The sequence below is a fragment of the Rhyacophila brunnea genome, unplaced genomic scaffold, assembly GCF_057557595.1.
Source record: "Rhyacophila brunnea isolate RB1 unplaced genomic scaffold, BYU_Rbru_1.0 scaffold_11, whole genome shotgun sequence".
Taxonomy (NCBI): domain Eukaryota; kingdom Metazoa; phylum Arthropoda; class Insecta; order Trichoptera; family Rhyacophilidae; genus Rhyacophila; species Rhyacophila brunnea.
Genome location: NW_028232763.1, coordinates 6,263,354 through 6,840,069, shown reverse-complemented (window position 1 = coordinate 6,840,069; position 576,716 = coordinate 6,263,354). Strand labels below are relative to the sequence as shown.

At 33.8% G+C, this 576,716-nt stretch overlaps 15 protein-coding genes and 1 non-coding gene across 45 annotated transcripts; 8 read left to right on the top strand and 8 right to left on the bottom strand.

The window, feature by feature from the left end:
- Window positions 1-31,921: 31,921 nt before the first annotated feature.
- Window positions 31,922-31,993, bottom strand: TRNAG-UCC (transfer RNA glycine (anticodon UCC)). Its single transcript has one exon. It is a non-coding gene; the product is annotated as a tRNA-Gly (tRNA).
- A 62,295-nt stretch (window positions 31,994-94,288) lies between these two features.
- LOC147078325 (odorant receptor 13a-like) lies at window positions 94,289-104,422 on the bottom strand. Its single transcript, XM_085960530.1, has 6 exons — window positions 104,066-104,422; window positions 102,392-102,903; window positions 100,349-100,451; window positions 97,560-97,655; window positions 95,997-96,152; window positions 94,289-94,342 (listed from the first exon to the last, which is right to left on the bottom strand). Exons 1-6 carry the CDS (start codon window positions 104,420-104,422, stop codon window positions 94,289-94,291), a joined length of 1,278 nt encoding a protein of 425 aa, XP_085816656.1.
- An 8,332-nt stretch (window positions 104,423-112,754) lies between these two features.
- Window positions 112,755-123,887, bottom strand: LOC147078324 (26S proteasome non-ATPase regulatory subunit 8-like). Its single transcript, XM_085960529.1, has 5 exons — window positions 123,751-123,887; window positions 120,946-121,121; window positions 115,789-115,996; window positions 115,304-115,474; window positions 112,755-113,010 (listed from the first exon to the last, which is right to left on the bottom strand). The coding sequence occupies exons 1-5, from the start codon at window positions 123,856-123,858 to the stop codon at window positions 112,876-112,878; spliced, it is 798 nt and encodes a 265-aa protein (XP_085816655.1). The 5' UTR covers window positions 123,859-123,887; the 3' UTR covers window positions 112,755-112,875.
- Window positions 123,888-126,933: 3,046 nt separating this feature from the next.
- Window positions 126,934-129,568, top strand: LOC147078323 (uncharacterized). The gene is made up of 3 exons (XM_085958680.1): window positions 126,934-127,511; window positions 128,207-128,301; window positions 129,186-129,568. Exons 1-3 carry the CDS (start codon window positions 127,025-127,027, stop codon window positions 129,531-129,533), a joined length of 930 nt encoding a protein of 309 aa, XP_085814806.1. The 5' UTR covers window positions 126,934-127,024; the 3' UTR covers window positions 129,534-129,568.
- A 1,243-nt stretch (window positions 129,569-130,811) lies between these two features.
- mRpL46 (mitochondrial ribosomal protein L46) lies at window positions 130,812-137,285 on the top strand. The gene is made up of 6 exons (XM_085958687.1): window positions 130,812-130,954; window positions 131,154-131,328; window positions 132,197-132,330; window positions 132,557-132,699; window positions 134,867-134,995; window positions 136,391-137,285. The coding sequence occupies exons 1-6, from the start codon at window positions 130,894-130,896 to the stop codon at window positions 136,535-136,537; spliced, it is 789 nt and encodes a 262-aa protein (XP_085814813.1). The 5' UTR covers window positions 130,812-130,893; the 3' UTR covers window positions 136,538-137,285.
- Window positions 137,286-137,608: 323 nt separating this feature from the next.
- On the bottom strand, window positions 137,609-356,653 carry dlg1 (MAGUK family member discs large 1). Of its 21 annotated transcripts, none has more exons than XM_085958518.1 (21): window positions 356,328-356,638; window positions 334,444-334,575; window positions 190,888-191,012; window positions 189,188-189,232; window positions 184,772-184,864; window positions 182,885-182,962; window positions 173,023-173,055; window positions 161,452-161,763; window positions 157,103-157,372; window positions 156,033-156,165; window positions 155,495-155,772; window positions 153,526-153,659; window positions 152,313-152,432; window positions 151,041-151,164; window positions 150,432-150,540; window positions 148,771-148,812; window positions 144,860-145,009; window positions 142,837-143,009; window positions 141,748-141,857; window positions 141,564-141,655; window positions 137,609-141,054 (listed from the first exon to the last, which is right to left on the bottom strand). In XM_085958518.1, exons 1-21 carry the CDS (start codon window positions 356,344-356,346, stop codon window positions 140,948-140,950), a joined length of 2,679 nt encoding a protein of 892 aa, XP_085814644.1. In that variant the 5' UTR covers window positions 356,347-356,638; the 3' UTR covers window positions 137,609-140,947. The 21 variants fall into 21 exon arrangements, with proteins under 21 accessions (XP_085814644.1, XP_085814652.1, XP_085814660.1 ...); XM_085958526.1 differs by having other exon boundaries at window positions 161,452-161,760; XM_085958534.1 differs by lacking the exon at window positions 189,188-189,232.
- On the top strand, window positions 177,635-284,273 carry LOC147078321 (4-vinylanisole receptor-like). Its single transcript, XM_085960436.1, has 9 exons — window positions 177,635-178,188; window positions 232,789-232,918; window positions 234,951-235,158; window positions 252,968-253,137; window positions 254,015-254,150; window positions 258,061-258,160; window positions 270,093-270,194; window positions 278,360-278,582; window positions 284,209-284,273. The coding sequence occupies exons 3-9, from the start codon at window positions 235,061-235,063 to the stop codon at window positions 284,271-284,273; spliced, it is 894 nt and encodes a 297-aa protein (XP_085816562.1). The 5' UTR covers window positions 177,635-178,188; window positions 232,789-232,918; window positions 234,951-235,060.
- Window positions 356,654-357,996: 1,343 nt separating the features above from the next.
- rad50 (DNA repair protein rad50) lies at window positions 357,997-377,255 on the top strand. The gene is made up of 22 exons (XM_085958506.1): window positions 357,997-358,393; window positions 359,343-359,535; window positions 361,196-361,381; window positions 361,827-362,040; window positions 362,679-362,770; window positions 363,641-363,850; window positions 364,712-364,881; window positions 365,001-365,149; window positions 365,280-365,394; window positions 366,912-367,151; window positions 367,225-367,383; window positions 367,753-367,869; window positions 367,949-368,146; window positions 369,992-370,138; window positions 370,886-371,101; window positions 371,384-371,544; window positions 372,504-372,738; window positions 373,526-373,735; window positions 375,184-375,380; window positions 375,550-375,660; window positions 376,417-376,533; window positions 376,615-377,255. The coding sequence occupies exons 1-22, from the start codon at window positions 358,136-358,138 to the stop codon at window positions 376,859-376,861; spliced, it is 3,942 nt and encodes a 1,313-aa protein (XP_085814632.1). The 5' UTR covers window positions 357,997-358,135; the 3' UTR covers window positions 376,862-377,255.
- Window positions 377,228-386,917, bottom strand: Cog8 (conserved oligomeric Golgi complex subunit 8). Its single transcript, XM_085958671.1, has 7 exons — window positions 386,766-386,917; window positions 386,338-386,641; window positions 383,228-383,393; window positions 380,645-380,740; window positions 379,651-379,843; window positions 378,573-378,733; window positions 377,228-377,995 (listed from the first exon to the last, which is right to left on the bottom strand). The coding sequence occupies exons 1-7, from the start codon at window positions 386,818-386,820 to the stop codon at window positions 377,300-377,302; spliced, it is 1,671 nt and encodes a 556-aa protein (XP_085814797.1). The 5' UTR covers window positions 386,821-386,917; the 3' UTR covers window positions 377,228-377,299.
- Window positions 386,918-388,851: 1,934 nt separating this feature from the next.
- Window positions 388,852-396,767, top strand: LOC147078317 (transmembrane protein 126). 2 transcript variants are annotated; one of them, XM_085958498.1, is made up of 5 exons: window positions 388,852-388,964; window positions 389,325-389,451; window positions 392,791-392,962; window positions 393,569-393,697; window positions 395,151-396,767. In XM_085958498.1, the coding sequence occupies exons 2-5, from the start codon at window positions 389,345-389,347 to the stop codon at window positions 395,391-395,393; spliced, it is 651 nt and encodes a 216-aa protein (XP_085814624.1). In that variant the 5' UTR covers window positions 388,852-388,964; window positions 389,325-389,344; the 3' UTR covers window positions 395,394-396,767. The 2 variants fall into 2 exon arrangements, with proteins under 2 accessions (XP_085814624.1, XP_085814622.1); XM_085958496.1 differs by lacking the exon at window positions 388,852-388,964 and adding an exon at window positions 389,088-389,165.
- Window positions 396,768-405,027: 8,260 nt separating this feature from the next.
- Window positions 405,028-414,117, bottom strand: LOC147078316 (uncharacterized protein CG5902). Its single transcript, XM_085958706.1, has 4 exons — window positions 413,883-414,117; window positions 411,240-411,325; window positions 407,378-407,608; window positions 405,028-406,781 (listed from the first exon to the last, which is right to left on the bottom strand). Exons 1-4 carry the CDS (start codon window positions 414,005-414,007, stop codon window positions 406,627-406,629), a joined length of 597 nt encoding a protein of 198 aa, XP_085814832.1. The 5' UTR covers window positions 414,008-414,117; the 3' UTR covers window positions 405,028-406,626.
- A 1,275-nt stretch (window positions 414,118-415,392) lies between these two features.
- On the top strand, window positions 415,393-417,839 carry LOC147078315 (uncharacterized). The gene is made up of 3 exons (XM_085958696.1): window positions 415,393-415,782; window positions 416,478-416,572; window positions 417,457-417,839. The coding sequence occupies exons 1-3, from the start codon at window positions 415,446-415,448 to the stop codon at window positions 417,802-417,804; spliced, it is 780 nt and encodes a 259-aa protein (XP_085814822.1). The 5' UTR covers window positions 415,393-415,445; the 3' UTR covers window positions 417,805-417,839.
- Window positions 417,840-422,559: 4,720 nt separating this feature from the next.
- LOC147078314 (uncharacterized) lies at window positions 422,560-423,315 on the top strand. The gene has a single exon (XM_085960454.1). It carries the CDS (start codon window positions 422,560-422,562, stop codon window positions 423,313-423,315), a length of 756 nt encoding a protein of 251 aa, XP_085816580.1.
- A 7,364-nt stretch (window positions 423,316-430,679) lies between these two features.
- Window positions 430,680-466,595, bottom strand: LOC147078313 (uncharacterized). Of its 7 annotated transcripts, none has more exons than XM_085958473.1 (28): window positions 466,247-466,595; window positions 465,875-466,062; window positions 464,670-464,866; window positions 463,935-464,097; window positions 458,310-462,412; window positions 456,146-456,219; window positions 455,152-455,241; window positions 454,404-454,594; window positions 452,216-452,429; window positions 451,604-451,729; window positions 451,285-451,451; window positions 450,986-451,136; window positions 450,752-450,891; window positions 450,358-450,480; window positions 449,416-449,588; window positions 448,674-448,786; window positions 441,708-441,822; window positions 440,658-440,781; window positions 439,813-439,929; window positions 438,238-438,550; window positions 437,789-437,903; window positions 436,281-436,471; window positions 435,210-435,286; window positions 434,903-434,986; window positions 434,529-434,724; window positions 433,402-434,334; window positions 432,140-432,239; window positions 430,680-431,919 (listed from the first exon to the last, which is right to left on the bottom strand). In XM_085958473.1, the coding sequence occupies exons 1-28, from the start codon at window positions 466,389-466,391 to the stop codon at window positions 430,824-430,826; spliced, it is 9,819 nt and encodes a 3,272-aa protein (XP_085814599.1). In that variant the 5' UTR covers window positions 466,392-466,595; the 3' UTR covers window positions 430,680-430,823. The 7 variants fall into 7 exon arrangements, with proteins under 7 accessions (XP_085814599.1, XP_085814609.1, XP_085814608.1 ...); XM_085958483.1 differs by having other exon boundaries at window positions 448,674-448,771; XM_085958482.1 differs by having other exon boundaries at window positions 451,285-451,448.
- A 703-nt stretch (window positions 466,596-467,298) lies between these two features.
- On the top strand, window positions 467,299-489,223 carry LOC147078312 (non-lysosomal glucosylceramidase). Of its 2 annotated transcripts, XM_085960527.1 has the most exons (14): window positions 467,299-467,726; window positions 469,442-469,530; window positions 474,890-475,070; window positions 476,597-476,759; window positions 478,108-478,234; window positions 480,973-481,209; window positions 481,353-481,476; window positions 482,582-482,707; window positions 482,883-482,993; window positions 483,511-483,625; window positions 485,188-485,317; window positions 487,062-487,206; window positions 487,309-487,737; window positions 488,175-489,223. In XM_085960527.1, exons 1-14 carry the CDS (start codon window positions 467,584-467,586, stop codon window positions 488,815-488,817), a joined length of 2,763 nt encoding a protein of 920 aa, XP_085816653.1. In that variant the 5' UTR covers window positions 467,299-467,583; the 3' UTR covers window positions 488,818-489,223. The 2 variants fall into 2 exon arrangements, with proteins under 2 accessions (XP_085816653.1, XP_085816652.1); XM_085960526.1 differs by having other exon boundaries at window positions 487,062-487,737.
- Window positions 489,224-519,999: 30,776 nt separating this feature from the next.
- On the bottom strand, window positions 520,000-575,805 carry stumps (DBB domain-containing protein stumps). Of its 2 annotated transcripts, XM_085958450.1 has the most exons (13): window positions 575,491-575,805; window positions 573,942-574,793; window positions 536,879-536,996; window positions 534,893-535,125; window positions 533,251-533,411; window positions 531,918-532,062; window positions 529,784-529,935; window positions 527,980-528,112; window positions 526,281-526,471; window positions 524,542-525,454; window positions 523,763-523,840; window positions 523,390-523,472; window positions 520,000-520,884 (listed from the first exon to the last, which is right to left on the bottom strand). In XM_085958450.1, the coding sequence occupies exons 1-13, from the start codon at window positions 575,588-575,590 to the stop codon at window positions 520,504-520,506; spliced, it is 3,540 nt and encodes a 1,179-aa protein (XP_085814576.1). In that variant the 5' UTR covers window positions 575,591-575,805; the 3' UTR covers window positions 520,000-520,503. The 2 variants fall into 2 exon arrangements, with proteins under 2 accessions (XP_085814576.1, XP_085814587.1); XM_085958461.1 differs by lacking the exons at window positions 573,942-574,793; window positions 575,491-575,805 and adding an exon at window positions 560,000-560,198.
- Window positions 575,806-576,716: the final 911 nt, after the last annotated feature.

Here is a 576,716-nt window from a genome sequence, read left to right as displayed (position 1 = left end):
AATGAAAACAAATACGTTTGGCTGACATAGTTTAGTGAGCACTATTTATCTTGGATCAAAATAGTCTACCCCCACCCTTCGCCACTGGCCTCTGGACCACCATTCTTAAAAGTAGGTAAGATAATATATAATTTTATGCATTCAACGTGAACGAATTAAAACAAACCACTACTCATGTATTTATACAAGACACGTAAGAAATATTATAACAAATCTTATTCTGTCTATATCAAAAACAATTCATTCAATTTACGATAAACTATCAATGATCGTACTATTCATATTCTATGGCATGAATCACAAAATTTTGTCGTGTTTGATATATTTAAACTCATCGATAATTCTTCATTATGTTTAATTTTCTTAAACTCTCTCTCTCTCGCACTCTATTGTGGCAATTCCAACAAGGATCGCTAGATATATTAAACTATTGTGTACCATTAGACTTATCTTAGATTACTTCCAATAAAATTATTATATTGTAGGGAACAGTGTATAGATCATGTACGTATGTTCAAATATTATATTTAAAACAGTACATTATTATGTTATTTAAAAATTAAAATTTGTACACGTCATGTCAGTAACAGTGGCGTACTGTCCATAGATGCTGCGGTTGCAGAGCATGCCCATAAATACTCTTTAATATAGTATGTCATAATATAATTACTGCGTAATCAATTGCTATATTTGTGTACTATATTTCTCTAATGGTATTCTATACCTAGTATTATAATTCTGAGTGTGTACGTTATATTGCATTGTGTGATAAACGCTCTATTTGATTTTCTGACTGTCAAATTATGTGACTAAATACAATGTTTAACAAATATGACCTCTAAAGCCGTATTTAGACTAAGCGAGCGAATGTTTGTTCTTTCCCCACTCCAGCGAAATTCTTATGCTCGCTCAACAAAAGTCAAGAGAATTTCGCTGGAGTGAGGGAAGAAGAAACATTCGCTCACTTGGTCTAAATGCAGCTTAAAGTGTTGACAATATGTAGAAAATAAAGGGATATAAATTACTCTTATTGCATGCTACTGGTTAGAAATCTGTTGCATTTTAGAATAGTCAAAGTGTAAATAAGAAGCTAAATTTTAATTTCATTTGTGGAAAAATGAAAAAAAATGTCTGTCGTATGAGAAACCCAACATAATCTAAACCGTCAAAATTTCTCGATTAAATGGGCTCAACAAATGTGCGAGGCTGGAAAGTGTTTATGCAAAGCCATATTATATCTATGCGTAGGAGTGTTGAGAGACTCAAATTTTGGTAATTCATGACATGCCCTAGAATGCACAAATAATTGGAAGATTGCGAAGGATAAAGCAGACTGGGGAAGATGACTTGAAGAAACCAGAGCCTATCCGACAAATTGCACCACGAATGATAATAATGTAATATCATATTATATATTATTAATTTTAAAAAAAAATCACTATCTAATATTAGAAACCGTTGTTTTCGCAAACATAAAAATTCACAATAATGCCACAGATATTCACAAAGTGTGCTAGTTATCTAGTTTGTAACCAGTGACGTCCGGTGGGGGTAGGCAGATTGAGCGTCGCTTGGGGGCGGCAGTTACTCGAAGTGCAGCAAATCGAGGAAAATCATAAGGTATATCTAGAAATAGATACCTAAACTTAGTAATAACGGAAATATCTTTTCATTTTAAAAAAAGCCAGCTCGCTGCTTGGAAACAAAATGTAGATATTAATTAACATACAAAGTTTAACAGGACTGTATTTTTGTCGGGTTCGCGATGTCTAGTTTACTTCTGTTGTCCTTGGATGTTCATTGTTCATCATGATGGTCATTAATGACCAGAAGGTACATACTTATCTAATGCAAAATTCATCTAATATTTTTGCCAGTCACTCGCGAGTTTTGGAAGTTGTCAGGTGTATTTTTAAATGTATATGAAACCGTGGACTCGTAATATTGTCTATTGAAGCAGAGATGGCATTTAAATTAGATTTAGTGGTAAGTACCTATATATTTTGTTAGTACGTAATGTATCTATACAACACATATCTTAGATATTTTAGTCATGAAAGGATGATAAAAAATATTGTACTTATATAAATGGGACAACATTTTGGCGCTTTCTAGGGGCGGCATTCTGTCACTATTTGTAACTCTTTACAGAATGACAATGCTTGCTTCTCCAGAAAGGCGAGTAGTATCTATCTAGTGTTACGAACATTATGCTACAATCGGTACAGTTCTACCTACTCATATTTTTTACAAAGTACTATTTAATGACTTTAGCTTGTACATATAAACTCATACCTATATTAAATGACACTTATAAAATAACAGAATGGCGATATTACGGGCGCCTGGCGTAGTGCAAGTTCATTCAGTGAAATACGTAATACGAACAACCACAGTATGCAAATCACATTGCATACTGTGGTTGTTCCGGTTGTTCCACGGTTTTGTTTAAGAAGAAGAGCTTCGTAAATCTGCCAATCTTCGATCTGATCTTTGCAGAGGAAAAAATATCCTGCATTTTGATAATTTTGCAGCGTTGTCATAACAACAGATACTTTGGACTAAAATAACAATATAAATCTTTTTTTTTTCCTTTATTTTGTTAACTGTCAATTCATGGTGGAACTGCATTGTATTATTGTTTTTATTTAATAAAACGCAATTTTTTATAGTACTTATTCCACTTTAATTAATATATTAGGACCGGTTTTGTCCGCCTCAGTGGGACATTTTCAACTGAATGAACTGCAACTGAAAATGTCCCACTGAGGCGGACGAAACCGGTCCTAATATATTAATTAAAGTGGAATAAGTACTATAAAATAAAATAAAAAAAATGCGTTTTATTAATTAAAAACTATAATATAAATCATATTTTCAAACTGTATTTCGATACATTTAATAATGATGATATCAATATAAGAGCTTCTCTAAAAAAAAAGCTGTCAAGAAACCTCTTTGAAATGATTTGAAATGAAAACCCAATATGATTTTAGAGCCATTTCATGTATCGAATACTACCAGTTGTAAACAGCTAGTTTCAATACATACTATGTTTTCAATATATATGTTACTAGATCGGAGTCGTATCTAAGCACTCTAAAATTACGTACACTCTATTACAATTACAAATAACTGACAATTGCTTTTATTAAGTTGTCCCCAAAATAACATTATATATTTAGTGAGTAAATATTTATATATTACTATCATGGTAATATCGAATTGTCCTAAGTTTTAATAACTAAAACTGAGGTTGGCCATATGTACATAATAAATACGCAAATATGTTTCATTTAAAAGGGACTTACATAATAGTCATTCCGTTTCTATCTTTCAGGGGGAATAATGAATGTTGTCAATCTTCATCAGTTATATACCACAAAGTATGTATATAGTTTTCGTCACTGTTCAGTAAGCATTGATAGATTAAGTCTTTGCCAGTCGGAATTCGACATTCCTGTATAATACCATTTTGGCAGATGACACAATTCAAGTATAATTTATCTCGTGCTTTCACTTCCGGAATACATTTCTATATATTTCGGTATCCTTCCAAAAAAGTATTTACTAAAACTATTAATTATTATTCAATTTTGAACGCACGTAAGATTTAAAAATATAGATTATTAATAAACCATATCTTATATTCAACGAATAATTCACAAGCATTGAGAATGTAACATTCCATATATTGAACATGCATAACTTGAAAACACCTCAGATATATTATTATACCCACTAGAAAAAACCACATTTTAAAAAGCATAATTAAATATTTGGCGAGAGCCGGACGTCGGTTAATAATTAAAGTAATTAATATTCCTTTATTTAAAACACAAAAACCGATAGTCAATAATAATGTAATTTGATAAGCATTTTATGTAGAACCTACTAGTTTCAATTATCGCAATTAGGTGTGAGACTAGTAGCTTAATTGGTTATAAAGCATATTGACGCGATACCAGTGGACATACAGGTTCAAATCCCGTCGAGCATCGTATTTTTTGTAAATGTGATTTTTTCTAGTGCGTATATATCTGAGGTATTTTCAAATTATATAAATGTTCAATATAGATTATTATTATTGAAATTATTACTATTTTCGATAATATGAATGTAAGTATTAAGCATATTGTATATTTAATTCAGTAGAGATTTAATAAAAAAATAATTATAAGTGTTGTTTATGTATAATATAGTATGTGGTAGGTATATTCAATCTGCCCTTCATATTTACAACTATATACTTTGTTTTGGTACATGCACTATTTGTAAAAAAAATGTAAACTTGTATTTTATTATTCATAATATACATAGAGAATTATATAGAGAAACAAATATAAACTGAAAACCTTATTTCTCATGATAAAATATAATTAAATCAAAACCATTTCCTTCCAATCTTACTGAGAAATAAGAATGATCATGCCTAGAGTAGAAATAACTATCCATTATAACTTCAAAGCCACACAATTAATAAATAATTGCTTCCCTTAACTTGATATCTCTTACATAAGTTCTCTTATTTATAAATAAAAAGGCGAATAAATATTTTACAGAAACAACCTGAATAATATGGCCAATATAAAAATTATCCTTCCAGACAGGACAAATTTGAATATCGCCGTTTTCAATCAGTTTTTAATATAAAGCAAACACTCGAGTTTGTATAGAAAACGTCCCCACGTATTGAAAGGAAATCATTTCTATGATTTTATTATCCTGAGTGATCTTTAGTTAAAGTTTTCCTCGACGAAATTAGATTTCTGTTCTCAATTTATTCACCTATTGACTAAAAGATTGGTTTTTTCAACTTTATTAATAGTGTCACTAAGTAGCTTTTAATACAGTGGTTCTTAACCTGGGTTCGGTGAGTCAGTCTCAGGGGTTCGGCGGAGGTCAAGACACACACCCGACTGATATGAACAGAGAACTTCGCAAACTTTCCCCTGCAAGACGACTGTGTAAGTAAGATCGAAGATAATTTCTCGTTTATCGGTCTTTTGTCTATTGCACTCGGTGTACCTATACCATGGTCCCTACATCTTGATACGGGCCCTCAGGCTAGGATATTTGGCGGCCCCCCTACCTACCGCTAAGATTAAATGCAGTGTGAAACACTACATTAACGTTTTTCAAATTGTATTTTAGTTCAAATTAAGGGTACTTATACAGTGAATTATTGGCGAATTTTAATACATCTACTTTAATAATGGAGCTGTCGAGTATCGACACATAATAATCAAAAAATATATTGCACAATTATATAAGTAACTGAAAATGTTCATGGTCATGAAGTGTAATAGCACCGCAGGCGACTTTTTTACTATTAAAGCTAATTTATGATGTGTGTTTATCTCACTTATCTGGTCAACCCGACACGCCGGGCCCCCCACAGCCCGGGCCCCCAGGCTAGAGCCCTGTCAGCCCTCTCCAGCCATGACCTACACCACTCCGGAATTCGGGTGGACACCGAGAATTTTTTGACAGTTCCCTTAGGTATAGGGTTTCTAAAAAACCTGACATTATTGTTTCGAAATTTTTGTGTTAGAAATTAAAATCTAAGAAATTTTTCTAAAAAGGGTGCTGGAGAATTATTACAAATCATTTTTTGCCGTGTTTTTATTTGTCTAATCTATTGGTTTTCAATTTCAATGTTTTTGGGGGGGGCTAAGACCCCTTGCCTCCCCCCCCCCCCCCCCTGGGTGCGCCACTGGGGGAGACAGCCGTTCACGTTTAGTGTTGAGACAACAGATGTCAATGATGAATACCTCGATGAATTCCTTGAAATTCAGCAGAGCCAGGTTTAACAGCAACTCTTCAGAACAACAACGCTCTCAACGTTTTGGTGTCAAATGGTAACGTACCCTGTTATTGCTAAGAAAGCTCTGGACATTTTCATACCGTTTGTTACAACATATCTTTGCGAGCAATCCTTTTTGAGGATGCTGGACATAAAAACGAAGAAAAGGAACAGACTTTGTTGCGAAAATGACATGAGAGTGGCACTTGCCAAGGTGAAGCCGCGCATTTCTGAATTGGTCTCTGAATGGTTCATTTTGTGCTCCAGTAAAATATATACCTATGTTTGGAATTTGAAAAAAATCATATTTTATGTTTCCAATTAAGAAGGGTTCGGTGAATGCGCATATGAAACTGGTGAGGGTCAGTACCTCCAACAAGGTTAAGAACCACTGTGTTAATATAATCGAAAAGAAAATTACATTATAAATACAACTATGCAAAAAGCAATTCTTAATAAATGTATAAAACATAAAGGTCTCAAAGATAAAAATTTTATTAAACTGCTTAACTGACCCAAAAGAGATCCTCATCAATGATATTATGAAAATCGTGCGGGTCAACAACTAGGTCTTTCAGACAACCACGAGATTTTTTTTAACGCAATGACGTAATCAATTCATCAAAGTATTTGAAATAGATCAAACTACTTATCAAATTAATAAAATCTTCCTCAATTCTTAAGTTGATTTTTAGGATGGTTTTAATTTATTTATAACATGGAAACACTTTGGACCCACGTTGGTCGCCAGTTATAGTATGTTATAGTTATTTATAAAATAGAAAAACTTCCGGTTTAGTATTTATTCAGAGTTCACAGAGATTTAATCAACAATAGTAGAGAATAATACAAACGGTACACGAAAAAAGATTAACAAGATAAGATGACTAGCTCGACCAAATAACCAGATAAATTTGCCAAAGGATTAGTTCAGTTCAGGTAGGTATCACATTTGACAACAAGATACTACACTTATCACTAAAAGTAAATCTCGATAGTGTAAGGTCTTAGTCGCAAATAGAAGACCTGTATGATCAAAAGGATCAGAGCTAATCAAAATAAACTGACTGGTTGTGAGAGATATTAATTACGGGGTCAACATAGAGTTAAATCCTAATACGTATACATAGTGCTTGAGGCGTCCAGTCAATGGGCAGCGCCATCTATGGGTTTCTTTTCGAAGTCACGCCACTATAGATTCGTAATTCTCGTAAAATATAATATATAAAATATTACTTAAAACACAACAAAGGAACCTATAACACAACCACTCAAGATGCGTCAAGAACTCAACAGATGCGTCCTTATACACATAAAAATAAACCACTAATATTATTACGTGCTATCATTGTCATTGTCATTTTCAATAAGAATTTTTTTTAGTTACACGGTGTATTCTATGAATAAGATACATTGATAGTTGAAGTTTATGGTTTTTATTTTTATTTTTTTTCATCGTGTGGTGCCTCAAAGTCAATCAGTCCCTGAGACCTCCGTATCCCTAAACTTAGCATTGCAGACAACTAACAGTAATGTACATTACAAGAACAAAATTATGTGCAGATATATTATAATGCATGTAAGAGAAATGCAATAACTATAAGTAGCACAACGTGGTAAGGATGGGTGTATGCTGGGCATAAAACGGAAAAATCACAAAATAAACTACTCGATACAGAGGCAGACGAGAATAAGTGATATTATGATAGTTGTTACAAAGTTAACGAAATACCAAAGGATTAGACATGGCGATCGGCAAGTGGACAAATGCTGGAGTCATATAGTGATATAGCTTGTAACTTCGCAACTTTTTTCGATTCAAGAATTCTCGAATCCAAAAAAAAATCCAAGAGTATTTTAGATTGGTTTATTGATTTTTTGAGATTTCTAGAATTCTCTAGATTCTTTATATAAGGAATTAAGTAGGTACGCAATCAAAATTTTGAAGTTTCTTAAAAAATCCATTTTCGAATAATTTAACAAATTCTGTGCAGAATCAAAATAAACCACTTTTTATATTTTTAATCTTCCGGCGAAAGTTTTCACCGGAAAATTACTTGGGCCACTCCCAAATGCCTATATTAATTATATTTCTGGTAAAAAAATCTTAATTTTTCGAGATCCTCATTGATAATTATTTCTCGAGATACTATTTTTTCAAATTTCTAAACAAAACATTTTGAGATAGAAATACACATTTCTGGAGAATTCTCAAGACGAGATAATATCTGGTACACTAGATGACCGCAGAACCGCCCACCCGCTAGCGGCTAGATCGATGACTTTGCAAAGTTCAATTATTGATCTACGTAACAACTAAGAATTGGAATTACATGTATATGGAAAAGGCGCAGTTAATATAAATGTCAATCACTAGAAGACTGTCAAGTATACATTTTTTGTTATTCATCCTTTTCCTCTTTCTTTCCAACAAGCACCCATGATGTGTAAAGCATCAATTACATTGAGCTTCTTTACGAGCTGTTTGTTGGCGAATTTAAAAGCGGGCGATTCAGCTACTGCAATTTGATGATTACACACAAAACTTTCCATTCGCTGAGAAGCCACAAGCCAGCGACTATTTTGACAGAACGTAGTTCGTTTTTTTACCGGGAGGTTGGTACTGCGCTCTACTGTGCAGACGCAGTAGGCCCACACGCCGGCGTGTAGCGTGTAAAGTTGACCGGCTTTCAACTTTGCTCGGTAGAGTGTTTACAACCTGCTTATTAGCTTGTTCGATGATTACACTGGGCGACTTTACAGGCAGATTGTAAATTCGCCAATAAACAGCTCGTAAAGAAGCTCAATGTAATTGACGCTTAACACATGTATGCTATTTAAAACACCCAAAACTCATGGAGCAAGTATTTCGTTGTATAAAACAGATATTAATTAATAAATATAATTCATAATTAGGTATAATTTCATATAACTAATATTTAATAATTTATTAATTTTATTTTTCATCAATATATTATTTTGACACGTCTGTTAATTAACATTTTAGACTAAGATAAGTATTACTAAGGATCTGTTTCTTTATTTACCGACTTAATAATTATCCAAAAAGACAGACTTTACAATATGAAAAGCCTTTATAATGCAACTAATTTAATAATTTTAATATTTATCTTCCAATTTCATTAATATATTTTAGCAATATTATGAGGGCTTATAATATTCTATTTTTATGAAGATATTATTTTCGTCTTGAATCTCTCTTTGATCAGATACAACTCGTTCCAAGTATTTGAATTATAAATGAAATTACTACTTCAATAACCATAAAAGCTTTATGCTTATTACAAGAAACCTTTTCTCGTAAAATCAGCACGAAGCGTTTTTCAGTTATCAAAACAGGCGCGTATATTAATTTAGTCATAATGGAAAGTGCGATTCCAAAGACGATTCAAATTCTCTACCACAATATAGGATGCATAAAAAGTAAATATATCATAAATTAACATTTTTTATCATAAAATAATTATGTGGGTATTACAATAATAATATAATAACAAAATTTTTAAGAGGAGTGGATAATGATTATATTATAATAAGATATTCCATTGCATCTAGAGCATTGGTTGACATGCGCGGCCACCAGAGGATTTACAGAATAATATCTCAAAACTTTATTTATAAAATTTTGAAATTGGTTGAGTAGACATGACTTGTCTTAAATTTCTTTCCACGCTCAAATGATAACTTTGTCTTTTCAGAAGATGACAAATGAAAATTTCATAGGACTACAAACGAGATTAACATAATTTTCAGTATTTAATTTAATTAACTGGACTAATGTTAAATATGCGTTATTGGAAATGAGTCATGACCAAGTCCTTAAAACCCATTTTAATTATACCACGGTTGAAAAATTTTGGTCAAAGTTATACGTTGACCAAGAATCAAGTCAATTCAAAGAATTGGCAACGATAGCTTTATTAATATTGTCGATTTTTTCTACTACGGTATACTGTGAAATAAGGAGTATTGAGGAATTTCCATTTGCATTAGTTTTAAATAAATAGATATTATGTGTAAAATGTTCAAATGTCTTTTATGAAATGGACTCAATAAAATGGGATAAATAAATTGATTCAATCAAAATAAAAAGTGAAATTTGGTACGGCCACCAGACGTTTTCATAGAACTGTCAATGTCAATTGTGCGGCCACAGTTAAATTTCACGTGAAAACCACTGGTCTAGATCGTTTGTAATATCTCGACTTTCGAGTATTATAAAAGAATATTTGATTCTCAAAATTTTGATTTACTTATTAATTTTGCGAGATCCTCGTGAATTCTCGAGAAATATATAATCTTACGGGTGGAAAACATTTTTATTTTCCCCCATCTGAAAGATTTTCTATATAAGGACAAATATTTTACGACACATTTTTCCCCGGAAAAGTTTTTTTTACTGCCACTTTCATTTTTCTTTCCGGAAATCTAATGAATCAATTTTTTTCTAAATGAATAATACTCGATTTATCGAGAATATCTTCAACAATTTATCATAAATTCTTAGAAAATAATTTCTTAATTATTTTTTAAGATTTATCGATCACAACCTCTAATTGCGTCATTGCTCTTGATCAAACATATAATAGTGATCAATAACCTTATACCTAGTCAGCACGAATTTTGACAACGTAAAACCAACAAGTCATTTATCTATCAATTGATCCATCTAGCATCAGCGTTTTTATTACAGGCAATGACATAGCAATCGGTTATTTCATGCTTGCTCATCAAAACACCTCGCAGTTGTTAGACATTGCGGTCAGCTGGTTTCTCAATATTAACGTAGATAAACGGTGGCTCATGTAAATTATTGATTGCTTTTATATAAATACCGAAGGACGATTGATAATAACCACTCAACTCGAGTCCGTCCCTCGACACACTCAACTCTCACTTCTCACTCGACACTCGTTATTTAATATTCGTCTCTCGAGCTCGTTCCGATCATCATCATTACTGGATCGCGGCTCGGTCTGAGCACCTAGCTCACCGCTATACTCTGTACTCTGCATCAAGACAATAAACATCTACATCCATTTACACTACCATTGTCTTTATCACGTCATCGCCTCTCCCATCCTGATCCCAAAGAAAAACACATATCTCTTTCGATGCGTAATTCAATCCTGCATATGCAGCTTTAGATATAGGCTCTTTTTCTCCATTCTATGATGAAAACACAAAATGGAACAAAATGTATTGCATTATTATAGTACACCTATTTTTTTTTATTAGCGTTAGCAATTATCAAACCTATATCCATTTTTGACATCAAGGGCGTTGGTACCAACCCCTACATTCTTTATCCACAATGTTCGTTTTCTATCTGGACCTATTTCATCTGTTTCATGGACACCTTCATAATACTCCAGTATTCTACATTTACATAGCTAATACAATATGTATTTGTATTACTATGTATTGTACATAATATATTATATCCGTGCACCAAAAAATATTTTTTTATTAACAATTAATATGCGTGATGTGACATCTGTCAAGATATCCTCAAACAATTAACTATAACATACGTCACTGATATTTTCTATTCGATAAGAAAATTCACAACCCCCTGCCATCATATTATATCCTCCTCGTCGCGGTGAGGGCTAACCGCTTGTGTATTCCAGTGACTCCACGACTATGTTGGCTGCAGTCTAACTACCAGATCTAGATAATGAGCCGGACGGGTGGAGGTAAATTATTGACAGACCCAAACTTCAACAGACTACGTATCAATACAGTCACGAGAAAGTTCTTGAAGACGCCTAGAACTCGCCCTGGATTTTAAGCCACTGGTGATGATAATAAAATAACTTAAATGTGCTTTGTGCATTCTTTTTTTAGATACGTCTTATTAGATTAAAAAAAACAGACGTGCTCGTGAATAAATTGCTTGGTTCTACTTTATCCAAGGCCTGAACAAAAACGATGCAGAAGTGCGAGTGAGAAAGTATTCGGCACCCTTATAATCTCTGCGACACGCGCTAGAGTAAGATAAAAGGTTTACAGATGTGTGAGATGATTTGCTGTGGTGTCGCCGCCAAATCTTAGTTTGTTGCATAGCTAAGCGTCGATAACCTGCGAGCGCGTGTTGCTAAAATTGATATTTTTTGTGTTAAACATAAAGTCATGGTACATATTTTTAGTTGATTAAGTAGAAAAAAATGGTTCTGTGTGTTGTATTAAAATGTGGTAACCGTACTGATAAGCAAAAAGATGGTATTACGTTTCATATGTAAGTTGATACATATTCGTGATAATTTATTTGTATATTATTATATATTTTAATATCAGTGACCTATCGTTTCTTTAAAATATCTTAAATTATGGATATCTTTACCTAATGGTTGCATTTTGACCGCTTAAAAATACTATATAACGTAAGAAAAATATATTTTAATTATGAGCATCTAGTGCGAGCGCTTTGGGCGAGCACTAGCGAAATGGTCTATGGTCTCAAACATTTGTGTACGAATGCGTTCGCTCGCCCACAACCCAAACGCACGGCACGCAGCTTCATTTAGCAATGCAATGGGTGGCGTCTAGATGTATCTATAGTCTATGACTTTATCCTAACTTACGAAATTTTAATATTGTAATCACATTTTTTTCTATTGGACAAGTACACCGACTGTTGTTATAGAACGGCGGAATCATCTTTATATAAACACTTATTTATATTTTAACTGGGTTTATTAAAATTTAATATATGATAACTTAGTAATAATACATGTGTCAGATAATCACTTGGTAAGGTCTAATTGAATACATTGATTGAATGCAGTCGATGCTTCCTTCTTAAGGGCAGAGTTGACACTGACTTGAAAAACTACTAAGATTATAATATATAAATCAAACCTTATCAATATCTAGCGTAGCATACTCAGACGTTTAGGTTGATAAGAAAAGTAGATATAAAACATATTATAAAAAAGAAGACGTGAAACAATGGGACGATAAAGCAAACTTTATCAAATGCATTTCAGATGTTCATTATGCTGCTTACTAATACTTGGTATTGATAATAATTAATAGTGTAGAGATTAATACAAGGACAGAGGCTCAAAACTATGGGCCTATAACACTGTGAACAAAATTATGGATTGAACATACATAATTTGAAAACACCTCAGATATATACCCACTAGAAAAAACCATATTTGAAAAGCAATTTTGAGCCAGGCGTCGGTTAGTAATTAAAGTAATTAATATTCCTTGATTTAATACACATAACCCGATATTCAATATAACGCAATTTGATAAGCATTTCATGTATGACCTACTAGTTTAAATTGTCGCCATTAAATAGGAGGCTCGTAGCATAATTGGTTAATGCACGGATTGGCGCGACACCAATGGTTATACGGGTTCAAATCCGGTCAAGTTTGGTATTTTTTCGAATATGATTTTTTATAGTGGATATATAGGTATTATATCTGAGGTGTTTTTAAGTTATGTTCAATATATATGGAATGTTACATTCTCAAAATCTTGTGAATAATTCATTGAATATAAGAAAAATGGTTTATTAAAAATTATGGGTGACTTAATACCATAGTTATATACTTATAACCTCCCCTCAACTGAATATAGATATCTCTTTTCCCTTCTCCCATTTTTATAATATTTCCAGTTCTTTTCTATTGATAATAAAATGTATATTTATAAAAATATCGATTAATTATAGCTAGTAATTAATGCTAAATAACTAATAATGTCTTATTAATAACTCTCTGGAATTAATAACTCTATAATAATTAAGTTAGATATTGGTGCATACAAGGTTGATATGGTCGACAGTTTCATATACCTTGGTTCTCTTGTAACTCGGCATAATGATATTACAGAAGAAATCAACAAGAGAATCATGTCTGCGAATAAATGCTACTTTGTCCTGTTAAGACATTTTAAGTCCCGCATACTATCTCGCCGAACTAAAAGCATTCTTTACAAGACACTTGTAAAGCCAGTGCTCACCCACGCATCGGAAACCTGGACATTAACTCTGCGAAATGAACGATCCCTGAACATTTTTGAAAGAAAAATTCTCCGCCGTATATATGGACCGATCAGAGACGACACCAATTGGAGGAGAAGATATAATGCTGAGCTTTACGGGCTGTACGAAGATTGCAGCGCAGTTCAATCAATTAAGATTGGGATACTACAATGGCTAGGTCATGTGCACCGTATGAATGACAATGAACCGGTAAAGAGAGTGATGTCCAGCAATCCAATAGGGCGTGGAAGAAGAGGCAGGCCAAAGATTCGAAGGTTGGATGGAGCTGCCAGTGATTGCCGTATTCTGGGGGTACCGAATTGGAAAGCGGCCACACGGATAGGGACAGGTGGAGGGAGGTGTTGGAGGAGGCCAAGACCCACACCGGGTTGTCGCGCCCCTGATGATGGTGATGAGTAATTAATGCCGTTTCAGTAGAAGATTCTTCTAATTTCTGGTCACCCAGTTAAACATTTACGTGCCTTAAACAAAACGTACAAACGCTTGACTCTATCCTAACATAATAGAGGATTTCAAAGGAGGGTTGCAAAATTGTTATTAAACTGCAAATAAGAGAAGAAGAAGACGCCCAATACTAAGGGTCGGAAGGCGGGAAGGGACAAAACTCCGCTAAGAGATAAGAAAAAGGAGATGGGTAGATGATAATGCTATTGTGTTTTACTAATGATGTTTGCTTAGATAAGGCGGCGCAAAGCCAAAAGTAAACCGGCCGGGTGGCTCAATTAAATAAAGACATCTCTCGCTCGTCGGCTTTTATATTCTTTATTAGCTTTCAGTCATCAAGTAAGCCATTGTCGCTCAAGCTGGCATACTTCTTATTCTTCAATTTATTCCTGCGACAATCTTTTATCTCGGTCAGTGCTTCTATACTTTTTCACGGTGGACCTGGATCCACAATAATTATTTGAACCCTAAGTATCCATCTAATTGTCATCTCTTAAGGTATTTAATTGTATATTAGGGACTTTTGATGATGAAATTACAAGACATTATATTATTAATTATTTTAGACAATTTTAATTGAAATCGTTGTAGAATGTAGGATTTATGTTAATTATACAACTATAGCATTAATTCTTAGGAATTTTGATTTCATTAAATTATTAGCAAGTCCTAAAAACTAAATAATGGAATGATCCGTGACGTCGGTTAGTAATTAAGGGATCAATTGATACACATTTCCATTCTCATTTAAGAACTACTAGTTAAAATTATCGTCATTAAGTAGGATGCCCATAGCTTAATTAGAAAAGCACGCTGGCGCGAATCCAGCGGTTACTGGTTCAAGTAGTGTCGTATTTTTTTCTAACATGGATTTTTTGATGCATGAGATGTTTTCAAATTATGTATGTTAAATTTCGATTTTAATAAAAATATATTTATATGATTAAAACAATCATTTAAAATGGACTGTCCGAATGGGAATGGCTGGAGTAACATTCGACTCGATGTGGAGTGTCTGGGACTAGTACTTGGTTAAAACCAAATGCCACCTATTCGACGTTTATATTCTGACGGTGCTGCTTCATGACACATTACAAAAGCTCAGAGCAACCGTACGCTTAGTTTCTAGAACACATTATTATATTTGCGTCGGTATAAATAAAAAGGATTTCAAGTTATACACATTTATATTTTTTATAAAAATCGATGTTTTTTAAAATAGATACAAAAAATATTAAAACTATGAATTAGTCAAAAATCTAAACGGCAAAAAATTGAAAACTTAATAAACTAAATTTTAATAACAAATATGACCATAATATAAAATGTAATAATAAGATATGACCCTGCAACGAATTCACATTTTTTTACAATTGTAAGTTTATCTTTGAATTAAATAAAATCATCTTTTTAATGTTTTCAGATACATACCTATTTATTAATTAATACAGTTGAAATTGTAAATTATCAAAAAAAAACTCAAATTACAAGCTTCGTATTTTTCCGCTAGGTTCTCTGCTGGCATGCCTCTCCCCCTTAACAGATTTTGTTCTTACAAGAAATGGATTTTAGCCACTTGCTCAACTCATTAGGTCCATACCCTGACTCAAACACCAATTGAAAAACAATCAAATGATAAAGTACTACATATTTTAACCATACTATTTTAAATCTAAATAATATAAATAATGTATTAGTGTCATTGACTAGCGACAGCAGGTCTCAAAGTTTCTGACTATATGAAAGTTTTGATAACCGTCATATATAATATATTATTATGACATTGAATAATAAAGCAAATAAATTTTCTTCAAAATGTGCACTTAAGGTGAATTCTTTATAGGTATTTATGAAGAAATCTGACTTGTACTACTATCTATTTATATTTAAGCTATCTGTCATAGATACCCAAATTTTTGTTACCAAAAACTTAGGTCAATTTCGACCAGGTGACAGTAAAAATATAAACAAAATGATTCATTTTACCCCATAGCGTTAGCTGATAGATTATAATCATAGAAAATAATTCAATCAAATTTCAATGATTATAGTCTACTAATAAAATGGGCAAATAAGTAATCAAGATGTCAAAAAATCAACATTTAAATTTGAACCATTGATTTTGTGGAAAGGTGATAGAACAACATGAACATGTTTAGAAATAAAATTTTGCAATGATTATTTGACAGAACGATACAATACTTAGGAAAATATGGAGTTTTATAGAAATGTCGATTTTTAATCATTGAATATCTATGAATTTTTTTATAGAAATACATGACAATCAATATAACTTTAGAATATGAATAAATACAAATGAAAGTATCAAATTATCAACAAAAATGTTGTTTTTACTTATGAAATTCGAAATTTTTAAGGGCCCACATGCCCAGCGTTTATGGTATTTTCACAGCATAACCCTGGACATTCCTTAAACGTTGTAGATAATCTATTTATATAATTTTAAGCCTTATTATCCTTTATATTTATTTTAAACATTTGATGACAGCATAAAGTATTTTTATTACATAAAATCAATGACATTAATATGGACGAATCATCTGGAAAAGAAAATGACACTCACTTTATTGTCGGGTCTGCCGAATGGCATAATCTGTTCTAACGCCATTACAATAAAGGTGATATTGCTATAAATTCCTAATGCTTTTTGTTGGGTCTGCCGAATGGTTCGGTTCGAACGGGTTCGCTCAAATGAATATTGACATTAGAAACACTGCTCTAACGCCATTACAATAAAGGTCATATTGCTATAAATTCCCGATGCGTGATATCGCATAATGGAATTGCATGACGTCTACCTATACATGCGAATGCGCGAATTTACTTGCTAGCTACTGTATTGAGTGAATCGTCCATTAATAATGTCATTGCATAAAATAGTATTCTTTTAAACCTATCGCTCTTATGTTTAAGAATATAGTCATACTTCAATACATCCATGTGCAGTGGTTGTAAGATTTTTTAGATTTATTGATTTTTAAATGCATTTACAAAACCATTATTAAAATTAATGTTAACATTATATAGTGACATACTTTCGATAAAAAATTATATTTTATAATCTTTGTGATCCCAAATTTGACAAGAATTAGGTATTTTATTATTCAAAAAATGGGCACGATTAACACACTTGAAGATAATTCTAAAGATATTGATTATAGGTATAAGCTATGTTTTTGACCATTCAAATGTGATAAACATCCTACGAATAATGATTGCTTTATAATAATTATTGACCTAAGAATAATGTAGTAGGTATTTTTTTGAAATACGCCATTTCTATTGGCATTTCCCAGTGGTTAAGCTACAACATACGGCCGTAGCCATAAATTTACAAACGATACATGAAGTAGGGAGTAAGATCATGGTAACGCGCGTGTTTGAACATGTATAGTTTTTTAAAAAGTATTTTTTTTCGGTTAGGTATATGTTCCGCCATCGATCCCCGCCACCTCCTCACCCCCCACCACCCCATCAATCCTCCACGATCGAAGCCAATTGTACCTAGTTCAATCTGGAAAGTATTTCAGAGAGTATTAAGAGCCATTAGTTAAAATATGTCGCAATTAAGTATGGCACCTTTAGCATAGTGGTATATGTGCAATGTGCATGGGCGCGAAACCCGAGAGATGCAGGTTCGATTCTTGCGGGGTGTCTTACTTTTTTCAAAAGATTTTTTCTATTGGTTATAATATATTTTATCAGAAGTGTTTTCAAAATTATGTATGCTCAATTAATTTCCGAACGTTTACTTTTCTCAATACAAGTACATAATACTTCTTATTTTGTTATCCATGGAAACCGGTTTGTGCTTCCCTGGTTTAAGTGGTGCGTAGACGGCGGCGCTATTTTCACCCTGTGATTTGCTTAAACAGGTGGCGCAGGGTGTTGAGTTGGGCAGGTTCTGCGCTGAAGAATACAGGAGACGGTTATCTTTTAACTTTATTTTCAAGCTTTGCGTTAAAAAATATTTAAAAGAAACTTTACAAAGGGAGTTAATCAAGTAATGGTTAACGTGGGAGGGAACAGATTAATCTTCTTTTATGGGGTATCATTATTGTATGTATATAAAAAGATTGCAAAGTATAGAAAACCATATTTCGTATTTTTAAATAAAATCTGTTCCACACGTTCCCAACCTTTTTCGAGTAGTGACTTTATTTTATAATTGCTAACCAACATGCGAGACCCTTACTGACATAAAAAAATATTTTAATTGAGGAAAAAAACATATTAAACATATCAGAATGTACGTATAGAATTATTATCATTTTGGCAATGTTTGTATACGAAATTGCAATCATCACATTTATTATTTTTCTACTGTTGTCCGTTTTTATATATAGTGACATACCCAGTTATAGGGGATGTCAAAAACGCATTTAAGTAGGTGTACTTTTCTAAGTAAGTATACAAATAATTTTGCATTTTTTTTTTTAGAAATAAATCTTTGATACCAGCGCATCTATTATATACACAATGCTACTATCGGCGGCTATCGGTGTTATAACCGCACAGCTTTGAGCCTATATTTGTATTCATATCAAGTATTAATAAGCATGCATAATGAATGGCTGAGAATGCATTTGATAAAGATTTTCTTTATTGCACCATTGGTCTCATCAATCTAATCGACTGGAATAAAATTCATCTTTATCGCTCATTGTTTTAAACTTCTTTCTAATGGATATTGTTTTATCGTTATCCAATTTTCTTATCAATCTAAATGTCTAAGAATGCCATGCCATGAATGCAGAGAATTTCCACGAAAACTACTCTCAAATAGCGGTGGCTTTAGGTATGTGGAGATCTGTACTGACAAGTATGGAGCCCCCTTGTGATGTTTTAAAATATTTAAATTCTTAAACATTAAAATATTTTGTTCAGTACTTTCTAACGAAGCGACCCCATTGTCTACTTCATGAAATACCACCACTGCTTCCAAAATATGTAATGATCGTATCCGTTCCTTTATTTGCCGCCTCTAGCAACGCATGATTTATCTACCCTACGGGACATCACTACTTCCATGTTACGTCACGCTATATACCTACAATAGACATAGCGATATGTAGGTATAATATGATTTAATATTTCACTTTTATATAATCCACTCCGTAGAATTTTATATACTTACTCTACTTAGGAGCAAACATAGTAATTAACGTATTGTGTTATTATGACCAACGTGGATATATTAGCATCGATATATGGCACAAAACAAACATATTTCAAGAATAACACTTAAATCGGTATATTACCTCTTGATAGCGTTGGCTTACTCTTTTCTAAAAAATAAATGATTTATTATAAAAAGTCGATTCAGAGTGATTTATTAAATATAATTGAATAATTACAAGATAAAAAGAACTTTTTATATACAACGCTTTTAAATTTTCTGTTGAATCATATAAACTTGACTTGACTAGCTTAAACGATCAAAAAAAATTGTACTCGATAGAAATAATACTGAAATGTCATTTTGACATGTCATATTGATTTCCATAGTAATGTACGTATATATTAATAATTTAGTTGCTAGGACCACCCACTTAGCAACCGATAATAGTGGATTGGATTACGGATTTCTTCCGAAATAACTTTTCATACAAAACAGAATTAACTGAAAATGATTTCAATTCTACTTAAAGATGGCTAAAAGTACGAGTATTAAAATAATGCATTGGCATCGTGTTCTGATATATTCTAAAAGTTTCAAATGTCTAGCTAGTAGGGAAGTTAGTTAAAAATCGATTGCAAGATTTGTACCGGACAAAGAACCACCGGACAAATAAGAATACGAGCTAAGAAAAATGTTGTAAAAATTAAATTCTACTTCGTATGTAAATGCTACCCTATCTGTTAAGATAAGTGTATTTATAATTAATAATGTGTTATTTGAAAATCAGTTCAATAATAGGAATTTAATAATCTTAAGTATACAATACGTTACCTACACAATTTTATAGAATATTTTTATCTCTAGCCCAGTGTATTTGACCACGTCTACTTCCGTTCCAATCCGATAACCTTTCCAATGAAAAAAGCGGTGAGACGTCAGTTGCTAAACACAGTCAGGAACTTACTGTAAGGTTGCTGAGGTCAAAAGCTCCAAGCCAACTTTGTTAAGAAGAGATAGCGTCAAAGCCTGACCATAGCCTGATCAAGCTGATAGCGCAGCGACCACTGAAATCCGAAAAAGCTTTGCGAAATGAACTGGAAATACTTTACTTGTGGCTTTCCTTACTGTATGTTTTGCCTACCTGAGATCAAAATAACCACGAACCACTGGTTTGACTGTTCACTGTTTATTTTATTTATAATATAGAAAAGGCTGTAATGTGAATTTATTATCTTTGACGAAATTATACAAATTTTTTTATTTCGTGACAGGTATGTATACCATTTAACAAATTTGTATAAGTAGTTATCTATATAGATAACCTAAGTTATTTAAATAATAATTTAGTAAGTATTTGATTTGTATACTTTACCACTTCAATTTTCTTTCTTGATTTATATAGAGAAATTAACGATCCAAAATCTTATAAGGAAATATATCAGTATTTCTCTTTTCTTATATTCTTTGTATCATATATAATTTTTTGTGTCATAAACTAAAAAAAGACAGAAATGTAACACTCAATTGATTAATTACATGCTAATAATGATAACTGTTAATTCTTGGCGGGAAACCATTTCAAAGTTATGTATGTTCAATAAAAATAATGTTACATTCTTAAATCTGGTGAATTATTCGTTGAATAAAAAAAATAGTTAATAAAATTATTATGTAAGTTGCAACAAAAAATCTAGGAGTGTTCCATGACATCGGTTAGTAATTTAAGTAATAATTAATACCTACTTTGATGTAAAATACAAAAACCGATTGCCAATAGTAACTCAATTTGGAAAGCGCTTCAGAAAGTATTTAAGAGCCATTAGTTAAAGTTTGACGCAATTATATAGGATAACTATAGCATTGTAGTCCATGTGCGTGGGCGCAAATCCCGGGAGACGCAGGCTCGATTCCTGCTGGGTGTCGTATTTTTTTCAAAAAAGATTTTTTTATATTGGTTATATATTATTATTTTCTCAGAAGTTTTCAAAATTATATATGTTCGATAAAAATAATATTGCTACTGTTCGGTTATCAGGAATACAGCGGGAATATATCAGGAATATTTTGAAAATACCCGATATACTGGATTATTTGTTAGTTTGGGTTAGTCTAGGTTAGGTTAGGTTGGGTTAGGTTAGGTTAGGTTTGGTTAGACTAACCTAGCAAATAATTCAGTTTATCGGCTATTTTCAAAATGTGTTTTCCGCTGTATTCCTGATAACCGAACAGTACCAGAATATTGTATGATCTATGTTCAATGAATAGAATATAAGCTTTTAACACTTTTAACAATACGTTTAATTATTTATAAATTATCCATTATAGATAAACAGATTTTATACTATTAAAGGTTATTTTCAATACATATAATAATAATTGACAATCTGTAATAGATATTACTCATAAATTCTAACTGATAGAATTTAATAAATTATATTAATAATACATAATATACTAACATCCATGTTCAGAAATAATTAGTATCAGACATCAAATTTCATTTATAATTTAGAATTTCATGTACTTATAATAATTATCATCTGGCGTCGATATTATATTACTGGATGAAAGCTTTCTCGATAATCTCTTATATGTATTCGCCGTCTCGTATTTCCAATGAACTTAATCGATTCGTAGACCCAGTAATTTTTATTAGTTTTAGAGCATCATTGTAGCCGTTTGTTTATTGCTTCTTGGATACGAGAAGGATAAAAATTACAAAACGAGTTGACACGTGTTCGATAAAGGACATCATATGATCAAACTAAGAGTGATAGAAATATATTCAATAAAAAATACTAAAAACGAAAATACCATCGCATTATCTGTATTTAAACCATTTTTGTAATGCATGCATACTATAGTGCCTGCTCTTCTTCATATGACTTAGTATTTTTCTGGAGTAGTGCAAGTACGTAAAGGTTGGCTATCACTGTATTAATCTACATCTTATTCATCGTTTACTGTGGTGTTTAAAGTAGTTAGAGAAGCAAGCTTTTTTGTCTTAATTTAGAAATCAAAATTGTTTATAAAGTAATTTTAAAAAAACATAATATATCTATGTACCTTATATCACTTTTATGAAAAATAAATAGCATTATGATCATCATAATTATTGAAAGATGGATTACAAAAACTTTTTTTTTTTTTTTAAATATTATCTATGAGCTCTCATTTACTGTTCTTTCAAAAACAGCACACTACACGAGTTAAAAGGCATTAAAGTTTTTTTAATCCAGAAAAAAACATTTGATAAAAGAGTTTCTACAAATATATCATAATAAGTAAGTCAAATCAATGACATCTGTCTATTACTTACATGTTTTTCTGATAAGTACCTACTTAAAAAGTTGAAAGTCATTGAAAAATAAGCACTATTGTGTAGTGTCACATGAAAACAAAAAAAAATCATAATTCACAAGTGAGAGGTTATATGAGGCGTCTAATTACAAAAAACGACAAGTCCACAATTCAATATTTTTGGGAAACAACGTTTTTATGTTTCAAGCTTCAACTATTTGTTTTAAGGTGAGATTATTTTTTCCGCTGTCCTATGTATTAGAACCAAATGGCAATTTGTTTCAGCCGATAAACTCTTAAATGTAATAAATATAGGCAAAATAAAATTGGACGTAGCGCTACTTGCACCTCACTTTTAATTTATTCCGCATGAGGCATATATTTCCGTGGCACTGTCATGAGTTTACCAGATGCTACAGCATGGGAGACTCCCTTTTCAATATTGAACGTCCCCTTATTGGTTAACTTAAACACGCGCGAAATCAACCAAGCTTTAAATAATATGAAACACGGACTTTGAGCGCTTTTTGTAATAAATCGAGACTTAAAATATTTTTTTTCGTATGGTTATGTCGCGTTTTGGAATTTATAGATCAATACATATTGTGTAAAATTATACAAAGAATACGTGCGTATTTTTTTCTCGATTTTTACCAAATGTGGACTTATCGCTTTTTGGAATTAGACGCCTCATATTACGTTTTTTTGATCTCCTGTAAAAATGTTCAGTTCTGACATATTATTATGTTGTTTTTGTAATCAACCCTTCAATTATTCAAATGATATTTTCCATATATTGTTGTATTTTTTTGTGATCATTAATTTAATAACTAATAACTTTCCTTGTCATAATTACATTAACACATTACGTGCTTTACATTAGTAATACCAAAATTTCCATACGAATTTAATTCACAAAATCGTTTAATTTAGAAATGTTAAAACTAATCCCTAAATTCATAGATTGTAACATTTTAAATCTGAATTTTTCATTGTAAACATCAATGAAATATTAAAAATTATATTTTTAACCTAACAATTTTTTTAATACGATGGCAATGTGTTTATAAAATCTTAACTATTTCAAAATTATTTATTATTTTATTTCAATTACTATTCTCGCGTAACTTTACCCTAAAATGTATTATTAAATAATGATAATTATAATATATTCCCATCAATGTGACAACAGTATCAAATTGATAAGAGGAAACTTGACGAGGGACAAAGGTTCGGGCGTTATTAACTGAAGCATAGTTTGCAGCAGTTAGCAATATCTGATAATGTTCTCGTTCTATTGTGAACACAATTCATCGCGTTTGAAAATGAATTTCATTTACCCAATAGCATAAACATAATCGACGATTAAAATCTTTCCACACAAATAAACACTTTGGCTTGGGGACTTGGGGACTTGTAAATATTTACTATTGCCATATTGTATTACCAATTCGTTGTGCCTCTGACGAAAGCTACTCATTCTATCGATGCTTTCAACGATTGACTCGTATATTATAATCAAAAATAGAACTCTTCCATTATTAAATTAAAGCTTTTCACGAAATAAGCTTTTGTTTGTTTTTCATTATAAATTAATTTTAAGATATATTTTCTACATTTCTGAAATTAACCTTCTAAAGGTCGAGAACTTTAAGTGAAAATAGGAGTTTAATACATTTCTTTGATAACTTCCATTTTATATAATCAATACTGAATAGCAGACATTAAAAAAAAAAAATTGCTGTGGGATATTTTATCACACTACCACATTATAGCTAAGATATATAAAAAAAAATAATGTTTATTAAATTTATCAAATAATACAATAAAAGTATGAATTATAAAAAAATCCTCTTACGGTATTTGAGAGAACTTATAAATCAAAATTAACCATATATTGATAAATTAAAATAATAAGATGAAATCATTCAACAAACTCGCTGATAAACGCAAATAATGGTTTTTGTACTGTGCAATTCGTAAAATAAAGCACAATGTATACAATCATATTTTGAAAATTAATATATGTACGACATTGAGCTTTATGTCATCAATAAATTATATGATTATGGCTTTATCGAAACCGGGGTTAACTCTAAGCACGCATTTTTACAGTTATGCCCCATATTACCTATGATTTACATTACTTATTACTTTTTTAAACAATGTTTTTTGTACACTCTACACAATGATATCTGTGTTGAAATGTGTTTCTTAGTTGATATATAACTTATAATTTTTTTTTTAATACAAAAATCTATTCGTGTCCGGAAACTTGTACGTATACAGTTCACCGTGAAATATTGTATCGGAAAAATATGGCCGTACATTAAAGACCGTTCAACCTCTTTGGGTCGTATGGTACTGACACAAAAGGCATATCAAATACACGGTTCTTGACTCTTTACAGGAAGCTAGCAGCAAAAAAATGAAAATTGCCGATATACTGGATTATTTGTTAGATTAGGTTGGGTTTTCATTCTTTAATTCATGAATTTTGCCGAAATCAGCTATGAATATTAAATTAATGTTCATATTGAATCTAATAAATTGTAGACCATATACTAGTAATATACGGTCATCTCTTTCGGATAAGAAAGCTCACGGCGAACAATGCTATGGTGAAATATTTTACGTACAATTTACACGTAACCTTATCGAAGCTGGATCGAGTCCACAATAGATTTCTTAGATTTCTCTACTTAAGAACATACGGGTTCTTTCCTTATGATAATGACAATAAAATGAATTTCCCGACTCGTTTTCTTCTGGGTATGCTATCAATGCAATCCCTGTCTACCCGAAGAGTGATTGTTCTTTTAAAGCATTTCTTTTTACTTCTTCGTGGGTTCATTTACAATCCGCATATACTGGCAAATATTAATTTTCATGTTCCCACCAATATCACTCGCAGCTCCACGGTCTTCAAGATACCTCGTCGCAGGACAGATGTTATGTTTCATGATGCTGTGTATCGTGCAATTAGCTTATTTGATGGCACCATAAAGGTTGATTTGTTTTTTATTAATTATATAATGTTTGTAGACGTTTTAAATAGGATAAATTTATAATTGTATATATTATCATATTTCTTTAATATTTACACATGCTGTCTTTTCCACTTTCTTGTCATATTAGTTGTTATTTGTAATTAAGATATTTTTATATATTTGCATGTATTATGTATTATGGCGCATTGGCCAAAAGCTGTAATGCCGTAATACTCTTTTTTATAAATAAATAAATAAATAAATTACAGTAAATTAAACAAAAAAACTCTAGCCAAAAAAAGCTTTAGATGGGTGGGTTGTTTTAAAAAAAGATAAAGATAGCGGCGTGATTATTTTATATTTGACTCGGGATACTTAATTACATACCATTATTTTCCATCTAATTAATAATGGTGCATTATAAAAATCATGATTTTTTGCTTGTAACACAGCAAAGCTTTTTGTGTCTGCTCTATGCACAGCTTTGGTAACTTAATTATTACAAAACTGTTTTATCTGCTTTTTGTTTATACTTCATAATTCACAAAAATTTTCTGGCCGCCATTATAAATTATATAATTCAACAGAATTAGTATAATGAGGATATTCTTTGAATCAGCAACCACACACTTTTTAAATACTCTCTCTCTCTCTTTACCACCCTTATCCGTCCATTAACGTAGGACTTTACAAAAACCGTTGAAAGTTGAGCTTCATAATGCCATCCTTCTATATTAAAGCACATTGCCAGGCTTTTAAAAGGATTGAGGATTTACTTTAGACTCTAGAGTAAAATAATTAAAAGAAATGACAAGTTTTCTATAAGAGCTTTTTAAAATTTCGTCCAAAATTAATTTAAATAATGTGACAACCCACGATTGACGTATACTTACATGCATTATTGTAAATGACTTTACTCTTCTGAATATATACTATTAGGTGTAGGTTACATTTGGTTTTTAATATTTAACTAAAATGCCTACATAATTTATTAAGACTGCTTTAAATTTAAATGGTAGGTACAATTATATTTTCTAACAACATAATATTAATAAATAATATGAAAAACCGCGCTCGCAAAGATCAAGTAGTGGTGACGTGTCCGTTTGTGAAGTCATGGGTTTCGGATTGAAATCCCAGGTTTGGCAAATTGATGTGTTAATTTACGGGTAGGTAAAATGGTCATATATCACCGATGGAGTGGTAAGATGTGGGCGCCTAAATGCAACCAGTGTCTGTCTCGACGATTATTTTTATTTCGCTCTGGTATGTAATTGTAAATATTCACCAACAGTTCAAATATTCAGGGAATGCCAAAACGTGATGTCCGTAAATCTGGGTCTGACAAAATTCACACTTTTTCAATACATGTTTGGACGCAGAGCATGGATCAAATAGATGAAGCAAGTGGCTAATAACCATTTCTCGTAAAAAATATTGCTTTTTTTTAATTCAAATTCAAATTTATTTATTTTTACATGTACCTAGTGAACTTTGAAAATTATAAATTTAAGACATTTACAATACGAAATTTAAAAAGAAATAGTGTGTATTAAAGTATAATGATAAAGTACACCGAATGGGCTAAGTAGTAAGTACCCTATTTTAAGAATTTATAAAACAACGCCAACTTAATACTCATCCTCACATAGGTGGAATATATCAGCATCCGAAGCGATTTGGTTGAACAGAGTTATTGTTCTCCCAATTGACATCACCAATTCCAGGTTAGTTCTGCACCTTGGGATGACAAATAAATCGATTGCTCCCGATTTCTAAGATAGTTATCAGAGACACACAGGTAAATTCTACAAAGAATGTCAGAGTTCTCATTTATACCGCGTATACATCGGAAAAAATACGTGGCCAAATATAGACATCTTTTATGTATTGTTTAAAACACAGTATTTAAACATACCTAAGAGAAAGCCAGATGGATAAAGTCACGGATAGTATCCATATAACTTCAAGTAAAGGAGTTTCAGACTCAGTTAAAGCCTCGATGACATTGAGCTACTTTACAAGCTGCTTGTTGGCGAATTTATAATCTGCTTGTAAACTCGCCCTGTGTTATCATCGAACTAGCTTAGCTAACAAGCAGATAGTATATCTGCGCAGTAGATCGATAGTAGCGACCTCCCGGTAAAAAAATGAACTACTCAATACGTCCTGTCAAAATGTACCAAAAATGACGGTTTCAACTCGCTAGCTTGTTGGCTTCTGAGCGAGTGGAAAGTTTTGTGTCATCATCACAATCGGACTAGCTTACTCGTCCGCTATTAAATTCGCCAATAAGCAGCTTGTAAAGTAGCTCAATGTCATTGAGGCTTTTGAAGCATTTTCAAGCAGAAAATCAAGTTATCTTGCGTACATAACAAATCTAAATTCAATACGTACACAACATGAGACTTACACTATAACAAATATTACCCTCACGAGAGAGAAGAAAAGACAATATAAAATAATATTAAAAATAAAAACATACTTAAGTACAATTTTATACAGAAAAATTAAATTTCGAATACAAAATACATAGCACGTCACCAAAAATATCTGTCTTTGAAAAAATTACGAAATCGTCTACGAAAATATTGGATAATGACTTTAGTAAAATTGGGGGGGGGTTATGACTTTAAAAAAACCAGCAATTTTATTAGTAAGACACCACTGATAACTACGTGATTACATTTATTTCTAGAACTTTTTTTACAGTAGCAAAAAATCTACCCGTTCACCGAGGTTAAAAATACCTACAAATTTGTACGAAACCTGTTTCGAATTTTAAACTTTTCCCGCACTAACCACTTTTCGGCGTTGATTTGTGCCAGAATCACTCACACGAAAATTGCGGCTGAAGCTATTCACAAAACAACGGCCGTAACCCACTCGGTAGGTACCTAATAATAATTGTAACAAGCCTCCAGCCCATTCTGTTGCATAAAAGCAGGCGTCAATTTATTATTTATCATTTATGCTGGGGAGTGCGAATTTCACAGAAAACTCACCTGGCTGGCAATACATTATAGAGTATGACTGAAGCCTGAAATATGTATGTAATTTACGTAGCGAGTCATTTCAACGAAGCTTTCCGTGTTAGTGATGTGGAACTGGTTATGAGAAATTCATGAAATGCAACGTTTCAATTTAATATAATAATATTACTATTAATTAAATTCAGGGTTGTTGGTATATGGATTCAGTAGTTAAGGGCAGGGCTTTGTTGTCATGTAACGCGGTGGAACAGCGTGCCGGCACCCTTTTTCACGGTATTTTTAATGTTTCAAAATCAATTAGACGAAATTAGACTTACATAGTACAAGTTAATTTTCCCGAATCATCTCATATAAAAAGACATATCCGGAAAAACAATCGCGTTTGATATATACTATTTCTTCAAGTGAATGTGAACGCGAATTTTCGCAAATGAATCTAATTATTACCCCAATAAGAGCTTCGTTGAAGACCAAAAGAGTTTCGGCACCTTTGTTCATCAAACTCGTCGGACCATCTTTGACACTTTTCGATCCTTCAAAATACGTTGATCGGTGGTTACTCAATGGAAGACATTCGGCCATAGACTCTAACACTAAGAAAAGGAATCGAAGCGATTTGCCAGATGAGAATTGGACTGAACTTTGGAAATCACCATGGTCCCCACAAAGGAGGGGGGCTGACAGGGCTCTAGCCTGGGGATCGACCAGAAAAGTGCGATAAACGCACATGACAAATTTGCCTAATCGTTAAAAAAATCGCCTGCGGTGCTAATTTCCTTCAGGCGTTTTAAATATGTGGTTATGTAATTGCATTTTTTGGTTAACGTTTGTTGATACAGTGAATACCCTTAATTTTACCTCGAACACCATTTGGAAAACGCTACTATAGAACGCCAAACTCCCTTTAACTTAAGTGATAGGTAGGGCGCCCGTTTCAGGATGTAGGAGCCATGAAAAGCACTATATTATACATTTATTCAAATATAATGATGTTTTTACTATTTTATTTTTTACAACTTAAGTCGTTTATTTGTATTTGTTTATTTTTTATGCGCTTCGTGGCATAGGAAAAGTTGCTTTAAATAATATTTGAACATAATTTTCTTTAGTAGGTAAGAAGTTCGGCAAGAAGTGAGTTCTGGCGCCTCTGTTTTTAAAAAAAAAAGCTCCGGTTAAGGGTATTAGGCGGTGGCGAAGATTCTATACTAGGCGATTATTTAATTGCCTAATATCGTATTTATAATAACACCATTATTTTATATTCTACCAAAAATATAATTTTCCAATGACAGCTGTTTGTAGGTACGAGGGTTGTCCAAGAATTTAAGACCTTTATTCATTTTTGACGACGCGGATGTTATTTCTCAAAAGATAGCCAGGCAGTAGGTACTGGCGTGTAGTGTAGACTTCCCTCTCTAGAACGAGTGCTGAGCCGGCTCAGCTGCTTCAGTATGACCTTTGCGTCCGTTTGAGATGGACGCTCCGCTGTCGAATCCCGCCGCCTGCAAGGTGGATTCGATCATTTGGTCCACCCTGTTGAAATCCATCGTCGTCCCACATCAAATTATAGTAATGCGATGAACCAGCGGAATGTCAGGAAGTGGTGTACTAATTTTTTGAGCGGTAGAACGATTGTTAATGATGAGGAGGGGAGAGGAAGGAGGTCCTCAATTGGTGACGTTTTGTTGAATAAAATCAATGATAAAGTTCATGAAGATCGCAGTCTGACAGTCCGTCAGCTCGTTATTTTGATCTCAGACGTCAGTAAGTCTACCATACAAACGATTTTGAAGGGAAACTTGGGTTATGCGAGGGTGTGCTAGTTGGGTGCCCAAAATGGGATGTCCACACACCATTATTAAATATATTTATTTCTTTGCAGGTAACTGACTTTGTAACTAGTACTCTCAACCATGGTCCCCACATCCTGAAGCGAGCCCTCGTATCTATCGCAAAGGTTAAAGCCAGTGTGACGCTCTACAATAGCGTTTTCCAAATGGTGTTCGAGGTAAGGGTTAGGTTAAGGGTAGGCATTCAGTGTATTTTTTGTATTTTTGAATACTTACACTTGCTTGAATTATGGAGTTGTCTAATGTGGACATATTCAAAAATTGCATCGCACAACCACATTTGTTTAAAATATTAATATTTTTTAGTAAAATAGCGCCGCAGGTGACTTTTTTTAAATATTAGAGCAAATGTGAGATTATATGGTCAATCCCCCCCCCCCCCGCCCCACAATTTAAATTTAGAACACCAGTGGCCGAGTATTGGCACAACGTCAAATTTTTGCATCTGAATAATTCACATGTTATTTTTTCAACGTATGTTTAGAAACAATGCATACTATTTAGTGAGTTAGGCGAATTGCTTGCAATCATTTCCAGTAAAAAAACATTAAGTACTAAAAATCAAAATAATACTGTAAACCTGTTTAAACCTGCCTTATCCGATATATGCTTTTTTATTGAATTATTGCATTAAAAGATTTTTCAGCACTGCAATATATACAATTCCCTTTTTAGTACACACTGCAGTTGAAGTGAAACATATATTACGTGTTCATTTTTTATTGTTTTCACAATATATCGTGACTATTTTCAGAGTTTAATGTATATTACAGAATTACAAATATTTATAGGACGTTTGCTATTAGTAACCGCAGTATGAAGCATTGTCCAGACCAAGAATATCTGTATAATAGTTCAATCTTTCGCATTGGGGTTGGCAAAAAAAAATCCAAGATGATTTGTATCAGAAGATATTATTAAATTTTCCTAAATATACGCTAATATTCGGAAACAATTTTGTATACAGTTTGTATACAATTTTCAATCGGTTCACCGAATATAATATGTATCTACCTGCTTACCTGTGGATACCTGTTTTAAGGTTCTTCCAATTTTCCGTCCCAAGTGTAAAAATATCGATATTGATACAAAAATTAATGATACCTACCGGTACTATATCGATACAAAGTACATAATATTATCAATATATTTTTGACCATAATAATAGTGTAATATAATAATTAGTATGAATATTCTATAATACGTATTTCTAAATCATAATATAAATTTTTGATAATATAATTATGTATGTTGATTATCAATTCTACTTACTTATATTTATTTAATCTAATATTATTCTTTTTTAATTTTCAACCGGTTTTGCAAAAAAAAAAAAATTAAAAAAGTGTGCGACGGCCGGGAATCGAACCCGGATCAACTGCTTGGAAGGCAACTATGCTGACCATTACACCACCATCGCCGATGAGTAATGCGGCAATAATATCCAACAAGATTATACTACTCTCATACCACTAATACGTGAACATTATCAAATAGTTACCGTATTTTAGCAAGATATCATTTTTGTTATATCGTATTTCAGAAGAAACATATTTTATAAATAAATTCGGTCATTCATTACCTATTGAAAAAACACAAACTATCTTTGGATACTTACTACTTATGTATAAAATATTCTGTACAATCATTTTTAATATTCGGTACAATATGGTAATGAACTTGTATACCATAATTATAATGGTTTAGAACTTGTCTGACATGATTAGTTTCATTTGTCCAGAAAAAATACATATTTTCGTAAAGTTTTTCTGATATACAATCTTCAGACATATTTGCGAGTAAGCAGTGATGTCTCTGGGAAAATTGCCGCCTAATTTCGCCCCTTTTCATTTTTAGTTTCAAATTTTCTTCAAATTCGTCTTGTACCTACCTACTTACCTATTTTATTATTTATTTTTGACTGCTTTTATATAATTTTAAAGATTTTTTAATTTTTTTAATAAAGATTTAATTTAAATCATTTTCACAGTTTTCAAACAGTGGTCGTTTTAGGTAAGTACGCGGAGGCCTCTGGCGCTGGCAGGTTTGGAGGCACACCTGTAAAAAATATCTGTGCGTTACACCACTACTACAATATAATATATTAGAATGGCTATTACACACAATAACAGCTATGTTGCCAAGATTATTTCATGCTTCGATTATCATTTAAATTTTAAACCGAGATGTTATACGGGTTTTTACAATAAATAGCATTGTTTGCTTTATTGAAAACCGCCATTGCTCTCAAAAGTTATATTATTTGCATTCATTCCTGCCGCCTCTATGCAACGCATGACCTACCTACCACCACGAAAAGTCACTGCGTGAAAGTAGTTTGCAACAATTGAAGCAGTCAGTTTCAAATTCGTTAACCTCTATTTTGAGTTAATCATAAAAATTGTATACCTACCCATGAGCGTTCAATAATTTTACGAAAATATTATCATAGGGTTATCTACTTAATTATAAATGTATATTTTGTAAAAAATAAGTGTATGTACTAGTTTTTTTTATTATATGGTATATCCAGCTCAGCAGGCCTATGTTATAACTGGTGATATGAAGTCACCCGGCGACATGACGTAATTGTGACGTAAGGCAATACACGCTCGAGGCAAGCCGCCCAACGCACACTGCTCACCATAGATATTATTATGCTGAAACACCTATTTGTGTATGGGGACAATGGATAACGCCAGTATTTTAGTAGCGTTAATTACTCGAATGCTATTATCATTCCGGTAGTACGTCACAATGATGTCATATGACGTCATGTCGACCGGGCGACTTCAACTCGTAAGTTCTAACATAAGGCCCCTGACGCTCAAATGCATATTTCCACGAGACGGAGCGATAATTTTGAGGATTGTATGAACCGGAACGGCGCTCCGGTCCATTTCGAGCCCGGGATATTAGGTATACAAGATAATTATTTATTTTTTTATATTTATTTAACCGCATAACTTTCATTAAAATGAATGCAGATTTGTTTTACTCATATTTAAAATGAAAAATCAAACTATATTAAGTATATTTTACTTTATTTGCTGTAGATATTTCAGATGGGTTGATAACAAACACATTTTAATATTTTTAATTTCCGTACTTTGTTTTCACAATATTTCTGAATATATTGAGTGCGATCGCGGTTAATAAAATGGTGAAAATATTCTATTTTTGTGTGATTTTTAGATATAATGAAATTCAATAATTTTAAAATCTAATAAAAAATTATATTTAATAGCTAAATATAGATGTAATATTTCGACAAATCAGAAGTATGCAAATTTTGTAATTGCACAGACAATTTTATTTACGATCGGTAAATATGTAAACAGTTGCCAATGTTTCATTTTAATATTTAAGAAAAGAGATTTTTTTAATTATACAGCTCGACAACATAAACATAAACAATGACTGAAAGAGTCGATCATTTGAATAACCCCATCTCCACCCGCCATGTATATGCAGCCTAGTTTTTGTGCTGCCACACTTCCTTGTCCTGAAACGAAGTTGCACGGGACTTGAGTTGCTCTGTCGTCATTTATATTTAGTGACGTCATGAAGTTTCCTTTGAGTACCCTTGTACTGAAACCATAATATTTAAAACGTATTCCGTCCTCCATAAGTTGCAGCAAACTTTTCAAATACCTCATAATTGGCCTTGGTCGATATCAAGTAGGCCAATTGGATTCGTGTGTGAACGGACCCTGGCAAACAGCTCCGCTCGATCGGATCCCATTAGCGGACAGTCCCATATGACGTGTTCAATGTCTTGATGATCGTGCTAGCATGATCATTCCGGCACATATTCTGTCAAACGCAGCGCTCGAAATGGACAGGAACGCACCGGAGCGCCGTTGTGGTTCGTGGAATTCCAAAATATACCGTTCCGGCTCGTGGATTCATTTAAAATTGCGTTGCGGTTCGTTAGATTGAGATATTTATGTGTGAATGTATCTTTTAAAGTTTTCTCAAAATTAAAAATTAACGAAGTTATGTCATGCCGGGCGTGCAAGGGTTAAAAATAAAATTTATGACATCCCTAAATTTCTTTCAATTTTCTTTTTTGTGTCGATACATCCGTGTCTAAATGCATTGTCTAAACACTCCAAATAATAATTGCATACTTACATAAAAAAAGTAACTGCAGCTGCAAGCTACAAAAGAATTGTGCCTTTGCTGACATTGTTTGAAAACCTTTTGTACTTAAATAACTTAAATTCAATAAAAAATAAAGTTGGCACCTACATATTTGTATAATAATTTCTAAAGTATGAAACATCTCAGTACAGTCTCGCTTTTACCTGTGACTGGTATGCATTGCGAATTTACTTACCTACTAATTTATTACTTATATTTTATTGTGAGTGATAAAACTTATTTATTTTCATCGCCATCTAATCGCCGTGTTAATTTTATAACCACGTCTATTTTTGCGGGCAAAATTTTCGGTGGTAAAATTAATATGATAAAGTTTGGTAATTTAAATCGTACAATTCCGCTAAAATATACTTATTAGTGATAATCGCTTGTTTTTTAAAACATTTTGTATTATTTAAATTTGTTCTCTTAAAATTTGGTTAAACATCTCAGCAGGCGATACCTTTCTATATATTACATATAAGTATATTTTTTGTCGTTGGTATCCAAACTGATTTAATAACATATAATGCTGTTGACCAGTGGCCACAAGCAGAATTTTTTCGTTTTGAAAATGATAAATATGAGTGGATGTTTATAAATTTTATGAAGGTTTAATTAAGTAGTAGGTACTTCGTGTAAATCTGCTAAAACATTAAGAATTCACTCCGATAAGCATTTAAGATCGACAATACAGTTTAAACAGGGTTTTATGATTCAATGTCATTTCAACAATTGACTCGACGTGTTAAAAAATATTTATGACGTGTCGTAAACCCTTATTTTTACAATGAATAATGAATGAATGCACCATTATGCCATTTTCCTACAAAAATGTTTTTGGTATGAAACTATTGAATAGCCTACCGTAATTAGTTTATTTTTAAGGGACGTTAATTAAATTACATCTCCATAATTCGTATGGATGTTTTAAAATATACAATAAAACACTAAATATACAGATTATTGTTACCCCGTACATACTGCCTTTATTCTTAGCAATAAGAAGGGGGCCCCACCAAAGATTCTAGCCTGGGGGCCTGCTTCACGATGTGGGGCCCATGGTATAGGTATATATATACACTACAATATTAGTTCTTATAATGTTGAATATAGGTAGGTACCTACTGATTAATGACAATTTTATATTATTCTATAGGAATCGTGTTTAGCAACTCGAGTTGCACCTTCCGTCATGTTTTATCTTATATAATTAATGATACTTCTTCTTCTTCTTCCACCCTGTCACGTCCCAATATTGGGGCATAGGGCAAGCATTGGCGCCACTTCCCTCGGTCCATCGCCATGCGCCTCCCGCCATGTCAGACCTGCAGCAAATAGGTCGCTTTTGTAGCACCGCTGCAGGGTGAGGGAGGGGCGGCCACGGCGATGGAACCCTTGAGGCTGTGCCACAAGGGTACGAAGTACCGCACTCTTTGGCGGCATCCGGAATACATGTCCCAGCCACGTAAATCGTCTCTTCGTGATAACTTCAATCATCGAAGGCTGTTGTGTCTGCTCACGAACTCGGGTATTTGTAACGCGGTCGTACCAATGTACTCCTAAGATTCGGCGGAGACATCGATTCTCAAAGCTCAAAAGCCGATAATTAATGATACACCATTGGTAATTTAAAATGCTATAATTATGTAGTTTGGTGATGATGGCTTGAAGCTTTTCTTAGAAGTAGGTATGGCCTAATGGCCCTTATGGTGGAGAAGGTTCAAAAGAAATCTTTGAGGATCCTTTGTTTGAAGCTGTGTGGATGCCATCCATGGCTTTATCCGATTGATTTATCTTAAGAACGCTTACATACTGTGTTCAACCAAATCGCTTCGGATATTGGTATATTCCTCCTGCGTGAGAACGAGTTTATGTGAACTATTTATAAATTCTTTGTTTTATAACTTCTTAAATAATTAAATGGCGTAGTTAGCTCTATCGGTGTACAGATATGTACTGTATAAATTTTGTATTTACTCGTCTTAGGTACTTACTATTTTTTCTAATAGTTGCTACATCTATTTCTTTATTTTTTAAACACTATTTTAATACTATTTCTTTGTTTTTTTTTTAAATATTCTGTGCTCGTCTTGAATCTATAATCTGTAAAATTTGCTATATGTAAATTATTTTTTAATTTGAATTTTTATGGTATGTATGTGGATATGTTGTTTTTTAAGTTTAATTAATTAACAAACTGAACTATCCCAAATGAGACAGTAATATAAGTTATAAGCAGTGACGAGTGATGGTAGAAGTAACATGCCTGCTGATTATGGGTGGCCGCGCGGCATAAGCGTTGGACTATAAAGCCGTGGGTCCCAAGTTCGAATCCTGGGTCTGGCAAGTACACATATTGTTTTTCAATTTGTGTGTGTCAGGGTATGGACCTAAGTGGCTGACATCCATTTCTCGTAAAAAAAACAAAATCTTTCAATGCAAAACCTCCACTTTGTGGAGGCCCATATATGATCCTATCAGGATCGGACATGGTCGAAGAAAAAAAAAAAAAAAAAAAAAAAAAAAAGAATAATACAATTCTTGACGGTATACTTTGTTGAGACGAGGTTCTTTCGCCTGCGGCGCTCACAATCCTTGCCCACTTGCTCAATATACATCCACGTAAGAAGTTTAAAGTTTATTGTTGCATTTATACATCCAACGTACGTACGTATGTTACGAAAAAAATTAAGCATACCTTTTTTTCGGAAAATTATAGAGCGTTCCTGTTCGTGAAATTTTCCATTTCGAGCACTGGTCAAACGAAATTCGTGAAGCTTGGCTACAAAATCACCATGGCAACTGGCGTATTTAGTATGTCGGGTTTAATTGTCTCATCTGAAGTCTGCAGGACACATCTAGAAACATCAGATACGTTGGTCGACCTTCGGTCGATGCAGACCACCTCAACTGGCATGTATCAAACACAAACACGCCCTCGGACGGCTCGATGGGCTCAACAGCTGGTTGGACCGACTCGAGTTTAGAGCCGAGCCACACCGGGCGACTCTGGTCTCGAGACCAGCGGCCCTATGTTAGAACTTGCGAGTGCAAGCTTCCCGGTCGACATGACGTCATATGACATCATTGTGACGTACTACCGGAGTGATAATAGCATTCGAGAAAATAACGCTGGTCAGACAGCGGCGTTATTCATTGTCACCAAACACATATAGGTGTTTCATCATAATAATATCTACGGTGAGCACTGTGCGCTGGGCGGCATGCCTCGAGCGTATATTGGCTGACCTCACAATTACGTCATGTCGTCTGGTGACACACGAGTCGATAGTTAGGAAATCGCGGTGCAGTCGCGCGACTGGTCTCCTCGGGCGATTTACTCGGGCGACTTGCCGGCGACCAAAGAGGCAGCCAATAATAAAAATAGTAATGAATGTACACGCAAGTATGCAAAAAATACGTTCTGCCGGCGAGAGGCAGTCAATGATAATAATAATGAATGTACGTACCTACGCAAGTATGCAAAAAATACGTTCCCTCCGCGGCGTGGTTCTCGCGACTGATCGCCTAGTAAGTGTAGCAGCACTCAATACATAACTATATGTTTTCATACATCGCTACCGGTCGCCCGACCAGAGAGACCGAGAGACCAGACCGAGCGCAAGAACGAGATTTTACTGATCGCCCGACTTTATTGCTTGCGCGACTACTAGGCGAGCAGGTGTGGCATGGTCCATATAACTGCATGCATCGGTCTGGTCTCGAGACCAGAGTCGCCCGGTGTGGCTCGGCTCTTCTCTTTCCTCTCGGACCAATGTGTCAATAATCAATTAACAGGCCATCGTCTTTCAATGTAGGTACCAACGTACAACATATTAACTTTTCTACGCTACAAATTCACAATTGGAGAATTGCCAAATGCTTAATAATTACTTCTCGTTGTATCGTATTATTTAAATGTTTTTCTTATTATTTTATCGATACATAATAATATTTTGTTCTAACGATAAAAAATAATAAACTCAATATATTGTAAAAATTCTTATAATTTTATTTTTTTATCTTTTTGGTCACATTGTCAATTGTTTATAATATGTTTATTTCTAAAGTAAAGTGAATTAGGGCCTCTATCGTCAATAGATATTATGTTTCTCTACGTCTTCTCAGTATTTCAACATGAAGAATTATTAATATTTTCAAAAGTATTCGAAATTCAAAATATTATCAAAGCTGAATAATAATACACAAGAATAAATAATTTATGGAAGATTTCCTCAATTTTATTCTGAAAATGATAAATAACTCAATTTCCAAGTAAGTCTCAGATTTTCCTCTTTGAGCGGTATTAATTAGCAGTAAAAATTATTATTCCAGCAAGGCACGTAGGTATTGTAGCACCCAATTAACAGAATTCCCCGTAAAATCAAAACACACCTAAAACAAGAAAATTGCAAACCTGAAAATGTAACATTTAAACTGTAATCATTAAACCATGTTGAACTGTATTCAGTAGGTACGCCCGTATTGTTTTGCGTAACTCCATTACCTACCTAAAATAGCGGTCGTTAGTCATTGGTTTACGCTGCAAATTTGTTTTAAATTAATGTTATTTGAAATTCGCAAACAAAGAAAACAATAAGAAAATAAATTCCATTGACTTTTTACAAATGACCATTACAAATTTATGACGCGGTTCTAAGTAAATTAAAATGAAATCAGTAAATTCAATGCTGACAAGAATAATTCAAGGGTTGAAAGTCTATAGGGTCTAAGTGCCAAAAAATTCTATAACAAGTTTTTTACTTCAATACAATCTATATGCCAATCTTAATGATATTCTGAAGGGTCTATGTTCCATTTTGTCACACAAATACCTACATTGAAATATTATGTCTATGTGCTCCTACATACCCCTCTACATAGAACGTTTCAATACTGTCCATGTTTAAATATTTTATTCTTCCTTTATATATCTTATCTTTAGAATTATGAAAACTTATCATTTATATTATATTGATGTTATTCTGTAAATTTGTAAAAATAAAAATGTAAGTTTTATATAAGTCGCGAGTGGAGAACTACAAGGTTCTAAGTGTTTGTCCTTGGAGAAACAAAAGTAACAATGAGGTAGCTTAGAATACTACTTCTTTGTTGGGTTTGTTTTTTCAAGGACGAACACTTAGGACCTTGTAGTATTAGGCTCACGAAGTATGTATGGTTTTAATCTTTTTTTTGTTATAAGTATTTCAGTTTCACATTTTTGGCACTTAGACCATATAGACTTTCAACCCTTCAATTACTTTCATGGCGATAGTTTTTGGTGTTTTTGTAAATATAAGTTTTAGTGATTTAAAAACACATAAAATGGCATTGGTGACTAAACATTTGAATGCGATATTCAAAAATTAGTTATAATTTTTTTATGCAGAATATTATGCTAGTCAAATTCTTTTAATTTATAAAATATGTTTGTTCACTTGACGCTAACTATATTATATGACTTTTTGGTATGAGGAGGTAGGAAAGTGAGTTGATTGAGGCAGCAGCGGTATAGATGGGTGTAGATGTTTATTGGATGTTTATTGTCTTGATGCAGAGCATAGAGCAGGGGTGGGCAAACTTTTTGGGTGGAGGGCCAAATTCAAGAATTCAAAATGAGCGGCGGGCCGCAAGTAAAATACCATTTTTAGATATACACTATTTATTATCACGATAAATAAATATTACAAAAAAATTAACGAGAAGAATGAAACTTTTGTACATTTTTTAACTTTTTTTTTAATTCAGGTGTTAATTTTGTAGTTGATATTCTCAAAACTGCTTTTAAATGGGCATCAGAGATATTTGATCGTAAAGAATTTTTATTGAAGTTCATGATCGAAAATGTTTGTTCACATATATAGGTTGATCCAAAAATAACGAACATTTCTCTTGCATAATCTTTACGTTGGTCGAATTTGTCTGAATTAAGGGCATTGTAAAATTTGGAGATTTCTTCACGACGATGCAATTCTCTTAAATCAGTGTTACACTGCAGATCAATAATCTCAAGTTGTAGCTCTGTCGGAACACTATCAATATCTATTGAAAATGGATCGCGTACTATTGCTAAACAAATTTTAATCTATTGTCTATATTTTTTTTTAAAATATATAAAAAGATATTCGTTATCAGAAGTACAATTAATGATATCGGGCCGCAAAAAAATACCCGGCGGGCCACATGCGGCCCGCGGGCCGCAGTTTGCCCCCCCCTGGCATAGAGAGTTACAATGGTCGGAGTAAGATAACGGTACGGAGTATCATGGTGAGCTAGGTGCTCAGACCGAGTCGCGATCCGGTTGTGATGATAATCGGGATGAGCTCGAGAGACGAATGTCGAATCTCGAGTGTCGAGTATCAAGTGTCTGTGTCGAGTGACTGACTCGACACACTCGACTGTATGGATCGTCCTCGCTATTTATGCAAATGAAATCAATACATTACATTGTCATTGTCACAATTAAATAAATTATAATAAATACTGTTGATCTGGGTTATGATTAATAAAACTGCTGACAATCACCACTCCATTTTTTATGGAAACAAAACATGAATATTTTTTTTTTATTTATTTATTTGAAAAAGACACGTTGAGTACATAACAAATTATTAATTCAGAACGTTCACAACATGACATTTAGAATAAAAATTACAAGTAATCAGTTAGAGAAAAAACAAGGTGGAGAAAAAAAAAGAAAGCAAAAATAGTTTTATACAAAAGAAATAAAATAAAAAAAAACAGCAATAATTCAAAAAATACAAATTAAACATTAAAATAGAATTTAAAAAACAGAATATATAATGGATCGCCAAAAATATCTACATCTCTAGGGAGTGCATTTACCAGCCGCATAGTCCTCGCTATTGGTGCCTGGTGAGCCTGACATGAGGAAACAGCTTTCACCCAAATTAAAGTGTGGCACAGTTGTAATGCTGAGTAGGGTGATTACAACATGACCATTCTTTTACGATAGCCATCTCGTTTACATGGTCTTAATATTGACAAGAATAATTATTACATTTCATAAACTCCAAAGTAAATTTCGGTACTTACTACTTTCGGTAAAGCTTGCTATGTCAGCAAAACACGTGTCGTAAAAGATTTTATATAAAATATCATGAATTACCACCAAAAAAAATCTAAATCTCTGAAAAAATACAATTCTTCATTTCAAAATATTAATCATTTACTTGGTGGTATTACAATTTATAAAATGGATATGAGCTTTTTAAAATACAGGCCAAACAATTTATAGTGAGCTTATGTAAGGTTTCAATAAATTATTGTTAATAATGTTTTTTTAACTTATTAAGTAATTAAACCTTTTTTGTCATACCTACTGGCCATTTTATTAATTTAGCAATAAAAATCAAATTTTTCCTAATAAATAAAACCCTGTAAAAATTTTAACGTATCCATCAGTGGCCAAGGGTGGAGGTAGGCTATTAGGATTCGACATAAATAGTACACACTAAACTTCGTCATTCATACTTATTTGTTTTCATTGAACTAAGAATACAGTTTCTAGATGGGCCTGGTTAGTTTTTAAAATTAAATATTAAAAAAATACAAATTAAATTTAACCATAATAGTTTGGGCAATCTGACAAAAATAGTGCACACTTTTTCAGTCATACTTATTTTTTGAATTAATAACGCAAGTATTACAGGTGGTGTTGGTTAGGTTAGGTAAGGTTTAATTTAATTTTAAAAACTAACTAACACTATTTATAGATCGTCGTCTTCGTTCAATGAAAAAAAATACGTAAGTCTGACAAAGTTTAGTGTGCACTATTTATGTAGGATATTAACAGCTTACTTACACCCTTCGCCACTGGATAGTCCATACATAAAAAAGCTCACCGTGTGAGCAAAATACATGTCGTAGAAACAATATCTATATGTGGTGAATACAAAGAGATTGGGTGACTACCAAGTGATACTTTAATCCATTTTATAAATTAAAAAAAAAACATTTCTTACCATCGTATCTTAGTTATTATTATTTATTAAATCTTGAAATTATACTACATATCTATTTTGTTTAAAACACTTCACCATATCAAAGTGATAGTAATTCTAACCCTCAGTGGATTTTCTTTGGGTTTTGGATGTGCTTTATATCAAAGTTTCTCAACACCTGTCACAAGGCAAGCCGGCATTATGAATTCTCAAAATAAACGTCGGAGCAAAATAATTGTAGCAGGATTGTTTATCCAAGCCTTGCCGGTCTTAATTATCTATTAGGGTCCTAAGGCTTTCATTTCGTCCTGCGCCTAAGAATATTATTATCAGTCTCATAAAAGGCTAACATCGTATCGTGGGTTGTACCGGGTAGCACCATAGTCCCGCGGCATTATACCCTTATCTTACTTTGTTAGGAGGGCTAGCGGGACTCGACTAGTGTGGGGATGATATCGGGTGACCACTTTGAATAATGCCGCGCTTGAAAACCACTGATTTGAATAATCTCTAACCCTAGGCGAGGAAATGGACCCTGCATAATAACAATACATTCCTCAAAATTGTATATTAAATTTTATAAAAATGATATTTGCTGTCAATACCATAGACCACTATAATATTATAACACAGGAGAAATAAAGAAAATGCTATCAATATAAAATATACTCTATATTCCTGTGGTAAACACTGCCTTTTTAGCGAAGATAAACAGTAATAACAATAACATAACAAAAACCGATAAGTCACTCATGTGGTCAAAACTAGGGATGGCAATACCGAATGAAAATGTCAATACCGGTTTTTCGGTATTTCTTATTGAATATCGGTATTAATACCGGTATTTCTTAAAAATTTTAAAACAGAAGTAGGTGCTTATCAATAGCTATTGAAATATTTTTTAAATATTATTATATAGCAAAACCTACATACCTACATTTATTATGTTGACATTTAAAAATATGTACCTATTGATCATAATTGTATATAATATGAATGAACATAGTAGAACTAGTGATTTTTTACAAATAATTTGATATTGATAATTTTAACTAAAGCCTCAAAAGTTCATCATGGGCAAATAAGTCCGGCTTCATGAAAAGCTTCTTAAATTCAACGCTTGTACAGTCACAGGCATCAATAATTATAGAATAATTGAACATTTTTGTCACGGATGTTTTCTATTTCGAAATAATATTATGATAATTCATCGTGACAGTTACTTGTATAAATATATTTGATGAAATTTGTTTTATTATTTTTTCACCTCTGTTGGATTCACTCAATATATTTGCATTTGAGCAGCACATAACTTATAATGCATTTTCAAAACCGTAAACGAGTGTGCTTTCTTTATACCGAAAATTCCGGTATTTTGGATTTTAAAAACCGGTATTTCGGTATTGATAAATATTGGTATACCCGTTTTGAAAAATCGGTATTGCAATCCCTAGTCAAAACTATAAATCTAACAAAAAATATAATATAGGTACTCGTACTTACAATATAATATTATATAATAAATATACAATTCACACAATATAATATTATAATGATCTATAAACTTCTTCTAAAACATTGATTGACAGAAAACAATTATTTAAAGTGATTTTAATAAATTTTCATAATATATCCAATTTTATTTTTCACATATTTATTATATTCGCTTGTGCCTTGAAACTTGTGCGTATGCAGTTCGCCGTATCACACTTCACGGTGAAATGTTGTATCGAAAATATATGGTAGAATTAATAATAAAACACGGTTCTTCTCGGTTTACACTTTACAGGAAGCCAGGAGCAAACAAATTTGGAAAATAGCCGATACTCAACTGGATTATTTGTTAGGTTAGGTTAGGTTTTCATTCTTGAATTCATAATTTTTTCCAAAATCAGCTATGAAAATTGAATTAATATTCATATTGAATCTAATAAAATTGGAGACCGTATAGTATACGGTTTTCTCTTTCCGATAAGAAAGCTCACAGCGAACTGTGCCACGGCGGAATTAATATTTTACATACAATTTACATGTAATCTATTACTTATTATATTAAATTTATTAAAAATAATTACAAGATAAGAATTTTTTATATACCACGTTTTTAAATTTTCTGTTAAATCATATAAACTTGACAATTATATTTATTAATAATTTAAGACAAATAAGGCAATTGTCAACAAATCATTTTTTTGCTATTTTGCAACAAACAAACAAATATAGAATACTGAAATGTCATTTTGATTTCCATAGTAACGCACGTATATATTAATAATTTAGTTACTAGGACGATCCCCTTAGCAACCAATAATAGTGGATTGGATAACGGATTTCTTCCGAAATAACTTTTCATACAAAACAGAATTAACTGAAAATGAATTCAATTCTACTTAAAGATGGCTAAAAGTATTAAAATAATACATTGGCATCGTGTTCTGATATATTCTAAAATTTCAAATGTCTAACTAACCGGGAAGTTAGTTAAAAATCGATTGCAAGATTTGTACTGGATAAACAACCACCGGACAAACAAGAACACGAGCTAAGAAAAACGTGGTAATAAATAACGATAACATACAAACCAGTTAGGCTTGCCGTTCAAAAATGTAATTTACCACTAATATTGACTAATTGTGGGCTAACACTGAAATATGTACTTAGAAAGTGACAAAATGTTTTATAGTATACCTACCTGTAATGTTATTGACGTATTAAAGTGATTCAATATAAATAATAAAGATTTCAAGGTAAATAATACACATTTTTAGTTTTTATAAAAAAAATATGTTTTTAAAAAAAATATATAAACTATGAATTAGTTAAAAAATATTTTAAATACAAACATGATCATACAATAATATAATATATATATACTTAATTATAAAATGGGATCCTTTAACGAATTCAAATTTTTTATCATAAAAATGTCTCAAATTGCAAGCTTCGTATTTTTCCGCTAGGTGCCCCTGTAACTCTACTACTCTACTAGTGGCATCTAGGAGTCAACTACAAAATTTATGCAAGTTAATAGTTTTTATTGATAATTTCCACGTACCTGATATTGTACTGGAGAGACTAGTGGTTTCGGGTAGCCTCCAAGTCAGGCAAAACAGAGGAAAAGCGTCGGCGCGCTGGAGCGACCAGGTGAATGAGATTACTGGGGTAACCTTCAGTAGTCTTCCGTGAGAGAAGCAGAGGACGACCAGCGACGGAGAGTCTTGGTTGGTCTTGGTCGCACGAAAGATGGACGAACGGGAAAATTGATTGATAATTTATATTTTAGTCTTCTGAATAATCAATACGTAACTTTTAAATAAATATTATAGGAAAATTTTAATTCAAAGATAAACAAATAATTAAAACATGAAATGTGGTCATTGAATAAACAAATTATAGTATTGTATAACAAAGTTGGATTCTTCACCTTAATATACTACAACTAGATAACTCTGACTTGGTAATTGTTGAAAAAATAAAATTTTAACTTTACTTGATTAACATAAATCTAAGCTATAATAATTATTATTTAAAATAAAGCTAGAAAATTATGCTTGTCTAATTGGGAACAATTAAGTCATGTTCATCTGTATGAAAAAAAATTGTAGATATATTATTCTATTTATTTAATGCATTAATGGTTTTAATATTTTCAAACACAAAATGAATACAGTTCCCATTAACTTCTGACTTACCTGGTTTTTTTCATTTTGTATAGAAGGAAACGTAGAATCGTATTATTCAATAGCTAACTCAAAAACAGTGAAAATCTAGTTATCTAGTTGTAGTATTGAGGTGACGATATAAATAAAGAGAAGTCATATTAATCCCTTTATTATTTTATATATTAATATACAAGTAACTGAGTATCAAAGTGAGACATAAGCCATTTACAAAATTATTTTACAGGAGACTCTTTGATACTGTTGGTGGATTTTTTGAAAAGAGCATCACTTGCACTACCATAATCAATTAAAACATGAATTTAGTGGGAGGTGGCGTTTGTCCCACTTTGATACCAAGGTACTCATTTACGACATGTGTTATTATAAAAATACATAAGTCACACTATCTACAACCTTACATCCCATTCGTCAGTGTAGTCATACATGGTGGACTCAAAAAACAGACAATAAAGTGAAAATCACCTTGATAGTGGCCGATGGCGTATGGCACAAGAATCATAAGTTCTAATAGCAATAAAATTGAATTTATAATATTCATTTTGATTAGAATAGTTTGCATGATAGAGACGAAACCAAATAACTTCCACTTAACCAAATAATTCGAATTCAATATTTTGTAGTTTCGAATTTCCTTGACAGTTTTCTTCGGCAAGTTGGCCACCTGATTTAGCACAAACGTAACGCGAATTTCGCAGTTATTAGTTAGCGAAGCATAACTCGCCATCCGTAAGCCTCGCAGGCTAAAGGTTTCCAAAAGGTACCCGACATTGCTCGAAAAGGTGCCGCCGTTGCTACAAAAGGTACTCGCTATTGCCCATTGTTTCAACTGGAGAAACTCTCCCGAACGAGATGGCTTTTTGCTCACACATCCTGCCTAAGCCTGCCGCCCACGTAAATAAATATTAATGTAACGCTTACTTACATTATATTCTTGATAATTTAATCTTTGCGTGAAATAGTAATGCATGGTGTTTAAATGTTGGGTTAAATTACTTAGTATCTTGAATTTGCTGAGACCAAAGTAAATGTGTATTTTACGTTATAATATTAGTATACAAAGTACCTTGCAGCATTTCCTAGCTTTAGCATTAGAATTATGAGAATATAACATAGGTGATTTTTGGGAATATTAAGTTTGAGATATCAATTCAATTCAATTTGTTTTTTAACATATTGTGGACATTACAATTTATAAGTTAAAGACGTTCACAACATGATGTGAAACATTATTATAAAGAAGAAAAAAAAGTAATAAAATCGATAAAAATAAAATTATAAATATATAAAGAGAACATAACATAAACATACAAAAGCAGTGAAAATACAATAATTATACATTTACAAAAGTTCAAAGAACTACACCGAGTTTTCTACGAAGCCCTATTTTAAGAATTTATAAAATAGCGTCCACCTAAACTCACCCTCACGCAAGTGGAATAGATACATCAACACCCGAAGCAATTTGGTTGTACATAGTTATCGCCCTCCCAATTGAACCTCCCTCCCAAGAGAACATAATGCATAAGCAGTGAAATTACAGTAAGTTACACATATATATATATATATATAAATTCAAAGAAGTACACCTAGTTTGTTAAGGAGACCCTATTTTAAGTATTTATAAAATAGCGCCCTCCTAAACTCACCCTCACGCAAGTGGAATATATCAACACCTGAAGCAATTTGGTTCAACATAGTTATCGCCCTCCCAATTGTCATTACCAGTGGTAGGTTGGTTTTTCACCTTTGGATAATAAACAACTGATGCTCTCTATTTTATAGTTATCAGGGAGACACAGGTCAACACTGCCCAGAATGGCAGAGTTTTCATTTATATTAGAATAATGAAATGTTAAAAATCAATTATAACGTCATTAAATAAATGTTAGTTTTTTTGAGGAAGGTTATTATTATAACGACATGTTTCGTGTACTATTATAAGAAGACTACTTTCAGGTATTCTTGTAAAAATATCAATAATGTAGTTTATAAGCTGTGCCAGTTTCATCAATGTTGATCTAGTAGTTTTTTTAGCTATAATCGAATAAACGGAAACGGACATACAAACACTCCGATGTTATTAATAGTGAAAACTGATTTAAGTTTTGTAATATTTAATTTATTTGATTTAATCATTCCTCACAATTATGATATTTCTCGCAATCAATACAGGCTGTTACTTAGTACTCATTGCGTTATTTTTTATATTACGAAGTCTCAATACTACTACTACGTAACCACAAAAAGCAATTACATAAAGCCAGAAACAATTTATTATTTTGTATATATCTCCAGCATATACGATGCATTTAAGTAATAATGTAGATATTAATGTAATTTTTGTGTAACGGCCCACGTCCGCCACATAGGTCAAAATGGATATTTCATGGTATTTTCAGAGCATAAGCCTGGACATTCCTTAAACGTTGTAGATAATCTATTTATATAATTTTGAACCCTTATTATCCTTTATACTTATTTTATGTATTTTTATTACATAAAATAGTATTCTTTTAAAACTCTCTATCTAATGTTGAATATAGTCATTTTTCAGTACATCCATGCGCAGTGGTGTTAAGATTTTTTAGATTTATTAATTTTTAAACGCGTTTATAACACCATTAGTAAAATTGTTGTTAACATTATATAGTGAAATATTTACGATAAAATATTATATTTATAATCGCTGTCATCCCAAAATTTACAAGAATTAGGCATTTTATTATTCAAAAATTGGGCACGATTTGATGATAATTCTAAAGATACTGATTATAAGCTATGTCTTTGACCATTCAAAAGTGATAAAACACCTTACGAATAATGATTGTTTTATAATAATTATTGACCTAAGAATAAGGTAGTATTTTTTTAAAATACGCCATTTCTTTTGCTGGAATGAAATGCATTGGCATTTACACATAATATGTCTTACATCCGATATGTTATATCCTTATATTATATCCGACATTACGATACTTATCCTTACACTGTAAACGAGTAAATATTTACGCATGCTTTATACTAAAAGATTAATTAAAGTTAACTGTGGATTCGTGGAATGTATTAATTATGAGTAGTGTCACAAATTAAACATAATATTATTTTAATTAGTCATAATGAAGTTTATAATGACAAGTCATTTTTATGTAATTATTTAACTGTAATCCTCATTTTCAAAATGTATAAAAAATAAAATTATAACTACAATTCTTTAGCGCATTGCTGACAGTTAAAATATCTTACATGTTCTATCCGAGAGAATTCAAATAAAGAGAGCGTCAATTAATTAGCATCGTGATCAAGTCACTGACGACTTCTTTTCTGGTTAATATATTGGGTTGGGTCTAGGATGATTTGGCGCCCGGACAACTGGACGCCACGCAATTCGAAAATAGATAGACGTTAGGTACTTATACGTACTTTAAAAAAATATATTTAATATTATTATTTATATTTAAATTATTATATTATCATTTAATAGTTCGTGAAAATGTAAATATGCACACGTAAATAATGATTTAATCGTGCATATGTTTAAGTTCCAACGAAAAAAGAGTTTTTATTTTTATATAAAACTTAAGACATGGTTATTCTCAATCCGCAATAAAAAAACATTATGTTAAGAGTAAAATGAATTAAAACTACGAAGTAGTAGATGGAAACTGATTAAAATTCATCTTCTAAGTTCTGTTTACGTATCTACGATAGTGTGGCGTCCAGTTGTCCCATTCCATATATATTTACATATGATGAAACTGCACTCTTGCCAAATCACGGAGATTCAGTAGATACCAGTAAGAGGGCTCGCACATCAGAACTTGCCGCATGCGTCTTACGACGAATTCGTCGATGTGACGTCATCGTAAACCAAGAAACAAACATTATCAAAAATGGAGCTTCGCAGATTGGCCGATGCAACTGCGACGCTGCGACGCTGCCACATGCATCGAGTTGCGTTGGCCAGAGCCTGCATGTCGACATCGGCCAATATCAACTCCGCGCATGCTCACAGCCGCACAATCGGCCATTTCTCTTCAGACTGTCGCCGCGTTCGGCGCAGCCGCGATGCGGCGAATGTTGATTTCGATAGGCAGATGTGCGAGGTTGTATCATGGAACACCGGCTGCCTGTTCTCGGAAGTTTTAATTTATGGCGGTCAGGCACACGAGGCGAGTTGTGATGTGCGAGCCGGCTTAGTTATAAAGTCAATTATTTCTTCGCTTTATTTGAATGTAATAATTATTTTTCTTCTTCGTCAAGATCTTGATATAGCAGATTGTGGTCAGCATAAAGTTTGTTCACCTTGCTTTTTTCCAGCTCTCCTTAGAAACTTCTGTTAATTGGGACACTTTGGTATTTTACAGCAACGTATATTTAGATGTATACCAGGATCATCACGGTGGCCAAAACGAGACTGGGGAGAGACACTATAGAAGAATAATTAATTAGGCGGAAATTCTACTAAAGCATCTGTAAAAATCTAAATTATTAGGAGTTTTATGCAGGCATTTAGGTATAACTTAGGGACGTGTCTCATATAAACTAACAGAATAATGAGAAGAAGCAAAATATTTTTTTCCATAATTATTAATATCCCATTGTCTTCTAAAACTTGCCAATATTATACTATACAAAAAATAGCGTATTATTATAAGGACTAACCACAACAATAAATAAGATTTATTTATAATTTAATTAATCTTGACGCCCATAATGGCCGAGCGGCTTATGCATCGGCTTATCTTGGGTCCCAGGTTCAAATCTCAAGTCTGGCAAATACGTATATTGTTTTTTAATGTGTGTTTGGAGTCAGAGTATGGACCTAATAGGTTGAGCAAGTGGTAACATTCATTTCTCGTAAAAACACAAAAAAAAATTGTTACTTAAAAACATCTACTCTGTGGAGGTATATGAGAATCAGACATGATAAAGAGAAAAAAGAAGAAGAATTAAATAATTAACTATTTTTCTATGAGGAATAGGAATGAAAGCATTGCTATTATGATTTATTTTGTTCTTCTGTCATCATTCTGTCATATTATTTTTTTATCAGTTATAGTCAATTATTTTTATAGTCATACTTCACATTTACTGTTTTTGATCACGAAACATTTCCCTTTCACCAACAACCAGCCTTCACCACTGGTATTCCATATCAATATTTACGCCTACAAATCATCTAAGACCATAAATGTCCGATCCACATGTCGACACGGACCGGACAATAGCGAGAGGCATAATGCAATCAGGATATTGTACCGCCGTGCATAATCACAGACGTCATCATCTCGTACCCACTTATCAATGAGAAACTCAATTTCCTTCACCCATTCATTAGGCGCCGGGCTTTAGGATACCCAGTAAGCAATTTACAGACTATCGAAGACAACTTGACCTGTGGGATGTTAGAACGGACCGTAAGGCTTTCTGTTTGAATACTTTTCGTTGACCTTCAAATTATATAGGTACATCATTCCAAAAATCTTATATAGGTCTATTATATACACAAGGCGACTATCGGCGACTGTCGTCGGTATTTTATCATTTATGTATGTATTGAGGCGGTTAATTGTTACAATAAGTTAACCGCATAACTAAACTGTCAAATAGTTATATGTATTAATATCCCCTTTTAGAGCGAGATAGACAGTTTTGACAGTTTTGACAGTTTAGACGGCTAACTTACTGTAACAATTATAATAATTCAATACATAAATATGATAAACTAGCGTAGATAGCCGCCTTTTATAAAGAATAGGCCCAATGATACATATTATTATATAACCACTAGAAAAAACTAAGAAGTAACGAAATTTAGCAAGCACTTCAGTTATGTTAAATTCGTCGCAATTAGTTAGTATACGTATAGATTAGTAATCAGAGCTCATGCCGCGAATCCTAGGGGGCGCAGGTTCAAATCCTGATGGGGTTTAAGTGCTTATATATTTCTCAGAAGTGTTTCCATATTATGTACGTTCAATAAAAGAATGTTACATTCTTAAATCTTGTGAATTATTTGTTGAATAAATAAAATCGTTTATTCAAATTATATAGTTATTTAATTTTCTCGTGAGAGTCGGTGTTTACTTGGTAATCCATGAATATAAAAAGGGATTTGGTCTCTTAGTATCAGGGAACTCAGAAATATTGTTCTATGCTTAGTATTTATCACATTATTAAATTAATTAAAATACATTAACAACCTAAATTACAATCCGCGTTTTGCTCACATGGTGAGCTTTATCAATATGAACACCTAAATTTACATATTTTTAATTTATTCAATATTATAATTGCAGCCAATACCGATATTCTTTCTTTTTCTTTCGACCATGTCCGATCCTAATAGGATCATATGGGCCCCCACAGAGTGGAGGTTTGTATTACCAAATTTTATTTTTACGAGAAATATATGTCAGCCACTTGCTCAACCTATTAGGTCCATACTCTTGCCTCATACACAAATCAAAAAACAATATGTGTACTTGCCAGAACCCGGATTCACTTGCCAGACCCATATACCGATATAGTGGAGATAAAAAGAGAACTATGAAAAATGTGGTAAGGAAGTTCCTAATAAAGTTCTAGCATTATGACAGTTTATTAGAAGGGGTAGAAACAATATGGAGTAATATTGGAGTTAAATGTTGTTAATTAATATGTTATCACTGGTAATATACCTACTATTTTTAAATAAATTCAATGCAATAATCTGACAAAAACACTTTATAAATTAAATTATTTGGACATTAACAATTTTATTGTAAATAAACTTAAATGTTTTGGTTCACACTGCTTTTAAAATTGGAATGAAATTTTAAAATCTGAAAATTCGTATACCAGCAATATGTCATACTTACACCTTCCTTTACAAATATTGTGCCGATATGAGAATTGAGCTGAATAAAAAAATTCAAAAAGCACAAATAAGAGTTGGGGCTGATATAGAGTTCCGCAATTCCTTTTCCGAAATTATCAAGAAAGCACATAAGAGCTTTGACAAGGAAGAAAGCTCATTACTAAATCTGATGCATAAACTAATGAAAATAAACAAAATATGACTCCACAGTTTTAAAAGCATCGCCGCTAACGATAAGGTTGCTATTATATTATTATCTTTTCTTTTTAAATACAATTTCAAATCAAATCAAATTTATTTATTTTACATATATAATGAACATAACAAATTACAAATTCAAAGCGTTCATGACATGTCGACATAAAATAAGTGTTAACAATTTTTAAAATAAAAAAACAGAGAAATGTGACTTAATAATACGATAAGTAATAAAATATGAAACAAAATAAGAAAAGAAATAAAATAAAATAAACCAACAAAAATAAAAATAAATGGAAGCACACAGAGTGAACTATCGATAGACCCTATCTTAAAAACTTATAAAACAACGTCCACCTAAATTCACCTTACGTAAGTGGAATATATCAATATACGAAGCGATTTCATTAAACATGGTTATTGCCCTCCCAATTGGCATCACTGATGGCAGGTTAGTTCTGCACCTTGGGAGAACAAACAACGGATGCCCTCGATTCCTAAGGTAATTATCAGAGACACACAAGCCAACGCCACCAAGAATTTGCGCCGCGTATAAGTCGGAAAAAAATATGTAGCTAAATATAGATCCCTTCTAAATTTTGTCTGTTAATACTTCAGGGTACCGCATATCTGGGAGCAAAGGATAATATTTAATTATGATTGGCTTAAAATAATCTTAATATACTTAATTTAATATTTCCCTAATGTTGTAAAAGCTCTACACAATTTATATATCCTGGATATCCATGTAGGTATATTTTACGCGAGTTTCGTAGATGCGTTTTGTGGAATATCCGCGTAAATCAAAGGATGTGTATAATTAGTATATATTTTCAATGTCATTAGAAAGACAAATCCTTTGATATATTTAACGTGTAGACAATTTTAAAAATAGAATCCTTATCATTATCACGTAGCTAGGTAGATTATTATTTTGTATTGTGTCTAGGATGATATTGATCAGATAACTGTAAGGTATTTTCTTAGAATACTGTATGCAATTAAAATTGATTACTAAAGTTCCAATGGTTACCTTGTCCATAAGGTATTATTGGAAGATGTTATTGTTGTTTATCTATGTAGATAAATTAATACTGTATACATATACCAATGGCGCACGGTCTATAGATGCTGTGAGTGCGGAGCATGCTCAAAAATAGTCGATAAAATAATTGTATGCCAGGTTCCTAAGAATCCAATAAATCTTTACTCAATGTACGGCATTTAGTATCTTCTCTGCTACTGCAAACGTCAAACTACACCAGTGGTCGGCAAACTAATTAATTAGTCAACAGAGCCAAATATCAATAGTACAACGATTGAGATTTCTTTTGAGAGCCAAATTTTTTATACTTAAATTATATATGTAGGTACACTGTTTATTAACTTTATAAACTTTAGTTAAAGTTTTAAGTCTTAATTAGACTATATTATGTAGGTACACTGAATAAAGCTTGATAGCATGCGTAATAATGATCTTATGTATTGATAAAAATTAAATTGTACGTAGGTACATAAGGTATCCATAAAATTAAATCATGACAATGACTGACAAACACTCAATGTGAATAATGTCTTGCATCTCCTTGGAAAGTTTGGGTAAGTCAGGTTTGTAAGTTGTTGTTTTTAATTTTAAGCACCATTCCAAGTTCTCATCAATAAGACGACTTTTCAATTTACTCTTGGCTTCCTCTCTAAAAATCTGAAATGAAATCTCTAGATGACTCTTCTAGAGTTCCTCGACTGCTTTCTTCCTTGCATCACCGGCAGGATATTTAGTGCGAAATGACGCGTGTTTAGTTGTAAAGTGTCTGTCTAAATTTGAATGCGCCAATTTTTCCCGACAAATAATACAGGTCGGTGGGCCATTTAAGTTTTGAATAAATGTGAAAGTCTCCGTTCGTTCAACTTTAAATTCACGGTTTTCGTCTTCCGTTTTTCTTTGCTTCTTCTTTGTAGCCATGTCAAATAGGGCAGAGGGCATTTGTGGCAGAGCCGCACTCAAGGGACCAAAGAGCCGCATGTAGCTCGCGAACCACGGTTTGCCGACCAATGCACTACACAATATATAATTAGGCTCTGACATTTTTTATAAAAATATATAAACCTTACTCATTGCATTTGACGCTAAACCAGGAGATATCACAGAGAGTTGAAGCTTTGAAGATGTGGTTATATACACGCATCTTCAAAATTTATTGGACAGACCGGCTGACAAAATATGTTGACGTTCTCAACTGAATAATAGAGAACCGAGATGGTCCGCGAAGTATAATAATTAGAAAATTACAGTACGTCGGCCACATCATCTGTGGAAATATCAATGGTATAGGTAGCAGAGGATGACGTCACATTTCGTGGCTTAATAACGTCCGTGATTGATACGAGTCCAGCTCTACCGAACTTTTCCAGATAGCTGAGGATAAATCAAAGATCACCCCAATGGTGACCGATCTCTGTTAAGGGATGCATGAATTGAATAACGTCAACGTACCTATTTTGTCTCCCGGTAAATCCAAGGATTTTTGAGGATCCGTCTATAGAGCCACACTATCTTAATAGCCTCAATTATTGTGAGAACATAACAACGAACGAAAAATATAAACAATAATATTTCTCAACAACTACCACCCGAAAGCAAAAAAATACTACATACCTTTTTTTTAAAGAAAATGGGTACAGTTCGGTTATGAGGAATCCAGCGGCACACACATTTTGAAAATAGGCGATATACTGGATTATTTGTTAGTTTAACCCAGGGATTGGCAAACCGCGGCTCGCGAGCCACATGCGGCTCTTTGGGTATTGGCTTGCGGCTCTTTGCCAAATTCCCAATTCACATTTTTTTTTACAAAAAAGGTATGATTTTGTTTGTTTTAAATCCGCCCATTGCAAAAGTCGACAAATTAAATTTTTCTCCATTTCATATTGACACGAGTACTTTGAAATAGATTTTTAGAGAGAAAAATGCAATTTAATTTCACAACTCAGCGGAGCGCTCTAAAAGAATACATAATAAGGTAGATACTACGATTTTTAATACATGGTATAGCTTTTAGAACTTATATTCGAGTCTACATAATGTGTATGTGAACAATTATTTTCAAACATGAATAATATAAATAACATTTAGATAAGCCAAATAACCGATGGGAATTTGGAGTCGCGCCTAAATTTGAAAACTACAAGTTACATGGATGTAACTCATTTTCTGTAAAAAATATATTTATAATTTCAACAATAAAAAAACTTATATTTGCGTTAGTTTTATTCGCAAAATCTTCTTCATTTGATAAATAAACAATAACATTCAATGAAATAAATCATATTTATAAAAATATATGTATGGCTCTCGAAATTTTTTTTAACCGTTGTGATACTCATATTTGGCTCTTTTGGTCCAAGAGTTTGCCGACCCCTGGTTTAACCTAACCAAACCTTACCTAACCTAACCTAACCTAACCCAACCTAACCTAACCTAAACTAACCCAAACTAACAAATAATCCAGTGTATCGGGTATTTTCAAAATGTGTTTTCCGCTGTATTCCTCATAACCGAACTGTACCAGAAAATGCAATGAAAAATATATATTTTGACAATTAATGTCAGTGGGAATTTTTAAGTTACTTGTGAACAATACATTATAACCAAAAGTTTTCAGAGGGAACTAATGTATTTTCCAAGTAAGTAGGATTCTTGAATAATAACTGGAAAAGAGAGAGAGAACACCTGTAAAATTACATATAATTTATATTATCATTAAATTTGTTTAGCAATTATTTCATCAAAACATGATTACATATTTTTTAATAATTACCTATGTACCTGTTTCGTTAAATTTAATATTGTTTTAAATTATATTAATTAATCTTCATTAATACCGAGTTATTTTAAAAAAAAAATGATTTTCTTACTGACATTAATTGTCAAAATATATACTTTTCATTTCAATTTGCTTTTTAAAAAAGTAGTATTTTTTTACTTTAGGTTAGGTATTTGTTGAAAATTATTATTATTGTTTATATTTTTTTTTATTTTTCGGGATTCCGGCCATTCGGGATTTTGACCTTCGGGATTTCGTCCGGCACCACAGTCTCAGAACTAGTTTAAGGTCTCGATTGCTTAGGAGGCGTCTCATTTTAAGAAAGATACTCCTTGCGATCTCAATTATCGTTTTTAGTAATAAAATAATTTGTAAAAATATATTTAGATGTATGCATTTATTTACGTTTTTTACCTACCAGACTTTGTTTAATGAAAATTAGTCATATACTAACCTAACCGAACCGAAATGAATATTTTTTAAAAACGGTAATGTTCAAACACGCACGTTAACATGATCTTACTCCCTACTCCATTATTTATCGTTTGTCAATTTATGGCTACGGCCGTATGTTGTAGCTTAACCACTGGGAAATGCCAATAGAAATGGCTTATTTCAAAAAAAATATTACCTTATTCTTAGTTCAATAATTATTATAAAGCAATCATTATTCGTAGGATGTTTATTACATTTGAATGGTCAAAGACATAGCTTATAATCAGTATCTTTTGAATTATCTTCAAATATGTTAATCGTGCCCATTTTTTGAATGATAAAATTCTTAATTCTTGTCAAATTTGGGATCACAAAAATTATAAAATATATTTTTTTATCGTAAATATGTTACTATATAATGTTAACATTAATTTTACTAATGGTTTTGTAAATTCGTTTAAAAATGAATAAATATAAAAAATCTTAACACCACTGCACATGGATGTACTAACATATGACTATATTCTAAAACATTAGAGCGAGAGGTTTAAAAGAATACTATTTTATGTAATAAAAATACTTTATGCAGTCATCAAATGTTTAAAATAAATATAAAGGATAATAAGGCTTAAAAATTATGTAAATAGATTATCTACAATGTTTAAGGAATGTCTAGGGTTATGCTGTGAAAATACCATAAAAGCTCCATTTTGACCTACGCCGAGCATGTGGGCCCTTAATCTATTACTTACATGCATTTTTTTATTAAAATGTATTTAATAATATAGCCGGTGAGTGAGCGATGCACCGTATCAAAATATATTATGAATTACGTGCAACCAAAATGTGATAGGTATATCTCTTTTATTAGTTCGAAGAGTCGCTCACGTCGTTGGCTGAATATTCATGAACTGACTCGTTCACTGTGTCTAGCCGTAGCCCACTCAGTTTTGTTTACAAAAGGCAATTAAAACGTGAATACTAATCAGTAATCAAATCACAATAAAAAAGCTATAGGTTTAAATGTTCATATTTTCTCATCAAGCGACGCCGTCGGTTTATATTTAGAGTGTAAGGCCCGTTTCAGACGGTACACCGGTGTCGCGCCCGTATATACTAAGGAGGCCTTTGTATTCGAATAAAGGGACGTTTGTATTATGTTTATGAACGCCCCAGAGCTAATGAGTCAACGCGTGTCCGGTACACTTTTCCGTCGGTCGCTACATTCTCAAGCCGCCGATACACTTGTATTTACTACGCAGCCAGTTTTATCGTCTAATTTATAACGCGAAATTATCCGTAAACTCATTAGCTTTGGGGCGTTCATAAACATAATACAATGGCCCCTTTATTCGAATACAACGGCCTCCTATATTATATCGAACGCGACACCGGTGTCCCGTCTGAAACGGGCCTAAATAGTTTGGAAAATTAATTGCAAAATTAATAACGCGGACAATTCTCTGAACGAAACATGTAAACGACTAATTGATATAACTATAAAAAACCTTGACATCGAATTCAAAGATTCATCGTTCTAATGTCAATACCGTGTATCTGATCTATATGACGAAAATGACTTTTTGATGTACTAAAAACAACAAAAATACTGCCCAGCCACTGCGAAATTCCTATATATTATGTAGTATATTATGTAGTATTAACAAAAATGATACAGCCATTTTAGTAATGTCCCGTATCTGAACATTGCAGAAATCTGTAATAGCCCGTATCTTGCCTCTAAGCGTCAAGCGTGTTGCATGACGTGTATTGAATTTAGCTTCAAAATGTCACTTTCGAATTATTTAAAAGGTAAAACAGTAAGTAATAGAACAAATTTGGATGTTTATCTTTATTTATAATATTATTATATCACATTTTATTGGATGATATCATTATATTAGGCGTTATGTGCTTTGCTTTGCTTTTCTTTGATATAAAAGATGTACCTAGTTCTTTTGAAGATCACATAAAGATTTTGTAATAATTCTTATATCTAATTTTAATAACATCAATTTTGTAAAAAAAAAAAAAAAGTTAGATCCTTTTTAATATATCGAATGGATACTCGATATTTTAGCCATACTTTGGCTAGATTCACAGCATAAATTACAATTTCGATATTTATAATTAAAAATGCCGAGGAAACCTTTGATAGTTCAAACTTCATGTTTGCAATATGAATTGGTAAATTACCAATATTATTTGGCTATAATTTCAGTGCACTCACGGTAGACGAGAGCATTATGTAGGCTTTTGATTTGAGCTTGTGCTTAATATTTTTTTATAAAATTACAGCTTTTTAAAAGCTAATTTAATTTAGTTATATACGTAGGTACTTGCTATTAATATAAATTTATATTCTTTTGAATACAATATGTGCCTATCACAAAATGAAAAGATTTAAATCCCTATAAACTCACGTCATATTTACAATACCTTTCATGCCGTATTATTGTATAACGCTAAGTGAATTTCCCTTGATACGCATATGAAATGTGCCCAATTTTTTCAAAGTAAACACAGCTTTTCATCAAGCCGGAATAAAAAATCTCAGTATAACAAGACTTTATTTAAAATTTAAAACTTTTCCACGACGAGAGAGAAAAAAGCTCCCTATACCTAAGCACACAACAAGGGGCAAGTGCGTATAAATATTGCAGTCGATTCGAATTTGAATTTTGTATGGGGCGCTTTTTGGTGACGTAAGCTCGGGGCTTTGGCGCCGACTGAACCTTCGCGGAGTAAGCTTTTGGAGTGAACCGAATCATGAAGGCTTGAGGGACCTACCCTTTGATATACGCTTTTCAACATTGTGCCCTAATATTAACTCCAGAACTATACAATACTATACTCATATGGCGACAGATTTTCAACGACACAAAAAAGAGAAACACTATGGCACAAGAAGTCACACTTATTAAATTACACTTTGTGTCACTGTTTATACTGCCGAAACATAATAATCTTCGGTCTCATTAGCGCAATTTATGATCAGTTAACTGAATAACCAACTTGGTTGCCACTATCAAATCCATAATTTATATACCTACTCGCTGTATTTGAATTGATATTTTTCCAAATACGTTCAGTTGTAAATAACTTATCTCTTTAAAACAGCCAGCACATTCTCGCTCGCCTTCGTTACTCTACAGTACCCTAAATGGTGTGAAATAACTATCCTGATGAATGTCTTATCGTTCAGTTCAGTTCATGTAGACACAATATGAGTAACCTAAGTTCTCGAAGAATACCCAGGCATAAACAGCATGTCACATTCCGTTACCTATTGCACCTTGTGTAACGGGTTGAATGATGTATTTTGGACAGTTCGCAATATTTTTACTATTTTTAAACATAAATAAAATAAATTTCCCTATCGAAGAACATCTATAGGATAGCACAGGCATAGAAAGATTCTCTTGCCTATGGAATTTTCGTGAGTAGCTCAATGTACAAGACGTTATTGATCCGTGATAACTAGGGATTGCAATACCGGTATTCCAGTATTTATCAATACCGAAATACCGGTTTTAAAAATCCAAAATATCGGAATTTTCGATATTAAGAAAGTACACTCGTTTACGTTTTTGAAAATGAATTATAAGCTATGTGCTGCTAAAATGCAAATATGTTGAGTGAATCCAACAGAGGTGAAAAATAATAAAACAAATTTCATCAAATATACTTATATAAGTAATTGTCGCGATGAATTATCTTAATATTATTTTGAAATAGAAAACATCCATGACAAAAATATTCAATTATTCTATAATTATTGATGACTGTAAAAGCGTTGAATTTAAGAAGCTTTTCCTTCAGCCGTACTTATTTGCACTAGATGAACTTTTGAGGGCGTTTGTTAAAATTATCAATATATTCAAATTATTTGTAAAAAATCACTAGTTCTACAAGTATGATCAATATATATATTTAAATGTCAACGTAATAAATGTAGGTATGTAGGTTTTGCTATAAAATAATGTTTTTTAAATAGTTTAATAGCTATATTTCTATTGATAAGCACTTACTTCTGTGTTTTTAATTTTTAAGTAATACCGGTTTTAATACCGGTATTCAATGAGAAATACCGAAAAACCGGTATTGACATTTTCATTCGGTATTGCAATCCCTAGTTATAACTGGCCCATGATACTACAATTTTGTCACATATCTACAGAGGAAAGGAAAAAGAGTTATCTTCAAAACAATAATATGGTTTTAAGGGATGAAGGCAGAATGCTAGAAGAGCAAGATTGTCCTTAGTTTGAAGTGATAGGTGTTGTAATTAAATAAAAACAATGATTGTAGATTCTTCAAATAATTTGAGGTCCGGAATTTAGTTAAGTAGAAATAATATTATATAATTTGAAGAAAATAATTCAAGATAATGTGTTTATAGTTCGAATTGCGACGAGACAATAAATTCTCAATATGGCATCCCTGCAGTCTCGAAGCGTTTGTAGTCTCTACACATATCTAGCCTGTTGCCTGCGGGTGCCGGACGAAATCCCGAAGGCCGAAATCTCGAATGCTGAAATCCCGAATGGCCGAAATCCCAAAAGCCTAAATCCCGAAAGCCGAAATCCCGAAGGCCGAAATCCCGAATGCCAAAATCTTGAATGCTGAAATCCCGAATGACCGGAATCCCGAAAAATAAAAAAATCGTAATCTTGAATTGCGCAATTTTTATAAGAGAGACAAAAACCATTTTTGTAGAACAAATAAGTTTTTGTCTCCTAAAAAAATTGCGCAATCTTAACGCTTATCTTGAATTTCGCAAATTCTACTTCTCTCTCTTGTAAAAATTGCGCAATTCACGATTGCGTAATTATTGATGATTGGATAGGATTTAGGCTTTCGGGATTTCGGCCATTCGGGATTTCAGCCATTCGGGATTTCAGTATTCGGGATTTCGGCCTTCGGGATTCCGGCCTTCGGGATTTCGACCCAAACCCGTTGCCTGCATTCTTTACTAGAAGTAATGTCCAAGTTCATCAGTCCCTATATGGCAATGCATGCAGTCTGATTGGCGTTTTCTGATAATACTTTTGATTGTGTGTGGGTTTGCTTACTCCCACTTGTTTTATTGTAATTAATTTTTAAAAAATACATTAAAACTATGAATTCTTATTCAAAAACCATTATGCATGTAAGAGAATATGTTAACTAGTTACATTGAGATGAATACTATCGGGGGGGTGATCGTTGTGTTATTCTCACCCCCGATGTTATGTTTAATCGACCAAGGTTGCTTGATGTGTGTGTGACATGGTATGTTCGGGTAGTGATGAATAATTTACGGAGTTGGCATTTTCTTGGTTTTATATTGTAGTAATAAAGTTTGGATAAACATGGGACAAAGAAATGACTGTTACATTGCTGTTAGTTTGAGTTGAAAGGTTTACATTAATTTGGAATTTAGATACGGTGCGAGACACAAAACAATGGGACGTGTCTACTACATTGTAGGAAGGCCGAAAGACGACTTTACTGTTGCATTTCCATTTTTGTTATTGTCTATGGTCTATCAATGACTATAGACAACAATATGATAGTTGTAGAGTTACATACAAAACCTCTACAATACCTCCAAAGAACGCATATTTCATACTAAAAAAAATGTAAGTTTATCTTAGTATTTTTTTAAATATTTATTTTTCATTTTTATACATTAATGTGTAAACACTATATCCACATGTAAATTATCAGTAAATTTCATTTTTATACTCTGTCACTAGATGTCGCTAGACAGTCAATCCTATTTCCGTACGCTGCTCTACGCATAAACTTTGAGAGTCTTTGATCCGTATGACTTCCATTATTGCCCATATTATCGCGAGATTAAAGGCGGTTTCTTTGGATTCTGCTTGAGCGGCTTTTTAAATATTTATACTCGGGCTTCTTTGCAGCTATGCTGCAATATAGCAACACCGGGTTTAAGCAGGAAACCGATATAAACTCCTTTCAGTTATTAGCGACATGACGTTAACCGTTGAACTTTTGTTTAACCTCGTTTCAAGACTTAACTTTGAGGGCAAGATATTTTTGTAGCAGCTACATTCAAGAAATGGAATATATTGATTTACTGCATCTGGTAAAATAATAGAATAGCAAATGTGGTATTTTATTACGAAAGAACAAATGTTAGGGAACAGCTTCATCGGGAACCCTATGGTCCAGCATTGCTACGTTGAGCATGCTAATTACCAAGGCAACAAAATAAACGCTTAACTACCAGTTTACACTGTCATTAATTATTACTTACGGTTATTTCAATATCTACATTACATTTAGTATAAATATACGGTCTCTTTTCGATCATCATAGGGCAGAGGTCGGCAAACTGCGGCTCGCGAGCCACATGCGGCTCTTTGGGTATTGGCGTACGGCTCTTTTCCAAATTCCCAATTCACAATTTTTACAAAAACTTTTTCAAAATTCACAATTTTTATTTTTGGCATTGATTTGTACACTTATTATAAAATTATATAATGACATTATCGCGAGCCTATTTTTCCCTCCGTGATGGTTGATGCAAAAAGGTATGACTGTTGTTGTTTTAAATCCGTCCATTGCAAAAGTCGATAAATAAAATTTTTCTCCATTTTGATATTGGCACGAGCACTTTTGAAATACAATTTTATTGGTGGATTTAACAAGCAAAGAGTAATGGAGCTCCAAATTTGTAGGTCTTACTACCAAAATTGAGGATTAATGGAGAGAGAAAAATGCAATCGAATTTCACAGCACATGTTAGTGGAGCTCTCTAAAAGGCCTATATAAGGTATATACTACGATTTTAATACACGGAATAACTTTCCGTACTCATATTCGAGTCTATATAATATGTATGTGAACAATCATGTTCAAACATAAACAATATAAATAACATTTAGAGAAGCCAAATAACCGATGAGAATTTGGAGTCGCGCCTGAAATTAAAAACTTCAAGTTACATACCAAACATACAGAAACTCTCCAAAGAAATGCAAGGAAGGTCATTCATTGGTCACATTAGTTTTAAGGAATGCGTTAAAATTGCAATCCATATTCTGTAAAAATTATATTTATAATTTCAACAATAAAAACATATATTTACGTTAGATTTATTCTGGAAATCTTCTTCTCTTAATAAATAAATAGTTATAAAATGTAATTAATACATTTAAACAAATCATATTGTTAAAAGAATTTAATCTAGGTCATATACAACCTACGATCCATTAACGCTGTTATCCAAACCTATGTGGATAACAGGCACAGCTAGCTCAGGGTATTGGGTTTTCGCACTATCTCTCTGGTAAATTCCAATCCTTTACGGAAAGGACCGTCGGAGCCATATGATATCCGACGGACATGTTTGTCATACCGTTACAGCGGTTAATTGCGAGTATTGAAAAACTAAACTCGAACTGGACGCTAACGGCTTTTCTCTGAAAGAAAAAGAACGTAAAAGAACATAATGTAGGGTACAATTAAATTAAATGAAACACCGTGATAATTTAACCTCACTGCATTTAATATAAATTATAATTAAAAGTCAATGGTACTATATCGTAATAACAAATAATTATGAAAGTACATAATGGCGATGCAACGCCGAAGGGAATTTATCACCGTTCATACACGATGGTATTATAATACATATAAACGAATAATTACGTTAGACAAATGACGCGCTACCGTCTGCAATCTATAATATTTATACAATAAATCCTCAGCAATTTAACCCTAATTTAAACAAAATATCCACATGTGAGTGAGGCTATAATTAAAACAAACAACTTAAACTAATTAATAATAAAAATTAAACGTATTTACAAGCCGCATGGCAGTTGCCACGCGGAGTCGCTGATCCCACAACCTCTCGTGTCAAAGTTCAACCAGAAAGAAGGAAAAATTAGAGCGGATATCGATCAGAACACAATCGATCCCCCCACGACTTATCAAACCCAAACACTTTCTCAAAGTACCAACCGAAGCATCTTAGTGTTGCTAGCGAGAGAAAAACCTCTGCTCTAATTATAATTACTAATTAGGCCGTTGGTGACGTCTGCAACGTCACAATATTTATAAATAATAACAAGATAAAAAGAACTTTTTATATACCACGTTTTTAAATTTTCTGTTGAATCATATAAACTTGACAATTCTATATATTAATAAATATAGAATACTGAAATGTCACTTTGACATTTAATATTGATTTCCATAGTAACGCACGTATAATATATTAATAATTTAGTTGCTAGGACATCCTTAGCAACCAATAATAGTGAGTAGTAAATATTACTTTTAACGATTTTTTTCCGAAACATACAAAACAGAATTAACTGAAAATGAATTCAATTCTGCTTAAAGATGGCCAAAAGTATTAAAAAAATGCATTCCCGTCGCGTTCTGATATATTCTAAAAGTTTCAAATGTCTAGCTAGTCGGAAAATTAGTTAAAACATCTTGGACAAACAAGAAAATATTTGTACTAGACAAACAAGAATACGAGCTAATAAAAACATACTTAAGTACAATTTTATACAGAAAAATAAAATTTCGAATAGAAAATACATAGCACGTCACCAAAAATATCTAGGTACGTCTTTGAAAAAATTACGAAATCGTCTACGAAAATATTGGATAATTACTTTTTAAAATTGGAGGGGTTATGACTTTTAAAAAAAGCAGCAATTTTATTAGTACGACATTACTGATAACTACGTGATTACATTTTATTTCTAGAACTTTTTCTTTCTAGAACTAGAACTTTCTAGACCCTCTACCACGATCGCCCCCGATCACTATTGATATTCAAGTTACGAAGAGTTATACAATAATTTATTTATTTATTTTTATTTTATTTATTTAGAAAAAGAGTATTACGGCATTACAGCGATTCGCCAATGCGCCATAATAAATACAAAATTATAAAAATGTCTTAATTACAAATAACAACTAATATAACAAGAAAGTAGAAAAGACAGCATGTGTTTATGTAAATATTAAAGAAACATGATATATACAATTATAAATGTAACCTATTTAACATGCCCACAAACATTATATAGTTACATTTACATTACATAAACATCAAATAAGTTAATTGCACGATACACAGCATCATGAAACATAACATATGTCCTGCGATGAGGTATCTTGAAGACCGTAGAGTTACGAGTGATATTGGTGGGAACATGAAAATTAATATTTGCCAGTAGGTATATACGGATTGTAAATGAACCCACGAAGAAGTAAAAAGAAATGTTTTAAAAAAACAATCACTCTTCGGGTGGACAGGGATTGCATTGAAAGCATACCCAGAAGAAAACGAGTCGGGAAATTCATTTTATTATCATTATCATAAGGAAAGAACCCGTATGTTCTTAAGTAGAGAAATCTAAGAAATCTATTGTGGACTCGATCCAACTTAATTGTGTAGACCTATTAGGACTCCAAATAATGCTGGCATATTCAAGAATACTTAATACTATAATATCAACAATAATGATAATTGTATTTTATAACACGGCTGTTACTGTGGACTATAGTGAATTAGGGTGTAATTGCGACCACAGTGATGGGGTGCGGATAGTCTGAAGTAAAAGATAGACGATAAGGATGCACTGATCTTGACCATTTAATGGTGGCTCCTGTAGACGGCGATCGTAGACCCAAGGTATGGAATAAACCGTTAATGGAAAAATCGTATGTGTAACATACATACAGATGCGTACAGATAGCCAAACATATTATGATGACATGTCTTAACGGCCCACATGCTCAGCGTACGTCAAAATAGAGCGTTTATGCTATTTTCAAAGCATGATACTGGACATTCCTTAAACGTTGTAGATAATCTATTTACATAATTTACCTAACCGATTTTTTTAAAACGCTACATGTTAAAACACGCGTGTTACCATGATCTTACTCCCTATTTCATTTATCGTTTGTCAATTTATGGCTACGGCCGTATGTTGTAGCTTAGCCACTGGGGAATGCCAATAGAAATGGCGTATTTCAAAAAAATACTACCCTATTCTTATGTCAATAATTATTGAAGAATGTAGAATGTTTATTACATTTGAATGATCAAAGACATAGATTATAATCAGTATCTTTAAAAGTATTTTTAAATGTGTAAATCTTGCCCATTTTTTGAATAATAAAATGCCTAATTCTTGTCAAATTTGGGATCACAGAGAATATCAATATATTTTTTTATTGTAAATATTTCACTATAATAATGTCGACATAAATTTTACTAATGGTTTTGTAAATGCTTTTAAAAATTAATAAATATAAAAAAATCTTAACACCACTTCACATGGACGTACTGAAATATGACTATATTCTAAAACATTAGAGCGAGAGGTTTAAAAGAATACTATTTTATGTAATAATAATACTTTATGCAGTTATCAAATGTTTAAAATAAATATAAAGGATAATAAGGCTTCAAAATTATGTAAATAGATTATCTACAACATTTAAGGAATGTCCAGGATCATGCTTTGAAAATAGCATAAAAGCTCCATTTTGACGTACGCTGAGCATGTCTCCCTTAATTACTACGAAAATAATGATATTAATGTTCTACATATTGCTCTACGGTGTTGAGTCGTGGACTTTAAAAGCAAGAAAACGCAATGCGATCATTGCCGACTCAAGTAGAAAGCCGATACATTCACAACGACTGGTCCTACTTTTTCCGCCCATCCCGTTGTTGTCTATGGATGACCTGTCATTGTTCTATAATCTATAGAGTCCTCATACTGACACATCTGTTGTGTTCACATAGGGAATGGTTTGATTTGGATAGACGAGTTACATGATAAATAATACAAGCATTAACACACCTTCTACAATTATTAATGTAATGCATAGATCAATGCTACATATTTCTTGGAAATCGATATTACCACCTGTTTTTGTGTGAAGGACTAGTCTGACTTTGACAGCTGATGAATAACAGGAATGTATATTATTTATAAATAACACTGCTAGTTAATATATTTGATTTGAGATTTTTTTTATAGTTCAATTTGAAACGAGAAAGGGCGAATCAATATGTCAAGCAATATGGGATCTGATTTTGACAGCTGAAAAGTGGACCACTCGTTGCTTGTGCAAAAAGTTGTGCTCAGGCTTTATTAATCTTAAGATGGCGGAGGATTGATAAATTTCAAATAATGTGGTATCAGCAATGTATTTCTCAGACACAGTGCGAAATGAATAAAGTAATCGTTCAGGGGCTTGAAAAAGTGCACAGTTGTCAACAATATGCCAATGATGATTTAATTTTTTTCGGATCTACCGCTTCTAATGTTTCGTGGAGGCAGGCATGTCATACATTTCCTAAGGATGACACATTCTAAAAGACGGTAAATGAAGATATAAATAAGAATATTACAACTTTCGGAAAGTAGAAGTCGCGATTTTCCATGAATTATTTATTACTTTGTTAGAAAGTATCAACATCAGATTTTGAACAATATCCGATCTTAGATCATAATAATGGAGTTTCACAAAATGGAAATTGTAATAACTGATTTTTTACGAGAAATGGATGTTAGCTACTTGCTACTACACATTGGAAAACCATGTGTGATTTTTTCAATAATAAATCATATTTGGCTGTGTTAAATAGTACGAATAAATCAAAAATTACATTACAACACTCTAAAAATCACTAAATATACTAAAAATAATTACAAGATAAAAAGAACTTTTTATATACAACTTTTTTAAATTATCTGTTGAATCATATAAACTTTACTTGACTTACTTAAACGATCAAAAAAAAAATTGTACTTGATAGAAATAATACTGAAATGTCATTTTGACATTTCATATTGATTTCCATAGTAACGCACGCATATATTAATAATTTAGTTGCTAGGACCCCAGACACCTAGCAACCAATAATGGTGTCGAAATAACTTTTCATACAAAACATAATTAACTGAAAATGAATTCAATTCTACTTAAAGATGGCTAAAGGTATTAAAAGAATGCATTGGCATCGTGTTTTGATATATTCTAAAAGTTTCAAATGTCTAGCTAGTCGGGAAGTTTATTAGTTTATTAGTGGATAAACAACCACCGGACAAATAAGAATACGACCTAATAAAAACGTTGTAATAAATATAAAATAGGTACGTATTTAATATTACCAATATTATATATAAATAAATTTATATAATCGTCAATATATTTATTTTAATAAAATCAGCTCGGAAGCCATTTTGCTATAGTGTGTCATTAATTAATTTAATTCGCGAATCGTTTGAAACGAACGGTTAATTTGAAAAGCTCTCAAAAAAGCATTAATACGCCCATAAGCGTTCTTTCTTGCAAAATAAATCCTCCTTAATTACGGAGGCCCATTACGTACTCACCTGATTAAAAAGGAAACCTTTCGGTAAGGGAAAAAAAAAGAAATAAAGGGAAAAAGAAATTTTCGGGGGGAAGAAATCGGCGGGCTAAAATATCACAGGGGCAATGAAGGATACTTTAGCTTGCAAAGAAATTGCAAAGGATAATAATGTTCAAGAGGCAAATTTAAGTATAGGTATTGGACCTTTTGATTTAGCCTGGGCTTAAAGATGTGATGGCAAATAAATCAGTGAGTAGTTATCGATACTGGTTACTAGGCACGGACGCCTAGTAACTAACCTAACCTAACCTTATAGATATAAACCTACAAAACCATAGAAATATTCAAAATAAAACAAACCACATACTTACAAGACATTTAACTACAGACTGAACATGCGAAAACAAAATATGTACACTAAACTCAACTTACTTTCACATTAAACTACAAAATATGTACACTAAACTCAACTTACTTTCACACTAAACTCATTTCACTTTCCTGATACCATGTATCTATAAAACATAAAGCACATTGAAACAGTTGAACAAGGCCATTGCCCACTGAAGAAGGAAGCCGATACATTACACGACTGGTCCTACATTTCGCCCCTGCCGTTGTCTATGGATAACCTGTCATTGCCTGTCATTGTCTATAGAGTGCTCATACTGACGCGTCTGTCGTGTTCACTTGTCGGAGTATTCTTAGTTTCAGATTTCTTTCAGATTATTTTAACGTATCTTGGAGACCTTGGAGTTCATCTAATTTAGTGATTATGTGTTACAGTGTTATTAATAATTGGAAGTGACGATGAAAATAAGTAAACTTCTTCTGTGTATAATAATATCATAATACACTAAGACGTTTGTCAATGTGATAGTCGAGTCTAAACGACAATAACTAATAACTTATTATTATACTCTTCAGTCATTATAGAATACCAAACTCTGCTTGCAAGTACGTTATCAATAAATAGTATGACAGTGGACCACTCGTTGCTTGTGCAAAAAGTTATGCTCAGGCTATATTAATCTAAATATGGCGGTGACAAGGCTCATTCAGACGAGTCACTGCGGATGATCATCCGCAGGGAATTGCATTCAGGCATTCACTTTTTGTTTAAAGGTGTCACCGAAAGTGAAATACTCAATTCATTCCAAAATGGCGTCAAGTGAAATAGCGGTGCAGGCTGGAATTCAAATCGACAGTTTGTTTATTAGAATCACTACGTATTATCAAATATTATGTGGACTGCAGGAACATCTATTTAACCGGTCTGTTTACAATAATTATTCAAAATGACAGTTTACGTACCTATGTAAATATGATGACAATAGACAAAAAATAGTCGAAGTATCAAATTTAAAAATATAATTATATTTACGACATAGATTTTATTATCGTATACATATACATATGTATAATTAAAAATATTACACATAATAATAATAAAATAGAACAGTAGGTGTTTATTATAAAAAACTGAAAGATATTTAATACATTTTCGTTGAAAATGCTCATATAGCGAAACCAATTCTGATTATTTACAAATAGGTTACATAATTTTAAAATTTGAAATGTTATAATAGCTTCACCAAGAATTAACAGGGTAAAATATTATTGTTTTAGCTCGACACAGTGAGCATTAACAAACAGTTGATGAAATTTAATATACCTAACATGTTTATTTTCGTATTATTACAAATTTAAATAACAATCAGCAAAAATAAAATGTGGATACAAATATAGAATAAGATATAAAAGAAAATATAATAATTAATTAATACGCAAAAAACATTAAATCTCTAGTAACGCTTTGGGTCTTCCTATGCGACATCGGCACGCTCACCATCGACAAACCACTTTATCGTTTTGATTTTACTGTACATATTATTTTTATTTTTATAAAATCAATTCTTTATTAAAACTTATACCTAACACATTTTGTTGTATATCCATACCATACATATTTTATACAATTCAAATCAAGGCGATTAATATCATTCATCATTCAGTATTTAATTACCCTTTACGGTGTTCTTCTCCGCCCAGCATGTTTACATACCGGACGGAGGCCTTTACCTATAAAATACGACATTGAGCAGCTGCTCAAGGAATTTTAATTAGGTGTTTTTATTAAGCCGTATTTAGAGATCAGGATTACATTACGTTGATTATTTAACGTGGGAGAAGTCCACCAACAACAGAGGTGTAATACCCACCCGTACAAAATCTTAATTCTATGATATTTTGACAGTATTGAGTACAAGAACTCGTTACTTTTGGAGCGAGTACTAACATAATGCACGTCCCTTACGCGGGCCACCGTTGGGGTAATTTTCATAATATTATCTCGTGGTAAAATTTTTGACGGGAAAATCTTTGGACGTCGCACCAGACAGCGAGATTATTGCCCATGTCAAGTCGTCCGAGGGTCTTATTAGGTCTTATGTTTTTGTAAAATGCGGTAGGCGTAGGGCTTAATTTTCAGACCGTTTATAATGACTGAGTAAAGTCTTCAAAAAATATTTTCATATCGATGAATTTTGTTTCATGATTTATTTACCTCTGCGACTTTTCCGCGTTCCTGGTTTTCGGTTTCACTCCCAAAGCTTATTTTGTTCCTGGAAAATGATCTTTTGTTTTCAATTGCGTAATAAAAATATTATTTTTAGAAATCTATAAAATTATCGCTCCGTCTCGTGAAAAAAATAATTTGATCGTCTGAGCTAGATAATATGCCATGTAACAAAAAATCTAACACTTATTTTTATAATATACACATAAAATTTGATAACTATGTTAATATCCTCAGAAAATTGTTGAGCGCTCCGATTCGTAAACTTTTCCATTTTGAACGCTGATCTACGTCTAAACTATCGATCTACTTATGACTTGTGCATTTAATCTAAGCCATGTCGCACATCTAAATGTCGATTGTGATTTTGTTGGTTTTCACAAAACACATGTAACTTAATGTAACTCTGCAAACAGATTGAAAAATATAACTGGTGTCGCAAGTAATAAATTTCACTCGACATGGTGAACAGGTATAATACCAAAATGTCAGATCGACACGTGTGCAGAAGCTGTTGTTTTGTGCGTTTCGGCTATCCGCGTCACTGTCCCGGCATGTCTTTGCTTATGTTTATGGAAGATAGTTGCAAAATTGCGCTCGACGATTATTTATGACCATATCCCAGTCGAGACGATTTTCAGTGTGCGATCTGGCTAACATTTACAGGCTCGGAGGTATTTTAAACTTTGCCAAGGTGAAATGGCTGACCTTGTAATTAAATTCAGCCAATTATATTACTAAATATTGATTTACTATCCCGGAGTGACTATTGGCCGCCTCAAATATTCCTCCACTAAGAACAATTATTCGCTATCCGTCTTAAATCGATCACTCCTAGCGCTTGCTAGTAACATAGGGATTTTGACGATTGTTGGTCTTACGCCCAACCCCGTTTTCAAAGATCCATTTCTCCCTTATTTATTAGCCCTGACAGCATTGTCCACCGGTTAATCGATCTTAAATATGGTAGCTCAACTTAGTTGCCACCGGCGGCCACCATATAGGAACGAAGAAATTGCATAGGATACGCTTTGCTAAGCCAATCTAAAGCTGCAATCGTGGCGCGCATGGAATAAATACCGCATTTAGACCCTTTATTTGGAGACTTCTGATAATTCAGATGACAAATCTTAGATGGACCTCGGTAACTCTTATGACATTCAGCGGTATTAGCGGGTCTCTGTTCTCTGTGGGTAATGGTTCTTTTGACGGATGTCTAGGACGATCTATCTACGTTGAAGTTCACTGTATGATTTGAATTTCAAAGCAACCATCTACATGAGCGCCATAACATTTTCGTATGTATAAAAACTCATTATTGCACAATCAATTTAATAGTTAATATGCATTGGCTACAGTGAGGCATTTCTATATATGAGTATACAACTGTCTATTCACTTTCGTATTTTCTATTATATTTTAATTAAATTAATTAAATTCTAGATACGATAACCATTCATAATTTTTCGAAACTTGAATTGAAAATCACTCAAACGCATTTCTTATTATTATTATAGATAAAACAGATATAATATTTTTCCGATTATTAAATTTAATATTATAATAATTACAAGATAAAAAGAACTTTTTATATACAACGTTTTTAAATTTTCTGTTAAATCATATAAACTTGACTTGACTAGCTTAAACGATCAAAAAAAATTGTACTTGATAGAAATAGTACTGAAATGTCATTTTGACATGTCATATTGATTTCCACAGTAATGCACGTATATATTAATAATTTAGTTCCTAGGACCCCAGACCCCCTAGCAACCAATAATGTTGTCGAAATAACTTTTCATACAAAACAGAATTAACTGGAAATGAATTCAATTCTACTTAAAGATGGCTAAAAGTATTTTCTTAAAAAATGCATTGGCATCATATTCTGATATATTCTAAAAGTTTCAAATGTCTAGCTAGTCGGGAAGTTAGTTAAAAATCGATTGCAAGTTTTGTACCGGACAAAGAACCACCGGACAAATAAGAATACGATCTAAGAAAAACGTTATAAAATATGCATCCCTTGCGTCAAAAAGCACGTTCGGAGATTTGAAAACTTTTAACAGTTTGCGTTTTATTTTGATTAGACAGTGATTATTTAAATACTCAATGTACGTCTTTGTAAAATATTTGTAGAAAGATTTAATAATAATATGTAATTTTATTTACATAAAATAAAACTATGAAACTGGAGAACACTAATGTTTTCACAAGCATTATTTTCATGGTAATTGAAATTCCTTGATCCCTCCATTTAGTGGTAAAAAGTGACTAAGCTCAGTTTTCGCAATATACCTATGTGCGCATTCTTATTTCTGCTTCCGATCCGTCTGGTTCAAAATCTTTGGAAGTCGAATACTACAATAATAGTATGTCCTAGACAGAGCACAAAATGAACTTGTCAATTATCTAGAGACTTTAGATATAGGAACAGGTGTAGTTTTTGTTCATAATGTTCGGCGTGGATCAAATAATCCAGAGAGACCAGTGGTTTTGGTTTACCTCTGGAGAGTTCAAAACAGAGGCGGCAAGAGCGTCGCTACACTGGAACGACCGAATGAAAGAGCGTACTGGGCGCAGCCTATAAGTGGGCTATGATAGGTGGAGGGTGCTGGTCGCTCAGAAGTTGACTGCATTTTAAGATGGTCATGATACTCAGCCATGAGAGAACAGCTGAGCACATAGAATACTATATGCAAGGTTTTTTTTAACTCATTGTAACCTTATAAATACATTTCAGAGCAGAGATATAGAATTACAAATTAAATATCTATTTTTCGTAGTGTCAAATTATAGCAAACTTGGTAAGGAGCTGACCTCAATTACAATTTCTGCATATCCGTTTTTCACTTAGTCAGTCATCCGTTGACGCAAACGCCAGATAACAGCTTACTCGATTATTTCAATATAAAGAATATTATTTTGATTGTATAAATAGCGAATAATAATTCATTGGAAATGTCACTCGAATCTAAGTATCTGGCCCGTTACTACCTCAGTATATGTTCTGTCAGTTTATTTATATTATTGTACCGATTGTACCCTTGTACTTATGTAACCATAAATCGAGTGCTTAAAGTCAGACAACGTTATCTACAAAAAAGTGTTTTTTTTTTTTTTTTGAAATAACGTTATTTTACATTTACGGCTACATGATGGTCAAACAACGTTGTCAATTTTTCTAATTTCTTATTAAATCGTCAGTAAAGTTTAACGCTAACTACATAAGTTACCCTTGTTTTCATATTTTTTTTAAACTATCCCTATAAATTTTAACATCATCATAAGCAAGATAAATGTACAATACACAATAAATTATAAAATATTAACATTAGGTTTTAAATAAACATTTCCCTTGTTAAGTTACAAGAATCTAAAATAACGATTTTTGGCTCTCCTGTAAAGTTGCACTTTTGTAGATAGTGTTGTTTGACACTAAGCTTTCGAAATAAACTCTAACTTCTCCATCATCACGAATAACCACGATCGTCTTTCATCTACAACACCATCGTCCCTCACTTCGACCACAGTTAGTAAACGAGTTTTCAATTCTAAATATCATTTTCCTTAGTAATCTTTTTTCAACTGCACTTTCACATATGGATATAGATTTCGTCTCTATGGAGCAATATTTTATTTAACGTTGTAGTATTTTAAAGTATATTACGTGAAACTTTTCCATTTTGAAAGATCTCTAGTTCTTCTCTGATTATTTTCCAAATCACCCAATGTTTACATAAATTATCTGCATTGCGCGAGATTTCCATTTCATCTTCAAACGCGAAAGATCATGGCGGATCAATGGAAGGAATCATGCTGCCGTTTATTTTTAGGGATGTATAAATCGCGGCTTACCCCGCAAGGCGCTTCCATCTCGCGGGGATCCTAAACCAATCTGTGCGGCGGGGAGGGGCTCCGACGTCGGCGCCGCCGACGTCGAACTGCGAAGCGTCGCCAGCCATAGTGGAAAGATCAAGAAAAAATCCTCTTTAAATTGAATTCAGAGCGACAAAGTTTTCTTCGCAAGCGATGTGACTTTGCGAAGGGGCATTCGGCTTTGACGGTCATTTTATATGTTATAATGTCAGTTATTCTGCTAGTGAAATATGGATGACCACTTTAAACTCTCTCAGTCATATTTCAAATAGCTTAATAATTTAGTTAGTATATTAATAAAATAACAATTTCCCCGAAACAGGTCCTTAAGGCCAAAGCAAGGCCCTATATAGACAGGCCGCTCTATGAAACTGTGAATATCAATAATTGTAGTGCTAATTATTGCATGTACTTGAATGCAATATGGTAGAAAAATAAATAATGATTGTTCAATCTTGAAAAGAATAAACCATGCTCCATCCTAAGAAGATCATAATATTATGTAACTCCACAGAGAGGAGGTTATCTTTGTTTTTAAATTTCATGGATTTTTAGACATTTGTTTAGCATTAAGGTCCCATACTCTGGGTCCAAAAACTCATTTAAAAACAGCATTTGAATTTTTGCAGACCTGGGATTCGAAACCGGAACTCACGACATTACAATCCGACATGGTACCCACTCGGCCATTTGGGGGAGGGTTAATTAATATGAATGAAATATTAAATCGAAAATCTTTATTAACTGTCTCGAAAAGATTACCACATTGCATTTGAAGTTATGTTATATACACAATGTCTTGTACTTCCATCGGGACCTTGGAGCCAAAGCCTTCTCAAAAAAAATATTGTGTGGTGGTCTATTGAATTGAATATTACATAAACCTGGAATATTATTAATTAAGTATCATATATCGCTAGTAATATATATGTATTGTTTACTCAACACACAAGCGATACCAGTAAATGCCAAATTCATTTGTTTCGAAAATCTTCTGTCGTCGAGTATGTAGTGGAAATAACACCAAACACCACGCCTAGCACCTTCTTACTTACCAGTATGCTTCACTTGATTTCCGTTGCCTTCCTTTAATTTCTACCTGCCACCCTCATTTTTGGAAATCGCTGATATATATATATTTATGAATAACCTATAATACCATTTAATTTCCAACTCCAAACTCATTCAGATAAATACGTCGTGACTGCTTGCTATCTATGAAAACATTTACTGAAGTGTTAATACTATCAGGCACCATTAGCGAAGGGTGCAAGATTAGTAAATGCGCTCCCTAAAGACATAGACACTTTCAGTGATGTTGTTTAAACTTTATTTTACAACGTTTTTATTAGCTCGTATTCTTGTTTTTCCGGTGGTTGTTTGTCGAGTACAAATCTTGCAATCGATTTTTAACTAACTTCCCGACTAGCTAGACATTTGAAACTTTTAGAATATATCAGAACACGATGCCAATGCATTCTTTTAATACTTTTAGCCGTCTTTAAGCAGACTTGAATTCCTTTTCAGTTAATTCTCTTTTGTATGGAAAGTTATTTCAGAAAAATCCGTAAAAAAGTAAAAGACTACTATTGGTTGCTAAGGGGGTGGTCCCAGCAACTAAATTGTTAATATATACGTGCGTTACTATGGAAATCAAAATGACATTTCAATATTCTATATTTGTTTGTTTTTTATTTACTTCATATCAAGTACAAATTTGAGCATATTGAGCATAATAATTCAACAGAAAATTTAAAAACGTTTTATATAAAAATGTATTTTTATCTTGTAATTATTTCTGTATAAAATTTTATGTTTTTTTGTTTTCAAAATTTTATTTTTCTGTACTTGGATTTTATTTTATTCTTTTGTATTATTATTATTACTATCTATATTCTCTTCTACTCTCTTGTTTGTATTTGTTATAATGTAAATCTATGTTGTGTACGTCTTGAATTTAGATTTGTTATGTTCACAACGTTTTGTTTTCTTAAATTAATAAATACATAAAAAGGAAATGATCTAAAAAAACATGGTGGTAATTATTTTTTCAAATTCCCTGGGTGTCGATAACGCCCGTGTAAGGCTTTATTAATCTAGTATAAATTATGAGTTTTGGTTAATTAATAAACATATGGCAATTTCTAAAAGTATAGAGAATGAGTTCATCTAACAGTTTGATCAGAAGGAAACAAAACTGTAGCATATTTGGTACACGATATTGTAAATTGTCCACTTATGAAACTTGAAAAAAATTAAATTCGCAACAAACAAAGAATATTTTAGTCTATTGTATATTATGTACAAATGATTTATTCCGTAAATGCATTTGTTATCAACGAGCAAGCTTATAAAGACCGATTACAAATTCATGTTAATCTGAACATCCTCGGTTCACCCCCATTTTCGTTTTTACTCCCAAGGGTGTATCGGTGGGGGGTGGAGGTTGCGTTTATCCACGTATTCATTGTGAAATTACCGCCCGCCCGTACAAAGTTGTATTGCGCGTCGAAGAAATAAATGAAAGAAAGAAAATGTTATTTCTATCCAGAAATAATACATTCCCCCCGTAGCTGCGCTGCGAGTGCGTGTCCCATCGGACCTCTGTTTCCCCGGTAACAGCCTTAATAGATTTGAGTGTTTTGTACCCTTAGGGGGACAAAAGGGTCATATAAGACGAAACTATACTATAATGCTTAAAGGGGAATGGCTTGTTGCTAAATATTTTCTCGGAACAGTCATACGAATCGTTCATTTTTTTGTACCGCAGATTAGAGATTGAAAATAAAATATCAGTAAGCATTTAAAAATATACTACATCAGTAACGTAACTCGACATTTTAAAAAAAGTGAAAATATGATAATATATAGGTGCCGAAGATATTGAAAATGTATGGTCCCTTTTCGACAACATTTTCATACGTTAGCCAGTTCTCACATCAAAACTCGTCTCGCCTACAACGTGTCGAATACGTCAATGTGACGTCATCTTTATTCACAAAACACACGTTGGCAAATGCAGCCCCGCATTATGGTCGAATGCAACTGTTTAGTTTGAAAAAAACATCTGCTGTTGCAGTCAACAAGTTGCATACTTCTCGAGCTCCGAGTCGGTGATGCCAGGTTGCATTGGTTGCACCTACGAATTGGTCATTCCTATACCGGCTCGCCGATTGCCTTCTATAGGTTTCGGAGGCTACGTTACGAAAAGCTATGAAGGAATAAAGATTAAGGAATTCATGTATATTAAAAACTGTTATAATATTATTGTTTACTAACCCTACTGGCAGTAACATACCGTATCGGTAGGCAGGTCGTGTGTTGCTTAGGGTAAGATTTTTAAGAGAGTGGTAGATTAAGGAAGGAATACGGAAAATACAACTTTTAATGACAGATTACGTGAATATTACAACACTTTTGGCTACGGCACGAATTTCCTGTTAATTGGTTGTATAGCTGGTGTAAATCATTATTTAAAGCATTTTATTCATATATTTGTTTAAGATAAAACAATACAATAATTACAGTAGGCAATTAATTTAGATAATATTTCAGACTGAAATAGTAAGGAGCGGTATTTTGAGTTTTGTTATAGTCGACTCATTGCTTAGGTATTATTGTGACCAGCGCTCGAAATAGAAAAGTTTATTAACCGGCGCGCTCAATAATTTTCCGAACATATTAAAGTGTGTGAGTTTTTTTGTTATATACCTACCTATCTACTATAGATAGACAACAGACAATTAATGCAATAAAAGTCTTTAGACATCTTTTACAGAGTACTACAAAATATTTTTACAAGATATTCGGTCAAAAATGGTATTATTTTTTTTCCTTTGCCTTGCCTCATATAATCAATGCATGGTTTGCCAACTCCCGTGGGACGTCACTGATTTGTACTTATAAATAATAATAATGTATTTTTTACTATATTTTAATTAGTACATTGAATATATTGGTAAGCAAATCCTGGAATACTAAACCTTAATCCTATGGAATGGTACAAAACTCTCATTAATCATAATTTATGTTATACTAGCTGACCCGGCAAACGTTGTTCTGCCATATAAATTATTTCTAGTGAATATTTTGGTTGTTAAATAAAAAATAACGAATGTATCGTAAGTGTGTGGGAATGGGATCTATGACAGAAAGAGGAATAGAGCGCTGTAGACGATGACCGCCGATAAAAACAAAAAAACATCAACCATTCATTTTCTCAATTCAAAATGAGTAATGATGTTCATAATGAATGAATTACCTGTGACAGGATCTCGTTTTTTACTGTTTATGCAATATCCGTCTTGTCCCTTCCAGAAAATTAGCGGATATTGGAGAGCGTCGTATGAACGGTGTGTGTCAGCGATGAACTCCAGATTATTGTTTCTTCTTCGAATCACGATTTCTTGCTTCGATGTGCGGTCGCCAACCATGATTCCAGCAATGTCGTCAACAACAGTCGCATTGAATCGACGTACGTGCTCTCCAGCTGGTGTTTTATCAGGATTGATGACAATAGCGTGATTGTCACTTTGCAATTCGTGCATGTGTGCTTTGAAGAATTTCAATAATTCATTGTGCTCATTCAACAGGGCGTCCAGTTCGCCGACGATGCGCCTGGCATTAGGCGAATTGAGGCTATTGTAGCCGCAACGTGCATCCACATGATTGATGTCCTCACCGCCGCGCCCATGAAGTAGATTTGTAAAAATGTATGTGGTTCGTTTGGCATTGGCAGCAATTAGCCTTCTTTGTGGTATACTTGGCCTTTGATTTTGAACGTAGAATGGAATTGTTGACCATTTGCCGCAGTATTGTGAACTATTTCTGTTGCTCCGGACGAAGTCATTTGGAAGCATGAATTGAATGTGCGAATGGACTTCAGGAACAGGTTTGAATCTGGAACCGTGCCGATGAGCAAGCCGTTCAATGGTTCAGGTGGTATCTCAATTTCTGGTAGTTGCACTTTTCCTGATGCGCAACAAATCCCGGCTGACTCATGTTTGAATTTGAGCGCATGATAATGGGGACATTCTTTGTCCATACAATCAGCACTTTCGGATGAGCGGAATATTCAATATCTGGCTCGTACTCGAATGCGAGACGAAGGAACGAAGCGGATGTAAATGTTCGATGTACTTGTTGGCGTTGACGGTCATTTGCTCTGCGTGTGTTAACTACGAACCGGCGCGCTTGGCTCTGTTCCAATTGTCGTTGTTGATTTCGTTCAGCTCGTGCCTCTTGTGATTGAGATGCACGCAACTGCGACATGCTTACACGCACGTTTTTGTTATCTTGTTGGATTTGTTCGTCTGTTCTTTCTGCTCTACTATTTCGCATGTTTGTTGCTTTATTCGTTCGACGGCCCAAATGGCCCCCCTTGCGTCTTACTGGCATAGTGCACTGTAGTACACGCACATAAAAATAGATAAATTAAAATAAATCGTACAAAATTTTGCACGCACTGCGTTGTGATATGCCGAATGAAATGTCAAAATGACGCGACGTAGCGCCATCTGTCATTCAACAACATAAATAATTTCGTTATGTTTGAAATACGAACGACGGTTAAATTTGTTCATACAAAAATAATAAAATCGCGATTAAAAAATGGGAGGGGGGGGTAGGAGAATGAAAATTTGGGGTTATAAGTATTTTTTTATGCCAAATAATAAAAAAAATGCAAAAAAAAAAAATTGTCAAAAAAATAAAAGAAAATTTTTCTGGATAGAGATACCCTAATCACCTAGCGGTATGAAATATACTTGTTGACCTATTCTCATACCTAAAAAATATAAGTACATAAAAAAATCATAAAAATCGGTCGAGCCATTTCGGAGGAGTTCGACCACAAACATCGTGACACGAGATTTTTATATATATAGAGATTAAAATCACCTAAAAAAATTGTAACAAAACAACACAAAATCTTGTAGAAATAAGTGTGTATGACATGTCAAGTTTCTTATTACTCTGGACCTTAATGTGTGTCAGCCAAGCAGGTATTCTACGAGATTTAAAAAAATATTGGAAGGGTTTTGCCAAACAAAAAAGTAGGGGATCACTGCGGAAATGCTCTATATCTATCTAATAAATAGGGTTGCATTGAGGTAAAAAAAGCTTGTCACTAATAATTATTTATTATCGTACGCCTTTTCTAATACGATGGACATTATTGTCATGCACAATTACGTACCTAATTTAACTAAAGGAAGGACAATAACTTACACTAAGTTGAAATTTTTATTTTTCAGAAATTATTATTTAGGAATATTGGGAGTATTATGTGTTGCCACCGATAATACGGATAATTTTAACATTCTATAGATAAAAATACTCTTAATACTCACGCCATCTATAAATTGAGTTAATAATGGCACTTCCTTTATTTAAATTACAAATAGGCTAGCCACTTGAGGGATTTCAAGCACCCCAATAAGTTAATGGGAATAATTATTAATATTAAAAACAATTGGATCGATAGGTTAATTAGTTGACAGTACTCACTCTGAAAGTGAAATATTTTTATTAGATTCATAGTTCAAGATTTTCGTTTGGATTTTTTTTTCTTATTTGTATGTTTTTATGGCTTTAAAAATTATTTACCTATTTACAGTTTTTATTTATTATTGCTACAAAATCGATTTTTTTTCTCATTTTATCTCACTGTTGCTGATATATGGTTCAAAACCCACTATAGTCAGACCGTGATATAAAACTGTAAATTTCAATCATATTCATTGCTATCATCGATTGCTATTACATATGAAGCGCTTACTTTCAAAAGCGGCTAAAACGGTTTAATGCAATTTTGAGATAAATTGAAATAACTTAATATGTTATTTCAATTATTAATCTATCTTTTACTACCGTTTTAGCCGATTTTGAAATTAAGGTAGATTTTTAATAATGAATATCGACGTGTTTAGCTTATTTTTTAAATTAAAACTCAGACCATACTTTGGTAGACAAATATATTTATCAAAATATATATCCAACTCAAAATACTCGAAAAATCGTTTTAGCTGCTTTTGAAAGTAAGCGCTTCATATGGTAAATTGTTTGTAGAAAGTGATGATTGGTTAATATTGAAATACGTGGTAATACGTTAATTTATTAATTTGAATGATATACAATCTAAAATCTTCAATTACTGCGAAAAAGTTAACTCATTGCATTTGAAATTGATCCATAACTAATCAGCATTGTAACTCGCAATTCAGTACCCTGGCCTGCCTACAGTCGGCCTTACAGATGGTTGTATATTTGATGAAATTATAAAATTGTTCACACAATAAATCTAGACTGGAGTATTTTTGACCGCCTGATTTTTTTCACGTTATAAAATATCATTTAATCACCAAATACACCCCATGCATCTTGTCATACACACAATAGACATTTGTTATCCAAAATGAATGTAGTTGTTGGCTCACTTGATTCGAACGCCATTGACGAGGATCGCTGTTGGGTATGCAAAAGCAGTTTGTCATTACGTTGTCTTCAAGTCGATCAACAAGTTGACAACCGCTGGAAAAATACAATCATACAGTATTATCTAAAGGTCACTATTATAACTCGTCAAGGTCAACAGATGTCTATGGCAATGAGAATAGTAAAAGAGCTAGGAGAGACCTTAATTAAGCAGTGAATTGGTCCTGGTCGATGATGACGTTGATGATCTGAAATGTTATGGAAAATACCAGCGAATATAAACATTTTATTTAAAAATATATATTATCCGTGGGTGGTTTCTATAAATTACATAAAACGGCATCACTTTCGCGCGTATTCTGCGTAAAACAATATAACGAATTCTTTTTTTTGAAAACATTTTTAAATGCGCATTTTTAAAAAGAATAGTAAATTGCTTTCTAATATTCCCGAAATTGTATTTTTTCATGGTCGTAAAAAAATAATTGGCTTTTGCATTTTCCGAGTAAAAAGACTGAGTAAGTGTGTTTCGTTTTTTTTTCAGTTTAATATTTCATTATTTTCCTACCCTCGTCAGAATACTTAATTATTGAGATTTTTTTTTTGTCGCAAGTTATTCTGGAAAATCTAAGCTATTTGCATAAAAAAGAAACAATAATAATAGAAAGAATAATACTAAATGGTCACAGCAGGGTTACCACCATTTCCCCTGGACAAATTCATAAGTATTGATACCTACCCCACACGAACCTCGTACACTGCTGTATAATAATATATTATGTAAGGCTATATCGGCATACTAACTTAAAATTGAAAGTAAAATTCGAACGTAAGCAGAGCATAATATGGGCGTCCACAGAGTGGAGGTTATAGGGACAAGGGGTGTGTGAAGGTCGAAAATTAATATTTTGGGATTTCTTTGCGAACTTTGCCAAAATTATCTGTAGACTTTCTAAGAAAGACGTATAAGTCATTGGTTGCGATTTAAACAGGATGCCAGGCACTGCCAGGCGGGAATGGGATGACTGGACTCCGGACAATTGGACGCCGCACTGTCGTAGACACGTATACAGAACATAGACGAGGTATTTTAACCAGTTTCTATCTACTATTTTGTAGTTTTAATTCATTTTACTCTTAACATAATGTATTCTTTATTGCGGATTGAGAATTACCATGCCTAAGGAATAGATGTTCTAATTTACTGAGCTCGTACAGAGACTCGAATTGAGTTCTTGCTTAAACGACGGCTGCACTGTAGCAAGTCGACTCTCTCGTTGTCTACTAATAACTGACTGTCATTAAATCACGGTCTACTTATGATCCGTGATTTTTAAGTGCCTGGATGACAATAATAATAAGAATGGTAGGTGTGATATATTTTTGCGGGTTCATGGATGGGATTGGGATCATAATCGGCCTAACCAGTTATTATGATATCGTATCTTTTCTGAAATACCATGAAAGATAATTATTGTAACGTCGTGAACAATACGACAAATGACGCTGGATGCGGCGTCGAAGACCTGGCAGAGAAAGTGGTATATATTTACCAAGTGCAAGCACACAGGTTATTCTTTCGCGACTGAAGATTACCGGTTTGACTCCTAACGACTATGTCAGTCAATTTTTGACTGGCCGCGGTGGATTCGTTGCCAAGCTCTTTGATCTTAGATTTGTCACCCGACCAACATGTCCATGTGGCGGGGAACTACAGGATGCAAACTACATCGTCTGGGAATGTCAGAGAATGTAGGTACTCCGAAAGGGAAGAGATGGTCAAGTCGGTCGAACCCATAGCCCCCACAAGGGAGGGGCTGACAGGGCTCTAGCCTGGGGGCCCGGGCTTAAAGGGGGCCTGGCCTGGTGGATCGACCAGCCAAGTGGGATAAACACACATCACAAAATTACACTAACAGTAAAAAATTTCGTCTGCGGCGCTATTTTACTTAAATCATAATAAAGATTAAAATTATTTGGTTGTGCGATGAAATTTTTGATTATTGTTTGTCAATATCCGATAACTCCATAATTCAATTGGGTGTATTAAAAAATACGAAAAATCGATAAAAAGTACCTACCCTAAATTTTACCTCTAACACTGTTTGGAATACACCACTGTAGATCGTCACACTGCCTTTAATTTTAGCGATAGGTAGGGGGCCCGCCAACGGTTTTAGCCTGGGGGCCCGCTTCAGAATGTGGGGGCCATGGTCCAACCAGCTATTGGGCCCATCAGGCCGTCCGACCACAAAGGCCAATTTTGTTACATTCACAGCGTTAAAATTTGAGTCGTCTTATTGCGGAAATGAAGATCTTTTCACATAGTTTTTGTATGTCCGTATTGTTTTAGCTTTGTTTCTTTTTTGTACGATATATTTATTAATTAGAATCTTTTATTTTTGTTAGCACACCGTGCTTCTCTCTCCTATACGCACTTTTCGTAATAAAGTATATGTAAACTCAGTCATACCACACTTGAGTATGTGGTGACCTCAGTCTTGGGTATCTTCTCCTGAGACATTCCTAGACATAAAAAAACTACCGATGCTTCACATCCATATCGGCTTCATATGAGCTTCATATCGAAGTTCACATCGTCATATAAAAATTAAGAATAAAGCCATATTTTTTACATTAGATTGATGTACTATAATATTATAGTTTTAGTGAATCAAATTATATGTTTGTAGGTATTTGTATGTTTTAATGTCACGCTATTAGCGTATAATTTGTAATGTAAATAATTATTATATTTTAAATTATTTCAGAGATATTAATAATTAAATCTGAAAAGTTTGCCGGCGGAATAATTTAATAAATTTTATTTATTTTCGATTGGCTAAGTGTATTCCTAGCATTAGGAAAAGCATAATGTACGAATTAGATTTTCACACAGGTATACATATAAATCTTTTTTTGGGACTTATTTCAGAAAGTAACTGGGATAAATTAATAATGTAGCCATCTTCCACGGGCTATGTGGAATAAGGGGAATGAAAAAGAAAACAGCGCAGAAAAAACATATCCACTATAATTCCGAGTTTGTTTCCAAGAAAGCGTGTGATCAGGGTACAAACGCGAAATGTACGTGGTCTCTATATAAACCACTATGCCGACATTATACAAGACAGAGCTTTCGAAGATATACCATTAATAATTTAAGATGCTACTTGTAATACAGGTAACACCTAATTGTCCTGTTTGTGTATTAGTTAATAAATTTATTCTGTATAATTTCAATCATGTGATCAATCATAGCCAGTTAAGAGCGTACTTAAGTGAAACGGCAAATAATTTTCAACAGTAGGTGCGACGAAATTTGGCACTCGTCGCCAATCGGAGACCGACAGTCGAGGTGTGTGCACGTCAATTTGTTTTGTCATGGCGTCGGATGAATATATTCTTAAATCGTGTAAAGATGACTTAAAAACTTTACGGATGTACTTGAAAAAGAAAACATGTCAATGAATATACTATTATTATAAGTAATATAATAATAAACATAACACTAAATGGACTCATATTGAATATTTATGACAAATTATATTTCGTTCGGCACGCGTCATTTGCATAATCCGCGCATCGCCTAGCCACGAGAGTTTTTTGACCATGCGTCAACTGAAGTATAGCCTTAAAAAATTAATAAAATAAAAATGTCTCCATAAAACGCAAGAAATACAAAGCCCGCCTGAATATTCTCAAATATCCTATATTATCGTCATAGATTTTGGGGCCTCCATCGGGTGTTTTTCCTACTTTTTTCATCTCAATTGAGACCACGATATTTCGGTCAAAATAAAAAATATTTTTACAATTATTGGTAAACGAGGTTATCGAAATCCATATATAAATAAACCCTGACAATAATAATATTCACGATGGGCTACGGTTAAAAACATCATGGCTTCCGGCATATTCGGCAAAATCCAATATTCGATCTGTAAATTTGGTAGTCATAACTGACACAGAACACTATTACACTATTTTACTCTGAGCAACGTTTGATCTAATCTAAACGAATCCCATATTGACACACTTAGAGTGGCGTTCACATTTTCACACCTTATAATAAGTACACTTCATTTAGCTCAGAACTCAGTGATTGGAAAATTTTTCATAGAATTTCATTCCATTTTCCTTATAAATAATATAAATATGAATGATTGTCTTCAAAAAATATATCACCACATTCAGAATATTATTATTTAATAATTTAAGGACAGCATTAATTTAATTAATAGGTACCTAACGCCATCTGTAATCATGTTAGTAATATAATTATTTTGATCAATTGCATAAACTGATTGCCCTTCAATAGAAGGGCAATTAGTTCAATTAGAACTTCAATAGAATAACTGCGTTAATAGTGGATTTAAAAATTGGCTAATAAGCCAAATTTTAAATCCATTATTAACGCAGTTGTGAGGATTAATTCGTATGCTTTATAGACAACTCGCTCTGTCAATCGCTCCAACTTTATTCACATATTTTTTTTACTACGTTTTTATTAGCTCGTATTCTTGTTTGTCCAGTACATTTTTTTTCTTGTTTGTCCAAGAATTGTATTGGACGATTGAAGATTTTTAACTAACTTCCCGACTAACTAGACATTTGAAACTTTTAGAATACATCAGAACACTACGACAACGCATTCTTTTAATACTTTTAGCCATCTTTAAGCTGAATCGAATTCATTTTCAGTTAATTCTGTTTTGTATGTTTCGGAAAAAAATAGTTTTTTACTACTCACTATTATTGGTTGCTAAGTGGGTCCTAGCAACTAAATTATTAATATATACGTGCGTTACTATGGAAATCAATATGAAATGTCGAAACGACATTTCTGTATTCTATAATATTTATTCAGTATTTCTATCAAGTACAATAAAAAGTTTTTATTAATACAAAGAATTGTAAAGTTTATATGATTCAACAGAAAATTTAAAAACGTGGTATATAAAAAGTTCTTTTTATCTTGTATTTTTTTATATATTTCAAAATGATATACATACTAATGACGAGGAGTAGAGGTAGGCTCGACGAAAATATTGCATTCTTTATCTGTCATATTATTTGTTTTATTCGAATTAAGAATGGTGTTCAAAATTAAATTAAACACTGCAGTTACAACACCATCTGTAATGTATATATTTAGTTCAATAAAAACAAAGTTTAGTGTGCACTATTTATGTCGGATCTGCACAGCCTACATCCACCCTTTACCACTAATACCTACCTATTAGTATAGTATAGATATAATTTTTGACACCATAGTGCATTGTTTACAGTATAAACTTTACGTAGTACGGAGTGTCAACATGTACATATACTGGAGTAAGTAATTCTAAGAGGAAAGAATAAAAATAGTTGTATAGTTTGAGATATCGACAAGTAGTAAATTTTCAAATTGATGGTTGACTTAGGGGTTAGAAACATTGTATTACCCTCTTACCTTTTATGTTTAATTAACGAATAATAAGATATAGTCAAATAATTTGAGTTTTGAAATAAAATTCCTGTGAATTTAAACCCATTCATGGAATACTGCAACGTTACATATTATATTTATAATCCACACCATTCTCAAATGTTTCCAGTAAACTCACAATTAATTCGAAAGCGTTTATATCATATTATATAATATTTTCATCATATTTTAAAGTAAGTACTGAGCAGGTTTTATTTTTCTAATAGTTGAAAAGCTCTGACGATACAAAGGATTTACAGAGCCAACAATTGAAAGAAATATTATCCAGGATTAGTTCTCCGTAAGCTTTCTACCAAAAGTTGTAATCCAACATTCCAACTGCGTATATATGTCTGTTTTCAATTAGATCACTTTGTTCCGTGATAAGCTTTTCATAAGTTGTTTTTCTATTAATCTAGAGATTCTAGGGTTATCGTATATCTTTCACATACATACAATCAAATAAAATAATTAACCATGATTTCAGTTTCTAAAATTGTAATCATTAGTTTTCGCTTCTCTCATACTATATCGGTTTACGAAAGGAAAAGGGATATATATACGTTTTAAAAATTACAGAACTAGTTACTCAATACACCATAATACATTCGATTATATACTAACATATTATTATATGAGGAAAAGAACGAGTATGAACTAATATATTTCATACAGAAACTTAATTGTTCACATACAAAGGGATCCAAAATTCAAACGGCATTAATACCCCGTTTACACGTGCATGGATTTACTGTTGACAGTAAGAGGGCTCGCACAACAGAACTCGCCGCATGCGTCTTACGACGAATTCGTCGATGTGACGTCATCGTAAACCAAGAAACAAACGTTATCAAATGGAGCTTCGCAGATTGGCCGATGCAACTGCTACTCTGCGACCCTGCGACATTCGTCTAGTTGCATTGGTCAAAGCCTGCATGTCGATCTCGAAAATTGTCGGCTCCGCGCAAGCGCATAGCCTGCGGCCATCGGTCATTTCTGTCTCTGTCTCTGTCTACACTGTCATTGCTCGCTCATTGCTGGTCACCGCGTTTGACGTTTGTTCATACAATCAACACAATAAAAATGGCAGACGAGAGACTTCTCCTTTTTCGCGTTTGACGTTTGCCGCTAGGCAGATGTGCGAGGTTGTAGCATGCAACATTCGCCGGCATTCTCAGAAATTTTGATTTATGGCCGTCAGGCACACAAGGCGAGTTGTGATGTGCGAGCCGGTTTAGTATTATCGCGGCCATTACAAGAAAAATTATGGGTAAACATGTATTATCCTGCAGTTGCAAGCTTGCGTGCATGAATCAAAAAAGTTTGGAACACAAAACAGATAATAAATAGAATACCGATAGGCTATATTCAATACGCCGCATGGTGAAGCAGGCTTTTGAATGTGTGAGTGAGCTACGAAAATGAAGCACGCATCATGCACGTGCAATAGTGTGTGTAATACACCAACATTAAATGAGCGTAAATGCATAAACCGAGAGCAGTGTTCAGTATTCGACGTAAAACGTATTCTAGGCACGTGTGTAAGTTTAACCCGGATTCTTCCTTACTCGAGTCGGTTACCTGCTATCACCTTACCCGTTGTGTATTTCAGTTCCCATTATCTCTGAGTTCCCTGGTTTGGAAGCTTTTGAATTTTCATACGACAGTAGGGATTTTTTTCGATCTGCGCTTGCACAGTAGAACGATAGTGGCGAGCATGCCGGCAAAAAAACGAACTATATTCATTTTGAGGTTAACCGATTTTCACTACCTGTCAAATAGTACCATAAAATGACAATATCGCGTCTCACTTACTCTTGAAGAATGCGATTGGAGAGACAGTCAGCACTTTTATGTGTAAACAGTTATTGTCACGATAGCTTAAAATACATTACGCACTATTGCTGTTAGTAAATCCATGCACGTGTACAGGCGCTATTAGTAATTCTAAAAAGTAGTGATTCCTAGATTTATCTCCCTTTTCTTTGCGCATACATATATATAATATAACAATAGTGCCACATAAAATTTAATCTACATATTATTATTATCATGTGACCGCTGAACGGCAAAGCAAAGACTATCTGTTTGAAAAAGTAAACAACTTACAGTACTCCTTGATATGCTCAGTGATATGAATCTCACCACACTAGCAAAATAATTAATCTTTTAAGTCCTATGTATGCAAAATATAAGCACATCTTGAATTCTTATTATACGTTATATTAATATTGAAGCATAAAGCTATCAAGCTCGTCCAGTAGATTCGCAATTATTAGGAAGGAGTTACTTATAGGCCTACAAACTTATCTGAAGAATTGATGGAGGAGCCACAATCGAAAACTACCCAATCAAGACTTGCAACTGGACTGAATCTGACATTCGAATGACGTTTTCAAAATGGCGTCCATATGGTAATTAGTAGTTCAATTTTTTACCGTTCTTCAGATAAGTTTGTAGGACTGTCGCACGCTACCCCATGCTTTCTACTCCTTGCCAGTCATATCGCCAGAGATATTTTTCACACATACATCAGTGGCGAGGGGTGGAGGTAGGCTGTTAAGATTCGACATAATAGTGCATGTTAAACTTTGTCAGTCATGCTCATTTGTTTTCAAAGAACTAAGAATACAATTTGCAGATGGTGGTAGTTAGTTTTTAAAATTCAATTACACCCTGCCTCAACCAATCCATAATAGTTTAGTTATGTTATGGTGATCCGAAAAAAATACTGCACAATTTTTCAGTAATACTTACTTATATGTTTTTATTGAATTAAGAATACATTATATTATTACAACAGAGATGGTGTTGGTTGGTTTTCAAAATTCATTTAAGAATAACCAAACCATAATCGATAAAAACAGTCTTCTATCTATAAAATATCTAGAATTATGTATGATTTAATGGCATAATTTTATATATTTTATAGACAAACGGGTATTTTTTTACTATTATCTACTATGGCTTAGATTAGGCAGTGTTTAATTGAATTTTCAAAATTAACAATCAGTATCTATACATTGTAGTCTCAGTTCAATGAAAACAAATATGTTTGAGTAACAGAGTTTATAAAAGTTATTAATGTGAGGGATAGATAGAATGTGAATAAAAGAGATTAGAGAAGTTGAAAGTTAAGAGTAGAGCATGATTAAGAAGTAAAAAGTAAAGAATAAAATGTGATGATTAAGTAGTTCAGGACATGGGATTGCGCTTACAATTAGATGTGACTATCAGTGAACTTGTATCTATAGAATATAATAAAAAAAGGAATTTAAGTAGTAAGTAAAAGACGTTAATAAGCAAGACTTGAGAGTGTATGATAAAATTGATTAATGGGGCGCCAAGTGCTTCCTAGATGTGTACATGATGGTATATTGAAGAAAACACTGTAATTTAGAGGTAATAATTGTTTATTATAAGCTAGAAAACATTGAATTTATTTAAACAAGTAAGAAGATAGAGACAAGAAATTCAAGAGACTCGCGATCTTTGCTATGCGAACATATTTATAGTTTTACAAGAACATTTTAATACAAAAAATAGGGGTACTCATCTGCTGGTTCATTTGAAGACACTGATTTTACTAATGGTAATGAAAGTTCAAATGAAGCGAAAGCAATACTGAGAATTAATGTGACCGGCGTCCATACCAGCCGTCAACAAAAGTAAGTTAAGTGCAGAGCTCCTTCAAGATCAAACGCCAGGGTAAAAGTGAAAGAAATAGAGGTCCATCCCCCATTGCCGCCACAGTAAAATAGTGGAGTCTCGTCCTGCCGCAGGGTGGGGGTTGGTGTGAAAGACACAACCAATCTTGCATCTTCTTCTCTTGGTTAGCATTTACCTACTTTGAATTTAGGTATAGGTATCCACAACGTGACAAGTTTAGTGTACGCTATTTATGTCGGATCGTAACAGCCTACCTCCACCCTTCGCCATTGATACATAATATACCTACGTAATATTTTCCCACTCTCAGTCTAAAGCAGCTTCTCACCAGGAATCTAAAAAGATACTTCCCTGGCGGTTAATCGCGTCCATACCTATCACACATTTGTGGATGTTAATTTAGTGAAGTTGTTGGGATTAGGTATGAAAGATAGGTTAAAATAAAAAAAAAATTAAAAATGTATCATATTTCAATATAGTTTATTTACTTCTTGATTGTTAGTAGAAGCTGTGTATCTAAAAACAGTTTTATCTATTGAATTCAATATTACTAATTGTTGATCATAACAGGCTCTATTTGATCAATAGCTTCTTGTCTGTTCAATAGATGTCTAATTTCAATAAAAACTCTAATTGTTATTTGTAATTAATATTATTAATAATTAAGAGAAAGCGAAATAACCATTACCAATAATGTGAAACAATAATATTATTCATTATAAATTTAAACTGTAACAGTATGTTTTCTTAAAATATACTTTATTTGTAAATATTTACTTATATGTAGTAGAATTACCGTTTTATCCAAATCACCATATTTATCATTACACAATTGATCTATTGTAGAATTTAATACAGACTATAAAAATGAATGGTCAGTGGGCAATATACAAAAAAGGTTCTTTATCTACCAACATAATTATCATCAAACAATTTAATTCGAAGTAATCATATTATATTCTCTAATTGAATCTAAGAGGTGCACCATTCAATTGGTTTTCTTATAAATGTCGTAATATCTCAAATTAATAATAATCTTTCTTTTTTCGCATAAGCTACCGTTTCGGGGAAATGCTAACGGCGAAAATTATTTCCAGCCATTTGTGAATCGACCTGATAGTTACAGCCAATATTCTTTAGTGAAAATTACCGGACACGCAGTATGTAGTCCTTATGTAATAATAATATGTAGATTTATTCATCAAAACTACGGAGAATCGTAAAGTAGGAAAACGATGACTTCAAAATCTGAAAAAGTACAAATAATAAAACAATTAAATAATTAAGTAAAATCTATCATACCTATTATCACTTCCCTCCATTTTGCAATGAGAATTTCTCAACTGTCACTTTATTTTTAGTATCTGGTTATTTTCGTCTGGATTCGGGATGGAAGGTGGATAATTAAGTCACCGGAATTATGATGGAAGACGACGAGTTTATTTACGTTAATATTATACTATATGGTTACATTTTGAATAATTTATTTTATCCGTACGAAATCGGCGTGCTCGCGATTTTTCTATTTGTCGCGATCTGCCCGCCATCTTGTGATTTTTTTCAACGAGAGCCGTTGGCGAAAGAAGGCGACGTTGCAACATCTCCAACTGTCAACAAAATTTACGGCATTGCCGGCTGGGCTCTTATTATTATTTATTTTCGTAATCAGCGCTTTATTATTTGTTGGCTTCGATACCGATTCGGGCCTCTCAAGATACACAAAGACATCCCCAAATGGGGACCATACGGGGTTGTCACACTATATAATATCGCTATTTTATTGATTTGGTGATATTATAATATTTCCATTATTTAAACTATATTTTAAACTAATTCTGAACAAAAATATATCTACGACTATGGGTCAATTACATCATTTCAAAACAATAACGACACTATTAATTCATCTCACGTGCATTAACATCGGTATTAACACTGGTATTCAATAGGAAATACCGAAATATTTAATAATAAAAAATAGCATTCAGTTTTCTATCAGTGACGATTCAGATTATATACCGTTGCTACTGCATAATTTGTTCACATATCGAACACAGATTTTTATCATATTCAATGACAAATTTGGTGATGAAGTACTTACTTGTTATTTTGGGCCAATAACGCAATAAATACCATGTCGGGCCGCGTTTGTGCACCACTGGTCTAACTTATGTTATTTATTCACTTTTTAAATCTAAATTTAATTTTGTATGTTTTAGTGATATGTATTTTTCACATTTCTTAGGTATTGTGGTAATGAAAGAATGATAAAAAATACTGAATAAATAAATGGGGGAGCATTTTGTCTAGGGATGGCACTGCTCATTTCAGATAGTCGTAGAGACCATTCTTACGTTTCATTATAACGTGCCCATGTTTAATTATACAAAATTAAAAGAATCATTAAACTAAACATAACCAACTACATCTTAAAATAATTAGAAGATAAAAAGAACTTTTTATATACAACGTTTTTAAATTTTCTGTTGAATTATTATGCTCAATATGCTCAAACTTGTACTTGATATGTAGTAAATAAAAAACAAACAAATAGAGAATACTGAAATGTCATTTTGACATTTCATTTTGATTTCCATAGTTACGCACGTATATATTAATAATTAAGTTGCTATGACCCACTTAGCAAACAATAATAGTCTTTTACTTTTTACGGATTTTTCTTAAATAACTTTCCATACAAAACAGAATTAACTGAAAATAAATTCAATTCTGCTTAAAGATGGCTAAAAGTATTAAAAGTGTTCTGATATATTCTAAAAGTTTCAAATGTTTAGCTAGTCGGGAAGTTAGTTAAAAATCGATTGCACGATTTTTACTGGATAAACAACCACCGGACAATCAAGAATACGAGCCAAGAAAAACGTGGTAAAATAAACCTTACCATAGCCATAGTTTCTACGGTCACGCTGACAAATCCCAATGCCGAGAACTGAAGAGGAATTTGAGTCCTCATCAGGAAGAAGTAGAGCGACCTTTTGCATCGGGCTGATAGGCTGGTCCAATTAGAACCATATACCGCTTCACACAGCTTGGTACTCTTCAAATCAATGACATATTAATCTTATGTGATTCTAAAATATGTCTTCAAAACAAGTTAAAAACACACTTTCTTCTATAAATAAATATTGACAATAATTAATTACATACTTATTGTTATGAAAGTAAAGTTTAAAAGAAACTATATCGTCCATTACTTCTCGCCAGGGAGAATTTATGTTCATTCATAAATAGACTCTATATTTTATTTCGTAAAACAAGTTACGTGGTATAAATAGAACCGAAGACCCATAATATGCCTAATTATGTATTATTGTATCAAAAAATTGTGTACGCCGGTACAAAGTATGACTATAATGGGGTACACGCAAAAGGGGTCTCTCGTGGTGGGCTGCCTCTCCATCCGGGAGCTCTGGGTTCGATCCGGTGAGAACACAATATATTTATGTGATTTTCTCAAAATTCAAGATTCAGGATAACCCGTTAAACCTTTTCACTGCCAGCCAATTTTTACTAGGTGGACACTTGTAGGCCAGCTATTTTTGGAATAAAATAAATCCCTTAAAGATATGAAATAGGAACAGAATGATAAATATTTACAAAAACTTACCAAATCCACATGTTTCTCGAGTTTATCGTGAATATTTTAACACTCAAATGATAATTAATAGTGTTTAGAAAATATACACAGTTTATTCAGAAGTTATGACCATTGCAAGAACGCGCGAGTTAACTCGTCCATGGCCTGATGCGACATACACATACACAAGCACGATGCTTTGACGAGTTGACTCGGCTCTGGCAGCTTCTGCAAAAGTCACTGTTTCATCTTCGAAAATGATGAAAGAGCAACCGTTATAGTCAATGGAGTCCGCTATAGGCAAAAGTGATAACTGAATTTTTGTGGCTGGAATTGGAAAATTTCGATTTGGAAAACATGTGGTTCCAACCGTATCCGGAAATTTGTACGTAAACAGTTCACCGCAGGAAACTTATTCGTGCGCCGCAGTACGTGAAACATGAGTTCGTGTGACATTTAATCAAATGACGAGTTCTTCCTAAAACATTTCACCGTGGAATACATTTGTACGTATGCTACAACATGTGGAGATGTCTTTACTAGGTTAGGTTAGGTTTGTTTAGGGTTAATCTAATTGAACAGTACTATTTGCAAACTATCGCCATATTTTGTAAGATACGTACAAATGTATTCCACGGTGAAATGTTCAACGAAGAGCTCGTCATTTGATAAAATGTTATACGAACTCATGTTTCACGTACTGCGGCGCACGAATAAGTGTCCCACGATGAACTGCATACGTACAACTTACATGTAATCGGTTCCAACAGGATGGCGCCACATACCATAATATTATTAAATTTGTGAAATACTGGCTTTATTGTGTGCAAATAACAAATTCGTACCAAAACTACTTGATCAACTTACTGCTTCGGCCAACCTGTCGCAATAGTAACAAACCGTCACTAAGCGGGCAACTGATCCGAGGAAAAACAATGTGAAACGAATCACTGTGTAGATATGCTGAAATTAGAGCAAAACTACAGTAGCTAATTAAAGCGGTACAAATATAAAAACAATAATCATTATAAGGCAAAGTGTAGTGTCACTGGGAACATCTAGTTATCTAGTACCTAGTGTCTTAATAACGAAACATGCAAATGAATTCAATTTACCAAAAAAAAATGTTAGTCAATACGTAATACCAACTTATCCAGAAATATTTTATATAATTTATATTTTATATTATTTTAGAGCGGCATGCAGAATCCAATATTTCGATCTTAAGGATAAGTTGCCGAAAAGCATGACTTAACTATAGACTATACCGAGTATAGTAGTAGAGTAGTAATATTAATCATACACTACTTTTGTTATGAATACGCTCCCGTCTGTATTACCATCTATCACTGACAGCTGCTGTCAAAATAAATTCGCGTGTCTATAAAACAGTCCATACACTCATATTCATTTAACAATTTATCTCAATGTGGATATTGATAATGTTAATTCGTTTAGCATGTACATAGAGAATATGCATACACAGTTTGCAGTTATTGCGAACAATGTGCGCATGGTAGAATTCGCGCAAAATGCGCAGCTAACTACTAACTAAATCAAAGTTTCTTAAAAGTATAATGTAGGTATTCAAAAATTCTCCTACAACGACGAGACATTTAAATAGGTAATCATAAAAAAATATGTGATATTAACTGATACCGTTGAAAGGACGGTCAAAATGTAATGTGTCAATCTTGAATTTTAGATGTACATTATCATACTTAATTAAAATAAAACTTTATTGATAGTCACCGTCTAAACTCTGATGGGATGAAACCGTCCCTGATAATTATAAAATTATCTGGATTAAACACTTTACATAATATAGCTATATATCAGTGGCGAGGGGTGGAGGTAGGCTGTTAATATTCGACATAAATAGTGCACACTAAGCTTTGTCAGTCATACTTATTTGTTTTCATTGAATTATGCAGATGGTGCTGGTTGGTTTTTCAACTTCAATTAAACCCTGCCTATACAAAATCATAATAGTTTAATAGTATGCTATGGGTGATCCGATAAAATAGTGCAGACTTTTTCTGTCATACTTATTTGTTTTCATCGAATTAAGAATTAATTATATATGTTACGCCGAATGTGCGAAATTGACTATTACATGAAATGGGCAAAATTTTGGCTAATTCGTGTAATATTCAAGCCTGTTGCCTTATTCATGAATTGGGTAAATTTTCTGCCGAGTACATGAATTCGCCAGGGTATGGAATTCTTAAACTGTCAACATGACAGTAGAAAAAGTAAATACGGATGGTTTTATTAGTTATAATTGGACATAATATAATATTATTATTATTAGGTTAGGTTAGGTTTTGTAATTCTGAATTAAATTTTTCAACTGAATGTCCATTTTGAGGTTAGCTATCAAGTGTCAACAAACTATCACAAACATTCAATCGACCATTGCACGATTGATACCCAAGCACGAATCAAATCGCGAAAATACTTTTCAATAAAATTCTTCCATTATCATATTATAGTTCTAAATTTTTTTTTGCGCATAGTAAATGGATATGAACGTCATTGTAGTTATTGATTGGTATATTTTTATATTATAATTAATGACATTTGACACATTTGTTTAGTTTGATTAGTTGCAAAAAATACCACCAGAGCGCGACATCTATTTTGACTATAGATAATATATGTACATTTTGACCAATGCATGAGCATTTGATACATTTAGTTTGGTTGCAAAAAATACCACCGTAGCGTTACTATCTAATTTGTCCAATACATGAACTAGGCAGAAAAATTACTGCCGAATTCACGCACTCTCCAGATATTTTGTCTAATTCATGAATAAGGCAACGGGCTTGCATTTTTCATGATTTAGACAAAATTTTGCCCATTTCATGTAATATTCAATTTCGCACATTCGGCGTAACATATATATAACCTACGCAACTGGATGAATACCTCTCCAAGCTGGTTACATTAATCACGACCACGTGCGTTGGGATTCCACGTACTTACGCAGAACTCAACTTTATCGTCGATTCAGCATGTCTGTTTTTCAAAGTTTTCCACCACTTATAATAATAGCGACTGTCTCTTCTTTGTGCTATGTGTTCTGCAGGTTTCTATTTACTATATATTTTAAACATATTCAAATACAACCTCTTCATTATCAGATTGGGCTGAAACCCCGTGATTTAAAAGATTGTTATTAAATTTATATAAGTAATGATCACAATAATATTATGTAAGCTATTTATAAGCTTAGCCTTTAAAGACAGTTTTGAAATAAATAAATTATAGTGTATAAAATCCTCGCATAAAAATAGCAAGGTTCCTACTAAAGAGCCGAAAACCTTTAATAATGAAAACAAACTGAACGACCTTTTGCAGTCCTCGGGGAAAATATAAAAAGGTATATTTTTAGAAACCATATTACAAATTTTGTCTTTAGAGATGGCATTTTTATGTGGGATTAATTTATGTCGACTACATTTTTCTTTGACTGAAAAAAGTAGTTTTGTGTGCTATCTACATAAGATTAAATTTAGAATATACGGAAGATGTAGAAAAATATTCGATACGTACTATTTTATTTTGTGGCCATTGTGGCTTTGTGTATAAATTGGTGTTGTCATTATTATTTTTACCATTAAACTATCAGGTATTATAAATATTATTACCGATGACGTCATCTGAAGTCCTAGAAGACAGATGCATGACACGTCATACAAGAAACTGTTGAAAAATACAACACCAAAAACGTCTTGCATGTCGTTGAAAAATCTGAAAAATAAAAATAACTTTTAATCAAAGTAACTTTTAATTAAAACGATAATTACACTAATACGGGTTTGTTTACACGAGCTTAGTAGCATTCATTAGTACCTGCTCCATGGCCCCCACATCCTGAAGCGGGCCCCTAGGCTATGATGTTTGGCGGGCCCCCCTACCTATTGCTAAGGATAAGGGACGCGCCGCAGTTTCGTTTTCCAAATGGTGTACGCGGTAAAATTAATGTGTATTTGTAGCTTTTTTGTATTTTTAATATGTAGGTACATCCAGTTGAATTACCTATGGAGTTGTCGAGTATCGGCACACAGTTAAAAATGGTATCGTGCCTAGAACTAAATATTTTTAATTACTAATATTATTGAAATAAAATAGCGCCATTTTTTTACCATTTGAGCAAATTTGTGATCTGTGCCGCCTGCCGAGAAGTGCCGCACCAGGTATATTTGCATAAAATGCAATATATACGTGTGCACACAATTTTGCTTTGAGCTGTATCACACAGTATAGGATGCAGCTCAAAGCAATTTTAAAGTACATATTTAGGGTTTTATTTCATAATTTTAACTAATTTTAAGTGTAAATATATTTAATTATCCTATTTATAAGGTTTTTGTATTATTTTTATTGTGTAATGTTCTATTAAAATTGACCACTCCTATGAACAAGTTGTTTTCTTTACCTTCCCTAAGTTTATAGAGTAGGTAATATTCATCTGCAGTGTGACCTGGTATGTGCATATAGTATATTTTACTTTATAAAATAAAAATAAAAAATTTGTCAATAGACTAATACTTCTCTTCCATATTTTCATTCCTTTGGCCCTATATTGGCCTTTTGTATTCTAAATTTCTATTCAAAATGAAAAAAAGAAGTTGGCAAGTATAAATTGATTTAAAACTTTTCTTTTAAATCATAAAAATGTCAATACGATATAATAAAATATTGTACTTATTTAAAAAAAAATATAATTATTTGAATAGGTATATATATATAATAATATTATAGTTGAATATATTATTATATTCTTATAATATGTAAATGAATTTTTGTCTAGCGATTTTTTTCATACTTGCAACATATTATGGTAACTTACTGCCATCTGGTTAGAATTGACCAAAGTTTTTAGTAACAGATTTTTAGAAATTCATGGTAGATGCCTTTAAATATAAAAAGATGGCGTAAAAGTCACATTATATGTGTTATTTAGGCCAAAGACATCGCCTTAACTGGTCGACTCACCACACCGGGCCCTTCCTGAGCCCGGGCCCCATGCTAGAACCCTGTCAGCCCCCACTTATGGGGGCCATGACCTGCTATAATACCGACACGTGGTAACAAGTCGAATAGTATAATGCTTATTATCTTTACACGTGGCGGTGTTAGTGCGAGCACTATTGATTTGATTACTAATGATTAGCACTTTGCCCGTGTAATCAAGCCTCAATGCAGTATAATGCTCATTACTACTCATTAGCAAAGAACATAATATTTATAAATAGAATTCAGATAGGCTATACGATACACTACATGTTGTCACAAGGTGAATGTGTGAGTGTCCGACGAAAATTAAACAAACATTATAGACGTGCAATAGCGTGTGTTGCAACCTTCATATACACCAATATTGAATGAGCGTCAGTGCATAAGCCGAGAGCAGTTGTCAGAACAAATGGAAAGTTTAGAATGGCGTATTCTTGACATGTTTAAGTTTATCACATATTCTTCCACACTCGAGATCGGTTGCCTGTTACTCCACACCCGTTAGGTATTTCAGTTCCAACTAATTCTTTGTTCCCTGCTCATTAGTATTCGGCCTGTTTACGTGTGTCGGTTTTAGTGCAAGTAGCGAGTACTTATGATTAGTACTGAGCCCGTATAAACAAGTCTTAATGCCATCCTTAGAAGGGGCTTTATAATTTAAAATCATTCACCTCAGAATCAATGCATGGTGACGAAGGCAATCTTTCAACTTGTCAAAAATGAATTTTTCATCTTCCTCACTGTAATCAGTCCATGAATTTTCAACATCTTTAAAATTCGTTATCTGTTCTATTTCAATATGCTCCTCATCGTGGTTTTCCAACGAATTCGAAATGATATGTAATTGCTTAAGTTTGATTATCATTATTTCCAAATGCCCCATAATGTGCAGTATAAAATAACATTTCATGATATCTTGACAGAGTACAGAGCCCAGGCAAATGTACCCAAACATACACTCAACGACGAAAGTTATACTCCAGTTTAATTTATTGTATTGATTATCGTATGGTAGAGCCAGTGTGAATGGAGGAAGCATTGGAACATCACTTCCGTCTTCGAAAGAACCACTGATGAAGTTCATGCAGACTGTTATAAGGAAGAATAGAATATAGCCCAATAAGAAGATGATTGTGAATAAAATGGTCAAGTATTTAGCTTCCTTCTCCTGTCTGTTTGCAATCTATAAGAAAAAATAATACTTTATTGTAATCAAATATACATAATTTGGAACACCTCACAAAATATACCTACTCAAAGAAAATTATTTATAGGTTGAAAAATATCTTTACTAGGCGATACTCGAACCCATCGGATTTCGGACAATGTGCTGTGGACCCACTATTTAGAGTACAGGTGGCGGGTTACTTGTAAAATGTACGTAAAACAATTCACCGTGGCACAATTCGCCGTAAGCTATCTATCGGAAAGAGATGACCGTATATTATGCGGTCTCCAATTTTATTATATTCAATATCAATTTTCATTGATGATTTTGAAAAAATTCATGAATGAAAACCTAACCTAACCTAACCTAACAAAAATTATCCAGTATATCGGCTATTTTCAAAAAAAAATTGCTGCTGGCTTCCTGTAAAGTGTAAACTGACAAGAACCGAGTTTTATTTAGACATGAATTTTATGTCATTACTTACAACCCAAAGAGGTTGGACGGTCTTAAATATAATATATATTGTGACTGGTCATGGTGGACTCGCTGGCAAGCCGTCCGACATGTCAATGCGGTGGGGAAATACAGGATGCCAACCACATCCTATGGGAGTGTCTGAGTATGTGCTCTGAACGGGAGGAAATGCTCAGGTCGGTCCAACCAGCTGTTGGACCCATCGGCCGTCCGACCTGGTTGCTACTAAGGCCAATTATCTTGCTTTCAAAAAATTTGCGGCGTCTTACTACGGGCGTGAAGATCTCTTCACATAAATTTTGCTGCCTGTATGATTAGCTTCGTTCTTTGATTTAATAAACAAGCAGCTTCATTTTCTTTTTAGTAATTTCCATGTGCTTTTTCTCTCCATGGCACTTTGCATTAGAGTAAACTCAGTAAACTCAGTCAGAGCTCACTTTGAGCGTAGCAACCCAAGTCTTGGGCATCTTCTCCCAGGACACTGCCAGGCCAATTCTTAGATGCTTCACATCACCAATTGACGGGTCCCGTGATACTCTCGATTAAGACCGAGGGTGGTACGGGGCGGGTTTAGTGGAGGGAATTTAACTTCAAGGTCAATATACGCCCATATAATTCAATACCTACGATTTACATTTTGTAACCGTGAATAATAACCACTCTCCAGTGGTAACAACTTTATTTAAAACTCAATATTCACCTTCAATGTTTTGTCCGACGGATCCCAATATGTCGACAAACTTATTTCATCCCTGAAGAAAACCACCAGCTTCTCATAATCTGCAGCGCGATAAAAGATATTCATGATTCTCACTTGAAACAAAACTCCAGTGAAAAAAATTATAAACATTTCGCCTAAAACGAAAACGTCTCCAGTATGCCCACAGATATAAGTAAACTCGAGAATTATTTTAATTGTATATGAAATTAATATGAACCAGGAGTAAACGCTGTAAATTTTATTTTTCAATGCACTGCCTTTATCAACTGGCCAGCAGCCCACACTAATGTGCTGCATCCTGTATATTTTCATAAGCTTGCTAAAATCTGCTGTCATATTATTTATCAGGTAGGTATCTATTTGTTCCTTGAATTAAATCCGGAAATATTACAATAGGTAGCTGCTTACTACTGTATGACATCGAGGTATCGAGATAATAAACATATCTGTCCAAGTATTTTTCTATTAAGGACATTCCTATGTTTCTCGGTAGGTATAATATTATGGTTAAGCTATATCAGAGTATTCTCAAACTGTGAGATGCCTTCCATAATGGAATTTGGTGAATGCCAAATCGTATCTGTCAGTGGCGAAGACTCCATACTAGGTGATTATTTTAAGCCTACCTCCTTAAGTATAATATTTAAGTAAATATTTTTTAATTGCATATTGACTTATTTATATAATCACTTAATTATATATTCTATAAAATAATTTATTATGCCAACGAGAGATGTCGTATGTGTAGGAATGTATTACACAGATACTGCAAAGGTTTTAAAAAATATACCACAGCGCGCCATCTGTCTTGACGTCAATAAAGGTCGGATTATGTTTCAAATAATTCTCAATTTTCTTCATATGGACTTTACCAGTCTATCGAATTGTATGAACTAATGTAAGCTCCGATCGCAGAGCCTAAAACCATCGGTGAGTTTCTGAAGTTTCATAAAATTAGTGTGTCGTTGTCATTAATGTGTACCTATTCATTAGTAGTAATATCGTATTATCTTCTTATTTCTCGTAAGTATACCGGACAAGTGTGTTCTTTTTATCAGATCTCCATGGCTTACCTCTTTCCAAAAGTCACCCTTCGCCACTTCTATCTGTGTATCTACGTCTTCTTCTTATTGTGCCATCCCCTAGCGGAGGTCGGCCACCATCAAGGCGATCTTATATTTTTTTGTCATCTGCTACCCGGAACAGTTCAGTGGAGCTGCACTCGTATCAATCACGGATGTTCTTAAACCACGAAATGCGGCGCCGTCCTCTGCTACGCTTACCATTCGTATCTGTTCTGGCAGAACACACTAACTGGAGAATACTAGTTTTGAGTAATTTGACATTGAAGTTGTTAAAATGTTTAAAATAATGGTCTATCGTGTGAGTTTATTAAGTAATCGTAAAAAGGATGACTTTAAAATAAAGACTGTTTATTTATTAAGAAGGTTTCCAGATGGTAAAGTTTGAAATAAGGAACATTTTGGTACTAACTCAATATGTCATTTTTTCGAATTAGTGTCTTCTGCCAGAACAGTGACGCATTGATCTTTCCTTGAATGACAAGTTGGGGAATGCTGTAATTTTGTCCTCTCATAATATGGCCGAGGTACTGTAGTTTCTTGGTTTTGATACTACGCATAACTTCTCGGTCCTTCCCCATTCGATTGAGAACTTCAACATTTGTCACCCGATCAGTCCAAGGATTTTTGAGGATGCGTCTATACAGACACATCTCGAAAGCTTCAAGTCTCCGTGACATCTCTTGGTTTAGCGTCCATACTTCCATAGCATAGAAAAGAATTGAGAGAACATAACAACGTACCATACGCAGTCTCAGACCTAGGTTAAGGTCTCGATTGCTAAGGAGGCGTCTCATTATACGCTGTAAAAAAATATAACACCTATTATGTATAATTGTCATTCACATGATTTTTTTCGTTTGTATATAGGTACGTAGGAATTATGTTTTCAATTGTATTTCATTTGATCGTTGTGGATAGTATTTTTGAAAAATTGAATGTAGATTTTTAACATATAAATATTATCATGATATAATATTTTATTAACAATTTAATGTAGATTTTTAACAAATTAATATTATTATCATGATAAAATATTTTATAAACAATTTATATCTGGGTCATCCCATCTTTATTAAACAAACCCGTGTACCTGATGCCTTTGTTTTTTTTTATTCTTATTTTAATTATTAACAAAAACATGTTAGGTTAGACTGCTTATGAAAGATAGACACCTAAACACTATGATCAGGTTACAGCTCCAAAACATGTTCAAATTTAACACAATGTGCATTACATCCATGTTATGTGCAAATTACATTAGTATACGTGTGATTTAAAAATTATTCGACATTCAAATTTTTTGTTACATAATTTGGTCAAATTGTATGTGCACGTAATGCCAACCAGTGCTCAGAATAAAAAATCTCACGAAGAGAAACGTTCGATAATTTTTCTAAAAATATTTAAGTGTGTTCGATTTTTTTTCAATATATATAATATACATATTGGATGGACAACTGCAATAACGGTCTTTAAATTTCTGACATACGTCATTGTCAAAAATCTTTGTAGCAAAATAACATAAAACCTCATTATCGATTGTGCAAAATAAAGGTTTACGAGACATCATAAATTTTATATGTTTACCATGCGTCTGACAAGTTTCGTTTTAAACTTTAACAAAACATATCATAATAATATGTAATGTAAATGATTTTCATGATTTTCTTGATAATTCACGAACTAGAACACAAAATCCGCGAAACGGGGCGATAGTTTTGAAGATTTAACGAACTCGAGCTGCAGTTCGAGCCCTGAATTGCTAACTATTCAAAAATGAGGTGTCGAGTGTTTGAGAGCCTCTGCTCTATATCGTTATATGTATTTCATTATTATGATGATGGGGTTACATAATCGTATACCTATAGCTTAATATTGCACAAATATAAAGAACCGTTTTATGCTCGTAAATATATAAATGCATTAGAAAGGGGTGACCAATAAAAATATATTCAAAAAGTAAATTAAATTTTAATATTAAAACGGTCTCTTCGACTTTCGTACATGCTTGCTATTTTATACATACTTATTTCAAAAGTTAGATTTTTATCGAATGCGTGAAATAGATAATAATATTATACAAAATGAAATAATACACTGATTCCATTAATTGATTTTTTCTAGGCACGCGCCTCTCATAGGCACGCCATCGCATCGCGGCTGCTCCGAACGCGGCGACAGTCTGGAGAGAAATGGTCGATTGTGCGGCTGTGCGCATGCGCGAAGTCGATATTGGCCGATGTCGACATGCAGGCTCTGACCAATGCAACTCGATGCATGCGGCATCGCAGTTGCATCGGCCAATCTGCGAAGCTCCATTTGATAACGTTTGTTTCTTGGTTTACGATGACATCACATCGACGAATTCGTCGTAAGACGCATGCGGCGAGTTCTGATGTGCGTGTCCTCTTACACTCCCTCCACCTTCGCTCTCTGGCCACTTTACCTACTCGTGATAAATTGTTTCAAGTTCGTTATTCGACAATAGTTGGATGTAGGTACGCATTTCCTCTCACCACTTTACCTAGTACGTAATTTTCGAGAATTTTACCTTGTAACTTCAGAACTTTTGAGATACCTACCGAAATGTGTGCTGTGAAAGTTTAATCGATTTTGGTCCAATAGTTTTTGAGTTATATAATATTATAGATCAAACAGACAGACAAATGGACAAAACTAAAAGGCTTTATTTTCTGGTTACGTAGGTGTCATGAAAATAGTAAAAACACTGATCAAATGGCAAATATTTCGAAATTAGAGACAGACACTCCAACCTTTCTTCTTCTGTCTCGTTTTTCAGTCACGATGTCCTGACGAAGAAGAAGAATTAGTAATATTTCATTCACCTAAATAATTCGTTGTTCTTCTTTCCTATGGGGGAGTCCGGACCCGAACCTCCCTTGTATGCGCGCCAGCATCAATGTTATCAAAAGCAGTCACGCTGCAATAACCATCACATATAGAAGCATTCATTGGTGTTGGTAGTTATGGACATGGTGAAAAATCAAAAGCGTTAGGATTAATTTGGTTAAAATGTCAATTTGGTTACACGACAGGTAAATTTCCAAATTGCGTCGCCCTTTGGAAATAAAACCGTATCAAACGCCGGCGCCGCGATTGTCAAACGTAATTGACAAAATTTGAAAATGGCACCCGCCTTTGCGAAAGGCTCTACTGATTACTCATTCATTAGCCTTTTTCACATTCGGTTTAAAAGAATCTACTATTACGCTCAACTTTGCTCGTTACCAAATTGGCAATAATAATAGATGGCTACGAGACATCAAACGCAGCAAAATAATTAATGGCCGCTACATTCTGCGAACAGACAATTTTTAGAATCTCCCACCTTTTTCAGCCTGTCATCCGGAAACATTTTTGTATTTCCTTTTAGAGGCCGAATTCTCTAGCAATTCGTATATAATTGAATTAATTAAATTTAATAGTTGCACTATACCTCAGACTACAACTGTCAGTGGGAGGAATATAAACGCAACTTCCAAAAATAATTTATTAAAAACATGACTACTTTATAGCGCCTGTAGGTTTACTGGCGGCAATAGTGCTTATAAGTACCCCATTTACACGTGCATGGATTTTCTTACTGTCAACAGTAAATCCATGCACGTGTAAACGGGGTATTATATTCGATAATGGCAGCAAAACGCAAATATAGACCAGGGCGATTTTCTTTGACGCGAATGTTGCAACCGATTCGTTAGAAAATTTTAAAGAGAGCCTCCAAACAGTTAAAATCAGTCATATTATTAAATTATACCAAAATCTATAAAAATATGCGCATGTGTAACAAATTTATGATTGTATCATTTAATAATATCGATTTAGATTTCACAGAACAAACTATCTATCTAAACTATCTAACAGATCATGCATTGCTAAGAGACAGCAAATTAAGGATGAATTTGCAAATATTATATATCTACAACTTTTATTGTAAAATTGTTATTTTATTAAACATAAAGAGCCCCAAAATCACTTGGTGCGTCGGGCCTCTACGTCACCAAACGGGCCACTGGTAATAGATGATGGTTAAAAATCGTGTCCCAGAATTATTAGCCACAAACAGGGTCGTTTACATTTGAAGGGGATCTGGACTAAAACGTATTGGGGGATCAAAAAAGGGAACTGATCAAAACGTAATTTTTTTAAATGGTGCTCAAGGTTTTTTTACGGATTTTTTTCATTTAGAATTTGAGGACCTTGGTTATGAATTCCAGTACCCTTATGATAAATTCACAAACTTAGCTTACCTATCTCATTAGATAGCTACCTGTAATAGTTACTATAACTGTATTGCCAGAATTACGAAACAAGCCTACTTTACTATTTTACTGAAAAACTACTTTTAACCCAACAAGCAGGGCTCGAAATGGACCGGAGCGCCGTTCCGGTTCGTGACATCGGTAAAATTATCGCTCCGTCTCGTGGAAAAAAATATTTTGACCGTCTGAGCTAGATAGGCCATATTATAATATAAAATCTAACACATTTATTTTTATAAAATACACATAAAATGTGATAACGATGTAAATATCTTCAGAATACTGTCGGGCGCTCCGGTTTGTAAACTTTTCCATTTCAACCGCTGCCAACAAGGGATAGATCTACCCAAGTAGAGCTCGGCACCAATACATAAATTGGGGTCCTCAGAAAAACAAGTTATTAAAACAGCAGAAAATGGTAATTATTTTTAATAGTCTATTACTTTTTGCTGTCTATTACAATATATCTTTCAATCACAAATCTTTAGGCTGGTGTGTGCAAAATTGACAGATTTGACATATCTTAATATTTGAATGCTACGGTGGTTCTGACATACAAATTATTGGTGCACAATAAACATTTTTTCTGATGGCATATTTTTTTTAAATAAATTTTAATGAAAGTAGCTATCCGCTTTTTTGTCGAGCTTTTGGATCCTGCAAATTCATTTTCACATGAGCAGCTGCTGCTTACAGCAAGATTGTAGACACCCCTACCAATTAGAATTATTCTGGTGCCATTATGCTATAGCCCATGTTATGGTAAACTTGGAAATACAAATTATTTAAAAAAAAAAAATTATTTTTTAATTAGTATCGACTGAAGGTATTAGGACGGAATAATTCCGATCCCTCCTTAGATTCATCACTTTCAACTTCAACTCCTGACTTCTCTGTTTCGGCAGAGTATGGGCAGAGTTTCAGTACACGGGTAATACAGAGGACACTTCATGTCATTAAAAATAAATGACGGCAGAGCAAGTCAAGATTCTTTTTATTTTTGTCAGTCCCGCGCAGCATCGCTTCGAGACAAGGAAGTGCGGCACTAAAATCTTTTCATTCTGACACATTTATAGCGTCATGGAAGGCGGCCGTGCACAAACCACGGCTAGATGGTGGGTGGAAATGGGGTAACTCAAATCATTGAGGGAATTAATATGAATGAATTTTAATGTAAATTTTAAATTGATACTTATAAGTTTTGTACTATTGAATACAATAAACCCATTTTATGGTATTAATGTTTTATATCAGGGATGGCGAACCTATGGCACGCGAGATGATTTTGCATGGCACGCGAATGTTTGTGTTGAAGAGGGAAAAAAATAAGTATATAATTTAAAAGATATTTTTTTTACAAAAAGTTTTACAAATACCTAAATACAGTGACGTCCCTAGACAAAATGCCGCCCATAGGCAGCGCCAAAATACCACTCCATTTTTTTTAATACAGTATGTTTTATCATCCTTACATGACTCCAATATCTAAGAAATGTGTTGTATGGATACATTACTAAAGAGTATATACAACCAAAACTAATTGAAATGCCATCTCCACTTCAATACACAGTATTGCGAGTCCACGGTTTCAGATACATTTAAAAATACACCTGACAACTTTCAAAACTCGCGAGTGACCGGCAAAAATATCTGGATTAACTACCTATAATTCAAATATAATACGCAAATCTGCACGTGTCATTGCTGGTCATCAAGGACGTGACGTCCAAGGGCAACGGAAGTAAACTAGACATCGCAAACCCGACAAAAAAATTACAGTCCTGTTAAACCTTATATGTTAATTAACATATTTTGTTTCCAAGCAGTGAGCTGATTTTTTTAATGGAAAGATTTTCCGTTATTACTAAGTTTGGGTACCTATTTCTATATACCTATACCTAATGATACTCCTCGATTTGCCGCCCTTCGAGTAACTGCCGCCACTAAGCGATGCTCAATTTGCCTACCTCACAGGACGTCACTGCCTAAATATGTATTATATAATATTAAAAATGCCTTTTTTCTTCGGTTTTTAATAATATTTTTACCAATACTATTTATCAATCGATGGGCAAACGGAAACGTTAATTAACGAAATTCATGCATAAATGACAGATCGCATTGCATAAAAAATAACAGGCAGTTGATACTCTTGAAGAATAAGCATTATAATTAATTAAAATTGCATAGATCATTTTTCAATGATTGAGACAACTGGAGCGAGAGGATGCCTCATCTGATAGGAGAAATTTTGGTGTCAATTTGTGCGTAAAGAACCAAACTAAGTAGGTACTCGTATTATAGTAATAATACTCAAGAACTCAATTGTTTATAATTTTTGAACTTTTTTAATAGAATTCTTATAACAGTTTTTTCATTTTTTTCCTGTTCGAACTACTCCAAAAACTGGTCGGCACGTCAGACAGTCAAAAAATTACATTTGGGAAATTTCGGCACGTGTACGTAAAAAAGTTCACCATCCCTGTTTTATATAATAAATAGGACATAATAATGACAAAAACGAGATTGTTCAGGTAAGTACATAAATTCTTAATTATCGACCTTTACACAGAACGTGGGCTCTTAAGGTGAATCAGAATCAGGTCTATCAGAAGCACCAAACAGAAAATTATGAATCTTGCAAATTTAGACAATTTATTGTTAATTTACACTTTAAAGTTTTAATTAATCAATAAAAGTAGTCTAGGATAAACTTAGTTTCAAAAAACCTGTTAAAAAACGTGCGCTCGTCGCAAATTAGCTGACTGTTAGTAGGTACCTATATTGTATATCGTCACTGTTCTGGCAGAAGATACTAATTCGAAAAAATTACATATTGAGTTAGTACCAAAATGTTCCTTATTTCAAACTTTACCGCCTGGAAACCTTCTTAATAAATGAACAGTCTTTATTTTAAAGTCATCCTTTTTACGATTACTTAATAAACTCACATGATAGACCATTATTTCAAACTCTTTAACAACTTCAAAGTCAAACTACTCTAGTATTCTCCAGTTAGTGTGTTCTGCCAGAACAGAGATGATATTATGATTATTTTTATCATTAAAATGTAGTACCTACCCGCAATAAGTGTTTTCGAATATCATGAAGATTTAAATAAGAGCTTCGTTTGATGTTCAACATTTATGCCATCAGTATGACAAAAAATATCGCAACCTGCCAGATACCAGCATAGACAGGCCTAACAATACTTACAATATTATGATTTTCATTTAGAAATGGTTCCACTCTGTATAAGAGATAAAATTGTGGGAGACAGAAAATAAATAAACCCATAAATAATGTTAAATTATATTTTTTTTATTGCAGCATTATATTTATTAGTGTTTGTGTTATAGAATTAAAAGCAAATAAAAATTACTGATAGAAAATAAATTGTGTGTGGTGGAAAAGGGAAAATCTATACAATCATTTCGAGTTCACTGGCATATGAGATTGTTTGTTCGGCTAACTCCAATGCAGGGAACGGTGTCTTGACTTCTTCCTTTTCTGAGTCAAAGTGGTAGTAGCTGTCATTGTTGAGAGTCCAGTTTTTCTGTAAAATTAAAATAATTATTGCTTTTATCTGTTTTTAATTGAATTGGAATCACACAATTTTTTTCACAGTGCTCATGAAGATGCCCTAACGCACACTTAAACGTCATTGGCGACAAATAGAGTTTGTGATCGATAAATCTTGAGAAATGAACAGAAAAGGCGAATCTTGAATCTCAAGAAATAAAGTTTTGAAAATTGTGAGAATTCTAATTTCATCTAAGAAATCATCAATGAGATTTTCGAGAATTCGAGAAATTGTTACTAGGAAATGGAAAAAGAAAGCTGCCAACCTTGATCTGAAATGGAAACACTCATTGTGTGAAAAAAATTTTGGCACAAGGAAACCAAAAAAGAGGGATACATTCCAGAGACTATGGAACTAGACTAGCGCATAAAAAAAATACAGTTGACAAACAAAAATGTAAAATTCACAAACTCAATAATAAATCGTATTTATTTTTTACCACGTTTTCTTAGCTCGTATTCTTGTTAGTCCGGTGGTTGTTTATCCGGTACAAATCTTGCAATCGATTTTTAACTAACTTCCCGACTAGCTAGACATTTGAAACTTTTAGAATATATCAGAACATGATGCCAATGCATTCTTTTAATACTTTTAGCCATCTTTAAGTAGAATTGAATTCATTTTCAGTTAATTTTGTTTTGTATGAAAAGTTATTTCGGAAGAAATCCGTAATCCAATCCACTATTATTGGTTGCTAAGGGGGTGGTCCTAGCAACTAAATTATTAATATATACATGCGTTACTATGGAAATCAAAATAACATTTCAGTATTCTATGTGTATTTGTTTGTTGCAAAATAGCAAAAAAATGATTTGTTGACAATTGCCTTATTTGTCCTAAATTATTAATACATAGAATTGTCAAGTTTATATGATTCAACAGAAAATTTTAAAACGTGGTATATAAAAAGTTCTTTTCATCTTGTAATTATTATTTATTACATAAAATAGTTTCATACATTAAATACAAAGTAAATATGTAATAAATTTACATAATTTAATAATGTTCGATTTAAATTAAACTTAATATAAAAAATATTTTCATTTAGTGTGTGGCTGTTTGACAATAAACGCACCCGTATACGTAGGAATGGTCAAAAATCACCCTCATCGCTATTATTTCTATTCTTTTCTATTATTTCAAAATCGTGCAAAAAGAGAATCAGGTGAATTTCAAATTCGCAGGTGAAAAATTTAAGCCAGATGAGTTAAAAAAAAAAACATATTATCTCTAATCTAATCTAATCTAAATCTAAATCTAATCATTACTTATACATTAGTTACAAGGGTTTTTGACACATATTATTCTCCAATTATGTAAGATTTATGCTTCGATTTAAGCATGAATGTATCTGTTCTATGTATTTTCTTATGCAGTTTTCATTTATGTGGTGTTTTTCATAGAAAGTATATCGACTGCTTAATCTACAAACTAGCCAACTGCACTTTTGACCAAAAATGACATTTTGTTATAAAGCATGTTTTCTATGCTCACACAAAATTTCAAACTCTTAAAACAGGATGGCTGCCAATGACGTCTTAAGACGCGAACTTTTCCGTGAACGGAACGCCGCTCATACAAAAATGACATCTTTGGACGTCCCGCTTTAAACGGGATTTTAGGATTTTACTGACGTAAATCAATTATTTTAAACATACAAATATGTTGAACACACAATGACATATATTGGGAACATCGTCACATACTCAGAATTGAAACAGAATTCGTTTTTACCACTTGAAACATAAATTGATTTTAATTTTTTATTTCTGTAATAAAATTCGCAGCGTGCAAGGTACCGCCATACTGGCAGTAAAAAGGTTAAACCTATAAATAAATGCGTTATCGTTCTTAACACAAAACACCCAACTGCAGGTGCCAAATTTCAATATCGTAAATTGAACAACTCCGCTCTTTATATAAATTTTCTTTATATATAAAAGGGAAGCTAAAATAGTGTATTAATTAAAAGTGCAGCTTATTTGTAAAAAAAAAAATTCCAAGTGAATTTTTGGAATTGTTAAATTCCGCTAGATAGTTAAATTATTCTTACCTGAACAATTTGCCCAAATGGAGTTAGCCAGTTTGCATATTAAGTAGTCGATATTCCAATATGTTTCACAAAAAATTCTGATCATTGTAGAGACTACTGCGTTTTTCTCAATTATAAAATCTCATCCCCGAAACATTGTTATTACAATGATACGCTAATAAAAATCAACAGTTTTAATCTTTCTGTAATTGATTATAAATTATATTTGCATACCTTGTCACAATAAGATGTCAACGATTGTTGTGAATTAATGTTTAGCCTTCTGGCAGCTTGTACAGTTGACATTTTGTTGTATGCTTTCTCCAAACATGCTCCGATCTCATCTCTTACGGTATTTAGAAGAATATCCATGAAGAAATTGTAGCATTCTGCCGGTACATTGCCCTATTAAGAAAAGAAAAAATTGTAGTGTGGCGATAAATTTGAATATCACATCTTGCAAAATTCATATGTTACTTTTTACAATGTCTGTTTAATCCAGTGCAAGGGTCCAAGTAGTAAAGCGTGAGGCTAAGTTGCACCCAATCAGTTCAATTGCCCTAAGATCAGGCATGTATAGTTCATTCTAACTGTAGGTACATAAATTAAGACAGATACTGTATGTGTACTGAATTTTTGATAATTCACCAAATCGTTGATTAATTGGTACTAAACAATGAGAACTGTGATTAAGTGAATAAGAAATCACTTGAGCTTACTTTGGCAATAAATATTTTATTGTAACTGCCTTCCATGAGGTATTGCTCCAAAGCCAAAGGGTGGCGGATGTACGGGTCGGACTGAATGCATTCGGGTGGCAACAGTTCAAGTTCTGTGTGAAACTCAGCGACACGGTTTTGAGACAACAGGAATAATAAATTGAGACCCAGCAACTGGAATGTGTAAGATGACTCAGGTATCTGGTTCCTGAAAAGAAACCAAATGTAATATTAATGACACTTTCTACAAATTCTTTCACACCTCATAAGATCACTTGTAAAGTTGTTTTAAGTACTCAAAAAATATTTTAAATGTGTAGGAATAAATTATGCGACTAGCCTGAATCATTAATAAATGCTGATAGTTATTATATTTCACTTTTGTTCTATTTTCACAACTTAATATACTCCAAGATCAGTTTCGTCCTTAAGCCAGGTCGCACATACTTGTCTTGACTGCAAAATGTGAAATTTCTCGATGCGATTTTATTGGCATTCACAAACACATATTATAACCAGTGGCGGCTCGTGGATAAGATATTTGGGGGTGCTGCGGTTGATTAAAAATAAAAATAAATGTTTATTTGAATTATATTTTACTATTAACATCATAATTAAATATAAATAATTAATTATAATCTCCTATATATTATTATCCTAAGAGATTTTGGAAAACGCACCATATTTTTTATTTAAATACCATTTTGTTGATTATTAAAGGAATTCACTTCAATTTTTGGAGTCCCGAATCTACTTCAATTTGAATCCGGCACAATCTGATAAAACTCGACACAATCACAGATAATATCATTTTTAAATCGCGTTTTATATCCGTCACCATACATTTTCGCATCTTGCCTTTCGTCTACCGCATGTCTACCGCAAATCGATTATAATGTCACTTAATTCTTTCTATATAATCGAAATTTCACAAATCTAAATTAATATTCCACAAAATTATTCAAATCTGTAAGCGGGACATTGGCGTGCTACCAGTTTTGACAAGAAATAAATGAATATTTCCTCACTAATTAATACGAAAATATAATCTAAAACCATGTCACTGCTATTTATCTGTCAAACTAATAGACTAATGATTGTCTTTTGTTTTCTTTCGCGAGCCACCTAAAACAAGTTCATTTGACGTGTCAGAATTCAAATTTAGAATTTGCAGCAAATAATCGAAAAATGTGACATTTCTATTAGCACCCATAAATAATCAATTTCAATCAAGAAATTTATTGTAAGATGAACATAATTTTAATACTTTTATCAATAAATTGAATAATTTCAGACTTAATAAATAAGAAACTACATTATATAGGAACATATTACGCTCTTCTCAATATTATAGTAAGTCGACGGTGATCTGACAATAGTATCTGTCTGCAGTTTTGGTGAATTCTAGGTTATTGGTGTATTTTGAACAAAATGGTGACGGATCGAATGGAAATATTATTGTTCTACGAAAAAATCCTAAAATGCTCAAATTTGACGTGGAAAATGGTGTCTATCTGCATCGAAGTGTCTAGAAACTAAAAAGAAATATTATCTATCTGCTAGATTTATTTTATTATGACATTGCAATGTCCATACATCTTTAAACGACTGTTTTAGTACTAATATTAAATCATTTCACTTGAAAAATAAAAATAACACTGATACCGACAAAAACAGTTTTTTGAACCCCCTGAAAAATTGGCTATAAATGTCTGATAGATACTATTGTCAGATCAACGTCGAAGTATCACATACTTCCATATATAATAGATAGGTAGTTATCGTGATTCAGTAATAATTGTATTATTTTTACATTTAGGTAGGTAAATGAAATTGATATGATGTTTAATACATGTAGGTAATTAAAAATTAATGATGTTTATATATTTTATGATAATAATTATTGTATATAAAATTACAGTAACCTTTCTTCTTCTTTTATATCATTGGTAACTATTAATACCTACTCAATAAAAATAAAATTCCAATAATGTTTCTTATTATGCATGTTCTTTGCTATTTTATCATTCATCACTTATAAGTGAAATATAATATACGTATAGTGAAATATAGTCAATTATGACATTTTTATTACACAATTAGGTACAATATGTAAGTAGATACCTGCTACTTTTTCCACTTTTTTACATGATAAAAATAATATTTTTTTTATTTCCCCACCCAGATAATTTGTTAAATAATAAACTTAGCATGTTGGAATTTATTCATTAGTATATTAAGTACTTTAAAGAATTTAAAAATAAAATACCATTTTTGTTCCGAAGCAAAGCATATGGACACACCGCTTCAGGGTGGTAATTACGAGTATCTTAAAAGACATTATGAGAAATAATTATTACATTTTTTCAATCTAATGGGATCTTCCCCCATTGAATAAATAAAACGTATTATAACGCAATAATCTAAATGTATGACAAATTAGACTATCCTGTGGTGGCGATGGGTGGAGGTAGGGTGGATCCACCATAGATAGCACAGACTAAACTTTGTCAGTTATACGTATTTGTTTACATTGAACTAACACTACAATTTACAGATGGTGTTGGTTAGTTTTTAAAATTCAATTAAACCCTGGGAAAACCAAGCCATAATACGCATCTGTCTATTAAATATTTAAAATTATGCCATTAAATCATACATCATTTTGGATATTTAATGGATAAAATATTATTTTTAACTACTATTGTTTGGTTCAGGCAGGGTTTAATGAATTATAAAAAACTAACCAACAACGTGTGTAATATTTTTTTCTTGGTTCAACGAAAACAAATAAGTATGAATGAGAAAGTGCAATATATAAACATATTAGATAATGTCAGTGGTAGCAATCGGCGATTGCCAGCTGTTCTGCTAGGCTTATCACTCTGAAGTGGTGTCAGACGATATTGTGAAGGCCAGACTCCAGAATAGACTACGCATACGACCCCAAATTTATATTGGCAGTGACGACTTGCAAATCGTAAAACTGACAAATCAGCGAAATGTCAAACTGTCTGAGGTGAATGAAAATCCATCCCGAAGGGAAAACTATGGCGCCGTCTATGCATACTTCACAATTATATTTATATCCAACACCGCCAAGCCGTCTGCAAGACCTAGCGAGACAGACTGGCGAGAGCCAGCTGGCTCAGCTAGTATTAATAATTATAATAAAGAACTTTACATAAATTGCTTGCAGAAATAATAACAATGTTAATAAATCATTATAGCTATATTTCTTTCCTCGCTGTGGTGCGCCTGCTCACGCGCGACGCAGAAACTGAGAAACACTGAAATCGGACTGTCTGACTCGCAGTGCCGATTAGGCTTCCAGTTGCGAGCACTGCTGCCCGCGCCCTTCCTTCGGCCACTCGAGAATATTCTATTGAAATCGCTACTGCGCAAAATCAAGTACCTACAGCGATGTATGATAATATTATTGGACATTGAATGTATCGATGCGCGGGCGAGCTGATTACACACTTAATAATATTGATATTTTCATATAATATACATAAATTTATGGATATTATAATATTACATTTGTCTCAATTTGCTTGGGGGTGCTGCAGCACCGTAGTGCATATGGTCGAGCCCCCACTGCATATAACTCAATAATATCATCACCAGAGACATCCCGTGGGGGTAAGCAGATTGAGCGTTACTTGGGGGTGCCAGTTACTCGAAGGGCGGCAAATCGAGGAGTATCATTTGGTATATTTACAAAACTTAACTTAACTTAAACTTAGAAATAACGAAAATATCTTTCCATTAAAAAAATCACCTCACTGGTTAAAAAAAATGTATTAACGGCCCACATGCTCGTCGTAGGTCAAAATTGAGTTTTTATTGTATTTTCAAACCATGATCCTGGACAGTCCTTAAACGTTGTAGATAATCTATTTATATAATTTTGAAGCCTTATTATCCTTCATATTTATTTTAAACATTTGATGACTGCATAAAGTATTTTTGTTACATAAAATAGTATTCTTTTAAACCTCTCGCTCTAATGTTTTAGAATATAGTCATATTTCGGTACATGAATGTGCAGTGGTGTTAAGATTTTTTACATTTATTAATTTTTAATCGCATTTATAAAACCATTAGTACAATTTACGATGAGATAATTTTAGTAAAATATTTACGATAAAAAATTATATTGATAATCTCTGTGATCCCAAATTTGACAAGAAATAGGCATTTTATTATTCAAAAAATCGGCAAGATTAACACATTTGAAGATGATTCTAAAGATACTTATTATAAGCTATGTCTTTGACCATTCAAGTGTGATAAACATCTTATGAATAATGATTGCTTTATAATAATTATTGACCTAAGAATAAGGTAGTGTTTTTTTGAAATACGCCATTTCTTTTGTCATTCCCCAGTGGTTAAGCTACAACATACGGCCGTAGCCATAAATTGACAAACTATAATTGAAGTAGGGAGTAAAATGATATTGACGCGCGTGTTTGAACTTGTACCATTTAAAAAAAAATAAAAAAAATTTCGGTTAGGTAAATAAATTTAATTTTGTATGTTTTAGTGGTATATATTTGGTTTTTTTTTTTTTTTTTTAGAATTATTAATAACCATGTCCTTGCTTTTTCGTACAAGGTGGTTGTTAGTAATTTTGAACAATCACAAACACCCAGGCTTTGAGAAAAACACATAAATGTTTTTGTCATGACCGGGAATCGAACCCAGGAACTCTCGGGTGGAAGGCGAGCGCCTTACCCACTGCACCACGAGAGCCGCCAAAAGCATATATTTGGTTAGTAATGTATCCATACAACACATTTCTTAGATATTATGAAGAAAGCATGATAAAAAATACTGTGTAACAAAATGGGGCAGCATTTTGATTGACCACCACACACAGTGTGAATGCAACATTTTTGGTTAAAAAAAACATCTGATGTTACATACAATAAATTTCAATCGACATGGGCCGCATCTTGGCCATTCGTTTTGGCTCAAGATATATCGACATACCATGGTTTTAGCTATGAGCGTGATGTCACTGTCACAGTTGAGTGCGCAGAAGAGAGTTGCAACACTGCTGGCAGTTTTGATTTATGACCATGCTGCAATCAAGACAAATTTAAATGTGCCCAGTTATTCAAATTAGTACTAAAAATAAAATGTTACTTGTAATCGTAGTAATAGCACTTCAATTGGGCCATATATCTTTCATAGACACCAATGTCTTTGACGGCCACCGCCCATAGGGTGCCAATCTCCAGTACATCTCTCGCTATTAATAACTCCTGCGGGGAAGCGTCGCTGCTACTCATCGGCAGGAAGGATATTTCGATCATAGCCAACTAAAAACATAACAAAAAATTATATTCAATATAGATACTGACTTATAATATCACTCAATGTTTCCTATAATTTTTTGTTACACTAGTAATACACGGCGACTTAGTCCGCATGAAATATGGAAATAAAAAGTACACAGAATGAAGAAGATAAAAGACTAAATTTTTATAAATCAACACGATTGGCAATGGTTGCCGTTTTATTTCTATAAATATCCAGGTCATTATCACAATCGACTGAGAGCTCGAGTTGAATGTAGTCGCACCTCACCTTACCGCTCCACCACTGCTATTTGACCTCTTTACTCACTGTTGAATGCAAGTGAGATATTTTCGAGAAATTTTATCTTGTTACATTGGAACCTTTTGAGATTCCGAGATGAAACTCTACTAAATTTGTTATCGACAATCCAGTCTATAAGTCATGCAAGTATTGTCAATATTGGTCCTGTAGTTTTTGAGTTTTAACCATTGATATACTACTAGATGAGGAGTTCCCATACAAGTGTCATTTTAAAAATGTACCACAAAAGATATTACGAATATCGTCTTATAATATATCCTTGTATGTATAATGCGTTAAGACCGTTAACATGGATTCCCGAATTTCACCCGTATTGCCCTGGCTGTAAAACTAAATTTGCGTTCTAGGAATAGTGACCCTAAGGGTTTCTGCAACCCAAAGCATGCAAGCTACCAAAAAGTCATGTCTGAGCGGACAGAGCAAGTCGTCATGCGCTGACTATTAGTTAGAGTAAGATGCAAGCTAGATCGGGCTTACTCATAATTATTGCCAGGTCGTTTTCGAAACAAATATTAAGTGAGCTTATATCGAGTTAAGTCCGCTGATATTAAAACAGTAAGTTTTAACACTGGCCGAGTCGCTGAAAATCGGGCGTCATTTTAAGAAGCATATGATTCATCCAGTAGTATATCAATGGTTTTAACAAAATAGACAAACCTAAAAACCTATATTACCTAAAAGGCAAATATTTCGAGATCACAGGCAAACGATGCGGAATTAGAGACAAACATAAACATGTTAATTTATTTTTCACTTCACAAATTTTATTTAGGTTCTTAGCTTGATTGAGCTATGTGGAGCAATTAATTTCTCATTTGCACTACTTATCTTACAAGCTGAGATGAAACAGTGATATTATTACCGCTCTGTGATTATCATTAGGATTAAAACTATCAGTTTAAAATAGTAAATATGTGTCGCTAGATTTCAAAATCAGCCAAGTCCACCTATAGGTATTTTTGACTTTTTTGTGAATTGCTGAAGAACTACTACTTTCTAACATTTCTGCATTTACGGAATGTGGAACTTAATAATTTTATTATTATATAATTTAGAAAAACACTTACTGAGAGAGTATATCACAACCAATAGAAAAAACTTTTTTGAAAAAAGTAAGCCAACCGGTCGGGAATCGAACCCGGCATCTCCAACGGGTAAACGCCCCAAACTCGTCGCATTCAGCCATTATGCTACGGTAGACATACTAATAGCGACAAATATTTTAGCTATTGGTTATTAAATACCTACCACTCAGCGTTCTTCGAAATCATGCTACTTTCCATTGGAGATGCTGGGTTCGATTCCCGACCGGTTGGCTTACTTTTTTCAAAAAAGTTTTTTCTATTGGTTGTGATATACTCTCTCAGTTAGTATTTTTCTAAATTATATAATGTTCAATAATCAGAATGATATATTCTTAAATCTTGTGAATTATTCGTTTGAATAAAAGAAATAGTTAATTAATAATTTTAAATATTCTGTACTCGAAATAATATAAACTCTCACCCTTGTGACTGTGTACTTGAGAAAACAAAAAGCTGTTTTTCTCCTATTCATCTATTATGGACTTGGCTGATTTTGAAATATAGCGACACATATATCTATATCTTGTGTCATCTATGTGAAAGAAGAAGAATAATCGGTACAAGTCGGTTATGGGGAAGCCAGCGGAAAACATATTTTGAAAATAGCCGATATACTGGATTATTTGTTAGGTTGGGTTAGTTTAGGTTAGGTTAAGTTAAGTAAGGTTAGGTGAGGTTTTCATTATTGAATTCGTGAATTTTGTCAAAATCGGCTGCCAATTAGCGTGGTTCCCGCCTGGCTTTCCCATAACCGACTTGTACCGAATAATCTTCCAATTCTGCAAAATATATTGTTACAACACAAGCAAACGTAGCATAATCTTTATAACATTCTCTATGTATCACCCATCAAAACCCTGATACACTGTATTTAGTGATAAGTGTATGTGATCCTAACCGTTGAACATTAAAAATACTTGCATTTCGTCTAAGAAAGAATTATAAATAGGTAGGTACTGTACCTTTACGTACCTATATTATAATACATTACTGTACCTTTGTTAAGCCTAAGCAACGTCTACATACAGAATGATACCAAAATTAAATATTTCACGGAAATAAAATACAATAAAAAATACTAATTAACAGTGTCATAATTTATTTGTATAATAGATATTTTGTTATTATGAAAATAACACAAAATTATAATATTCAATTGTCACTGTCAGAATGAGTGTGCATTATGAAAGTGTTCAATGAAAAGTAAATAATACCATGTTAAATTATAGACAATAAAATGTACCTCCAATTTTTGAAGAATCTCCCCGCATTTATCCAGCTTAATATTACGCTTGTCCCACTCATTTTTCAATGATTTGTAAAGTGTAACAATTTTATCTAACGCCGCCATAGTTAGCTTCGATTGTTTCAATTTGAAATGAATTTGACAGTCATTGCAAAGATTGCCACACTCACACAAAAATAAACCTCACACACTCACATAATATTATTATTTTAATTCAAAAAGAATAAAACAAATTTTATGAAAAAAGTAATCACAGGAGTAATGTTTTTTTAAAGGATTTTGTGGTTCTTCGCATTTCTGGTATATCCATTTTATCATTATATATTTTTTTTTTAAATCTGGCAGTTCCAAAATTACGTCAACTTCAGCCCAGTGCTACCATTCGTACTATAATTATTATAGTATCTGTACTAAAATGTTGGTCCGCATACTATGTACGATATAAAACAGGACTGGTATTATAGAACGCCCAAAATACTTTCATTTTGAATATCGGAAAAAAATACGTAAAAAGTACTATAATTTCGCAATATAAGAAGATTTGGAGAGCTTGGAAAAAAATTGCTTGAAAAACGTAAAAAAATCCTTCACTTTGGTTCAAAATGAAATTTCTTGAATTCTGAGGATTTTTGGTCCGAATAAGTACCTTGATAAAAAGGGGTCTCGGAGTTTCTCAAATTCTTCGTTATTTTTTTTTCTTAAAAACAAAAAAACCTTATACATTTTCAACAGATGACAACGGGTACTATATTTTTTCCCCAAATACTATAATTTTGGAGGCTCTGTACTATAATTCTACTTTGAAAAGATGGCAACACTGCTTCAGCCAGTGTTGCCAACCGTACTATAATTTTGGTCTGCGTACTATTTACGATATAAAACAGGTATACCCAAAATACTATAATTTTAAATATCGGAAAAAATATGTAAAAAGTACTAAAAATTCGATATTTACGTACGATAAATTGGTGCAAAGTACTACAATTTTGCAATATAAGCAGATTTGCAGGACTTGGGAAAAAATTGCTCGAAAAACGAAGAAAAAATTAAATTTCTTGAATTTTTTGGTGAGTATTTTTGGTCGGTCTTATCCTCTTGAGACCCGAGATAGAACCAGTCACGAGAAAAAATATTTGTGCATTTTTCTGTTCAATAAATATTATTAAGATCACAAAAAAAAATTAAAAATATTTTTTTTACTATATATTAACTAAAATCCACTACGTGCACGTGAGTGCATCTCAGGTCACAACAGAGTACAATATTGGATACAGTACAAACAATGAAATGAAAGAAAAACAATGTGATATCCATATAATGATACAATTTTATTAGAAAAATAATACAATAATCATAATAATATAATGGTGATTGGATAATTATATTTATTTAGATTAAAAATATAGTACAATAACGGTCAAAACCCTAAAACCCACATTAATTAGGGCACTTCAGGGAATAGGTTTAGGGACAACCATTCTTTGCTTTAGAAGTAGATCTGTGTTTACTCGGTGTGTTATGGAAGCTAATGGTGAAGAGTTTCTTGGATGACCTTGTATCGATGATGATAATGATGGCTAAATGACTTTCATACCAAATCGTAGGGTTTGCAAGTCTGATTTTCCATGACTATGAAGTATTCCAATCACAGTGAATATTTTCTTGTCTATAAGTTTGCATGTACAATGAGCAAACAATTTCATGTCCATGTCCAACAAGTCCATGTCCACAGTGGTCAAAGATCCTCACAGTTTACATGCTTGATGTCCTGTGAAAGCAAACACACCACTGTGAAGATTAATGCGGCTTATCGACTTGTAATCAGTATTTTACAACAGCTGACTGAGTGATGCATATCGTTCTTCGTCTTCTTTGAATCATAACACGTATTGGCCTGAAATAACGAATCGGTGAGGTTGAAGCTGGTAAAAAAGTCATATGTGTAGACGTACAAGGGCAGTTGTTAGGAAGCCAAAGTAACATCACAGCGCTAGCATTGAGATTGTATCGTATCTTCATCAGATAGGTAGGATTCACTTTCCCACAAGGAGAATAATTTATAGAGCAATTGGAGTCCAGCACCCAATAAACCATATATGGCCATGAACTGAACTCTTCAGCTCAGCATCATTCGTCTGATTAGGCTCAGCGTACTGAAACAATAGAAAATACAATACTATGAATTAATCGATACATTTATTCCTATTTATTAAGTACTCAACACCAGGAACATAAATACTAATGGCCAATAGTATTAATCACTAGGCATATTAAGTATATTAATTATTCTGTCCATGGAATCCTCAATATGGAGATCACAAAGCCCTTTCAAACTGTATCAATTTAATTGGTACCTACTTAATTGATTTTTGGCAGTGCATGCACTTGCCTAATAAAATGATAAGTTTGATATTTGTGACTAAATGATAAATTAATATAATATGAGCATTGATACCTTATGGTTTCATAAGCCAGGATAGGATCCTGGATTGTGATTTTAGAGGATGTATCTCAGCCTCTAGCAGTGGGTCAAGTTCACTGCTTCTCCAGGATAAAGTCATCATCTGGCCCCAGGACATGAATGTGAACATCATTACTATCGTCAGGGTTATATCCTCCACCAACTTCGACATCATTATCATTCAAAATATCACCAATATGCTGGCTATTCAAGGATTCGTCTAAATGTAAACAAAAAACATAACCTCAATAAATCAGATATACTAATGTCAAAATATATCACTCTAGACCTGGGTTACACATGTGTGTACCGAATTTTGAAACTATGATTATAATATTTTACTAAAGTGTAAAAATAATTTAAAGTATACGGAATATTACTATGATTCATTGTGAAAGTAAATACATCATTGGTTTTTAATAGAAATAAATATTAATATTTAATTAAAAGCACTTACTTGTCAGAGTTGACTTTTTAGCCGCCATTTTTGTCTTGTGCAAATATCCATAACTTCAAAGTCAAAATAACAATTTATTTTAAAACTACATAGGCTAGTGTTTTGCTCTAGTGGTAGAAAAATATACTATCTATACCACTGTAGTCAAATGCGGTTCAAGTATCCATTCAAATCATTGCTAAAAATATTTAAATAACGTCCACATATGTGTACCTCAGGACGCAAGAGGTTATGCCGGCGCTCCATTGGCACGCAAGTCAGACGATTTAGAGTCTTCGGACTTTTTTTTCGCGTGGAGCACCCCAGGTCTGCGGACTTTTTAATCCGCAGACCAGGCTCGTTGGATTTCAAACATGTTTGATATTTTACTCGCCGAGCCGCTGAAATTCGTACGTTCACCACGCTTTACCGTCACATTATTTATATCTATGCCGACGGACGACAGCGCCATCATTATTTTACTGTCATTCAAAGTGTTCGGACATCTCACATCGATAACAACAATGGTAGATCTACGAGTGCATTCGAAAAGTTTCTTGGAAGATTTTATTAGTTGTTTTAAAGACAACCCATCGTTGTGGAAGACGACCAGCCCACTATACAAGAATCGTGATGCCAAGTCCTTGGCGTATGCGGAACTTTTGGAGATTTTAATCAAGGTGGAGCCGCAGGCAAGGGTCGACGATGTTAAAAAGAAAATACAGACATTGAGGTCGGGTTACAGAAAGGAGAGAAATAAAGTAAGGACATCATATCGAAGCGGAGCCGGCACAGACGCAGTTTATCTACCCAAACTGTGGTACTATAAAAATTTGGAGTTCTTGAACGACCAAATGGAAGGTACGTAGGAATGCTTTAAAGCTATTTATTATACACGTGCAGATTATGAAATTGTCGTACCTAGCTCTGAAAGTGACATCGCATTAGATTAGCTACTATTAAGCAATTAAAACATACAGCTATGAATCATTTCTAGTCACAATAAAATTATTTATTCTTTGCTGAGGTAGGTAAGAAATAATAATATATAGGTACGATCATGGCGGTGGAAGCGCGGCTTATTGAGTCGTGGTCGGGTCCCAGGTTCAAATCCTGGGTCTGACAAGTACACATTGAATTTCAATTTGTGTATGAGTCAGAGTATGGACCTAATATGTTGAGCAAGTGGCTGACATCCATTTCTCGTAAAAACAAAATCTGTCAATACAAACCTCCACTCCGTGGAGGTCCATATTATGATCGGACATGGTCGAAAGAAGAAGAAAAGAAATGATCATAAAATCAAAAATCGCTCGAGTTAGGTTCCTTCAGAGACAATCAATAAATCGTCAATCATCAATCAAAATTAATGGTACAGTTTGGTTATGAGGAATACAGCGGAAAACACATTTTGAAAATACCCGATATACTGGATTACACCAATTATACCAATATCAATATTAACCGTATGAAGGAATGGGTACTTAGGGGAGAGATAATAAAAAACAAGTTTGAGTATTATGTTGTATTTTAACAATTTACATTTTGTTTTACAGAATCGAGCTCAATATCCAGCATGGTGGACGATTTGGAAAACATGTCTCCTGATGAGAGTTACTCCAACTCGTTAAACAACGAAGATTGTATTGAGGTAAAACATTTTAACTAAATTGTTACATTGGTTTAATTTATCTATTGCTTATCATACTTTCTTGCCATGTGACAGCCCCGGTAGTATTAAAATATTTTTCGAAATCTCCTCGCGCTTTCTTAGCATTGGCAGTCGAGTTCCGATTAGTCGTTGCTTCCAAAGGCGCTAAGGTGTCCTGTGACCTCAGTCCGAGCTCTATTAAACCTGTCCCAGGATTTTCCCTATCAAGGTCATGAGAAGGAGTATAAGTATGTGTTGATTTGCGACGAAGAAAGTTGTGCAGCACACAGCAAGTTAATACAACTGTATTGATATTTTCAATTTTCATGTTTATTGGAGCTTGAAAAATGCGGAATCTAGCAGCTAAAATGCCAAAAACATTTTCTATAATTCGCCTGGCTCTGCATGTCCGATAATTATATATTCTTTTACTGTGATTCAATTGCCTTTGTGAATACGGCTTTATGAAATCGTTACGTAATGCAAAGGCTTCATCGCCAATATAAACAAATGGCAGTGTATCAGAATTAGCAGTAGGTTTTTTTGGTGCAGGTATTTTTAATCTGCCTTCGTCTAAACGTATGAAAAAATCAGATTTTCTCAGTACGCCTCCATCAGAAATACGTCCATTTGTTCCAACATCAACATAAATAAATTCATAATTAGCATTTGCAATCGCCATCAAAACAATGCTGTGGAAATGTTTGTAATTATAAAAGTGGGAGCCGGCGCCTGCAGGTGGCACGATTGCAATGTGTTTCCCATCAACTGCGCCCAGGCAATTTGGAAATTGCCATTTACTATTAAATTCTTCTGCAATCGTCTCCATTTCTTCGTGCGTATCAGGGAACTGCAACAAAAAATAATCAACATTTTATTTACAGATAGAATATTCGCCTTCAACATCCACGTTGTCGACTACTCCAAGGTCGAATCTCAATAGAGCACCAGAACCCCCATCGTTCAAACGAAAAAAATCGAATGATAGCGCCAACAAAGTGTTAGAATTAATCACCGACAAACTAAGCAAGACTGAAGATGAATTTGATGTTTTTGGCAAAATGATGGCCATGAAACTACGATCGATGTCACAGGGACAAAGATTGCTGGCCGAGAAGCTGATGCATGAAGTTGCCTTTATGGGACAAAGTGACAAAATAATGCCAGCAACTACTGTTCATACTCAACCAGTTTATCGTATATTAAGCAAAAATGTACAAAAGCCGGTATAATAAATTAATGTTTTTTGTATGAATAAATATCTTGTAAAAATATTTGTTTTTTTGTTTGTTTTTATGCCTATAAACCTTAGCTTAAGCGATACAACAAATGGTAAGTATTTGAGCTATGTTAGCAAACCTATATTATTATGTGGCCTCATTTAGAAATCAAATTCCATGCTTGCTTTTCGAAGAATATGACTAGTATTACAATACATTCAACAGGAATAATTAAGCAGCTTGCTTACAGCCTATATGGAGAGTCCTGGCTAGGTACAGCATTCTAATGGTCTATTGAATATTTAGCATGTCAACGATGGCCTTATTTGTGACTATATATATACCTATCTCAAATGCATCTTGTCTGCCATTCTTATGATGTTGCCGTCTATGATTTATATAGGTAAAACAATCCACTAAACGTTCACTTTATAAGACCAACCAATGTCTACTTGTTAATGATATATTTGTAAATTTGCCCAACTTTATTAGATGACGTATAATATAATACACACCTTGAAATATTCTCCTTTCAAAACGTCAATGATGACTTGGCAAGTTTCGGGAATTATCTTGCCCAGAGTTTGTCTTCCAATCGCAGTTCTATAATGCAAGTCAGTGAATGTTCCGCCGGCAGCCAAAAATCGCAGGGTTGCACATAATCTATCATGAGGAGAAATAGCTTCCCTCATCATAGTATTTTTTTTTTTAATAAATGGGGAGACCAAATTATACAGTTCTGTGTATACATCCTCCGACATTCGCAAATAATTGCGGAAATCGCTCGGTTGCAAACGCAATTCTCGTATTAAATTTGTGTGGGATAATGTCGTTCGTTTCCTTATCCAATGTTTCACCCAGTATTTGTGTACCCTTTGCTTCGTTATTACATTATCTGCCACCCAATAACCCAAAAAACATAAAACGTCGGTATCATTTAACGCCATCACGATTTAACTGTCAGATATACGTATATTATCTATGCTGTCAAAGTCGACTGTTTTACTCGTCAAATTAATTATATACTCGTTTCGTTGAACGTCTGTTGGCCAGTAGCAGAACGTAGAAAAATCTGAAGACTTATTGTCGTCGGACTTTTGGCTCGCCAATGGAGCGCTGGCATTATAGTTTTTCAAATTCTCTGTTATTTTTTTTCTGAGAAACAAAAAACCTATACATTTTCACCAGATGACAACGCGTACTTTATGTTTTCCCCAAATACTATAATTTTGGAGGATCTGTACTATAATTCCACTTTGAAAAGATGGCAACACTGGCTTCAGCCATAGACTAATATACTTTCTTCGGCGATCAGCTGTCATTCATTGAAAAAGATTTTTTTTTAATAATTGTTATATTTATAATTGACAATATGCTGCCTCGAATTTGTTTAACATCTTTAAATCATATTAAATCTTACATAAGTTTTAGAGGTTAGTTGAGTTTTTAATTGAAGCCTCTCGATTTAAAAATAACACTTAACCTAAAAATACGTACTTCTACGGTCATTTTCCATTGTTACTGGATTTAAACAAATGAATATAGTATAGATTGTATTTCGATGATACTTTACATTTAGTATTTAACTCCTTGAAATATACTATTAATTTTCATTTTTGTTTTTAATTGCAGGATTATCTTCTCAAGCAACAAAATGGGATATTGTAGCTGCGGTTTGTTTAGAAAGACTTCCTTTGGTAACACCAAAGCTAACACCTATCCAAGAAAAATACATGAATCATTTATTAAAGCTAGAAGTTGAAAACAGCATGAAATCGGACCACGAAATCAGACATGAAAACGACTTGTAAGTGTGAAATTCTATTTAACAATGTCATATTATTCAATTTTCATGGTTCATTTCAGACCCATTTTTTGGTCTCAAAAGACCCCAATCACTAAAGTTATATGGAGTACTATAAAATTACCTAAAAATGTTATCTGAATTATTGGGAAATCTGTAATTTTTATCTCTGAGCATATGTATTTTAAGATATTTACTTCCATTTTTTTTAATTGCCATGATTCTAGTGATATCTATTCGCCAAGTAACAAAATTTGTTATAATTTAATTATACGCCGTGTCATCTTCTATGTAAAGTTGTATTTATTATAATCAATATAGTGACTCTAGAAGGGTGTTACTGTATGATTTCGTAAGAAAATATATTTTTCATTCAGATAAAACTCAACAAGTACTTTATAACTTACACCACCCAAGAATATTTTGTTCTTAAATCAGTAACTATTTTAAATTAATACAAATTCTTAGTTTTTCGAACAGACTTATTGTTTGTTTATTAATAAATAAAATTACCAACTTTTGGCAGCAACCACACGATATGTAGGTATATAGGATATAATTTGCAGATACACAACTAGCCAAACTCATGCTGATAATGACATGTGAATTCTGTTTTTTTCCACAATGTCATTTAGTGAGTTTTAACTTCTTCACCGCGAAGCATTTAATTACCACATTTAAATAACATGCTAATTATATCTAATGGCCACTTAACACAACAGGCGTGCCGTCCGAGTTCAAAGGATTAACAACGATTTTTTAATATAAACACGATATTTTGATCGTAAATGAATACTTTGTTTATGCCCATGATAATATCCTTAATATATAAATTTAATTGAAAAATAAAGACGGTGAAATATTTGTTCAGACTGGCCATGCAATTGTTGAAAGAAGACTCGAAAGATGTGGACTTGGACGCAATCAGTAAGATTACAGCCCAGGACTTTGAGGATGCTAGTTCTGAAGAGATCGCAAATTTCAAGCCGGCATCTGTAGAGACAGGTATATACATGTTTTGTTGTTGTCGGTCTCGGGTTTGATTCAGCGCCAAAACCCAGTGGGTTGGGTGAATGGCTAACAACCGTTCCTTGAATAAACTCTGTTAATGTGCTTTGCTCAGGAGCGAACTTGCTAATTTACTATTTACTTTTTTATACATATTTGATTTAAAGGTAGGTATATTCTACAATATTTGCATGATAACCTATAAGTTTTAATATTCTTTTAGAAGCCGATAAAAAGAATGATCAAAAATCGTTAGAAAGAAACCTGCAATCCCATCTGGTTTTATTGACAGAAAACCAAATTGGAGCTGACAAAAAATATTCACTGCCCCAAGGAAAGCACAACGATGGTGAAACTCTTCGCCAGGTAAATAGTTTATTCAATTTAACAATGAATTCCATCTTCAATTATAATAACACCAGTATTGAAAGTCAGCTAATTTTTGTCCATTGTCTTTACAATAAAAAAAACAAGCATGATAATATTCAGTATTTACCAGTGGTGGCTCGTGGATATTATATCTGGGGGTGCTGCGGTTGATTAAAAATAAATGTTTATTCGGATTATATTTTACTATTAACATCAAAATTATTAAAATTAAACATTAAAAAATACTGTCAGAGTGGCAGTACCAGACTAGCTCCTAGCTGCGAGCCCCGCTCCTCGCGCCCCTCCTTTCGCCCATTGAGCATATTCCATCGAAAATGGTACTGCATACGTGATGTGTCACTTTTCTGATATTAGTATCGCGGTGTATGATAATTATTGGATGTATCGGTGCACGGGCGAGCTTAACACCCTTAAATAATATTGATATTTTCATATAATATCTATATTATAATATTACATTTTTCTCAATTTGCTTGGAAGTGCTGCAGTTACGCAGTGCATATGGACGAGCCGCCACTGGTATTTACCCAGTCACGATGGCCGTGCGGCTTAAGGGGGGATATGCTCAGCGTACGTCAAAATGGAGTTTTTATGCTATTTTCAAAGCATGATCCTGTACATTCCTTAAACGTAGTAGATAATCTATTTACATAATTTTGAAACCTTATTCTTTATATTTATTTTAAACATTTGATGACTGCATACATGTACCGTTTAAAAAAAAAAAAAAAAAAAAACGGTTAGGTTAATGTTCAAACACCTGCGTTAACATGATCTTACTCCCTACTTCATTTATCGTTTGTCAATTTATGGCTACGGCCGTATGTTGCAGCTTAGCTACTGGGAAATGCCAATAGAAATGGCGTATTTCAAAAAAATACTACCTTATTCTTAGGTCAATAATTATTATAAAGCAAACATTATTCGTAGAATGTTTATCACATTTGAATGGTCAAAGACATAGCTTATAATCAGTATCTTTAAATGTGTAAATCTTGCCCATTTTTTGAAAAATAAAATGCCTAATTCTTGTCAAATTTGGGATCACAGAGATTATCAATATAATTTTTTATTGTAAATATTTCACTATTTTATGTAATAAAAATACTTTATGCAGTCATCAAATGTTTAAAATAAATATAAAGGATAATAAGGCATCAAAATTATATAAATAGATTATCTACAACGTTTAAGGAATGTCCAGGATCATGCTTTAAAAATAGCATAAAAGCTTCATTTTTACGCACGCTGAGCATGTGGGCCGTTAAGCGTTGTGGGTCCCAAGTTCTGGCAAGTACACATATTATTTTTCAATTTGTGTATGAGTCAGAGTATGGACCTAATAGGTTGATCAAGTGGTTGACATCCATTTCTCGTAAAAACAAAATTTGTTAATACAAACCTCTACCGGGGGCCCATATGATCTTATTAGGATCGGACATGGTCGATTAATAATAATAATAATTTAAGTCTAACTATATCGTATACATTTTAACAATACATTCTCACTATTTGTATGTAGTTTCTGCAGTCCCGTTTCATTTCAGTACAATTTATGTTTTTATTTCTCGCAATCTACATCTGAAATATTCAAAATTTAATTAAAATTAGGTACATATTAAAATAAAAATTCAATTCATTTGAACACATTTATTTCAATGCATGACATGATGGAAATGAATTCCAGATGCATGTGTGCGTTCGATTTACAGATGTCATGACTGCAGTGGCTAAGACCGTGGTTGCAGAACAATAGCAAATGCCACATTATTTTGTTTTAAAAATCTTCAATCAACCATAATAAATTATAATGGAGATCTTATATATCTTATATCTTATAGACGCCCACGGTGGCCGCGCGGCATAAGCATTGGACTATAAAGCCGTGGGTCCCAGGTTCGAATCCTGGGTCTGGCAAGTACACATATTGTTTTTCAATTTGTGTGTGTCAGAGTATGGACCTAATAGGTTGAGCAAGTGGCTGACATCCATTTCTCATAAAAAAAAAAAAAAACAAAATCTGTCAATACAAACTTCCACTCTGTGGAGGCCCATATGATCCTATCAGGATCGGACATGGTCGGAAAAAAAAAAAATATATATATATATTTGACTATAAATTTTTTCGATTTTCCGTTTTCAGACAGCAGAGAGGGTTCTTAAAGAAAGCTGTGGTGATGATATTGTTGCACAATTTTATGGAAACGCCCCTTGCGGATTTTATAAACACAAATACCCAGACACCAATAAATCAGGGTCAACAGGAGCCAAGGTAAAATATTCTCAAATGAAATGAAGTTAATTCGGTGCACACCATTGTCAAGACTGCTATTAGTTATGAAAATTAATAAACCTATGTCCGTATCTGCAAAATGGTACTTTTCAGTGGAACGATTTTAATAAAATTTTAATGACACCACGTTAATTTTTAATAATGCTGGAATCATAATTTTTAGTTGATTTGATATAATATTGATGGAATTTTTGTTTTTTTCGATTATTATTGTTGTATTATCTTTAAAATTATTTAATAAAGGGCAATTAAGTCAAAATATCCAAAAACGCAGTTACAGGCTTATATGTAGGTATCGATATAGTCATTTCATACCGCTGAATTGCTAGCTAGGCTTGGCCTAAATACGAGTGCTTGCATTGGTGGCAATATACAGGGGTGTTTGCGGAAGAAATATATAGTATTACATAATCTAAGAGCATGTTTCACATCCTGCTAGATACCATTTATCGGCCTTCCAGGATGACGGAATCCAGTTGGCTTGAAGAACATGCAAGTCAGGTTGAAATTCGTCTTCTGGCGTCCACAGCACGTGGCCGAGCCAGGTCTAACGTCGCCTCTTAACTCTTAGCGTGATGAGAGGCTGCTTGGTTTGCTCTCCTACCTTGTTACTCCTAAAGTCATTCTAGTATCCGTCGCAAACATCTTTTCTCGAAGCTAGATATATGGTTGCTCTGAGCCATTCATAATAATAAGGTACCAGCACCGTCAGAATGCAACTGTTGAATAGGCGGCATTTGGTTTTAAGCGAATACAGTGCCGGACACTGCATCGTGCTCGAGCCACTCCCATTCGGATAGCGAGCTACCTTTACAAAATCCCATCACCTGTGATATGAACCCCCAAGTATTTGAAGTTGTCGATGGTCTCGATGTCTTGCCCGTCGCTAATCAGGGGGAAATCTGAATCAGGACAGGTATAAACCAAGTATTTATGATAAATATTATGTAACTTCATAAGAGGGCATCCGTAGACTGAAACCGTATGCGGTTTAAAACCGTGTGCCATACTAAACTTATGATTTCTGTTCATGGAAATATTTTCACAAAGTGTATTTAAGCATCTGATCGTATCAGTTTACAACATACACTAACACTTACAAACTTAGTGAAAATATATTTTCATGACTAGAAATCTAAGATTCCCATATATACCAAGTATTTTTTTTTCTATATTTTTACAGTCTTACCCTGTCATGCTCCAGTGTTAGGGCATGGAAATAAAAAATGACGGAATTGAGATACATAAATGTGACGTATAGAATCCAAACCAGACAGTTTAGTATGCTAAACCGCAGTACGGTTTCAGTGTATAGATGACCTCATAATAGGGCAAAGCATACGTTTTAAATATATGTATGTCTTTCTGTTTCAGATTTTCTTTTACTATGCAAGACACCTGTCGGGACAAGTGAAGAACGAGGCTCAGTACAAATGGTTGAACAGAAAAGAATTGACGACGACATTACCTGGACCATACCATTCGTCAGTTAAAGATTTTCTTATTGAAGAGACTTCGTAATATCTATAGAAAAATATAAATATTTTCATCAATGTTGAGGAAGAAATAATGTATACCGTTAAGTTTTAGCATGCACAGAAGGGTTTACAGAAAACTGACTGCACGTAATACATTACAATGCTAAGATATTTTTTAATCATTTTTATTGTTTACTTTATGGCAGTGGCGAAGGATGGAGGTAGGCTTTATTTGTTTTTATTGAACTAAGAATACAAATTGCAGATGTTATTGGTTAGTTTTTAAAATTCAATGAAACCCTGCCTACCCAAACCATAATAGATAAAATATATTCTTCTATTTATAAAATATCTAAAATTATGTATCATTTAATGCCATTATATTAAATATATTGTAGGGATTATTATGTTTTGGTTAGACAGGGTTAAATGGAATTTTGAAAAACTAACCAACAAGATCATCAATTCAGTGTGTACTATTTATGTAAACCTGCCTCCACCCTTCGCCACTACTATATCGCGAGCCTAATATTACAAGTTTCTAAACTAAGTCCAACAATGAAGTAGTATTATAAAGCTGCTTCATTGTTACTTTTGTTTCGCCAAAAACAAACACTTAGAACCTTGTAGTTCTCCATTTGCGATATGGTACCTGCATTATTCAGGAATGAATAAGAAAAATCCACTGGTGTAACTAGAATAATTATTCAAAATTATAAAGGAAACACTCCGTATTATTAATGTTATTTGAGGGTGAAACTAAATGTTTAATGAACATTATATTATTTAGAAGAACACTAACTGAGAGAGTATATCACAACCAATAGAAAAAACTTTTTTGAAAAAAGTAAGCCAACCGGTCGGGAATCGAACCCGGCATCTCCAACGGGTAAACGCCCCAAACTAGTCGCGCAGAGCGCTCTTTCGAAGAGCGCTGAGTGGTAGGTATTTAATAGCCAATAGCTTAAATATTTGTCGTCATTAGTATGTCTTCCGTAGCATAATGGCTGAATGCGACTAGTTTGGGGCGTTTACCCGTTGGAGATGCCGGGTTCGATTCCCGACCGGTTGGCTTACTTTTTTCAAAAAAGTTTTTTCTATTGGTTGTGATATACTCTCTCAGTTAGTGTTCTTCTAAATAATATAATGTTCAATAATCAGAATGATATATTCTTAAATCTTGTGAATTATTCGTTTGAATAAAAGAAATAGTTAATTAAATGTTTAATGTTTTGTAATGTCACGTGATAACTTGCAAATTTCACTACATGACTAATTGTCTGGATACAGAGATATGTAAACATTATATTTCATTTTGAATTCTAAGGGCCACAACCCACTGACGCGACACGCCGCATTTCGTGCGCGATTTTCTAAGCCCGATTCAATGCCCATCAGTGAATTGTGCACCATTTAAATACACACAAATTCTAACGGCGGGAGACATAACACGACATGACGCACGTGCCATGTCGCATCAGTGGGTTAAGGCCCTAAACTTTCTGTGGAGGGGATAATTCATAAAAATGTAAATAGAATAGGTTGTTGTTGTTATTGTTACAATAAAAATCAGTTATATTGGCTTTCATAGCATTTTTATTTGCTTTTTCCTTAACAGTTTTATAAATATGAGAGTTGACAACACAACAGTGTTTTAATTAAATTAATTGTCAAAACATTTAGCATTCTCAGTTATCATTATATTTTATTGCAATTAAAACAGCACGATGACAATGGGAAGGCATTTTCTCATAATATGTTAATATATATAATTTCATATATATATATGTAAACGGAACTAATATAGAATAAATTGTCAGAATGCTTCCTAAAATATGTTAAAAGTTAAAACATTTTTAAAATTTCATAGATTCGACGACACGATTCATCGATAAGAGGCTGAGCCACAAGACGTCTCCGTTTGTAACTGGCAACACAAAGATAAAAGTATGTAATATTGAGTAGCCGTATGCGTATGCATCTCTGTCGAGACGAAAACTAGTGCGACGTTTTGTGTGGCAAAGCCCTAACCTTCGTCATAAAGCTAAAAGGGCGAGAGGGTTGTGTCTAAAAATGACAATAATGAATATTCTCAATTGATAATATAATATAAACACATTTACTCGCATATAAGTTTCAGGCAAAATTGAACACCTCTACCTTCCAAGGAATACAAAAATAAAATGCCTGAAATCGAGCGGTGTTTCTAAATTATTTTAAGTATTATTCACAACTGTGATTAATATATTTTTGAAAGTGCATTATTTTATTCATTATTTAACTATTAACACTTAAATAATAAATTGTTTTAATATATTACACTATCGGATATGCCAAAATAAATATAACTCAAATAAAATGATGGCATCTAATCATTAATATTACAAAATATATATTTGGGGCCTTAGAAAAAAAAATCTAATAAACTGTACTATCAAGCGTTGTCCCCATCCAGGGTCATCAAATTATACATTTATTGTTTTTATATAACCTGTCAAAATCCACTGTTAAAATCTATCGAACTATCTTTTAATTTGAGAGTAAAAATTCAGGAAATTATATAATATTGTTGACCCCGTTTGGGAACTGTCATTTACTGAAAAAAGCCTTACCTCATTTATATGAATGAATTAATATCAGTATTTTTAAATTCTACAAAATTCACGTGTTCTTACACTCAAAAAAGTTGAGAGATTATTAATTAATATCTTAAACATTCTAAAGGATTTCAACGCCTACTGCTACTGAGAATTTTTTTAATAGTGTTCACTTCTCCGTTTAAGAGTTCATAGGAAAAATTATTTAAGTACAAAGTTTACCAAAATGCCATATTAAGAGTATGTAAGAGATATGTGTGGTTAAATTATTATTTTATAAATATTACATACAATTTGATAATATCATTATCAATTTTATACAATAAATACAAACCTACATCGTAATAATTTCAAACAAAAAATACTCACTCCACATCCAATAATTTTAACTAAACGCTATTTCAGCGAGATAATGCGGTGGTCATTATTACAAGTATCGAATTACATATTGAAACGCCTCGCTTACTAAAAAAATAAATAACATATCACTAAAAAAAAAAACATAAGATTGCTTCTTCATTATACAAAATAAAAAAGAAAATTAAAAAATATATGATATATATATTTTCTGTACAACATGACGTACTGAAAATCACAAAATAATAAAACTGTCCAATTAAGTTTGAAGCCTTCATAGTCTAGTAGTATAAATATTATAAAGTATATGAGCACAGTCAGTCTGTTACCGATTGAAAAACGTTATATGCGAGTAAATATGGGTAAGAATTTGCTTAAGATTATAATTTCTAAAGACTCAATGCATTAACAATGTGTCGGTACAATATTTACAATCAAAACGGGTGACCTGTCGCGCAAACAAGCCAAAGGTAAGTTGACCAAAGGAGAGGGCAGGAGTGTGCCGAGTACACTACAATCGGTTAAGCTCGAAATGCAATTGGCAACACGGCCAATCGGATTGTCATCGATATAACAAACGCAAGTCACTCGACCGCTAAGTTATCAACAAATATTCTAAAGAACCGTTCGCAGTATTGACACCAATCCAATACACACTTAAAATGGCATCGTATAATATAACTTCCACAATATTTAACAGTTACGATATTTCTTAACGTCCATAGTTAATAAATATCAATGTTCTCACTCTAAACTAGTGGATTATCTTATTCCGATAATAATTTAATACAGTCATCAAACTAAACTAAATGTTTCTATTATTCCAAGTGTTATTATAAAAAAATATGTATGTTAAACGGTGCTGTAACACAACGCACTATATAATATTCCAATAGCTCTCTATAAAATAGAATTGATTCCATAACTCTATAAAGATTCTAGCTACCTTTATAATATTATTATAAATAGACAACGTATTATATTATGCCAAGATATTTCCTCTTAAATTGAGGATTTTCATTGAAAACATTCAAATGGATGTATATTCAATTTAGTGACTCGGTCGAAAGGTCTAGGTATATTTTGCGGTCCTCGTTACGGACTACAAGACCCAAGAGTATAATATTTATCATCAATTATATACAGAGCAGTACAGCAACACCAGATATTATCTTCCGTGAAATCATTACGGCGGCATTGAACAAGCAGCCAACTTAAAATATTAACACAATACAATGAGTTTCCAACAGATGTCTCTCGGATAATATTGAAATTTCAACAATATTGCAAATTGCCATCATTAACGTGCGCGATGTTGCCAGGTGCAGTTGGCGCTTAGACCGGCACACGGGTTCCCGGGACGGGGGAAGGGGGCAGTGAACGGTAGAGGGCGGGGGTGCGGGTGAGATTCAATGATGTGGATGGTGTTTGAAGAGTGTGGTGGGGTGTCGGGGTGGACCGAGGTGTGATGGGATGGGCAGGGTCCACGAGGGGCGGGGTCACAGCGGTTCGCGCTGCGGCACCCAGATGCTGGGACCGCTCTCTGACGAGATCACTTCTTTCACTTTGCCGTAGATGTCCTCAGGAGTGTCGCCCGTTACCACCGCTGAAAATTCAATAATACGTCAGTTATAATAAATTGAAAATGCATCTCAAAACCTATTTCTCTAATATGAAGACGATACACCAAATTTATTATTGTATATCAGTGATCCTGTGTTCACCCAGATAATACATATTTTTAAAAAATTTGAATATACACATCTCTTGAGAATGGCCTCTGCAACGAGTTCAAAACTTCAAGGTAAAAATGAGGAAGAACACGCAGTGATAACCTAACAATCTATTACAATAACAACCGTGAAATCGCATATGAATAGAAATCAAAAAATCAATAAACATAAAAAAAATCAGGCCTATAATGTTGTGGGTTCCGGGTTCAAATCATGGGTCTGGCAAATTCAGACGTTTTTCAATGTGTGTTTGGAACAGAGTATGGATCTAATAGGTAGACCAAGTGGTCAACATCCATTTCCCGTTCTCCCTGTGTAGCCGCCCCATATGGTTTTAAAAAAAGTCATCCAATTAAAATAATGAACCAATCAACATATTTACCAGTGAAATATTCTGCAAATTCTTGCTCCATCTTTATAGCGCGTTCATAAGTCTTGCGAGCTTGCTCTTCCGTCATTCGTTTATTCATTTCCCTGTCAATTTAAAACATTATATCAAGTAAAAGGAAAGGATCCAATGTGATAAATAATTAATTAAAATTTTACCAGATTAACAGTATACGTACATGACAGACTCCACACTCTTTGGTTTAAGGAATATAGCGATCGGATAGAGCTGAGCAACTTGAAGCCTTTTGATGGCGTTGCCGCTAACATCCAGAATGCAATGTTTACCCTGCAATATAAATATAAAATATAAGTCAAATGAATCAATACTAAAACTAAAGAGTGCCTATATACGAGGGTTGTCCAAGAATTGAAGACCTTTATTATTTTAAAAATCTGGAAAGTTTAATTTTTACAAAAAAAGCAAATGACATTTTATGTACATATCCCCACTATTTTTCGACATAGTCGCCATTACGATCGATGCACTTGGTGAGCCGTGGCACTAGGTTCTTTATTCCTTTGTAGAACTCCGGCGCCGCCGTCCTCAAAAATGTTCTCATCGTTTCGTCCACGCCCGTCGGTAGTTTTTCAGCCAAATGTTGTTTCAGGTGAAGAAAAAGAAGGAAATAACTCGGGGCGCTATGAGCAGGATATCCCATTGGAATGAGAAAAAAATTGACAAAAATAATGCCCTTTTAAGATCCCAAAACACGGTTGCCATGATTTTCCGGTTTGAGATTGTCTGACCCCCTTCCTCTCCCCTCCTTCTCATGAACACTCGTTCTATCACTCGAAAACTCAGCACACCACCTCCTAACATTCCTCTGGTTCATCACATTACCATAATTGGATGTGAGACGACACTCGTTCTGGAGAGGGAAGTCTACGCTACATGCCAGTGCTACCATCTTTTGAGAAAGAACATCCGCGTCGCCAAAAATGAATAAAGGTCTTTAATTCTTGGTATGTAAGTAGGTAATAAATTCACATAGATTTTAGATAAACTTAATTAAGGGGAGCATTTTCCCTAGATATGTCACCGTTTCACATGTTGCTTTTGTAAATTGTCCCTCTGGACCTTTTCAATACATCTCACGATGGTTAAGGATTCCCTGAGACTTTATATAATGCTTCAAGCATTCCACTAAACAGTGATTTTGAGTCACACTGAATCCTTTTAATAGTATTTTTCTGAGATTTTTCAAAATGGTGCAATCCATAATAATAAATTTAATGTGTTTGTATAAAAACATCACTTTGCTTACCTTTTCTGCAACTTGTTTGACAGAGGCAACAGACGTGCCGTATAGATTCTCGTTATACTGTCCGGCCTCAATGAACAAATGATTCTGTATATCCCGTTCCATCTGTTCTCTGCTACTGACAAAATGATAATCTCTACCGTCTACTTCATACTCTCGTTTCGGCCTCGTCGTGTCTACAAAACAAAAATAATTTCATTATATATGTCTTTCCCATGGCCCCACATCCTAAAGGGGGCCCCCAGGCCACGATAAGCATCCCAATCTATCGTTAAGGGCAGTGTAATGTTCTGCAGCAGTGTTCCCCAAATGGTATTCTACAGAACTCTAGGGTTCTGTGTAAAATAAAGGGTACTCCATAAATGTTTAGTGTTTTTTAGTAATTTTAAATAAATCCATTTGAATAATTGTCGGCACTCGGCATCATATGTACTGATCGTGACCCCTTTTGTGATAGCCAAGTAACGTGTGACCCTTCACCATATTGGGTATGTATGTTTATCAAATTTAACTGGTCGACCTGCCACGCTGGGCCCCCGGGCTAGAGCCCTTGTGTGGGCCGTGGTCTTTCCATTTATTTTCTAAATATATCAATGACTCCTACAAGTAACCCGCTGACAATTTTAGGTAGGTATTCTTAGAGTCCGATGCATAGTCATTTGGACTTGCATAAATGCGTGGGCTTATATTATGCTCAATGTATTACATGGAAAGGGAAATACATACTATGGAATGTTACTTAGATGCGTTACCATTCCATGTAACACACGTATGCATAGTGATATTATAACTATGCATATGGCCCTTACTCTTTTTCATAAATATGATATAAATCCTACTTATAGGGTACGATAATGAATAAATGTTATTGGATATTTAAAGGCATTAAAACAGTGTACGGACATATCAACCACAGTACATAGCTATATTAATTTAATAATGCTCTCCTATAAAATCAAATTTTTGTAGATGCAGTAATTTATGTTGAGGCCATTAAAATATCCACAAGCACATATAATTGAGAACCTGTATAGAAGGGTGTAATAAATAAATAATAATTTTCGAATAAAGTGGATTAAAACGTTTTGCCTGTAAATCGTTGAATTGAAATAATTTTTGGAGATTCGGTAAAGACATCAAGAATTTTAAAAATATTGTGACAGCCAAATGTCTCAATTTTACCTAGGTCCCTTTTCCAACCAGCATCTCAATTTCACCCTTTACAAACAAGCAATAGGACATATTGTATCTACATATATGTATACCTACACCTAAATATGTCTCTTTCCAAAACAATCACTTCGTATTAATTCATCACATATAAAAATTATTTAATACATAAAAGTGTTTCGCACGCATTGTCGCTCGCATTATCAAGAAAATTCACTATTTTTTTTAAATTCATATAAACGGACACAATGGACAAATGGTAACGTGTCCGCATAAGGTCGTGGGTCTCGAGTTCTAATCCCGGGTCTGACAAATTTTAATGTGTGTTATCTCATTATAAAAATCTGTTAGGAAACCTCTTTGTGAGGGGGCCAAAATCCGCAACGGATTATAGAATCAATGGTGATTTTTCATAAGTGACAGACAGACAAATTTTATAAAAATATCATCAATTACTACCCGAGTAAACGCTAAATATCTTTAAAAGATTAATATAATAGAATTAAAAAAACATATGTGTATGTAGAAATGAACACAAAGAAAAGGTATAGAATATAAAAGCAATTTACATATTTTTCCATATTACATACAAAAAAGGATGATAAGAAAATTCATTGACATTTTCATAATGACTCATCGGTTATCTATTATTATGTTGTAACTGATACTAATAATTGTAATGATAGTCAAGTTTTTTTTTTTAATAATAGAATATGATGAGTGATTACACTGATGACTAATCAGAATAAAATATTATACCAGATTAAAAAATGATTGTTTTCTCTAATTTTTTTAATCAAGAAACAATAGAATACCTAATTTTAAATATTAATTAAAATCAACAAGATGTACTTACGTGGTACGCAGCTTCCAAATTTGTCGGGGAATTCGGATATTAAGTCATCATTTACTCTATCTTTCAAAGGTCCAAGTATAATAACGGGTCGTGTATAACTAATTGTTAATTGCTGAACAGATTCGTATGACAACACAGCTTCTTCTTGGCCTGGAAAGATTATTCAAATGGCATTCACGAGTTATAAAAAAATGGATGAAAATTATCAGGATAAGAAGTAAATTTTTACAATATCTAATAATTATCTAAACTTACAAGTGGTTTTAAATAATCACCTATGGTGTCCGAAATTGTGACATAAAGGATAATGTGTATATTTATACTTTAATATGTGTATTTAATAATATATTAAGATACGATATTATAATAATCATTAATTTCTTTATATATTCTAATCATAGTTTTTATAAAACTTTATTTCGAATTCAAGTTCTTATTAACATATAATTGTGTTGTAATTCATAATATTATTAACTATGCTAAATTTTGACATCATGGGCGCGTGTTGTTTCAAGCGTTGAAATTACTACAGATATTCAAACGGGGTTACGGTTTGTTATGAAATTGATTTTGTTAAATCATCAACCCGCATTTGTCAGCAGTTAATATTTAACAACAAAAAATAATCCGGTGTTAATTAATTTCAAAACTTGCACCCACCTGATGGCGCAGTAAAACCGGTCAGTTCTACTGCGGCACCGCGGTGCATCAGATATTTGAATCGTGATTATTAAACTTTTGACAGAAAAAATGGAAGAAAATTGTAGGTGTCAAAATCATTATTAGTTGATGATGTTTTGATGTGAGATTAAATGTTTTGAATATTTTTGGGTAAAATATACATATTTTTCCTTTTCATCTAAACTTATTACATAAAGACACTTAAAGCTGAGAACTACAAAAAAAGCCTCCTGATGATTATAACTTCTACATTGTATGAATCTGATTGGACTGATATAAAAACTGAATGGATCAAAGATGAGAAAAACGTGAATGATGTCCGACAAGTAACAAGTAACAACATAACTTTACTGTCTTTGAGAGCATGCATCAAAGTCGATGACAAAAATATAGATCGAAAAAAAGTAACTAGCCGCTAAGACTACGGAAAAATTTGCTTTCCGGATGCCGGATGAGTAGAGGTAGAGTAAAGAGATTGTATCAAAGCGGTTGCGGTTGCAAAATAATCATTGAAGGTCGAACTCGTTTGAAAATTCTAGTGCTCTTTCGTCCAGCGTGCTGTGCTATTTTGACGCATGCACATCTGACATGCAAAATGAATGATTCATCAAAAATAAATCACAAAAGTCACGATGGCAAGTATGAAAACTAAAAAGAAATAATAAAGTCGTCTTACAGTGCTTCCAGTGGCCCTCGGTACATTCGTATATGTTAAAATTATTGCGAGACAGTGACAGGAATCTTCATTAGAGTTTGATATTAGGTTATGAGAGAATTATGAATAAATCAGTAACATGTTGATAACAAAAATCACATCAATTTTGCAAAAGGTTATGTGAAGAGAGCATAAAAAGTTGTTATTGAGAGTATGCATGTATAAGAGACTCGGAGTCGCGAGCCGACCGTTGAGCGAAGAGAGGGGAGCCAACAGTCTGCGACAAACAGCCGGGAGACGACTGAGTGAGAGCGAGTTCACTCGGCTCGGAAAGGTGAAAGGACAACAGCGGTCAGATTTCCGACGGCCTTTTGGCAGCCTCGGATGGACGGCGGGAGGCGCGCCCCGCCCCCCCGGGACAATCGATCGTTCGTCTCTCCGACTGTTATTCGATGAGCATCTACTTTATCTAATAATAATGACGGGACATGATAACAATGCGGGAGTCCAAGGTGATTCTACGGCACGCGCAAACTACGCCTTACTCCCTTGCGGACTCTCGACGCTCGGCACTTACTGTCGTCTTCTAGATATATGAGCGTTATCTCCTCCATCAACGGAAGTTCCACTCGATACAAGATTTCCCCTACGTACAAACAACACAGTTCACTTAAAAAACTTGCAACACTCCGTCCGAGAGACAAGAGACGACAGACAGAGACAACTACAGGCAACTAGAAGCACTGGACCGTACGGCACACTACAACACAGTACGACACTGCAACATTGCGACTCCCCTTCGCCACAATTGCCAATTGCCACCACTGCCACCATTGCCATTCCTTCGCTCTGCATTATTTGCTCAACGGAAGCTACATTGCAACATTGTTTGACAACTCTCACTTGTGCGTCATTCGTAAATCTCGTATTATGTGTACAACATTTTTCAATATTTATATATCTCAATTGACTATAGTATTATTTCTATTCAGTAAAACGGCCTCAGATTTCTGAAATGCCGTTGATTGCTGTTAATTATCAAACGTCTCCTTATTTTATATAACCGATATATAGATATTTACTGTATTTCAAAACCGGATTCAATAATTTTTTTTTCATTCAATGTCATCATGGAATGCAAAACAAAAATGATCGTTAAAAATTTGCAAATCCTTAAACGACAGAACTCGTTTGCCAAAATGATAAAAAGCGAAAAGCCTGCAACAAATTCATAAATAAGCTGATATGAGGTGTTTAATGACAACCAGTATATGAATCAATCAACGGAAAGATGATTCTAATTATTGTCTATAGATAAAACAATGCCGAGAGACAAGATTACATCTGTCGGAGAGATAAGGTCGAGTTTACAGCAATGCAGAGACAATCAACATCTAAATGCTGATAGGTATTTCGTCAGTTGCATTCAACAACATAATAATAATAATAATATAATATATTGAACATCAATGTATTAGTGTCACTAAAAATCACATATTTCCAATAGCTTACTGATATAATCTAATAACTCCTAAACAGGAGTTATTTCAGAAGAATCTATGAATAGTTAATAGTTCTAAAAAGGTCTACCTGCTAGTTCAAATGTTAAAAACATTTAATATTATCTAATACATGTTTTTTAAATGAATTCAATTATACGGAAATACTTTATATAACAATAATCATCATAATTATAAGATACAGATACGAGACATACATAGATACTTTAATAATGTGGAAGTGTGCGTGTGTGTGTTAGTGGTTATATCCATACAATCTCAATTATTTCTTTTCATAGTGCATATTTATATTATTAATTTAACCATACCATCATATACTTCTACCGATACACGGAGTTATGAAATTATCTAAGACAGAAGTAAAATAATAATATTAATAGTCAATTACTATTGTGTTGTCACTTCCATAATATGGATCTACTCAAAAATGACAGCCTATTTATTTAAAGGAACTTTTCAATACATTCTTGACACACATAGATTATATCTACTAAATTCACTGTCACAAATAAAAGATATACATACTAAGATTTTAACAATTGGTATTATTCAATTCAAATTGTTGATACAGTGTGTAATCTTTAGTTATCTATGTATGTCTAATGTAGACAGGCATTTTAATTTAGGTAAATTTTATTTAATCCAACCATAAACAAAAATATAACCAATTTAAAAATCCTGTAAGTATTTTTAAATTCTTAAATAGAACATAAATTTGATTTATCATCGAAGTATGCAATTGTTTGATAATTCTTTGGTCTTTCAAACTACATCAAATATTTATTAAGCTTGTTAATTATTTTCATTGTTAATTCTAATTTATTGAACTGTTTTATCCAATCAAAACTTCTTATTTTATCTCAAATCACAGTTATATTATTATCAATGCCACAATAAAAGGTGACAATTAGACAATAGCTTTGCACTGTCAAAACTTCTACCAGAAATAAATTCTCAGAAATCATACGATTTACAAGGTAAGTGTATGTTAGTATTTTGTGTTTTTTCTAAATATAAAAGGGATCTAAAATATAATTGACTAAATAGAAACATACCTTCTGCATTCGCATCATCCTGTGTATAGCAAAGCATGAAAGCTGTAATCAAATTTATACATAATTATTATTAAAAAATAATTCATATTATCAATATCTATCGAAGACATGTTAAACTAAATTGTGCTCTTATAAAAATATGATTAAAAATAAATCCTAACGCTAGTTATCCATTTGACCCAACAAGGCCTTCTGCACATGTTCACCTCCAATAAAGATTAATAAATAAACAACCACGGTGGCCGCGCGGCTTAAGCGTTGGACTATCACGCCGTGAGTCTCAGGTTCAAATCCTAGGTCTGGCAAGTACCAAATACACATATTTGTTTTTCAATTTGTTTGTGAGTCAGGGTATGGACCTAATAAGTTGAGCAAGTGGCTGACATCCATTTCTCGTAAAAAAACAAAATCTGTCAATACAAACCTCCACTCTGTGGGAGGCCCATATGATCCTATCAGGATCGGACGTGGTCGAAAAAAAAAAAATATTTAAAATACAGTAAAACCCCATTAATTTGAAATCGACGAGACAGAAAATCGAAAAAAATTTGAATTGCAAAATACAAAATGTATGGCAAAAAAACAGTAAAACTTGAAAATAAACTTTTTTTGTTCTGGTTTAGTAAAATTGTTCGAAAACATAATAAATTTTAGTGAAAAATTCGATTTGTATCCAATTTCAAATTAACGAGGTCTAACTATAGCACTTTTAATTACATATTATGTAATGTTATTTTGTTTGCAAAACCAACACATATTCACAAAAAAGAATATATTATTTCTTGAAAGAATCAAACTCAGCGGCTTGCAAACGTTTTCATCAGTGCCCTTAGTGATAAGTACAGATTTTTTCAGGGTGCTATAAAATATACCAGTCAGTGGGACGGGTGAGCGAGCATGTTGTTTTTCAAATTTTGCGATCAACTGAAAACAGCTATACAGTGAAAAACCTAGGAAAAGTGTCGCCTTTAATAAGACTCAAAATGCCACCCCTTACATTTTTAGTGTCAAATTTTATGTAAATCCATTATGTAACTGATTCTGCTAGATTTTTGTTTTATTTTGCTATCTTAAATAGCTACATGCAAACATCTGATATGCCGATAAACCAGCAACAATTAACGCAGAAGCCACATTGTTCATGTTACTCATGATATACGGCCAGCAGTGCTCGAAAAAGTGACCCAAAATTGGACGTTCAGAATGCGCTTTGTCAAGAACAGCAGCGGAGGACATATGCCCGAAATCATTTTCAAATCTTAATGCCATGTGTTGAACTTTCGAATATTGAAAAACAATTTTTATATTTTGAACAGAAACATTGGATACCATAAACTGGTGTAACAATAAACATATCCTATTTAACACTACAACAGGTCATGAGGCCCAATGACAGTAGTGTAGTTAGTAATAGAAGTGAAACAATCACATACACCCAGACTTCACAGAAAATATCATAATTATACTGTGACCTCACCGGGATCGAACCCGGAGCCCCCACATGAAAGGCCAGCGTCTTATGCAATGAACTAAAAGGGCCATCAATGTGATAATATATCGTAACTGTGCATCATTGCATTGGGTCTGGAATTATCACCTAGGGTGCCAAAGCGCACACTTTATAATACTATAAATTATAAACAATGATAAAAGCAACTTACGTTCTTGGTCGGAGCCGTCTTCAGATTTAGCGTCGTCTCGACTCTTCATGAAAGGGAATCGTCTGCTGAATGATAAGGTTTTCTTTTTCCTCTCTAATGTTGATTGTTGCTGCAACCAAAACAGTACAATGGCTAAGAATCCTCACAACAAGTAAATTTTTCGGGTACATATTTATAACTAGCCAACATACCTGGCTTCGCACAAAGTCATGTCGTTGATCAATATACATTTATCTTACTTAACAAAGCAATAATTATTACATTACATCAAAATAACTGTTTAATCTAGGCATGTCAAAATAAAAATAATTTTGACAGCAATAAAAGTCAAACAAAAGATCACCAAATTAAAATTGGATCTAAAATATGTACACGGACCTACAGACTACGAATTACCATAAGACACCATTTTGAAAATGTCATTCGAATGTCAGATTTTGCCAAGTTACGAGTCTTGATTGGGTGGTTTTCGACAGTAGCTCCCCCATCTCAATCTTCAGATAAGTTTGGAGGTCTGTATTTTCTCATTCATCCGTGGTAAAAATTCAAAATTGGAAAGGTTGCTTGAGAACAATGAAAATATTGTATTTAGAATAAAACGATATTTACCGTGGCAGGTTGTCCTTGGAATTTGACTTGACGGTCTCGCGCTCGCTGTTTTCTTTCCCAGCGCCTCTTCGAAGGAACGATTCCGATTACTTCCGTTTCGGTTGAACCGTCGACAGCTATGCGTCTGAAATACCAACACAAAAAAAATTCAGAACATTATACCAATTTCCATTAGAATTCAAATTACACACCCGTTGAATATTATTTACCCTTTAGTAAATGACATAAATATTAATATTGCATTCTTAGCTTACCAAATTTACTTTAAAAAAAAACTATAACTTTATAATATTTATGCAATAATTACCATACAAACAATGATGGGCACTAAGATATTGTATTTATAAAAAATATAAAAGCTGAATGACTATTTTCACAACATAACTTCTTTATAAACAAACTTGTTATATGGTGAAATATAAGATTACATCTGTTTTTAATATCAGATAAGTAGATATTATTCAATTATTACATACATGGTTATCTAAAAAATACTGTGATAAGATTTAGATTAAACGACTGTAAGAGCGAATTGACTTAGAGTGAAAATTTCAGTATTACGTAAAACATTTAATGCGGTAGATATGGTAGCCATAACAAAATTAATATTAAGTTGGCAGATTGGAATTGAAACATGGCTACATGTTTATGTCTGCCATCTTTGTTTTCACTTTTAGATACGAATGGCATTGACAAATTTGAAATTGTTCATATAAATAAGTTGGCAATATGTCCTGTTGAATTCGTGAGAACTAACGTAATACATGAATAATTACAATTCAATCCATGTGATGATTCACCTCGTACCCAATCATTTCAAGATAGCCTGTTTCGTATTTTAATACAGCATCACCACATATTGTCATACTATGTCATTTTGAATCAAAACTGCATGGATTTGACAACTTCAAGAATTATTTAACATAAAAATAATAATAATTTAAGGAAACTAAACAGTTTGGGTGAATCAAAAATCACGTTGAAATCCTAACAGTTGTTGACAGCTGAACTAATGAATACAAGCAATGTGAAATTTGTTACAAATGAATCAATGCAATAGCTAATGTAAATGAGTCCTTTTTTCAGGTTTACTTTTATTTATTTAGAGTAGTAGAGAAGGTTATTTCAACCTCCAAACAGTATTTTGTGGAGTAATAAAGTAGAACTTTTGAACATTCAAGACAATTTCTTTCTCCATATAAACCACCCAAAATGTTGTGAAACCAAACAGCTTACTATAGAGGAAACTAAATGAAACAGGTAATTAATTACCTGGCTTGCCACCATTCATCATCAGAAGCATTGGTAACATGCAAGATGTCTCCATAGCGGAAGGGGAGTCCTCGGGATGGCAAACCATCATCTCTTATCGGGTCATAATCAAATAGTGCCCTGAAATCAATTTGAAGTTTAACAACCTACATTAGAAAAAAAGACATATGTAAATACAGCCATAGTTATAAGCAGGGCTTCGAACCGGAACTGAACCAAAACCGAAATCTGGAAAAACTGATATTTTAGTCGGAACAAAAACCGGAACCGAACCGAAAAAAATATCCGTTGTTTCGGTTCTGTACATGTCCAAACATGCGTGACAACATCATGATTTTATACCCCGTTTACACGTGCATGGATTTTACGTGTAAACAGTTATTGTCACAATAGTTTAAAATACGCACTATTGCTGTCAGTAAATCCATGCATGTGACAAGCGCTATTATTCTCCCACTTCAGTTGTCGTTCAGTTATCGTAGGTAGGTGGTCATATGTGTGTCATATTTGTAAAGAGACATAATTCTAATAATTTATAATATGTCATTTTAAAAATTTATGGCTACAGTCGTGCAGTGCAGCATAACCATTGGTTTCGGAACATGGCAGCAGGCTATTATACAAGTGCCATAAAAAGTTCCTAAATTATGGTAGAAAACATATTTTTAATACAAATAAAAACATTAAAAATTAATCACTCGGAGCTGAACTGAAAACCGGAAAAACCGTTATTTTTTTCGGAATGAAAACTGGAACCGAACCAATATATTTTTTTTTATTTGAACCAGAACGAAAAAAAATAACAGTTCAAAGCAAGTAAGTACAGATCAGTTCAGTGGACGATAGTATAAAGTACTCCAAGTAACATGAATCAATGAGAAAAGTCTCACTAGTAAATGCTAGACAGTTTGAAGTTACATGTATGCGCAAAATAAAAACGAATTTAATCAATCTTACATCAATGAAATCAAATAAGTATGACTGACAAAGTTTAGTGTACACTATTTATGTTGGATCTCCACAGCCTACCTCCATCCTTCACCACTGATGGACGCTGATCATAATAAAATGACTTCTCAGGTTAAGAAAATATCTTTCCAACAATTGAAACATTTATGCATCAGTATATTTTTAATTCATGAATAAATACAATTGGCCGGTTGAGTGGTCGAATTGTTTAAAAAGACAAGCATAGTAGGTACAATAGACTTACCTAACGTATAGGGTTTTCTTCTGTGATGTCCTAAGAAGCGTGTGGTGTTGCTTTAATTCGTTAATGCGAGCTTCAAATCGGTTATAATCTTGTGGCTTGTAAATGACAGTCAGCGTAACATGCTGTCCGGTACTCTGAAAATAGATTTGAATACGTTTAGAAGTATTGAACATTGATTTAATGAAATTATGAATAACTTTTTGACTTTAAATGTACAAATACAATAAGGATATCCTTTTAAATTCAATTGTACTTCAATTTTATAAAGACAGGCTTTTCATAAAAATTGTTTCAAAATTAATAATATGTCATTGGATTCAATTACTTCACTATTAGACAACCTTCACTTTAGATTTTTTATTGGTCTTATGACAATGACCATAAAATAATGTCAGCTTCATGTAGCATTTTTGTCACAAGATAATCGAAAAATCTCACGTCTAACCTCGCCTCGTGTGCCCCACAGCAATAAATCAAACCTTCTGAGACGGTGAACTAGTGTTGCATGTGACGACCTCGCATATCTACCTAGCGACACTCGCACGTAATCTCTCGAAACGTCAAAATATACTCTGGCTAGACGTCAAACGCCATCACGCAAATATGTCATCAGACGTGGAAACAGCGATTATTATAGGCGGCCACAGACGTACAGTTTTCGTAGCAGGTTGAACATGGCACAGACAATAAGTGTTCAATAACTGTACGTTAGTGGACACACCACAGATCAGTTTAACTACCCCATTTAAATCTGCCGAACTGTCAACAGACGTGCCCATATACGTACAGTTATTGTCTGTGGCAGAGCAAGTGTCAAAAACTATGGAGGTTAGGTTCGCGGAGATATTACACAGGGGTATTGTTTAAATTATATTTAGGTAGGGTATACTTGAACGATATTGATACACGAATAATTTTACTTTGAATTTATTATGGTTATAATTATTGTTTTTATTAGAAACAAATTGACATAAAATACACACCTATGACGTTGGTAAAATAAATCATGATTTCGCTAGTGGATTGTGTATTTTATCGATTCACCAAAACAATATTATACACATTCGTGTAAATATAAAATATAATCTTTTATTTGAATAAATTATTCCCTTTAATGGACAGTATTAATTATCTATTTGGTCATATTTTTAGAAAACGGTAATATTTATAAAGGTATTGATTTTATATACAATAAATTTAAACATGCCACAAAATTATATTTACATCAATCATCAGTATAATAATTAATTACTTAGATATTATTAAAATATATACTTGAATTTTATTTAGATTTAGCGACATTGTCATTCACAATTAGGTATATTAATTTATGTTGTGAACGTCTTAAATTAATAATTTGTAATATTCACTACATACAATAAATAAAATTTGAGTACTGAGTTATTAGTCTATATTTTCACAATAACTTAATTAATAATGCTCTCTAAAATTTTAACATTTATATTATATTGTATAAAATAATACGTTTACATAAATAACTATAACTTTGTTTTACTCTCGTAAAAATAAATAAAATATAATATTTGCGATCTCCGCGTACATAATAATATTATTACATTTTTAATAATAAATGAATTTGTATTTTATAACAAGCAACACCAGCCGCAGCTGTATCGCGGGGTATATTCTACTTTACGTTACCAACATCTAACGTCACCCGAGAACTTTCGGTGAGTTGAAATTCCAACAGTTTTACAAAAACACGGGAGTGGGGGTCGCTGGCAGTTTGAGCCTGGCACACATCTGGCAGGTCGAAAACTTGTTACGAAAACTGTACATCTGTGGCCGCCTTATGTATTGGTACCGCAGAAATTTTATCGTCACCTGAAAATGAGTCTGCAAGTCGTCGACACTCGTGAACTAGTATGGTGATTATCAACATGATCAAAAAGGTGTACCTCAAACTGATACACGATATTGGAAATGGTAGATGAAATTGAGAAGAGACCTTGAGGGCTTGAGCTGCCTGTTCATGGGTAGCCCCCGCGAGATCCGTCGTGTTGACTCTCAGCAGGCGATCACCTCGCCTCAGATTGCCGCTCCTCTCGGCGGGTCCACCTGATAGCAGGAAGGAGACGAAGATTCCCTCGCCGTCTTCTCCGCCCACAATATTAAAGCCCAGACCGTTGGGCCCTTTCTCCAGCTCCACGGTGCGGACCGGTTCGTCCGCTATGCCGTCGGGGGCGCCCGCCATATGCAGGGCCAAAGACGAGGCTCTGGCAGAATCTAAAAATTTATATAGGATATTATATTCCATATTCTATTGCACGGAGTATCTTATATGAAAGTGTTTACTGACGACGCAACGGGTCTCAGTTATGCCACTTCATTGAAAAGATTTAACCCAAAGGCAGCCAAGGTGCAAAAGAAACGGAAAGGTGGTAAAAAGAGACAAGTGCAATAAGCTATTTTGCCAGCTTACTTTTTTCCCACGTAGCAGGAAGAAAAGACCTCCTAAATGTAATCCATAATGAGAAAAGACATACGTGAGGGTGAATGTGCTGCAGACGAAGGCGCTAAACCGGTGGGCAGGACAACGAGGAGAACTCTCTCGCGAGTAGCTTTCAAAGCGCTCACTGCATCTTCATGTGTCACATTTTCCAGAATAATATCGCCATTCTGAAATATAGATATTGTCATTCATGTAAACAAAAATATATATGCTCAGGTCCCAAACAAACATTGAAAAACAATATATGAATTTGCAAAACCCAGGACTGAGATATTATGTGACTTCATAAGCAGACACCTTTACCACTAAGTAAATCCATCTAAGTAGTCCATCTAAGTAAATTTATAGAATTATTTCAAAATTCTTATACAGTCTTAAGTTTTGCGAAGTCTTTCCTTCAACAAATTTTCATTTCATTATTATCAGCTATTCTAACATATCACTTAACATCTAAAAAGAGCTAAATGTGATAAATATATTATCACATTTAGCACTTTATGTATTCAGGCAGTTAATTATTACAATAAGTTAACCGTTTGAACTGTCAAAAAGTGCTATCTTTTAACAGCCCCTCTCTTGTCTGTGTTAACTTTTAGAGCAAGATAGAGTACGTCAATTACATAATATGTAATTTTCAATACATATATCATGTATTGAAAATTGAGATGCAAAATGCGATTATTTAAAAAAATAATTATGTCACGGCCGCCGCCTTAATTAGTGTGCTGATAACCGCCTTGTGTATGGAATGGCTTTTGTGTTAATTTGGACCAATGAAAATAATGAGAATGTGCTAAATTATTAACAATAGCCGCGCAGGAGTGCAACGCAACAACCAGGATTGGGTCCTGGCTTCCTCAAATAACTCACTCCACCTGTCCCTATCCAAAACGGCCACATTACAGATCAATACAAGTATATAGCAGTCATTGAAAGCCTCATCGAGGCGCTGAATTTTTGACCTGCCTCTTCTTCAGCGCCCTGATTGATTGCTTAACATTACTCCCTTTGCCAGTTCATTGACATTGATACGGTGCACATGTAGCCAGGGCTATTTTCTCAAAAATTTGAATTATAGATGTATAAGACGAAAGTGAAACTCACCACAGTATTTTTGACTGCGAGGAGTTTGTCGCCGACACGCAATCTCCCGTCCTGGTGAGCCGCTCCGCCTGCCATAATCTTAGTGACATAGATCCCATTGTCTCCCGGGATATGTTGGTTGCCAACTCCGCCCGCTATGCTAAAGCCCAGCCCCGCGCCCCCCTTCAGCAGCTGGTACTCGATGCCCGTGAGGGGTGCGACGCCCAGGTGCGCCCCCTCCGCACCCACGCCCCCATCTCCATTATCCGCACCCATCCGCCGGCAGATCCTCTGTACATCATTACACAACCATTAGCATCTTGTATTACAAGGTTATTGCCATTAGAAAATTGGTCTTGACTATTGGCTGCACTAATCTTACATAAGTAACTAATTTTACTGTTAAAGAGAATAAACTTTCTTCAAATAGTTTTTATAAGACTGTTGAATATTTTAAAGTTGTGGTAATGAAAATGTTCTATAAAGATTTTTTTTTACATAAATTATCAATTGTCTTGCTAGAGAGACATAATAGTAACTCAAAAATTATCATCAATATGTTCGACATTCGAAGTTCGATTTTTTTTTCCATTAGTTCTACAATCCGATATGGATTTTAGTTGCCTTATAAAGAGGTTTCTTATCATTTCTTCGATGAGAAGTGGATGTTAGCCACTTGCTCAATCTATTAGGTCTATGCCCAGCATCCAAATACACACTGAAAAACATGTGAATTTGCCAGGCTTTGGATCCGAACCTCACTGCTCGCCTAGTATAGCTCGATAGTACTTGTCGTATCTTATTATAAACATAAAAAAATATATATATTACACATTAAATACTTTGTAATATTGTATTATTTCTTTTAACAGAGATAATTCTTTTCAATTTTGTACAGAAGAAACAAACTTAATAATGGGAATAAAAATATTTAATTTCTGCTTTAATACCAGGTAAAATTTATTGACATCCCTACTTTAAAATTCAATACATACTAAGTACATACTGGTATATTATTCACTCTTCTTTCATTTATTTTGTATGATAAACCTTCCCATTAGTGTATGAATAAAAAAAACAATTAAATTTACCAGTTATATTTAAGTACATACTAAATGTAAGGTATGAGGGCCACACTGAATATTCTCTGGCTGAAAAATATGGCATATTTAGTACCAAATTAGGAGTAAGGATAAATCACATTCTGTATTAACTTGAAACAATATGTATATAAATCCGTTCATTTGTAACAATTATAATTACAAAAAAATGGTATTGTTTCAAATAATCTATTGCACGTTATAGTAAATAAATGCTGGGGTAATAGTACTTAGTCTATTTAATAACTAAGATGATAATTTTATTTTCTAGCATGTCAGATAGGTGGTAATATTGTATTTATCGATCAACAAAACAATATTTTGGTAAGCAAAGGTTATGGTATTTTTAATTAAATTGGCATCAAGAAGAAAATTACAAAGCTAACTATTAATAATCATAGAATCGTAAGATCTTAATTGATCTCGGTGTTATTGTTATGTCTATTTGATAGATATCTGGCGGAAGATCAATATTTTGCAACGCTAAGAAATGTATAGCTATAAGGAAGCGAGGTATTATCTAAGCGGAGACTAATTTACTGCCAATAAAGTAACAGATGGTCGGCAAGCTAATATTTTCATTTGTACAGTTGTATTTCCAGTAGCGGTAACAAAGCTAACCTACGATTCGTATAAAACTAAAGAATAACCTAATGAGATTTATTTACATGAGATTAATAATTGAGACATCATTATGGGAAATAATTAAAATGTATTGTTTCCTTATAAATGAGATATTGTAAATAGAACTACGTTAACCTAGATATTTAAAGTTGGATTTTTGGCAGACCGCCAAACTATCCGAGATATTAAAGCAGATACCTACACATAAATAACTGATGATTAAATTACAGGAAAATTTTTACTTTTAACTCGTAACGGAATTTCCGAGCAGTCAAAAGACATTTCCATAACATCAAACGGGGATTATCATTTTAATCAGGTTATATTGATCACATGCAAAATAATTATGAAAAGGTAATTTTAAATTCTCAACAAATTTTTCACCTGACTGCTTTCAGTATAATAAGATCAATGTAACATAACATGTAATGCATAATTTCTTTGACTATAAGTAATTAAGTAGGTGTTTCATTAAATTTTCTGAAGCATAAGATCTTATCCTGTTATACATACATAATTCTGAAAACAGTAGTAGTAGTAAATATAGCCAATAAAAAAAACCTTTTTCGTAAAAAGTAAGACACCCGGCAGGAATCAAACCTGCGTCTCTTGGGTTTTACGCCCTGTGCACTACCACTATGCTACGACTGCCATGCTTAATTGCGACAAATTTTAACTATTGGCCTTATTAATATCTGCTCATAAGCGCTCGGTAAATTTAGTTACGGTATGTTCTGTATGTGTACATTCTTAAATCTTGTGAATTATTCGTTGAATAAAAGAAATAGTTAATTATCCTGTTATATCTAAAACTACTATAGATAAATAATGTTTATATTTATTTTGTCTCTCTTCTTTATGCATAATGTGATCAAAACAATTATTATTACAATACATTGTAATGTATCATTAACTTTAATGATTTTATATGTCATTTCTCAGTTAATAAATCAAAAATTTGCTGATAAAAATGCTTCATAAAAACTATTATTAATACATAAAAAAAATACTTACTTGTAGATACAATGACTAATAAAATAAATCGATGAAGTCTTATTCACACAATAATTGTTGTTACTTTTTTACTATTTAAATAGAATTGATATATAAATTCCCACATTACTAAAATTAACATCTATGAAACATTATAATACATAGTAAAGAATTTTAATTAAAGTTAAACTTCTACAACAATATTGAAATGCACAATCACAACGTATCAAAACAAACTCAAATTGGAAGTAGATAGGTAGCCATTTTGTGAAAAACGACAACACATATTATTAACTACCTATCTATAATTATAAAATATCATCACACAAAATATGTATTTAAAAATGTAGATATCGTAAAATACAAACACAACGTACTTAAGTAGAATCAACATATCAACAACTACAAGCAGTGCCAAATTCCCAAATATATACAAAATATAAAATATATACAGATTACTGTGCAGTGTATCGGTGAGTATTTATATTTACAATCACAAAATACAGTAGGAAGCGATAAATGTTAGCGGCATGCGAAAACCCCCAATCCAAAATCCCCGAGTCGAACAAACCTCGTTAATCAGTCGCATGCGACGGCCAGGACTTGAAAATAATCCCGCACCGATAATAGAATACGATATGCAAAAAATGTGGATGGAGTAAAATGGAATAAGCATCATGAAAGCCGTATCGGGGTCGCCATCCACTAAAAATCCAGGAATATAATAAAGTATATTGTATCAAAATAATTAGTTCACAGTCCACTAATCGAGAGAAATATAAATATACGACAGCTAGGTAGTCAATACACATTACAAGACAGATTTCTTTCCAAAAGTCAATCTACTGCAGCCCCCGGCGAAGCGGGTTAAGAGTTAGAAACTTTTCGAAATAAATCTTTTCATTCGGTTCGAACCAGAGAACTCCGCTTTGTCATTGATAGGCCTTCAAACATGTAAATACCTATAAACATTGTTCACTCTCCATTTTCTTTAGTTTGCTGTACTTCTTCAGGATGGTTTAACTAAAAACATAGTTTGTTCCCTTTGGACACATCCATGAAGTTACCCTTTAGTATGAATAAACTGACAACACTGAATAATAATTCTGCTGTATCAAAAGGAAAAATGAGACAAGTCAAACAATATTAAATTCAGTTAAGTGTGCGTACTAATTAAACGTACGTTTAAATGTATATTAACAAAGATCTTGATGATTATATTTATATTGCCATTGATTCTAGGAATAGTTAGGAATATTATGAGGAGGATGAAGTATGTACATATTAACCAGAATATAAAATATTTAATGACAGTGTAATAATATGATTTGAGGAGAACAGTAATTTCAAGAAAAGCATTTACTTCCGACTTATAACTTTTTTTAAATGTCAAGGTCATTTTTATGTTTTCGACTTATCTCCTTTTTCCTAGAGACCATAGAATAAATAATATATTGATAATTTTATGACAACTTAGTACATGTTTCTCTGTTACTGTGAATCAATAATCAATGAATGAAAGTGGATTTCTCTGGTAGATCCTGTTCGACATACAAAAAATCAGACGGAGAGAGCCGGCATAAATAAAATAACAATAATAATAACACGTCCTACAATACACAACTACTGGCCGAAAGATGACGGCGGACCAACCAATTTGACGGCGGCTCCGGCCCTCTTGAGGGCGTCGACGGCCTCCGCGTGCGTGACACCCACCACGCGTGTCTCGTTCACGGCGAGTATGACGTCGTTGACCTGCAGCGAGCTGGTGGCGGCCGCCCCGCCAGGGATCAGCTTGGTCACGTAGACGCGGGAGTCGCCCGCCACGTGCGGGTTATCCGTCCCGCCCGCGATGCTGAAGCCCAGCCCGGCCCCGCCCGCCCGGCTCAACGAGAGGGTCTCTCGCCTCCATCCCGGCGCGTCGTCCTCTGCCTCGTCTGTTGCGTCTGTGCCCCCGTTCACCTGCTTCGCCCACGCCACCGTACCAATCATTACAACGTGTTGCGATAATGTGCGTAAGTCGGCTTGTCACAGAGCAGACATACCGCACAAAGCAAATCAAACTACTTTGAAAATAGTAAAGCAATGATCCGCACACAGAGAATCGACGCAACCTCAACATAATCTGGAGTCAGACAAGCCAACAACAGCTTTCCTGGTCTCAAACATGATTTACTTCATAGAATCAAAACCCCAATATCGACTCAACTGTGAAAATGGATAAACATCATTGATCAAAATATTATGAGACGAAGAAGCAGGGATTTTGCCAAATAAGAAGTAGACAATATTAAATAAATTCCAGTGGCGTGCGGTTCATAGATTATGCATTTATTGCACAATTTTATGATGAATTTTACTTCATTATACTTATTCTAATGGTTCTATATTATTATTAACATTACATAAATATTTTTAGAATATTGCATCCTCTCCGCAACATCAAAAACCATACTACTTAATCAGCCAGATAATATGTAGCAAATAGTAATTATATTATATTTTTTTCAACAGCTACCCTACAAGCAAGTCATCGCACGCCACTGTCTTTTGGAACGAGTGTGCTTGTCAACTTCTTGGACGAAAAAGATGTTATCACGATCGTTTGACATTATCATGTTGTGTTTAACAGACGAACTGCAACAAGCATGCCGCGCTGTTACACATCAAACATTTTTTTTCCTAATCAACAATGTTGAGTCGACTCATGAACATTCAGACATGTTTAGTAAATGTCAACCAAATGACATAGATAAAATTGATGAGTTGTGATTGCATCGAGTTTGTATGTGCGAGTCCGCTAAACAAGTTTAATTAAGGATGCTCTCGACACTTCAAAACTATCAAGTATCCATTGCTTTCGATACCACATCTCTATCTGCATGTGTAATTAAAATCTTATCTAATTAAATTTGTTAATAATTTAACAATATTAAGGTAGAGGGAAAATTAATTCAGTTATGTGTTTTGTTTGTGTTAAGTTTTTCGTTGAACCTTAGCTGGGGCATAAGTTAAATGTACCAAATACCTACCAAATTCATCATTAGTATTATTTTGTTAAAAAGTATGCAATTGGGAATATTAACGCATATAGTTTTAATTATATTAACTATAATTAAATGTAAAGCTTCTAAGTATTTAAATAGCAAAGCAAAATTAAAAATGTAGCTTCGCCAACTGAGGGACTATAATAATATGATATATTTTCCTTAATTTATGTTATACAAATATTTTATTATTAATGCAATACTGAATGATGATTTATTTGTAAGCAATTCGTTAATGTATTAAGTATATTAAGTAGCCCTTATAAAAAATAATTAATATTCTTATAAAACATTGTAGCTGAAAATAATGTATAAATTGTTATGTTTAAGTTTTGAAAGTTTTTAATTCCACGATTGTTGTAAGTAATTTTTAATATTAAATCCAACTGCCGTCTTAAAATAAATAACACAACTATTATAGTAAGTGATTAGGAGATAAATTACTAGTTTTAGGGCCTTATGCATAGAATGTCGACGTTATATACTTATATCTGATGAATAACAAACACTATGCATAGATGTAAAATAGCAAAACAATGACTAAAGCGGATTTAATAGTTTAAAATTCTAAATTTTTTTACATACAATGGTAAAACCATAAAAACTGAACAAAATAAATTAAATAATTCATATTGTTTAATGGAAACTTTAACCAATTTAATGGTTGCTTAATTAGTGGTTTATTTGAATAAATGCAAGCACTCTGGATACAGTGTCCCTAGCATTCAACCAATAAGTACCACTTATTGTAATTTCAAACTTACCAAAACTGTGTCAGTTAACGCATGAAAAATAACTGACAAATCAGTTTCAATAGTTTGAATAAAATAGTAATAATAAGTAAGTCATATTTTTAATACAGCTAGTCTTTCGTACCTGCATAGATAATCGGTATCGATAATACGACATTCAATACTATATTTACTTGACTTCTGTTTACAGTATATATTTATTTTGACACCTTTCACTCATGTGTTATGGGCACGAAAACCGGCTACACAACCCATTAAAAGAATAATATACCTATAATTAAACATCTATGAAACAAAATAAAACAATTAATCCAGATAAATTTAGTTCTATCAGTGTATCTATTCTATACACAAGACTGCTATCGGCAGCTATCGAGGGTAGTTTTTCATACGTTTTTATCAAAATATTATAATTGTCACAATAAGTTAGCCGTCTAATCCAATGACATATTAAATGGACGACTCACTTCATACCCGGCGCGCACGAGAAATTGTGCATGAAAGTCATTCACAGATGTATAGGTAGATGTCACGTGACCATTGACGTATCCGTTTCCATTATGCGATACAAGCTTCGAGAATTTATAGTAATACTAGCTGACCCGGCAAACGTTGTTCTGCCATATAAATTATTTCTAGTGAATATTTTGGTTGTTAAATAAAAAAATAACGAATGTATCGTAAGTGTGTGGGGATGGGATCTATGACAGAAAGAGGAATAGAGCGCTGTAGACGATGACCGCCGATAAAAACAAAAAAACATCAACCATTCATTTTCTCAATTCAAAATGACTAAATGATGTTCATAATGAATGAATTACCTGTGACAGGATCTCGTTCTTTAATGTTTATGCAATATCCGTCTTGTCCCTTCCAGAAAATTAGCGGATATTGGAGAGCGTCGTATGAACGGTGTGTGTCAGCGATGAACTCCAGATTATTGTTTCTTCTTCGAATCACGATTTCTCGCGTCGATGTGCGGTCGCCAACCATGATTCCAGCAATTCGTCAACAATAGGTGCATTGAATCGACGCATGTGCTCTCCAGCTGGTGTTTTATCAGGATTGATGACAATAACGTGATTGTCGCTTTGCAATTCGTGCATGTGTGCTTTGAAGAATTTCAATTATTCATTGTGCTCATTCAACAGGGCGTCCAGTTCGCCGACGATGCGCCTGGAAATAGGCGAATTGAGGCCATTGTAGCCGCAACGTGCATCCACATGATTGATGTCCTCACCGCCCATGAAGCAGATTTGTAAAAATTTATGTGGTTCGTTTGGCATTGGCAGCAATGAGCCTACTTTGTGGTATACTTGGCCATTGATTTTGAACGTAGAATGGAATTGTTGACCATTTGCCGCAGTATTGTGAACTATTTCTGTTGCTCCGAACGAAGTCATTTGGAAGCATGAATTGAATGTGCGAATGGACTTCAGGAACAGGTTTGAATCTGGAACAGTGCCGATGAGCAAGCCGTTCAATGGTTCTGGTGGTATCTCAATTTCTGGTAGTTGCACTTTTCCTGATGCGCAACACATCCCGGCTGACTCATGTTTGAATTTGAGCGCATGACAATGTGGACATTCTTTGTCCATAGCACCAATCAGCACTTTCGGATGAGCGGAATATTCAATATCTGGCTCGTACTCGAATGCGAGACGAAGGAACGAAGCGGATGTAAATGTTCGATGTACTTGTTGGCGTTGTCGGTCATTTGCTCTGCGTGTGTTAACTACAAACCGGCGCGCTTGGCTCCGTTCCAATTGTCGTTGTTGATTTCGTTCAGCTCGTGCCTCTTATGATAGAGATGCACGCAATTGCGACATGCTTACACGCACGTTTTTGTTCTCTTGTTGGATTTGTTCGTCTGTTCTTTCTGCTGTACTATTTCGCATGTTTGTTGCTTTATTCGTTCGACGGCCTAAATGGCCCCCCTTGCGTCTTGCTGGCATTGTGCACTGTAATACACGCACATAAAAATAGATAAATTAAAATAAATCGTACAAAATTTTGCACGCACTGCGTTGTGATATGCCGAATGAAATGTCAAAATGACGCGACGCTTCTCTTAAATTCTTCTCGGACGTAGCGCCATCTGTCATTCAACAACATAAATAATTTCGTTCTGTTTGAAATACGAACGACGGTTAAATTTGTTCATACAAAAATAATAAAATCGCGATTAAAAAATGGGAGGGTAGGGTTAGGAGGGTTAAAATTTGGGGTTATAAGTATTTTTTTATGCCAAATAATAAAAAAAATACAAAAAAAAAATTGTCAAAAAAATAAAAGAAAATTTTTCTGGATAGAGATACCCTAATCACCTAGCGGTATGAAATATACTTGTTGACCTATTCTCATACCTAACAAATATACATAAAAAAAATCATAAAAATCGGTCGAGCCATTTCGGAGGAGTTCGACCACAAACATCGTGACACGAGATTTTTATATATATAGAGATATAACCTTTATTGTAATGGCGTATTAGTGTCATGACTCATTGCGTTAGAAACAGATTCTCGGTTACTTACGACTTCTCGGAGATTAGACGCAAGTGAGCCCAGCGAATCACAGGCGACTGACTGTCCAATGGTTCCTGTCATTCAATTGCATTGAATAAACATTCATCAATATCTTAAAATGGCATTTTATAAATAATAAATAATACTAACACATGCAAAGTGATATCCCATCTTTCATGGAGTGTTTAGTAGATTTTTTTACAATTTTTAACTAGGCACATTGGCATTTTGTAACATAATAATAACGGTGGAGTCGAAACCTGACAGTCAGAAATTTTGTATGGGCAGACCCAGCGGTGTCGCCAGACCGCTTGCAAGCAGAATGTTCATTTGAGCGTAGGATACCGATATTAAAATATGAATTTCGCCATCCGGCAGACCCTACACAAAGTGAGTGTCATTTTATTTTCTAGATGCTTCGTCCATATTAATGTCATTGGTCTAATCAGTCAAAACTGTCTATCTCGCTCTAAAATTTAGCACACCCAAGAGATACGCTGTTAAAACATAGCACTTATTGTAACAATTACAACTAACTTACTGTAATTGTTACAATAAGTGCTAATACTTTGATACAAAACTACCCTCGATAGCTACCGATAGAGGCTGATAGCAGTCTTGTGTATAGAATAGATGCACAGGACTGATTTTGGCAATTATTATACAAATGCATTTTTAAAAATTAATGGTAACGAGCAAAAAATTTATATTTTTAGTAGGCAGTATTATAAAATTATGAAAACAAAATCACTCCGCGATGTGATCTCTTTTTTGACATACATATGTGTCGGGCTATTCATTTCATGAGGGCAGAATATAATTAAACATTGCGAAGGTGAGTTGTTAGAGCTCGTAAGTCAAAAGCGTTTCGACATATTCTTAAGCTATTATAGTAGTATTGATGATAAAAAAATAATAAATAATATTGTTTTACATGAGAATGACTAAATTTAATCTATGCAAACATTGCATCAAACAATATTTTTTGAAATAATATATCGCAGTGTATTTATAGAGAGATATAAAGGTATGATAATAATGTTGTGATAATATCATAGGTGTAAGTAATTATTTTTAATTTTATATCTAATTTAGTTGATATCTCATGTGCACATCTGTATAACTGTAATTAACTACAAAATGACTCCATGACTTGTAAATATTTATGAATAGTTTAATAAGGAAAACTTAATATGCTACTGTTAAAACAAAATTTAGTAAGGTAAAATTTAATGCTCTCGACGTGTCATACAAATTTCGAAATGAACAATGAAACGGGTATGCGACATAAAAACAAGCAATTATCGGAAGAATTTAATGGGTGGATTTTCCATTATCAGTGTTTTGTAAACTCATTTGTATTGTCAGTAGAAAATTTAAAAGGTGAAAAAATCTAGCAGTAATCAGGCTATTACAAACGTAATGAGTCGGTTATCGAAGAATTTATAATTAAAACAAAACCTAACATTCCTATAAATTTAAATGGCGTTAACAATACATTTTAGGCGTCTATTTTTACTACAGATTAGCAGAACTGACAAATTTTATATCAACACCTCAGAGTAGAGATATATAGAGAATGCCTATTTTTCGGCAAAATGAAGCCGTGTTTCTTGCGTGTATAACGCACAGTAGAACCTCGATTTTATTATTATCAACTTAACTATGAAACGTTATACCATCGTGTTGCTTCTACCAAATTTAAACACTTAACCATATATTCTACTAAAATAATTAAAAATAATTACCATTAACTGTATATTTACTTAACACAAAAACAATAAGTTTCAGCAACACGTACTCGTAGTTTTTAAATGAATGTAATCAGTTAAATACATTTTTACCAGCGACGATAACAAAAAATATTTAATTCAGCCGTAGAAATTCTATCTTACTCTGACGCATAGTGTGGAGATATAAGCGTGCCGAATGCTTACTCACTCGCACTTATGGTTCGTTTTTTTTCAAGCTTTATCAACACCTTTCATGATAAGAACCATGGATTATAAACTTATTGGGTTAATCAGAAGATATCAATCATAAATAATTAAAAGTATCCCATGAATAACTCACTTAATATTGATACATACAATGCATATTAATACTGTCAATTAAACGTATTTTAGAAGATGATTTTAAAAGGCAGTGTCGTTAATTTTCACCCAGAAAAATAAGTACCTATAAATTGATTTCAATTATAATTTAATGTCCATTTCTTGTATAGAACTACTATCCTCAATTTTACCTAAAATAGTGCCAAACTTAAGATCTACTAAATTAAAGAATAAATTAAATAAAATTCAGTGAAGTTCAGTGGAAGTAAAAAAAAAAACCAAGGACCGAAGAATGGAAAATCATTATGGAGGTCATAATCCATCATTGGATCGATCCTGGTTGAAGACAATAACTAAATAATGGTTAACTAATGAGACACCGACTGATAATCTTTTGCGACGAAATTAATAGAATTTTGAAATTTAAATTGTATAAAATAAACCTAACATCACATCGCACAGATCAGGATTAAACTATGTAGGTATTTTATAGTATTTTGTTGATGTGATGAAATATAGGTTTTTGAACTATGCCGTAGGAAACAAAATCTGCACACAAATTACCATAGTATTTGCATAATTTACTCAGAATCTGTTTGTGTTTGCATGTATTTCGTTCACACAAAACCAGTTAATTGCCACTAGCATTGGATGGTAATTTTATACTTAATAAGGCCATGAAAACAGTTATAACTGTATGACAGAAAATACCACTTATATATTATCAATATCACAATACATACTTAATTAAACGTATTGACAAAAATTATAAGTTTTAAAAATAGATAAAGATGTATTTAAATTTCTTTTCCGCAGTAAAAACAATATTCTATTAAGTTTACCAAAATATACGTTGGATTCTAGTATGTATGAACCATTTTTAACCAAAGTAAATTCAGTGTGAAACACCAATATTGGTGGCCGCTAATTACTTCATTGTTACTTTAAATTGAATCTAATTATGTGTATTTCCAGACAAAATTACCCAGGTTTATTTGAATTATTCAACTCTTAATTAGGCAGCTAATATTTGGGGAAATTTAATAACAGTGGAAAGTTAATAACTTCTTCTGCAAGTTTTATTTTTTATCAAGACCAGTTTAGTCTATTGACATTTTCAACTGAGATTTTTACTCTGTGAGATCGGAAAATTTTCTGCTATCATTTAATTACAATAGCCTTCCGCTAAAGCCTTGCAGAAAACAAAATTAATTACACCATTTATTGGGATATAAGGAATGCTTGTAGCAAATTATTTGATACATAAACATTACAAATTTGTACCTATTCATAATATTTACTCATAAATATAATGAACCATCCTCCAAAAACGGGTTAATACAGATAGAGGTAGAGGTTTGAGTGGCGAAAACTAGGGATTGCAATACCGGGATTTCAAAACCGGTATACCAGTATTTTTCGATACTGAAATACCTGTTTTAAAAATCATATAATACAAATATATTCGGTATTGACAGTGGGAATAAAATGTATTAACTAACATAAAAGACTTAACAGGACTGTAATTTTTTTATCAGATTACGCAATGTCTGGTTTACTTCCGTCACCTTTCATCGTCCTTGGTAACCAGCAGTGACACATGCTATAAAATATTAATATTTTGAAGAAATTTTTACATATATTTAAGTATTGGTAGATACTTCTGTTTTTTTCAATTATTTTACGAATACCGGTATTCATATTTTCATTCAGAATTGCAATCCCTAGAGAAGACTCAATAGCGTTTATCTCTACTTAAGAAGAAGTGATAAAAATAATACAAATTAACGTTTTATTTGTCGGCATATTTAAATTAGAAGCTGTGACATCTATCTAACCTCAATGAAATCTGCATTATCACATGCATAATAGTCGAGTGAAAATTGTATGGAAACCACTGTTGACGTGTATGGAAAAATGAATGTATGAAAATAACAGTATACTGAGAAGTGTTATGTTCAAAATGACCATAACCAACATTCATACTCTGGCAACCCCGTCGAATATTTATGGTCAAGTCATGGAGCGTTCGCGATTCCACAGATGTCGCTGATAGAATTTCCGGCCGCAGCGGACGTCGCGAGGTGTGAAAGTAGCAACAGGGCTTTTTGATTCGGTCTGTCATACAGGATAGTCGTGCTCTGCTTTGGTTTTACCAACATTTATAATGGACGTCACTTAAAGCAGCACGATTGCAGCCGCAGTGCTTGAGGCCTCTGTGTTCGTTCCAAGTTTGGTATTGTAAAACTATTATTATTTGATTCACTTATCTTCCAATGTTTCTTTTAAAACTTAGCTGCTTGCCGTTATTATAGTATTTCCTTAATAACCTTTTAATGTAATATTCTTGTTTTCGCTATAATATAGTTCGGTCAAGTACATAAATTGCTCTTTCATTTATTATTTCCCCTTTATTCCACACTGATATATAATTGTAATCTTTCACGGTACCAAGACCGTGTGGCGTCCAGGACTTTAATAACTTCATCTTTTAATCAAAGATTGCACGTGCCTTCAGCCGTGCAATTCCTTTTTTGTATTTCTAATTTAAATTTTTTACAGTTGTCAGTTGCGAGGTTACGGAAGTAATTTTTGTTCAGCTTAAAAAGGATGCACGCAACCCATGGCTCTTGCCTTTGTCTCATGCTCAGCTCTTTATACTCTAAATCCCAATTATTGTTCAGCTTTCTTTTCTCCTTTTATTTTGTAGTTGTGACGATAAGGATCACAACTACAAAATATTAATATATCAGAAGAAGAAGATAGAAGTTCTTTTGCTGCAAACTTTTAGCTTGAAATTTAGTTGTAATTATTTAAAATGGGCATTCTTCGCCATTGGTAGGGACAATATTCAATAATACTCTGGGCCTCAACAGAACCAATCTGACACATAAAATGAACTGTAAGAAAACTATTGAAATCTTGATAACGCTAACTAGACCAGATTTTTCTACTCGGTAAATAAATTCTAACATTGAACAAATATTTGAGTTGAAACATTCGTTTATCATTGCGTAAAGAGTAGAGTTTTAAGTATGGGGAGTTATTTAAAAAATTATTAAATATTTGTCACCAATCAATTCAGTAGTTCTTAATAAATAAATAACTAATTGGATATATTACGAATTAAGAATGTATAAGCTGATCAAAATATAAGTTACATTCCTTTCATCTATTTAAGTAACAGGGAAAAGATGTTAAATAAAAAAACGCTTCTAAAGATTTTTACTGGTAATATTAATATAATTTATAAAAGAACTAAAATAGTCACCAGATAGCATACATTCCACAAAGTTCAGGAAATAGTAGACGAACAATGTCAATAAAATGTCACCTAATATAAACTATTGTGGTATTTTAACAAGAATAACTTACCAATTTAAACACGTATTATCTATATTTTTATACTGAGTTAGCTAAGTAATAATTATTACTTACTAAAAAAAGGTTATTAAGAATAAATACTTAATTATTTACCTAAGTATTTAAAGATATACCTAATGAAATGTGTAATGAATGTTGGGTGTATATTTTGTATTAATGTTGTGTAACTGAATATTCGTAAAGCATAATAAAGGGTTTATATTTAACCTATGTATAATTATATTAGTAATTTAGTTTTTATGATTAATATCTTAAATTAGATTTATAAGTAAGTATTTATACAGCAGTCTTTCAGTAAAGATTGTAACCACTAATCATTTATCACAATACATAAATTCATAAAAAATATAGCTACAGGTAAAAAAAATCTTGGACAGAGCTACCCAGTGTCGACAAGCAGCAAAGTCCATTTTTACATTATTTTGAAGTGGATAAAAGGATGCCAGCAATAAAAAAAATAAGTTTCATTACAAAAACAAAACAGATATAAATCGCTCATGTTTACATAATAATATGTAATGTTTTATTAAGATGAGCCGCCAGCACTCATTTTTGCTTAGATCTTCGACAATAGGGAACCTTAGTTACCTGGTGGTCGATCAATAAGGTTTCTTACAATGAAGATAGACAATCAACATAATTAAGTTTCACATTCTCTGTACTTTCATTATTATTTGTTTATAACCAATCAGTGCCGAAGGGTGGAGATAAGATTTGACATAAATAGTGCACGCTAAAATTTGTCAGTCAAACGTATTTGTTTTTATTGAACTAAGACTACAATTTACAGACCGTGTAGGTTAGTTTTTAAAAATCAATTATACCCTGCCCAAACCAAACCATAATAGTTTTGGTATACTTTCGGCGATACGACAAAATTGGGCACACTTTCTTATTCATACTTATTGGTTTTCATTGGATTAAGAATACATATTACAGATATTGTTGGTTCTTTTTTAAATTCATTAAGACCTGCCTAACCAAACTATAAAAGATAAAAAATAGTGTTCTATCTACAAAATATTCAAAGTTATGTATGATTTATTTGCATAATTTAAAATATTTTATAGATAGACGAGTATTTTTTGACTATTATTTACTATTGCTTGGATTTTGGAGAGTTTAATTGAATTTAAAAAACTAACAAATACTATCTATACATTGTAGACTTAGTTCAATGAAAACAAATACGTTTGACTGACAAAGTTCAATGTGCACTATTTATGTCGGCTCTTAACAGCCTACCTCCACCCTTCGCCACTGGTTGGTATAATACTATAATAATAACTATATTGTTATAATAATTAAATAATTGCATAGTAAAGAATTTTTTGAGACATCGTGATTGATCATCTCAATTTAATTATTATTTGTCTTGAGATATTTTGGGTTACAATCTTTTACCCAAACAGAGCTGATTGGCTGATAATGAATATGCAAAAAAAGGTATTAACCGCACCTGTTTCATCTCCCCAGCAGGAGCGAGGTGTGCCTGAAATCCAATCCATCATTTACAATTTGACAAAATTGTTCAAAAAAATAAACATTGTCATTCGGCAAAACGTCCAGTTTGCTTATACAAAACCTTCATACTCGTAATATACTTGTGTGAATAGAATATCGAGAAACTCATTTTTCTATTCAAAAACTGTTGATTTGACTAAATAAATATAAGTGAGTAGGTAATTAGATTTAAAATTGAGCCCATATACGGAAAACAAGCATTAACGCGATAAATCGCTAAATCAGTTTAACTCGTTGGATGCCGACGACACGGCTGCCGTGTCCCCATTAAACAGCCATTAGATGCAACTAGCATGTTATTTAAATGTGGTAATTAAATATTGATTAAAAGGTACGCAGTGATTGTGTTAAATTACGCTGCATAGATCTATGCATGCACTCACCAAATATTACTTTGATATTCTAACAATAGATGGCAGTAGACAGTCCAAACTGACCGCGCTGGGTACACTGTTTATCCGTACATCGTATGCCGTACACGACATACACACAATTTGTGCTAGCGGACGGTCGCATCATTTCCATTTGTTATTGCGATAACTTTGTTTTTACTCATCAGAGTATAAAATCTGAATCTATTTCTAAAAAAGGTGTGTCACTGATGAAACTAATTATTTCATCAAAAAGGAATAGTGGACAAAGTTATAAATCTTTTAAAGAAAAGATTATCAAGAAAATATACTTTGGTGTATTTGGGTAAATGCTGCCAAAAGTTGTGCAATACAATATTTTCAGCAGTTGAACAAAACAATTTTGGAAAATGGGAAATAAAATCCAACAGGATGCATAGAAACTGGAAGACATTTTGTCTTGTTTGGCTTTTGTGAAGCCAACAAAGTGCTGATTGGTTAAAAAATATATTGGAATTTATCCGAATAAGTAAATGTTGAAAATAGATCTCATGATGAAGACATCTCTTCAAGTGACTCTGATTAAAAACTTAGGATAAAGGATGTTACCATCAAAATCAGTTATACGATTATTTTATGTTATATGGAAAAACAGCGTTAAATTTTTGTTTTTGTATATTATAAACATAACGGTTTACCCAATAAAGTTTTTTGTTTAATAAACCATGTTCTCAATTACTCAAACTACCTTTATTTATCAGAATTAAATATTTTCGATAATGGGTGTCTCAACAACCAACTAATATTTTTGAACAACATTTTCCGGATAACGCTACTTTTCCGCATATGGGCTCAAATGTTGGTTTTGTAAGAGCGAGGCATATTTCTTATAACCATCCAAGTAATTTATCACTAACTTGATTCAATCCAATTGAATTAGTTACTTCTTACCAGTGTCTAAATTTGATTGATTGAGTCTTACAAAATATACCTACGCATTGATAATAATTTACAAGTATAGTGTCTATGGAAGAGCTGTAAAATGGACCATACTATTCTAGAAGAGAAATAATGAATAAAGAAATCACCAGATTTGGAATAGAACTATAAATTTCTGTAATCAAAAGATTGTAGTGGCCATGGACATGCAAAATGAGCCAAATCAGATAAAGGCCAATACGTAGATAATAGGTACGTTCTACTTACCTATACAGCTGGCAGTAATATTGCTATAATATTACATGCACTTCGCAAACTATTACAACTTCGAAACGGATAATTTTTGATTTTTTTCATATCTTGGAAGATTTTTACATATCAATGGTGAAAAATTGACTAATCATAACCCAGTTTCGCGATAAAGTTGACTCCTCGTAACCACCATTTTCACTACTTTACAGGGGAGCATTAAAACTGAATAAGACGAAAAGTATTGAAAATACAGCAAAACCAAAAATACACTTTGTTTATAGTGAAACAATGTTTTTATTTATCCGATAATGTTAACATTTTTATGAAACAGAAGTTATTGATGAAAATATATCTTACGAGGTTACAATATACGACAAAAGAAGCTTAATTCTATGACACGAGGAAACAGTTCATACTAAATGGAACCTCTCAATCCCATCTCAATCAGTTTGATTTATTGTGATGAGGGAGACTATCATAGAATGCGCGGCATTCTACAAGTATTACAATTTATAATTGCTGCAAATCTTGAAATTTTGAAAAAACTGCCAAACATGTCACATACGAGCTACCAACTTTTAAAAAGCATCATTCTACAATGCAATTAAGATAATTAATATTGACACCTCGTAACTTAAACTTCTTCCATTAACACCTATACATTATGGTTACGAGCTAACTACTTTTGTTATTATGATCAGTGAAGTATCAACTTTGAGTTAACAGATAGGTAGGAATTGAAAATCTGAACAAATTGCTCATTCACAGTCCATTTTGGCTAAAAAATTGGTTACGAGGGGTCAACTTTAACGCGAAACTGGGTTACGAGTAGTCAATTTCTCACCATCGATATACATATTATATTAGACATTGCGTTTGTATTTACTTTATTAGATTTGGCCCAGTTTAGATGTATTGAAATTAAAAATGTGCATTCTTAGTATGATTGTTTTAGTAAGTTTAACAAGTCACCATTATTAATTGCTGTTATTGTAAAACTTTTAATTCCTCGCCAATAGGGATTCATGATCATTTTGCTCATCTGCGTTTGGTTACATAGAATATACTTATTGTGGTAAAATATTTATATAAATCCTTATATTATCTGTATAGGTAATAGCTTCTTTAATTGATTAATGGACATTGAATTTGACCCACTGTGTAAAAAATACTCAATCCAGGGTTACGATATTAGTGCAAAAAATATTTACGCAAAATAAGAAATCTAAAAATTCAATACAGCTACCCGTTATAAATATAAAAATTAATATAAATATTTTCAGTATTTAAATAATAAAAAGTTGAATCAAATTTGATGGTTCAAAAAATAATAATTACGCAACCAATGAATGAACATTAAATCAGTGGATATGCATATCTAGTAAATTTGATCACAAGAATAATATAATAGTGCCATACTTAGGTACTTAACTACGTAGGTACTACACCTGATTGTTAAAATATTTGATCCATTACTATACATGGTCGAGGAAACCACAATTATGTGAGTTGAATAATAAATAATATTACGTAGGTATGTAATATGAAAATAATTGCATCGGTATTAAAGTTAACATTCCGATATTTCAATTGTGCCAGTTTTTTTTACGGCTTTTGGATAGCGTTTAATTTTTTTTTTAATCAATTCTGTTTGTATTCGTTTTGACTATCTGTATAGAAAATTAAATATCAGAAAACTTTCCTCCAATCATTTAGTCATCGTTAAACTTGTTATCAATACCTGGGCAATCGTTATGTCATTAAATTCAAAGAATGTTCACTGATATTATGTACTAAATGATAGACTATCTAATATTCTATATTCTATAGTGAAACTCAAGATTGTGTTTCTAAGTAAACTTTCAATGACCAAGTAAATTGAATCATCATTTGAATATTTTTAAAAACAGAAACTACTTTTGATGTTTTAAATTTGGAATGCAAATTAATATTAATGGTAGGTAACTGAAAAAAGTCTATTCTAAAATCAAATTCTTTACATACATTTTGGGATTGTTGTGGGTTTTTATGGGATAGTGAATGCACCCGGCATTGAGTCAATTTCCTGAATGATGCAGCTATTGGGGCAATCAATCAGAACCATTGGTAATACTTAATGGGAGCGCAATAACTGTGTACACCAAAATTACTTTGGATATTGATATATTCCACTTGCAAGAGGATGAGTTTATGTGGACGTTATTTTATAAATTCAAAATAGGGTCTACTTAGCTCATTCGGTGTAGGTACTTCCCTATACTTTTTTATGATGTTTGTTTACTCTTAGATTACCTTGTTTTTTTTATAAATATCGTTAATACTGCTAGATATTTCTTTGTTTTGTCTTGAATTTCTCAAATTCAAATGAATGTAAAATAAATAAATAAATTTGAAATTCTCAAAAGGATTATGCTATGATTAAACTAACCGACAAACTTTACGGGGATGACTAGATCGATCAAGAATGAATTCATCTATGAAACCTTACAAGGACAGATAGTCAAAACAGAAATTTGAGATGGCTGAAAATATTTGATGAGCAGGTTCAGTTTTTATCACTCACCGTGTCTAAGTTAAACAACGAGGACACCTTCCTAAGAAACCCATTGTGGGTCGCCTTCTTCTTCCGTCTCTCAGTCATGACGGCGGCCAGATATATTACATAACCCACAACAAACCGAGCGAATGAACCCCTTTCTCGGTCGCGAGGCCACTACAGCGAAATGACGGCATGCGGTTAGTGACAACTCACATTTCTGTGGCACCCTTTGCAGTTCGCAACGCATGCGGTAAGCCGGGACCTTCACAAGTCACCCGATGAACTTTTCCATAACTAGAATATTAATATTCGTTATATACTTATATCACCACTATTCCACCAACGGTACCTCAAACCATGATCGGTGCACTTATATCAACGACTGCAGGATGACACAGGATGAAAAAAATGAAGAAGATTTTTGTGAAATTCAATGACTATCAGGGTAGGTATGCCTGTCATGCAAACAACAAGAAGTATTAAATATTATTTTAAAATGAAAAGATGTAATTTTATTAATAAACCAGAAAACCTCTACATGGTAAGTAATCGCTCATGCAATGTTGATATTAACAATTAAATTTTGCAACTAGTCGATTCTTAAAAAAAAATGAAACACTAAACACTACAAAATTACTTTGTGGAATAAAATAACACTCAATTGCACCTTAATGTTTTCACATTTTTTAGATTAGATTTGAACAAGTGTGTAATTTTTACTGGGCAAGCCCATTGATAAGTAATTAACCTGGCTACAGGTAGATAACGGCAATGCCTGATAAGAACATTCACGATAAAGGTTTATAAAGATACACTAAAAGCCCTTTCAAAATTTACTATTCACTTTTGTTTAAATTTAGAACATTATTTTGAAATTACCGCGTAATGTTTTTAAATTTTTGACGAATAAAAGAAAACGAACCTTGTCGGCTTGTCCAAAAAGAAAGTGTCGATACTCCCGCGATAAGAGGCGCACAATTTTTGGCAGAAGTGGGAAATTTAATTTTTGCAAGTTCATGCGGTGTGTCAAAATTGTTTTCTCACGGTCAACATATTGTTTATAAAATAGAGAGTACAAATTTACTTTTGAAATCCATTGAAGCAGGAATGGCTAAAAATAAATTCTATTGCAAGATATGACACAATACATCGCGGGTTGGCGTTTATATAAAATAATCATGTTACATACCGAAAACAAAAATAACTAATATTCTCGGAAACTTTCAATTTATTATTCAAAAGTCGTCGGAAGTTTTTGGAATAAGGTTAACACTTTATTTTATAATTAAAAGATGAAACTGACGTCAAATACTAACTTTTATACTTCGGTTAATGTCAGTCCTTGAGTCGTTTATGATTCATACATAAAAATCAAGTTATTATTTATTATAAATTGAATAGTAATCGCCGACTGATACCGAAAAATGCGCGGCCGACAATAAGAAACAGAAGCTTAAATATGCAAGTATCGATCTAATACATGATTCCAAAAATAAAACTATTTAATTCAGGAGCGGAACATCAAACGTCAAACGCGAAAGTGTTCGTTAAAAATTTAGTATTGACAAACATACCTACCGATCAGCTTATATTATTTACCTACTAATTTACTGTCTCGGAAGCCGGTAAATAAATTTTATAAATTCTCGCACGGAAAACGATCTCACTCCACACTGGACTAATAATTTTAACGTACACATTGCCCGAACTTCATGATATATTTTAGGTTATAAATAGGCTACCCTGACGCGGAGGAACGGCCATCCGCCATTACAAACCACTTGTGGCGTTCACGTCATCAAAACCGAAACTCCAAACAGAAACAGATGGCAGATGGCACGCTAACATTTTATAAACATATTTAAATAATAGTATACACTCTTCTTCAATAGATGGCACAAGCGCACTATTTTAAATTGGAAGCGCCAATTTTCATTTTTAACAAATTTAATAATGAAGCGCCTAGTTTTAAACCCCCCTAAAACTGTTTTTGAAAATTTTTGAGTTAGATATTATGTATTCAGATGGATATTTTTGTTACCTATATGATGGCCAAAAATTGAACTTAAAAAAACGCCAAAAACCGTCAATACGTTTGATCAAAAATTAGGGTATATTTCAAAACCCGCTAAAATGGTTGAGTGTGCTTTTCAAATACCCCTACAATGGAAAGTCAAAATACTCTAAAATACATAAAGTTCACTTATTTAATAGATGAGTTTTTCTCATTTTTCTCAGAACTACCTAAAATCGTTTTAGGGGCTTTTGAAACTCGGCACTTCAGATTTTCCTTGATCTTGATTTGTCAATAAGAAGGATTAACATTTTTATCTCATGAAAAAGCTGAATGACAATAAATTAATAATGTTTAAAAAGAACATGTATGTAAACAAATAAGGAAACAATAGCTGAAACAGAATTAAATCATCAATGAAATCATTAGTGTTTGCCTGTAAAAATACAAATGTAGTAATATTATTATAAACACAGTAGGTATTGGGATTTGCTGAAATATCTGCCATTTCTGAAAAAGACGATAACAAATAAGACAAATTTCGCATTAATAAATGTGAAAGAATTTGTGAGATTGTGAGGTGTTGTTATGAAAGAAAAACAGTGTTTAATAAAATTGTTATTGACATTTTCTGTTGCGTCAGTCAGCTGGGGCTGGCCCCTGTCGTGAAATTTAAAATTGGCCGGGGGCCCATGTGTGCTCGCTTAACCGTGACCCGTGATTCGTGAACACCGCTACCAAGTGCAAAAGAAATATGTACGATAGTGACGGCAGTGTTGCCACATCATCCCCGTTCCTCCTCTCTTGACGAATTTATTGTGTCCAGTGCATTGTAAATAATACATAAATCTTCCAATGATACACTGAAATATTCACAGCCAAATAAAAGACAGGTTGTATTATTCGCTATCACTTTAACAGCATTATCAATGGTACTGTGGATCTATTTCAATATTTTCAATAATATGTTGTCAATATCTTATAATACCTAGGGAAATGTTTGAATAATCTCATGAATACTATCTAAAGTCTATACTATTCTATACATATCATGTATAGAATATTATATTAGTGCCCACCGTAGAAAAAAGATTGGCAAACTCGAACCAACGACTTTAGTTAGTTGGGTCCATATTATAATATTTATAAGTACGAGTATATGATTCTTATTTTATAACTGTACCCAGTAAGATAATTCCAATATGTGAATAAGTCATGTTGAGTTCATATTTTAATAATAAGATGCTTGGTTACACGGGCTTAGTGCTAACCATTAGTACTAACAATTCGCACTAATCCTGCCACGTCGTGTAAACAGGCCGAATTAGTAATGAGCATTAGTACCTATTCACAATGATTAGTTAAAAGCCCGTGTAAATTAGCCCTTATTGTATTATTTTGATTGACTAACTCATTTTTTATAAGCCAGCATACGATTGACAATAATATTATTAATCAGAGCCCAATTTACCATGGGGCTTAAAGTGCCATAGCTCAGGGCCGCTAAATTATTAGAGGCTTCGGAATTCGCAAAATAAAATTTGAATAATTTTAGACAGATGAAGCAGCTGCCTGCGCGAGTTGATAGCTACTGTCAATAAAATATACTTTTATTGAAATCAATTATTTCGAAATAATTAATTTATACTATCCAAAAAAATGTAGGTGCCTATATTAGAAAGAAGCCACCACAGACGTTCAAACGTTATGACTCGCAATAATCATCAATTCGCAATACAAAACATTCGTGGTTAAAAGACGTGCAAAATTAAGAAGATTATTAAAAATATTCAACATTACGTTTAGTAAAGTAGTTTTTCTGCATTATTATTAGCCCTTTTAGCATAAATCCGGCCCTGATGACAATAACAAAATAATGAAAACCATTGTTGTTATGTTTCAAAAGATATCCCACCTAGATGAACCTATCCGTTATTGGATAAACTCCACAGCTCATTAAAAAAAACTTCCAGAATCATGATAACCTAGAAGATAACAATAACATTGACATTTAAGACAACTATGATTCTTAATTCTTTAATTTATTTATGATTATTATTATAAAATGGTTGCAGGTCATTAATAGCCAAAAAAATTCCATCTAGGATTTCTAAAACAGCACAAAGCCTTCACAATACAATGCGTTGATAGGTATCGCTAACGAAAAGAGGCTCACTAAACGGTAAAAGCTTTTGCAAAGTGTCTTTTCCGAGACAGGCTGTCTCTCTAAAAGCTCAAAATGAATAATAAAACAAGAAAAACTTTACGACTCATGAAGACGCTTACGACCACAAAATTATACACATTTTTCAACAATGTATAGATTTTTTACCTAATATTTTTCATAACATTTATCTTCATAGGTAGGTATGTCTATTAAAATTTTTAATAAGCCCGTATTATAAAAGCCTTAAAATCACAAAGTATATGAATACTTACTGATAGATAACATTTAGGTACCTAATATAATGCACACTAAACTTTTTATTTTATAGAAAATAATGCATTTATTTACCTATTAATATTTTATGCCTATATTTGTTTTAAATTTAGATAATTAAAATATGTATTCATGTGACTTGAATTTAATAAGTATTGCAATCAATATTTAATGATTTCATTATCATGTGGACAACTATTAGGAGCATGAATTAATATTTAGCCCTAGGTACTTGCATTTGCTAAATGTCTACTTAATGTAAATTCACTGTGAAAATGAATAAGGTACTATGTCGTAGTATAATTTTATTATATCCAGAGTGTAAAATTAATATAACTAAATTATGTAGGTAGGTACTGAATTGACCGGACATGGTGGCTTCGCTGGCAGGCTCTATGAACTCGGTCTAGTTACCCTTTAAATATGCCCATGGGGCGGAGAATTAATTCAGGGTTCAAACCACATCCACCGGGAATCTCCTAAAATGTGTACGTAAAGGGAGGAGCTACTCAAGTCGGTTCAACTAGCGATTGGGCCCATCGGACCGTCCGACCTGGTCGCCACGAAGGCCAATTTTGTTGCATTTATAAAATTTGCGGCGTCATATTACCAACGTGAAGATCTCTTCACTTAGAATGTTCTGCAGTTTTGTATTAGCTGTTCTTACTACAATTTTTAATATTACCTCTACGTGCTCCTCTCTCCCATGGGTACTCTTAACTTAAAGTAATGTAATTTCACATTTGAGTACTTGGTAACCTCATTCTTAGGTAACTGCTCCTAGTCTGCTAAAATGGTGATTCTCGTCCCATTAATTTCAATGTCTATATTATTAGATAAGTGGTGTTACATCAATCTGAGATGTAAAATGTTTTGAGTAGTTTAAAGGATAAAAATATAATTCAAAATGTCTTTTATTTAGCCGTATCATAATATCTGTAAAAAGCTTTAGTTTGCACTTTAATATACAATAAATTAATAACAGTGTCACAAATATTACAAACAATGATTAAGCGTGTACACCCATTATAATAATAATAATGTAATATAGATAATAATATTATAACATAGCTACGTTCACACCAAATAGATAAATAAATCACCCATCAAAAAATACGTCTCTCAAACGTTTCCAAAGCTAACGTGCATGCGAGTAAGTGAAACCCTCGGAGCGTAATTTATTATTACTGCAATAATAAAATTTACCTCGTGTACGAAAATAAAGCGGGAAAACATAATTCCGTGACAAGATGGCGCACTCACCGTTGTCGACGTCCGGTCTTCGGCGACGACTTCCGGTTCCTGCGACGGCGAGAGGCGCAGACTGGCAACATTGTTTTGCTGAAACACGAATGAATAATATTAATAATGCATCCTTGGCCTGCTCGTAAAATCGTACAACTTCTATGAAGACCTCTACGAATATCCGATAATGATAATAATGTATTGTAAGGCCGATTATTTATATGTTCAATATAAAAACAGTGTAAAGGCGGAAGACCACAATAAAGTGGTAGATGGAGGTAGGCTGCTAAGATCCGACATAAATAGTGCACACTAAACTTTGTCAGTCAAACGTATTTGTTTTCATTGTGGTCACGGGGCTTAAACGTCGTCCAATAACGCCGTGGGTCCCAGGTTCGAATCCTGGGTCTGGTAAGTATACATATTGTTTTTCAGTTTGTGTATGAGTCAGAGTATGGACCTTATAAGTTGAGCAAGTGACTGACATCCATTTCTCGTCAAAACAAAATCTGTTAATACAAACCTCCACTCTGTGGAGGCCCATATTATGATCTTAATAGGATCGGACATGGTCGAAAAACAACTAAAAACCGTAGATAGTGTCTGTTAGTTCTTAAAATTCAATTAAACCCTGCCTAATCCAAACCATAGTAGATGATAGTCAAAAAATATTCGTTTATCTATAAAATATCTAAAATAATGCCACTAAACAATACATAAATTTAGATATTTTATAGATAGAAGAATATTTTTTGTCTATTATGATTTGGTTAGGCAGGGCTTAATGAATTCTAAAAACTAACTAGCACCATCTGCAAATTGTATTCTTAGTTCGATGAAAACAAATTAGTATGACTGACAAAGTTTAGTGTGCACTATTTACGTCGGTTCTTAACAGCCTACCTTCACCCATAGCCACTGCCACAACTGGTGTACATGTTCACTATTTTCTCTCAGTCAGTAAAAGGACACCGCATGATTTCATAACTGAAAAATAAATATTTCCCAAATACATATTTTTCAAGTACTCCAGTCATGGGATTCCACCTTATTCCAACTATTTCCAAAATGCATTCATTGTATGAATGTCTCCGAATTTTCACTTAATTAAAATATAATCTGCTTTTTAACCCAAAGTTTATTTTGCATGATAACTATCATTATAGCCATAATTTACTTAGAGGTATTCATAAAAAATATCTACAATAACTTAAAAGATAAAATGTCAAATATTCTTTATGAAATAGCTCATTTATAACCTATTTACGATGTTACATTTTTTGAAGAACGATGCGTAGTTGATTTTCATTTTTTCAATGTTGTTTAATAAAGGTTATTTATAAGAAATAATTTTGAACCTACGTATTTAACAACATAACTATAAAAGTAACATACTTATAGATTTTTGCGTTAAATTATTTTTAACCCAGCATATATTCAGTCAACCCCTAAAAAGATATATTATACTTTTGTTATTATTCTTAATTGTAAATTAAACTTTTTTTAATGTATTCTCTAACTTGCCGTTCCAACAAAGAAATGGCCACTAAAAAAATTCATTTATATTTACTAATACAGTTTTTTCTAGCGCTTTCCTAATTATTTTCGAATTAAAATAATGTATTCAAATTAATACAAAATTAATTACCGCTGTAAAATATATTTCGCACTGCCGGAAAATGTTATGTAGGTATAAATATATAATGAAGAAGAAAGAGAAGAAGGATTTGAAAAAAAAACATTTAAAAAAACCTCTAAGCTGGCGTAAAAATATTACCGTTTACACAATAACCATAAACAAACAAAAAAAGCTAAAAAAATCAACATTGCCGCAATTCGAAAGGGGTTCTTTCCAAATTTAAAATAAGTACCGTGAGAAAAATATAATGTGCAAACAAAACTAACTTGCTGATCATATTCGGGATCGTCGCATTGGTCATCCTTAAAGTTGTTGATAATGGTCTGTGCCAGTGGCATAAATGACTCTTCCGGGAAAGCCTGTGAACAAAAAGCGCTGCAGATACACGTCATGTGCGGCGAAGCCTCTTCGGACAACCACAAGGCATGGAAATGTTAAGACTTTATAAGTAGCTGACAGAAGCGGCGCAAGTTTTCAGGCACGCCATGTCGTTCGTTCTGGGCGCAATGACTGTTTTGACATGAAACGTTGTAGGATTCTATCTACCTACTTAAATTCTTCCACAATATTAATTATTGTATATCCTAAAATTAATAATTAACCTATAATAGCTTGTATTTCCCTTTATGTAAAGCCAAAATTTTATAGTACCTATAATGACTTTCATGCTACACACTACTACCATGACTTATATTTCAATACAGCTATAGCAACATGAAATCTGTCGAATACAATATTGTTTTTATATTTGAGGCGCCCAGTATCAAAGTGGGCCAAAGGCACTTTTCAGCGTTATTTACATTTTATTGCCAAACAATTCTTTATGTCAATATCTACCACTCTTATAATTTTCGTGCATAAAAAACGGCCAGAACCTATGCTAAATCGACTTTTAAAATGTGCATGAATATCAAAAACGGCCAAAGGATTGACGAGCTAATCCCAGGCCTAAAAATATACAAAATCTAATATGGCTGCCATAACATATCCTTCGTCTGCAAGAACTGTCATGTTTCAATAATTTAATAAAATGAAAATTATTTTTAACCGTGTTTTTTCTAGTTATTAATAAAAAAAATATTAATACTCTAATAAGTTTTGGTAAGAAAAAAATACGGCCATCTGCATAATTGGTTTCAAACTCGGCCAGAAGATCATCACGTATTATCAAAAACGGCCAAACTGAATAATAAGTATCAAAAGTGGCCGAGAGCATATTTTAATTGTCAAATTGAGCTTTGTATTTGTATATTAAGAAAAATATAATATATAAATATACATTGTCAAAAGCATAACTACAGTTTTTCACCCTTCCTGTAAAAAACATCAAGGCCACTTTGATACTGGGCGCGTCATTTAATTTTCACTCTTGAGACCAACTCCACAGACTGAACATATTTTACGATGAATGGTAGTTAACCATTCACCCAACATATTGGATTCTTGCTCTGGGTCAAACTCGCATTGAAAAAATAACATGTGATTTTTACCAGATATGAGGGGATCGAACCCGAAATCACATTGTCAGATATACGTTTACTTTAAATTTTCTATGGCCATGTATAAGAATATCAATAGCATGATGTGGTCTTTCGTGGGATAACAGCTATGCACTTTCAACTACTTAATAGATTATAAAACTTCGTACAGCTTGCACAAAAGTTTCTTCAAAGATATTTGAATGCGTAATATGTAGGTCAATTACATTTTCATTCAACTATTCAGATAAAATCAGCAATAACAATGCAGGATCTATATTTTATTTGTACAAAGTTTCTACTGGTTCCCGTGGAAGAATTTTAACAAAACATCGATTACCCGATTATTGTGTGTATATTGCACAACTTAACTTACTGTAAAATTTATTATTTCAGCTGTCTTTCCATTTATTTTAGCCCAGCTTGCGTTTTTAAAGTGGTGATTCATACAAGTGACTACCCACAACCCACAACCTCTACTTTTCAGTTTAAAAGTGCAAGACTCTTCAAGAACAAGTGGTTGAACGAACGACAGAGCCATCTTTGCTAAGCGAGCAGTTTTTTTTCAAAGAAGAAAGTTTCAACGTGTACAGCCTTTATACTTTTTAATAAATTAATGAAGCCCATTTAGCCATCAATACGTCCAGCTCTTCGAAGTTTCCATCTTTTCTCAGAAGTCCGACGTACTCCGCCATCTTTGAACAGCCTCGATTCCTGTTTGTATTTGATTGCACATTTAAATAAGCAGACACAACGAAAGCATTACGGTTGATTAAAACAAATTAATATTGAAACTACTCGTAGCATAAATGAAATATTATATAATAATAGTAGACACAAAATATTATACACATATATAAACGTGTCCAGTAATGACGTAATTACGATATACTATGCAAATAATAATATGGATACATTATTGTGACAATATCTAGTGAACCACGATTAGATATGTAAAAAACTAATACTATATAATTTTCAATGAAAAATATAATAATTGTAAAAAATATGTTATACTAAACTGTAACCGTTCTATGACAGCTCATTTTATGACAGTTTTTTTTGTATTTGTAAGTTTATCATTGACTTAAAGAACATTTATTTTAAATTTTAATGATTTTAGATACCTACTCTTTGAATATTGATTAATTAAAACGCTTTAAAATAGAGCTAATCAGTAAATTGTATTGAATTGCATACATCGTAAAGCTGTTACTACTTCTTTCTAATCGCATTAATGAGTTAACGTTTAAAACAAATTAAACATTTTTTTTTATTCACGAAAAAGACACAAGATTTGAGAATGTAACATTCTATATTTATTGAATATACATAATTTGAAAATATCTCATGCATATTATACACACTAGAAAAAATCATTTTGAAGAAAAAAATAGACTCCCGACGGGACTTGAACCTGTATCTGCTGAATTCGCTCCAGTATGCTTTTCCAATTATTAAGCTACGGGCATCTTAGTTACGACGATTTTAACTAGTAATTGTTACATGAAATGTTCATCGAATTACGTTATAATGTTGGCTATCAGTTTTAGTATATTAAATTAAGGTAGGTATCAATTAATTCCTTAATTACTAACCGATGTCGCAGATTACTCCATTATTTAGTTTCCAGCAGATACTGGTTCAAGTCCCGTCGGATGTAGTATTTTTTTTCTACAAAATCATTTTTTCTAGTGTGTATATGCAGAGATATTTTCAAATTATGTATATTCACAAATTACTTACATTAAATTCTGTGAAATGTTAGTATCTTAAATCATTGTAGGCGAGTAAAATATGCATGATTGCTGTAATATTTAATGAATTATGAAAATACAAATAATTGACAAGACTGCATAAATGTCTATAGTAAAATGATTATTGAATAAATTATAGATGAAAGAAGATAAGACATGACATTTGACACATATGATTAGTGCCTATCTAAAACACAATAATAACACAAATATTTAGTATTTCTTCAAATAATATTCAATGGAGTTACTCATAAATCAGATTAGAACAGTTAGTTAGAGAATAGATGCATATTACTAACATTAGTAAGTAATTAATGAACAAACTGATTTTAATGTACCTATTCTTACTATCATATAACATGTATGCTACGAGTAAGCGGAAATTAAAATATTAATTTGTCAAAGGTTTTGAGGGAAAAGCCGGACAGTTCAAAAAGGTTAATCACATCGATACAGATACAGGAATTACAAAAATAACAATGAATACAAAAAGATTGATTAGACAACAAAAACAGTTATAATATTATGGCAATACCAGCGTTTTCACAGATGTCGAGTAAGCTTAACTCTTTAATCAATTTTGGGATGATTCGGCGCCATTAACTAGACAACACCGACTGAACCAAGGAACAAATGGACAACGGACAACTACACGCCGCACAGATTAACAAAATACGTGGATAATTAATAAATATGAGTACGTTTTCAATCAGCAAGTAGACAATTGTATCTACATATTATAATAAAATGTTGTTATAAAGACTCATATCAATGGTTTGTTGTGTATATCCCAATCATGAACAGAACTATCGATCAATATTATTTACAAATTAGACAATATTCAGCAAATTGCGCAATTCAGTGGAACTTCTTATAACGAGCATAAGTCGTTCCAGAATCTAACTCGTTATGTGAAACACTCGTTAAGCGAAACAATTTTTTATTTGTAAATTATTTTTTTTTAAAAAAAGACTTATTATTAGAAAGCTTTCTAGAGACATTTGATTTTGCCGTATCGTCGTCCAGTTGTCCAATCGGCGGCGCCGAATCGTCCCATTCCCACTTGATCCATTGAGGTGCAACCACTTGCAAGCCCTGCTAGTTGTTTGAATCAATTTGTATCTAGCTATTAAGATAAAATTCTTCGACATCTGTTAAATTATGTAAGTAGTAAGGAATTGGACATGATCCAAAGTAAGTGTGGGCAAATAATAAAGACAGCAAGAGAAAAATGTCAAATGAAACATAATAGTTATGTTTATCTACGATTTTATTTCCCAAACGGCGAAGTTCGAATACTTAGTTAAAATATTATGTTCTGATGGTTTCTTTTTATTAAGATACACTTCGGGATCAACGAGGCCATTCGTTAGTTGTGACAGCTTTAAATCTAATGTGCATTTCCACTCGTAAAAAAACATATATTTTTCACTGTGTCAACACTCACCGGATATAATGTGTCATCATCATCATATTCCAGTTCATCACTAATCTATAATAATGTGAAGTTTACTATTTAATAATCTCCATTATTATCTACATATTAAAAATAAAAATAAACAATCCTGCAAAGGAAAATTATAAGACAACACAATCCCCAATGTAACCTAGTATTACTTTATCAGATGTAACCCAATTGAGAGATCATTTTTATATAATCAATATACAAATAATTGTCTAAATTACCCTAAAGCTAACAAGCACTTACGCTGTTGTATCAAAATAACAGTTTCTTTTATAAAAGAGACCACTTATATTTTTAATATCTGAAACAATTTAATAAATCGATTTCCTTTATAATAATATAGAAATCAGATTATTATAACTGATATTCTCGCTTATATTTAATAACGCAATTAAAATCCAATAATACATAGGTTTTGGTATATTATATCGTTAAACATTAGGCCCATAGAAGGCGACGTGGCGAGGGTGTGAAAAACAGCTGGAGATTGTCTACCGCACTTCACAGTTTAGTAGCGAAGTCGTGAAATTTTTGTCTTTAATTATCTCGGAAAATAGATTGACGTCATGTCATTTCCATCATAAAACCGACCACGAAGATTGTTTTTAAATAACCATGCCTTTGCTTGTACAAGGTGGTTGAGAAAGTTAATTACATTGAGTCATTATTACATATTCGAATTCATGGTGATATTGAAAAATTTGCTCAATTACAATTTTTAGATGAAGTGTGCAGTCAATTTTATTTCCCCACTTATATCTTTAATTTTCTTTATGGCCAGAATTAAATATGTTGTGTAGTCCTCTTGTGTTGTTTTCTTGTTCAGTTTTTCGTGATGTGTTTGGAAGTCAATTTCATGATTATATTATCTACACAGAGTTCCGAGAGTTCATCGTTCTTTTTCTAGTGTTGAGCAGTTGTTGATGACATGCTACATAGTTTGAGGTGTGTAGCCATCATCATAGATAGCAGTCATCTACCTCAATTTAAATCTTTTTATATATTATATACATTTAGATAAATAAATAACAAAGAAGACATAGACGTGTGGCATGAGGAGCACCCGTCGTTTCACAGAACCTCAACGGTTACAAAATTGGCCGCTCCAAGTCGTCGATGGTGTTTGGATTAGGCCTGCTTTCTAGTAATTGTTTGTAAGTATATATTTGCCACGTCGCCTTCTCTGGGTGTTACGCCTTAATCGTTGCTATAAAATCATTATTTAAAACGAAGAACATGCAAATATACCAGAATGACTTATCAACTGAATTTTAATTGCAGATATTACTAAAAATTTGACTAGTAGTAGGTACTACACATTATTGGTCTTTCATGGTTATTACCAACATGAAGGCTCTTATATTAATCTTTATATATGCACCATATCATTAGAAAAATATGATTTTGCTTGATTTCCTAATATTATATTTATTTCGATATTACTGTCCACATTACAACCTGATTAAATATTAAATTTATTAATTTTGAAAAAGGGCATTTGATTTAATAATTTTAACCAATTAATATCAAGCAATAATCTCATAAAACATAAGTAAATATTAAATGAAAAGATTGTTTGTTTTAAATTAGATGTTATGCAGAAAACAAGATTAAAACACCATCTAATACGTAGTGTTGTATAATTATTGCATCGTCAAATTTATACCCTAATGGTTACTTACTTCTTTTAGGGCCGCAGCTTCCTGGCTGACCTCCCATTTGTTTGCGATCCGGATCGTCTCAGCAGTTTTCTGTTGCACCGATTTGGAATCATCGAGTAGAGTTAATTCGTAGAATTCTTGTATATCTGAAAGAAATCGTAAAATAAATAAACCAAGAGCACAAGCATAGACCAGATTAATAAGATAGGAATGGAAAGTCAGTCGATTTTGAATTCGGATTTTGTTTATAACTTAATGAAGGTTAGACTTTAAAATTATTGTAATACAAAGCCTCCGGAATGCGCTTAACAGTGGCGAGAGGTGGAGGTAGGCTGTTGATGATTCGACATAAATAGTGCACGTTCAACTCTGTCAGATATACTTTTTTTTCATTGAACTAAGAATATAATTTTCAGATGGTGCTGATTAGTTTTTAAAATTCAATTAAACCTCGCCTATCCAAACCATGATTGTTTGGGTATGCTATGCGCGATCCTACAAAAATAGTACTACTGTTTTGTTTTTGTTGAACACATATTACAGATGGAGTTGTTTAGTTTTTTTAATTCATTAACATTAAGCTATGCCTAAACCAAACCATAATCGATAAAAAATATTCTTCTAAGTATGGATATATAAAATATCTAAAATTATGTATAGTTTAATGTCATAATTTTCGATACTTTATAGATAAACAAATATTTTTTTGACTATTATCTACTATGACTTGGAATATGCAGGGTTTAATTGAATTAAGCAGTCGGAAGCCAACAGCGGTGGAGTGAGGTTGTACAACTTCGCTTGCGTATTCGTGTCGCATTCGCCTGGTTACTCGCGAACGTTTATAAATACGTGATACAACAAAAATAATATTGTTTGTAAATGAATTTGACAATAAACTCAACATGTGTGGTCCCATGTGATTTTGACAATCAGTGCCAGTGCTTGAGAAAAAGTGAAAAATATTTATTGTTGCACGGATAGTGCACTTTGTGCGGGGAGTGCGTCAAACGCTGTGAAGCGAGGGGCTGTCCACACTGTTTTTTGTTCACACTGTTGCGCGAATTCCAAGACCGCGTGAACGGCAAAAACAATAAAATGGAAAACACCACAATGGAAGTGAATGAAACGAAAAAAACGAAGAAGAAAAGAAACGATGATGAAGAGGAAGTGGTTGGAGAAAAAGAAGAAGAATGGCAGACGGTGACCTCTGGAAAAAAACCCAGAAGAGACTCTGGGGTCACTCCAAAGGGAAACCAAAACATCGTCATGATAGCGACGGGAAGTAAAATTCCATTAAAGCTGAAAATAGCGCAGATGCTGCATAAGGCAGGAGTAAAAGTACAGAAAATTTACAATAAAAATTTAAAGACGTACATCCAAGTAGAAGACGAAAAAGAAGCAGATAAAGTGAAACAAGCTGGAGAACTCAAAGATCTCGGTTTTGTGACCAAAGAGAATGACTCCTGCTCTTATGGAGTAATAAGAAAAGTCGATATTGATATGGACCTCCAAGAACTGCAAATGGAAATCAAAAGTGATGCAAAAGTAATCAACCTTAAGAGGTTGACAAGAAAAGGTGATACAGGAGAGCTGACAAAGACCTCGTCAGTCAGTATTAAATTTGGGGAGAAAATATTGCCGAGAACAATTTACATATATGGAGTCTCTTTTGCTGTAGAACCGTATGTATTCAGGGTTATGCAATGCTACAAATGCTGGCGATATGGGCATATCGCGAACAATTGCGGACGTACAGTAGAAACATGCCCTAAGTGTGGTGAAAACCACAAAACCTGCGAAAAAAATGAGGAAATTACGTGCATCAATTGCAAAGGCAACCACGCGGCAAATAGCCAAAAATGCCCAAAGTGGCAAGAGGAAAAGAATTGCAAAGAAGCAATGAAAAAAATGAACATACCTTTCAAGGAAGCAAAAAAAAATATGTTAAATAATAGCTATGCTGACATATTAAAACAAAAAAAAAAAAAATCGTAGGAAGAGATGAAAGCGAAACAATTCAAAAAACTAAGGAAATCAAAAAGAAAGAAGAAGCGGTGGTAGAAGCTTCAGGCTCAACAATAATAGCTACAGGTAGTAGCGTAAAGCCTACAAAAAATAAGAAAAATTCAAAAGGGAAGACAGAGGTTAACGCGATGGGAGAAATTATGAAAGTCTTGCTGAAAGGGGGAGATTGGCAGCAGATCATTAAACAACTAATAATTAAAGCAGTGGACTGGGTATGCAAACACTTCAAAGAAGGAAACTTAGGGGAAATTCTAGGGGAGGTTCTGCAGCAAAATGGATAGTAAAAAACAAATTAGGATTTTACAATGGAATGCCAGAAGTATGAAGCAAAAGAAGGATGATATAGAACTCTACTTAATAAGACAAAAAATTTCAATAGCATTAATCTCAGAGACTTGGCTGAGGTCTGAATTAGACTATCTGAAATTCAATGATTACACGATGTATAGAAAAGACAGAGGGGATGGTTACGGAGGAATAGCGATACTGGTGCATAAAACACTGGCGTCTAAAGAAAAGACCCTACAAGGCCTTCCTACTGAACTGGAGGCATGTCAAGTCGAAATCAGAGGGACACAAAAACTAAAATCAGTGACAGCAATATATTGTAAACCCAATGTTACCATTCGGAAAAACGCATGGAGCAGGCTCTTCGATCAAATGGGAGAGGGATCAATTATGGGTGGGGATTTCAATGCACACCACCCAATGTGGGATCATATACTTCGAGACGCAAGAGGAGAGGATGTCGCTGACGTATGTCTTGACTCTGACTTAGTAGCGATTAACAATGGACAAAGTACCAGGGTCGCCCCTCCAAATCAGAGAGGAGCGGCACCGGATATAACATTTATCTCCAATGAGCTGGTACTGGAAACCGATTGGAAAATAGACTCCGATACTATGGACAGTGACCATTTACCCATTATCATCGAGTTTGTGGAAAATCAATGCCAAACAGAAATGATCCCAAGAAGAAATTACCCTAAAGCAAACTGGGAACAATATCGAGAAATCATCTCAAATGACATAGACAGACTTACAGAACCTACCAGAGATGTACAAGTAGAGTATGATAAATTGGAGGCAATATTGAATAATGGGGCAAATTCAAGCATTCCGAGACTCAAAGTATGCAGTCACCCAAACTTTAGACCAAAACCATGGTGGAACTCCGAAGTATCAAAGGCAATCGCTGAGAGAAGGCTTGCCTATACTCGCTTCAAAAAAATCAGTTCAACAGAAAACTACCTAGAACTAAAGAAAAAGCAAGCCACAACTCGAAAAGTAATCCTAAAAGCCAAAAGAGAAAGTTGGAAAGCATTTTGTGACTCCGTCAACTCGGAGACTTCCTACTCAGAAATGTGGAGAAAAATGAGTTGGATGAAGGGCAAATCGGGAAACAAATTCAAAAATCAACTGGATGAAAGCATGGCGTCACTCCTCCTTGAACAACTAGCAAGTAAAAGTGACGAAACGAAGGAAGAAATTGCAGAACAGGAAACATATAATCCTAATGATACAATGAATGAAATTCTTACAGTGGCGGAACTAAGATCAGTAACCAAAAATAAAGACACTGCCCCCGGCATGGACGAAGTTTCATATTCCATGATCGCTCAGCTGCCAGAGACCGGAAAAAATAAACTAGTGGAGATATTCAACTTAATCATGGAAACCGGAAAAGTCCCTAGGCAATGGAAGGAAACGATGATTATCCCAATCTTAAAACCAGGGCGAGACCCTACCCTAGTGTCGTCAGTCAGACCAATTGCACTCATATCATGCATGTGCAAAACGTTCAACCAGATGATTGCAAGAAGAATCGAATGGTTTGCAGAGAAAAAACAACTATTTCATCACAATACTACGGGATTCAGAAGGCAAAAGTCGACTCTGGAGAACATAGGCAACCTAGTACTAGACATCAATGCAGCACAGGTCAAAAACGAAGTAACTCTGACAACATTCCTGGACATCCAGGATGCGTATAATAATGTGCATGTGAAAGAAGTGTCAAGGGTGTTGAATGAATGGGGAATCGGTGGGAAGATCACTAAATATCTTAAGCAGTATTTAAATGAAAGAAAAATCACCATGTGCATTAATAATGAAAAGAAGAGTACGGTATGCTCTAGAGGCCTTCCGCAAGGAGACCCCCTATCCCCATTACTATTCAACATTCTTACAACTGACATATTAAAGTTAATAACAAGGGTCAACATTGTACAATATGCAGATGATTTTGCACTTTTTTGTTCGGGAAAAAGAGTAGATGAATGTCAAAGGTTAATGCAGAAGAGTCTTGACGAAATAAAATTATTATTGGAAACGCGAGGCCTCAAAGTAGCTCCCAGCAAAACTAAGGTGGTACTTTTTGCCAGAGGCAAGAGACAAAACCAGCTTAACTTAAAAATCGACGGCTCTATAATAGAAAGAGTAGACACTTATAAATTTTTAGGTATGAACCTGGACTATAGACTAACGTGGAAGCATCATATTAGTCATTGCGCGAATAGCCTGACACAACCTCTGAACATACTCAAAGTACTGGCGGGAGGTGGGTGGGGCGTACACCCCATTCATATGAGAAGGTTATACACGGCACTCATTAGAAGCCGATTAGATTACGGGAGCATGTTTTACCACTCCGCTGCAGAAACTAATTCGGTGAGGCTAGATCGCATCCAGTCCAAAGCATTAAGAATATGTGGAGGATTTATCAGGACAACGCCCATTCACGTGCTACAAGCGGAACTCAGCGTACCTCCACTGAATGTCAGGAGATGGGCACTGGCTACCAAGACATGGATGAAGTGGAAATCTATAATAGATAACCCCATATTGGCAAAGGTGAAACTCCTATACGAGCTCGTTGAAAGCAATACATACTATGAGAAAAGAAAGCTCCCACTACTGGTAGGAATCCTTAAAGCCACAGAAAGTTGGGAGGTATTAAATACAAAATGCCTAGGTATGTATTCGCTGAGGAGGCCAGTTGGTACCTACGACCTCAGCTCTGTTATCCAACTAGAGGTCAAAGGAATAGACAAACCAAAACGGAGCATAGTATCCGATAAAGCAAGAGAGCGTGTCGGAAAAAATGCTGACAGAGAGGTACGCAGGATGGAGCCACCTTTATACAGATGGATCCAAAGATCAGAATAGAGCAGGAGCAGCTCTTGTGATACCAGAAGTAGGTATAAACAAGAGCTGGAAGCTAAACCCAGCGATACCAATAATGACGGCGGAACTCATCGCGATAAACGAAGCAATTAAATACACTTTAAGCGATGATTTCTCGGCGCAATCCGCTGTCATTTTAACAGACTCCAAAAGCGCTTTACAACATCTTGCCGCAGCAACTCGCTCACATAACAGTAAAACCATAGCATACCACATCCTTGACCAGATCGACGCCAAGAAAAATAGAGGAGGAGATCTATGCCTTCAATGGATCCCATCGCACATGGGCATTGAGGGAAATGAAAGGGCAGATGATCTGGCAAAGGAAGCCGGCCATTCAGGGGTACCACATCAGTGGATACCAGAAAACCTGGACTGGAATGAGGCTATAAAAAAAATGTGCCATAGTATGTGGATAGATTTTCACCATAGGGCATCATTAGAAAAGGGGAAATGGAGTAAGTCAATTCTACCATCACCACGAGAGGTGCCCTGGTTTGTAGAGTCTTCTTTGACGAGGAATGAGCTTAAGTTAATTCTGAGGCTAAGAACAGGGCACACCATGGGCAAAAGATTTGATGTCCTCATGGGAAGAAGCGAATCGCAGCTCTGCGATGAATGTCATGTTTTAGAGGACATTGTACATATAGCACTGCAATGCCCCAAATATGAAATTCACAGAGTACAGCTGCGAATTGCAGATATCTATGAGAATGTCGACGAATTGAAGGGTGTCCTGGCGGTGGGTAAGACGGAAGAGCTAGGCAAAATTGTAAAGTTATTTAACAGAATAGGAGTGAGGACCTGATCGACGGATCCCCTTCTAGAAGAGAAGAGGCGATATGACAGCGAGTCGCAGTCAAAGCCTCGGTAAAATCACAAAAAAAAAAAAAAAAAATTGAATTAAAAAAAAAACTAACCAGCACCATCTACACATTGTAGTCTTAGTTCAATGAAATCAAATACGTTTGACTGACAAAGTTTAATATGCAAGATGCTTCGCCACTGGTGCTTAAATATGACCGATATTGAATGCGCGTTTCGATTATGTGAAAACTTCAAGTAACATAATCTTTAACGCGTGTTTAAGTTTATACAATATTTCTCTAAATTAAAATTCATTATTAACACACCCAAACAGTAACACACTTTCCATTATTTCTGTTTCCTGGGTACACGATTTAAAAAAAACATTTCTTTACACGTCATAATATGTAGATAATTATTAATTATATAGAAACATAACCATGTATAAACCTGCTTTGTAGTTTATAGGTACACGGCAAAACCTCATATAAAATAAACCTCGCATTGAGTGGAGTTCGACTACACGTTTTCGTTTGCTGTCAAGGGCTTTCATCACTATATTACCGACCCAAGTATCTCGAATACGAATATTTCGAATACCCAGGTTAACTAAAGATGTTTTGTAAATTCCTTTATTAGTTATTACTATATTAATGATGAATGTATAAATCAATGTAATAATTATTATTACCTATTAAATATAACTCATAGAGGTCATCTGGCTTACTCAACATTTTTGGTAGGTATAACGTTATTGTACTCGAATTTAAACATTAATATTGTTATGAAAGAATAAAAAAAATGTTTAGAATAGGTACGTATAAAGTTTTTTCATTGGAAACTAAACTAACCAACCGAAAAAAATGTTTTTTTTAAATGGTACATGTTCAAACACGCGCGTTAACATGATATTACTCCCTACTTCATTTACCGTTTGTCAATTTATGGCTACGGCAGTATGTTGTAGCCTAACCACTGAGAAATGTCAATAGAAATGGCGTATTTTAAAAAATACTACCTTTTTCATAGGTCAATAATTATTATAAAACAATTACATTTGAATGGTCAAAGACATAGCTTATAATCAGTATCTTTAGAATTATCTTCAAATGTGTTAAACGTGCCCATTTTTTGAATAAGAAAATGCAATATTCTTGTCAAATTTGGCATCACATAGATTATAAAAAATATTTTTTTATCGTAAATATTTCACTATAATAATGTTAACATTAATTTTACTAATGGTTTTGTAAATGCGTTTAAAAATTAATAAATCTAAAAAATCTTAACACCACATGGATGTACTGAAATATGACTATATTCTAAAACATTAGATCGAGAGGTTTAAAAGAATACTATTTTATGTAATAAAAATACTTTATGCAGTCATCAAAGGATAATAAGGCTTCAAAATTAGATAAATAGATTATCTACAACGTTTAAAAAATGTACAGGGTTATGCTCTGAAAATACCATAAATCCTCCATTTTGACCTACGTTGGGCATGTGGGCCCTTAATGACTATGTTATTTTCCGTATGTCCGGATGGCTTACTGAATAAGAAGCCCAACCAACGACGCAATAGAATTTTTGAAGCATCACTTTTTTTGTAAAATATATATTTTAGTGCATTGTATTTTTTTAGAAATATAATATTTTATATTCAGTAAATAGACATTATCCGTAAAATACTGAATATGAAACAAAATTCAAATCCCGTTAGTATTGTTGTCTTAATTTTTTTTAACTAATTACCAAAGCCTATCTTCCTTCAACATACACCCTTCACAACTGCTATGTATTTATTATTAACACTATAGGGTCGACAATAGAGAGCCGTACTTCCAGAGTAATAAATGAAAAGATAATAATATAAACTGCTGGGGTATTTTCAAAAGTCGAACTAAAACGTTTTTCGCGGTAAATTTTCCGGCGTTTCCTTTATTCTCAGGGCGCGTGACGAATTCGCATTTCCGCCCAACGCTCAGGCGTCCCAACTACCTAAGATATTTGTACCAACATAACATAAAATATATAAGACATCAGCTCTTCGTGTAATTTATCGGAAGGTATATATCACGCAAGTCGTACCGCAGGCTGTGAAATGGGACCATTTCTCACTACTTAGTCTAGAATATCATTGTGCTTAATTCAGTTGAAGCGTAGTACATAGGTTTGCGTACATTTAATTGAAGAAATTACACAGGAAAGTGAACTTTTTCTATGTTTTTTTTTTTCATATACTTACAAAGTTTCATACAGATTTATTACATAATTACAATCATATAATGATCTAGATTCTATTGTGTTTGTAAATTTAGTATGTTATTACAGTATTACATTTCTTTCTGATTAAATTTAATCTTGTATTGTAGTGAAAATTATGCAAAAATATATGAGTCGCTTAGAGTTATAACTCACATATTCCAAAAATCTAGTTTTGAGATAATCGCAAAAAACCACCAGAGCACTATTTTTTATAATTAGAAGAAACGTATTGAACTCCCTTGAATATTAATGAGTGGGTGAGTCGATTTACATTTTTTTAAATATATATATAATACTCTTAACGCTGCAGATATACAGCATACTATGAAAAATAGAGCTTCCTGATTGGTTAGAAAGGTCTTGGTAACAAAACTCACATTATTCTTTAAAATATGTGAGTTATGACACCAACAGTGAACTTTGTCAACGATTTTCAGATGGTTTAAAGTGACTTTTGATGCCCAACTATTTTCTGTATATAGATTAATGGATTTAGAATCACTTGGCATATTTAACTCAAAAACGACAAAATTTCTAAATGTGAACTCCAATCGACTCATTAAGAAGTTTAAAAGTTTCTATGCTAAGAAATATAATATATTCAACCATTGAATCGATAATATGTATGATCTCAAAATAAATTTAATCAAGATTAAGTTTCATATTACATTTTAAATAATAAATACATCGTTATTGATGTGGAGTTAGCTTACTTAGCTAAATATTACATTATTGTGTGGTACCTTTATTAAATTCTAAATTCATTTTTCATATGCTGCTTAATTCATGTGAACATTATACTTTACTTACGCCAAAAGAAAAAAATGCATTTTATCAAAACTTGGCAAGACTGTATTATCTCGAAATAATACTATAAAATTAACTAAGATGGAAGAGTGGTAAAGTTTCCGCTGAAGAATTCATTGAACGCAAGTTCGAATCTCGTATCTGACAAATTAATATGGTGTTTTTCACAGTGTGTTTGATTCCAGAGAATGAACCTAATCAGTTGACCAATTAGATAGCATAAATTTCTCGTAAAATGCAATATTTTAAGATACATCGAGGTCGAGTCAGGATCCATATCAGTTTATTGAGCCAATGATGATGATAATCCTTGTATTAATAAAGTATATCAACGCATTTAACCCAGCGCTCGAAATGGAAAAGTTTACGAACCGGAACGCTCGACAATTTTCTGAAGATATTTAGAAAGTTATCTAAATTTATGTGTATTTTATAAAAATAAGTGTGTTAAAAGGCTTATCTAGTTCAGACGATCAACATATTTTTTCCACGAGACAGAGCAATAATTTTACCGATTTCATGAAACGGAACGGCGCTCCGGTGCGTTCCGGTCCATTTCGAGCTCTGATTTAACCCCGTTTGTTGATCAGCAATATTATTTTTATAAAATGACATTGAATTATGACTTTGACACAACATATCGTGAAAGACAAACAGCTCTACTTATAGATATTGAAACCACAGTCAACCAAATTTAGTACAGATCAATAAGGTATATTGAATGTGGTTGAACAACGAACTCAATCTACATTCCAAGGTGCATATTTGTAATTCACGTTTGTTGGCAATTTTGTGTACGCAAAGACCCGGGGCACTGTCAGCTCTGTAGGCCTCCTAGCAAAAATTTTAGGTATACGATAAGCCGTCAATGAATATTAAAATACTGGTATAGTAAAGTAGGCAGGTCTTTTCTTATTCCTTGATTTTTTTTTATTCTCAGTTTATGAATCTGGTACTTTCTGATGATGTGACCACATCGTTTGCTTCATAAACATCACCACTGTTCACATTCGTGGGATTACAGTAGTATTTTACCATTCTGATAACACGTTTTCATTTTTAAAAAGTCTACAGACAATAGACTTAAATTGTATAATACGTCCACATTTAAAATGCTTCTACGCTTTTTGTGGTGGCCCGGGCTTAACATCCCTGAATAAATTGCCGCCATTAACCAGAATTAAAATGCCGCCCCCTTCCATTTTAGTAACAACTTGTATGTAAATTCATTACTTCTTACCGTATTTTATTATTATGTCTTCTTGGTTAATTAACGGACAAAATAATTTTTAAAAAATCCTTAATCTTCGGACATACAATATACTAAGCATAATTTATAAGTATCTTCTTCTTCTTACACCCTGTCACGACCCAGCATTGGGGCATAGGGCAAGCATAAGTTCGCGCCACTTCCATCGGTCCATCGCCAACTCTCACGCCTCCCGCCATGTCAGACCTGCAGCAAGTAGGTCGCTTTTGTAGCACTGCTGCAGGGTGAGGGAGGGCTGGCCACGGTGACGGAACCCTTGAGGCTGTGCCACAAGGGTACGAAGTGTCGCATTCTTTGGCGGCATCAGGAACACGTGTCCCAGCAACGTAAATCGTCTCTTCGTAATAACCACAATCACCGAAGGCTGCTGTTTCTGCTCACGGACTCGGGTGTTTGTAACGCGGTTGTACCAATGTACCCCTAAGATTCGGCGGAGACATCGATTCTCAAAGCTCAAAAGCCGAAACTCTCGAAGCTTAGTAAGATGCTATGTCTCACAGCCATACAAGAGCACTGGTAGCACGCACGCGTTAAACAAACGACATTTGATCCTCACAGAAAACAGCCTTGAAAAATCTTGATTTTCACAAAACCTACTAAAGTATAATTTTTTAATCCTTACAAGGCAGCTTAGTGAGGTTTGTAACTTTTTAATTTTTTTCGTTAAATGTTATTAAAACCGCGTAAAATTTAATAATCAATAATATTTTTTTATTGAAAATTGCAGTTGAAAATGTACTCAGAATACTAAGTTTAGTCACAATAAACAGCAAACTTCAAGTGAGGCCACAGAGAGAGTCCTACATTACCATAACGTAATGGAATTTCTCAAAACTTATATTTTTTCCAATAGATGGTGTCATGTTAAATATAATCATTGTGGTTGAAGACATATACCACAACGCCGTATTGTAAAAAAATATTCAAAACTGTGGTATAATAATGAAACCACGAAGCTTGTAAGGGATTTATGACGTAATCTCTTTTATTCCCTTATTCACCGCCCCTTAGCAGTACATGCCCTCTACGCTATGTCACTGTCCATGTTTTATGCTGCAAGATAATATATTATAATGTCAGTCTTTTTTTACATAGATCTATTTTTTTCAACTAATTGTAAAGGTATTATTCTTATATTTTGTTATTTATAAATAAACCAGCGATTTTTAGTATTAACTCTAAGTAAGGTATCCTTTTTTCTTTCTTTTTTTCATCTGACCACAACCCTTACGCATAATTCATTCGCCAGTAGCGCACAATAAAACTCCCGTCGACAGGGGCGTCCACAATTTTCGCATTTCGATAGAGAGAGCTCTTCACGAGCGGTCGCTCAATACCGCGGGGGCCCGGCCTTGCTCCATTTTCTAAATATACCCGAGCCTATGGTTATGTTTTGTACGGCATGTCGGCTCGACCGGACCGCGGCCCCCTCCGCCTCGCATTTGCGATGCCTGCTTTTGCGTTATTCGGGAAGTCAAGCTAACACCAACCATCACACACGTAAATATCATCAAACATTGTCATCCCATCTTTACAACCAAACAATAGATAAAACATACATAACTTGCAAACACTCAATTATAATATACATACTAGAAAAAATCACATTTGCAAAAAATACGACGCCTGACGGGTTTGAACCCATATATTCAGTGGTATCGCGCCATTATGCTATAATCAATTAAGCTACATGCCTCCTACTTAATCACAATAATTTAAACTAGTACGTCCCATTTACGCAACGCAACAGAACACTGTCTCATAAAAATACAATTAAACATTAAGGCCATACCTTAGTTGAGACACGGTCTAAAAAGATCGTCGCTAGGCGATGCGCGGATTGCGGGTCGCGGGTGCAAATGAGGCATGTCAAACCAAATATAATTTGTCTTATAAATCCAACATGTGTCCATTTAATGTTCTGTTTATTGTTTTATCAGTAACAATAATAATATATTCATTGACATGTTTTCTTTTTAAAGTAAATGGGTAACGTTTTAAGTCATCTTTATACGATTTAAGAATTATTACGGCCGTCGCCATCACGAAGCAAAATTACGTGTTTCCAGCTCTACATTCTCTCTCCGAATGGGAGCGAGTGCAAAATTTCGTCGCACCTATGGTTGAAAATTATTTGCCGTTTCACTGATGAATCACCTTAATATATTTTTAATAATGAAATGTGTATCATAATTATTTCTTCCACAACGACATAACCTAAACTAAACAAATCTAATAGAACAAAATGTAAACTAATAATAAAGATAAGAATACATACTGAAAAATGAATTCAGCCCACCTCGTAGACAGGTAAAAATCGCTACGTGGAAGGTAACCTACGAGTCCAAACTTGGTGTATGTGAGTGATTAATGTTGAAATTTCCATTTCCGTGCTCTCGTAGTGTCTTAGATAACAAAAACAATTGAAAATCCGATTTGAGCATTAAAAAAAACTAAAAAGTTAAAAATATATTTCAAAACTAAAAATAATACAAAATAACAAGTACATAGGTATGTATATTATGTGTATAATATATTATTATGTAGGCAGATAACCACAATGATCATGTTCATAGATAGTTCATAAATATGAAACAGTCGGTCGTGGGTTCGAACCCGCGACTAGTCAAAAAATACATGATACAATGACCATGTGGAGACTCGTATTCTCTGTTTAGGATCAAACATGATAATTTACCTTTTTTACCTGTTCACTAACGATTTATATCAGATGTTTAAACCGTAAAAAATCACTAATTTGTCTCTGAAAGTTTGGCAATATAGACTTAACATAGTTTAGCTATGGCATACAGAAATACTATTCACATCTAGAAATATACATTAAAAGAATTATCTCACATATTTGGGGCCAATCAGAACTACAAGAAAAAATTCCTACGTTGAACGATTAAAACACACGTAGTATACGAATATATTAAATATATTTTGTGCATTACCAATAATAAAATATAAATGTTGTATTAAATATAAACACGCTTTGCCAATGTTAGCCGATCGTAGTACCCACGTATCTACCCATTATTATTATTACTAATTACAGTGGACAGCCTAGACAATTTTTTATTTGTTAATAATAATTATTACAAATCCGATAGTAAATCTGACGGTTTGTACAAGCAGCAAACGTCTCACGTAAACGGATTTGGTTTAAGAAGAATTAGATTTTGTAAATACAACTGAAACGTTACATTAAAATATTTAAAATCGCATTTACCGTGTTGGGTGAGCTATTTTAAAACATATTTACCTGTATTTTTTTCCTAGTGTGCAAATATATATATACCTACGGCTCTGTTTGCAATCCCTACGACCCAAGGGTCAGCAATAGGCACCAAGTAAACGGGTAGGTAGGTAGCGGACGATGGAAATTAGACACAGCAAAAGCTAGGTAGGTGGGTGTTTTAACTTCGTGAATATTAACGCACTAGAATTGCGGTCGCCTAGTAAATTTCTAAGTCAACCGTTAGAACGAATAGCACAAATCACTAAAAAGCTTTAAAAACTTCCGTCAACAAGCATAATGAACTGCAACTTTTGATAAATTTGGTCAACGTATTTGATAGCCACGGAACTACTGTGATACCACTCGCCATAGAGCAAGATTTGTTTTATGAACTAATGATGATCAGGCAATAAAACCCAATAGATACAAAGGCTCCGGAATGTCTTGCGTTTCGTTTACGTGACAAACTTTAAAGCATAATTTGCTAATAACATATTCATTAGAACATCTTTAAGCTTATCCTATATTTCTCTACATTCGATAATTAAACCTTGTTTTAGCCTAATCCAGAAATCTACCTACTCTCTGACTGCAATGCAATACTTTGAGCACTGGGAAATGTCATTAAAATTCTCTTCTATGAATATCCGTAATAAAATTGTTGCAATTTTACTGCAATATCTTTCCCAAACTCAAACTAATTGGATCGCTATGCACAATGTGGTTAATTATCCAGCCAATCAGTTCTAGTAGAGTAATTATAAAAAAAAATGCCTACAATGGAACGACTGAAACTCAAGAATCGGAGATTCTTGGATTTCCATCGCTTGTACTTCTTCCTTCTTTCCTCAACGTTTCGGCTCGTTGCAGGGGCCATTATCAAGAGATTAGTGTAGTGTAGGCGTATGAATGCAAATGTAGCTCTTCCAAAAGGAATCCGATTAGCTAAAAGCAAACGTTGCTCAGAGTAATGTGTCAATCGTTACGACCAGAGATACCGGATTGAATATTGGATTTTGCTGACAACGCCGGAAGCCATGACATTTTTTACCATAACCCATCAGCCCTATTAATATTTTGAGGGTTTCCATGAATTTTGATGGCCTCCTTTACCAATAGTGAAAAATAATAATTCTGTCAATTTTTTTCAGATAATTTAGATTTTTTAGTACTTAGCTTTTATTCTAACCCCCCTGGGATTTTTTTTCGATGGCAATACTACTCATGTGGTCAATGTCTGTCAAATTGTTGCCACTACTACTAGATCATTCTCTTCATCCTCGATCAATAAGTAGGGTTCGATTTTGTGACGTCATATCGCTTCAAATTTTCCGAGGGAGGCGAACTCAATCGAAGGGTTGGGTTCGCTTTGTTACACCACCTGATATTTTATCAGAGTGCTGGCAAATTATTGACATCCCTGTCTAAAACACTGATATATTAATCAATGCTATATGCCTATATATTTTTTTTCCAAAATGTATTCTATTTACTTTTAGTAGGTAACTACACCATCGAACAACCAATATGATACATAACCCACTCATGAAAATAAATAAAAAGTGGATTTAATACAAGCTCTAGGAATTATCCCCAATCAGTCTATATAATAATATAAACGTCAAAATATTATGTTTGTTTGCTTTCCTGTTTCCTACTTGGCCCCGACTGACATCTACATATAATAATTACAACATAAAAAGAATTTTTTATATACCACTTTTTTAAATTTACTGTTGAATCATATAAACTTGACAATTATATGTATTAATAAATACTTTTTTTGTACTTGATAGAAATACTGAATAAATATAGAATACTGAAATGTCATTTTGACATTTAATATTGATTTCCATAGTAACGCACGTATATATTAATAATTTAGTTGCTAGGACTGAACACACAAGAAAAACATTATACCTACTGAACAAACAAAAATACTAGCTAATAAAAACGTGGTAAAAATAAAAAGTTTCTTTATTCTCTTTATTCCAATTTTAAATTTTCACTACAAATAAAGTTTGTATAAGATAATTATTTGTTTGATTTGGCTGTCATAATTATTTTCATGTTGTAGTATACAGATATGTTAATATTGAATAATTTAATTTTTTTTTTTTTTAAGTAAAATACATTTATATATAGACCATGGTAGCGAGTTCATGCGAAACCGGGTACCTACTTCAGCTAGTTTACTATATAATATCATGGAGGTGTTACTTTCATTCTGGCACGTTAATTATGGAACCCTTTATCAATATTAATAAGGCGTAAGACAATTTTAATCCATTAAACTTTGTATTCATACAACAATTAAAACTTTCAAAGTGTTTCCATAATTTAAATTTTTTTTGCAAACCGGTGGCGTAGAATGCCTGCCTAAAATGTGAATTTTATTTGTAAAAAAGTAAATTAAAAAAAAAATTAACAATACTACACGATGAAATTTCGATAAATACGCTTTAAAATCTGTATTGAAGTATATTTTTTTACTGTTTGTGATGTTGTAAATAATTTTATGTCTTTTCTACTCAGTGACGTCCCTAGACAAAATGCCGCCCCTAGGCAGCGCCAAAACGCCGCTCTATTTTTTATCATCCTTTCATAACTACAATATCAAAGAAATGTATTGTATGGATACATTAGGTACATACCTACTTACAAAATAACATACCACTAAAACATACAAAATTAAATTTATATTTTTTTTTCCCCCCAAAAGTGGGATTTTTTTGAAATTGGTAATATAGTGGCTTCTCGACAAAAAAAATATAGTCCTGTTAAACCTGTTATGTTAATTAATACATTTTGTTTCCAACCAGTGAGCTGATTTTTTAATGGAAAGATATTTTCGTTATTATTAAGTTTAGGTAACTGTTTCTATATACCAAATGATTCTCCTCGATGTGCCGCCCTTCGAGTAACTGCCGCCCCCAAGCGACGCTCAATCTGCCTACCCCCACGGGACGTCACTGTTTCTACTGCTTATTTGATAAAAAATAATGTTGTCTAATTTTTCTAACTAGATTATCGGTGAAAAGCAGAAATTTCAATCTTGATGGTATCATTGCTGAAGTTAATTGTATCAATTAAGATATTGTAGCGGCATGACTTCGAAAAGAGACCCATTTATGGCGCTGCCCTTTGACTGGACGCCGCAAGCGCTATGTAGATGGATTAGGATTTAACTCTATGTTAACTCTATAATTTTAAATCTTAGCACATCCAGTCTGCTTAATCTGATTTGCTCTGACCCTTTTGATCATACATGTCCTCTATTTTGAAACTAAGTACCTTACACTATCGATATTAGTGATAAGTGTAGTTTCTAGTTGTCAAATGTGATACTTACCTGAACTGAACTAATTCTTTGGCAAGTTCATCTGGTTATTTGGTCGAGCGAGTCATCTTATCTTGTTAATCTGTTTTCGTGTACCGTTTTAAGTATTCTCTGTTATTGTTGATTCTCTGTGAACTCTGAATAAATACTAAAACCGGTGTTTAAAAAGTGTTTCTATTCTTATAAATAAAAAAAAATATATAATATACGTTTTATATATACCATATTATGCTTCAGAAGTCCCGCATGCCAGGGAAGTATATAAAAAATCGTCTTTGACCATTTTCCGCGTGGTGTCATATATTTTCACACATCCTGGACATCAAATTATCCTATTTTTTATGATAACCGTTAGTATGCTTTCGTTTCATACCTACACACCAACAAAAATCACCAATCGATTGACGATAAATCAATGCTGTGCACAAGTTTTATACCTACTTATATGTATAGGAATACTTGCACAATACTCTACCGAAATATATGTACCAACCCTCGTCAATTCGTATATATACCTACTTATCATAAACTTTGAAGGCTTAAACTTTTTTCGAATAATATATTCGCTGGGATTTACGAAGCCGTCCCTAAACTTTTCAAAGCTATGTGCGAGCTTTAGCCTTATCGTTACGATGTCCATATTTTCTCAGTGGAACGAATAAAAAAAATATTACTATTTATTGTGTAACACATATGCGATCGTTATTTTTTTTTAAATTTTCTTGCTAATTGGACATTTTTCTTCCTAATTCAGATTTGCGATTTTTCTTTTTAAGCTTTTCTTGCTCATTATTTTTTTCTGAGAATTCAGATAAGCGAGCTTTTATTTCCAATAGCAAATTTTTTCTTGGGTTGAGTTTATACGTAAAATGACAAAACTGGGGTTTTCAGGTAAAAATAAATCTAATGGTAGCACTTGAATAAAGGAGTGTTTTAGAATAAAGAACGCATGGTTACCCTATCGAATATAAATTCAACTGATTTTTTTTTAAATATGATATTCGTATTATCTTTTGTTTGAATATGTACTATATTATAGTACAGTAGTTTAAAAATGAAATATAGGTACTTCATATTGAGCCTATCACGAAAAAAACATAAAATAAACTTGTCACAATTAAGTATGACTTCTTTAGCATAATGGTATATGTGCATGGTTGCAGATGCAGGTTCGATTCCTGCGGGGTGTCTTACTTTTTTCAAAAAGATTTTTTTCTATTGGTTAGTGTTTTCAAAATTATGTATGTTCAATAAAAGAAACCAATTCGTAAAGCAAGCAAGAGTATATAAAATGACGGGGTGTCACGAAACTGCTGAAACAGCAAAGAGCTGGGCATCTCGCTTGACAAATACTTTGATGCCGACAAGAAAATCGGTAAAATATCAGTGAAAATACGTGACCATAAAAATTTTGCGGAAAAGATTGAGAGAAAGTTAGGAAATTATTATTACACAACTTTTAAATACGTCGGTTGTGATAAAAAAAAATACGTTATGATTTTATAAGGGTTTATGTGAAATAATAATTAATTTTGCAAAATTTTCAATACATTACTTTGATAAGTAAAAAATCCTTTGATGCATTGTTATTCAAAAACATACTCCCGTGAATACTCAGTTTTACAATAGGGGTTTTATCCTACCATTATTCAATTATTTTTTTAACAGTCGCGTAGAAACAATGAATATTTTTCACATGCTCTCCATATACTCTGATATACATTCACGATGAAACATATAGAGCACATTTATACAGGAAGATATGTTTATATTTTCGATAAATTTATTTATATATATATATATATATATATATATATATATATATATATATTGATTTTATCAATTTTATACGAGCTTACAAAATATTGGTGGGTCCGAAGCTCTTTAACGATTCGTTCTCAAGAGCTTTTACGAACGAGTGGTAAAGCTACAGCGTAAATTCTCTTAAGCGTAACGTTACATAATAGAATATTATGTATACTACGTATTTATTAATATTGACGTGTTTTTTTTAGATTTATTTAACTATTTTAGTATACGCGCACCGTACATTAAAAGGTAAAACTCTATATTCTATTGATCACTAGTTCAAATCCTACAGTCGGGTTAGATAATAAAAAAAACTGTGTGCATTTCGACACAATTTAATGTTAAAAAAGTAACTATAAAATATTTATCATCAAAAACCAAAATTATGTTACGATATCTCGATACTGTTATTTGCATGCTGCATAGTATTCACCGCTAAAACGTACAAATGTCAATTTTCGTATTCACCTTTACTCAGTCTTACTAGATATGTATAACACATAATATTATACAGACCGTACACTATTTTTTTGATTATAATAATATGTACAATATTAAACTATATATTCCATGACTGTCTTCTTTCTGATTCTGTCAAACAATAATATAATAACATAATATTTTTAATTTAATCACCTATGTTAATTAATATCAAGGACGAATTTACCGATACTCTTGAGTCTGCAAATGAGTACGATCCCGCATCAAGATTTTCTTACAATACTAGTTAATACAATAAATAAAATACACAGTGAGTAAATCTCTGCATTAAAAATTGGTCACGCATTAGGTAACGACTTTCTGCCTATACAGTATATATATGTCAGAGTTTAGAGATAATCTTGATACGTTTATTGTGGAAGTAATAATTAACAGTACTTGTAAAAAACATTTTAATAATTCTGTATTGATTTTAATTATGGAGACGAAGGGAAATAAGAGTATTAAAAATTATATACTGTTAGGAAGATATTGCTTGGGTATATTTTATGAAATGCAATTTTTCTCCCCATTTTGGGCAGGTTTTTTTTATTCTTTTTATGCACATTGAATGTGGCCCAAGAATCAGTGACATCTTTAGCCAAAGTGCCGCCCTTAGTCAGACTTAAAAAGCCATTTTTTTTTAATTTCAAAGTTTATGCGAAATTGTTATATACATATCTACCTATTTTCAATCTTCAATACATCATACCGTCTACCGATGATTTTAGCATTTCTGCGAAATTTACTCTCAAATAACGGTAGTTTTAGGTATACGGAGGTCTGCGGCTCTGACAAGTTTGGAGGATCTTGTTATTTTATTTAAAACTAAGATGTCAGTACTTTCTAACGAAGCTATCGCATCAACTATCACTGCTTTCAAAAGTTGTAATGATCGTTTTCGTTCCTTCATTATTTGCCACCCTTAACCAACGCACGACCTGCCTACTTCCACGTGACGTCATTCCCCTGAATGGTTAAATCAATTATGTTGGTATTTAATACATTACTGGAAAACCAATTCTTTAAAAACAATTTATTACTAGAATATATTATGAGAACGAAGGTTTCGTAAGCTAAATACCTAACCGAGGACAAATCTTATTTTTTTAAATGAAGGAGAACAAAATTTATTTTTACAGTATTGGCTGTGGTACGAAAATCAATTAAAAACAATCAATATTACATGATTGCAATCACAAAGGCATTTATTAGTCAAAATTAGCACCCCAATTCAATTATGGTACACTGAAAACTAAACTTATGGAATACACACGTGGAAAAAATTGGCAAAACCATGAATGTATTTCACAGAAATCTCGCTAGCCGCCGTACGGGCAGACCTTCAAAAATATAAAAAGATAGTTGAGACTTTCCATGAAATATCTGAACAAAATAGACTCAACCATCTTCATTCTGCAGCAAGAATAGGAAGAAGTATATATTATGTAGAATCAAGATTTTTAGAATATTAGTTTGATGATTTATTTATCGATTATATATTTATAGTAGTAATAACACTAAAAATGGGTAAAATATCTGGCGTATAATGCCGGTGTTTTTCCTTCGTGTTATTGTTATATTGTTTTTGGTTGCTATGGTTTCCTGCTCTCCTATTTTCCGCCTGTCGCCGGTGTTGCCATCTTTGCTGCCACAGGCTTTTACATACCTACAAACTTATCTGCAGAATGAGATGGGGGAGCCACTGTCGAAAACTACCCATTCTTAATTCAAAATTTGACATTCGGATGACGTTTTTCAATATGGCGTCCTATGGTAGTTCGCAGTTCCATTTTTGGCCATTCTCCAGATAAGTTTGTAGCCTGTAACTCATTTTCAGCTCATAGTCGGAAATCTGGCGTGGATATGTACGTACCGTATAATATAATAATAATTGGTGAAAATATATTTTCATTAACAGAAACCATAAGCTTAGTATGTCACATAGTACAAAACCACAAGCAATTTCCATCTATGGGTGGCCTCTAAGGTAGTATACGGCTCAAATATGCGTCTTATGCGACTGCACGAGTCCCCTTAAGACGTGTTAAAGGCATCGAAGTATTTTATTTCCTATCCGAATCGTAGGCAATAAATATATTTACCGCATACCCTCTACCCTTGCCAATATGGTTAGACCACCAAACAGCAGAGGTGCCGTGGCGTGAGATTAATATATTCTGGGTAACCACCCCTTACGTGTGATTAAAGCATTGTTGAAATGTAATTCCGCACAAATTGATGTTTGCCGAGTGTAATCAGACAGCGGAATTGAAGACATGGGGGATCTTGGATTGTTATCACGATTGGGGATGCATAAATCATATTTTTTTTTAAATATTATTTACATTTATTTTATTAAATGCTGTTAATATACAATATTTATTATTTTTATTCAACAATGATTTATGGACAGAAGCTTAGAATGCAAAGCTTAATATATGTGGGAGTCATCACTGTGAGAGTCATGGTGTTGTGGATGAAGAAGTCGTCAGAAGGAGAGATGAGAAGTCGATATTTAGTGGTTGCTCCGATGGATGGAGGAGAGAGTTTTATTTGCAGCGTCAACAGTCAGTACAAGAGTATATTACAGTAGTTATGTTACAATACTTATGATACGGTTCCGAGGTCTGAATCTCGGTAGGATGAGCGGAGCGATGTAGCAACGGAGATACTAACAGATCGGGAACTTATATTCGAGTGACATGTCTAAAGAATTATGATCCGCTATTTATTGACGTACTCACAATCAAATTAATATCTTGGAAAGAATATTTAGGAAATAATTAATATAATTGAGTCAGCTATTATATGGAGTTTGCGTCATTGGACATGGCTGATTATGTGGAAAAATGGATATTGCGGAAATTATAATTGCAGTAAGCTATTTACTGAGTTTGCCATGATTGGACACTACGGGAAATGGATATTAAGGAATTTATAATTGCGGTCAGTTATTTAAGATCGCCGAGCAATATGCTGACACGGATTGAGTTGTTTATCTCAATAAATTCAAAAAAATATTTTGGATTTAAATTCAATGGTTTTTGAGTTTGTCGAATTCTGCAGAAATTAAGAAAAAAATCCCATTTTTAACTCGAAGAGATATTGTCATTGTAAACAAATAATACTCAAAATAGTTATCCGACCTCTGCGAATCGCGCAAACTTTCTTTTTACGTATAATACGAGTAGATAGAGTTCGCGTCATCGGATATAGTTGACTATGTGGAAAAATGGATATCGCGGAAATAATCTGTAGTAACATATTTACTGAGTTTACAATAATTGGACCCTTCGGGAAATGGGTATTTAATATCGCCGATCAATATGCTGACACGGGTTGAGTTATTTACCATCATATATTATACATAACTTGGAAAAAGCCTTTGACCGACTGAAAATCAAACACATCAAGTATTGCCGGGTGATTCCTTTAACCATTAAGCTATAGGCTGAGGTGTAAGTTCTCTTGCAGTCTTTTCCTAATAGTTACATGTAACTATAACTGCTATATTTTAACGTACTAACACAATCGTTAATTTTGCTGTTATTAATTAAATTTATTGTTGTATTGCATGTTGTGTGTTGAAATACAAAAATTTCGGATACTTCTGTCCAAATTCTTCGGTTGTTATCGTTATGAGCATAACCCGCGTTAAATAAGTTAAATTAACAAGTAGAGTAGAACAAGTAAATAAAATTGTAGGATTCTAAAATTGATTCCGTATTATACACATTTTAATTGATAAAAACGTGCCTTGTTTTAGGGGGACAATTATTCTTTGGTATGTGTGTACCTTTTCGAGGTGCTCAATACATACATAATGTGTTTAGATGCAGCGGTAATTTTCTTTGATGTAGATGACGCAATTAATTCCTCAAGAGATTTAAAATGGCTCCTCAAAACAGTTCATACCCATCATACTATTATTAAATTATACTAAAATCTGGTTTCAAATATTAGCCAAGTGCCCAAAACGGGAATAGGACAATTGGGCACCGGTACAATTGGGCGCCGTACTGTTGAATGAAATAAATAGACATTCGTTACGATTTATACACAAAGTAGACGAGGTATTTTAATCAGTTCCTATCTACTAGGTACTTAGTAGTTTTAATTTATTTTGCTCTTAACATAGTGTTTTTTATTGCGTATTGAGAAATATCATACATGAGCATTATATAAAAATTTAAGAACTCTCTTCTCGATGGAACTTAAACATATGCAAAATTAAATCATTATGAACGCGTGCATATTCAAATTCTCACCAAGTATTAAATAATAATAATAATTTAAGTAAATATAAATAATAATATTAAATATATATTTTAAAAGTACGTATCGTCACCGTTCAAGCAAAAGTCATCAACCCTCAAAAAGGCAGTTTTGAGTTGAGTATGTCACCCGAAGCGTAAAATTATATTCTATAAGATGCAAAAGTCACCACGGTACATTAGTTACTAAAATGTTGATTAAATCCGAATTATTTGTTTTCCACTGAATGACTTTCGATAAAATCTTAACATGCATAAGTCATTATAGGCAGATAGATATTAATGACACAAAATTATTAAGAAGCAAAAGTCATCAAACCACATTTTAGCCAGATGTAGGTATTGATTAGCATCAAAAAGAAAAAAGTAACCTAAAGAATTTATTAATACATGAGTAAATTATTGCGATATCTCGAAATGATGTTTTTTGGGTTGGTGACTTTTGCTTGAATGGTGACGATATAATTCACGAACTTTTTTTCGAATTGCGTGGCGCCCAGTTGTCCCGGCGCCGAATCGTCCTAGACCCCCCAAAACATAACAATATTATCTCTGCATTATAACATAACCACTTAAACAGATACGTACTTGTACACGAGAAAATAAATCACTAGGTACCTAATATTGGTGTAGCATCACTGTCATCTGTAACAATTATTTTTAGTTACAGGATGTGATTCTAGTAAAGAGGTGGGTATATTGATATTATACTATGTACGTTGGGAGTTGAAAGTTATGGTTTTTATTTTATTTTTTATCATGCAGGGCCTCAAAATTAGTCAATGCTTCGAGCCTCCATGTACCTAAATCCGCCACTGTTTACATGTCGCACCGTGAGTGTAAAACCAACGTATGTGCAAATTACATAGTTTGGAGATATGTTTGTTGTTTTTTGTTAGGTTTGAAGTTTTCATTTGGTCAGGATAAATAGAGTTTCTAAAATAAAACCATAATATTTGGTGTATGTATACATTATGACATGTTCTTTTATTAATTTTATTTTTTTTCATATAAATCCATCAAGATTACAAGTTTTAGCAGTTGCTATGGTTTTACACTTTCATGATGCATAGAAAATGTTGATATTTCGCAGTTACCTGAATTGCAGTAAGATTTTTATTGGGAACTTTGGTAATACCATGTATATCATTTTAGTATAATATTTATCACAAAGTCTTACCTTTTTAGAAGTTTTTCAGCTTTTAAAGCTAACTCCACCATCATTCGAATCCTTAAACTCATATTTGATAAAAACAAAATACACTGCACCACATTACTTGAATCAAAGGAAACAATAATGTGTTGTAGAATACGTCTGGATGCGTTATCAAAGTGTTAACACTGAATCATTTCAATAATTGCCTGCTATCACAATAATTAAAACAATGCCACATTGCATACACCAAAAGAATGCGTCTGATGCTCGGGTTTCACAATTAGTCATGGATAATCATTTGCAGATACTATGGTTTTACATTGACAATGGAAGTAAATCTTTGTATTGTAAAACCCAAATATCTTTTTTAATGAAAATTTTTAAGTTTGCAGTAACTTCAATTTTACATTATCAAGTTTATGACTTTTGCAGTTGTTTTGCATTTAAATCTCGAAATTGAAAAATTTGCACTTGCTATGGTTTTACACTCACGGTGCGATGTATATGTGGGTTGTTTAAAATGTTCTAAAGTTTGTTTCATTCGAAAATAATAACATACATATAATATGATTGTGCTATGCCATTGAGTCAGAAATAAAACTGTTTCAAACAATGATACTGTTACTGCATGAAAAAAATCATCTCATTCTATCTGGTTGACAATTCAAAAATATCACATGGCCTATTATAACTACTACAACAGTCTAGTCACTAGTACAAGTAAACAATTTGTAATAAATACCATTCAATAATGTTGCCCACATAATTCCACTATCTCACGCGTCCCGCCTGAGAGCGACGAGGCAAAAAACTAACGTGGAAATAAATAATCGTTCAACTTGTTAGTGAGTAATCCAGGGCTCGGGTTGTATCTAGGTTGACAGGTATGAAGTACCATACACAATGTGACTAGGGTAGTGGTTTTAGGTTTGTCCCGTGGGGTCCTTTGTATCTAAAGATTTTTTCACGGCGCTCTAAAAATATACCAATTAGTGGAATGGGTGATCCTGCTGTTTCCGTGTGGTTTCCCAAATTTTGGAGTCACCCTTATAAATTCCGCCTTTAAATAAACTCAAAGTATTATTTTTCGTATCGTTAATATTTTATAAACGTTATGCAAAGCCAGTGACGTCCCGTGGGCGTAGGCAGATTGAGCGTCGCTTGGGGGCGGCAGTTACTCGAAGGGCGGCAAATCGAGAAGAATCATTTGGTATACATAAAAAAAGCTAAAATTATTTTGTTTATGCGTTGTACACAATAACATAGTAAAAATGCTGTGAAAATAATAAATCTGTGTATTGCTAAAAATAGTACAAACCAAATGTGTCAGAAATATCAACCAAATAAGACCTCAGGTCTGGTGATTTGGGTAAATGTCTAAATTATATTATGTTTATTTGCTTTATATATTTAAATTTAACTTTGTATGTTTTAGTGATATATTTTTTGTAGCATTGTATCCACACAACACATTTCATAAATATTGGAGTCATGAAAGGATGATAAAAAATACTGCATAAAAAGTGGGGTGCGCTGCCTAGGGGCGGCATTTTGTCTTGGGACGTCACTGTGTAAAGCCATTATCTACTTCAACTACATATTAAACAGATACACGCAAAGGTTTTTTAAATTCCGATACACACATATCGTTAGCGATTTAAAAAAATCGTCTCCAAGGAATCCACTCTCAAAAGTTGTTTTATTCGCATTTTCCATAATTCGCCGCTGCCTCAAGCAACATATTACGATCCCCTATCAATCCACAAGAATGTCACTGTAACTACTCTCATTTCTCTTAGAACATGAATTCGCGAATTCATGCTCCATAATTTTCTAAAAGTGTTTTTTATTATTTTACTGTAATACATATTGTAACGATGGTTTATCGCAGTGATTAGATTTTCAAAAGGGTGTCTCCAAACCTGCCAGTGCCATAGACCTCCACGTATCTAAAACCATCACTATTTGAGAGTAGGTTTCGAGGAAATGTTCTAAATCTCAGTAGATGGTGTGGGCGTGTGTGTTAATTTAAAGATTTTTGGTGTATTCATCTGTATATATCTGGTAGGTCTGTTATATAGAAATAAATACAAGATAAAAAGAACTTTTTATATACCACGTTTTAAAATTTTCTGATGAATCATATAAACTAAATGATGTCATTGTATAAACTTGACAATTCTATGTAATAATAATTTAGGAAAAATAAGGCAATTGTCAACAAATCTTTTTTAATAGTCAAATTTTTTCGCTATCTTGCAACAAACAAACAAATATAGAATACTGAAATGTCACTTTGATTTCCATAGTAACGCACGTATATATTAATAATTTAGTTGGTAGGACCATCCCCTTAGCAACCGATAATAGTGGATTGGATTACGAATTTCTTCCGAAATAACTTTTCATACAAACCAGAATTAACTGAAAATGAATTCAATTCTACTTAAAGATGGCTAAAAGTATTAAAAAAAGCATTGGCATCGCGTTTTGATATATTCTAAAAGTTTCAAATGTCTAGCTAGTCGGGAAGTTAGTTAAAAATCGATTTCAAGATTTATACTGGATAAACAAGAATACGAGCGAAGAAAAACGTGGTAAAACGAAAGGGGGCGGCATTCTAAGTCTGTTTCAGGGCGGCACCTTACCTAGAGACGTCACTGCCTATTATATATTATGTTTTATTTCAATTTATGTTAAAATACTTTTAGTATTATTTTCTCCTTCGAGAATTAAGATCTTCACTTCTCATGAAATACCACTCCGACCGCTGTACAGTAATCGTAGCTCTGGTTCGAGCAGGCCAGATTAAAAACATAAAGGAAAGCTTTTGGCAGAATCCCAAACGCTAATAAATGTCACCGATTGGCCGCCCGAGCTTTTCACGTTATTTTTCCGTTTTTTTTTTTTGTAGTTTATGTTTTAATTTAAATTGCCTTTAATTTAAAATCGTGTTATTTGGATTGAAATAGGCTACGCGGGAGAGTTAACTGATTATCCACGGAACCGTATCGGTGTTATATTTTCTATACAACTAGATACTAAATTTCGCAATAAAAAATATGACGTATTTTTACCAATGTGTGGTCTTTGCAGCAGATATATTATTGTTCCCTTGCAGTGCAGCTACTTTTTTATACGAAATATTATATAATAAATACCAACCGGTAGTCAAAACGTCGACTTAAATAATACGTAATATTAAACATGTAAAAATATAATACATAACGCCCCCTAGAACAGAACAAACAACTGATTTTTTGACATTTTACGGGAGAGCATTTTTAAACTTTTTTTTGTCCTTAATTTGAAAACTGTAATTGACTTAAATATACGATAATACAAAAGCACTGTTTATGTAAAAAAAAAAAACGGTGTGTGTACTTATGTACACGCGTTAGAAGTTATAATTCTCTGGCGTAACAAAACTTGTGATAAACTAGATTCTTTAACTAGCTCTTAATTATCTTGTTAAATTACACACTCAAGAAAAAGGACCGCTTATTGGAACGCCATTGGATTATTTCTACACACTTTAACTTATATTACTAAATTATATAATGGTTTCTCGTTGTTTTTATTTTTAAAGTACCAACTGTCACTCTGACGTTTTATCGTTTGTTTACGTAAGGAATTTCAAATGGCCAACAATAATAAATTCGCTGCCTGGGCAACGGAACAATTCTAAACTATAATATTATACTGTATAATCGTCACGATTGTAGTACCATACCGTGGCGTAAAGGTAGTGGGTTCGGCTGATAACCGAACAATCGGTGGTTCGAATCCAATCGAATGCGTTTCTTTTCGTGTAAAAAAAATAATTTTGTGTTACATGTCACACGCCAAAAATACACTCTGATCTCTGATTTCCCAAACGCGCCAAAATAAGTATAACTTCAAAAAACGTTAAAAAGTACATATTTTGTCAGATAACGTCAGATAGGTTAATTTTGTTGCAAAATGTTTTTAAGATTGAAGTTAAGCTTGTAATGATCTAAGCTTATAACCTTTGTTATGTTCATAATTCAGATACGCTTGTACTGACTTCATACAGAGAATCAGAAAAGGATTTTTTTGTACAATAAAAGTATTTTTACAAAACATCAGTTAAGTTTGTTCTCTTCTAAGGGGACGATAGGTAATTTCAGACATTTTCGCGACACTTATATTAAATGTAACATATGTTTCCCGTTAAATTTTAAATATAAACATATTGTTACTGGCTGTAGGCACCTATATACAATTTTCTAATTTGACCCCACATGATAAAAATAACTAGCATCCAAACTATTTATTCTTGTATTTTATATAAATTACACAAATGTGGTTCGATTGAATTAAATTAAATTTACTCGCATAAGCTAACTCTTTTTTTAGAAATCATAATACATACGACAGTATTTTGCAAATCGCTTGATTGCAAAAAAAATCTGGTGTACCTACCTACCTAAGTTAATAACATAACTGGTTTCAACTGTTAATTTTTCTGATAAATCATCAAATAAAATCGCCGCTGAATTTGAGACAGAAATGAAAAGGTTGGCATTTTAATTATGCTTAAGGGTAGCTCTTTGCCCAAGCATGTCACCGCGCATGCAGTCAATTGCTGCATAATGTGTAAAACACTATCCATGTGACTGTTTTCAATGCAACTCAATCGATAATAAGTTGTCTATACATAGTATAAATATAAATGTATTATGTGAGCGACACACTTAAAAATCCTATTTATCACACAGAATATCATTGGATAATGTATTGGATCTGTAGCCTACTTTCTGTTATTATGTATTTGACAGTGTACATTACATCAGTGACGTCCCTAGACAAAATGCCACTCCTAGGCAGTGCCAAAATGCCGCCACATTTTTTTATACAGTACATCTTTTAATCATCCTTTCATGAATCCAATATCTAAGAAATGTGTTGTATGGATACATTACTAACAAGATATATACCTATAAATCTAATTTAATTCCAATCAATAAACAATATTACGAGTCTATTGTTTCAGATAGGTACATTTAAAAATACACCTGACAACTTCCAAAACTCGCGAGTGATTGGCAAACATATTTGGATAAATTTTAAATTAGGTAAGTATGTACCTACCTAAAATTCAAATATAATTCGCAAATCTACACGTGTCATTGCTATTCACCAAGAACATGACGTCCAAGGATAACGGAAGTAAACTAGACATCTCAAACCTGACAAAAAAAAAGTCCTGTTAAAAAGTAATCAAAACATTTTATTTCCAACCTGTGAGCTGATTTTTTTAATGGTCGTTATTACTAAGTTTAGGTAGCTATTTCTATATATACCTAGTGATTCTCCTCGATTTGCCGCCCTTTGGGTAACTGCCGCCCCATCTGCCTACCCCCCGGGACTTCACTGCATTACGTATACAACGATACGTTTAAAACAATTTACAAATGGTATTATACCGTTTTGTAATGTACGCGCGGTTGCTAAGGGATGACTATTTGTTGTGTCTGTCGTATCCACCATTTTATTCCGGCCACCACGTTTTCTCCCTTTGTAGGTAATCCGGCATTACTTTGTACACACATGCGTCATTGATTGATAATGTAGATGTCTATATTTGAAAATATTGTACGCAAACGCCATAATAAAATTCTGAATTCAGAACAAATATACGTAATATTTGAGATTTAGTGGAAAACATTTTTACTTTAGCGTACATTTTTGTGTTTTGTGTTGCATCAAAACAAACGAGTAATATATCTACGTACCTATGTACAATGATTAATAATGACTCAACCTTCACGTATGTCTTTTTTAATTTAATTTTAAATAGGTAACAATCATCAAAAAATGTAAAAAGTCGTAACTCCGATTCATAAAGAAGTCGATTACAAAGGCGAATATATTGTAATGTTGAATTGGTAACTATAGACAAATTATTAGGCGTTTCCAATATTGTTGAAAAATAAAAAGTGTGTGTGTGTGCAGGGCAGGTACGGTAGAAATGAAACTTCTTTAAAACTCGCGGTGAAAAAGGATCAAATGGTTACTTTAGTTTGATAAAAAAAAACAACTCTATATCATATTTAGTCAACAGTTCTGTAATGACCAAAGAATATACTCTCGTCTACGACGATGATAATATATTTACAGCGCGGTTATAATTTGTTTAAATTTAAAATGTGTCTTAGTTATTTTGATTTAACTTATTCTGAGAGCATAATCAATCAGTAAAAATAGCACTAGCATAGAAACCTTCAATTTTCGTTTTAAATAAAGTGTGTTTTTATGTTATTTTTTTTACACATAAATAATATGCCTTTGTATGTACATTTTGCATAGAGATTAGTAATAACTACTAAACGGCTAAAAATACGCAAGTACATAATGTACTTGAAACATCCATATTTTTGTGCATATTTCAGATTTTGAAAATTAAAATTTATATTTAATTTTAAAAGTAGGTCACCGTATTATACAGCAAATTAATTTGTATATTTCTCCCAAATTGTATTTGAAACATGAAAATTAATAACATAAATATATTTCCAGCTCAAAAGCTTTGACGCCTGGGGACAATGCTCAAAATGTCGGCACGGAAAACTTTATGAATATTCCAGTGAGCCATTATTTTATGTTAGTTCTTTCGACAGCCGGAAATGAATCTTAACAATGGAGGGAAGCGGAAATGAGAATATAGATTGAACGACAAAGCGGATATTGTTTCAGAAGACACTAAGAATAAGATTGATGGACAAATAAATGGTCTTGTATCACTATGTCGACACACTTAAAAAGACTTTCTGTCCTCAGCCATAATTGATCGAGCCACGAATCTAGTTGAGATTTTTTTTGAATAAAATCAGAAAAACTACGACCACCGCTTTTCCATTCCCAAGCGACTAATTCATCGGTCACTATCAACAGTGGCGGCCGGTGACAAGAATATTAGGGAGTGCAAAAAAAGACTCACCTCTTTATGCAAGAAGTTCGTCATCCGATTTTTGGATTTTAAAAAAACGTCGATTAAAGGAATATTGAAGTCCGACATTGACGATATCTAAATTTAAAATTGCAAGGGGCATCCCGCTGCCTTAATTTCCAGTCTTTTGGAAAAATCGCGACAATTATCTTTAATATATTCAACCGAATACGGCATTATAGTCACTGTTTAACACTCTAAATAGTTAACGAACCTTCCAGGTACAGCAATGAACCTCGACTGATGTGAATACCTATTTACAATAAAATTATTCTTCAAGGAGATTCTTATTCGTTAAAGCTCTTGATAAGAGTCGTTTTGAGGAGAACTACTGCAAAATTTGACGGTTAAAATATCCCATATTTGAATACGTCACCACAAGTTTCATTAATGAAATTCATATTAATATGACGTCACAAATAATTTTAGGCAAGATCTATCCGATTATGTACGACTCAAGGGTCGCGGGACTCGTGCGCTGTGATTTGGTACCTAGTGTTTTTTGCAAACAATGCGCGGGAAATTTGAAATTGGGGAACTCGTATACATATTATATTATTATGTTTTGGATATCGTCTTTTAATTGATATTAACAAGGAAGTGCAGTGTACTTTTGCTCCTTTACAAGAGCCATCACTGACAATCATTGGTTGGTGAATATATCGGATTAGGCTGATAAATATCATATCTTATTTAATGCAATTGACGGAGATACAACTTTAAACTACTTTAATAATTTACCTGCCATATCGAAATTGGCGAAATATTATTTTTACGTTTAAGTTGTTCAATTTGATTATATATATTTTTTTCATCTGAAAGTCCTCTGTAGTAAAGAAATTATACCATAGAAAAATATACAAATCCATAACCTTGTTTTAAAATATAACATTTTTATTACTTTATACCATTAAGTACTTACCAATTTAATTTATAAAATTTAATAATGAAGGCATCTACCAGTTTTAAAATGAAATCAAAAACCGTACTGCATAGACTTTCAACCTAATCAGAACTGGTAAAAGACCACCATGATTAATTTTTCAGACGACTGCGCCACGCAGTTATGACTTATGACATGAAATCAAAACGTCAAGGTCAAATAAAACCATCATGAGGTGAAGTCCTTGTTAGAATGTTTGAACTGCGGCAAACGTGTTGGCATATTTTCTGGATCATGAATTTCGTTCATTTGATCAACTAACAAACATTTCGAGCTTGTCCAAATTTAATTATCTTACTGACATATTCACACATTTCAAATGAAGCATGTTTATCATTCCGCGGAAAAGTATAAGCATTTTTAATGCGAGCCATAAACATATTATAAGTACTTACTGTCATTTCAGCTGCAATTTTAGTTATGTAGCAACATTAAAGCTTTTGGATTTGCTCGAAGAAGAAATTTAAAGAGACTTTTTTGGCGACACTGAACTGATCCGGCGATGCGAATATGCGAGCTGTAAAAATACAAGACATTACATGATTTCTTAATCTCGATTGTTAGTCGACTAAAAATATAGTACGAGTATTATTAGGGTTTTTTTTTCCATTTTCGTGCGAGAATAAAGTAAATATTTATTTAATTGATTTATTTTCCAACGACAACACTAGAATTTTTAAGTCAGAATTTAGTGTTTTTAATTACTGTCTGGCATGTAAAAGTATCTACAGTGGAATCAACGTCATTCCACGTCTTTTGAAACTGTCACACGATTGGACAAACGTCTCGCGGAGTAATATTTGAATTGTAAATAATCCCGGCATGTGCAATAATTTATGTTTAGCAATGGAATTTGAAATTAAATAAAAAATTACTTACAATAGTTAAATATTATAACGATATAGTAGGTATAAAAACGTATAAAAGCGTGCGTGATACCTGTGCTTCTGTGTGTCTGTGAGACGTGGCATCTTACTAAGAATCAAAGGTCTTGGCTTTTGTGCTTTAAGACTCGATGTCTCCGTCGAATCTTAGGGGTACATTGGTTCGACCGTGTTACAAATACTCAAGTTCGTGAGCGGACACAGCAGCCCTCGGTGATTGAGGTAATCACGAAGAGGCGCTTTACGTGGCTGGGATTTATGTTCCGGATACCGCCAGAGAGTGCGACATTTCATACCCTTGTGGCACAGCCTCAAGGCTGCCGTCACCGTGACGGGCCTTCCCTCACCCTTCATCATTGCTACAAGAGTGATCTACGCGCTGCATGTCTGGCATTGTGGGAGGTGCGAGAATTGGCGATAGATGTGCTCGCCCTATGCCCTAATGCTGGGGCGTAACAGGGTGAAAGAAAAGATAAGAAAGAAGGTATAAAAATCAGATGAATACCGCTTTTTTTTCTTCGATATTTCGATGGAATCTTTTGATGTTATGTTTGCGATGGGCTATACAAAAATTTATTTGCATACGCATATTATATATCTTTCAATATACTCGGATGTTGGTTTACTATGACAAAGAGTATCTCGAAAACTTGCAAATGTTTGTATCTCACTCTTGTATCCACTTTAGGGATTCCGGTACTTATGTCTATAAAATAAACGAGTATTCCGTGACTAAAATTAATTGGGAAACGCTGACTTTGATAATACGATCCAGTTTAAAAATCCACTTGAACTTCTAAAATAAACTTATCGTCATAAAAAGTTGATGAGAAATTCTCCTAACAGCCAATTTATATATAAAAAGTCTGGTAGTGCCTTAGAATAATTATTATTAAACCATTCGATTAGGGTATAATTTATTGTTATTAAACCTTAAACCTAATATCCGAAGGCTATTTCCCTAATTAGATAATTGATACTGTCAAAATAAACGTTTATCCGCAAAGATATAGGCTATCAAAATTAAACTGCCGTTTGGGAAATTTCTTCCTGTGAATCATTAAAGTGCTTCGAAGTTTCTTGCTGCATTTTACGCGACGTACTAAATAAGTAAGCGAGGCTCTCAGGGGTGGGAACGATAACGGAGGGGCTGAATTTGTTTATAGTAGATCATAGATCTTCAACCTTTTCGTTTCCTAGGACACATTCAGTGTAGAAGAATTGTGTTGGACCGCTCAATAAAATATAATATAATACATATGGTCAATGTAGATACTATGTGTGACGATCAACGAGTACTGTGAGAAAAAGCATTGTCAGCAAAATCCATGACATGCGAATCGATCGCGAAAATATTATTTAATTATTTTTAAATACATTTTTTACAAGCCGTTAGCGGTATCGTATAACGCTTACTCGGTGAGTAACGGCATAAATAAAATTGTTTGGTACATATATTTTTAGCATACAAATTTCACACAAATCTCATTACCAATTGCAGATATTTATTATGTTAAAATGCATTTCTCACCAAAGACATGGGATACTCAGTGTTAGCATTATTCAATCGTGAAGGGTTCAATAAATAGTCTATCACGATTGAATGATTATCTCACTCCGCTTTTCTCTTGAATGTGTAACAGTCACTCAGAATCGCCAAGCCTCAGGCTACATATCTCACTAGTTTTTATATTGTCTATTATTGACTTTATTCTACCTATGTAAAATGTACTTTTTAATCCGGAAATAAACTCGCCATCTCAGCCAGAAACTCGTTTTTTATCTATACAATTAATTATAAAACACAAAGTTTGTTCATAATTTAAAGGCTCCAAAACAGTAGGCGCTGAAATTTTTACTGAAGATTCCTTGGCTAAATTAATAAGTTTGGGTTTTGTTTTATAATATAACGTTAGATTTATAATATAAGGAATGAAACATAGAATAATTGAAATACAGATGACACAACGAGATAAACCTCGGACGAAGCCGGATACAAAGGCTAGTTTATTATAAAATTAAAAGAAAAAAGGAATATATAAAACCTGTGATACAATTATCCATATTTTTATGAAACTAATGAATCAATGTCTGGTTAACAGAAAAAGAACTACAACCCTGTAAACAAATGTAAGTACTATGATTCGTGATACATTTAAAAATAAAAATCATTCAAAATAAAAACAGATCAGTCATTTTGTTGGCTGTGAAACTAACCTGACATCGATGGTGCCAATAGAGAGGGCAATCTAGCTGTGTTCAACCAAATTGACAATGTAATAATGAATTTCTCAAACTGGAGTCTCACTTGATAGACTCTACCGTCTGTTCATATTTCTCACTATATTTTCATATCATGTCTCCACAATTTGATGTAATTACTAGTTTTGTTTTGAAATCTAAATGCCACGTTATTGATATCTTAAATAAATAATGTATGACTTCGATTATGTGTTAAATTAATTGAATTGACAATACATATTCCCTCGTGAATACTCTCTGTATAACCTCTACATAAATCTTTGTTCGTAATTCGGTATATTTTTTCATATTGTACAGGCGCTTTATTAAAATAAATAGTCCCATTAAACATTTCTCATGCATTAATTAATACTAAATAACAGCCTAGGCATTTAATAAACAAGTTGTATATAATTTTCAATTTACATAGATACAGGGTCTTATTATTTATCGAGTGAGATTGTCAAAAGTTTTCCTGCCATTGTTACTTATTTCTGTTATACTATATTTTTTTAGTTTTACGTAATTTATTACACTTAAACAAACAAACTTAATAAACACTTAAAAAATATCAATATTACCAATGGTTGTTATTGTAAGACCTACAATTCCCTGGCCTGTTAAAGATGTTTCCATTTGCCAGAAAGAATGGCAGAAATACACAGCGAATCCACTGAAAAGTTCGTGTGTTTAATTTTGTATATGGGATTCAGAATAGGCGAGAAATTACAAATTTAAGCTTTTGTTTCACAAAAAAATTTATCCACGTTTATATCCAACGAGAATTTTACTCGAATTCGATTTTTAAACTTTGTATGTTCATAAAATATATATACCATAAAAATACACATTCTTATATTATTGGATGTACAGACCTACAAACTTATCTGGAGAATAGCCAAAAATGGAACTACGAACTACCGTAGGACGCCATATTGAAAAACGTCATTCGAATGTCAGATTTTGTCAGTTACGAGTCGTGATTGGGTAGTTTTCGATAGTGGCTTCCCCATCTTATTCTCCAGATAAGTTTGTAGGTCTAATTCAATTTTGTATGCCGTATTTCGTACAATATCTACAAAATATAATCCTCATTCTCGAGGTCTATAACTGTTCAATTCTGCATGTACTACACTTACCTATCGTTTACCTACACCAATGACCAATAGACAGTTTTATCCATGGTATTAAAGGCACTGACTGGTGAGAATTCGATTCTAAGAAATTATTTGACGTTTTCATAGACCCGTAAAGATAATTACCTACAAGAATTTAGAACACGATTAGAATAAAGACATTACCGCGAACATCGCAAATTGTTTTATTGTTCCACCCGCGAAAAACTAGCAACACCTAATATTATGAAATTATTGGGTCTGTAATCGCAACTAATATTAATTATATGAACATTACATATTATAATAAGCGCCTTAGCAATATTTAAAGATCAGTCGTTATTAAAAAATAATCCAAATATAGGTATACAGTGTATTCTAAAATATTCGCAATCAAACAAATTACCGCATGTGACCCGATATTATTCCAGGCACATTATTAGAACGCCATTATAGTATTATAACACTTGATCACTGTCCAGGTTCATATTCTTAAACTTTTAAACAGTCAAAGTTTAACCTTTGTATAGCAGTCTCCACCACTGTGTCGTATATAGTTTAGACTAATTGAGTCGCCGCATAGAGTCATAACTCACATTTTTCAATTTTGTATTTTTTGAGTTTAATATACCAAGTGATTCTAAAGGCATTAATCTACATAAAAAAATAGTTGGCTATCAAAAGTCACTTTAAACCATGTGAAAATCGTTGACAAAGATGACTGTTGGTGTCATAACACCAGGGAACTCAGAAATAATGGGAACTGAAATACACAACGGGTAAGGCGATAGCAGGTAACCGACTCGAGTAAGGAAGAATCCGGGTTAAACTTACACACGTGTTAAGAATACGTTTTACGTCGAATACTAAAAACTGCTCTCGGTTTATGCATTTACGCTCATTTAATGTTGGTGTATTACACACACTATTGCACGTGCATAATGCGTGCTTCATTTTCGTAGGATACTCACACATTCAAAAGCCTGCTTCACCATGCGGCGTAACACTCATAACTCACATTTTTCAATGAATAATGTGAATTTTGTCATCAAGGCCTTTCTAACCAATCAGTGAGCTCTGATTCTCATAGTGTGCTGTGTGCCTTGAGAGTAGATATTATATATAATTATATATTTAAAAAACAACTGTAAATCGACTCACTCACTCATAAATATTCAAGGATTTCAATACTTTTCTTCTAATTACAAAAAACAGTACTCTGATGGTTTTTTGCGTTTATCTCAAAACTGGATTTTTGGAATATGTGAGTTTGGAATATATGACTCTAGGCAACTCAATTTTAAAACCTTATTAATTCGGCCAACTTATACAACGCTGTCAATATTTTGATAAATCATAAAATATTGGTTAGATAATAGTGCAGTAACGAACGAATATTTACGATGTTTTCCTGAAATGTACGCCCATCTGACTTGTCAAATACCAAGTTATTATTCAATATTAATGGTGCATTGAAAATGCCGCTTAGTTACGCCTACTCAAGAACTAATCCAAAAAGCATTTCTACAACCAAGTGTTTCTAAAACAAAAATAAAACTGCACACTATCCTTTTTTGTATTTAAGGTGTCAGTATGTATTTTTATTTTCTAAACCAACATACTCTGACCCCAACAATATAGGATTACATGTAAATTGTACGTCAAACATTTTATCGTGACACAGTTCGCCGTGAGCTTTCTTATCGAAAAGAGATAACCGAATACTATACGGACTCCAATTTTATTAGATTCAATACATTAATTCAATTTTCATAGCAGATTTTTGCAAAATTCATAAATTTAAGAATGAAAACCTAACCTAACAAATAATGCAGTATATCAGCTATTTCAAAAAATTGTTTTTTGCTGGCTTCCTATAAAGTGTAAACCGACAAGAGCCGTGTTTTATTTAGATATAAATTTTATGTCAGGACTATTACGACCCAAAGAGGTTCGACGGTCTTTAATATACGGCCATTTATTTCCGCTACAACGTTTCACGGTGAAGTGTGATACAGCGAACTGGATACGTACAAGTTTCCGGATACGAGAATATAGCGATTGGTTACATTTTAAAACTTCCTTACTTCAGGCTCTGTCAGTAAAATTCAATGTCTGGTCTTGCAAATATGTCTCGACTTCAACTATCATTTTTTTTAAACTCTAATTATATACAAGTTATTTAAGAGTATTTTGATGCAAATAACTAAATGAATTTTGAGTCAATAGTGTTTTTCAAAATTGGAATTTGACGTGACAAAAAATATCACGTACATCAGGGAACTCAGAAATAATGGGAACTGAAATACCTAACGGCTGAGGAGTAGCTGGCAACCGATCTCGAGTGTGTAAGAATACGGGATAAACTTAAACACATGTAAAGAATACGCTTCCCCTTCGTTCTGACAACTGCTCTCGGATTATTCACTGACACTCATTCAATTGTGGTATATTTGAAGGTTGCAACACACACTATTGCACGTCTATAATGTGTGGTTCATTTTCGTAGGACACTCACACATTCAAAACCCTGCATAAAAATGTAGCGTTTTTGTATCGCCTTTCGGAATTCTATTTGTTAATCTGTTCTGTGTGTTACATATTAATATTATATTCATTTATATATTGTACATAATACGACTATCCTAAGATTGAACATGGTGAAAACATGGTATCTGAAATACCCCTTACTATAGTTTTATAAATTATTGAAAAGAAAAGATAACTCTTGAACGAGAACAAAAACAACATTAAATTACCATATGTATTCAATAAATTACTAATCGACCTTCACGGGGACTTTAATATATTATTTCTATCTAAAACAATTCCCATAAATCAAGCCTGTTTGGAGAAGAAAATAGCCAATGCGTCGCCTGTCACACATATTGAGAACACATAGAATCACAGCAATACGAAATTTTCATATAAGCCGACTTCTACAACGCCATACTTTAAATTTCGTTCGATATTCGACAAGATGGGCCAAATTTTCGTCGACATCCAAGAATGCTTGAATTTAAACTTTTTGGTACTTTCAGTCTTTGGAGTTTGGCCCCCAGATTCGGTCCGGGATACTTGGAAAATTTACATTTTTCATATCTACTCCTTTCTCGCCGTCGGCTTCTTCTTCTTCGTCTATTTGCTTTCGGAGATCATGATTATCATAGTGGTAGGTGACTCATTTATTAATCTCATATAATTAGTTAATATTATTATAAAACTTAATTGATATAATTTAATAAAGATCACGATTCATATCATCTACTCAGATGCACATTGTCACTGATACAAAAATACAATTTACATATACTTAATACAATAATAATGACAAAATAAAATTACACATGAAAACTAACAACTTATTCCAAATCAATTTAATTCACATAATGTCTCAAAACACCAAAATATATGAATGACTATGGGAGTATTTAATGAAGTATGGAAGGCCATTGATTGTCAGCCTTTTGGAGAAATTTATTTTAAATACATTCTTCTTCATACTTTAAGGGTATTTTATAACGTTTTTATTAGCTCGTATTCTTTTTTCTTGTTTTTCCAAGATTCGTATTGGACGATTGAAGATTTTTAACTAACTTCCCGACTAGCTAGACATTTGAAACTTTTAGAATATATCAAAACACGATGACAATGCATTCTTTTAATACCTTTAGCCATCTGTTAATTCTGTTTTGTATGGAAAGTTATTTCGGAAAAAAATCGTAAAAAGTAAAACACTACTATTTTTGCTAAGGGGGTCCTAGCAACTAAATTATTAATATATACGTGCGTTACTATGGAGATCAATATGAAATGTCAAAATGACATTTCAGTATTCTATATTTATTCAATATTTCTATCAAGTAAAAAAAAGTATTTATTAATACATATAATTGTCAAGTTTATATGATTCAACAGAAAATTTAAGAACGTGGTATATAAAAAGTTATTTTTATTTTGTAATTATATGTTATTAAAATCATATTATATTGTATAGAGAATTACTATTGTAAAGAAATTCATAGATCTACAATATTTACAATAAAAGACTAAAACAACATAGCATTCAGAAAATTTGTAAAATTAAATGATAAGTCCATAACTTCGTCAATATAATATATAAAGAGAAATAGCTGGGCATCAAAAATTCTTTTAAACGATGGAAAAATCATTTCTAAATATCACTAATGCTATCCTGGGGTACTTAATCCTTCATAATTTACCAGGAATCCGTTTTTCTCAAAGTATTATTGTGACATTAATATATCTGCGCACCTATTCTATACACAAGGCTGCTATCGACGACTTAGTTTATCATATGTATTTATTGAGGCGGTTAATTGTTACAATAAGTTAACCGTATAAACTGTCAAAAAGTGCTATGTTTTAACAGCACCCCTCTTGCCTGTGTTAACTTTTAGAGGGAGATAGACAGTTTTGACAGTTTAAATGGATAACTTATTGTAACAATTATAATACCTATCTCAATACATAAATATGATAAACTACCCTCGATAGCTGCCGTTAGCCGTCGAAAGCAGTTTTGTGAAAAGACTAGACGCGCTGGAAGGTGACAGAATGAATTTTATTTATATTTTTTCAAAAAAACTGAAAATCCATATCACTCATTATTCACGGGATATCATAATTATTTTATAATTTCAAAAAATAAAGCTCTTATGGTTTTTTGCATTTGACTCAAAAGTTGAATTTTGTAGAATGTTAGTCATAACTCTTCGCGACTCATATAAGATTATATTTATAAAACTTCTGGTATCCTAGTTTTCTACAAGTAAGTATATACAATAACTCATCCAGTCTTCTGGAAACTTCAAAAGTAGGTACCCAAAACAGAGACTACGTTATCCATTTGGTTTTCTATACTTATTTTCTGTCTCAAATACTCACTTGAAAGCAAAAGGACTATCTGAGTTGACAAACCCAGTCCTAAACCTTATTAAATTTTATTATGTGGATTAAGTACAATATACTGTATTGTATGTCAATTAACAGAATGTTTTTCCAGCAATAAATGACGGTCACATACGATCTCTACATTCAAAAATATTATAATATGTGCATTTTGTCCATCAGGTCTTTGGTGATATTGAAAAAACAGTAGAAGCTTCGTTCTTATTCATTACGCATCTTGGTCAACTGCCAAAAGTAATCAACTTTCTTATCGCCGAAAGACGGATCAAAAAATTACTTGACCGATTAAATGGTAAGTGATAAGTAAAAAAATAAATATTAACGTAACTCTCTGAAGTCCTATTTACACATAATAATCAAATTCACCTCTTTTATTCATTGTCATTCATGATCAAACTGATATAATCGTGAGGTTACTGCCAAAAGTTGGTAAGTATCGAAATCATGTTATGGAGTAATTTCAATTTGAAGTTTGACATTTCATACATAATTATATATAGATACATAATCCGTTAACTTCAAATTCTTAAATTATCGACTTACCAACTTTTGGCAGCAATCCCACGATTATTATTATTATGTTACATTAGTCACATTATATTTTATTTCCATGATTAATAGTAGGTAATCTTTAACGCATATGTTAACTATTTAAAATGTATACTTCAAATAATTTACAAGCTAACAGTCACAGCCTATCTTTGGCAAAAATTAGCTTTATACCTAGTATATTAAATTTGGAGTTATGTACGTTATGAATTAAATAATTAACAAATAAAAAACAATATTTTAAATTTCGAAAATAGTAACATTTTGAAGTGAACGTGTCATTTTAGATTCCTCGTATTATAGTCTGTTGACATTACGAGTTACACATGTTTTTGAATATGCGGCAGTAAAGCTTAGTGTAGTTTACCGTAAATTAACAAATTTTGAATGATTTTTCCCCCAATTGATACCACCCAATGAAACAGATCTTAGTTAAAAAGTAGGTACCTACCTACCTAAGTAGTATGTATTTAGTATTAAAAAAATAATAGGTACCTACTCTTTAATATATGAGTAAGAAACATGATGTTATTGCTTAAACGTATTATTTATTATATTTCTTTCAAAACATTTACACCTGGATGAGTTTAGAGCTCAAAATAACTGTCAATGTAAATGACATTAAAAAACATTAAGGGCGGACGTGCTCAGCGTGGGTCAAAATGGAGCTTTTATTCTATTTTCAAAGCATGATCCTGGAAATTCCTTAAACGTTGTAGATAATCTATTTATATAATTTTTAAGCCTTATTATCCTTTATATTTATTTTAAACATTTGATGACTGCATAAAGTATTTTTATTGCATAAAATAGTATTCTTTCAAACCTCTCGCTCTAATGTGTTAGAATATAATCATATTTCGGTACATAAATGTGCAGTGGTGTTAAGATTTTTTCATTTATCAATTTTTAAACGCATTTATAATACCATCAGTATAATTTATGTCGAAATTATTATAGTGAAATATTTACGATAAAAAATTATATTGATAATCTCTGTGATCCCAAATTTGACAAGAATTAGCCATTTTATTATTCAAAAATGGGCAAGATTAACACATTTGAAGATAATTCTAAAGATACTCATTATAAGCTATGTCTTTGACCATTCAAATGTGAAAAACATCCTACGAATAATGATTGCTTTATAATAATCATTGACCTAAGAATAGGGTAGTGTTTTTTTGAAATACGCCATTTCTTTTGGCATTCCCCAGTGGTTAAGCTACAACATACGGCCGTAGTCATAAATTGACAAACTAAAACTGAAGTAGGGAGTAATATCATGATAACGCGCGTGTTTGAACATGTACCGTTTAAAAAAAAAGATTTTTTTTTGGTTAGGTACATGTTCAAACACGCGCGTCAACCCATTTGAATACTATACTCTACTGTACTGTACTCAAATGGAATAGTACAAAACTTAAATCCATTAGAATTTAAATTCAAATTCAATCAAGTAGGTACCTTCGGTCGATAGTATTAGTATAAATATAAAAAATAATTTTATTTCGAAACCATCAGATTGACACCTCTAAAATATTGTTAAGATTGGCCGTCAAAAGTTTCATTAACAAAGTAATATTAATTGCAATCAACTGGGTACCTACTGGATTCAATTTAAATTGAAATTTGATCTATTTTTTTTACAATTCCGTATGAAGCCAGTTTCTTTATTTTAAAATATTTGGACGCTGGGTCGAATATATAATATTATACACATAATATATTATTGGTTACTTATTCAAAATAAACCAAATGAAATTTCTTTTCAGATCCTATTTTCAACCAAGGAGATCCAGAGCATGTACCATTCATCAAAAACTCAACCAACATCGTGAAACGCGACACTTTTATATTCTTGTTCCTGGCAATTTCAACCGTCATGCTGTGGGCAGTTTTCCCCATGCTGGATAACACTTCCGCTGAGTGGCGCCTCCCCCTAAAAGCGTGGTACCCCTTCGACGAGATGAGGCCTACCATGTAAGTGTGCATTATGTAATATTAAATGAAATAAACAAAACATAAAGCACTTAATCCACATAATTTAATAATGATCCAAAGCCATAATACAGAGTGGTTTTGTCCACTTAGGGCAGTGATACAAAACAAAGATTCCAGGGAACACTCAGATTTTATGAGAATATACTGAATTGCTTCAGGTTAATATCATTATATTTATTCTGTATATTAACATGAAATCATTACATTTTTCACTTTTACCATATTTGAATTAATATTGAGGGAATAAGGATAAAAACTAATTACCTACATCCAACACGGTGAGAGCCTAAAAACAATATACTTACATAATTTACAAAGTGTTTGTAACCAATTTGTCAATTTTTAAGCAGGCAAGTTTTTACTAGGTATCAGTTGAGATACCATTGACTTAGTAGATTTTCATTTTACAACAATATTCTTAAAATTCTACAAATAACTATAGTATTAATACTATCGACTGAAGGTAAGTTGAATGGAATTTGAATTTAAATTCTAATGGATTCAAGCTCTATTCTAAAAGGCGAAACCCGGGACGCAAAAAAAACGACTTAAATGGAATAGTACAAGGCTTGAATCCATTAGAATTTAAATAACTATAGATTTTGATTACCTACCTTTCTGACCATTGATTTACCATAATATAGGATAGGCTTTTAGCAAACTTGTGATAGTTTGTAAGGTGATCACGTATGTTTATTATATGGTTTATTGGTATTCTGCGGTATGGAGCTAATGGGATGTCGGCTGATTAGTATAGTGCAGTTTTCAGCTATGATTCATGTGAGCCCAAACTAATTATTAGACCATGTATGATTTTTGTTTGTAAGGGCGACAGAGTTTATATTAAAATTACTCCATCCTTTTTTGAGTTTCACTTTCATAAATATATGCTCGATCTCCATAAAAGAGGGTGTTTTTAACATATGGTATATTCATCGTCTGGGGTTATTACAGACCAGAGTTCAAAAATAGTTTTAGTTTGTCAATTTATGGCTACGGCCGTATGTTGTAGCTTAACCACTGGGGAATGCCAAAAGATATGGCGTATTTCAAAAAAACACTACCTTATTCTTAGGTCAATAATTATTATAAAGCAATCATTATTCATAGAATGTTTATCACACTTGAATGGTCAAAAACATAGCTTACAATTAGTATCTTTAGAATTATCTTCAAATGTGTTAATCTTGCCCATTTTTTGAATTATAAAATGCCTAATTCTTGTCAAATTTGGGATCACGGAGATTATCAATATAATTTTTATCGTAAATATTTCACTATAATAATGTTGACATAAATTATACTGATGGTTTTATAAATGCGCTTAAAAATTCATAAATATAAAAAATCTTAACACCACTGCACATTTATGTACTGAAATATGACTATATTCTAAAACATTAGAGCGAGAGGTTTAAAAGAATACTATTTTATGCAATAAAAATACTTTGTGCAGTCATCAAATGTTTAAAATAAATATAAAGGATAATAAGGCTTCAAAATTACATAAATACATTATCTACAACATTTAAGTAATGTCCAGGATCATGCTTTGAAAATAGAATAAAACCTCCATTTTGACCTACGCTGAGCATGTCCCCCTTAAGGTTGACATATAATCCAGAGACGTCACTGACCGCAACTGTCAAAACTTTATGAAATGTGTCTCGGAGAAGAGCAGAAGTTTATTGCATAGTTTAAAATATATACACAAATGATAACGGCTAATGTATCCTTTGTTATAAAATAAGAATGGCCATTTTCGATAATAAAATATTTCTTCGTGAATCACCACATAAGCCTGAAAAAACTCGCGGTAAACATCTGAACAATGACCCCATAAAGAAGATTACCCTTTTTAGAATCTTGTTTAACAACTCATAATGTACCTTCTTTTCACCTTCACTATAACCTTATACCTAGATTGTACTCGTTGTAACTCGGAAAATGTAACAAAATATACTAATAAACGGTGGCGTTATTTAGGTATAATGTTGGAATGAAAATCCAAACTGAATAGCACTGAAACTGGAACTCATATTTCCCAATTAGCTAATAAAAAAAGATCGTTAAATTTGAGTATGTGACTATGTTGGCGTATTTAATGGTAGTTTTTATTTGATAGTTTAATTATCTTATACATCTTTTTTTGGTACCATCTTCTTTCGAAGGTTTTCGATACAATTGCAGTCTCCAACGACACGTAGGGACGTGTATTATAAAAGTATCATTTAAATTATAAATAGGTAGAATAACGTGTAATACATATCTGTACATCATGATCAGCATGTGCATCACTCTGCAAATACCGGATGCAAGACAACTGTCCTAGAGTATTGTTTTTCTTAATAATATAAGCACATAAGGTATTATTTACAACGTAAAGTAAATAAACTACCTACTAACTTCAAGTATCTACTAAATTTTTTGCAGGTTAGCCTAGTAAAAACACCTGGTTTTCGGTTATTTAAAAAAATGCGCGGTTACCCGGTTAACCGGTTTCGTTTTAAACCAGTTTGGAAACTCTAATATATTCATAATATATATATTCATAAGATAATAGAATATATTCATATTCAAAATATAAACATACCTGGGTTCCAATATTACAAAAGAGAACGAGGAACTGGAAGAAATAAAAGCCCGAATAACCGCTGAAAATAAATCATACTTCTCATTGCTGCCCATATTCAAATCCAGAAATGTCCACAGAAAAACTAAGACCCAGCTCTATAAAACCATCATACGCACAGTCGTTGCATACGGGTGCGAGTCATGGACACTAAATATGAAAGCAGCTGAAATGGTGGACTGCTTTGAGAGAAAGATCCTGAGGCGGATATACGGACCCATGAATGATGGTGGGGAGTGGAGAATTAGGTACAACACGGAACTATACCAAACTATACCGCTTATACCAAAATTCAAAACTCTCCACCTTCATAAAACTCCAGAGGCTAAACTGGGTAGACCATGTCCAGCGCATGCCTGAGTCACGGATACCGAAGAAGATCCTCGAAGGAAACCCAGAGGGGAAAAGGCCAGTGGGAAAGCCACGCACATGATGGGGTGACAACATTACAAAAGATGCCAACCAGCTGCTAAAAATCATGAACTGGAAAAGACGAACGGAGGACCGTTCCGGCTGGATGACGACGGTGGAGGAGGCCAGGGCTCGACTTGAGCTGTAGTGCCATCGAAGAAGAAAAAGAATTTATTCATAAGAGAAACCTGAAAATCCAAAATCAAAAAGCCGAAAATCCATAGACATCAAGCGGCTGAAAAATCTAAATTGCGTTTTTTTTTACATATGATGCACTGAATCTCAGATACGAATATTATCGCTGACAGATTTGGTAGCCTTTTTAAAGCGCTTTACAGATGTGAAGAGTCCCTTGCGTGACCACTATTGAGTGTTAAAAATACAGCAACAGTTAGTTGTCAGATTTTTATTCTTTCGCTGTTTTTTTTACACTCTATTTATGACGAATCGTAAATTCCCTTCATGTGAAACCGCTTATTTATTCAATGAAAAACGTATGAATGAAAAAAGTTAAGGCATTCATAACATGACATTTATGTTAAAGAGGAGCATGTAAACCAAGTTAAGTACAATTAAAATACAAAACAAAGTATAATCTTAGTAAAAAAATGAACAACAAATTTGAAAACAAACATCATGACAACATGACAAAACTTCATTAAATTAATAGCAATTGAACCGTACCAAAAACCTTATGGAATCACTATCAAATCTCGTTACATAAATAGTTTGTTTGAATTACTTTATTTTTCGTGTCCGAAAACTTATACGTATGCAGTTCGCCGTATCACACTTCACCGTGAAATTTTGTATCAGAAATATATGGCCGTATATTAAAGACCATCCAACCTCTTTGGGTCGTATAGTACTGACATAAAATTCATGTCTAAATAAAACACGGTTCTTGTTGGTATACACTTTACAGGAAGCCAGCAGCAAACACATTTTGAAAATAGCCGATATACTGGATTATTTGTTAGGTTAGGTTATGTTATCATTCTTGAATTCATGAATTTTGCCAAAATCACCTATTAAAATTGAATTAATATTCATATTGAATGTAATAAAATTGGAGACCGTATAGTATACAGTCATCTCTTCAAGAAAGCTCACTGCAAACTGTGCCACGGTGAAATGTTTTTCGTACAAATTACATTTAACCTTTCTGTTTAACTCCACTGTAGTAATTAAATATCATTGGTGTTGTATGTACAGTGGAACCTCTATATACCCATCTCGCATAAATCGTTTTCCCGCATGGATCGTTCATTTTTGAAAGTCCCGCCAAACCCCATAAGAACAATGTTAAATAATCCCGCATTAACCGTCCCCCGATTTATCGTTTTCCTCGATCTATCGTCTAAATATTATGGTCCCGCCACAAATATTATGCCGATTGACGTTTTTGTTGAATATTTTTTCATTTCGCTTTCGTAGATTTTTTTATGATACATGCATAGTACAGACCTTTCAGTCGCGTCGCTTTGTTTGCACAGGTCGGTCGGCGCTCAGGCTTGCCTCGCATCTCGTATGACGAACTTTTATAAGTCGCAACTAAAATGCCCCCCATAAAGAAAACTTGAACTAGCTGAGAAACTGAAAATAATTCAAGACATCAAAAAAAATCCAGGAGAAAAACGAGTTTCCCGCATTTATTGTTTTTTTCAAGGTCCCTTCAAAACCGCAGAATCAAGGTTTCACTGTATATTTATTACATGATATTATTATCAAGAATGATTAAATGAATTATAAATTTCACCATATTAAAGATGGATACATTGAAAATTTTACAATATGTGTTATAATAATAATATGCTTTGTATATAGCTCCACGTCATATAATATGATGAGATTATTAATCATAACATACAAGGAGATATAATAACATGTTGTAAGATCACTGTTACACAATACGCGTAGGTATGAAGGAAGCGCAGAATATTAAGCCTCGTTACACGGGCTATTAGTTAATACGCGTCTGTCTGGAACAATAACACAATGTCACAGTGAAATGTAATATTTTCCATTTAACTGTTCCCTGCGTTCGGTTTTACACATCCTAGAAGCGAGCAGTCGAGCTTGCGGCGAACTAGCTTTTTGCCGTCGACAGTTCTGCTGTAGAGCTTTTGCCGCAAAACTAAACTTTGAAACTCGAACTTGGTCTTGCGTTGCCGATTTGTGTTGCGTAATTAGTTTTTTTTTGCTTTTACCTTAAGTAATACCGATAAAAACAATGTATCACACAGTGGCAAAGGGTGGAGGTAGGCTGTTAAGATCCGACATAAATAGTGCACACTAAAATTTGTCAGTCTTGTTTTCATTGAAATAAAACTACAATTTTACAGATGGTGTTGGTTACCTTTTTTTTTAAATTCATTAAGCCCTACCTAACCAAACCATAATCTATAAAAAATATTCTTCTATCTATAAAATATCTAAAATTATGTATGGTTTAATATTATAGTTTTAGATATTTTATACTACTATTATCTACTATAGTTTGGATTCGGCAGGTTTTAATTGAATTTTAAAAACTAACAAACATTATCTACACATTGTAGTTTTAGTTCAATGAAAACAAACACGTTTGACTGACGATGATTAACATACACTATTTATGTGTGATCTTAACAGCCTACCTCCACTCTTCGCCACTGTATAAAATAGATAGTAAGTATCTATTTTTTTAAATCTTTAAAAAAAAATACTACGCTCCTCTACGGGAGTTCAACCCGTATCCACTGGATTCGCGCCAGAAAACTTATCAGGGATGTTCTGACTCAATATAAATAATAAAATAACGGCAACATAATCAAATTTAATGATGCTTTTTTTTATTTTCCACCGTGCTTATTTATATCACCAGGTATCTTATTTATTTTAATCGTAAAGAGGTCAAGACTCTTCAATTCCTAAGAGAAAATCATAAACGGATCGATATCCAATACTTATCTATATAATATCCATCGGCAAAGCATCCATAAGCTGTTTCTAACGATTACTCTCGCCATAGTGGAATATTTTATGGGGTTAATATATTTAACCTGTGGATATCAAATAGGCACATAAATATTATAATATATATATCTTAGAGAAAAGTATAAATCATCACCTCAATACTACAACTAAATAATTCTGATTTGGTCATTGTTGGGGAAAAAAATTTAAACTTTACTTGATTAACATAAATCTAGGCTATAATTAGTATTAAAAATAAAATTGAACTTGTCTAATTGTGAACAATTGAATAATGTTCAATTGTATGAAAAAGTATTGTAAATATTTTATTTTTTTAATGCATTTATGGTTTTAAATTTTAAGTTATCTAATAATTAATACAGTTCCCATTAAGGTATGAGAATGTAAACGTTGCTCTAAGAATGTCAAAAGGAATCCGATTATCTAAGAGCAAACGTTGCTCAGAGTAATCTGTCAATCGTTACGACCAGGGATACCGGCTCGAATATTAGATTTTGCTGATAGTGTCGGAAGCCATGACGTTTTTAACCGTAATCCAAAATCCATATTAATATTTTCAGGGTTTCTATGGATTTCAATTTCAATCCATCATAAAACATATCATCTCTTGATAACGGCCTCTGCAACGAGCCCGAAACGTCGAGTAAAGAAGGAAGAAGGACACACGGCGAAAACCCAAGAATATACTACTATAAAAAACAACCGTGAAAGCCTAAAACATTATAGTTCCCATTAACTTCTGACTTACCTAGTTTTATCATTTTTTGTAGAGAAGGAAATAAAGAATCATATTATTCAATAGTTATCTCAAAAACAGTGAAAATTAAATTATCAAGTTGTAGTATTGAGGTGACGAAATGAAAATAATATAAAAGTGTTTGCGATCTTTCATTTGATATATGAACATTATTCCTCAACGGGTTGGCCACAGTCTACAATCCTCTCGGAATTCTACGACACGTAAGGCCTGTGTCAGTGGAAGGCACGTAGCACCCGTAAATTGGTGCAACAATCTGGTGCAGCCAATATTTTCTCTAATATTCTGACGCGGCATGTCTATAAGTAGATATATGAAACCACTTCCATTCAATGGTATTTTTGCGAATTTATGTAGTTATAAAAAGATTTGTTTAATTCATTATAATATTACAATGCTGATGACATAAACGGACACTAATGATCCTAATGACCGTAAAGTCACTCGTATTTGATAACCTCTTGTAGATACGACATGTCGCCATAACTCTTAGACGAGTAACCGTAATTAACTGCAAGCAGTGAATCCATCGCTATACACATTAGTTTAAAGTGTCTGAGTATGGGGAATGAACCCAAAAAACTACGGGGTATGCGATGAAAAGCTATAAGTACCTAATAGTCGGGATAAATACTGATTTCAATGGATTTTTTGAACTCCGCCCCCTCCTCCTACCTTAAAAATCAATAATAAATAATTAGATGTATATTATTTAGAAATGTATCCCCCCCATACCATTTTTTTGTTTGTGCTCCTGAGAATGACAAATTAATAGAATGGCAACTGTTGGGTGTGTCTATGAAGCTATCCGATTATACTGAATAGTGTGGTTATAAATTATTATCTCTAGTTATTTTAATACATATTGCTATCATATATACTCGTATATGACGTATATCATAAAATACCTTTTAATGTATTATATAAGACATACACATACGATGTATATAATACAGTGCAACGACTCAAGGCGCTTAGCACGTTACACAGGAGGTATAATAACATCCTTACATGTTTCCCACCATTAATCAGTGGTTTCAAAAGTCTCATAATGAAACTAAACAATATACAGCTGCTATTCTTCACATTTGTTATTCTACCATGTAAACTTATCTACAATAGGGATGAGCAAAATTAATTTTATATTATATTTATCAAAAATGTTGAAGAAAACCGTATAGAAGAAAGAAATGAAAATGTAGCAAAAAATACATTTGCGCATAATATATATACTATACACAAGGCGGCTATAAATATGCGGCTATCGATAGTAGTTTATCATATTTGTGTATTGAGGCGGTTAATTGTTATAATGAGTTAACCGTCTCAACTGTCAAAAAGTGCTGTGTTTTAACAGCACGTCTCTTGGCAATGTTAACTTTTAGAGCGAGATAGACAGTTTTGAGAGTTTATACGCCTAACTTATTGTAACCATTATAATACCTCGATACATAAATATAATAAACTACCCTCGATAGTCGCCTATAGCCGCATTGTGTATATAATTAATAAGCTGGTCTACTGATTAGGTTAGCTACCGGTGACTTCGCATTACAAATTCATTTGAAAAGGACTTCATTTCACACTTTTATAAAAATTATTTGCCTATTTTCATGCTGTATAAATAGATTAACAGTCAATAAAACAACAATAACATTATTATTTAGTAGAAAAATCCTATAAATTGTTTATAAAACAAGACATAATATTATCATCATCATCATCATCATCATCAGCCTGAATCTATCCACTGCTGGATGAAGGCCTCTTCAAGTTGCTTCCACTTCTCTCGGTCCTGTGCATTGCGTTGCCACGTACTTCCGCAGAACTTTATCATTTCATCGATCCAGCGGCCTCTAGGTCTACCTTGTGGACGTTTTGTACTTCTTGGATACCACTGGATGACTAGATTTGTCCAACGATTGTCTCTTCTTCGAGCTATGTGTCCAGCCCATCTCCATTTAAGGCTTTTAATAAACTCTATTACATCGCAAACCCTTGTCTGCTTCCTTATCCACTCATTCCTCTTTTTGTCCTTTCGCGTTATGCCCAGCATGCACCTCTCCATACCACGTTGTGCTACTCTAAGTTTCTGGATCTCTCTTTTACTTAGGGTCCATGTTTCACACGCATATGTCATCACGGGAAGCACACACTGGTTGAACACTTTGCGCTTTAGGCACAGTGGAAGGTCACTTTTGAAGACATTATTCAGGCGGCCAAAAGCACTCCAGCCTAGCTTTACTCTGCGAACAATTTCATCAAATATACATCCATCTATAGATACTTGTTGTCCCAGATAGATGTAGCTTTTCACCTGTTCGAGCTGAGTGCCATTGATGAGGATCTCTTTTTGGCCTGCAAAGCAGTTGAACATGACTTTCGTCTTTGTTACATTTATTTTCAAACCTACTTTGTTGCTTACTTCAGCGAGTTCCTGCATTCTGCTTTGGAGGTCTTCTGAGTCTTGCGAGAAAATTACTATGTCATCGGCAAAGCGCAGATGACTCAGGTATTCTCCATTTATGGGGATCCCTTTGTCATTCCAGTCAAGTTGCCTGAATAAGTCTTCAAGGGTAGCTGTAAATAGTTTAGGTGAGATTGTATCACCTTGTCGGACTCATTTGCTGATAGGAAATCTGCGCGATGGTTTATGGAGATTTACAGATGCTGTATATATTATCAAAAAATGACAACCATTGCTTGCATTAGGAAATCAGGAATGTTAACTTAATGACGTCAATATAATATTTGTTCAGTTTACCAACTTAATCATGCTCCATTCCTTTAGGTAAATATTATAATAATACAAGGTGGCAGAACCACCTGTCAATATTCGCAAACGTCTTATCCCTGTTTGGTGTTTCAGACTCAATTATTTTGCCATCACTGAACTCGGTCATTTGTCAAGCGATGACGCTTAGCTGATGCTTCTTCCTCATTCATAATCTTTCTATGTTTGATTGATTGTGTATGTTGCTTAAGGTTTATAGAGCACTGTAGACGATGACCGCCGATAAAAACAAAAAAACATCAACCATTCATTTTCTCAATTCAAAATAAGTAATGATGTTCATAATGAATGAATTACTAGTGAGAGGATCTCGTTGTTTAATGTTTATGCAATATCCGTCTTGTCATCGTCAGCATATGGGTCTTGGCTCCCTCTACAACTCTCTTTAACTATCCCCATCCATAGTGACCACTTTCCAGTTTAGTACTCATGTATATGGCAGTCATTGTTATATACATTCATCCAGCAAAGTTTTTACCTACATTTTCTTCCGTCATATCATTGAATTGCTCAACATCACTCACTTTATGTTACCAACCGTACTATAATTATAATACCTATCATTATATCCCGTAAAATCTTTAATAGTAATTTATACTACAAATTTACCTCAAATAGACTAAAAATGTTCCAATTTTATAATAGGAAAAAATAACCGTTTACCTACTTTAGTTTTTCTCTATCTCTATTATGACAAGCTTAAATTTATCGGGTGTCAAGTGCCACCTGTCAACATTCTTATTAATATCATCATAAGCAACGAAATATAATAGTCATAATATTCATAGCTAAAGAACGCGTCGATTTAAGTACCAATGCGTGTGAGCCTAATGCGTGTACGTGACTGAGCGATTAAGTCGTGGGTGTTCTATTTATGCGATCGTGCAACAAAGACACATATGTGCGTCAAAAAGAAAGGAAGAAAGAAAGAGAGAGACACCTTATGCGTTACAAACAGATAGATAAATCAAAATAAATATTTATCTTTATGTTGTGTTGTATATGTGTATTGATTATTTGTATTCAGCGTTAAAAATATGTGAACAATAAATCTTATTGTATTATATTATTTGTTTCGTCGAAAAAATACGAGTACATAATATATAACCTTTTAACTAAAATTTGTAATCTTTTAAATCAAAATAAAATCATTTTACACAGCACAAAATATTTTTATGTGTTTTATTCATTAGCAAAAAGTAATTACAACCTGTTCATATTTGCTACATTTCATTTTTTAACTAATTGCAAGATCGGAATTGGAAATACTAATCCCAAAATCCCGGAGATTCTGTCCGGGATTTTTTTTTTTTTTTTAGAATTATTAATAACCATGTCCTTGCTTTTTCGTACAAGGTCGTTGTTAGTAATTTTGAACAATCACAAACACCCAGGCTTTGAGAAAAACACATAAATGTTTTTGTCATGACTGGGAATCGAACCCAGGAACTCTCGGGTGGAAGGCGAGCGCCTTACCAACTGCACCACGAGAGCCGCCCTATTCTGTCCGGGATTGCAACCCCTAGTAGTAACATTACTGCTTACATAATATTCGTACATTAAATGCCGCCAGATTGTTACTGTTTTATCGCTCGGGGCAGGAGTTAATTACATCAGTTTCTGTATATTCATGTCAATGATAGGATTTCATACTTCTAAATAATCCATAAATATACGAATTAGAGCATATATGTAGAACCCTCTCTGGATAGGATAAAAACACAGTATTTTTTTACTAACTTCATCAAGGTCAGCTTAATATGATAACATATTATAAAGCAATTTTTAAATTTAATTTTCGGTAAAAGTAAAAAAATGAATTTGGGGTACCTATCTTTGGAAGCTTAAATATACGTATACTATGTCACTATCATATCTTATAGTTTTACATCCCATAAATCGACAATTCATCTTCGTGTAACACATATTAATACTTGAAATTTTCATCGTTTTAATTTGGGGAAGAAAGCCATTTTTTTGTACATCAAATGTCCGTGGTAATAGGGCATTTTAAAATTATTGTTTTTTTTTACCATGCCCGATCCTAAGAAGATCGTGTGGGCCACCACAGAGTAGAGGTATGTATTAACAGATTTTTATTTTTACTAGAAATGGATGTTAGCCACTTGCTCAACTAGGCCATCATGGCCCCCACAAGGAGGGGACTGACAGGGCTCTAGTCTAGGGGGCCGGGCTCTGGGGGTGAGGCGTGGGGGGTGACGGGGCGCGCCTACCTTATAAGTGAGATAAACACACATCACAAATTATCTCTAACGGTAAAAAAGTCGACAGCGGGCTATGTATTGTATTTTCCAGACGCTGGATTCGTACGTCATGGGACCCACGGTATTACAAACCAACGTGTAAGCCGCTCGCCCATCGTAGGCGTTATTTCAATACGTGCATTTTTACCTATAATTTTAATAATATTATATTTAGTAAACTTTCTATCAGAGTTTGGAATCGACTCGTAATATTGAAGAAATTGCAACAGTTTGCGTTCTGTATTTGCCATAATATAATTATAGTATATTAACTTAACTGAATCCGATAAATTTGTATATAGTATATACGTCAAGTTAATATGTATAACGTTAGTAAATATAAAATGCAAAAAAACTTTAAAATTATAAATAAAATTAAAAGCAATTCGTAAATCAATGTGGTAGGGTATTTTTCAAAAAAAAATGAATCAATTATTAGAAATTTACGTATTTCCTTTGAGATCAACCAAAAATAATTCTACGAGACCAATAAATTGGAAACCGTGCATTATTAGAACATGACACGGTCCTAGTCTTGTTTACAATAATACATTTACAGCTTCTTAGACGAATTTAGCTCGGATTATAAACAATAAAATAATAAATATACCAAAATGATTGACATGCTGGCGTAGCGACATGTAATATAAATAAAATATTACAATATGGAAAACACTAGCAGACCCCAGAAAATGGTTAATGCCATTCAAAACGTTATATTAAAAAATAGGTGATTTTAAATTACGTAAGTCACAAAAAAATATTAACATCATCGGACGGAGTCGATCAACTACCGGATGTACGCTTTCTATATTATTTGATGTTCGCTGACTTTTTCAAAATTAAAATATTGTTCTTTTTTTTCAAATATAAACAGCACCAAACCACCCCACCATAAACTAACAGATAACCATTTAAACCAAATATACGTGATATCACGAGTATCAAAAATGTGTACAATTACAAAAAAAAAGTTCTTACCTACGTGAGTGGTTCATTGTGGTTCTGGTGGTTACATGTTAATTGTACGTAAAACATTTCACCGTCGCACAGATTCTTATCTGAAAGATATGACCATATAGTATACGGCATATACTATACATTCATGAATTAAAGCATGAAAATCTTACCTAACCTAACAAATAATCCAGTATATAAGCTATTTTCAAAATTTGTTTGCTGCTGGCTTCCTGTAAAGTGTAAACTGACAAGAACCGTGTTTTATTTAGACATAAATTTTATGACAGTACAATACGACCCAAAGAGGTTGGACGGTGTTTAATATACGGCCATATATTTCCGATACAACATTTCACGGTGAAGTGTGATACGGCGAACTGCATTTCGTGATTTTGGGACATGGGTTCTGGTATACTAAAATACAAGTAAGACGATATTGCATACTTTTTGCTCGTGATGCGAGCTCACAATGTCATTACGTGATAACAGTCTCCTTTTGGATTAACTGACAAATTAATAATAATACATAATATTTTATATAACTTTAATTTTTAAAATATACTACGGCATTTCGAATTACAATTTTATTAAAGCAATTTTTTCCCCATTACAACGGTCGATTTATAGGACGTCACGTTGTCCTGACGAAAGAAAACTTTTTATCCCGTTTCTTGGTAATTTTTCATTCAACCCGTTTTTAAAACAATTCAACAAGCCGCATAACACACCACTGTCATTGTCTTGCATTTTTCCAAGTAATCAATCATAATGATTCCTTGTAAATCCCAAAAAAACAGTGCCCATCACTTTCCCAGCTGACAAAACCATCAAAACAATCCATACCTCCCCCCTCCCTCTACTTGGATCAACATATTATAATGCAGGCCTGGGAAAACTTTTTGGATGAAGGGCTACATTAGGAATATAAAATAAACAGCGGGCCGCAAATATAATACTATTTTAGACATATGTACATTATTTATTATGACGACAAAGAAATTTCAACATAAAAAAATTAATGATTCTCTAATTACTGCCAACAATTTAATGGTTTAATGAGAAGAATAAAAGAATAAAACTGTTTATATTGTTCAACATTTTTTTAATTTCAGGTTTTAATTTTATAATTGAGATTCTTGCTTGTAAATGTTTCGTAAAGAGTTTTTATTGATGTTCATAATTGAAAATGTTTGTTCACATAATATGTAGGTTGATCTAAAAATAACTAACATTTTTCGAACAGAATCTTTAAGAGCATACATAAGTGAAACGGCACGCTTCAACAGTAGGTGGGACGAAATTTTTCACTCGTCGCCAATCGGAGATCGACAGTCGAGGTGTAAGCACGACAATTTGTTTTGTGATGGCGTCGGAGGAATATATTCTTAAATCGTGTAAAGATGACTAAAAAACGTTACCCATTTACTTGAAAAAGAAAATATGTCAATGAATATACTATTATTATTACTAATACAACAATAACATAACATTAAATTGACGCGTGTTGAATTTTTATGACAAATTATATTTCCTACGGCTCGCGTCATTTGCACAATCCGCGCATCGCCTAGTCACGATCTTTTTAGACCATGCCTCAACTGAAGTATAGCCTTAAAACAGCCTTGTAAAATATTTAAATGTGATAAAATGAAAGATATTTTGGAATAAAGACTAAATAAATAATTGTAAGTAATTAAATTGAAATCGATTTTTTAAAAATATTATATATTAATATTCAAACTGTCATTTACTTAATCTTAGATTTAGTGAAAATATTTTATATTCCGAATTTTTAAGTTATTCGAATTTATCCGAATTAAGAGTGTTGTAAAACTTGCAGATTTCTTCTCATTCGTGTATAGTTTCAAATTTTATTTTAAAAAAGCGTTCAAACGTATAAAAAAGAAATATTGTGCGGGCCGCATGCGACCTGCGGGTCGTAGTTTGCCCAGGCCCGATATAATGTATCACCAGAATTTAAATATTTGGGTGTATATTTTAATGCCCGAGAGATTCTTTTTAATAATATTATGTTATCATATAAACTGAGTAAAAGTTAGTATTGGGTATTATGCCAAAGTGCCACCATAAATTTCAAATTATTTTCATTTACTGTATAATATATAAGAAATAATACTAAAATTTATGTAACTGAATAATATATGTTGTGTTTGAAATAATGTTACGAAGTAGCCTTTTCAAACAAATAAATTCACTTTTGCGACCCTAGTAACTCAAAATAAAGATTATAATCGAGATATTCGGGTACTGTAAGGTTTTTATCTCACGCGATAAATAAAGTACAAATTTATTTATTTTCAAAATTACTTTTATTCGCATTTGCTAAGGTAAAAAAAACACTTTTGATAAAAAAGGGCCATTTTATCTTGACGATAATGTTTGTGAAAAATATTTGAGTAGTCAACACTTTGAAGTAAACTTTTCCGTTCAATCATTGATAATATAATGTAGGACTGAGTGAGTGTATGCAATTAAATATAATTTACAAAAAAATCATTCAAAAGCGTTTTACCTAAAACGGACGTAAAACAATTAAGGTAAATTAATATGTAGTAATAAACTAATGTAAAATTTGCTAAGTACAAAATTAAGTTATTCATGGTTTTTTTATGTTCAAGGAAAGTAATTTGTAATGTATTTTTTTAAACATATTTTTTTCTAAAAAAATAAACTGTATTCCTTCTATAAATAAAAGCCTTCTTATTTATTTTTAAATAAGCTTCGGTATTGTCACAATTCCCAAAATGACTTGCCGTAGGTAGCATATTAATTTATTTTATTTTCAAGATACGTACTTTTGAACATACATAATTTTGAAAACACTTCTAAAAAAATGTATTATAACATTTATAACCAATAGAAAAAATCTTTTTGAAAAAAGTAAGACAACCCGCAGGAATCGAACCTTTATCTCTCCAGGTATCGCGCCCGCCGCGCATAGACCACTATGCTAAAGCTGCCATTCTAATTACGACAAATTTTAGCTATTGGCTCTTATAATACTCTCTAAAGCGCTTCCCAAATTGAGCTACGATTGGCAATCGACTTTTTTCTTTTAAATAAAAGTAGGTATTACGTAATTACTAGCTGACGTCACGGATTACTCCAAGATATTTTTGTGTTGTAACTTACTTGAACTTGCTAATAATTAAATAAACTATTTTTTTTATTCTACGAATAATTCACAAGATTTAAGAATGTAATATTCTAAGTATTGAACATACATAATTTTGAAAACACTTCTGAAAAAATGTAATTTTTGAAAAAAGTATTGAACCTGCATCTCTCCAGGTATTGCGCCCATCTTACATTTTTCAAAAAGATTTTTTCTATTGGTAATAATACATTTTTTCAGAAGTGTTTTCAAAATTATGTATGTTCATTACTTTGAATATTACATTCTTAAATCTTGTGAATTATTCGTTGAATAAAAAAAATAGTTTATACGTACTTTTAGTTTAGTAGGTGCTCAGTTTAGATTTATATTATCCATACGCAATTATTTATTTCGCTATATGAACCACAATTGTGTTAATATACTACGTCAAATACTAAAAATCATCTGTTCTACTGTGGAGCATCGGCGTAGACATGAAAATTAATACTACTTGCTAGTATTATAATATAAGGGTTTCAAATTAACCCAATAAAGAGAATAAAAAACGCTATTCGGGTTGATTGATTTCAGTTGGCGTTTAAACCTTGTACAAGTAACCGACGTGTTTTTTAGCTCAGATTGATTGTTTGAGATTTGTTTCTGACATAAATAATAGTGGAACGCATTACATACAAAGTTTACGCCAGCTCGTAGACAAGAAAACTTTACCTTGCTACGGTTTGGCTCTACGAGAATAGCGTAGCGCTACGGCGATGGAAGCCTATATGATTGAATAAACCACAGCATGTGAAACTAACTACGTTATAAAGGCAACACCTGTCTTATATTATTAATGAAAAGTATATTTCATTATTACCAGCCGTATATTAATTTCGCTTGTGGGTCTAGATTTCTGGAAAGTAATTGCATTGATCTCGGTCTTATGCGTTGCCTTGTCATGATTATTAATATTTTGTCAATTCATCGGCTTCTTGGTCTTCTTTCCACCTCTTCCATCTAGTAGATGACTAAATAATACATTCAAAGATTGTCTCTTCTTCTATAATTATTATATCTTGCACATCTATATGCTTTTAAACTATATCTTTCATTCAACGAATAATTCACAAGATTTGAGAATGTAATATGCATTGTTATGAACAAACATAGCTTAAAAAATCCTACCAGAAAAGGTCATTACATTATTATAACGGAAGTAGATAAGCATTTCATGTAATAACTACGAGTTAAAATTAACGTAATTAAATAGGATGCTCGTATCTTAATTAAATAAAGCAGATTGGCGCACAATAGAAAAAATCACTTTGTAGAAAAAAATACAACACCCGACGGGACTTGAACCTGTATCTGCTGGATTCACGCCAGTGTGCTTATCCAAAATGATTTTTTCTAGTGTGTATATGAATACATGTTTTCAAACTATGTATATTCAGTATATAGAATGTTACATTATCAAATCTTGTGTCTTATTCGTTGAATAAAATAAATAGTTAATTAAACTATTAGCAAGTCTAAGTACGTTATAAAAACTAAATAATGGAGTAATCCGCGACGTTAATTAGTAATTAAGGAATTAATTTATACCTACCTTAATTTAATATACTAAAGCCGATAGCCAACATTATAACGCAATTCGAAAATCATTTCATACCACTAGTTAAAATCGTTGTAATTCAATAAGATGCCTGTAGCTTATTTAGAAAAGCATACTGGCGCGAATCTAGCAGATACAGGATCAAGTCCCGTCGGGTGTTGTATTTTTTCTACAAAATGATTTTTTCTAGTGTGCATGAGATGTTTTCAAATTATGTATATTAAATGATAAATAACCCTAATGTTCTGGAACTTTTAGATTTCAGTTGACTTACGTCTACCAAATCGGTAGCGTTCTCATGGACGCCATCAACAACGTGTGCATGGACACCATAGCCTCGGGGATGATGGCTTTGACCTGCGGCCAATTGGACGTTTTGAATTACGACTTGGCTAATATATTACCAAAGATATCCAGCGATAATACTTGTAAGACATATTATTTCTGTTAGAACGTGGTTTTTTACACCTTTCTTTTCGGAACTCGTTATCCATTTTATCGATATCACATCATCATGAATTACTCAAGACTTTCTACAAAATCCAAGCATATTTAATGTAGGTAGTTGTATAATGAATATTACATACAATTCAATAAGGGTTGTTATTTCAAATTGGTGGTTATTATTTATTCTGATAACGTGTCCACTTGTTGAGATTTTAATGTATATATAACCTATAACTCTATTTATTCATATATATATTTATTTATTTAAGTCAACCAACTGCATCAATCACAGAGGATAAATATAATATAGAAAAAAAATAATATGTAATGGTCTCAATAACAGGCGGACACAAAAAGCATAAAAAATCAAATAAAATTAGATCAAATATTATGTACAGCTGTAATGAATATAACTGGAGAGTTATTGAGAATCGGTAAAGAAAAAAACAGAAAAAACGTATATTACATAGACAAGACAGGCAATATAAGAAAACAAAATACAATTTTAAAAAAAAACAATAAAAATATGCAGTCGTCCAAATACTATTAGTCGTGGATTTTGGAGCAACTTAATTTTAAAAAGGCAAGAGAACAAAACAGATCCACTCGATCACTGTGAAGATTCAAGGTTCTGTAGAGTCGAGCCACCGGATAATATTATTACAGCGATAATAGGGGATACTATCAGTGTATCCCGTATTATCGCTGCTGTCGTTTATTCAATAAATAAATAAGTATTCATTCACAATTCTCACTTACAAAACATTATATTATGTCTTACTTCATATTTTTTATCCTTAAATAATATGTTCATTCATTTTTACACGCAAAATATAAAAATATAAATATTTTTTTCAGGCTCTATCTCAACGGCCCTTAAGGACACCGATACCCGTAAAAAGGACGAAACCCTAAATGAATTAACGATAACAAAAGAATTAACGATGACAAAAGAATTAATCAAGTGTATACAGCACCACCAAGCGATTATACAGTAAGTACACACATTTTTTTTAATACTAAGCTGTACCTTAAATAAATTGCAGTATGTAATTACCTATAATGTTATTAGGTATATTTAATAGGTATATGGAAACAATCAATTATATAATTTTAGACTATTAATACCTCGTGTCTAGAAATTTGTATATAATATACAGTTGACAGTATTATCGTTCATCGCTGTTGTATAGGAAATATATAGCCATATAATAGTATTCAAATCAAATCCATGTCTAAATGAAACACTTTAAAATTTGTACTAAAAACCACTGGAATACAAGGGAAAGATAGAAGTAAATAATATGTAGTTAGATAAGTGAATAAGAAATACAATCATTTATCGTATATTATGCTTATATAAAATTCTGTTAGGTACTCGTAAGTATCAAGTCGTACCTATATATCTATCAGTGGGTCTATTCCATACTTATCTAACGCTAAAGTGATAAATAGTATCAAACTTAGGGTAGGTTTGTATCAAAATATTAGCACTTATTGTAACAATTACACGAAGTTGGTTTTTATTGTTGCAATAAGTGCTTTATTTTAATAGTACGAGGGTGGGTCAATAAGTCCTTAGAAAAGCCGACAGGTGGCGCGACTAGTACTGTAAGCGGTTTGTTTTCATGCAGCGGCACTACCGATTCAGTATGCTGCGAAGTTTCAATCAGATTGGTCGGGTTGTTGTGTGTTTCTCGTACATTTAAAAAAAAAATTGCTTGTGGAAAATGGAGAAAATTGAGTTTAGAGCTGTTATTAAACATTTTAATATAAAAGGGTTAACAGCAAAGGAAATAAAAAATGAGTTGGATTTAGTTCACGGCATATCTGTTCCTTCACTTGCAACTATTTATAACTGGTTAAATGAATTTAAACGTGGTCGTACATCAACAAAGGATGAACCACGCTCAGGACGTCCTGTAGAGGTGACTACACCAGAAATGATCAATAAAATCCACGATATGGTGTTAAGTGACCGAAGATTAAAGTTGAGTGAGATAATTGAGGTTACAGGGATTTCAAAAGGTAGCATCATTTCTATTTTACATGACAAATTGGGCATGAAAAAAGTTTCTGCAAGATGGGTGCCGCGTTTGCTCACAGTCGACAATAAACGCAATAGGGTGGTGGCCTCTAAAGCCCTGTTGTCGCTCATGCAACGCAATCCGGATGAATTTTTTCGTCGCTTTGTGACTGTAGATGAAACATGGATACACCACTATACTCCCGAGACGAAAGAACAGTCAAAGCAGTGGATTGCGAAGGCAAACCATGTCCAAAGAAGGCGAAAACCGTAAAATCAGCTGGTAAGGTTATGGCTACTGTATTTTGGGATGCACGTGAAATTATTTTCGTTGACTATTTGGAAAAAGGAAAAACAATAACAGGGGATTATTATGCATCTTTATTGGACCAGCTAAAAAAGAAAATTGAAGAAAAACGGCCTCATTTAAATAGGAAAAAAATCCTCTTTCATCAGGACAATGCCCGTGTTCACACATGTTTACGATCAATGGCTAAAATTGAAGAATTGAAGTTCGAATTGGTCGACCACCCACCGTATTCGCCAGATTTAGCCCCCAGTGACTTTTTCCTTTTCCCAAACTTAAAAAAATGGCTAAGTGGACAACGTTTTTTTTCAAATGAAGAAGTCATCGATCGGACAAATGCTTATTTTGAGGACCTTCCGAAAACTTATTTTTTTGACGGTTTAAAAAAAATTGAGAAACGTCTAACCAAGTGTATTGAGCTCCAAGGAGATTATGTTGAGAAATAAAAAAAAATACAAAAATGAAAACTGTTTTAATGCTTTTTTCTAAAGAATTATTGACCCACCCTCGTAGTAAGATAGGTGCTGTTAAAATATAGCACTTATTGCAACAATAAAAACCAACTTCGTGTAATTGTTACAATAAGTGCAAATATTTTGATACAAACCTACCCTAAGTTTGATAATATTTATCACTTTATCACTTTAGCGGTCGATAGGTATAAAATAGACCCACTGATAATAATAACAACGTCATTACCAGATATTGTATATTGAATTGAACTGATGGCCAGTAAATGAAAACCATTATTGAAGTGCACTAATAATAATTACAAGATAAAAAGAACATTTTATATGCAACGTTTTTAAATTTTCTGTTGAATTATTATGCTCAATATGCTCAAGCTTGTACTTGATATGAAGTAAATAAAAAAACAAACAAACAAACAAACAAACAGATATAGAATACTGAAATGTCATTTTGATTTCCATAGTAACGCACGTATATATTAATAATTTAGTTGCTAGGACCACCCACTTAGCAACCGATAATAGTGGATTGGATTACGGATTTCTTCCGAAATAACTTTTCATACAAAACAGAATTAACTGAAAATGAATTCAATTCTACTTAAAGATGGCTAAAAGTATTAAAAGAATGCATTGGCATCGTGTTTTGATATATTATAAAAGTTTCAAATGTCTAGCTAGTCGGGAAGTTAGTTAAAAACCGATTGCAAGATTTGTACCGGACATACAACCACCGGACAAATAAGAATACGAGCTAATAAAAACGTTGTAAAAAGATAATTAATAGGAAAAATCTTCGGAAATTATTTTGCAAGGTGGCCGTACACAAAATTAGAAATTGTTTTTGGTTAATTTTACTTTATTTTACTTACTGTATTAAAAATATATTTGTTTATAAAATTCCACACAGTTTTGATAACATCATCAAAAACTACACAATAGATATATCACGAAATTTATAAACCAATTAAGCATTGAAGAAATAATAAAGAATGGGAAAAATATGTCTCGTGAATAAATGCGAATTGAGTATACCTGTGAAACCATTTTCATCCAAGTACAATTATTATTCACACTATAACCGTTAAAGACTTCGGTGATTTATAATAATACAATATATTATAGGTAGGTAATATTAAAATTAGCACTTTACAATATTTTATGGTTCACGTGGAGCACCACAGCATAATAGTTGCGGTCATAAATTATAGTTGTGAAAGATCAAAGAGTCGAAAGAGGAAACACGCCTAGTTTCCAATAATAGTTTAAGTTTAGCTAGCAAAGTCGCTAATATACCATAAACAATGAGTATGGTCGATAGATAATAAACAGTTTTTTAACTTCAAAGCCGATGATAATCTTATTTTTTTGCAGAACAATATGAAAAATAAAATAAATATTGACAATCAAATTCATTTCTTTTTTACATGTAGTGAACTTTATAAATTACAAATTTAAGACGTTCATGAAATGACACGAACAATTTTAGATATTTTATAGATAAGACGAGTATTTTTAACTATTATCTATTATGGCTTGGTTTACGCAGAGTTTAATTGATTTTTAAAAACTAACCAACTTCATCTGTAAATTGTAATATTGATTCAATGAAAACAAATACGTATAACTGACACAGTTTAATGTGCACTATTTATGCCGGATCTTAACAGCCTACCTCCACCCTTCGCTACTGCCACTGACTAACCCACCTTAGTCTAAAATTTTGATTATTTGGAGGAGATAAGTAAATGAATTTATATTATGTTAAATTCCATATTAATCATAACGAAATGAAATGAAATATGAAAACATTTTTAATAAATCTATTGAACTGATTTTGAATGCCAAATATTGGTGCCGAAAAAAAATTAATAAAACATCCCATAATAAAAATTGCAGAATGATGAGAATTTTATTTTTATTCAGTATTTTTACAGTTAAGTACATAAAAAAAGACTTTCGTTATTTCGTATCTGTTTTTGTTTCCTTCCCCTCGCCATTTCCACATGATAAATCATTAATATTTTCTTTCAGAAAAAACGCAGAGAAAAAATGAATGTATAATGGCTGAAAATATTAATACAGATTTGAATTCTTTCAGATTCATCGTCGAGCAAGAAAATATCTTCGCCTACGGGGTGACTTCGCAATTCGTGGCTGGAGTGGTAGTCATATGCATCACCGCATTTCAGCTGACTCTGGTAATTACGACTTTTGCTCTGTCGCTTCAGCACCATGAGGGATGGCTTAGCTGACCTATAAGTCATATTCCATTTATAAACATTCATAATACTTATAGATTGTATACGGGATGTTCGTTGTCATGTTACTTTGTTCCAACTAAACCCGTTATTAGTTTCATATCAGATAGGTTGCTAGTATGTGTGACATATTGTGTTCGGGACAGAGTTGAATAATACACACTCGTTGGCATTTTATATCGTTTATATTATGGCACACAATAACTTGTTTTGTTATTACATGGCAAATAACATGGTGTTATATTACATCATATCGCTAATGTTTACATGAATCTTTTGACTTGATAATTCAGCGAAAGGACTGGAGCGTCCTTATAACCTCTACACAGGAACGAGGTTTCTAGATAACTGTCAGATTGGTGTTTCCGCTTCACCACTGTCTATGCCTCAAACATGAGAATAGACAATGGTGTGGCAGTTGTAGAGTTGGGTAAAACCTCTTCTATTGTAATTCAACTATTTTACATTCAATAATGAATATACCTACACAAGATTTGAGAATCTAAGATTACCATTAATTAACTACATATAAAATCCTTATTGCTCCCAACTTCCCACCATTTTCCAATGAAAATTCCCACCCTATTTACTCAATTTAATCTTGTATAAATTATCACCAATCCCTCTCTCACATTGCAAAGTTCTTTTTCAACCCCTTCCCACCTAATATAATTGCCAATGATTACTATAGCATGTATAGCCATGAATATTAAATAAACTATTTCTTTTATTCAACGAATAAGACACAAGATTTGATAATGTAATATTCTAATATTGAACAGATTACATAATATGAAAACATCCCATGCATATACACACCAGAAAAAATCATTTTGTAGGAAAAAATACGACACCCGACGGTACTTGAATCTGTATCTGCCGGATTCGCGCCAGTATACTTTTCCAATTAAGCTACGGGCATCTTACTAAATTACAACGATTTAAACTGGTAGTTGTTACATGAAATGCTTATCAAACTGCGTTATAATTTTGGCTATCGGCTTTACTATATTAATCTTTATAAATATTGTGTCGTATTCATTGAATAAAAGAAATAGTTTATTAAATTATTAGAAAGTCTATGTAAGTTTTATTACGTTTTTAGACACCTTCTTCAGCCTGTTTTCTTGTATTGTTAACATCAAACTCGATAAAATCTTATATAAACTGATTCTATTTCTCTGGATCATGCTGGGTGCTGCGATGTTGCAATGTCACATACCTACTCGTACTGCTATATAAGAACTATTTCATCGATCCAGCGGCATGTAGCTCTAGCTTGCGGGCGGGCGACAATATTTATCCAGCGATTTGTTTTTTTCAAACTATGTGGCTTACGCAATTGCCTGAACTTTCAGCTTTGTGTCCTGCTCAATTCCTTTAAGGCTACTTCAACTGAGGCATGGTCTAAAAAGATCGTGGCTAGGCGATGCGCGGATTGTGCAAATGACGCGTGACGAACGAAATATAATTTGTCATAAATATCCGACATGCGTCCATTTAATGTTATGTTTATTGTTATATTACTAATAATAATAGTATATTCATTGACATGTTTTCTTTTTTAAGTAAGTACATACGTAAAGTTTTTTAGTCATCTTTACACGATTTAAGAATATTTTCATCCGACGCCATGACAAAACAAATCGACGTGCAGACACATCGACTGTCGGTCTCCGATTGGCGACTAGTGAGAAATTTCGTCGCACTTACTGTTGAAAATTATTTGCCGTTTCACCGAAGTACGCTCTTAACGTAGCAAACTCTAAGACATTGCATACTTTTTATTTAGTTTTTTACGCATTATTCTCAGGATGCAGATCTCCATACCATACTGTGCTATTATCGAAGTGTTTGAACCTTTATTTTTACTAAAGTTTCGTGTTTCGAATGCAAACTTAATCTGAATATAGTTTGGGGTGAAAATATAGAACAGAATTCATATTTAATCATAAACATATTCTGAAATCTTGTCCTGTGGAAAATATGTCCGCTTACAATTCGACACCTCCTAAGTACCTATAAGGTCGGAACTGCAAAATGGTACTTTTTAATAATACAATTTTAATACCCCCATTTTGTTTAATTTTTTATCTTCCTTTCATGACTCCAATATCTAAAAAATGTGTTGATTGGATACATTATTACACATTGACTGCTGACTAGATAATAACTTTTAATTACCACATTTAAATAGCATGATAAATATATCGAATGGTCACCTAATCGTTACACTCTGGGCGCGTCTTTGGCGTCCAATGTATTAACAAAATAATATATTCCACTAAAATATACAAAATTAAATTTACAAATATTTTTTCTCCAAAAGCGGGAATTTTTTGATGTTGGTAAAACAGTTCTTATGTGTCATTTTTGCGATAAATTAATTTGCTCTATCTTGAGGTATCTTGTCAATTTTCTTCTTCACAAAACTTTTGTAATGCTATTTTTAACTTTAACTTGTAGGCATTATTAAATCGATAATCGATATAACGGCGCGACGCTTCGATACAGACTTAATTCGTATACCAGGAGCGGTAGGTGGGACGCTCTGTAAAAACTCCTCATTTGCCGCCCTTCTAGTAAGTGCCGCCCCCAAGCAACGCTCAATCTGCCTACCCCCACGGGACACCACAATGTTCATTTTTACCACGTTTTTCTTAGCTCGTATTCTTGTTTGTCCGGTAGTTGTTTATCCAGTACAAATCTTGCAATCGATTTTTAACTAACTTCCCGATTAGCTATACATTTGAAACTTTTAGAATATATCAGAACACGATGTCAATGCATTATTTTAATACTTTTAGCCATTTTTAAGTAGAATTGAATTCATTTTCAGTTAATTCTATTTTGTATGAAAGGTTATTTCGGAAGAAATCCGTAATCCAATCCACCATTATTGGTTGCTAAGGGGATGGTCCTAGCAACTAAATTATTAATATATACGAGCATTACTATGGAAATCAAAATGACATTTCAGTATTCTATATTTGTTTGTTTGTTGCAAAATAACAAAAAAATGATTTGTTGACAATTGCCTTACTTGTCATAAATTATCAATACATAGAATTGTCAAGTTTGTATGATTCAACAGAAAATTTTAAAACGTGGTATATAAAAATCTCTTTTTATCTTGTAATTATTAATACTGGAATCGTAATTGTTAGTAAATTGATATTTTTATTGATTGAATTCTGGTTTTTTTATTATCATTGTTGTATTGTCTTTTAAATTATTTAATAAAAGGCAATCAAGTCAAAATAGTCAAAAACGCAGTTCCAACCTTTTACGTAGGAGGTGTCGAATTATGGGTCTGTTTAGACCCAGAGCATGGACATAATATAATGAGCTTATTACTTTATACTTTCATTTATTGACGAAAAAACGTCTGTTCAGTACACCTCTTTGTGAGGCAATCAAGATTCAGATCGGATTGTAGGCCAATATTATAAAAAAAAGTACAAAACTTGAACCCACAACCTTCAGTAAATATGTAGAGCAAAAATATCATCAACTTGGCTTCGACCCGACAGTATATTATAATTCTCACTATAACACTTCATTTTAATACGTCACATAATCCGTTTTACGAGTGTCTCGGATATTTTACGTCACACGTTATATTATTCAATCTATTTCATAGCTTTGTTCGCATTATTGAATACGATATTTTATAGGTGACATTAATTTAACGTTAGGAAAAGCATTAATGCAAATTCAATAGAAAATAATTAATAAATTAAGTATCTGGCATCAGTAGGGAATCACGACTTAATGACTGTATGCGTATGTACTGTATTGTTAATTATAAATTTAAATGAATTATCTGATATATATATGAAGGCTTCAAAAACTTCAATGTATGTTCTTATGCTACTCTTATGATGCGCTGATTTAGAGTCGCTGCAGTCAAAATTCATTATCTTTTATTGTAATTCCAAATGATTACCATTTCTCTGTGTACTTCATAGTTGCATACTCTCTTCTTCTTGGTCGTGCACTCATGGCTGAGGATCATGACCACATTTAAATTTCGCCATCCTTTGAGCTACCAAGACTTTCCATCCTTCTCGATCTTCCGCTTCTCTCAGGGCAGAATGCAGACGCTCTTCCTCTGCTTCGCCTTCCCTGGAGGACCTCGCGCCTGACAATATGTCCAAAAAACTGTAGAATTCTTCTCAGACATATTGTCGAGAGTCGTTCCTTTATCTTCAGTCTCTGGATGATTGACTGGTTTGTCCTGTGCTCCGTCCAAGAAATGCGAAGCATTCGGCGCCAACACCACATCTCAAAGGTATCAATTGCCTTCCGTTCTCTTGCCTTCAGGGTCCATGCATCATTCATTATTTAGAAACGGGAAGAAAGAGAAAAATCCATTTCCAATCTCCTTTCTAATCGAATAATAATCTCCCGCTTTTCTGTCTTTATTAATAAGTTAAGAATGTTTGAATTTTTGTGTGAACCCAGTGTACACATATATAGTATATAATATATATACATATATATATATATATATATTAGTTCAGCAGAACTTTTAATTGTGTAGTTCGTTTTAATTTATTTAAAACTGTTACATTGAAGTGGTTGTTTTTCATTGGTCCAAATTAACACCGAAGCAATTCCATACATAAGTCGGTTATCTACCATAATTGTCAAATCTTAACATGGCTAAAATTTAAGTTGGTACGCCTGTCCTCTTATTTGCGATGCTCGGTCAAATTCGGGTATACTTGTGCAGGCATATCTAAGGTTTTTCCACCCGAACCCCGAGATATTGTACTGAAACGTCAAACAAGAATTGAACATATCAACATAACCTACAATTCTATTAGGCATTCCATTGCATTGTATTACAGACCTACAAACTTTGTAGGTCTGTAAAAAAATATGTTACTACTCGCCACTCAATGGTTGACAGTTAGTGGGAAACTATAAATTGAGGCTAACAGTTAACTGCTTGTAATAATTAACTGCCTGAATACATAAAATGATAAATCTGATATATTTATAAATGACGAATATTAAATTATGTGGAATAAGTAATGTAGATACTACCTACATAATATTGTGTTGATCTGTGTGTACCTGATAACTATCTTAGAAAAATAGAGAACATCCGCGGTTATTTATTTTCCCAAGGTGCAGAACCAACCTGCCACTGGTAATGTTAATTAGAAGGGCGATAACTATGTTCAACCAAATTGCTTCGGATGTTGATATATTCCACTTGGGTGAGTCGAGTTTAGGTGGACGCTATTTATATAAATTCCTAAAATAGGGTCTTCTTATCAAACTCGGCGTACTTCTTTGAACTTCTATATATGTTTAATTGTATTTTCACTGCTTTTGTATGATTATATTATGTTCTCTTTCTATATTTTCATTTTTATCGTTTTTATTACTTTTTTGCTTTATAATAATGTTTCATGTCATGTTGTGAACGTCTTAAACTTATAATCTGTAATGTCCACAATATGTTTTAAAAAAAATTGAAATTGAATTTCAAAAAGTTTTAGTTGTGAAGTATCCTGTCAAATAATCATCGGTTATATTTTTTTTCAATGCGAGTATTCAAAGTATGAATTACCGCAACGTTTTTATGAATCAAATAAATGTGTAAAATTTATCAGTACGTGGCTATCTTATTTTCTCTTCACTTAATTGACGTCGCCAATGCCTACCTCATAGTCTATGACAGGGTTGACGAACCTTTTTACATGCGCGTGCCAAAATTTCTCAAATATTATTTTTTGACTGTCTGACGTGCCGAACAGTTTTTAGTTTGTAAGAGTTCTATTAAAACTGATGAGTGATAATGTTCTGGATACCACTCACAGAACATAGGACATATATTATGATGTATCACTTTTTTTCAATTACGCCATACATTTCGGTCCACCAATTTTGAAACTGTCTGCCAGAATTACTACTACTAGCTGCTCCAAGTATTTATTTCTTATTTGGTGCAGCCATTTTTTTGGGAAACAAATGAAATTGTTTGTTAATGTATTGATTAGTTTGGTTCGTTACGCACATATTGACAGTAGAATTACTCCGATCAAACTAGGCATTATCTCGCTACAGTGGTATCAAGCATTGTAAATTTTTCAAAATCAGAGGTTCGCGGCGCGGCATCTCCCGCATCGAGTATTTGGCTGCTTTTTTTATACAATGCGATCTGTCATTTATTATTAGTATAGGAATTTTTCCTCTTTAAACGCATGCCATGCAAAATCATCTCGTGTGCCACTGGTGGCTCGCGTGCCATAGGTTCGCCACCCCTGGTATATGATCTAAATAGGTCGTCGCTCTCTCACGACGGTCGCATGCATTATAATAGACTCACGAACAGCCCGTCTGGCCGTGCAGCTATTCGACTTGAATAGAAGAAGCTCAGAGCTCTTTTGCAGAGTTGCTTTACGTCTCTGGGAGGCAGACGCCGGCGTCGCGACGCTTACCGCATGCCTGTGACTGCGACGCGTCGCCGCACAATGGCAGGTGTCGAAATGATTGATTTACAAACTAGACAACGAAAACAACACAGTTTTATTAAATAATACTAATACATTTTAAAATTACTTCAATTGCATCTACCATTGCCCACCACTTCATTCTACCCTTCGCGGTCTTATTTATTTATTTATTTAAGAAACCAAAACATTATGGACATAACAAATCTAAATTCAAGACGTACACAACATGAGATTTAGATTATAATAAATATTACCCTCACAAGAGAGAAGAAGAGAATATATAAAATAACAATAATAATAATAAATAAAATTAAAATAAAAACATAAAAACAAGTACAATTATATACAGAAAAATAAAATTTTGAAAACAAAAAACATACCTACTAACAATTGTCTAAGTACATAAAAATAAAATTTCGAATACAAAATACATAGCACGTCACCGAAAATATCTACATCTTTGGGGAGCGCATTCACTAGTCTTGCACCCCTTGCTAATGGTGCTTGATAGGCTTGACACGAGGAAACGGTTCCCACCCAGAATAAATCATCGCTGCGACCACGTAGGTAATTGACAGGCGCATGTAAATTCAAATTAATTAGGACACCAATTATCGAAAGGAAAATAGTTGTATGTCTTAAAATAAAGACATCGAAGAAATTTGTTCTGGACGCGTTCTAAAATAAGCTAAAATAGGAAACCTCATAAGGACACCAGATAATCGACCCATATTCAAGAACGCTACGCACTAATGAGACGTAGAGTGTACATAAGACATTTGTATTCTTGAATGGTTTGGATTGTCGCATGATAAATCCTATAAGCTGACATCATTCATCAGTTTATTGACATCTATCACATTACATGCACTTGTCTGATTTTTTTATCCATTGCTTTATTTTTATTTTTTTTCCGCGTTCTACCCAACACACATATTTTTTAGGACTTGCAATACCAGTTGGTTCATTCTAAACACAAGGCGGAAGCTATCGACAGTAGTTTATCATATTATTTATATATTGAAGCGGTTAATTGTAACAATAATTTAACCGTCTAAACTGTCAATTTAGCTGTGTTAACTTTTAGAGCAAGATAGACAGTTTAAACAGCTTACTTATTGTAATAATTATAATACCTCAATACATAAATATGATTAAACTACCGTTGATAGTCGCCGATAGCCGCCTTATGTATAGAATAGACTCACAGGATTAAAAATACGGAATAAGTAGAATATTTTCACTAAATTTAAGATAAAGTCATTTTATCACAGTTAAATATTTTACAAGGCGGTTTTAATAAATACTTTTTTCTCTATCTGTTTAATTTGAGAGACATAATTATTTTTCATGGATATAGTTGTCCATTGAAGATTGTTTTCAGAAAACTTTTCAATCAATACACCTATATACCGAGGCCGGCCGTATTTAAACCGTAGCACTGAATTACAGTGGTAGTGCTGGTTATTGATTATTCTCGAAACCATTGCGATAACCTATTCATACATGAAGATTTTTTCGATTGCATATTTCGTTCAAATTATTACCATTTATTAAATATGAAACAATCATAATTTTCTGCAAACAGTTTACCATATTATTACATTCAAAAGTAAGAGTCATAACTAACACTGCCATCGATGTTTACTATTTCGAGTCACGACCTGACTATATATAGTAGAGCTTTGCTAGGAATTGCGGGATCAGTGGCGAAACACAGCAGTAGTGATACAACAACAAAAAAATCGGTGTGTGTACCTACTTATGTACGCGCTTTAGAAGTTATACTTCTTTGGCGTAACAAAACAAAAACAAAACTTGTGATAACCTAGAATCTTTGACTAGCTCTTAATTATCTTGTTAAATTACACACTCATAAAAGGGGTCGCTTATTGGAGTGCCGTTGGTTTATTTCTATACACTTTAACTTATATTACTAAATTATATAATTATTTCTTGTTGTTTTTATTTTTAAAGTAACAACTGTCACTCTGACGTTTAAGCATTTATTTGCGTAAGAAATTGCAAATGGCCGACAATAATAAATACGTTGCCTAGGAAACAGAACATCAAACTTGCGTTTGTATACAGCTGACTGATTCGCAGCTAACTTCATACTGTCGCGCGTTCGTTCTTTGATTTAATAAACAAGTAGCTGCGCTTTCTTTTTAGTAATTTCCATTTGCTTTTTCTCTCCCTGGCACTTTGCATTAGAGTAAACTCAGTAAACTCAGTCAGAGTTCACTTTGAGCGTAGCAACCTAAGTCTTAGGCACTTTCTCCCAGGACATTCCCAGGCCAATTCTTAAATGCTTCACATCACCAATTGACGGGTCCCGTGATACTCTCGGTTAAGACCGAGGGTGGTACGGGGCGGGTTTGGTGGAGGGAATTTAACTTCAATGTCGCGCACTTTCGTAACGGTGTGGGCGCGCAGCTCTCAATTTCACTCTCTACCAAACGCACCAAAAGAAGTAAAACTTAAAAACGATTAAATTATTTATTTTGCTATTGGTACATATTGATAATATAAGTGTTATTACAAAATTATTTTTACAAGAATGAGTAAATTATACTAGATTTTTAAAGTCCGCCCCTGACTGTAGCAACAGTAAAAATGAAACGGGATTTACCAAACGAAATAATATAACGTAGTGCAGTCTAACTGGAAATTACCACTTGTCTGAAATTGTCCAAAGACCGCAGATATTTAACTCTGGGCGTCTCGACGCTCTCACGACATCCGCGACGGCAAAACGGCGTCGTAATCAGAGCGGATATTGGCGAGCGTCGCGGCGGAGTTCCCGCGACATTCCGCCGTCCGTTTACAACTCTCGGGAAGTAATTTTATCTCGGCGGCTGCCGGCAAAAGCTCACCTATTCCGGGAACTAACGCGCCACGCCTGTTACTTCTGGATACAGACCCGCGAAACGGATGTTCATTTTTCGCCGACCATCTCCGGATGACACATACGTATCGACAATCTTTCTGACGTCGAAACTACTATGTAAATTATTATTATAAATCTTTAATTCATAATAAAGTGATTTTTACTTTTTAAAATATCTTAGTTCGCCTAACCACAATAGTACTGCATTTTATCTTTCCTTGTAACGCTTTACAACGTTTTTATTAACTCGTATTCTTGTTTGTCCGGTGGTTGTTTGTCCATTACAAATCTTGCAATCGATTTTTAACTAACTTCCCGACTAGCTAGACATTTGAAAATTTTAGAATATATCAGAACACGATGCCAATGCATTCTTTTGATACTTTTAGCCATCTTTAAACAGAATTGAATTCATTTTCAGTTAATTCTGTTTTTTATGGAAAGTTATTTCAGAAAAATCCGTAAAAAGTAAAAGAATATTATTGGTTGCTAAGGGGGTGGTCCTAGCAACTAAATTATTAATATATACGTGCGTTACTATGGAAATCAAAATGACATTTCAGTATTCTATATTTGTTTGTGTGTTTGTTTTTTATTTACTTCATATCAAGTACAAGTTTGAGCATAATAATTCAACAGAAAATTTAAAAACGTTGTATATAAAAAGTTCTTTTCATCTTGTTATTATTAAGTATTTAATTGTATGCTATATATTATAATTTGGTAAAAGTTTTGTACAATTCCATAAGAATCGGTTTTAACCTAGACGGCTTTCGCCTTTAGCATCTTTAGGCTCTGTTTAAATTTACCAATGTTACAATACATATTAGAGGGGACACGTTTGATTATTATGTAGTAATTAATGAGTTTGTTCCAAATATAATTCGTAACATTACATCACCATGGTCGCTTTTAAGAAGATAATTGAGCCTCCATGGCCATCAATGGATATTAACCGTTTTGCTCAACCTATTAGTAGTAAGTCCATACTCTGGGCCCAAACACATATTGAAAAGACTCTCAGCTATCGTGGGTGTATTATACATAATACTTAATGTAAATAATATATGAAAATATTGCAGCGCTTATTATTAACTAATAGAAAGCTCATTACCATCTAATTTTATGACAAAATCTACACTTGAGACTGTCCAATGCCTGGGCAATTCTTTTCCTTACGTGTCATTAATCAATAATGGGTTTAAGATATTTTTATTAGTTATTAAATAAACGAAACTGTAATATTTGATAAATGTATGCATTCCGTGTGTAGGTACCAGCGTTACCAGATAATTATTTTGCCAAATCGGGATTTAGAAGCAAAAAGCGACAACCTAAAAAAACGCATAGTTCAATATTGCTAATGTTCAGTTCTATAGTAGGTATCAATCATAAATGACACAAAATAGACTACAAAACTCTTTTATTATCAAAATAATAATATTAAACAATATTTTTCCTGACACTCGCTTATTTGTACTTGGCTGAAGATTTTAAAGAATTTCTTTCTGCTTCTTAATGTATTGGTAAAATTCATCACATGAGTATGTATATCAGCTGTTAATTGAACAAGTTATTCAGATTTTATCAACTCGTTAGAATATAACATAATATATTTCTTTCATCTGATTATTTTAAATTCATCTGAGAAAATACCCGTTCGGTGTACCAATTAGATGTTGGTATGCTTAAAATAAATTAAATTAACTTGAAAATATGTGTAGTCTCTTTTTCCGGGAACTTCTTATTTGTATTTGTTGAATAATCGCGGGACAATCTATTTTTGTTTAAAAAGCAGGTCGTCCCGCAAAAAATGGGACGTTGTTTGGTTGTTTCGCTATAATACTCGTGCCGATGTACGAATGGACTATACCAAGGGTCGGCAGTTTGTCAAGTGAGAAGAGCCAACTTATCAAGGAAAAAGGATAACAAATTTACCATAGAGCCGCATAATATATGTAATATACATATTATATAATTATGTATATGGATATGGATTTTTAGGGGAGGAAAAGTTTAAGATTTTTTATTTAAAAAAAATTAGAACGGCGTCCATGCAGCGCTTTTGATAGCTTTACTATATCTGGAAAATAGCTACTTATTTTTAATTGAATACATGATTGTAAATTTTCATCCGTTATTATGCTTCTAAGTTTATGTTTTATTTGGTTCATAGAGGAGAATGTTTGTTCGCGTATATATGTAGAGCCAAAGATTTTGAGAATAAAATGAAGCTCTATCTCAATAAACTTTGAGTTATAAGGCTGCTTGAGATGGGGTGAAATTGGAGTTTATGTCTGAAGAGCCGAAAACGTATATGCAAAGAGCCGCATGCGGCTCACGAGCCTCTTCTGCCGACCCCTGGACTATACCTACGCGGAAACTTTACTGGTTACAATCCACTGTACATGTTTCTTTCTTTAATAAATAAAAAAACAGCAGTTTTATGATCCATTGCGATGTTCATCAAACATAAATATTGTTTTGAACCTGTGATTTATTTTTTCAGGTGCCGTGGTCGCTCTATTTCTTCTCAATTTTCCTGTACCAGACGTGTATGCTGGTTGAGATTCTCCTGTACTGTTATCATGGAAATGAAATTATTGTAAAGGTAGGACACATTTAAAATATATATATATATATATATCTACTTGAAACTCTAAAAATAATTTCGGTTATACCTACTGATATTGGAGATAATTTTAGATCGTAGTATATTTTTGGGTTTCCACCGTGTCTCCTTCTTCCTTCTTTACTCGACGTTTCGGGCTCGTTGCATACATTACACGATGTCGGCAATTGCCGAACACTCGACGGATACAGGACACAAATTTGACTTTGAAACCAAGATAGTGGGTCGGAATAAAGGATATTTCGCACGATTGATAAAGGAGGCCATTGAAATCCATAGAAACCCTGAAAAAATATTAATAGGGATGATGGATTACGGTTAAAAACGTCATGGCTTCCGGCACTATCAGCAAAATCTAATATTCGAGCCGGTATCCCTGGTCGTAACGATTGACAGATTACTCTGAGCAACGTTTGCTCTTAGCTAATCGGATTCCTTCTGACATTCTTAGAGCAACGTTTACATTCACATACCTACACTACATTTTCATCATAAAACATATCATCTCTTGATAATGGCCTCTGCAACGAGCCCGAAACGTCGAGTAAAGAAGGAAGAGGTGGAAACCCAAAAATATACTACGATAAAAAACAACCGTTAAAGCCTCAAACATTATATAATTTTAGATATTTATATTTCACGGCTGAGACGTTGTGTATAAAAGTTTGCAAGGACAAACGAACAGTGTATGAAAAATGTATGAGGCTTCGCTGGCAGGCTCTTTGAGCTTGGTCTTGTAATCCGTTCAATATGTCCATGTGGCGGAGAAATACAGGATGCAAACAACATCCTCTGGAAATGTTCTAATATGTGTACGTAAAGGGAAGAACTTCCCATGTCGGTTCAACCAGCTGTTGGGCCCATCGGACAATCCGACCTAGTCGCAACAAAGGTCAATTTTGTTGCATTTAGAAAATTTGCGGCATCATACTGCCAATGTGAAGATCGCTTCCACTCTGTGGAGGCTCATTTTTGATCTTCTTAGGATCGGACATAATATTTAAAAAATATATGTTACTTTAATTTTGTGTATAAAGTTTATCTTGTCATTTAGTTTGTTAATAAATTTTATTGTTTTCATATTTTAAATTGTTTTGTTTTTCAAATCCGCCGTTGATCTAGAAATTTCGCTAATCACGATTGTGTCCAAAACGTATCCCTCAATGTGGAGGGCTGGGAGAAAACAACAATTAGTATAGTGTTGTAGTAGTGAATACAATTTAAATGTAATACAATTTAAATGTATTCCATTATTTCAGAAGTATAAAAAAAACAAAATGGAAAACATTCGAAATGCAATAAAACCAGTCGTAAACTTTTCCAGGAGGTAAAAAAACCGCACTTCGGGTGCACAGCACGTGTTGGTGGAGTGTAAACAAAGTACATGGAAATTTTAACTGCAACCTCACTCCTACAGAGGAAATAATAATTTCTCATGGCGATAAAATTTTAGCGGTACTCTCGAATCGCTGTGTACGATTTTTGTATTGTTTGAGGTTAACGGTATACAGGGGTGGATTGGCAGTAGTGGCGACGGGTGGTGAGTTAGAAATACTGTCACCAGTTTGCGTACTCAAGTTTCAGCATAATATACTACCCATACTCAGTACGTGTGGCCCAATATACTTGTTACAAAATACTTAGAAGTTCGACGCATGCTATGAGATCTCGCCGTCCGCTAGCTAGTTGGTACTGTTGCTACGTATGACATCATCGCCGTGACTCGCTTATGTTTCAACAATAGCTGATAAATGTTGTGTAATTATTGGACCAAATTCCCTTGGTAACGGCACAGGCTTATTATGATGGAATTGATGACAGCTCAAAACATGTTTCAAATGAAAAATCATTGTATATTCATTCAAGAATATTATATTTTATAATAAATGGGACATTTCAAAAAGCCCAGCTCAGTATATTTTCAGCGATTCTATTGAAGCCGATATTTCATAATAAATACTAATATGAAGTTAGTTTTAGTTCCAGTTGAGTATGAGACTTATGTCGTATACGCACGCCAAACGCTCTATATAGTATTCCAAATACTAGTAAGTATTTTGGAACAAGTTTCGATGCTAAGTATTCTTTTATACTGGTAGTAAGTATACTTAGTCTTCAAAATCGACCAGTTTTCCCACCTCTAGTGCCGATGACTCCATCTTATGAAAGGATCCAGGCTTATAACGATTACCTTTGCATATACAATATTATCATATGACTGTTCTTTTATGTGAAGTTGACTCTGTCCTAGTGGTTTATTGGATAAGAAGCTAGACTAATGAGGACCATAATAAGGACATATTATTACATGCTGTCTTTTTTAGGGAAATATGTAATCAGTAAATTACTGTAGATGAAACCCGTAATTAATATGGATGTCCTAGATTTTTTCAGTTACCTCTACCACAACCTATTATTGATTAATTTAATAAAACACAAATTTCTTTAGTACTAATTCCAGTTTTATTATTTAATAAATCTGGACCGGTTTCGTCCGCTTCAGAGGGACATTTTCAACTCGATTTATTAAATAATAAAAGTGCAATAAGTACAATTTTTTTGGCGTTTTATTAAATTAATCAATAATACAATGCAGTTCCACCGTGAAAAATGACAGTTAACACAATAAAAGATACCACAGCCTACGTTCCTTTAACAATTACATACTCTTTGTCACTGATTGGCATAGTGGGATACTGGGAGAAATCTCAGTAGCCAATGCATTTTGACGTACACTAATCCCAAATACATTATTTTTCTAAACATTAAATTCTATTCATTTTATTTATTAACATAAGTCAGTGTATATTACAAAGTTGAAGTTCAAGACGTTCACAACGTGACATTAAAACACAATCACTGCTAACTTTTTCCTCAAACACGTCAGTCGCGGTGTTAAAAACTAAATGAGTTAAGCAGCAAGAAACATAATTATTAGTACAATGAAAAAAGTGAAAATAATACATCATCGTCAAAACTTTTCCTGATCCTTCCACTCTTGGCTGTCTTTTTTTTTTGCTGCCACATTCATTATAATATGCAATGAATAGACGTCGCTGTTACCGCGGTTATTTGTCAAATCGTGGGGTGACTGCCAAAAGTTGGTAAGTCTCGAAATCATGTTACACCAATTTGAAAGTTTGACATGGCCTCTAAAATCAGGCACAATGCTAATTTATTTGTGCTTTATGCGCATGTTCTATAATAATATATTGGATGGCTTTGATTTTCTTCTAGCACACATATTTTTATATATGTGTCGCTAGATTTCAAAAGCAGCCAAGTCCACATTTAGTTATTTTTGACTTTTTTGTGAATTGCTGAAGAACTACTACTTTCTAACATTTCTGCATAATCGGAATGTGGAACTTATTAATTTTAAATATTCTGTACTCGAAATCATATAAACTTTCACCCCTGTGACTGTGTACTTGAGAAAACAAAAAGCTGTTTTTCTCTTATTCATATATTATGGACTTGGCTGATTTTGAAATCTAGCGACACGTATACACATAGTCAGTTGTTAACTCTACATACCTAAATTATCGTCTTACCAACTTTTGACAACAACCCCACGATATATACAAATTGAAAAACACTAATTTCGATCTGCATTTGATACCTAAAAATGACTATTTTTCTAAAAGTAATTAAGTAGATAAGGTATTTATTTTGATAAGCGATAATAACAATCGATTAATTAGGAGTCTTGTATAGATTCCATAAATACCATATACCTACTATTAAATGAAATCGTACACAATAATTCTTGATGACTTGTCGTGTTAGGAGTATAACATTTTCCCGTAATATTCAGGAATAGGATACATTAGTTCTCATGTCAACACATTATTTTGGGGGGAAAATACATGTTAAGTATGAATAATATAATTTAATTCTGAACCAATTGACAAGAAAATTTCCCGTACCGGTCACAGATCACCAATCCGCCCCTGACGGTGTGGTATTTGTCTGTCTTGCCAAAACCATGCATTACAAAATTCTTTGTTCACATTCTTAGCTGCAATACAACATTTTTTCTAATTTTTATTTTTATTTGTTTCTTATTTTCACATAACATACTGACATCAATACCTCCCTCCACCACTCGTAAACTTAGATATTATACAAAATATTAATTTGAATTATTTTTTTAAATTGTGTAAGTAGGTATCTATAAAATAGCTGGACTAAAGGGGAATTTTTGAATATTTTATACATTTGTTGTCTGTGTATGTCCGTTATCGGAAAACGGCGATTATCTTTCCATTCTTACCCTGTCTATCGCTTCTTTAAACGAGGGTGGAATACTACAGAACTCAAATCAGTCTCTGAGATTCTTGTACCAGGACTTTCTTCTTCTTCCAGGGTCTCGTGTATTACAATATTAATTTTGACTACATTGACTTGCTTGCAACTAATTTATAGAAAAAAACACACTTTTGGTTACTGAGATTTATTTACCATGGTTTCAGTGACGTCTCGTACGGGTAGTCAGGCCATGCGTTACTTAGGGCGGCAAAGCAGTGACGATTTTCCAAGTAACAAGCGATGCTGGCACTTCGTTAGAAAGTATCGAAATCTTAGTTTTTTTTTAAATCATTAGGAGGCCTTCTAAATTTTAGACCTTCGCGTACCTAAACCCTCTACTGTTTAAGAATATATATATCTTATAAATGTTCTAATCTTCAATAGATAAAATATGTAATCTAACATAACAGTTTTGCATACAATTTGAGACTAAAAATGAATGGGGACAGTAGGTATTCTAAGTCTACCTATGGGCAGCACTTTGCCTAGAGACATCACAGATCACTGAGGCCAAAAGTGCCTTGTTATAAGCGCTGATCTTGCGAAGTGGATATTGCCAGAATACACCCTCTCATGATGTCATGATTTTCGGAATAATGAGTTTCTACCACGTAAAATTAATATCTAAAATCGTTGTTACTATCTAATTGTTACGCAATATTATGTAGCATTGCATTATCCAGTTGGTACACCAAATCCTTGTGCAACAATACGCGCTGTTTGGCACCCGATTTATTTCCACAATGGCGACGAGACGGGTTCATGACCTCCTACATACCTCCTACAACACACTACGGGGTTGTTTACACTTCAGTACGTAAATAATAATACCTAAATAATATTATAAACGTCAAATAATACTACAGATCTTCTAAGATTAATTATTATTTCAACATAAACAGTTACTATTGTTTTAGTTAACAGATCGGGTTGATTTAAACCTAGATCTGCTTTTCAGACAGAGACAAATATAAAGATAAGATGTTGAAGTATAAGCTCTAACTTATAATGTAGGTACATATCTATAATAAATTAATAATGAACAATAATCAAATTAACGTACAGTTTAAAAGTTGTCTGTCGATATTTTACTAAATAATTATATTCTTTATTATTATTATAGAAAATATAAATTTAACTAATAAAGGTACCTAATAAAGCATACACCGGTAGATTCTCATCCCGATCGTCTGCCACGATAACATGTTTCTTTCGATCGTTCACTGGAGTCATGGCCAAATTTAGATAATTAATATTTTTCGCTCATGGCTCAATCTAAGATCGATGACAGTTGAGTAGACTTATTACAGAGAACACAATATGCTAATTGTCGCCCAAACTGTTGCCGATCGTCGATTAAGTTATGCGCGAAAAATATGATTCATTTAAAAATGATATTTTACGATCGGGGGCAATCGACGCAGACGATCGGCTTGAGAGTATGCCGATGTAATTTTAGCTTTAGAAAAGTCTTGAACGGAGTATGATTAATCGCACATCTACATAACTGAAGATATTTTCAAATTCCGTCAACATATTAATATATCGCTTACATATTTTTAATTTCAATAAGTGTCATAACTGATATTTACCATTGCCTACTAAATTTGATTCATCTATGGAATCAGGATTGCTCTAAATTGTATATGTGACGTACCTACTTATATTATGTTAATGTATTATGTTAATGTGTTATTATTATAAGTTTTTATCTCTTCTTTTGACAATGTCCGATCTTAATTGGATCTTATAGGCCTCCACAAAGTAGAAGTTTGTATTAACTGATTTTTGTTTTTAGATGTTAGCCACTTGCTCAACATATTGATTAGATCTATAATCTGACTCTAAACACAAATTGAAAAACAATATGACGTGTAAATACCAGACCCAGGATTCAAACCTGAAACCCGCGACATTATAAGACGACGCATAAGCCGCTCGGCCATTGTGGTCGTCTAATCTTATATATAATTATCTCGAATTATCTGTAACGTATGAAAATGTTGAAAGCGTCGATGACATTGAGCTACTTTACAAGCTGCTGGTCGGCAAGTTTAAAAGCAGGCTAGTCAGCTAGTGCGATTGTGATGATGGGACACAAAACTTTCTACTCGCTCAGAAGCCAACAAGCTAGCGAGTTGAAACCGTCATTTTGGTACAATCATAATACGTCTGATAGATGCTTACAGCACGGTAATATCGAGAAATTATTGTGTTATCTAAGAGATTTAAGGGTAATTGTAATAGGGATATCGACTGTAGAAAGGAAAAAGGGCGTAACCCTCAATTTTTTTCAAAATAGGGTTTATTGCATAATAATTTTGTACACGACTAAATACACGTTGTTGCTAAAGGATGTAAGCTGATTTTTTTTTTAAATTAACTCAATAATTAATATCAGACTAGGAATATAAAAACCAAATTATTAATTATCATGCACTTCAAGGTTAGTTCTATTTCACATTTTAACTTTGACCGAAAACCATAACAGAAACGTTTTTGTGCCTCCTGTAAAATTGATTTGTGTGGTTTACCTACGTCCTTTTTACTTTTCGCAGTCGATATGGTGCTGTAACCTATCGTAACCAGTGTAACTGTAACCTTAATGCAAGATACACAATTAATCAAAAAAAAAATAGAAACATTTTGTAATGTACATCTTTTAAAAGTGTTGTTTTAACAATCTACTGCACTACTCTCTGTTGTGTATGTTAAATAAAATAATACAATTACGTATTATATGTCTATTAACTTTGTTTGTAAAATGCTAGACACTCAGTCTGCACTGCTCGAATTTCTGTATATTTGTTGAAATTTAAAACGCGCGTTGTCTTTCCTTTGTCGGAAATCTGTGAGAAAAAACAGAATGGTTGTTTTGACAGTAAAACTTATTTGCGAATAAACATTCCGCTCTAGCGTAGTTACTGCCAAAAGAACTGGAAACTCGAGAACCGTGTTATTTTCTTGGCCAACGAAAATTAGCTGTCTTTATAGTATGTATTTATTATATTGTCCATTTTTAATAGCACCTTAAGGGGGATGCTTATACCTACCAGAGACACATAACTGAAAAATACGAAGCTTGCAATTCGAGACATTTTTTTTGGTAATTTACAATTTCAACTGTATTAATTAATAAATATGTAGGTATCTGAAAAAATTAAAAAGAAAAATATTTTTTATTGTAAGTCAAAGATAAACTTACAATTGTAAAAAAATGTGAATTTGTTACATATTTACGTACACGGTTACGTTATTATTACATTCTATTTTATGGTCATATTTATAATTACAATTTAGTTTATTAAGTTTTCAATTTTTCCTCGTACATATTTTTAACTAATTCATAGTCTTAATATTTTTTATATCTATTTAAAAAAAACATCTATTTTTATAAAAAATATTAATTCTTATGTATACTTAACTTCAAATGCTTTTTATCTCTTCTATATTGTCGTGTTTCTTACTCTGACTTTTTTATATTATATATTATAATAATGTGGGTTAAAAATTACTCGAGTGTTTGTGCTTGTTCAGATGACGTGTATATCACCGCGATGCGAAGTGAGTGCATGTGGATAGCTCAATGAGGTCATCTGTACCTCGACCGCGCGCGAGAAGTGATACGCAGCGATTACATGTGGACGGCTCAATGAGGTCACATGTAATACGCGCGAGTTTTTACACGCGAGTTAAATCGTGTCATCTGGACAAGGCCTTTATATATTAAACTTTCGTTGCATATTGCTATTAAACTATGTCATATCTAATTCTTGGTATTCATTTTTGCCTACAATACTAGATGACTATCATATGCAATCTGTTAATTTCAGAGCTCTATGATCGTTAACGCTGCATATCACAACTGCTGGTATGAACGAGGTATTGGCTTCCGCAAATTGCTCTTTATATTCATGACGAGATGTAAAGTTCCCTTGAAAGTCAACGCAGTCAAGATATTCCCACTCTCCCTTTCGGCATTTGTATCGGTAAGTAAAATATTGAACAATTTTTATTCAATTCGAGTAATGGAAACCTGTACCACGATCGTTACAGGTAACATTGACCCATATTATTGTATTTTCAATACATTATTAAATGTATAGATTATGTCACATTTTCTACAAATATTATTTACAAAATTTACTCAATGAAGAACTCGTTTACCTCACACTAACACACCATCTCACGTGTGTTGATTGCAATCTTTCACGAGTTGTGACCCCTTTTTACCACCGCTTCACACGCAGCGAATAAAATCGCGCGATAATTTTCCGCTAAGCGGTTACTGTGGAGAATGGAACTGTATGGTAGTTTTCAAGATACACGTCGGTGACTATTGGTCGCGCTATTTTAAATCGCATTTTAAATCGTGCGAGACGGTCTTATAATAGCCACACTGTGACTGCTCACAACATTTTCATAAAGGGGTATATTATTGAGAGTGAATATAACGCAACAAAAAATCATCACTTAACAGTGTTTTATAAGAACCATTTTGGTACCAGTTGGTTTAAGGGAAGCCAGGCGGGAACCGCGCTAATTTTCATAGCTTATTAGCATAATTCAAAAATGAAAACCTCACCTAACCTAACGTAACCAAACATAACCTAACCAAACATAACCTAACAAATAATCCAGTATATCGTATTATCAAAATTTGTTTGCCACTGGCTTCCCTTAAACCGACAAGAACCATTTTTTTTATATTTGACTTATTCATGACATTTTCTCTCATTCTACTAGTCAATCAAATCTTTTTGTTTATTGTCAAACTTTTGCATATTTTCGCACTGGATTTACTTTTACAGTGAAATGTACACATTTCATGTCGTTGGTTTCACTTTACTGGCTATTTACTTTCAAATATGTGGGGTTGCTTGTAAATGGGTGATCAGTGAAACACATGTGAATACTTGTGGTATGTTAATTTTGATATATGCGTTGCCACGCGGGACAATTTTTGAGTTTGACTGTATTATTGACAGTCCCGAGGCCTATCACGTACTGACTGAATCAGGGCCGCTACAAATATCACACTTTTCCTAAACAATTTTTGTCTTTTCTACCAGTAATTAATTTTGTTATATTGTCCGTTGAACTTTTATTAATTTTAGCCGGCTCTCACATCAAAACTCGTCTCACCTAAAACGTGTCGAATACGTCGATGTGATGTGACCGTTATTCCCAAAACACACGTTGCCAAATGGAGCTCCGCAGATTGGCCGAATGCGACTCGTTTGAAAAAAATATCTGCTGTTGCAATCGACAAGTTGCATCCTTCTCGGGCTCTGAGTCGAAGAGTCGAAGTCACATACAAACACCTACCAATTGGTCATTCCTATACGGGCTCGCCGATCACCACATTTAAATATCTATACGTTTCGAAGACTAAGTAGATGTGAACGGTTTTCACAAGCAACACTAGATCTCAATTCTCGGAATGTTTGTTTTATGGCTGTGCGGCACACGAGGCGAGTTTTGATGTGAGAGCTGGCTTATACTAAACTTTTTACTATTTAGTAGTAAGCGACCCACTAGAAAATACTTCAGTTTTAAACTCGTGTGGGATAGGTACCTATTCAATGTCGTTAGCTGATTTTTTCCCTTCCGCTATAACAGTGATAAGTGAAGCCATATCACGAACTTGATATGAACATTCCCGTAACAATGTAGGTAGCGAATCCCAGTCCCGCCTATCGCGTGTAAAATCATTTTAGATATACCGCCAGCCTCTTATATGTGAATTACTATCGCGCTCCAGTTCGGGGCGTATTCAGGAAATTGCTATTCAGAAAGTCGGCGTTAGCTCGCGCTGCTTTTACGCGTGATAACGACAGCGTAAGAAGCTTAACGCCAATTTGTATGCTCCGATACAAAGGCGTGTCTTAAAAAAACGTGTAAACTGAATTATAAAAAAGATGATAATCACAAATTAGCACGTGCCATTATACGAGAGCTAAGTAGTCGAATAAATCGTTACTCATCAATATTTCCTTGAGACTAATTCATTTAAAAGGTAACATTATCTTTACAAGACGAATTCATGTATATAATAGTTAGTCTAAATACCTATTAGTATCAATCATCTCGGTCCGTAAATAAGCAGTCGTCAGTAAGCTGCGTGTAAGTCGCTCCGCACAGCATTCTATTCCACCGAGCTCGGACCTCGGAACAGTATCATAACTATTGTAACATAACGCTCTTGTAACATACTATTGTACCGACTTTTTACGCTGCAAATAAAACTCGCTCTTCCATCCATCGGAGAAACCACCGAATCTCGACTTCTCATCTCTCCTCTTGACGACTCTCCATCTATACCTCACAGTCACTTGGTCATCCCCAATCACAGCGAGCTCGGACTCAACAACGAAGTCCCCCAAAACAATATTATATATTCTTCTAAACATTTACAAAAAAGTAACTTCTTTTTAATAATACTATCGACCGAAAATACTTGATGGAATTTGAATTTAAATTCTAATGGATTTAAGTTTTCTACTATTCCATAATCCATATAGTACAAAACTTAAATCGATTAGAATTTAACTTCTTTTTATTGTATTTTTACTGTTCCATATCGCAAATATTCATACTTAATAATTTTTTAAATATATATTTAATGTGAAAATAAATGAATGTGTTGTTTGATCTTTTATGACAGAGTTTTATAACTTTGTATATTATTCTGATTTCCCATTCATTTGATTATATTGCATTTATTTGTCAAAAACTAATCTTTCAGCACGCATATACGATGTTGTTTGTGGAATTACTCTTATCTGTCACTAGCTACTGTCCGACAACAAGATCTCGTCGATAACCGGAAATCGCGGTAGTCGCATATGGAAGACTTCTCAGTGACGTACCTGTCATAGCGGCAACGCGTGTTTTATTAATGTATCAGCTCTTTTTTAAGATGCGACTCCTTTTCTTCTTCGCAATAAGCCAAAAGTTTGCTAATAATAATGTGAATATCACTCCTGTATACGTATATTCTACTATTTTTTACCATAGATAGTAATTTATCTTTTGAATTCAAATAATTTTACTGTCATTTTATGACGTAGGTACATATATTACGTTTAGGTACCTCAAAATTATATCTTTTCCCACTAAATAATTTGTTGTTTTTTGATAAAATCTATTTTTATGTTATGAAGTACGAACAGTTACTTATTTTGATTTTGGATATGCACATATTATATAAAAACATACGACTTATAATAAAATTTTATGTTGACTTTATTGTTTCACTTGTCGTTGCCGACTACACCACGATATAATATGTTTCGAATTGCAATTATATAATGAAATGAAATAAAATTTATTAGTTTTACATCACTTGCGTATGGACAACGTCTATTTGTATTATTCGATGACGTGTGTATTTATTATCGACCGAGACAAATAGTTTTGTTTTCTGCCAATAGATGTTACTACTATAAATTCGAATAATTAAGAATACTTATATTTTTTAAGTCTGGAGCTAATTTTCTATGATAATGAAAATGATTTCTTTAGTATTTTATTTTCAAATTTGATGTAGTAATTTTTCAATGTAGATGCTTCACTAATTGGTAAACATTATACGCAGCTTTTTATATAAATTAATAAATATCGCCTGAATGTATGCATACATTGTATTCAATTTAATAAACGAAATTAAATGTTAATCTTACAGGTGATTTTAATATTTTGTCATCGCACGCTACTGGTTTAACCAAATTGCCATCATCATCCATCCGAAAGTTTCCAAAAAACTTTTAATATCATGATATAAACGCCCCTTAAAACGTAGAAGCTTTTATGTGGTAAAAAAGTTTTTAAAAAAATGCCTTGTAGATAATATTTTCTATTAACCAAGAGGGATATTTGAACAGATAGTATCAAGCGGCGAATGTTAAGCATATCATTTCTGATACTATAAGCAACATAACATAGTAACTACATCTACAATATGCAACAAAACGAGATTATTGAATTATTACGCAATGCTGAGTATTCACAAGACTTAATAATGTTTGATTATTATTATTAAAAATAGATACCTACATAATTTTTAAAAAAACCTCTGAAAACCTAACACTTTGAACCGATTTTTAAAAATCATTACCTATTTTCAATCATTGCATTGTTTAACTTTGTATATTATCATATATTGAGTACCTTTTGAAAAATAATAAATGCATTCTTAATAAAAATAAAACAATAGCTTTGAAGTCCCGTAACGTAAAGAGGCACATAACTTCAAATGAATGTATACAGCTATAGCTTGTAATTTGTGAGATCTAGACTTTCACAATTCTTGTGATTCTACAATAATTATTGTCTTAATAAAGAATATTGATTTTATCGAGAATTCTCTAGATTCTTGATAAATCGACATTATTACGAAATGACTTCTTCTTCGTCTCGGTCTTTTTTATTTTTTTAGACCTTCCAGTCAATTTAATTTTACTGGCAAATTTTATAAATTCCGTTCAGAATGAAAGTTTTTTGAGACATTTTTTATTGATAAACCATTTTTTTGTTTTTGAGAAATTCCATTCAGTTTTTTTTAATTCCTGGTTGCAGTCAACCAATGACATTATTAATGGACAACGCACTCAATACAGTAGCTTGCAAGTAAATTCGCGCATAGCGACATTCGCAGATGCATAGGTAGACGTCACGCAATTTCCATTATGCGATATCACGCATCGGGAATTTATAGCAATATGACCTTTATTGTAATGGCGTTAGAACAGTATTTCTAGTGTCAATGTTCATTTGAGAGAACCCGTTCGAACCGAACCATTCGGCAGACCGTACAAAAAGCATCGGGAATTTATAGCAATATCACCTTTATTGTAACGGCGTTAGAACAGATTATGCCATTCGGCAGACCCGACAAAAAAGTGAGTGTCATTTTTTTCCAGATGCTTCGTCCATATTAATGTCATTGCAGTCAACTTATCCTAGTGTCAACTTATCGATTTCTCGAGAATCTCGTTGATGATTTCTCGAGAAATGAAAATTCTCGAAATGACAGAAAAATGAATTTCTCGAGATTCAGCTATCTCTGATTATTTCTCGAACACAACATTTACATACAGATAAATAATAGAATATTTCAATGCCATGGGTTGTGTTGTAGTCTACCCCTGCCTAAAACATTAGATTTCTACTGATAAGATTGAGAATATAAAATCTATATCTAGGTACATAAAACATTACACTTTAAATGTAACCTAAAACATCGTGGCATTTTGACGTGATTGACGGTTGAACCGACTTCATTAATTAATTAATTACCTATTCCCTTTATCTACCCATTGCGTGACATTCCCAGAGGATCTGACCAGAATTCTGTCAACTCAATCAAAATTTATAATCTACCCATATTCTAGTTGATCTACTAATCGTCCGAGCGAAAGAGATTCGTTTGAATGGTACACACACAAATTATGAATAGTCATAGAATCCTAATAATTAAAATTCGGTAGTCATAATGAATTGCTTTCTAAACTTTTACGTTAGCACTAATGAAGGCGCTCTTCCAATCGTCACGCTAGTTTCAAAACATTAACAACCATTTTTTTATTATTTTTCTTTACAACTCTCGCGCTTCGAAAAGCGGAAACACAAAAGGAATTTCGTGAATTTTAATTTATACTCTGTATCTGATTAATTCCAGTGGCCAATGTAACTGTTTATACGCACGCACTGCTTTTCTTCGAAAACACGAAAACCTACGAATGAATTTAGGTAAGCAACTAAACGATGTTAAGGGTTATTTAAATCAAGTATACCCACAATTAAAAAAAACACAAATAGTAACTATGGTGCAATAAACATACAGGAAACTGTTTTACCGTTACAGTATTTTTTCTCCTAACAATAATATTTCATTTTGTTTTTAAATAAGAACATCATTGGCGAATTTCAATCAATACTCAAACGTCATAATAATTCAATATTTTTAATTTAGCACGCATCTTAAACCTTTTTGCTTCAATTTTTCTTATATTATTGGCCAAAACATTGTGCCTGGAAAGATTTATATCATTTTAATTTTATCATTCGTATTATAATTGTTACAATAAATTAGCCGTCTAAACTGCCAAAACTCTCTATCTCGATCTAAAAGGTAACATATCCAAGAGACGGGCTGTTAAAATATAGCACTTGTTGACAGTTTAGACGGTTAACTTATATAGTAACAATTAAATCCGTCAATACATAAATATGATAAACTACCATCGATACCCGCCTTGTGTATAGAATAGACCCCCAGGCTCATGACTAGGGATTCCAATCCCGGAATCCCGGGATCCCGAGCTATTTTCGATACCTATGAATCCCGGGATTGATAAACCTAATCCCGGGATTTCGTGATTGATTTTTTTATCAATTTTTATGGAAAATAAAATAAAAGCCAAAATATAACAGAAAAAATACTTTTAATAAAAAATAACTACATTAGAAATAAACTGAGTTTGAATGAAGTTTGATTTATACCCATGTGTAGGTTGCCGATTCATTTTATTTTTTTCACATAAATTATTAATAATGAGAAAGATTGGAACAAAACAATGCTTCGCACTTTTAACAAAGTAATTCCACCATGATATCATACGTTTTACGGCAGTTTCATATTTGGCTGACTAATTAGATTTATGAAGCGGAAAGGCCATAAGTACGCCATGATTATTTGCTTTACTATTTTTAATCTCGCTAATCCATTCATTATGTCTTTACTATCAGAAACAGCAATCTCATATTAAATTCACATTATTATTTATATTACAATATTATTTACTCCATTAAACATATGTAGGTACGTCCAAGATTGAACGTATACAATATTAACAATAAATGTCTTAAATACTCGTAGTATAAATTATACTAGATTTATTTTTGACCGATTTTATCAATGTTATTTGTAAATATAACAATTTTATATTAACAATGGAAAAAAAATGTCAATCCCGGGACCAGTCCCGGGATTGTCAAATTGTAATCCCGAAATCCCGGGATCAGAATTTTGGCTCGGGATTGGATTCCCTACTCATGACTGTATGAATATTTTTATTCTTCATACAATCACTAATACAAAGAATCACATAACTGTGAGTAGAATATTATATAATTTATAATATAATCAATAATATTATTTCATCGTCATATACTGCATACACACATATATTATATATATATGTATTATATAACACGAATAACTTTATTCGTTACTCAACGCCCTTATATTTGGGTCAAATAATAATATTATTTAACTTCTGAAGCTGCTTTAACGTGCCTTTGCTTCATATGAACAGCCCCTGTTAGATTTTTATCAGGAGCACAAAAATAAAATAATATATTATGGAAAAAATAAAACAAGGTCGCATTTGAAATCGATCACCAAACAAACTGCAAGTGAAGCCGTGTATAGATTTATCATACTATATTAGATATTATTTATATTTTTTAATATACATCCAATAAATGGTTACATCTAAGTTGTACGTATACAGTTCATCGTGCGACACTTATGCGTGCGCCGCAGTACGTGAAACATGAGTTCGTATAACATTTTATCAAATGACGAGTTATTCGTTGAACATTTCATCGTGGAATACATTTGTACGTATCTTGCAAAATGCGGCGATAGTTACTGTTCCAATTAGATTAACCATTACCTAATCTAACCTAACCTAACCTAGTAAAGACATCTCATAAAATTCGCCACATGTTGTAGCATACGTACAAATATACTCTACGGTGAAATGTTCAACGAAGAACTTGTCATTTGATTAAATGTTACACGAATTCATGTTTCACGTACTGCGGTGCACGAATAAGTGTACTGCGGTGAACTGTTTACGTACGAATTTCCGGATACGCCAATAAATACCTTCATAGCTTAGAAAAGAAGTTTGTTCGCTCCGTGATGTTAATTCTTCTTTAGAGTATTTTCATAAAAATATCTATGTCCTTGAATGGTGGTTTCCAAATAATTGAGTATTAAATCATTTTTCACATAAGACAAATTAAAATTTATGGCTACAGCCGTTGTGGTAGCTTAACCACTGGGGAATGCCAAAAGAAATGGCATATTTCAAAAAAAACACTACCTTATTCTTAGGTCAATAATTATTATAAAGCAATCATTATTCGTAGGATGTTTATCACACTTGAATGGTTAAAGACATAGCTTATAATTAGTATCTTTAGAATTATCTTCAAATGTGTTAATCTTGCCCATTTTTTGAATAATAAAATGCCTAATTCTTGTCAAATTTGGGATCACAGAGATTATCAATATAATTTTTTATCGTAAATATTTCATTATAATAATGTTGACATAAATTATACTAATGGTTTTATAAATGCGTTTAAAAATTAATAAATGTAAAAAATCTTAACACCACTGCACATGCATGTACTGAAATATGACTGTATTCGCAAACATTAGAGCGAGAGGTTTAAAAGAATACTATTTTATGTAACAAAAATACTTTATGCAGTCATCAAATGTTAAAAATAAATATAAAGGATAATAAGGCTTCAAAATTATATTAAGTAAATTACCATTTTCCCCCCTTCCCCTCTAAGTAAATTACCATTTTCACTAATAAGCAGAGTATATAGTATTGTAAGCTTCCGTATTGTGTAATTAGCGGCTTATTTAAAGGCTAAACAATGTACGAGTATAACATTTATCAGAGAAACTTCAAACGATTTATTTAATTGCTACTACTACTGACACGCCTCAGTATTAGAGCATGAGGCAATCATACGTTAGCGTCACTTCCCTTGGTCAATCACCAACTCTCGCGCCTCCCGCCATGCCAAACCTGTATCGCGTAGATCTCCCTTGTAGCACCGATGCACGGTGAGTGAAGGCTGACCGAAAGGTCTCTCCATTTAATTGAAAACTTATGGACATAGGGACAAATAAAACAAAAAACCGCGAAAATTCAAGCAATATATGATATTATGTAACTCACAAAACCTAGTATGTTCAGTTTCACTATAGTTTTTGTTAATCTATACTCTATCGATGAAACTATTGGAAGAACTGGTACCGTATGAGGTAAAAAAAAATGAACACCTGTTTCGCGTGAACTAGAACACTCAAATAAGTGGACATCGTATTTAATGGTAATTTCCATATAAATATAAATAATTTATTACTAACGTTATACGAGAAGAAGTTTTTTTTTTATTATTTTTCTATTATTCCATGATAACCAACCATTTCCTTTGTATATATGAATGATTACAGTGGTGTACCTACTCAGTAAGACTGACAAGAACAATGACCTATTCAACACGAAAATAGGATACAGCGGCACGCACATTCTCCAAGTTTTAATAGGTATACGATCTATTCAATAAATTGCACTGTTATCAATATCATCTATAACATAAATATTTCCACGAACGATAAACTCGCTAGTTTGGCCATTGATATACATATATATTATAATATTATCATCATCAGCCGGGGTCAATCCACTGCTGGATGAAGGCCTCCCCAAGCTTCTTCCAACTCTCTCGGTCCTGTGTCGTTCGCTGCCACGTATTTCCGCCGAACTTTATCAGTTCGTCAATCCAGCGGCTTTTAGGGCGACCCTGTGGCCGTTTCGTGCCCCTTGGGTACCATTGGATGACGGCATTTGTCCAGCGGCCGTCCTTTCGGCGAGCAATGTGCCCCGCCCATCTCCATTTTAGCTGTTTTGGCAACGTCTATTACATCGCGTACTCCTGTCTGCTTCCTAACCCATTCGTTTCTCTTACGGTCCTTTCGTGTGATGCCCAACATACACCTCGCCCAACATATGCCTCGCTGTACGACTCTTAGCCTTTGGACATCTCTCGTGTTGTGGGTCCACGTCTCGCAGCCATACGTGAGCACGGGCAGCACACATTGGTTGAACACCCTACGCTTAAGACATAATGGTAGGTCACTCTTGAAGATACTATTCAGACGTCCGAAAGCACTCCATCCCAGCTTTGTTCTGCGAGCAATTTCATCGTGCATGCTTCCGTCTATGGGCACCTGCTGTCCGAGATAGACGTAGCTGCTGACTTACTCGAGCTGGGTGCCATTAATACAGATAATCGCAGGGTCCGAAAAGCTGTTCCTCATAACTTTTGTCTTCGAGACATTTATCACGTTTGACTGACATCTGAGAGTTCTTGCATTCTACCTTGGAGGTCCTTCGGGCCTTGTGAGAGTATAACAATATCATCTGCAAAGCGCAGGTGACTAAACATATTATTATATACATAAACATATTGAACAGTATATACAGTGATGCCACAGCATGCGTGAAACTCCACAAACGGTCTTGTAAATTCCCCATCAACAAAGGTGTCCGGCAAGGTGATACCATTTCACCTAAACTATTCACCGCTACTCATGAGGACTTATTCAGGAAACTTGATTGGGAGAAAAAAGGTGTTCCAATTAATATTATAATATAAATAATAATAATATATTTAAATAATTAATGAATTTTCTCAGTGTATTGATGTTTTATATATTTTATATTACGAAAAATCATCCCCATCGCGTTAAGCAGGATACGCAACAGTAAAATTTAATCTGATATGCATATGCAGTCGGTGGAACAGTGCCTTATGAGATAGTATACATTCTACACTGTCTACAACATTATATTATTACAATGGCACATTTTTAATCAAGAAATTTTTTACATTGTAAACATTTAGACATTGAATAGTAAAATTTTGAGCGTATTCTATAAAAAATCTTGCCTCCAAAATTTAATAAGGATAATAACTAACGAATTGACATGACCCGGCTCACGGCTAGCTCAATAATGCTACCGGGCCGTCACTGAGGAGACTAGTGATGAATTAGGAGAGGTGGATCTCCTTTGTAGTATCACAACTTTTGAATTCCCGAATAAAACTCTCAGCTGGTGTGGTGCCGAATTTATTCAGGTACTAGAGTTCACGGTCACACAATAAGATTAACTGTCATTGTTCCCGTAATTAAATCTCATTAAAGTATCAGCAAACTATTTATTTGTTCACTATAGGATCTCTGTGAAATCTTTCACAAATTCCCGAAAAGTCACACCTAATTCAGAGAATGTATACGCAGATATTCTTTGGATATTTTTAATTCATGAAATATTTTCCCATAAGAAAGAAAATATAAATTATTCTTTGGTCACACAGTATTAGGTTTATAAAAGAATAGAATTATTTTATTGTTGTTTATAAAGTTTATTTATGTTCACAGTGTATTTACAAATATTTATTTGTGTTTACAGACTTGTTTACAAAAGGTTTGCTTAATGTTTACAAATTTATTTACTAAAATTTGTTTACTAAAATTTATTTTATAATTATGTTTACTTAATAAAGTTTCAAAAATTTATTTTATAATTATGTTTACTTAATAAAGTTTCAAAAATTTATTTTATAATCCCGAAAAGATTTGTAAAATTTATTATTATAGACTGAGTTTATTAATTTGTTTTTATAAAACAAATTCGATCGCGTAATTTATCTCGATTACGTCACCTCGTATGATGAGTAATGAAAAATAAAATTAATCCGCGGCGCGTCACTATCGACAGATACGTAGTATTCGTGCTACGTTTTGGCGGCCGACGTCACTACCGACAGATACGAGTTATTCGCGCTACGTTTTGCCCGTCGAAGGGGACTTACTGGTACGTATGAATCGCGAATGTACTGAGAACCGTGTCCCACAAGCTCGCAGAGAGGTCTGCTGCTTACTGAAGATCGCCGGTGAGAAGTGTAGAAACTAATGATTTTACGGAAAAAGGATGTCACCTTTTATACCCTCGGGATGGAGGTTTAACAGGAAACAGTCCGTAAGGGATAGCAGATGTATATCTTTCTCTCACGGGATAAATTTACGTATATCTCCCGTTCCTGGTAACTTTCTAATAGAGATATCTTCTAATTAAATCGGGTTAAATTTACTCTACTTTATTTCCGCAAAATTAAGACTTAATAGGGGTGTTTTAAGCACCCTCTAGAACATGTCCTTTAAATACGTAGTTACGGTGACGTCAGCAAAATAGTTGATTTTATATGATTTTTCGTGTTCAAACGAAGGGGAAAGTTTTTAGCTTTCCAACGAGGTATCAGAATAGGTACTCGTGTACTAAATAAGGGAATGGCAGTCTTTAAATTTAAAATGTCAAAATGAAAGGTTGACACCCACGTACTAGTCCTTTCCACCACTCTTGGCCTTTTTAGGCCAATAGAATTTTACTAAGTTTTAATAAAACTATTTGGAGCCGCAGAAAACGTTTCATTCGATATTTACCTTTCGGACGAACATTATTACGTGAAAATACTATAATATTATACTTAACATTTCAACTTAAATATATAAATGCTTAATCCTAACAAGATGTTATTTACAAGCGACTACAAATTTATTTCGTCCTTAATAGTGGCTTTTCCATAGTAATCTAAACGTAACCTTGAATCTATTTTTATCTGGCAACTCAACACAGCCGGGCCGTAAATTCTAGTCGAACAGAATTCAGTTAAGGTTCAAGGTCACGCGCCAGTTTGTGTTTTTAGTCGCAGTATTTGATTCTTTTATTACTTAGGAGGCAATTAAGATTTATTATTGTTTATGGGTAGAAACCCATCTATACCAGAATCTCAAGTTTTTCCAATTGTTACTTTTACAATATATATTATAGTCAGCAAGTTATAGCATTAACAAAATCTATAATTATAATTACGCGTCTATAGATATAGATACGCGTTTACAATATTTTTATAACGGTAGTTAACTCCTATCTTGTATTGATAAAATTAGTATTAAAATTCTTTATTTACAATTATACAGTATATAAATTTATAAATATTCAATTTTCTTTTCCAATTTTCATACACTTCCATTATAGCTATAAAAGTTATTGAAGCATGTACCTGCTTAATTTTACGTAAACAATCTCTCCCATAACTTATTTTCTAAGTTTAATGGAGATTTCCCGGAAATTATTTCCGAAATAGATCGATTTGAAATTTCATGGCGTGTCATTTCGAGGTCTGCGGTCACAGCGTTCCAATTACACTTGAACAGTCTCGATTCTTCGAGGCGAAATTTTTTACGTAAAATTTTATTACATTTTACAAAGAAAAGGTTAACAACATACATTTTACTTCCTAATACTAAACGATTACGCTACTGGTTACCTGTTCATGGTCTTTTTCGACCATTTCTTCTCTGCTTCTTCCATAGTTTAGGACCATGGGACTTATATATTCTGTTTGTACCTCGTCGTGAGGTTGTCGCACGGCTATTTGAGAAGTAGAATTGACTACAAGGCTAGATTTGTATAGTTATGTCGTTAAACCATACTCTGCCATAAACACTAACTGAAGGTCGGCGTTTTTGTTTGTGTCAAATGCCCACCCTTAATAAAGACATAACTGTATATGTCTAGTCTCAATTCACCATTGCCACACCTCAGGACTCAGTAATATGCAAAGCGATAAAGCAACAGTAAAGCATATTCAAAATAAAATATACAAAATCTGCGCATGCACACAAAGTTTTTCTTTTACTTTTTATAATTAATATTCGCCCAGATTCAGGTCTTAAAATTCTAATTAATAAAAGAAAATTATATAATTCAATAATTCTGAAGTTAAAAATTTTATTTTGAGGACGGTGAGTGCTGTATGGGACGACTACTGCTTTTCCTGCCGAGGGACAACCGCAAGGAAGAGGACTCACGGAGACGCTCCCTTTACGACCCATGGACAGAAGTAGAGTTCGACTTCCCGTCGCGAATCACGTTCCCGCTTACTAGAAAATACGGCATAGTACCATGATATGCCAGGGAGACTCCCCTGACAATACCTTTAACATTAAATTACATAGGGTCATTTAAACCTATTCAATCTAACGCTCAATACTCCTAGCTATATATTACATTCTACAAGAATTTGAAATCAATCCCAATCAAGAGAATTATTTTTCGCAGCTCCGAATACTAATAAGGACTTAGCGTGAAAGTTACGAACTTCCCCACGCCTAAATTAGCAACGCTCTCTTCATTTCGCAGCTCCGAATACTAATAAGGACTTAGCGTGAAAGTTACGAACTTCCCCACGCCTAGATTAGCAACACGTCTTCATTTCGCAGCTCCGAATACTATTAGGGGCTTAGCGTGGAAGTCAAGGACTTCCCCATGCCCTAATTAGCAACACTTTCTTCGTTTTGCTCTCCCCGAAGACTTATTTCTTTCTCGCTTCGAGAAAAGACTCGTTTGCTTCGATAATAGACTTATTTCTTTATCGCTCCTCTCGAAGACTTGTTGTTTGCTCCGATAATAGACTTATTTCTTTATCGCTCCTCTCGAAGACTTGTGGTTTGCTCCGATAATAGACTTATTTCTTTATCGCTCCTCTCGAAGACTTGTTGTTTGCTTCGATAATAGACTTATTTCTTTATCGCTCCTCTCGAAGACTTGTGGTTTGCTTCGATAATAGACTTATTTCTTTATCGCTCCTCTCGAAGACTTGTGGTTTGCTCCGATAATAGACTTATTTCTTTATCGCTCCTCTCGAAGACTTGTTTGTTTCGCAGCTCCGAATACTAATAAGGACTTAGCGTGAAAGTCACGGACTTCCCCACGCCTTAATTAGCAACACGTTCTTCGTTTCGCTCTCCCCGAAGACTTATTTCTCTTTCGCTTCGAGAAAAGACTTGTTTTTCGCTTCGATCAGAGACTTATTTCTTTATCGCTCCTCTCGAAGTCTTATCGCTCGCTTCGATAATAGACTTATTTCTTTATCGCTCCTCTCGAAGACTTATAGCTCGGTTTAGTTAGAGACTTAGCTTACAGGCGATGGCGGTAGCGATCGCTTTGAGCGACGCTTACCTGATCGGCCTATACGCTGATACTGACGTTTGGGGGGCGCATTCCGGATGGGGGCGTCTCGTAAGACAGCGTCCAACGCATCCCGCCACTCGCCAAAGGTAGTACCTTGATCTTTGCTCCAGGGCGTTGGGAAGTCGGTCCTCGCAGGGCGCCGCCCTCCCAACCGTCCCACTCTCCTAAATTCTCTCTTGGGGGGCGCTATCTTGATGGGGGCGTCTTGTAAGACTGCGTCCAACGCATCCAGCCTCTCGCCAAGGGTCATCTCTTCATTAGATATTGTCGAGTCAACAATTCTTTCTACTTCAGCTCCTCCACCGCTAAGTTCGGAATCTGTTCCTGAACTCGCCAGTAGTTCTTCCCGCGCACATTCCTGCGCATCCATACGACGTTCTGACAGGGCGTGCACTCCCTCGTCTCTGTCGCTGGTAGCTTTGGAAAGCGGCGTAGGTGATACCACCGGGTCGTCTGCTCTTTCATTAGCCAGATTCTTCTCAAACTATTTCGCACCGCAGCTCCGAATACTAGTAAAGGACTTAGCGTGGAAGCCATGCGCTTCCCCATGCCTTAACTAGCAACACTCTCTCCGCTATTAATTTAAAATATATTACACTTAGCACTGATATGTATATCACGCTTATCATAATCATATATATCAATTTAACACTAGTATTTAAAACACTTTTAACACTAACATTTTTATCAAATTTAATATTTAAATCTTTATGAGGTAAACTATTTTTATTACGTGCAATTGCAGTAGTTGGCAATTTCTCTTCACCCGACGCATCCAACGTACTACCTACAATTGTCCACGTACTTCTGACTACGCTATTTGGACGGTCTGCAGTCGTTACAGATGGTAGTGTCTTTTGACACGCCGCAAAATTCTGTCCCCGACTACACCTGTCCCTAGGATCTAAAATATTTACAGAACCGAGAAAATCCGTAGATATTTTGCTTTGTTGGTTATGGGCAACCGTAGCTGAGTCCCATAACTCTTGTCCTCCGTCATTGAGTATATCACCGCCTTTGAGACGATGATCATACGCAACAACTCTTTCGTCACTATATCTAGCTTTATCTATATACATTAAGTTCATGTTTCTTAATTCAAACTTAACACTATCAAAATTAATCTTATTAAGCTTACGTAACTTATTTTTAACATTCTTAATACTAAAGGACTTACATTTACTTGATTTTTGTTTAAGATAACGATTATAGTCATCTAATGCTATGAGCTCTTCTTCATTAAGTTTATTTCGCCTTAATTTACCGAAGGTATTAATGTTTTGTAGTCGACGATTAGTTCGACTCTTCCTAATAATATTCTTAACGTCAGCCTCGTGGGGTCTGTTCGCTAATTTAAAAGGTGAGTCCCTTCCTAAAGTTTCGTTGCTCGATTGCAACGACGATCGACTATCTAAACTACATACATCGCTATTAATTTCAAGTAAACTGCCAGCTTCGGCTTTAGTATAATTAGTACTATTAATATTTTTACACAAATGGTTAGCGGAAGCACAATAATTCGTTAAATTATTTGTTACAAGAGATCTGTCGTCAGTATCGACGAGACTACAGTTACTTACGTTTGCCGATGTTCTCAGCACACCAAGAGCGCCACTGCTTACGCCTTCGCCGCATCCACTGCTAGCTGTCTTTAACTGCTTATCTTGATAACCTTCTTCCTTGTTGCCAACATTTATTTCATAACTTCCTAATTCTAATTTATCTAAAAACTTTTTATATTCTATTTCGCCGCCGGTAAAAGAATTATTAGCTCGCGAAGTCTCAACATTGGACAACGTCTTACCGCTATTCTTTTTATTAAGATTTTCTACTATTTTACTAGCAGAATTATTAATATCGCGTTTGCGATAATTCTCCGGTCTTACGCTGCTATCCTTTACAAGAGGACCTGTACAAAGATTAACTTGGTTACTGGGGCCAGCTTCGACCTCACAGTGAACCTTAGGGTTAAATGATTTCACCGGAAGGGTGTCCTTCAGTTCACTTTCACAGTTAACCCTATTCGCCAGAAGAGCGTCTATGTCACTAGCTAGAACTCGGCTGAACGGCGTTCGAGGAACGTTCGTGTCACCTTCTTGAGTCTTCTCTTCGGCGGTCCGCCAGTGTTCGTCGTCTTGGAGCCATCGACGATCAACCCGGTCCGCGAGCCGTCTTCATGGCTCCTTTCTGGTCTGCTGAGCTGCTTGCCTGTCTGGGCAATCCTTGTTTTCATGGAAGCCAGGACAATGTTGACAGCGCCTTTGTCTGGCACCGCCTCGCTCATCAATGCGAGGACGTGGGCGGTACGCAGGTCTTTCCGAATCGTTTTGCTGGTCTGATTGCCGTGGAGGCCTTTTATCAACAGCCTCCGTGGTCTTATCAGATTTCGCGTTAGTCTCTTGTACCGAACGCGGCTTCTCGCGCCAAGTATTTTGCTGAGCGGGCCTCTTTTCATTATTCGCCTTGACGGCATTTGCTGGAGATGGCACGGAAGCCAATGCCGATTTCAATGGTCGAAGTGTATGAGCTACTTCAAGCAGCTCGTCCATCGTCTTCCATTTCTCTTGATTAACCCTTATCTGATCGCTCACAGTGAGTAGGTCATAAAAGGTCGAAGCCAGGGTTTCCGACTTCATCTCTGGAAGGAGTACCTCGGCTAACTCCATCTTCTTCAGGAGGAAACCATAAGCTCCCTCTTGAGGTCCTTGCTCTTTATGTTCGAGCTCCGTTCGTTGAGCACGACGCCTTGAAGGTGATTCGAAGTGCTCTTTCAGGTCGTTACTAAACGACCGCCAACTGTCCGATGTGTCAATATTCTTGGCCCAAGTCTTGGCCTCTCCTCTGAGCTGACGCATAGCCAACTCTGTCCAATTCTCAGCTGGGTACTTCACAGCTTCGCAATATTCTCTGCAGCGTCGGAGAAAAAGTTCAACGCTCTGCTTTGGGCTACCCTCATAGGTGGAATGGAGTTCCGGCTTAACATGGCACGGGGTACATACGGCCGGTTCTGGTGGTGCCATTTTTTGTTTGGGATCCGACGTGCTTACTTGCAAAAATGAATCCTCTTCGGGGAATACTTGCGCGTTTTGCAAGCCTTCTTCCAATATGAAGTCTTCTTCTACACTCGGACCCGGAACAGGGTTCGGCATAATTTCTTCGAATTCCTCCGTCCCCTGGAGTTGGAAGAAGCGGACCTTCGACCGTAAATTCATATAAAAATTCAGCTATCGATTGCGCCGGTTTTCAGCTTCCTACGACCACCCGTTCGTCCGCAATCGACGTTTAAAGTATTTTGAGGGCATGCGCTGCTTGTCGCTGATAACCCTGAAGGCTTGCAACTCCTGTTACAAGCGTCCAATCTTCTCCGTTTAAAATCTTATATTGTAATAGGTACAGGCCTTCATGTACCTATACCCATGACGTCACGGTAGTTATGATAATTATCGAGATTTTAATATACAAAGTAGTATAAATTTATTTTTTTCAAAAATTTTTTTCTTTGTCTGGGTTCTTGTACCTATACTTGTATGGTACTCAACTTTATATTAGAAAAAAGCTTAAAAATTCACACGAAATTTTTATTGTGCATTTTATTCTTAATTCTATTATTTCTGTTACGGTGAGTAACACAATTTATTTTTATACTTTCTTTATGGCTTAAAAGGGTCAGAAAGATCCTTTGGACAGTCTCATCGACATACTTTTGCTTAATGTCGGTATCTGACTCTAATAAATTACCAAAAGTATTTATTTTATTTATTCTTTCCTTTTCCAAGTATATCAAGAAAAGTATTCTATATATAGTTGCCTTTACGTATATATTCTTCTCCAAATTATATTTTTCAAAAGTATTCATCACTGGTTCCTCGTTAATGCGAGTTACACTTTATTTCATTGTACTCACATTTATAAAGTTGAGGTAGATCGCTCTTGTAGCTCCGGTATAAGGTTCTTAAAACCTCTCAGGTAACCACAATTCATTGATACACTTCACAATATATTGTTTTTAAAATCTTTTAGTAGATCTTAGTTGTAGGATCGTTCAGGTTTTCGCAACCTGAAGATGCCGCACGCATTTGGGCGCCATAATGACATGACCCGGCTCACGGCTAGCTCAATAATGCTACCGGGCCGTCACTGAGGAGACTAGTGATGAATTAGGAGAGGTGGATCTCCTTTGTAGTATCACAACTTTTGAATTCCCGAATAAAACTCTCAGCTGGTGTGGTGCCGAATTTATTCAGGTACTAGAGTTCACGGTCACACAATAAGATTAACTGTCATTGTTCCCGTAATTAAATCTCATTAAAGTATCAGCAAACTATTTATTTGTTCACTATAGGATCTCTGTGAAATCTTTCACAAATTCCCGAAAAGTCACACCTAATTCAGAGAATGTATACGCAGATATTCTTTGGATATTTTTAATTCATGAAATATTTTCCCATAAGAAAGAAAATATAAATTATTCTTTGGTCACACAGTATTAGGTTTATAAAAGAATAGAATTATTTTATTGTTGTTTATAAAGTTTATTTATGTTCACAGTGTATTTACAAATATTTATTTGTGTTTACAGACTTGTTTACAAAAGGTTTGCTTAATGTTTACAAATTTATTTACTAAAATTTGTTTACTAAAATTTATTTTATAATTATGTTTACTTAATAAAGTTTCAAAAATTTATTTTATAATTATGTTTACTTAATAAAGTTTCAAAAATTTATTTTATAATCCCGAAAAGATTTGTAAAATTTATTATTATAGACTGAGTTTATTAATTTGTTTTTATAAAACAAATTCGATCGCGTAATTTATCTCGATTACGTCACCTCGTATGATGAGTAATGAAAAATAAAATTAATCCGCGGCGCGTCACTATCGACAGATACGTAGTATTCGTGCTACGTTTTGGCGGCCGACGTCACTACCGACAGATACGAGTTATTCGCGCTACGTTTTGCCCGTCGAAGGGGACTTACTGGTACGTATGAATCGCGAATGTACTGAGAACCGTGTCCCACAAGCTCGCAGAGAGGTCTGCTGCTTACTGAAGATCGCCGGTGAGAAGTGTAGAAACTAATGATTTTACGGAAAAAGGATGTCACCTTTTATACCCTCGGGATGGAGGTTTAACAGGAAACAGTCCGTAAGGGATAGCAGATGTATATCTTTCTCTCACGGGATAAATTTACGTATATCTCCCGTTCCTGGTAACTTTCTAATAGAGATATCTTCTAATTAAATCGGGTTAAATTTACTCTACTTTATTTCCGCAAAATTAAGACTTAATAGGGGTGTTTTAAGCACCCTCTAGAACATGTCCTTTAAATACGTAGTTACGGTGACGTCAGCAAAATAGTTGATTTTATATGATTTTTCGTGTTCAAACGAAGGGGAAAGTTTTTAGCTTTCCAACGAGGTATCAGAATAGGTACTCGTGTACTAAATAAGGGAATGGCAGTCTTTAAATTTAAAATGTCAAAATGAAAGGTTGACACCCACGTACTAGTCCTTTCCACCACTCTTGGCCTTTTTAGGCCAATAGAATTTTACTAAGTTTTAATAAAACTATTTGGAGCCGCAGAAAACGTTTCATTCGATATTTACCTTTCGGACGAACATTATTACGTGAAAATACTATAATATTATACTTAACATTTCAACTTAAATATATAAATGCTTAATCCTAACAAGATGTTATTTACAAGCGACTACAAATTTATTTCGTCCTTAATAGTGGCTTTTCCATAGTAATCTAAACGTAACCTTGAATCTATTTTTATCTGGCAACTCAACACAGCCGGGCCGTAAATTCTAGTCGAACAGAATTCAGTTAAGGTTCAAGGTCACGCGCCAGTTTGTGTTTTTAGTCGCAGTATTTGATTCTTTTATTACTTAGGAGGCAATTAAGATTTATTATTGTTTATGGGTAGAAACCCATCTATACCAGAATCTCAAGTTTTTCCAATTGTTACTTTTACAATATATATTATAGTCAGCAAGTTATAGCATTAACAAAATCTATAATTATAATTACGCGTCTATAGATATAGATACGCGTTTACAATATTTTTATAACGGTAGTTAACTCCTATCTTGTATTGATAAAATTAGTATTAAAATTCTTTATTTACAATTATACAGTATATAAATTTATAAATATTCAATTTTCTTTTCCAATTTTCATACACTTCCATTATAGCTATAAAAGTTATTGAAGCATGTACCTGCTTAATTTTACGTAAACAATCTCTCCCATAACTTATTTTCTAAGTTTAATGGAGATTTCCCGGAAATTATTTCCGAAATAGATCGATTTGAAATTTCATGGCGTGTCATTTCGAGGTCTGCGGTCACAGCGTTCCAATTACACTTGAACAGTCTCGATTCTTCGAGGCGAAATTTTTTACGTAAAATTTTATTACATTTTACAAAGAAAAGGTTAACAACATACATTTTACTTCCTAATACTAAACGATTACGCTACTGGTTACCTGTTCATGGTCTTTTTCGACCATTTCTTCTCTGCTTCTTCCATAGTTTAGGACCATGGGACTTATATATTCTGTTTGTACCTCGTCGTGAGGTTGTCGCACGGCTATTTGAGAAGTAGAATTGACTACAAGGCTAGATTTGTATAGTTATGTCGTTAAACCATACTCTGCCATAAACACTAACTGAAGGTCGGCGTTTTTGTTTGTGTCAGAATAATAAAGTTTCTTAATAATTGTTATTTTATAAGAAATGATTGTTGTCCAAGAAATCCTGCATTTCTATTATCCAGAATTCGAACTCACACTCCAAAAACTTTACGGTATATTATATTACTCCGCCGCTGTTTTAATTTCGGTTGTAAATATCTGGATTTTAATTATTGCACACAAAACGTTCCCTCGCATAAAAAGGTCAACAAAATGCAGTAATATTGGCAAAATTAGTTAGATAATTCTTTTTTTGGTCGTTCCCTTGAGGCTCAGGATCGTGATTACCCTAAAATTGTCATCTTTTGAGTGACTAAGACCATCCACCCCTCACAATCCTCTGCTTCTCTCAGGACAGAGTTAAGGTTGCCCAAAGTAAGCTCCTTCACTGTGGCGCTCCAGCGTGCCGACGCTCTTTCTCTGCTTCGCCTTTCCTAGAGACTACCCTATGGCCCCCACATCCTGAACCGGGTCCTCAGGCTAGGATCTTTGACGGTCCCCCTACCTATCGCTAAGGTTAAAAGCAGTGACGCACTACATTGACGTTTTTCAAATTGTGTTTTAGGTCAAATTAAGCATACTTGTCTTATACAGTGTGCTATTAGCGATTTTTCATACATCTACTCTAATTATGGAGTTATCGGGTATCAACACACAATAATCAAAAATAACATCGCATAATTATATAATTTAAAATGTTAACAGTTATGAAGTATAATTAATAGCGTCGCAGGCAACTTTTTTTTACTATGAAAGCTAATTTATGATGTGTGTTTATCTCACTTATCCGGTCAAGCCGCCACGCCGGGCCCCCCAAAAGCCCGGGCTCTTAGGCTAGAGCCCTGTCACCCTCCCTGTGGGGGCCATGGACTACCCAAAACTACCAGTCTCTCCATGTTATCCGGACCGCTCCTAGTAATATATTCAAAACATTGTAGAATACGTCTCAGACACGATATGGTATCGTTATTATTTATATCTATAATGAATTTTTCATAGAGCAATATGAAAATTGTAAATAATATCATTTCCATGTTAATTAAGAGCCATTCAGACAGGCTTAATTGATTATATGATAAAGATTATTTTCTCAACTACATTTTCTTGAATCGTTTAACCTCCTAGCGTACGTTTTTTTTACCAAACCACTGTATATGTTTATCATTCCTACAGTAACCAAAGGAATGAGACTAAGCTTTCCATACCTTAATCCCATTATAAAACACGCAAGGGTGGTTGAAAGCGAATATCAATAGCACAGAATATCCAAACGGCACTGAATCACTTTGGAGCGACAGTTGGCATAGAATAGTTGAATGTTTAATCACGCAGGAAATTTCGATAAAACGGGCTTGTACCCATATAACTTTGCTTAGAATAAGGTAATTATGATTGATGACCCGAGTTCGTGATGGGAGCTTTTTAACACGAAATTCATCAGAATTTATGTCGCTATTAAGTAATATCTTAAAGAAAATATACAGATAATTAAAAAAAGTACTGACAATCGTTCATATAGAACAAAAAATTTGATCCAAATACGTTTTCTAAAGCCTCAATTACATTGAGCTTCTTTACGAGCTGTTTATTGGCGAATTTAAAAGCGAGCGTTTCTCGGTAGAGTGTTTACAATCTGCTTATTAGCTTATTCGATGATTACACTGGGCGACTTTACAGGCAGATTGTAAATTCGCCAATAAACAGCTCGTAAAGAAGCTCAATGTAATTGAGGCTTAACCATTTCAGACAAATTATATCAGCTATTATATTTCAAATTTACCGGTAAAACTGACGAAGTTTATTTTCATCTAGGTATATAAAAATGATTCATTATGTTTTACCGGCTACATCTAGGGATTGCAATACCGAATGAAAATACCAATACCAGTATTTCGGTATTTTCTATTGAATACCGGTATTCGTAAGTATCTAACAATAAAAATAATATCTATATGTAAAAAACTCTTTAAAATATTTATATTTTATAGCATGTGTCATTGCTGGTCAACAATGATGGTGAAGGGTCAAGGAAGTAAACCAGACATCGCGTAACTCGACAAACACAATCATATTAAGTATTTTATATTAATTACGGTTTTTTTCCACTTTCAATACCGAATATATCGTTATTGTCTGATTTTTAACACCGGTATTTCGATATCGAAAAATACTGGGATACTGGTTTTAAAATACCAGTATTGCAATCCCTGGTTACATATAATATAGTATGTATATTAGGTATACTATGAAACCAGCAGAATGTTTAATCATTTGACATACATAATAAATTCTATAGTACATGTTTTATTCAAATACGTAGTGACTAATAAATAGTCTGGATAAAACTTGTTAATTTTATTTTATTATGGAAAAACAAAACGCTTAAAACTGTGGTGGTCAATCGGTCTGCGACCCGGTTAGGTTTTTTTATAATGATCTTCTTTTGTAAGTTCAACATACATAAACCCAATGTTAAATTCTGTGGCTATTTGGCAGAAGCAGATATGACCATTTCACCTACTTTTCAGGGGAGCAATTTGAATGTTGTGTGTCTTGTGATAAATCCTATGTATTTAATTATGAAAAAAAGTTAATGTAATATTATGAAGACATGAACTGAGTTTTAATTACTTATAAGCATTTGTATTTAAATATTACAGTTTTCCTTAAAAATCACTTTAAAGAACATATCAGGTTTTGGCAAATTCAATTTTAAAAATAATGTACCATATCTCACACATATCTAGGTTAGGCATATTATTATTTTAAAGTTACAGGTAGCTTAAAAATAGCATCCATGTTTTAATCGTCTTCGCTGGTTTCAGCATCACCATAATTGGGTACAGAAGGTTGCGTTTCAAGTAAATTATAGAAAGTATGAGACACGGGATCTATCAAATACATCATGCTCAGTAAGTCCTTCTTTTTTTGAGGATTTATTGGGGCAGGTGCCATATGAGTCCTCGGTATTATAGGAATATGTGGACGCCCTCTGGAATTCCTTAATAACTGCATTGTTCTGAAGGGCTCCTCATCATTCAGAGAGTATTTGAATTTTATATCACCGACTTGTTTTTCATACCGTAGCCACTTTATACGTGCCAATTGATCGGTTGCCCTTCAACACATTTTAACTTCTTAATGAAAGTGGTTTTCAGTAAGTCTGAATAAGAGAGAAAAGTTTCTGCTGACATTTCCACCACATTAAACGAATGTTTGCCTTGTACAGTTCGTACAAATTGGTACCAGTCTTGTGGGATGTTAATGTTAAGTTCAATAGATTTTTTAGCTTTTTCTATGCGGGCATGATCCGTGTCGCATTCCATTCTGGTGTGTCCCACTTCCAAGAATTTGTGGTCTATAGAATGCACGTGTTCAGATTCACTGACAAAATAAGACAATGCTGAAGAAAAGTTTATGTTTTTGTTTTGCCCTGGACAGGAGTCTGAATAGGCTACTATATTAGTTTCTGTTTCTTGAAGATTCTGCAAATGCTCTACGAAGTACGATGCTATTTGATCAGATCCCTGACCAGCAATCCCTTCATGCCACATGTAACAGCTTGCGGTATCTGTTTTACAATCTCTAATTGTAAAATTATAAGTCCACAGTTGCCTTTTATAGTACACTATGTTGGTATTCAGGGAAGGCGTTAGCAGGCATTGTTGCAAATCAAAAACTAGCATTCGAGTGGACTGACTAGTTTTAGATAACAATTATCGTGTTCTTTCTTCTTATATGATTCATCAGCCTTAGCCAAGTGTTCGTTTTTTTTTCATTAAGTTCAGCTTTCCTTTCTAAATCATTTGCACACTTAATCTGAATGTTATATGTATCACATACTTTACAAGTGTCTATACTAGGACTTTTAAATTTGTAGCCTAGTTCACGAAAAATTGAAGCATATTTAGAATATGTAAAAGGTATTTTCTGTTGAGAAGTCCGTTCATTTTTATACATATCATACATCTTTGCAATATTAAGTTGCGGATATAAATAAAGCTTGCTTGTATGTCTTCGGGAGTAGTGACTTTGGTATTTCGGAAACCTGTTAATATGATTAGTTACTTCAATTTCTTCAATGTTATTTTTATTGTGTCGTTCGTGACGCCCTCTTTGGTCACCGTCTATAGTTCCTGTTTCCGAGCTGCGTTTTTTCACAATTGCGACATCAATTTTATTTCGGGATACGCCAAAAACATTCTGAAACATCTTCTTGCAAACTTTTACTAAATTTACTTTATAAATAGCCGTAATCATGCGTTCTTTTACTTGACCACCTTTGCCTTTTCCTTTCCTCTCTATTAATTTGTCATTAACGGTAATGCTGTCTGCGAGGAATTGGTCAGCCGTGTCTTCACTATTCATTCCCAGAATTTTTGCGAACATATCCTTCTGATTGTTTTCACTAAGCATGCTAAAACATTTATAACGGCAACAGGACTCTAATGGAATAAACAGCTTTTCAGGCTTAGCCACACCACCACGAGTTTTATACTCTTTGCCGCAGTCTTTCAAGTTCTTCATGAACCTTCTTTTATTCTTGACTTTTTCTTGAGATGAATTCGTGCTTTGAGATGTAGATGTACACGGATTATAAGAGCTGTTAGCAGAATTTCTTCTAATCTGTTGAGCAAGGGGTTCGTTATCCGACGAGGCAAAGTTTTGTTGAGATTCGGTAATTTGAATATCATGATCTGCTTGCGACACAGACATTGGAATCTATGTAGTACTGCATTCAATCAATCTTTCAACTGAATCATCTAGTACTGCATTTTCACTGCGCCATGTTGAGGATAGAATATCAGAGTTGTCAATTTCAGTTATTATAAGACATTATAATAAAAAAACTGTTCCTACAAAAAACAGTAACTACCAAAACAGCAGCCATATCTTGTTTTGGCAAATAGAATACATTGATTATATTCAATACTTATTATTTTGACAGAAGCAGATATGGTACCATATCTTGTTTTGGCAAATATGACTTGCTTAATTTCAAACATATCTGAAATTTGTTTCGTTGATTATGAAGTCAGTAGAAGAGATAAGCCATATCTGATTTTGGCAAATAAAAATATAGACATAGAAGAACAAATCTGCATTTAAACCTCAAAACACCAAAATTCGACATATCTGTTTCTGCCAAATAGCCACAGAATTATTGTTTTAAATCTGTACCTACGTGCGAAATTTTCGTATGCGGGATTTTCCGTCCGGGATTTTCATGTGCGGAATAATTACCGAAGCTGGACGGTGTTTTTTTTTAAAGTAATTTTGTGAATTATTTGTATTTGTGTATATCGTATACATCGTACACCCTGCATCACATGTATATTTAATATTTACACTTCTGTAACAACGTAACATATTTTTCTTTTGAAGTTATACTTCTTTTGAGGCGTTTGGTAGAGAGTGAAATTGAGAGCTCCGCGCGCACACCGTTACAAAAGTGCGAAGTTAGCTGCGATCAGTAAGCTGTATACAAACGCAAGTTTGATAGTAGAATTGTTACGTTGCCTAGGCAACGAATTTATTATTTTTGGCCATTTTCAATTCCTTACGTAAACAAACGATTAAACGTCAGTGACAGTTGTTACTTTAAAAATAAAAACAACGAGAAATAACTATATAATTTAGTAATATAAGTTAAAGTGTATAGAAATAAACCAACGGCGGTCCAATAAGCGGCTCTTTTTTCTTGAGTAATTTAACAAGATAATTATTACTGAGAGGTTATCACAAGTTTTGTTTTTGTTTTGTTACGCCAAAGAAGTATAACGTCTAACGAGCATACATAAGTACACACACCGATTTTTTTTCTGCGGCCACAGATTTAAATTTTTTTCTATCTATATTAACATATCAGTTTAAATTAATTGAAGTAGGTTTCACGTCATCGCATAGGTACATAATATTTAACATGAAACTACTTTGTATAAAAAATTTGGTTCTCGTCAGTTTACAGAAAGCCACCGGTAAACAATTTTTGAAAATAGCCGATATACTGGATTATTTGCCAGGTTAGGTTAGGTTTTCATTCTTGATATTTGCCAAAATCGGCTATGAATTGGCGCGGTTCCCGCCTGGCTTCCTGTAAACCGACTTGTACCAAAAATATTATTCCTAACATTGAAATACACTCCGTGAAAATGTGTTAATAAAATATTTTTGTTATTTTCATGGCAACTAATCTGATTTGAATGTTTTTTATGTGACATCTACCCCAAAGTGCCAATAATTTTCATTAAATACAAATGTATTATAGGTATCATTTTAAAACAAAACATTATTGACCGAATGTGTGAAATCTTTATGTAGAATTTATAATCTTACGTTTAACTTGGGATTTTATTTAGTCAATTTGGATATATGTATGTACCCATATACATCCTTTGATCAGTTTTCATCATTGGTTGTCAGTTCTTAAATTACGTTAATTTCTTACAAGAAACCAATTCTACAATACATCTTAATGATATCATCATAAATCGACAACAAAACAAATGAACGTAAGAAATAACATACATATTATATACGTATTGTAGTTAGTAGAAAATAATGTATATCCCAGTATGATCAGTATTTTCTTTACAAAATTATCAATAGTTTTGTTGACTCGCCAAACCTATTAGAAAGGGTGGGTTTCCACTGTCCATCAAGATTTACGCGAAACCAAGCTTTGTACCATGTTAGTCGTAGTGATTCAAAGTATGCACAAAAATCCTTTTTTCGGCACTCTTCGTTAAATTACAATATGTCTTTCTCCACCGTTGATCCTTCCAATAATACATCTGTTACGTTTAAATGCGCTATCTCCAAAATTTTGTATAATGGATATTAACCAAATTTAAAATTTATGTACGAGTATTTATTATATAATATAACATTTTTTTGTCTATAATTATTCCTCATTTTTCATATGTAATTTCGTTATATTTATCCTCTTCTTACTTTCTCACTTTTTATTCTTGTTAGGCTTAACTATATTTATAATTTATACATGGAAACTTTGTTGGTTGCAATATAATTCCACTATTCTTTTTTAAACATATTTTTGTATTCAAAATGTAACTGTTTGTTTCCTTAATTAATAAATAAATAAACATCCCTTATATTCCTCAGTAAATATACTTCAAATCATTCGATTCATTAATCAACCCATTAAGATCTAAGATAAGGAAATTAAATCTAATAGACCGGTCTTAAATACAGCTTTATTTTTTTAGATTTTTAATAATCTCGTATAAAAAGATATGTGTTTCCTACATTATATTATATCCACTCAATAAAATTCTCGCAATTCCCCAGGGACACAAGATTATTTACAAAAACATAACAACCACAGTTTTCATGTAGTATGTAGGCATTTCTTTTTACTAAAGAAACACAATGTCACAATATTTAACAAATATAACCTGACTAACATTATTAATTTGTTTATTTCTTTTCAGATATTGCGATCGTCATATTCCTACTTTGCGGTACTACAGCACATGAACAATAAATAGATAATAGTATTACAAAACATATTTTTAAAATCTTTCAAATAATATTTTATATATACAAGAACGTAGTTACCATTAATCACAGTATTTTGGGGGTAGGCAGACCAAGCATTGCTTAGTGGTGGCACATGATTAAGGGCGGCAAACGAAGGAATGAATGCAATCATTACAAATGTTGATATCAATAGCGGGTTTTCATAACGCAGACGATACGGTTGCTTCGTTAAAAAGTACCGACATCATAGTTTTAAAAGAATCATAAAGGGGCCTCCAAACTTGTCAGCGCTTCTGACCTATACGTTCCTGAAACCACAGCTGTTTGAGAATATGCATAGTATCTAGTATACGTTTTATAACTTTGCACTTTTTTGTAGTTTTTACTACATGATACGCCGCTTTACCTGATTACCTCGCATAAAATTAAATCAAATGATATTCACTTGTATTAATATAAATAGTATATAATAAATATAAATAAACAGATAATATATGTGAAGAAAATATATTTAGAATATATTATATCATTTTCATCCTACACATCCTGCACCGGAGTGCAAAGTTATGAAGCATATACTCTAACTCTACGTTTAGTGGAAATACTCTAATCCTCAGTGAATGATGACATGTGTACGTCAAATTGTTCAAGATTTTTTACGGTTTGTCTGTCTAATATAGCCAAAAAAATTGATAGTAAAAAGCTACGTATTTATCTAATAATTGCATATAACTGTAGACTAAAAAAGAAAAGGCACGGCAAACTTTGCCAAAGGGCGGCACTTTGCCTTGGGGCGTCACTGATTTTTACTGCTATGGAAAACATATATTAATAAAACGCAATTTTATAGTACTAATTCTGAGGCGGACATAACAGGTCCAGTTAATATGTAATAAAAGTCGAATCGGTACTATAAAATTGCGTTTTATTTAAATTAATAATACAATGCATTTCCACCATGAATTCAAAGTTAACACCATAAAAGAAAAAACATTAATAAAAATACAAAATATATGTTAATACTGAGATCACAATCAATAGTTGTTAAATTATGTAGAATAATTAGAATTATAATATATAAATTGTTTTTCACGATAATTAAATAGTAATTTATATGTACACTATATTTAAATTTGTGCCGATTAATAATATACAATAACACTATAATATTAATAATATTGAGTAGGGTAACTGAAATAAAAGATTTGGGTGTATTGTATGATGCAAAGTTTACATTCAATCAGCATATTCTTAACATCATTCAGTACTAGATCTAGCAAAATGCTTGGTTTTGTTATGAAGGTTTCAAGATCATTCAAAAATGTCCGAATGCTACGTACAATATATGTATATTATATCATTTGTGTTAAGTATTCTCGAATATGCCAGCATTATTTGGAGTCCTCACAGGTCCGTACACACAATGAAGTTGGATTGAATCCACAATTGATTTGATAATAAAAAGAATTTTCCGACTCGTTTTCTTCTGGGTATGCTATCAATGCAATCCTTGTTCGCCTGAAGAGTTATCGCTCTTTTAAAACATTTCTTTTTACTTATTCATGGGTTCATTTACAATCCGTTTATACTGGTAAATATTAATTTTCATGTTCCCACCAATATCACTCGTAACTCTTCATGATATCCCGTCGCAGGACGGATGTGTAGTTGCATGATGTTATATATCGTACGATTAACCTATTTGATGGCACCATAAAGGTTGAATTATCTTTTTTAACTATTTAATATTCGTGGATGTGTTAAATAGATTAAATTCTTTTATCATTTTATTTTAATATTAACATAAGAATCCTGCTTTCTCTATTTTATTATTGCTATGTTGATTATTATTTGTAATTAAATCATTTTTATATTTTGTATGTACTTATTATGTATTATGGTGTATAAGCCAATCTCTGTAATGCCATAATACTATTTGTTCTCAATAAACTAAATAAAATAAACACAAGATAATTATTATAAGAAAACTCTTGAAATTATTTCTTGAAAATACCATCTTAATGTTACCAAATACCACATATATAATGTTTGGTATACAAAATATAATAGGGTAACCACGTAAACGGTAAAATGGGAAGACGAAGAACACCCCTCATACTGGACCAATCAAATCAAGAATGTGACAGATTCTTCAATGGTGTCGGCGATTTGCTCGGCTGATCCCTCAGACAACTGGAGCGAAATAGTAACTGCTAATGAAGACAACGAGCCTCGATAACGAAGCGACTACTAAGAATACTAATATTATATACCGAGGGGTTACTGGCAAAAGTGGGTAAATCTCTAAATCATGTTATGGAGCAATTCGAGTGCTTAAAGTCAGACAACGTTATCTACAAAAAAGTGTTTTTTTTTTGAGATAACGTTATTTTACATTTCCGGCTACATGATAGTCAAACAACGTTATGTCAATCTTTTCTAATTTCTTATTAAATCGTCAGTAAAGTTTAACGCTAACTACATAAGTTACCCTTGTTTTCATATTTTTTTTAAAACTATCCCTATAAATTTTAACATCATCATAAGCAAGATAAATGTACAATACACAATAAATTATAATATTAACATTAGGTTTTAAATAAACATTTCCCTTGTTGAGTTACAAGAATCTAAAATAACGATTTTTGGCTCTCCTGTAAAGTTGCACTTTTGTAGATAGTGTTGTTTGAAGTTTGACATGCCCTCTAAAATCAGGCAAAATGATAATTTCTTTGTGCCTTATTAGCATGTTCTACATGATTTTTTTCAAGCATACACATTTTCGTGGAGTTAATACAAAAAGTTGGTAAGTTTCAAAACCATATTATGTAGTAGGTATTAATTGCAATTTAAAGTTTGACATGCCCTCTAAAATCAGGCAAAATGATAATTCATTTGTGCTTTATGTTCCAGCATACACATTTATATATATACACATAATCTGTTGTTAACTCTAAATACCTAAATTATCGACTTATCAACTTTTGGCAGCTACCCCACGATATTTTATTATCACATATTACAAAGGCATGCTGTGAAGCATAATGATGTGTACATAACGCGTGTCGCGTACCTACGTAAATATTAATGACAATTTATCGATTAATTTATTTTCTATTTTAAACGCCTTTCAAAAATAGACTTTAGTAGTGCCTTCATTATACTCTTCGTCAAGTCCTAAAAATACTTTAACCTCTCACTTTTCTCATTAAATGTCAAGTAACCGGTTATAAACAGTTTACTTCCGTCCATTATAATACGTACCTTGAGTAATAATTTATCAAATTTAATGTTTTTCCACCTTTTTGTCCCCATGTGAGAGACTGAATTATCTATTTTTAATAATAAAAATCTGGCTCACTTAATTCTTGTGTGTATCCAGTTTATTGTACCCCGTTTACCCCGACAGTAAGAAAATGTATGGGTAAACATGTATTATCCAGCAGTTGGCAAGATTGCATGTATGAATCAAAAAAGTTTGGAAGCTTCTAAATTTTCATGCGACAGTAGAATTATTTCGATCTGCTACTGTGCAGAGAACGATAGTGGCGAACCTGCCGGCAAAAAAATGAACTACGAATGAATTTTCAGACTGACCGATTTTCACTACCTGTCAAATAGTATGAAATAGCACCATAAAATGACAACATCGCATCTCGCTCACTCTTAAAGAATGAGATTGGAAAGACAGTCAGCACTTTTACGTGTAAACAGTTATTGTCACGACATTTTAAAATACGCACTATTGCCGCCAGTAAATCCATGGACGTGTACAGGCGCTATTAATACAACAATGCCTTTTCTCTAAAAATATTGTAATTATTCTTCATCAAGCAGACACATAAACATCAAAAAAATAAAATAAATTGTACCTTTTAAAAAGAATATTAAGATACATAAAACATGAGGTATTTAAGTCAATTCAGAAACAAACAAATTCAAGTTAGGCCGGAAAAAAAACATTTACAAAATAAATCTATGCAGAAATATGTTTTAACACGAACGGGGAAAAGCGGAAGACTGGAGCGTACCTCTATAATAAAACCGTTTTTAAAACCTAGATAACAGGCGTGCGCCCTTATCTGGCTGCTTACGTATGTTGCAATGCAGTGTCTACCGCAAAAGTACAGAGTCCAACAAAAGCATGTCATCCAATAAAGCGTTAGGGCAGTGGTTTTCAAACTCTCAATCTCATTTCGTGGCGCCCTGAAAAAAAGCCAATTATAATACGATAATCTACTTTGACGCATGTGTTGTTATCTAAATATTGTGAGAGTATTGCCAGAATTGGAAAATATTATCACCCTGATAAAAACAGAAATATAAAATACAATGACATACGTCAACTTTTTCCCCATTATGATGGGATATTTTTAGTTTTATGACAATACTAAAATTTCAAAAGATTTGTCTTGCCATCGCCACTATTCTTCAATCAATATTGTTTATGGGGAAAATAACCTCTTTTTGTCATTTTTCTTCTTCGCAGTACTACTTATAATCGTCCTCCATCACTTTTCAAATCTTGATGCGTTATTAACAAAGCTAAACGCGTTACTAGTCACATCTAAATGACTTAATTATCAAAAAAGTTACGCATTTCCTTGTCTACGAGTAATGCTATTTTAATCTGCTTACCTAGGTTCCTAGTGAATGTATAGTTAGTGGGTATATAAGCTATTTACTACAGGTTTTTACAAATATTCAAAATAATAAAATGTTGTTTTTATATCGGACCCTTTACTTGGGTAATAAGCTTTTTACCTTCTGTTATTGTATTAAATTGCTGTATAAACAAGAATCAACTGTATTCGTTGTAAGTGTGTATTTGCCATTGGTGAGTGCACATAACCGCGAAACCCGGGTCGCAGAAAATGACTCAAATGAAATAGTACAAACCTCACATCAATAATTCGGACTCACTTCATCGTTGTAATCGAGCATCAGATTGTGTATTAGGATTGTCTGGAACTATTACTTTGAATACCACTGCGTTAGGGTATGACAAGTCGACAAAAGTGAAGGAAGAAACAGAATATTATGTTACATGTGCATACGTGTAAAAATGCTTCTAAATGAATTTGAAATTGGTCCAATCGCCAATCAAACTGATCTGCTTAATGCCAAATAAGATGCTTTTAAAACTTTGAAAAACCGTCAACCGAAAAATCTTTCGACCGAAACAACACACATTATAGTTTGAAAAAATTGATTGATAATAATTGTTCCTGAGACACTCCAGCAAAAAACTGAAAAGGCTTAACGTTGTCACCAGATGTGACGCTATGCAATACGTCCTGTAAGAAAGCTATGAAGCTGTTGAAATAGGTTACATGTAAATAGTACGTAAAACATTTCACCGTGGCACAGTTTGCCGTGAGCTTTCAATATAGGAAATACGGTCTCCAATTGTATTAGTTTCAATATGAACATTAATTCAATTTTCATATCAGATTTTGGCAAAATTCATAAATTCAAGAATGAAAACCTAACCTAACAAATAATCCAATATATCGGCTATTTTCAAAATTTGTTTGCTGCTAGTTTCCTGAAAAGTGTAAATCGACAAGAGCCGTGTTTTATTTAGACATGAATTTTATGTCAGTACTATACGACCCAAAGAGGTTGGACTGTCTTTAATATACGACCATATATTTCCGATACAACATTTTCACGGTGAAGTGTAATACGGCGAACTGCATACGTACAAGTTTTCGGATACGGTTGAAACAAGGAGGAAAACAATACAATTATCGTTCAAATGAAAACGGTTGAATTATTCAGCAATCACGAACGTCCGATGAAAATGATTCACGCTATTTAATAACAATATAAAGTACAGTATAATATATTAGTTTTAAATATTTAGTGACATTAGTACGACATTTTGGTTGACCATGTACACTTAAGTCAGCGAGGTAATGATTTAAACCCGCCTCATACCCGGCCAGCTTCCCCTTTCTTCTTTAGTTCCATTTATTTATGAAAACAGAAAAAAATAATCAGTGAGAGTGCAGCCGTATCTGAGGGGGAAGAGGGAAAGATAAAGTTTATGGTCGTGAAGAACAGACTTAAAAACAAAATAATAGAACACAATATCTCGGTATTACTTATAACGATGTTTCTTTTAAACAAGGGCATATTTTGCTACAGAGAATAAGCCGAAAACATGTCAAGTTTTTCTTCTGTTTTAAAATATACATTTGGCTGTAACCTTAGCCATTCAGGGCCAACTCCATTATTCATTTTCTTTATTACATACCTTGTAAAAGCATCATAATTATTATAGATATCTATTAGAGAAATATTAGAAGAAAAATGGAATCGATTAGGATTCAAAATTCGAACAAACGTTTTTTGAATCGAACAACTATGGTATGTTAAATACCAATAATGACATGCAACTTACATGACTTAATTATTTACCTAATAATTACCTAATAAAATTTAATTTAAACACCCACGATGGCCGCGCAGTTTAAGCGTTGGACTATAGTATCGTGGGTCCCATGTTCGAATCCTGGGTCTGGCAAATACACATATTGTTTTTTAATTTGTGTTTGAATCAGGATATGGACCTTATAAGATGAACAAGTGACTGACATCCATTTCTCGTAAAAACAAAATCTGTTAATACAAACCTCCACTCCGTGGAGGCCCATATGACCTTATTAGGATCGGACATGGTCGACAAAAAATTTAAAAATCTGGAAAACATGACGCCGGATAGGACTCAAACAACATCGAATTACGGCCAATGTCATTTACCAATTTATTCCAATTACCAATAAATTAACTAGTAGTCATGCAACTGACGGCTTTAAAAAAATCGATAATATTAGCTACTGGATTTTGTGGTATGAATCTAGTTACCAATAATAGCTACTTTCTAGCGTCAGGATTTTTTTTCCAAATTTTAATCTTAACCTGCTTTAACTCGATAATAGTTTAATATTTTTTTTATGTGCTTTAATTGTACGGCTACTAGTTAATTGCGTCGACTTAAAAACTCCATGCTTGCACTCGAAAAATAAAGGATTCTAATGAATAGTTGTTGTCTTTTACAAGATAATAATAATAAAAAGCGATTACTTTAAATTACGTAGGTACACTAAAAGTTAAGATTGAAGAAAATATAATATCGTGCATTTTTCGGCTGTACGTTAGAGTCGCTGCGATGGTGGATTACGTAGTGTACAGTCTTAAAAATAAACATTTACCAAAAGACGAAATTAAAAGGGCAAAGTCAACAAATACATTTAATGACTAAGATATGAAACAACGGACTATTAAGCCATCCCTGTTTACTTTGGTATAGTAATTAATCAGATTTAAAGCGGCAAAAACGGATTTCCCTCCCTAAAACTTATTGTAACAAATTAATTAACTTTCGTTATAAATCAATTTACCAAATAAACGAACGAGCGGCGAATATAATCGCAAAATTATTTTTTTATAAAAAGATATCTTCTTCGACTTATTTTATTAATATCCTAAATCTATGAAAATGAAGCTAAAAAGGGTTACATTACGTCCAATTTTGAAATTAGCTGCGAATCATTTCACATTATAGATAAAGATTGATTTACAGGAAACATCACAATCGTTTTTTGAGATTTATTTGGCAAGGTCACACTGAAAAATAAAACCGCTTTGCATTAATTAGTATTAGGTGCAGACTATGGTACACGAGTGAAACCCAAATTTTTGCAAATTCACTTAAGTTTTTGACAAACATATGGTTTCGGGGTAAAAGTACTTAAGTCAGTTTGGTTGTAGCTGACATAATCAGGTTTGAAATAAATTACAGTTTCTTTTACATTATTTATGTATAATTAAGTTTTTGATATTGTGTTATATTCAATGTTTTGAATAAATAATTTTTCTTCGAGTTAAAAATGATTTTTTCAATTTAAGCTATTTCTACAAATTGAAATATCTATTTATTTTGCTTACGTGTGATAAAATCAATGATACACAAAAAAGACCAAAATTCTTTACACACATTGGGCATTAAAATCTTAATTTTGTAAAAACGCGACTTCAGAACTTTTACCCTGAAACCACAGTAAAAACATCATAATATTAATAAACCAATAAGTATATCTTCTTATCGTGCCATCCCCTAGCGGACATCGGCCACCATCAGAGAGATCTTAGGCCTTGTCCACATGGTGAGTTTTGATTTCGCGCATTCCAGGTACATGTGACCTCATTGAGGTGTCCACATACGCATCGAATCGCAACGAGACACGCGTCATGTGGACAAGGCCTTAGCTTTATCATCTGCTACTCAGAGAAATTCAATGGAACTCCACTCGAACCAATCACGGAGGTTGTTAAACCACGAAATGCGGCGTCGTCCTCTGCTACGCTTACCTTTGATCTTTCATGACAAGTTGGGAATGGTGTACTTTTGTCCTCTCAAAATGCGGCTGACGTACTGTAAGTTTTCTGCTTTTGTTACTACGTAGAACTTGTCGGTCCTTTCTCATTCGTTTGGGAACTTCAACATTTGCCACCCGGTCAGTCCAAGGAATTTTCAGGATGCGTCTATACAGTATATACTCTTCTTGGCATCTCTTGGTTTAACGTCCATACTTCCATACCATAGAAAATACTTAATTGAGAGAACATAACAATGTAGAATACACAGTCTCAGACTTAGGTTAAGGTCTCGATTGCTAAGGAGGTGCCTCATTTTGAGAAAGTCACTCCTTGCGATCTCAATTCTAGTTTTTATTTTCTAAGACTGGTCCCATTTCTCATTGATACATATTCCAAAATATTTATAATGGGTCACACGTTCAAAAATAAAACTTGTGTTGTTGTTATTTCGAAAGATAGAAATATTCATCTGAACATAAAGTCCTGTATAATATATTTTATTACATATCCATTTTTCAGAGGTTATTCTATACCCCAACGTAATAAAACGTCAAAAGTTTGCGTCGAAATACCGAATTCATAAAAGCGGTAAGAAATTGTATATATTGTATACCTAGTATATTACAATTTTACTATATTTAACATACATAACTTGAAAACACCTCAGATATATACCCACTAGAAAAAATCACATTTGAAAAAAATACGATTGTGAAAAAATGTGATTTTCTCTAGTGGGTATATGTCGCTGTTTTGTAAAAAGGGCGAATTAACCAAAATGCTACTTTACAGGAGGAGGATTTTTAACTTTTGACGTTTATTTGTTTTTTACCTGTAGATGATTATAAATATCTTACAAGTTTACAATATAGCTTAGAAAGAATATTGTCATTATAATAGGTATTATTATATAATATTTTAAAAGGCCTAATATCTCACATTTTCTTTTTATTTCGTAATTTTAATTAATTTAATTTTAGCCGATTATCGTTTTTAAATACTTTCCTGTAGAGATAAAAATTCGACGTTTTTACACAACGAAGCTAGTGGGGTACATATTGTATTTTCATTAAAATCTCGATTTCGCCAAAATGGTTGATTTGCCCTTTTTACAAAACACCGACGAATCTGAGGTGTTTTCAAGTTGTGTATATTAAATATATGGAATGTTACATTTTCAAATCTTGTGAATTATTCGTTGAATAAAAGAAATGGTTAACTATATTTACTATGAAATTAGATTGCCAAACGTAAATAATTGCACATTACGGGACTATTTACAATTAAAATTTTACTCCGCAAGACGTCTACCATGACGTTGATAGTAAATTTAACCGACAAATTATTACGTAAAAACTTTATTCTTGCCATTGGAAAATAAATCAATCTAATGCATATTTATCCCAGCATGAAGTCGATGAAAAATCAAGATTAAGAAATCACCAAATATCGTGTATTTTTACATAGCGTACGTTTCCATCGCCGGATCACTTTGAGGCTAATGTACACCTTAAAGGTTAAAAAAATAACGCAATTCCGTTAAAACCTATCGCAATATCCTATCTGATATAATTACCAAACTTATACGGGAATTTTAAAAGCTATCTCAATCGACCACATAGGTACAAGAAGCATGGATATTCAACAACCCTACTTACATAATATATAGACTCTAAGCTTTTTAATATATTCACTATCAACTATCGAGTTATAAAAAGCTGGACGTTGGCTAAACGCTAAGTAGAAATTCGTGCGCAAAATTGTTCCTCAAATTTCTTGTATGTTACGAGTATTAGCATGTCTCAACAAAGGTTTGATTAATTGCCCTTCGTAAAGGCAGGCCACTGGCAAATATGTTCTCAGAGTTTCATATAATATAATATGTAGACCTAAGTACATACCGAATTTTACTTATTAAACTTTTGGTTTACAGCAATGGTTCCCAAAGTGGTAGCGTTAGAAGGTAAGGCGAGAGCGAGCCCCAAATGGCCCAAATAATACAAAATCGATACCTTACGCTTTGACACATATTGTTGTGATGTCTGAAAAGTTGATTTGGCAAAAGATCTGTTTGAATGGTAAGTTTTCTGCTTCAAAAATAATTTATTGTTGTGAATCGTAAAATGAAATAACAACCATTTAAACAGGTTTTCTTTATTATGTGTCATTTTTGTAAATTTTCAATTGGTCAAGTTATCTGCTTATAAAAACAAACATCGCTTTAAAATATATCAATATTAAATTTAATGTTCAATGAATTATTGTTGACGGACTGTATGGAAGGTGACGCCGAAAAAATATATACACTAAAAAGTCTAAAAGGAGGCGATAGGCTGAAAAGATTGGGAAACTCTAGTTTTCAGGGTACCTCTAAGTTAATAACTTTGTCTAAATTTCGATACTTCAGAACGTTTTTCAAGTGCGTTCTAAATTTAAAAACAAAAAACTATAACAATTAATAACAAAATGTGTGACGCAATAAATGGTGGTATATTATACCAGCTGATGATAAGGTTATTCCTGAGTTTCCATTGAATACGATTGCTGACCTGTCATGTACATGCTATTAATAGACACAATATCACAACTAGTCCAGTTGCGGTAAACCTTTTTTTCTTCAAAATAAATTGATACTTACTTACTTTAAGCAAAACACTTCGTATCAAATATTATCGAAAATATACTTCATAGTTCAAAATCGGTTAGGATGACGAGCTGTGATGTATCTAGGCTAGGTCGGCAGAAGCGGCTCGCGATTTGCATGCGGCTCTTTGCATCGACGTTTGCGGCTCTTCAGACATAATCTCAAATTTCACCTCATCTTAAACAGCCTCGTTAATCGTCATCCTCATCAACTTCGTTATCAAAGTAACTAACAGCATATTGGCCAAACCACTCCATCATCGCCAATTCAAGGTATTCTTGGATGAAATGGATAGCGAGTACCTAGATTTACTTCTGCACAATAAGATTAGCTGGCTTTCCAGAACTAACGTACTGAAACGCTTTGGTTCATGTTTAGAAGAAATAAAATTGTTCCTACGCGAAAAAAACATCAATCATCAGGAATTGGAAGAAGACACGTAGCTACAAAAATTACATTTATGCTTGACATTACTCTTAATGCTTTGAATATATTTGTTGAATATTATTGGAAGAAGTAGAGTGCTTTGAAAATAAACTACAAGTTTTCACCGAAGATATAGAGAGAGATTGACGCGTTAAAAAAATTAGCTTTTGGTATTCCACAATCTTTGGCTCTATATGCGAACAAACATTCTCGGCGGCTCTCATGGTGCAGTGGATAAGGCACTGGCCTTCCGCCCGAGAGTTCTGGGTTTCAGTTCCCGGTGAGGACACAATATTTATGTGTTTTTCTCAAAGCCTGGGTGTTTGTGATTGTCCAAAATTACTAATAACAACCACCTTGTACGAAAAAGCAAGGACATGGTTATTAATAATTCTAAAAATAAAAAAACAATCATTCTCATCTATGAACCAAATAAAAAATAAACTTAGAAGCAGAATAACGGATGAAAATAATTCTATTAATTAATCTAGTATTCAATTAAAAATAAGTAGCTATTTGCCAGATAAAGTAAAGCTATCAAAAGCGATGCATGGACGCCGTTCTAATTAATTTTTTTAATAAAAAATCTTGAACTTTCCCCCCCCCCTAAAAATCTATATACATACATATTACATTATGCGGCTCTCTGGTTCCTTTGTTATCCTGTTTCCTTGACAATTTGGCTCTTCTCACTTGACAAACTGCCGACCCCTGCTCTAGGCTAAACGCATGAGTAACGTCCCAGCTTGAATAATCTTATCTATAACACTGTAAATATTTAACATATTATTTAATAATTGAGGATCTGGTGAGTATTGGTAACCAAGTTGAGTAAATCAATTTCAAAGTCAAATATACGATTATAAATTATAAATAGTTGTATTTTATTTTTACACGATGCCGGAACCGAACCCCACGGCATCAGAGACGTGCATTCTATCACCACCTACCACAAAGATAATTACTTAATTTCCATTTATTATCAAATATTATCTGCCATGTCACAGATATTACATCACTGGCACAATACGATGTCTCTTATGTGGGGCAAGCGCACGGTTGAACAGGAAAATATGACAGTTTTGATTTTCCGTTTGAAACAAAAGAGCATCAGCATCAAACGTCCGTATCCGCCGGATTAGGATCAGGTGACGCTGTTTATGCTCTCTGAGAAACGTCATAGCCATAAAAACATTTCCCAACTATATCCTATGTGAATTCATTTCATAATATTTTTATTCGTACATGAATTATAAAATACAAAACATCATTATTTTTATCACCAAGTTTCAACGATTTATTTTAAATTCTTACAACCCACGATATGCCTGTTGATTGTCGTGTTGATTTGCCGTAATTTCAAAGAATTTATTTTTTTACAAAATAACTTCGTGGTATTTTTGAAGTGGTAACATTATTGTCTGTATACAATAGTGCTGTGAATAATTAAAAACACTACCAACTTTACTGTTTCCTTCAAATAACTGCCCTATTTCATATACGATCGTTAACTCGCTTTGAAACTGCCATATTCCAAACCACGTTTGCTTGAAATAACTGTTTTATAAGTGCATTTAAATCTTCATAATGGTTAATTAAAAATATTAAGAATATAAAGACATCTCATATTGTTAATCAATACACTTTGGTGAAGGCTATACCTCAGCTGAGGCATGGTCTAAAAAGATCGTGACTAGGTGATGCGCGGATTGTGCAAATGACGCGAGCCGAACGAAATATAATTTGTCATAAAAATTCAACATGCGTCCTTTTTATGTTATGTTTATTATTATATTCGTAATAATAATAGTATATTCATTGACATGTTTTCTTTTTCAACTACATGCGGAACGTTTTTTAGTCATCTTTACACGATTTAAGAATATATTCCTCCGACGCCATCACAAAACAAATTGACGTGCAAACAGGTCGACTATCGCTCTCCGAATGGCAACGCGGCCGAAATTTCGATCCACATACAGTTGAAAATTATTTGCCGTTTCACTTATGTACGCTCTTAAGTAATAGCGACGTATTTGTTATGGGTCAATCATTAGTTTACGTTTCAAATGTATATTTCACCCAGTGACGTAGACAAAATGCCACCCTACGTAGACTTAGAATGCCGTCCAGTTTAATTTGTCTTCTCAACTTATGTACAAAATTGTCAAAAAATTTGAAAGAAATCACGTACCTACTTAGATACTATTATCATCTACCGATGATTAGAGAATATCTACGAAATCTCCTATCGAACAGAAGTGGTTTATGTACATGGAGGTCTGGAGCACTGACAAGTTTGGTACCCCTCTTGTAATTAGTTTAAACTAAGATGTCGGTACCTTCTAACGAATCGACCGCATCGTCCGCTGCATGGAAAACCGCCACTACTTTCAAAAGTTGTAATAATCGTATTCGCTCCTTAATTTTCCGTCCCTAAGCAACGCATGACCTACCTACCTCCACGGGACATCACTAATTTCACCTATTGATAATATCAGAAAATAAAACCGGTATTGGTATTTTATAAATGTGGAAAATAAATCAAAACGTTTATATCACATAATCATAATACCGTGTTGAATGTTGATAAATTCAAAAAGCGTGTAGCGCAAGGTGGCATGAAATGGTACATGTTGGGCATAACACGGAAAGACAATAATATATAAACCAATGGGAGGCCGACAAGAGTATGCGATGCGTTAGAGATTGCCAATGTAATAACAATAAAAATACAGTCATACAATGGCATCTAAGAGCCCTAAAACCCCCTGGATCGACGAACTCATTCTTAAGTTTAGCGGTTGTACGTGGCAGCCAAAAACTGGGGACTGAGAATTGTAGCAAGAGCTTTGGGAGGCCTTCATCCATCAGTGGATCGACCCCGACTAACGATGAAAAGAATATTCTGCTGCTTATTATTCTTTAATCGACATATATTTAAATAATAATGACAGTTACACCTTTTAAAATGTGATCTAATGAGCACAGGTTACTTGCCTAGTTACCTATACGATCTATTTCTAAGAATTATTATGAATTTTCATACCATGAAAACTATTTTCTAAAAAATATAAGTTTAAAAGCCGTTTTCGCACTGTACGTAAACAATGCTACAACTAAATGATGTTATCAGGTGACAGTTACACATTTTGAACATAATACCTAACAATCATCTGTAATATATTTCACTTTTAAACTATTTTTTTGTCAGAATATGAGACACACAATCGTATTTTTCTAGTAATCATGGCACCGTAATTTGACCCGCCCTATTATAAAATAGCAAAATATGTGTTAATTATCCATTGTTTAGTGGTTTTTATACGCTTACCTGTTTGAATGTTAAAGGCAACTCAATGTATGTAATGTAACTAGTCAGACCATAGAGAAAGATAGACTAATATAATTGTGAATATTATACGTCTTTATAAAAGGTACAATGAAATGAAGTCAGGTTTTTACAATGTGCGATGTTCTTTTGTTTTATTTATTTTTTTAATACTGACAACACAACATAAATTAATAGTATTGAAATGCGAACACAATGATTTTGAAGCGAGCATTCGTTTACGACTTAATGAGAGTCAGGCCATTTTTGTCGCAAGAAATACGAAACCCGCCTGAAGGTTATAAAGTTTAATGCATATTATGACACAAATAATATTGACTATTACGTAACTATTGAATAATATATATTCTTTAACACTTGTTAAGTTTATCCGATATTTCTCCACATTCGAGAAATTATAAGGATATTAATTGTGTTCGGTACTGAAAGAAACGTTCATATGTTTTTATTTTATTGTTTTACTGTAGCAAGGCAAGAATTTTAAGTATATTCTCAAATCTTGTGAATTATTCATTTAAAAAAAATGGTTTTTTATCATAGCTATTTCCACTTGTTTGTTAGTAGTTGTAGTTAGAGATTGCAATATCGTATGAAAATACCAATACCAGCATTTTGGTATTTCGGAAAAATATAAAAAAAGAAACGAATGAAAATGATATAAAAATCTGTTTTAAATTTTAATATTTTATTATCTAAATAAGTACATTTATATGTAACTTTTAAAATAGGTAAAGATAAGATATGGCAGAGATACTAATGTTTACAAATACCTACGTAGTATGTAGTTGAACTATTGGCACTTTCTTCGAATGATCTTTCAATGAATTTATATTATGAAATGTTCTTAGATTAATGTATGTGCCCCATTGGTAATTCAACCTACTGTTGTGTTAGTGAATATCTGCACGTGTCATTGTTGGTCACCAAGGACGTCGAAGGAAAATGGAAGTAAACCATACATCGCGTAACCCGAAAAAAATTACAATCCTGTTAAACTTTTTATGTTAATTAATACAATTTGCTTCAACTTTCAATACCGAAAATATCGGTATGTATTGTCTAATTTTTAAAACCGGTATGACGGTATCGAAAAATACTGGGATAGCGGTTTTTAAATACCGGTATTGCAATCCCTAGTTGTAGTTGTATAGTGAGTGTGTTTTGTTATTTTAATTCTCAGATTATAATCTCTACTTACTTGCGTATGTAATATTGTAAATATGACACTATAGCAGGTTGCCGTATAACACACAACTCAGAAACGTTTGCATGAATAATACCGGTAAACTTTATATAGGTATATGCCTAGCACTGTAACCTAAAAGTTCTATTTATAGTGTGCCATATTAAATACCTGTATGACAGTCACCTAAGCGCATGTATTGAAGTATAGAAGCTTTCAATCAAACCGACGTGAAAGCTCACACGTGGGCAAGCTTTTGTTCGGTCGGACAGAGGGAGGCACATTGGTCACCACCTTCAGCACTGGGTCTTTGATAATCTAATTAAAAATAGTAAAGCAAAGGGTCGATAGCGGGAGAGGGTCAATAGTCCACGACGGTAGGGGTGCGCCGTTGTTTATAGCCAGCCGACGACCGTGCAATATGTCAGCGGACTTGTCTCTGTAAATCTACAATCTCCATTTTATCCGGTACCTTGCGGTCAAAGAATTCACCTTGTGCTACGCACATAAATATAGCTGTTTAGTACGTTGGAACGTTCTACGTCCAATATAAAATACAGGAAAACTTTGAGAATAGGTACTTAGGAAATAAATGCAACAGCACATTATTATTTATCTAGAATAAACGTTCCTGGTTGATTTAGTTTTTAGTATTAATGGCTAGATAAATATAGCCTAATAATACAATGATTGCCAATCCATGGGTTGCGACCCCTAAGTAAGTAGAAAGGTGTTTTCCAGGGGGTCGCAAATTAAATAGTAAACTGAAAAAATATTTACTTTTATGCAAAGTTCAATATCAAAATATTATTGGACGGAATTTTTTATATATATTTATTTATTGAGAAATCTTTCTTTCTTTCAACCATGTCCGATCCTTATAGGATCATATGGGCCTCCACAGCGTGGAGGTTTGTATTGGCAGATTTTGTTTTTACGAGAAATGGATGTCAGCCACTTGCTCAACCTATTTGGTCCATACTCTGACTCATACACAAATTGAAAAAAACCCAGGATTCGAACCTGGGACCCACGACGCAATAGGCCAACGCTTAAGCATTGAGTTTCAGTATAAAATTGATAAAACTGCAATGAACAATGTTATACTCAGGGGCGGCTCTACCTTAAGGGTTCGTAGGGACCGTCCCCACCATTATCATGTCAAAAATACACGTCCGATATTTTTACCATAGTCATAATATATCTACTTAATTACATGACTAAAAAATGGACTATTTAATTTATTTTATCCATCTAAAAAAGTCGCAACTTTATAGAGATATTTATTATTATTGTACTTATAAATAAATAATGCAATGATTGTAAATTATGTAATAACATAATGATGATTACGCGGTATTAAAATAATTATTTAAATTAAATACGCCCTATTTCACGGTGACTACATATGTACAAATTAAGAAAGCTATTTCGTCTATTTTTTCTGACCACTCAGACCCATCCCGTCGCCGCAGTACAAATCTCGTTATACAAAGGATGTAAATGCATTAGCGTTAGTATACGTATACTAGGGAACGAATCAAATGACCCTTAAGTGATTAAAAACGCTCGCTGTTTGTCGTTGCTTAAAATTGATAATGGAAAATCTATATATGTAATAGTATTTAATTATTATTATTCAGTTAATATTTTTAAGTACGCTTTTTAGATGTGATTAAGTAACGACTTTGAATATCATATTATTTATTCTGAAAAAGTACTCATTTTCTCATTCATAAAATCATATTATTATAAGTAGATTGGTACATAGTAGAAAGTAGGTAGGTATGTATATTTAATAATAATTAATGGCTAAACCCCATCACCAAGAAAGTCGTCGAGCCTGCCACTGGTTATACTAAACCACAGATCAAAATTAATCTTCAAGAGACTAGCAAATAAATAGAGAAATTAAACCAAATGCAATGTTTGCTTATTTAAGTAGAACCAAGATCAGTACACAAAAATGTAATAATATTAAACAGAGATTTGTAAAATGAATAAAAATGTGATGTCTGTTAATTGATATGTAAACATAGACAATGTAAAAGTAATTTGATGATTTGACAAAAATGAGGACTCTTCACCATATTCCATTTTTTAGTAATTATGCCGCAGATACCCGCATGAACTTTTATAAAAAAAAATACAAAAAAACAGTTTATTCCATGTAGACAGTAATTATATTATTAAATACCTTTTTCTTTCGGTGCAGAGGCTTTTGGATCCAATAATTGTTAATTTTAAATTTTCATACATTTCGATGCATCATTATCACACACTAAGATTTTATTAGGTTATATTACATTGGAGTAGGTTAGGTTAGATTAGGTTATGTTAGGTTAGGTTGGGTTTGGTCTAAAAAGAAAGTTGTAAAAACTCATGCGGGCATATGCGGCACATTTACCCATTTTTATACAAATTATAAAAGAGGGTTGTAAGAATAAAAGGTTGGGAAATCGTGGTCTAATATAATGACCTCAAAATAAAAAATATATGATACGAAGTGTTGCCAATAGGATGCGAGAAAATATTCTTATGTTCTTACAATCTCTACCAGTCTCTAGGGATATATGAAAAAGCTCGGATATGTTGGACATTGTATACTAAAAGAATATGGCATAATGTGTAATAACCTCAATTACTGTTTTTATAGAATTCAGGTAAGTATTCCATCATTTGTACGTTTCAGGTCGCTTGTAAAAAAAAAAGTTTGGGAAACGTTTTTGTTTCGTTATTCTTTTTTCTTTTTTGAATATTAGATCATAATATTGATTGTATATGTATATAACTATATTTACTCGATTGTCTAGTACAGCGGTCCCCAACCGGTGGTCCGTGAGAGAATTTTGGTGGTCCGCAGAGGATTTTGAATATATTTGCAATTTTCGTATTTATTAAAAAGTTTCAGTATATTCTTATAATATTTTTCGATAAAATCGATAATTGTAATTTGGACATAAAAGAAAAAGAAAGCTTAATTGATCTATCATCCGACGATGGTCTCAAAAGTAAATTCCACTCGTCTGTATCAAGATCTCATTTTTGGCTTTCTGTTAAAAATGAGTGCCGAGTGTTGAATGAAAAGGCCTTAAAATTTTTGATTTCATTTACAACTTACATATTTGTGTGAAAAGACATTCTCATCAGTTACGGCAATTAAAACCATTTACCGCAGTCGGCTTGAAATACAAACGGCTCTCCGTGTTGCAGTAACGTCATTGGAACCAAGAATCAAACACCTTGTTTAAAACAAGCAAAGTAAATTAATCTTTTATGCACCTCTATGTCGTCGTAGAATTCATATTAATTTAATAATTTATTGTATTGATTCTTTTTTAATAAAATGAAATTAAAAATATTTTTTTTTGCATTTTTCGTATTTTTTATTAATTATAATAATTCTTTTATCATTATATTGACATATCGATTGTTTAAGAAGTGTGGAAGAAATACGTGGTAGTGGTCCGCAGGATTCAAGATTTTGACTTTAGTGGTCCGCGAAGTCCAAGAGTTGGGGACCGCTGGTCTAGTACCTAACTGAAGCTTATGGTTAGAGCAGACGAACTACAGGTCTCTGATATATCAATTATTTCACTCTAGTATCTTCCCATCAACATAGCTTTTTCAATATAAAAATCTAGTATACGTATATTTTGCCATTGTGGCAATTTCAATTATGCCTTACCCTGGCTATGCTAATACACTAATACAGTGTCCATCGCCATCGATTATGGCAGAGAGAACACATGAGCTAATGGCATGGCTGACAGTACGTTTATATTTTGCAGTACCTACGTATGACCCTTCACGTATATAAATATATCTACTAGAAGAGCTGTATCTATTGAACACTTTTTTTAATTAACTACGTGTTATTTAAAAATGGAACAAACAAAGGTTCGATATGACATTTCTTTAAATGAATTATTATGTTCTTAAATAACACGTCTTCAGCACAATTGATTAGGAATATAAACAACAATCGTTCAACGAGATATTTTACAAACAAATCCGTTGTACGTGTCTATAAAATAAAACAATTCCGTTAGCAATTCAATTATAGTCGTACCTACGTATTATGGCAGCTAGGCAAACATTATTTTAAATCTAGATTAAAATATTTTGGCGCTTTATATTGTGGCATTGAAACAGAAAATGATCACGTCAAAACATTTCTAGTGAAAATGTGTGTATGTGTGTGTGTGTGTGTGTGTGTGCACAGGGCAGAAGTGAAACGTTTTGTTCTCGGACACGCTGTCGTAAGAGTTTTATTATTCTTGGGTGATGCATTTCCAACGCCAACACACAGTGCCGAGAGAAATAGAATTAATTTAAAGGGGTTTTCATCCAGCAGTGAATACAAGTAACTTACCATGTTTGGTCATGTGGCAGTCCAATTCGGCGCCGGATAGGTGTTGGAGATGAAAAACTGTAGTAGTTGTTCGTGATGATAGAGAAGCGATAGTTTATTTACTGTTTAAATAATTACAAGGATACAATCGGTACAATATAATAAATACAATGACAATGCGGTGCGATATATTTTTACTGGGAAGTTATAATCGAATGGCATTCCTAATCAATTGTGATCCAGCATTTTATCGACGTACTAACAATTATAATAGTATCTTGAAAATAACTATTATAATTGAGTCAGTTATCTTTGATATAGTTGACTATATGGAAAGACAGATTTGCAACAATTGGACACAACGTGAAATGGATACCCTTTCCCGGCGACCGTATTCCAGTAGGATACAGCTAGTACGTAACACATGGGCGACCGTATAGCAGTCAGATACGCAAACCTTGACCTGTGGATAACGCAAGAAATATTTTTCATGCGGCATTGAGAATTTTATTAAAAAATAGCCCGATCCATCCGCCTACTTCCACCTATATAACTTTGTCAAAAATATGTTGTTTTAATTTCATAAACATCGATCTTTCGAACCCTCTCGATCTATTGAGATTCGCCGGTACGATTGCATCAGTTCAAATCTACGCGGTATTTTTTAGCGCCTGCGCACTAGGTATACAAAATATTTTCATTCGAGTTTGAGTGTGCGCCGAGTGATTTATCGTGTCAAGTTGAATATTCACCGCGATCTTTACAACACCATGTTTGCGGGAATAAAATACAACCAAAAAAACGAACCTGTGTCGTCAAAATATTTATAAATATGTACTTGAACTTGTGTTCTGGATTATGTCATTTATTTTTATTACTCATGGTCATGTCGTCATGTGTCACCCCAATTGTTTGAAAGTCATAAATCGAGCTCATTATTGAAAGTCGTAAATATGTCGTAAAGATACGTCCACACGGAATGAAAAAATATAATATATTATTATATTTTAGTTAGGACGATTGCGAGTTTTACCAATAAATTACAGGAAGGAATATATAAAACGTATAAATAAACGTAAGTATAAAAAAAAACACACGGGTATACAACATAATATAAAATGTAAATCATGGAATATTGACTTTTCAACTGTATTACATATTATCTTTGTATGCAATTTAATGTTTATGAAATTTTAAAACCTCACGCAATAAATGTTTTTATAGCACTTTTACAAGCACGCAGCAGATTTTACAAAATAAATATTGTTTTTTTTTATAAAACATGAAACGACAATCACTAACATAACACAATGCTCAATAAAACTGAAAAGTTTAATCTAGTAAAAATCCAAATTACACTAAAAAAAGAACATAAGAAATTATTACAATATTTCCACCACTGTGGACTCAACTTTACGCGACCCATAAAACTTGTAATAATATGCGACACAATAAAAGCTATTATTTTCAATATTTTTAACGGCATTTTTAAGTGTTTCTAACATGACTAAAATAAAATTAGTGTCAGTGATTTATTTCTTTTCATAGGCGCACAATCTCAATGACGCGTTTTTACGTCACAAACATGGCTGCGTATTTTTTCGGTACAAGGGACTATGGACGATTTTATTCAAGCATTCACAGCTAAATTCAACAATCGATTCTATTTTTTAGTGTGGCACTTCGAACCTTATGTATCTAGGCATGATAACAGTAATACCAGCTATTTTTAATTGCCGTATTTATCATAATATAGCGAAGCATAGCATTTAGAAAAATGATACCGCAGAGAGAGCCCCTTTCATATTGAAACTGACGCGGCGGCCGGGTTAAGGAATTCGTAATTGCGGTCAGCTATTTAATATGTTAACACGGCTTGAGTTGTTTATCCCCATAGTCCTAATGACATGACCCACTGGAGAGTATAGGTTGTAACAACAGATTTTTTCCAGGAATAGTTGTTAGCCATTCTCCCAATCTGTGTCTTTTTACTGGATCAAATACGCATTGAAAAGATAACATGCATTTCTTGGCCAGCCGTATTTATACAAAGACAGACGCCGCTCTGTGTGACTAGGCCAATATGAGTGAATACGCTAAACGCAATGGTTATTGTTTGATAACTACCATACCATAGATAGATGTAAGAAATAAACAGATGGAATGTTTTTATACAGAGATAGACATTGACAGAGAATTTAAACCAGGAAATTCTAAGAATCAACAATAAATTCTGTTTAGAATAATTTATATAAACTATTTTTCTACCTACTATTTTCATTTTTTTTCAAGGTTGTTAAAATTTACCACGTTTTAATCGATATATATTTCATACTCGTATCATACATTTAATGATATTGAGTTTTCTGATAAAATGTAACATTTCCATCAGGGTTAAAATTCCAAAACCGTTATTCATAGAGTAGGTACATTAAACCGGACACACCGCGTGGTATCGCTTGGAAATATTTATCAATTTGCGTTACATTTGTCGTCAATTATTTAGATTGATAAAATGAAACCATATAAACCACTTTTGTTAAAAGCTTTCATTAGCGAAATTCGTTACACAGAATCTAAATTTATTTCGACGTGCGCTCACCAAATTTAGATGTCACTTGACGTATGTTTGGTATGAGAACGCGTCTCTAGAGATGACAAAAGAGTATTGATATCGTTTAAGTAGGTATCGATATTTATTGGCACTGGTTTGGGCGCCATACTTGCTGCTTTAAAATAATTTAATGATTCTGTATGACTAATTAAACGCCGCCAACCAGACGCAAGGACAACTGGATGGCGGATATCAGAGCGCCGTACAATGAAATCCAAAATCCAATATCTGATCTGGTATCTCTGGTCGTCGCAACTGACACAGTACACTATCACCCTATTTGCAATATTCGCTTGTAGTTAAACTAAACAGATGTATTTCCCGCAAACTTAGAAAGGCAATCGCATCCATACACCTAACTGTACTATAACAATCAATAACTTTATACCGGGTCAGCATGAATTTCGACAACGTAAAATCAACAAGTCATTCAACCATCAATTTATTCATCTAGCATTAGCGTTAGCAATGATATAGTAATCGGCTATCTCATGCTTGCTCATCAACACACCTCGTAGTTGTTAGACACTGTGGTCAACTGGTTTCTCAATCATAACCTAGTCAACAATGACTAGTATGATTTATTAGGCTAGATAAACGGTGGCTCGTGTAAGGTATTGATTGCTTTTATATAAATAGCGAAGGACGATTGATAAGAGATACAGTCAACTGTCACTTCTCACTCCCAAGCTCCTCCGAATCATCACCATACCGGATCGTGGCTCGGTCTGAACACCTAGCTCACCGCGGAACCGTTATCTTACTTCGACTATTGTAACTCTCTGTACTTGGCATCAAGACAATAAACATCTACAGCCATTTACACCACCGCTGCATTTATCAACTCATCACCTTTGCCCTCATCGACCGCCAAAGTAGTACAATATATTATCTCTTGAGAATGGCCTCTGCAACTAGTCCAAGACGTCCAGGAAAGAAAGAAGAAGATCACATGATGACTACCCTAAAAACTAGTACGATATCTATAACTCATGTTAATAATATTACAATAAACCGTAGCAGTCATATAAATAACTTTTTGGCCAAAATGTCCCTAATACTCCTTTGCCCTCCTCGATATATTGACTTGCTTTTTTTCAATTAGTCTACTAAAATCGACTAAGTATGAAGGACATTAATTAGAATTATATTTTAAAATACGTTATTCGTATAGTGATATCGACGTTTACATCTAGAAGGAAATTTTCTAATACCTATATGCAATATCGTATATGCGAATATTGATAGTCTCTTCCGATACCAATACGTAACGGTCCCAAGTATTGACAGTTGTCTTTCAACGTCCCATCCCTACGCATGCCTATTTGCGGACCATCGTTTTCAAACCAATGAAACCGTCTGTTACAAAAATAAGTTTTAACCGGTTTCCCTTTTCCATTATTTTTACGCAAAAAGTAACTCGAAGGCTATTTAAGTATCAGCTGTCTTCATCCAATGTATGAATGCATCCGAATACGTATTTGTTTTAAAAATAGACTAAACTTCTTAAATATTCCTACATAAGCCTCAATTACATTGAGCTTCTTTACGAGCTGTTTATTGGCGAATTTACAATCTGCCTTTAAAGTCGCCCAGTGTAATCATCGAATAAGCTAATAAGCAGGTTGTAAACACTCTACCGAGAAAAGTTGAAAGCCGGTCAACTTTACACGCTACACTCCGGCGTGTGGGCCTACTGCAGAGCGCAGTACCAACCTCCCGGTAAAAAAACGAACTACGTTCTGTCAAAATAGTCACTGGCTTTTGGCTTCTCATCGAATGGAAAGTTTTGTGTGTAATCATCAAATCGCAGTAGCTGAATCGCCCGCTTTTAAATTCGCCAATAAACAGCTCGTAAAGAAACTCAATGTAATTGAGGCTATACACAGAATTTTGGCGCTTTCCATGCAGCTATTTCTGAAAAGGTAATTAAAATAACTTATTTAAATTTAATTCTGCATTAAACACAATGAATTTGAACAGTCTTAATAAATTGGTCTTGTCTATAAATAATAGATGAATGTATATTAATTTCGAGAAAATTGTTCGCAGAACAATGCTGAACTGAAGTGCGTTTGACCACCTCTATAATGTATTCAAAACTAAAAGTATTCATCTTGTAATCAATGAATGAGAGATCTAGAAAGTTGGCAGTTCTTAGATCCAAAGTATCATGATATCCAAGATATTGTAAAAATTTAATACTTAATTAAAAATATCACCAGGTAGGTAGCTAGCAAGTGGAGCTAACCTTTAAACTCCGGTGGGCAATAACTTTTGACAAAACTATTTTAATTATAAGTAAGTATAATAATTATACTTTATTATACCATACCTAATCGTAAATTATAATATACTATATGGAATAAAACATATGACATGCCATTTGTTATCTGAGGTTAATGGGCTAAGCCTGTTTGGTTGTATAACTAGCCAGGCTCTAAAAGGGCCCCAAAGGGTGCAAAAGCTACCCCATTTTGTGACTGTTTCATTGAGCCTCTTCAAACTTTGCTAAAGCAATTTTTCATACCTCTCCGCACAACTCTTATACATATTATGTTTTCATGAATTGCTATTGTAGCTACACATATTCATACATACAGGGTGGGTTTTTTTGAATTTTTGAATCTGTTCATTGTTATAAGACAAATTTACGCCGTCGCTTTGCGATTTATTCAAGCTTTTAAAATGTTCTCACAAAGGTAATGCAATTAGAAAAGCTCCAAGCACTAATTTTACATTAAATTATTAATTGATTATTGCATTAACTTTACCCATTTAAATCATGATATTTTAATTATCATATTATTATTGAAGTTATACTTCTTTTGGGGGGTTTGGTAGAGAGTGAAATTGAGAGCTGCGTGCGCACGCCGTTACGAAAGTGCGCGACAGTATGAAGTTAGTTGAGAATCAGTCAGCTGTATAGAAACGCAAGTTTGATAGTAGAATTGTTTCGTAAGTTTCGTAGGCAACGAATTTATTATTGTCGGCTATTTGCAATACCTTACGTAAACAAACGATTAAACGTCAGAGTGACAGTTGTTACTTTAATAAAAAAAAAACGAGAAATAATTATGTAATTTAGTAGTATAAGTTAAAGTTTATAGAAATAAACCAACGGCGCTCCAATGAGCGGCCCTTTTTTCTTGAGTGTATAATTTAATAAGATAATTAAGAGCTAGTCGAAGAATCTAGATTATCACAAATTTTGTTTTTGTTTTGTTACGCCAACGAAGTATAACTTCTAACGCGCGTACATAAGTACACGCACCTATGTTTTTAAGACATCCATCATATACAACGGTATAATGTCTACGGTAGAGTTCCTCAGTGTGCCGCAAAACTTTGGAGAAAAGCTTTTTAAGGGGTGGTCCATAAATGAAGACACAGGATTTTCGGTATTTTCACCAACCCCCGCCCCTCCATCTTCCACCATCGTCAAAAAGTCTTTCTCTAAAATGCGTTAAATTTATAACTCCCCACTCCCGTGAATAAAAAAAATCGTTGAAAACTGATCATATATCATCGAATATTGTATTCTCAAATATAAATGAGTATATATTTTGTTGATTTCTTCACATCACATTATATCAGACCCCACTTATGGCTTAGCGCCATATATGTATGATGCCTAGGTATTATTATGAACAAATTTTATAAGTCAGTTATTTCGTTTCGAGAAGCCTTCACTTGACCAACGAATTGAATACGTAACGCGATCAATTTTTACATCCATCCGTTACAAATAATAAAAGTACATTTCTCATTTAAATATATAATTATTTTATGATGTTGTAGCATATAATATATATATATATGAACTCACCGAGAAGTGCTTGAAAGAGTCTTGATTTGAATATCCTGATGACACGTTCAATGGCAATCCGTAACTGCCGGTCCTGGGATTTTACCAACTTGGAGTGGTAATCCTCCAAGAGTTCCAAGGCACGGTGTGCCTCTGAAATAAAAGAAAACAACAATAAAAAACACTGCATTGTGTATTCCCTCATTCATATTAATTAAAAATATACATTCTCAACTATAGACATACTGGGAAAATTCATTTGGAAAAGTTCAATCAGCTGCAATGAGATTATATTCTAACTTCCAAATTAAATAATACTCACGTAATGCAAAATTGTCGTATGCGATTTAATGTTTTTTTCATAACGCACGTAATTCGTACAGTGTTACCAATCATAAAACAGTACTCACAATCCGCTGTAAAGTGGAATATGTACCTATATGATTAATAATCTTCAATATATAATCCAATAAAAAATAAACACCATGAAACTAAAAAAAAATATTTAAAAGATTTTTATTTCTGGTTTAAATGAAACGATGTTGTTTCCTTTTTGTATACAAAATTACGAAAACTGAGGCTTTTTGATATCAGAGCAATTTTGATACCTACTGTCTTTGAGATTAAACCAACCTACTCTGTAGTGTGTTAAATTTCATGCAAAATTAGAAAAAATATGCAACTGCTTTTTGATTTTAATAACAATAAAACCTCGTTAACAAAACCACTATCCTACCATAGTCGTCGAAAGTTTTATGCAAACTAACATCAACAATGTTCATATTATATTGAATGTGTGGCTGTCATCGGATTCCTGTAACCCAGATCTCAATTATAATATCATTTATTAAATATTTATTTTTCACGTGCATGTATATAATATGATTTCGTAATGTTATCAGTTAGCGGATCTGCAATTTCATAACATTACAAATAAATATGATTTCATAATAATTTCAACATATTATTTCATAGTGCGCCGGTCAATAAATAGCGGATCAGAATCGATTGAACATCTCACTCGTTTACAAGTTTCCGTTAAAGACAGATCGCACCGAATTACCGTTAGGTATATTTATTATATTTCATCGATTGTACCTTGTACCCTTGTAGTTATTTGAAACAGTAAATAAATTCTCGCCTCCTCCATCATCGCGAACTACGACTACCGTCTTTCATTTGCAATTTACCTATCCTCCGCCGAACCAGAATACTACAAATGTAATCGTGTTAATTAAATACATCTGTGTACTATTTTATATATATTTTAATATGGTAATTTACCCCAGTTTAACTGACATATGATAATATGTTGTAATATAATATCCACTAATAATACCTGAGCACTCTTTATATGCGCTGTAATTTGACGATATTCTGCAAATATACCATCTTTTTACTATAAGTATTTATTACCCGTGAAGAAAACTTTGTAAATAAAATTTGAGTATTTTGTAATTATTATTAATTTGAGATAGTGGTATATTGGAGAGAGAAGCGTATTCATTATCAATTTGCACCAATGGCACATATGAATATTAATCATTTTCTGCCCGGATAGGCCTTGATAGACTCAATCAGACTTCTAACGTCAGGCCTGATAATTGAGTCGTATAGTATCAAAATTAGAACTGTCGCAAATATATTGAAATTTTACTAAGTATGCCAAATTATTCTTCTGACCATAATGTACGACTAGCAATATAATATTCGAATCAAAATCATATCTGTGTGGTATAAAATTGAAATGGAAAATAGGGCTTGGTATCAGAATTAGAACTGTTCAATACTTTCGAAACAAAAGTAGAACTGTTTAATTTGAATTGAATTTCTAATTTCTAAATGTAGAAACATATTTCATGCTATTATAACACTAAAAAACCCAACAAAACGTTTTTCGTCATTTTCTCGAAATGATGAATAACGCACAGATCTACTTTTGATACTATACGACTCAATTTATATCCCGGGATAACTGACTCTTAAAATACGACAAAGCATCTTTATTACTTTGTCGTCGATTTTACAGTTATGTAATACTTTGGAACAGCCCTGCTGGACTGCGAAACGTTAGGCGCTTCGTCGGTCCACAATCACCCATTAGACAGTGACTAGGCCTGCCGTTTGTTAAAATTGTGGAAATGGTTAATAGTTTGTGACTATTTTGATGGCTAATATAAAATTTTAGAAATAAATATTAGTTTATATAAAACTGTTTCATTTGATAACGTAACATATTTAAGGTGATTTGTTTTCACTCCCACAAAAATATTGTAGTTCAAACCAAATTAAGTACTTACTTTTTATAGGCATTTAAGTGATAAATTAACTTATCCCTAAGCCCACACAGCGGTAATGTGATGTTTTAATTATGGTAGGGATATACGCATACTTAGTTATAAATGATATTATATTATAAATCCGTTTAAACCCTTTTTTGACAGCAGATTAGGCGTGTCTTTCTTTGTACACATTGACAATATTTTCAGTTTTTAATCTAACACAACCGAGCTTCATATAGTGAGCAATTTATCACTTTTTGAATATTTTTATAATACGTAGATTTAAAGCGCCGAGTAAAGACCTAATAGGATGTTAAAACCTAATTTTAATTTTAAAAAGACCCTCTGAAATTTCGCCTTTTCGCGAAACAGCTTGTATTTATGATGTTGTTATAGTCAGTAATATTGTATTAGGGTTCCACACAAACGGGATATTATTTCATAATATAATATTTGTTAGATGTGTGTACTGAGTGGCTCTTATTTTTAAAAAATATAATTAAAGAACATACATAATTTGAAAACACCTCAGAGGAATATAAATTATAACCACTAGAAAAAATACGACGCCCAGTGGGGTATGAACCCGCACCCACTGGATTCATAAATATGTGCTCTACCGACGAAACTACGTGCGTCCCATCTAATTCCGACAGTTTCAACTGGTAGTTTTTTTACACATCTCTATTGCATTAATTTTTTAGTGGGCTTTTGTATTTTAAATCAAAGTATCAATTACCTCAATTACTAACCGGTGACATAATCTCGCCAAATTTTAGTTATAACGTTCCTTTCACTAGCTAATAATTCACATGATTTGAGAATGTAATATTATTTTATTGAAGATCTATAATTTGAAAACACCTCACAGAAATGTATAATCAAAACTATGAATATTACATTCTCAAATCTTGTGAATAATCAGTTGAATAAAACGGATATTAAGACGGGAAATGGATATTAAGGAATTTATAATTGCGGTCGTTATTTAATATCGCTGATCAATATGCTGACATGGATTGAGATGTGTATCACCATAAATTTTAAAAAAAATTGGATATAAATTGAATGGTTTTTGAGATGGTCGAATTTTGCATAATTTTTGAAAAAATCCCACTTTTTAACTCGAATATGTATAATCATTGTAAACAAGTAATACTCAAAATAGTTACCTGACCTCTGCTAGTAGCTCAAGCTTTCTTTATACGTCTAAGATACAATCACGATAAGTGCTTAAGTAGATATACCAAAAAAAAATGTTTAAACAATTTTCAAGTTTGCATATCGTCACTGTTCTGGCAGAAGACACTAATTCGAAAAAATTACATATTGAGTTAGTTATACCAAAATGTTCCTTATTTCAAACTTTACCGTCTAGAAACCTACTTAATAAATAAACATTCTTTATTTTAAAGTCATCCTTTTTACGATTACTTAATAAACTCACATGATAGACCATTTCAAACATTTTAACAACTTCAAAGTCAAATTACTCAAAACTAGTATTCTCCAGTTAGTGTGTTCTGCCAGAACAGAGACGATACGCGAACAAATCAAACGTTTACTGGTTTTCTAGATTAATTGGCGCCATGACTTGTTACATTAAAATAAACATTAAATTTCTTAATTAGTAATATCTCCATTTCTCTGGAAAACAAATCAAAGTGAAATCTTTCAGATTTTTTTTCTAATAAATAGGATTTAAAAAATGTCGTATTTGAAAAACACCATGTTCACATCTACTATAAATCATCCAAATTACATTTGGACAGTCCTTTACCAGTGTTTGTAAAAATAGTAGTTTTTCGCTGGTCATCTCAATCACTTAGCGACCAATCATAATTGCATTAATTCCCCATTTGTACTCAACCATAAATGGCAATTATGCTCCACAGGATGTCTTTGATGAAAGTATTAATTGAGTCTGACAATGTGAAACATCTCAATATATCTCTACTTAGACCATTTCCATTTTTTTTTACATTTTGATGCTAATCTATTCTCAAGTTATATTATATAATAGGGTATTACTGCCAAAAGTAGGTAAGTCTCAAAATCATCTTATGAAGTAATTGCAATTTTAAAGTTTAATATGTCCTAATGAGACTTACCACAATATTAAGAAACTATAAAACGAGATAGGAACGGGAGATAAGGCAAAGAAACAATTTTAAACACCAAAAATTGTTTTATTATTAAAAGTATGTACAAAAGAAGAATGCAGAAGGTCTGCTGCGGCATAAATTTAAATTATTTTATTTATTTATTCATTTCATTAAACCTAGGTATAATGCTAATTTATTTGTGCCTTGTGTGAATGTTTTATATCGGATGACCTTATTTTTTTTCTCGCATACATAATTATATATCTACAAGAGTAGACACTTAATCCGCTGTTAACCCTAAATACCTAAATTATCGATTTACCAACTTTTGGCAGTAACCCCACAATATATCGTAAAGCTTTGTTCAGACCAACGTAGATTTTTTTTCATTTGCTCTACAATCCGGTAAGGATTCGTAACAGATTTTGTTTACTAGAAATTGATATTAGCCACTTGCTTAACATATTAGATCCATGCTGTCGTCTTAAACACACATTGAATGTGAATTTGACCAGACCCGGGATTCGAACCCGAGACCCTCGACCTACCAAGCGGATACGTTACCACTCGACCATCGCGGGCGCTATAATGAGCAGAGCCAACGTATTACATAATATTCGTCGTCAAATAAACATTGCACCGTTTAAAAGTTGTATAATAACTACTTACAACGATTTTATAAAAACATTTGAAATGTTTTTACACAAATTTACATGTCTTTTCGTCCCACGGGTCGAAAATATGTTAAAATGTTCCGACAAACATGCTAGCCTGGCCATATTGTTATATTGTAAATGGTAACGCGAGGACTTGTGGAGTAATGTTTGACTAAAGCGCGCAAATTTTTACGCGCCATCCAAAAAACATTTTATTTGACATGTATGGGTGTATATAAAATTTCATGGATATAGAAATATGTGTATTCGCAAAAGTTTACAATTCATTATAATTATAATTTGGTATGGAAAAGGTATTTATGCATCCATATAAATGCTAATAATATGTAAGAATTCCGTAATAATAATTTTAACCATTTATTTTGCAAACACTCATAATATTTATGTTCTTTTTGATAAAATATGTACCTACTCATAAATCATTGTATATGGTATCTTCAAGGTGATCTCCAACTTCAAATTAAGTGACAAGCGAAGAAGAAGGAGAACGACATTTGACCATCATTATCTCTTTCTGGTAATCAAACGCCATTTTGAATTTTTGAATCGAGTGTTCAAACTTAATTCCGATTTTTCTAAAAAATGGTTCCGATTGACTTGACAAAATTGCTTCTACGTTCACTTTATTGGGTCATTTAACGTATTTGATTTCGTTATACCTACAGTACGTATTCGTCCTTTATCTTAGCACGGTTTAGATTCATTTTTATTAAATCGATTAAAGTGACTTAAAAAGGTTTCCAAATCTGATTTTGAAGGGATAAGCTTGAATGGACTGCTTACAATAATTAAAAAGGACCCATTGTTTAATAATTCATTGCACGAGAAGCAAACTCCAATCTATCCGAATTATGTCCATTATTTCAACCAAATCGAACCTTTTTTTATGTACTAGACTACACTCAATTATAATTATATACTTATATGTACCTACTACATATATAAATTTATCAAATTCAGGGGCGGTTCGAATCCCTATTATAATTGATTTCATATGATGAGAATATAACAATTAATCACTTCTCCACCATATATACCTACTTAAATGAAGCTTACTTAGAGAAATATAGCTGACAGATAATTTAAAAGCTATTATTTATCCGAATTAAAGATGAGAAAGAAGAGAAATCTCGTCTGGAGAGTTCTCGAGAAATTGTCAGAAAATGTGAATCTCAAATCTCGAGAGAAAAAAAGCGAAAGTTCGATAATTCTCATTTCTCGAAAAATTGTCAATCAAAATCTCGAGAATTAATGAAATCGCTACTACAAAATAAATAAAAAATAACAAATTGATTTGAAACGAAAAGAGAACGTCGCCGACTTTGGCCTGAAATAGAAACTCTTCAATTCTCTAAGGGAAAAAAAATAGTGTAAGTACTTTGAACTGGAACGAAATATGTTATTCACATATATTTTTTGTATTGGGCAAAAAAACCTAATTGGGCGCTGAAAAATCTTTGGGCAAGAAAAGCTTTTAAAAAAGCTGTTGACGTTGAACTGGAAGGGAATTCCTTAAATTCGCCGGTGAATTCAAAAAATGAAATCCATGTCAAGAAAACCTAAAACGAGTTTCAAATTTGAGAAACGAGTTTGGTCGGCAGAAAATATCAAGAAATCAATAACTCGAATTCTAAATCACTGAATACGGGAATTTTCGAATCTTGAAAAACGGAAAAGTCGAGAAATCACATCCTCTATTCTATAGTAACATCAGATATTTTCGAATTTAATGTTACCCGCCTCTTTGCTAGTGCTGTCCATAAATATTAGTGTTGTCGCTTTCCACAAAGATTCGGTACTGGCCGAATTAATTATTAATCGTTACTTCTCTGACAGGATACGAAATAGATGGGCGACCTGTGCTACATAAATGAAAAGTAAACCAAGGTTTGTGCGATCATGACTCGACAAACAATACAAAACGGATTGATGTCGTCACATCGATCGGATTGGAATATCGAACGAACGATCTCGATGTTCAATGTTAATGTTCGTGGCATTGACGTACTTGGCACGTTTCTGCTATTGGGCAAGGTGGGAAATAGCGCATTCTTTTTCAGGCATAGATAAGCTTTTTTCATCGAAGAAGGGAAACTATTAAACATAGCACTATACTTAAGGAAGGGTTACATGATAAAAAACATTTTCACCGCTTATGCTTGACGAAAATTGACGCTTCTGTGATTTCGATAATATATGAGTCATAACTCACATATTCCAAAAATTAATAATCGCAAAAAACCACCAGAGCACTATTTTTTTGTAACTATAAGAAAAGTATTGAACTCCCTTGAATATTAATGAGTGAGTGTGTCGATTTACATTATCTTTTTAAAATATATAATATGATACTCCTAACTAGAGTTGGGTTTTGGGAATTCTCGAGAAATTTTCGAGATTTTCCATCCCGAATCTCGAGAATTAAAATTTTTAATATTTCGGGAAATCGCGGATATCGAGAATCTTTTCTCGGGATTCGGGATTTCTTTATTATCAAATATTAAGTGAAAAAAACGATTTTCTATATGAAAAAATTGCATAGGAAACACAAAACGTTCAAAGACTAATCGGGGCATTTAGCACAATTAAGCCAAAGGCGACTCAAAATGAGCGCAATTTTTGCAACATCAGGGGATTTTGTGTCTCAAAAGCGTACGCGATTGTCTGACTCATATTTGCTTCTGAATAAGCGATTTGGTTATCCACGTGATACCCAATCACAACACACAGTTTTTTTTTGTTACGTTATAATTCAAAACTTACTAGACCAATTTTGATGAAACTTGCACAGCTGAACTTAAGTATAGATTATATTGTTCGTTACGGGCGTTTACAGCTTAGCGAAATCAATCGAGTCTCAGAAACTATGCTAGTTAATTGTACATACACCTTATCAGTTAGGATTTGAAATTAAAAGATATATTATGGATAATTAGATCCACTAGAATTTATTGTAAGTACAAGTTGATTTTACTAATAATTATCATAATTCTCTATTTCTAAAATATTATAGAGATTATATTGTATTTTCGTTATTATTATTATTATTATTACAACGTTTTTCTTAGCTCGTATTCTTATTTTTCCGGTGGTTGTTTGTCCGGTACAAATCTTGCAATCGATTTTTAACAAACTTTCCGACTTGCTAGATACATGAAACTTTTAGAATATATCAGAACACGATGCCAATGCATTTATTTAATACTTTTAGCCATCTTTAAGTAGAATTGATTTCATTTTCAGTTAATTCTGTTTTGTATGAAAAGTTATTTCGGAAGAAATCCGTAAAAAGTAAAACTATTATTGGTTGCTATGTGGGTCATAGCAACTAAATTATTAATATTAATATATACGTGCGTTACTATGGAAATCAATATGAAGTATCAAAATGACATTTCAGTATATTTATTCAATATTTCTATCAAGTACAAATTTTTTTGATCGTTTAAGCTAGTCAAGTCAAGTTTATATGATTCAACAGAAAATTTAAAAACGTTGTAGGTATATAAAAAGTTCTTTTTATCTTGTAATTATTTTATAAAAAGGATGATATCGTCTCTGTTCTGGCAGAACACACTAACTGGAGAATACTTGTTTTGAGTAATTTGACTTTGAAGCTTTTAAAATGTTTGAAATGGTCTAGCATGTGAGTTTATTAAGTAATCGTAAAAAGGATGACTTTAAAATAAAGACTGTTTATTTATTAAGACGGTTTCCACACGGTAAAGTTTCATTTGCAAAGTAAAGGAACATTTTGGTATAACTAACTCAATATGTATATTTTTCGAATTAGTGTCTTCTGCCAGAACAGTGACGATATACTCTTGAAGAAAGTCTTATAAACAATAAATTTATAACTGTTTAAGTAGTCAAAAGTATTTTCCTTGGATTACCTACATAAGTTCATAATATATAACTATAAAATATAATTATCATTTAAAACATGCCACTAAATGTGAAAAATGAGTATGGATATATTCCATCGGTGGGCATAAATTGATCTTATATCGCCACAGTAAACAAAGTTTTCTCTAATCCCGAAATTGAAAACTACTAATTCCGGGTTGATATGGGGATATCCCTAATATAGACAACCATGAACAAGCAGAGTAATATCCATCAATCACGTAGGACGCAGGACGAGAGGCAGGCCAAAAATTCGCTAGCTAGGTAGAGCTATCGCATTTCACTTCCATTATTCTTAGAGTACCGAATTGCCCGTGGATTAGGGAGTTTTTTGTAGCAACCCAGAACCCATCCCGAGTTAACGCGCTCTTTATGATGATGATACTATATTTTAAAGGATATTGTCTATTTTCCGTGCCGTTTTTCGACATGAACAGGTCCGTTTTAAGATCTTCGTATGCCCTATGCACTTGACTGAAATTTTTTAACTTAAAATAATTGTCAAAATGGTGGAAGATTGACTGTGTACTAAATTTACTTGTATATAGTTACTTCACGCTGTTATTATTGCAAACTCCATGCCACATTATACTGGTGGGTGCATATGAATAATGTTTTTTTAATCAATAGTCTTGCCAGAACAATTATAAGGCCAGTGGTCACTTATGGCTGTGAGACTTGGTGCTTAACTCAAAACGAGGAAAACAAATTAGCTATCTTCGAGCGCAAAATACTCCGCAAAATCTTTGCTTCTCTTTTTTCAAAAACTACAGAATAAAAATGAACCACGAGTTGGAAGAGCTGATTGAACAGCTAACAATCATAAGATACTGTAAGTCCCAAAGACTACGATGGGCGGGACATGTGGAGAGAATGCCTGAAGTTAGAGCGCCAAGTATCATGACGAAGTGGCTACCCCAACGGAAGAGACCCAGAAGCCGTCCAAGAAGGAGATGGGCTGACTTCATATAGGAAGACCCGGTAACTGGAGAAGTGTGGCGAGAGACCGGAGTGAGTGGAGAGCGGTTGTGGAGGAAGCCAAATCCCACCCCTGGATGTAGCGCCGTGGAAGAAGAAGTCTTGCCAGTATCAGTAGGATTGACAGTCTTTTAAACTGAAAGTACGTAATATATGACACTACTATGTCTATGTTTGTACATAAGTGAGTTACATATTGTTTATTTAATTGTTGTTAAAGTAAAATATTGTAGGCCCTAAATGGTTCGTAGACCCTAGCAGTGATGTCCCGTGGGGGTAGACAGATTGAGCGTCGCTTGGGGGCGGCAGTTACCCGAAGGACGACAAATCGAGGAGAATCGTTAGGTATATAATATATAAGTACTTAGATACCTAAACAGCTTAGTAATAACAGAAATATCTTTCCGTTAAAAATATCTGCTCACTGGTTGGAACCAAAATGTATTAATTACTATAAAAGATTTAACAGGACTGTAATTTTTTTGTCGGGTTCGCGATGTCTAGTTTACTTCAATTATCCTTGGACGTCGCGTCCTTGGTGATCACCAATGACATGTGGAGATTTTTGAATTATAATTGAATTATAGGTAGGTACATACTTACTTAATTTAAAATTTATCCAAATATTTTTGAGAGTCACTTGCGAGTTTTGGAAGTTGTCAGGTGTATTTTTAAATGTATCTGAAACCGTGGACTCGCAATATTGTATATTGAAGCAGAGATGGCATTTAAATTAGATTTAGTGGTATCGGTATATCTCTTTTCGTAATGTATCCATACAACACATTTATTAGATATTGGTATCATGAAAGGATGATAAAAAATACGGTAAGTATAAAAAATGGGGCGGCATTTTGTCTTGGGACGTCACTAGACCCTAGGATCGTAGGCACTCTGACAATTGTGTATAATAGTAAGGCGGTACTCATGGGTTAATTCAACAAATGTGTTTGTTTGTGCATCTGAAAAACATTACCTATTTCATCGCCGCAATTTTATACTACAGAAACATTGTATCACCTACATCAGAATCATATTAATGCATCACAGACCGTTGAAAGTATTGGGATAAAAAGTTCATAACTTTCCTTCAAAGCAGACTCTGAATACCGACAAAGTATATCCCGAAAAAACGGAGTAATCCAGGTTTTTTACATGCCTGAAAACTTTATACTCGTATTGTAGACGCTCAGTTGATTTTTTAGCATTTTTCTTATTTTTTATTTAATACAATAATAAATTAAGTAGATTTCACTACAACATCCTACATAATATTATATTGCTTTCTGGTATAACTAGTGGTATGTCAATATTATAACATTGACAGCGATCAGTAAAAACAATATTGATGCATCTCTAACGAATGGCCCAGATAATTTTGTTAGTTTAACACAAATTCAGTAGAACAAAGATGTTGATTCACTGCTTGTATATTATTACGAAATAATAATCTTTTTGCAACTCAGAATGTTCAATACTCCGAAATTTCAGGGGAAAACAAATTTAAAGAGGCTTGTTGATTTTACACACAAAAACAGAATCATCAAAAAACGCACACTGTGACAGCAAATTTGTTTTTATTTAATTAAATCTGTATCTGTCAACAGGCATGTAGAAATTTAAATATAAATTGAATTTTCATATTTTTTGCACCTTTTAAAAGAATATTACAGCAGGGACAACAAACTGGCGTTAAGTACCGCATTCCAAGTTATAAATATACACAACATCATTCTTAAAATGTAAAATTAATATCAATAAATAAATACATTTCGCATCCCCCTGGAAATGGGTAGCAGCCAGCCTACGTTAGAAATAAGCTTATATTTGCATATCCGGAATATAGATTTAGGCAGTGACGTCCCGTGGGGGTAGGCAGATGGAGCGTCGCTTGGGGGCGGCAGTTAATCGAAGGGCGGTAAATCGAGGAGAATCATTTGATATTCCCTATCCTTAAATTTGTTTACATGTTGTACAATAATAGCACAGGAAAAATAGTGTGAAAATAATAAATCTGTGCATTGCTAAATGGCACAAACCAAATGTATCAGAAATATCCACCAAATAGAACCTCAGACTTCTAGTGATTTGGGTAAGTGTCTAAAATAATTACCTATATTATATTTATTTGCTTTTTATATGTAAATTTAATTTTGTATGTATTAGTGGTATATATTTTGTTAGTAATGTATCCATACAACACATTTCTAAGATATTGGAGTCATGAAAGGATGATAAAAATACTGTATAAAAATGGGCAGCATTTTGGCGCTGCCTAGGAGCGGCATTATGTCTTGGGACGTCACTGCATTTAGGGTGTGCATGCCACGACTGGTTCAAGATTACATGGTGTACAGATCATGGACCAAATGAGATAAACCGATAACTAAGTATCTGTACTCTTCATCTTAACCTGTTAAGAAACAATTATATTGTCTCTGAGATTATGATATATCTTAGAGAGAAATATTTATTTCCATTTGATACGCATATAGCACATCTAAAACTGTACCTACAATTCAATCGCATTTTGACAATAAGCAACATTAATACTACTGACTGAGAGACCTTCGTAATGAGAATTTAAATGTACATAGGTTTTATATCAACTCTTGACAGTCCATCAAATTGAGCCACCTTAGGTGAACATTTCACCGTGGCACAGTTCGCCGTGAGCGTTCTGTCGGAAAGAGATGACGTGTACTATACCGTCTCCAATTTTATTAGATTCAATATGAACATTTTCATAACTGATTTTGGCAAAATTCACGAATTCAAGAATGAAAACATAACCTAACCTAACAAACAATCCAATACATCGACTATTTTCAAAATTTGTTTGCTGTTGGCTTCCTGTAAAGTGTAAACCGACAAGAACCGTGTTTTATTCAGACATGAATTTTATGTCAGTACTATACGACCCAAAGAGGTTGAACTGTCTTTAATATACGGCCATATATTTCCGATACAACATTTCACGGTGAAGAATACGGCGAACTGCACACGTACAAGTTTCCGGACACGAGCTGAGCCATGTACACATAATGACGAGTATTAAGGAATGCTAACACTTACATAATATTGTTCTTGCGCCAAAAAGAATAATAATGTGTGAATTGTTGACACAATGAACGGACAGTTGTGTACAAAACAGATACACAAAGTCTGAAAATTCCAAAAGGCGAAATCTTATAGAAGTGTACAGAATTCAGACAACGTAAATAAGTAATTCGTCACAAAAGGAAAATCCGAACTGGAGATGACATCCACTAAAGCAATTAATAAATTTATACATTTAGAATCCCGCACAGCTGTGGTGGGTGTTACACACAAAAGCGTGCGTAACGTGGCAAACTGATTTTTCTAAAAATATTTATTCTCATCGGACTGCAAGCATGAGAGAAATAGTGCTAAAATAATAAACGTTCTTTTATGAGATTTTTAATAGAGCTTTTAAAGCTTTTAATGCGTCCAAAGCTAAAACCATTACACTGACTTATTATAAGCAGTAAAATATAAACATTACTTACATCACAGTCGGCAACAAAATATGGAATTGTTTTTTTTTAATCAATAATACCAACGTAAAAATGAAAATGACAATTAAAAGACCAAATTTAATACACGAGATATTTTTAGATCGATACATTTGTTTAATGTATAAATTATTTTTTTCATGAGGGTGCTGCCAGCACATAATGCGGAAAGACCACAAAAAAGTCAATGGATGTAGAGGAAGACAAAAGTACACGATATTATAGACGTCGCATAGCTTATGAAATGGCAACAGGGCGGACATGTCGCTCGGCGAGTGGACAACCTGCTGAACAAAAATACAATCATCCAGGGCAAAGGGAAATTTATCGACCGCGATTGATTAACCCACTGATTGCGTTAATTCATTCATGTATTTTTAATTCATAAAGTATTTTTATATAGAACATACTTACGTTAGATTGGCGACAACTCTGTTACATTTCATGATGAGGTAAGTGAAGCGCCTAGTTTCAAAAGCCCCTAAAATGATTTTAGGTAATTCTGAGAAAAATGAGAAAAAATCATACCAATTAAATCTGCGAACTTTATGTATGTATTTATTTTTTAAATCGTTACATTCTAAAGAGTATTTTGGCTTTCTATTTTAGCGGTATTTGAAAAGCACACCCAACCATTTTAGCGGATTTTGAATTAACACTAATTTTTGATCATACGTATTGACGGTTTTTGGTATTTTTTAAAGTTCAATCTTTGGTCATCATATAGGTAACAAAAATATCCATCTAAATACAAATCTGACTCAAAAATTTTCAAAAACCGTTTTAGGGGCTTTTGAAACTAGGCGCTTCAAGTACCTATATATGACGCTGTTATTTCGATTTTTTTTAATTAATAGATACATATTATAATATATTATATTTTTAATTGGTTTTAATCTGAACAAATGTGATACTGTCTTGGGTATATGTCAAAATTGTCGTTGTAATAAATAATAATTTCAAGATAAAAAGAACTTTTTATATACCACGTTTTTAAATTTTCTGTTGAATCATATAAACTTGACAATTCTATTATATTATTAATATAGGACAAATAAGGCAATTGTCAACAAATATTTTTTTTGCTATTTTGCAACAAACAAACAAATATAGAATACTGAAATGTCATTTTGATTTCCATAGTAACGCACGTATATATTAATAATTTAGTTGCTAGGACCACCAACTTAGCAACCAATGATAGTGGATTGGATTACGGATTTCTTCCGAAATAACTTTACATGCAAAACATAATTAATTAAAAATGAATTCAATTCTACTTAAAGATGGCTAAAAGTATTTAAAAAATGCATTGGCACCGTGTTCTGATATATTCTAAAAGTTTCAAATGTCTGGCTAGTCGAGAAGTTAGTTAAAAAATCGATTGCAAGATTTGTACTGGATAAACAACCACCGGACAAACAAGAATACGAGCTAAGAAAAACGTGGTAAAAAATAGTATTCATGATAAACTAAATATTCATTTAGCAATGAGTCTACGCCTCTTATATAAAACTATGCTAGGTTAATAAAAACATAATCTATAAGTTTTCCCAGTTACTGTGATTGTTTGAAAAAGTGTTATAACGCTGATATGAAAATTTTTAATAGATAATAGCACGTGTCTAAAATATGCCGACTGAAACGCCCACACAGTGTGTAAAGCGACATTTTGAAACTATCGTAATAATATGTATGTAGGTATAAGTATACGAAATAACATTATGACGTATGAATTTAGGTGTAAACGACGCTTTTCAAAAGATTGTACGCACAGCAAATATGCAGCTTTAGTAATAACAACATAATATTAATGGTTACATGTAAATCGTACGTAAAATATTTCACCGTGAGCTTTCTTATAAAAGCAGCGCTCAAAATGGAAAATTTTACAAACCGGAGCGTTCAATAATTTTCCGAAAATATTCAGTTATCTAATTTTATAAAAATAAATGTGTTAGATGTTTTGTTATATGGCCTAGCCTCAAATGGTCAAATTATTTTTTTCACGAGACGGAGCGATAATTTTGGGGATGTCATGAACCGGAACGGCGCTCCGGTGCGTTCCGGTCCATTTCGAGCCCTGTAACAAAAGAGATAACCGTATGTATTGTATACGGTCTCCAATTTTATTAGATTCAATTTTCATAGCTGATGTTGTCAAAATTAATCAATTTAAGAATGAAAACCTAACCTAATATAATATAACCTAACCTAATAAATAATCCATTATATTGGCTATTTTTAAAATTTGTTTGCTGGTGGCTTCCTGGAAAGTGTAAACTGACAATAACCGTGTTTTATTTAGATTTGAATTTTATGTCAGTACCTACTATACGACCCAAAGAGGTTGGACGATCTTTAATACACGGCCATAATATATTTCCGATATAACATTACACGGTGAAGTGTGTTACGGCGAACTGCATACGTACAAGTTTCCGGACACGGATATTAATATGTATTCCACTTGCAGGAAACTCATCGATAGTATAATCTCTTGGGACACTAATGATCTTGGTGTCATTATGAATCTTAGTTGCTCTCATCAGACTTATGGCGCTTGGATAATGGTGTGATTGTCGTTGTCGTAAAGACGAAACCATAATGTAAGGAGGCAAATAAGATTTGGCCAATAAGCCAAAATAAGATCAAATGTTATACATTTTTCCCCGTGCCAGTACAGGATGTAGATAAATACCTATATATATATAATATATATATATATATATATATTATCTGAATATAAACACAATTATGAAAAATACAGATCACTAAATACATACATGATAATGCAATCAAAAGTTACGTGCACGCTACAGTTGTAACTATTTGTTTAGCAATGATCAAATCAGTGTATTGATAAAAGAGTGTTGTTTTTCTCCGGTATTTTATTTCCTTTATTGTCGTATTATATTGTATATTATCATTGTCATTGTAGATAATTACTAGACTAGTAATAATTAACATTACATTCGAATAAAGTTTCAAAAAGCAATTGGGCACCTACATATAATACGTCGGGTACCGTTGAAAATCTATCGCGTGCCACATATTTGCAATAATTCATGTTGAAGTCTAGTAGAAAATGCGAAAATAATACTAAAAATAATAACTTACCTATAATATAATTACATGTTCATTACTTACATTTTATTTAATATTATAATAATTGATAAAATAATACTGATTATTCACAAGATTTAAAAATGTTGTATTTTCATAAAAATACATAATTTACAAAAACTACAGAAATATAACTATTAGAAAATGGTCGGACCGGGTAGGATTCGAATTCACATCTTTCGCTATACAGGAGTGCCATATACTTTAAGCTACCGATCCGCCTATGTATCATGCGAATCAATCCTAACAACTACGTTGACCAGAGATATTTCAAATTTCGCCAAAGGAAAGACAATCGGCTTTTGTAATTAATCAAGGTGATTATAGTATTACTAACTAAATTGCAGATGGCGTTAGATATTAACCATAATTAAATATTTTTTAAAAGCGAAATAGTTATCGATTAAAAAAATAACATATGCGTGGAGATGTTAAATATAATGATGTACCTACCTACTAGTTATGCCTGACTAGGTATTTTTTAAAACTTCGCCATAATTCATGTTTTTTTTTTTAATAATGGAACTACTAATACACATACGCAATTATTTTACCATTACGAATAAATGTAAGTACCGCAGAACTATGGAGAAAAATAACTCTTTACAACAATGGTTCTTAACCACCTTTAAATAATTCATCGACGATTATGGCTACTAAATAAAACTGAAAAATATTCACAGCAGTCTTTTAAGTAGGTAATAAGTATGCATAATTTGTGGAACCATGAATAATATACGATCGTTAGCACCACAAACAATAATGTTCGATCGATCCGAATATCTGGGGACTCTTATCAAGTGATGAGCTAAATGATGATATTAAAATAAAAAATAAAGCGTTTCAAATTCGTATTCTGCTGAGAATTATATAACACACATAATATGTCACGACATGTTAAAGAAAAGCTTACCAGGGACTTACAACTTTACAGTTTCCTCGGTTGACGATTCTTTTTTTTAAATAATTTGTGAAATCTCTAGAACTCGTTAAAGTTGTTTTTTTTAACAAACCGTTAATTGAAATGATATTTAATTCTTTTTATTAAATACAAATATGTATACAACATACAACTAACATGCCATTGCATTGTATGTAATGTAGGACAGAATCAGGGTCGTGAAAGGTACATGCGTGAAAGAACTGAGGGATTTGTAGCTCCGTCGATCACCGCAAAAAAGTTCAACCGTTATGATATAATGGTAGATATAAAGTCTTTGGCATTTATTCATTAAAAATAGAAAATGTGTGAAATGTTCTGAAACATGCTTAAAACAATTCCGGAAAACTTTTGGACCTAGTTGGATTTAAACACACACTTTTGTCGAATGGTTTCTAACTACTAAGCATGCTCACTTGATGATTAAAAACATCTAAATTCTCTAAATTTTCTAATAAAGATGGTTTTCGAGACTTTTTCAAGTTATCTCTGCTTTGGTTATATATTTTCAAATATTTTGCTAATTATTTAACAAGGATTTTTATCCTTATTCATGTAATTTTCGAAATTATAATATCATAATAAATTGTTAAGTTGCGTGTATTATGTTGCGAATTTTGATTTCGTTTTAATATTCTTCATTTTCGACTATTTTTAATGTTATTTTCATTCATTTATCATATTTTTATATTAAAAAAACACGTGTTTATCTCTTTATTTACCTATATGGTTAATAATAAAATTTTAAAATATAATTATTTATTAATTCTCGATGTAATTCTCCATTGTTTGTTTGTAATGAATTTTACATACATAGGTAGTACATATTGTGTGTCTATATAATGTTTGAGGCTTTCACGGTTGTTTTTTATCGTAGTATATTCTTGGGTTTTCACCGTGTCTCCTTCTTCCTTCTTTACTCGACGTTTCGGGCTCGTTGCAGAGGCCATTATCAAGAGATTATCATATCTCTTGATAATGGCCTCTGCAACGAGCCCGAAACGTCGAGTAAAGAAGGAAGAAGGAGACACGGTGAAAACCCAAGAATATACTACGATATTGTGTGTCATAAAAATCTCTGCATTATATCATGCATTTAGATAATGTCGGTAGGTACGACATAAATATACCATATTTTATATTAGTTTCGAAAACCTATCCCTACGATATAGTACATTAATTTATTAGAATTGAAATTCAAATTTCATTAAGTACCTACCCTAAATCGATAGTATTAATTTTAAATGTTTATTTTTAAAAAAATGTTCAATTTTAAAACATTTCTCATTGTAATCTGAATGCATTAAATAACGACATAAATATACCTTTTCTCTATAGTTTCACAGAGAAAAAGTGTGTTATTTTATTACCAAAGTTCTCGAATTTATGTACATAAATAATAAAAAAAATATTAGATGTACCTATATACAAATGGCTATTAAAATAATCTGCAATCATATTTCCAGCAGTGTTCAATTATCAATTAATTGAGTGACGGTTTTTAATATTATCAATATCAAAATTAAGATGAAACATACTTTAGTTTCCTTTACAATTTTATTATTTCAAAAATTAAACAAAAATATCTCATAGGAAAATTTTTCAATAATAAAATTGTCTACCAATTCATTTTAAATATATTTCTGCATGTTTTATTATTAAATAAGTAAAAATAATTATAACCTAAATAATATTATCTGCAATAGGTATATTATTCAACATGACTTGTCATTCATTCACAAGAAAATGTTTTCTAAAATATAATTGTATACGGATACTTATTGAGGAAACGTTTATAGATTCTGAATAGCTAGGTCACACAAATTTGACCTATTTAACCAAAGAATCCGAAACAAACTACCATAGCTCTCTGATTGACCTGAAAATATTTGATAACTAAAATTGACCAAAGCAATAGAGCGATATTATTACGTGTCCGGAAACTTGTACGTATGCAGTTCGCCGTATCACACGTCACCGTTAAATGTTGTATCGGAAATATTGGCAATATATGGAAATATATGGGAAATATATAGGGTTACCCCATTCGCTGCGGACCTTGTAATTAATATTTAATTACCACATTTAAATAACATTCTAATTATATGTAATGGCCCCTGATGGGCAATGCACCAGTTGCGTTGGACGCAGCGACTGGGAACCTATTTGGGTCGTTCACAGGTAACTCAGAAATAATTTATAAATTATCTGTTCTGTGGTCGATAGTACTAAAATTCATGTCTAAATAATGCCTGGCTTCCCCATAACCGACTTGTCGCAAACACGGTTCTTGTCGGATTACACTTTACAGGAAGCCAGCAACAAACAAATTTTGAAAATAGCTGATATACTGGATTATTTGTTAGGTTAGGATCCATTCTTGAATTCATGAAGTTTGCCAAAATCAGCTCAGAAAATTGAATTATTGTTCATATTGAATCTAATTGACACTGTATAGGATATGGTCATCTCTTTCCGATAAGAAAGCTCACGGCGAACTGTGCCACGGTGAAATGTTGTACGTACAATTTACATGTAACCATATTATTATACTTCAAACATACCTACTGTAATAATTTTCAAAATAGTATTAACAAAAAAAACTTGTCGTGTTTTTTGAATGTGTGTTTGATCAAATGCAAACTCCAATCGGCTTTAGCGAATGGATAACAAACATAACTAGTAAAAAAGATCTTTAAATGCCCAAATGCTTCCCTCAGTGACAGTTTAAATATTTATGGCATTTTTGTAGAATCCAAATTAAATTGTACGTAAAAATGACTTTAATACACCTTCTTTTATTACGTTCTTTTATTAATTTATTTGAGTGAATATTAAATAAAATATTGGAACCCTAAAACAAATGTATAGAATATAACTGATTTTACAAAGTATTATAAACATTGTTTCTAATTGTCTTTTGAAGTAACTATTTGAATATTCAATAAGTAATTCATTCTTTATTAGAACTAATTTTATACGTTTCTTTTATTTTGTTAACTGTCAATTCATGGTGGAACTGGATTGTATTGTTGTTTTTATTTAATAAAACGCAATTTTTTTATAGTACTTATTCCACTTTAATTAATATATTAGGACCGGTTTCGTCCGCCTCAGTGGGAATGTTGAAAATTTCCCACTGAGGCGGACGAAACCGGTCCTAATATATTAATTAAAGTGGAATAAGTACTTTAAAAAAAATTGCGTTTTATTAAATAAAAACAACAATTTTATACGTATTATTTGTTATTTGAATTTTAAGTAGGTATTTAGGCTATTTACTTGTTTTTTTTGTTTATTATTGGTCTAAATTAAATATTAAACGGACTTCTAAAATATTATGTAAAAAACAATCAATAATATTCTAATTGTGTAGGTACTAGAAAATAATATTGACATTTAACACTGTCCGGAAAATTCTTCGCATCATTTTGTTTATTTACATAAATGTATTATTGTTGAAATATATTTTAACAAAATGTTTTTAATGATACTAATATTTTGCGGGCCCTTCGAAATGCAACTCTGCCGTAGACGGAAACTTCGCCAAGATCATTTTTAGAGCACGATCTTTGCGGTCTTCGGTCAACTCGAGTATACAACATCCAGGCTAAAATACTCGCACACAATGGACCAAATATTATTTTCACTCGAAGATAATCAACAAACGGGATACTTGCAATCTGTTACCTCGGTCTTCATTTATATTTTAGTATCATGGTCATTTTAATAAAAAAACAATGACTTCTTTCAAACTGTCGCTTACCTCAAATTGAAATAATTTAGCTTACGAAATAAGGTAAAAATAAGATTGGCGCATTGAAGATGTGTAGTATTACTACGTATTTATTCTAGCTACTGCGCAAACTCAAGAAATAAGCTGATAAAAAAGTCACATTTCGATGTTATAAATTATGACAAAATCACTCTCACGACAATAATTATTCACATATCACTGTTATAATATATCTCCATTTATATGACACATATAAATCGAAAGCTAGTCGCAATGTATTATGTCAGTATTGCGGTAAAATTAGGGTTTCATTGATTAGTCCGCAAGTGAAACAATATAGTTGTTTCGCGTTATCAGGAGATTCTTTAGCATGTGAATTAATAAATTATTGGGTATAATGATTTTGTAATCACAATCTGGCAACACTCTTTTTATTGATAGGCTCAATACGACGGCAAAGGCAAAGCACCCCTACGTAGACGAATGTCGAATACATGCGTGAGGAAGTTGTAGATACATACACATATTTGCAACCCTTGACAGGTGACGTAAATGTAAATGAACACACGATATCTGAATAAAAATCTACAAAGCGCTGTTATTTATAAAATCGTACTACCTTGCTTACGAACTGGCATCCCGATTTATCTTGGTTAACAATTTTTTCTAATTATTATTTTTGCTTTCACGAAAATCATAAAATAAAATAACACATTCGCTGGCACTGAACGCGCTAGGCGTTCGCACTACTTTTTAGCGTTTAGGTGATTGTCATTATTTTTAAATTAGATTAATATTTACAGGGGGGCACACAAAAATATTAAAACCCGATATACTCCGAAATGTATAACAACGAGCGAACGTACAATTCGCGCACAAGCAAAATACACTGGGAACACGCAGGAACTGAACTGACGAGATTGGTCGATCGCCAACACTCACACTGCTCTACGCTCTACCTACGGCTACGGGGTTGTTCTCCTATAGCTGTAAAATGTGCCAAGGAAATCTCGTGCATGTGTGCGAAGCTTTTCTTTGCCATTTTCCGACCAACGTGGAAGTTATTCTTAACGTTTCTCATAATATAATATTTAACAAATTCGTTTTCCTCGGCATTTATTTATTAATAAAAATCAACGGTCAGTATTATTGACCACTATTAATATCATATGAATTCAATTAATACCCTGGTTATAATAAACTATTAAATTAATTTCTAAATAACAGTATCCTTTCAAAACCTATATTTTAGCAAAATAGATAAACGCACACTAATAATTATTGCAACTGTACTATTGATAACCAATTTGTATGTAATACAAAAATAGAATGCCTACAATAATAATTATAGTAAATAAACTCGTAATCAGTAAACAGTAAGCACGTCTTGTATTCCACTTTCAATAATTTATTTTGTGAGAATTGATTTTATTTATTATCAATTCGATATTATTATCTTTTAAATTAGAGTCCATTTCATTTTCCGGGAACCTGTTTATAAAATCGGTACCTATAGTGTTTTCAAGATTCCACGTTATAATAATATATACCTAACTGAAAACAGTAATAAAAATAAAAATACATTAATTAATTATTACAATATAATATCCGTTGTCTACTAATTTTGTAAAGTTATTGTTAATGAAGGGTAGTATTTAGAAATGGTTGACCTTTTTTTTTTTTTTTTTATTAAAATGGTTGACCTAATTGATAATAATTTAATTTAACCGATTTAATTCATTTTATCAACTGTTTGAAACTGCATTCATTTGCAGATATTTAAAAAATGATAAAAATGAATTACCTATATAATTATGAATTGTTTGGAAAACATTGAAGCATGACATTTTGTCCGAATAAGTAGGTACCTACTGCATCGAGCGGGCATTTATTATGTAGTATTAAAAATTACTTAAGTAAATTAAAAATAAGCCAGAATCCATTCATTTCTTCGCTATGCACATGCTTGTTTTTTATGTTATTTCAAAAGGGCGCGAAAATAAAAATTCATTTGATTTAAAATTATAATGTCGTCATAATTATATGTTCGAGTATCAATTCGACATTTTTTTCTAACTTTAACATTACTCTTTTTCCTTGATAATTGACTTCACCTTTATCAAAAAATAATAATTTACGTCTAATAATTTGGTAGATCTTCATAATTATTCAGTGTTTTAAGACATACTATTGAATGTAGAATGTAGGTAATTTTATAATCCTGGCTTTACTTTATACTATTATTTTAAACCGACTATTCTGTCCTGGCAACTATTTTTGTTCTCGGCGGGTTAAGTTGAGTATTTACCGCTTACCGGTATTTTTTTGACGTTCATGTCATTTGTTTGCATAGATGAACATAAATTGTTTGTGTGTTTAGTAATTTTCATCTTTAAAACGTAGTTGCGTCGAAAATAATCTGCAACAATGTCAGGCGTTAGAAAACTAGGAATACGAGGTATCAGAAGCTTTGGACCGGACGACAATGACGGTCAATATATTACGTTTGAGAAGCCTTTGACGTTGATCCTTGGCGAAAATGGTTGTGGAAAAACTACCATCATAGAATGTTTAAAATATGCGCTATGTGGAGAACTGCCGCCTAATTCCAACAATGGCCAGAGCTTTGTGCATGATCCTAAAGTTAACAAAAGCCGCGAGGTCTTGGGACAGATCCGATTACAGGTAATAAACATCACAACATCTGTCAAATTCAATACCAAATCAAGTGTAACCATATTAATTGAAACGCATAATGCACAATGTTCAGCTTGATTTTAGAGGTGGAATTTCAATGCTTATTTCAACACAAGACTAAAATTATAGCAACCATGATAGCCTGGGCGGTTTTATATTTTGTTTATTTATTGAGCCGAAGAACGTTCACAGTATCATTAAATAATATTAAATTGAATTCAAAATTAATTTATTGTACAAGTTAAAACAGGCAGTAGCTATTACAAATTATGTAGGCTTCAAACAAAAGAAAAATGCATAAGACGCCCTAGAGAATGACCCTCGATTGGGCACAATCTGTTCAGTCGCCCAATACCAAGCCTGTAAATAAGTAGTTAGGTATATGATGACGTGAAAAAATGTTCCTAAAGCCTCAATGACATTGAGCTACTTTACAAGCTGCTTGTTGGCGAATTTACAATCTGCTTGTAAACTCGCCAAGTGTCATCATCGAACAAGCTAACAAGCAGATTATAAACAATCTATCTAGAAAAATTGAAAGCCGATCAGCTTTACACACTACACGCTGGCATGTGGGCCTACTGCGTCTGCGCAGTAGAGCGATAGTGAACTCCCGGTAAAAAAACCAACCACTCAATACGTCCTGTCAAAATAATACCAAAAATGATAGTTTCAACTCGCTAGCTTGTTGGCTTCTGAGCGAGTGGAAAGTTTTGTGTGTCATCATCACAATCGCACTAGCTGACTCGCCCGCTTTTAAATTCGCCAACAAGCAGCTTGTAAAGTAGCTCCATGTCATTAAGGCTTAACACTTTTTTACTTATTTGTCACTTATACCCCTTTAATATTCAACCCTTCAATTAATATTATTCATCTTGAACAACATTTGTTCAACGATTTTTATAATAATTCTTGCTTTTTCACTCTCCAATTTCAGTTTGCCGATTCAAAAAACTCTAAATACTGGGTCGTCCGTTCGATGCAAGCGCAGATAAAGCAAGTCGCTGGAGCTAAAAAGATGCAATTCAAAACACTTGACACTTCCATTACCATGCAGGACCATTCCGGAAACCCTGTTGAGATCAGTGGGAGATGCGGCGACACTGATGAAACAGTGGCCAGTATTTTGGGTACATTCTAATTTTTTTTTAAATACAATGCTAATGATACACCCCTGTTACAGGCGGGCTTCTCCCGGTGTAAAATTATTTAGTAGCTCAAGTCGAAACGTAACCCTGACCTCTAGAAACGGCTTCATAAAACATCTAATCTGATTCCTTGCTCAACCACGTAAGTATTTTTTATTTATAAGTAAGGGCCTTCGTCCGGTGTGTGAAAATGACATATTGGGCGGAGGTGTAATTAAGATAAATTTAATTTAATTTAAAAAGTATAAATGATGATGGATGAAAGCGATAATTTTAAGACTAAATATAAGTATTTAAATATAATAAATTTTGCCGCGCTTGTCGGCAACGTCCAAATTTCGACGCGCCTGCGCCAGGGTCAGGCTCGTGATTCGCCGAATCAAAGATCACGCGATAAAATTTGGCCAATCACGAGAGTCCCTTTTGCTGGAATGGCGTGGGTACGCGAAGTTTGAAAAAGAAAAAAGTAATTAGTGAGCGTCCTTTTTCCAACATGTACGGACCTGCGAAACTTATTGTTAAAACAAAATAGGTATGTAAATGTTTAAAGAAAATGTAAAATATAAGAAGACCACGTTACGAGCACGAAAGACCGTGTTTTATTTACACTCTAACCGTTTGAATTTCTTCTTCTTTTGTGAATCCGGGGTTCGATGGACTCCTGAGCTAGCCGCTGGAACCCCGGGGATCTCACTAACCTAACCTAACCTACTATCTTTGTCATATTTTAATGTATTGTGGCATGTCATTTTTCATGTAGGAAACATCTCAAATGAAAAAAATCTTGTCTATCTTTGATATGCTCAATACTGAAGTAATATAAATGCACCTGTGACAAATAAGTAAATTCTGTAGTTCTAAAAAAAGCATTCTGAAAAGAGAATCAATAAAATCATCCGTTACAAACTATACAAGTCCAAGAAAAAAATATTTCTTTGTCTTTATCAATGTGTTAATAGTTTGAAGGAGGACAAGTCAGATCAAAACATTAAAATTATACACATTTTTTTAAAATGATTATGAAGACATTATTCTTCTATTTATTTCCATTCTGTTTGTTTTTATCCCTAAAGGCCGGTTCAGATTATTCGAGTGGCGAATGATTTAGTTACCACTAAATGATTTAGTAACTGAAAAGTGTCCGAACACAGTATATTAATGAGTGCCGTGTCAAAATGAACAGAGCACAACGTAACAAAGCAAAAATAAACAAGTTGATAACTTCAGTTGTAATGGCTATATCAGAAGAAATTTGCAATAAAGGCAATCATGGTCTAAATATTCCGAAATGAATTTATGGGTAGTATCTTCACTCCAACGAAATGTCATTTCTACGACAACTAATGAACTTGTCAACTTGACTAAAGATAACATATAGACTTGTCTCGTGGGTTGTTTGGTATTTTGTGAGTGGTGGTGGGGGAGCTACTCGACCCAAATATTAAAACAAAATGGATTGACTCGACTAAATGATTTTACTAAATTACTCGATCAAATTTGTCTCTTCATACATGTTTAGTTACTAAATTACTCGCCACCCAACTAAATTACTTGACTAATCCAAACCGGTCTTAACAGTAAGTATTAGATAGAAAAGTAAAAGAACTATAAGTACTCACCTTACATGTTTCATTTCTTACAGGTGTATCAAAAGCCATTCTTAACAGCGTCATATTTTGCCATCAGGAAGACTCGAATTGGCCATTGGACGAAGGAAAAAAGTTGAAAGAACGCTTCGACGCCATATTTGATGCGACAAAATACAATAAATGTTTCGAGTCAATCAGAAAGATGAGGAAACAGTTCTCAATCGATATAAAACTATTGGGTATTAATATTAACATTTTCTTCTTTCGTTTCCTGTGTAATCAATGATGGTTGCAACTTAGAGTCTTTGGACATTGCCAACACCATTGTCACTCCTTTGTGGTATCGTTTAAAATGCATCATAATGATTGTGTGGATTCATTTTTTTTGAGGAGTGGTTTTTACATAAGGATTATCCATATATGATATCGCATCCAAATGGTGAAAGGGCGTCTGATATAATGTGACATCACCAAATCAACAATAACTCATTGTTTTCTACAAATAATTCGTTTTCAAAAATATGAGATAATTAATTTATACGGTGCGGGGTAAAAGATTTTGTAACAGTGGGGAGATTGAAGGTCAAAAAATACCCAAAATCGTGTGAAGTCATTTGTGGAGCCTTTTATGCAATGGGGCAGAAACGGTGATTTACCTAATTTAATAAATTTGTTATATTTTAGCTCAAGAGGTTGATTTTCTGTCCGAAAAGAAATCTGAGTTCAACTCGAAGAAAAAGAAAATTTCCGCTGATGAAAATAAAATTGCCAATGCCAAAACTAAGCTGACTGAACTTGAAGAAAAACTATTACCCATCCAGAAACGCTTGAAAGTCATAAACGCCGTAGAAACAAACCTCGTTCAGTACAGATCGGAAAGGGAAATGACTAAAGCCAAGTTAGTATTTTCTGAGACAATAGCCATGGAAAAAATTATACTTTTTACGTTGGCGCATGAAAAATTTATATTTGTCATCTTTGCCGATCTGATTTGATGTTACGTGTTTGAAGTAGTCAATTTACATAGTAATTAAAACAATACCATCTATCTATAACAAATTTAAGTTTAACTGTATATCTTCGCAAATATCTGAATGTTTAATAATTTGTGGAATTTACTGATTAAATCTAAAATTGTGTTGAAATGCTTGCGGAATTTTGACAGAGGTCGATAACGGTGTTAAGTTAGCTACTGATGAACCTGCGATGTGAAATGGCTTATCAGCTTCATATAACTGCCTATATTTATCATTATCAATTATTTTCTTGTATCTCAACCATATGATCCTACACACAGTGGAGGTTATTTTTAACAAGAGTGTTTACAAGGAATGGTTGTTAGCCATTCATCCGATACAGTAAGTCCTTGTTTTACATTAAGCAGACGTCTAAAAAAACAACATATATTTTTTGCCAGCCATGGACTCGGAACCCTATGAACCATAACTTTATAGACGGACGCTTTACCTACTTTGCCACTGTGAATACTGATGAAATACTGTATAATTTATATTAATTGGGCTTTTTAAAACACAGAATGGAAAACTCAACCCAGCAGCAAAAAGAATTAAGAAAAATCATTAAGATCCTCTATGCGGGAAGTGATGAAGAATTAAGAAATGAAATCGGTTAGTTTCTCAAACACTGTCTTAAAACTATATATAAATTGATGTGTAATATTATGTTATGTGAAATATATATTTATGGAAGTGTCTACACTAGGGATTCCAATCCCGGGATCCCGAGTTTTTTTCGATACCTATGAATCCCGGGATTGATAAACATAATCCCTGGATTTCGGGATTAATTTTTTTATCAATTTTTATTGAAAATAAAATAAAAGCGAAAATATAATAGAAAAAAATACTTTTAATAAAAAATAACTACATTAGAAATAAACTGAGTTTGAATGAAGTTTGATTTATACCCATGTGTAGGTTGCCGATTCATTTTATTTTTTCACATAGATTATTAAAAATGGAAAGATTGGAAAAAAACAATGCTTCGCACTTTTAACAAAGTAATTCCACCATGATATCACACGTTTTACGGCAGTTTCATATTTGGCTGACTAATTAGATTTATGAAGCGGAAAGGCCATAAGTACGCCATGATTATTTGCTTTACTATTTTAAATCTCGCTAATCCATTCATTAAGTCTTTACTATCAGAAACAGCAATCTCCTATTAAATTCACATTATTATTTATATTACAATATTATTTACTCCATTAAACTTGTGTATTTCCAAGATTGAACGTATACAGTATTAACAATAAATGTCTTAAATAGTATAAATTATACTAGATTTATTTTTGACCGATTTTATCAATGTTATTTGTAAATATAAAAATTTTATATTAACAATGGAAAAAATGCCAATCCCGGGATCCCGGGATTGTCAAATTGAAATCCCGGGATAAGAATTTTGGCTCGGGATTGGATTCCCTAGTCTACACCCATATCAAAAATTATGACTAATTTTGATGAACTTTGCAGTATCCTTTGAAAGTAACCTTCGTTCCAAAGCGAGGCTCTTAGAAGATTCTGGAAAAAACTTGAACAGTATCCAACGCATGGAAACAGACGTTGCCAAGCAGATATCAATGAATGAAATGAAGAAGAGTGAATTATTCACCCTGGAAGGACAGCATCAAGATAAAATATCCCAGAGAAATGAACAATTGATAAAAGCTGCTGAATTTGGAGGTATTTTACCACGTTTTTATTTGCTCGTATTCTTGTTTGTCGATTTAATTATTATATGATTGAAGATTTTTAACTAACTTCCCGACTAACTAGACATTTGAAACTTTTAGAATATATCAAAACACGACAACAATGCATTCTTTTAATACTTTTAGCCATCTTTAAGCAGAATTGAATTCATTTTCAGTTAATTCTGTTTTGTATGGAAAGTTATTTCGGAAAAAAATCGTTAAAAATTAAAACACTATTATTGGTTGCTAAGGGGGTCCTAGCAACTAAATTATTAATATATTATACGTGCATTACTATGGAAATCAATATGAAATGTCAAAATTACATTCATCCACCAAGTACAAAAAAAAGTATTTATTAATACATAGAATTGTCAAGTTTATACATATGATTCAACAGAAAATTTAAAAACATATATAAAAAGTTTGTTTTATCTTATAATTATTTATTAATATGTTTTATTTTTTTTAAACTCCAGTGATATGCATATAATCACTGAATATTATAAAACTTATTGTAAACTGACTACACTGTCTCTTTATCTGTAAAATATAAATCGTTCTCTCCGTCAAGTCCTCGTCAGTATTAATACTACCTATAAAACTATTTCATTTTATAATTCACTTAGAAATTAAATAGCTGCAATTTGTCTTGACTATATACTGAAACATTCAATGCAGATTGGGTATACGGTATATGACATCCAGGAAGACTGCTAAATACCTTTTAAAAGGTGTATCTGACATCAGCTTAAGAATAGACTTGGGAAGAAGCAAGAAAACTTGCGATAGGCTGAGATTCTTAGAGGAGTCACTGCTTCACTGTTCTTATTCAGGTTTTAAATTGCAGGCCTTACAACACCGGATAATATAGAAACTGATGCAGACGCTTCAATGCTGTTAAGTCTTATATCCAAAAAGCTTAGATCTTTGAGTAATGAGCTTAAAGAATTAAAGACTAAAGCAGACAATGAAGAAAAACAACTACAGATCAGTGTGGATGGGTGTAGGGATGCATCGGTGAGTTTAGATAATTTTGTGATTGTAACAGACATTGACATTAACAAGAATTGAATAATGTTATTATGACTTGAAACTCTCAGGTATGATATATTTTGTTTGTTTTACATGTTTGATAGGCACGCCATAAGCAAAAAATAGCCAGCACAAGACAGGAGTGTGACCAATTGAAGAAACAAAAAAACAAATTGACGGCAGAAATATCCGAAGCCACCGAATCCAAAGCTAAATTAGAAACTATCAAGGAAAAAATGGAAGTATCAGACAGGTTTGTTATGATCCATCCGTGTTACATAATATCTACTATATCATGAAACATGATAAAAAAAAATCCGGCTAATTGAAAGAAATAAACGTACTATGAAAAGCTACATTCAATCGTATTATTTTTTTTTCAGAAACTTTCAAAATATTTCTGAAGAGTGTGATGTAACCACTTGCCAAGAGACGATAAACAATGATGAAACGACTGTCAATACGTTTGAAAAGGAACTTGAAGAGTTAAGCGATATTGTGAGACTTTTATATTTTTTTCAATACCACTATCAAAAGAATATAATATTTTCTGAATTGCCACTCGTAGATTTTAGTAGCATTGAATGCGTTCAAAATTAGATATTCTTGAAATACTGAAGAATGCCTTTATAAAGTCAAGTTTGGAAAGACTAAAAAATAAATGATGTAACACAGCATGTGGCCATTCAAATGCTTAAAGTATACACTTCATAACTTTGCACTCCGGCGCTAGGATGAAAACGATGTAATATATCGTCGCTGTCGATGTCAATGGAGCCAGTCCACAAAATCATTATGCTGAGAAACAGGCGCGCAAAGATTTTGTGTGACAAATAAAAGTGACATTTTTTTATTGAACTTTTTTGTTTTGAAAGATATAATGGTGAAACTTTCAACATAGAATATGCTTTGTGGTGTTACCTTTTTATTATTTTGTTCAAATAACTAAAAAAAATACTATCTTAGTTGTTATATTGTGTGTTATATCTCTTGACCACTGAATATTGAAATGTACAAAAAATGTAGTCAAAAGAGTTTTGTGGCTTAAATCCATTGACCACTGCACTGCATCTTTGATGATTTTAAAATGCTTTTGTATAATTTACTCATTTTCGCCAAATTTGTGGCTTGACTCCCTTGACATCTACGGCGACGATATTCTAAAAATATTTTTTTACATATATTATCTATTTATTTATTTATTACTAGATACCTATGAGGCGTCTTATTCCAAAAAGCGATAAGTCCGCATTTGGTCAAAATCGAGAAAAAAATACGCACGTATTCTTTGTATAATTTTACACAATATATATTGATCTATTAATTCCAAAACGCGACATAACCCTACGGAAAAAAAATTTTTAATTTCGCGCGTGTTTAAGTCAACCAATAAGTGAACGTTCAATATTGGAAATGGCGTCTCCCATGCTGTAGCATCTGGTAAACTCATGACGGTGCCACGGAAATATGTGCCTTATGCAGAATAAATTAAAAAGTGAGGTACAAGTAGCTCTACGTCCAATTTTATTTTGCCTATATTTATTACATTTAAGAGTTTATCGGCTGAAACAAATAGCCATTTGGTTCTAATTTCGACATGGAATACAACGGAAAAAATAATCTCACGTTAAAACAAATAATTGAAGCTTGAAACATAAAAACGTTTCCCGAAAATATTGAATTGTGGACTTGTCGCTTTTTGTAATTAGACGCGTCATATATTAATACAATCGACTATCATTTGATCTAAATTTATGCGAGGTAATCAAGCAAAGAGTAAAAAGCAAAGACTTATACTATACTTCGTAGTAATTGTCATTGTGAACTTTAATATACCATAATATATACTTCGATCACAATCCATGTGTGGGAACGTGGCAAGATGAAACGCACACAACACAATTAATGTGAATGAACAGTTGAAACAGGTTAATATGTCAATATTATCCAACCGTCACATGGCATGTGCGCCATCTCAAACTAATTTAAAAAAGTAATTATTGACCTTTTTATAGATTCACAGTATGCAGAGGCAGCAGTCAAAATTAGCCGAAATAAACATTCGAAAAGAATCACTCGCGACTAAACAGAAAAATGCAATGCGATTGAAGAATAAACACAAAGATTCCATGTCCGATTTGATTGGAAAAGACATACCAGAAAAGAACTTCAAATCGACATTCCACACCTGTCAAGTGAATGTTAAGAAAGAAGTAGAAACACTCAACAAGTCTTTAAAAACTAAACAAAACAAAGTAAGTATGTAATAGTTATTTTTCATGACGTTATTATATCCATAGTTATTAATATGTTTCTGTCCTTTTCCAGATAATCTTCTTAGAAACAAATCTAAATCATCAGAAGAAACAAATAGAGACAAAGAAAAAGGAACTCACAACAGCAGAAGAACAACTTTATAAATATTGCAGAAAACAGAGCCTTGAAAGTGTACTTCAAAAATTGGTCGGGGAAATCAACAAATTACAGGTTTGCGTATATATATTTTTTTTAAATTCATTGACCAAACTGTTGTCCGAGGAATATTTTTAGTGTTACGTGCAGACTATCGTCATCGTTCCCGGTTATTCTCTACCACCGCCGGTCGATTCATTGCTGAATAAAGGCCTCACCTGGTTTCTTCCATTCTTCGCTGCCACATACATACATCCACTGAACTTTATGAGTTCGTCTATCCAGCGGGTTCTAGGGTGTCTCTGTGGACATTACATTTTTTTTATATGTTTAAAGATATTTCGTTACATAATCATAGTTCGATTGCCCGTTACAAGTAATGTAATGTAATTTGGTGTTTTCTTTTTTACACTACATACTAACAAAGCTTTTATTATCTTTCAGGATCAAAAAAGCGAGCTTTCATCATCGGAGTATGTAATAAAGAGATTCGTTGACAAATTAGAAGACGACAAACCTTGCTGCCCACTTTGCCATAGAGGTTTTGACAGCCAGGGAGAAGTTAGTACATAATTCAAATAATATTCAATGAATTAATATTATTGTAACAGGTGTATTACATTAACATTATTTATTTTAGGTATCGGAGTTGGTCACTGAACTGAAGGACAAAATTCAAAATGTACCCAAGGATCTGGAGTCAGTGATCGACTCGCTTTCTAGAAAAGAAGAGGAGAGGGATCAGCTAGTCGGCATGCGACCCCTCGATGAGAGAGTCAACTCGCTCAAGACCAATGAGATCCCAGAGCTGGAAAAGAAACTTGATGAAACCGAAAAGGTCTGTCTTCACTAATGATTGTATAACAATATTGAATCTGGAAGGAAAACAATTCATTTAAAATATTAAAATCTAAATCTATTTTTATTCATAGGGGTTTTTAACCCGATCGGCGCGTAAAGTTTCCATACAAAAGATATACTGTCCGCGGTAGGTTTTTCGAAATGTTATTCTTCGCTGTTTTATAATAAATACGGCAGTTAAAAATTGTGGGTACAACTGTTATCATGCCTAGATACATAAGGATTCAAGTGCCACACTAAAACACATAATGGAGTGTTGAATTTAGCTGTGTTTCCTTTAATAAAATCTACCGTATTGCTTTGTTCCGATAAATTCGTCGCCATTTTCGATGACAAACCACTCGACTTCAAAACAAGTGCGCCGATGAAGACATTAATCACTGACTAATTTTATTTTACTTGTGTTAAAAACACTTAAAAATGCCATAAAAATTATTGAAAATAATAGCTTTTATTGGTTACTTATGAATTATTGTTAATTAGTGTAAGTTTTATTGATGACAAATCCATTAAAATTGGATGGTAGTCACCAGTTTTATTTCGTGGCATAGATTGTGTCAGCATTTTACATGTTTTATGGGCCATTCTAATTTTAGCGTAAAGGTGAGTCCACACTGGTTGAAAATATTATAATAATTTTTTTGTTATTTTTTTTTTAGTGAAACTTGGATTTTGTAGATTACTTTTCAGTTTTATTGAGCATTGTGTTATGTTAGTGATTGTCATTTTATGTTTTATAAAAAAAACAACATTTATTTTTTATATTGCTATAAAAACTTTTTTTTGGGTAAGGTTTTAAAAATTTATAAGCATTAAATTGCACGCGAAGATAATATTATGTAATATAGTTGAAAAGTCAATATTCCATGATTTATATATTATATTGTATACCTACCCGTGTGTTTTTTTATCAAAAATTTATAAGTTTAATATATTCCTTCATAGTAATTCGTAATTTATTGGTAAAACTTGCAATCCTCTAAAATATAATATATATTTTTTCATTCCGTGTGGACGCATCTTTACTAAATATTTACGACTTTCAATAATGAGCTCGATTTATGACTTTGAAACAATTGGGGAGACACATGAGTAATAAATGACATAATCCAGAACACAAGTTCAAGTACATTTTTAGAAATATTACGACTAATTTCTTTTCGTTTTTTGGTTGTCTTTTTCGTATTCTTGCACATGATGTAAAAATCGCGGTGCATATTCAACTTTACACGGTAAATACTCGGCGCACACTCAACTCGAATGAAATATATTTTGTATACCTACTGCGCAGCCGCGAAAAATACCGCGTAGATTTGAACTGATGCAATCGTACCGGCGAATCTCAATAGATCGAGGGGGTTCGAAAGATCGATGTTTATGAAATTAAAACAACATATTTTTGACAAAGTTATCAATATGGCGGTACGAACACGAATCAGAGCATTTTTCAATACAAAAATCAATACTATGCGTGAAGTATTTCGTACTTTACCGAAATTTCAATTTTCGATATCAACTGTTGCGACATCCGCCCAGTATCAGAGCTTATGTAAAAAACAACATATGTCCCATCCGCGGCGATCGGGTTAAACAGTATTTTTTTTTTGTCCTAAACTAATTTAGCCTGACTAGTTTGGAAACAAAGTTATTTTTGTCAATTCTACTTTAATTGAGTCATTTACCTTGACAGCTATTTCAGTTCAATTATTTAATTAATTTATGACTAGATATATTATATTATATGAAATTTTCCTCTTGGGTTAACTTATATTTTTTATAACTATATTTCAATCACACATATGGGTTTTTTTATCTTTTTCAGGAATTGCAAGATGCCCGTGATGATGTCGAGAGTTTATCGATGTCGGTTTCGGAACCTGAACGGAAACTCACCACCCTCTCCTCCCTCTTGCCCGATATGCCCCTCCTAGATCAACTGATACAGGAAATCACCAATGTCTCTTCAGAGGTACTAGCATTCCATTTCTTTTTCGATTATTGCTTTTTATCAGAGTTTGGCAAACGTTCACAAGCTACATGTAGCCTTTTTGTATGCGCCTGCAGCTCTTCGGAGATATTAAATGTAACCATATGTCTCGTTCGCCAGTATGTATAGAATTATTTGTTCGAACAGTAATTAGTAGCACTATAAAGGGCTAAACATCCGCACACACACCATCGACCAACCGAATCATTCTTTTGTTTTTACTGTACACATGTGGACTGTGTAAAGCACTAGCCTTTCATTCGGGGGCTTCGGTGTCTTCTCCGGGGGCTTCTCAAAGCCTGGGTGTTTGTGATTGTTTTAGTTATATTATGTACTAACCACACTACTAACTGGTTCACTACACTACTGTCATTAGGCCTCATATGACCTATTGTAGTGTTCAAAAAGAATATACCTATTTGTGATACATAAATTGTTTATTAAAATATAATATAAGGCAAAAATAATGTGGTAAAACACACTTGTAAGTTGATTCTCGATCTAGTAGCTTCACAGCAGTAAACTCAACGCTTACAAATATATTATTCCATTTTTCTCTAAGCAAATTTTTGGCAATAATAACATATGAAAACTTTCTCTGTTCACACTTTCTTCTCGCATATTGATTTTAAAATAAAATGTATTATGTAGTAAAATAAAAATTCAACTCTAATAATTAAAAATTTCTGCGTTTAAACAATTTAATTTTCTTGAATTCTTTTCTTTCAGATATCTAAACTCGAATCACAAATTCAAACCCGAGATGACGGTCTGACGCTGGACGCCGCCGTGGCGAAACAAGGCGAGACTCGTCAAGAGACAAACAAATTGAGAGCAGCCATCAAAATGAACCAGACCAAATTGAACAGGCACAATGCCAAACTGCAAGCGGCCAGGGAGGAAAAGAACAAACTGCAGGAACAGTTGCTCAAAGCCCAGGCTAAAGTATAACTCATTATGTTTCTTTGATTCTATTTTCAAAATATGTATGTTTTAAAATAGTTTTTAGACTGGCAACATGTTTTTATTACATTTTCAAACAGTTCTTTTTGCCGCTATTTTGTTAGAAATTAGTATTTTGATTTAAATTCTTTGCCTTTAGGTTTACATACTCTATTTGGTGGAGCTACTTTTTTTTAATCATTTTCGAGAATATTGTTTTGTATTTTATTTCTAATGAAAAACTTTTATATTCTATATTGATTCAACATAACATATTAATTTCAGATACAAGAACTGTGTTCGCTTCAAACCCAATACGATACCGTAGTCGAAGCCATCGATGGAGGGGAGGCCAAACTGGTTTCCTTGGCGGAGTCGTCTAACAATTTGAAGTTTGAATTGGATAAGGCGGAAGAAAATAAAAAAAACACAGTCGCAAAACTCAGGCATGTACAGCTTTCTTCTTATTATATTCTCACTTCAGTATTTTTCCACGGTCTTCAGAATCAGACCGGTCGTCTGGTGTGGCAGCCTTTATATTTGTCCATGAACGTCTGTCATTCCGACATCTGAGAATTTTACTATATTGGATCAACCGCTTGATCGAATGAAACATTTTCTCGGTCATGTAACTTCTTTATATAAAAAATGATGAGCATTTTATTATCAACATTAGATCATACTTCATAAACTCCTCTCTATAAAATGTTATTATTTTCAATGCATCTGCTTTGCTCCTAATACAGTAACCTGTATTGTCAAAAAAATTGTTATATAATTACCAAAATAATTCAACTTATTCATTCGGTTTAAGTTCTTGTGTTAACTGTATTTTATACGCCTTCAAATGCAAATCTTTATGAAGAATATTCCATGTAGTGCCATAAGGAAGTCCAAATTCTTGAGAATGGACATGTAATAATTGATTGTTCTGAATTTTCATCCACATTTTGATTCACAACATCGATATTTTCACCAGTGCATTTATGTTTTTGACTGGTTGGATTCTTAACATAGCAAATATTACCATTTGACTCGAATTTTCCAATTAAATTACGAATTATTTTGACCATAAATTTCATGTAATCTCCGAAACATAGCTTGAATTTGATTCATTATTGTTGTGATAGATTTTAACAATTTGTCTATGCTGTACAACTATGTACCTTTCCATGATGATTTGCCAAACAATACTGAACACAAATGTAAATTTTGGTGGGAATCAGAAAAAAAATGGCTAAATCTATATGTAGTACTAATTCGATTATAATATATAGATTTTTCCACTTGTTTGGTTTCTTGCTTAAATAGATAACACATTTTCATTTATTATAACAACAAATTTTTTACCTTCAATGTCACTTTAATTCACAGCATCCCAATTATTGTTAATATTTATTTCCAGGGAAGAAATCGAACAACATCGGAAGAAGCATATGGAATTCGATAAATTGAATAACAGCGTTTGTACGCTGAATAGAGATATCGATGATCACAAATCAAAGAATGTCACTGGTCAGCTCGACACTTTAAAAATTACTCTTGCCCAGCTGCACACAAAGAAAGACGACCTGGCGGCAAAAGTTGTCACTCAATTGGCCAACATTGACAAAATCAAAGATGAAATATCCAATCAGCAAGTAATAAGCTATACTTTAAATCTTTTCATAGCTTCATAATCTACTAATACACATACACCATTGACTAATAGCACCTGTACACGTGCATGGATTTACTGGCACCAATAGTGTAAATTAAACTATCGCGATAATAACTATATACATGCAAAAGTGCTAACTGTCTCGCCAATCTCATTCAAGCGTAGCAAAACGCGTTGTTATCATTGTATGGTGCTATTTCACTGGTTGTGGAAATTGGAAACATCAAAATTCTCTGCGCAGTGTATTAAGGTTCGCCACTATCGTTCTACTGCTCTGGCGCAGATATTGCGCAAGTTCCAACTGTCACGTGAAAATTCAGAAATTGCTGCACTTTTTTGATCCATGCATGCAATACGTGTTTACACATGCATTATCCTGTGTTGACCGCGACAATACATAGCAGTAAATACATACATGTGTAAATGGGGTATAAAAGTAGCTGCATATATTTACTGCCAGCAATAGCGTTTTCGCGACAATAACACAAAAAATGCTGATTGTTGCACTAATCACATTTTTCAAATGTCAGCAAGACGCATTTCTGTTGTGTAGAGGAAAGACAGATTCTTCTGGCATTGCGGTCATGACGAAATCACTTTGGAACGTGTTAGTGTCATTTGAAAGTAACAATACCAACACCTAAATGAGTCGCCTGCACTGCCAGATGAATCTGACGCCATCTAGGTACTATATTTTATATGCTAGTGTATTTTGTACTTTTGCCGCCAGGGTCATGTTATAATTTGTGCATTATTTCTATTTATAGATTAACAAACGAGAATTAGATGACAATTTGAAATTGCGAACTTGCGAGAGCGAGCAAAAGGAATTACAGGTTGCCATTGCTAGAATCGATGATTCAATTGGTGAACTGAATCATGCCATTCTGTCCAAAGAAAAGAAATCTCTGATAGAAACTGAGAATAGCTCTATACTCGACATGGCTCGTACCGAAGGTGAAATAAAACAACTCCAGGTAAGGACAGGAGAAGTGTTAACTCATTAATTATATGGATCTTCAAATAATAATATATTAACCCATCACAAAATATAGTTTCAAAGTTGGTAGCCTTCATATTCCTACATTTTGAGATAACCAATCGCAAAAAACCGTCGAGGGCATTTAGACCTGCAAATAACATATGTTGTTTTTGCAAACATATTGTAGTAAACAATTAATTATATATATAATTATATTACAAAGAATATGTAGTGAAATAAAATGTCCTTAACGTCATTAAAATTTATAAAATATGTTTACAGTTAGTCATACAATATAAAAAATGGCGGGTAAAGAATATAAACTTTACAATCAACCTCCGTTCTCCGGTTTCATTCTACTTAAGACTGTACTTCAGCTGAGGCATGGTCTTTAGATTGTGACTATGCAACGCGCGGATTGTGTTGAACGAAATATAATTTGTCATTAAAATTCAACATGCGTCCATTTCATGTTATGTTTATTGTTATATTAGTAATAATAATAATATATTCATTGATATGTTTTCTTTTTCGAGTATATGCATAACGTTTTTTAGTCATCTTTACACAATATAAGAATATATTCCTCCGATGCCATCACAAAATAAATTGACATGCTCACATCTCGACTGCCGCTCTCCGATTGGCGACGAGTGCGAAATTTCGTTCCACCTATTGTTGAAAATTATTTGCCGTTTCACTTATGTATGCTCTTAACTTACAAAGAAAGCTGGATTTGATATTTTACAAATATACATACGATGGAAAAGTAATTACCCAATCGGAATCAAGAAAAATATCAAAAAAATAAAAATGATGGTTACCGACTCAGAAACTAATTACCCCATATTATATTGACAGTGCGTGTCTCAAGCGTCGACCTATACCGCCGTGGGTCCCAGGTTCAACTCCTGGGGCTGACAAGTACACATATTGTTTTTCAATTTGTGTATGAGTCAGAGTATGGACGTAATAGGTTGAGCAAGTGGCTGACATCCATTTTTCGTAAAAACAAAATCTGTTAATACAAACCTTCACTCCGTGGAGGTCCATGTGTTCCAATTAGGATCGGACATGGTCGAAGAAGAAGAAGAATATAGAGTGTAGAGCAGGCATAAAAAATGACGAAGTCAAATGATATTTTCAAATCCATATTGAATTTTAAGAACTTTTAATTTCCATGAATCATATTTTTACAAAAAGAAACATAAACTAAACATGAAGTTCCAGGATTCCTGTATTTTCAATCACAAAATTTCAGGATCGAGAAATCGATTAGTAATCAGGATTCAAAGATGTGAATTGTCTAGATACAGAATTAAATTGAGAAACTCTGAACTCAGTTTTAATTAGTAAATAATATGATTTTTTAAACTATGCCGCGATGTTTCGACAAAACAAATGCTTATATTAATATCAAGCTTATAATTACGTTTTTTTAAGGAAACGGTTAGGCAAGGCAATATTGAGCTAAAACAACCGATGTATAAAAATGTAGAAGACAAGCACAGACGAAAGTTCTACGAACTGGAATTGTTAAAAGTGGCCGACAACGATATAAAGGAGTATGCCGTAGCCATGGATGTGTGCCTCATGGAGTTCCATAAAAAGAAAATGGAGAAAATCAACTTTATTGTTCGGTGAGAGATTTTTAAAATTACAAACAAACCGTATCAAATATTACATCATGTCTTAAAATCAGTCAAATATACAAATTATTTTTATTCCTTATTAGTAAACAATCTAGCCAAATGACTTCAACTTTTAAATACTTCTTGTTGTCAAATTCAGTGTCATTCCTTATTTCAGAGATATGTGGAGGAATATCTATAGAGGAAATGATATTGACTACATTGAAATCAAAACAGATGAGGATACTGCCGCAACTAATACTGGAAATAAAAAAGTTTATAAATACAGGTATGGTATTCAATTTTCCCAATATTATTAAGTATGTATGTAGTATAATAAATTATTTTCAGTATGATAGTATCAGTTAAAAAATATGTGATGTGAAAATATATCATCCTCGCAAAAGCAAAAGTGCACTTGTGCAAAAATAGTTTTAGGAAAAACGCATTGTAAATTTTTTTTTTAGTGAAAAATCGTGTGGAGGCTTATTCCTTAATATTTTGAAATGAAATTCAGAGCACAGGTGACTTAATACCTACTGAAAGTATAAAATGTAATTTTTAATTTATTTTTCATATCTTGTGAAGCCGAAGAAAATTCTCATCACAAGGGTCTTTTTTCTACAACAAAATGTTTTTTTGTACAAAGACCTTTATACATTTTAAAATAATTACACATAATACCTTTTTTAAAATTATTTTCGTAACCATTCCACATAGCTGGCAAAATCGTGTACATACATGTTACGTTTTTGTTTAGTTTACAAATACACAAGTGACCTTTATTTTCTTTCGTAAATTGTGATTTAATAGATTTAGCTCCACAAATGCCATTTTGCCTATAATAGAGAAAAAAATTATAAATAAAACTACATACATTCATAACTCAAAACCGTCAAAATGTCACAAGTGCCCTATTATTATATTATAAACAATCCTATTATATTTTTCTTTTTACATAATATTAAACCTGTGGTAAAACTTTCAAATGATTTTATGTAATTTAATTACGATTGAAATGATTTAATTGTGATCCTTTTTCCAGAGTCGTACAAAGAAGAAATGATGTGGAAATAGACATGAGAGGTCGTTGTAGTGCCGGACAGAAAGTTCTCGCTTGTTTGATCATTCGGATGGCTTTGGCAGAAACATTCAGCAATAGGTATTAAAAATGAACCCAAAAGCATTGTATTAAAAAATAATCTCTAAATAATTTTACAATAAAATTTCTATTCACTTTCAGATTCGGCGTTCTAGCTATGGACGAGCCCACAACAAACTTGGATAAAGAGAACATCACTAGTTTGTGCAGCGCGTTAGGGGACATGGTCTTATCGAGAATGAAACAAAACAACTTCATGTTTATTATCATCACTCACGATGAAGAGTTTTTGACATCTTTGGGAAGAATCGACAAGCTCACTCATTACTATGAAGTCGCTCGAAATCAAGATGGTAGATCGAGAATAAGCAAAAAACAAATGCTTTGAAAAGTGCAACTGCGATTTGCTGAAATAACACTGTACCCTTATCATTCCATTAACTGCTCCGACAATGTTACATACTTCTTACAAAATAAATTTTATGAAGTATTTATTATATTGGGTTGAATTCATTAAAACATACATTTGATCTATGTCGCTTTAAGCCTCGGTTCAAACACAGCGGATTTCGCGTGGTTTGCATCCGCACAGAGTCAATTTGTACTAGCTTCTATATATTCGTTCACACTTCTCCGCGGTGGAGCTAGTACAAATTGACTCCTCGCGGTCCAATCCGCCGTGTCCGAACCGAGGCTAAAATTTGAAAGATTGTTATCCATCAACATATGTTTTTGTTGCAAAACACGCACCCTATAAAATAAACTTGTTTATTTACATACTAAATTGGAATATTTTATTATACAATAATACACACATAGTAAATTTCTATTTCATCAAAGATAGCACATCATTCACAGAAGAGAAAATTTTTTCACTTTCCAAATTTAATAGGTTCTCTTCTTGAATGGAATCTAATGAAACGCCCAGCTGTTCGGCCAGAGCGGCAGGTGAAAACACTTGGTAAATACATTTTTGAATGTATGGAATCAATTCCTCCGTAAAATAGCCACAGCAAGCCACGAAAACTTCTTTTTCTTCTGCTGAAAACGTTTGTTGCTCTCTGTGATAATAGACTGATAAAACTTTTGCAATAAAAGTCAACGATTGAGAGATATCTTTCAAAATCTGACGAGCCAAGCAAAGAGGAGCGGCAACACGCAAAGTATTCAGAGCGTTCAATAATCCATTACAATATTCCGCCAACGGATAAAAGTCTAAAAGATTCTCGGGCGGTGCATTTTGATTTTGCTCTTTGTCCGGCAATGCTTTTCGTGGAATCTTTCTATTATTTAACTTGTAATGCTTCATATCTGATTCGAACTGGCTGTCAGCCTTGCAGAGAGCTTTGGAGAAATCATTTGCGATGATATTTTTGAACAGCGGCGCCATTACGGCTCTCATGTCGGCACCGACTCGACCGAACGATAAGCAAAGATACATGCATTGATTGATGAGGGATTCTAATGAAGCCTCGTCCTCTTGTGATGCATATTGTTGCAGAATAGTTATCAGCCGATTTACCTAAAATTGAAAAAACCTTTGATATTCAGTAAGCCACCCTACACAAATAAAATTGTATTGCTTTTCTAGTCCATTATCTACATTAATTATAAACCAAAAGATAATATTCCCATATAAAAAACTAATCACATTGAAAAGGAGCAGAGGCGATACAGATAAAATCAAGTCATAATTTTTCATTGCTTCTATGGTTACATGTAAATTGTACGTAAAACATTTCACCGTGAGCTTTCTATCGGAAAGAGATGATCGTATACTATACGGCAGTGGTGCACAGGCTTTTTGAAAGGGCCAATTTATCCATTTTCTAATTTTTCACGGGGCGCAAAGGGTAAAAGTATTGAAAAATAATGATATATTATACTTGTGTCGAACTGTTCGAGGCGTGGACGCAACGACGAGCATGCTTCCAAGTCAACATGTTCAATCGAACGAAACCGTCAAGCAAGAAAGTGCGTGGGTACTTAGCTTTACAGTGACAATTATGGATGACTGAGCTTGTCCTGTAGAATATGAGCTAATATGCCTCTATTATACACTATTCTTAACGATGCAAAAATATTTTTTGTAAACTCACATTTTCTTTCAACCAACAAGAGAGTGCAGCAGCTCCGTTCAATTCGTCAGCCTTTATTTTGCCTCCTTGGGTCTCCGACAGAAATATGGCTTTGTGTTGGGTCAAAATATTGAATAAGTGTATTCTATGTAACTCGACAATCTTTCTTAAGTGTTTTTCATCTGAAAATATCGCTTTGTATCAGATTATTCCATTATAGACACAAAGAATAAAGAATAGAATATAAGTTGGTAAGTCGATAATTTAGGTATTTATAGTTAACAAAGGATTATGTGCCTATATATACGAGGGTTGTCCGTAAAATAGGGTCTCCAAGGCGCTGGAGTCGCGAGGAACGCTCTAACGGAAGATCCAGCACCACTGGCATGTAGCTTGATTCCCCCGCCTACAATTCCCCACCACTCCGAGCTGTCTACGACGCTTAGTCTTGGTTTACTAGCCGTTCGCGATGGAGCTTCCACTCGCCACTACCGCCAGGTGTGAGTTACGTTCTGTTATTCGTTTTTTGTTTGCGAAGGAACTACGCCTATAAAAATTTATGGACAGTTTCTGCGATGAATGTGATGGTTTAGAGGACATTGTACATAGCAGTACAATGCCCTAAATATGAACTTCACAGAGTACAGCGGCGAATTACGGAGATCTATGAGAATGTCGACGAATTGAAAGGTGCCCTGGCGATGGGTAAGACGGAAGAGCTTGGCAAAATTGTAAAGTTCTTTAACAGAATAGGAGTGAGGACCTGATCGACGGATCCCCTTCTAGAAGAGAATAGGCGATATGACAGCGAGTCGCAGTCAAAGCCTCGGTAAAATCACAAAAAAAAAAAAGTGCACTATTTATGTTGAATCTACATAGCCTAACTCCACCCTTCGCCACTGCTGGCAGAGACAATGTATGTCTGGGTTTCACAAAAAGTTTGTCATTCCATTATAAAAATAATCTTATATGTCCAAATATGGTATTTGAGAAGATATCGTCTCATTTAAATGTCCTTTTCTCTAAACATATGTTCTATACTCAAAACATTTTCTCTGGACATATGGTGCACAACTGCATTGATTTAATATGTTCTTACTTTCTTCATTGGTGGCCTCGGAGAGTGCTGTATCAAACCATGCGCCTCGTGCTTTCAAGAAATGTAACTGCAAGCCGTCCCCGACATTTCTCATCTTTATTTTATTTGATATACTGGATTCAAAAGATACATTGCCCGCATCATCCATTGCAGATTCATAAACAGCATTTGCTCTTCTGAGATAACCAAGAACCTGTCAAAAATTTAGATAATATTTATAGTTCCATCTAACACAGTAATGCACAACACGACTGACAATGATACAAATACAAAAAAAAATCGTAATAATTATCTAAACTAAATTTTCAGTGAAACATGGTAAAATACTTTCATTCGTTGTGCTACAACTGATATCATTGATATTTACCAGGGTTGGCAAACGCGTGCCAGAGGTGGCACGTGAACGATTTACAAATTCATATTTTTATGCTTAATATTTCTGGACTCTTCATTAATATTTCATCTTTCCATACACCTATATGAATTTAAGCTGGCAACACTGCCATTGACATTTGTTTTTATTGGAGGTAATTTGGTAATTGTTTACAATAATTAGACCCAGCTGATGTTCACCGTAGCAAGTAAAATTTTATTTTTTACTTTCCCCCCATTAAAAACTGCTCGGCACTTCAGACAGTCGATAAATATTTTTGGCACACGCAAGTAAAAAGGTTCACAATCACTGATATATGTTTTAGTGTAGATTGATAATGTCTTCGCTATAGATTGATGAATGTGCATCAAATTTCGAATCTAAAAAATAAAAAGTTTTTTTTTCACGTGTCAAGAATACGTCGAATACTGACAACTGCACTTGGTTTATGCATTGATGCTCATTTAATATTGGTGTATTACACATGCATAATGCGTGTTTCATTTTCGTAGGACACTCACATTCAAAACCCTGCATCAAAATGTAGCGTATTGAATATAGCCTATCGGAATTCTATTTGTTATCTGTTCTGTGGCAAAAATCATTAGATATAAACATTACCTGAAGACATTGCGGCAATGGTAAATCATATCGCAACTGGTTGAAGAGATGATGAAGAGTTTCAAACCACAGCCGTGTTACTTCAGATGTTATGTTCTATAAAAAATATATTAAAGTATTAATTTTTTTGTATTACAACACTATAGTAAATAAGATATATTATTCTTTGTTTGAAATTTGAATTATTTTTCTACAATTAAAAAAGAAATTGCTATGTGTGCAAATTATTTTATTATGTATTATTAAACTCCGGCTAAATTTGATTTTGGTAAATATGTAACAGGCATGTTTAAATGACCATCGCAACATTTGGATAAATGAGACAGTAATAATAAGAACAGTAGACAGTTCCAGAAATCGTTATAATGAGTGGAATTACACACGCACAATCTTTCTCATATATTAAAATTACATATGCAAGTGAAGTGAATGCTTCACAGTCAGGGCAAGTAGACTAGATTGTTTTTTTCAATGCGATTCAAAATTAATGTTATTTTTCAGTTTATTGCAAAGTTATATTATTACTTTTATTTTATGTAGGTATGTATGATGTTTATTTTGTTGTTTAATTTATTAATAAATTGGCTTCATATTTGAATACATGAAATAAAAATGGCACTAAGTGCCCGAAAATCGAAAAAAAAGTGAGTATGCAGAAATATTCTATGTGCCATCGCTAATATCCTAAATACATGTCTAAGTACCAAAAAAAATTATTAGAACTTCTATGGATATTTAAAGATGACACTGGGTGTAAGAGAGAGCGTGATTAGTTTTAAAATTGGCACTAAGTGCCGTTTTGTTTCAACTGATATTATATCAAAATGGCTGGCAATGGTGTTTTAGCGTCTTGTCCTAATGTTATACAACGTCGTAAAAATGGTGAAAAGAGTGTGAATTGTGCGAGAAAAAAACTGAAAGACGCCGGCAAAGAATATGTGTCATGTGTTAATAAAGTGATATCTGCAAGAAAACCGCCAAATAATGAGCTAAATGCTAATTTAAATTTTCAAGTCATATTTTAATTTTCGCCAAGATTTTATATTGGCAACCGTTTTCAAGTTATGATATACAAAAAGTGCATGAGAACGTATTATTAGAAAATAAGCCATAAGGATATTGTGAGTTTCGAAAATAACTAGTTGAAGATGATGTCATATTGTGATAATATTTGGTAGGGTTGTCAAAAAACGGTATTTCTTAGAAAATCTTTATCTTACGAAATTAAAAAAACAATAATGTAACATGGAATCAAAATTTAAAAAATAAATATAAACAAAAATGAAATTTAGTGCAATAAAACAAGTATACTTAAATGAAAAAAACATAATATAGGTATGTACAAAAAAAATTCTCGCATATTGGAACATGAGTTATAAAAAATAAAATGAAAATTATTAATAACTTTAAAAATATGATGAAAATGAAAGAATATGATATTGTTAGTACCTATCAATATAGAAATTGGGTTTTGCAACTAAAACAAGATTTAGAAAGAGACGGCATAATATCTTTAGGGGTGTATCTAAAAATAATAAAAAAGGAGTTTTTGTATAATTTGCGTATCCTTTGCCCTTGTCGGACATTGATGAATGCTTGTAAAAAATAGTTTCATTGGCCATTTCGCAGTTTAATTCATATTATAATTCTTTAAATTCTAATGGATTTAAGTTTTGTAATATTCAATTTAAGTCATTTTTTGCGACCCGGGTTTCGCCTTTCTGCATCTTCAGGCAGTGTACACTCACCATAGGTTTCAATATAATAATATGTTATATTTTAATACATTCATCCTTTTTATGAGTAATTGTGAACATCCATTACAAAATGTCATCATCATGTTAATTATACTATTAATGGTTAAGTTAAGTATTATTTGATTATTCAGACACGTAAAAGGTTTCCTATCTCTTAGAAATATAAGAAGTTAATAACAATATGTGTCATTGAGACTCAGTTCCTCGTTACCGATATAGAGCAAGGCACTTAGTGCTTATTTTAAGAAATTAGTGTTGCGACGTAGTGCTTTTCTAAAATGTCGTTGTTCAAACGTGTTTTTCTTAGAATCATTAATTATAAATTGTATTTTTTTTTTCTTCTAATGATATTAAGATTGTATGCTAAATCTATTGAGAAGTTAATAAAATAGTGCTTTTATGAAAAATAAATGAATTATTCATTAAAACCGCTATATCTCAAATTCAACTTTTTGGTACTTAGTGCCATTTCGACACCCACGGTGGCCGCGCGGCTTGAGCGTTGGACTATCACGCAGTGGGTCTCAGGTTCGAATCCAGGGTCTGGCAAGTACACATATTGTTTTTCAATTTGTGTGTATGTCAGGGTATGGACCTAATAGGTTGAGCAAGTGGCTGACATCCATTTCTCGAAAAAAAAAAAAAAAATCCTGTTAATACAAACCTCTACTCTGTGTAGGCCCATATGATGCTATTAGGATCGGACATGGTAAAAAAAAAAAAAAAAAAAAGTGCCATTTTTATTTCATATTATATTCATTTTAGATCCCGCGTTACCTGTACTCATTGCAATGTTTATATTATATTACTTGAATTCAATACTTACTTGAATAGCAGGCAGGTCATTATATTTTCTTGACAAATTTCTAATGTAAGTGAAAAGGTCGAGTGCACTTTCATAGTCGCCCTGATTCAAAGCGGCCTGCATCAAAATTGGTAACTCTAGTATTCCCAAAAGCTGATCGCTCTGGTATTGAATTTGGTCATTGAATCTGAAGCAAATAGAAATTTCAAACAAAAAATACATAAATAAAGTTAATGCAATTACACCACTGGTGACTGAAAGAAGAAACTCGATTAATCGAGATTAACACAATGCACACTCTCTTTCTGTCTTGTCTTGTTAGCTATAACAATTTAGTTTAAGCAGCAATGCACAGTGAAATTTAACTTGACACTAATATGGCTATAAAGTATAAATCATAACCGTCCCTAATTTTACAAGTCTCTCCCGCACACACAGCCCCGACATTTATGTGATGCGACCTCCTTTCAAAACGGATAAACATTGTACATCTGACAAAGAAACAGCGATTTTGTGCTGGCGTTTAAGAAAATAAGAAGGTAGATATATTGGGTACATTTTCAATTTAAAATATACGAATGCACAGCATTCTAATTATTAGAAGGATATTTCATAACCTGAAAAATCATTTGAAATTTTTTTTGCTCTCTCGTGATCTGACACTGACATGCCTTATGGGGTAGCAGCGGCGATTCCGTATACTAGGTTGATAACTGATTGGACGCACTGCAAAATAGAGTGGACTCTATGGGGAGTGGTAGTGGCAACTTTTTGAACTGCGGGCTTCTAAAATGCAAAGCAAAAATGTTGCATGAATATTGTGTGTGGATGTACATTAAGTAACATGTGTTTTGTGAATGCCAGCAAAATGACATTGACAAATCGATGGGTTGCAGTCAAAACAAGTTTGTATGTGCGACCCGGCTTATGTTTAGGAAATCAGTTATCTTAGAGCCGAGCCACACCGGGCGACTCTGGTCTCTTCGGGCGATTTACTCGGGCGACTTGCCGGCGACCAGAGAGGCAGCCAATAATAATAATAATAATGAATGTATACGCAATTATGCAAAAAATGCGGCGTGGCTGCCGGCGACTGGTCGCCTAGTGTGGCAGCGCTCAATGCATAGCTATATGTTTTCATACATCGCTACTGATCGCCCGACCAGAGAGACCGGGAGACCAGACCGAGCGCATGAACGAGATTTTACTGATCGCGCGACTTTATTGCTTGCGCGATTACTGGGCGACCAGGTGTGACATGCTCCATATAACTCCATGCATGGGTCTGGTCTCGGCGACTGGTCTGCCGACCAGAGTCACCCGGTGTGGCTCGGCACTTAGTGTCATTTTGAAGATGATGATTATAGCCCGGAACAGCTATCAACATAAATAAGTCAATTATGTTTTATTTATAATGGGGTATTATGAAGACTGCAAAGTTAGGAGTGATATTGGCATGTAAAAATTAATACTTGTCAGTATAGACGGATTGTAAATGAACCCACGAAGAAGTAAAAAGAAATACTTTAAAAGAGCAATTACTCTTCGAGTGTACAAGAATTGCATTGATAGCATACCTAGAAGAAAACAAGTCATAAAATTCTTTTGATTGTCATTTTTTTTTTAGAATTATTAATAACCATATCCTAGCTTTTTCGTACAAGGTGGCTGTTATAATTTTGAACAATCACAAACACCCAGGCTTTTAAGAAAAACACAGAAATATTGTGTCCTGACCGGGAATCGAACCCAGAACTCTCAGGTGGAAGGCAAGCGCCTTACGCACTGCACCACGAGAACCGCCTTATCATAAGGAAAGAATCCGTATGTCCTCAAATATAAAAATCGAAGAAATCTATTATGGACTCAATCCAACTTCAATATGTAGACAGACCTGTGAGGAAGCAAATAAAACTGGCATATTCTAGAATACTTAACACAAATGATAGGCATGTATAATATATGCAGCACTTGAATTATCTTGAAAGCCTCATAACAAAACCAAGCATTTTGCTAGCTCTGATGTTAAGAATAATATTCCGAATGAAACTGAACTTTGCATCATAGAATACACCCAAATCCGTTACCTCAGTAACTCTACACAATATTATACTAGGCAATGTATATGGCAACAACAATGAGTGCCTTGAACGACTGAACGAAATAATATTACATTTGGAGTTGGCAAATTCAAGTTTAATCAAAATAGACCATTGCAAAACAGCATCTAGATCAGACTGCATCGTGGCACAGCATGATAGGGTTTCAATCGTTCGAAAAGGTTTAACCAGTCCTATTCCTTCAGCAAGTTATCTCGCTCTATCAGCCGCACATACAAATTTCACTTGTTATCCCGTCCACTTTAAACTCAAATTACTAGCCACTATCGATTGATTTGCATAATTTAAAAAATTAAACACACGGTGACATCTTTTTCAATAATTATGAAATTCTAAGCCACAAATCATCGGTATTATAGCGATTCTAATAAGAGCTTCGCTCTACATTCAACGTGTCGTTAAAATCAGATACAGCTATAGTAATATCGTGAGGCATAAAAAAGGTTAAGGTCATCTGCAAATAGCAAACAAGAAGAATGAGTATAATATTTCATCATACTTCCATTAGAGAACATTTAAATAAATAAATAGTCGGTAAATATGCTGCAGATGCCCGCAAGAGCTTTTATAATTTTTTTGGAACAAGTCGGTTATGGGGACGCCAGCGGCAAACACATTTTGAAAATAACCGATATACTGGATTATTTGTTAGGTTGGGTTAGTTGAGATTAGGTTTTCATTCTTTAATTCATGAATTTTGCCAAAATCTTCTATGACAATTAGCACGGTTCTCGCTTGGCTTCCCCATAACCGACTTGTACCTTTTTTTTACGAAAACAGTTTATTCCATGTAGACAATCATATTACTTTTCTGTCGACGCAGATGCTTTTTGATCCAATAATTGTTAATTTGAAATTTTCATACATTTTGATGCATTATTATCACACATTAAGATTATATTATAAGGTTGGGGTAGGTTAGGTTTGGTTTGGTCTAAAAATAAAGTTATAAAAGTTCATGCGGGCATCTGCAGCACTATTACCAAATAGTGATAATAATTCATTCATTACCCTCTTTCTTTTATGATATTTTTGGATACTGTTGCAAAATTTTCACATTCTGAAATCAAAACTGGCATCTTTTCGATCAAATCATCGAGGTGAGTTTTAGATTCATTGAAATCCTTCAATATCTTGTTTGAGCAGTCGGCTGTCTCCACAAAAGTTCTGTAATTCGTCAGCGCCAATTCTTGGGTTTGTTCTGTCAAAGTTTTTGTTTCATCCTTGAGGCGCAGCGGCTCAGACAGAATTTGTTCAAAAGTACACTTTCCCAGTTTAGAGAAGTATTCAGTTGTAGAATCGGAATCCAAACAATCTGGAAATAAATAGTATTATATACTATATTATAGTAGGTTGTAATAAAAACAATTTGTTTACAAGAATTTCGTGATGACGACAACAGTTCTAAAGTTTTTGTATTTTATTATTACTGAATGTACCATTTTCCATGTCATGGAGAATCATCTTCAACACATCCTTTGACATCGGCTCCATTTTAGTAGATATGATATATTTTATTTAGTAGTAACAACTAATTTTAAATACTCATGTAAAGAGCAATTTAGTTTGGTTTGACAGCTGTCATTACAGTACAGCCAGTGTTGCCATCTTTTCAAAGTGGAATTATAGTACAGAGCCTCCAAAATTATAGTATTTGGGAGAAAAATATAGTACGCGTTGTTTCAGTTGAAAATGTTTAGGTTTTTTGTTTCTCAGAAAAAAATAACCGAGAATTTGAGAAACTCCAAGACCCCTTTTTATTAAGGTACCTCTTCCGACCAAAAATGCTTACCGAGAATTCAAGAAATTTCATTTTAAACCAAAGTCAAGGGATTTTTTTACGTTTTTCGAGCATTTTTTCCAGGTTCTCCAAATCTTCTTATATTGCGAAATTATAGTATTTTGCACCAATTTATCGAACGAAAATATCGAAATTTTAGTACTTTTTACATATTTTTTTCGATATTCAAAATAATAGTATTTTGGGCGTACTATACCTGTTTTATATCGTACATAATACGCGGACCAAAATTATAGTACAAATACTATAATTATAGTACGGTTGGCAACACTGAGTACAGCTGTCATTATTTTTTATCTTAGTGCTGTTAGGATAGATACTTTTTTTCGATACTAAGTACTGACATCAATACTTTCTTTAGATGGCGATCAAAAAACTACAGTGCCACAAACTTATCTGAAGAATTGATGGGGGAGCCACAGTCAAAAACTACCCAATCAACACTCGCAACTGGAGAGAATCTAACAGTGGAATGGCGTTTTCAATGTGACGTCATAGTATTTCCACTTTTTTCTGTTCTTCAGATAAGTTTGTGGGACTGTAATCAGTGTAATCGTCCAACTTCTTTGATGACGATACTGATTTCCGATACGATACCGACACCATGTCTCAATACTTTTTCTTTCAATAAACGGCCCTATGATAGACAATAATTATTCTACCGACTATCAAGGATAAAAATATAATGTACAACCTCTTTGACCAACGCAAATCCCATAAACTATTATCAATTTGTTTAAACCCAATGCTGGATGAATGCCTTTTCAAGCTCTGTCCACTAGTCTCACTTCCACGTAATTAGTGCTTTAGAATATCAGATTCTCATTAATATTCCATATTCTAGTATACCTACTTTTTTATCAAAGCCATGAGCAGCCTGCACACACACAATCTTGTCTGCGTGAAAGCCTCTTGTGCGCGATGTCGCATGGGAATGATCGCGTGTCTAAAGTCGCGTAGCGAACAGCGGAAAGAGTGGGGTTGGTCGCGTCCAATCTTTCACGCGTGCCGTACGTCAAGTCGTTTTTTAACACATTTTACCACGTTTAATCTTTCACGTGTACCGTACGTCAAATCATTTTACTACGTTCGTCACAAATGAACGTTCGCAATTTCTCTCGCCAATTTATTACGGACCTTATGGACATGTATAAAATATTCCCATGTTTGTGGAGAATCAAATCGGCGGCATATGAAAATAGAAATTTACGCGATGTGGCGTATGCAAAAATAATTAATTTCTTCAAAGAGAGAGGATTTCCCAGGGCTAATAGAGACTTTGTAGTAAAAAAAATTCAAAGCCTTAGGGGTTTTTTTTCGGAAAGAGTTTAAAAAAAGTAGAGGAAAGTCGACGTAGCGGTAGCGGAAGAAATGATGTAGGTATATGAGCCATCATTTTGGTATTACGATCTGCTGCTCTTCACGAAGGATCAAGAGCTTCCAACGGCAAACATGTCAAATATGGATTATGAGTCGAGGATATTAAGGATGAATCTGTAATCAAATGATGAACTACTGTTTACTGTTTTTTAAATCATTTGGATAGTTTTGACGTAATTCACGAATTAAGGGTAGATGACCGAATCACCGTCTATGGTCTTTAACCCAGACTTTTTGTTTTGACTTAAACATAGGTACTTATATTACGCGCTCAATAACGGGTGCCGGCGCGTACACTCCTGAGCATGCGGTAAAGAATGTGTGTGTAAAGGCCGCTATTACATGGTGCCTAATCTCTTTCTTTTTTTATCCATTCAATCCTGGTCTGGTCTAGTTGTGCTGCATGCGCTATGATCTAGCTAGCGGTAATCCGTAGGCATTTCAACCGTATACTAATGTGTGTAAACAATAAGTTTATTTTATTAAATTTTGAATTAAAAATATTTAGGTTTCATTCGAAACGTCATTTTTTTTTCCAGTTTTTAGCATTTTTCATACCATTATATAATAAAATTGTCTATGGAAATAATATAACCTAAAAAGTAATATTTTGACATTTCAACTTGAGTACAGGAAAACCCGTAACGTAAATTTGAAGGTAATGAATTAAAGTATTCGATGTTAGTAGATATTTATACTGATGTGTAAAAATGCTATCGCGGTGTACGAACACTGAAAATCTCTTATTGCCTAACCTAATGACAAGTCATTTGTTTTATGTCGATATTCCTTGAGTATTTCATTGTATTCGTTTCAGAGGCATAGTTATACATCGGGATGGAAGTGTCAAGTAAAGATGATAAAGATGCTGTGTTAATGACATATCAGCAGGCCACAAATTTTCAATGGGAACTTGTACACGATTGGACTCCATCTTCTGATGTGTAAGTATTGTACATTTCCTACTTCCCCATTTATTTATGTTGACTGCTTTAAAATATAGCCTGCTTGGAGATTCAACATATTGTCTTCTTCTTCTTCGGCCATATCTGCCCCTTAGTCGGGGCATATGGAAACCACGCGGCGCCTCCAAGAATCCCTGTCCATCGCCAGTATTCTTGCTTCGTTCCAGGTCAAACCAGCATCCCGTAGCTCCGCCGTATACACTCTATAGATAGTATTTAGTGGCCTTCCAGGACGCCGGAATCCGGTCGGCTTGAAGAACAGGCAAGTCAGGTCCAACGTTGCCTCTTCACTCTCAGCGTAATGAGAGGTTGCTTGGTGCGTTCCCTTATCTCCTCGTTGCTCCTAAAGTCATACCACCGCACACCCAGTCACATTGTAAAAGCGGCGACGCTTTCGAATTCAAGAGTTTCGTTAGTAAATACACATCAGACGCAGATTCATGAAAATCTAATAAATATAATATTATATTTTTAACAACTCAATTCACATGATTGTGCTGGAATCGATTTATGCATAATAATTTTATGGTAGGTAGGTAGGTACCTATACTATCACGATAACCATTTACTTTTATTTGTTTACCCTCCACGTTAAGAGGGGGCTCAAGAGAAGGAGATTGAAATATAATCTAGTATAAAAAGGACATCGGCGTCGTTAGGACGTTAATTTAAATCGATATTTTCGCAAAAATCACTAATCATCGGAGTATTGTTATTGGTATTGTCGGCTGTCTTACAAATTATTATTTGATAAACACCTGCAAGTGGCCGCCGATCAGAAAACAGGGCTGTCAAAATAATACTTGAATTAATATTTTTAAAATGTTAATTTCATCATAGTTTTTAATCAAACCCGTGCAAGTACATACTGATAACTTGGGTGGATATCGTAGCAAACATACTATTGATATATCTACAGGTATTTTATTATTATTACCTAATTCACATTGAGCATAGGTTGATACTCAAATACTATTATAGTATGTTTATGATTTCAAGAAAATAATATGATGGTATATTTTTTTTTTTTCGACCATGTCCGATCCTAATAGGATCATATGGTCCTCCACAGGGTAGAGGTTTGTATTAACAGATTTTGTTTTTTACGAGAAATGGATGTCAGCCACTTGCTCAACCTATTAGGTCCATACCCTGACTCACACACAAATTGAAAAACAATATGTGTACTTGCCAGACCCAGGATTCGAACCCGAGACCGTGATAGTCCAACGCTTATGCCGCGCGGCCACCGTGAGTGGTATATAATCCATATCAGTTATTTGAAAACATTACATTTGCATGTAGGTACATGTATAATATAGTGAAAAGGTCAGATACCTGTTTAATTTGCAAGATAACATCAAAATTTGTATATACCTACTTACCTAAATGAAGAATGACATTCATGAGTGAGCACGGCTCAAAGCTTGAAAAATGTGTTTTTTTTCCATTTGAAAATATTTTAATTGTGTATTATTTTATTACAGATTCATAATACATTATATAACTAATAGAACATACTGTTTTTTTCTATGAATAAAAAAGACTGGAAGGAACATATTGTATCACGGCAATCAAGAAAGGCCAGAAAATATGGCCAACAATGCATGATACACAAACATAAAATACACAAAATTACCTATTTAAGTTTACCGCACACGTGCAGACCATGCGATATTTGTTTACGCAAAGTCGTCGCTTTCCAAAATGGCGACGAATCGGTATGTTCCTTCCTGTCTTTTTTTATTTGTAGGTTTGTTTACTATGTACACCAAGAAATTTCCATTTATAAATCGGAAATGAGTTTTGGAATATAATGCAACTAAAACTGGAAAAATTCTATCATGGGTGTTTACTTCTTGAATTAGTTGACCCCAGAAACAACAGGTCCATTCCACTACGTGAACCACAGTGGATATTATGCCGGGTCCACATTGGCAACATGTCGCCGGCAACCTCGTTAAATTTTACGATAAGTATGATAATTATCGTAAAATTTATCGAGGTTGTCGCGCGACATGTTGCCAGTGTGGACCCGGCATTAGATGCACAAAACTTAAATAAAATATATTATAAATAAAATTTAAAAAGTACAAAATAATTAATTGCGTCGACAGCACAGTCCTGGCGTCATTTTTTATTTGCCCGCCAGTCGGATGGGCGAATAAAAAAATTATGTGTATAGTGACTGTATGTTAATAATTATTTTTAGGCACTCATGATATAAATTATTTCGCCCATTGGCTTTACATACAATAATGGTACTACCTACCACTTGTTTCACTAGTATAAAAGTGAAGTTGAGCAGGCAATAAAAAGTCACTTTCTTTTTATAATAGGCAGACACTAAATTCTACGTTTTAAAAAATATGCATTAGAATTAAACAATACCTATTATTTTTAATACGTAGGTCCCAAACATTACAAATAAATACTATTCATTAGTAATATTTTTTGGATAGCACATGAAATAAAAATGTAGGTAGATATGTATTTCAACATCCTTCGTATGTTTAGTTCTCGGACAATTTCAGGTTAAAAAGTTATTAATATATTATTAAGTTTATATCGTGGCTAACACATAATCAAAAAAGTTATCATATCCATCATATCAGTTGCAATACTTCCCACCAAAGACCTGATAAACATATTGAATTTAGTAACATTTATTAGAAAGTACTATTTTTTGGTCACCCCATAGCTTCACTTCACAAGCTTCACTTGGAGGGAGTTAATTGAGACAAACATTGGCGGCAACCTTTTTATATTAACTAGTAGACCAGTTATTATGGACCACATGTAAAAAAATCATATTTTCAATTCTCAAGGCCGATTCTGTAGAGCGTCCCCTTAAGAGATTTCCTATAAATAAATATTGTAATGATTATATATTTATTCAATAATGTTTATTCGGCATTCGGATTATCCGGCCATAATGTAGTATTAAACCGAAAAATAAAAGAAATATGAAAGTATGTAATAGCGAGTTCAACATATAGAGACTACTAGGGATATCTAGCGGCAAAATGCGAAAATTTATCGTTTATTTGACAGTTAAGCGCCCATAGACATCAAAAAGTGACCATAGAGGAAAATATTTTTCTGTTTAGACATAAGGAATACTTGTTTCAAATAGACGTGCATGTACAAACACCGTTATTTGAATGGAGCATTATGGAACACGAAGCGATTTCTGTATACCATTTCGCACGCAGCTCCATGAACGCTCGACTAGTTAGTAAATGTTTGTAAACGGAAGCAGCGTACCGTATTTATGGTATAATATAACTTTGCTAATATATAACTCTTCATTTACAGTTGGGCGCTAAAAGGTGGATCTTGGATAATGGGAGGAGCGAGCGGTATCTGTGGTTTCATAATAAATATGCACTATCGCAATAAACTGAAACTTGGAAAATACGGACACTTTGCTTCATATTTACCATTAGTCATAATGCCAACAGTATTTTGTTCATTCTATCATCGAATGGTAATAAATTATTCAGTAAACATAATATTCTACTCAATACTACTACTAGATCACGTTTATCTTAACATTGTTGAGAAATTGAATTTTAAACATAGTGCAGTGCGTATACAGTTATATATTATTATATCTGTATTGAACCACATAGAACCCCCCGGTTTTATATGCCCTGAATTCTGGTTTTGTTTTGGCAAACATTGAAATTTTTTTTAATTGATTATCTTAAACAGCTACACCCACAACGGCCGAACAGCTTATAATGTTGTGGGTCCCAGGTTCGAATCCTGGGCCTGACAAATACACATATTGTTTTTCGATTTGTGTTTTGAGTCAGAGTATGGACCTAATAGGTTGAGCAAGTGGCTAACATTCATTTTTCGTGAAAACAAAAATCTGTTAGTATAAACCTCCTCTCTGTGAAGGTCCATATGATCCTATTAGGATTGCACATGGTCAAAAGAAGAATCTTAAACAGCTTTTTGCTGTACCTAGAATATCCACAAAAAGCCAAATTTTGTTGGTGTTGCAGAAAAAAAAATTGTGCATTGGCAATATGACTATTGTATTTTTGTTTTGTTTCATAATACTAATTTTTTTTTTTTTCAATAGGCTATACAAACAAATATTTTGGTGGAAAAAAAGATATGTCCAATTTGCATAGAAACTCAAGGAGTGGTGATTCAAAATGTTTTCGGTGTACTCTATCCGATTGTTCTAGCCCCAATTGCTAATTACATGGTAAGGTTAATGCAACATATTTTCGATGTACGTGCAATACCGCAGAACAGCCATTTTTTTTTTAAATACCAACATGTTTTGCCGCATTTTGTTAAACGTGAGAAGAGAGCAGGAGAACCATAGTCGAATCCAGGGAACTCAGAAACACGCTCATTTAATATTCGTGTATTACACACACTATTGCACGTGCGTAATGCATGTTTAATATTCGTAGGACACTCACATTCAAAACCCTGCATCAAAATGTAGCGTGTTGAATATAACCTATCGGAATTCTATTTTTTATCTGTTCTATGGTCGAATCGCACAAAAGCAATCCCACATAGCATAGTCTCTCTTGAATATTCAAAAATAGTTAATTCGCAGAGTTGCACTTACATTAATATATCGTCACTGTTCTGGCAGAAGACACTAATTCGAAAAAATGACATATTGAGTTAGTTATACCAAAATGTTCCTTATTTCAAACTTTACCGTCTGGAAACCTTCTTAATAAATAAACAGTCTTTATTTTAAAGTCATCCTTTTTACGATTACTTAAACTCACATGATAAACCATTTCATCACAACATTTTAACAACTTCAAAGTCAAATTACTCAAAACTAGTATTCTCCAGTTAGTGTGTTCTGCCAGAACAGAGACGATATTAGAAATAATTGTCATCACTGTCATATGTTTTGAATATTTTAGATCATTTACTACATTTAAGAAATCATGATGAACTGCTGCATGCCATTAATTAATGTGTCGATTTGTCGATTTTTTTTATTATTAAATTTGGAGGAATATATTAATTATTTACACCTGTATCTACATGCAGTTGAACTTGGTTATTACGAGGAAGATGGGACCGACTGAATTTGCTCGTTATATCAGAGAATAGATATTTTTAAATGATCGGTCACATAACACAAAAAGTCGCAATTCAAACAAAAATACACAATTAGAATTTTTCCCCGAAACAAGAAAAACTACAAAAGAAGTTTTTTATTGTAATGAACGCTGGTAGGTACCTAGTGACTTCACAAACCTTAGATTTTTTATGCAATTTCAACCATACGCGTGAATACTTTTTTAATATTGTAGGCGAAAACACAAATTAGGTAGGTATTTAGACACTTAATCAGTGTCATAAACGTAATCCGATTCCGGCGGCATCCTGTCCGGTCGGATTTTATTGCTTAGGGTCGAAATGTTTTTAAACAATTGATACATTAACAGTTTTAAGAAAATTTTTCATCATATTTTAGCTCGGTATGACCAATAAGTAGCTCTTTATAAAAGTGAATAAATGTATGGAGAAAATCATAAACTAAAATGTCGAATGTTTCCTCGTTACATCCGAGATCTCGCTATATCCATGATCGTAATAACCGAGTGCGACTGTATTATAGGAATGCCATTTAACCACTACTACCATATAAAGACTAATATGTTATCTATTTGTTACAGCTTGCCAGTACATACTGTACTGTGAGAATTCCAGTTATGCATACGCAAACTAGAAAACTATGGGAATTTCATAAAGCCACATCCCAAAAGTTATACAAAAAAGTGCCGTACATGCTGCTAGGAAATAGCATTCTGGCAACATTCATAATCTATTCAGAATTCAGCAACTTTAATAAACTTAATGAAAAAATTAACAAATTACAGAAAGATATGATTGACAGAGGGATCGAATTGAAAGCATAGAGATGATGAGATCAATGACACAACAATTCTGCATGCGTTTCGCAACAACAAAATTTGGATTGCTGATATCTGTAACTGATCAGTTTGCATTCCTGAGAACTGTTAGAATAATAAATCCTGTGTTGTCCTTTCTGGTTACTACCGACTGCTATTGCTTCACATACGAAGAGACATGAAAAACTGTTAGAAAGAGAAGCAGTGCGCAAATTTTAGATATGTAGGTAGGTACCTACTAAAGCTAATGTTGAAAAAATCTTCTTCAGCAATAGAGCGTAAATGGTATGAAATTGAAGCAAAAAAAGGTCCTCTGGTCTACTGATTAAGTTAGCTAAAAGCAAATATGCATTGCGGGTTCATTTGAAAAGTACCTACTTCACACTTCTACTATAACATTCCACTAGAATTTCAGATTCACCCAATTAGTAAAATTATTACATTCATGATTTTATGTCAGTGATTCCTGTCTGGGTTCCACGTGAAATCATTTTTGCATTTAAGAAATGGAGTGCCCCTATTTGGAAATTGAGCTTATTTAAGTTTAGATATCCCATCATAGTTATTATTGAATTAGAGCGAATTCTACTAGGGAAGAGAATTTGAACTTAAGCAGCTATATGAAAAAATAAAAATTGAGGAATTCAGTTGTATTAACGGCTGTGTTTTTAACCTTTTTACTGCCGGTAGGTGTATGTATGGCGGTACCTTGCACGCCGCGAATTTTATTGCAAAATTTAAATTTAGAATCAACTTCCATGAAGCATCCTCAGCTTACATTTTTATAATTTTGTGAAAATTATTATCACAGAATGTTTTAACTATGGTTCAATTGGTAACTATAATCGTAAATTTATATTTTCTGCGTTGTTAGCGTTGAATGCATTGTAAACAAAATTCAAAATGGAGACCTGTTGTTGACATCTTGCTTTGATTACATACATAACGTTATTTGCGATTTTACATGGTTCTTTGTATATAGAAACTTCTTTATAATATCGAAAATATATCCCAGAGTATAAGTGTGAATTTTGCTACAATAAGGAATCCACAATGCTTTGATCCCTTTTTTCAGCCTCGCTTTCATTAACTATGTGTTAGAAGATGTATTTACGTTTTTTAAGTACACCTTCGATCTGACTTTTTAAACCTATGCATTTATCTGCATTTAAAATGAGAGTTACGGAGTAACATTCCGGAAGAGGCTTTGTAAAACTGCGCTAGTTTGATTTTAGTATAATATTCTAACTTCCTTTTGTCATTTATAAAATATTTCTTGAAAGATATTTTAAATCAGTCTAATTCAACATTCACTAAATAGGGAACGTTTTGCAAATTGTTAATAATTAAGTATGTTATTATTGTTAGAAATCATTTATTAAAATAAATAAAAATATTTAAGAATAGACAAGAAATGCCTTTCATTTGTATGGTCAGCAATTTTAGTGCCTATTATCGATTCCAGTGTCAATCATACAATGTCTCGGTCAGAATCACAACTGTGTAAGTATTATGTATTGGAAGTCATATGAATGCTTATCTGCTGTAAACCTTTCAAGTTCTATGTCGAGGTTCATAAAATGAAACACTTTGTTGGAAAAGCTGCTTATAAATAGTCATTATAAAATTAACATATAAAAACAAAACTTTTCTTTTCTACTCATTCAAGGATGGACTACGAACGTTCGGTTTGTTTGGAATTCAACTCGTGTATGTCCTTTACATTTTTACAGAAGATTGAACTTGCATAGTTTGAGTTTGTTACACACATCATCGGTGTTTGGTAAAAAAGGGCGAATCTACCATTTTGGCGAAATTGGGATTTTTAACTCATTCACTGCGGACCAGTTAATATTTAATTACCACATTTAACTCATTCAGTGCTGACACCGCGACTGGCGTGTTTGCATTAGTTGGCCATTAGATATAATTAACATAATATTTAAATGTGGTAATTAATTAGTAGGTCAGCAGTGAATCGGATATTATATAATCTAATGCTAACACGGCAGCTGTGTCGTCAGCGCTGTATGAGTTAATGAAAAAACAATATGTACCTCACTGGCTTTGTTGTGTAAAAACCGCAAATTTGTATCTCCACAGGAAAGTACTTAAAAACAATCATCGTAGGGGCGAATATCCCCTTAGTGTTACGGATAAAAAGCGAATGTGACATATTAGGCCTTTTAAAATATTATAAAGACATTATTATTTCTAAGCTTTATTATAAATTTGTTAGACATTTATAATCATCCACAGGTAATCAATAAATAAATGTCAAAAGTTAAAAGTCCTGTAAAATAGCATTTTGGTTAATTTTCAATCAAAATACCAACAACATGGAAAAGAAAATTATCAGGATTTATACTTTTTTAATTACCACATTTAAATAACATGTTAATTATATCTAATGGCCCTCTAATCAGGACACAACAGCTGTGGCGTTCGTGCTGTAAGGATTAAAAGAAATCTATTTTTTGTCAAAAGTTTGCTTAACCTTTCTAACGCGGCAACTGACTTTAGTCAGCCTATACGCGCGAGTCATCCGCGCGTCAGCTGACTAAAGTCATTTCGATTTTCGTTTGCCTAGTACTGCTTTCCGCCAGGCGCGAATAATTCGAATATTGATTTAATTTATTCAAAAATCATCCTTCTCTTGACATCTGTCAATGGATAGCCTAAACTTTTGTTCTATCTAATTTAAATAAATATTTTTCGGGAGCGTGTCTTGAATAAAAATATATCAGTCATCGGGCCAATTCAAATTTGCCGCGTATATAGTGTCTTATCGCTTCTTAGTGCATGTGCGCCGAAGACATTTGACTGACGTGTTTGTAACGATACGAGTTTGCGATATAATAAGTTATATTGTTTTTTAGTGATTGAAAAACTATTTGGTGCGTAAACTGTTAAATAGAATATTCGAAAGTTACATTGATCTAAGTGAATTTACAAAATATTTTTACAAAAGGAATGCTTTTGGAGATTGCATTCATTCGCCTATCTGCCAGTATATTATCCGCGAGTTTATAGTTTCGGAAAATAATTTGAACCAGGTGTCATTTAAATATACCTAGAAGTCCGCGATTTAATATGTCTCTTTGTTTATCATTGATTAACATTTTTAAATACTATTTTCTGGTTATAGTATTAGGTGAAACAGACAAAAATTATTTATTTACCCTAGTTATCAGCCATTTATAAAGAAAAGACACGAACACTCAGACGCCCGTTCCCGCATAAATGCGGAAATTGTCGTATTACGCAAACACCAGGTGCCGCGCTACTGAATTTTTATACACTGCGCGGCAAATCATCGTCTGCTGGTGTGAGACAGACACTTGAGAATTATTTTTTTCGTAATACTATTCAAAAGGGTTTGATTCATGACTACTATTTTTTTTATGTAGAATTCTTCTTATATTTATAGTCGAAAATAACTCGAGTTACTTACTATCACGTCATTATAATAAAATAAGAGATTACCTATTCTAGTACCAGGTTATTGAAGTAATATAATAAAAAAAAAACAAATGAACTTGAAAATAAAATTGTGGTGACTATAAAGCATTTAGAAGTGCAAAAAGTGTTTGAAATTTAATATTTTACGAATTGTAATAGGTATTCGAAAAATAAACCATTTTGTTATATAAACTATGTGTCATTCGATTCCATTCAGTTCGGGGTCAATGGTAGGTACAAACCAGGCACTGGTGGTAAGTACATCACTCTCAAATAGCCAGTAGTTCTCAAGGATGATTTATTTATACTCGGCCTGCAGTGCTGCAATGTGTATGCGAGTTCAAACAAAAGTTACACAGTTTGAGATGTCCTGGATGCTATAAAAATGAGTTATTTATGACTGATATTTTTTCAACACACTCAACAAAAATGCTCATAAAAGTCATAAACCATATTATTATTCATTATGTGTATGACATATTTGTCGAAATGGTAGCCGGTAGACTATAAGAATACTGAACTGTTCTTACACTTGTTAATCTGTCATCGACGCATTAGTCCAGCACCATTTCGTAAGTGTCATGGCGCCGCTCGAGTAAGCTGGCATTTTTTCAATGAAGAAGTCTTGTTCGTGATTTCTTATCAGATTTAGGCGACGAATGTTTATTTTTAGAGTCACATAAAATATTAGGTTCTGTCATAATCATTTTTGAACTTGACTCCGATTTTTTACTACTCTATTTGTGTATGTTTGACTGACATTTATTACGATTTATTGATGCTTGAAATCACAACGCGCACTGTTGTACTAAGTCGGGATTCGTAACGCTTAGAAAGGGTTAAGGCTGATGTTGCGTTCTCAATCCCTAGTCTATTGTATTATAATTTTCTCGAGTATTTTTGTCTTATTAGCCCTAACGACGCGAGCCATTTATTTTCAGTCAACTGATCTGTTAAAACGGTCACTATAGCTAAAACAGGTCGATTTCAAAATTAAAAAATAGATTACTAGATGAACTATATATTAGTTATTCCAAATACACCAAGAAATAAACTATATTTGTGGCATTCTCACTAAAATAAATTGAAGAAAATGAAGACGTTAAAAATATCCAAGCTTTGACCGCGCGGTCAATATGGCGGCCGTCCAGGGTTCACATATACGAATTAAACACATACTAGCGAGCGATTCGCCGCGTTTGTATTTGTAATACACAGGGCTGAGTACATGCTCCCAGAGTTGGTTACGGTTATGACAGATAGGGTTATCGCACTTAGTAAGTCGAACTCAAACTCAAATTTTATTACCGCTTCAAATCATAAACCTATATTTATTTTCGTCACCATAAAATAATGTTCAAAATCGTGACACATTACTCATTAGGATGTTTTGGAGAATAAAACAATAAAAATAATTACCCACTGCTAAAATACTATTATAATATAATTTATGAGGCGCCGTCGGCTTTTTCATTGTACAAAGGGCCTGTCGAAAGATCGCCAGGCAAAATACGACCATGTAAACAGAGCTGACAGTTTCGTGGCACATAAAAAATAAAAATTATTACCCATTATAATAATGTAAATATCAAATATGGAACAATGAAGAAAGCCATACAAATTTACTGGAGAACTGTGCATGGATAAAATATTTTCCAGGATGATTTATTCGATATTATGTGGTAGTGACACTTTGGCGGGTGCAATAATTATTTCACTTCTTCTTTTTCCACGGCGCTACATCCCGGGGTGGGATTTGGCCTCCTCCACAACCGCTCTCCACTCACTCCGGTCTCTCGCCACACTTCTCCAGTTACCGGGTCTTCCTATATGAAGCCAGTCCACTTCTACGGCGTCAGCCCATCTCCTTCTTGGACGGCCTCTGGGTCTCTTCCGTTGGGGTAGCCACTTCGTCATGATCCTTGGTGCTCTAACTTCAGGCATTCTCACCACATGTCCCGCCCATCGTAGTCTTTGGGACTTGCAGTATCTTATGATTGTTTACTGTTCAATCAGCTCTTCCAACTCGTGGTTCATTTTTATTCTGTAGTCCCCATTTTCCAACATGGGTCCAAAGATTTTGCGGAGTATTTTGCGCTCGAAGACAGCTAATTTGTTTTCCTCATTTTGAGTTAAGCACCAAGTCTCACAGCCATAAGTGACCACTGGCCTTATAATTGTTTTATAAATTAGAAGTTTACTTCTTCGGCCTAGAATTTTCGACCCCACCAGTCGCTTGCAGGCATGCCAGCATTTATTATATAAGGCGGATTTTTATCTCCTCTGCTGTCTTATTTTGGGTATTTTGGCTGGATCCGAGATACGTGAACTCGTCCACCCCTTCATATGCATGCTGTCCTATGTCTATATTCTGCAGCAGTACCTGATCGCGTGTGCTGACCATATATTTAGTTTTTGACTGGTTTATTTGCAGCCCAGTGTTTTCTGCTTTTATTTTCATAGTGCCACCATGGTCGATCATCCTCTGTTTGGATCTGCTTGTAATTACTATGTCATTCGTATAATTATTTCACATATATTTATAATGACAAAAAACACTAAAAACAAATCGTCAAAATGTTTCTACCGAGATCACAAATCACTAAGAAAAAATACATAACACTAAGAGCCGTATGCAGAATCTAAGAAATCGTTCCTAAGGATAAGTCGCCGAAAAGGATGACTTAACTATAGACAATCCTGAGTAGAGAGTTAAGGAATCCTTAACCATAGACTACTTTTGTTATGAACACGCCCCCTTCCGTATTACGCATGAGTGCAGGACCGTAACAAAAATATCGATATTTTGAAGTATCAATACTTCATGAAAGATACGAGGGTGGGTCAATAAGTCCTTAGAAAAGCCGACAGGTGGCGCGACTAGTACTGTAAGCGGTTTGTTTTCATGCAGCGGCACTACCGATTCAGTATGCTGCGAAGTTTCAATCAGATTGGTCGGGTTGTTGTTTTTTATTTTCGTACATTTAAAAAAAAAATTTGCATGTTTACAAAAATGGAGAAAATTGAGTTTAGAGCTGTTATTAAACATTTTAATATAAAAGGGTTAACAGCAAAGGAAATAAAAAATGAGTTGGATTTAGTTCACGGCACATCTGCTCCTTCACTTGCAACTATTTATAACTGGTTAAATGAATTTAAACGTGGTCGTACATCAACAAAGGATGAACCACGCTCAGGACGTCCTGTAGAGGTGACTACACCAGAAATGATCAATAAAATCCACGATATGGTGTTAAGTGACCGAAGATTAAAGTTGAGTGAGATAATTGAGGTTACAGGGATCTCAAAAGGTAGCGTCATGTCTATTTTACATGACAAATTGGGCATGAAAAAAATTTCTGCAAGATGGGTGCCGCGTTTGCTCACAGTCGACAATAAACGCAATAGGGTGGTGGCCTCTAAAGCCCTGTTGTCGCTCATGCAACGCAATCCGGATGAATTTTTTCGTCGCTTTGTGACTGTAGATGAAACATGGATACACCACTATACTCCAGAGACGAAAGAACAGTCAAAGCAGTGGATTGCGAAAGGCGAACCATGTCCAAAGAAGGCGAAAACCGTAAAATCAGCTGGTAAGGTTATGGCTACTGTATTTTGGGATGCACGTGGAATTATTTTCGTTGACTATTTGGAAAAAGGAAAAACAATAACAGGGGATTATTATGCATCTTTATTGGACCAGCTAAAAAACAAAATTGAAGAAAAACGGCCTCATTTAAACAGGAAAAAAATCCTCTTTCATCAGGACAATGCCCGTGTTCACACATGTTTACGATCAATGGCTAAAATTGAAGAATTGAAGTTCGAATTGGTCGACCACCCACCGTATTCGCCAGATTTAGCCCCCAGTGACTTTTTCCTTTTCCCAAACTTAAAAAAATGGCTAAGTGGACAACGTTTTTTTTCAAATGAAGAAGTCATCGATCGGACAAATGCTTATTTTGAGGACCTTCCGAAAACTTATTTTTGACGGTTTAAAAAAAATTGAGAAACGTCTAACCAAGTGTATTGAGCTCCAAGGAGATTATGTTGAGAAATAAAAAAAAATACAAAAATAAAAACTGTTTTAATGCTTTTTTCTAAGGAATTATTGACCCACCCTCGTACATCGATATTTTGCTATTGATAATTTCTTTCGATAACGATGGATATATATTAAAATTATAAATAATCCTTCGCAAACAACCATAATTTGACAACGATATTTACAAACATGTCCCCCGCAAGGCGGGGGGCTAACAGGGCTCTAGCCTGGGGGTCAATCAGATAAGTGAGATAAACACACATCACAAATTTGCTCTAATACTAAAAAAGTCGCATGCACACTATTTATTTCAACGATTTTAACATTTTAACAATAGTAGTACGATGCATTTTTTATTATCGTATGTCGCGATACTTGACAACTCCGCAATTCAAATAGATATAAATTCTAATGGTTTTAAGTTTTGTACTATTCCATTTGAATCGTTTTTTGCGACATGGGTATTGCCTTTCGGCATCTTCAGGCACTATGCACACTCACCAATGGTAAATACAATTGACACACCGACCCGGGTCGTATAAAAATGACCCATTCACTGCGTCCAACGCAACTGGTGCGTTGCCCATCAGGTGGACATTAGATATAATTAGCATGTTATTTAAATGTGATAATTAAATATTAATCAAATGGTCCGCAGTGAATGGGGACTGCGGACCTTTTAATATAGAGATATATTAAAAAATACACAAAATCACTAAAAATACAGTGAATATCCTTCATTTTACCTCGAACACCATTTGAATGCTGTATTTCGAAAACGTTGCTTGACACATTTTAAAAAACAGTGACATAAGTTGCAAAAATCTTCATATTACCTAAATACACAAATGTTAGTAGTTTTTTTTAAAGACAACGGTTAACATTTGCTATAAAATAATATATTTTACATCTACCTACCTATTTATTTTTATACCTATAGGATTGTTTTCACTATTTTGACTAAAACACAATAGTGACTTGTAACGTTTTCAAAATACAGCATTCATTTTGAAAACGCTAATATTGAGCGTCACATTACTTTTAACCCTAAGTAAACTTAAAAATCCTGGCCTGGGGAGTGGGGGCCCGGTTCAGGTTATGTGGGCCATCCTTTCCTTAAAGGACGATACTTTCTTTCGATACGATACCCATTCCATGTATCGATACTTTTTCAATGGATAGACAGGCCTATTCTTTTTTTTGCTTCCCCTTTCTACTTATGTTCGCCTGATACCGCGCAATAAACAAGAGTGTTACCATGTTAAAAAAATATCTTGCGGTGCCTGTAGAATCACGTATAATGACTTACAACGGAAACATAAGAGTATTATAATTAAATATTAATATGTATCTATAGTTGTTGCATTTATAAAATGCAGTTGTCATATTTTTGTCATCGTTTAACAATTATAAAATAATTTACCTAAACTATAGGAAAGAGAATTTTTCAATATGGTATTATTTTCAATAGAAAAACGACCGAAGCTTTAAGACGAGGTGAACCATAGACAACATGATCTTAGCTAAGGACGATGTTTGTGCATAGTGTTTTGTCCTGAGGAAATCTTAGTTAAGACAAATGTTTCTGCATCAGGCTCTAACACACTAACATAATCGTAATAATTAATTAAAAGGTAAATAAAAATAATATCGATGCATGACCAATGTTTTGTTTCGATAACACCCTGATGACGCATCGAGTACACCCGTCTTTGCAATGGCGCGCGATTCAAATGACTGAATAACGAGTGTTCTTTTCAAAAATATATTTCCTTGTGTTTTACTTGACATTTTTATGATCTGTTGCCTGTATGTCTACCTAAAGGTTTGAACTAATTTTACAGCATATTATCCACAAGTGTCTCTTTCTAGTTTGGTCGAAAATACGAGATAAAGTCTATGGCATGTTTACATGCCATACGCATTGTAAAGGTTAAACTGTATACACAGTTCAAAGTTAAAATATTTTTCTTATAATTTATTTTACCATGAATTGATTTAATGCGCCAACAGCTTCGTTTTCATTACGTTTTTACCCGAAATTTAATAGACGAGTCAAGCCAATTCGCCGTTTTGATAATGACATTTAGATAGACAACTTTAATTGTGTTGTACCTAATGAAAAACAGTAGGGTCAGAATTAACTGTTCAAATTTATTTGTCATTTTTTTTACATTTAAATACACAAATTAACAGTAATAATTATATTGGAAAAGCTTATACAATATTGAAATGAAATCAAAAGCTGGAGGGGTACCTGCCTTAAATTAACATGTTAGTAAACTTGGTACATCGACAAGCTCTAACTAATTTGTGATTCGATCAATATTACGCCTAATTATTACATAAACCTCAGTATGACCCGTTTGTAATTTACACAGAAATTTATATTAGGCATTTGCGGTGGAACCTGACCAATTGAGCGACCTTAATACGTACAAAAATTGAATCTGGAAGTTTTGGGAATATTGATAAAATTGGAGAAGTACATTTGCACATTAATATTATAAGAGATCACAATAATTATTATTGATTCGGGTCATTCACGCCGTGCACGGGAAAGCTCTCGGTAATTACTAAATAGAAATGTGCTAGCACGTGACGTGACCGATCACTTTGTTTTCTTCCATTTCACCAGCTGCAATGCGAACACTCGAAACAGAAATGAACACAAGACCGGCACTTATATAATATATATTAGATATTTGCACTTCTCATAATTACGCACGCGTTCGGCTCCTGTTGAAGATTCGAGAAGATTTCTGACGGTTGCAGATTAAAGCGTCAGGAGCGAGCGACCGCGGCGTTCGCCAATCGAGAAGCGGCGATAACGTAGTTCTTCACTCGCATTATTCACAGCATCCGACTATGATTGAAGTTATTCGTATAAGTTTGATTTTCCCCCGGGGCGTTCACTGTCAATTTCATTCTTTTTAAATTGATTGGAGTCTTTATAGACTAACTTATCCACTAGAGCTAACAATTTGAAAGGCGGATAGCCTAAATTAATTAACCTATAGCACGAGATACAACATTCAATCGTCAAGAGAGTACGTTCTCAGATTCAGTCGATGTAACGTCCCGCAATAATAACAGGGAACGATCGGCTGAAATTTTAACATATTATTTTTACGAACGATAAGTTTAACGTTATCACGAGGTTATTTGTATTATTATAAATGATTTTAAGAAAACGGCAGGAGAAAACTCGCGCACAGTCCAGAGTAGAGAGGCAACGGCGCCATACGCTCACCAGGGATTGCTGCTCCGAGAGTAAGACCACGGCGGATTGACGAGGCGAGCGGGTGAACCGGCGCTCCTCTCCGAGGCCGTCTTGAAGGAAGAGTTGAGGTCTAAGGAGCGGTGACCGCCATACCTGGCGCAAGGCAACGACATCAGAAATAGAGAATCGTCTCCGGTCCGGTAAACCGGAAAATTTGACGATTCAAACAGTTTCTTATCTAGGTTAGCCCTGCCGTGCCGGTGGCCGCCGTCTCGGGAGTTAATTTTGAACACAAAGGGCGGACGATTGATCTGACTGTGGGCGGCCGAGCGGTCTCTGAAGTCGGCACCGCGCTGCCCAATTTTTTCATGCGGAGAATCGCAAGGACGCGCAGCACGGGAGCGGGAGACCTCAGCCGGGGGACGACGGCGCCCGGAGACCTCCGCCGGGGAGCCGCCGGCGGATCTGCCGGGGCGGGGGATGGCGGTAGGGCGGGGCGAGGCGTGGCGCTAGCAACGCCGTTCCGCATACTCCTGGTAAGAGGCTGACACCTCTTCTGACTGGTAGCGCGTCAGCTTGATGCTACGCCGCATTTCCGAGGTGATGTTCCCCTTGTAGCCTCCCTTGCGCAGCAGAGAGTCTATCGTTTGGACTTGGTCCCAGCCTAGCACACGGAATAGATTCAAATCAATATTGGTCGGTTACTTTTTTGACTTTAATTCAATAGATATGTCTGATTACTTGGATTTAACAAAGTACCTACATACTTATACTTGCTGTTAAATTAATTTATTCTGTGAAGGTATGTATGTAAATTAAATTGAATTATTTTTGAACAAACATATTCCTAGCAATATTGTGTCTAATTTGTGTTCATATATTCGATAAATAATCTTTATCTTTAAATTTGTTAGAATAAATAGTTTTAAGACTATAATAATTATATTTTTATCAGTTAAGAATGTCTATATGTTATTTTGTGGAAACCAAATTTGAAGTATTCAAATCAATTGAAAACGGAAGATGAAATAGACATTTAAACGAGCAATATTTTTGTAGCATAAAGGAACGATGCAGCATTTTGTGTATAAACATTCAATTTCGATAAAAATTAGACATACAATATATGTGCAGCAACATTGAGTTCTAAATTCATATAATGTCTGGTCCATCGAGAATCGTAAAAAGGCGACGATTTAAGTCAAGAATGTGATGTATATTTATATTAAAAGGCATTACATATTTTCAAAGTGGCTTTACCTTGTTCAGTAGCCACGTCGGGCAAATATGTAGCAGTTCGGCGTGTTCCCTTCTCACTCATAAACTCAATACGGATTCCATGGACACCGAGCTGCCAGTCCAAGTAATGATCAGCGTCTTCAAACTCCTTCAGAATGGAGACGGACACGATGAGACGGGGAACCTCGTCCCGCGTTATCGGGGGAAACCGAGAATCTTTTAACGCACTAGTAATAGCATATTCGCGTAACCCTGTAAAATTAAAGACAACCATTATAATTCAGAAATTTTTAGGAAAATATTATGTTAATTGCAAAACTGGTAAGTAGATATTTCAAAAATATGAAAATAATTCTTGGTACATATTTGAATTTAATAAAAAAAAATTGTGCATGGCTTTCAATTTAAATAAAATACAGTCGAACTTGGTTATTAAGAGGAAGATGGGACCGACTGAATTTGCTCGATATTCGCAATTCAAACAAAAATACACAATTACAATTTTTCCCCGAAACAAGCATGGCATTCAAATACTACAAAGGAAGTTGTTTATTGTAATGAACTCTGGTAGGTACCTACTGACTTCACAAACCTTGGATGTTTTACTTATTTCAACCATATGCGTGTATACTTTTTCAATATTGTCAGCGAAAACACGAATTAGGTAGGTACTTAAGACACTTAACTAGTGTCATAAACGTAATCCGATTCCGGCGGCACCTGTCCGGTCGGATTTTATTGCTTAGGGTCGAAATGTTTTTAAACGATCGACACATTAATAGTTTTAAGAAAATTTTTAACCATATTTTAGAACGTTAGAAAAGTGTATAAATGTATGGAGAAAATCATAAACTAAAATGTGATCTAAAATGATCTCGCTATATCTGTGATCGTAATAACCCAGTTCGACTGTATGTAAATTTTTCCATCATGCTAAAATTTTAAAATGAAACAATGGATTTACGATAACTAAAATTTCATATAACGATTTCCAAATATTTTGAGAATACCGCTCCGTCAACATTCATTTTGGATATCACGGTTAACTCGCTTGGATCAATAGTTATTTTGAAAAATTATATTATGTCTTGCTCAAAAATTCAACCAGGCCAGTCAGTGCCACCAGCAATTGGCTAATTTAGTGAAATATATCACGTTCATAAAAATTGCCAGCCTGTTTTCCAAAACACACATCGTCAATTCATTTCATGTTTCAAATGTTATATATTATGTAAAATTTATCTTTACACTGTATTCATGATGTTTTTTTTATCTCGAAATGCTTTTCTTCATGTGATTCTATGCCACCATAGTTTTACTCATTTTAAAACAATAATTTAATTTTGATTTGACAGATACCCGACGACAATCAATGTGCTGCTGACAAACTAATGCAAATTTTAACATGATAATTCTTCGTCATGTATGTTTACAAAATAAAATGGAGCAGAGTTCCATCTTCCATCCAGTTGTGCCCGTGCACTTTAAAGAAGCGCATATAAGAAATTGATTAACATCATTAATGGAAAATTTTAAAAATATGTACTTACTATTGAACAAGCACAATTTTTTTTTTTATTTCACTTACATATTACATAGTAGAACCAATTGAAGAGAAAGGTGTATGAAAATATTACTGTTTATCAAAATTTATATGATTCAAGAAGGAAATGGAATGAAATCCTGCTGCACACCGTTTGGGAATCACTGGTGTATGGAGTTGCCAAAGTTGGTCATGTTCAGTCATCCATTCAGTGCGAGACAGCCGTGTTAATTAAATATATAAAATTGAAATAGCTAAGGGAAGTTGTAGGACATCTAGTGCTGATTGTGAAAGAGGTTTCAGATTGACAAATTTAATCAACAAGCTACGCGAAACTCATTGTGACATTTGTTTAATGACAGTTAAAAGTCGTCAATCGGCTTGCAGAAAGCATGATTGAATTAAGGCTATGCACTAGAAGTGAAATGAAACATCATCTACTGGCAACCTGAACATGCGCCTGTAAATTGAATGATATGTTATGGTTTCGTATAGGTACTAAATTGAAAGTAATCGCTGTTTTCTTATGATTGTTTTTATGCTGGGTAATTATTGGATTGCTCTTTTTTTTTATTATAATTACTTACAATCAAACGTGTCAAAAAATTTGATGTGTGCAGACTCTTGCGGAGCAAATTTTTTTAGAGAGTGCCGGAAAATTGCAATGATGTATCTATTAATCTAACGCTAAATGTACTATAAAATTAAATAACTATATACCTATATAAATAGTCAAATATTATTACAATAAAGTAGGTATAAAAAAACAGACGACTTCTTGCTTTAATATCTTTGATATTCCCACACAAACTATTGATATTTTGTTTGATATGGCTTATATAAAAACCTCCAATGATTGGATCAACACAAGTATTTCATAAAAATATTCACAGAATATCTATCTTTCAAAAAATCATGATTTGTTTTATTTATTTAGTATTTCATTTAACAGTGTCTCGAAACCCTGCGATTTTCGGTGTTTTTCTCAAGTTTCAACTTGATTGGGCAAAGTATACAGGTCCAAGCATAAAGGGAGAAAAAATTGGTGTGAAACAAGAAGTTTTTCTAGTACACATCCATAATTAATTTGACACGCATGCAATGTAAAATTGCGATGTGGAAGTATTAACGAGGATTTGTTGCTAGGAAATTTGGAAATGTGGGTTAACAATCACCCTGGATTCAAAAAACACAAATAAATTCATTAAACATATTTATGTGTGACGACAATAGCTCAATTAGAATGGGGTAGATGGTCTCAAACTCCCATAAATTTTCCATACATCATAACTTTCAAAACATCTTTGAAATCGATGAAATATGGTAATAAAAATTGGACTCCTGCCAAAAAGCTTCCGAGAGATTTTACCCTCACACCCCGTCTCTAAATGAAGCCACAGAATTGGAAAAAGTTTTTAACAATCAATCTTGATATTACAAAGATACCCGTCATCTGAATATTAGCAGGTATGATAAACAAAAATGTTTTACTGAATGAAACGTTTTCCAATTAAGCTCCGTTATGCAAACCAAATATTTTTGTTTATTAAAATTTATCATATTGTGAAAACATTTCAATAAATTCCCACCGGGGTTGAGTGATTTATATGTCTGCTTTGGATGCTGGGGGTCGTGGGTGTGAGTCCCACATCTGGCAAATTCACACATTTTGCAATGTGTATAGTTATAAAACCCATAGGTACGTAGCATTAATATAATATATTGTGTATGTAATATGCTACACGGCTAATTCTATACTAGATATCTGTATCTATAATAATTTGTCAAAATTAAATTATTTGTTCTACATAACAAACAATTAATATTACATAGTACAGAATATAATTGTATTTACAATAGAGATCAGAGTACAGTAGAAACTCGATTAATTAGGGATGAAGATAACAAACTATAAATATGGATAATCGAAAGATAATAAAAAAAAAAACTATTTTACTACCTGCATTATTTGACTCGAATATAAATAATCAAAGTTCGAATGTAATTAGTATTTGATATACCTATATTATTATTAATTATATATTATCATCTCAGTTCCTTCAATTTAATTAATACATATGATTTCTAAATAGCTGATAATAAAATAGCATCATTTAAAAATTTATTTCATTGGGGTTTTTTTCTCTCACAATAATGACAACACTGATCCAATGTTCTCCTAGGGCCTAGACTTTAGACTGATATTCGATATGTTTCAGTAAATATTTCGGACCGTTTGATAACTATAATCTGACTGGGTGCTTTATTTTAGTTTGGTTTGAACTGCCGGAACATACTTTTAATAGTGGTAGGTCAGTAGCAATATTGAGTGAAAATTACCTGCATGAAGATTCATTGCATTGAAAGTTCCGATACACCCACGTAGTCTGTGTTCCTTACCAATACTCCATGATACAAAGAGAGGGCTACAAAAACAAAAGAATTAAAACTCAAGCTATAGTTTCCCTTTACAGTGGATTAACAATTTTTGTAGACATCTAGAAAAATTGTGTAGCCCAAACAATTACACTAAGTCGGTATCTGAAACGAAAAAACAAAATATAATCACTTCAAATTATACTGCTGGGTTCGTTACAGTGTCATGTATACGTCTCAAAGTTTAACAAATTCATATTGAGCTATTGTTGTACATAATAATATAAACAAATGAAATGCTGACAATTAAATAAATACAAGTGTAGTGAGTAAACCCACTTCAAAGTTAAATAATAATATCGCACCGTGAGTGTAAAACCAAGGCAAGTGCAAAATACATATTTTGGATATACTAGGGTTTGAAGTCTTCGTTTTGTTAGGACAAATAGTTTCTAAAAAAAAAAACATAATATTTAGTTTATATCTACATTATATTGCATGTTCTTTCAGTTACTTCATTTTTACATTATCAAGTTTACGACTTTTGCAGTTGTTTTGCATTTAATCTCGAAATTGAAAAATTTGCAGATGCCTTGGTTTTACACTCACGGTGCGATATTATGCTACCCTTTAGAATTTATGTTTGCAACATTCAGTATAATACAGGGTGGGGCGTGGGAACTTCCTTTTATTAAAACGGCATCGTGGAGTTAGTGGGGGTCACAGAGAGGAGAGGAAGGCCTAAATGAGTGGGGCTAAATTTAAGGTTTGTGTGATTATGTAACCCGACAAATATCATGTGAGCTGCTGGTTGACACCTTACCCAACGACGTGCTTGTGTTATTATCTGACGAGGTACATTTTCACCTTAGTGGCTGTGTTAACAAACAGAATATGTGGTACTGGAGTGAAACAAATTCCAGGGTACTTCATGAGAGACCCCTTCATTCAAATCTTGTCACGGTATGGTGTGCAATTTCAAGAGTAGGGATCATCGGCCCTTACTTTTTCAAGAAAACCGCTGTGCTGTAACCTTGAATTCAGACCGTTATTTGACAATGATCCAGGAGTTTTTTTTTCCTCGGTCTCGAAGAAATGGAGCTAGAAAATGTGTGGTTTCAGCAAGATGGGACCACAGCCCACACCGCCAGGGTTTCAATGGATTTTTTGAGACAAGCCTTTCCTGGGCGGCTGATCTCCCTGAGAGGTGATGTAAACTAGCCTGCACGCTCGCCTGATTTAGCCCCCTGTGATTATTTCTTGTGGGGTTATCTCAAATCAATACAGAACAACCGAGCCGAAATTGCCAATATACTGGTCGGAATTCTTGAAAGAGTGAACCGAAACTTTCGAATTCGACTGAATCAGTGTATTGACAATGGAGGGCGACATTTACAAGATATTATAACCCGTTTACACGTGCATGGATGTATAGTGCACAGTAAGAAAATGTATGGGAAACATGTATTATCCCGCAGTTGGCAAGATTGCGTGCATAAATCAAACAAGATTGGAAGATTCCAAATTGTGATGAATTATTGCGCGCAAGTAAGATCATTTTCGATCTGTGCCTGCCTAGTAGAGCGATAGGGGCAAACATGCCGGTAAAAAAACAAACTACTCATTTTGAGCTCCGATTTTCAATATGACCTGTCAGATAGTAGTATAAAATGACAACCTCGCGTCTCGCTTACTCTTGAAGAATGAGATTGGAGAGACAGTCAGCACTTTTACGTGCAAACAGTTATTGTCATGACAGTTTAAAATAAGCACAACTGCCGACAGTAATTCCATGCACGTGTACAGGCGTCATTATTTTTAAAACAGTGTAAAATCAAACATTAAAACTTGTGTGACAGGCGAAAAATAAGAATAAAAAAATTTGAAACCTGTAGTCTTTTGCTTCATTTTCAAAAAAGGAAGTTCCCACGCCGCACCCTGTATTATGATGTCTTGTTCTCGAATTTACAAAATAACTTATTTTACAATATTATTTATTGATAAGTATTTCAAGTTTAAAAGAGTTTTTAGTAAAAGGCCAAATAATTATAATAAAAATAATATGTAGGTACATAAACACTTGTATTTACTTAATCCACAGCACATCAAATATTTTGATTTGAATCGTCAAGAATCAAAACCGTTTCTGGCGACTATTGTGAATGGGTTATAATGCAATATCTACATTCTGAAATGGCCATGAAGAAATATTCTTTTCTGATTCTTCATAAAAACGAAACAGAAAAATTCAGTGTTTTCACACGGAGACCGATTCCCGAGGGGTCCTTGGGGAAGGCTTGCGAAACAAAAACGTGCTTTCCTAATTTATATCGGTGAGTACTTTCTGTTAGTTTAGATACGATTGTTTTTAATTGATATATTTCATTATACATTACGGCATTTTATTCTCCAATAATATCTTAAATAATATGTGTGAACATTATAAAACTGATGTAAATAACTAAAATAGTTTTCCCGTAGTTTAAAGTGCTCGAACTACACAAACCATTCGGAACGGTTTATGATTCTCGACTTTTAATATTGTGTCTGCAGCTGACATACTGAGTAAACAATAATCATTGGAACATAACAAAGGATTTTGCTCACTATGCTTGGTTTGTAAAGTTTGGGCTCTGAGGTGGGTCCATACTGTTGAGTTGACAATACAGAACGTCAAAACAAAAATAGCACATGTCCGAAATGGCAATCGATTCATGCTGAAAGCCGTTCATTTCTTTTTCGATCCCGTTACACGAGCACTTCGCGATATTTAATATTAATTGTTTCTTTGTTCCGCAATACTAGATGCTACAGCTAATAATTTCTTTCACAGTTGCAGGATGGCAACTTGACAAGAACCAGCAATGACAAACTTGACTTGAAACCAGTGTTGCCATCTTTTTCTATGGTGATTATAGTACAAAGACGTAAAAAATATAGTATTTCTAAAAAATATATAGTACAGGAACATATTGAGTCTTGAATCCTTCAAAATTGTAGTATTTTGGTATATTTGGTGTAAAATTATAGTATTTTACATTTTTCGCAGTATTAAAATTATAGTATTGTACTATAATTATAGTACGGTTGGCATCACTGCTTGAAACAATCGAACTGCCAACTCTCCGATAATATTGTCTATGAATTTGTAATAGTACTGCCATCTTCCAATAGTGGACTAATTTAAGCGCTTGGCCGTAGTCATGGGGCGTCTTCGACGCGGAATTGGCGCGGGGACGAGCACGGGCACGCAAGTCAGACGATTTACAGTCTTCGGCAAGGCCTGAACAGAAACGATGCATGAGTGTGAGTGAGAAAGTATTCGGCACCCTTACAATCTCTGCGACACGCGCTAGAGTAAGATAAAAGGTCTACTAGCTACAAGCCAGTTTCCAAAAGTATCGCCATCAAATCGGGGCGAAACGCTTCACATAGCGTCGATAACTTGCGAGCTCGTGTTGCTAAAATTGATATTTTTGTGTTAAACATAAAGTCAGTGGTAAAAAATTTTTGGTTAATTAAGTAGAAAATATGGTTCTGTGTGTTGTCTTAAAATGTGGTAGCCGTACTGATAAGCTAGAAGATGGTATTACGTTTCATAAGTAAGTTGATACATGTTCGTGATAATTTATTTGTATTTTATTATATATTTTAATATCAGTGACCTAGTGTTTCTTTAAAATAACTTAAATTATGGATATCTTTATCTAATGGTTGCATTTTGACCGCTTAAAAATACTATATAACGTAAAAAAATAGAAAATTATATTTTAATTCTGAGCGTCTAGTGCGAGCACTTTGGGCGAGCACTAGCGAAATGGTCTATGGTCTCGAACATTTGTAGACGAATGCGTTCGCTCGCTCACAAACCAAACGCAAGGCACGCGGCCTCATTTAGCAATGCAACGGGTGGCGTCTAGATGTATCTATAGTCTAAGGTCTTCGGACTTTTTTTTCGCGTGGAGCACCCCAGGTCTGCGGACTTTTTAATCCGCAGACCAGGCTCGTTGGATTTCAAACATGTTTGATATTTTACTCGCCGAGCCGCTGAAATTCGTACGTTCACCACGCTTTACCGTCACATTATTTATATCTATGCCGACGGACGACAGCGCCATCATTATTTTACTGTCATTCAAAGTGTTCGGACATCTCACATCGATAACAACAATGGTAGATCTACGAGTGCATTCGAAAAGTTTCTTGGAAGATTTTATTAGTTGTTTTAAAGACAACCCATCGTTGTGGAAGACGACCAGCCCACTATACAAGAATCGTGATGCCAAGTCCTTGGCGTATGCGGAACTTTTGGAGATTTTAATCAAGGTGGAGCCGCAGGCAAGGGTCGACGATGTTAAAAAGAAAATACAGACATTGAGGTCGGGTTACAGAAAGGAGAGAAATAAAGTAAGGACATCATATCGAAGCGGAGCCGGCACAGACGCAGTTTATCTACCCAAACTGTGGTACTATAAAAATTTGGAGTTCTTGAACGACCAAATGGAAGGTACGTAGGAATGCTTTAAAGCTATTTATTATACACGTGCAGATTATGAAATTGTCGTACCTAGCTCTGAAAGTGACATCGCATTAGATTAGCTACTATTAAGCAATTAAAACATACAGCTATGAATCATTTCTAGTCACAATAAAATTATTTATTCTTTGCTGAGGTAGGTAAGAAATAATAATATATAGGTACGATCATGGCGGTGGAAGCGCGGCTTATTGAGTCGTGGTCGGGTCCCAGGTTCAAATCCTGGGTCTGACAAGTACACATTGAATTTCAATTTGTGTATGAGTCAGAGTATGGACCTAATATGTTGAGCAAGTGGCTGACATCCATTTCTCGTAAAAACAAAATCTGTCAATACAAACCTCCACTCCGTGGAGGTCCATATTATGATCGGACATGGTCGAAAGAAGAAGAAAAGAAATGATCATAAAATCAAAAATCGCTCGAGTTAGGTTCCTTCAGAGACAATCAATAAATCGTCAATCATCAATCAAAATTAATGGTACAGTTTGGATATGAGGAATACAGCGGAAAACACATTTTGAAAATACCCGATATACTGGATTACACCAATTATACCAATGTCAATATTAACCGTATGAAGGAATGGGTACTTAGGGGAGAGATAATAAAAAACAAGTTTGAGTATTATGTTGTATTTTAACAATTTACATTTTGTTTTACAGAATCGAGCTCAATATCCAGCATGGTGGACGATTTGGAAAACATGTCTCCTGATGAGAGTTACTCCAACTCGTTAAACAACGAAGATTGTATTGAGGTAAAACATTTTAACTAAATTGTTACATTGGTTTAATTTATCTATTGCTTATCATACTTTCTTGCCATGTGACAGCCCCGGTAGTATTAAAATATTTTTCGAAATCTCCTCGCGCTTTCTTAGCATTGGCAGTCGAGTTCCGATTAGTCGTTGCTTCCAAAGGCGCTAAGGTGTCCTGTGACCTCAGTCCAAGCTCTATTAAACCTGTCTCAGGATTTTCCCTATCAAGGTCATGAGAAGGAGTATAAGTATGTGTTGATTTGCGACGAAGAAAGTTGTGCAGCACACAGCAAGTTAATACAACTGTATTGATATTTTCAATTTTCATGTTTATTGGAGCTTGAAAAATGCGGAATCTAGCAGCTAAAATGCCAAAAACATTTTCTATAATTCGCCTGGCTCTGCATGTCCGATAATTATATATTCTTTTACTGTGATTTAATTGCCTTTGTGAATACGGCTTTATGAAATCGTTACGTAATGCAAAGGCTTCATCGCCAATATAAACAAATGGCAGTGCATCAGAATTAGCAGTAGGTTTTTTTGGTGCAGGTATTTTTAATCTGCCTTCGTCTAAACGTTTGGAAAAATCAGATTTTCTCAGTACGCCTCCATCAGAAATACGTCCATTTGTTCCAACATCAACATAAATAAATTCATAATTAGCATTTGCAATCGCCATCAAAACAATGCTGTGGAAATGTTTGTAATTATAAAAGTGGGAGCCGGCGTCTGCAGGTGGCACGATTGCAATGTGTTTCCCATCAACTGCGCCCAGGCAATTTGGAAATTGCCATTTACTATTAAATTCTTCTGCAATCGTCTCCATTTCTTCGTGCGTATCAGGGAACTGCAACAAAAAATAATCAACATTTTATTTACAGATAGAATATTCGCCTTCAACATCCACGTTGTCGACTACTCCAAGGTCGAATCTCAATAGAGCACCAGAACCCCCATCGTTCAAACGAAAAAAATCGAATGATAGCGCCAACAAAGTGTTAGAATTAATCACCGACAAACTAAGCAAGACTGAAGATGAATTTGATGTTTTTGGCAAAATGATGGCCATGAAACTACGATCGATGTCACAGGGACAAAGATTGCTGGCCGAGAAGCTGATGCATGAAGTTGCCTTTATGGGACAAAGTGACAAAATAATGCCAGCAACTACTGTTCATACTCAACCAGTTTATCGTATATTAAGCAAAAATGTACAAAAGCCGGTATAATAAATTAATGTTTTTTGTATGAATAAATATCTTGTAAAAATATTTGTTTTTTTGTTTGTTTTTATGCCTATAAACCTTAGCTTAAGCGATACAACAAATGGTAAGTATTTGAGCTATGTTAGCAAACCTATATTATTATGTGGCCTCATTTAGAAATCAAATTCCATGCTTGCTTTTCGAAGAATATGACTAGTATTACAATACATTCAACAGGAATAATTAAGCAGCTTGCTTACAGCCTATATGGAGAGTCCTGGCTAGGTACAGCATTCTAATGGTCTATTGAATATTTAGCATGTCAACGATGGCCTTATTTGTGACTATATATATACCTATCTCAAATGCATCTTGTCTGCCATTCTTATGATGTTGCCGTCTATGATTTATATAGGTAAAACAATCCACTAAACGTTCACTTTATAAGACCAACCAATGTCTACTTGTTAATGATATATTTGTAAATTTGCCCAACTTTATTAGATGACGTATAATATAATACACACCTTGAAATATTCTCCTTTCAAAACGTCAATGATGACTTGGCAAGTTTCGGGAATTATCTTGCCCAGAGTTTGTCTTCCAATCGCAGTTCTATAATGCAAGTCAGTGAATGTTCCGCCGGCAGCCAAAAATCGCAGGGTTGCACATAATCTATCATGAGGAGAAATAGCTTCCCTCATCATAGTATTTTTTTTTTTAATAAATGGGGAGACCAAATTATACAGTTCTGTGTATACATCCTCCGACATTCGCAAATAATTGCGGAAATCGCTCGGTTGCAAACGCAATTCTCGTATTAAATTTGTGTGGGATAATGTCGTTCGTTTCCTTATCCAATGTTTCACCCAGTATTTGTGTACCCTTTGCTTCGTTATTACATTATCTGCCACCCAATAACCCAAAAAACATAAAACGTCGGTATCATTTAACGCCATCACGATTTAACTGTCAGATATACGTATATTATCTATGCTGTCAAAGTCGACTGTTTTACTCGTCAAATTAATTATATACTCGTTTCGTTGAACGTCTGTTGGCCAGTAGCAGAACGTAGAAAAATCTGAAGACTTATTGTCGTCGGACTTTTGGCTCGCCAATGGAGCGCTGGCAGTAGAGTGTCCGTAGTAGCCCGCGCGCCAGTGTTGCCAACCGTACTATAATTATAGTATTTGTACTATAATTTTGGTCCGCGTACTATGTACGATATAAAACATGTATAGTACGCCCAAAATACTATACTTTTGAATATCGGAAAAAATATATAAAAAGTACTAAAATTTCTATATGTTCGTTGGATAAATTGGTGCAAAGTACTACAATTTCGCAATATAAGAAGATTTAGAGAACATGGAAAAAAAATTGCTCGATAAACGTAAAAAAATCCCTTGACTTTGGTTTAAAATAAAATTTCTTGAATAGTTCGGCAAGCATTTTTGGTCGGAAGAGGTACCAAAATAAAAAGGGGTCTCCGAGTTTCTCAATATCTCCGTTATTTTTTTCTGAGAAACAAAAAACCTATACATTTCAACAGATGACAACGCGTACTATATTTTCCCCCCAAATACTATAATTTTGGAGGCTCTGTACTATAATTCCACTTTGAAAAGATGGCAACACTGCCGCGCGCGTCCAGTCGTGTTCAGCGTCAAATCAGGGATAGGAAACCATAAACACAGAAAAGTTTTTACTGGAAAACTCCTATTTGAAATGGCAAAACTTTGCACAAAAAATTTGGGGCCAATGAAATCAATATGGAAAGCACTAATTTAGCAGAAGAATTTTATAACTTATACAAGAAACTGCGGGAACAACCAGACAAGTTTTTCGAAAAAGAGTAACATGAGAAAATATTTGATTAGGTATATTCTAATTGATCTAAGTTTTTATCTATTCTTTTTGAGTAATTTTTTGCGATCCGACTATCGCCTTTTGGCATCTTCAAACACCACCAATGGTGAATATACACTGTCATCTGATACAGTTAATTCCTGTTTATTTGGTAAATTTATATTTATGAATTTAAATTCAAATTCCATCAAGTACCCTTGGTCGATTTTATAATTTGATTATATATTGGATAATATGTAAGTTAAAGTTTAAAAAAGACTTTTCGGTTCATATGGTGTGAATGTAGGTGTAGAATGTACGCTTCATAACTTTGAACCCCGGCTCTAGGATGGAAATGATGTACCTACTTAATATATTTTATTTTTATTATGTTTATATTTTTTTATTAAGGAAAACAAACAGTTACATAGACTACAAATATGTATAAAATAGACTAGAAAAAGATATTGCAACAAGCAAAGTTTCCATATAAATTATAATAATTATAGTTAATCATATTAAAATTTAAATACAGAGAAATTAGATAAAGAGATAAATGAGAAAGAATATTGAATAATTATAGACAAAAAAAAAACATTTTTTTATGTACCTACCTTTATAACTATAAGTAAAATAAGTATACAATATTATATGTGCGTTAAGAATTATTGAAATTTAAAGATATTATTTTTACATAATATATATTTATTTAGTACTACATATTATATTAATACAAGTGAATATATATTTTTTATATATATTTGATATAATTTTATGCGACGTAATAAGGCAAAGAGGCGTATCAGTGTAGTGAAAAGTGCAACGTTATAAAACGTATACCTACTTTACATCACTTCGCACTATCTATGCTTTGTGAAAATAATACCATAAATACACCAGACGCACGCGGTAAGCTCATGATGGTTTGAGACACCCGCAACTCGCTCGTTTCCCGCGTCGGTGCCCGTCCATTCAGTGCGGACACCTCTATGCGCGCAGTATGGGAAGAGCCTGCCGCATGTACGATCTTGCCTGCGTTGAGCTAGACGCGCCAAAACAACACGCGCGAACACCCGTCCCCGCGCATTGTCTACGGACACGTCGAGACGTGTTCATACGTTTGAGTTGCCTGCCCAGCCGCCGCCCCGCGCCCGCCTAACCACCACGGACGAGGCATAAAAGGGTGGGAATTAATCGCACAATGCAATAATCAAAATTCACAAAAAAAATAACTTTAACATTTGGAAAGTAGTTTTCAGATATATTAAATGATTTCACAAATAAATAGATGAAATCACATAAAATAGTTTGTTTCACAAAACAAAAATCATAAATCACTCATTGAAAATATAAATTCACTCAATTTTGACAACTGCACACATTTGTAAAATTGTTTTCACCGACAAATAATATATCGCACAAAGAAAAGGTAGAAATTCACAAATGTCAAACTAATAATTGTAGCAGCAATACAATTTATTAGAAGGCAATCGCAAAAATGATGCTTAGGTGTCAATATAATTAATGTTTAACGCAGTAATATAAATATGTGTATATTCGTGCTGCTATCGTTCACATATTATTTGATGTAAATCTACAACCAAATAACACCACCTAGGTATATCTTTTTCGGTTCATCGATATAAATTTTGGTAAATGTGGTTTTGGTATAAGTATCATTTTTGAACTAAACCTAACCTAACCTATTCTAACCTAATATAACTTAACCTAACCTAACCCAACTTAACCCAACCTAACCCAACCTAACCTGACCTGACCTAACCTAACCTAACCTAACCAAAGTTAACCTAACCTAACCCAACCTAACTTCTCTCTCGCACAAAAATCCACACCACTCAACATTTACAAACTCATACGAAGCTACTTACAGGACAGACAAGTCACGCTCAGATACGCAGGAGAGGAGGTCGTTAGGAAACAGACAGCAGGCTGCATACAAGGCTCAACCTGCGGACCAACCCTCTGGAACATTGCCATAAACGATCTTCTCACAATAAACATTCCAAACAACGCACACATACAAGCATTCGCAGACGACGTACTAATCACGATCGCTGCTGATGACATACAAACACTTGAAACAACAACCAACGACATACTAAAAAGGACACTTGAATGGGGAAATAGCACTAAACTCACATTTTCTGACACAAAAACACACATTATGTTCATGTCCAAACGCACCATACAACCACCGAACATTACATGGAAAGGACAAAAGAAAGATCTTGTTGACTCATTCAAAATACTGGGAGTAGTTCTAGACAGACACCTTAACTGGTCAAAACACACAGAATACACATGTAAAAAAGCTACACAAATTGGCAAGCGATTCATGAGGGCTGCACGAGCAACGTGGGGAGCCTCCTCAGAGGTCCTAAGAATCATATACATGGGAGCAATCGAACCCACAATCACTTACGCAGCATCCATCTGGAGCAACGCCACACACAAAAAATCCATACAAAAAAAAAACTAAACACAACTCAACGTCCCTTTGCAATTTCGATCTGCAAAGGGTACAGGACCATATCACTCACATCCGCCCAAGTACTGGCAAACACCACCCCTCTAGACCTAAAAATACAACAACTCGCCGAACTATACCGCATAAAAACGCAACATACTTTACCCAAACACCTTCCAACTGACAGAACATATGAAAACAAAATACACTACACAGAATTACCTCACCCAGGCACCAGACACCTTGAAAACATAGAACACACAGAAACCACCGACCACAGCGCACTCACTGAACACAACGCAACGGGTTTGGAGATCTACACAGACGGCAGCCGCATCGATGAAAAAGTAGGGGCAGCCTTTGTCGTTTACAAAGGTGGAGCATTTATTGCAAAACGAAAGTTAAGGCTTGAAAGCTACTGCACTGTTTTTCAGGCAGAAATGCTAGCCATCAGAGAATCCCTCGATTGGACACTGGTTAATTCCAGCAAACATCACCCCACCGAGGTGATCATATACTCTGACAGCCAATCCAGTCTTGTAGCTCTCCAAAACCCTTCATCGACACACCCACTCGTAAGAGCCAGCCTGACATTATGCTCACTCCTGAGAAACATAAACATCACCCCCAGGTTCATCTGGATAAGGAGTCACATTGGCATAGCCGGAAACGAAGAGGCAGATAAATACGCAAAACAAGCCACCACAGACAAAAGACCCACCACTTACACGAAATTCCCTCTCACGTTCGCAAAGAGGAAATTAGAAGATGACACCACATATCTATGGAACAAAAGATACACTGAATCCACCACTGGATCGACAACAAAAATATTCATACCAGACATAAACTCAGGAAAACACTTCACACACAACACCACACTCAATCATGAACTCACACAAATGCTGACGGGCCACGGGGCAATGAGAGCCTACCTGAAAAGGTTTAAACTGAGAGCCGACGATCACTGTCCATGCGATGGAGTCGTGTCTCAGACAGTCAAACACATATTGGCCGATTGTCCTATACTTGAGAAAGAAAGGTGGACCCTCGGGGTACAGTGCCACCAGCAAAACATCACAATAGACTTATCAAAACCAGACAAAATACTAAAGAACAAAACAACACGAAAACTATTCACTGAATACCTAACAAAAGCCATCAAAAAAATAAAGACAGTAAACGGAGGGACATAAATACAAACACAACACAGCACAGAAGTTACACACGCTCACAGTCTCATATCAATATAATGTATACTATTATTTAACTATGTTATATTTTTACTTTTATATAATTTATTAACACATTTTTATTATTATTTATATTTTATATATCTCTGTATTTTTATCTCATTACTTTAACAAAAATTTTTAAATTTTCTTTTCTTTTATATTTTAAACTTTAATATTTTATATAATATCTCTGTATTTTTTTTTTTAACTCTTTACTTTAACACATATTTTAATATTCTTTATATTTTATATTTTCTTTATGTTTTACAATATTGTGCTCAACTGTAAATTATGTAAATGAAATATGAACAATGTAATACTTAAGTAATAACCCTTGTACGAAAAAGCAAGGATATCAATAAACGAATTTAATAAAAAAAAAAAAAAAACCCAACCTAACCTAACCTAATATTAGGTACCTAATAATATAATCTTAGATTGTGATAATGAAGCAATGACATTAATATGGACGAAGCATCTAGAAAATAAAATGACACTCACTTTGTGTCGGGTCTGCCGGATGGCGAAATTCATATTTTAATATCGGTATCCTACGCTCAAATGAACATTCTGCTTGCAAGCGGTCTGGCGACACCGCTGGGTCTGCCCATACAAAATTTCTGACTGTCAGGTTTCGACTCTACCGTTATTATTGTGTTACAAAATGCCAATGTGCCTAGTTAAAAATTGTAAAAAAAAATCTACTAAACACTCCAAGAAAGATGGGATATCACTTTTCATGTGTTAGTATTATTTATTATTTATAAAATGCCATTTTAAGATAATGTTTATTCAATGCAATTGAATGACAGAAACCATTGGACAGTCGCCTGTGATGCGCTGGCTCACTTGCGTCTAATATCCGAGAAGTCGTAAGTAACCGAGAATCTGTTTCTAACGCAATGAGTCATGACACTAATACGCCATTACAATAAAGGTTATATTACTATAAATTCTCGAAGCTTGTATCGCATAATGGAAATGGATACGTCATATGGTCACGTGACATCTACCTATACATCTGTGAATGACTTTCATGCACAATTTCTCGTGCGCTCCGGTATGAAGTGAGTTGGCCATTTAATATGTCATTGTATGAAGTATCAAAATCTATGAGCATTTTAAATTAACAATTATTGGATCGAAAAACCTATGTGCCCACAGAAAAAGGTATTTATTATAATTGTCTACTGGAATAAACTGTTTTCGTAAAAAAAATCATAAAAGCTCATGACGGCATCTGCGGCACAATTACCTAAGTTTTAATTAAAGTCACTTTCTAAATAGGTATTTATAGTATTATTTGAATCTGAAAGTAGGTACCTAATACATACTTATGTTTTGCCAAAATATTGTTTAAAATCATTAAACCTAATTTTCATAGTGTTTGTATTCTTTTACGATTAATTGGTTACAATAGTATATTGATACGTGAAGACTACTTTTTCCTTAGTGCAAATCGATCATTTGAGTGTTGTAGTTGATTTGTGAATATCATCCATTTCCGATGTGACGAACATCTTTTTAAATGTTATCAGCGCTTTGTGAAAACAGTCTATTCAATTGTGCGAATATATATTCCCCTTAATAAAAGATAAAAATCCAATAAAAATCAGTGGCGTAGCGGGTAGGCATAGACTAATATTATACTTATGTAAACGCTTTTCTGCGCAGAAAGAACAAAATATTGTTTCAAATTAATTGCATATTGATCTTTATGCTGTAAATAAACAAACAATTCGCAAACTTACGCCGATCATTGACCATAATAATATATACCAAGCAATTATTACCTAGGTACATCCAATGGTTTAAGATACCTGACTAATAAGATACCAATGTCAAACCATCATCTTGATGGTTAGGCCTACCGCGCATGGACGATTACATAACCGGCCGGTAGCATTCGGACAATCGTTGGTTTGCTTGCGCATGATCCAATTTATTACCGGCCAGTATGTTTGAGCGCGCATGGCGTGATATAATATATCGGAGTCAATGCGCGCGCACTGAAGATATGAGTCCGCACCGAAAAATGGCGCACGCAATATAAGAAACGTCAAAATGGATTTTGTAGAGCGTTTATATATAGAGGTTTTGTATAGATTAACAAACTGTTTTAAAACGTGGATGTATATATTATTAATTTATAAAGAAAGAAACTGAAAAAATGGGACTGGTACGCGCATGCAAAGCCAATAGGTACGCATCGATGAACTGTCAAATGTGGATCTCGTAACGGTTCGGTGTATGCGTGCGCTCCATACGACCGCGTCACTTGTGCGGCCTTTGTGTGACTGCACTCTCGGCTGGCTATGACGTGGCATGCGCGGGCTCTCATTTAAAAGCATTGCCAATGGGGCCCCGGCCGGTTCGAATCGGTGTAAAATTTTGTATCTGAACATAGATTTTCAACTCGGCCGTTCGCTGAGCGGTAGGCCTAAGGCCTATACCGCGCATGAACGATTTACTATCGTACGGCCAACAATCGAAGAGTTGTAACCATCGTATTGCAATGCAACCCCGCGCATGGACGATCGAGCGAACGGCCGAGTTGAAAATCTGTGTTCAGACACAAAATTTTACACCGATTCGAACCGGCCGGGGCCCCATTGGCAATGCTTTTAAATGAGAGCCCGCGCATGACGCGTCATAGCCGGCCGAGAGTGCACTCACACAAGCACGCACAAGTGACGCGGTCGTATGGAATGCACGCATACATTGAACCATTACGAGATCCACGTTTACGGTACCTATTGGCTTTGCATGCGCGTACCAATCCCATTTTTTCAGTTTCTTTCTTTATAAATTAATAATATATACACCCAAGTTTTAAAACAGTTTGATAATCTATACAAAACCTCTATATATAAGCTCTACAAAATCAATTTTGACGTTTCTTATCATATCGCGTGCGCCATGTACGGTGCGGACGCATATCTTCAGTGTGCGCGCATTGCCTCCGATGTATATCACGCCATGCACGCTCAAACATACTGGCCGGTAATAAATTGGATCTTGCGCGAGCAAACCAACGATTGTCCGAATGCTACCGGCCAATTATGTAATCGTCCATGCGCGGTAGGCCTTTTGTACTTATTATTTGAGTTGGCAGCAGTGTTGCCATATTTTCAAATTTTAAAGTACAGAGCCTCCAAAATTATTATAGTATTTCGGCAAAAAATATAGTACGCGTTGAATGTCCAATACTTTACACCATTTTCAAAAAATTCCGAGTAAAGCAATAATTAACGTCTCGTTTTTTTAGACTATGTTCAAAAGTAGGTAAAGTAATAAATTAACATCACCCGTTTTTAGACAAAAAGGCTTTTTTGCTGTTTTTCATCTATTGCCGATTTTTTTCCGATTTTTCAAATTATATACTTATCTATTATTTAAATAGCTTGGTCACTATAATAATAAACCGTCTTGTATATAGTATATTAGCCTATCATAGTTATTATAATAGTCCGTATATCAATAATCAACTTCACTATAAGGTGAGTTAGGGTAAGTGCGGCATATAAATTGACTAGATGAACTTTAAGCTGATGTTGAACTTTAATTGTTTGTAATATCTCTTCGAAATTTTTGTTGACTGTTCATCAATAATCTCTTTTTCGACTACCATATTCATTAGATGTATATTTTGCATGATTAATTGTAATAAAAACGTTTTAAGGAAACAAGACGAGTAGACGCTCTTACCCCCGCATTTGGGGTAAGAGCATCTAGTTAAATTATTTCTCATAATTATTACCAGCCGAAAAATATATCAACTCAGGATAATACAAAGAGAGTGAGGAGTTCAATCTCTTTGGGATAATATAATATTTTAAAAAGTGCAACATTTTGATTGTTTATGGTGGTAAATTTCCAGATATAAAATCAAAAAGTTGGGGAGTGCGGCATATGTAGCACTAGTGATGTGACTGTGGTAAAATAAAATAGGTAACTCATTATTTTTAAAATATTTATTTGCTGAATAATTCGAGATGTAGGTAGGTACAATGTAAAATTCAACATATTCACAGTACATAATATGTTATAAAAAATGTTCTTTTTGATTTTTATTGTACCTAATTACACAGTTGCCACCATCAAAACGCATTTTAAATATAATTTTCCCCTTCGTCCTGTAGTAGATGTCGGTAGTACCAAAATTATACGCTCATGGCCAATTTCGTAAATATCCTCTACTTTAGGGTATAAAAAATTATTGGCCCTCCCATGCGATTTTCTTACAAATTTTACAGTTTTATTGTCCAATTTCATAATTTTTCCAATAAAATGTTTTTCACACTTTTTCGCAAGGCCACAAGTATTTCTTTTAGTTTACTCACTGGTGGAATTTAATGGAATATCAGCATTCCACATATCATTAGTAATTACAACCCCTTCCTCCATTTGAAAATCGTCAAGCAAATTGTTCTAATAATCTTCTTCGAATATAAGACCTTTACCTATAAAAATCGACAACATTTTCCTCTTCGGAAGAGGATTTCCATTCAGACTCACTCTCGTCTGATCCACTGGTTGTAAATGATTTTTTTTTTAATTTCTTAAACATGTTTTTTGTTTGAATTTTTGTCTATCTTCTTAAACTGTTTTTTGGTTAACGGATGTTTTCAGATGGTTCAAAAATCGTCATAGGTAATTATTACTTCTGCTGCTTGATTTTTTAAATTTTACAGGATCCTCTTTTTATCTGCAAAAAGTTTTTTTTTTATATCAGTAGTTCCTACTGGCGGTTTTATTATTTGACAATCCAAAATTTGTATTCGCTGAGTAAATTTCACTGGTGTCATTCATTCATTAGAAGTAGAAGGTGCTTGAACAAATATGTTATTTTCCTCGCCAAATATTGAAGAATCTGTTGATTTTTGATGTGTTAATTCATCCGCAGATTGTGTCATTGCAAATGATCCCTGATTAATACAGTGCTCATAATCAATTAGAGTTTCCGTAATATTTTTACTGTCAATCATGGGGTCAAACTTGTCTTAGCCTATAACATTTCGATTAAATGGCTGAATCCTCCCTTTTTAAATCCGTTATTTGGTAGTAAAGTTTTTTCTAGGTTTCTGCGATTATTCTTGAAAATTCATTTTTGGGCAGTTTTGAGCCTACGTGTACTTTGTCATTTCACTATTGATTCATCCCAAGCATCTTTCAGGAGGCAATTTTAAAATTGTGACATTATTTTTTCTTGCTTCTTCTATTAAGTTGTCAGTCAAGTGTGACGTATGACCTCATAAATCAATAATACAGGCCGAGATGCTCCTATTTCTGTAAGAAAAGAAAAGTTTTTTCGTTCTACTGAAAAGTTAACATTTTAGATTTAGTGTGTTATTCCATGAATTACCTATTCGGTCATGTCGATATGTAATATGCACTACACGGTAGGTATTTAATCTGTGGCCTTATATTTTAAGTAATGTACTGTATGAATCTAGAGGTTGTATTAAAAAATGTTTAGGTACCATAAAGTACAAATTCAATACATTTTTTATTGCAAGGAACATCACTAGCCAAAAACTTGTCCATACAAAAAAAATAGAGTACACGGGGTAAGAGCATCTGACGCTCTTACCCCATGCTATATTGTTGGTGGGGTAAGTGCATCTAGTTCAATAAAACATAATCATAAATCTTACAGTCGGAACACAAACCACAATTTAAAACAAAGGTAGTCACCAAATATCACCTTCTTAGCACGAAAGATTGTTGAGATACGATCGATTGAAAAAACATGTCAAACTTGATTTTTGACTTCAAACGAACGTCAAACTCTTAGTTGTCATACTGGACACATCAAACATTATTATGATGCCATCTTTGGGTGTTGGCATACATTTATGTATTTGTAATAGATTCCTATCGACAGCATTAATTACATTCATTGCAGTAAAAAGTTATTTAACCTATATGCTCTCCCCCCGTAGACGCACTTACCCTAACTCACCTTAAATAAATGTTCTTTTCACTATCATCACTTTAATTAGATTTGTTATTCGCAACAACATTTAAACAATTTTCTTTCAAATATCCTCGGAAACCAGTGTTCCCAACTACTATTATAAGAATGGTAAAATGGTATCAAATTCTTCTGGCGGTGCACGCGACTCATTTAGGTGTTGGTATCATTACTACTTTCAAATGACATCAACACCATTGCAGTAATTTCGCCGTGGCCGCAATGCCATAAGAATCCGTCCTTCTACAATAGGTACCATAATTTTAACTTTGAAAAAATATATAGTATTTTACACAAAGATGCACTGTAATCAGCATAGAAAACGATGGTAACATTGGTCCGCATGCAAATTAAACTATCACGATAATAGCTGTTTACACACAAAATTGCTGTTTCGCCAGTCTCATTCTCCAAGCATGCCATGCTTAGACGCATTTTTGTAATCGTACGGTGCTATCTGATAGGTTGTGAAAGTATAATACGTGTATTTTCTTGTTATGGCCGCGATAATAATATGTACTGTCAGCAGTAAATCCATGCACATGTAAACGGGCTATAAGACTGCACATACTATAATTTTTGTTGAAATTCCATTATTTCTCAGACCGCCTACTACAATTTTGCGACGAAAAGAATCGGTAAATGTGCCGCAGAGGTGGACATGAGATTTTTCTCTTTTTAGACCAAACCTAACCTAACCTACCCCAACCTAATATTACCTCATATAATCTTAGTTTGTGATAATGGTGTATCAAAATGTATGAAAATTTCAAATTTTCAATTAACGATTATTGGATCGAAAAGCCGATGCGCCGACAAAAAAAGGTATTTGTTATAATTGTCTACATGGAATAAACTGTGAAAAATTATAAAAGCTCGTGTCCACCTCTGTGGCACAATTACAAAAGAATCTTTACTAGTGTATACAACATACGAGGGGAATTCCATAAGTACGCGGAATGGTGGTGAAGGTAGGAAGTATTGAGGTTAAAATTATTTTTTTATTGTTAGGTATACTTGTGCAATTTCAAGTTGACTGCTCCATTAAATCGTTTCCGATATTCAAAAGAATCATCGGCAGTAATGGCTGCTATGAGAAAATGCGGCTTCCAGGAATATTACCTCACCCACAGGTCAGTGAAATAGAAATAACACTTTCTTAGTTAGATTTTAGTTTATATACAATATTTTGTGGAAAGGTTTCATGCTTAAGTAATTGAAAAATAATAAAATTATACGTTATTTATTTAAAATCAGCAAATATGCCAAGTTTGTATAAGATACAATTTATAATAATACAATCTTTTATTGTATATGTTAATATTAATATAATTTATATAAGATTCTATATAAATATCTATAAAGTAAAGTAGCTCCTAGAGTTTTGGACGCGCGGGACCGCCACGCGCGCATGTCTAATATTATATTGTATACCGCACGAAGGCGTCTTCGCCGACGCCCACTACAAAAATATAAATACACTTTCGCCTCGTTAAGTATCGATGTCGTCTCCGTGCTGACTGGAAAAGTAGCTCACCAACCCCCCAAACTCCCCCACCTCTTCCTCCCCTCCCGGGGGGCCGTGGTGCTGCTGTCCAGGGTGGAGGTGCGGGTGGGGATGTGGATGAGGGTGGGCCTGCGGATGAAGATGGGGGTTTCCATGGTGATGGGGCGGCATGAGGTGGGGAGGGAGGTGCCTGGGGTGGTGCTCGAGTCGCGGCGGGGGATATCCGAGAGGGGGACGCAAAGGCATGTGGTGGGGGGGAGGCGGTCGTGGGGACGCGTGAGAAGGCATCATGGGGGAACGAGGAACAGGAGGAAGGTGCGGGGAAAGCTGATGCGACGACGGGGGAGGAAGAGGGGAAGAATGATGGGAGGGATGTGGATGCGGGGGAGGGTGATGGAGGCCAGGCGGTCCCGGGGGTGCGTAGGGTCCTTCTGGGGCCCCAGAAGGATATGGAGCATAAGGACCGTACTGGGGGGCATAGGGACCTTGAGGGTATCGGGCCGCTGCAGTGACGGCGATCCGCCCCCGGCCTCCCCGGTCGCTTTTGCTCTCGGTGCGCTTGAGCTGCGGGTGTCGAGGGTGCGGGGGGGAGGACGGCGGTGCCTCCGGGCCCTCCGTCTCTTCCGTTTTGTCATCATCGGCGGGGGATGGTGAGCGGTCAGCGGCGACCGGATTGGGAGGTTCGCTCTTGATTTCAGGGTGAGGCGAGACGGTCTCCTCCGGAAGTGGCTTCTTGGGTTCGTCCTCCGACTCCTCCGAATCTCTCCGCGGGCGCTGTGAAGGCGGGGGCGGCGTGGGAGGGTGAGGTGGCCCATGCGGAGGAAAGCGTGGCGGGTAGGCCAGGCGGGGATTAGCACCGGCGGGCGGCGGGTAGTACGGGTTGGGCTGATAGGGTGAGAAGGGTTGGGCAAGGGGGCTCGCTCTGCCTGGGGAACCCACGGAGATGGGGCCCCCACCCGACGGGGAGGGGTCAAGGGGATGTGGTGGATGAGGCCGGTACATTCCTCCGGGAGGGAGATGAGGAGGGGGGCCTCTGGGCGGGCCGTAAAGGGGACCACCGCCAGCGTACATCGATGAACCCCTAAAACGAATGGTACCGTTAGATTACAATTGTTTTCAAAATGAATTTTCATCGAAAGAATCTCATGATTACCCTTCACATTTTTATAAGAGGCGAATAATAAAAAAATAATCATCTCTGCACTACTATTTTACAAACCTTCAAGAAAATACTTCATTAAAATCTATAATAAAATAGTAATAAGTAAAATACCTATAAATAAGTAAAATTGATCACATACCTGTACGGAGGCGGCATCATGTGGGGCATTCGAGTAATAACGCTGGGCGCATCGGCCGTCGGTCGAAAAGGTTGAGGAGCCCCTGCCACAGCTAGAGTACCTGGAAGCAAAAAAATTTACATTCATACAAATAATGTAATTTTTTCCCAAACCAGATGTGTAGAAACAGTAGCAAAGGTTTTCCGAGCGGTGTTGCCTTTGACAAGGTGTACGGTATAAGTAGCTGACGTGTGGTTATATGATTATAGAAATGGTAAAGTGGATTCACCATCTATCATCTCTGACTATGTGGACTAAACAATTAATGCAGAACAAAAGACGAAAAAAATTGTTACTTTGATAAGTTTACATAACGCATGTTCGAGGACGTGCCGTTATATTCAATCCATACAAAATACAACAAATTGGATAAAACTCTAAACAATTAGTTAGTTTCAATTGACATGAAAAATATTTTACAAATTTAAGAAACATCGGAATTTAAAAAATGGCAACACTCAATTGCACAAGCAATGTTGTCTTTTTATGTATCGCATAGGTAATAATAACAACATAACTATCATGAACTTCAAGAAGTTCACAAGTACATAGTTTTAACGTAAGGGCTTGCGCAGACAGAGCGCGGTCAGGCGGTCTGCGTTCCGCGTTCGGAGTTCGGCGTTCGTTGTACTGTATGGACTTCATACTGTATGGGTACACAGCCGGCGGTCAGACCGCGCCGGTCAATTGGAACGCTAGAGTTCTGGAGTTCTATGCCCGGAATTACAAAGAACGCCGTACCTCCCGTCCAGTCCCGTCATAGGAATTTGAGCAGTCACACAACATAGAGCGAAACCACACGGGGGAGTGAGTACGCAACAGCTGTGCTTTCTCACTTCCACTCGCAGTCGGAATAAAGCGGTCTCGCATTATGCAGCGCTTGTGTCAGTACAACGTTTGTAAACAAATGGAACGCTTATTGTTGACCGCCACCTGTCTGCTGTCCCTGAACGTTAGCGGTCAACGGTCGGTTGAACGCAGAACTCCGACCGCTCTCTGTCTGCGCAAGCCCTAATGTAAACATGTTTGCATTTAGCGCCTAATGAATGAGACAGGAAAACGATTGCTTCAGGAACAATACATCATGATTCTACTGTATTTATCTAAACTATTGTTTCTCTACCATTATAAATATACGCTTTAGTGCAAATTCCGCTAGATGACTGCCAGTTTGGGCAGTTATTTGTGTTAAAATGAAATTTTTTATAAGATTATTTACAAACCTTCCGGTATTGAAGAACTGGAACTGGTGGGACTCTGAGAATTATCGGTGACGTTCAGACCTCCACCGGCAGGATTAGCGGCCGCCTGCCGAGCGAGAGTCTTCTTGCCGGGCCCGCGGCCCCTCCTCTTGGTGCCCGGTGGACGCTGCCCTGTCGCCCCTGCCCCCGCCATCATCATCCCCCCTTCGGGCGTCATTCGCTCACCGGACATCCTCCCCATCATCATCATCTGATAGTCGGCACCTTCCCTCATCTCTCCGGGACGACCTCGGGGATCCCCACCGGGATCGGTGAGACCGTCGAGGGGCACAGGGCGAAGGCGGTCGTCCGGGGGCCCAGGAGGACGACCCTCTTCTGACGGGGGACGGGGTCTCATCCCGGGCATTCCTCCACCATCATGAGAGTAGCCGGGAGGAAACCGCCGACCGTCCGGAGAGTCAGGATAGCCTCCGGGGTGACCGGGAGGACCACGCGGTCCCATAAAGGGCAGAGGGGGACCTGCTCCGCCTTCCATGGAGGAGAACGGATGTCCCCTGGGATCCGAGGGCGGCGGATATCCTCTTCGATCTCCCAGCGGAGTCAGCGTCCTACCGTCCTCAATTTCGCGAGGCTCCCCGTGAGAGGGCATCGGCTGCATACCGTCTGGCCGTCGGTAATTGAACATGTGATCCCCGGGCATGGGTGGAGTTCGACCATCGGGGCGATACCCGTGGGGTCCCGGCGGATAATTGGAGTGTTCCATTTTGATTGGCGGCATGCCGGGAGGTCCGAGGCCATGCGAGGGTGGTCCCCTCATGTAGTCCATACCGTGCGGCCGCAACATCTGGCCGAGGTGACCCTGCGGTCCTGCTCCTCTCGGGTGCATGCCAGGAGGCATGGGGACGCCTCGGGGACCTCCCGGAACATTGAAGTTCATCATCTGTCCTCCGAAATCTATAAAAGTAATAGAAATTAAATTATTCATCATAAAAAGAGGACGGCATCAAGTGAAAAGTGGTCATTGCAAATTTAATGTTGGTTTCGCTCATAACTGAAGTACAATAGAAAATATTCTATTCACAGCATTACAAAATTACCGATAAAATGATTGCTAAAAGAGCTACGTAAATAGATAGCAAAAAATATACCTGGAGGTTTTGGTTTCCGGACTTTCTTTGTCTGTTCCTTGTTAGCCATTTTGGCCAGTTTCTTTTCTTCTCTCTCTTTGGCCCTCTGCTCCTTGAGTTGTATTTTTTCCTCTTTTTTCTTCAGCCTTTCCTCCTTTCTCTTTTCCTTTTCCACCATTTTCACCTCCTTCTCTTTCCTTCTTCTCTCCCTTTCCAGCTGCAGCAAATACAAAACACTTAAACCAGTACACTAACAGAGAACTTTTTCAGAAATGCAAATAGGAATTGACAATACTATTGATACGACGATACATAATATTGGGAATACATAAAATATAAACATTTATAATTGTTATATTTTACTTATTGTAGACATGAACTATTGTTTATTTTACCTGAAAGGGTGTCGGAGGGGCGGAGGATTTCATTTGCATTGCTGTTAAATCTCCAAGGTCCTCATCATTGTCTAAGTCACTCATCTGATGTAAAAACAATAAATTAGTTTTATATAATATCATATAATGCCATAAGGTCATATATTTATAAATCAATTAGTATCTCATTTATATCGTCAGTAGGCTGACATTACGTTGATCTGTACACAAGCAAATTTGAGAATATTTAAACAGGAAGAGCCAATCGGTTTATTTAAATATATATAAAAATTATATACATTGCACAACAATTAATTATTATACTCACATTTTCCAATTCCGACAGACTATCAGAGAAGTCGCCAATCTTCATATCGTTGGGTAAGTCATCTAAATTGTCACCCTCTAAAAAATATTAAACAATCATTATTACCTAAATCAATTTTTTCCAACGCATTTACGTGCCTTAATTGTACGTTACTTACAGTAATTAACTACTTGCGACACAGAGGCAAAGGATTAAGGAACATGTGAAATTTACCACATCATCGTGAACAATCCTTGCAATTTAAAACGAGAATGTTGCATGGGTATAGTAAGCAAAGCATTTTCTCAAGTCTAAATTATGGCAGAGCTCAGTGTCAGTACGGCCCCTCTGTACCATTTATGTGACAACATTGGTACAGTAAAACCTCGTTAATACGAATTCCATGGGACCGAAAATCGAAAAAAATTCGAATTACGAATTATGAAATGTATGGGGGGAAAATATAAAAATTTTGAAAATTTTTTTTTTTTTTGATTTTCATTAATTTCGTTTTTGATCATAGATGTGCCTACCAAATTGGGTCATAAAATGTCAGGATTATTTTTATTACCTTCATAAAATAAGCAATTTATGATGTTTTAAAAAACGTCTGTCACAATTTTCAATGACTGGCTCATGAAATAGTGTACATTATTACGATTTATTGAACAATTTTATATGCCAGGACACTGAAATAATTTTAAAATTCGAATTAAAGGTATGGTTTTATATGAAAATAATGTTCAAGGGACTTTTTTTTCGCAAAAATTTCGAATTACGGCGAATTTAGAATTATCAGTGTTTTTACTAACGAGGTTTTGCTGTATTAAAAGAACCAATAAAAATGATGTGTCAATATGTACCGAAGATATAATAATGCTGTAAACATCTGCAACCGACACAGCTCGCCTGTATTATACCTTTATGATGTAAATTTTGTACATCCAAATAAGGTGGGTATTTGAAAAGGTATTGTCATTCAAATATGTACTTAACATGATCATTTCATTTCATCGATCAGGTAGAAATAAATTTATTGCGCTGAATGTTTTTGCAGGCATTTCACAAAATATTTATTTGATTTGCACATACCTTTCAGTCCAGGAATAGAAGTGGGTGTAACGTTGAGTTTGGGCTTAGGCGTTCGATTCATCCTGGGCGGAGTGGTCTCGTTCGGGTGAGGGATAGGGGGACATCCGGCCGGTCCCCCTCCTCTTCCTCCCCGGCTGCCCCTGCCCCCGCGACTCCCTGAAGAATTTAGACCTCTGCCTCTGTGGCCACCCCTTGACACAAAATAGGCAACAATGCATTTTAATTAAGCAATTACATATATTTATTTATGCTGGTGGATATGAAAGACAATTATTGAATATTTAGACAGTTAAAGTTGAAATAGGTATTGTGAACAAATTGTGTCTTGTTTGTACGTTTGATAAATTTCAAAGACTCCCTCCAAAATTCAGACAGAACACCTACCTACCTGTTCTGTTATAATGATACGATGTAAAAGAATTTCCTTAAAGTGTAGTCACTATAGTGTAAAAAACGGCCAAAAAACCTTCATTCAAATAACATTAAATTTGTAGTTTTGATTTAACCCACTGGAGACAAATTTACAAGGAGAAAAATGTGGACCAAAAGCGAGATTAAATTTTGTAGTCATTTGACAAGAGTTTATTAAAACTGCTACCACTTTTTTTTTTATATTATGTTTAATTTCAATATATTTTCACACTTGTGTAGGTAATGAAACACTTAAATTTGTCTCTTTTTAAACATGTAGGTAAATTGAGAGGATTTTAAGAAATATTTAAAAATGAAAAATAAAACATTTTTACTAAGGAAACGCTGGGTCAAATTGGCGCCGATCGTCTCCAATGGGATAAATTAAATTACCTCACCATAATAATATATGGTGAGGTTTTGAAAGAATCCTGAGATTCACTTGCTTTTATCAAATTTCAGGATTGAAAATTCTCTTTGGAATGGCAATTACTAGAATTTACTATAAGTGTACGTGACTGAAAAAGCAATGTTCATCCTTTTCTTATTCACTGTATAAAACAAACAAACCTATTGATTGCTTTCTATCAGCAATTATTTTTAGTCTAAAGTGATTATTTCAAAATACAAACAGAAGATCGGTGTCTGCATAGAGGTATTAAATATAAAGAGGGGCAACGAATCGGCTTTCTCATACAACTGAATGAAGCAGGCCAACAATAGCCGACAACTTACGAGAAATAGAGACCCGATAAAAAAAAATGCAGGGCATCACGGAGAATTTACTTTGGTCATTATAACGTAATCATATGACATAATGTTAATGTGGAAATCTTGCCGCAAATTGATTACCAGCCTGTAAACCTTGTACTTTTCAGGATTAGTCATATAATTTCATTTTAATTATAAGAAAAAAAAATATTATTTATAAGATTTGCAATATTTCTGTTGTATGGTCACGTATTGATTGAATTAATCAAACAGTCCATTTTGTGACTGTATTGGTTTGACAATCCTGCACTCGTTATGGGGGTCAGTGACACTTGTACTGGGATAAGTTGCATTATTCCATCTTTACGGATAGAAAAAAAGGTTACCTGCTTCCTCTCCCTCCCCGACTTCCTCTCCCCCTAAGTGGCAAGGGCGACGCTGAAGGCAAAGGCAAAGACGAATTCAAAGGCACTGCACTCGTTAAGGCTTCTACTATTGTGGCTAGAACAGAAAATAAAATATTCATCATTGCAAACTTCTACCTATCAATTAATTCAATATAATATTCATCACCGAGCGGCTTAAGCGTTGGCTTATAGTGACTGACGTAGGTTCCAGGATCGAATCCTGGGTCTGGCAAATACACATTGTTTTTCAATTTGTGTTTGAGTCAGAGTATGGACCTATTAGGTTGTGCAAGTGGCTAACATCCATTTCTTGTAAAAACAAGATTCTGTTAATTCAAACCTCAACTCTGTGGAGGCCCATATGATTTTATTAGGATCGGACATGGTCACAAAAAAAAAAACATTTTTAAATATAATTAGAAAATTACTTGGTGGTGGTGGTGTTTCGGGGGTTTCAGGCGGAGGAGGGATGACAGGATCAATTTTGATGGGCGAGATGTCGGACAACTTGACGACGGGTTGCATGTCGGCTTTCATCAGATCGGCATCGGACCGCACTGTGATGCCTTCGTAAACGGCTTTCTCGGGAGTTTTCAAGATGTTCAACCCGGGCATGGGTATCTCTTGTTCCGCGTCTGGCTTTACTTTCGCCTTCCAGGAGCAGGAGTCCGAGTTGGAGTCAGACTCGCCTTTGTATTCATCCGAACTGTCCATGTGTTTACCGCTGGGTTTGTGCGCTTCCTACAGACAAATAATGTCATAATATAATATTAGTGATTGTGCAAACGGTGCAGGATTGAATGAATAATTGCGATAGATCTACATAATAACTGCATAGATTTCCAGCTAGTTTACTTGCCATATAGAACGATGGACCCTAGGCCACTCCACTGATTAGACCTGGTGTTTTTCGGTTATTTCCTTTAGCCTTTGGAAATAAATGCAACCTTCACAAAAATAACAAAACAGCTTTAATACAAGTGCAATCCTGGGATTTTTTAAAACTGTCAAATGAAAACAATTTGAATGGTTATATTGTTATACTCTGATAAAAATAAATACCTCATGATGCGTAGGCTTAGGCCACTGCTCACGTGAATACTCAAAAAAGACGAAACTCCAGTATCTAGCTAATGTATTTCAATAGCGGCTCGCTGACGGCAAGACTGGAATCTCTCAGTTTCAAAATCTCCGCAATCGAAACCGAGGAGACGCGACATGCTAGTCTCCCAGTCTCTCAGTTGCCAGTCACCCATTAAACAATGGTACATATATCAGTAGATTCGGTGAAAAATCATATTTTCTTACCAAAATTGGTAGCACTGAACAAGAAATAACGAGCCAAGACGTCAAAAGTTAAAGATGGGAGAACCGATTTTTAATTTAAAATATGTGGCAGATGTTGAGAAATACTCCTGCCTGTATAATTACAGGCTGCCAGAATATTCCCATAGAGAAATTACGTAAAAGGCTTAGAATGAAGTAGGAAAGACAATGGGTTTGACAGTTTGAGGTTATGAGATTATTGGGTTTCAGTAGCCCCGTGTGCGAAGCATCAGTCACTGGCCAGTTTATGAGTTCCATAAGCAACCAGTTTGTCGGATTTTAGTTTATGCATGAGAGGATGGCCTTACCATAATTATAAAACTCTAAACCGGGACAGGAACGGGATATATGGCAAAAAAACAAACTTAACCACCAAAAATTGTTTTAAAGTATGTACAAAAAAAGTTTTTTATTTTAAGTTTAAGTTATTTTATTTATTTATTGTACCAATCGTACTTCTCGCTGGAATGAACTTTTTTCGCAGCATTCTCCACTGTCTCATCACATATACGCTATTACGGTCAATCATGACAATTTATTATTGACAATCATTCATACGCGGAACAGCCGGGACAAAATGCCAAACCGGCCGGGATGCTGGGACCAATGTGTGAAACCGGGACGTATGGTAAGCCTAATGATGCGTAAACTTCTTACTTAATGTTTTGTTCACTTACTTCTTCGGAATCAGTGTTAGGCAATTCGAGGTAGTTAACTCTTCGCTGTCTGGTTCGATGCGCTGGTGACCAATCGCGAGATTCTCTGGATCCATCAGACAACCCTCCATATTTCACCTGAACACACATATGTATATATTAAAATCATAAGCCTAGTCGAGACAAAGACCATAAAATGTATATTTTCAATGCTTCCCATCCGCGTTGGGAAACAAAAATTTACAATCATTTGAATCAAAACATATTAAATGTTCAAAAACAATTTTGATAGAACTCTCAAGCAGTTTGTATACAATGTTCAATGAACAGATTCATCTTGGTCCAGACTAGGTATAAGTGGTATTTTCATGGCCGGTACAGATCTGCGGGCATCGCGCGAGCTGAGTGTCATCAAAATTTGCTATAATAATAAATTCACTAGCGAATAGTCAGTTGCATACCAAACCACATTTGCTCCCATAGGGACCAGTACCAGGCAACTAATTTTATATTATTCAAATTTGAAACAAAAATATAATTTACAACATTCCTGTCAGCAGACTAAATTTGATTATACAACAATACGGCTGTGCAAAACTTTCTTGGGACCGACACTAAATACCGATATGACAGCTTTGAAACTTGGACCCAGTGTTCTCACTGATTGTCAGCAACCATTGTGTTTAAGCACAGGGTAAATCAAAAATACGTCATAATAAAAAAGGCCATTATAGCGAAGTAAACCAAAATATTTAGTATACCTTCAAATCTACTGTTTGTGGGGTAAGGTGAGTTAGCTTAATACAGAAAAAGCTACAAAATTAATTATTTAAAAGATATTTTATGAACAATTTCATATTACTTACCCTAGATTTTGTAGTAGGTTTATCACCCTTTTCATCGTCATGTTTTTTGCTTTTCTTTTTTCTCTTTTTACTTCTTTTTTCTGGCGACCTAGAGTGAATTTTTTTTGGTGATGACTTTGATTTTCTGCAAAATAAATAAAATCAAATATTGCATATTATAATATATTATATTCATATTGCGGTAGTTTGTCGATGACACAAAAATCACAAACACTGCGACAAAGCACATAAAAAGTCATACCAGTCAAGCCAGCAGTCCTATTCTAGCAGTTGTGCTTATACCCCATTTGCACGTGCATGGATTTACTGCTGACAGTATGTATTATCGCGGCCATAACAAAAAAATGTACTTGTAAATACGTATTATAGTGAAAATTGCACAAGATTGCATGCATGGATCAAAAAAGTTCAGAAACTTCTTAATTTTCACGCACCAATTGGACTGTGATCATCTACGACTGCGCAGTAGAATGATAATGGCGACCTTGCCGGTAAAAGAACAAACTACACACCGCCTCATTTTGAGGTTAACCAATTTTCATGATTCTGTCAAATAGTACTGTACAATGACAACATCACGTCTCGCTTACTCTTGAAGAATGAGATTGGCGAGACAGTCAGTATTTTTACGTGTAAACAGTTATTATCACGATAGTTTAAAATACACACTATTGATACAAGTAAATCCATTTACGTGTACAGGCGCTACTACTGCAACAGGAATTTAACATTTGCGTGCGCACTGTGCAAAGGTGTCGACGTTATATAAAACTAACTTACCTATGCAACCCTATGCATAGTTGACAGTTCAGCTAAACAACAAATAGCTTTTTGCGATCGAAAGTCTTTTTGAAATCGATTTCCAAAAATTTTAAAAATATTTTTAAATTGATACACAATTAATAGTAAAAGAATGAAAACTCCACAATATACCTAAATTGAATGAACTACCGCCGTATTTGTAACAGTATTCTTTGAAAGTTAACCATTACAGCATGCCCACCTCAGTAAATGGAATAATACAAATTTAAGAAACGGAATAAGCCTCACTTTTGTTTAGACGCAGACCAATCCTTGGCACCACTAGATTCTGAAGTAGTACCATCGTCATACATTTTTCTTCGTTTCTTATTTCGTTCAGGAGATTCAATGCATTTCTTTCTACCTGCAAAATAAAACCATATAACCCCGATTACTTATGAATACAATAATAATTCATCATTTAGTATGTTTTGCAACCGTACATTAAAAACAAAATTATTATGTACAATTTTCTACATTAAAATATACTGTCCGACAAGATCTTGTCGATAACCGAAAGCCGCTGTAGTCGCATTCTCATAAATAATTTTAATATCACTCCTGATCGTTTAATACATATGTTTATTATAAAAAGTATCAAATTACGTAAATTGATAGATCCGTACACAACCGAAGTGTAAAATGAAACGATAAATTTAGGGGCGTTCCTCATTTGAAACGGATTAACTGCATAGGAGGGGCTTGTTAGTTCAGAGTTTTAACACGTAGACAAGATGTTCTTGTTCGACAATACCTATTAAGTGCAGTTTTCAAATAAAAAAGCTCTTCTTTAAAGCAATGGTTTTCAACCTCTTAGTGTACAAATTCTTTCATGGCGCCCAAAAATTTTCCCTTCAGAATCAGTTTTAAGCAAAGATGTTGAAAAAAACCTAGAGATGGAGCCTAAATGTATGAAATTGAAGCAAAAAAATAACCGCTGGTCCACTGATTAAGTTAGCTAGCTACAAATGACTTCACATAGCAAGTTTATATACAGACAACTTCACACTACTGCTATGACATTTTAGCAGCTAATAATACTACACTTCGGCATTATCATTCAGTAGAAAAATCTTGTAAAATTTGTGTAAAACCGTTTATAACTACAGTCTAGTAAGTAATCACAATGTACATAAAAAAATGAGTGACAGAAAATCGGAATGCCCAGTGTGCAACGTTACTATTTGTCGAGTTTACCAACTTAACCATACTTCATGTGTTTGCTGAATAATTTCAAATGTCGTAAATTGACATGTACAGTAAAACCTTGTTAATACGAATTCCACGGGACCGAAAATCGAAAAAAATTCGAATTACGAAATGTATGGGGAAAAATATTAAAATTTTGAAAAAAAAAATTTCCTTGATTTTCATTGATTTCGTTTACGATCATAGATGTGCCTACGAAATTTCTGATTCCGTGTGTGTTAATGGGTCATAAAATGTCAGGATTATTTATATTACCTTAAAATAAGTAATTTATGATGTTTTAAGAAAAATCTGTCACAATTTTCAATGACTGCCTCATGAAATAGTGTACTTTATTATGATTTATAGAATATTTTTGTATGCCAGGACTCTGAAATCATTTTGAATTACGAAATTCGAATTAAAGGTATGGTTTTATATGAAAACAATGTTCAAGAGACTTTTTTTTGTGAAAATTTGGAATTACAGCGAATTTCGAATTATCCGTGTTCGTATTAGGGCATTTTCGCCAAAGTTTGTACATGTTTGAAATTTGGGTAATATTATTTTTTCACTCAAATTAACCATTTTTATATAGCTAGCAGATTCCTTGTTCTATTGCTGAATTGGTGATAGCAATTTTTCAGCAAAATATTGATTAATACAATATTTATATCATTTTTATTATGAAATTGGGCATAATAAGTTTCCGTTCCGTGACTACGAAACTTAGCTTTTAAAACATGAATGAAACACTTTTTATCACTTAAAAGAGCTCTATTAGATTAAAAAAACCATACACTTCAAAATAAAACTACAAATAGTCAAAAAATATTATTGAATTTTAATTCTTGGGCACATTTCGTTCCCCTCCGTTACCCTATGTCTATAATGGCAGAGCATTTTTCCTTTAGTATTTGAAAAAACCAATCAATGTTCGTTCTGCTATTTTTTTAAAGACAATAATCACTTTTACTAAATTTTATTGGAAAAATAAATAAGTTTCGTTATTTAATAATCAAATGAAAAATAGTTAACGTTCAACTTTTTTGGGGACATTTTCGGAATGGAACGAAATGGTAACGGAGTGTAATTTGTAAAGCTTAAGTTACATGTTACCATAAAAACAAATTTTTGTTTTATGAAATTTATTTGAATTTTTTGATAGACAGATAAATATTCAACGTGCGTCAAAATAACAAAACAAATCAAACTTAATCACTAAAATAGACATATTTTATAATAAATTTCACAATACTTGTAAAATAAGGTAGGTAATAATTTTGACACACTATACATTACCATAACTTTATTTGGCATTTATATTATTTGTAACTCAGATAAAAAATATTTTTAAGCAAATTAACAATATATGAAAAAAAAAATCAGCAAGGGATTCAGACGCGAGTTCCTAGCGCGGCACGGAGTATATAACTTTTACGAAAATAATTATAGTCAAACTCGGTTATTACGATCTCTGACATAGCGAGATCTCGGATGTAATAACGAAACATTTGTTGACAATTGGTTTATGATTTTCGCCATACATTTAATTCTTTCACTGTTATAACGAGCAACTTATCGGATATACCGAGCTAAAATACTGTTAATGTGTCGACCGTTTTAAAACATTTCGACCCTAAGCAATAAAATCCGATTGGACAGGATGCCGCCGGGGTCGGATTACGTTTATGACACTAGTAAAGTGTCTAAGTACCTACCTTATTGGTGTTTCACCGACAATAATAAAAAAGTATCCACGCATATGGTTGAAAAATCCAAGGTTTGTGAAGTCCGTAGGTACCTACCAGCGTTAATTACAATAAACAACTTCTTTTGTAGTTTATGAATGCCATGCTCGTTTCGGGGATTTTTACGATGGTTTCCAAATTTTTTATTTTCGGCTTTTTGTGTAATGTGACATGCTCATTTAAAAATACCTATTCTCTGATATAACGAGTAACGCTTATAACAAGCAAATTCAGTCGGTCCCATCTTCCTCGTAATAACCAAGTTCGACTTTATGTTGTCTTGAAATTTAATTGTATTCATCAACATAAAATGTAGCTATACAGGTTGATTGTAATCAAGACGTACTTTTCTGACATTTCGTGAATACCTACAGTTCTAGGTATTAAATCTAATCGAGTACACATTTCTGTTAAACGTGACAAAAAAATACTTTTTCATACATTTTTATAAATTTCTATGCCTAAAATGTATGGAGAAGTTTTAAAATTTTGGTGGCGTATAACAGAAAGAGTATGACAGAGCCAGTGCCTGTCTCGCAATTATTTCAGTCTGGTGTTTTTTCTTTTCCTTCTGTTGTTTTTTTTTATCTCCATACTTTTATGTGCGCTATTTTTGCGTATTCAGACATATCACATACTTTTTTAATCTTTATTATATTATTATATTATAGTCAGGTTATTTTTTATATTTTTTAATGAAAATATTTTTGTTTTTCATACGAACAGACAAAATAATTTTTTTTATAATCTATGAAGAACTAAACACACACTGTAAACCCAACTTTATGCATGCCATTTCGTTACTTTTACATTCCACATATACGTTACCACCAATATAGTTTCGGAGTGGAAGTAACGGATTCTGTTTCAGAAGTGTTTGAAGCCAAAATTTAGCTTAGTTTTATTGTTAAACCTGCGATATGTTTTATTATATCTGTAGTATGAAAGATAAGCTCCATATGTGTAGTATGTGAAATAGAAATATGTGTTTTCTTACCTTATAAATCGTGGTAACAGTAGTGGAACTTCTTAAATGACCAACCCAGAAAGCAACCTGTTCCGATAGCGATACCGACACACACCAACAATTTAAAGTGTACATGGCGATCAGTGTTATACAAAAATGTTGCTACATTAAAAAAAAACATATTTATAGTGAAAATTTTTCGCCTTCATGCTAAAATCGTGGTAACGGAATGTGGAATTCCACTTTTTCAAATATCCTGGGACACACTTTAAACGTGATTTTTTTTCAATATTGGTACAAATTTACGAAAAAACTATATATTTTCCAAAAATATATAATGTAAGCTGTTGAAAACACTACGAATTTAATTTTACACACTCAAAATTAATGACGAAATCAGACTTTGTTTATTTGAATTTATGGGTGGGACATGGTAAAAACGCACTACCTTTCGATCTAAATAATCAATTAAAAATATATACAGGTCAGATAGTTGTATTTAACTGATTGAATAGAGTAAATTAATAAATTTGCATGTTAAAAGTACATAACTTTCCAACATTTTATAATATAATAACTATGAAAAAATCAATCAAAGTCATGGGACATGCCAAAAACGCAATGTACAAACTTTGGCGAAAATGCCCATTAACAAGGTTTTACTGTATAAAACTCCTTCTATTTATAGTCCAAATTTTATTTTATTAGCTTTTCCGAGCTGCCATTTGAAAGTGAATTCCTAATAGAATCATATGTAAGAGGTTATTTTCTCCGTGTTTATTTTCTCAATTTATTTATGAGTAGTATTTTTTTGGGTATTTTTCCATTTTTTTTTTTAATACAATGGAAATAAAGTACAGATGTGGAAATCAAAAAAATGTGGGTTTTTGAAAGAGAAAATTAACCCTAAAGACAGTGCTTAAATAAAGGAATGCACTCTAAAATAAAGGATAATGTGTACGTGAACGTAGCAATAAGAGAAAAGACTAGAAAGAGTAGAAAGCAGTCTATGGCATGCGCCTTAAGGGCATTGCAGCGCACATTTCGAATACCACCGTCTTAAAGGGAGACGAACAAATAGTCAAGCAGTGTAATCAGTATTTTTTTTTTTTGAATTATTAATAACCATGTCCTTCAAGGCCTGAACAAAAACGATGCATGAGTATGAGTGAGAAAGTATTCGGCATCCTTATAATCTCTGCGACACGCGCTAGAGTAAGATAAAAGGTCTACATATGTGTGAGTTAGTTTCCAAAAGTATCGCCGGCAAATCGTGGTGAATCGCTTCACGTAGCGTCGATAACCTGCGAGCTCGTGTTGCTAAAATTGCTATTTTTTGTGTTAAACATAAAGTCAGTGGTAAATATTTTTAGTTAATTAAGTAGGAAAGATGGTTCTGTGTGTTGTATTAAAATATGGTAGCCGTACTGATAAGCAAGAAGATGGTATTACGTTTCATAGGTAAGTTGATACATGTTCGTGATAATTTATTTGTATATTATTATATATTTTAATATCAGTGACCTAGTGTTTCTTTAAAATAACTTAAATTATGGATATCTTTACTTAATGGTTGCATTTTGACCGCTTAAAAATACTATATAACGCAAAAAAATAGAAAATTATATTTTAATTCTGAGCGTCTAGTGCGAGCACTTTGGGCGAACACTAGCGAAATGGTCTATGGTCTCGAACATTTGAAGACGAATGCGTTCGCTCGCCCACAAACCAAACGCACGGCACGCAGCTTCATTTAGCAATGCAACGGGTGGCGTCTAGATGTATCTATAGTCTATGTCCTTGCTTTTTCAAGGTGGTTAGTAATTTTCAACAATCATAAACACCCAGGCTTTGAGAAAATAACATAAATATTGTGTCCTCATCGGGAATCGAACCCAGAACTCTCGGGTGAAAGGCCAGCGCCTTACGCACTGCACCACGAGAGCCGCCAGTGTAATCAGTATTGAGATAGTTCATCTACTCACTTTTCAGTGATGATATTCAATACCCTTTGGCTGAGTCCTGAGGAGTATACCGGCCTTTAGGAATATTTAATGACTCATGCAGTGTAGATCCGAATGACAGTATTTAAAGTGGTTGATTGCAATAAAACAATACCATCCATGCATAACAAATCCAAGTGTTGCTACAATTAACCCTTAACACTCGAGTGCCGCCATATCGGCGGCATTAGAAGTTTCCCGTATTACTCGAGTGCCGCCGTAGCGGCGGCACCGCCTATAAAGTCATTTTTTGTAATATTTTCAGAAATTTTTATAATGCGATTTCAATCAAGTTAGAATGAATAATAATAGGTTATTACATTTATCTGAGAAAGAAGTCGGCAAAAGAATACTGCGTGCCTAATTTCAACATAGTATTTTTATCGGAATCTTCTCTTTTTTTATTCGTAGGTCGTCGCTTGCAAGCAATGTTTTTTTGTCACATAAATTTTATTTATTGAATGTTCCCAGACTAGAGTGAAGTGTTTGTCACGCATGATTTTGAAGTGTGTTTATATTTTTTATTGGTTCTCGCTTGCGCAGGGGCGTCTCGTATAGTTTACAGTTTTATATTTGAATACTGTTTTTGATGACAATACTTACTAGTATATTATGCCGATTCGGAACCTATATAATGTGAAATACTCTAATGAGTCAAATGAAAATTATTACGTATCGATTTATTATTTTTTGAGAAATCTTTTGATAATGTGTACCGCACTGGGAATGAGTTGTTATGAGCCCGAAACTAATTTAGGAAATTTACGAGACAGCCGCTTATATTACAAGTGTATTTGAAGGCAATTCATTTGTATCATATTTACAGTCATAATGGACGATTTACACTTTATAGCCAGTTCTCTACATACCGCTATTTCATTACGATTCTGTGATAAGCCAGGATTACATATTGGAGATTGCTTTGTGAAATACCACACAATGAAGAATTATAAATAAACTAAAAATAAGTACAGTATATTCATTATAAATTTATTTTACAGAATAAAAAAAATAATTTTTTTTTACATTTTTTTCACCAATTAAATGTTTTATATTGAAATTATGCTTTGTGCGGGAAAAAGTCTCGAGTGGGTGGTATGTACCTATAAAAAAAATTTCGAGTGGAAAAGGTTAACAACTGGCTGTTACAGTAAATCTAAAATTGCGTTGGCGGTTTTTGATAGCTACAAATGGATTTGACAGCTTCACTTTCATAATATATTTAGGCTCCGTTGTCTAAAGGTTTTCTTCAACGTGCATGGTTTAAATATTTATTAAATGGTGTATTAATTTATTTTTAGTGTACCTTTTGAAGACTTGTGCGTCCTCTGTGATCTCCGAATGGGCAGGGAGTCTGACGAGTGACTGGATCCAGAATTTTCAGATTCCGAGGCCGAGTTTGAGCTGGAAGTTGACCACCTATGATGTTTTTTTGTATTATTTCTACGCTTCTACTTTTACGTACACACACACACACAACATTAAACATCACACAATCTTTTAATAATCAGTGACAAATATTATCATTTTGGAGGTCATATCATCGTCATTCAGGCAAAAGTCATGTCAGCAGAAATTTCAACAGTTTTCAATTAAATATGCCAATTAGACTATTTAGACTCACCTGCACCTTAGCTTTATAAAACCTCATTGGCTGCAAACTGTTCCATACCAATGTGCCAACACCTCATTGGCTGCATACCGCCTAATACATACTAACATTGATGTACGAAATGTCAAAACATTAAACCAAATGGGGCAAAATATTTTAAGATTTTTCATAAACCTTTAATCTTTCAAAGATTATTATTTATCTCAAACTAGGTTTTTGTCAAGTGACTTTTGACGAAATGGCGACGATATATAATAAAATGATCAGGCCGTAGGTGTGGGTATTCATACATCTAAGAGTAACGTTGTCGTATATACAACTCTGCGATTTTCATGGCCTCTTCGAAAATCCAACTCCGAGAAGTTTACATGCAAAGCTGTCATTGGGATTTAACTTTGAAAGTATTTCATCTTCGTTACGAATGAAATCAAATTACCCAGTCTCTTTGAAGTCTTCGTCAGAATTATCTTCACCGTCTTCCGAGAGCACTTCCAGGCTGTTGAGTTTACGTGGACGTCTCCTCGACTTTGCCAGCACTTTCCGCCTCTCCCTTTGCAAAGCGGCTGCTTCTGAGCCTTCCTCCACTTCAGAAGCACTTCCTTGAATTTGCTACACATAGAAAAAGTCATTTTATTACATATTATACACGAAGAGTAGATTGATTGCAGGAAACCTATTAAACCTGTTCTCAGCTATAGCAAACACTCGAAGAAAAAAATACCAACCTGAATTTTATATAAAAACAATATCATTTACTCATTAATTGAACACAGCCCAGATGCGTATGTAGCAGTGGCTGCTGGTTAGTTTTTTAAATTCAATTAAATCCTGCCTAAACCAAACCATACTAGTTTAGGTATGCTATGGGTGATCTGATAAAAATATCACACACTTTTTCAATCGTATGTATTTGTTTTCATTGCATTAAGAATACATATTACAGATGGTGTTGGTTCAAATTAAATTTAAATTCATTAACCCCTGCCTAACTAAACCATAATCAAAAAAAAATATTATTCAACGTAGAGGCGCAAGAGTTGGCGATGGATCGAGAAAAGTGGTAAACCAAAATGTTTAAAAAAAAAAAAAAAAAACAACAACAAACATAGCGCACAGCACATAATATGTCAATGTCTTGAAGCAGTGCATTGATGAGTCATAAAGTAAAATTATAAAAAATACTTAATTTAGAGGTAGACAGACATGAGTTAATCAGTGGAAGGGGCTTTCGAATACTATGCTGTTAATACTTGATGTGTCAGTTACACATTTGCATTTCACAGGGAAATTGTTGTACTATTACGTTTTGCGATTCATGTCTATCCATAACCAAAAACATATTGTAAAAGAATGAAAGCTGACAAAACAAAATAAAAACCTGCAAAGTTGCTTGATAAATGGCTTTTTTCTCTTCCTTATCAGCCTCTATGATAGTAGAAATATCTTTCCCCCTTCCCATATTTCCCGGACGGCTATCTTCGACCTCCTCTTTGTACTCCTCCTGAAAAAAGAAACAAAATGCAACATATGTATATTATAATTTTCACAATTACAATTACTCTGCCATAATCCACCACAAGTTTCCGCTGTGTACTGTGTGTGCGTCAACTTGCAGTGGTGTGAGCATCGGTGCCAATAAATTTCATTCTGCACAGTTTCTAGCATGATTATGGATTGTGTTACACCGAGAAAATTAACATTCACCAGCTGAACAGCTTTTACACATTTGAAGTCTTGTACTAGAAATAATTGGAAGTTGGTGAATTAATTACCTTGATGGCTGAACTGATGAGCTGGTCGTATTCTTTGAAGTGGTAACTGACGGGTAACTGTCTTCTCTCACGGAGGCGGTATATCTTCTCATCATCAGAGTCAGTGGAGCTGCTGCTATCACTTTCGCTGCCACTTTCATCTGAAGACAAACCACAGATCAATAAAGTCAATAAAGTTTAAACCTCATTAATTGAAACATTTATAATTCAAATTTTACTGTTATTTTATATTACCTGAATCATCAGTTCCAGATTCCGATTTTCCAGCTTTGTCGATGGATTGGTTGCTAATAGATTTCTTCCTTTTCAGGTCTTCGATTTCAACAGTCTTTCGCAGTTCATTGCATTCTTCCAGTCTTTTTTGTAAGGCGGCAACCAATTTTTTCTGAAAATACAAACGACTTATCTATTTAGAAAAATATAAATGTTGTGTGGATCCATCTATATAAAGAAATTTTTTCAACATCTTTGGATATATCTAATGTTATTGGTTAGTGGTTATAATAATATATCCAAATGAATCGACAACTCACATGATTACAAGGAGGACAAAACCATTCTCCTTCGGGGATGAGAAACAAAATGGGCTTAAGACAGGACGCGTGCCATCCCGCATCACACGAGTCGCACAGCAGAATCCACTCGGGGTGATCGGCCCGCCCGCAATTCGTGCAACCACCCTCCACCGATACTCCATCTTCTAAAAGGTTTATTTTATTCATCACACACATAAAATTTGCTTCAGATCACAAAATAATGATAATTGAAATTTCTATCTGCAGTCTTTGGGTTCGGTGATTATTTGGTGATCACCTATCATCCATTTATAATAACAATTTTTAGATTACAAACCTTTAATCAATGTGCGTGCATGTCGGGTCGGTACAATTTCGTCTCCTTCAACCTCAGATTCCGGAGAAAACTCGTGATCTGATTTTAATACCATAAGCTCCTCTTCTACAAATGGAAAAAACAAATCTAATATATGTGAGGAGAAAGTAAATTATATATCAGAAATTTTTGTGAAACAATATAAAGCTACATTACACCACCATATTCGATCCTAAGAGGATCATATGGGCCTCCTTAGTGAAGAGCATATTAACAGATATTATCTTTTACGAGAAATAGACATGGGTCCAAACACATATTGAAAAAACAACATGTGAATTTGCCAGACCCGAGTTTGAACCCGGGACCCGCGACATTATAAGCAATCACGTTACCACTAGGGCATCAAGGGCGTCGAAAAATATAATAAGTGCAAATGTGTTATTGTTTGAAGCAAATATTTTTAACAATTTTGATTTTGTCGCAAACTAAAAATGTTAAACGACACTCATTTATCTACAGACATTTCAAATTGGAGAGAATTTCCAATGCCAGTGTTGGAAAAATTTTAACACAGATAATCACTACAGTTAAATAATGTAGAAGACAATTATAATACATATATAACAATACCTCTTTCTTCTTCAATTTCTTCCTCGGGTTCTGAATCCGAATCGCTGGGGCCGCTGGAAGGGTTCCAACCGGACGGTTTCTTGTTCCACTTGCCTTTCAACTTCAGCTTAATCTTCTTACCTTTACCCTTCAACTTCTTGCCTTTGAGCAGAGGCCCATCCGAGCTGTGCTCCGATGAACTGTGATGCCAGTCAATGTCTTTTCCCTTCACATCCTGCAGCAAATCAAAACACAGATAGAGAAATCAGAATGCTGTGATAACCGTAAGATCTTCATTGTTGAAAACCATCTGGTAACCATGTTTTAATGGGTAGATGTGATTAAAAGATATTAAAACGTAGTCTAGTTTTCTACGGAGTGGAGGTTACAGTAAAAACTCGTTAATACGAATTTCATGGGACCGAAAATCGAAAAACATTCGAATTACAAAATATGAAATGTATGGGGGAAAAATATTAAAATTTTGAAATTTTTTTTTTTTTCGATTTTCATTAATTTTGTTTCCGATCATAGATATGCCTAATAAATTGGGTCATAAAATGTCAGGATTATTTTTATTACCTTCATAAAATAAGTAATTTTTGATGTCTTAAGAAAAGTCTGTCACAATTTTCGGTGACTGGATCATGAAATAGTGTACTTTATTACGATTTATTGAATATTTTTATATGCCAGGACTCTGAAATCATTTCGAACTACGAAATTCGAATTAAAGGTATGGTTTTACATGAAAGTAATGTTCAAGGGACTTTTTTTTCGCGAAAATTTCGAATTACAGCGAATTTCGAATTATCAGTATGTATTCTTACTAATGAGGTTTTACTGTATGTTAACACTTTTTTATGAGGGATGTTTTTGGCTATTCTCACAATTCATTGGGTCCTAGCTGTGGATCAAAGATACATTGAAGAAACAACATGTGATTTTTACCAGGCGTAGGATTAGACCCTGAACCCGACTTCACGGATGAGCACTCTGGATCTAATAGCGAGTGGGGTACATAATATGTATGTAGCTGACACAAATTAATACAAAGGCTTAAAGTCAAATGTTATCTATTTGAGCTAAACCATTCTACACAGAACGTTCATTTATATGTGGCACACTTAACTCGTCTATTATGGCCGTTATGAATTGTGAATGTTGTGAGTCATGTGGCCTCGGTGAAATTAGGTAAATAATTATTATGATGATGGAAATACAGTCGAACTTGGTTTATTCGATCACGGAAATAGCGAGATCTCGGATGTAATGAGGTATCATTCGTTGACATTTTAGTTTATGATTTTCTTCGTACATTTATTCACTTTTATAACGAGCTGTTTATGTGTCGATCGCTTAAAAATAACATTTTCGACCCTAAGCAGTAAAATCCGACCGGGCAGTTAACTAGACCGATACCGCCGGGATCGGATTACGTGTTTTCGCCGACAACATTGAAAATGTATCCACGCATAAGGGTGAAATTGCATGTAAAAAATCCAAGCTTTGTGAAGTCAGTAGGTACCTACCAGTGCCGGCGGCTCAGCTCTTCATTACAATAAACAACTTCTTTTGTCGTTTATGAATGCCATGCTTATTTCGTGGATTTTTATGATGGTTTTCAAATTTTTTATGTTCTATGCTTAAATAGAATGTGGCGTGAAAAATGTTATATAACGATATAACAATTAATGCTTATAACAAGCAAATTCAGTCGGTCCCATCTTCCTTGTAATAACCAAGTTCAATCGACTGTATATCATTTTGAAAAACCTCAGAATCATACCAATTTTAAAAAAACATAGAAAGACAAGAAATTGGAACTCATATCTTTTACTGTTCGGGTGAGTGCTTTTAGCTTTCAAGCTACTATTACATCCGTCTACATCCGAATGATAGAAATAGAATATCTCGGTTAACGTAGTCGTTATACTTAGTACCCACAACATAGCTTGTCACAATATTATTTAAAAGCACCCATAGTATTTTATTATCTATTGATGCTCTTATCGTGAACGAGAGAACGTATAAATAGGATTAATTTACATTTGCCATAGATGAATCGATATCTTAAAGAATAAGGTCACTAATCTGGACACTGAAAGATGCGAGTTCGAATTCCACTCAGTCTTAACTTTTTCATTCTAGCATTTTTTCTAATAAGTATGTGGGTTTATAAAAAATAAAAATTTAATTGATTATGGACCTTTGTATGCTTAGCCTTGAGTTCCCGAAGAGCCACTTCCTCCATATGCCTCCTCTGTGCCTCTTCCCTGATCTTGAGTTGAGCAATTCTCCTGGACTGCCGGACGGGAGTGTCGTCGTCATCATCATCTTCATTCGCCGTCGTTTTTACTTTCTCTTCTTCCACTGCTTTCGATTTCGACTTCTTCATACCTGTGAAAATCCATTTATAATTGTTTTTGCACAAGTGTTATTCGCTGTCTGATCCCCACATATTTTAAGAGCCCATACGCTAAGAGGCTAACCGCGATGCGGCCTGCCGCAAGTGCGTATGGGCACTAAAGGTATGGTATATCATTCGGTTCTGACAAAAAAAAATTCAACTTTACTACATATTTATTAGTTTTAGTTATCACAAAACCCCAAGCTCAAAAAGCATTTAACTTAATGACGGCTGAACACGCAATGCTAGTCGTTTTATATTGCCCATACCGACGTACCACTTTTATACTTGGGTTCTGGAAAAACTCACATAAGTACTAAATATTATATGTATTCTGACATATGCATTTTTAAAGAACACTTTGAAACTGTTGGAATTCTATTACCTATATTGGTTTCTGGTTTAAAATAATGATGCGGTTCTCAGGTTTCAGTTCTGTCGACAGCTGAACATATGAATCTCACAAAAAGTATGCTAACAGATTATAATCAATACACTAAGTGTGCAAAACATCAGACAGTTGATTTCATAACTGTGTTAAAAATACCTTTGGACTTCTTTGAAGTTTTTGGTGTCTCTTTTTCTTTTTCTTTCGGTTTTAATGATTTCACTTTTGAATCTTTCTTCTTCAATTTACCTAAAAAATAAAAATAAAATATTAAATTCATACCGACTTTCAAACAATATAGGTTATGTTATAATGTAACTGTTCAGAGTTCAAAATTTTAAGTGCCACGAGTTAACTGACACTAACAATTATCTTTATTATTTTTGCGATATTTAACTTTTGATTGAAATCCTAGGTTAGTAATAAACACAGTAATAAAATTTAAATGATTTGAATGATGAATGAACCACAAATGACGAATAATATAACCATTTTCATGAATGTGGCAGTAATTTTCAAAGTATACTCGAACAACATCTTCTTGGCTACATGTTAAAACTGTGAACTAACAAGCTCCTCCCATTTAGTTGACAACAGCGCCTTCCAGCTTTTGCCTAAATCTTCTTGTTGGAGAGTAATCAACATATTCTATCATTGTACAAACAGCCGTATAAGATGTAAATTTATTTTCAATAGAATAAAATATAAAATGTTAGGATAGAGCTTTTTACTTATTTTTGAATTAATTAAATAGAAAATGGGTGAATTCAGAGTATGCTCTATTGGCTTTGTAACTGTCATCGTATTTTTTCCGATGTAGTGACATCTCTAAATTATTTGCACATTCTTTGATGGTTCAATTCCATGGGTACAATATGAACTTCAATACGTGATTCATATACACTCGTGGAATACATAGATGACGCACAGTTGGCTACATATCATGGGCCGCACAGCAGTCATACTTTCAGTAATATGAACTTGCACAATAGCTGAAAAATTGACTTGTAAATAGGACAATTTCAGTGAAGCATTTTTTTTCAGCCGGGACATATATGAATCTGCCATATATGTGTACGCATTCTATGTCTAATTCAGCCGTCTTTTCAGTACAAGTAATGATTTGGCCGTCAGTTATAACCGTCTTAAGTACCTTTGCGAGGCAATAGCTCAGATTCGTCTTCACTGCTTGAATCTGGAATTTGCTTCTTTTCTTCAATTTTTTTCCTGCATCAAAATAAACAAAAATTATTATAAACATATCACATTAGCGTGGAGTCCGATAGTTTTGACAGAAAACCAGACTTAGTCGGCGCGGTGCCGAGTGCGAGAAAGCAATGCAATGGATCAGATGTAAGTGCAGTTGTGAATAGCAAGAATTTTTAAAAAATGCTACTCATTTATATGTAAAGCAAAATACGGTAAATTTATCCCAAAAAACAAGACTTTTTCATACACAATTAAATTATTTGTTTAGAAAAAGTTTTATAAATGTACGCAAATTACTTTTTTTTTAAATTTGACTATAACTTAGTGTCTTATGCATTTTTCTATTACAACACTTGACAATGATAGAGACTGAAAAGTTTAACATGAGGTCTGGCGGCGGCGCTCGTGTCGTATCTTATTTATGGTTTTCAATTTCAAAGTATTGCCAGGATTGGAAGATATTATTTCCCACTTCCTTAAGGTGACGCATCAGTGAAACGCCAAATAATTTTCAACTGTACGGGCGACGAAATTTTGGACTCGCTGCCATTCACTGAGAGAATGTTGATCCGGGAACACGTCACTTTGCTGCGTGATGGCGACGGGTCAATTAATTCTAAAATCGTGTAAAGATGACTAAAAACGTTACCCATTTACTTTAAAAAGAAAACATGTCAATGAATATATTATTATTGTTACTAATAGAACAATAAACAGAACATAAAATGGACGTATGTTGGATTTATATGACAATTAATATTTCGTTTGACAGGCGTCATTTTCACCCGCCACCCGCAATCCGCGCATCGCCTAGCGACGATCTTTTTAGACCGTGCCTCAACTAATGCATGGCCTTAAGTATGTATATATTTTCGCAAATTTCCAATAACTTAGGATAAATTTTATAAACTTTGCTGGTTGCAATAACTTTTCATTATTATATTTTAAATTTCTGTAATCAAAATGTAACTGTTTGTTTCCTTAATAAATAAAATTAAAAAAAAAATATGGCGGCATTAAAATTTTAAGTGTGTTTTGTAGCTGTCATCGCAGCAACTCTTTCGATAATGTTGTTGAAGAGCCAAATGAGGTTATTTTGTTGTTTTTCTTCTTCACAGTAGGGGATAAGATGACTTATAAACTTCCTGCTGTTACTTTTCAAAACTTTTGCCATTATTAACATGTCTAAATGACTGATACCGCGCACTCATAAGAAACGTCAAATGCGTTAGTTAAGGTGAGGGGAATGAATACTGAAACGCGAGAGGAGGGGATCTAGTTCTCCAATCCGCCGCCCATCACCGTAAACTTTTCGCACTGTACTAAAACATTTTTAGTACAGTTGTATTGGCAGCCATAGAAACATAAGTGTATTGAAAGATGATAGCTACAATCTCATGTTGCTCATGCTAACTCAACTGCTTTCTATGAGACTGTTTTAATATTCTGTCCCAGCCAGCGATAACAGGGTGAAGTATGCTAGACATGAACCTGCACTGCGAAATGCCTTTTTGCTAATAACTTAATTATTAAATCATTAGTCACGGCAACTTTCTTTCAGGTTTTTATATTCACACTCTGTCTATTTACTCTAACTTCTTTCATACCAATGAAAGATACATTGAAACATTTGTAAGGGTGTAGCAGGGTGTAAGATTGAATTAACAGATTTTTGTTTTTTATGAGAACTGGATGTTAGCTACTTACTCAAGCTATTAGGTCCATACTATGGACTCAAGCACACATTTAAAAAAGAAGTTGTGAGTTTTGCTAAACCCAGTATTCGAACCCAGAGCCCATAGCATTACAAATTGGCCTTCATAAGCCCGGCATAAGCGTTGGACTACAAAGCCGTGGGTCCCAGGTTCGAATCCTGGGTCTGGCAAGTACAAAAAAAAATTGTTTTTCAATTTGTGTGTGTCAGGGTATGGACCTAATAGGTTGAGCAAGTGGCTGACATCCATTTCTCGTAAAAATCAAAAATCTGTCAATACAAACCTCCACTCTGTGGAGGCCCATATGATCCTATCAGGATCGGACATGGTCGGAAAAAAAAAAAAAAAAAAAAAAAAAAAAAGTTTTTAGCCTCGGCTAAAATAAAAACTCACCTTTGTGAAGTGTTAACTTTCTTGGGCTTCATCTTCTGCTTCTTAATAGTGGGCGTGTCAAGATATTCATCCTCGGAGGGCGAATCGGTGTCTTCGTGTGTCCTCTTCCGGCTGGCATTCTTTCCTTTTTTCAATTCGCAGCTGATTTTGTCGAGGGTAAGGATCTTGGGTGCGAGGGTGAGACCTCTCGTCCGTCCTCGTGTCACCAATTCCTTGACGGAGGTTTTAGATTTTTGCACATTTATTTCCAACGGATCCTCAATCGGGCCGGGTGATTGTTGGTGGCGTCCTTTTTTGCCTTTGCTTCGAGATATCGGGAGCACCACGGCACGCGGTGGCTCATCGGAGTCGTTAGAATCAGAGAGGATTTTACAGATAACGGGCATCTTCGGTGTAGGGGGTTTAACTTCTTTCACCGGTTCCTGAAGTTTCTTTATGTCAACTGCGAATATTCTCGGCTTAGGAATGAGTCTGGGTTTCGGTATCGGTCTCGGAACGCTCGTCGAAGAGACCGCCACTTTTTCTTCAATCTTAGTTTCGACGACAGGTTTCTTTATTTCCTTAATTTTCTTTAATCTGTCAGCCTCCCCCGACTCAGAGCCGTCGTCGACTTTACTCTTCTTAATCATAATACCGGAGTCAAGATCTATTTTCTCTTTGCTTTTTTTATCAATGTTAAGTCTATTAGAAATAGCGTCGATGGATTTTGCCAAATTTTTCGACGAGGATCTTCTCAAGGATTGCGGTGCGATAACTCTCTTTGCGGAGTCATTGGAGGATGGCGCTTCTTTCCCGAGATTCGATTTGTTCACCTTCGAATCACTCTTTTCACTGGCATCTACTTTGAGAGATGCCAAATCCAGTTTTGGTTTTTTGATTGCCACAACTTCAGGAGATTTCAATTTATCCGCCTTTGGATCATCTTTTTCACTAGCTTTCACTTTGACAGAGTCCAAACCCAGTTTTGGTTTTTTTACTGCCATATTTTCAGATTTCAAGTTGTCTGACTTTGCAACGGGCTTTTCACCAGCTTTCACTTTGAGAGACTCCAAATCTAGTTTTGGTGTTTTGATTGCCATAATTACAGGAGATTTCAATTTGTCTGATTTTGTATTAAGCTTTTCACCAGCTTTCACTTTGATAGGGTCCAAATCCAGTTTTGGTTTTTTGACTGCCATTATTTCGGAAGCTTTCAATTTGTCTGGCTTTGCATCAACCTTTTCTCCAGTTTTTACTTTGGGAGGCTCCAAATCTGGTTTTGGTTTTTTGACTGCTATAACTTCGGAAGATTTCGATTTGTCTGCCTTTGAATCAACCTTTTCACTGGCATTTATTTTAAGAGGCTCTAACTCGAGTTTTGGTTTTTTGACTACCATATTTTCTGGAGATTTCAATTTATCACTATCATTACAAATACTTGCATTATTGGAGTCACTTTCTGAAGGCTTGTGTTTTCCATGCGATTTAGAATCGGTATGTATGTTTTTTATTTTATTAACTTTATCAGCACCATCTGTTGCTTCTATTTCGGAGGTAGTTTCTTGTTTGGTTTCATTCCTGCTGTCATTGTCATCAAGTTTAGTCTCGACACGAGAAATTGTAGAATCAACCTCTTCCTGAGTTTCTGACGTTTTAATCGGTTCGCTTTCAGATATTAAATTCTTATTGTCAGGTTTGATTTCTACATTTGACGAAACGGTCTCAAGTTTTCGACTGTCGTCTTTCATTTCAACTTTAGAGTCTTTCTCCAGTTGCTTGGCGGTAAGTTTTGCCGTAGCATTTTCGAGTTTGGAGCCTGTCTTTGAATTCCCAAATTTCTGCTTGGTTTCAACCCTTGGAGCCTTAGGTTTGGCATCGACATTCTGATTCTTGACAGGAACATCTTTACTTTTAGAAGTTTCAATTTCAAAGTCCTCATTGACTTTCGAATTCGGAACTTCAGGTTTCGTTGGAACTTTAGAAATTTCAAGCTCACGTTCAACATTGAATTTTGAATCTACATCTTCCGTAGTAATTTTTGAAGTGACTTTTTCGAATTCTTCAAGAGGTTTCAAATGTTCGACATGGCTAATTGGCATTACAGCAGGAACTTTTTCCATAATTTTTGGAGATTCTGAAGGTTTAGAGATGATATCCTTTCGTTTAACAGACAAATCGCAAACATTTTCTAAAGGTTCGTTTGTGTGGCAAGAAGTTTCAGTTTTGTCCGTCGTATTACACTCACTATTGACAATGACATTCTGGACTACGAGGGTATCTTTCGGTGAGTCTTCTCTAATTTTCGCTATTTCACTAGGAACAGTTTGAGGACCCTTTTTGATGAGCATTTCTTCTAGCTTTGAGGTATTTTCTAATATCAGTTTTTTTTCATTCTCCACCGCCGCCTCGTTCACGATCGCGTCAGCGGCTTTTGAATCTTTCTCATGACGAATATCTTCAGAATCACTTTTACTCTTATCTGTATCTGAAAGATTTTTAGAGAGATCACATAGTCTCTCACAGTTCTCCGGTTGTCCTTTATTATCAGCATCCTTGTTGAGCCGGCTCGATTGCTGAACCGTCGGGACCAAAAGAATACCGCCCGGTGATGATGGTGGATCTGTTTCATTATCTGTCAGAGCGTTCTGTGGAGACAGAGCGGTGTCAACGGTGGGCACTTCTGGCGCGGATTCCTTTTTCTTTGGTGAGACAGAAAGGTCTTCGGGTTGATTATTTCGGGAAGATTTTTCTAAGGAATTGGCATTATTTTCAAGGGAAGCCGCCGAAGGCGCGAGGGGGTTCAGCTTAGGCGACAGTTTCAAGCAGCCCGGCCTTCCAAAAAAAAACATTTCGGGCGAAGATGCGTCTCGATTGTTGGTCACTTTTGAAGTTTGACGACTGTCAATATTACATAATTTATCCCCGATCGATCCGGCGGATTGATCGCCAGTTTTTTCCTTGTTGTTCACATTTTCACAATTGCTACCGGTGGAAGAATTACTTAAATTATTACATTCATTATTTTTACTAATTACTCTATCGTCACTTTTTAATACTGAATGGAGGGCGACCGGGCCGCTATTGGTGTCTGAAGACTTGGAGCAGAGAGAATCGACAGTCCACAGCTTCGCCTTGCCGACTGGAACGTCGCCATCCGAATTTGCACCGGAGTCGAGCTTGGGGATGTTCTGAAGAAATCTCTTGGTCACAGGGAGAGGGGCGGAGGGAACGCTCTTATCAGCAACGGAATCTGCATTGCCGACCTTGTCGTCAGTGGAAACTTGATCGGGGTCATTTTTTTCCTTCACTTCTACTTCATCTGGTGGTTTAACCGTATCCAAATTTAAATCGCCTTCGGCGCCATTGACGGTTTTCATAGCCCCCGCCGCCTCCCGTTCAGGGAGGAGATTAGATTTAGCGGGTGCAATATTTTGATCATCGGCATCTGCCGTCGAGTCCCCCTCCAGACGATTATTCGTTTCCGAGGTTTCGTTTTCTTGCGTCTCCGGAGGCACAGTTGCAGCGGAATCAGCTCCAGGATTTCCGGTGCAGCATTCGCGACCCGAACCTTCCCCCGTCACGTACATGACTTCTTCGCAGATCTCTTCACTAAAAAACGGTTCAGAATCGCAAAGCGCCCCTTCTCCCTCTCCCGTGACGATCATGATCTTCTCCTCGATGACCGCGTCCTCTTCAGTCTGGGGTTCCGTTTTATCATCGGTGGATTTTTCCGAGCTCTTGAAACGCTTGGCGGGCGGGGATTCGGGTGGACATTCAGGGGCCGCGTCTTCGCTTGAATTTTTCGATTCGACTTCTTTACTGACAGATGGAGATTCGCTCGTTTGATCAGTTTCCGATTTCATTTCAACGTTTTCAACAGCAGCCTGTAAAGGGCTCTCTGGTGATTTTTTAGAATTATGATTTTCATTTACAATTGATTTATCCGATTCATTTAATTTTTCTAATTCAGTCTCCTCGATGCTGTCTGCATTATCATTTTTTGTTTCGACTCCATTGGGAGAGGAAGTCTCAGCTGCCGGGTGTTGGGTGTCTTTGGCCGGTGCGGCGTCCGACTCGGATTGAGACTCTTCAGGAACGTCTCGTTGTGCGGTGCTGCCGTTGGTCTGAAAAAACAAAAAGAATTTTATGTAATGTTTGTAGAGGCAAATAGAACGATTGGAACAGGTTAGTTAAAAGTATTTCTCTTTATTGAACAGGTTCATTTCAATAAAACTTATTACACAGCATACATATGTCCTTTTCAAACATTTGCGACATACCCGCAATTTTATCATTTCTAGATAAACCGACAGCAAAAAATCACCCCATTGTAAGAATGTAGTGATAAAAAGAGATGTTTCAATTTTACCTTATCACATCCACTTATTTCTGAGCCAAATCAAAACGTAGATTTGAAAAGAAAAAAGATTCTTTCTTAATATTGCATACCATCAAGATATCAAATAGGAGACACTTTTGGCTAATTTCACATACATTTTATGCATTCATATTGAAAACATTATGACTCATTTTGATATTTCACATCGGCAGCGCTCATTGGCGTGTGCAGTTAACTTCATGAATGTCCAAATCGATACTGTACCGATGGTAAACCTTAAGGCCATACCTTAGTTGAGACACGGTCTAAAAAGATCGTCGCTAGCAGTGCGCGGATTGCGGGTCGCGGGTGCAAATGAGGCATGTCAAACCAAATATAATTTGTCTTATAAATCCAACATGTGTCCATTTAATGTTCTGTTTATTGTTTTATCAGTAACAATAATAATATATTCATTGACATGTTTTCTTTTTAAAATAAATGGGTAACGTTTTAAGTCATCTCTACACGATTTAAGAATTATTACGGCCGTCGCCATCACGAAGCAAAATGACGTGTTTCCAGCTCTACATTCTCTCTCCGAATGGGAGCGAGTGCAAAATTTCGTCGCGCCTATGGTTGAAAATTATTTGCTGTTTCACTGATGAATCACCTTAACGCACAATGATTCAGGTAACAATTTGATCGTCTCAATGCTAGTAGTGATTGCTTCATAACATAATAATTATATATTGTTGCTACTGTTAAAAATCATAAATAAACTAAAAAATATATATATTGGCGAGCATGGCGACCACACTTAACAGTCTTCCCTCACAATGTCTGTAAACTATTGGATATTGTATATGAACAAGTGACAAGTTACTTGTACATTATTTTAGTTTCATATTATTATCAGTAAATATAATGAATAAAGTTTGGTGACCATCAAACGTCAACATGACAGTATTGACATGGAGTGCCACGCGGCCGAAGACGGAACTTAAATGTATTCAAAATTCCTCATTCATCCCAATTGTCAAGCTGGATCAGGTTATACATAATAGGGAAATGTTTCTATTTCACTCACGTCAATCGGTGAACCGTTGAGTAATTAGACATGACAGTAGCCACTGTACGATTTTATTGCGAAAGAGCATCTCCAGTAGACATAATTAATTCAAATCTCATTGCCACAAATAAATATGAACTGCATAATGTTACATTCATGTCCACTGGACATAATTTATTATTGCAGTTTAAACAATAATAATCTTTGAATTAGGTAATAAACTCTTAAATACTATAACTAATATATGATGTTAAACCTTTATGGGGGTAACGGTGTCGTCTTTCAATTCATTCTGTAAAAGAGCACCAGGGCTGCCAACACTATTTGAATCTTCATTCAAAACGGGCTCAGGGATAGAGTCGACAGGACTGCCGCCGGCTTTCAGGGTCTCGATTACGTCAGCCAAAGACACCCGGTCACTAAAAAAACCATTCATAAATATTTATGGATTAAAATCGGTAACCACATTACTAAACCCAAACAGGGGTCTATTGAGGTTAAACATATTCTCAGGTTAGCCAGTTTCTAATAAGTATGATAAAATAATAATAAACAAAAAATGTGATACTGCCCTGCCGCTTTATATGAGTAATAAACACAACCAACCATTGTAAATAATATGTATAGATATGTGAAAAATATAAAAATAAAGAGTAGCGCAAGGTGACATGGAAAGGCATGTTGGGCATAATCCGGAGGGACCACAAAAGAAACCAATAGATAAGGAGACAGACAAGAGTATGCGATGCAATATAAGGCCAAGTTATTGAAATGACAATGGGTGGACACGTTTGGCCAAATGCAGTTGTATGAGAGGCACTAGAACTCTGGATCGACAGACTCGTTGAGTTCATCAGAAGTATGGCAGCGAAGAGTGGAAGGAGCTAGGTGAGACCTTTATCGGTCGGTGGATCGAACCTGGTTGATGATGATTTAATCAAATCGTCATTTTTTATTGTCAATTATCTACAAATCTTGATTGTGTTCTCACCTAGCGATGAGTCTCCATGTTTCCTCGTCCTGGTCTTCCATGTAAAGGCGGACGTCCGCCCTGTGATCGGTGTGCAGCCAGTAGCAGCGGCCCTTCTCATCTCTCCCCATGGGATTTATCCGCAGGTCATTGCTCTCGATTTTGTTGACACCGGTTTTAAACTTCACATTGCACGTGAATTGGTATTCTAGTAAATTCTGAAAAATAGGCAAATGTTAAAATATAGACAACAAATCTCTTTACTTTACATATAGTGAACTTAACAAATAAAAATTAAAGACATTCATAACATGAAAGGATAAAACAAAGAAATATAGTTATTACTTTATTTTAAGAATTTATAAAACAATATTCGGTTCTCGTCTTTTCAGTGAAGCCAGCGGCAATTTTTTTTTGAAAAAAGCCGATATACCAGATTATTTGTTAGGTTAGGTGAGGTTATCATCCTTGAATTGATGAATTTTGCCGAAATCGGCTATGAAAATTGCCGCTGTTCCCATCTGACTTCTAGGAAACAGGCTTGTACCCAATATTCTCCTACACTGTCCTCACTCAAATGGAATAAATCAATATCTGAAGCAATTTTGTTAAACACAGTTATTGCTTTATACAGTGTCAACTTTCAATCTATGGAGGCCTATATGCTCTACTAGGGTGTGAAAAAAGTAATTTACCTTATTTGCATGCATAGAAAATATATAATAAATGATATTATTAAAGAGCATGATTATTATTGTTTTATGTATAATGTTCATTGTATTAACTATCAGTGCAGTTATTTATATCGTCACTGTTCTGGCAGAAGACACTAATTCGAAAAAATGACATATTGATTAGTACCAAAATGTTCCTTATTTCAAACTTTACCGTCTGGAAACCTTTTTAATAAATAAACAGTCTTTATTTTAAAGTCATCCTTTTTACCATTACTTAATAAACTCACATGATAGACCATTATTTCAAACATTTTAATAACTTCAAAGTCAAATTACTCAAAACTAGTATTCTCCAGTTAGTGTGTTCTGCCAGAACAGAGACGATATTATGTAGGTTAGTCAATTTTATACTAATTCCAAAGAGCCTAGGTTTGTACTGAATGTTTTTATTTCATGAAATTTAATGTTTTTCGGAATTTTCACCCAGGGAAACGGGTGCAAACCAAAGTAGGGCAGCATGTGTACAATAATAATATAAATAAGATTTACCTTGAGCACCCTGAGTTTCACTTGGCTGCTAGCTTTTTTATAACCGAATCTTTCCAATTCCCAAGCGTCTTGGAGATGCCCACACTGGTGACAGAATTTTATGAGGCATTTCTCCCATCTTTCGGCGTGAAAGCTCTTGACAGCTCGTCTCAACAGAGTGATATGAAGATCCCTGAGAGGCCCTGAAACTATATTAAAAGTTATTAAATAAAAGGAGTTATCAATAATAACACAGACGCAGACATATTGCGGACAGTCGACTAATTATATAAATAATCGGAACATATAATACGGCTATGTATTTCAATATTTATATGAATATACCGTCTATGCAATATAATTCAAAAGGCTAGTGCGGCAGATATAGTATACCTTCTTGGGTGTTTTCTAACATTTCGACGAGCTGATTTATGCCGGGTGATTCCAGAGCACATAATTTGCCAAATATTTCGAGAAACGAACAGATAACTGCGAAATTAGGGTCACAACCAGTCGAAACTTCACAGTCCGACGCCATATTCGCAGACTCAGATAATCATCGGCCCGAATACTTAACTAAATACAATTCATTTTTACATTATAAATATGTTTTAATTTAACTATTATACACCATGGTTGACGTGAATACTTAATACTAATATTATACAAAGTACAAAATATTTGTTAGGATCGTCTACAACACAAAATGACAACCAAACACGAAGCCATCACCAATCACTTCACTTCATTTCGGCTTTTCAGTATTACCAGATTCAAAAATAAATAGTTGCGGTGTTAGAAAGTTTCTAGATACAAAAATCCATTAATTACAAAGAGGTCATCAATCTCTTTGATTAGTTACCTATTTTACCACCAACTTTAATCGACCACCAACCTGTTCTTACAAATTGAAAATAAACTAAAGCCGCGTTGACACGATCCAAGTGCACTTGGACCGAGTACCATCCAAGTGTACTCGTATGAGATATCTTCATACTAATTATTCCTATCCAAGCTACTTGGACCGCGTCCTACTCATCCAAGTTAACTTGGATAGGAATAATTAGTATGAAGCTGTCACTTGGATGGCACTCGATCCAAGTGTACTTGGACCGTGTCAACGCGGCTTAAATGGTGAGAGCAAAAAATATAAATTATGTATTGTAATAACCCGTTTATCTATTTTCCAATATCTTCGCGGTTATCATACCTAGTTCTTTCTGTTGACCAACATACAAGTGGTCAACGCAAAAAATAATTTTCTGCTAATTGTTTTGACCAAATTTAGGATTCAATTGAAAGAAGGCTCAATATTGGCCGAAAAAATGCGTTTAAAATAAATTATTTAAAAGGTAGGTAAGGTAAGGAATATGGATTGTATATTTTTTAATGTCAGTAATTTTAGCCATTTTAGCAGTCGGGTATCCCTAATTTAAAAGACGTCTGCTTGAAAACCGGCTGGTTATCTTCACCGCGGAGAAAATAATAAATTATTTGTTATTCTCGTCTGTGTGATTGTGATTACATATTATTATTATGATGTTGGCGATAAGAAATAGAGAAAAATCATAAAAACGCCGAGTGAGATGTTGGCATTGCCAGTGAATATATTGTGCGATATATAGATATTGTTCTGTTGTAACTAGTTAAAATAATCGCGCGCTGCTATATTAAAACGTCAAATTGAAAAATAATGAGTTAATAATAATAAAGATAATTTTTAATTTATCATGGACGATACAGTTAACGTGCATTGCAAACCGCCGAACCACGGGCTTAAAATAAAGCTAGATCACGAGTATCCGGAGAAGAAAGTTCCTAATAAAACAACGAAATGGCGACAGATATTGCCTTTGGTTCCACTGAGTATGAGGTTAAAAATCTTCGGTTACCTATTATTATATTGTTTATAATTTAAAAAAAAATCATATTTAAAACATTATCTAATGGTTTTTCCTGCTATTTGGCTTCCCTTTCCTTTCTAAGATAACACATTCAAATCCAATTAGATGTTGGCATTGGAAAAATTATGTAGGTATGCAGTGATTTACTGCATCTCGGTATACTCGGTTGCTCTAACCAGTCTAACCTTTCATTGTTTGTGTCTGTAATTTATCTATTGAAGCCATGATGATATTGATGTTTACTAATTTTCAAATCGTTTAAAAGTTACTTCTTACATCTCGTTATACCCACAGGAAGAGAAAATATGAAATGTCTTGTCTTCTGTATTGAAATGTATTATTTCAGCCTTGCCTAGGTATAACAATGTAAACACTTGCACACTTCATCTTCCAATTTGCTACAACTTTTTAATTCTGCCTTTTAACACAGAGTATTTTGCGGATGCCTTCGATTAAATGTGTTGGACGCATTCCGTCAACTGTCTACATTTGTGCGTTAAATAGTTTTCAATCTTTCAAAGGAAGCAGTGTTTGCCATCTTTGTGTATGCTGATTATTATACAAAGATGTAAAAGCTATGGTATTTTAAAAAGATTAGTACACACAGGAACATTGTTGGTTTCATTTTAAACTGATACTCTTAAAATATTGAGCCAATAATACAGTGAAACTTTTGGTAATTGTGCCGCAGAGGTCGCCATGAGATTTTATGTTTTTTTTTTACGAAAACAGTTTATTCCATGTCAGTGGCGCACCCAGAATTTAATATTGGGGGGGGGGCCCAAGGAGGAGAATGTAAATTAGTCCTATAGGCTCTTTTTCTTCTTCACAGCCTAATTTCTCGTTTATAGGTCTATTGCACTCGGTGTACTTACACCATGGTCCCCACATCCTGAAACGGGCCCTCAGGCTAGGATATTTGGCGGGCCCCCTACCTACCGCTAATATTAAAGGCAATGTGAAACACTTCATCAACGTTTTTCAAATTGTGTTTTAGTTCAAATTAAGGGTACTTATACAGTGAATTATTGGCGATTTTTAATACATCTACTTTAATAATGGAGCTGTCGAGTATCGACACATAATAATCAAAAAATATATTGCACAATTATATAAGCAATTGAAAATGTTCATGGCCATGAAGTATAATAGCGCCGCGCCGCAGGGGACTTTTTTTACTATTAAAGCTAATTTATGATTTGTGTTTATCTCACTTATCTGGTCAACCCGACACGCCGGGCCCCCAGGCTAGAGCCCTGTCAGCTCTCCCCAGCCATGACCTACACCACTCCGAAATTCAGGTGGACACCGATAGTAATAAATATATATATATATATATATATAATAAATATGGCCATTAAATATAATGTAATAATAAGATTTGACCCTGCAACGAATTCACATTTTATTACATTTTTTTACAATTGCCAGTTTATCTTTAAATTAAAAAAAAAATAAAAAATCTTTTTAGTGTTTTCAGATACATATGTATTAATTACTACAGTTAAAATTGTAAATTATCAAAAAAAATCTCAAATTGCAAGCTTCGTATTTTTCCGTTAGGTGCCTCTTTTCGCCTCTGATAGTATAAGCATCCCCCTTAAGTACTTATATGAAGTATGCCGTTTTTGTTATTACACCTCTTAGCTTAGATATCTTGGTTCATTTTGTACTTTTGTTTTAGATACCTATCTTATTATTGCAAAACCACCATGAGCGGAAGGAAGCCTACAATGGACTTTCTAAAATTAGAATCTGCCAAACCTATTTACGGTAAGTTATTAAAAATTTATTTTTACTTCCTGGTACTACAACCCATGGCCCCCACAAGGGGAGGGATGACAGGGCTCTAGCGGGGGCCCTGCGTGGCGTGTCTGGTCAAATATGTAGTTGTGTGATACAATTTTTAATAATTGTGTCGATATTCGACAACTCCATTATTTATATGAGTGTATTCGAGAAAAATCACTAAAAATACACTGATTACCCTTAATTTTATCTGGAACACCCATTGGAAAACGCTTCTGAAGATTGTCACACTGCCTTTAACCCTGCGATAGGTAGGAGTCCCGCCAAAGATCCTGGCCTGGGGGCCCGCTGCAAGATATGGGAGCCATGCTACAACCCTTCATGGGTCTTGGTCTCCTCTATAATCTACCTCCATCCAGGTCTGTCCATAGCCGCTTTGCTACAGTTTTAGACGTCCATGTCCAATTCGACACTATGCTTCCATCTTGTACGAGGTCTTTGTTTGCCTTCCGACTTCCCGAATGTCAGTTTATTTGTCATGCTCGTGACTCATCCATTCTGTGTGCATTATAGCTTAATGGACTGGATCGTGTGTGTACACCTTGTTATTGTATCACCGTCTACACCTAGACTGTGTGTCATTGGTGACCTTGAAGATACTGCGTAGCATACTTCATTCGAATAAGCCCAGCATTCATTCCATGATTTCGGTCATGCACTAGGTTTCCAAAGCATACATGACAACTCTTTTTATTTACTTGATTCAAATTCAAAGACGAGAAAAACGTCTTAATGGAGATTGTTCGTCTTATCACATCCGGGATTACTGATTCGAATTTGGCCATGGAATATGAAAGTGTCTCGCAGACTCCTTGGACAATACTTATGTACTAACCATTTAAATATGGGCTTCTTTTATTTCAACACTACAACAGCCCATGAGACCCCACAGTCACAAAAACACTTTGGCTTTGAGAAAACATAGATGTATTGTAACCTCACCGAAAATCGAACCCTGAGCCACCGGATGAAAAGCCAGTGCATTACACATTGGACTACAAAGGCTGCCATGCATAATAGCAAAATTGTGCGGCTTTCGCATTTGCCCCAACACATTGAAGTAATTGCAATGGTATGATTAAATTTTATATTTGCTGAACGACTCAAAATATTCTTCTCTCAATCTTTTATCACATTTTTTTTTAATCGACTCTATAATCCATTGGGGATCTTAATCGTCTTATGAGGGGGTTTCTTGACAGATTTGTTCACAAGAAATGGTTGTCAACCATACATTGAATTTGATAGAACCATACACCGGATCCAAACCTTCATTGTAAAACGATATGAAATTTTGCCAGACGCGGGATCTAAACCCCGCGACCAATGGCTTCAAAAGCGGAAAATCTGCCACTCATTCAACGCAGGCACTGCATAAAAATCAACAAAAGTAAGATGCACGTAGTTGCTTCTTCGGACTACTAAGAAATCATACTACTGACAATTGTCGCTTTGGCTCCATTATTTTAATTTACCTACAGTTGGTGTTTTTGTGCAAACAAAACTATGTTGAATATATTCAGGCTTAAATGAACAATTAATTATTACTGAAATAAATCAAATATACAGTCACATATTATTACTTATATCAAAATCGTATGGGGGATTTTATGATGTAACGTTTCATGTCACACTGGATATTCCAATTTTGAAATATATTATTTCTTTTTAATACTTGAGAAATTTTTAAAATGACCATTTGAGTCGTCGTGTCGAAAAACCCCCTCTGGGGAAAATAATGGATAGGTAACTGTTTGCAAGACAATTTTGGCAGATTTTTGTCACTTCTACATCTTCAAATCTTGATACTTCCACATAATAAGCAACATGTTTTTCTTGCTACTGATTTATGATTAGTTTTCATTCAGTTTTTTCCAGAGCATAGATATAAAAATTGCGCATCTAACAAGCTTGCGTGTGGAATGGGCAAGCTAAATTTTATTAACATATTTACAAATTAGTCCATTTTTATGTAATATTTAAAATTTTCAAATTTTCAAATTATGAGTTCTACCAGTGGTGGAGTTAGTCTAAAATTTGACATAAATAGTGCACACTAAACCTTGTCAGTCATAGTTATTTGTTTTCATTGAACTAAGAGCACAATTTGCTGATAGTGCCAGTTAGTTTTTAAAATTCAATTAAACCCTGCCTAAGCCAAACCATCATAGTTTAGGTATGCTATGGGCGATCCGACAAAAATAGTGAGTAAAACACTTTTTCAGTCACTTATTTGTTTCCGTTGAATTAAGAATACATATTACAGATGGTATTGGTTAGTTTTTTTAAATTCATTAAGCTCTGCCTAAACCAAATTATAATCGATAAAAAATATTTTATAGATAAACGAACATTTTTTGACTTTTATCTTTGGCTTGGATTAAGTAGGATTTAATTGAATTTTAAAAGTTTACACACACTATCTACATAATGTAGTCTTAGTTCAATGAAAACAAATACGTTTTACCGACAAAGTTTAGTGTGCACTATTTATGTCAGATCTTAACAGCCTAGATATACCCTTCGCCACTTAGTTATACACCACACCACATATGCAGGGAGCAATACCTAGCAACCAGTCTAAAATTATTTTTTTTCAGTAGGCACATTAATTAATATTATTATTTAATTTTATTGTCTCTAGGTGTAAAGTTTACACTTCATTATCAAGTAATTTGAATATAGTTTGGTATCTCATTAGTATTTAATATAGGGTCAGATGTCAAATTTTTTAAGTATTTCCCTAGAAGTGATTTCACCAATACTAAAATCGATATGGCACGTGTGGCTTAAAACAATTGAATAATGCTTCAACGGAATGTCCAAACCCGGCCTATTACCAATTTAATGTGTTAAAAAAAAACAATTTTATTGCCAGTGGAAACGTGGTTAAAAGCAAATGTTTACAAAGATTTCTTATCAGCCATCATAATCCAACATAAAATAACAAGAAAATATTGCAGATGTGATTACATGTTTATCGAGTTCATAATGTTATTATTCTGCAATGTGACAGTTTACTTGACAGTCAGATGGTTAGCTTTGATATTTGCACTTTTATAATTATCTACGCAAACCAAAGTCATTGGCGGAAAACATTCTCTAGAAGACAAAGCATAAATAAATTTGTCAATGTCAATTGTCAATGATGTTCATTGTTGCAACTATTTGATCATTTAGAAATGCAATTGATGCGATTGTCATATGCGATTTTCTCAATTGACGGCAAATGATGAGAATTTTGATTGACAACTTAAAGCTGTTTTTAAACAATCAGTTTTGCTATCCAATCAGTCTCCGTTTCCGTCGAGCTGTCAGATAAACTGACGTGTAGATGCATAACTGAAGCGGCCGACTGAAACCAAAACGGAGACGAGACAGGATGGATTTTCTATCAGTTTTCGTTTCCGTTTTTAGAGTTGCCAGTTAAATTGACGTGTAAATTACTAAGTTGCCATATTTTTCTTACTACTATTCTAATTTTGATTGAAATATTGTAATTTATTTAAATATAGGTGCTGCATTACACTAACCAATATATTGTTTAGAAAGTAATTATAAAAATAATATTCATTTTTAGTGGATAAAAAATACGTAAATATACACCGCCGATTCCGAACTGACCTGCCGACTGAAACCTCCACTGAATGGACAACTGATAGAGTACAAGCTGTACAAGAGTACAACTGATAGATTCAAAACTGAACGGACAAAAACAGAAACCTCGACTGAACGGACAACAGAACTGACATTTAAAAGGACCTTTATTGATCGTCTCCGGAGCGCTTAAGATTTATGATTAAGTTGGCTGCAAGTCATTTCATTTTGCATTTATAGCAAGCATAACACTATCACGTGCTATACTATATTATCACGTGCACCCGTCAAAAACCTCAAGCATTTCAATCAAAGATATCAAAGAAACCTTATTGAGATTAGGAGCCTAAACGTAATATGAAAATGCGGCAAAAAAATTAACACTCTAAAATGGGACATTGGTTTTTTGTTTTTTTTTTATAATAAAAAATGGCACTTACATCGAGTGGCGAAGGGTGGAGGTAGGTTGTGGAGATCCGACATAAATAGTGCAAACAAAACTTTGTCAGTCATAATTATTTGTTTTCATTAAACTAATAATACAAATTGCAGATGGTGCTGGTTAAATTTTAAAATTCAATTAAACCATAGGATAAAAAATTTTCTTCTGTCCATAAAATATCTAAAATGACGCCATTACTTAATCATACATAATTTTAGATATTTTATAAATAGGAGAATATTTTTCATTTATTACGGTTTGGTTTGGTAGGGCCTAATCGAATCTTAAAAACCATTACAATTTGTATTCTTATAGTTCAATGAAAACAAATAAATATGACTGATTAAGTGTGCATTATTTTTGTTGGATCTCCACAACTACCATTACTATTATGGTTTGGTTTAGGCAAGGTTTAATTGAATATTAAAAACTAACCAATCCAATTTGCAATTTGTATACACATTCGCGGACACATGTTACATGTTAGTGATATGACACATATGAAAAATTTAATTTTTTAAATTTTCGATGTAGATATATAGAAATGAGATCTTAAGATATGACACTATCTAATGGAAATATGTTCGCACCGTGACACAAGTAGTAGGGAACATATTGTTTTAATCCAAAATACGACTTTTATAAACATCGTGTCACAGTACAGATCCGCGAATGTGTTAAATCAAAACAAATAAGTGTGACTGACAAAGTTTTGTTTGCACTATTTATGTCAGATCTTCACAGTCTACCTCCACCCTTCACCACTCCTTACATCACACTGGAATTTCCATTAGTCATTATTACATAATATATTTGTTATAAATTGATGATATATATTTTATTAATCACCAAATGAACATGGTCAACTTGTACCAAATCCAAAACATTCACATTATAACACAAATGGCGCTAGGTTACTTGTGCAAATATAGCCTGTGAAAGGATAGACCGTATTAACTATTGTACATGAATAAGCAGTCAAATATACTGAGCCATCATTGTTTATAATATTTTGATGAACAATCACATAATTCTTGTTGCAATGCGTCCACACTAAAAAACCATTACTCTATTGGTATCAAGTATTGTAATACGAGGAACGTTTAACGCTTTCTTGATTATTATTGTTCTATATTTTTATTGTCGCCTGCAGATTTGTTACAAGATCTCAAGCAAATTTCATATTGATTGGGATGGTATTTACTTGGTAAATTCTTTACGAAGGTATTGTTTGTTGTCGTTATAATTTGAGTGCTTTCTGATGAAATAAGTTCTTCTTTCCAGGCTGTCCGCTTGGAGGAATCGGCGCTGGCACAATTGGAAGAGGCTTTAAAGGAGAGTTTTGCCGCTACCAATTGTGTCCGGGGATGTATGAATATATCACAGTACCCGAAAACCAGTTCATAATCAACATCAGGGATTCTAACAATGTCACCATATTCCAAAGCGTTCTGTCAACCTATGAGTAAGTGACACATTTCTGTTATCACTGTCTATTGTTCTTGATAACAGATGCTTCTGCTAAATTAGGTTATCTCTATAATAAATAATGATATCGGTACATTATTGTCAGGTTAAAAAACTGTGACAGGAAAAATACATTACTTTAATTTCATAGTCAAGTGTACAATAATTTCAAACCATGTTAATTGATATTTGAACTGTAGAGATTAGAATGCCCGCCTCTACTTCTATGGGTTGCCAATTTGAACCCATGGGTGGAATTCACTATTTTTTCTGATAACACCTGTTAATTAATATTTAATTGCCACATTTAAATATCATGTTAATTATATCTAATGGCCAGTCGCAGTGTCAGCACTAAATGAGTATCCATGCTTCAATTCAGGGTGTGTACCCAAAGGGTTAAACAATAGGCAGCAATCAATCTTTACGAAAATTCTGTTAGGATATATATTTTTAATAAATACATCCCATATACTGTGAAACAGTAGCGAAGAGTGGGGGTAGGCTGTTAAGATCCGCCATAAATAGTGCACATTATTAAACTTTGTTAGTCATACATATTATTTATTTTTATTGAACTAAGACTACAATTTATGGATGGTACTGGTTACTTTTAAAAAATTAATTAAACACTGCCTAAACCATAATAGTTTTGCTATATTTTGGGTGATAGAAAAAAATTGCGCACACTTTTTCATTCATATTTATTTGTTTTCATTTGGTTAAGAATACATATTACACATATTGTTTCATTTTTTTTTAATTCAATAAGCCCTGCCTAAAATATTATTCTGTCTATAAAATATTCAAAGTTATGTATGATTTAATTGCATAATTTTAGATATTTTATAGATGGATGGGTATTTTTTTTAGGCAGGGATTAATTGAATTTTAAAAACTGACCAACAAACTATAAATTATTGTAGTCTTATTTCAAAATTTTATTTGCATTATTTATGGCGGATATTAACAGCCTACCTCCACCCTTCGCCACTCCTGTGAGATAAAGATCTTCTGTATATTCAGTACCTACCTATTGAATAAAAAAAAATATTAAATTCTAATGGATTTAAATTCAAATTCCATCCATTACCTTCGGTCAATAGTATTAATATAATTAAAAAAAAATATACAAAAATATAAAAAATATAAAAATAAATATTTTATGTATAAAGTGTCACTTAAATTCGTGTAAATGTGTAATACATAATAATGATAATATGTTGTAAATAACAGGCATATTATTATGTATTTAATATACTTCAAACATTTCTGTAAAACAGTGGTATCGAAACATTTTAAGTGACTTCAAAATGATCTTTTGACAGAAGTCTACTCAGTCATCGAAAAATTTCAAGTTGCATAGAGAAGTCAAATTTTAAAATGCAATTGCTTTTAATATTTAACAGAAACTCTCTAACTAAACTATGTGAAATAGTTAACTGAAGTTGTCTTTGCAAGTGAAGGTGTAATATTATTTAACATACATAATTATCATAATTTTTGATATTACTGTTGTTTCAGAAAACCAAAGAAATCTCCGCTGAACTGGGAATGGAATCTGCAAGGATCTGATTGTGAATATACCGCCTTATATCCGCGGGCTTGGACGCATTACGATTTAAGTAAATATGGCATCAAACTGGTCTGTAGACAGATATCTCCTGTGATACCACAAAACTATAAGGTTTGACTTTCCTTTTCTCGCGCTTACCACTATATATTTATTCAGTAATTAATTAAATAAAATTTATTTAGGTTAACAGGCCTAGAAAGATTCATCTGTACTTTTAGTATTACAAAATTTGGTTGAGATTCCAGAACATTTTTAGCTTGATTGGATTGGTGACAAGCTACGGATGTCACAAGTGAGTTTTAACCTGGTCTATCTTCTCTTCAAACTAATTGGATTCCGGCGTCCTGGGAGGCTGATAAATACCATCTACAGGTATATATGGGGGAGCTACGGGATGCTGGTATAACTTGGGAAGATCCAATAATACTGGCGAGGGACGGATTCTTTAATGCACTGCAGGATGTCCATATGTTCTGACTAAGAATGGACGGAAATGGACTAAAAAGAAGAAGTAACACAAATGCAAGGCGTTTTATATCTCAGTGCAGCCGAGGCAAATAAATGTCTGAACACAAAAGTATAAACATTGAATGAATCTGGAATCAGGTTCAAATCTTGGGCCTGGCAAGTACACATACATATTGTTTTTCAATTTGTGTATGAGACAGAGTATGGACCTAATAGGTTGAGCAAGTGGCTGACATCCATTTCTCGTAAAAACGAAATCTGTTAATACAAACCTCCACTCTGTGGAGGCCCATATGATCTTATTAGGATCGGACATGGACACGGAAGAAGAATCTGGATTGCGAAATGATTCGCAGTTTATTTAATCTTTGCCTTAGTAACCATTTTTCCGTTTAGCTTTCATATAATGGTCTATCTCCTCAGAAGATAATTTTCTTTAATGTAACAAAAGAAAAATAATTCACCATATTAAATAAAAATTATTTTATGACAGTTTTAAGTTTTTATCTGAACTACTGAAATTTACTTTTGAGTTTATCACATAACTTGAGCATGTAAACAAAACACATGTCATAAAATCTATACTTTAGAGCTAATGTATCGTATGTATGATTTTCCAGAAAATCTACCTACCTACAGGTTTTGTACTGTATCATATTTTAACAGAAACCTGAGTTTCCTAAAACCAAAAAGCCAAAAGTCCATTGACATCAAGCGACTGAAAAAGCTATTCTATTCTATTTGGACATACGATACACTGGCTCTCAGGTACAGGTAATAAATATGGTAAATACCAAATGACGGAGACCTACATTACAATAAATTATTACCAAGTAAACGCTGAATCTCTATGAGATTATTGTCTTATCGTTAATCTGGTACAGTAGCGCAATGTGATAGCACAGGACTCAATGGAATTTATCTACAAAGCATTCTTTGTAGTGTATAAATTATTTTGTTGTCTAATTAATTCTTTTGCATTATGTTGCAGGACAGTAGTTTACCATGTGCCGTATTTGTTTGGGACATAAAAAATGTTTGCGACGAACGGCGATCTGTCAGTATCACTTTTACATTCAAAGACACTTGTGAAGCCAAAGCCAAAAAGACGGCCAACGGTAAACGCAGTTTCCCATTCACTAATATAATATTATTTGTTAACAGTCTTCTCGTTGTGCAGATGTAGGTTAGTAGTAGTCAGAAGAGATTGACATAATGTGGGGTTTCTGACATATTGGACAAATGATGGTCTTTTACTCGAGTAGCTGTTTTTTTTTTTTTTAATTGCTCTGCAATCCGGTGTGGATCTCGGTTGCCTTCTCTGGAAATACACATCGAATTCAACAATACATAAGTTTAGTGGTGGACGCTAATCACTACTCTACCACAGGCACAATTTGGTCATTGTTAATAATAATTTCAGTTTTATTCCTGTGTATAGTGTGCAAGATCATTATTTTCTGCTACGTTCTTACATCTTATGATTTATTCATTTGAATAAAAAATAGTTTAATGCACTGTAATATTGTCTATTTAATAATAGAATAAAACATTTTTGAAAATCTGTCCACTGCTATGTTCTAATCAGGGAACACAGAAATAATGAGAAGTACGTTACCTTTTAAGTAATTCTTGAATGGAGAAATATCGGATAAACTTAAACACAAGCTAAAGAATATATTATTTTCAGTAGTTATGTCTGAAAATAATATATTCTTTCTGTTTGCATTAAAGTTTGTCACTTAACTTGGTAAAATTGGTAATATTTGAGGACATTCCAGAGGCTTTGTGTTTCAAGCATTTTTTGGCCTGATCTTCATTCAAGTCATAAACAAAATCTGGCTTCAAAATCTTGGTATATGGCGACTGGCTTTGCATTTCTATCTTATTATGTAATCTGTTCTGTGGTTCTAAATTTGGACAGCCGATTGCTTACCATGTCCGGAAACTTGTACGTATGCAGTTCGCTGTATCACACTTAACCGTGAAATGTTGTATCGGAAATATGTATATGGCCGTATATTAAAGACCGTCCAACCTCTTAGGGGTTGTATAGTAGTGACATAAAATTCATGTCTAAATAAAACACGGTTCTTGTCGGTTTACGTTTACATTTTACAGGAAGCCAGCAGCAAACAAATTTTGAGAATAACCGATATACTGGATTATTTGTTAGATTAGGTTAGGCTAGGTTTTCATTGTTGAATTCATGAATTTTGCCAAAATCAGCTATGAAAATTGAATTAATGTTCATATTGAATCTAATAAAATTGGAGACCGTATAGTATACGGTCATCTCTTTCCGATAAGAAAGCTCACTAAAACGCAATTTTTTATAGTACTTATTCCACTTTTAAAAGTGGAATAAGTACTATAAAAAAATTGCGTTTTATTAACCCTTTATAGGGCAAAGGTCGAAAACGGTTTATTTATCGACCATCTCATTTATGAGCTATAAGTCATACACTAAATATGGAAATATCAACCTTAGTGCGTCAAGACGTTGTCGAGAACGTTCTCTGGTTATGAAATAAACCATCTAATATGAAGTGTACGTCAATCGCTCGCAAAACACTATTTCAACGATTGGTCGATGTATCAGCCATTGCGCGTTTGCGGTCGCGACTCGACAAATTCGCGAGTGACACTTGACTTTGCAAGTCATTTTGTTCCCATTTATATTATGTGTTGTGAAAAAAGGTATGTACATAAGTATTTAATATGCATTTATTTATCGATTTACATTATATTTTTTACAAATATTTTGTGATTGAGTACTTGTTTCATTATTCTATTGCCAAGCGGGAAGTACATAACCTCAAATTTGCAATTCGCACGGCTGACTTCTAGAATTATTTTAAAAATAAAAAAGTGGCTTAGGCAGCTGTGTATAGTTATATTTTATTGTGAATATAGTATACTATCATAAATAAATTTTAGTCTTACTCAAAATATTTGGGATCGGAAAAGTTTTCAAAATATCCGCGAAGAAATGGTGTTTTTTTGTTAGTTGTGACATCAATTGAATGCTAAAGTACTAAATTACTATCAATATCGCAACTTTCATGGGTTTGTATTGTATTATATTTGACTGTAGAAGTAACATCATCATCAGCTGTGGTCTATACACTGCTGGATGAAGGCCTCCCCCATCATACTCCATTTTTCTCGGTCATTTCGTAATATGGTAATGTTGTAGGTCGGCAGGTACTGTTACGATAATATGTTTTATTTATTTTCAGTTCATGAGTAAATCTAAGAAAAAGAGCTGTCGATGTGCTTATTGTAGTACGGCTAGAGAGCCAAAACGCATATCTTATTTTTGTAAGCAATGTAACGTACCGCTTTGCATACTATGTTTTGTATGTAAATTTTGTATGAACCTACGATAATGGTTGTAAAAAAATAAAAAATGAATTGTAACTTTTCTTATGATTAAATAAATAATATGTACAACCATTATTTATTTGTTTTATTTGAAAAAAATATATCAAAAAATCAAAAAAAAAAAACACCTGAATGGGCACTGGTTGATAAAAAAACCATCATAAATTTTAGTTTTTCCAAATTTCTGATAGATATTTTTTATTTTTATATTGAAATTGTTTTAAGATATTAAATATCTGATGCAAAATGATAGAGATCGGTTAGAAATGAAGAAAATAATGCTTTGCCCTATAAAGGGTTAAATAAAAACAATACAATGCAGTTCCACCATGAATTGACAGTTAACAAAATAAAAGAAAAAAGAAAGCTCACGGCGAACTGTGCCACGGTGAATTTTTTTTTATGTACAATTTACATGTAACCATTGCTTACGATATACATACTATATAAACAATTTTTAAATTTTCAGTTGACGCTTTAAACTTCGAGCGATACTGTGATAACTATTCATGCGGCGTGTCATTGGAACAGAGCGTATCTGACATGGCGTGCACGTTTACCATTTCCAAACGCAAACAGTCCCACGACTCCATAACGGACGGTTTCTGCAGATTTAATACCAAAAAGACAGCCGGAGACGTGTGGAACTGCATACATTCCAAAGGTAGACTATTACCGGGAGATGTACCGAGTCTCAATCATCCAGGTAGACCAAAAGTATTTTTCTTCTTTTCCATGTCTGTCTTTTCAACAAAATATTTCCAAGAAATAAATTTACATACACATTTTTTTCTCAATACTTTCTGTTTCTGACTAACTAAAATATATTTAACTTCCTATTTGTTCCAGCCAATGCGATGGGTCTCTCTAGTCAGACTGTTTTAGAGCCGGGCGGAATAGGAAATTTTGAATTCTGTTTGGTCTGGGATATGCCTGTTGTTCATTTTGGTAACCGAGGACATAATCATAACAGGTAAGAGAGTTCATCCACTCTATACTCGTTATATCCTACACCTGCAGCATTGTTCCTCAATTTGTTTCTTAATTTCCAGAATTAGATATTTTGTGTAGCGTTTCTGTGTTATTTTGTGAGGTTTTTGTGGGTAATTGTGTTGTCTGCACCGAAATCCGAGACCCTATCGTTCCTTTTCTAGTATTGGGCAATCATTAATGACATGCCACACTGTTTGATAGGTGTTGCCATCACATAAACAACAGTATTTATTCTTTAGTTAAAAAGATTCAAATTGTGTTACCATATATTAGCGATGTTTTAGATTATGAAAATGCAGAGAAAAACAATTACGTTCCATTTCTGTCGTATATGCTTGTCACTAGGGAATCCAATCCCGAGACAAAATTTTAATCTCGGGATTTCGGGATTACAATTTGACAATCCCGGAATTGGCGTTTTTTTCAATAGTTGATATTATTTTTTTTTTATTTATACAAATAGCATTGATAAAATCGGTCAAAAATGTCTCGTATAATTTTTACTATTTAAGTCATTTAATGTTAATATTGTGTACGTTCAATTTTGGAAATACATGGGTTTAATATTGTAATATAGATAATAATGTGAAAGTAAAATATTTTTTTTAATATTTATTTAAGAAAGATAACATTTATAAAATTTGACATAGAAACAAGTGCCTTCCTGCACATCCGTGGCACTGGCGGTTAGACGCCGTTTGCATGCCAGAACGTCAGTGGCGTCTAGCTGGTTAAATGTACGAATTTTTTATTTTTCTGATGTTCTTACGATTGCGTATGACAACAAAAAATGGTTATTTATTATCCGTGAGCATCCGGCAGTTCCCCCTGTCACATGTGCAGGTACATACACTTCACTAACATGATTTTGTACACATACTAATTGAATGTGATTGATAAAAGAATCAATCCCGAAGGTTTCGGGATTATGCTTACTAATCCCGGGATTCATAGATATCGAAAATTGTCTGGGATCCCTGGATTGGATTCCCTACTCATCACGCACACAATTTTTTTTAGATCAAGAATTCGTAACAGAAGTCTTTCCAATGATTAGTAAACATGATTTATTTTACATTTCTCAGGTATTACACAAGGTTTTTTGGCAATGAAGGTATTGCTGGACCCAGTATCGCGACATATGCCCTTTTGACTTATAAAAAATGGGAAGAAGATATATATGAATGGCAAACGCCTATACTGGAGGATGAGTGAGTATTTATTTGTCTAAAAAGAACACCGCAGTAATAGTCGATTTTATCATAATATTATTTGTGCATGTTGGCACTATTCCGCTAGTTGAAAGTAGATTGAATAATTCTTTATTAAGTTCCTTCAACTAAGTTTTGTTCTCTAGGTAGATTAACTGTATGTAATGTCTTTCAGATCACTCCCCGACTGGTACAAAGGGGCAATTTTTAATGAGCTTTATTTTATATCCGACGGTGGCACCGTGTGGTTTGATGTGTCCGATCACTATCCTCGTGAGGACCCAAGGTAAATTTATTATTTTCGTTTAAATATTATTAATTGACATATCGGAAGTAAACTTATAACGTCATAAAATTAGTTTTTTAGTCGATAGCTATTTTGGTTGGGGTTCATTGATTTTAGTTTCACTGCACACTAAAATGTTCCAAGCATCCGATTAAATTTTTTCCCTTTTTTAAGCTTTTCCGAGCTGGCACAAGAAATAAAGAACAAAATGTCTTCTGAAATAAAGGATTAATGATCATCGCAACTTGTAAAACGCAAAAGAGAAGAACTTTATACATCATGTTATCGTCTAAAGAAATCGTCCACCGAAGCATACGAATCTATCATTGCATTAAGATTTTCTGGAATCACTATTTTTTTAAACAATTTATGGCGCACGCTTTTAATACAATTATTGGTCTATTAATTACAACTTATATATGCATTGATATTAATTTTTTTAGCCACCTAACTAAAGAATTTTGATTTAAACATCATAATTAAACCTACTAAAGATTTTTTTGCTTTACATTATCAGGTGGTCGTATGGTGTGTTTGGATACTTGGAAGGACACGAATACCGGATGTACAATACGTATGATGTACATTTTTATGCTTCGTTCGCTCTTTCTCAGTTGTGGCCGCGTTTGCAGGTAAAAATTTACGTAAACCTTCGTTTGCCAAACAGTCACGATGCCAAACTTTCATTTTGTTCTGTCACACGCCTCGCTTCAAAATGTCCCGAATTGCCCGCACATCCATCAGCATTTTAAGTTAGTATATTATTGAAACGCATTTTGATTTATTATTATTTAACATTGGAGCTTTGAAACTGCCCGCGATGAATGAATGGTTAAGTGTCCGCTTATGAAGTTATGGGTCTCATGTTCAAATCCTGCGCCTGGTAAATTTTCGCATTTTTCAATGTATGCTTGAATCCAAACAACGGTCCTGATAGTGTAAGCAAATGGCTAACATCCATTCCTCGTTTAAAAAAATCTGTTACGAAACATCTCCGTGAGGTGGCCAAGATCCACATTGGATTATAGCGCCAACTATTAGGTTTTATTGTCATTATGCCCACAGTAGAGTAGACGATAGAGTACCCATCTCTGAAGTCGCAAATGCGGGTTCGAATCCTGTGTCTGTCAAAAAAAAAATTTTCCTTTACTCAATAGGATATAATGATGTCCACAAATTGCTTGGAAATGGCCATGTACTTAACAAGTTGTTCAACGAATAGATAATCCCAGGACAGCCTGATTTTTATAACAGTCCGAGCAAAGAACGGAACCCCGAGCACTTATTATTTTCGAACTGGAACCCTAGTTTCAGAACTTAAAGTAGCCTATAATAATGTCATATTTCCTTTGCTACATACTCTTGAAGACTTGCTCTAAATTATTAATTTTTGGATTCAATCATTCGAAAAGTTGAATACAAGAATATTTAGTACCTACATATCTAATTGAATAATAATTTAGTTTAGTATGAAAATTTTAATCAGAGAACCCACATACACTATCGCATTACACACTTGTTACGCATTTACTTTTACAGTAAAACCCCATTAATACGAACATGGTTTTTTTTAAATTCGAACTAAAATGAAATTTTCGTGAAAGTTCATATTTCGAACAATTTTATTATACAAAATTAGAACAAAAAAACTGTTTTTAGTTCTACTGTTTCTTGTTATACGTTATGTAATTCGTAATTCGAATTTTTTTTCAATTTTCTATTCCATCTATTTTGAATTAATGTGGTTTTATTGTATGTATTATGTACCTTGTTCCTTGAAGAATATTTATTTCTTCTTTTTGTAAATGATCTACGAAGTCTTATGAGATGAAATTTTATTTCCATTGTGTGTGAAAGTCATCAATAATTTTATTTTCACTAAGTACCCAATGACAGAATGACATTTTTTTTAATCACACTTTAGATTGATTAAAAAAAGACAGCACTGAACCCTTTCAATTTTTTTCCATTAGAACCTTTAATGTAGTGGTTCCACATCTTTGATATCAAACCGTAGTACAATGTGTTCATAGATAAGAAAGAACTAATTTTTATTTTACTGTATTTATGTATTTAATAAATTGATAAATCGAGATTCAATAACCTTTAAATAGATGTAGGTACAATAATATAAATATATGTCTAAATATTAATGTCTAGGTGCAAAATTGATTATGGCCAGTTTTTATTACAGATGTCTTTGCAATACCAATTTAAAGAAACGGTCTCCAGAGAAATCTCCACGTCCAGGAAGATGCTGTATAGCGGCACTAAAAAAGATCGTAAGGTTATCAATAGTATACCTCACGATCTGGGTGACCCAGGTATATATTATAATAATATTTGTTATAGGGTTCGACAAATTATACACCTTAAATATACATAAATATGTATAGGTGTTCTTAATATGTAAAGAATTTTATCACATGATTGCCACTGCACTTAAAAAATTTAACACACTCATCCCATTGAAGTGCTTTTGCATTCACACACCTAATAGTGCACTTGACCACACTATCTTTTGAGAATTACCTCTGTATCAATCCAGAAATGTCGACGGATGAAGATGATAATTCGATGGCTCAGTTTCATAGTATAATAAGTCAAAAATTTCAAGTTTTGGGCTATGTTAGCCATTATATTCGTACAGTCGAACTCGGTTATTACTGTAACGGAAATAGCGAGATCTCGGATGTAATGAGGAAACATTCGTTGACATTTTAGTTTATGATTTTCTCCATACATTTATTCACTTTTATAACGAGCTACTAATCGGGTATACCGAGCAAAAATATCGTCAAAATTTTCTTAAAACTTTTTATGTGTCGATCGTTTAAAAACATTTTCGACCTTAAGCAATAAAATCCGACCGGGCCTAATGCCGCCGGGATCGGATTACGTTTATGACACTAATTAAGTGTCTAAGTACCTAATTGGTGTTTTTGCCGACAACATTGGAAAAGTATCCACACATAGTTGAAATTGCCTGTAAAAAATCCAAGCTTTGTCAAGTCAGTAGGTACCTACCAGCGTTCATTACAATAAACAACTTTTATAGTTTATGAATACCATGCTTGTTTCGGGGATTTTTGCGATGGTTTTCAGATTTTTTATGTTCTATGCTTAAATAGAATGTGGTGCGAAAAATCTTATATAAGGATATAACGAGTAATGCTTATAAAGAGCAAATTCGGTCGGTCCCATCTTCCTCGTAATAACCAAGTTCGACTGTATATCGCTCCTCTTCAGTTCCACAAAATTACAACTCGAAAAAATTACTAGTTGTCCTCGTAGGGCCGATGTTTTTGTCACTTTTCTTCAAGTCAGTGTAGGTGAGTCAAAACTTGGATCAGCCATTTTTACTCGAAACTACTAATTTCTAGTTGTAGAACCATGGAACTGAGCCATCAATATGTAGCATTCACAATGACAATAGAGAATGCAATCTTGAACAGAATTTTTAATTATGGTATTTTGGTATTTAGTATTTCCAATCCTGATAAAATAAAATAACTTTTTTTTTAAATTTAGTGTTTGCTATTTCATAATAGGTACCGTATTTTTCCATCAAGAAATAACAGTGAAAAAATGAATAAAACAATATCTTACTTTCCGTTCGGTGACATTGTTTTATTATGATTCAACAACTAAAGAAATTGACATTTTATGTATTTTTTTTTTCAATTGCAAAAAATTAATTCCCATTGTTGATAAGTCTTCGCTAAGATGCTAGCTATCATTCCTATTACTATGAGAAAAGAAAAGAGAATGATGTCTACAATATTTTTAACAAAAACTGGGCTTAATTTTGCTATAGTAGAGTTCTGGATTCTGGCATTACAAACATTAAATGTCAACAATGTAAATTTACCATACTGAATAATTCAATAATAGGTTTAATCGTATTTTATCGTCAGCGGTTGTGATAAATTCATCTTTTTATTCTCCTTAATATGTATACATATTTGTCAGCCCCTAGCTGTTTATTCATTAAAAATTATTTGTGTGATAATATACGAATGCCCATCACTTTTGGATAGATATATATGTGTACATTTCTGTTCTCAGAGGAGGAACCGTTTGATTTGATCAACGCGTACAATGTTCACGACGTCAGCGAGTGGCGAGACCTCAATCTCAAGTTCATCCTGCAAGTGTTCAGAGATGTCACCCTATTGAGGGCGGAGAAAATCCGCCTGGCGACAATCGATAAGTATGAATCTTTAGAATATATCGATGACATTGCCAATATCGACGACGATCTTTACGTACGTTCCACGTACCAAATTTCGAATAACACTGTTTTCGATCCTAGATTGAGTAACATTACTCCGATGCGACAGAGTGACAAGCCCGCTAAGGCTAAGCAAATGAATGGGTTTTGCAAACACGCAGGCAGCGATAACAGATTGAACAGTAATGGACCCCGAGAGAAACACGTCAGCATTAGCAGCTGCGATAACACAGAAGACGATCAGAGTCACGCGAAGCATCATGGTAGAGTAAGACACAATTCGTCGGGGAAACCGTACCACTCGCAAGTGTCGCAGTGCAGCGAGAGTATGGTCGAGGCCATTTTGATTGACGACGTGGTGGACGCGGAACGCTATTTGCAAGACATGTATCCCACTTGCAGGAAACTCATTGATAACATAATCTCGTGGGACACTGATGACGATGGAGTTATTGAGAATCTCGGTTGCCCTGATCAGACGTTTGACGCTTGGATAATGACAGGACCAAGGTAAATATTGTTTTAATAATAGAATTTAATTGATCCTGCTCGATTTTTTGATCCAGAAATCCTGGGATTAAAAATGCTCGAAAGCCTAGATTTCGGGATTTGCTTTTCTTTGTATGATTTTTTGTCAAATAATGAAGTTTAATTCAAATAATGCAGTTGCAAATGCAAATAATGTAAATAAGAAGAAATATTAAAATCTATGAAGACTGCCATTAATCTGACTTATAATTTTCTGGAGATTGGCAAAAATATATTTACAAATGTTAAACTTCTAACAATTTTTGTTAAGTCAATAATTTTTTTTTACTCGCATTATTGTATTGCTATTATGAGAGTTTTTTTTATTAATAATATTTGAAAATTGACTAATCTTCCAAACCCTCCGTCGTCACATGTTCTGTTTCAATATAATTTTTAATTGATTTCCGTTGTTGCAGTGCATACTGCGGAGGTTTATGGTTGGCAGTTTTACAGTGCATGCAGACAATGGCGTGCTTTCAAGGCTTGCAAGACGATATAAAATTCTTCAATAACATTCTAACAAAAGGAAAACAATCTTTTGAAAAGATACTGTGGAACGGAAGCTATTATGAATTCGATCAAAACAATAAAGTCATTATGGCCGATCAGCTTTGCGGCCAATGGTATTTGAGAGCGTGCGGCTTTCAATACCCCGTATTTCCCAGGGACAACGTTCACTCGGCTCTCAAGAGCATTTACGAAAACAACGTTTTAAAATTCGGCGGGGGAAAGTTAGGAGCGGTCAACGGGTACGTGCCGGCTACTTCAGATAAACCGGGACACATTGATTATTCTTCGGTTCAAAGCGAAGAGTCGTGGACTGGAGTTACGTACGGCCTATCGGCTCTGATGCTGCACGAAGGGATGACTAAAGAAGCTTTCGAAACTGCCGGCGGAATGCATAACAGTCTGACGCACAGGTTTGGTTTAAGTTTTCAAACACCGGAAGCCATATACGAAAGTGGAAATTACCGATCCATCAGCTATATGAGACCGCTCGCCATATGGGCAATGCAGCATGCGATCAATATGAAACCTCCCGATATATTATACCGTTGATGATTTGTTTAAATTGTTGATCTTTTACGACATTGTGCCTTAAACGATTAGGCTATAATATATTACGTATAGAACATTCGATGACCTAGTCTAATTTCTAGTGAAATTTATTATTACTTACCAAAGAGCGTCGATGTGATATTTTGAATATTTAAGTATTTATCGTTTCGGACTGCATCACATGGTCTAACCATTACTATTTACCCTAAAAATTTATTTAATCAATTAATAATTACTATATTTTTCAGTCATGCATTAGTCAATTCGTGTAAAAAGTGTAAGTAGAGCTATTAATTTTATTGTTAAGGGGGGACATGCTCGTCGAAGGTCAAAATTGAGTTTTTATTGTATTTTCAAACCATGATCCTGGACACTCCTTAAACGTTGTAGATAATCTATTTATATAATTTTGAAGCCTTATTATCCTTTATAGTTATTTTAAACATTTAATGACTGCATAAAGTATTTTTGTTACATAAAATAGTATTCTTTTAAACCTCTCGCTCTAATGTTTTAGAATATAGTCATATTTCGGTACATAACTGTGCAGTGGTGTTAAGATTTTTTACGTTGATTAATTTTTAAACGCATTTATGAAACCATTAGTATAATTTATTACGAGATAATTTTTGTAAAATATTCACGATAAAAAATTATATTGATAATCTCTGTGATCCCAAATTTGACAAGAATTAGGCATTTTATTATTCAAAAAATCGGCAAGATTAACACATTTGAAGATGATTCTAAAGATACATATTATAAGCTATCTCATTGACCATTCAAGTGTGATAAACATCTTATGAATAATGATTGCTTTATAATAATTATTGACCTAAGAATAAGGTAGTGTTTTTTTGAAATACGCCATTTCTTTTGTCATTCCCCAGTGGTTAAGCTACAACATACGGCCGTAGCCATAAATTGACAAACTATAATTAAAGTAGGGAGTAAAATTATGTTAACGCGCGTGTTTGGGAAATTTGGGATCACAGAGATTATCAATACAATTTTTTATCGTGAATATTTTACAAAAATTATCTTGTAATAAATTATACTAATGGTTTCATAAATGCGTTTAAAAATTAATCAACGTAAAAAATCTTAACACCACTGCACAGTTATGTACCGAAATATGACTATATTCTAAAACATTAGAGCGAGAGGTTTAAAAGAATACTATGTTATGTAACAAAAATACTTTATGCAGTCATCAAATGTTTAAAATAACTATAAAGGATAATAAGGCTTCAAAATTATATAAATAGATTATCTACAACGTTTAAGGAGTGTCCAGGATCATGGTTTGAAAATACAATAAAAACTCAATTTTGACCTACGACGAGCACGTGGGCCGTTAATCTTAATTTAAGTACTTTTTGTTTTCTTTTGTTTTTCTTTCAAAAATGCTTCTATAGGCTTATAAAATAGTGATTGTGTTCTATTTATACCATCAAAATTGTGTGATATTTTTCATATTACCAAAATATGTATTGTCTCTTGGTAAAGCTATAGTATGTACTGAACAGTAATATTAGAGAAGTTGAACATATACGTATTTCAAATATTGTATTTAAATAAATGTGTATGTTTGTACATATTCACCGACTTTTAAACTCTTTGATTGCATTTGCCATTGGAACATTTTAGACAAAATCATTGGAACTTGGGAATTATATTAAATATTTTCGCAGACTCATAAACTCTTTGAATGCATTTGGCATTGGATCGGGGAATTGTTTTGTTTGTCGTATTTTAGTTTTGCGTTTTGATTTTTCATATTTATAATTTTCAATACATATTTAAGATTTTGTCGATAGTGAACCTCATATATTATACACGTTATTTTTACATAACTACATAATATTATTAATATTGCATTTATGAATTATATTAAATATTTAATATTAAAGAAAAATAATTCATAAAAATTATATAAATGTTACTCAATACTTATCTGATTAATTCTGTATATATTTCTACTCTAAAGGTGTAAATACTGTAAATCAACGATGTTTTTTTCTATGAGTAAAATTTGAAAAAATGTCTTACATAATCTTGTACCTACCTATATATTATGTGGTGGTGATGACCGCACTCCTTTTTTTTGGATCATAAAAATAATATCAGCCATGGACTATACATTGCTGAATGAAGGTCTCCCCTAGCTCCTTCCACTATACTCAATCCTTAGTTCTTCACCGATCTTCGTTGATCTACCAGATTTTAGGGCATCCCAGTTGTCGTTTAGTACACAGTGTACTCTTGTCTTCTTTATCCATTGATTTCTTTTGTGTTCTTTCCACATGATGCCAAACATACACCTTCTATGCCACATTGCGCTTTTTTGATTTTCCTTATATTAATTGTCTAATAACCTCCATTAATAGCCATTTATAATTATAGCAATTATACCTAATAAAATTATAATAGCAAAATTAGTCAAACGCTTCAGTTGCATGACTACTAGTTAATTTCAATGTAATTAGGTTGAACGCCGGTGGCTAAATTAGTAAAGAACATTGGCCGGAATCCGATGGATATTCGTTCGATTCCTGTCCGGCATCGTAGTTTTATCTAGGTATGTTTCTGAGATGTTTTCCAATTATCTATGTTCAATAAAGAATGTTACATTCTCATGAAATTCTCTTCTCTCGAAAAAAAAAAAAATCATTAATAGACATTTGTTGTCAAGATGAATGTAGTTGTTGACCAGCTCGACTTGGATTCCATCACCGAGCGCACTCGTACGGGACAGCTTCATACTAATTGCTCCTATCCGAGCTAACTTGGATGAGTAGGACGCGGTCCGAGTGCGCTCGGTCCAAGTCAACTTGGATCGTGTCAACGCGGCTTTATCAATACTTTTGTCTTCGAGACATTAATCTTTAGACCTATTTTGCCGCTTTCATACAATATATGAAGGAAAACAAAAGTCAATTGAAATCAGTAAAATTTAATATATTATGAGATAAAATATTAGTGTGATATTCTCGGTTGGTTTAGATTCCTCTGGTAAAAACTCTTATTGAAAAATTTCACTGTGTAAAGGGTGTTTAACATTCCTACATAATATAAATTGTTGTATTCGGTGACTAAATTTTCACCATTATAAATAATCAAGTATGTCATGTTTACTACCTTCTTGGATACTTGTAATTAAACCAAATATTAAAATTGCCAAGCCAAAAAGAGGTTAGTGACAATATGCAACTTTACAGGCGGACAATTTCGAAAAAGAATTTTATTGCTTTCGTTCTGAACACTGCTACAAAAAAAATAGTTCTTATTTTTGGGATGTTGAAGATTACATCTAACCCCATAAATTACTAATTTTCGCCATAACATCGCTAATCCCTTTTAGTTTATAATACCATTCATATATATAGTGAATTAGGTAATCATGTAACGCAACAAAGATTAATATATTATTATGCTATTACCACACATGTGATTTTATGTATATAATCTTAGACTAGTATTTTTTGTACCTATCCTATTAATATTATGTTAAGGGGGTGTGTAATAGAAATTTGGTTGTTGAATTAAAGCTTTAAAAATGTTTTACTTAATCAATACTTATCCAAAAACAATCGAAAAAATGAAAAGTGTTTTGATTAATATTTTGATCAGTGCCACGGATGAGTTAACTCGCGGGTTCTTGTAAACATCATAACTTCTGAATGAACTGTTTGTGTATATTTTCTAAACAATATTCATGATTTTAGTGTGAAAATATTCACAATAAACTCGAGAAACATGTTGATTTGATCAATTTTCACAAATATTTATCATTCTGTTCCTATTTCATATTTTTTAAGGGATTTATTTTATCCCAAAAATAGCTGGCCTACAAGTGTCCACCTAGTAAAAACTGGCTGGCAGTGATACGGTTTTAATGATCAATTTATAATTTCAAAATCTATTTTAATTTTTTGTACCTACTGTTTTAGTTCATTATTAATTTTTTTTATAACAATGAATTTATAATAGCAAACATTATTTACAACATTAGTAGAATGCAACATGTTTAGGAAGAATCGTGGTACTCTTGTCATCAGGTGAGTATTGCAAATATTTTAATTCTACGAATTGCTTTGATTTTTCTTAATTGTCTTCCACTTTAGAATATGTTATGTAAATTTTAATACTTACAACACTACATTCTTGGGAAATGAGAATACTTTTATTTTAAATCCTTTATATTTATATCTAATCATTTTTTTTTAATTCTTGGGATAGTTTGATATATGTTTACATATAGAGTTTTTAATTAACATATTGATGCCAATTAAAAATACTAATAAAAAAGAGACATTGTTATTGTTTTTTAAAACCAATTTATATTATTTCCTCTATTTATACTGGTAGTCATTTTTCAGTCAATTTTTTTTAGTTGCTAATAATAAGTCTCTAATACCTGTTACACTCCCCCTTAAAACTATTGGAAATTAAATTTCTGAATAATAAATGAGTAGAAATGAAAATGTTTTTATTCACCTCCATTGTGTGCCAAGCCCATTTATATCTTTAATGACATTCATAGCGATCTATTAGGGTTTACATAAGGTCCATTTACCTGGATCACCCAATGTTACAACTCAAACTTTTTTTTGGTGCGTTTGTGCAAAATTAGTGAATGTTTGTGCACCTATAATAACCGAAAAATTCCAATATCAAACTGGGTGTTCCAGCTAAACGTTGGGTCACCCAATGTTGAAATTTCAACTTTTTTGGAGTGCGTTCGTTTGTGCATCGCTACTGCACTCATTACTTTCTTCATCGAATGGTCTTTCATTAAATTTATATTATGAAGTGTTCTTAGATGTGTATGTGCCCCACTGGTAATTCCACCTAATGTTTTATTCGTTTATTACACAGCAATTTCTTTACTTTTATCCCGTAAAAAGTAAACCAAACACAATGTTCAACAAAATTATATTTCTTCATTATTATATAAGCTACTCTTTAGTTAGTAGATAAACATTAAAAAATAGGTACAGGCAAGTCCATTATAGTGTATAATTATTATTCCATCATGAAATATTCGCCACTAAGACTGAGGTTACTTACGGATTATACAAACAAACGACGTGACCCGACAAAAAAAAAATACAGTACTCTTAACCCATTCATGTTAGTACATTTTTTTCCATTTTCGGTATTGTCTGATTTTTAAAACCGGTATTTCGGTATCGAAAAATACTGGAATACCGGTATTGCAATCCCTAGCCTTAATCTGTCTTAAGGTGACGCATCAGTGAAACGCCAAATAATTTTCAACTGTACGCGCGACGAAATTTTGGACTCGCTGCCATTCACTGAGAGAATGTTGACCCGGGAACACGTCACTTTGCTGCGTGATGGCGACGGGTCAATTAATTCTAAAATTGTGAAAAGATGACTAAAAACGTTACCCATTTACTTTAAAAAGAAAATATGTCAATGAATATATTATTATTGTTACTAATAGAACAATAAACAGAACATAAAATGGACGTATGTTGGATTTATATGACAATTAATATGTCGTTTGACAGGCGTCATTTTCACCCGCCACCCGCAATCCGCGCATCGCCTAGCGACGATCTTTTTAGACCGTGCCTCAACTAATGCATGGCCTTAAGCGTTTTACAAATTTCGCTAATATTATTGGCCTTTACGCTTGGTCAGAATACGATAGGACACAGCTTCGAGTCCTGTCCATGGAGCGAAGGAAAAGGAATAAAAATTAAATTCAACATTTATCATAAAACATCAATTTATTAAAATACTTAAAGCTACATATCTATTAACAATCATCAATCCCAGAGGTACTTAACTGGGTAGTCGACTTAAACTCAAAAATGTAAAGCAGGTGTAATTTCTTTGCTTGGTCGCAATATACTACAATAAATCATCAATGTTATAAAAGAAAAATCATGAAATTTATGATACAAAAATTTATCAATTTTCTGTAGGTAGGTACATAGGTAAGTATTGAAAGTAATAAACTTCTGTGACCAATCAAAACGTGGGCGGCCAATCTTCTCAGGATGAGCACCATGCTGTAGAGTAGAGAGCCGTTACACGGCGCAACTCTTCTGGCTCATAGCAAAGCTATTTTGGCTTCCTGGCGTCGATTCGCATACGACACAGCTCGGGCCATGTAAATCAAATTGTCCACATTATGGTGAGAGTGGAATTTGTACAAACAATTCTCGTACTGCAAACAAAAAGCATTGATAAGATTAAGCAAACGTGATATAGATTTTATACAGAATATTACTTAAAATATTTGCTGTATAAACGTATATTACGTGGTCAACAATTTATTGTTTTTACATTTCATTGATTGTTTACTATTAGATGGGTGAGCAGCTCAATTGTATAGAAAGCCTTAGGGCATAGATAGCAGTGGTGAAGGGTGGAGGTAGGCTGTTAAGATCTGCCATAAATAGTGCAGATTAAACTTTGTTAGTCATACATATTTTTTTCATTGAAATAAGACAACAACTTAGAGACGGTGTTGGGTTAGTTTTTAAAATTCAATTAAACCCTGCAAAAATAAGTCTTTTACAGGTTTACACCTACATAGACTTTTTTGGAATACACTTTTTTATCTCAAATTGCTCCATGAGATTTAGTCGATGACCCTTTTTATATAGATACACATATTTCAGAGCATGAATTGGATCTACAATATGGCTGCTGCTCTCTATAAAGACGTGTTTGGTGAATTGTGAATCTGTTTTCCATAAATTAATGTGGTGTTTATAACTATAATTCCGCCTGCCTGACCCAGATAAACTGTTTTACAAGTTTCACATTGCAGAAAATAAACACCTCTTCTCTGAAGTGTATATTTTATCTATCTAGTATCAACGATGAAACAAACAAAGACAGATGACAAAATGAAGAGATGATTATACATAATTATTTTTAAAAATGAAAATTTATGTCTAGTATATTAATAAAAAATGGGATGATATAACTGCAAATTAGACTGCTCTAATTAAATCCAAGCTTCGATGCCATCTGGGAAGTGATAGGTGACTTTCTTGAGATGTGCATGAGCTAGATTGAAAAGTAGATGCAGCGTATAGAGATCCAAGATCCATCTATTGACTTTTTCGAAAAACTTTTGATGCAGTCAAGTAAGCAAAGATTCAAACCACTCTTCTGCATCGTTTGTTAGTAGATACTACTATTATCGACTGGAAAACTTGCCGGTATTGATTGGGTTTTAAGATATTATTTAAACATTGTCTTTGCATGAATTATTTAAATTCGCCCACCATACAGTATTGACAATAATAATTACAACATTATATAAACTCGAACATAAATTTCAGTCCTCATACTTGATATAAAAATAAGAATAAAGTTGGATGGCAAAATTAAAAAGTGGTCATGATCCTCAGCCATGAGTGAATGAGCGAGAAGGATGTATGTGGCAGTTAAAAACTATGGACTGAGAAAAATGGAGGAAGCTAGGGGAGGCCTTCATCCAACAGTGGATCGACCCCGCCTGATGGTGATTGATAAAAAGCTTATTGTGTGAACAAAACAACTGTTGTAAAGTAATTTTCATATATGGTGAATACCAGCTCATATTCTATTACATATATACAAATTTTGATTCATAGATGGCATAAGGATCTCTTCGAATTTTCGTATTGACATACTAGTAATTTTAATAGTTTAAATTAAATTATAGTGTCTTCAGGATGTGATACACAGGATTTAAGAATGTAACATTCTTCAATCTTTTATACATAACTCGAAACAGCTTCAGAAACAAACCTAATTGATGAAAACGTTAGAACATGGCATGGTAATCAACCCTAGATCTATCGCATGCCAGCTAAGTACTTTACCAGTTAAGCTACCCGGAGATCCTTGAGTCAGCTTGAGAAGATCCAAGATTTTTCGAATGGGTATTTTACTGAGGCTGCTCTAAGTTAAATATTTTCAATAAAGACATTCTTAAATCATGTGTATTATTTAGGAATATCAACTGTTTAGCTGTGGACCCAATAGGTTGAGCAAACCATCGTATATTTCTTGTAAAAAATATCTGTTATGAGACCTCTTCGTGGGGCAGCTGAGATCCACATCGGATTGTAGGGCCAGTAAATAAAATATTTTAAACTGTACGCCTATACCATTTATCCGATTGCGATGAAACTTTCGTCAGTTATGCACACACCCGCGAAGGTTTCTGAATTAGTACAACCATTTTCTTCTTCATTCTATCTTCTTCTATTCGTATGTGTTCCTATACCATTCATCCGATTGCAATGAAACTTTGGTCAGTTGTGCGCACACCCACGACGGTTTCTGAATTAGTACAACCATCTTCTTCTTCATTCTATCTTCTTCTATTCGTATGTGTTCCTATACCATTCATCCGATTGCAATGAAACTTTGGTCAGTTGTGCGCACACCCACGACGGTTTCTGAATTAGTACAACCATCTTCTATTCGTATGCGTATGCGTTCCTTATACCATTCATCCGATTGCAATGAAACTTTGGTGAGTTGTTGTGCACACACCCGCGAAGGTTTCTGAATTTGTACAACCATCTTCTTCTTCTAATCTATCTTTTTCTATTTGTATGCATTCCTACACCAAATTTGGAAAATCCATGCTTCTCACATGGACAGCTGTATGTTGCCTACTCACGCGTTACAAAACAAAAAATACTGTGTTTCCATAAGCACTTCAATAAACAGAATTAAAACACAAACATTTTCTTTCTTTGGGTGGCATTGCAACGCATGCCGGGTACTCCCTAGTATGATATAAAATATACATACATTCTCCGAATCCCCTCGATAAATATACATCTGCCCGAGGACAAAGTGGGGCAGGACAAATGCGTGGCCTGGTCGCGGTCTCCCTTGCAAGATAGTAACAGCTCTCCGCACGCAAATCCTCATTCTCCGTGTTGTGGAGCACATGCAGAGCCAGATATTGGACTTTATTGTAATCCTGAAATCAGATTGGCGAGACAACTGAATGAACTGAACTGAAAAAAATTTCACCCTGCTGAATTAAGCGGAAAGACAAGGAGATTATATTACTATTATGATCACTAGATAGATGGAGCAATGAGATCTTTCTATAATCAAATTTATGTAGAAAGAATTCTTTTTCTCATAAATTTCACACATAGAAATAATATGCGCATATACACCCTGATACCGCCTAAACCATGGCATCCTCAGAGGATCCAAGGCCATGAGGCCTGAATCATCATTGGGCTGATTCATGCAAACATGAACAGATTGACTGCGAGGCAAATTTCTAGCCCGTAAGCAAATAGTAATTATTAATATCATTTTTTGAATATTATTACCTACATTAGCCTTCATCCAATTTTGACCAATAGGTATTAAATTCGTACACTTACCTACATAAATATTGAAAGCAAAGTTCCCAGCCATACGATGTACCTAGCACCTAGAATATCTGATTTGAGATTACTTTAAAAAAATATGTATTTGTATCTAGTTCAAATATTTCAAAATATGTACCTACCTAGCAAAGAAATACAGCCCTTTTCAAAGCAGGTACCTAAAAAAGGTCTAGCTGACTATTTCTGTGGTGAGCAAAATTCTCAGAAATAAGCCAGGTACATATTATGCCAGAGGCTGTTTTTGTCATTTTTCAGAGATAGAATAATTGTGAATTGTTTGTTGTGTATTATTACTACCTACTCTGCTCTACCAGCCCCTAATAGGGTCAGTCGGTTTTCGAACTCTCGAGGAGCGTGACGTCGCGCTCGCCGACGTCACCGCCATTTTAAATTTAATTATATTTTTTTTTTAACACGTTGGGCGCCAAATGTCACCTCCGAAAGGGGGGGGGGTGTAGGATGAAGAGCGCTGGACCCCCCGTGATGATGTAATGTTATCATGTCAAGTCACGGTGATATCGTCTGCTGGCTTCTTTCGGGGACATGCTTATGTTGATTGACAACGCGGAATTATAGGCGAAAACAGGGCGTTTATTTGTCGGAATACACTTACAGTCAAGTAGTACAGCGTAGAAAATATTTAAAAAAAAAAAAATATAATTAAATTTAAAATGGCGGTGACGTCGGCGAGCGCGACGCCACGGCCGACGTCACGCTCCTCGAGAGTTCGAAACCGACTGACCCTATTAGGGGCTGGTAGAGCAGAGTAGGTAGTAATAATCCACAACAAACAATTCACAATTATTCTATCTCTGAAAAATGACAAAAACAGCCTCTGGCATATATACCTGGCTTGTAAGTAGGTACCTCAGGTCTCATATTTCAGACCTTTTCTAGGTACATGCTTTGGAAAGGGGCTGTGAATTTCTTGGAATTATTATTACCTTCTGCATTTCTTTGCTTGTTAGCTACATATTTTGAAATACGAGGATGGGTCAATAATTCCTTAGAAAAAAGCATTAAAACAGTTTTTATTTTTGTATTTTTTTTTTATTTCTCAACATAATCTCCTTGGAGCTCAATACATTTGGTTAGACGTTTCTCAATTTTTTTTAAACCGTCAGAAAAATAAGTTTTCGGAAGGTCCTCAAAATAAGCATTTGTCCGATCGATGACTTCTTCATTTGAAAAAAAACGTTGTCCACTTAGCCATTTTTTTAAGTTTGGGAAAAGGAAAAAGTCACTGGGGGCTAAATCTGGCGAATACGGTGGGTGGTTGACCAATTCGAACTTCAATTCTTCAATTTTAGCCATTGATCGTAAACATGTGTGAACACGGGCATTGTCCTGATGAAAGAGGATTTTTTTCCTGTTTAAATGAGGCCGTTTTTCTTCAATTTCGTTTTTTAGCTGGTCCAATAAAGATGCATAATAATCCCCTGTTATTGTTTTTCCTTTTTCCAAATAGTCAACGAAAATAATTCCACGTGCATCCCAAAATACAGTAGCCATAACCTTACCAGCTGATTTTACGGTTTTCGCCTTCTTTGGACATGGTTCGCCTTTCGCAATCCACTGCTTTGACTGTTCTTTCGTCTCGGGAGTATAGTGGTGTATCCATGTTTCATCTACAGTCACAAAGCGACGAAAAAATTCATCCGGATTGCGTTGCATGAGCGACAACAGGGCTTTAGAGGCCACCACCCTATTGCGTTTATTGTCGACTGTGAGCAAACGCGGCACCCATCTTGCAGAAACTTTTTTCATGCCCAATTTATCATGTAAAATAGAAATGACGCTACCTTTTGAGATCCCTGTAACCTCAATTATCTCACTCAACTTTAATCTTCGGTCACTTAACACCATATCGTGGATTTTATTGATCATTTCTGGTGTAGTCACCTCTACAGGACGTCCTGAGCGTGGTTCATCCTTTGTTGATGTACGACCACGTTTAAATTCATTTAACCAGTTATAAATAGTTGCAAGTGAAGGAGCAGATATGCCGTGAACTAAATCCAACTCATTTTTTATTTCCTTTGCTGTTAACCCTTTTATATTAAAATGTTTAATAACAGCTCTAAACTCAATTTTCTCCATTTTTGTAAACAAGCAAATTTTTTTTTTAAATGTACGAAAATAAAAAACAACAACCCGACCAATCTGATTGAAACTTCGCAGCATACTGAATCGGTAGTGCCGCTGCATGAAAACAAACCGCTTACAGTACTAGTCGCGCCACCTGTCGGCTTTTCTAAGGACTTATTGACCCACCCTCGTATTTGAACTAGGTATACAAATACATTTTTTTTTCAAAATATTCTCAAACCAGATATTCTAGGTATTAGGTACATTGTATGGCTGGGAACTTTGCTTCCAATATTGGTCAAAATTGGATGAAATGTAGGTAATAATATTAAAAATGATAGGTTTTAATAATTACTATTTTTGGCATCTAAAATATTGTGCTGACAATTGTTTTAAGTTATATAGGTAACTACAAAATCGTTTGCTATTGATTGGATTTAAAATTACAGCTTGCTTCTAAGTATTTTTTTAAATTGACTAAGTATAGAATTTATAATGACGCTAGGTTTTACTTGGCTTGCTTATAGAATTAATGTAGGTATAAAAAAAATGCAGGATTTTATTTATATTAAGGGCTAGACTGATTCTATTAAATTTTGTAGAACTTGCAAAAGGGTGACTCTAAATTTCCATACATCTAAGCTTACGGGCTAGAAATTTGCCTCGCAGTCGATCTGTTCATGTTTTCATGAATCAGCCCAATGATGATTCAGGCCTCATGGCCTTGGATCCTCTGAGGATGCCATGGTTTAGGCGGTATCAACCCGATCCTCTTTTTCAACGGTTTCGAAATAACATGGTTTAAAAAAAGTACCGATTATTTTTTTATTATCTTTTATTTACACAACATTCAAAGGGATGCGGAAAGGCTGGGGATAGTCAACTGGGAAGAGAGAGCGCTGGACAGAGATGCCTGGAGAAACGTTGTGCAGTCGGCCATGGACCTGAACGGCCCCTAGCGCCAGTTTAATAATAATAATAATAATTTATTTACACTGATTTTTTTTGCTTTAACACGGTTTAAAAAAACTAAAACGAATAAAGATACGTATGTATGTATATATTTATCAAAAAAATGCGTTGCAATGGACCGCACGCCACTGGTGCATACATATGTTGTCACCGGATGCCGCCCAGACATACATTCGTACATACATGGCGCCACTAGTCAGTCACTTCGGGTTCGATACGAGAGGCGCGCCGCGTGCTTCGGCGTCAGCGTCATTAAATATTTCCAGCGATGAGAGTGATTTTTCGCCAGAGAAAAACAGCAGTAAACGGGGATGTTTATTGTCAATTAACAGGACTGAATGAATATATTTCTCTATGCTAAATTGAATTTAAATCGAAAACTGTATTTTTATGTATAAATATTTTAATGTAAAAATAATAAATTCGATTTATTTTTGAGTTCGAGAATTTCGTATTTTGAGTTGATTTTAGGTAATGGAACCTATCTATCATTTTTGTATGGGCACCAGTGGCGGCCGGTGGTCTTCAGAATAGCATTTTCTGGTAGTGCGCAATGGTTTACCTTCTATACCCAGCATTGGAGCATAGGGCAAGCACAAGTTCACGCCACTTCCCTCGGTTCAACGCCAACTCTTGCGCCTCCCGCCATGTCAGACCTGCAGCACATAGGTCGCTTTTGTAGCACCGCTGCAGGGTGAGGGAGGACCGGCTATGGCAACGGAACCCTTGAGGCTGTGCCATAAGGGTACGCAGTGTCACACTCTTTGGTGGCATCAGGAACACTTGTCTTAGTCACGTAAAGGTCGTAAAGCGTCTCTCCATGATTACCTTAATCACCGAAAGCTGCTGTGTCAATAAGCTAAGATAATGTCTTAGTGTAAAAAGACCGAAACGTCGAACTTCTCAGAAGGTAAATTAAATATGTCTTTGTTTATTTATTATATTTCTTAAAAAGAGTTTTTAAACAGTTCAAATGATTTAATATCAATAAAGAAAAATAAATGTAACGGCTTACGACTTTACGCTCTGTGCAAACAATGCTTCAGCCAAATAAATAACCGCTGATGTGTTTTTTTTGTTTATTGAATGTATTTGAGTCGTTAAGAATATATGCGGTAATTTGTATTTTCGTAAAAGTTTGGCGATTCATTAAATCTTAAATGTGAAATTGTTAAAAATTAACTCGCCAACATTGTTATAAAACAGAAACTGGCGTTTTTGTTTCTAGAGTCCTAATTTCGTGCGCCTATCTAAAAGTGTGTAAAAAATCTACACAAAACGTCATTACGGGAACATTCGACCACGGTTTAAGAAGTATATAATGACCTCATTGTAATCCTGTGCAAACTGAAAATCTGTTTGGATCGTAATCGCTTTGCGCACGAACGGAGTATTGTTCATAGTTCGCGAAGTGAGTGATACACGTATGAATAACAATGAAAAGTTGAGCGATGTCTTCAAAGATGCAGGCGGTGCGTAGCACTTGGATGGTATTAGAGGAGCCGCCGCTGATGGGCACCATATCTTTTTTTACACGGTTTTGTTTTGCACGGTAGTCTTTGGAACGTATCCCCCGTGCAAAAAGAAGATCGGATGTATGAAATTTACTTCATAATATTTACATTATGTAGGTAATTAATCAGACATATACATATTATTTCATGTTTTCTTTAAGAATATACAGAGATTTAAGAGGTTTGTATTTTAATACATTTTTTACCTTGACGATTATTAAATATTTAAACAGTACATACGGTCAAATTAATAAAATAATAATATTAAAATTATTAAAATAGATTCTATCACAGGTTAAAACATTCAATTAAATTTAAAAGAAATTGTCACAGAACATCTCTAGAAAAAAAGCACTGACTAAAAGTACAATACTAGCAATTCCAGAATGCTTTAAACATAGTTGAATGATTATCTGTAGAGAAGTTGATATTATCTCCGTTAACAGTATTGAATGCATTATTTGTAAATAATAAAAAAATGGCAACCTGTTGTCGACACTTTCTTAAAGTGCTGTTTGAGATTTTGTGTGATTGTTCATCCATATATATTTCAATTGCTGAGTTTGAATTATATCACTTGTAAACAGAAGACAGATTGGAGCAAAAGAAAAAGTATTTCAAAATGATTAGTGCTCACAATGGGATGTTGTAATTGATTACAAAGAATTTCATATATAAGTTTTCAATTTATAGGATACCTACCTACCTTCTTGAAGAAAAATGGTTTTTCCAGGTAGTTTAGGACCATGGGGTTCTTTGGGTCAATGAAGTAGATCTTGGATAATGACAACTACATTCGGGATGTTGAAGATTCAACTATAAAATGGCGAGACCTAATACGCCAACACATAAATTGTCCAATGCCAATGCTCGTTCGAATGCCATTCTGCAAAACATACATGCATAAAATTATTTGTCACAGTGAAGGCTAGTTTGATAGTTTTGACAGAACACAAGTTAGTCTTGATGTAAATGAAGTCAGAAATAAAAACTCCCAACAATAATCAAATTCATGCGCACTAGAAATCGTATCTGCGGATGATCAGGGTTAAATCGTTCCACTATAATTAGGCTTACCATAATTATGAAACTCTAAACCGGGACAGGAACGGGAGATTGGTCAAAGAAACAAAGTCAAAGAAGGTGTGCACACCTTCCAATGGTAAAAAGTATTGTTACCGCCTAAAGCATGGCATACTCCGAGGATCCAAGACCATGAGGCCTGAATCATCATTGGGCGGATTCATGCAGACATGATCAGATCGCCTGCGAGACAAAAATTTCTAGCCCATAAGCTTAGATGTATGAAAATTTATAGTCACCCTTTTGCAAGTTCTACAAAATTTAATAGGATCATTCTAGCCCAATCCTGCATTTTTTTTATACCTACATTAATTCTATAAGCAAACCAAGTAAAACCTAGCGTCATTATAAATTTTATACCTACTTAGTAAATTTTTAAAATACTTCCAAGCAAGCTGTAATTTAAAGCCAATAAATAGCAAACGATTTTGTAATTACCTATATAACTTAAAACAATCGTCAGCACAACACTTTAGATGCCTAAAATAATAATTATTATTAATATCATTTTTTAATATTATTACATTAGCCTTCAGCCAATTTTGACCAATATTAAAATTCATACACTTACCTATATAAATATTGGAAGCAAAGTTCCCAGCCATACAATGTACCTAATACCTAGTATGTTTTTAGTCTTAACTCTAAACTGATTTGAGATTTTGTAAAAATATGTCTTTGTAGTAAGTTCAGATATTTCAAAATATGTACCTGTATAGCCAGTGGCGCACCCAGGGGGGGGCAAGGGGCCCTGGCACCCCCCAAAATATGAAAATCATCAGAATGATTTTACCCATTGAAATTGAAAGCCAATAAACTATACCTTGGGCTTAGACAAATAACACAAAAATTTCGAAACACTAATGTCGGGTTTTTTTAGAAACCCGTCCCCTAATGAACTGTGAGAAAATGTGAACTGAAAAACTGTGAAAAAAAAATCGGTGTCCACCCGAATTCCAGAGTGGTGTAGGTCATGGCTGGGGAGGGCTGACAGGGCACTAGCCTGGGGGCCCGGGCTGTGGGGGGCCCGGCGTGTCGGGTTGACCAGATAAGTGAGATAAACACACATCATAAATTCGCTTTAATAGTAAAAAAAGTCCAGACCATGAACATTTTAAATTATATAATTGTCCAATATATTTTCTGATTATTATGTGTCGATACTCGACATCTCCATTATTAAAGTAGATGTATTGAAAATCGCCAATAATTCTCTGTATAAGTATCCTCAATTTGAACTAAAACACAATTTGAAAAACGTTAATGTAGTGTTTCACACTGCCTTTAATCTAAGCGGTGGATAGGGGGCCCGTCAAATACCCTAGTCTGAGGGCCCGTTTCAGGATGTGGGGGCCATAGTGTAGGTACACCGAGTGCAATAGACAAAAGACCGATAAACGAGAAATTAGGCTGTTGTGTTTAGTAGGTTGTGTATAAGTTAAATGCAATAATACTTTTTTTTGTCCATTTTCAATTAATATTTTGGAACCTCAATATTAAAAAACCAAAAATCTACGATAAACATTCGGCGAAAAGAACGACTACACCCACTACAGTCGGTGGTGGTGTAAATCAAAAGAACATTTTTTTTCGGTGGAATTCGGCATAAATATTGTAGACCAGTGTTCCCCAAACTTTCGACATCTGTGCACCCAATGACATATTAAATGGACAACTCACTTCATACCCGGCGCGCACGAGAAATTGTACATGAAAGTCATTCACAGATGTATAGGTAGATGTCACGTGACCATATGACGTATCCGTTTCCATTATGCGATACAAGCTTCGAGAATTTATAGTAATATAACCTTTATTGTAATGGCGTATTAGTGTCATGACTCATTGCGTTAGAAACAGATTCTCGGTTACTTACGACTTCTCGGAGATTAGACGCAAGTGAGCCCAGCGAATCACAGGCGACTGACTGTCCAATGGTTCCTGTCATTCAATTGCATTGAATAAACATTCATCAATATCTTAAAATGGCATTTTATAAATAATAAATAATACTAACACATGAAAAGTGATATCCCATCTTTCTTGGAGTGTTTAGTAGATTTTTTTACAATTTTTAACTAGGCACATTGGCATTTTGTAACACAATAATAACGGTAGAGTCGAAACCTGACAGTCAGAAATTTTGTATGGGCAGACCCAGCGGTGTCGCCAGACCGCTTACAAGCAGAATGTTTATTTGAGCGTAGGATACCGATATTAAAATATGAATTTCGCCATCCGGCAGACCCGACACAAAGTGAGTGTCATTTTATTTTCTAGATGCTTCGTCCATATTAATGTCATTGTGTGCACCCCTTTTATAATTTTCGTAACACTGAGTACCCCTCGTCAAAGAAAAATGCATATAAGTACTTTAATAACAATCAAAATATATTTATATTTTCCTTTTGTAGTACATAAACAAAATAATAATAAACGAAAAATAAATTCATTCATAATAAAATATAAATAAAAGTTATATTATAAAAAATAACATTCATTATAATCAATGAGAAGGATGAAATTGTTTATGTTGAAACAACAGATCATCGTAGTTTGGTTCCCTGGTTATTAATTTTAATCTAAGATGCGGTTCCACACCCAAAAGGCTGTTCCTTTTTTTTGACTTAATGTCTACAAATGCTGAAAAAGCAACTCCACATAGATATGAAGTTGGAAAAGGCAAGATGTATTTCAGGAATTTCTCTGTTAAAACTGGATACACATGTTGCATTTGCAACCTAAATGATGTTTAAGTACACTCCTTATATATTTTTTGCAAGAATCCGTCTGAAGCTAATAATTCCAACAATTGCTCTTCTTCCGCATGCGATAAACCTTTTAGCATGGATGTTGTATTAATGCTTGTTGCACCAGGCTCAGCAATAGCCCGGTGCAGCGCGTACCCCCATCAAACTCTTCCCGTACCCCAGGGGGGGGGCTTCGATCCTTCATTGTCATTCATGTCATTTTTTCAGTGACAGAATTTGTAGGTGGCCGGCGGCTTAAGCGTTGGACTACAAAGCCGTGGGTCCCAGGTTCGAATCCTGGGTCTGGCAAGTACCCATATTGTTTTTCAATGTGTGTGTGTCAGGGTATGGACCTAATAGGTTGAGCAAGTGGCTGACATCCATTTCTCGTAAAAAACAAAATCTGTCAATACAAACCTCTACTCTGTGGAGGCCCATATGATCCTATTAGGATCGGACATGGTCGAAAGAAAGAAAGAAGAATTTTATTCTTGCCTAGAGTTGACTTGCTCCCCAAAAAGGTTGATTGTCATTCGGTTTTGGTCTCTCAGGACGTCGGCCGCGCTCGCCGGCGTCTCCGCCAATTTTTTTTTTTTTTTAATATTTTTGTTAAATGATTTATACGCTGTAACTTTACTGTAAGTAAATTATTTTTTTAAGAATTTAAGAATTATTTTTTATGAGAAATGGATGTTAGCTACTTGCATAACCAATTGGGTTCAAAGTCCAAAGATTTTATACATACATTCTTTAAATTAAGCACTTCGAATTGTTTTATTCGACAGATCCGACATAAAATTTTCATCAAATTTCAGTTAAAATTGTCGGAACTGACGCATTCGACATATTAACATACTCCCATTAAAATTGTCATAACTGACACATCCGACAAAATTACTTAATTTATTCCAGTTAAAAATTTCGCATGTGACTTTTCTCGGGTTTTTAAAAGAAATTGTCAAAAATTTTAACGTCTTTTTATGAACCACCTAAAAATTAGTGTTTTTGCTAAATTTGGTAACAATGTTTTATTAATAAACAATTTTATGGATAAAAATGTTGATACCGGCCTTTCTCTGTCAAGGAGAATGGTGAAGGCCGTATCACTAGCAGGCCAGAAGCGGGGTGGAATTGAGAGAAACGCACGTTGTGGTTGCTGGCAAGAGTTTATTATATCGCTATGAAGGGTATTGTCGTTGGCGGTTGTAGGTAATGGCGATTTGGCGGGCTGCAGACGCGGGTCGCTGGCTGGAGATGCTTGTTAGTGGAGGCAAGAATCAGGGCTTGCGGCTCGGCGTGCTGCCGACGCGGTCTTTTTGGCTGGACTCGAGATGCTCGAGTCCAGTCCTGTCCGAGGCGAGAGAGTCTATTTGGCTGGTTGTAGACGCGGTGTTCTGGATGGTGATCCTGTGGCTTGGCGTCCGAGGCGAGATAGAGCTTTTTCGCGCCCATCCAACTGACAGATCCAGTCGATCGCGAACTGTCATCAGATCGCCTTCAACCGCCCCATTATTGTTCACAGTGTAAAACCCTGACATTTATAGCCCGCCGTCAGACCGACCGCCCAACAACTACTAAATGTTAGTATTAAGACCCTCAACTTATAAATTATTACTGATTACTTTTGATTCGGCTGTATAACCTAAATGCCTAACATGGAGCGTACTCCACCGCCTCGGGAAGGTCCTGATCTTCACAACACACCATCTCTTGCGGCATACACATCTGGCCACGCCCCATTAACGACTATACGATCGAAAACAAGACGCGCTCGCCTAAGTCACCTGGGAAGAAATCATCATCAAAGGCCACATCTCCGGACACTATCACCGAACCCAAAGACAAAAAAACAAAATCTAAGAACCACCAACCAGCCACTCGGCATGCTGATAACGACGCTTCTTCATCGTCCTCCGGCAGCGAATACGAGGAAACTGGGGAATACACTGCCGTCGACACGGACTTATATGAATCCGTCTATCAAGACGTGTCCACCTATATGAATGAAGTAATTGCGGCCTTTCGCGGCAAGCAAGCAGGAGCCAAGGAACGCATCAATAACGCCCTATTGAGCCTCTCAGAAGCACAAGGCAGGCAGAACATGACCATGGCAAAACTAGAAAAAAGACCATCGCCCAAGAAGCCAAGATTAAACACCTAGAGGGGTTACTAAAGGACAGGACAATTGGCTTCAATATGCAAAAGAAGGCTATCAAAGACCTGCACACGCAAACCAAGACCGAGACGCGTCATTCACAAAAACCGGCAGCACCAGCAAACGTCCACACCACCATCGCCGCAACAATGCCAGCACCCACATCGTGGGCCACAGCCCTCGGCAGAAGAAGCCGCCCTCCCATTGCAACCTCCGTAACACTCGCTCCACCTCCGGCCACCGTCAACAGCCATTTCCCGTCCCTTCCTCTAGCCCCCAGACCGGCGTCCTATTTTTCCCGACCGGCTCTGGGGAAAAAACATCGGAAGCCACAAAGAACCTCCTGAAGAAGGCATTTGACCCCAGATCAATCGGGGTCCAAATTACAGGGATCCGAAACGTGAGAAACGGAGGAATTATTGTTCACCCCCACTCCGAAGTCGAGGCCACGACCCTCGTTAAGGCCATGGAGACCTCGGAGGCTGCCCTACGAGCTGAGCTCGCTGGGAAAAAGCAGCTTCGGGTTATTATTTTTAATCTCCCTTCAACCCTCACAGAACCCCAGCTCCGGGAAGCCATCTACACCTCCACCAAGGAGTAGACTGGTCTGCTGGAATCGGCGTACAGGGATATTCGGCTCAGCCACAAAGCTGGCCCGAAGACCGGCAGATGTCATTTCGTGGCTTTCGTCGCTGGTGCAATTTGGTCTGCCCTTTTGGCGGAGGACAGGCTGTATATGGGATGGGAATCCTCCCCATTGAAGGACTTTGTGGGGGTAGTGAAGTTGCAACATGTGCCACCTTTACGGCCATATGGCAAAGGGATGCAATTCAAAGACACCCACATGCAGCCACTGCACTGCTTCCGGCCACGATCGCGCAGACTGCCCTCACAAGGAGATCCCATCCAAGTGCGTAGCCTGCTACAAGCACAAACAGCCGCATGACCATCCCACCAATAGCCTCGAGTGCCCTGCAAGACTCCACGCCGAGCGTGACGCGAATTGGGAAATGTTTGAAAAGGCGCTCTCCAAAAAGTTTGATAGGACTTCGAGATACCGTTTTCCGGACCTGCACTCGGCCGCTTCACGACTGACTGCAGACATCACCGGAGCAGCCGAAGCTTCACTCGGACGCTGCAAGCCCAAGCCACCCAGCCAGTCGCCGTGGTGGACGCAGCAAGTTTCGAACCTGCGCGACTTTTTCAGGAAAGCACGCAAGGTCCATCAACGTGCACTCAAGCAACCACCTGCCTCTATTGATCTTGTTGCATCCATGGCTAAGTCCGCCCGATACGACTACAAAAAACCAATTACTCAAGCCAAGAAGGACTACTGGAGGAACTTCGAGGGGGGTTCGGACCCTTGGGATCCTCCATACTGTGCATTAAAGCTTGGCCTCAGACCGACGAGCCTCCTGTGCGGTATCGAGAAACCGGGTGGCGGATACACCAGTACCGAGTCTGAAACGGCTGCGGTCCTGCTTGAGGCACTCATCCCCCTGGATGACGAGTCCAGGGACGATGCCACCATGAGTATGGTCCGCTTTGTGGCTTCTCTTCCTATCGACACGGACCATTCATCGTTGCCCTCTGAACAGGAGATCAATCGCATCATTAGAAGGTTGATTGTTGGCAAGGCCCCAGGCCCGGATTGCATTGACAATATACTTGTCAAACACACATGGGCCATCGCCGCGCCAGAAATTACCAAACTTTTCAGTGACTGCATCAAGAGCGGCACGTTCCCCGACTGCTAGAAGCGGGGCTTACTGAAGGTAATCCCCAAAGCCGGCGGTCGAGAACCGTCAAGCCCCAAAGCCTACCGTCCTCTAACACTCTTACCGGCTCTCGGTTAGGTGCTGGAGAAACTTTTGCTACAGGATTGAAGCCCACCTGGAAGAGCATGCGCCGCTTTCTGATAAGCAATTTGGATTCAGAAGAGGCAAATCAACGACAGACGCCATAAGAAACGTGATTGCCATCGCTGAAAATTCCCGCCGTAAATACGTCCTAGGAGTTTTCCTGGACATTGCAGGTGCGTTTGATAATGCATCCTGGCCTCTTATACTTCAAAAGCTCCGGCTGAAGAGACTACCAGGAAATTTGTTCGCGTCAATTCGAGTTTCGAGTTGTATCAACCAATGGCAATCACATTCCTTATGGCGTCGACTGTTGATTTGCCTCTTCTGAATCCAAATTGCTTATCGGAAAACGGCGAGTGTGTCTCCAGGTGGGCTTCAATCCTGCGGCACAGTAGTTTCTCCAGCACTTTGCCCAGAGCGGGCAGAAGTGTTAGAGGGCGGTAGGCTTTGGGGCTAGACGGTTCTCGGCTGCCAGCTTTGGGGATTACCTTAAGTAAGCCCCTCTTCCAGCAATCGGGGAACGTGCCGCTCCTGATGCAGTCACTGAAGAGGGCTGTAATCTCTGGCCCGGCGATGGCCCATGTGCGTTTGACAAGTAAATTGTCAATGCAGTCCGGGCCTGGGGCTTTGCCAGCAATCAACGTGCGTACGATGTGGTTGATCTCCTGTTCGGAAGGCAACGATGAATGATCCGTGTCGATGGGAAGAGAGGCCTCGAAGCGGGCCATCCTCATGGCATCATCATCCCTGGATACATCATCCAGGGGGATGAGAGCCTCGAGTAGGACCGCAGCTGTTTCAGACTCAGTACTGGTGAATCCGCCACCCGGTTTCTCGATACCGTACAAGAGGCTCGTCGGTCTGAGTACCAGGGAATGTCTTAAAATGTGCTCCGAACGGGAGGAGATGCTCAGGTCGGTCCAACTAGCTGTTGGGCCCATCGGGCCGTCAGACTTGGTTGCTACTAAGGCCAATTATCTTGCATTTAAAAAAATTGCGGCGTCTTACTGCGGGCGTGAAGATCTCTTCACATAATTTTTGCTGTCCGTATGATTAGTTTCATTATTTTATTTAATATACATTAGAATCATTTTTATTTTCATAATTTCCCTGTGCTCTTCTCTCTCCGGCACTTTGCATTAGAAAGTAACTTAAAACTCAGTCAGAGCTCACTTTGAGCGTAGCAACCTTAGTGGCATTCCCGGCCTAAAACTTAACTAGATGCTTCACATCGCCAATGTAGGGCCACGTGATACGCTCGATTAAGACCGGGTGTGGTGCGTGGCGGGTTTGGTTTGGAGGGATTAACTTCAATGTCGATCGCGAACCTCTCTGTTTTACCGACGGATTGACTAGTAGTTAGTTAGGCCTAGATAGGTAGGCTCCGCTCGGCCGGGGGTTGCGAGAACCGCGAAGAGTGGACATAGGCTGTGGTGTTATGGGAAAGTTGATGGTTCGGTTCGCCCTTTGAGGTGGTCTCCTGTGGGAGACCTTCATCTGGTTTCAACGTCTTTGATTGTTTGTAGTGAAAACTATCGTTTTGCAGATCCGTCTTTTTTAATATGGACCGACGATATCTCAGATGGTATTTCGGATAAATCCGCCATTCATAAGAGAGACAAGAACGATTCTGAAATGACGGATACAGAGAAATACTGAAACCTGTTTTTTTCAATTATTTTTTTCGTATTTCATGTTTTTTTTAAATTTCAATAAACCTTTTTTTTATAAATGCATAGGTACCTACGTTATTTAATTTTACCGAAATCTTCATGATAATACCATTTGGAGCCATATATAAATATATAGGTATTTGAATAATATTGATGGTGGCCAATAACTAGGTAAGTAGTATTACCAAATCAAAATGCACGACCCCAGCCGCGGTACTGATGTTTACCCCTGGACTGACGGGATATGGCCATAGCGGTTGTTTAGAAAGCTCGGCGCAACAAGGATCGGCTCCTCAAGGCCGAAGCACCCTAAACAATAGGTACCTGCCATATTACGTAAGCTGAAAAATAAAACACCTGCTGTGGAAAAGACGTACGTACCCGAGAGATAACCTGGCGTACCCAGATTCAACGAACTTCACACCTCCGCTCGAATATCCACCCCAATCAGCTTAAACAAATGACTAATTAATGCTAAGACCACCCGGCAGTCATAATTATGCTGGCAACTAAGAGAACAACAAATTTTCCTGCCGAGGGCCATGGACCGCAAGCAGATACCCTGGCGCCACGTCACGGCGAACTGGGTCAACAATTCCAAAAATCTGCCGTACCGACAACTCTCCGCGGACCCTGACCTAAGCCAAGGGGGACGATGACTGAAGGTACCACTCCGAAAAACAATAAGCCATGAGGACCTCCTAAAATACCTCCAACAGACTTAAAACCTCTCCCTAATCACAGGCCGAAATAAAAGCAGCTGACATCCACACCTAGCGGCGAGTAGCGACCCCACGGGCAGCGATTCAAACATCCCTTCCATAACATGGATGCCGGGCAGTCTTTAAATAAGCTTGAGCGAGTAAAGGAAGCCCTCTTTTCCCCCTCGACGATCTCCAGACCAGACCTGGTCCACTACAGCACCTTCATCCGAAGGTCCCGAGGCATGCAGCTCCGCCCTACAAAGCCCTGAGTACTCTGTGCATTTATTACTGTTGTTTCTTCTTCAATTTAATTATATCTGCCATTTCTCCGTTTGTTTTTGAGCCAAGCTATTCAATTTTAATAACTTTCAAATCATCACACAGTATTGTGTTTTCCCCGTGATCAATTTTAAAGTATTCTTATTAAACCAGCACCTCCCTATTAGGCTTGTCTACGATTATATTAGAGGTATTCAAATGCGACGCGATAAAGCATATTATTAATTAAAGTAATATTGTCGCTATAATTTATATTTTGTGTTATACCTTCTTCACGATATCGTGCCATATTGTTAATATTCCGTTTTTCTTTCTTTCGCATTATTTGAATATCCTGCATTGGTCTGCGAACCACTGCCATTTGTCGGAAACCCCCCGACGCTTCACTATCGCGTCCACCCGAGACGCATTTCTGTATATATCGGGAATAAGATCGATTAATTATTCATTTTTAGATTTCTTTTCTATTTATGTTTATTTCTCCATGCGATCCGTATAATTTTGTTGTAATAAATAAAAAAATTAATATTGTATAGCCCTGGGAAGGACTGCATTTCTTCTACCGCCCGCACAACAGCCTTGTAATAAGTTAATTGTTTAGATTATTGATAAGCTCTCCTGTATACGATAGCGTTTAAATATAGAAATAAACTGGTCCCAACCCTACGCACACTCTACACGGCTTTCCAATCTTCGGTTTTAATTAATAGAAATCTATTTGTTACGCCGAATGTGCGAAATTGAATATTACATGAAATGGGCAAAATTTTGCCTAAATCATGAAAAATGCAAGCCCGTTGTCTTATTCATGAATTAGACAAAATATCTGGAGAGTGCGTGAAATCGGCAGTAATTTTTCTGCCTACTTCATGTCTTGGACAAATTAGATACTAGCGCTACGGTGGTATTTTTTGCAACTAAACTAAATGTGTGAAATGCTCGTCGATTGGTCAAAATATACGTATATTGTCTATGGTCGAAATAGGTGGTCGCGCTCCGGTGGTATTTTTTGCAACTAACCAAATTTGTGTCAAATGTCATTGATTATAATATAAAAATATACCAATCAATAACTAAAATGACGTTCATGTCCATTTACTATGCGCAAAAAAACTAGAACTATAATATGATAACGGATGAATTTTATTTAAAGGTATTTTCGCGATTTGATTCGTGCTTGGGTATCGTACATGCAATGGTCGATTGTATTGTTGACACTTGTTAGCTAACCTCAAAATGGACATTCAGTTGAATAATTCAGAATTTCAAAACCTAATCTAACCTAACCTAACCTAACCTAAGCCAACCTAACCTAATAATATTATATTATGTCCAATTATAACTAATAAAATCATCCGTATTATATTTACTTTTTCTGCTGTCATGTTGACAGTTTAAGAATTCCATGCCCTGGCGACTTCATGTACTCGGCAGAAAATTTACCTTATTCATGAATAAGGCAACAGGCTTGACTATTACATGAATTAGCCAAAATTTAGCCCATTTCATGTAATAGTCAATTTCGCACATTCGGTGTAACATATTCATAGATACTACTGCCATCTGTTGCTTACTTGAGCATGCCATATATATAGATATGCCAAAAAGTTATCACAGAATACCAAAAAGCTTCACTTTCTCTGGTAAAGGATATACTCGAGGATTGGCAAGTAGTTTTGAATAGTCAACTCCAAAGATCCAACCAGTGGTTGTCATACTGGGCACCTCTGGCCCCGTAGCTCCAAGCAGAGCTCTGTATAACCTGTGTCGATAGAATTAAATTATGTTATAATTTTTGTTAGACTAAGAGTTAGAAAATATATATTCGACATGCCTATGCTCTAATATAACTTACTTGTATCAATTTAATTTATATTATACCTGTTTTACTAATTAATTGTATACCTAATTTTTACCCTGTATTTCCGTCGCCTTATTGTGTAATAAACGCCCACCGCGGCAAACAAACCGAGCTTTCTTCTTAGTAGGTATATAAAAAGGTTGACAATATCTATAAAAAAGTAGCAAATTACTGATTTTTTCCTGTCACAAACATAAAAAATAATAGGTACCTAATTAATAACTGACTAACTTAATGATGAAAAATGATAATTAACGAGAAAGTTATCTTTCGCAAGAGTCAAAACAATTACTACCTGTATTAGAGTCACCATATGACAAAAAATAATGTTTTATTTTGCCCCTGTCTGTTCTATTTTGTCACTGTTCTGTTTCTTCATGTTCAGTTTATTCATGTTCTGTTTTGTCCGGTTACCCTCTTAAATACTTTGAGCCAGGGCATACATTAATGTCGGCTGATAGCTACCACCTCCAACATTCTGTGGATAAATTATTGAAATGAAAGCCCAAGAAAATACACAAGACTTCGTCGTACTACATCATAACTACGACGTAGTGACAAAAGTGATGCAGCACTTGATTTTTGGAAGTGGAAGGATTATTCATCCAATTATAAAATCAACTATAAGAAAACGGACCCACGTAGACCATACATGAAGGACATGAAGCCGTCAGAGGCAATAAATTTTTAAAGTAGAAAACTTCATTTGATATCGAGTTTTTGAAGAAAAAAACCCAAGATTAGTGACACAAGTATCCAGCATTTAGCTGGGTCACCCAAATTCAAATTCGAATAACCCGCTTAATGTGCATGCACAAACGAAAAAACATTGGGTGACCCAACGTTTAGCTGGAATACCCAATTTGAAATTGGAATTTTTCGGTTATTATAGGTGCACGAACGTTAACTAATTTTGCACAAACAAACGCACCCAAAATAAGTTTGAGTTTTAACATTGGGTGATCCAGGTAAATGGACCTGTTTTCATACGCCCTATGAGAAAAAAAATTAACAATTTTATTCTACAACAAAAGTATGTAAACCTGAAGACTTTTTTACTATGTGTGATTATTGGAAAGATAACAAAGGACATTTTAAAAAATAAAATAATATTATAATGTTTATAAAATGTATTTAAAAATTACATTGACATATTATACAAAAGTTTATTACTTACATCTTACAACATTTCTTATTCTAAAATGAAATTATATTGTAATAAAAAATTAAGCTACTTTTATAAAGATGTGCCAAATACGGCAAATTAATTATTATTGATCGATTTTTTTCAGAATAGTTCAATACTCATCCATTATATTTATACAAAATAAATAATATGTTATTTTATTCTAATTTTATTAAATTATATTAGTGAGACATGAATGTGTGATAAAAAAAAAATTAAAAAGATAAATATACATTAATGAAAAATGACTTACTGCTACCTACATGTACCAACATAATATTACGCTCAAAAGGTATTTGAATATTAATATGGTGTACTTGTGATACGGTCAGTAGTATTGGCAGACTGTAATAATGAATTTAACATAAATGTACATTTTTTTAAACGAGACAAAAAGTTATTTCAACATAAATTTGAATTAAGATAAAATCTTACTTTTAGGCCATCCTCTCAGATGTATACTCAAAAAAGACGAGACTGAAACTCCAGTATCTAGCTAATGTATTTCAATGGTAAGACTGGAATCTCTCAGTTTCAAAATCTCCGCAACTGAAACCGAGGAGACGCGACATGCTAGTCTCCCAGTCTCTCAGTTGCCAGTCAGCCATTAAACAGTGGTACCAATATCAGTAGATTTGATAAAAAATCATATTTTCTTACCAAAATTGGTAGCACTGAACAAGATGATAACAAGCCAAGACGTCAAAAGTTAAAGATGGGTGAACGGATTTTTAATTTTAAATACGTGACAGATGATGAGAAATACTCCTACCCGTATAATTACAGGCTGCCAGAATATTCCCGTAAAGAAATTACGGAAAAAGCTTAGAATTAAGTAGGAAAGACAATGGGGTTTGACAGTTTGAGGTTATGAGATTATTAGGTTTCAGTAGCCCCGTGTGCGAAGCATCAGTCACTGACCAGTTTATGAGTTCCATCAGCAACCAGTTTGTCGGATTTTAATTTCTGCGTGAGAGGATGGCCTTAGGGTTTCAAATAATCAGTTTATATTATGGTAATATATTAATAAAAATAAAGTCAAATATATTTAGGTAACTTAAAACATTATTTTACATGTATAATAATATAATATATACCTACTCTTGGGTATATATTTATTTGTACTCTAACAAAAAAAAATCATCAGTCCATAGTAATATTATGAAAGTTGTAAATTATTATGCTATGTATATGATATAATGAATATTTTATTCTTTACCTGTCTGTGGTGGGTGCAATATAATTTTACTTACTATAAAACTTATTAAAATTAGGTATTTTAGGTATACCTATTTTAAAATCATGTTAATAATATACTCTTTATTCTTGGATTAACAAAAATATGTACACATTAATAATTGTGACTTAATATACTCTACAAAATATCTTGATTAACTTAATTCCATTATTGATCTAAAGTATATTCTAGTCTTTAAATAAATGCAAAATATAGTTATAACTAAAATATCTTAATAATCTCAAATCAATGGTATTCTTTGATAAGTCAGCGTTACTTGACTCATATTAGATTTATGTATTATAGTTTCATTAATCATGGAAATGCTGCAGGTATGGACGACACATTTTGAAGATTTCGATGGTCTGACAATGCAATATTTAAATCTATACAAAAAAAATGTTATAATCTCATATTTACATGCCACGGTCATTTTAACAATATGTCTATTTTATACAAAGTTAAAAGGTTACTTATTTTTGGTTGCATAATTGAGCCTATATCCGGAAAACAAGCGTTAGATATTGGCAGTTAAACATTTCAGTTGGTTGTTGTGGAGATACCCGTTATCGAAAATATTTAATTCTGATGAATAAAAGTAAATTGACTAATTGAGAACACGGTTTATTAAACAAAAAAACTTTATTAGATAAACCACCATATTTATAATAAAATAGGTATATGGTAACAAATTTAACGCTGTTTTTCCGTATAACATAAAATAATCGTACAACTCTGATTTTTACCCTAAGTTTTTAAGTGAGTCACTTGAAGTGATGTCTTCATCAGAAGGTCCATTTCAAACATATATTGGGATGAATTCCAATATATTTTTTAACCAATCAGCACTTTTGGCTTCACAAAAGGCAATTAAGACAAAATGTCTTCCATTTACTTTGAAACATCCCGTTGGATTTTATTTCCCAAAACTTGGAAAATAAATAATTTTGTTCAACGGCTGAAAAAATGTATTGCACAACTTCTGACAGCACTTACCCACATACATCAAAGTATATTTTCCAGATAATCTTTCCTTTAAAAGTTTTATAATTTTGACCACTAATGGTTTTTGACGTATTAATTAGTTTCATCAATGATACGCCTTTTTTAGAACACATAGATTCAGATTTTATACTCTGAAGAGTAAAAAAATATGTATCGCAATAACAAATGGAAATGCCGCGAACGTCCGTAAGCATCAATTGTGTGTACAGTGCCACAAACTTATCTGAAGAATTGATGGGGGAAACACAGTCGAAAACTACCCAATCAAGACTCGCAACTGGACAGAATCTGACATTGGAATGGCGTATTCCATATGGCGTCCATTTGGGTTCTAGTAGTTCCATTTTTGATCATTATTCAGATAAGTTGGTTGGACTGTATGTCGTGTACGGCATAGATATTATGGTATACGGATAAACAGTGTGCAACGCGTGGTCAGTTTGGACTGTCTACTGCCACCTATTGTTGGAATATCAAAATAATATTTGGTGAGTGCATGCACAGGTGTATGCCGCGTAATATAAACGATTTACGAAAAAAATAGCGCAATTACATATTTTAGTTTAATTTAAATCTTATTTTTTGTTTGACTTTCATCTAATGGATGGAAATGCATCAGATTATTTGACCACCTACAACCAATTGCAATATAATTGTGTGACATCTATTTGCTACAGAAATATCAGATAGGACATATTATTATTGCCAGAATGCCCGTGATATAATCATTTTAATTGCTTACTTAATACATATAACCATGGTGTTTCTATTATTATAAATCATAATATCCGTAAATAAATTGACATACGTTACAATAATTTTATTATGTCAAATCATGTGTGCATACATTTAAAGTGCATATTTAATTCAAATTTGTACAAGGAAAAACCCATTCAACATGTAAAAAGCATTCATTTTGACTGCAAAACAATAAATTATTCTCCTTATTTATATTGATTAAAATATAATTATAATATTTAATTGCGACATAATTGACAGGTCTATCATAATATTTAAGTCTTTTGTTGATTTATTGATTAGCAATGTCACTTGGACAACAGCAATATGGTGTACATTTCAATTTATGGATACAACCAGTCTGTTTTTATCATGGCTGTTTGTTCTATCACTTTTTCAATCATACTTATTTGTTTTACTTGAATTAAGAATAGGTGCATATTATTACAGATAATGTTAATTTTCTAAAATTCATTTTGCCCTGCCTTACCAAACCATAATAGATAAAAAATATTCTTCTATCTATAAAATATGTAAAATTATGTGTTATAATGGCATCATTTTAGATATTTTATAGATACTATTTTACGAATATTTCTTGACTATCATCTACTATCGCTTGGATTAAGCAGGGTTTAATTGAATAATTTTTTCTTTAATATTCCTTTTTTAGAATCTAATTTAAAAACTAACAAACCCTATTTATACATTGTAGCCTTAGTTCAATGAAAATATATACGTATGACTGACAAAGTTTAGTGCGCACTATTTATGTCTGATCTTAACCGCCGACCTCCACCCTACGCCACTGTTTTGTGATATAATTATAATATTTCAATTGGTGGTTATAATTATGAATTTGTACTCCTTTTGCGAATTTTTCAAATAATAACAAATCTCTCGGGTCAGTATTTAGTAGTTGAATATTAGGCTTTGTCCACATGGCGCGTTTTGATTCGCGCGCATTTCAGGTACATGTGACCTCATTGAATCATCCAAAAGCACTCTCGCCGTGACGACAGTCGCGCGCGGTCGAGGTACAGGTGACCTCATTGAGGTGTCCACATTAACTCGCAGCGAGACACGTACCATGTGGAAAAGGCCTTAGATAAGTCTGTAAAATAGTGATTAGTCAATAAATAATATTATTAGGAATATGTAGGTCCATACATTTATCAAGCGGGTGACATATTCATGTATTGATGATCCGACACGTCGTTGGCCATATTAAACCTGCTCTTGTTGACATTTTGCCCTTGGGAGCAGGGCAAACTGTCCGACGTGACGTCTTGCAGGTGCACAGGTATCTGGTTTTCGGTGATGGTGTCCATGGGAGGCGGCGTCTTGATCATGTATTCCTGTTTGGAATGGCACATGCCGGGAATCCCTGGGACGGGGATGCATGGTAGAGGCTGATTCTTCCCCGTGTAGACGGTCTGGTTGGAAATGAACGGTCGCGGAGGCGGAGGTATCAGATAGTCATCGAAGGCAGAGCTGTCCGTTGAACGCTCACTATTTGTTGTCGCCCTTTGTATGTTTTTCATTTCCATGAACATCTGTAACAATAAACATAATAAATTAGGAATAGGGTCAGAAACAATGGCTATTTGAAAAAATCTTGGACCGAATAGGGTTCGAGCCCACATCAGAGCTTTACCAATTAAGCTATTAACCCAAGTATTTATTCCTTGCTGATATTTCCCAACAAATGCACATCTAAAGCGTGTCTGGAAATTTGTACGTACGCAGTTCGCCATATCACACTTTACCGTGAAATGTTGTATCGGAACTATATGGTCGTATATTAAAGGCCGTCTAACCTCTTTGGGTCGTATAGTACTGAGATAAAATTCATTTCTAAATAAAACACGGTTCTTGTCGGTTTACATGAAGCTAGCGGCAAACAAATTTTGAAAATAGCCAATGTACTAGATTATTTGTTGGGTTAGGTTAGGATCTTATAAAATTGGAACATTATTGTCTGCAATGCTCCATGAACAATGCATAATTCTTTCATCTCAGTGCAAACTGTGCTACGTTGAAATGTAATACATACAATTTACATGTAACCCATCTGAAGTGCTTGTTAAGAATTATCGGCATGGATAGAAGTATGTACCTGGGACGGTAGCTTAATTGGTAAAGCTGTCTACCAGAATGCGATAAATGTTGGTTTGAATGATAAATTAAATCCGTGTATTCATTCTTGAATAAAAAATAATCTAATTAACATCACAGACAGTCCTCAACTTTCACCTATAATTGGTTAGGCACTGAAAATGTGTATGAAATTTGACTATGTATAAGTAAAATAATAATTGGATTATATTTATATTGGCATTTTTTTATCACTTTAATTTATCATTAACTTTTTCAACTTTTTTTCCATATGCTTTTGGAAGTTATAGATAGATTATTACATATTGTGTGAAATTACATATTATTTTTTCTTAGATTTTGGTCTATGGATTTTTGATTTATCGGGTTTTGGAAATATTGATTCATTGACTAAGAAACTGATGAATTGACATTTCAAGATGCCAAATTAGATTAACGGCCCACGTGCTCGTCGTAGGTCAAAATTGAGTTTTTATCGTATTTTCAAACCATGATCCTGGACACTCCTTAAACGTTGTAGATAATCTATTTATATAATTTTGAAGCCTTATTATCCTTTATAGTTATTTTAAACATTTGATGACTGCATAAAGTATTTTTGTTCCATAAAATAGTATTCTTTTAAACCTCTCGCTCTAATGTTTTAGAATATAGTCATATTTCGGTACATAACTGTGCAGTGGTGTTAAGATTTTTTACATTTATTAATTTTAAAACGCATTTATAAAACCATTATTATAATTTATTACGAGATAATTTTTGTAAAATATTCACGATAAAAAAATATATTGATAATCTCTGTGATCCCAAATTTGACAAGAATTAGGCATTTTATTATTCAAAAAATCGGCAAGATTAACACATTTGAAGATGATTCTAAAGATACTTATTATAAGCTATGTCTTTGACCATTCAAGCGTGATAAACATCTTATGAATAATGATTGCTTTATAATAATTATTGACCTAAGAATAAGGTAGTGTTTTTTTGAAATACGCCATTTCTTTTGTCATTCCCCAGTGGTTAAGCTACAACATACGGCCGTAGCCATAAATTGACAAACTATAATTGAAGTAGGGAGTAAAATGATATTAACGCGCGTGTTTGAACATGTACCGTTTAAAAAAAAAATAAAAAAAAATTCGGTTAGGTACATGTTCAAACACGCGCGTTAACATAATTTTACTCCCTACTTTAATTAAAGTTTGTCAATTTATGGCTACGGCCGTATGTTGTAGCTTAACCACTGGGGAATGCCAAAAGAAATGGCGTATTTCAAAAAAACACTACCTTATTCTTAGGTCAATAATTATTATAAAGCAATCATTATTCATAAGATGTTTATCACGCTTGAATGGTCAAAGACATAGCTTATAATAAGTATCTTTAGAATCATCTTCAAATGTGTTAATCTTGCCGATTTTTTGAATAATAAAATGCCTAATTCTTGTCAAATTTGGGATCACAGAGATTATCAATATAATTTTTTATCGTGAATATTTTACAAAAATTATCTCGTAATAAATTATACTAATGGTTTTATAAATGCGTTTAAAAATTAATAAAAGTAAAAAATTTTAACACCACTGCACATTTATGTACCGAAATATGACTATATTCTAAAACATTAGAGCGAGAGGTTTAATAGAATACTATTTTATGTAACAAAAATACTTTATGCAGTCATCAAATGTTTAAAATAACTATAAAGGATAATAAGGCTTCAAAATTATATAAATAGATTATCTACAACGTTTGAGAAGTGTCCAGTATCATGGTTTGAAAATACAATAAAAACTCAATTTTGACCTTCGACGACCATGTCCCCCCTTAAGTATAGAAATCTTACATGACGTTATCTAAATAATTTAAGAATAGTGTTTGACTATTATTATAATAATGGAAATATGCAAGAAATTCTCATATTTGAAAGTTTTAAATACCTTAATATCCTCATTATCTGATTGCGTTCCGCTATCACCGAGGCTTCCGCCGCTCGCTGTGCTCAAGCGTCCTGAAGATGAACCTGTTAAATAAATATAGTTAATAACGTATGAATGTACAGTAAAAACGAAACAATGATGCGGTTCGTCGATTGTAAATGTACGTATACGTACAAATACGCGGTCATCGGCTGCCAGGCATTTATCACGGCTCCCCATATACACTATCGACCGACCGCATTATTGTTTTGTTTTTACTGTACTCTGTACTATGTAGTATAATATAGTTTCAAAATCAGAAAATAGCATGCGTAAATAACTGTGTAAAATTTGATATCTTCAATTAAAGGTAACAGAAAAAACTATATCTTACTTGACACACTGTGAATGCTCAGTCCACTGTTTGGTCTCGGTCCACCCGGTTTGACATCAGTGACTCCATTTTTACTATCTGTAAGCATTCAATTTAAACATTGTACATAATATAATATAAGAAAAGATGTAGAAGATAATTATTAACAAAATGATTGTTTTTATTTTCATTCAAGAAGCACATTACATTATCCAATAGCGAAGGGTGGAGGTAGGCTGTTAAGATCCGCCATAAATAGTGCACATTAAACTTTGTTAGTCATACGTATTTGTTTTTATTAAACTAAGACTACAATTTTACAGATGGTGTTGGTTAGTTTTTAAACCAGGCCTAAATCAAACCATAATAGTTTTGGTATATTATTTTGGGTGGTAGGTATGACAAAATTGTGCACACTTTCATTTATACTTATTTGTTTTCGTTGGGTTAAGAATACATATTAAACATATTGTTGGTTATTTTTTTTTAATTCATTAAAACTATAATAGATAAAAAATATTATTCTATCTAAAAATATCCAAATTTATATATCATTTAATTGCATAATTTTAGATATTTTATAGATAGATGAGTATTTTTTAACTATTACCTATTATGGTTTGGTTTTCGCAGGGTTTAATTTAATTTTAAAAATTGACCAACACTATCTGTAAATTGTAGTCTTCTTTCGATGAAAACAAATACCTATGACTGACAAAGTTTAGTGTGCACTATTTATGGCGAATATTAACAGCCTACCTCCACCCTTCGCCACTGACATCACAAAATGGTTAACTTACTTTTTGATTTTCCTTTGGAGAATATCTTCCTGACTCTTTCAAAGGGCGTCGGTCTCTTCATATCGTCTTTGATCCGCCTCTGCAACTTGTCGTACTCTTCTCTCATCTTATTGAGCTGCTCTTGCTTCTCTTTCAGCGATTGCTGTGTCTCGTTTCGATTGCGCCAATCCATAACAAGTTTTTCGACTTCAGAAATCGTGAACACGTTCTTCTTGAAGTCGTTGATTATCTCGGCCAGTTCGTCTTGACCGGTGGGAGTGGTCACTTGGTGATCGTGGGAGCTTTTAGAACTCACCGACAGCGATGAGCTTAACTTGCTTTTTGGCGCGGAGCATCCCATGAAACTTGATTTCATTTCGAAAAATTCCGGCGGTAACGTAAACGGAGGTAACTTTTCAACGACCGGAGAGTTAAGAGTGACAGTTGGTTTGTGAGATAGATTCAGATCAATCTTTTGCGGTCGACACGGAGACGATACCTCTGTGAAGTTTTCCACTTTTCTGTTGGACGGCTGAATGAGGTAGTCGTGCTCGATTGCTTTCTGCACGCTGCTCTGCGACGTGAAAGAAGCGTTCATGGGATGGAAATCGTTTTCGTATAGCCATTCTCCGGAACAGCTCTTGGGCGGTGCGAGAACTCTCGGACTCTCCGGAGGTTTAATCATTCTATGTGAATGTTTGGCCTCGAGGTTTTGAAGACACTCTTCGCTGAACGGATCTGATCGATTGCTGTCTGGAGTATTGAGTGGGGTGTTGCCGGTCTTCACATTGTTGCTGTTGAATTTTTCCCATGAAGTTCGTGTCGGGTCGGTATTGAGAATCTTGTTTTGTGCTACCTGCGGAGCGGCAGCCTCTGACGGCTCCTCACTCATGTTTTTCAGATAATAATACATGTTCGAGAACTCACTCATTTGCTGGAATGATAAAAAGCATTTTTTAATGATTGGCAACTGATAAAACAGTGATTAAACAAATTTATTTCATAAAAATACTCTTTAAAGACAGCATTGTTTTGTATTGTCAATAGCTATTCTGGTTTAGTGAAACCAGAAAAAGTATTTTTCAAGTCTAATTTCCAACACTGAAAAAATTACTATTTTTCCGTGTATGGCGTGAATATGTCGACTTGACAAGTCTAAAAACATCAATTCTCAGTGCAGCTATTTGTAAGGTTGGTATTCTTTTGTAAATCAAATTATATGTTTTTTGATAATTATTTTTAATTTTAGTAAAATGCTTATAGATTCGCAACAAAGTCAAATGTAAACATTCCTGATTTACCACAGAATACCAACCTCTGAGAATTGATGTTTTTAGACTTGTCAAGTCAACATATTCACGCCATACACGGATTTGTTTTATAAATCGATTTATATTATTTCCTCTAGTTATGTTGAATCAGTGGTAATTTTTCAGTAAGTTTTATTTAATTGCATCTCATAATTTCATTACTAGATGTCTCTTATACTCATTACTCCCCATATTAAGCGAAGAGATTTAATTTACAACAGTTGAATTTACATAAAATGTACTATATATACAAAAAATAATTATAAAAACTAATTACAGATTGTTAAGCCTCATTTAGACCAAGCGAGCGAATGTTTGTTCTTCCCCTACTCCAGCGAAATTTTCCGCTTTTTGTTGAGCAAGCATAAGCATTTCGCTGGAGTGGGGGAAGAACAAATATTCGCATTCAAATGCGGCTTTAGAAGTAAAGTTCATGTGTTAATAACATACCACAAATCCTCGTAAGACAGCGGCCAAGTCCGGGAATCCGTGAGCCTGAGCCAAGTCAGCCGGGGTGAGATGCCGCACATTGCGGGCGTCACACGCTGCCTCGCCCCCAGGGCACTCCATCAGCTGCCAACAGAGGCGCTCCAAACCAAACCGGGCCGCAAAGTGAAGCAGAGACGGATACTCATCTACACCTGTAATTTAATTCACCATTAAAATCTATGCAATTGGCTGTCTACAAATCAGTCAGCCAGGCTTAGTTTTAAATAGGTACATATCGTCACCGTTCAGGCAAAAGTCACCAACCCTAAAAACATAGTTTTAAGATATCGCAATTTGAAAGTTTGAAAATGCAGGAAAAATCAGATTTTAATGTTTTTAAGGTTTTATCTACATTAAATTATTTTCTCATGTCTTCTTAATAATTTCTTTAAGGTACTTTTACTTTTTGATTCTAATTAAAACATCTGGAAGGTTTTGAAGGAGGCAAGGTAGCTCAAATTATGGTTTGGTGACTTTTGCTTGTTAATAATCTGAACAATGTTAGCCAAAAGAAGGATCAGTAAAACTCACCATCCATAGTATAGTGACTTTTGCTTGTATATTTATAACGAAGGATTTTTTTTTTATAGAGTCAATAATGTCTATTCACCTATAATGACTTTTGCTTGTTAAGATTTTATCGAAAGTCATTTAGTGAAAAACAAATAATTCGGATTTAAGCAAAATTTTACTTACTAATGTACCGAGGTGAGTTTTGCATCTTAAAGAACATAATTTTACGCTTCGGGTGACATACTCAACTCAAAACTGCCATTTTCAGGATTGGTGACTTTTGCCTGAACGGTGACGATATTATACATTAAATTAGAGAATAAATCATTGTCAGTCAGGGTTGATTCTCTCTCCTCTGACCCTAGTCTTTGCTGCCACATACCTTGCTGAACTTGACGAGTTTGTCGATTCAGACGGTTGTAAGGTGGTCCCACAGCCGTTTAGTACCCCTCCGGATACCACTGTAGGGCTGAATAACATGTCTCTCACTGAGCGAAATGTCTGACCCATTGCCATTTTAATCAACTTGGAAACTTCTATCATGTCACATACTCTTGTGTGCCTCTTTATCTATTAATTTCTTTTGTGGTCTTTCCGCGTTACTCGTATTTTATGGATTTCTGTTAAGCTCAAATAACACTAGCGGACTCGCAGATTCAACGACTCACGTTGATCGCACCCGATCATATAATGTCATTTTGGATATTTCCCCTGGAGTCGTGGCCAATATAGAATAACTAATATTTTCCACGCACGGCTCAGTTGAGTCGACGATTACCGAAATCGTACGTATCTTGAAAACTGGAAAATCGCTCCAGATCAGTAAAAATGACATTTCACGATCGAGGCAGATGATCGGCGAGAGTCTGCCAGAGCTTTATATTATCCATGTTTCACATGCATACATTAGAACTAGTAATGCATACTGGTTAAACACTTGACACACAATGGGAAGTTAGTCACGTTTGAAGGCACTATTCACTCCAGACCAATTTGGTTCTGCAGCCATTTTGTCAAACATGCCTCCATCCATAATAGACATTAAGTTTTGTCTGAGACAGACATAGAAGAAAATAAAAACCATTAGGAATTGCATTAAATTGTATGGAATATATGAATCTTGTCTACAAGTGAACGATTAACTTACTTGGACTGTTGGTTTTCATATTAGCTTGAAGTGGTGTCGACAAGAGATTGAAATGTGGTGGAATATTTCTTTGGAAAGCTGTCAGCATCCAATTATCGAGCTGATCTCGGTCTGTCATCTTGAAGCCCAGTGTCTGAAAATTATAGAACAAAACCTCAATAACTAACATTCTCTTTCTTATGAACTATTTAATTGACTAGTGTGCATTTCAAAATGTCCAAATATGACAACGATATCATAAGGGGTCATCCATAAATGAAATATATCTCCCACACTGTCCCACATTGTAAAATAATCTTTCAATCCCCCGTCTAAATTATGCCACATTTTTCCAACCATTTTTATCGAAATTATAGATTTCAATATAATGTTCTCACGAAATATCTTATTCTCAGAAAAAAATGAGTTAATATTTTGTTGGTATTGTAATTTTTAGAACGTCTCTTATCATTGTTATAAATCATCACATTATATCAGACCCTTAAGGCTATACCTCAGCTGGGGGACGGTCTAAAAAGATCGTGTCTAGGCGATACGCGGATTGTGTAAATGACGCGTGCTGAACGAAATATAATTTGTCATAAAAATTAAACATGCGTCCATTTAATGTTCTGTTTATTGTTCTATTAGTACCAATAATAATAATATATTCATTGACATGTTTTCTTTTTCAAGTAAATGGGTAATGTTTTTTAGTCATCTTTACACGATTTAAGAATTATTACCCCCGTCGCCATCACGAAACAAATTGACGTGTTCACAGCTCGACTTTCGCTCTCCGATTGCCAGCGAGTCCACAATTTCGTCGCACCTATAGTTGAAAATTATATGCCGTTTCACTGAAGTGTGCTCTTAATGTGTGATGACATATATAGATAACTCTAACTTGATATATTTTTTTACCATGTTCGATCTTAAGAAGATCATGAAATGAGTCTCCGGAAGCCTTGTCCACATGGCACGCTTTGACTCGCGCACATTCCAGGTACATGTGACCTCATCAAGCCGTCCACGTGGACTTGCGCTGTGACGACCGTCGCGTACTGTCGAGGTACAGGTGACCTCTTTGAGGTGTCCACATGCACTCACAGCGAGACACGCGCCATGTGGACAAGGCCTTAGCCACTTGCTCAATCTATTAGGTCCAAAAACACATTGAAAAACAACATGTGAATTTTTGCCATACCCGGGATTCAAACCCGGCTTTATGGGCTGACATGTTACTGCTCGGCCATCATGGGCGTTTTTTAATGCAGCATAAAAGAGTTCTTCAAAGTGTGATATCATAATCTGATGCAATGAAATCAATCTAAATCTACACTACACACCCAAATACAGAACAATTTACCTGATTTACAAAACTCAACTGATGATTTAGGATGGACATATTATATCAATATATTCACACCATATTATATCCGTGTATGGCGTGAATATATTGATAAATCTAAGAACATCAATTCTCAGTGCGGCTATTTGTATGTTTGGCTTTTTGCGGTAAATCAACAGTGCTGTTAAATTTTAGTTTGTTTAGAATTTACAAACGTTTTATTAAAATTTAAAAACATATAATCTGATTTGCCACAGAAAGCCAAGCGTACAAATAGCTGCCCTGAGAATTTATATTATTTTTAGACTTATAACATATTATTCACACCCATACACAGATATTGATAAACTTGAATAAGTTATTGTCAATTGTAGACTGATTGTCAGGTAGTTAATTAGAACCCAGTACAAGTAATACAACAACAGTTTTTATGGAAAAGAAATGGATATAATTTTTGTAAATTTATTAACATACTTGGCACATGAACTCCAATGGATTCTCACTGGCTCGAAGTATCTGATCCAATTCCCTAAGTCGACTTTCACACTTTATCTGACGACTGCCACACGGGACACCATTCTTTTCAATTTTTATCCAAACCAGCATGGAGACTTCCAAACAACAATCTGTAAAAATAATATTAGTTAAAATTTTGATACAAAAAAATTCGTTCATTTTTTAATGTTGAGGTGACTTTTTCTAATTGTCACTGTCTAGTAAATTTCCTCGCCTTGCACACAGTCACTGTATGGATACTATCTATGGCCTTATCTGACTACATTCTGTCTTCTATAAGCTGGCGTGCCGGTTTCTCCCCCGCTTCAGCATCCATCTTGTTCCCTCCCATTGAAAACTTGCAACAGTTGAACGCGATGGCATAATGCTTTCCATGTGACGTGTACGCCAGTTTATAGAATACAGATTATAGCGTTCTCTTAGGTATTCCTTACATACTGTAGTTTAAAGATCTTTCTCTGCCTATGTATTTTTTCCGACTTATACATGGTGTAAATGTGAACACTGCCATTGTGTCTGTGTCCCTGATAACCGATTTAAGACATTGAAAGCAACATTTGTTTGTTATCGCAAGACACCTAACCTGTCATTAGTGGTGGTTCTAATTGGGAGGACAGTGACTGCTCAAACGAATTGTTTTGGATGTCAATATAATTACAGGTAACCCTTGTTGATCACGAGGGATACGTTTTGGACACAGTCATGATAAGCAAAATTTCATGATCAACACGAGATTTAAAAACAAAATAAACATCATAAATAAAATAAAAGTAATATAACATTGCAATAAACTGAAAAGATAATATTTCGTTGCAAAAAAAGAATCTACATTGTTTACTCTGCTTGGCCTGTCTGTGCCTATTACAGCGGTCGAAATGTAAAATTTACGAAACGGAGCGCTCGAAAATTTTTTGAAAATATTTATATAATAAGTGTGTTAGATTTTTTGTTATATTGCCTATCTAGGCTCAGACGGTCAAATTATTTTTCCGACGAGACGGAGCAATAATTTTACCGATTTCACGAATTCCTGACATGTGGTACATGTCAAAACAAGTCAAAGACAAAAAAATATTAAAAATAGCTCGCAATATAAGAAATCTGGAGCCGCAATGAACACTGGGTTACCTGTATTCCAATTGCAGTGTGTTTAACTAACTCAGTATACTTTGTTGTACATTATATAACTCTAAATAAAATTGTTCAAATTTCATTTATTAACTTGTTGACTACTATTTACTAATTACTATTTAATCACCGCATTTAAATAACATGCTAATTATATCGAATGGCCAATTAATTAGTGTACAACAATAGTTACATTACAATTTACTAAGGAACATCAATATAGTTGAGGCGTCTAATTCCAAAAAAAATTTTTTTTTAATTTTAATTTTTAATTTGTATAATTTTACACAATATGTATTGATCTATAAATTCCAAAACGCGACATAAACCTACGAAGTCTCGATTTATTACAAAAAGCGCCAAGTCCGTGTTTCATAATATTTAAAGCTTGGTTGATTTCGCGCGTGTTTAAGTCAACCAATAAGGGAACGTTCAATATTGAAAAGGGCGTCTCCCATGCTGTAGAATCTGGTAAACTCATGACAGTGCCACGGAAATATGTGCCTTATGCGGAATAAATTTAAAAGTGAGGTACAAATAATAAGAGTTTATCGGCTGAAACAAATTGCCATTTAGTTCTAATTTCGACATAGAATACAACGGAAAAAATAATCTCATGTTAATATAAATAATTGAAGCTTGAAAGATAAAAACGTTGTTTCCCGAAAATATTGAATTGTGGACTTGTCGCTTTTTGTAATTAGACGCCTCAGTTATCCTATTCTGCTAACACATGTACGGCTGTCTGTCAAATATTGTAAAAATTCATATTATGGTATGTAGTTAAAAATGAACTCTAGCCACATAGCAAGAAGGGTGAATATTGCAATTTTTAACAGACATCTAACGTATCTATCTATATCAATATGTATTATCCGAATTTAGGTTGTTTATTAAAATCTAAATTTTACTTATCGGCTAGTATTTGAGTGATTTCGTTTAAAAATCATCAGTACGCACGCACCTGGTACATCGAACTGAAGAGTATACGGGTTCCTCTTCTTGAATGAGTTGATGTCGAGCACTTCTCCCTTTTTATCGACACGCACGGTGATCACATCTTCATTGGTAATTGGCTCGTTCAGAAGTGCGATGACCCTGTTTTGGCCCTATAAAAACAAAAACAGACTGGTCAGAAAAAATACCCAACTATCAAATACACGCAAAGACAAACCAAAAGATATTGTTTGTATTGCATATTAAATTTAGTAAACATAACATATTATTGCAGTGCGAACCAATTCTTGCACATTGTTATACATTTTCTTAAGAACCTATATTACGTTAATATTTTAGAATTTTGCAGAGCTATCACTCTTGTCGATTCCCAGTGAGGTCACAATATATTTTTGTGATTTTCTCACAGCCTGTGTGTTTGTGATTGTTTCACGTATATATACTAATTACACTACTCTCATTGGGCGTCATGGTCTGTTGTAGTGTTAATAATTAAAAAGTATATATTATATTGCTTCATAGGCCACTTGCGAATATTCAATTACGGTCGGAACTTGCTTATTACGATCACGGAAATAGCGAGATCTTGGATGCAATGAGGAAACATTCATTGATATTTTGGTGAGCTACTTCTCGGGTATACCGAGCAAAACTGTTAATGTGTCGATCGTTTAAAAACAACATTTTCGACCCTAGGCGATAAAATCCGACTGGGCAGTTAACTAGACCGATACCGCCGGGATCGGATTATGTTTAAGACACTAGTTAAGTGTCTAAGTACCTAATTGGTGTTTTTGCCGACGACATTGAAAAAGTATCCACTCATATGGTTGAAATTGCATGTAAAAAATCAAAGCTTTGTGAAGTTAGTAGGTACCTACCAGCGCCGGCGGCTCACCACTTCATTACAATAAACAACTTCTTTTGTAGTTTATGAATGCCATGCTTGTTTCGGGGATTTTTACGATGGTTTTCAGATTTTTTATGTTCTATGTTTAAATAGAACATGGCGCGAAAAATGTTACATAACGATATAAAGAGTAATGCTTATAACAAGCAAATTCAGTCGGTCCCATCTTTCTCGTAATAACCAAGTTCGACTGTAGTAACAAAACTCGCCACCAAATGTATCTACTTGGTTACTGTACACAACTCTGTAAGACAGGCAAAAGGTTCTATGTCTATTTTCCAGTGAATTTCAAAATCGACATGGGACGCTTTGAAAGGTTTTATGTCATATGTACACAACTTATTTTACAATAAAGTTACTTATGCAATTTTATCACAATAGAGATAGGTGTTTAGTGTAATTTTGTTTTTCAGCGTTAATAAATACTCACTGGTTTAATTTTCTTTGGGATAATTGAGAAACTAGCTTTCTCAGTGGGGGTGCGTAATCTTTTGCTCAAAATATCAACGGCTGTAGCGAGGAAATTGTCCACAAAAGCACTGTCATCCGCTTTTACAGTCATTCTCTGCCATTGATCATACGAAGGGAAAGCTACAAATAAATAAATAAATTAAATTAACAATTAGCAATTCTATTAAGTAGGTTATTAATTTGATAAATGAAATGTAATGAACAAAGCTTTTAAATCATTTATGTATAATCATAACATAATATTGATTAAATGTATATATATATTATTATAATAATGATTTAAGTAAACAACAATATTGGCAGACATGTCAAGTCTTGGTAGGTCTAACCGAGCTGTAGATAATTAATTTTATGGCATAAAATGTTTTATCTATGCTCTATAATTGCCCATACATCATATGTAAGTAGGTAACATATTATAAATGTATAACCAAATAAGCCAAACGATTATCAGAGAGAGGCTGTCAGAATTAATCAGATACATAGGTTGCCTTCACAATTGCATTAGATTGCATACAGGATTGCAAGTAAGTTTTTTCAAACACAGTCTACTCCAACATTTAAAGAACAATATTAGACAACTTTATAAACCATTACCAGGTTTTACTATAAATTTAATCTACCTATTCCGAAATATTTGCATTATTTTATTCCACATTTACCATTTTACCACGTTTCTCGATCAGCAGGTATATTCCAACAAACACTTAATAAGTTATACACATTTATATTTTTATAAAAATCGATGTTTTTTAAATAAATATAAATAATATTAAAACTATGAATTAGTCTAAAATCTCTATGTCAAAACATGAAAACTTAGTAAACTAAATTTTAATAATAAATATGACCATAAAATATAATGTAATAATAACGTAACTGGGGAGATAAATATGTAACAAATTCTGATTTTTTTTTACAATTGTAAATAATTTATCTTAGACTTAAAAATTGTCTTCTTTTTAATGTTTCATACATATTTATTAATTTCGATACCCCAAGTTCAATAGGGGAACAACTCATAAAACCTTGTTCCAAGATAATGGCGTTTGAATTTTTTGCAGTAATTCTCATTTTAATTTTAAAGCCTTGATTTCGATGAAAGTGTATGTTTTTTTATATTTAATTTAGTGGAATTCATCAATGCACAATGAAATTGTACATTTTAATGGAGAATTAACTAATAAATTTGATTATATAACGGAATTACTGATTAATCTCAGAAAGCGTTATTCTATTTTATGACACATTAAAGAAACTTTTGATTGTTTTTTTTGCTGAATTATAAAGAGAAAATTATTCTACATCGAATGGCATTCTTAACTCAAAACCTTTAAATTTTGAGTTGTTCCCCTATTGAACTTGGGGTATCGATTTATACAGTTGAAATTGAAAATTATCAAAAAAATGTCTCAAATTGCAAGCTTCGTATTTTTCCGCTAGGTGTCTCTGGTAGTTTAATGATCCCTTTGAGGCAGGTAAGAGAATTTAGAAATTAGTGGAAATTACAGATAGTATACAAAATGTATGCCACTAACAACTAATATTGGAATTGGCTAACATTGTGTCAAAAATATATTTGCTAAAGAAACATTTCAAACCTTTTTGGTGTATATCCATAAGACATTCATCGGTTACGCCAAGGAGCATTGTAAGCATCTTGTCTGTTTGAAATATTTTCAAAATATCTAAGGAAGCATCTTCCAGCTCAGAGACGTGCTGCAAAAGCCTTGGACACATTATCAGCAATTGCAGTTTTGCAGTGGATACGTGTTTTACTTTTGGATTGTCTTCTAGCTGTACTGTTATACTCTCTATGCTCATCGACATCACTCTAAAAAAAGGAGAATGTATTATTTTATTTGATTAATTTATGTTACTGTACTTTGTGATTAATTTTTGCACACCAGTGGCAAAGGGTGGAGGTAGGCTGTTGAGATTTGACATAAACAGTACCTACACACTAAAGTTTGTCAGTCATACGTATTTGTTTTCATTGAACTAAGACTACAATGTGTAGATATTGTTTGTTCGTTTTTAAAATTCAATTCGAACCTCGCCTAATCCAAGCCATAGCAGATAATACGGCAAAAATAGTCATTTATCTATAAAATATCAAAAATTATGACAATAAACCAAACATAAATTTAGATGTTTTATAGATAGAAGATTATTTTTTATCGATTATGTTTTGGTTAGGCAGGGTTTAATGAATTAAAAAAACTAACCATCACCATCTGTAAGATGTATTCTTCAACGAAAACAAAGTATGATTGAAAAAGTGTGAACTATTTTTGTCAGATCGCCCATAGCGTACCTAAACTATTATAAGTTTGGTTTAGGCAGGGTTTAATTGGATTTTAAAAACTAACCAGCACAATCAGCAAATTGTATTCTTAGTTCAATGAAAACAAATAAGTATGACTGACAAAGTTTAGTGTGCACTATTTATGTCTAATCTTAAGAGCCCACCTCCACCCCTCACCACTGCACACCCCTAATCACTTCAAACAGGTACTAGCAGCGCCATGTCTTAGAAGCAATCTTATAAATGAGATTGTTATCAATAAATAAAGGTAATACATACTTTTTTTTAAATCAAAAGTACTATTTTCGAAATATACATACATTATTATATAAAAGTATCGAAATTAGTCGATTTCGATTCCGCAAAAATATCATAAATCATGACTCCGACCGGTGTTGTCAACCATACAATAGTTATAATCATACTTTAATTTTGGTCCAGCAAAAAATGATGTTATAAAGTTAAATATATTGTTTTTATCAATTACTCCAAAATGCTATTAATTTGAAAAATTGCCACTTCAAAATAACCGAGTATTATACTTATATATTTTTTCAATGTATATATTATTTTATACCTTTTGATATTTTGTACTATAATTAACATAAGATGGCAATACTAACTCCTACAGCCTTGCTAACAATGATTGCACTATATGTGATTCGATTATTGTTTTATTTCAACCAGACTTTAGTCAAATGTTATGTTTTGTGTTGTGTTGTGGTTTTACAATACTATTGTTAATTAGAACAGGTACTGTTCGGTTAAAGCGGATACAGCGGAAAACGCATTTTGAAAATAGCCGATAAACTGGATTATTTGTTAGGTTAACCTAACCTAACATAACCTAACCTAAACTAACCCAAACTAACAAATAATCCAGTTTATCGGCTATTTTCAAAATGCGTTTTCCGCTGTATCCGCTTTAACCGAACAGTACCTTAAAACATCACAATGCTTGAAAGTAAGAATAGAAAAGCCAAATGCCGGCATTTTCGTAGTATTTATTTTTTTAATAATTATTAGTGGTTCGATAATGAATAAAATACACTATCCAGGCTTGCATGTGAAGTTAATAAATTCAAATTGAGATTATTCAAATTTGCACAGTGATGCCAGATTGCCCCAGTTTCAGTTTAGCCAACGTAAAAGAACACTTCCCGCGCATGTTCGAAAAGTGAATAATCAATTAATTGGGTTCGACGACTCTCATCGTCTTTGAGTGTTGGCACTTATCGGAACGGGGATAGTTGATAGTAGGTATTATTTGGTTACTCACTTGTAGTGCTGGCGAGCTTTCTGGGACATTATTTTATTGAAGCAGGATATGAGATAATCGGCCCACAGCTCCGCTTCGGGAGACTCCTTGCACGACACCACAACGATGCGCTCCATTTCTGAAACAATGAGACAAGTGCGTCAGAAGACTTTCGACAAGTGAGAGAAATGTTTACTCCTCCAAAATGGGGACTGCATACGAACTACAGCTTTATTAACAGTCGGCATTTTCGCCAATTTAATTGAATTTCTATTTCGAAAATGGTTACACAATGTCTTGAAGAAGAGGAAACATGTGTCGCATTAGCATAGTTCTGAACAGTAAATACCAGCTATCTATTGTCAGGCCTTTTGACACTGTCAAGGAAATAACCTGAGTAAAAAGATGCCAAAAACTACGTAAATATCTACAAATTTAAAATTACCATCATTTATCTAAGTTATTAATTTGAGTCTTATCGTATGATAATCAATTACCTATATAATAATATTGTTTGTGATTTTTTTATTATTATTCACATTAAAAATGAATTTCTTGTTTATATTCGTATCGTGGAATTTGGGTCAAAATATTACTACAAAAAAAAATAAAAAATGTTACATTGCATTGTTTATATTCACATTACAACTTTTATTATTATGTCATGTTTTGACATTTTGATAACACAATCATATTTATTTTCTTATAGAGACTGCCGACAAGAAATGCGGCAATTTTAAGAGAAATTTATCATCAATCGCCAAAGTTAAATGAACTTGTATATATATACCTACGTCATCATAATATTGTTTTATTAAGCAGTACGTTTATTATGGTATGTATTATGTGGTATGGTAATTAGAGTTTTCATTCCCGAATCGGAATTCCGGATTGATCCGGAAATTTCGGGATTAACTTTCTTCTGAAATAACCGTTGTAAACTAGTAGCTAGGTATAACTACTATAACTTAACATAAAATGGGTTATTTCTCAACAATTCAGTATACAAAGTATGCCGTTTTTTTTATTTAATATCTGATCACTGGGGCCCGGATTTATGTGCTAGTGCATGTTTTGTTAGGGTGTATGCACAGCTATGAGAGTTGCATAGTGTTTTGAAAGACACAGAATCCAAAAATAAAATTTTACTGTGCATATAAATAAATGCATATTTGAGACGTTAGAGCATATTTGAGACATTAGTGCATATTTCATAAATAAATGCATATTTTAGAGCGTTTAAATATATAATTTTAGTTTTTTTTTAAATTATTTTATCGAAATATAACTTAGTTAGGAAGGTAGATAGTTTAGATGTACTTGCATTTTAATGCCACCTCCGAGCTGTGGATTTATCAGAAAAAGTGAAGCCAACTCGGGCACTTTTATTTAAAGTTTGCCCAATCACCTCTGTGGACGTTGAGAGGTCGGTTTCCTCATATAAACAAAATACTGACAGATACATATGCGGAAAATTTAATCCCAGAGCATAATATTGAAAAAATATTGTAATTTTTTTTCGGGCAAAAAACAGAGAATAGTATTTAGGAATAGTTAAGTGTGTCGTTTTTGTTTTTTAAGTTATGTTTGGTTTACATTGCATTTATTATTCAACTATTTGTACTTGTGAAAAAACTATTTTGAAAATCGTAATTGATTAACTTTATATTCATTGTTTATGTTTTTTTGTTGTGTTATCGTATTATGTTGAAAATTTTTTAACTAGTTATTAATTTTTTTGTCAGTAATATTGGGTAAAGTGGGTATTTACAATTTTTTCCCACATAAATGTCAATTTTTAACTGCATATTTCTTCGGCTTTAGTGCATATTTTATTGATTTTAAGTGCATACGTCCATGCATATAATCATGTTTTTTGTTGCATATAAATCCGCTCCCTACTGACCACATCATCAAAAGTACCTATCATTATTAATGCGGACTTCTATATAATATTTAAAAGTCGAGTTTTTAATAAAAATCCATATCTTCGTTTAATATTTGATCGACTCTTTCTTTTCATTATAATAATAGGGGACACTAGTTTAGAGAGTGTTTTAAAAACTCACTAGTTATTATCTAAATCCTAATATATCAGTAGGTAATGTGTTCATTTTTCGGGATCGTGTAGTCAAAAAAACCAATAGATAATTATTTGCTAAATCATAAACATAGATTTCTTTTCTGTAGAAAAATGTCGTATTTATATATTATGTTGTATCACAAGCACAAACTATGGACAAATCCTACTGGTTTTACCGGGGTTAACTGGGGTTGTAAGTAATCCCTTAAAATATTTATGATAAAAATAATAATTCATAAGACATTATTACTGACTAGATTTTAAATTGATTCTAAATATTATTAATTAAATTAAAAATTCTGAAATACAATTTATTTCAGTCTACCTACCCATTTGATATTTTTTTACGAAACGGAAAACAAGCCATTAAAAAGAAATTGAAGATTTAAAACATGAACAATGAGAATCAGTATTAGAAACAGAAGGAAATGAATCAAATAATATTACGTATAATAATGTCATGTCAAGTGACAGCTATTTTGGATTATTAATACATAGTATAGAAACCATCATAATACTATTATGTACCTACAACTAATGGTTATTATTAAATTTAATTTAATAGTCTTGTTTTACGCACTAGGGCACGGTGCCAAATTATTCTTGTAAGTCTTTTTGATTTTCATTGATATGTCAACGGAATGATGGCTGCAGTCTCAGGTTGTCAAGAGTTTTCAGAATTTATTTCATATAATATTCACAAATAACGAATGCAGCAATGTTAATTATTATTGTAATAAGTCATCACGAAATATTTCCCGTTTTATTAAATTTATCAGAGTTTCCAAAACTTGTTCTAACTACAGTAAAAATCAGTCAATTTTTTTATGTTTAAAATTTTATTTTAAAGCTATTCAAAAAGCGGTGTTTGTTCTTATTTCACCAGATAAAACTACATATTATATTGGTTAAAATTTACTTAGATGCGATTTTTTTAAACAAAAAAGCTTGTGACTCAAAATCAAATTCATCTAAGTGAAGATGAGTGTAAATGATCTGTAGTCTTAGCCCCCTTTTTATTATCCTACAACTCCGTTGCCGCTTTACAACGTACCCCTACGGCCTACTGTCTTCTTTCCGGCTGGTATAATTTATATATTATTATATCTAATCATTTTATATGATTATAATGTTCTTGAATTTGTAAAAACATACGTAGGTATTACCTGTGTGGTTTTTGGCGATTTCGTTTAAATATACAAAATACATAAACAGATAGATCGTTTACAAAGTTCCCTATTTCCTAAGTTATTATAAAATATACCAAACATTGAGATAACTACAAAATTTATAAGAATATTAAGTACAATGATTGTTAGCGTTGGGTATATATATTTTTTTTAATTTAAAATTGGCTAAAATATTGATATTATGTAGGTACTTAAAATAAAATTATATATTCACCTGATGAACTTTCCCCCCTGCATTAACCCCAGTTAACTAAAATTTTTATTTTGTTGATTTATAAAAAAAAACACAATTTATTTTATACCGAATTAGTTAGATTACTGTAAAGTGCAAGTAATTATTTCTAGTCGCAAGACCAATGTTAAATTCCGTCAGAAGTAAAAACAAAAAATGTTACAATTAGTTCGGGAAGCATCCGGATACTGTAAGTTGCGGTAAATGAAAATGCACTGAAAGTGTTGCTAGTTGTATGATATCCGTTTCAAAGTAGTAACCTCAAGATTCACCTCGTTCAGAGGCGTACCAAGGTATTAAATTTAAAAATAAATTATTTAATCGTAATTATTTTTTCATGCACCAATATGAGTTTTAATCCGGAGAAATTCGATAACTTCGGTGATAATAAGGTAGTATTGTTACTTGTTTTCATCTCAGTAGAAAATACTGATAGCATTTTGACATCACTGCGGTAAGTACGAAGATTCTAGCGTAGTTAAATCAATTACGATTACTAGATCACATTCACCGTATGAACGATAATGAATCGGTAGAGTAAAAAAATATCGAGCAATCCAATAGTGCTCAAAAGAAGAAATAAGAAGCAGACCAATTTTTTTCTACAAGATGGAAATACCCGATTACTGTCGTATATGCTTGGGTAGTGAATTCTAAAACGACCACCCTGGATTGAATAGTGGCAGGTGGAGAGTATTGTTTATGGTCAAGACCCATCTAAAGGCTACTTATGAATTCGATCATAAACATCGTCTTAATAATAAGATTATGTTTAAGAATAAAAAATTAATATATTAGTAAAAAAAATTTAAAAGAAAAAACATACAAGATGTTGGTAAAAGAGAAATCATGTGCGAAACAGTCTCTCAAGGGAAGAAAAGCAAGAAACGAATAATGAAAATGTATTATTAAGTATGATCACATTTCTTTGCTCCATAGAAAACCTCGAAAATAACGTTAAATTTATGTAAATAAATAATATATAGTTGTCTACAAATAATTTGCAGTTGATCGTCGTACGCATTATGCCCAGCATGTACCAGTGGCGAAGGGTAGAGGTAGGCTGTTAAGATCCACATACTACATAATCCGCATAATGCACACCTATTACATAACCATAATGTCCATAATAGATAATAGTCAAAATTATGCAATTAAATCATACATAACCTGGGATATTTTACAGATAGAATAATGTTTTTAATCTGTTATAGTTTGGCTTAGGCAGGGCTTAATGAATTTTAAAAATTAACCAACAATATGTGTAATAATATCTACATATTCTTAATCCAACGAAAACAAAAAAGTATGACTGAAAAAGTGTACAGAATTTTGTCGTATCGCCCAAAATATACCAAAACTATTATGGTTTAGCTTAGGCAGAGTTTAATTTATTTTTAAAAACTAACCAATACCATCTGTAAATTGTAGTCTAGTTCAATTAAAACAAATATTTATGACTAACAAAGTTTAATGTGCACTATTTATGGTCGTTCTGAACACCCTACCTCGACTCTTCGCTACCGGCATTTGCATTGTTGGCACTGTTACATATATATCTGTTCCAACCGAAATAGCTAGATATTGACAAAAAATATTTTTTAATTAATAATATTAATATTTTGCTGTTGTAAGTGGTTTGTAACCTGGCTCATAGATACATTAAATAAATATTTGATATTTTTCCGTAATGATGGTAGTATTTTACTGGAAAAGGTTACCTAACCCATTGAGTCCTTGTAATGGATAAAACATAAGACTTAATTGTACTGCTTGTTGCATTTCATTTCATTTTGCATGAGAGTGGGTCTATTGTTTGGGCACCGCATCAGTTGAAGTATGGCCTTATGCTTGAGAGGGTTCAGAAGAAATTCTTGAGACTCCTTTACATGAGGTTGTATGGATACTATCCGTGGCTTTATCCAACTGACTTTCACTTAGGTATGCTTACATACCGTCGGTCCCTATTAAAAAAGTCGGATCTGAAATTTTGTCATTTTCGGATTATTACATAAAAGTTATTTAAACACCTCTAACATTTATACCACAATCACAGTTTTTTTTGTTTTTTTGAAAAATTTCGAAATACTTAAGTTAAAAATGACGGATCTACCGAGAGTGTCCGAATAACAATGTCGGTTCTTACCAACCGACATTGTTGGCTGGGCGTGGGTGAGCAAGATGCGTCGGATCTGACAGTTCCTGCTATGTTCACCGGACAGACGGATGTTTTTATAAACGTTTAGAAAAGTTTCTATAACCCGTATTTTTATTCATTATGGCAAGCAATAGGTCACAAAGGATATTTGATGAAACATCTTTGATTGCCTCGTACTGAAAAATAGCATTTTGCAGATCCGACTTTTTTAATAGGGACCGACGACTGCAGTCTGCAATTTAGAAGAGATATTTTTTTAGCTACGTATTTTTTTCGACTTATACGAGGTATAAGTGAGAACTCTGCCATTCTGGGAAATGTTGACCTGTATGTCCCTGATAAATATCTTAGAAGTAGTTTTAGAAATAGTAGTCATCAGTTGTTTATTCTCCCAAGGTGCAGAACCAACCTGCCACTGGTAATGCCAATTGGGAGGGCGATAACTATGTTCAACCAAATTGCTTCGAGTGTTGATATACTACACTTGCGTGAGGGTGAGTTGAAGTGGACGCTATTTTATAAATTCTTAAAATAGGGCCTCCTTAGCAAACTCGTGTACTTCTTTGAACTATGTATAATTGTATTTTCACTGCTTTTTTATGTTTATACTATGTTCTCTTTTTATATTCTCATTTTTATCATTTTTATTAGGTACTTGTTTTTGTTATTTATAATAATGTTTCATGCCATGTTGTGAACGTCTTAAACTTATAATTTGCAATGTCCACAATATGCTAAACATAAATTAATTAAAATTGAAAAAAAAATTATATGCTTGTAAAATGTTATTAAAAAAATTCCTTACTGGTCACATGAAATCGGAATAGACTGTGACAGGTGACAGGGCTGTCGATCTTTCGACTAGGACAGCACTGCCTGTCAGTAATACCGAATACCCAATGTTTCGGCTTTAGTGGGTGCGCCAATTGAAATTTCCCTCAAGCCGTTCATTCACATCTGGCTTTCGAGTTAAAATTACACTCTGTTCGGGATTCCGACGCGAAATGTGAATCAAATTCGTGAGCGAGATTTCTACACGTGTGCAAGACGGTAGCACGTGCGCCGCCTTAGGAAAATGTAGCGCTGTAAACAAACCCGATCGTTTACCGTGAAATAATTTAATCAGCGCGCCCGCGTCGGGTGGCCCAGTTGCACTCGGAAAATTCGGTACAGATAACAGATTAATAAGATAGAAATGCAACACCAGTCGCACTAGTGATTAAACCAGATTTTCAAGCCGAATTTTTTATGTGCAAAACAAGGCTTCCTAGTCCTAAAATATTACCTACCAATAGTTAATGCGCGTTCAGGCTACATTACGAAGTAATGCATAAAGACGTAACAACTGAAAATAATATATTCTTTAACACGTTTGTAAGTTTATCCCATATTTTTTTCAAACTACTAGGTACCACACCAAGAAGGTAACTCACTCACTAACTAACAAACTATGGAAAACGGAAATACAGATATACACAATATTACTTATATAGATCTCAATTATAAGTTTAAAAAAATGCAAAACTATAATAAGCACGCCTTGCGAAATTTTTATGAATAAAATTAAAATAATTTTATTCATAAATAACAGTATAATAAGTAACCAAAGTAATAGGACAACAGCAGGGATATTTTTCAATCACTAATAGCGCCTGTACACGTGCATGGATTTACTTGCAGCAATAGTATGTATTTTAAACTATCGCGATAATAACTGTTTACACGTAAAAATGCTGACTGTCTCGCCAATCTAATTTTTCAAGTGTAAGCGAGACGCGACGTTTTCATTTTATAGTACTAATTATTTGACAGGTCGTGAAAATCGCTTAACCTCAAAATGAGTCTACGCGGTGTAGTTCGCATTTTTACGTTTATTTTTTTTAGTTTCGCCACTATCGTTCTACTGCGGTGGCCCAGCTATCGAACAAATCCCGAATATCGCATGACATTCAGAAACTTACGAACTTTTTTGATTCATGTATGCAATCTTGCAACTTAAATTGTCTTGTTATGGCCACGATAATACGTACTGTCAGCAGTAAATCCGTGCACGTGTAAACGGGGTATAACAATACATTCAATGCTGCTAACAGGGTAGTATCTAATATATATATAAATATATAGTTGCCAATTCAACCATACTAAAAACGTCATTAATTTTCTATATAGTGTAGTAATGTAAAGAATTACAACTCTTTGCACTCGAGTCCCACGTCATACACGTACTTTCAAACGTTCCTTAGAATATCAAGATATTGCTAAACCATTAGAGATTAAATTAGTTAGTTCTCAATCCAATATTTGTCCATGTTGTATGGTCACACTGAATATCGTTGTTTGTTATTGTTTGATACGAACTAACGCATGTGCACAGATTGTAGGTAAGCTAAGCACACTTATTATTAGAATGATATCAACTTTGCGGTTCATAGGTAAAGCTTCCTGGTTTCTGTCATGTCGAACGTATGTTTATTACGTGGCGAGAGGAAGGGAAAGTTGTTTACAGAGAGGCGAAATTTATTTTTGGAAAATATCTTCATAATTGACGAACTCCATCCGGCCCCCTGACAATAACCAAACAACGATGCCTATAAATAATAATATCGCCGGCGACTGAATTATAATATTATACCCACATACACCTTGTATAATAATATTATCATGTCGAAACGTCAAAATTCTAAACATTATTTTCATAGAAATAGGTCAATGGCCGAATGAAAACCAGCTTCCATTTTCAAATATTCCATATCATAATAATTTGTGTTGCTGTTATAAAATAATAATAAACAATTTTTACAAAAAAAAAATGGGAGTAATTAATAAAATAAACCTTTAGAAATTTTAATAGAATATTTTCCATTAAAGATAAATTTCATGATTGCGTTTTAGTTTTCTTTCTCAGATTTTGTAACGTTTTTCGTAATATGTACGGATGTTACCAAGTACTTATTATTAGAGTTGGTGATACTTCAACGTTTTTCCTTTCTAGGCATTCGAGAATATAATATTACTTTTATTGATAACGCCGTGTTAAATGCATTAAAAATCGATGGAATTGAACACCATCATGTGGGTTCGCCACGAGTCGAATGCAAATTGTTACAATCGAAATTATTGTTTTATATAATATATATAAGTACCTCAAGGTACCGTAAGGACCCTCAACACGAGAGATGTCCAAAGGCTAAGAGTCACACAGCGAGGCATAGAGAGGTGCATGTTGGGCATCACGCGAAAGGACCGAAAGAGAAACGAATGGGTTAGGGAGCAGACAAGAGTACGCGATGTAATAGACATTGCCAAGCAGCTGAAATGGAGATGGGCGGGGCACATTGCTCGCCGAAAGGACGGCCGCTGGACAAATGCCATCATCCAATGGTACCCAACGGGTACGAAACGGACACAGGGTCGCCCTAAAAGCCGCTGGATTGACGAACTGGTAAAGTTCGGCGGAAATACGTGGCAGCGAACGACACAGGATCGAGAGAGTTAGAGAAAGCTTGGGGAGGCCTTCATCCAGCAGTGGATTAACCCCGGCTGATGATGATGATATAAGTACCTAGATATGGGTGGTTCCCAATAATTATGGATCAAGACCAATTTTCATAAAATTCGATTTTTTTATTTCAGTGGATAGATAAAACAGATTTGTATGCTGTGTGTTAATATCACAATCGTAGCTCTTCAATTTTCCGCATAAATGGTAATACTAGTATTGATAAAGCCTCAATGACATTGAGCTACTTTACAAGCATGTGAATCATGTCCATTTTGACAATTCCTTCAGCAGTATAAAGCGTTTCCATTTTGATAGACATGATCCATAATAATTATTTTGAACCAACCACCCATCTTTTGAATAAAAATGCAACTTTGATTAATTTTAGAAATCTTCAGAATGTCAGATCATAGATGTGGACATTTTTAAATTTCAACAATGATCTTTAATGAGTCCACGGCGATAACCCTGTACCTATTAATATAACTTTAGGCCTGTCAAGCGCCAGCTCGGGCTGCCAAATAAATACAAATAATTAGGATATACCTATTTGAGCAATCTCTGTTATCATATTATTTAAATGACATTATAACCAATTTGACGCAAGGCATTTGAATTGAAACTAGATTGATTCTGAGAAACTGTTTGTGTTGCAACACTTGAATACGATTCAATAACGTTTTCAGTAAGTATACTTGAATTGGTAGCCACTGAGAAAAATAATATTTTATATCTACATTGGCGGCTATGAACAAGATGGTGATCTGTTTTGACATTTAATTTTAATTTACGAATGACATTGTATTATTTGATATTGTTGTAATTTTTCATCTAAAAACCTATTCGAAATAATCATAGTTCATTGTATAAAATACATCAACTGGTTTTACGCTTGTAACTTTGGTGTCAGACTAGTCCTGGTCAATTAATCTCTTATACAAATTAATCTGCTATGTCAAATTACTTGTAAGGAGTTATTATTTTATCATTAGCCTCAGAATCCTTGACTTGCCTATATTATTTAGGCGCAGTCTGATATCAGATAAGTCATAAGAAAACGTCTTTCATTTGACCACACAAAATACAGCATTTAAACGAAGTAATATATCTCAGCTTCGCGAAGTCCTTTTATCATGGCCCCCACAAGAGGGGGGGCTGACAGGGCTTTAGCCTGGGGACTCGGACTTAGAAGGGGTCCGGCGTGGTGGGTCGACCAGTTAAATGAGAAAAACACACACCACAAATATTCTCGAAGAGTAAAAAAAATCGCTTCCTTTGACTTTTAACATTTAAAAAGTTGTGGCTATGTGGTGTAATTTGATGTGATAATATCATAATATTATGATGATTTACATACCTAATTAAACGATAATTCACGTGTAGAATTTTACTTTATAATTACTTTAAGTGTGTTTCTTGGCTTACAAAATGACTATTTTCGTCTATTCAATTCTAAACTATCCTAAAAGGTGGCCATATACGTACAGTTTTCGTAAGAGGTTGAACATGCCAGTTAATACGTAATGGCGGCCATACAGTTATCTTTGGTAGATAATCTACTGCACCCATAGACGGACACTTTTCGACCTGTCAGATGTGTGCCATGTTCAAACTGCCAGCGACCCCCTACTCCCGTGTTTTTGTAAAACTGTTGGAATTTCAACTAGCCGAAAGTTCTCGGATAACGTTAGATGTTGGTAACGTAAAGTAGAATATACCGCGCGATACAACTTCGGCTGGTGTTGCTTGTTATAAAATATCCAATATGACGAAGGGTTGCATGTTACTTGGCTACCACAAAAGGAGGTCGCGATCAGTGCTTCATATAATTATTATAATTGCTGAATGCCGACAACTCAATAAATCAACTTGATTTATTTAAAAATCGCTAAAAATACACGGAATACCCTAAACCCTGGGGTTCCGCGAAACCCACTTGGGGAACAACACTACTGTAAAAAATCACATAGCCCTTCACCTTAACCTAAAACAATAGGTAGGGGGGCCCGTCATAGATCCTGGCCTGGGACCCGCTTCAGGATGTGGGGCCCATGCCTTTCATTATATAAAATTTCATACTATACGATCCTCGTACAGTAAATCCATGGCGGTAATATTTATATTCGAATTCTCACCAGTAAATTGCAATTCAAGTAACAATATATTGATGTCAATCAAGTTGCCGAATGTCAACGTTGTACGTGCGTTGTACTTACTGTTGTATATTATATTATTATGTATACGATGTATGTATTTATATCTCATGCGACAGTGTTTCCCAAAGTGTGGTACGCGTACCCCCTGGGGTACGGGAAGAGTTTGGTGGGGATACGCGCTGCACTGGGCTCTGGCTGCACCTGGTGCAACAAGCATTAATACGACATCCATCCTAGAAGGTTTATCGCATGTGGAAGAAGAGCAATTATTGTTGGAATTAGCTTCAGACGGATTCTTGAAAAATAAATATAAGGAGTGTACTTTAACAATATAATTCTGGTTGCAAATGCATTGTGTATCAGTTTTAACAGAGAAAGTCCTGAAATACATCTTCAATTTAACCCTTCTCATTAATTATAATGAATGTTATTTCGTTTATTATTATTTTGTTTATGTACTAAAAAAGGGAAAAAAATATTTTGATTGTTATTAAAGTATACTATTATGCATTTTTTTTGACGAGGGGTACTCAGTGTTACGAAAATTATAGAAGGGGTACCCAGATGTCGAAAGTTTGGGAAACACTGTACATACGGTATACAAATTATTATTAAATTTAAGCAAACGTTCGTATATAATATGTAAGCTGTAAGTAAGTATTATTCAATATTGAAGGGGACTAACTTACTTTCTTAAATGGCAGCCATTCCTTTTTAATATCTCGTTTCCTGTTGGTTATATTCGAGTCAGTGTTGACTGTCGATGCGCACCTACATACTTAGTTAGGGTACTTCCATTATTTGATGGAAGCTATCAACCGTTAACGATAATTGGCATGAATAATTGAAAATTCTCACGTATTTGGCAGAATAAAATTATATTCCATTAAAATAGACAAGCGAGTACTCTTGAGTAATATGCGAATATTCATTATTAATCCGTAATACATATTCAATTAAACAGCGGAACGTCTCATAACGAGCAAAACAAATTATAAGAAATGGCTCCCTTAACGAGCGACATTTCGCATAACGAGTAACTTGTGGAAAAGCACAGCTAAGAGCTGACCACCGAAAAGCTTATGGAGTTGAATCGTGTTTCATAGTAAGAAGTTGTGAAGAAGAGTTTGTCAGTGGGGGAGGAGGGGGAGGTAGCAAAGCAACAATCTTCTGGCGCAATAAGAGAAATGCTGAAAGCATGAGAAACTGTTGCGTCGTATATAGAGAAGCATCATCCTAAGCGATTGTGCCCACAGAACGCGTCGGGCGCGCGAAGTCCGCGTATGCAGTGTTTATTCATAACCATAATCACACGTCTCTTCCCGCGCATTACCCTTCACCTATGTTATAAGCGGCCCAAGCAGCACAAAATAAATATTATTACAGCGCCTCTCATAACAAAGCAATAAAAATATTATATTATTTCGGGGCTTGTAATTAAAATTTACGATGACATTATTCAACCAGCGATAAACTGAACACGCAATAAAATAAAACAATGACTTCTCTGTAATTAAATAATTGCTTTCCGCCCGTCGATCGACGATGCCTCGCGCGGCGTGTTTTTACTCGCTGTGTTCAATGAATGGACTCCATTGTATTTTCTTTCATTCGTATCGCCGAGAAGCGGTGATTCGCGAAAAAACGATGATTCATGCGGCGCGCGCGTAAAATGCGTCGTCAAATCCAGTGGGCGCTGGCGTATTTGATTACGTTGTATTTTCGTTGATTTACGCGCCACTTGTAGAAATTTTGCGCGAGCGCCGCACTCGCTGCGTCAATGGGCTTTATGCCTAATAAGGCGGTGGCTATGCGCGCTACAAATTTAGTCAATGATGCTGTGTCACATCGTCGGCAATAACAAATATCTCTAGACAGCTTAGAAAGCTACTAGAAGTAAAAAAGAATTAGTTATTGTCATAAATTCATAAATAATAATAAGTAATTTTCTTTGAATAAACGTTACAAACAAAAAAAAATGAGTATTTTTAGGCATGGAACGCATTATCGTATTTTACATTAATTTATATGAGAAAAATTGTTTCGCTCAACGAGTGTTTCACATTACGAGTAAGATTCTGGAATGGATTATGCTCGTTATGAGAGGTTCCACTATATTCTCAACTTATAACAGTTGAATTTAGTACCGATATTAGGTATGTTGACTCTCGAGTGAAATGCCATAAAATCTTCAAAATCAAGGAGTAGCGAGAAACCAAGAGAAGTCGTAACCTGAAGTAAAAAATAATTTTAGTTATAAGAATTTTATTTTTAGGGAAGGCTCCATTAACAAAACGGCCAATTTGTCTTCTTCTTATAATATACTGCGCGCTGGAGCGACCAAGTGAAAAAGCTTACTGGATGCACCATCCATTCTGCCATAAGAAAAGCGGAAGATCGAGAAGGATGGAAAGTCTTGGTCGCTCAAAGGATGACGAAATTCAAATGTGGTCACGATCCTCAGCCATGAGTGTACGACCAAGAAGAAGAAGAATAACAAACTAAACAATCAATCACAAATCAATGGACTGTACCAAATGGATTTACTCGATTTTCGGGGAAAATAGTGACATGACTTTACAAATTTAAATTGTTAGTTTTCATATTATTACGTGCAACATAATAAAAAAAAATATGAAAACGGCCTATTTTTTCAACGTAAATGGAAATATAGGAACATTCACGCCATCATAATAATTAAAGATTTAGCGTTCTTAATTAATACTTATATTTTAGTTCATTAAAATCATTCCACATCGACAGTTAGGTACTTTGTGAATCAATATCAAAATCCAGCATGAAAAAAATATCATAAGTTCTGTTTGGTATTTCAATCTCATCTATTGGCTTCCGAAAAACAAGTACTTTTAAAATATACAGTATCTACCTCCTAATAAAAACAGCCTCGATCCAAATTTATTTACTGTTAGCTACTTACATATTTATTACAAAAAATGTTACAAAAGAAATCCTAAATCAACATTATGTTCGTCGGAAATTAAAAAAATCTCCCTGAAGCTGAAGGGGAGGCAATCAAATAGAATCCCACCCCCTGACGTAAATCAACATTTCGCCTGTTGATTGAATTTTCACTTGATTGGTTTTATTAAAATAATAATAAACAAATTGGCATTCAATCTCGTATGTATACTTTGTTTACAAAATATTATATGAAAGCACCCAGTGTTAAATTTATTCAGTAAATTCTGAATATAGGCTATATAAAAGAAAACAATCATATGGTAATAAATTGTGCTTTTCAATATGGAAATATTAATATTAGCCTTCTTCTTCTACAGCAGGTTACGTTATATCTTCACGTCCAATGTTATAACTCATAACCTAATGTCCTGTATTAATTTCTTAGGTTTCGTATTCAAGAGAACGTGCTTCTGTGCAACTGTTCGGCTTTTTTATATATTGACATCTACGCCATGGCGCGCTTTTTGTATGCTTTGCAATAGCAACGCTTTTAGAGCTTGTCCAGATGACGCGTGTCTCGCCGCGATACGTCGCGAGTGCATGTGGACGGCTCAATGAGGTCACATGTACCTGGAATGCGCGAGAGTTTTTACGCGCGAGTCAAATCGCCCCATCTGGACAAGGCCAACGTCTCGATATAGAGCCGGAGTCTAAACCTGTCAATCTATTTCGGAAAATGTGTCTGACAAATTATGTAGCTTTTCTATACAGAATCTAAAATTTATAAACCCAATCAATACATGCAAATAATCGTTTTCGCTCCTACATACACTCATCGATGCATCTGATAATATATATTATATTATAAAAACTATGAATGCAGAATGATAATTAAAGATCTTCAAATGGATACAACAGAATCATAATTAACCTAAAGCTATATACATAGATAATCGTATTATGAATTCATAATAAATATTCAACGATTAAAATTGTGTTTAGATTATGCACCACCGAAAATGTTACTAATTATCACAAATTAATCTTTAATTGATTTCAAATGACATCGATTATCGTTTGATAGCTTTAATTGATTTTTTCTTTGTAAGAAGCCATTTTGAATATAGTACATAATATTGAAAGGCAAGTGGAAATTTACAACTTTACAGGAGACCAATTTTCGATAAGCTTTAAATACTTACTTAATATACTCAATTGTATAGGTATACTTATACTTAATACTTTATTGGTTTTTAGTAGTGGGCGTTTACTAGATGAGTGCCCAATTAATTCTCGTGTTTGAATTTGCGGTATTTATACGAACAAACTGTACGAAGTAATGTTTTCTAAAATTTCAGTTTTCTATCTCGACTCTAGCACACAATAATTAAGAAAATGAAATTGTCAAATAATATTAAATCCGCTGACAGAATCAACATGTCCTCCAAACTTGACTGCTGCGTGATCAGTCACGTAGTCAGTAGTGATAACCACAGAACAGATTAATAAATAGAAATGTAAAAACCATCGCCGTGGATTTCGACCCTAAGCAATAAAATCCGATCGGACAGGATGTCGCCGGAGACGGATTACGTTTATGACACTAGTTAAGAGTCTAATTGTTGTTTTCGCCGACAATAATGAAAAAGTATCCACGCACATGGTTGAAAAATCCAAGGTTTGTAAAGTCCGTAGGTACCTACCAGCGTTCATGACAATAAACAACTTCTTTTGTAGTTTATGAAGGCCATGCTTGTTTCGGGGATTTTTACGATGGTTTTCAGATTTTTTATTTTCGGCGTTTTTTTCGACTTTTTTTGTTATGTGACCGCTTATTTAAAAATACCTATTCTCTGATATAACGAGTACCGCTTATAACGAGCAAATTCAGTCGGCCTATCTTCCTCGTAATAACCAAGTTCGACTGTAGTTATAAGCTAAGTAAAGAATGTATTATATATATATATATTTTTTAATTAACTACCCTTAAAATCTTAACACCACTTCACATGGACGTAATGAAATATGACTATATTCTAAAACATTAGAGCGAGAGGTTTAAAAGAATACTATTTTATGTAATAAAAATACTTTATGCAGTCATCAAATGTTTAAAATAAATATAAAGGATAATAAGGTTTCAAAATTATGTAAATAGATTATCTACAACGTTTAAGGAATGTACAGGATCATGCTTTGAAAATAGCATAAAAGCTCAATTTTGACGTACGTTGAGCATGTGGGCCGTAAATGTATTATCATTATTTACAACAATCATAATTTTCTGCAAACAGTTTACCATATTGTGTTAAAAAAAAAAGTAACAACTAGCACTACGATCGAAAATTTACAGCTTCTTGCTCCGGCCTGAATATAGTCGGCCTTGACTAACCCCGTAAAACAAAAACATTACCATTACATGGTAATTTTATTATTCTAGCATTGAGAAAAGGCTGTAACGCCTGTCTCTTGTCCGAAGAATCTCGGGCTGAGTCAAATCAACATTTTATTTTGTTAATATGTTTTATCCAATTATTGATAACTTTACTGATGATATACCTAGATTTGGACCAAGCACGTTGAATGGCTAGTAAATAATTTACCTAAGAATATTGCAATTTATCAAACCGATCCTATCTCCATTATCTCTTTAAATTTAATATATTTATGAAAATTATACTCTCATCTCAGCCCGGTGTTGGTGGTGCGACTAGAGTTGGGTTTCGGGAATTTCCCGATGGGAATTCTCGAGAAATTTTCGAGATTTTCCATCCCGAATCCCGAGAATTGAAACATTTCGGGAAATCCTGGATCTCGAGAATCTTTTCTCGGGATTCGGGATTTCTTTATTATCAAATATTAATTGAAAAAACGATTTTCTATATGAAAAAAGTGGACAGAAAACACAAAACGTTCAAAGACTGATGGTGCATTTAACATAATTAAGCCAACGTCGACTCCAAATGAGCGCAATTTTCCAACACCAGAGAATTTTGTGTCTCAAAAGCGTACGCGACTGTCAGACACAGCGATTGACAGTCTGTGTGTTTTGAAATTCTATTTTAATTAGTAATGATTTGATTTTTGTTTTTCTACATCTACTTTGCTTGTCTTCTTACATAAATAAAAAACATATTTTTTTCGAACTTGTCTGTTTTTACACTGATTTTAGGATTTCTACAGGTTTTTTTTAAAATTTCCCGATATCTCGAGAATTCTCGAGAATTCTTTTCTGGAAATCCCGAATCTCGAGAATTCAAAATTACATCATTTCGGGAAATCCCGAATCTCGAGATTGAGATTTTCTCGGGAAATACCCAACTCTAGGTGCGACCAAATTAATTTCTTTGCTACGAAATACAATAATAATTATTAAAGATAACCCAAAAACAATACAATATGTACCTATCTACTATAATTATGTACATATCTTTCAACGTAATGTGTACCTACAAGACTACAATACATAATTGTGATTTTTTTTTTATATCACGTAAGTGACATCAATTATATCAATAAAATAAATTACTATCGCTAAAGTATATTTACATAAATAGCTACCAGTGAACATCCCCTTTCAAGGCTACATAATAATGGCTGTCTATTTTTCTGATTAATATGCACAAGCATATCTGTGTTGGCTTTCAAAGTAATCGAAGTTAACCAAAGTTATTACATTTTTATAGACATTTATTACCATGACTGTTGACTGCCATTTTTAAATACATAAACTTATTCAGGACGTCATACTAAATCTTTATAAACCTGCCTCTTCTGAGCTCAAACTTTCAATAGATATCTCTGAATGAGACCGCTTCAATAAAGTGAGGAAAATACAATATTATGAGAAAACTGTGCGTTGTGAAGATAAATCGGAATGTTTCTTTATGGCTAAATTTAATATTTCATCTCGCAGTCACAAGATTAATATGCCAAAAGAAAGATTAGGTGGATATTAAAGCATAAGATTGTCTGAAAAATAATATTACGATGATATTCACCTACTTTAATACATATTGTAACACGTATTTACTACATTTTTTAATATTACATAACGTATTTCGATATCCAAAGTAATCATACATAATTTGAAAGTAACGTTTTCTGGAAAAACGGCAATGTTATACATTTTACTGATAACTTTTTTTGTAAACAATCAATACGCAACTAAGAAAATTAAAATAAGTATATATTTTATTTTCTGGTTGAAAAATACAACAGTAGGTACAACAACAAAAAACTATATAGGTAGGTAATTCTTGGAAAACAAGATTTATACTAGTATTTTATAAATATATGTTGTTAATGTTCAAAGGTAGTTTCTAGTTTTAACGTATTCGTTTTTAATTTAAAAAATAAGATTTTTATAATAAATAAAAATGTGTACTTTTATTACTTACATAAGTACTTCTTTTATTTATCAAATCGAGCTTTTATGCGGTCACAACACCAAAGCACGCATAAATAAAAAAGATTCCAAGTTACATTCATTTATATTTTCTAGAAAATTCATGTTTCTATTAATTAGTAACAAGATACGGTAAAACTAAGATTTTTTAAATCATTTTGTGACCTTCTAAAAAACTTAAATAATAATTAAATATAAGATGTGTGTAAGTAAGTACTAATAAAAATAATTTTTCCTAAAAACCGCACATTTTATATTGTTTTTTTCTTCTAAATTCTATGTTTATTTTTAGATTAAGTACTTAGATAAAGTAAAAAAAAATATCCATCAAATATGTTAATTGAAGTTTTCAAATTCCCGTGCAGAGGCATTGATTGCAATTAATTGTATTCTCTCATCTTAGAGACCTAGATTCTACAATCTAGATGCAGTGGCGTACTTACCTCATCGCATATTTAATATGCAAAGTATTGGAGACCAGCCGGATAGGGAGCCGTAAATGTGAGACCGATTTATTTTATTTTATAGTGTTACATACAGTCATTAAGTATACTATTTTATAGTTAAGTAACAAAAATGTAGATCAAAAATAAATAGCACGATAATCTGAAAAAAAATTGGGAGGCAAGCCAAGAAAATTCTCGAAATCGATTTTGGACCGATTTTTTTTTTGTGAAAAATTCGATGGGATCTGAAGGAAAACAATTTGGAAGGAAGAACTAAGGAGCTCTCGACATTGATTTTGGACGGGATTTTTTTAAACAATGAATATTTCTAACTACAATGTTTGATTATCTTGGTCATGGCCCCCACACCCTTAAGTGGACCCCCAGGCCAGGACCTTTGGTAGGCCCCCCTACCTATCACTAATATTAAAGGCAGTATGGCGCTCTACCGTAACTTTTTCTAAATGGTGTCGAGGTAAAATTAAGAATATTTATTTTTTAGCAAATTTTAATATATTTCAATAGGTACCTACATCCACATGAATTATTGAATTATCGAGTATCGACACACATGATGATGTGTTTATCTCATTTATCTAATTGTCCCACCACGCCAGGCCTCCGGGCCAGAGACATTTCAACCCCCGGTCAAAATCGGTGGTATTGAAAGCAAGTAATAAATACTGTCCATTTCTGATTTTTTCCCAAACTTGATTCAAGGAATAATTACTAAATAACACGGAAGAATATATTTCGTGACATCCACGTTATGGGATTCAGTAGTTTGTCAGCAAATAATGTGGACAAACAATTTACCAAAAAATAAATGGGCCATTTCTACTCATATCCCCTACTTATTACAAACACGCATACATTACGTATATCAAGATACATACGTCATTACAATAAATAAAAATCAACACGTGTACTTAACGCAGCCGCGGGGGTTTGAACCCGGATCGTCCACATCACAATAATTCATTCCTCTACCCATGGCCCCCCACAAAGGGGGGGGGGTGACAGGGCTCTAGCCTGGGGACCCGGGCTCATGGGGGCCCCGGCGTGGCGAGTCCACCAAATAAGTGAGATAAACACACATCAGAAATTTGCTCTAATAGTAAAAAAGGTGCTATTTTATTTTGTGTTGTGCGATATAATTTTTAATTGTGTCATTTATTTTGATAACTCCATAATTCAAGTGGATATACTAGAATTAAAAATACACAAAATATCCTTAATTTTACCGTAAACACCATTTGGAAAACGCTACTGTAGAGCGTCACACTGCCTTTAACCTTGGCGATAGGTAGGGGGCCCGCTCAGTGACGTCCCTAGATAAAATGCCGCCCCTAGGCAGCGCCAAAATGCCGCCCCATTTTTTATATAGTATTTTTACCATCATTTCATGAGTGCAGTATCTAAGAAATGTGCTGTATGGATCCATTACTAACAACATATCAGACTAATTATTCGCAAATCTGCACGTGTCGTTTCTGGTCATCGAGGACGTCGAAGGGCAAAGGCAGTAAACCAGATATCGCGAACCCGAAAAAACCAGTGAGCTGAATTTGTTAATGAAAAGATATTTTCGTTATTACTAAGTTAACACATTTACTGCTGATCAGATAATTACTAATTAATTACCACATTTAAATATCATGTTAATTATATCTAATGGCCAACTAATGCAAACGCGCGTTGTCAGCACTAAATTTCTATATCACCTAGCTATTTCTATATATTACAAATGATTCTCTTCGATTTGCCGCCCTGCGAGTAACTGCCACCCCCAAGCGACGATCAATCTGCTTACGCCCACGGGACGTCACTGGGCCCGCTACAGTATGTGGGGGCCATGCCTCAACCCCTGTACGACGACAGGTTTCTGGTTAATTTATTACAATACAATGAATCAAATTATGTTACCGATATTTTTTTGGCAAATAGATAATACCTAGTATAAATACGGAAAAAAATTATATTTTTTAAATATTTTCTTCACATTGAAGTTTACACATTTGGATACATAAGTACCCGAAGTATGTACCTCTACATCGCACATAATTTTATTATTTTAAATAATTTCTTTGTGTCGAACAATGGCGGTGAGCGGACGTCGTCCCATCACAATATTAAATGAATCACAACACAAACATACTGACAACATAATATTCACGGCGCACATTTTTTTCACTTCGTCTACCATAGTAAAAAAAACCTTCATGCGAGTATAAATTCTATTGGGAGATCTGATTGGATTAATAATTAATTAGAAACCACATTGGACGACCGTTCAAAATCTGATGAAGGTTTGGGAATTAGACAAACGCGTAGAAGGCCCTGAATTGTAATTAATAAAATATGTAATCTAGGTAGGTATCTATACTTATGAGACATTGGGTATTATTGTATATTACTATAATATACTTCATTTAGCTTTTATTTTTATGAATTACAACATTGTAAGAGATTCTATTTTTAAATATTATATTATCAAAACTGCATTTGTTTAGTTTAGTTTAATTTGTTTAGTTGAGATTACCTCACTATAATTTATAATATGGCATGGATAATTTTGTCGTGTTGACATTATGTAAAAGCAAACAATAATACTAATTACAATTTTCGTTCCTAAACGGAGCATACAGGACTCAAACGAGAGGAATTTATATGAACATATTTTTACGAGGATTTGCTTCTAAGCATTTGCCCTGCGGCCCCCCGCCTACACACTAAAGAAAACAAACGTGACTTATACGTAGTGCTGGGAACTGAACCCTCACCCATTGCTTGGCACTACTCCAACAAAAAATAAATAGCTTTACAACACCTTCATAGTCAAGCAGACCAGCGTGCTAGGACACTAGGTCGTTACTAGATATTTTAATATTTACAATATGTACTTTCTCGATTACGAATTCTTCACCTAAAATTGGATTTAAATAATCTTATGTATGTATTCCTTTGTACACTAACATCACCAACATAATATAATATTAGTAACTCAAATAAAATATTTAAAACAAGACTTTCCCTTTGAAAGTAAGTTGATAACAGTATAAAGACGACTATAAATAAATGCATAAGACGATAACAATACTTAGTTATTGCATTTCATGTTGTAGGATACATAAGTTAACATATTTTTTACAAGAAAAGATAAGAATAATATAACATTGTGTTGATATGCAATTTCCAATATCTTGGCTCTCTTTATTGTCATATTGTTTACATTAATATATTGGTACTTAATTATAATTGTTTATGTGTTGATCATAGGTACAGCATCTTGTTTACATTAGGTTATATGATTATGTATGTCGTTGGATCAATCGAAATGAGTTTTTCATAGACGTCGAAAAATAAGGGTTACGTTTTACAATAACATGTTGTTAATAGGGTGGTATATTCAGCCTAATGCAATACTAGTGTAATAAATCATGTTCTGATGATGGGCTAAGAGCCGAAATAGCTGTTACAATAAAAATACGAATGACATTCCAAAACGTACCTACTAAATGTTTTGAGATACCTAATCATGTTTCCTTGAAAATATAGACTTTAAATAAAGCAAAAATGATTCTAAATTTGTCTTTTTATTCAGGTCCTTAATTAAGAATGTATAATAATATACTGTACTTAGATTTTTTAAAAAACACATCGAATTTGATAATAATTCATTTGACATCAAATTAAAAAGACTTAATCAAACGAATTTTAACTAAGAATATATATTTTTAATTATTATTACAACACACTCTAGCAGGTTTCGTTAAAACAAAAATGATATTTTTCACTAAATCCGTGTGCTACATTCTTGCTACATCAGAAACCATTGATTTTATTTAGCATTTCCGACCTACACCCGATTAGACTGCGAATACCTAATTACACTAAAAATACACATATGTACCAAACAATAGTAAGTAGGTATACAATTTCTCCAACCAAGAATAAATTTAATATCATTGTATCAAGACTACAAGATTAATATTATGATAAGATTGATAAGAATAAGAATGACAGATAAAATCACTTTAATTACCTTTAGGTTCCATTGTTTACTGAAGAAATATCAACACTATTAACTTTGAAATAACTATCTTTAGTGCGAATTAACTTGCGTTAAAATGTCAATCAATTAACATTCGCGATTATTCACACATCGCCGCGACGAACATTTTGGTTGCACATTGTGTACAAAATAATACCGACACTGATTCCAAGCACTCGCATACAAAACTAGCGGCAAAGAGTCCACCGCCAGCGGACGCCAACTCGATAAGCCGCGCTACAACTTCGATTTATTTTTAATTTGTGCGTCATATCATTATTAGCGAGCTTTTCGCTGGCGCTGACATGTTTATTAATATGTGTACCTTTTTTCTGCTATGCGAGTCATAAGCGATACTCATCTTTGTGTACTTTTTGTATTAAAGTTTATTTACTGTCTGCTGTTTAACACGTGTTATTTAGTCAGAAGCATGATCCTCAACTAGTTTGTATTTTTTAGAAACTACCTACATATTATTGTATTTTAAAATACATTTCTAATGATTGTGAAATAAGCAAATGCTAACTTCATAGTATTAAAAATAATCGAGGTAGATCGAGGGAGGTAGAGATCGACGTATGATCAAACTACAAAACTCCGGTAATAATTCTATTTTATATTAGTGTTCAGTACGCATTCGTCGTAGGTACTCACAGAATATATTAATTAGATATAAATATAATAGCATATCGCCGGACCAATGATTTAAAGCCGGGCTCAGATTATTACGCGAGTATTCTGAAATATGGCCAATATTGAAAGCGCGTTTCGTTACGTGATAAACTTTAATGTATAGTACGACACATATTATGTAAATATTGAAAATAACATATTATTTAACGTGTTTAATTAAGTGTATCCCAAATTTCTCCATTGTCGACATTTAAAACTTATTACGACCACACCGAGAAGATATCTTACTTCCCATTATTTGTATTCTCTGTTTGAAATGAATAAACATACCAATTTATATTATATTATAGTTTCAAGTGTAAACTACGCGAAACAAAGTAGGGTGATTGTAATATGTGCATATAAATAAAATAATATACCTATACGTTTCTACCAAAGCCTGCCGCTCCGGTAAAGTGAGCTTACATAATTTATTGTAACTGAACAAAAAATGTATTCAATATAAAATGCAATTATTATTATGTTATAATAAAATATGAACCTCATGGAACCCAGCGTCATGGCCAATTCTTCGTCAGCCTGTTACAGATATTAGAAAGACCGTCAACGTGTTGTTTCGTTGATATGCCAACAGGCCCAAGACATGGCACGAAGTCGAGAAATATCACAGCCTTGTGCTGATGTATTGATAGAGCGAAATAATTAGTTATTTAGATATATTATGCAGGAATGATTATATTAAAAATATGCAATTGGCTTAATAAAATAAAAATAAATTTCTGAAAACGCTTGATTCCGTTAAAATTAAAATAAAAAAGATGTTTTACTTCTTTGATAATTTAATTAAATTAAGACGAATGTTTCGATATTGCTAATTATGATCAACTATTACTAGATAGATAGATATTTCAAAATAAAATGTACAAAGTACACTATTGTTTTTGTAACACATAATTTAAAAAATCTGAAAATTATATTATATCCATTCTCTACGCTGAAAATGGTTAATTAAGTGAGTCATAAAATAGAAAATCAGATGTTTGGTCAATAGAGTAAACTACGATCTATCAATTTAATTCTCAGAAATGCATGTATTAATGAAAGTATTATTCATTCGACGCGTTCGTTTGTGACCCCTGCAGTTTGCCAGAACTCTTGCTTCTACAGTTCTACGAAGAGCATACAGGCGTTACGAAGGGGGTTAACGGGCGGTGCGGTACAAGATGGGTGAGGGGGGTTTACAGACAGATAAGGACCGCGACGTCCCGGGCTTGATCCCGAGGCGGCGGCATTGGACTTCGGGCACATCGAAATAATATGTATTGTTACAGATACCATTACTGCTTTTATCAAATTAATAAACTCCATAGATAAGAACTGCGCTTTATGCAAGACTAGGAGTCAATAAGTGCAAGCGTGATTCAAATTTCCGCGTTCAAAGTTCACCGTTATTCAATTTGTTGACAGATTGACTAAATTTCAATTGTTTCGTTTAGATACAATGCCATTGGAAAATTTTAGTATTGTTTATCACTTTTATCAATCTTACAAAACTTATCGATAAAGATTGTCATTTCTAAACCGTTTTTCGTGTACCTATCTAAATTTGAGAATTTACGATTCTAGTAAGTATTTATTATGATTCTCAAGAATTCGATATTGGTTTATATTGATTTCTCGAGATGTTTTTCTCTAGTAAGTCTTCTTAAGCGAACGAAATATTTGTGTATATGTATAATATGGAAAAAATCCGCTGGGATTCAATGTCGGTAGTTTTTTTTTGATGATTTTCATTCTTAGTATTTTTTCAGTAAACTTGTTATTTTTTTATAGTTATAGGTACGTAGATTTAAATATTCAATGAATACAATATTTATGTGGTAAAAAAATCTTGAATATTTCATAAAAAAATCTCAAAAAACAAGAATCAAAATATATCATTATTTCCCAAGAAATCTCGATCACAACATCAACTGTTTGACAATATCGTTCAAAACTGATAATTAAAATGGGTCATTTTCCTTTTTGGGAATACACGTCTTATTACAGGAATTGCATACCTACCTATATTATTATGGGTACCCCTGACCTTAGACTATAGATACATCCCTCAGTTGTTTGGGCTACCAGATGGATATAGAATATAGATAGAGCTGACGGAAAGGCTCCTAAATTGAAAATAGTCATTTCGTTAATCTGAATGATTTCATGAAACTCCATGAAAATGGTAGCTACCTACCTTTACAGTTTAACGTAGCAAAAATATTAGCTGTATTGCCCTCTTTTTCCAGATATAATTTTTCCCAATTATATCGACCTAAGAAGTATGTACCCAAGTCGAACTACAAAATTATGTTTCCTCCCTCTTCCCAAATCCACCCCTGGAATTGATTGTCCTGATGTTGTAGAATTTTTATTCTCCACCTTCTCATAATTTATTTATTATTTACATTGCACATAATGTTTAAAATGTGAGTTCAATCAACTATTCATTGTTCATAAGATGAGATTTAAATTTAATATTATTTTATCTTAAGAGTTTTAAATATAATTGCTAGGTATGTTAAAATATTCAAAATGGCAATAAACAATATTCACATTAGATACCAATATATTATTTTTTTGTATCAGCCATAATAATTATTTATGAATATTAAAAAAGTCAGCATTCTAAATTCAAAAAGTGTCCGGAAGAATCTTGAACCCGTGACATGTGATCAGTGATCACCCCAAGACGTAATAGGAATTTATATTATTTTGTCCGATCGTGTATAATATTTTATTGACTTATTGTTTTATGGTTATCCGTAATAACATGCGCGCATGGAGCGTTTTGGCAGTGTCACGTTTCCCGCGGATTTTTGTACCTCCCGATTACGGATTTCCGGCAGCGCGTTCGCGAATGCAACGTGGGACGTGAAAAGCTCCTAAAACCACCGCCTACGTGTAACTATGAAAAAGTCTATAAAGTTCACATTACTTGCAATGTAAACGTATCGATCACAATTCTGTTTAAATGAATGAATGTGGCAATCAATAGTTCCCGCCTGAAATACCCGAAGAGACTAGCTAGTTTCATTTTCATTGTACATTATTGAACACACTATCTACTCGTTGTATTAAATGTAATTTAAGAAATTAACAATTGTTTAGAACCTTGGAAGGTTATTGGCAATGAAACACTTATTTAGGTCTTACTAGCACCTCTGCGATTTTAATTACATATTTTTTACTGAAGGAGCAGTAACACTGGTACCCAATTGTTTCCATAATACATTTTTATTATAGTTTAAGTAACTTTGAACCATACTATTATAATATTATATGGCATTATTTTTGTTTCAGTATTTATTGTAGAGTCTGTATTCTGTAAGCTGGCGTACACGTCACACGGAAAGCATTGTGCCATCGCGTTCAATTGTTGAAAGTTTTCAATGGGAGGGAGCGAGATGGTTGCTGAAGCGGGGGAGGAAACCGCACGCCAGCTTATAGAAGACAGACTCTATGTACCTATTATAAATACACATTCTAATGAAAAAATACGCAATGATAGATAATTCAAGTAATATAAAAGAATTTATTGTTTATCAAAATTTTATGTGTGCTATAGCGATGACTTTAATAAACTGAAATAACAGAATTAAAAAACAACGTTACGCGTTGAAAGATACACCACACTTTATCAATGGAAAATTCTTTAATTAATATTATCATAAGGCAAACAATAATATTTTTGTATAGGTATATACAGTCTATACAGGCTCGCCCAACAAACAACTTTATCATGAGAAATTCGAATAATATTAGTAAATACAAAACGTTTTCATGTTATGTACGTGGTTTTACCCGAATATTGTCTTGTAGCCATATCGAAATTAAAAAAGCAAGACGATTCGAATTTTAAAATTATTCAAATGGCGGATATCCGGTCGGGCATTCGCGAATGCACTCGCGGGCATAGATTAGCAGGACCGCTGTCAAAGAAAGACGAATGATGTGCTTTATTGTATGGGGCCCGCAAAGACTTGGTTTGCGAATGACTGACATTTTGTTATTATGCATGGGCGAGGAGCTGTCATAAGTTTTGCATGCTGGACGAAGGGGGGATCGCTATTGGACTCTTGTGAATACCAACGAAGACAGACATTGTCAATATTAAAAAAATGTTATGTCAATCAAACGATTGCAATGGCTCGTAAAATAAGCCGAACAACATAACGATATATACATTCGAGTTTCAATATTGGGACCATACCTAAATAAAATTTGATATACTTAAAAAGGATTTCAAGTTATACACGGTTATATTTTTTATAAAAATCGATGTTTTTTAAAATAGATATAAAAATTATTAAAACTATGAATTTGTCAAACTAAATTTTAATAATAAATATGACCATAAAATATGTGTTATAATAAGATACGGTCCGATTCAACAAAGTCACATTTTATTACATTTTTTACAATTAAATTTTAAGTTTATCTGTGACTTGAAATAAAATATATTTTTATTTTTCATGTTTTCAGATACACATTTATTAATTAATACAGTTTAAATTGTAAATTATAAAAAAAATGTCTCAAATTGCAAGTTTCGTATTTTTCCGATAGGTGCCTCTTTTAGAAAGGCTGAGTAAAGACTTCACCTTAACTGCCTATTTTTTATTCTTAGTTGATAACAATAACATTTCCACAACTCAATTTGATCGAAATAAAATAATAAAATACAGCCTTTTGATTATTCTAGTGAATGGGCAGGCACAGGCAGATTTCCACAACCCCCGTGGCCTATCCATACATACTCAAAGATAAATAAATTATGAATACCAACCAAAGAAAAAAACTTCACACTGGAAAATACAAAATTTATACTTGAACAATCATTATACAACAAAAATAGTTCTAAATATACCATAACCTAACTGATTAAAATTAGAAAATATTTACCCAAACAAATTTAACATTTTTCCATACCTACCCAGTACCGAGTGAGTAAGTCTTATTTATGTCTGTAAACTTTTATCGTATATTATTGTTTTTGATAAACAATTTATTTAAGTAGGTACATTTTATTTTGTTAAGTTAAGAGATACCTATATTTTTCAATTTAGTCTTTGACAACATCTGAGGAGACGGTTAAAGTCGGTAGCAAAGTCTGTCACAGTTTCGTGTCGGCGTCAGCGGGACGAGCTCCCGATAATGATTTGTCGCGAATAAAGTAGTCACAGTGTCTTTTAACAGGAGTGTTCAATCACCGAATCGAAGACCGTAATAAAACATAGTTAAAAAATACCTAAAAACATATAATAAGAAAAACCTGCTTGACAAATTATTATTTTCATTGATCGCATTTGAATGTTTCTAGCACGTATATTAAGTAATTGATGCAGACATAGATGTAGAAAATAAATAGATAGAAGGTTTATACGGTTAGAAATCTACCGTGCGAATGGCATGGTAAAAAAATATCGCGTTTTCAACCGACCTATGTATGCTCCGGACATGGACGCAGGTTGAGTAGCAATAAAAAATAGTTGCAAATTCTAATGCGGCGAACTGGTCCATGATCTCTTGACTTCGTATTAAGATCTATAGACTCAATGCTGCTATTCTAGTCAATTAATGGGTCTAACTAACTACTACCACTAGTGAATTGATGGATTCTTGATAAAAAAAAACATTATTCATAAAATGAAATGTGTATTTGGACAAATCACAATATATTCAATGTCTTGAGGGCGCAAAGACACAGATGAGTAGGTCACCCGCCCCCGGAGGAGATGGGGGATCATGTTAGGAGGGATACAGAGAGGCTACTGGAGAGAGAGAGAGATATCTCAGGTTTGAGATTCCTGGAGAACGGTTGTGTTATCGGCCATGGGCTTGAATGATTTGTAGCGCAGTAAAGTAAATAAGTAAGACATTAACTAATGAAACTTCAATTTCAAAATTCAAAACTACTATTTTAAGCGTTCCAAAAATCCCGTCAGCAAGACTTATTCCATCACAAAGTAAGTTATAACTTTTTTTGTATCTTTTCTTGGTCGTGCACTCATGGCTGAGGATCGTGACCACATTTAAATTTCGCCATCCTTTGAGCAACCAAGACTTTCCATCCTTCTCGATCTTCCGCTTCTCTCAGGGCAGAATGGATGGTGCCCCCAGTCAGCTCTTTCACTTGGTCGCTCCATCGCGCAGATGCGTATCACAAAGTAAGTTATAACTTTTTTTTGTATCTCTTCTTGGTCGTGCACTCATGGCTGAGGATCGTGACCACATTTAAATTTCACCATCCTTTGAGCGACCAAGACTTTCCATCCTTCTCGATCTTCCGCTTCTCTCAGGGCAGAATAGACGGTGCCTCCAGTCAGCTCTTTCACTTGGTCGCTCCATCGCGCAGATGCGTATCACAAAGTAAGTTATAATTTTTTTTTGTGTAGCGTTAATGAAATATAGCGCTCACGAGAAAACAATACCTCGTATGCCACATGAATTTTTTTTTTTTGCATGAGATGATAAAAATCTATATAGTCTCTATGATTCCATCAAATGTATCACGTATTTTTCGTATTCTACTATTAATCTTAATAGTGAAATACAAAAAATGAAAATTTTTAATGCAGGACTATAGAGAGTTTTCTTCATCTCGTGTTTTGTGGCATACGAGGTATTGTTTTCTCATGAGCGATAGGTATACCGATGAAACAAATATCTTATTTCATATTGCTCTACTATAAATTTGCAAATCGGTATTTACTGCCTTTGACCTTACTAGTTTGTTAAATCGTTATGTAAGAATATTATAATAGTTGTAATCATGACTTGAGATACCCTGCATTACTGGACAATGTGATGTTTTCAAAGAGAGATGGCCAAGGACTTTTAGCTCTTAGGAAAGCTCGAGGCGCCATCTAAATGAGCTGCCCTGAATGCAAAATAAGCTGCGCAACATCATAGTTCGCGAAGCTTTTCCGAAAAAGGCGGGATTTTTAAAATTCAGCCGGTCCCACGAAACATTTAAAAACATAACATTATGTAAATTCGCGAGTTATGTTACCGGCTCATCGATGCTACTTATTTAAATTGACATATTATTTGCCTGCCAAAATAAATTTGAATTATTGAATATGTGTATTAAAATAATGGACGAGTGGTAAAATGTCCGCTTATGAGGTCTTGGGACAATAGCTCGAACCCCTTGTCTGTAAAATTCACATGTGTTAGTTGGATCCAGACCATGGACCTCAGTGTCAAACCTTCATGCGAGGCGATTATTTAAATTTTAAAGCCTACCCTCTTAATTTTAATTTCGTATTAACGTACATATTTTAATTAAGTACTTAATAACTTAAATTTATATATTCTATAAAAAATATATAATTGTCCAACTAAATCTGTCTATTGGCAAATTATAAAGTGATTTTAGACTTGGTCAACCAGATGGCACGTAGCCATTCCACTTATACGAGCTATAACACAATTTAATAAAGGCTTCAAATAATTTGGTATATTTCACGCACACAATGCATACAAACGATTACACACATTTAGTAAACAAAAAAACACACTCACACAATGTCAAAACCTGAAGTTATAAATGAATAAAAGCCAGACATTCTTACAATATTTTTATAAATATTCATTAATTTTTTCGCGTTAAACTCGATGTTAAACGATCCCTTCCACAAAACGCTGAACTACCGAGACAGTAGAATTTTCTACAAAATTCAAGTCTTGTAAATATGGCTGTCCTAGGACTTTCTTTCAGTTACCTACCATATCTTACCAACCTCCAATAAGCAACCTCGGTAGACCAAATAGAATGTGCAACTGGCTAATAGACTAGTAAAAAAAATAAGAAATCTCTTCAAGAGGTGGCCAACAACCAAATCAGATTATAAAGCATGGAAAAAAACGAAATAATGGTCAACTGCCAAATATTGAAAAATTAGTTATACCTACATCCACGTAGTAGGAATAGGTATGTGCCTTCGATTGAAACTGTACTTGTGCGTAGATGCAGGGTATGGTTGGCTATGGCTACACACCACATTGACTACTTCCGCACATTTCCCCACATGATAACACCAAGTCCAAACCAGCTCTGAATTGAATACCAAGTCTTTGCCTTTCGTCTAGCGGTCTTTATTTGCGCGCGGTCTGAAAGAATAGACTTCCTTCCTCCTCGAAAGTGCGTGTTTTTGATCATTTTTAGTTTTGTAGGAAAATTGCGAGACTGGCTTGTAGCTGATTTAATCATTAGTCAACATGAGAATCATTTTCACAGCTTTAATTTAATATATTTAAAAACTCCGAATAATATAATCAATTTTGTTTCTTTTCATATTCATACATAATATAAACCGTGGACTTCTGAAAACCGTCGTATATACCTACGTACAAAATCTTACGGCCACCACAAATATTTGCTATAAAATTACAAAGCACAAGTTGGTGTATTATTATTTATTACATTATTACAAACTAATATAATATATTCATTCATTCAATATAATTTTTATGATATACTTATATAAATGTATACGTAAAGATTATTCTAAACAACAGCTTTCTTTGAATAAATAACAGTTAGGTATATTGTTATAGTAATATGTAAAATACTGAAAAAGAGGGTTTAATATTAAAAACTGGCAATTATTTTTAATTGCATCCACAATAAATAAAGACATCCGCTTCTGTGCGCAATCAATTAATCCTTATTATCATTTATTTACAACGCAATTCGTTTGTGTCTCCATTAATTTCTTAGAATATGGCCAACAGAATATTTCTTCAGTACTTAATTCATATTATTATGCATTTAAATTGAAAACAAAATAAAACAGTACAATAACAAGGTTGGTTAAATAATCAAAATATGTAGATACATTAAAATTAAAGACGATTTATTAATTCCACAATGAAATAAAAAAAATGATTTTATGGGATGACATATTCATTGATACAATATTTAGTTGGATTCCACATTATAATATGACTAATGATTTGAATCAACCAGACTGCTGAAAATAGAACCGGAACCTGACCCTGAGAACCCCTTAAGGCGATGTCTTTACATATTAGAGGCACCTAGAGGAAAAATACGAAGCTTACAATTTGAGACATTTTTTTGATCGGAAAACATTTTTTTTATTCTACAGTTGAATTTTTTTTTATAAAATGTGAATTTCTCAAAGGACACCATCTTATTATTACATAATATGTAATAATAAGATGGTGTCCTTTGAGAAATTCACATTTTATAATATGTTATGGTCATATTTATTATTCAAATTTAGTTTTTTGACTAATTCATAGTTTCAATATTTTTTATACTCATTTTAAAAAACATCGATTTTTATAAAAAATATTAATGTGTATAACTTGAAATCATTTTTATTTATATCAAATCTTATTTAGGTATGGTCCCAATATTGAAGCTCGATTTGATATAAATAAAAAGGAAAAGGATTTCAAGTTATACACATTTATATCTTTATAAAAATCAAAAAAATGTCTCAAATTGCAAGCTTCGTATTATTCCGCTAGGTGCCTCTGGTAGGTAAAGACATCGCCTTAAGTATTTTGGTTTCCGGAGGATCCGTTATTCTCATATTTTTAGTCATCAGTCATCACACATGCTCTACCAAAAAATATGTAGGTACATATCCCAACCTTCTGACGTTGATAATGATTATTTTTTACTAATAAGGTTGAATGTCTATAGATTGTGGTGTCGCATGCTCTACCTACGCCATCACCCAGTAGCGGATCGACAAGTGCAAATACGATAGGATTAAAATTTGGAGAGATCTTGACGCTGTCTAGCAATCAAGTCAAGTATGTCACCTATTAGTATTATTGGTACAATGATCCAAACCACAAAACCTAGTCTCCAATATTAGTAAACTTTGTAAAGCGTTTCAGTTACATGACTTACATGTAGATAGGAATTATTCAATTCAATTTCAATTCAATTTATTTATTTTACATATTCTGGACATTATAAATTATATGTTTAAGACGTTCACAACATGACATGATGATATGAGGTATTATAAAGAAGAAAGAAAAGTAATAAAATGGATAAAAATGAAAATATAAAAAAGGAACATATTATAAACATACAAACGCAGTGAAAATACAATTATACATCTATAGTACATTATATAATTTAGAAAAACACTAACTGAGAGAATATATCACAACCAATAGAAAAAACTTTTTTCAAAAAAGTAAGCCAACCGGTCGGGAATCGAACCCGGCATCTCCAACGGGTAAACGCCCCAAACTCGTCGCATTCAGCCATTATGCTACGGAAGACATACTAATGACAACTAATATTTAAGCTATTGGCTATTAAATACCTACCGAAGTAACATGATTTCGAAGAGCGCTGAGTGGTAGGTATTTAATAGCCAATAGCTTAAATATTAGTCGTCATTAGTATGTCTTCCGTAGCATAATGGCTGAATGCGACGAGTTTGGGGCGTTTACCCGTTGGACATGCCGGGTTCGATTCCCGACCGGTTGGCTTACTTTTTTCAAAAAAGTTTTTTCTATTGGTTGTGATATACTCTCTCAGTTAGTGTTTTTCTAAATTATATAATGTTCAATAATCAGAATGATGTATTCTAAAATCTTGTGAATTATTCGTTTGAATAAAAGAAATAGTTAATTAAACATCTATAGTAGTTCAAAGAAGTACCTACACCGAGTTTGCTAATGAGACCCTATGTTAAGAATTTATAACACAGCGTCCATCTAAACTCACCTCACGAAAATGGAATATACCTATCAACACCCGAATCAATTTTGTTGAACATAGTTACCGCCCTCCCAATTGGAATTACCAGTGGAAGGTTGGTTCTGCACCTTGGGAGAATAAACAACTGATGCTCCTTATTTCTAAGATAGCTATCAGGGACACACAGGTCAACACTGCTCAGAATGGCAGAGTTCTCATTTATACCTCGTATAAGTCGAAAAAAATACGTAGCTAAATAAGTAAACCACACTGACCAGAATCCAATGGATGCATGAGCAAGTGTTGCTGGATTTTTCTGTGGTGTTTCCAAATCATGTAAGTATATAATAATAATTCTTACTTATTCCACATATCTAAATACTATAATAAGATATTATTATCGATTGAAAATATCATAATATTAGAGGGGACGAAATCGATCCGGGGTTATTCGATTATGTCGAGTGTATACTTATAGGTACTTGTTATGTCTTTCCTATTAAATTTGACACCATTGTAGATAACCTATTTTATATATTCATACAAAATTTATTATAATATATTATAATATATTATTCGAGTTTTTTATGATAATTTTAGTACCTCCCTCCGTACGCTTGGTAGAATGTAAAACAGCTAACACACAACAATACTCATACCCTGTAATTTAATTCAGGCACACGATAAAAATTCAAAAGAATCAACCATGAACAAGGAGATAAATCAATTCCTACATTTGAGGTGATAATAAACACTGAAGAGTCATTAAAATTAAAATCACGTCGACGGAATGGTGAATAAATCACATCCATTTGTAAAAAGAGTTGTCCACGCCCCACGGAACGACAAACCAAACAAAAACCAGATTATTATCAGCTGGGTTTTTGGGGAAACATTACCATTGTGCGTGAGTGTAGTTTTGGGGAAATATTATTATGTGTGGGGGGATAGATAGACATAAGAATGAATCAGGCGAGCTTTCGAGGAAATTATGAGTAAAGATGCGTCTGGATTAAAAAGTCTATTAATATCTACGAAAATATTGCGGCGGCGAAGTTTTGTTTTGTTTACATTAAGTTTTTTGACTTGCGCGTTTGTGGTTATGACAATATAAAGGTTAAAAAATCTAGTTATAAATATGACACAGATCTTATTTTCCTGTTTGTATAAGATAATTACAACAGGCAACGATGACAGCGTTTATTTACTGTATTGGTTTAATTAACTACTAATTATTATTATTAGTCAAATACTTTTTTTTTAAATTACAATTAAAATGTATCTATGTAATAACAATATAATTTACGTGCATAATAATGATACAAATAAAACATAAAATTATGAAACTCTTTATGACAGAATGTTGGCATTAAAACCAAGAAAAAAGAAAGTTTGTAGGTACGATACTTCTTTGAACGACATTTTAATAATTACAGCTTTAAATTAAACTTATCTGAAACCAATGTCTCTACTTTTTCTCTTCTGTTTTATTATAGATAGAAACAGCCCCATCTATTGGCGAATCATAAAACAACTGATTGAACAAGTAGTGGATTAAAAAATCAAGTGCTGTAAGTTTCATCACTCCATCTATATTTTAAATTATGTAAATAAGATTTAAATATTAGTAGATGACATAGTCGGGGATCTGCAACGCAGTACCCAAGGGTGCCGTGCCTCGTCGGAAGATATTTCAGTACAAACACACCAGACGTCAGAAGAGATAGAAAAGGCCATTTGACAAGAATAATGCTAGATTTTCTTTGAATCTTTCCCCTAATTAAATCTTGTAAATTATGATAAAAACTCATATCTTATAAATACACTCCTTTATTAGTGATTCCCAACCTGGTTTCCGCGAGCTGTGCCAGGGGTTCCGCGAAAATTCGTAAAATCTTACGAAAACGACTTGAAATCGTTTTAGTAATAGGGTGACCACAAGGTTAAACGGAGCCTTTTGTTCGGTTAAAGTGGCGAGAGTTTTACGTGGAAGGACATTTTTGCAGTAACAAGGAATGATTATTGAATATCACCGCCTACTACGCACTGCTCACTTTGTTTCTGTCAAAGCCTTTAATATTTCCACGTGAACTGTACAGCAAAGCTTGTTGATTATTTTTGTTAATCCCGTTAGATTTTGACAATGCGGAAGTAGGTACCTAAGTAGTCTATCCGAAGTGTAGGCAATACATGAAATACCTATTTCTTTAATATGTGTTTTTTTCAAAATTGATAGTTAATAAAAACAGTAAAATTTTCCATACGTTGCTTCGAGCAGCAAATTTTAACAAGACAAATTAAAGGAGGAATGCTACTAACTATATAATTTTCTAAGTTGATTCCGAGTTGGTAACACATTTTTCTCATTTTATGGTGCCTAATCCATACGAATTATGACTAATACAAAAGGGCTAAGATTTCTGTTTTGCTTCATACGTGTTAAAAAATCCATGTAATCATGGCAATTTTCAAATGTTGTATTGCGTCTTCTACGGAACAAAAGTTGCCGATCTCGTACGTAGACTATGCTTTAGCCATAATAAAATCTCTTACCTTTCATGCTTTGCCCTCTGGGCCGCTTCTTCCTCGGCGTCGTCGCTCCCGCTCCATTAATGGTGCTGATTGGAAGAGGAGGTTCCATCACGTGCAGCGTGGTGACAGGATTACACTTCTCGGGACCAGAAGAAACACTCGTCACAAACACTGGTGATCCGTCATTAGTCACCTTCGGCGCGACCATCTTCGGCACCTGGCTCGGAACAGACGTGACTTTCAACAATCCCTTCCCGGCAATCCTATCCCTACTCAAATAAGCACCGATAGAATGTCTTCGTTTCCCCGATAGAGGCATGGTATGGAATGACTCGTCGTGTGCACTAAACTCAAGATTTCTTCTTCTCATAGCATTCTGTTGTAACTCCATTGTTTTTATTTCCGCGCTGGATTTCAAGGATATATTTCTGCTGTGGGTAGGTCGACGATTTGAACGAACATTGAAATGAGCTGAATGATTCGGAGGAGCTATATCTGTAGGTCTTGGTTCACCGAGTATAATTGACTGGGTATCTTTGGAGTATGCAGCGTTGGCGGAAAAAGATCTGAGAAGAGATCTAAAGCTTCTTTTGTTTGGATCAGATCTTGGAGAAGCTCCACCGTTTGGTACGAGATATTCATTTATGGGAAGGGTATTCGGTCGGACGTTTGGTTCTCGTTTGTCTGTTTTGGGAGAGTGATTCTTGATTGGGGAATTGTGTGCTGAACAATTGATGTTGATGATTGATGATGATAGGACGCTTTCGTTTGAGGTGCTGTTTGCGCGCATGTTTTCAGCGCGGCGATTGTAGATGCTCGAGCAATGATGATGGAAGAGCTCTTCTTTTGGCACGGTGAAATACGACGGGTTATCTGTAATAAAAAAAAAAGTTGGTTCAGAATATTGTAACAAAAGATTTTCTTATAGTGTATAGAATAGGTATTATAATATTATATTATTACCAGCTACATGCCCTAAAATCCATGTACAGAAACTTGTACGTATACAGTTGGCCGTATTACACTTCACCGTGAAATGTTGTATCGGAAATATGGCCGTATATTAAAGACCGTCCAACCTCTTTGGGTCGTATAGTACCGACATACAATCATGTCTAAATAAAACACGGTTCTTGTCGGTTTACACTTTACAGGAAACCAGCAGCAAACAAATTTTGAAAATAACCGATATACTGGATTATTTGTTAGGTTAGTTTAGGTTTTCATTCTTGAATTCATGAACTTTTCCAAAATCACACATGGAAATTTAATTAATACTCATATTGAATCTAATAAAATTGGAGACCGTATAGTATATGGTCTTCTCTTTCGGATAGAAAGCTCACGGCGAACTGTGCAATGTTACGTAAAATTTACATGTAACCCCTAAAATCACCCATCAAAAAATTAAATAATGAAATCTGGATAATTCGTTATATGTACGAGTATTATCATTATGTACAATTTCAGTGTGCCAAGTGCTTTATTTTCAGATTGTGATCATTACTAAATTACTTAATACAATTATGTAAAATAAAATTAGATATGTACATCATATTGACAAGAGTACCTATATTATGTATACACAGATTATTTTCTTGTTCACATCCATTATTAAAACACGTTAGATTAGAGATTAACATCGCACAACACGAAACACATTTTGACATTATGTTCAACGCGTAAATTGCGTTAAAACAACTTTAAGCATAGTTATCACGTAATTAATGAAGTTATCTAGATTAATTTGAATGTAGGTATTATTTATAAATTTTAATAACCATTTTTCGATTTTATTGAAATACATTGGTTATATTTATATGTAATTAATTCTAAGCACTATTCGACATTTCAACGCGTTTCGTTAGAGCAGCTTTTTACTACTGCTGCGTCTCAATGTGGTACATTTTTAAAAGCGGCAATGTCCACTACAATCAATCAAATAAATTAAAGCGTGTATGTAGGTAAGTGAAAAGTCGATATGCGTTTTTTTTTCCCGACACGTTCTGTGATTTGAAGTAAAATTCGGTCGTTACAGTGTACGATGCATACGAAATAGTGTCAATATGTACATAGAAGGTAATAAACGCGCAACCATAAACAAGATAATAAAAGTATCAGTAGCTATTGACAATGTAAGTGCTCGAATGGGAATTGCATTTACTGATTAATAACTAAGCATAATACCCCGTTTACACGTGCATGAATTTACTGCTACAGTCCTACAAACTTATCTAAAGAACGGTCAAAAATGGAACTGCGAACTGCCATGTGGACGCGATTTTGAAAACGTCATTCGAGATGTCAGATTCTGTCCAGTTGCGAGTCTTGATTGGGTAGTTTTCGACAGTGGCTCCCCCATCCATTCTTTAGATAAGTTTGTAGGTCTGTAACGGCATGTATTATAACGGCCACAACAACCATAAACTAACGTGTAAACACGTATTATCGTGCAAGATGCAAGATTGCATGCATGGATTAAAAACGTTCAGAAGCTTCTGAATTTTCACGCGACAATTGGACTGTGCGATATTTGCGCCTGTGCATTAGAACGATTGTGGCGAACCTGCCGATAAAAAAACGAACTAAACCGCGTAGAGATTCATTTTGAGGTCAACCGATTTTCACGATCTGTCAAATAGTACCATACAATGGCAACGTAGCGTCTCGCTTACTCTTGAAGAATGAGATTGGCGGGACAGTCAGTACTTATACGTGTAAACAGTTATTATCGCGATGGTTTAAAATACAGATTATTGGTGCAAGTAAATCCATGCACGTGTATAGACACAATGA

Excerpts from the sequence above, each read along its gene's own strand:
- LOC147078315 (XM_085958696.1), top strand. The coding sequence starts at position 415,446 with ATGGTAGATCTACGAGTGCATTCGAAAAGTTTCTTGGAAGATTTTATT. Across the intron at positions 415,783-416,477 it reads CTTGAACGACCAAATGGAAG|AATCGAGCTCAATATCCAGC; the intron begins GTACGTAGGAAT and ends TTTGTTTTACAG. Across the intron at positions 416,573-417,456 it reads ACAACGAAGATTGTATTGAG|ATAGAATATTCGCCTTCAAC; the intron begins GTAAAACATTTT and ends TTTTATTTACAG.
- mRpL46 (XM_085958687.1), top strand. The coding sequence starts at position 130,894 with ATGCTGCCTCGAATTTGTTTAACATCTTTAAATCATATTAAATCTTAC. Across the intron at positions 130,955-131,153 it reads ATCTTACATAAGTTTTAGAG|GATTATCTTCTCAAGCAACA; the intron begins GTTAGTTGAGTT and ends TTTTAATTGCAG. Across the intron at positions 132,700-134,866 it reads ATGGTGAAACTCTTCGCCAG|ACAGCAGAGAGGGTTCTTAA; the intron begins GTAAATAGTTTA and ends TTCCGTTTTCAG.
- dlg1 (XM_085958518.1), bottom strand. Across the intron at positions 184,865-189,187 it reads ATGATGACACATTATATCCG|GCTTTCCCGGAAGAGTCATT; the intron begins GTGAGTGTTGAC and ends TTTTGTTCACAG. Across the intron at positions 157,373-161,451 it reads CCGGAGCCGCCGTCAAATTG|AGGATCTGCCGGCGGATGGG; the intron begins GTTGGTCCGCCG and ends AATGATGTACAG.
- LOC147078325 (XM_085960530.1), bottom strand. The coding sequence starts at position 104,422 with ATGACAGCAGATTTTAGCAAGCTTATGAAAATATACAGGATGCAGCAC. Across the intron at positions 100,452-102,391 it reads CACCATGCATTGATTCTGAG|ATTTTTCAACGACATGCAAG; the intron begins GTGAATGATTTT and ends TTTATTTTTCAG. Across the intron at positions 96,153-97,559 it reads GCGACAGGTTGGCCGAAGCA|AGTACCAAGCTGTGTGAAGC; the intron begins GTAAGTTGATCA and ends ATTGATTTGAAG.
- LOC147078314 (XM_085960454.1), top strand. The coding sequence starts at position 422,560 with ATGCTAGCCATCAGAGAATCCCTCGATTGGACACTGGTTAATTCCAGC.
- LOC147078312 (XM_085960526.1), top strand. The coding sequence starts at position 467,584 with ATGGACGATACAGTTAACGTGCATTGCAAACCGCCGAACCACGGGCTT. Across the intron at positions 481,477-482,581 it reads CGAGGACATAATCATAACAG|GTATTACACAAGGTTTTTTG; the intron begins GTAAGAGAGTTC and ends TACATTTCTCAG. Across the intron at positions 487,738-488,174 it reads TGGATAATGACAGGACCAAG|TGCATACTGCGGAGGTTTAT; the intron begins GTAAATATTGTT and ends CCGTTGTTGCAG.
- rad50 (XM_085958506.1), top strand. The coding sequence starts at position 358,136 with ATGTCAGGCGTTAGAAAACTAGGAATACGAGGTATCAGAAGCTTTGGA. Across the intron at positions 358,394-359,342 it reads TGGGACAGATCCGATTACAG|TTTGCCGATTCAAAAAACTC; the intron begins GTAATAAACATC and ends CTCCAATTTCAG. Across the intron at positions 359,536-361,195 it reads AACAGTGGCCAGTATTTTGG|GTGTATCAAAAGCCATTCTT; the intron begins GTACATTCTAAT and ends CATTTCTTACAG.
- Cog8 (XM_085958671.1), bottom strand. The coding sequence starts at position 386,820 with ATGGAGCCGATGTCAAAGGATGTGTTGAAGATGATTCTCCATGACATG. Across the intron at positions 386,642-386,765 it reads TCTCCATGACATGGAAAATG|ATTGTTTGGATTCCGATTCT; the intron begins GTACATTCAGTA and ends ATTTATTTCCAG. Across the intron at positions 378,734-379,650 it reads CGAGGCCACCAATGAAGAAA|ATGAAAAACACTTAAGAAAG; the intron begins GTAAGAACATAT and ends CGATATTTTCAG.
- LOC147078316 (XM_085958706.1), bottom strand. The coding sequence starts at position 414,007 with ATGAACGGCTTTCAGCATGAATCGATTGCCATTTCGGACATGTGCTAT. Across the intron at positions 411,326-413,882 it reads AACTTTACAAACCAAGCATA|CCCTCTCTTTGTATCATGGA; the intron begins GTGAGCAAAATC and ends TTGTTTTTGTAG. Across the intron at positions 406,782-407,377 it reads CGACGTGGCTACTGAACAAG|GCTGGGACCAAGTCCAAACG; the intron begins GTAAAGCCACTT and ends TCCGTGTGCTAG.
- LOC147078313 (XM_085958473.1), bottom strand. The coding sequence starts at position 466,391 with ATGGCGTCGGACTGTGAAGTTTCGACTGGTTGTGACCCTAATTTCGCA. Across the intron at positions 451,730-452,215 it reads AGAAATTGAAGAAGAAAGAG|ATTTGTTTTTTCCATTTGTA; the intron begins GTATTGTTATAT and ends CACATATATTAG. Across the intron at positions 434,335-434,528 it reads CCGGAAACCAAAACCTCCAG|ATTTCGGAGGACAGATGATG; the intron begins GTATATTTTTTG and ends TTACTTTTATAG.
- LOC147078317 (XM_085958498.1), top strand. The coding sequence starts at position 389,345 with ATGGAAGTGTCAAGTAAAGATGATAAAGATGCTGTGTTAATGACATAT. Across the intron at positions 392,963-393,568 it reads GTTCATTCTATCATCGAATG|GCTATACAAACAAATATTTT; the intron begins GTAATAAATTAT and ends TTTTTTCAATAG. Across the intron at positions 393,698-395,150 it reads CCCCAATTGCTAATTACATG|CTTGCCAGTACATACTGTAC; the intron begins GTAAGGTTAATG and ends TATTTGTTACAG.
- stumps (XM_085958450.1), bottom strand. The coding sequence starts at position 575,590 with ATGTCAAAATGTGTTTCGTGTTGTGCGATGTTAATCTCTAATCTAACG. Across the intron at positions 532,063-533,250 it reads TCCCAAAGAAAATTAAACCA|GGCCAAAACAGGGTCATCGC; the intron begins GTGAGTATTTAT and ends TTGTTTTTATAG. Across the intron at positions 525,455-526,280 it reads CTGTCTTACGAGGATTTGTG|CAAATGAGTGAGTTCTCGAA; the intron begins GTATGTTATTAA and ends TTATCATTCCAG.
- LOC147078321 (XM_085960436.1), top strand. The coding sequence starts at position 235,061 with ATGCTGTGGGCAGTTTTCCCCATGCTGGATAACACTTCCGCTGAGTGG. Across the intron at positions 253,138-254,014 it reads GATATCCAGCGATAATACTT|GCTCTATCTCAACGGCCCTT; the intron begins GTAAGACATATT and ends TATTTTTTTCAG. Across the intron at positions 254,151-258,060 it reads CACCACCAAGCGATTATACA|ATTCATCGTCGAGCAAGAAA; the intron begins GTAAGTACACAC and ends GAATTCTTTCAG.
- LOC147078324 (XM_085960529.1), bottom strand. The coding sequence starts at position 123,858 with ATGGCGGCGTTAGATAAAATTGTTACACTTTACAAATCATTGAAAAAT. Across the intron at positions 121,122-123,750 it reads AGATTCTTCAAAAATTGGAG|TTGGCTATGATCGAAATATC; the intron begins GTACATTTTATT and ends TTATGTTTTTAG. Across the intron at positions 113,011-115,303 it reads TGACATCTTATTGTGACAAG|AAAAACTGGACTCTCAACAA; the intron begins GTATGCAAATAT and ends TTAATTTTACAG.
- LOC147078323 (XM_085958680.1), top strand. The coding sequence starts at position 127,025 with ATGTTTGATATTTTACTCGCCGAGCCGCTGAAATTCGTACGTTCACCA. Across the intron at positions 127,512-128,206 it reads CTTGAACGACCAAATGGAAG|AATCGAGCTCAATATCCAGC; the intron begins GTACGTAGGAAT and ends TTTGTTTTACAG. Across the intron at positions 128,302-129,185 it reads ACAACGAAGATTGTATTGAG|ATAGAATATTCGCCTTCAAC; the intron begins GTAAAACATTTT and ends TTTTATTTACAG.